Source organism: Myotis daubentonii, chromosome 3 (genome assembly GCF_963259705.1).
Source record: "Myotis daubentonii chromosome 3, mMyoDau2.1, whole genome shotgun sequence".
Taxonomy (NCBI): domain Eukaryota; kingdom Metazoa; phylum Chordata; class Mammalia; order Chiroptera; family Vespertilionidae; genus Myotis; species Myotis daubentonii.
The window spans coordinates 214,442,459-214,980,096 of NC_081842.1; the positions used below are offsets into that span (position 1 = coordinate 214,442,459).

The 537,638-nt window shown below is 47.3% G+C and overlaps 9 protein-coding genes, 4 long non-coding RNA genes and 3 other non-coding genes across 54 annotated transcripts; 6 read left to right on the forward strand and 10 right to left on the reverse strand.

Annotated features, from left to right (window-relative positions):
• Positions 1 to 6,328: 6,328 nt before the first annotated feature.
• Positions 6,329 to 21,523, reverse strand: PGD (phosphogluconate dehydrogenase). Its single transcript, XM_059691325.1, has 13 exons — positions 21,445 to 21,523; positions 20,728 to 20,803; positions 19,368 to 19,547; positions 17,105 to 17,170; positions 16,357 to 16,475; positions 14,808 to 14,877; positions 11,678 to 11,812; positions 10,649 to 10,838; positions 8,405 to 8,535; positions 8,068 to 8,201; positions 7,163 to 7,262; positions 6,918 to 7,040; positions 6,329 to 6,826 (listed from the first exon to the last, which is right to left on the reverse strand). Exons 1-13 carry the CDS (start codon positions 21,450 to 21,452, stop codon positions 6,707 to 6,709), a joined length of 1,452 nt encoding a protein of 483 aa, XP_059547308.1. The 5' UTR covers positions 21,453 to 21,523; the 3' UTR covers positions 6,329 to 6,706.
• LOC132232244 (small nucleolar RNA SNORA79) lies at positions 7,323 to 7,465 on the reverse strand. The gene has a single exon (XR_009452366.1). It is a non-coding gene; the product is annotated as a small nucleolar RNA SNORA79 (small nucleolar RNA).
• Positions 21,524 to 25,038: 3,515 nt separating the features above from the next.
• Positions 25,039 to 344,083, forward strand: LOC132231709 (uncharacterized). The gene is made up of 2 exons (XR_009452121.1): positions 25,039 to 25,249; positions 343,090 to 344,083. It is a non-coding gene; the product is annotated as an uncharacterized LOC132231709 (long non-coding RNA).
• KIF1B (kinesin family member 1B) lies at positions 29,777 to 167,361 on the reverse strand. Of its 11 annotated transcripts, none has more exons than XM_059691305.1 (49): positions 167,032 to 167,356; positions 152,132 to 152,316; positions 132,394 to 132,470; positions 131,540 to 131,719; positions 128,596 to 128,661; positions 124,489 to 124,667; positions 123,827 to 123,938; positions 120,385 to 120,462; positions 119,636 to 119,701; positions 118,916 to 118,933; positions 115,420 to 115,495; positions 114,717 to 114,795; positions 113,526 to 113,668; positions 112,380 to 112,421; positions 109,514 to 109,647; positions 102,826 to 102,905; positions 101,710 to 101,785; positions 98,243 to 98,322; positions 97,643 to 97,749; positions 96,783 to 96,866; positions 96,121 to 96,301; positions 95,919 to 95,991; positions 78,504 to 78,597; positions 77,387 to 77,535; positions 75,642 to 75,820; positions 74,824 to 74,961; positions 73,375 to 73,623; positions 68,540 to 68,658; positions 67,251 to 67,336; positions 66,789 to 66,918; positions 66,440 to 66,602; positions 63,766 to 63,856; positions 61,947 to 62,065; positions 61,264 to 61,319; positions 59,014 to 59,122; positions 57,629 to 57,695; positions 52,202 to 52,286; positions 50,934 to 51,039; positions 45,270 to 45,384; positions 44,257 to 44,390; positions 43,451 to 43,512; positions 41,988 to 42,133; positions 41,565 to 41,804; positions 39,017 to 39,088; positions 37,750 to 37,871; positions 36,236 to 36,385; positions 34,948 to 35,140; positions 34,625 to 34,743; positions 29,777 to 34,097 (listed from the first exon to the last, which is right to left on the reverse strand). In XM_059691305.1, exons 2-49 carry the CDS (start codon positions 152,235 to 152,237, stop codon positions 34,055 to 34,057), a joined length of 5,373 nt encoding a protein of 1,790 aa, XP_059547288.1. In that variant the 5' UTR covers positions 152,238 to 152,316; positions 167,032 to 167,356; the 3' UTR covers positions 29,777 to 34,054. The 11 variants fall into 11 exon arrangements, with proteins under 11 accessions (XP_059547288.1, XP_059547283.1, XP_059547286.1 ...); XM_059691300.1 differs by having other exon boundaries at positions 109,514 to 109,725; XM_059691303.1 differs by lacking the exon at positions 112,380 to 112,421 and having other exon boundaries at positions 109,514 to 109,725.
• LOC132231708 (uncharacterized) lies at positions 69,657 to 71,803 on the reverse strand. Its single transcript, XR_009452120.1, has 2 exons — positions 70,279 to 71,803; positions 69,657 to 70,208 (listed from the first exon to the last, which is right to left on the reverse strand). It is a non-coding gene; the product is annotated as an uncharacterized LOC132231708 (long non-coding RNA).
• On the forward strand, positions 136,603 to 136,707 carry LOC132232055 (U6 spliceosomal RNA). Its single transcript, XR_009452218.1, has one exon. It is a non-coding gene; the product is annotated as a U6 spliceosomal RNA (small nuclear RNA).
• On the reverse strand, positions 156,946 to 157,052 carry LOC132232001 (U6 spliceosomal RNA). Its single transcript, XR_009452165.1, has one exon. It is a non-coding gene; the product is annotated as a U6 spliceosomal RNA (small nuclear RNA).
• On the reverse strand, positions 192,172 to 284,498 carry UBE4B (ubiquitination factor E4B). 8 transcript variants are annotated; one of them, XM_059691291.1, is made up of 30 exons: positions 283,836 to 284,498; positions 281,138 to 281,182; positions 255,780 to 255,966; positions 245,942 to 246,077; positions 239,142 to 239,229; positions 237,995 to 238,139; positions 236,168 to 236,396; positions 235,312 to 235,725; positions 234,196 to 234,336; positions 227,148 to 227,289; positions 225,910 to 226,010; positions 224,823 to 224,937; positions 220,616 to 220,699; positions 218,126 to 218,182; positions 217,409 to 217,525; positions 217,214 to 217,312; positions 216,538 to 216,651; positions 214,669 to 214,867; positions 211,194 to 211,332; positions 208,280 to 208,379; positions 207,002 to 207,129; positions 205,934 to 206,032; positions 204,965 to 205,200; positions 202,771 to 202,897; positions 200,796 to 200,940; positions 198,427 to 198,561; positions 196,273 to 196,464; positions 193,863 to 194,037; positions 193,220 to 193,366; positions 192,172 to 192,895 (listed from the first exon to the last, which is right to left on the reverse strand). In XM_059691291.1, exons 1-30 carry the CDS (start codon positions 283,857 to 283,859, stop codon positions 192,834 to 192,836), a joined length of 4,122 nt encoding a protein of 1,373 aa, XP_059547274.1. In that variant the 5' UTR covers positions 283,860 to 284,498; the 3' UTR covers positions 192,172 to 192,833. The 8 variants fall into 8 exon arrangements, with proteins under 8 accessions (XP_059547274.1, XP_059547275.1, XP_059547277.1 ...); XM_059691292.1 differs by lacking the exon at positions 281,138 to 281,182 and having other exon boundaries at positions 283,836 to 284,497; XM_059691294.1 differs by lacking the exons at positions 281,138 to 281,182; positions 283,836 to 284,498 and adding an exon at positions 246,174 to 246,371 and having other exon boundaries at positions 255,780 to 255,886.
• On the forward strand, positions 284,727 to 293,737 carry LOC132231700 (uncharacterized). Of its 2 annotated transcripts, none has more exons than XR_009452119.1 (3): positions 284,727 to 284,797; positions 290,127 to 290,238; positions 292,907 to 293,737. It is a non-coding gene; the product is annotated as an uncharacterized LOC132231700 (long non-coding RNA). The 2 variants fall into 2 exon arrangements; XR_009452118.1 differs by lacking the exon at positions 284,727 to 284,797 and adding an exon at positions 284,804 to 284,994.
• Positions 298,988 to 305,162, reverse strand: RBP7 (retinol binding protein 7). Its single transcript, XM_059686138.1, has 4 exons — positions 305,083 to 305,162; positions 300,376 to 300,554; positions 300,158 to 300,259; positions 298,988 to 299,605 (listed from the first exon to the last, which is right to left on the reverse strand). The coding sequence occupies exons 1-4, from the start codon at positions 305,153 to 305,155 to the stop codon at positions 299,555 to 299,557; spliced, it is 405 nt and encodes a 134-aa protein (XP_059542121.1). The 5' UTR covers positions 305,156 to 305,162; the 3' UTR covers positions 298,988 to 299,554.
• Positions 314,935 to 328,006, reverse strand: NMNAT1 (nicotinamide nucleotide adenylyltransferase 1). 2 transcript variants are annotated; one of them, XM_059691313.1, is made up of 6 exons: positions 327,878 to 328,006; positions 324,386 to 324,473; positions 318,023 to 318,194; positions 316,883 to 317,066; positions 316,056 to 316,195; positions 314,935 to 315,524 (listed from the first exon to the last, which is right to left on the reverse strand). In XM_059691313.1, exons 3-6 carry the CDS (start codon positions 318,135 to 318,137, stop codon positions 315,109 to 315,111), a joined length of 855 nt encoding a protein of 284 aa, XP_059547296.1. In that variant the 5' UTR covers positions 318,138 to 318,194; positions 324,386 to 324,473; positions 327,878 to 328,006; the 3' UTR covers positions 314,935 to 315,108. The 2 variants fall into 2 exon arrangements, with proteins under 2 accessions (XP_059547296.1, XP_059547297.1); XM_059691314.1 differs by lacking the exons at positions 324,386 to 324,473; positions 327,878 to 328,006 and adding an exon at positions 323,755 to 323,774.
• On the forward strand, positions 327,982 to 339,688 carry LZIC (leucine zipper and CTNNBIP1 domain containing). 6 transcript variants are annotated; one of them, XM_059691316.1, is made up of 7 exons: positions 327,982 to 328,046; positions 328,645 to 328,807; positions 334,207 to 334,342; positions 335,101 to 335,199; positions 336,438 to 336,533; positions 336,715 to 336,796; positions 337,260 to 339,688. In XM_059691316.1, the coding sequence occupies exons 2-7, from the start codon at positions 328,755 to 328,757 to the stop codon at positions 337,316 to 337,318; spliced, it is 525 nt and encodes a 174-aa protein (XP_059547299.1). In that variant the 5' UTR covers positions 327,982 to 328,046; positions 328,645 to 328,754; the 3' UTR covers positions 337,319 to 339,688. The 6 variants fall into 6 exon arrangements, with proteins under 6 accessions (XP_059547299.1, XP_059547301.1, XP_059547303.1 ...); XM_059691318.1 differs by having other exon boundaries at positions 328,001 to 328,046; positions 328,649 to 328,807; XM_059691320.1 differs by lacking the exon at positions 328,645 to 328,807 and adding an exon at positions 332,967 to 333,075 and having other exon boundaries at positions 328,030 to 328,046.
• Positions 344,084 to 353,978: 9,895 nt separating the features above from the next.
• Positions 353,979 to 481,675, forward strand: LOC132231711 (beta-catenin-interacting protein 1). Of its 8 annotated transcripts, none has more exons than XM_059691334.1 (22): positions 353,979 to 354,118; positions 379,637 to 379,720; positions 384,898 to 385,016; positions 385,479 to 385,569; positions 455,849 to 455,971; positions 462,263 to 462,292; positions 463,440 to 463,638; positions 465,531 to 465,739; positions 467,026 to 467,175; positions 467,277 to 467,462; positions 469,628 to 469,876; positions 470,200 to 470,321; positions 471,493 to 471,655; positions 474,277 to 474,333; positions 475,694 to 475,851; positions 476,857 to 477,005; positions 477,275 to 477,501; positions 477,795 to 477,965; positions 478,260 to 478,405; positions 479,337 to 479,472; positions 479,744 to 479,928; positions 480,194 to 481,675. In XM_059691334.1, exons 3-22 carry the CDS (start codon positions 384,921 to 384,923, stop codon positions 480,389 to 480,391), a joined length of 3,045 nt encoding a protein of 1,014 aa, XP_059547317.1. In that variant the 5' UTR covers positions 353,979 to 354,118; positions 379,637 to 379,720; positions 384,898 to 384,920; the 3' UTR covers positions 480,392 to 481,675. The 8 variants fall into 8 exon arrangements, with proteins under 8 accessions (XP_059547317.1, XP_059547320.1, XP_059547319.1 ...); XM_059691335.1 differs by lacking the exon at positions 353,979 to 354,118 and adding an exon at positions 379,466 to 379,484; XM_059691337.1 differs by lacking the exon at positions 474,277 to 474,333.
• Positions 389,916 to 393,703, forward strand: LOC132231712 (phosphoethanolamine/phosphocholine phosphatase-like). Of its 2 annotated transcripts, XM_059691344.1 has the most exons (3): positions 389,916 to 390,803; positions 391,020 to 391,757; positions 392,313 to 393,703. In XM_059691344.1, exons 2-3 carry the CDS (start codon positions 391,026 to 391,028, stop codon positions 392,370 to 392,372), a joined length of 792 nt encoding a protein of 263 aa, XP_059547327.1. In that variant the 5' UTR covers positions 389,916 to 390,803; positions 391,020 to 391,025; the 3' UTR covers positions 392,373 to 393,703. The 2 variants fall into 2 exon arrangements, with proteins under 2 accessions (XP_059547327.1, XP_059547326.1); XM_059691343.1 differs by lacking the exon at positions 389,916 to 390,803 and having other exon boundaries at positions 390,940 to 391,757.
• LOC132231713 (uncharacterized) lies at positions 421,843 to 424,082 on the reverse strand. The gene is made up of 3 exons (XR_009452122.1): positions 423,651 to 424,082; positions 423,305 to 423,529; positions 421,843 to 422,126 (listed from the first exon to the last, which is right to left on the reverse strand). It is a non-coding gene; the product is annotated as an uncharacterized LOC132231713 (long non-coding RNA).
• Positions 481,676 to 482,397: 722 nt separating the features above from the next.
• Positions 482,398 to 533,765, reverse strand: PIK3CD (phosphatidylinositol-4,5-bisphosphate 3-kinase catalytic subunit delta). 7 transcript variants are annotated; one of them, XM_059691327.1, is made up of 24 exons: positions 533,651 to 533,765; positions 509,547 to 509,667; positions 495,023 to 495,195; positions 492,207 to 492,435; positions 491,876 to 492,105; positions 491,296 to 491,475; positions 490,833 to 490,982; positions 490,307 to 490,396; positions 488,903 to 489,124; positions 488,324 to 488,420; positions 488,105 to 488,235; positions 487,448 to 487,498; positions 487,198 to 487,365; positions 487,003 to 487,124; positions 486,729 to 486,872; positions 486,499 to 486,598; positions 486,199 to 486,377; positions 485,966 to 486,126; positions 485,786 to 485,864; positions 485,117 to 485,284; positions 484,551 to 484,674; positions 484,300 to 484,445; positions 483,964 to 484,096; positions 482,398 to 483,245 (listed from the first exon to the last, which is right to left on the reverse strand). In XM_059691327.1, exons 3-24 carry the CDS (start codon positions 495,161 to 495,163, stop codon positions 483,108 to 483,110), a joined length of 3,183 nt encoding a protein of 1,060 aa, XP_059547310.1. In that variant the 5' UTR covers positions 495,164 to 495,195; positions 509,547 to 509,667; positions 533,651 to 533,765; the 3' UTR covers positions 482,398 to 483,107. The 7 variants fall into 7 exon arrangements, with proteins under 7 accessions (XP_059547310.1, XP_059547311.1, XP_059547315.1 ...); XM_059691328.1 differs by lacking the exon at positions 533,651 to 533,765 and adding an exon at positions 511,303 to 511,484 and having other exon boundaries at positions 509,547 to 509,663; XM_059691332.1 differs by lacking the exon at positions 533,651 to 533,765 and adding an exon at positions 511,303 to 511,484 and having other exon boundaries at positions 486,014 to 486,126; positions 487,198 to 487,362.
• Between the last annotated feature and the right edge of the window lie 3,873 nt (positions 533,766 to 537,638).

Below are 537,638 nucleotides of genomic sequence, written 5' to 3' on the forward strand. Positions count from 1 at the left end.
GGAGCCCACTACCCGGGCATGTGCCCTGACCCAGAATCGAACCAGCAAGCTTTCACGGGATGATGCCCAACCCACTGGGAACACTGGCCAGGGCTGTTCCGCAGCATTCTTTACGCTAACTTCTATGCAGCTCTAACTTCCCTGAGCCTTGCAAGATCCAAGTTGTTTTTGTAATTCAGCCACCAACAATAGCGTCAAAATCAGACCACGGATAAATGTTGGGTTACTATCCCATTCAGTACGCGCTGAATGGGATAGTAACCAAACATTCATTTTCTCAATGTTTTGTGCCATTCACAATGTAAAGGCTCCAGACAAGGTACACATTAACAGTCAACAAATCAAACCCCGATTTGTAGCACTTACCGTTTTCCATGGCGTAAAAACTCCCATCATTGCCAATCTCAAACTACTGTGGGTCAGTGGTTAGAGCATCGTCCTGTCACCAAAAAGGTCTTGGGCTCAGTTCCAATCAGGGCGCATACCTGGGTTGCAGATCCAACGCAGGGCCCCTGGGGAGTGTGTGCAAGAAGACAACCAATCCATGTTTCTCTCTCTCTCTCCTTCCCTCCCTCCCATGCCGGGGTCCAACCCCAGCAGGTCCAGGGGTTCCCAAAGGTGTGGACGGAGTCGGCAAAGAAGGAAGGACACGGAGACAGCGTTCAGTTGATCAGCAGTCTAGCCAGGATCTCCAGCCAAGTTCTGGTCTGGATCTCCAGAGAAGTTCTGCTTAGGATCTCCAGCCAGGTTCTGTCCAGGTTCTCCAGTCAGGTTCAGTAGCCAGGTTCCAGTCAGGTTCTCCTGCCAATCTCTATAGTCAGGTTCAGTCCAGGATCCCTTGCCATGTTCTCTCGCTAGGCTCTGTCTCTAGGCTCCGAGGCCAGTCCCTGTCCAGGATCCTCCGGCATGCTCTCTCCAGCGAAGTTCTTCTGTCTCTAGGCTCCATGTAGGGTCTGTCTTCTTGATTCTGTTCTAAGTTCTGAGTGTTTCTGTCTTGTTACAACTGTATTTATACCAGTTGATTCAATCCTATCAATCTCTATTACAAAGGTTAGGGCGTTTCTTATTTCCATTCCAGGGAGAAAAGATTATGTAGTTTAAGCATGATTGTTCGTAGTTAAAGGGATTAATTACCCGCCTGGCACTTAGTTGAGGGGTTTTATTCCCTCCCTAACTTCAGGGGAAAACCCCTACCTGGGGATTCAACCTTTCTCGGAGAGGTGACTTTGGTTAAAACACAGCGCCAAGAAGGTGAGCAAACATATTAAGAACCGTATGCCATATATGCCAGGTCCCTTGAAACAGCAAAGATGGACCGGCTCCCGGCACTCCCACTCTCTCTGAAATCAATGAAAATAAAAAATCCCCTGGTGATGATTTAAAAAAAACAAAAACAAAGCAGAAATCACACTGGGCTTCCGTGAGATGTCTCGCCCGGCAGTTTCCCCCATCGCAGTTGAATCCTAAGCGGCAGGGCTGAGGAGGCAGAGCTCAGTATACGGAGATATTAGGGTTGATTATTCACGTAACCTAAGGATGTTATTCTTCAAAATAATCTGTAAAGGGTTCTTGGAAACACAAGGCTCTAATGCATTTAAATTGCCAGCTTTAGAATGATGTCCTCTATGACACTGAGCAAAAACAGCTTGCAGACCGGTGTTACCAAATAATGTTATTTTTGTTTAAGGAAAAAAGCATACAGATCTCGGGCGGGGTGGGGGGCAGATATTTGAAAGGAATAGAAAAACAGCAGGAAGAATAGATGACAGACACAGTTAGTTAACTTCTGAGCAATGGGTCCAGGAGAAGGCAGATAAGGGCTCTCAAATTTTTCACCTTATACATTTCTGTGATCTGCATTTTTAAAAAGCTCGTAGTTCTTTTATAATTAAAGGTAAACACAAACCACTCCTCATCCTCTTCATCCTCGTAACCACCCCCCAAAGTGTGCAAAGGACTGAGAAGGCGAGACCTCTTTCTGGAGGAATCGGCCTTCTGATTAATTTCCACTTCCTCTGAGAGACGGGCACCTGTGGCCTCTCCCCCCACCACTCCCCGGGGGAATCCCAGTCTCAGTGTCCGGGTCCTCAGTGGCATGGGGGACAGACCTCTGCGTGACTTCCATCATCCGTGGCCCTGCCTTAGCAGGCCCTCTCTGCCCTCCTGTAGCCCACCCTGCTCCCTAACCCCTGCAGCTGGGGGAGGAAAGAGGGTGGGCTGCGAGGGAGGTGGGGTGGGGTGAGGCGGCGGTGAGGAGGTCCTGCCTAGGGCCAGACCTGGGTTCAGAGCCCAGCCTCTTTCACCAGCTTTGCGACCCTGAGCAAGTCGCAGAGCCTCTCCAAGCCTCGGTCCCCCCTTCTGAAAGTGGGGGTCACAGTGCCAACCTCCGCGTAGTTGTGAGGTTTAAATGGCTCACCTAAGTGCTCGATAAATAGTAACAGCTGCTTCCCAGCCCTTTCTGTGCTTTGTGCCTGGCGTGTGACCTCATTTTCAAGCAGCTGCTTCCCAGGGCAAAAGAACATCATTCTAGTGGCTCTTGTGGAATGCCCAGGCACTTTAGGCTCCGACGGAAAGGCCCAGGGCTGAGCTATTGCATTACAGGGAAGGAGTGTATGTGGTTGGAAGATTGTCCTCCGGGACCGAGTGAGTTCTGTGTACTGGCCACCAGATGTCAGCACCGAGCCACGCCAGGAACCCAGGCGCTGGTGAACTACCTGGCTTGGTAGGCGCTCACGTTAGCTCTCAGCTGCCTTCAGAGGAAGGTACCCCCACCCCTTTTATATATGAGGGAGCCGGGCCACAGGTGGAAGGACTTGGCTGGAGGTAAAACTGCTAGAAAGTGGCAAATTTGATTATGAGCAGTCTAGCTGCAGTCTCTGCTCTCACCATAAATAAGACAAAGACAGACATTTGCGGTTTCCTGGATCCCTTTGGCTGCATTAAAGAGGGGACCATAAGCACTTAGCACAACAGTAGTTGTCACTCACTTTTCCTGACATCGCGCTACAAGGATGCCGATTCCCAGATCCATCTCCATGAGCTGTTACATGTGTGTTGTAAGCTCATGAAGTCAGAACTTTTGACGTTTCTCACCCTTAGACAATGGCACCCGGCAGAGTGCTGACACAGTAGGTGTACAGTAAAGATGCCGATGAGTAAATGAAGCGCACGCATTGAGCACGTGGACTCTGGCCCCAGGTTGCCGGGTTCAAATTCCAATTCTACAGGAGCTGTGACCTGAGACAAGTTACTGAAGAACCAGGTGCTTCGTCTGTAAATTGGGGATAATAATGATAGTACCTACGTCAGAGGGTGTTGTATTAAATGAGTGAATGTAGAACAGTGCCTGGCATACACTCTGATAGCTACTACATTCCTTTTAACAATATTTTTTTTTTAATTTTTTTTTTAATTGCTTAAAGTATTACAAAGGGTATTACATATGTATCCATTTTATCCCCCCGCCCTAGACAGTCCCCTAGCCTCCCCTATCACCCAGTGTCTTATGTCCATTGGTTATGCTTATATGCGTGCATACAAGTCCTTTAGTTGATCTCTTACCCCCCTACCTCCTGCCCCCCAACCCTCCCCAGCCTTCCCGCTGCAGCTCGACAATCTGTTTGAGGCAGCTCTGCCTCTGTATCTATTATTGTTCAAAAGTTTATAATGGTCTCTATTGTCCACGAATGAGTGAGATCATGTGGTATTTTTCTTTTATTGACTGGCTTATTTCACTTAGCATAATGCTCTCCAGTTCCATCCATGACGTTGCAAATGGTAAGAGTTCCTTCCTTTTTACAGCAGCATAGTATTCCATCGTGTAGATGTACCACAGTTTTCTAATCCATTCATCTACTGATGGGCACTTAGGCTCTTTTAACAATATTTTTAATTGATCTTTTTAGAGGGAGAGAAAAATCGATGTGAGGACAAGACATCGATCAACTGCCTCCCGCACACCCCTGGCTGGGGATGAAGCCCACAACCTGGGCGTGTGTCCTGACTGGGAATCAAACCAGCAACCTTTCGGTGCGCAGGATGACACTCGGCCACCTGCGCCACAGCGGCCAGGACGCCACTATAGTCTTCTTATACATGCTGTTTATACCGTATGAGATCCTAAATAGGGCCCAGGTTCCCAACATCCCCATGTAGCAAACTGCCCTTTTCAAGGGAAGCAGATGTGGCAGATTTAAAAAACAAACCAGCCCAAAACAGTGTCTCCTGACCCACTTGCTCCTCTACCTAGAACCTTGCCACTCCGCCATGGCGAGGAAGTCTAACCCTGGCATCTGGGGGCATATGTCTCTCTCCTGATTGTCATGGGCAAAAACAATGCTGTGACACCCCTGGCTAGGTCTTAAAGGGCAATGCGTGTCCACTTTGTCCACTGGAACACTCCCTTGGGAGCCCTGAACCACCGAGTAAGAAGTTTGCTGAGCCTGAGGCCACCTTACGCTGAGGTAGCCCAAGACCACGTGCATGGCGAGGATAGTCCCAGCTGAGGTCCCAGCCAACAGCCAGCAGGTACCACCAGAATGAAGAGACACCTCCAAGTGATCTGAGCCATGGAGTCACCACCAGGCTTTCCAGTCCTCCTAGCTAAGGCCCAGACATTGTGGGACAGAGAGGAGCCCTCACCCCCCCCCCCCTCACTATTCCAAATTCCTAACCCAGCCCTAGCCGGTTTGGCTCAGTGGATGGAGTGTCAGCCTGCTGACTGAAGGGTCCCGGGTTCAATTCCGGTCAAGGGCATGTACCTCGGTTGCAGGCTTCTCCCCAGCCTGGACCCTGGTTTACCTCACATTGATGTTTCTGTCTTTCCCTCTCCTGCTCTAAAAAAATCAATGGAAAAATATCCTCGGGTGAGGATTAACAAACTAACAAAACATTCCTAACACAGAGAATTAGGAGAATAGTACAGTGGTGGCTATATTATGCCACTGAGTTTGGTTATATGCTGCTCAGTAGTAACTGGAACAGCAACTAAGATGACTAGATTGTAAACATGTTATATACTGAACATAGTACACACTTGTGCACCACTTAGTTATGGGGATACATTCTGAGAAATGTGTTGTCAAGAGATTTCATTGTGCGAACATCGTAGAGGCACTCACACAAACCCTGATGGTACAGCCCCCCACACACCTGGGCTGTAGATGGTACAGCCCCCCACACACCTGGGCTGTAGATGGTACAGCCCCCCACACACCTGGGCTGTAGATGGTACAGCCCCCCCACACACCTGGGCTGTAGATGGTACAGCCCCCCCACACACCTGGGCTGTAGATGGTACAGCCCCCCACACACTGTGTGGTGTACCACTGACGTATATGCTGTCATCCACCTAGACATCGCTGTTATGCAGTGTGTGACTGTGTGTACATCCTGAGGTCTCTATCCCTCCTAAAAAGACAGCTCCACATCTGCCTCTAAGCATGTGTAAGACCTGCCTGGCTGAGCTCACGCTGCAATGCCTGGTCAGGGCATATACCCAGGTTGCGGGCTCGATCCCGTGTTAGGCATGTGGGAGGAAGCCAATCAATGATTCTCTCTTAGCATTGATGTTTCTTTCTCTCTCTCCCTCTCTAAAATCAATTTTAAAAAATGTATTTACAACAGCTGATCGTTTAATGAGAAGGAAGGACTGTCTCCCAGGTCTGCTCCCTGCCCCCCGCATCTTTCTGAGAGATCGGAGGTCAGATCAGACACCAGCTGTTAAGGCATGGACGCTGCTGCTCTAGTCTCAGGCCTCCCTTGGGCTCTAACGCACCCAGGGAAGCCTCTAGCCTCCCGGAGTTTAGCTGCTGAGAAAAACCACCACGTGGGAACCAGGCCATCCACAGGGTCCGCCAGTATGCTATCTTCTGACGAGATGAAGGGACAGGCCTGATTCTAGGGGCCGGCTTAGGATGCTAAAAACCCCACACCAGACCCATGGGCCCACGAAGAACCGAACAGTCAGGCCTGGGAAAGAGCATGAACCAGACCAAGCTGAGCACATCATTTCTATGTAATCCTCCAAAATGTTTATCGTGAGATATCCGACATTAAGGCATAAGAAATGTTACAATGAACATCCATATCGCCACTGCCCAACTTTGGAAAAAACAATCCATTCAAGTCCCCTGTACCCCACTCCCTACTGCCTCCTCGTCCTTCTCCCAAGTTAATCGTTATCCTAACTTGGATGGTTCTTGTATTATTCTGGAGTCTTTTCTTAAAACAAACAGGAAACAAAGTTAGAAGGAAACAAACTGGATTCGAATGTCAGGCAGCGGCCGCAGACCTTTCCGCGATGGGGGCGGGTATGTCAGGCACTAAGTCTGGAGGAAGACGAGCTTTATTAGGGGTGGAAAGGGCCACTCAGCTGCATGACACAAAGGTCCCAGCAGATCCCACAAGGCCCTTCCCTTCTCTGTGACCTGTCGGGGCAGACGCAGGGCCTCCCGAATCCACGGGACCCGTGGACAGTGACGGCGTCAAGGGGCTGCTGCTCCCGTCCCGTCAGTCCAGGAGGCAAGGGCAGGGGCAGGGCTGTTCGCACAGAACTATCCCCAGGAAGCGGGCGGGCTTTTCAGGAGCCTCATACGGTACTTTATTTTGACAGATCTGAGCGGAGCGCAGGGCACAGACCGTGGAAGCAGTGCTGGGCGGCAAATGGAATGTCCCTGACTATGGAGTGCGGTGGGTACAGGGCGGACTAGGCGTTGTACGAAGAGGACGACACGTTGCCGCCGTGGCCTGTCCAGTTGGTGTGGATGAACTTTCCTGGGCTGGCTAAGAGCTCGTAGGTGTGAGCCCCAAAGTAGTCCCGCTGGGCCTGGAAAATGAGAAGAGGTTGGTCAGGATCACACGCAGGCGCCCGCCCCGCAGGCACCGCCTGGTGAGGGCTCCCACCTCCCAGCGCTCACCTGGATCAGGTTGGCTGGCAGCATGTCGTGTCTGTATCCGTCATAGAAGGAGAGGGCAGTGGTGAAGCAGGGCATGGGGATGCCCACCTGGACCCCAGTGCTGATCGCCCGCCGCCAGGAGTCCTGCGCGAGAGACACAACGCCCACAGACAGGTAAGGGCTCCAGCCAAAATGACGATTTTCACCTATGCCCCAGAGCAAAGCCCACCGAACGGAATGCCCACGCCACCGCCCTGGGTGCCCACCTGGCAGCTTTCGACGGCTGACTTAAAGAAGTCGTCCAGCAGCAGGTTCTGGAGTTCTGGGTTTCGGTCAAACGCGTCTTTTATCTTTCCCAGGAATACGCTGAAATAATCGAGAGATGAAGTCAATGATCTTTTTTTTCCTTCTTATCCCCTTACTAGTAAGTGTTTGATTCCGCAAATTTCAGAGAACAAACAGATAATCCCATTATCCTGATATTCTCTGAGTGAAGAAAATCACTTTCAATTTACGATGACCTGAAATCCTAATGCCAGGCCTGCAGGCAGAAGGAGGAACTGTCATCGAGGTCCGAGTCTGACCTGCAGCAGGCACGTGCCCGGCGGAGGGCAGGGGAGGGAGGTTGGAGGCCGACACACACCCTAGAGGGGTGCAAAGTGGCATTTCTCAGCCGGAAAGCCAGCTGTGAGCTCCATGAGAATACAGAGCAAAGTCCCAGGAGGCAAGGCTAGAGGGCAGGACGGTGCTCACAGAACTATTTTAAAAACGTAGTGTAGCCCAGCCAGTGTGACTCAGTGGTTGAGCGTCAACCTATGAACCAGGAGGTCATGGTTTGACTTCTGATTGGGGCACAGGCCCGAGTTGTGGGCTTGATCCCCAGTAGGGGGTATACAGGAGGCAGTCGATCCATGATTCTCTCTCATCATTGATGTTTCTAACTCTCTCTCTCCCTCTCCTTTCCTCTCTGAAATCAATAAGAACACATATAAGAAAAGGCATCGTGTGGACATTCCAGTTAGAACTGCTGTCCAGGAAAATGTGACGTGACCATCTAAACTGGTCTTGTGGCCAGTGCCCCTGAGGGGACAAAGTGCACCGGCTTCACGGACCCCGTTCATAGCCAGGCCTCCCTTCTCCGCCCGGCAGCCCATGTCCCGCCCCCACGGACCTTCTGATGATGCAGCCCCCCCTCCACATCAGGGCAATGCTGCCATAGTTGAGGGTCCAGCCAAATTCAGTGGCCGCCTGTCTCAGCAGCATAAAGCCTTGAGCGTAAGAGATGATCTTGGACGCGTACAGGGCCTGAAGGACGACACAAAGATTAGAGTTGCAATTAGCAAAGCGGCCGCCGGTGCCTGCTGGCCTTACCCAGAGCAGCGCAGGTCCCGGGACCAGCTGGGACTGAGTCCACCTCCACCCCGTGGCCTCAGTAAGTTCTCCCCTTCTTCTCCCTGCCCCCCGCCTTCCAAGGGACAAACAATGGCCATTGCCAGGGACAGGCCCACCTTTCGAATGTCCTCCAGGAACGACGTCTTATCCCCGTTGAACTGGGTCTTCTGAGGACCCTTCAGCTGTTTGCTGGCCTGAATCCGCTCGTCCTTCAGCGAGGATAAGCATCGGGCAAAGACTGCTTCTCCTGCGTGGGGGAGGGGACAACATATTACCAAGTCCTCACCCAGCCCAGGGGACACGAGGACACAGAGTGGAGCAAGAGTTTCAACTGTACTAAGAGCTGAAAGTCTCAACTTTAGGCCACAATTTCATCCGGACCAGAAAGAACTTTTATAAAAAGCTCTGAAATTCATTATAACCTCCAAGTGAATTTTCCAACATAAATACAGGTATTCAACCACGAAGATCAGCATGAAATTCAAAGGGGAGTTTTCAGGAAAAAAAAAAAAAGAGGTAAAACCATTATTATTCAGAATTACTGAGGATTGGTCCATGAGTAAAATTTCAATTTCAATTGCAAGGACTTTTATTTAAAAATATATATATGTTCTTATTGATTTCAGAGAGAGGAAGGGAGAGGGAGAAAAAGAAGTATCAGTGATGAGAGAGAATCATTGATTGGCTGCCTCATGCACACCCGACACTGGGGATCAAGCCCGCAACTCAGGCATGTACCCTGACCAGGAATCGAACTGTGATCTCCTGGTTCATAGTCGATGCTCTACCACTGAGCCACGCCGGTTGGGGCAAGGACTTTAATTTTTAAATGCTCACCAAAGACTCAATTTATGTTGAAGTACTAACTAGCATCAATTTGAAACTACGACTTTGAGAAGTAACACTTACAGACTCACCCTTCAAAAAACTTCGTTTTCTAATTCCTGCACAGGCAGACCTCAGAGACGCCAGACCACCGAGATACGGTGAGCACTGCAATCAAGTGAGGCGTCATCTTTTTGCTGGTGGAGGGTCTTGCCGTCCATTTGTAAAAAATGCAACATCTGCCCTGGCTGGTGTTGCAGTTGTTTGCAGTGTTGTCCCATGCACGAAAAGGTTGTGGGTTCGATTCTCGCTCAGGGCACATACCTGGGCTGTGGATTCGATCCCTGGTTAGGGTGCATACAGAGAAGCAACCAATGGATATCTCTCTCTCTCTCTCCCTTCCTTTCTCTCTAAGATCAATGAACACATCCTCAGATGAGGATTAAAAAAACCCAACATCTGAAGCGCAATAAAACGAGGCGTGCCTATAGTTCAGTGTTCAGTGTATCCATGGTAACCATCAAAGTTTCACAATGTTACTTCATTGGCATGAGAAACATTTCAACACAGTATTTTAGTATGAAGACATTTAGAAGCTTCCAACATCATCCCTTATAAAAACAACTTGCACAGTGAGAGGAAGGTGTCTGTCCGCGCTCTGCCCCTGCAGTGACCACGATGACCTGGCACTTGTGGGCGGAAGCTTTGAGGAACTGGCGCAAGGAGGTGAGTGTGGCGAAACCCTTCAAGGAGCCCAGGGCTGGCTGGAGGACCGGCGCCCCCATTAGCTCCGCAGACAGCGGCACCCACTCAGGGCTGGGCCCCGGCCTGCCTTCGACTGGTAGGAGGGGTGCAGTCTCTACAGTGAGGTGAGGATTCCTTCTGAGACTGTAACTCTCTTACATTTGAGTCAGCAATCAATCAACTGCTCCCAGCTACTGCCCCCCTGGTCCCCGCCTCTGGTGTCACTCAGATAAGCTAAAAAGCAACCAACTTCCTCTTCCTCCTTCTTCTTCTTTCTCCAATACATTTTATTGTTTTTACAGAGAGGAAGGGAGAGGGACAGAGAGTTAGAAACATTGATGAGAGAGAAACATCATTCAGCTGCCTCCTGCACACCCCCTACTGGGGATCAAGCTTGCAACCAAGGTACATGCCCTTGACCAGAATCGAACCCCGGGACCTTCAGTCCATGGACCGACGCTCTATCCACTGAGCCAAACTGGTTAGGGCTCCTCTTCCTTCTATACAGAGCGGGACTAAGCGACCTGCGTCCCTCCTTAACCGTGGGTCTTACCACCAGTTCATGGTAAACTGAGTGGGAAAAGTCAGGAATCAAGAGGAAGGAGGCGAGCAGGGAGGGAACGGCAGTCTGTCTGCCAGGTGTCTGTACCTGCCACCTCCTCAGAAGCCTCCCCTGATTACCTGATCCAGATTAGCCTTCCACTAACATGCCAGGCATGCTGACACCTCGTCCCCAGGGCCATCACATTCCCACCACGCGAGATGAGGGGTCCAATCCAAGGCGCACGTACCGATGAGGGTGACGGGCACGCCGTACTCCAGGGCTGAGACGGCAGTCCACTTCCCCGTGCCCTTCTGCCCCGCACTGTCCCTGATCTTGGGCAGCAGGTGAGCGCCGTCGCTGTCTTGGAACTTGAGAATATTGGCTGTGATTTCAATCAGGAACGAGTCTAGCTCTGTCTTATTCCACTCCTCGAACGCCTACGTGCAAGACGTGAGAGAAGAGATTAGCCTCCCGTCTTCCCCTCGGTCAGTGTTGACTGAGGCCCACAACCTGTTCACCCCAGGCTCACTGGCTCCTGTGTGGCTGGTGCAGCTGAACACTGCGCTCCCACCAGCCGAGGCAGACGCTGACCTGTGATGCCGCCTTTCTGGTCACCCTGCCTCCCCGCAGATCGAGGGCTCCCTCACCTCGCTCAGGCGTCTGTACCTGTCGCCTCCTCAGAAGCCCTCCTTGGCTGCCGGCTCTAGGCCTACCCCTCCTTCACAACTGCGTCAGGAACTCGCTTACTATCCGTGTTTAACCACAGCTGCCCGTCTGCCAGCTCCACGAGGCCAGAACTCGTGTGGGTTCTTTCACTATTACAACCCCACCACCCAGAGCAGCGCCCGGCATGCAGTAAGCACTGGATGCACACGCTGAAGGAATACGCTAACTATTATGTAAACCAGCTAAATGTGAGGAAAAAGCACTGTTTCTATGAAAACTGAGTGACATTGTTTTGGAAAAAATAATAAGGGCAAGTCGGTGAAACATGGTAAGCGGGGGTGACACAAATTTAAAGATTAGAAAAGGATGTACCTCCCACCTGCGACAGCGGGCGCCTCAGCAAGACGTGCATGAAACGGCAGAGCCCGACACTCAGGCTGGGTGGCTGTGGCGGGAGCTTCTGGCTCAGGGAGTAGCCATCTTATTTCATAGCCCATCACCGAGGGCTTCCCTTAAATCAGGCCGAGTCCGTCCCAGCTGCCAGGATGCCCGGCAGAGGAGGAACGAGGAAGGAAGGCTGACCTGCCCCTGCAGCAGCGGGCGCACTCACCTGTGCCATCTCGCTGTGCTCCATGCCCAGGACGTCCTTCATCAGGTGGTAGGCCTCGCAGATGAGCTGCATGTCCCCATACTCGATCCCATTGTGCACCATCTTCACAAAGTGCCCGGCTCCCTCGTCGCCCACCTGTTGGAGCCAAGCACCAGGGCGGTCAGAGGGCAGAGGACACACCAGAAAAGCCCATCAAACTCTTCAGCAAGACTCTCCCCTCACAGAAAGCAACAAGTGTGAGCAATATTTACAGTATCCTATCCTACATAATAAAAGGCCAATGTGCAAAGCGACCAAACAGGGGAACGACTGGTCGCTATGACACGCACTGACCACCAGGGGGCAGATGCTCAATACAGGAGCTGCCCCCTGGTGGTCAGTGTGCTCCTGAAGGGGGAGCACTGCTAAGCTGTCAGTTGGACATCCCCTGAGGGCTCCTGGACTGCAAGGGCGCAGGCCAGGCTGAGGGACCGCCCCCCCAGTGCACGCATCTTGTGCACCGGGCCTCTAGTTTTAAAATAAGAATCAATATGTAATGACTCAATGCAAGATACAATCCAGTCCAATGCTAATTTAAACTAACTCCAAATTCATGCCTCTAAAGCAGCGGTTCTCAACCTGTGGGTCGCGAACCCCTTGGGGGTCGATCGACCCTTTCACAGGGGTTACCTAAGACCATCCTGCATATCAGATATTTACATTACAATTCATAACAGTAGCAACATTACAGTTATGAAGTAGCAACGAAAATAATTTTATCGTTGGGTCACAACATGAGGAACTGTATTTAAAGGGCCAGAAGGTTGAGAACCACTGCTCTAAAGAGTTTTCAAAATCCCCAAATTCACTGAAAGCACCTATAGCTCTTAAGCCTGTATGTCTGTTCTTTTTCATTGTTATTAAAAGCTCTCACTGAAACCGGTTTGGCTCAGTGGATAGAGTGTCGGCCTGAGGACTGAAAGGTCCCAGGTTCGATTCCGAACAAGGGCATGTATCTGGGTTGCAGGCACATCCCCAGTGGGAGATGTGCAGGAGGCAGCTGATTGATGTTTCTCTCTCATTGATGTTTCTAACTCTCTCTCTCTCTCACTTCCTCTCTGTAGAAAATCAATAAAATACATTAAAAAAAAAAAAATGAAAAGCTCCCAGTAAAAGTCTTCCTTTCTCTGAGGTGACCACGCTTCTAACAACTGAAGGCTACAACTTGGCCAGTGGAATCACATACTTTTAAGAAATACATGCATGCGCTGTAGTGTTTCTAATGGCTGAGAGGTGAAAACCACTTTAGATCCCAGGTCTGGCCCTCAACCTTGCAAGCACAGAAATGTGCTCTTGCCGGGGTCTCACAGTTGACAAGATACTGATTTTATAACAAAGCTGGGAAGATGTATAACATCACAACACAGTAAATGAATTTATGATGAGAACTTCAGACCATGGATCAGTGGTCACAAGCGTCAGTCCCATCATCACTCTGTCCCTACAGACAAGCTACTTGGGAAGCCCCGTTACCTGGGACCTGCTTAGTGGGCAAGGAACCACACCGAAGGGAGGGACAGGGCCAAACACTGAATGGCGCTGGACTCGTCACACGCACCCATCGCCACGCTGGGCGGGGACCAGACGCCTGGATGACCAGCAGTCTCTGCTGGGACGACTTTCTCTGTCTGCCCCCACTGCTGACCTACCCTCTCTGATTTTGACACTGTCTGTGGCCACGAAGTGACATGGCTAGTAACACCTTTCTTCACCCCATCCTTCCTGTAACTTCAAAAATGAAGGGGAGTCCCTGCTCTCTGTGTGCACACCCGCTTCCTAACACCCTGAGACTGAGCCATAAAGCCATGGAACGGCACCCGACGGAATCAAGATCCGTAAGGGCATCTACTGGTTTTTGGTTCCCGATTTTCTGTGTCCACAATGCATTACTGTCACTGTACTTGTACTGCAAGTACTCGCTCTGTTGTCAGGAATGAAAGCTCCCTTCCCAATCCTTCATACTAATGAGAAAATTAGTCCACACTCCTAATCACAGTCCTGGACTCTCCAAACCGTAAGTGGAATATGGTTAAACTCAATGAGCACTGGCTACACTATCAGGACCAGTTTGGTGCTGTAGCTAAAGTCACCGGCACGGCCAGCCCAGGAGTAAGACCTCCCTCCTTCCTCACAGGCCTCAGACCTTGTTCCGCTTCTACCTTTTACTGCACATACAATTAATCTATGCCGGGCCAGCGGGCTCAGTGGTTGAGTGTCAGCCTAGAAACCAAGTGGTCACCGGTTCAATTCCCGGTCAAGGCACATGCCCGGGTTGAGGGCTCAATCCTCAGTGGGGTGGGGAGGGGTTGGGGGGGGGGTGTGCAGGAGGCAGCCAATTGATGATGTTTCTCTCTCTCTATCCCTCTCCCTTCTTCTCTCTAAAAATCAATAAAAACATTTTCTAAATAAAAAAATCTAATATAATAAAATTGCTCACACAAGTGCTGATATAAAACGAAAGGGATGAGGAGCTAGAGAGACCTTGAGACCACCCAGGCCAACCCGTGTTTCCCAGGTGAGGAAGCGGGAGCCCTGGGAGGGACAGTGACTCGCCCAGCGCCGCCCAGGGAGTTCACGGAGAGCCAGGGCTACCACCGGGGTCTCCAGCCTAGTGTTTCCTCATCCGCGTGGACAGAATTCACTTCAGCAGCCACACAAAGTACAGGGAGGAGGGGAGTGTGAGTGCGCCCAGCCGCCTCCACACTCAGGGTAAAAGGCCGGCCACTGCTCAGGCACAGAACACCCACCAGGGCAAGCACTCCCCACTTCTGATGTTGACACCCCTTCCTCAGTCATGACGAAACACGGCTAAACATCTTACTTCACCCCATTCTTCCTGTTCCTTTTTAAGGAACCCGTCTCTTAGTGACTCGGGGAGGGCTGCTTGTAATATCAACCTCAAGGTTATGAACAGCCCGTCAGATACAAGGACACGTGCAACAGACATGCCTTTCGGGCATCGGCTGTGCTAGCGACTTCAGGACTGAGAGCTTTACGCCACAGAGCCAACTGCTGGGACCCAGGCGGCCCGCGCACTTGGTCCTGCCGGCGCCCACGCTGCTGGTGGGCGTGGAAGGAGCCCCGCACTTGCCCAGTCACAGCAGGGCTCTCCGGTTCCTACTTTCGCAGCGATGCTCTGGAAGATGGTCTTGATGTGCGGCCTGCGGAAGAAACCACCAGGTCAGCTGGAGAGGGGCTGAGGCCCAGATTAAATACTCCAGGATGCCCCACCCCAACCCTCTCTCTAACGGGCGCTGGAAGCCCACGAAAAAGTAACCAAGTGCCAGGCACAAGGCAGACCAGTGGGAGGCTGCAGACTGGGGGGCGGCATGGGCAGAGCTGGGCGGAAGCCTCCGTCGCCCTGTCAGGGGCGCCGTGGCTCCCCGCACCCACGCGGGCTTCCTGGAGACCCTGTACTAGTCAGGGGCACAGGGACCCCGGTGTTTCCAAGAGTCACAGTCACCCTTCGTCCCAGGGAAAGCGGCGGCTCCTCACGCCTCCCAGCGCCCCCAGGACATCACCTCTCCTGACGCAGTTCCTTCCCGTTCTCCTCACCAGTGGCCAGCAAAGGGCTTGGTAAAGACAAACTCTGACAGGGCTGGGACCTTAACGCTCAGGGGGCTCAGGCGGCGACACCCTGGACCTTAGGCCTCACTGAAGGCTCACCGTTGGAGGTCAAAGCGCCGCTCGGCCCCCGCCAGCGAGTGAGCCTGCGCCGGAGCCCCTGCTGTCCCCGCGTCCTGCGTGCTGTACTGTCTGCACCCTGACGGCCACTGGGCCCCGGGAAGGGCTTTCAAGCTTCTGAGAAGCAGGAAGGCCTCGCTTCTAGATTTCACACAGGGAGACCTCAGACTTACTGACCCGAGAGGCAACTTCAAGAACAATCTTCCCCACAAAGCCTTCACCTTTAATGCCTGATGTAGTTCTGGAACATTGGACAGCAGCTCATTCAGGAAAGAACATTCCCTCCGCAGCGCTCTCGGAGGGGCCCTTCCTCCCCTTCCCTCTCCCGCCCAGGCCTCTGTCTGGCGTTGTTTCTGCAGCCTCGGGAGGGGGCTCCCGGTCCACGGCACGCAGAGTCGGTTACCCGCATCTTTTCACCTGGCTTTGCTCTCCTGCTCGCCGCCCCCACCCGTCTTCACCCCCTTCTCTTCCATCCCGAGACCTCCCCTTCGTGGCCGCCCCTACCTCTCAGACCCAGCACAGCGAACAGTGAAAACCTTGTTTTGTCCAAGTCAAATAAAACACTCCCACTCCATTCCCAGGGAAAAGAGAGGCCCCGTCAGATTTTTCCATACCTCACTATTATTAAATCAAGTTATTTTAGGAGCGCCCATCAGTTAAGGAGGCAGATCAGACCCTAAATCCACACAGTGCACAGGACATCCACTGAGCGGCTTCCTTAAAGCCTCTGGCCCTTTAAGTCTACTTAGAACTTCATGGTCAGTCTTGGCGGGAATAACAGGAAAAAGGGACAGAGGAGGAATATGCACTATGTTTTGTCAAGGCAACAGCATGTATACACGAGGTATTTGCCGCATCTCCTAGCGCCAACGCAGTCACCACGGAAGGGCTCAGGGCTCCACATTCTCCAAGTCCAGGCCCCCCGGTGCTGAACGTGGGGCGCGCTTGTTACTCACCAGGCGGCTTTGTTCCCTCCGGGCATGAGTGATGGGCCGTACCGGGCGCCGTCCTCTCCGCCACTAACGCCGCTCCCCACAAACAAGATCCCCTTGGCCTTGAGGTTTTGACATCGTCTCTACATGAGAGAAAAATAACTTCTTTACGCTTCCTTAGAGTAAGATGCTCCCAATGGAGGAGCAGAGGGCGACAAGTAAGGAGACCCAACATTTGACATGAAGTGACCCCCAGATCCGAGCATCACCCGTCAGTGGAGAAATGCGATCCCCTCGGTTTGGGAGTCAAAAGAAAACCCAAGGAAGGTGGATAGCTGCCCTCTCCCCACAGGGAGTGACTAAGCCCCACACACTCTTCCGCCCCTGGGAGAGACCTGGGAGGACCAGGCCAGTCAGCGCTGATTTAGTGCAAGCGGGACCGGCTGCTGCCCTGCACTGAGGCTGGGCGGGACTTGACTTCCCCAGCATGAGAGCATCAGCACTGGTCCTCGACCTCGCTACGTGCTGATGGATCACGCGCAGGAGGGCGAGGAGGGGACGCTAACTGTAAGCCCTCGCCTGCGGCATCTAAGCAGCAGTCATTCGAGTTACACGTGTGGCCGATGAGAGCCTCTTCCGTCAAGCACATCTGAGCAGAAACAGGCTGACGCACCAGAGCCGGCACCCCGGGGGACAGCCGCCCTCAGGTGCAGGGCTGACACCTTTCCCAGAAGGCCCTCCAAGCCTGGGGGAGGCGGGACTGAATACTTACTGTGGTGTCCCTGTATTCAGAGTTGCCCCCATCAACGATAATGTCACCGGTGTCCAACAGCGGGACCTGCAGCCAGGCACCAGCATTAGGAGGACCAAAGACAGGAAAGACAAAAGTAACAGGGCACCCCTTAGCCAATTAAAACAAACCAGGACTTATCCCAAATACCCCCGGCCTGAAAGTATGATTACTTAACTCTCAATAATGCCCCTGTGGCTAGAGCCCGTTTAAAAGCTGAGGACTAGCCTAGACGGTCTGGCTCAGTGGATAGAGCGTCAGCCTGCGCACTGAAGGGTCCCAGGTTCGATTCAGGTCAAAGGCACATGCCAGGTTGCGGGCTCGATCCCCAGTAGGGGGTTTGCAGGAGGCAGCCAATAGATTATTCTCTTTCATCATTGATGTTTCTAACTCTCTCCCTCTCCCTTCCTCTCTGAAATCAATAAAAATATATTAAGAGGAAAAAAAAAAGCTGAGGGCTAGCAAACCAGCCAGAATCCCCTTGGTTTCCACAGGCTGTTACTGCAGAACTGGTTTCAGTATCTGAATAAAGACTCCCACCAGTTTCCCTTCATCCGGGAGCTTATCTGAGGGGAAAGCAGGTGCTGGCAGGGTACTGGCAATGAGGGTGTGTGTCTCTGTTTACTGTGGGAGAGGAAACCCCCAGTAATACAGGGTGCTCTTTCCCCAGAGGGGGCTGAAGGAAGAGCCCGGGCATCCCAGAAACAGCTCAGTGACAGTGCTTCGAGCAAGAGCTGCTGGTGCCCCATCGGCAGCTCCTCCGCCACAGGCTCCCAGTGAGGCCGAGGCCGTCAGTCCTTCCATCAGTCCTTCGGGGGAACACGTTGGGGAAAGAACAGACAGACAACCAGCCGGCCTGAGGCAGACTGTGATGACCACCCACAGGAACGCCCACTACCCCAGCCCTGGGGGCGGGTGGGGGAAAGCCCCCAGGAGGCATCTGACCACACTGTGTGAAGGAACCAGGCGAATCTGACACCCACCACCTGGGCGGAGGACCAGGGACCAGAGCCATAGCCAAGGCCACCTCCGGGGGACTCAGCACGAGGCACCACCCACCTGCCCCAGCACGGCCATCGGTCAGATGCATGTTTGTTTTCCTCCAAAAAAGATGTACTTCCTGAAGCCAACAAGTTGTTTGCTACACAAATAAGCACCCAACGTGCAGTTCCCAGGACCCCCAGGGGGTCTCTCGTCACTCACAGTAAATCAGACAGCCACTTGAGAATTGCTGCTTCAGAGAAACACTGAGAAACTAAAATCTCTTTCTAAATGTGGACACTAAGGCTTATTAGCGAATAGCACTAAACATCCCTAATACACAATCAAAACGAAGTTTTTCTGAATATCAAAGACAGAGCCCCATGCGATCTCCAGTCACGCACTGCATAACACCACTTCAGTCAACGACGGGCCACATACACTATGGTGGCCCCGTAAGGTTACGAGAGAGGGAAAAACTCCTGTCACCTGATGTCCTAGCCGTCCTGACATCATAGCACAGCTCGTCACTCGCTTGTGCCGATGCTGGTGTCAACAGATTTGTGCTGCCAGTCGTATAAAAGTATACACATACAATTATGTGTACAGTATACACTTGATAATAATAAATGACTGTCACTGGTTTGTGTACTTGCTGTACCACACTATCATTATTTTATAATAGACTCCACTTATCAAAAATGTCTGCTGTAAAGAGTATGCTGTTACAGCAGCAGCCTCAGACACTCCTGGCTCCTGTGCCTGATTTGATCTCGTGTTGTTTCGTGCAGTTTGTGCTACACAGACTGGACGCCTGGGAGCACTAGGCCAGCTCACACAGCCTGGTGTGTGGCAGACTAACCACCTCGGTCTGTGTAAGTGCACTCTGTGATGTTTGCACAACGATGAAATTGCCCAAGAGCGCATTTCTCAGAACGTACCCCCTTCGTTAAGTGGCACATGGCTGTATTATTTCTACTCTTGTTCATTAATTTTTATCCACTGTCTCTTGTCCTCAGAATTTTACATGTAAGGAATCATCACCACCTGAGGATACGTTGTTACTCACACAGTGCCAAGCAAGTTAACCAACACGGAGGCATTTAAGCAATTTTTTGTCAGAACTGAGCAGTTCGTATTCAGAACCTGAAAGGAGGGGGTGGTGGGGGCGGGAAACCTCTTAAGTAAAAAGTGAAACAGTTAAAGGAAAGAGTGAGGAAACTTCTGTCACACTCGCAGCAGCTGGGAGCAGAGCCGGCCTCACCAATTTCTCAATGAAATCATCAACCGCTCGGCCAGCCTTCACCAGCAGTACGATCCGCCGAGGCTTCTTCAGCTTGGAGACCATCTCCTCCAGGGAGTGCGCACCAATCACCTTGGTTCCCTTCGCCTCATTGGCCAGGAAATCATCCACTTTGGAGACGGTCCTGTTAAACGCACAGACCTGCGAGGGCAAAAAGCCGATCAGGAGACCGAGGGCATGCAAGACCTGCATGCGGATCTGGGACCGAGTGGCAAAGAAATTTCTATGCAGCCCCAGGCTTTGGGAAGGTGGGACCCCCTTTGCCTTTCCCCGCCCAAGTGCTGACTGAACAGCGTAAAGTTCATCTCAGTGGATGAAATGGCAGAGAACTGAATACAGGTGTGGCAAAAGTAGGTTTACAGTTCTTCCTCTGGAGAGTATACACTCATCAACAAAATAGTAATACAAGGCACGCTCTGTGTTTTCAACAAAATAATCATACAAGAGCACGCTCTGTGTTTCGGGTACTCACAGCTGTGGACCGGCTTTTGCCACAGCCGGTAAACGTCAACTACTCATGGGCATCTCAGGCCAGAGTCTAGCTGGTTAGAATGCAAATCTAAGAACCAGCTGGTTCCAGACCGACAGCTTTTGTCACTGATGATCCTTGCATCTGAGTCCGGTTCATATTTGCACCTGAACTTCTCCCTTTCCCGGCCCTGCTGAGGTGACAAAGTTAGAGCTCTACACACCCAGCAAGATTTCTCCTCCTTCAGATCCCGACAGGATCATTCAGGTTGCAAACCTTCCAGAACTGACCGATACATTTAGCACAGCGGTTCTCAATCTGTGGGTATTGACCCCTTTGGGGGTCGAACGACCCTTTCACAGGGGTCGCCTAAGACCATCGGAAAACACATACTGAATATATAATTACATATTGCTTTTGTGATTAATCACTATGCTTTAATTATGTTCCATTTGTAACAATGAAAATACATCCTGCATATCAGATATTTACATGACGATTCATAACAGTAGCAACATTACAGTTATGAAGGAGCAACGAAAATAATGTTATGGTTGGGGGTCACCACAACATGAGGAGCTGTATTAAAGGGTCGCGGCATTAGGAAGGATCAGAACCACTGATTTAGCAGGACTCTTCTTCCTCGGAGACTTGCAGAATTGGCCCCCCCACACCCCTGGGTAAAGCGGTGCTTCTTCCCTTGCAAAACGGTCACCAGCAGCCACAGAGCGAATGAACATAAAGAGAAATATGCACCGGGTGACAGGGGAGTCTGCCTTCGGCAGGTCACCAGCACTCAGGCTAACGCACACCCAGAACCTGGGAGAGGAGCGCGTGTCCCCTGTGACTTACCACAAAGCCGTGGTCGTTCATGTTCAGAATTAAGTTCTGGCCCATGACGGCCAGTCCAATCAGTGCAATATCAGCTCTGCAAGACCAGAGAGAGGATGGAGGAAAATGTGTCAGTTCCGCTCAATCCATTCCAACTCGGGGACCCAGGGCTCCCAGCTGCTCTGCCCCCCCAAATCCCTTTTGCACTTGGGAACCCAGGCCCGCAACCGGCCTCGGAACCAGAGACCACGCCCACTCGAGCCCTGCGGGGCCTCGAGCCCCTGAGCTCAACTACACGGGCACGTAGGCGGGTATTCGCAGCCTGTGAGCCCCAGTCCGTCTGCAATGACCGTCCCCGGGCCCCGCCTCCCACGGAGGGAGCAGCCCGGCAGGCAGAAACGCGGGCCGTCCAGCCCCCTCCCTCCCGCCAGGTCGGGCCCTGGTTCCCCTCGGCCATGCCTGCCACCCACCGCCCCCTTTTCCGGCAACGGGGATCCTCCCGGCGCCTGCGCCATTGCAAGGAGCAGAGGGCTGGGTCCGAGGGAAAGGCAGGCTGCGGGGCTGGCTCGGGGAGCTCTGGGGCCCAAGCCGGAGGCGCTGAGACCCCGGAGGCCTGGGCTCTGGGCGCCACGAGGCCGGGCTCAGGCGACCCCCGGTGCCGAGGCGACGTCGGGGGCGGCTCCGCCCATCGAGCCGACTCTCGGACAGTTTCCCGGCCGCCCGCGGCCCGTCACTCACTGAGCCATGGCGGCAGCGGCGGCGGCGGACCAGGCAGGAGCTTAGAGAGGCGGAGAGAGGAGACGAACTGCACCGCGACCCAGTTGAGCGCCGCTGTGGCTCGCCTCCCGAGGCCACGGCCGCGGCTTTGCGGAACTGGCCAATCGGAAGAAAGGGGTGGAGCTATGCCGACACGCCATTGGCCCTCCCAGGCGCCTGTTACACCACCTGAGGCGACGGTCACGCCCACTCCCGGGGCAGACTCGGGAGAGCGCCGAGCGCATCGATGACGTCGCCCAGGGTGCGCCCCGCCTGGCAGAGCGCTGGGTGTGTCCTGACGGGCGGCGGTGGCGCGGGGAGGGGGGCCGGGCGCGGGCCGGGGGTGAGGGTGCGGGGACCTGTGGAGGGGCTGGATGGAGCCGCCCGCGGTAGACGTGACCACGCAGGGCCGGGGGCTCTGCTCTGCGGCTCCGTGCAGGATGATGGGTCCGGTTGGGCCGCACTTTCCAGTGTTCCAGGCATTTGGACGCCTGTTGTCCGGATGTCCATCACTCCTTCCTCCCATCGCTGCCGGGCACGTGGGGCTTATGCGTCGTATCGCTCAGCTCAACTCCAGGCAGGGACCGAGGTGTCACTAATTCGGCATTTGGGCAAGTGTAATGGGTGCCAGGAAGTGCTGGTCCTCACACGATCCCGTGAGCGAGCTGTAGCCCTTTTTGCAGGTGCGCAGAGAGCCTGCGGGGAATGTGCTTGCGGGGGGTGTGATGGGCCGGGTCATTGAACCAGAGGCCAAGTGAGAGCGAACCACCGGTCCAGGGCATTATGAGTACCACGTCCCGCCTGCCTTCTCACCGTTCTCCCGGCGCCAGGCATCTGGACCTCAGCACGGGACCTTGCTGCCTCCAACAGCATGCTTGGGACGGAGGCGTGGCTCCACCAGTACTTTTTAGGATTTTTTCTTCTTCATATCCCCTAACAGTTGCTTGCACATGAGTGCTCAACGGATGTTTAATTACCAAAGTCACACCGTTAGTTCAGGGCTAGTTAGTGGCCCAGTTGTGACTGATTCAAGTAACCGTGAAATTGGTGCTAGTCCCATCACACCAATTGCATAGGTTACTTTGTCATATAGGTTTTAACAGATACATGTTAGCAAATGTCATCACCATAGTTTTGTCCTATTGGAAGTTGGGGGTTAAACACAGTCACAATATTTTTGAATGCGATAATGGAATGTTACTCTGATATTTTACAATGATACCATAATCTACATTACCTTGTAAAATATTTTCTTCACTAGAGATTCTTTATATAAACTTGTTCTTTTCCTTGTGTTGCTTCCATATTTGCCTGTTTTGTACCAGCCAGGCCTCACACTTCTTTTCTTTTTACAACCCCTCCCCCCATTTCCTGATTTGGGGATCATGGACTGTGGTTGACTCACTGTAGGGACATCCAGGCGGGGCCAAGGTTAGAACAGAACTTCCTCCTGGGGGGAAGAGAGGTCCCTGTCTTTTGGGTCCCTTTCTTCATTTCTGCTTGCTTTTTACTGGCTGCAGAAATAGAAAGCTGTGAGCAAACCCAGAAATTATTTTTAAAGATACATGCAAGGTGCCTGGCTGCCCTGAGTGCTTCCCTGAGTGGGGCAAGGAGTGAACATGAAGATGGTGAACAGGTGAGAACAGGTAAGCCAGGCAAACCAGTGAGAGGAAGCGGCTTCCTCACTGCCAGGCGAGCGCCCTGCACTGATTCCTGGTCTTAATCCCAGCTCTGCCACGACAGGTGCCAGTGAACAGGCTCAGGTAAACCAGGCTGGCAGGAACCTAGAGCTCTCCCAAACAAGTCCCCAACTCTGTGTGTCAGGAATTGTGTTAAATGCGAACTCAGGTCTGGGACAGGCCAGGAGACGCACGTGTTAGTAGGACCCTAGGTGATTCTGATTTGGGTGATCTATGTACCACATTTTTAAACAATTCTCAAAGGGTGGTCTGGGGCCCTTGGAGGTGCCTGAGACCCTTTGAGGGGGAAGAGGGGACAAGTTATTTCCAGTTTTCATTCATATTTGCCTTTTCCATTCCCATTCCCTCACAAGTGTACAGTGTTTCCCAGAGGCTCCCTGACGTTATACGGGAGAGATTAAATGTGGAGGCAGACGTGAGAGCCCAGCCTACTTAAGCTGCATTAAGCCAACATTCATTAGATTTGCAAAATTGTCAAAAGTACCACGGATCTCACTGAATTTCCTTTTGTTTTGGAAAAATGTTATTCAAAAGTTTCTCAGTTTTAATTTTTCAATGCTAAATATTGATCGGTATAACTTACATAAGCAAAAACTCTTTGGGTCTGCAACCATTTTTAAGAGTGTACAGGGCCCCGAGACCCACCGGTTGAGAACCACTGATCCAGTCCAGCTCTCAGATTTCAGGGCTGAGGAGATGGGCTCTGAGGGCCCAGGCTTGCTGAGTCACAGAGTGAGACACCGGAGCCGCCCCTCAGGGACGGATTAGATGCGGTACAAAGTCCCTCTCACTGAAAAGCGGGCTTCAGACAGCCTCGGTGCTCGGACAGCTCGTTATCGAAGCCGGATCAGGTGGCTTCACAAATGATCTGGAACGTCTTCCCTGGAAGCTGCCTGGTGGAGAGGGAAGGGAGTGGGTTTTGCTGCTGCACTGACTCTGGCTCCAGTTTCATTGCTTTCTAGCTGTGCAATTTGGGGCAAGTTATCGAATCTCAGAGTTTCCTCATGTGTAAAACAGGAATGACAAACCTCACAAGGGAGCTCTAGGGTTCAATGAAACAAATGGAAACTTGTTTGGTGCTTAGTACCCATATACTAATTTCTATCTTTAAAAATGTATCTTTTTAAATTTATTTCAGAGATAGGGAGAGAGAGAGAGAGAAACATCAATGATGAGAATCATTGATCGGCTGCCTCCTGCTCGGCCCCCACTGGGGATGGAGCCTGCATTCCGGGCACGTGCCCTGACTGGGAATCGAACCCTGACCTCCTGGTTCATCGGTCAACATTCAACCGCTGAGCCACACTGGCAGGGCTAGTTTCTATCTTTTTCATGGAAAGGACTCAGAAAGGAGAGACATAACTGGAGTGGAACTTACGATTGAACCCAACAATGGCTCCTAGGCTTCCTTGTGAAACCTGGAGAGGTGGATGAGGACTTCTGCAGCTTCCTGCAAAGCCTGAGTGGTTACCCTTGACTGGAATTGAACCCAGGACCCTGCAGGCCAATGCTCTATCCACTGAGCCACACCAGTTAGGGCTATGCTTCCTCTTTTTTGCAGCGAGCCTTCCCTATCCCTTCCTACTGCCGTAGCCAGCACTCCCCTCCATGGCACGGTCCTTTTGTCTACAATGAGGCCTTCATCAGTGCACCTGGGAGTGAGTGGTCAGGGTCTGGGACTTCTCGGAAGGCACTGACCAGGGGGGACACTGACACAGATTCTGAGCTGGGGGCTGCCTCCTCTGGCATTGATTCCTCTTCCACAAGCCCATTGGGCAGAACCCAGTAGCAAGTGAGAGGCCCGGAAGCAGACAATGCAGGAGAAGCTTCTGGAAGGACAAGTGGATGAAACCGCCACATCCCCGCCATTCTCTAGGGCAGCAGTTCTCAACCTGTGGGTCGTGACCCCTTTGGGGGTCGAACGACCCTTTCACAGGGGTCGCCTAAGACCATCAGAAAACACATATATAATTACATATTGTTTTTGTGGTGAATCACTATGCTTTAATTATGTTCAATTTGTAACAATGAAATTGGGGGTCACCACAACACGAGGAACTGTATTAAAGGGTCGCGACATTAGGAAGGTTGAGAACCACTGCTCTCGGGGCTAAGCCTGCAGGCTCTGTGAGTGCAGCGATTCCACCTCCGGTCAGTCCTGCCTCCTTCCTCCCGTCAGAAAGAGCTAACGCTTGTAAACTTCAGATTGCTGTATCATTCTGAGGTGTCATTATTAACATGACCTAAGGTGACAAGGAAACGCAGTCGCAGTCGGGCAAGCTGACACTCCCAGCCAGTGAGCGGCAGCACTGAACTTTAACCCAGGCCTAGGAGGGCCAGCCCAGCGCTCTCCTAATCGGATCAGCAGGCCCAATCACGCACAGCGCACATTACTGATGTTTAGTTGGCTTTACATGGAAAGCTAAGCTGAAATTAACTCTCAATGATCAGCTTTGGAGAAGGAGCAGCCCTTGTGGAAATTTCACAGGTACAGCTTCACACAATAGCTCCCTTCCAGCAGCTGGGCCTCCCACACCTCTCAACTTTATTGCGAGGACTTCCTCTCTCTGTGGGTTGGGTTGCAAGGGAAGTCTACCACCAGCTTTGTTGCAGAACAAGTTGATTGCTCTAGTCTGAGATTTGTCAAGAGAGAAGTTATGCTGAGTCAATGTGACTAAACATCTGGACACACCCGAGTTCCTATTAAATAGGCTTCTTTCAAGGCAGACGTGTAAATATCTCATCAAACAGCCAAGAATTTTTGTTCTCCTATTACTAATGTCACATGCCACACCTGGCCTTCTCCTTTCTTTGTTAAGGAGCTAACAACCGGCAACAAATACTGCTTCCCAGGATTGTTGGAAACGACAGCAACCTGCGCTCAGGAGAGCAGGGCTGGGACAAAGGCAAGCCCCGCCCCCACCCAGAGACGGACACGGTAAAGCCGGGGCTTGCTGGAGTGAGAGCTGCAGGCTGACCTTTAGCCTTTACAAAATCCTCCAATGTTTGGCTGAGATGAATGCTTAAGAAGTCAACTCACATTACTGTTCGCCTTCACCACCTTTGGCCTCACCTTAACTCCCCAAGTCCCAACTCAAAGCAGGGGCCTCACCTTAACTCCCCAAGTCCCAACTCAAAGCAGGGGCAGGAATTCCACTAAAACGGCCCTTCTCTGCAAACATCCCGGGGCTGAATCCTTTGTTTGACTGACTTAAGCGGGTGTGGAACATACTAGTTGGGGCAGATTTGAAAATCCCGACTCTGCCACTCACTTGGTGTGTAATTCCCACAACTGAACTCAAATGACTTGTTCCCATGCTAGGTGGAAAGAGCAATTTAGTAAAAACCCAGAGACCATATATTCAAAAGCCAGATGAGTGTGTACTGTGCTCAGAAAAGTTAAAAATTTAGGATTATGCAGAGACAAAAGAGTAAGGCAGTGGTCAGCAAACTCATTCATCAACAGAGCCAAATATCAACAGTACAACGATGGAAATTTCTTTTGAGAGCCAAATTTTTTAAACTTAAACTATATAGGTAGGTACATTGTTATTAACTTAATTAGGGTCCTCCTAAGGCTTAGGAAGAGCCACACTCAAGGGGCCAAAGAGCCGCATGTGGCTCGCGAGCCGCAGTTTGCCGACCACGGCGGCCTAAGGGAACGTGGGGAAACCTCTCTGCCCAACCAAAAGTGGACTGAGAAGAAAACCAGCTAGAAAAGGAATGCGTGAGACGTGCTCCGCTCCCTGGGGCCTGCTGACATTCTACAGCATCCATTCTGGGACACGGTGACTCACAGAATGACCCTGAGTGAGGACCAAACCTTTGTGACCCTGGATGGGGTCTAGCTCTAGAGGACAAATAGTTTCATCAAAAACTAATTCAGTTTAGGCCCTGGCCAGGTAGCTAGGTTGGTTAGAGCATCTTTCCAATATGCCAAGGTTGCAGGTTCGATCCCCAGTCCGGGCACTAGAGAATCAACCAATGAATGCATACATAAGTGGAACAACAAATTGATGGCTCTCTTCCTCTCTCTCTAAAAATCAATTAAAAAGAAACAGAACTAATTCAGTTTAAACAAAAAGCCCTCTAGTCCTGAGGTCCAGTGTTAGGAAATCCATTCATCCACCCATACGAGCCACATTCTCCAATCACATTTTTTTTCTCTTATCCTCACCCGGATATTTTTCCATTGGTTTTCAGAGAGAGTGGAAGAGAGAGGGAAAGACAGAGAGACATATCGACATGAGAGAAACACATCGACTGGTTGCCTCCTGCTCGAGCTCAGACCAGGGCCAGGGCCGGGGAGGAGCCTGCAACCCAGGTACATGCTCTTGACTGGAATCAAACCCAGGAACCTTGGGCCCGCAGGCCGATGCTCTATCCACTGAGCCAAACTGGCTAGGGCTCCACTCACATCTTTAACAGTGAAAAAGGTGGTATTTTGATCTCCCACCTGCCTTATGCTTTTCTCGGTTGCCTCTGAATTTGGGGGAAGTCGTGTTCACTGGCTCCTTCAAACTTCCTGGAACCCCCCCTCATCCCCCTCGTCCTCCAATTCTGTGGTCAATGTTCCTATTTAACCTGTCGGCTGCACTGGGCAGTATCACTTCCTCCATCTTCAAACACTTAAGTGGGTGGCCAAGTGCCACTCTCTCTTCACGGGCCACTCATCTTCGCTGGACTGGTCTCCCTCCCTGACCTCTGCCAGTCGCAGTGCTCTCAGACACAACCCCTGGTCCTCACCAGCTACCCTCCCTCGCCAGGTCTGCGCACCTGCCACCTTCATGCTGACAACTCCCACTTGTGTCCCCAGCCCCAGCCTCTGCCCCCTGAACCCTAGTATATCCATTTGCCTCACCGATGACACATTCGGGTGGAAATGTTGATCTCAAAGTGAACCTGACCTGAATCCAATTCTTAATTCCGTTCCACCCCTTCAGTGTCCTCCCCGTCTTCTCCACCTCAGGAGACGCCACACGGTCCCTCTGCTCAGGCACACAGCCTTGGAGTCACCCTTCTCCTTTCTCTCCGGCTCCACATGCAGCCCTCCGTCAACTGTTCGCTTTAACATGAAAAGGCATCCTGGCTCCGCCCACTTCTCCCTGCCTCTACTGCCTGCTCCTGCTCAGTCCACGCCATCCTCTTCCATGGGACGTTGGGGTAACAATGCCCTCATTTGTTACCCTTCTCCCACTTGTCCCGCAGCCTCCTCCAGTCCCCTCCCGCCCTGAGCTGTTTTCCACTCTACAGTCAGCATGGTCTTTTAAAAACATACATGCAGTCATACCCTGCACGACATTTAGGCCAATGACGGACACATGTGACAGTGGTCGACCATGCAGCCTGGGTGTGTAAGTGCACGCTGCGATGTTCGCACGGTGAAATCGCCTGATGTGGCATTTCTCGGACTGCATCCCGATCGTTAAGCGACCCGTGACTATAAGATCTTGTTGCCGTAACCAGTTTGGCTCAGTGGATAGAGCGTCGGCCTGCGGACTGAAGGGTCCCAGGTTTGATTCCGGTCAAGGGCATGTACCTTGGTTGTGGGCACATCCCCAGTGGGGGGTGTGAAGGAGGCAGCTGATCGATGTTTCTCTCTCATCAATGTTACTAACTCTCTATCCCTCTTCCTTCCTCTCTGTAAAAAATCAATAAAATATATTAAAAAAAAAAAAAAAGATCGTGTGACTCATTTTCTCAAATCCCTTCACTGGCTTCTTACTTCTCTAAAGAATGAGAGTGACCTGGGTCCTACGCCACCTGAGCCCTGGCTCCTTTCTACCGTCAGGACTCCAGTGCTCTCTCCAAGCTGGCCTCCTGGCTGCTGGGAACCTGCAGAGAACAACGCTGCCCTAAGGGCTTAGTTTCGCTGCTTGGAAACCTCTGTGCCCAGGAATCGGCATGGCTTACCTGTTCCTTCATTCTGGAGTCAGTACAATGTCTTCTCCTAAGAGAGGCCTCCCCTGACCACACGATCTAAAAGGACCCTCCTTCCCATCCTCCTAATCTTTCATTCAGCTTTATTTTGCTCTGATATACTTACCACTTGCCAGTGTGTGTGGGGGGTGACCTCCCACTGGCACAGGAGGGGGCACAGCTGCATCCGGGCAGCACCGGGGCAGGTGGACTCTCGGACGGGTGCTGCGCGCATCGGGGCTTTTTGCCTGAATGCTGCTGCTCCTCCCTTCTTGTCTCTCCCCAAACACCCAGGGCAGTGGTCCCCCTGCTCATGCTCTGCTCACAAGAGGAGCTTGTTAAACTAAGGTGACATGCTGAAATTTTCAACCCCCCGCCCCTCCCAAATACCACAAGCACTACGGAATCACCAGTACGTGTATAAAGAGGCTTCACGCTGAAGGAGTGGGGAGACACATCTTCTACCTAAATCAGCCACTGCCATACCTCAGAGGGAGGCGCTTTCAAAGATACAGCACCTCACTGGCTCCCCTGGTTATATAGTGGCCGCTGTTCTGAATGCCCAGAAAGGAACACGAAGGTCAGAGCATCCTGACTTTTGTCCTAGAAAAGTAGTATCTTCAAGAGTCAAGAAAAGTCTCTGTGTAAATACCACTCAGAGCGTGAACAATAAATGCACATCGAGAGCCCTCTGGTGCACTGGGTGTACCTTTATTATGACCTCGTTCACTAATAGTTCCGTGATGCAAGGTTACCATACACAGTTAGATAATGTCTGCATTGCACACCTAAGGCTATACAGCAAAAGAACCAGAATTAGTACAAATACAAGAACTATATTTACATTCTGTATACCCAAGCTCCAAACATCAGATAATATTTACATAATAAAACATGAAAATGAAAATCAGAAATTAATAATGTACATACATTGTTGCTGATGTGCTCAACTCCTTCACTGGGGCGAGATCAGTTTGCAAAGTCCTGGTTCAAAAAGGCCACTTATGTTCATGGGTTTGTTTAATGCACAAGGATGGTGATGTGAGAATTGAAATCTCAATGGACAAACACTTTAGAGCCACAATGTCTAAGATGGTGCCTTCCACGTGGGAAGGCTGATGGAGCCCTCAGGCGAACTGATGCCCAAACACGCAGCGTGAAAGTAACTCGAAGACACGAAACAACACACGACAGCCAGGTTTGGCGAGACCAACCTCAGCTCGGACTTCCCATCTGAGTACAGCTATTTGGCTGTGGGTTTTTAACATGAAATCTGTTTCAACTCTAATTTCTTCCTTTAAATGATTTAGCGGCTTTCCCAAGATTTTATGGGGCTCGAATACGAATTTCATAAATGGCCTTTTGAACAACAAAAGCAGATAATCTCTCAGCTGATAATTGGATTCTAAGGAAACACAGATCAATGCATTCCTATCTCACACAGCAAGGGTTTGGCCACACACTTGGCTGAGTCATCCAGGGTGGGCGGCCGCAGTCCTCCGAGTCAGAGTCCTGTTTAAAGTACATTCAGCACAGCTTCCGAGAGCAGCAGCAGGGTTAGAATTCTCTCTAAGGAGCAGGTTAACAATCACATTTTAAAAAAGGACCCAAAAGGAAAGATGCAGGAGCCCAGCCAAACAGACAATAACAAGCCCCGACACTGCCCAGGAGCACCGAGGGGCAGGCAGCACCAGGGATCCCGGTACCGGCAGGTGCCACCCGCGAGGTCAGCCTCTCTTTTTCAGTCCAATGTGCATTAATTACAGCTGTATAAATATACAAATACCTTACAGAATTCAATTTAATTAAATAATTAGAGAACAAGCAGCAGGCAACAAAGTCTTTGCTTTGAAATATGTGCCAGGAGAAGTCATTTTACTTTTAGATCCCTTTTGCAATGATTTAATTGATTCTTTCATCTTAAAAGAGCTGGAAAATATCCAGCAAAACTCTGAGTGTCTGTGTAAGTTCTACAGAGCTGAGGGGAAAACAGATACATAAAATAGTGGTTTCCTAGTTGGGAAGATCATCTTCCCTTGCCATCAGTGAACAGTGTGCTGGAATTTAGGACCCGCCCAGCTGCCAGAGCAGCCCTTCCCGTGCCCTGGCCGTGTGCAGGGGCTGGCCGGCCCCGCAAAGCCCGGCCTGAGAGCTGGCTGACCCCCAGGCAGGCGCAGGAGGCAGGCGTGAGCACTGGCTTGGTGCGGGCTGTGAGGCCGTATTTTGCTTTGGCAGGAGAGAGGAGGATGGGGACCGAGGGAGCAGAGGGTTACTTTTAACTAGCATTCATGTCTCCTTCATTTGTGTAAGGGTTTTCTGTCTTGCTTTTTTTTTTTTTTTTTTTTGCTTGTTTAAAGGAGTGATTTGGAAAAAAAGAAATTAAAAACCCTCAAAAGGTGGTTTCCTTAAAAGGTCAAGTTCATTCCTCAACTTTCCTGGCCCCATGGCTTCCGCTAAAGCCTCATAAAGAGTTTCTGTCAGAAACCCTCTCTCAGAACTTCAAAGTGGGGATGAAACTGTCTGGAAAGGGAACATCAACCCTGAAACTTCCAGCTCCAATTTGAAGATGGGCCCTAGAGAAAGAGGGGGTACCAAAAGGGGTTGCCTGTACCTGTCAGCCGCAGCAGAGGCCCCTCGGACGGGGAGAGCACACGAGACCCCCGCATTCTCACGAGGCCTTCCTGCGTGGGCACGTGACGAACCGTCCAGTGCCGCCTAGTCTAAGAGCTGACACTCCAAAGCAAAGACTTTCCAAGCCAGTTGTGTTTGAGTTAGAAGAAGAAATCAAAGTCATTTCAGTGTATCACACGATTACTCTCCCTCAGCCTTCCCCACCTATTGCCACACAGACATGGATCCTTCCATCCAACTTTGTAACAGCAGCAGCATCCATGATTTGATTCTGAAAGTAACCTTCAATGTCATTTCCCTGAAATTAGATTTAATTCCGGCCCAGGAAGCTGTCTCTAAGCACGGACAGATCCTAGATTGGGGTATACAGCAGAAGGGCATATTGTGTCCATTAAACAACACGGAAACCTCTACATTAAAAATGTTGCTTAGAAAAACTAGTAACATTACTGTTAGTGACCTATGTTTTAAGGAGAAGAAAGTTTAAAAAATCTAGAGTTTTATTGACCAGATAAGGTCACAGCCTGTGGTTCTGTCCTTTCTTTTATTACACTCTCCCTGACTCACTTCCGCCTCTTTGCAAGGCAATTATAAGCAGTGCAGCTGTGAGCCCTGTTCTGAGATGAGCCCAACTGGGGAGGGTGGGAGCAAGGTCTGAGCCTGCCCAGCAACTACCCCACAGAATGCGCGGCCCCTGCCCTTGGCTGCTAAGGCAAAGCCATCCAGTTCCCCAGCACCTGAGAGTCAGCAACCCCAAGGCTGAGGCCCTCAGTCTCCACAAAGTGGGAACCAGCAGATACTGTCCTGAATGCCCAAGGGATGGTCAAGCAGAGAGGTGTGAGCAAGGGAGGTAAACGGTGGTATAAACAACCCAAGCCGACTAATGGCAAAGCTACTCAAGGAACCGGGGCCTTTTCCCCTCCCTGTCACTCTGAAACCCTTGCCGGCAGCTGAGAGAAAGCATATCTTCCACGCTGGCGTCTGAAGAGCCGACCTTGTCCTGTCAGGAGACTATCAGCTTCCTCCTTCCCTCTCTGGCAACGCTTCCACACCCGCTTCCACACCCCCTGGAGAAGCAAGGTGAGGCCGGCTGGGTGCGCCACGAAACCCTGGGGCCAGGGCTCAGGTGGGGTCTCTTCTCTGCCCCCAGATGTCCTTTCGTTTTGTTTTTAGTGGTGGGAGTGGCTGGTTTTAATCCTGGGTCCAGAAAGCAAAGTCTGCCATGCCTGCTTATTGATGAGTATAGGGACAGGCATCACTGAAAATCTTTTCAATCTGACAGAGATTCCTGAAAATAGCCACTGGGTTCAGAGGAGACTTCCAGGTTCACAGGTGAAAGCTGCATGTCTTTGATCAACGGGAGCTACATTCACAAGGTCATTACTCAGCATTACCACAACGACCATCGAATTCCTCATCAGAAAGTGAAGACTCCCCCTTGTGGGACATCTGTGTATGACATCAGACTGCAAACTGGCCATCAGCACCAATGCCGAGAACAGAACAGAGAGGAGGCTCCCTCCCAGATGAGAAGCACAGTTCACAGGAATCCTACTGACCCTCCCACCCACCCACCCTACGCTCCTTGGAAACCCAACATCCTTGGCTCTTCCCTTTTGACAAGTCAGCAGCGGCCACTGCCGCAGGCCTGGTAAAAGCTCTCTCCTCTTCTCTTCCACTGACTGAAAACTGCATGACCATGTTCTAAGCAACCCCATTTCAGAGAATATACCTGTCCCATTGCTGAGCTCACCACAACCTTCTCCCTGAGTGGAAACGCAGGGATTAGTGAGGGAAGAAAGCAACAGAGGGAAAAAGGTAAGCTTTTCCCTCTCAGCTTCCAAAAAGGCCAGATGTCTCCTCCCTTTGTCTCTAAGCCACCCAAGAAAAATTAAAGTTGACAGCACAAACAAAGAAAAGAAAAAAATGTATTATGTTGTCTTGAAAAAAGACAGATAGCCAAAGACAGCAGTACAGACATCAGAGGTGGTCACAGGGGGAGCTCTCATACAAAAGGAAGCCAAGATATACCAAAAATAATTTGGAGAGTCACTGGATTTCCCTCTCTCTGTTTTTTGTTTGTTTGTTTTGTTTTGTTGTATGTGTTTTCCCCCTTTTGTTAGGCTACATGCTACTAACAAGATTCTCAGCACAGGAAAAAAGAAAAAGGGTACAGAGCAATGGAGATAGGGAACAGGAGCTAGAAAAAGTGCTGGACAAGAGGGAAAAGTAGTTAAGCCACAGGATTACATACAAGAGCAACCGTCAAGAATCACAAAGAGAAACGAGAGGTAACACTTCCTTTATCTCTGGGAAGGCGCGTGAGCGTGCGCAGCAGTCACTCAGTACTTCGGCTGGCTCAAGCCTCTGAGGGAGAGTTTCGACCTATGGGTGACAGAGAGAGAGGCCCGTTAGGAAACTGGATCCAGATGTTTCTCCCTCACAGGCCCCTTCCCCCATGAGCCCCTCCTTGGACTTCTTTCTAACCTGCGCTGCAGACCCAGGTCTCTCTGAACAAACAGGCTACCCTGTGGTCTTCCTGCTGGGGGACCTGCAACATAGCCCCTCATAGGATGGGAGACTGGTCATAGTGCTGCATACTGACTGGCAGGCCGGTAAGGGCCTCCCAATCTTCCCTTTGCTCAGCCCCACAGACCCTGGCTGCAGACCCTTGAGAACAAAAAGTCCAAGCAGATCAGTTAAATGCAAATGTGACCAGGGTCTCCTTAGCTGCTCAGGACACCAGGTGCTAGCTTGTGAGAAGCTGAGGCCTCGTCAGCACCCCATAACCGCACTTACACCCCTGTCCTTCCTCTATTTTAAATCTGTTTGCAAAAAGACTTCCTTCCCTATTTATGCTGATGTTCCTGGGACTGAAAGCCAAGGAAGGGAACGCAGGGACAGCTTCTTACCGTATTGTGCCAGCAAGGAGTGGATTAAAGGCATATAACCAGTCACTCATGTCTTTGTCGTTGAGAGCCTGCAAAAGGACCCCACGGTGCTTTGTGCATACAGCGAAGATGTTAGGACTCTGAAAGAGATGCAGGTAGATGAGAAAGTTACGAGGGCTATGAGCACTGGGGACCCGGCCATATTCACAGGGCATACGGCACTTCGCACTGGCACTTCAGAGAGCCAGATATACAGGAGAGACGTTGTATCACACAACAGAACCCAGAACTCAAAAGGGAAGGGCATGCATGGCAATGAGAAGGTGAGAGAGGGCAGGACTGACCTTCACCATGGCCTGCTGGTCCTCGCTGTATTCCACCTGCGCTGTGGACAGGTTAATGATGCCACGCTCCACTGGGTCTTTGTCGCTGTTATAGATGAAGACGTAAGGGCGACGGACCACAACAAAATGCTTAGCCCAGTTGCTGGAAAATGGCTCCTTGAAATGCAGGTATCCTTTTTTGGAAACCACTGAGCTAAAAAGGACAATAGAAGATAGGTTTGTTTCTCACAAAAAGAAAGTGATTATGAGCCGAGAACCATCAAAATATGTCTCACCTAGGCCAAGTCCCCTGTGTAATAAAAACAGGACAATGATCTATTTGGCCTAGGACAGGGGTGGACAACCCCTGGCACGCATGCCAAACATGGCACACCAGTAACTATTGCTGGCACACGAAACCCTCTCTTATAATCTTCCATTTACAATTTTTTTCTTAATATCGAGTTTTTTATTTTTCAGATAAATTCAGTGTAGGTGCATCTTAGATAAATAAATAATTTTACATAACAAGTTATCTTAAAGACCATAGACATGGATTGACGAGAGAGGGGAAGAGCAATTTCTATGCCTCTGCCTTAACTCTCCCTGCCTTCCTAGATCCGACCAGTGTTTTGGTTTCATCCACATACGCTTGTGAATCTTTGTTCTCAGTGATGAATTCTGTTAAGTCTCGTAATAGGAGTAGCCTGACGGATGAAAGTAGTAGCTCGTGCATATCTCTGAAGGTCACGAAATATAAACCTGATGTAAAATCTCTGTCATCAGTCACGCAGCAGCAAAAGTCCCACTGATAATATCAAACGGAGTCATAAAGTTTTCTGTCAGACTATCAGTGTACATGTATACATTAAAAAATAAATGTATTTTTCATCATCATATACTGTGTTTTTGTCGCTCGAATGAATTTTGTTATTTCTTCAAGGTTCTTCACATACGTACACCTTAAGAGATATCAAGTAGGCATAACATGTTCTCAAAAAATTAGGGTTGGCACGCAGAAGAATTTTGAGTCAGAGATTTTGCTGGTTTTGGCACGCACTCACAAAAAGGTTGCCCACCCATGGCCTAGGACCTTATCTGCCAAAGTAACACAGCAAGAGGAGACAAAGCACCACTCAGCAAGCTGAGCAGGTGGGTGCGTGATGGCACAGCGGCGATGGAAACCCAGCCAGAGCTCTCACCCGGATCCATGCACATCACACTGCAACAGAGACCTCACGGAAGAGCTGCAAGTACATTCTTCTGACCTGTTTTAATACCCAGCATCTCTGGGTAATATAGTACTCACCCTGGTCTAATTTCTTCAATATCTGGAACAAGGTTGAGAAATTCATTTTTCCCTGCTCGGGCCAAATACGGTGTTTCCACAGTTGGGACAATTTGAAACTGCTCAAATTCTGGGCAGGGACTAGAGGCCCGGGAATTGGCTTCTGGGGTCCTTTAAAAGAGAGGTTAGAGGTTAGGGACAGCAAGAGCTTCAGTAAGGAATGCAGATGTGTACAACCCCCACCAGCAGGAACGAGGCCTCTCCGTACACCAGAGGCCTTGAAGACATCAGGTTCAGAGAGCTCGCCTGGGAGGACAAGGTGGTGTCAGAACGGTAACTCCAAATGCCACTGGGCTCATCCTTCAGAGGTTACAAAGCAGGTTGGTCACTGATGAGCACGTGTCACTCAGACCACCTCCTATTCTGAAGCCCTGAACAGAAGTGTCTGGAACATGACCACCACCGTTTCAATTTAGTCCCAAGGTCACACCTAGCACAGCGGCTCTCACAGTGAGGACCCTGGCCAGCAGCATCAGCTGGTCCTGGAAACCCGTTAGAAATTCAAATTCTCAGGCTCCACCCCAGACCTAGAGAACCAGGAACTCTCTCTGGGTGGGGTTCAGCCATGGGGGCTTTAACAAGCCGCCCCAGTGATGCACTAACATCTGAGAACCAAGCCTGAGGGACTGGCAGAGAAAGCAGATCAAGGGGTGGAAGGCCGTCTCTGAATGACCACAAGGTGCACAGCTGCACGCCACCCTGGACCAGGCCAGGCTGTACGGGAGAAATAATTCCTCTGCTCTGCAGTGTTAGTCATCTTCGGACAGCAGCCTTGCCTAATTAATTGTACTTCGTCAATTACAAAAGCCCATTTGTAAATGCCTTCCCATTCCTCAAATTGGAATGCGTCTTATAATCAGCAGTGTGTCACATTTTAGCTGGCAGTGCTTTTTCTTTCTTAGTGAACATAAAATAATATCTGACAGTCAATGGCAGCCGAGAATTAATTAGATTGCCTCTTTGTTATTTTCTCCAGCCACGTTCAATTGCGCGAGTGCTGGTACATTCAGATAGACAGCTGGATGATAATGAGGTGGGCTCTGACAGGTGAGCGTAATGAAGGAGACAGGGCAAAGGACTTTGAGGTGCACTGTACTGATGAATTCACATTAAAGTTGTCTCCATTAGTCTTACCTATACATTTTTTTGTATCATCAAAATATTTTCCCCAAGATGGGGCTTCCTATGTGGGATATGACTGAGGAGAGAAGCAGGGTGGGAGTGGAAGGACAAGTGAGCAGGATGGGAATAAGAGGGGCCAATGATTTGGTGCAGGAAGCTAGGAAGACGTGATTATTAAAAGATGTCAGTAGCATCTTTCCAGACACTGTGACATCTAGAGAAGGCTCCCCATATTTCCGGATGCTGCCTAGGGGGCTGGTGCTCCCCTCAGCTGAGAACCACTGAGCTAGAGGAAGACCGGCCTTTCCCTCGGTTCTTAGATTAGCTTCTCGCGGTGAAATCTGGGCACCTACTTCTGATCCACAGAGTTGCTCCTAGAGTCCACCAGAGAGGGGCAGGTGGAGGAGGGAGTGAGGGTTGAGCTGCTGAAACTGGACACAGAGGGATCCCGTCCAATTGGAGAGATATCCGACAACTGGAAGCAAACAGAACAAAAAGAGTGAGATTCAGATGGAAGAAACTGTCTCTGCAATAAGAAGCTTTGGCAACCAGTGACCTCACTTTAAAAAATATCCTGCTTCAGGTTGTTTAAGAAAACAAGCCTTACAGATACATATTTTATGGCCCTCGTGTCCTATTAGGAATCATGACATTTACAAAAGAGGCAGGGCTGGCTTTTTATATTGTCACTGCCCTCCTGCATTAAGTGACCTTATGCATATGAGCTGAGCACTTAGCACATCAGGCAAAGTTCTAAGAATATGGCAGAGGACCTGGCCTATTGGAGCTTACACTCTAAGTGAAGAAGGCAGACAATAAGCCAGTCAACACATCAAGAAGTGTCAGGCTCTGGTTGGGTGGCTCCAGTAGCTGGAGTGTCGCCCATACACCAAAGGGTAGGGGTTAAATTCCCAGTCAGGGAACATACCTAGGTTTCAGGTTCAATCCCAGGTCAGGGCATGTATGGGAAGCGACCAATCGATTTTTTTGTTTTTCTCTCTCTCTCCCTTCCTCTCTCTCTCAAATCAATAAGAACATATCCTCGGGTGAGGATTAAAAGAAATGTCAGGGAGTGATAAGTGCTATAGCAAAAAATGAATCAGGGAAAGAGAAAGTTTCATTGTTGGCTTTACAATGCATGGTTTACAATATCTGAACTGAAAAGGAAACATCAGTGAGCCAATCATGGGAACATCTGGAAGAAGACTATTCTGGGCAAAGGAATGGCAAGAGTGCAAAGAACCCGCTCGGCAGGAATGAGCCAGAAAGGTCAAGGTGACTAGAATAGAGCGAATGACCCACAAGTTCTTTAAAGTGTTCACCTCACTCTTTGTGGAAGGCAACAAAATCTCATGCCACCAAGAACCTCAGGACTTCTGTTCCCTGTCACACAAGACAAATCACCCCCTACAGAATATTCTCCAAGGGATTCAGGGGAAAGCCAAAATTGTCCCCATCTGATAATCACTCTAAGAGACACAGAGACATACTTTCACCTTCAGAAGTCGGTATTCTGAAAAAATCAGATACAAGAGCAGGTATGTCATGCAACAATGCTATGCCCACATCAAGCCACCTAAAAGCAGCGTATGCTGGGGACAGGAAATGTGAGCGGCTCACCTTACAGTCACTGATGCTGCCGTGCACCTGGCTGAATTCCCGGTTGAAAGTGTGGGTGAGAAGTTGCAGGCACTAGGAAAAATAAAGGCCAGCATTAAGTTTATTTTTTAAAAAAATTGTTTATTGTTCAAAGTACTAGTATTACATATATGTCCCCCTTTTTCCCTCATTGACTCCCTCTAGCCTGCCCCCTCCCCCTCCACCCCAGGCCTTCTGCACCCTATTGTCTGTGTCCATGGGTTATGCATATGTGCATACAATATCTTTGGTTGATTACCTCCCACCCACCTACACTCTCCCACCTTCCCTCTGAGATTTCGCACTCTGTTCCATACTTTGATGTCTCTGGATCCACACCATTCATCACTTTGTTACTTAGATTCCACATGAGTGCGATCATGTGATACTTGTCTTTCTGGCTGGCTGACTGACTTATTTTACTTAGCATGATACTCTCCAGGTCCCTCCATGCTGTCTCAAAGGGTAAGAGATTCTTCCTTTTTACTGCTGCATAGTATTCCATGGTATAAATGTACCACAGCTTTTTTATCCACTCATCTACTAATGGGCACTTGAGCTGTTTCCAGATCTTAGCTATTTTAAATTGTGTTGCTATGAACATAGGGGTGGCAGCGTAAATTTCAATGGTTAAACAAAGCTCTGGACACAAGGCAGGAAGGGAAAATCATATGCTCAAGTCCCACAGTGGCGCCCCGATGCTGCCTAACAGCTCTAGAAATTAACTAAGCATATAGCAAGGGGCCTGTATATGCCTAATGAAAAAGGTAAAGTGTGTGGATTAAAAAGCCATTCTCAAATCTATAAAAGTGAATACTGCAACATCATAGTTTAAAGTGCTTAAGAATGCAATAGCATCCCTTTCATTCTTAATTTGCTTTATAATTTCTCATTTGAATTACTGCAATAGTTTTTTTCTGCCTCTAGTCCAGTGGTTCTCTGCCGGGAGCCGGTCCATCCTTGCTGTTTCAAGGGACCTGGCATATATGGCATACGGTTCTTAATATGTTTGCTCACCTTCTTGGCGCTGTGTTTTAACCAAAGTCACCTCTCCGAGAAAGGTTGAATCCCCAGGTAGGGATTTTCCCCTGAAGTTAGGGAGGGAATAAAACCCCTCAACTAAGTGCCAGGCGGGTAATTAATCCCTTTAACTACGAACAATCATGCTTAAACTACATAATCTTTTCTCCCTGGAAGGGAGATAAGAAACGCCCTAACCTTTGTAATAGAGATTGATAGGATTGAATCAACTGGTATAAATACAGTTGTAACAAGACAGAAACACTCAGAACTCAGAATCTAGAGACAGCAAGAGACAGAACTCAGAACTCAGAACTTAGAACACAGGGCTTGGAAGACAGGACCAAGAGAGACAGAGCCTAGGCACAGAACCTACACAGAACATTCTCTAGAGACAGAAGAACTTCGCTGGCGAGAGCATGCCGAAGGATCCTGGACAGGGACTGGCCTCGGAGCCTGGAGGCAGAGCCTGGTGAGAGAGCATGGCAGGGGATCCTGGACTGAACCTGACTGAGGAGATTGGCAGGAGAGCCTGACTAGAACCTGGTGACTGAACCTGACTGGAGAACCTGGACAGAACCTCTCTGGAGATCCTAAGCAGAACCTCTCTGGAGATCCAGACCAGAACTTGGCTGGAGATCCTGGCTAGAGATCCTGGCTAGGCTGCTGATCAACTGAACGCTGTCTCCGTGTCATTCCTTCTTCGCCGACTCCGTCCACACCTTTGGGGAACCCCTGGACCCGCTGGGGCAGGACCCCGGCAGTTCTCAACCTTCTGGCCCTTTAAATACAGTTCCTCATGTTGTGACCCAACCATAAAATTATTTTCGTTGCTACTTCATAACTGTAATGTTGCTACTGTTATGAATCGTAATGTAAATATCTGATATGCAGGATGGTCTTAGGCGACCCTTGTGAAAGGGTCATTTGACCCCCAAAGGGGTCGCGACCCACAGGTTGAGAACCTCTGTTTTAGTCTCTCTCTTCATCACAAATCCATCCTCTTTATTGCTATCAGAAGTCTTTCTAAAACAAATACCCGTTTAAAATATTGCCATGTCGCCAAAACCGGTTTGGCTCAGTGGATGGAGCATCGGCTTGCAGACTGAAGGGTCCCAGGTTCGATTCCGGTCAAGGGCGCATGGTATGCACGATGCCCTGGCCCATCTCCCTAACTCCATCTCATGGCCCCCACAGGATTCCGTCACACTGATCATGCAGGACGGCTAGCTCCCTCCCCTGCTCCCTCTTGAGCCAGTTCACAATACCCTCCTGGGAAGGCCTCGCCTCTGGCTCCCACAGCACCTAGACATTCGCCTCTATTACATGCTTGTCACCATTTGCATGTAAGCTAATTAAGGGTAGACCTGAGTCCTATTTGTTTCTATATTCATAGTGTTAGTGCAGGCCTTGAAACAGAGGCCCTCAAAGAAGGAAGAAAATGAAATGGAAACTGACTGATCAGCTGAGTCTCATGGGCAAATACCCAGCCAAGGGAAGGGAGTCACACCTTGGTGGCCAGCTCTTTCTCTCGGTCCACCAGGCTCTCAATGTCTGCGGAGTCGTAGCCACTGCTCTCGCTGGGTGTGATGGCACTTTCAAAGGTGGTGGTTGAGATCTGAGAGGAGATGCTGGTGGAGGTGCTGAGGGTCCCACTGCTCAGGCTGGGGGACAACGAGTCGCTCAGGGATTTGGGGGCGCTGTCACCAAGTCTCTCACGCAACAGCAGGAAGTGGCGAGTTTTCTCCACCTAAAAAGAGCAACACCGTTGCCTCAGCAAACACAAAGCTCATTACAATTTTTGTAAGAACAGTATTATGTCTCACGGTGATGGGAACCTGGAAAGCCAGGATCACACCGAGGCGGTGACGGAGAGTCTCTGGCCTGAGCTTTCATCTGAGCACCCCCGCCCCTTCCGCCCCCCGCTTTGTACCTCATGGATGAGCTCCAGCTTCTCCAGCTCCCACTGGTGCTCCAGGATGAGGCTGTCCCCACGGGGCCGCCAGCCAGCTAAGTTCTCTTCTCCCCGCACATAGGCCACTGATGTATCCAAGACTTTTCTCCTCCTCCTCTGCATGCCTGAGACAAGAGGAAACAACTCTTCTTGAGAAAAATCTGATCCCAGTGTTACCTCAAAATCAATGAATAATTCATATACATAATGAACTAAGAGAGACTTGGTCTCTAGATACATGGGATTTTGTTAATAATTCAACCCCTTTGAATTCGAAGCAATTCTCTAAATTCCTTTTAAAAGTAAGATTTACATTATTTGATAATTATGAAGACTGCAATACAACTCGAGAAAAAGTTATTGTTAAGTGAAAATATAGAGGCGATTACATAGTCTGTACACGATGGTCCCCAACATATAAAAATACACCCGCACATACACACCCACATTCAGTAGTTCAGGTAGAATGGCAGAGGACAGATGGCTTTACCCCAACATCTCCCATTAATTTTGTAAAATGTTAAACTGTTTTTACATATAAAAGACATAAATTCATGTTAATTAAATAATCCTCAAGGAACTCTCTGGACACTATAATTAGCTGCTATTGGGACTTAGAATCATACTCAAAGTCTTCTTTTTTAAAATCTAAATCTTACCTGTGAGCCCTGACCTCTTTCCACATATGTTCTCTAAAATGATTCCAACTCATATTAACCAAATGTTCTTTTTAAAAGAATCCTGACTTTTATGCCCGGGTTGCAGGCTCAATCCCCAGTAAGAGGGTATGTAGGAGGCAGCCAATAGCTGTTTTGCTCTCATATAGATGTTTCTCTCTCTCTCTCTCTCTCTCTCTCTCTCTCTCTCTCTCTCTCAAAATCAATAAAAATATTTTTTAAAAGAATGCCTAATATTAAAAACAAAAACCTTTTGTCCATGTTCCAGTTTACAAAAATAAAAATTCAAAGTTCTGCTTATGGCCACTGAGCTGAAGGAACAGAGCCCAAAGAGACATCAAAAAGGACACAAACAAGTTCAATTGATCTGTCTTCTCAGGACAGGAAATTCAAATTCTAGTCTGACAGCACCTGTGAAGTGATACTACCAAGTTAACCTTGGGGCTAAGCTGGAGAGCGAAAGGATTATGAAGTTTTTCAAACCAAAATCACTCTAATACACTTGACTATTTTATAATATTCCATAGCCCGGGAACATTTTGTTTTGGTAAAATTTTTATAATTGTATTGCACGTCACAAACCAAAGTGTTGTAACTCACAAAAATATAACTCACAAAAATATAGCACCAAAAATCTGCTTGTAAAATATGCTTGGTTTCTAGTAAAGTTTATATTTTGCCTACATGGGTAAGGTAGATTTTTGACACGATACACCCCAAACACATGCAAAGACAACTATCACCTCCCCATCCATTAGCTCTTACCTGGACTACCTGTGTCAGCCATTTTGCATAAACTGAGTTCATAAATTCCAGTGACTCGGTTGCTATTTAAATTAAAACAAACAATTACTTAATATCTTATATCACAGAAACAGGAAAATCTGACTACTTAAAACACTCCTCTGTAGGGACTGCAACCCACCCTCCCACATAAGTAACTTTTCCTATTCTGAACTTAACTTTTTCATATAAGGAATCTGTTTCCATCTCAATCTTTTGAACATTTTTATTTTAATAGGATGAATAAAGTTGAATGATAAAGTTTACAATACAAATATAAAAATGTGTCTTTTCTTACTGCAAGAGAGAAAAGTTGGGGGAAGTATGACTAGAAAATGATAACCATCAAATTCTGGGGCGTGTGACTAGGGAGAGGTACTGAACCTTCTATTATATCAGTAATACTTATATCTTATGCTGGATGGTGATGTATAAGTATTTACTGTATTATTCTTGATATATTTTTGTATATCTTAAATATGAATAAATCTTTAAAAGAAGAAAAATTCCCTTGGTACTCTGTTAGAATAATAATGACACTTTAAAAGAAAATTCAGTCCCTGTGACCTGTTTTGGAAGTGTTCACAATGTAATATTCCTTCCTTCCCTCTTTAACTCATCCAGTCATTAGTATTTTATTAAATGCCAACATTCAGGTCACTGCATCCCAGGTGTCGGTGCCATAATGGCTTACAGGTAGCCTGAAACAGCAAACCAGGGCTGCCTAGGGTTCTGCTGATTCTTTACTGGGCAAACCAACTGGAAGCTAAACTTGTCTTAAAACTTACGAGTCTGGTGACTTCGAGTAGCCGCTGCCAAAGAGGCTGCGCAGAGAGCGTGGGGGTGAGATCTTGGCGTCCCGAGAATAGAAGACCATGCACACGTCCTTGGTGATGACAGCTGGCTGGATGCAGTGATCCAGCTGAAAGCAGACAGGAGTAGGCTCCATTAGATACAGACAGAGCATCTGAGACAGAGTCTATGCCACCACATTCAGAATGCTGGTCCTGGATGTGGGGCTGGAGGATTTCAGCTCTACCAACTATTTCAACAGCAACACAGCCGATAATATCTGGTGGTGTTCCTTGCAGATGCATTTAATTTCAAAGTTTTATTCTGTAATAATGGCTAGCATACTCTTCTAAATCCTTTTATATAGCATCTTAACAACTTTCGGAGGTAAATGCTATTGTTCCAGCTTCAGAAATGAGGAAACAGAGGCATAGAGAGGTGAAATCACTTGCCCAGAGACATGCAGGCAGCAAGTGGCAGCACAGGGATTTGAACTCAGACAAGCTGCTTCCAGAGTCTGTGCTGTTTGTCACCACTAGGCTCTGTCCATGACTATAAAAGCAGGAGGCGAAGTTTTCTTAAAATCATACATTCTTTGAAGAATGGTGATTAGGGTACTAATGCTGAAGCTAAAAGAAAAGTCATGTGACTTTTTGATTAAATAGAGATTAGGAACAGAAACTAATATAATCAGAATAGTCAGCAAAGTAGAATAAAATAACTTGCCCTGGCCGATGTAACTGTTTGTCGGAGCAGCGTCCCATAAGGTGGGTTCGATTCCCGGTCAGGGCAAGTTTGGGAGGCAATTGATAGCTGTTTCTCTCTCTCTCAATTTCTCTTTCTCTCTCAAATTAATTTTTTTAAAAGCTTATCTTTTTAAAAAATAATTAACTTCGGATGTTGAAGGAGAAAGGACCTCAGTGGAATCTTTCCTCCCCGTTTCCTGCTCTAGTCTGTCCACTGTTTGGGGCTGCCTGTTCACAGCAATTCAAGTTCCGGTTCTCCTCACCTCTAAGTAGGCCGACAAGGTCATGTAGATCTTTTCCCCACAGGGTGTCACTCGGTTGAGAAGGAGGGAGTTATGGAGGGAGCTGTCCCACACGGCCTCAAAACGGTAGAAGGTCCTAAGGTCAGAAAGGCAAGAGAGAGTCATCCGAAAGCACTGAAGCCACCTTGGTCCAGGTACTGTCCCTGTCAGTAACATCACAGAACCTATGCCACGCAGCTCTCAGTTTACTGAAATCTAACAGTAGAGTGGAACCTTTACTCCTGGGAGGAAAGGGCAGGATTCCTCCTCTTGTCCCCGCCCACCATCAAGTTAGCAATGCTATTTTTTATTTTTTAGTTTTTAGAGTCTGCTTTTCCTCTGCCTAAAACAAAAACAGTGAGATCAACCAAAGGGATTAAAATGAAAGAATGAGTGAGTATGAACAGAAAGTAAAAGAAGAAAGAAAGACTAAGTATGATCATCTGTTAATCGAGAGCAGGAAGCAAATACTCAGTAATCTGTGGGCTGCAGCCCACTTCTGCTGGCCTCACAGATGTCACAAATGAATCTGGGAGAATTGCTGGAGGAAACAGTATAGAACGCCTTGCTTCACATAAAAGGACAAGAGGTTGTTCTTAGCTGATGTGTCAGTAATATGATTTTTAACACCTGAGGTAGCCAACTACTATGTGTCAGTTTAAAAAAACCCAAACTCACTCACTTGAAAGTCAATCTTACATTTAATAACTAGAAGTTTGATTTAATTTCCTTCACTATTGAACCAGGATTTTTTCTATTCCAAAAGAGAAAACAAACAGATAAGATAAGCAGCCCTGACAGGAGAAAGAGAAAAGCTTAAAAATAAACAAAATATTTCTCACAGACTCAGCTACCCAAGTAGCTAAATGGGCCTCTACCACCACACAGGACAAAAACAAAGAAAAAAGTGAACGATTATGCAAAGCTACACACAGAGCAGCAAACTTTTCAAGCTTCTGACAGCGAGAAGACAAAGAAGACAAAAACAAAACCTGAGGTTCTCTATGAAGTGAGGGGAGTAACATTCTATTTTGCAATGTAGGAGGGGAACCTTGTGGGCATAAGAATAAAACAGACAGGTTTATAAATGGAATAGAAAATAATGAAAGACTCTACACAGCATTTAGGAAGCCATATGTGGAAGTGCACACACATCAGAAAGCCCTGGGCACAACAGGAGGACAGTCTTTCTCTATGCCAGGTTTGCTTAGGTTTGGGTGGGGAACACACAAAATTAAAATAGCAGTCAAAGCAACAGAAGACACAAAGCATTCTGATAAACTAGAATCTCTATGTGCAAAAAAGCAAACAGAAAATACCTAGGAATATCCTTATCAAGAAAGAGTCTGAAAAAACATAGGAAAAGCTTTCGTTAGTGCAGCAAAAGAAAAAAATGGGAAAGAAAAGATAGAAAAGCAGAAGAGAAGAAATATATAAAAAAGACAAATTTGCTGTTTAGCAAAGTGAATTCAAGAGGACAGTTAACAGAGAACTCCATGGGACACAATTTATACTAGTAGAGGGGTTACAATGATATGGGTCCTTCTGCCAGACATTCAATTACAGAAAATGCTGGGCAGAGGAGGGAATGTGGAGACCACCTTCATTAACAACCCTTTCGGAGGTGACTGAGTATTGGAATGGTAGGAAGTTGCTGTGGGAAACAAGTTGCCGGGGTCCAACCCCAGCGGGTCCAGGGGTCCCCAAAGGTGTGGACGGAGTCGGCGAAGAAGGAACGATACAGAGATAGCGTTCAGTTGATCATCATAGCCGGGTTCGCTTGTCAGGGTCTCCAGCCAGGTTCTGTACAGGTACTCCAGTCAGGTTCAGTGTCCAGGTTCCAGTCAGGTTCTCCTGCCAATCTCTGTAGTCAGGTTCAGTCCAGGATCCCTTGCCATGTTCTCCCGCTAGGCAGATCTCTAGGCTCCGAGGCCAGTCCCTCTCCAGGATCCTCCAGCATGCTCTCTCCAGTGAAGTTCTTCTGTCTCTAGAGAATGTTCTGTGTAGGTTCTGTGCCTAGGCTCTGTCTCTCTTGGTCCTGTCTTCCAAGCCCTGTGTCCTTAGTTCTGTGTTCTGAGTTCTGTGTGTTTCTGTCTTGTTACAACTGTATTTATACCAGTTGATTCAATCCTATCAATCTCTATTACAAAGGTTAGGGCGTTTCTTATCTCCATTCCAGGGAGAAAAGATTATGTAGTTTAAGCATGATTGTTCGTAGTTAAAGGGATTAGTTACCCGCCTGGCACTTAGTTGAGGGGTTTTATTCCCTCCCTAACTTCAGGGGAAAATCCCTACCTGGGGATTCAACCTTTCTCGGAGAGGTGACCTTGGTTAAAACACAGCGCCAAGAAGGTAAGCAAACATATTAAGAACCGTATGCCATATATGCCAGGTCCCTTGAAACAGCAAGGATGGACCGGCTCCCGGCAAATTCCCCCTTTTTTATTTTTTAAAAGCAAGCATTAAAAAGAAAAACCTGAAACGCTCTCTTGTATCCATTTTAAGAGTAGGATTGGCGCTTTCTGCTATTACCTGAGTCCTGATCTATCACCCCAGGGAGAGCTTGCCAATCCTGCACTTTCCCAGGGTGGAAAGGCTGCAGTGGGGTTAAGGATAAGGCTCCTTGGGCCTACTTTCTCCCATGCCTCTACATTTACCTTTCCGGCACCTTTCCTTCTTCAGAAAAGCATGGACGTATTTCTTGTAGAAAATGTTCTGTCTGACTGGGAGTAACCTTAATTCCTCTGCTAACAAGCATATATGTTAAAAGATCAATACGGAGTCTTTTTTCTTTAGACTCAGTATGGCACATCTTCTTAATCTAAAGATCAATACAGAGTCTTCTTTCTTTGGACTCAGTATGGAACATCTTCTCAATCTAAGAATCAATACAGAGTCTTCTTTCTTTGGACTCAGTATGGCACATCTTCTCAATCTAAGTTCTGTACTATCCACCTTCTTACCCTACTTATCCTCTATAGGGGGGTCTGTAGCACCCTGGTGGAGTCCTATCCGTCCCGAGTGTGGGGTTCTCAATGGGGGGGGGCTTACCTAAGGGAATCCTGTTCCAGGGGTTCCCAAAGGTGTGGACGGATTCGGCGAAGGCTATCCACCCTCTTCCTACGGTGGAGTCTGATCCGTCCCGAGTGTGGGGGTTCTCAATGGGGGAGGGGGGCTTACCTAGGGGAATCCTGTTCCAGGGGTTCCCAAAGGTGTGGACGGAGTCGGCGAAGACTATCCACCTTCTTCCTACGGTGGAGTCCTATCCGTCCCGAGTGCGGGGCGCTTACCTAGGGGTCCCTGTTCGGGCGCCATATGCCGGGGTCCAACCCCAGCAGGTCCAGGGGTTCCCCAAAGGTGTGGACGGAGTCGGCGAAGACTATCCACCCTCTTCCTATGGTGGAGTCCTATCCGTCCCGATAATGGGGCTTACCTAGGGGAATCCTGTTCCAGGGGTTCCCAAAGGTGTGGACGGAGTCGGCGAAGACTATCCACCCTCTTCCTAAGGTGGAGTCCTATCCAGCCCGAGAATGGGGTTTACCTAGGGGTCCCTGTTCGGGCGCCAGATGCCGGGGTCCAACCCCAGCGGGTCCAGGGGTCCCCAAAGGTGTGGACGGAGTCGGCGAAGAAGGAACGATACAGAGATAGCGTTCAGTTGATCATCATAGCCGGGTTCGCTTGTCAGGGTCTCCAGCCAGGTTCTGTACAGGTACTCCAGTCAGGTTCAGTGTCCAGGTTCCAGTCAGGTTCTCCTGCCAATCTCTGTAGTCAGGTTCAGTCCAGGATCCCTTGCCATGTTCTCCCGCTAGGCAGATCTCTAGGCTCCGAGGCCAGTCCCTCTCCAGGATCCTCCAGCATGCTCTCTCCAGTGAAGTTCTTCTGTCTCTAGAGAATGTTCTGTGTAGGTTCTGTGCCTAGGCTCTGTCTCTCTTGGTCCTGTCTTCCAAGCCCTGTGTCCTTAGTTCTGTGTTCTGAGTTCTGTGTGTTTCTGTCTTGTTACAACTGTATTTATACCAGTTGATTCAATCCTATCAATCTCTATTACAAAGGTTAGGGCGTTTCTTATCTCCATTCCAGGGAGAAAAGATTATGTAGTTTAAGCATGATTGTTCGTAGTTAAAGGGATTAGTTACCCGCCTGGCACTTAGTTAAGGGGTTTTATTCCCTCCCTAACTTCAGGGGAAAATCCCTACCTGGGGATTCAACCTTTCTCGGAGAGGTGACCTTGGTTAAAACACAGCGCCAAGAAGGTGAGCAAACATATTAAGAACCGTATGCCATATATGCCAGGTCCCTTGAAACAGCAAGGATGGACCGGCTCCCGGCAACAAGTCAATTATGTAACATAAATGTAGGACTTGGAAGGAAAGGAGCCATGGCCTTTGTGAGTCACACTCTGCTACCAATATGTCAGAAAAGCGCTTTAACGTGCACACATAATACACCCAAATTGGAGTTCTGTAAGTGCAACTGTAAACATTAAATAGAATAGAAGCTCTCTGAACCAAACTCCATTTAGTAACTCACTGCATTGACTTACATCCTCCATGTCCCTAAAGTATAAAGACTGATGTCCATTTCTCACTGACCATTTGAAACTAGAGCTCTCTCATATATATTCCAACCACCTGCTCCAGAGAGGTGAGCTGCAAGCTTATCAAGTGTCGGTAATATCTGGTCCCAAACCTATTTATGTAGCTGCATTAATAAAATCATCTAATTTAATAAACTAATAGGCAAATCAATAAGACATTAGGACAAAGAGAACTTCTGTTCATTGTAAATCAAAACTAAGTATAAAAACTCGGTGGATTGTTTTGATAATGGTGAGTAGTGTAAAAAAACAGTTGTTAAATTAAGTGCGGGTGAGATCAATATGAAAGAAAGGGGAAATGATAAAATTGTAATGCTAAATGATAAAAAGTTTGAAAGATATGGCACTTATAATTTCCTCAGAGGCTTCTAGTTCTTGCTCCACCAAAGCAAAAGTCACAGATGATGAATTTTTTGATGGATATGGTTTTGCAAGAAAGACAACCAGACATCCAATAAATGAAAAGGCCTTGGCTTTATAGCAAGTGCTTGACAAATCAATGTACATTTATGTAGTTTAAATTAAAACAAAATGTTTAAAGTGTGTATCTTTTCATTATTCTTGACTTCAGTCAACTTTTTAAGCTTCTATTGTGAAAGGTAAGATGCTTCGGACAAAACCAAATTCGTCTCCTACAGCAACTGACTTGCTGCTGGGCCCTGTCTTCTCCACAGCCCCTGCCAGCGACTCTTACGGGCAAAAGGCAGAGGCTCGTTTCTTTTTTCTCCTTCCTATGCAAAACTACAGCACAAGGAAACAATGGGGAAAAATTAATTCTGGCCCAAACTTTTAATCCTGTTTTTTCCCTATTGTCTTATTTTTCTCTCCCTCTTCTCAGCATAGCTGTGAGCAAGTTTTCCAGGAACACACAAACACAGAGAAATCCTCTGCTTATTTTGGGGGAGTAGGGTGGGTAGGGGATGAAATGAGGATTTTCAAGTGAGGAGAGAATTAGTTTCTTCATCTACATAGAAGTCACTAATGAGTGAAGACTCTAATGGGGTACCAATCAGTCCCACGGGGTGACTCATCGCACTCCGTAGGTGCCCCACCTGCTGGAGCTGTGGGAAGACTTCAGGTACTTGGCAGAGATGATATTTAGGGAGAGGATGGCGTCAACCGCAGCTTCATCCACCTCAGCCTTATTCCTAATCCGCCCTAAAAGAAATAAAGACACCAGAGCATGTGAATATTTTAAAAAGAAAGCATCTCTTCTGTTTTATGTAATAATATTCCACATAAAAATCAATTTGAAAAAGCTGGACAACCACTGTCCCAGACAAGAGAGAATAATCTTCCTTCCAGGGTTTCTTAATCTCGTCCAAAGACACAGAAGGGGAGGGTCTATGACTAGAATTCAAAATGTCCATGAACTTGACAAGGAAAAAAAATTTATTTTCATGAGCCTCTAACTGAAATTTGGCATTTTCTTCCATTATGAAGGGAGGGGACAAACCACAGGAGAATCAGCAGTACTATGAATTCATCCCAGCAGAGACCACAGATGTTTTCATATCACACGAATGTAAAATATCTAGATATGCATCACTGCTTTGAAATAGAAATTCAACCTGCTGCTTATTTAATGTACCAATAAAGAAGAGCTTAGGTTACACATTTGTTTAGTAGTTTAACAATTGTATTTCAATATTATATAGTTCCCCTTGTAATCCCAAGTACTTTCTACATTTAAAAACCTAATTCTGAGACTTCACTACTGCCAATGGGTTTAAGGCAACAGAAGGCTCAGAACCCCTGCCACATATTCTGAAGTTTATACTATTTAGCCAGTTTTCCCCTCATTACACCTTAATTTCTCTACTCTGCCTATGGGTGCTAGCCATTTGCATATTACACATATTCCAGACTATCTTACTTAAAATGTTTCTTTGTGTGGAAAACAGAACAAAACCCCTCTAATCGCTCTGGAACTTACTCCAATCCTCTCCCACAAAGCTAACCCCGTCCTCTCGGGTCCTTGTGTTGTGAACTCTCTTAGCACAGTCTGTTCTCAATTTGGCACTTATTTATCAAACTGCTTTGTACATTTATATGTTGTCTCGTCAAGTGAAGGGCAAGGTCACAACGAGCAGACTTCTAACACAGAACGATTCCATGGTACCCGAGTAAAATAATGGCTGAATCATGTATCCCCGATGGTGGAGCTGAGAGAATGAGTAGCTTCAGGGTCAAGGCCTCTGCATTCTCCATGGGCCACATGCTCTTGTCCAGTCTCCCACATAGTCAGTCCCAGTGCCCAGCAGAACCATGTGATCTCCACAAAGCCTGGCTCTGTCCTCAGGCAATGGAATGTACTCACCTACCACCAGCTCACGAACATCTTTCCAATGGAGCTCGCTTCCCTTCTCATGGACGATGGTCATTGTGATCCTTCGTTGGATGCCCTAGAGAATGGAGCAGGGCTGTGATTTAGCTGGGACAAACTATTATTTCCTCCTGTTTCTGGTTTTCTGGATTGTTTGGTGTGTCAGAGGGCAGGAAGGAGAGGTGTGAAGAAAGAATGGAAATGTTATCCACACTGTTATTCTAAATAATGGGGCATAGGTCAGGGACCCAGGAAGAGTCAGGTTCTGATATGGCTTTAAAAATAGATGCTTAGTGCCGGGAGCCGGTCCATCCTTGCTGTTTCAAGGGACCTGGCATATATGGCATACGGTTCTTAATATGTTTGCTCACCTTCTTGGCGCTGTGTTTTAACCAAAGTCACCTCTCCGAGAAAGGTTGAATCCCCAGGTAGGGATTTTCCCCTGAAGTTAGGGAGGGAATAAAACCCCTCAACTAAGTGCCAGGCGGGTAACTAATCCCTTTAACTACGAACAATCATGCTTAAACTACATAATCTTTACTCCCTGGAATGGAGATAAGAAACGCCCTAACCTTTGTAATAGAGATTGATAGGATTGAATCAACTGGTATAAATACAGTTGTAACAAGACAGAAACACTCAGAACTTAGAACAGAATCAAGAAGACAGAACCTACACGGAGCCTAGAGACAGAAGAACTTTGCTGGAGAGAGCATGCCGGAGGATCCTGGAGAAGGACTGGCCTCAGAGCCTAGAGACAGAGCCTAGCGGGAGAACATGGCAAGGGATCCTGGACTGAACCTGACTATAGAACATGGCAAGAGAACCTGACCAGGACTTGGCCACAGAACCTGGCTGGAGATCCGAAGCAGAGCCTCTCTGGAGATCAAGACCAGAACTTGGCTGGAGATCCTGGCTAGGCTGCTGATCAACTGAACACTGTCTCCGTGTCATTCCTTCTTCGCCGACTCCGTCCACACCTTTGGGGACCCCTGGACCTGCTGGGGTTGGACCCCGGCATATGGCGCCCGAACAGGGACCCCTAGGTAAGCGCCCCGCACTCGGGACGGATAGGACTCCACCGTAGGAAGAGGGTGGATAGTCTTCGCCGACTCCGTCCACACCTTTGGGAATCCCTGGAACAGGATTCCCTTAGGTAAGCCCCCCCCCCCTTGAAAACCCCCACACTCGGGACGGATAGGACTCCACCAGGGTGCTACAGACCCCCCTATAGAGGATAAATAGGATAAGAAGGTGGATAGTACAGAACTTAGATTGAGAAGATGTGCCATACTGAGTCTAAAGAAAAAAGACTCTGTATTGATCTTTAGATTAAGAAGATGTGCCATACTGAGTCTAAAGAAAAAAGACTCCGTATTGATCTTTTAACATATATGCTTGTTAGCAGAGGAATTAAGGTCACTCCCAGTCAGACAGAACATTTTATACAAGAAATACGTCCATGCTTTTCTGAGGAAGGAAAGGTGCCGGAAAGGTAAATGTAGAGGCATGGGAGAAGGTAGGCCCAAGGAGCCTTATCCTTAACCCCACTGCAGCCTTTCCACCCCGGGAAAGTGCAGGATTGGCAAGCTCTCCCTGGGGTGATAGATCAGGACTCAGGTAATAGCAGAAAGCGCCAATCCTACTCTTAAAATGGATATAAGAGAGCATTTGAGGTTTTTCTTTTTAATGCTTGCTTTTAAAAAATAAAAAAGGGGGAATTTGCCGGGAGCCGGTCCATCCTTGCTGTTTCAAGGGACCTGGCATATATGGCATACGGTTCTTAATATGTTTGCTCACCTTCTTGGCGCTGTGTTTTAACCAAAGTCACCTCTCCGAGAAAGGTTGAATCCCCAGGTAGGGATTTTCCCCTGAAGTTAGGGAGGGAATAAAACCCCTCAACTAAGTGCCAGGCGGGTAATTAATCCCTTTAACTAGGAACAATCATGCTTAAACTACATAATCTTTACTCCCTGGAATGGAGATAAGAAACGCCCTAACCTTTGTAATAGAGATTGATAGGATTGAATCAACTGGTATAAATACAGTTGTAACAAGACAGAAACACTCAGAACTTAGAACAGAATCAAGAAGACAGAACCTACACGGAGCCTAGAGACAGAAGAACTTTGCTGGAGAGAGCATGCCGGAGGATCCTGGAGAAGGACTGGCCTCAGAGCCTAGAGACAGAGCCTAGCGGGAGAACATGGCAAGGGATCCTGGACTGAACCTGACTACAGAGATTGGCAGGAGAACCTGACTGGAACCTGGACACTGAACCTGACTGGAGAACCTGGACAGAACCTGGCTGGAGAACCTATCGAGGGAACATGGCTACAGAACTTCCCTGGAGATCCAAAGCAGAACCTCTCTGGAGATCGAGACCAGAACTTGGCTGGAGATCCTGGCTGGAGATCCTGGCTAGGCTGCTGATCAACTGAACGCTGCCTCTGTGTCCTTCCTTCTTCGCCTACTCCGTCCACGCCTTTGGGGACCCCTGGACCAGCTGGGGTTGGACCCCGGCAGCTTAGACCTAGCCAGTTTGGCTCAGTGGTTGTCTCTCTCTTTTAAAAAAATATACTTTTATTGATTTCAGAGAGGAAGAGAGAGCAACATCAATGATGACAAAGAATCATCGATCAATTGCCTCCTGCATGCCCCCTACTGGCATGTGCTCTTGACCGAAATCAAACTTGGGACCTTTTAGTCCGCAGGACAATGCTCTATCCACTGAGCCAAACCAGCTAGGGCAATGATTCTCTCTCATCACTGATGTTTCTATCTCTCTTGCCCTCTCTCTTCCTCTCTGAAATCAATAAAAATAAATATATATATTAAAAAAAAGAATGAATGCTTAGAATGTATGTCCCAAAGTATGAGACTCCCAGCTCCTCTGCCCACAGGTGTCAACCTACATTTCACGGCCAGATTTTTCGCTCACTGAAACCTTTATCCTCTATCTCCATTAAGATCTTTTGGCTGTGAAAGCAGTTTCCAAACATCACAAAATGAAAATTGTATAAAATGACATTGAAGCTGCATGAATTATAGTAATTGAATGAAACAAAATCTTTTACCAAAATAGCACTTCTCTAATATATTTATTTATTTACTAAAGGCCTGGTGCACGAATTTGTGCACAGGTGGGGTCCAGCTGGCCCGCCTGATCGGGGCCAATTGAGCCAGGTCAGCCGGAGGGAGGGGATGTGGGAGGTTGGCAGGCCAGCCTGCCCCTGATCGGGGTGGGGGAGGCCAATTGGTAGCAGGGATGGCATGGGGAGAGGCTGCAGGCAGTTGGTGGGCTGGCCCCACCCCCTGGCAGAACTCCTGGTCAAGGGAAGAATTTGCATATTAGCCTTTTATTATATAGGACTAGGGGCCCGGTGCACGAAATTCGTGCACTGGGTGTGTGTGTGGGGGGGAGTGTCCCTCAGCCCAGCCTGCCCCCTCTCACATACTGGGAGCCCTCAGGCGTTGACCCCCATCACCCTCCAATTGCAGGATAGGCCCCTTGCCCAGGCCTGACGCCTCTGACAGAGGTGTCAGGCCTGGGCAGGGGACCCTCATTTCCCCCCATCACTGGTTCTGCCCCCAGCCCAGGCCTGATGCCTCTGGCCCAAGCATCAGGCCTGGGCAGGGGACCCCCAGACCCCTCCGATAGCTGGCTCTGCCCCTTGCCCAGGCCTGATGCCTCGGCCAGAGGCGTAGACCCCCATCACCCTCCGATCGCCTGATCGGCCCCTTGCCCAGGCCTGACGCCTCCGCCAGAGGTGTCAGGCTTGGACAGGGGACCCCCATCTCCCCCCGATCACTGGCTCTGGCCCCCGCCCAGGCCTGAGGCCTCTGGCCCAGGAATCATGCCTGGGCAGGGGACCCCCATCTCCCTCTGATCGCTTGCTCCACCCCCCGCCCAAGCCTGATGCCTCTGACCCAGGCTTCAGGCCTGGGCAAGGGGACCATCATATCCCCCCAATCCCCGGCTCAGCCCCCCGCCCAGGCCTGATGCCTCGGCCAGAGGAGTTGACCCTCATCACCCTCCGATCACCAATCACCGGATCGGCCCCTTGACCAGGCCTGAGGCCTCCGGCAGAGGTGTCAGGCCTGGGCAGGGGACCCCCAGCTCCCCGCGGTTGCAGGCTGCGCCCCTGCCCAGGCCTAATGCCTCTGGCTGAGGCGTCCGGCTCGGGCAGCGGGGACCTGCAGCTGCAGCGGCCCCGCGATCGGGGGCTCCACTTTAGCCCCAGGCAAGGGACCCCTAGCTCCCGGGACTGCCAGCTTCGACCGTGTCCAGCTCCCATCGCTGGCTCCACCCCTACTTCCTGTATCACTGGCCAGGGCGGCAAAGGCGCCTGATTCTTTGCCCTGCCCCCCAGCTCTTAGCTCCCCCCTGGGTTTCCGATCACTGTCAGTGGCAGGGGGCTTCTTCCTGCTTTCCCTTTCGCCTCCCTGCATTGTGGCTACATATGCAAATTAACCGCCATCTTGTTGGCAGTTAACTGCCAATCTTAGTTGGCAGTTAACTGGCAGTTAACTGCCAATCATAGTTGGCAGTTAATTTGCATATAGCCCTGATTAGCCAATGAAAAGGGTATCGTCGTACGCCAATTACCATTTTTCTCTTTTATTAGTGTAGACTAGAGGCCCGATGCATGAAGATACATGCAAGAATGGGCCTTTCTTCCCCTGGCTGCCAGCACCGCCTTTGCTCCGGCCAGAGCCGCCTTTCTGCCTTCCCACGCTGCCCAGAGGCCCCGAGCAGCTGGGGTGGTGCGGAACACCTGCATAATCACCATGGTAATGATGCAAGTGTCCCGCTCCGCCTCTGGCTGCTCGGCACCTGTGTACGCAAATTAACCCATCACCTTTGTTAGGTTAATTTGCATACTCACTCCTGATTGGCTGGTGGGTGTCACGAAGGTATGGTCAATTTGCATCTTTCTCTTTTATCAGTGTAGATTATTTTTTAAAAATATATATATTTTTTAATTTATTTCAGAGAGTAAGGGAGAGGGAGAGAGAGACAGAAACATCTATGATGAGAAAGAATCACTCATCAGCTGCCTCCTGCACACCCCCTACTGGGGATCAAGCCTGCAACCCAGGCATGTGCCCTTGATTGGAAACAAACCTGGGACCTATCAGTCCACAGGCCGACACTCTATCCACTGAGTCAAACTGGCTAGGGCTGTATAATATATTTATATGTAAAAGCAAGAGTATATATAAGCCAAAGTCTGAGGAAGAAATTAAAAACAAGCATATTAAAAAGAAAAATAAAAAGAACAGGACAATGTCCCACTACCTCCACATCCCTTAGAAATGGAGAGGAAAAGCAGAAAATCAGAGTTATGGTTCTTATTCTAAACTTTTGTGTGTATGTGTGTGTTTCCTCCTAGGTCTCTTTTGCTCCCTCATTAGTACCTGGTGAAGCAAAAATGTCCCTTGGCAGGGCAAGCCTGCTGTATGGTCCACCACAGCTGGGATATACCTGTAACAACAGAAATGCAAGGGAAAGAGTGAGACAGCCGCTCAAGCTGACTAGTGGTACTTCACCACAGGTCTTCCCTGGCTGCTGTCCCCCACTGGTTTTTGCTTTTCTAAACTCCGATCCATGTTTTTTTTCACCATTCAGGCATTTAATCACACGGTCATTCACATCCAGTAAACGTTTCCACATGTCTATATCTCTTCATCTTTACTAGACTTAAGTGCTCACAAGACAGTAATGTCTTTTGGCTCCATCCCAGTCCCTTGCATAACAGATACCCATAAATAATGCATACTACAATAGGGAGTACAAGGAGAGAGGAGATCATTTAGATTCTACATCATGTTACAAGAATCAGAAAGAAATTAACTTAGTAGAAAGCATGACTGTAACTACCTCTCCCTCATAATGCAAGCCATAATCACATGATGGATCTGTCCATAGGAAGTCACATTCCTTAAAGCGATGTCTCTACTGACAACTACACACAGGATCGACAGCTGCAGACCTCACACATAGTGGGAACTCAGTAATTGTTTCATAGAGATGAGCGTGATGGTGGTGGTACTTAGCATTATACACAGAGGTCATCAGGATAACATTCATCCCCTACCCTCTACATTAGCTAACACAGCCCCTTGCCTCTATTTCAGGAGGGGGATCTTTTTTGTGTGTTTTTCCAAGAGCATTTTAGAGAAAACGATAACTGATACATTTACCACTTGCTCTAATACCGCTCATACAGAGAAAGTAGGCCGATGCTGATCATTTTGATCTAGGACCATGGTCCTCAACTGGGGGTGTTTTGGTCCCCCAGGGATGTTTGGCAATGTGGTACTGGCATATAGTGGATAGAAGCCAGGGTTGTGGCTAAATATCCTACAACACACAGGAAAGCCCCTGACACCAGAGAATTAACTGGCCCCAAATAGTGGCACGGTTGAGAAATCCTGGTTTAGGGAAATACCATCCCCCACCTTCTCACTGAGATTATTAATGCAAGTCTTGACCATATTATGAGCAAAATGCTTCTTTCTTTGCTGCTGATAAAACTCACTACGTAGGTTGTCTTCCCTCCTAACAAAATGGCAGGCGCCATGATCTTCCTGTTGCTAATCAGAAGGTAAATTATTACACTAAGTAGTCATTTCTTTGACAAACGTTTGATTCAAAGAATAATAGCAAGACCACTAACATTCAATTCAAAACTGGAATTTGAAAGTGACAATGAATCATGAATAAGAATAGAGGCTCAAAATTATATTTTCTAATTTTGAAAAACTTGACCTTATTTAAAAGTTTAGAAAGTTGGACTTACTCTCCTGTAGGCTCCAATTCACTGATCTCAAACCAAACCAGAAGATCATACTTGCTCATGCTCTGGCCAAGGCTGGTTTTGCTCATGGTGTTTAACTTGGTGGCTGGAACTTTTAAAAAAGTTTTAGAAAAAGTCAAAATCTGATCCAAGTCTACTTAGTAAAGTATAAGCTTCTCTAATGTCAGACTTCAAGGACACGCTTGGGAAAGGCAACAAGAGTCAGGGGACAGATTCCAATGCGGGAGACCCAGAGAAACGCCAACATCAACTATGTCAGGACCTCTAAATTCAGAGAACAAGGAAAGGGAGAGTCAGTATCTTTCTCCCTTTCAACAAATTATCCAACGATAAGAAAACAAGTTTCCTCCGGGCTGGCCGTTCAGTGGTAAAACATTGGCCCTCAGACTGAAGGGTCAAAGGTTAGATTCTCCGTCAAGGGCATGTACCTTGGTTTTAGGTTTAATCCCTGCCCCAGTAGGGGCATGAGTAGGAGGCAACCAATTGATGTTTCTCTCTCACAAAGACGCTTGCACTTTGTGGCATGCAGAGCAGTAGCATCACGGGAGACAGACCTATCCTCCAACGCAGTGGTTCCTGAACCTCCCTGCCCATAAGAGTCACCTGGGGTTCTCAAAGATGCAGAGCCCAGGCACCTCAGGCCAATTAAACCACAATCTCTTGGGGTGGGACCCAGTCCTCTGAGAGGTTTGAAATTCCTCAGATGATTCCAATGTACAGACAAGTTTGGGAAGCACTGGTCTGATCTCTAAACAGGATTCTGTAAATCTCTTGTTACACATTTTCTTCAGATATAAATTCCATATTCTTAACTGTACTGATTAAATACATTAACCAAAACCCAGTATTTCTAAGAATTTTAGATTCTACATAATGGGCATTTTGAAACACTGTGTAGAAAGAAACTCTAAACTCTGGCAATACAAAGAGGGTCCTCTGCTCAGAACATGGGAACACTGGAGTGAGAGTCCAGTGACTGGGGATCGAATCATTGCCCAACCACTAAAGAGCCATGTAGCTTTGGCTGAGTCACTTAATCTCTATGAGTCTGTCTCCTCTTCTATAAAATGTAGATCATAATATTTCGCCTGCTATCTCAGAAAGGTATTATGAGGATCCACGACAATGTATCTTAAGAGGCTTTCTGAGTAACACAGTGCTATTCATACGTGTAGCCTGTCAGCATTGCCCACTCCGCTGACTCCCATATGAGTTGGTAACACTAGTCAAGAGGAAAATAGGGTTAATGATTCTGACAGTCATCTAAGGGTCAGGAAGCAAAACCAGAAGCATTAAAAACCAAAACCAAAAACATGTACTAGTAAAAATCTTTAAAAATACTATTGCAAAGACACCAAACAAACAAATATAAGGAGCCCTCACCCCCAGGGTGGAGTGAAAGAGGCACAAGTAGACAGGGTGCTTCCTGAAATCTCTCTAAGCAAATGTGACAGGATCTCGTGAATGAGCTCAACTCTGCAGTCAGTTCAAGTAGCAGAGAGGTCTGTGTTTCACACAGAAAGCCAGGCTCTGGGACAAGCCCCTGAGGTTTTACATCTAAGGCAGAGCTAATTTACCTACTAACCATCTCATTTAGGTACCCTCTCGCTCTGGCAGCTGGGAACTGGCAGAAAGAGAAAAGGCGGCGGGGGGTCCGCCCCATCCTGGAAGGTGGCAGCAGCGGAGGATGCAAGCACACTGGCGTGCTCAGAAAATGTGTCCAACGCATGCACATTCACATAGCCAGACACGAGAAATCGAATCAGCTCAATCTTTCTCTCATGGTCTGAAGGCAGGATGGAGATGAGGAGGATAGAAGTGGAAAATGAGCACAGGGAGGGGTGGGAATGTGGGCAGTGAGGAAAAGAATGAAAATAAACAAAGAAAAATCAAAACATGATAAATGAACATGCAGGATAAATTTAGTATGCAAAACAACGCCCAGCCCCTTGACAGTTACAGGGAGTTACATACAAAGCAGAGAGATTTGGAAACAGGGAGCTTATGAAAATTAACAAGACCAGAGAACTGGCAGGAATGGAGTCCTATTGTTTCTTACTGCTTATTTTAAGTCAGGAGCCAAGAATTCCAGTTCTGGCTAGATACAAGAATGTGTAAGGATACATAGAAAAGGAGCAGGAATTTGAATATGATTTTTGTTGGAGGAGTCATTCAGAGTAAGAGATGTATTCACATACAGAACATCATGCGAAGCACACAGCTAGAGCTCACCTGGCTTGGAGAGTGGCATGGGCGGAGGGAAGAATCGTCGAGATGGCTGAGGAGGACTGTGAAGGAAGGAAGACCAAGTTCTTAAGATAAAAAGAGTATCATGGAGCTAATAATGGCATGTTTAAGTCCCCTCTAGACACAGATGGTTTGTACTTTCAACTCCAGCATAGTATCAGATACCAGACATAACTCCAGAGTATAACTGAGGCTAAGACATTTTAATAAAAGTCCCCTTCTAAGTCTTAGCTAATAAATGAAGTAGGAAAGTTGTTCTGTTAACACTGACACTCTGCCATCATCCCAAAGTCCCCACCGTTGCTCTCCCCACCAATTTTGATGTCTCCACTTAGAACTTATGCTTCATAAAGTTCTGGGCCTTTAGGAGAAATTATACACAATTTCATGGAATAGCCCTGTCACTTCAACTTTCCGTCCCATTCAAAGTCTCTTCCTACAAAAAGATGGTACTCAAGGCCACCTGGCAAAATTCAATGTGCTCTACCTACAACTAGTGATTAGGTGGCGAAGAAAAAAAGGTGGTGACGTTTCCAAAGAGAAAACATCGAGTAACATAAAACTGTTATTTAGTTATCTTAATCCCTCAAAAGATTTCCTCCTTTCCAGCAAGTGACAATAACAACGATAATAATATCAACAAAAATATTTGCTCATCTGGCCCAAACCTGTTAAGATCCTGTCCTTGCAGGTGAAGTGGGTGCTGTTGATAATGCCCGAAGACTTCAAATACTATAGGCTTGGTTTTGATATATTCCACAAATGATTCAGTGACCTCCACTGCAATCTAGTAAGGAAAAAAGCCAAATTAGATTAAGGAAAGATTTATTATAATTCGAGGCATTTTTGCTGCAATCAGAACTTGAGCACTTTTGAGCTGGGTATGTGCTGGGTATTTTACTCTGCACGCCGCCCACAAGATAAGCTAGGGGCTCCTCTCTGCTTTTCATTCTGGGGTAACTTTACTGAGCTTCAGGCATTTGAGACCCTCCACCATCTGCCTGAACCGATCTCTGCCCCCGGCTGCTCTCCATATACTTGTTTCCACTTAATCAAACTCACCCACTCTCTCCTCTGTTTCGCCCTTAGATGGCCCAGGCTGCAGTCCTGCCTGCAAGGCCTTTCACACCTCCATACCTCTAAGTCATTCCTAGACTTCAAGGCTCAGCTCAAACAGTAACAACAATAAGGGAAACAGGGCTGTTCACCAGGTGCCAGGTACAATGCCAAGTCTGACCCACCTTTCCTTATTTATACTATATTCTCCAAGAAGTGCCCTCACCTCCTTTCCATACCCAACCATCCACCCCCAACAAAAAAAGTAGCTCAAAGTATCATGGAAATAACTTCCCCTTCTCGCGACTCCCACTGCATTTCATAAATATCTTTCTAATGTCTCTAGATCTTGTTACTTAAATAAGCATTTATTTCCCTATCGGAATTGTGAGCTCTTCAGGAATAGATAATCTGTGATTCACCTGTGCATTCCCCAGGGAGCCAGGCACAGTCCTTGTGCACAGTAGCCAATGATTATTGCATACATGCAGGCTCATATTTATACAATTAAACATAAAAAAGAAAAGTGTTTTGTGTTTGCTTGTTCCACTTCTGGAGCTGTCGTTTCCCCTCGTACTTCAGAGAGTAGATATGTCAACCAGGGAATGAGAGACTGTCTCATGTAGTAGTGAAGACCCTGGAGCCGGAGCAACATTTCTGTGCCTTCAAACCCCGCCTCCACCTCTTCCTAGCTTTGCAACCTGGGTGAGTGGCTTTAACTGCTCTGTGCCTCAGTTATCACAGCTGTAACATGGGGATTACGACCAACTATGGCATAAATGTGAGGATTAGATGAATTGAGACATGAAAAAGCACTCTTAACAGAAACTGACACAAAATAAGCTCTCGAGGAATGTTGGCTATAGTGATGAGGATGATGCCTTGTGAATAGAGTTATAGTGAATCTTCCTAGAGGAGATGGAAGGTCTATTTTCTTACTCCACTTATGAAAGAGCTGTAAGGGACATTAATGGATCATCATAGTATCATTTGCAAGGAAGACAATCTGAATCTTAGTTACAAAGGTATTGAATAGTTTTTATCTTACTTGCAACTGAACAATATAAGTACCTTACAGTTTAAAGGACAATAAATATATTAACTTTAACAAAACTCATACTAAAATGCTTACTTTCCTATGAAGGAAACACTAAAAACAACTCACTACATTCCAAGTGATGGAAAATTTTATTGGCAGATGAACCTGGACAGGACTCGCAGGGCCCTCGGTAACTCACAGGCCAGCTGCTCTGTCCTGGAGGATGAGCTCACTGCTCTGGCCACTCCCTCCATTGTCTATTCTCCCACAGATTCCCTCGCACAGCCGCTCTGAGAAAGCCCAAGGGAGCCCACACATGACTGCCTCACACCAGCCACTTCAAGGTACCACAAACCCGCAATACGTCTGGCAAAACAGTCCATGTCACTTACATTCTGCACATGATAAAAGCCCAGAGGACTTCCTCTGCCGTTATTTTTGAGGGGTTCAGTGGAGAATGCTTCATCATGGCGATGCAAAAAGCTTAATGGGAAAATAAGGAGGAGAATGTTTCATTAAATGGTTTCATCAGGATCTATGTGGTAACAGCTCAACTTGGATGGTATGGAAACTGCCTACTTAAGCAGAGTTTTTAATTGAGCAAGTTATTTACATATCCTTGTCAAAACATTTTCCTTATCACTCAGACAGTATTTTACATTTTATTTCAAAAATGATTAAAAATTACCTGACCCTGATCACTTAGCTATGTGGACGTATATGCATTATTAAATTGTTTTGTGTAGACTAGATTTGGCAGGTTCAAGCTTCTACAAGGTAGTACTACAGCCTGTGGATGGCGTACTTGACTAGGAGTCTCTCTCAGACCAGCTATGAGTAGATGCAAATGCCACCTCTTGCAAAGAGTCTATCCTGACTCATGGAAATAGTTCTGTGTCCCCACAGCACTAGGAATGTATTTTCTCAATAGTGATGATTTCACTGTTTGTAATAATGTATTTATATGCCTGTCTCCCCAAAAGACAGTTAGTGTCTCCCACAGGGCTTGAGATATATAAGATACTCCTGAAATATTTGTTGAATCAGTGGGCTGTGTTTATTTGTTCTCACAAATAGTGAGGTTTTATTGTTCTCTTTCCCTATTATAAGTCTGAAATAAAAATCGAAGAATTAAAGCATCCTCAATACAAGGATTTAGTGCCAAATAGAAATATGCATCAAAAGGACATCCCACATCGCTCTAGCAGGTTTGGTTCAGAGGACAGAGAGTCGACCCGTGGACTGAAGGGTTCGAGGTTCAATTCCGGTCAAGGGCACAAACCTCGGTTGCAGGCTCGATCCCCGGCCTTGGTGGGGGCTCATGTGGGAGGCAACCAGTCGATGTGTCTCTTTCACATTGGTATTTCTCTATCTTGTGTCATCCCTTCCACTCTCTCTAAAAATCAATGGAAAAATATCCTTGGGTGAGGATTAAAGAAAAAAGAACACCTCACACTCTCCCAAGAAAAAAGGGAAAAAGAATGCTTTGAATAGGGGGTAGAGAGAGGAGGACAAGGAATTCCTTGCCTTCCACATTAGTTCACTGAGCCTGAGGACTGTACATGGTACCCACCAGAGGTAGGTGATCTCTGATATGTACTCGTCCAATGCTCTGCTTGGAGCAGGTGCAGCCATGGGTGACAGGTGAAGTCTACAGCTGTGTCTTCCCTATGCAGGCCAAGTGAGAATTTATAGAAACCCAAAAAGGATCTGCGTCTTCTCTCAACATGAGTCAACCTGCCCTTTCCCCCCGAGCTAATGCCAGGGCACATGCTGCTCTTTTTAGTAGGTTTTAGGACAAAAGTCAACATACCACTGTCATTCAGACATCAGTTAACCAAATAGGTTTTTTCCATAAAATACATCAGTTGCTTAACTAGAATAGTGAAAGTTCAAAAAAACTGATTCACCTAGGCAACTCCATCCCACTCCAAATTTAAGGCTCTTAGTGCAAATATGTTAAATGGGCAAAACCAATACCAGATGAATAATATTTTAACGATTATTAGTGGCTGACTATGTAGTAACCACATTTAATTCAGGACTTTGATAAACGCGATGTAAAAGCAATGCTTTATAAGTGCATCAGGACCCCTGGGAAGGCCACATAATGAGGATCGGGATGGTAGACTCTGAGGTGGCCTTTTGGTGGCACCAGTGGCAAACTGGGCTTCATTCTCGTGTGGCCCTTCCACATACTGCAAAGATACACTGATGCTTAGAGGTATTAAAACTTAAGATTCTCAAAAAAAGCGTTTTCCTAGGGACGTCGTGAGAAGAGAGCACCTAGAATATAGAGTCAAGAGGGTTACAGGATAGAAAAAGCTTATAAGTGGAAGAGAAATGAAACCTGTCACATCATCTCTACATACTACCTTTTTTTTTTTCAAGTGATGTAAAATATTACTGTTCATTATGTTATTTAAATTTTCGTTTCCCCAAGTATTATTAGGCATAATTGGTGACTAAATAATTCATTGCTTTAAGGGGGAGGGGGAGGAAGGGAGGGACAGAGGAAGAGAGAGAGGGAGGGAGGGAGAGAAAGGAGAGAGGGAAAAATTAAAGTGAGAGAGACACATTTATTGATTGCCTTCCACATGCACCCCAACCATGGGCAGGGATCGAACCTGCAACCCAGATATGTGCCCTTGACCAGGAAGAGAACCTGTGACTCTCTGGTCCACAGGCCAACACTCTAACCACTGAGTGAAGTGGGCCAGGGTCAGATTTGTTTATTAATACAACATTTCAGCATGAAGGGCATTAAAAAGACTAATAAATAGGTGTGTCTGGACCAGACCCTATATTCCTAGCAGAGCGCGATGGTCCACAATAGAACCTTTTAGCAGGAGGCATGGCCACACCCCTCCCCACAATGTACTCTGTTTCCTTCCAGTGTAGGTTTCTGGTTCTACTCCCATCTTGCGGGAAGAAAGCATTTTATTTCAGAGACTGGTAGTCGTCACTTCTCAGGAGTGTTCGGCTCTCACAAATGTAAAGCAGTCTACAGAGCACAGACGGCATCCGGGGGGACAGCTGGGTAGGCAGAGGCAAGGGGCGGCTTACTTGAACTGACAGAAGATATCTGCATACTCTGGGAGGATCCCACTGGCCTGCAACACTGTCACACGGAACGTGAAGGCACTGCCCAGTTTCAGGTGGTTGCCAATCTCTTCAGAAAACCCTTCCATGACCATCTTCCCATCCAGCAAAGTGCTTGACTTCAGATCTAAAGAGGGTCAAACGAACACACACCTGGTTCAAACAATGCACAGATCACCCTTCAGTGAGGAGAGAGCAGGGCATTCTTTCCATTCCTGGTGAATGAAAGTGACCATCTCATCGGTCAATGCAATGGTCAATATGTTTCCCTCTTTGAAAATGTCCCCCATCACAGTACACTGTGTCTACGCACCCAAGTCATTCATTCGATTGATTTCTTCTGGAGGACTGATGACCTCAGAACTCTGACCCTGTCCTTCCACAATCCTCAGCTCTTCCAAGGACAGACCAGAACGAGTCATTGCAACAGAAGGAAAGTCACTCTGAAATCAAGGCAGGGGGAGGTAGATGAAGTAGCATAGTAATACATCCCCCCCCGTTTCCTTTCTTTTGTTTATTTGCCTAATGACTAGTAGTGACTGTAATAATATATGGATTAAGAGCTGCCTTACAAAAGGCAAAATAAATATTGGGCCTTTACCCTTACTGTTGTAATCCTTAGACATGTCCCATATACTATTAAACACCCTGTGGTTACCTATACTTTTTAGTTGTAGGTAAAAGAATTGTTGTCCCCCAGTGCTGAACATCCTTTTTATAAACCTGAGTACTTCTCCTTCCATTAGATTTTTCCTCTTCCTGTAAGGTTTCTCACCTGATTAAAGTATTCGTTATCAAAAGATATTTTAGCTGTTCCTGACTGTCGAATTCCAGAGCCATAATCAGGAGCTTCTTCATCCGCTGGGGGGGGGGGGGGGGGGGAGAGAGAGAGAGAGAGAGAAGCAAAGATCAAATGAGACTACATATGAGGCAGAGGGGGTACGACTCTTACTGGATTATAAAATAAATAATGAACTAGTGGAGCCTTAGGTTCCGAGAACTTTGATATAAGAGGAGAACCGAAGGACAAGTCCTTTTGTTTAGGAAAGAGAAAATGAGACCTAAGCAATAAAATCACAAGGGCTGCTTCCAACTCTACTCAGGTAACCTTACCAACTCCCTTAGCCCAAATGAGCAAAGAATCAGCTTTGTTCTTGATATTGTTCAGATGCCGTATCTAAAATACTGATTTCTTCACTTGGCAAGGTTATATTCAATAATACTCAATAAATATTTCAAAATACTAGACTGTACTTATGAAGACTTCCCTAAACTCAACAATGGTGAATATGTAACAGATTTCCAAGGGTAAAGGTGAAAGGTCACAGCATAGCATTTAGAAATTACAACAGAAAAATTACAATAAATGGCCACATTCGTCCTCAGAATAGAGGCTGGATCATGGAGAAGCCTAAGTGACCGGCTGACTAGCCCACCACCAGGGGGCACATGCTCAACATAGAAGCTGTTGAGCTGTGGTGATTTGGCAGCTGTGGTTTTGGGTGATGCACCCGGAACCAGAGAGGAGGGAGCCCGATTCTGGGGTGCATCACCTGAGATCCGCCCTCTCACTCCGTGACCCCTTGGGGGGTGTTGGAGCCAGTTTCAGTCTGATCCCCACAGGCCAGGCCAAGGGACTCCACTGGTGCACGAATCCATGCACGGGGCCTCTAGTTACAAAATAGCTAAGGGACAGAAAGGCCTAGAAGTACCCTGAGAGAAAATTAGACAAAAAAAAGTACTGAAAGTCCTTAGTTACTTCTGAGGCAGTTAATACACTTTATTTAAAACGCAAGTGACTTTTATAAAGTTAACCCAAGAGTTGTGTTTCACGTTAAAGGAAATCCCTTTATCCCATTATTCCAAAATAACAGTAGTCCAGACTAAACAGAATCTATTTTTGATACTTAGTAACAACAGTTAGAAAGGAAGCAATAAAGGCTTTCTCCAAGACAGACAAAAGCACTGCAGTCTATACGTGCAGCTGCAGCGTGACCCTGCAGAACTGGCCTGCTCTGTCTCCAAGCAGAGTTCACAGCTCTGTTTCAGAAGAGGGTCACCTACCTGCAATGGCCTGGACAGCCACACGCAGAAATCCCCGCACTTCACCCTTCTCACTGACAATGGCCACCCTGTGGATCAGGGGCACGGGATACAGCAGATTGCTCAGGTATACAAATGCCCTAGAGACAGAAAAGGGGGGACACAGCTGAGCATCCCACCGACAGAGAAGCTGGCTGTCAGATTTATCGGAAATACCTTTGTGAAACTGAGTTGGCTTTTAGGCTCTGTCTGAAGGTTACCTCTCTCTCTGCTCTGTATTCTCAGACTACCTCAAATTCTTTCTTAGCACAGATAATATATAAACCAATGCAAATGCTTGGTAACAGCTGACAGAGACCAATTTACACCAAATGAATCACGCCCTATAAAAATTACTACTGTAGGTAGAAGAGTAACAATTGGAAGCAGACTTTCAAGATACTGGCGTATAAATAGTGCTAAGGGTGGGGAAAGGGAGCCCATTAAAGAGCTTACCCTTTTCATGTAAGAAATTATAAAGAGGTTTGTTTTGTTTTTCCCAATAGATAAAACAGAAATCAGGAGACGAAAAAGGCAGAAGAATGTGACTGAAATATAGTTAATAGGTCTAAAATAAATTTCAAGTCACAGTGTTGTGGGTCTTTATTTTACTCTAAGAAATGACTATTGTCTTCAGGCAGGGTTACAACACATATGGGTGGAAAAGCTCTGTAGCCAGAAGTTTTTGGGTAGCCAGTTTATAGGAAACTCTGGATGGGAATCAAGATAAATGCCCAGGGAGAGGGCAGCTACAGGTTGCTTTTTCACTCCTAGGTCCAAAACCTAATTCAGAAATGCACATACAAAGGTAAGTTACAGACCTAACATTTTCTACTTCAAAAAAACTGGCAAAGTCTGATCACATTTGTATTCTTTTTCCTTCTTTCATCATTTTGGGACTATTGATTTTATTTTTAAGTAATAAAAACTGGTGACCACAAAACTTGAGAGTGTTTATTCCCATTAGTGAATGGAAAATAGCATTTAGTTCCTACTGTTACTCCTGCCTTCCCACTTGGTACATGCTGATCTTTGAACACAAGACAAGACAAACAGTAAACATTTGCATCAATAAATCAAACATAACTAATGTGACACATATGTCTGCTTGCTTCTATTTATGCTCTGAAAAATCTACTTTAAGACAAAGAGAAAAGGAAGATGAGTGGATTTGTGGGATTTCAACTCAAAGTAATGAAAACAATTCTGAAAATAGAAAAATACACCACAGAAAAACAAATGTTAAAACTTTAAGAGCATAAATGAAATATGAATGAAAAGTATAACAAAATAACAGCAAGTGAACATTAAATCAGATCAAATGATGTCTACTTCCCTTTCAGTCTGCTCCAAAGGTGGGGGAGGGCAATGCTAAGAAACAGAGGGTTAAAGCTTTGTTGCACAAAAAATTAAAAACTGAAAAGTCTTTTTAAAAAATTACAAACAAGACTCTCAAACATCAACTACTGTGACATAATTTAAAGACTAAGAATTTGGCATAAGGTACCATATGGATAATTTCCCTCCCAAAGTTGGTATACAAACAAGATGACACTCATGTCTTAATGGCGTTCCAGCCAGACGTGCCCACTTTCAAAGCCTTGGCCATAAAGAGCCATCACACATGTTCATCTCCTGCCTAGAGTCCTCTCTGAGCTCCACTACCCACCTCATGCCTTTAATTCCACATCTTTTTTTTTCTTTTTTCTTTTTAATTCCACATCTTAAGGTCTTATCCCAAATACCGATCTCTCATGATAGGTCCCCCCAATGTTATATGATCTCAGTAACACATGATTCCAGCATTGCTTAGGATTTACATTTCTTTCTGTATGTGATTATTTAATTTGTCTGTCTCATCCACCAGACTGTAAACCCATTAGGATAGGAACCATGTCTGGTCTTGCTAGCCACTGGTGGGTGATCAAACATCTAAATATATAAGTAAATGGGAAAAGGAATTGTCCTCTGTCTTTAAGTACAGGTAGAAGATTTTCCAGAAAAATGGTTTCCACCAGAGATAGAGAAGCAAAGCCATCCAACTTTATATCAAGTTGATTTTTCCAAGCCTTACTCACAATGAACACTGACTACATAGAACATGTTTAGATTCTTAACTCTACTTAACTTGTATGGTTATCTTTTTATACTTAAAAATAGCTACTCAAAAACAGAAACTCCTGTGTTTAATTTTAAAAAAGCTTACCACTTGAAGGCACAGCATATCATGTTCACACATGCATATTACATAAAGTACGGTTTGAGTACACATTAAACACAAGACTCTCCTTTCTTCCTATGGCAAAGGCTATCCCAAATTTGGAAGAATGGAAGTATTGTTATAGATGTCTCCTTTTAGAGAAGAGAAATCTTTAATTCTATGTGAGTGGCAGTCAGTATCAATGCTGTATAAAAACTTAATGGATATTTTGAACTGGTATTTAATAATTACTCCATATTCTTGAGAGTCCTTATACTCTGACCTAGCAGACTGAAGGAGAACAGGGATGAAAGAGGAAAAGATATAAAAGATATATTAGCAGTAAGTTCTGTGAAGTTATATCAAAAAGGGAAACAAATTTTGTCAACATAAAGATAAGAAAAATCAACATGATTATGGTTCTGGTTACAGAAAGAATGTCAATTCAGATAATGAGATCACAGAATAACCATCCTTTGCTCCCTTTTAACCCAGAAAAGTAGCTTAAATATTTTACATGTCATCCCAAATTATGATGGATGGTTCATAATATCCAAGCATGCCATAAAAGAATAGCTAAAGGGACAAGCTCTTTTTATTTTCATATAAAAATTTACTGGAGGCAGCCAAAGAACAAAATTTACAAATGGAATTTTCACAAGAAACTGGAAATTTTTACAAGTGAATTGTGTTTGCAATTACATGCCAATAGAGAAACCGAATCCTGTGGGTCACAGAACAGGAAAGAAGTTACTCCCCATGCATGCACAATGACCATTCTATAACTAGGGGATGTTGCACTATTATAAATTGTTTGCAGATGAGCAATGCAGGCAAGAGAGAAAATAAAGAACTATCTTTCACTTTACTGACTGCTGTGATTTCACTTCCTCCTCTAACTTCTTTCTTGCAGGCCAAAGTTAGTTTTAGAACCTGGGAACCCATACAAATGGAAAGGTCAATTCCTAAGCCATAGCTCCATAAAGATTCCATTTGAAAATCCAAGTAGAGTTCATTGCTTTCTATCTTCACGTAAATCTGATATGACTAAACTTGGTTCTGTCCAAACTTCTGACCCTCTTAGTGCAGGATGGATACACGTAGCCATAAAGTAAAGAGAGCATCATGGTCCCGTTATTTGTATACAGAATGACCTTTCTCAATTGTAATATAAATGGGCTTCTCTGAAATTCTTAGCATCTATTCCTGGCAATACACCAGTAGAAAACAAGATTCATGGCTACATAATCCTTTATTCCTGGATAAACTAAGTGAATGTCTCCTCACTACTGTTAACCCCTGAGGCTAATATTACTACCAATAGCCATAATTCAGACTTTCATTTCTATCAGAAAGCTTTCATTTTCCCTCTTTCCATAACAGGGATTATCTTCTACGTTATTTATTTAGCTCTCACCAACTAACCAACACCACACTATGAACTAAATGTTAGGACCTTATGTTTTTACTGGGTCAGGAGACTCACTACACTTTAATTTGTAGATAACTGGTGCTTATCCATTTAACACTGACATAATTCCCTTATTCTGAAAGGGTTTAACAATAGTGGTTCTAATCAACCATTAAAGTTAAATTAATACCTTAAAACCTGGGCATGCTTTTTGATTGATACAGTGCGTGCTGCTCTGTTGAATTTGTGATTAAAATTACTTCAGCGTGAAGACTGGATGAAGACAAAGACCCCAGTATTAGGAACAAGGGCAGGGGGCTCTGCATCACTGACAGATGGAGCCAGAGACAATGCCTCAGTTTGGTGAACGAAACTTAACACAAAGCAGTTTCATGTACTGGTGAACAAGTATCCATTGTTGATGGTGCCAATCGATAATTTTATGAGATTCATCATTACAAAGCCTATAGGTAAAAGTTTAGCAGAAGCCAAAGATTTATAGATAGGCTCAGTGAAACTGGCCAAAGAAAGGCATCTATTTTAGATGAAAAGGAAACTTCGTGTTCTTGATTCTTTTTTGGACTCACAGACAAAGCAAAAAGTAAAACCTAATACTACTCCCGTTTCATTTTTGTCCTCTTGATTCCTGCTGATGCCACAAATCATTTAGCCTAGCTTTGGGCTTTCTCTGCTCTCTTTCTCAAGCTGTCACCTATGCTTCCTTACTCGCACTCCTACAATAGGGAAAATTTGGCAAAATACCATTCTTCAACCCGGTAACCTCTGACTCCTCGCTTTAATCATGTTCTCCTCCGGGGCGTCCTCCTTCACAGTATTACTGGGCAACTGAAGACAAGGGGTCCTCCAGGTAGAGCAGGGGTGGGACTCTTTCTCCTGCCAGGGCCATTCGGGTATTTATAACATCCTCCGAGGGCCATACACAATCATCAGCTTAAAACTGAGCCTGCTATATATGGTCAAACATTTAATTAACTCACCCCTAATGCCTTGGCAGGGCCAGATCAAATGATTTCTTGGGCCTTATATGCCTGCTGCACCAAGTAGACCCAGTACCTTACAAACACTAGCCAGATCAGCATGTCATGAATTGAACTGGCTAAGGCAAGGTCATCCAAAATTGCACAAGGAGCCTGTTTAGAGCAAGAGCTGGTCCCTTTTGGCCTTTCTCACAGTAACCTCACCAACCTTCCCACTAAAATGAACCATGGGGATCGGTCGTAAAATGGGTCATGCCCGTCACTGAAGAGATCTGATCCCTCCTCCGTCCCTGCGTCAGAGCCGGTGTCATCCACGAATGCCTCATCATCAAAATCCTCCATCTCATCTTGCTGCTCGTCAGCCAGCTCAGTGATGTCGGAATCAGCCGTGGAAAAAGTGGGGGAGGGTGTGCGGTCGGCAAGGCGCTCATTCACACAGCCATGGAAAATGGGGGAGCTAGACACCAGGTAAGACGCGGATTGACACAGCCAAAGAGAGGAATAGTTGGTTAAACAGGAAGCCACAGGTGCCAACAGCACAGAACCCACTGAGGAATCAACACAATAAAAGCAAGTGGAAAAGCAAAAGGATAAAATAAGCAAAAATCATCTGGTTCAGGTGAAAGGGAACAAGGACTGATCCTTAGAATAAGAAAGCAAAGGAAACACATGAGTAGAATATCCCAGGTAAATAATGTGCTCTGGAACGTTTTTATTCTCCATTTGCACAAAAGATCAACAGCCAGGCCTCAAAGGAGCCACTCAGTATTAGGCGAAATAATATGGTCTAAATTTTTATTCCAATTCCCATGTCATCTGGGAGCAGAAAACAAAATGGATGAACTGGTATATAGCAAAGCAAGGATGTGCCTTGCATGGGTAAATGTTTGGCCAATTTGTCTCTTTAAAAACAGTCCACTACCAGAGTGGAGTGGAAAAGACTTTATCTTTTTCAAAATACTAGGACTGCAGCTCTTCCTTTTCACCCAAGTCCTTTAAAACTGTCAGAAAGGTTTTGCAATAGAAAACAATTTAAATTCTGAAATCATTAAGTTCAAAACTTATATTTCTCTGCTTTTTAAATTCTAAACCTCTAAGAACTTGACTCAATATGGACTCACAGGGCACTATTTGTTTTCATTAAATGTTAAAAGTATGTATATGATAAAAAGGCTCACGGGGACTACCAAGATGTGCAACTAATTCACCCTTGGCAAAGACATAAGTGAGATGAATTGCTTTTTTAAAAAAGTGAGGACATTTCAGATCATGCAGAGGGTGCAGTATGTTAAGTTGTCAGTCACATTACAATATCAAACTGTGGGATACAGATACAGGTTGTCTTTTTCCTTTAAATCTATCTTGTTCAACTATAAGCCATTTTGTGAATGAGTTGAGAGTCTGGGAAGGCTGTCAATTACTTGGTTTGAAAGTCTGAGACTTAAACAAATATACATGTTGAGGAAAAAAAACCTGAAAGGAAATATACCAAATGACACATATACAGAGTGGCTGTGTAAGAGTGGATCAATTCTAAGTGGGGCTGTTTTATACTGTTTTGCTTTTAACTTACTGTCAAACATGCTGAAGTTTTATCCAATTAAAATAAAACCATTCATTACTTAAAAGGAAGACATCAAGTAAAATCATCACATACCTTCCTACAAGTTTGAACCAATGGAACCGATCATAAAATGGATCACTGCCCGTCATAGTGGTTTCGCTTTCGTCTTGGCCACTGGAGGCCATCTCACCTGCCCTGTCATACATCTCTCGCATCAAGTCCAGCCTCTGCCTATGTAGTAAACACAAAGTGCACTGGGTTAATATCACAAGATGGCATGAAATAGTTTCACTTTGAAAGTATGTTCCATGCAAAAAATTTTTAAAACCCTCCCACTATTTAATGATATTAAACAAAATGAAAGACCAAAAGTACAGAAACCAAAACAGTAACCAAAGTGTCTGAGTCTAGAGATAAGCCACCAAAAATCAAGAATGGCTACCTAACCTCCACCGAGTCACAGGAGAAATGTCTTTCAATGCTGTGTGACATCTCAAATACACTGAAGTGGTGAAAAATACCTCATCATACTAAATGCATAGGAAGCTACATTATAACTTTCCTGTTTATTACATTACTGGTCATCCTGAGTTCCAGGTCAGAGAAGATGAATACTTACTAGATCCAAGACATACATAGGTGCCATAAAATTGGAACACTTAAAATATAAGAGGGCTTGTGGAGTATGAATTTAAATCCCATCTACAAATGACAAAGGTGTTTGCTGAGTGGGATTCATTCACTTAGGAGAAAACGGATGGAGAGTAATATCCCTGGCCAGCGACAGCATTTAGAGGCACAAAAAAGGAAGCAATAGCAACACCTCAGAAAGGAGAGTCTGAAGGAGCCCACTTGAGCCCGTTACTATTTCCTAAATAAAACAACTGGCTTTATGAATAACGTTTTCATACTTGAGTTTCTCCAATGACCAATAATGTGTTGCTCCATTCTTCAGATCCTGGACTTCTACTGCCACCACTGTACGAGGGAAAGGCCTGTCTTCATGAGTCTTTTCCATATCAGTGGGAAGTAATTCCGGAGGTAAAGGGGAGTACAATGTGTCAGTCAGCAGCACAAATTGAAACTGCACCTAAATGAAAACAAAAAACAGCCTTTGTTTTTAGCATGTAAGCGTCATTGATGAGGTGATATAATCATGCCCAATGGAAAAGAAGTCAAACACATGTTGCCGGCCGGTGTGGCTCAGTGTTGAGCATTGACCCATGAGCCAGTGGGCCATGGTTAGATTTCTGCTCAGGGCACATGCCCAGGTTTCAGACTTGATTCCTAGGAGGGGGTGTGCCGGAAGCAGCTGATAGATGATTCTCTCTCATCATTGATGTTTCTCTCTCTCTCCCCCTCTCTCTGAAATCAATTTAAAAAACACACACATGTAAATAAAAAAAATGAACATATAGTATATACTAAACAAACAGCTGTGATTAACTGGAAAAAACACACACAAACAAAAAACTGGCCACTTATAAACTCATCATAGAGAATAATTCTAATGTCAAATTATGCTATTTTAAGATTCCTTTTCTCTCCTGGCAGCGTTTTTGCACAAACTAAATTTGCAATACATAATTTGGTTGACTTTTGTAGAACTTATACAAAAGACCCAAGAATGCATCTCTATCTGGTCTCTCATTTATGGGTAGGTCCAGAGGAACATGTCACAGTTTTCCATGTTAAATTCAGAGGATTACAACTACGACTCTTACAAGTGTTCACCACACGGCTAGTGCTTTCCATGCACCATGTCATTCATCCTCACTCCTATCTTATTTTCACCAATAAATCTTTAATTAAATGCTAGCGTACAGCAGTAAGGAAAGCAAGACATAGCCCCTGCCTTCCTTTAGTCTACTTGAAGGAAGGAGTAACTAGTAAATAATTACAAAATGAGATGGGTGGCTGAGATTATGAATGAAGACTCCTTATCCCCTTTCTTTCAAACTAGAATACAGACTCAGAACACGATATGAATTTGCCCAGAGCCAGGTAGTCTGTGCTCTTACCTACTACACAATATTGCCCACCATCCGCCCCCACCCCCCGGTAATCTTAGCAGTCAGGACACTGCTAAACAGTGGGTCATCCACTTTCCCATCCCTCACAAATCCCTGGGTGGCAGGCATTGTTGCCAAGCCCATTGTGTAGGGAATGGAGGACAGGGCTGTTAGTGTCCTCACAACCAGGAGAGCTGGGACTGGAACCTGGTTGTCTGGGTGCAGAGCACATGCGCTTGTCCATTCCACAAAACCGCCTCTGAGGTCCTAGAATAGGAGGGGGCACATGGGACTTAGGTGCAGACTTAATTGTAAAAACTAAAAGAAAACTGAAAATGTCAGAAACCCAAGAGAAGCATATTTCTACTCACATGCTTCTCTAGCTCTTGTCAGGAATACAGTCTCCTTATTTATAAAATACCATAAGCTAGAAAATGTGTTGTTTTTAAAGTTTCATGTAATAATATAATTAGTACCTATTATGTTCCGGGCACACATATTAAATAAAGTCATATATAAATCTGTTTCAAAGCCAAAAGCAACTGAGTTCACCCGGAGAAAGGCTATTTCAAGATGAGCACCATGAACCGCATATCAGGCTCAGCGTTGCCTCCCGATGGTGCGTGTTCTCACTCCCTCCGTACCTTCTTCTTTAATTCCACACTGATGGCATTGGCCTCCTTCAGGTAAACAGCATTGCCCCAGAGTAAGTCCCTTAAAGAAGTAAACTGGTGAGACTTCCACTTCCGGAAGGCCCACTGGGCCAGCTCGAATTCATGTTGTGTCCAAGGAACTGAAAGAGCAAATGCAGTATATTTGTTGTGACCTCATAATCATGTAGAAACTATATCCTCTTCTACTCATCACTTTTATCAAGTATGGTATTTTCCAGTCTTTCTCCAGCCAGCTGCTCTTGTTTTCTTACTTTTTGTAAAGCTTACTAGATTCTGTTGATTATGACAACAGTATATCCATTTCAGAAAACTTCTAAAAATCCTACTGTTTATTTTAAAACAATACATCAAAGAAATAGATTTCTCCTTTTTTTTTTTTTTTTAAAAAAAAAAGAGTATCTCTAATGTGTGGATTATAATATAGAAAAACCCCTAGGATATTGTACAATGCCATATACATCTATTGTTCTTTCTGGTACAGGGGGAAAGGCCTTATATTTTACCTAGATATTTAAAAATAAAGAATTTAGCACATAAATTAAGAATTGCTTCAAAGTTCTTTTGGAACCTCATATTACTGAGAGGCTGGGTAGAGAAGTGAAATGTGACCAATGTTTATACTGTAATATAAGGCTAGTAAATTCTGGAAGAATTAAGAGAGGTACATTTAGTGTACATTGATATGTTCCTAAGTCCTCAACGGAAAATCCCTGACATAAATCATAAACCAGGAAATAGAACAGAACATATTAACAAAGATTAAGCTCTGTGTTTATCTGCAATATACATGAACTTCATAAGTACAGTAATACTGGACAGTACAAGTACATTGCCCCAGAGGTTTATATGAAGACTACTCAGAAATCTTGTGTTCTGAGGCTCACAATCCCACTCCCATCTCATAGACTACAGCCTGGATTCTCAGCATTGAGCATCTTTAAAAAATCATCTTCAAATTGGCAGTGAAATGTCAATAAATGGTAGGGTCAACTATGGTCAAATCCAGCTCTGATCACAGGTAAAGGACTAATTTGATAATATAGATCCAAAAGATATACACAGGAAAGTGTCAGTCTCTAGATTTCACCTTCTTCTTCCTCTTCTTCCTCTTCAGTTGTTTCTGCAGCCAGGGATCGAGTCTCAACCTGCTTCTGCAAGGCCTGCAATTTACTCTCATAGTCCTGAAGAAAGAGAAAGGAGACAACATGTAGGAGAGAGGAGATAAGTGGGAAGGAAAAGGGAAGGAATACTGGGAAAGTAGAGATAGCAAAAGAAAAAAAAGTGAGAGAGAGAAGATAGAGGCAGAAAACAATGATAAAAAGACAGACATACAGATAAATACTTAGAAGGAAAAACCCACAAAGCACACAAGATAGTTTGTAATGGGTAAATGTTACAAAGAAAAAAATTAACTGCAATCTCTCTTCCCTCAGACTCCAGAGTTCTGTCTTTTATAAAAATCCTCACCGAGGGTATGTTTTTATTGATTTTAAGAGAGAGAGAGAGAGAGAGAGAGAGAGAGAGAGAGAGAGAGAGAGAGAGAGAAACATCAATGTGAGAGAAAAACATTGATTGGCTGCCTCTCATTCTTGCACCAACTGGGGAATTGACCCACACCTTTCAGTGTACAGGAAGATGCTACAACCAACCGAGCCACCCAGCCAGGGTTCAAGAGTTCTTTATTTGGGTTTGTGGTAGAGAAAGGAGGGATTTTGAAGGGGGAAAATGCATGTGTCCCTTAAATGTTAAAAAACATTTAAGTAGTACCTTTACATATCAAGCAATTCTAGAAAAAAAACAATGCTGAAAAAGATTAAATTCACCAGTACCAGCAACAATTCCAATTATCTAGCTGTTTAGATGAGAAAAAATTAGCGTCTGAACTCCCTTCCCTGTAGATAAAATATTACTGACTTTGCAGCTGGAGGGTGAGTTTAGCCTTCAGGGAACCAAAAGATCACAGTGCTATTAGGATTAAAATAATCTATTGATTGCATTTAGTTAGTCAATAAAGGTGCTTTATTTTTAAATATACTATTACTAGAAACCCAGTGCACAAAATTCGTGCATGTGGAAGGTGTGTGTCCCTCAGCCCAGCCTGCACCCTCTCCAATCCAAGACTACTGGATCCCAACCGCTTGCCTGCCTGCCTGCCGGCCTGATCACCCCCTAACCACTCCCCTGCCAGCCTGATCGATGCCTAACTGCTCTCCTGCTGGCCTGATTGCCTCCAACTGCCCTCCCCTGCTGGCCTGATCACCCACAACTGCCCTCCCCTGCCGGCCATCTTTGACCACATGGGGGCAGCCATCTTGTGTGTTGGAGTGATGGTCAATTTGCATATTATCTCTTTATTATATAGGATAATACAAAATGTATTGTTATAATACAAATCAGATTTGTCCTTTGTTTCTCCATCTATTCCATGCATTTCAATAAGAGTATCACCCCGAAGTAAGCAAAAAATTGTTCTTGAGGGATAAAAAAAATGTACTCTTCTTATATACACAAATAGACATACCATATGTAAACAGATAGACCACATATCTGAGGTATCAAAATTACATGGTGGGTAGAGACTGGGAGAAAATGCTTGTAGTATTTATTAGTGGAAAAACGCTGGCATTTAAAAAATAAAACAAGTAAGGTTAAGAAAAGAGACCTCGGCATAGTAAAATACCAAACCATAGCATGAGCACAGCATTTTAAAATGTACTGTCCAGATCTCCTGCTTCTTGGGAGGGACCTTAGTAGAGGCTGTCATGGGACAGAGGGTTCAGTCTATATCCTGTTTCAAACTGAGCTCTCCAAGTCACATACCAAATACTCCAGAGCTTTCCAAGTATACCAAATACTCCACTGAAAGCCTGGCTAGCAAACTCCATCACAAAAGGAGCTCCCAATGGCAATGCTAGGGAGGGTGCAAATATTCTCAAGGCTCTAGTCAATTATCATGCAGTCTCACAAAGGAAGCTTTCTCTCTCTAGTGGAGCTGGCAGTGAGCAAAAGCCAGCTTTGTTAGATATCTAAACACACCAAAAAAAACATTAAACTAGCAGGTAAAGGGCTTAGGTTCTGCCCCTGGCACCTGCATACTAGTCTGATAATTCTGGGAAAGTTAAATCCTCTCCAAACCTCACTTTTGTCATCTTTAATATGAAGATTTTAATATCTGACCTGCCTACCACACAGGACTGAGGATTTTTTAATTTTTTATTTCCTCCATTATCTTATTGTCGTAAATAAAATACATAAAATTTACCATCTTAACCATTTTTTTTGTTTGTTAATCCTCACCTGAGGATATTTTCTCCACTGATTTTAGAGTAGAAAGGAGGAAGGGAGGGGTAGAGAGAGAAATATCGATGTGAGAGAGACACATTAATTGGTTTCCACCCTGACCGTATAGGGAGCAAACCCGCAACCAAGGTACATGCCCTTGACCGGGAATCAAACTTGAGACCCTCTGGTGCACGGGCCAATGCTCTAACCACTTAGCCACACCTGCCAGGAGCATCTTAACCATCTTTAAGTATACAGTTCAGTGATATGAAAGACACTAATACTATGAAGTACTATGAAGATGGTACTATTGTTACCCTCATGTTAAAGAAGAAAAAGACTTAAAGAAATTAAGTACCTTTCCAAAGATCAGAGTTAGCAAACAGTGGAAATGGGACGCTCTTTTAACCACCATCTATCCATCCAGTCAGCAAGAGAATACCTTTTCATCCCTTCTATGTGTCAGATGCTAGGAATACAGTGGTGAGGGAGAGACAGGAAACAGTAAACAGACACAGTATGCTGTTATTTCAGCACACTGAAGTACTATGAAGAAAGGTAGGTGTGAGGGGTTAATATGGAGAAGAGAGGAATGGGAGAAGACTTTCAGATTAGGTGGCCAGGGAAGGTCTCTGTGTAGGGATAACATTTAATCAGAGACCTAAGCCAGCATGCTGAGATCTTGAGGGGTGGGTGTAATTCCAATTAAAGTAGAACTAACTGTAAGGACAATGGTCCTGAGATGGAAAGCAGACTGCTGTGTGTGGAGTGGGAGAGCGGGAGGGTCGAGATGCAGCTGAGAGGTGGTCAGATGGGGACTGGGGTATGGACAGCTGTGGTGAGGACTACGGATTTTATTCTAAGGGAAGCCTTTGAGTGGCTCAGGGCTGTGGTCTCATATATGTTTTAGAAACACCACTCTCCATGGAGAACGGCCTGGGGGCTTGGAAGCAAGGAGGAGTCGTGCGGCTCTCAGTGATGTTGAGGAAGATGGCGGTGGCCTGGTCCAGGGTTTCAGCAGTGAAGTGGTAAAGAGAGAATGGAGCTGGGATATGGTCTATAGGCAGAGGCAATGCGACCTCCTGATGATGTGCTCATGGGTGAGGTAAGAGAGGAGAAACTGAGGATGACTCGTGCATTTTTGGCCTGAGCTAGTTGCTCCGGTTTAGACAGTTTAAATGTGAGATGCCAGTTAGCTGTATGGATGTCAGGTCATAGCTGTGCCTGTGTCTACAGGTCAGGGCAGAGGTCTAGGCTGGGGAGGACATTTGGGAGTCAGCAGAGGGAAGCAAGGCAGTGGTCTGCAGACTGCCTGCCTGAGATGGTACCTGAATCCCCACTCAGTAGTAGGTGACTGTGGGAAAGTATAAGATGGGATGCCAATATCTACTTGAGAGAGAGGACACTCGGAGGATTCAATGACCTAATGCACATAAAAAGGTTTACTGGCTCAATACCCACGAGTTACTATCTTCACCCTCACCGATGAGAACATGGAAGGAAAAGCCCCAGAAATGAAGAGAATGGGCAGATACAGAAATAGCCAATGTAAGGCCACAGAAAGCATGAAGGAGCAGCCAGAGGGGTCAGAGGAAAATGAGAAGCCAAGTGAACAAAGTGTCCCAAGAAGTGATGAGGACTGACAACACCCCCCGGAGTTGTCACTGTGAGTATCTTTGGACCCTGATGAGAGTGGTAAGGTGGGAACAAAAGTCTGACTACAGTGAGTTCAAGCAAGAATGGGGAGAGGACACAAAAACCATGGGAGGTGGACAAGCGGAAATTCAGTAAGAAGACTCTCAAGGAGAATTCCTATGGAAAGAAACAGAAACGGAGTGACAGCTCCTAGGAAACTGGTGAAATGAAATCATGCCTTTATGTGACAGGAATAATTCAGAAGGAGAGAAACTGATGTTGTAAAGGAGAAGGTAAAGGTACTGCAAGTCCTTGAGAAGGTGACAGATGGTATGTAGGAACAAGGGCAGGGCCAAGATAGGAGCAAGGCCAAGTATGGGGATGGATGCATGGGGGACTAGAAGTGGGAAGAAAAGGAAGTTTTCTTCTGATTACTTCTTTTTCTCAGTGAAATGAAACAAAAAGTGATCAGCTGAGAGCCAGGAAAGGCCACCTTGCATTCCCTGAAGCGCCTGGTTGTAAACTTTCAGAGCACCCTGTATTTTACCCCGTCATTTGGCACAAATGTACTGTGTATCTCTTGGTGTGACTGTCTAATGGCGGTCTCCTCCACAATTCTGTGAATTTCACAAGGTCAGAGACCTGTCACTTACCACTAAATCACCTGTGTCTGGCATACAGCTGTCTCCTAGCTCAGATACACTGTCATATATTGATCTTCTAGTGAATAGTTCTCAAAAGTGATCATGTTCTAGATTAGGGGTAGGCAAACTATGGCCAGGACCAAACCCAGCCCACTGCCTGTTTTTGTAGACAGTTTTATCGGAACACAGTCCATGTCCATTCTTTTGCATGTTGTCGATGGCTGCTTTTCTGCATAGTTGCAAAAAAAAGGGCCCACAAAACCTAAACCTTTTACCATCTGGCCCTTCAAAAGCTTGGGAACTCCTGTTCTAGACTAAGATTCCCAAAGGTGAGTGCTGATCCAGCAGAATCCATGTCACCTGGGAACTAACAGAAATGCAAATGATCAGGCCCCGTGGCACACCTCCCAAACCAGAAACTTTGGGGTGGGCCCGGCAACTGTCTACTTTACTTTCCAACCATGATCCAAGCAACAGCCTTCCTCACTTCGTGGGTTGTGATACACAGGGTTTACCCGACCGCAAGCGGATTTGTTGACTCTTCCTAAAAATAATCTATCGGAGCCTCTCCTTTCTCCCTGCCTTTACTGGGAAAGCGCAGTTTCTCACCTGGGAAGTTCACACTGCAACTTCCCAACTGGAGCAATGGGCTCTAAACGTGCCTCCTTCCAACAATTCTCCAACCCAAACTTTGGCTATTTCTAAATGAATCTAACAATGCAATCTCGCTGTATGCAACCATTTGGTAGCTTCCCAACACACTTAAGGTACGATCCCAACTCCTGGTTGTGAGCGTGCGGACTGAGTGGTGAACCTTTTCAGATAAAATATGTCTAAAAGCTTACAGAGTAAGTGGGAAAGGAAGATGCATGCTGAAAAGAGAAAGCAGAATGCCCCAAAGGAGCTTAGCAGACTTTAAAGTATTCTTTTTTGTTTTTAAGTCTTCTTAAAGTAGATACCAATGTTTGTTTTTTAAGATTTTTTTAATTGATTTTTTTTTTAAAAGAGAGGAAGGAGGAGGGTGAGAGAGAGAAACAAACATTGATGTGAGAGCTATACATCGATCGGCTGCCTTTCGCTCACCTGCTACTACAGGTAAAGCCTGCAACTTGGGCTTGTGCCCTGACCAGGAACCGAACCAACCCCCTCTTGGTGCAGGACATGATGCACAACCAACTGAGCCATGCCAGCCAGGGCGATACTGATGTTTCCATGAAAGATGTTTAAGAGATAGCAACTGTGGTAGTCCCCAAACATTTTTTAAGAGAAAACCTAGTGTGTGGTGAAAGATGAAAAAGATGACATAAAAATGGAGACTGATATTAAGAATAGAAAGAGTTTTCTAGGCCAGCATGGACAATACCCCATATAGACGAACCAGAGGCAAAGAAAAACATTGAAGAGAGGAAGGAAAGGGGGGAAAGCAAAGCAGAAGCAGTGAAGGCAGTTAAGGATTTGGCCTGGTACACTTTTAAAAACTTGAAAATGCCACCTGGGACAGATCTTTGATTAGAATGTATACACTGATTTCAGCTTCCAGCAAATGAAAATTTTGTTTCCACGTTTTAACTGGGCCTTTTTCTTCAATTCAAACCCAATATAACTCCTCAAATTTCTTTTGTAAACTGAATAAACTATTTTCTTTCATGAATAAAAGCTATATATTTTAATTGGATGCGGTCTGATAGGCAGGGGTTATCAGACATCAAAATTCTATCAAGTATTAGTGTGGTTGTTTTTGGTATTAAAAATAAATATGGGGGGGGGTTGGGGGTTAATGGGGGGGATGAGGACACATTTGTAATACCTTAACTAATAAATAAATAAATAAATAAATATTATACTAACTCAGATTTAAAGACATTGTTATTTTAAAATATAATATCAGTGGATCTTATAAGCAGTGCTTGTTTGGAGTTTTGATTTTGTATAATTCATAATAAAAGGTATTTTGTTTTTTAAAAACCCCAACCAACTCTTTAGCATGCCAGGATCCAGCCCTGTCCACCCAACTGCCCTCATCTCTCACTGTAACTCCCCAGCACAGCTGGAATTCTCAGCACCCCAAGTTACTCCCAGTTCCCTGACACGCTTCCTCGCCCCTTCCCCCTGCCATTCTTCCCTTGGATAAATTCCCAGTTGTACTTTGGCGCTCAGCTCTTGGCTCAGGGCTTACTCCTTCAAACACCGTTTCCCACCCTCCCCATTCTCACTCTGTGCACACAACTATCACTGTGCATGTCACACTGCATTGGAATCATCTGTGTCTCCCTAGCAGTGGTCGATCTTGGCAACTTTCCCGCCAGTTTCTCCAATAGCAGAAAAATACAAAGTACCTGAAGGAAAAGATTATGCGGCCTGCAGCAAATCAATCCAAGCATAGCATTCTCTCAAGTTCCTCATTAAAAACATCTCATGATACAATGTAGGATTGTGTTTTTCAATATAAAAATGTCATGTCTAAATTTTCAATAAGACTGATGGTCCACTCCAGAAAAATCTATTCTGTCCTGTTTCACCTCTAGCAAAGCACCAACATTCTGGGTGGAGTATTGGTTAAAGGAAAAAAAGAAGAGCTAAACAGTTACTCAACAGCTTTTTAGAAATGTAGTTTCTGTCCATATGAAAGGAAGTATACTTGTTCATTTTTAAAAATTTCAAATCAAGATTAATAAAAAAAACCTGAATATAGTTTAAGGTAAACTGAAAGAAATCTGAAAGTGATACTTGCTGTCTCCTCACTCATCTTATACTAGTAAAGTTTTAAAATAAAATGTAGCATAAAGTAGAGGTTAAAGTTCCCATTTAAGATAGAATTTTAATAAATAGAAAAGGTAACAAAAGCAAAAGCTTAAGCTAATCAAGTTCATGTACAAATTTGAGAAGAAGAAAAAAAGACTTGGGTTGCCACCACCTTCAAAAGCAAAAGCAATAAATAAAAGTCAAGATCAGGCCTATTAGCATCACCCTGTCTCACTTTTCCCTCCTCCCTCATCAGTGAGAAATCACACTTTTAAAAGATTTCAGCTTTTATTGAATGAGGACTTTATTTTTTTTTTAACATTACAAACTCTCCTTTTCTAATTAGGTAGATCATACACTCAAAGACAGTCTTCAACAATTAAAAAAAAATTAAAGGAGAAATCCATTGTTCATGAACAAGAAGATTTTACAGTAATAATGGCAGGAAATGAATACATTTCACAACCTAGTGGTTCAAACTAAGTATCTAGAGCAGATTATAAAATCTGAAAGATGACATGAACTGGACAATTATGAAAACTCCTCATAGTGCAGAACCGGGCTCTGACAGTACAGAACAAATGCTTACTTTGCATTGCGCCTCAGAAGGTATTTTCATTAGGCTCACCAGGACATGGCAGCTCCCCCTCCTCCCAGTCTTTTGTACAAATCATTAAGGCAAGTCTACAAAGGACCAGAAGGCACAGGGGAACAGCAGCTGACTGGAGGAAATGTATGTAACTTCCTGTAGTCTAATATCTAGTAGCCTATGATGCAGGCATTGGTGTGGCAAACTCTGTGTTTTGTTTTATTTTGTGGTGTGTTTTTTTTTCAGCATCAACCTGCACCCAAAGCACAGGAGGTCATTTCAAGTCACTTCAGTGGAATAAACAATACTTCATTGCATTTCTAGTAAAAGAAGTAATTCACAGCACTACGAAGAATTAGAAGCAAATATAAAGGAAAAGCCCTCTAGTTTAGACTTATAAGCAGAATGTCTTTGACTCTCTAAGGAATACCATTTTGGCTTGTGAAATTATACCAATTAATTAGGTCTCTGCTACATTTCCATTATTGGCAGATCATTGTATAATTTCAATAGCAAAATGCTTTTTTTTCCCACTTCACTATGATAATAGCTAGGAATACTTCAATAATATAATAACGGTTTAATGATGACCATTTCTCCTTGATCTTGTTGTATTTAAGCTTACAGAGAGAGACTGTCAAATTAAAAAACAAACGGCAATACAGGCTATACCGAAAGCTCCCAAAAGCACGGCACTAGTTACTTACTTAGTAAAAAGAGTCAATGAAATAATTTTAAAGACAAAAATTATTTTCTAAGACAACATGTGCTCTCAAATGTATGAATTCAGGGACATATGTGGTAGCCAGTCGAACCTTGGTTCATTTCTTCCTGGTCATCTGAAATTAAGGGCTCCTTTTGATATCTAAACATCTCAGCAAGATGAGGGCACCTGTGAGCATTTGACCAGCAGATGAAGCACAAACACAAACCTAGTTCTTTAGAACACCAGTTTGGGTAAATAGTGCTTATCACAACCCACATCTGCAAATGAAAATATTATGTTACTTTTCATGCTACCGGGTCACTTGGTCACCAGTAGAAACACACTCCCATGGTTTAGTGGGAAAGGGAGGCACTGGCCCATACTGAGATGAAAAGGCCACCATAAAAATGAACATATATGGACCTGTCCTTACGTTATCTCAAGTTAGGGAAATACAAACCCACTTTAGCTCTAGAGGTGAAAGGTGAGTAATTATTACTAATTATTTTACTTTATTACTAATTAATTTATTTTAGAAAATAATTTTTTTGCAAGAAATGACTAGTTAACGAATCTATGTCTAAGGAGAATGAAGGACAAAACTGGGGTTGAAGTGATTGATCTGAAGTACCCTACTGAGTTCATTTAAACCACGTGATACAGAAGATCATCATCTCAATTAGTCAACCATTACAAACATCATTCGCCCCTGCCTAATCTTCCATGAAACCTCAACTGAAGACTAGTACTCTTCTAGCTACAAAAGCAAAAATATCTTCCCAAAGTTAACTGGAAGCAACCTTTTGTGCATTAAGAAAGCATTTTCTTAGAAGCAAAGAAAAAAAATACTATGATTAAAAATAATATGTTCTAATAAAGCATAGTGCCCACACACAAAGGAAAAAAAACTATATAATCACAATCTTTAAGGCTTCCTTGCCTTGAATGTTAATTACTATCTTGGCTGCAATTCTGACACCATCTGGAAGACAAGTGTTTGATAGAAGACTTAGTGTGACTTGGGAATCTTCAACAACATGAAGTCAGGCAACTGCAGACATCGTTGGCTCTTCACACTGCCTCTTAAGAAAGTTTCTGACAAGTTCAAGAGATGTAGAAAACTATTCTCTTCTTCCCATTAAAATCCATCGTTTTTGGTGGATTCTCCAGTGAGGCAAACTTAGACAACACAGTGAATGAGGTATTGATACAATAAATGTTCAAAAGGACTTCTCTTTGCTTGCTTGAGTGTCTGTGAGCATTACTACTGATAATCAAAGAATAGTTCATTATACATTATCTCCTTTATTCTAAACCCAACCAAAGTTAGCCTATTTCATTATTTTATCATCTACTGAAAATACGCAGCACACAGCCATAAGCTGTATGTAGTCTTCTCCCCGTGTCCCACCTCTTTCCTCTCCCCACCAAATAATCTCCCTATAAACATATATATACTGCTCAGAGTATACAAGTATTTTGCTGGTATTTCTGTTGGCATGATTTTGGTGAATAGTTCAGTGTGTGTGAGAGAGAAATAATATGTTCGATTTCAAAATGCACAAACAGAAATCCAGAAATGGTGCCAATTTAAAGATTCGGTATTTTGACAAATTTCATGTATATACTGATACAGTCAACAGAAAAAAAACACCCTACTGAATCAGTTCTATGGAACATGTAGAAGAATTAGATGTCCAAGGTCTGTGAAGATGCAAAGCTATATACTATAAAATATGTCTGGAGACATTTAGTTTTGGCTTGTGAAAAGTCCAATTATATTTTTTAAAAGGAACACATATGGATGAGAAATCCAAAGTTGTGTCCACATAGTTGCATGTTATTATTTTTAAACTAATGTCCTAGCATTTATGGGGAAATAATAAACATTTAATTCTACATATCAAATCCTCCAATTGAAGACTAGGACTCTTCTAGCTACAAAAGCAAAAAAGTTGAATGTTTGCATAAACCAAGAGGCAGGTCTTTCTGGTTATCAGATCAATTCATAGGCATTATAAAAACATAATAAACTTACACCAAAAGAACACCAGTTTATGTAAGTATATTATCTAGGCACCAAAAAAAGAGGAAAGTCTCAGGAACAAAAGGGAGGTCTCAGTGTTTTGTCCAAAATTCCAGAAACTGCCCATATGGTATACAAACAAAAGGGAGGTCTTGAAACATTTACCAGTGTTTTATGTTTTGACAATATTAAAATCAGTTATTATCTGTAGGAACACAACATTCAAATAATAATGTAAATTGTAGGAACTCGAGGCCAAGGCTAGAACCAATTCAAATCGAGCTACCATCGCCTGTTTCCTCCACCAGGATTTCAAGTTTGTCCAGTAATTTATACTGCGGTTTCTCGACCAGCTTTGAGATTGGGTGCTGAGAACTGTCGCCTCATCCGTGGAGGTGTGACAAACTGGCTACAGTGGTTGGGTTTGTCAGTCTGCCTCTGATAAGAATTGGCTGCACTGCCCTCTAACTGACCTCCAGTGTTATAATTACAGTAAGAATGACGGTGTTGATGCATATGGCGCTTCGCCTGGAAAGTCTGCAGATCAGCAGTGGGGTGACCAGTGGGGTGACCAGTGTGGGAGTTTAACGATTCTGAGGAGGCAGATGGCTGGCAGCGCGTGCTTTTCGGTTGGCCATTATTGAGAGAATTGCTTCTCCAGCGTAACTGAGGTGGCTGTTGTTGACTATTAATATGCTGCTTGCTAACTTGGATGTGATCTTGACTTCGCATGCCCTGAGAGCCCCATGGTAACTGGGGATCCTTAGAAGCTGCTCTACCACCCTTTTCTTGGCTCTCATCCTTGTTTCCTTTCCTTCCATCTTCATCTTTCGGAATTCTAAGCTCTATAACCTCATCTTCTGTTATGATGATATGTGTCCCAGGACTCCAAGAGTTTCTGTGTTTAGGGTTGCTCTTAAAGGGGAACCGAGGCTTCCGATTCTCAGGAGGGATGAACCTATGAGGTACATTCTGCCGACGAAGCTGCTTTGTTATCTCCTGCTGTTGCAGGTTCTTAAACCGGATCTGCTCTTGTCTCATCCAACGCAGGCGTCCACGTCTGAAAGCTGGATCCCCGTTCATCAGCTGGGAAACACGTTCTTCTTTCCCAAGTTCTCCACTGTCTCCTTTACCTACATCATTTTCAGAGTTGCTACTGACACCAGCACCAACAGGTTCCTTTGCTTTGTGGTTTCCGTGGATTTTCTGTTCCTGAGATCCAATCAGTGGCAAGACTTTTTCCATTTTGAGCATTTTATTTCTTAAGATTTTTATCTCCTCATCTTTCATGTTATTTTGCTTTTTGACTTCCTGCAAAATGTCTTCCAGCTTATCTATATGAACCTTGAGATCATCGACATCAGTTCCGCCTTTACCACTGGCCATCATGTCTTCGATCTTCTCGTCGCCCACACCAACAGTGTCCCAGACATCCCTGGCCACTGCCCGCCAGGAGTCCCGCTCATTGGGATCCTTCTTCCCATACATGGCACAAAGCTCTTTCATCTTAACAATGGCCAAGGCCTCAATCTCCTGCCGACTGTGCCTAAAATCGTTGAGAGCAACCTCATAGCAAATCTCTTTTACAGCCTGAATCTTAAGATCTGAGATGGTGACCCATTTGGAATCTTTACTCAGGCGCCTTCTTTGGGGTATCTGATACATTTTAATAGGTTCTCGTTTCTTCCCACTGCTAGGGAGGCCACATTTTTTAACAATGGTTTGTAACTTGCTGGGAGGTAGCTTTTCTCTCAGAGAAGTAATCAGTTTCCAGCTCTCTTCACAGGACCTCTTGTCAGAATCATCCCCGCTATCAGAATCCGCGTCCTTTGGAAAACAAAATCAAAAAATGGCCCCAAAATAACCAAAATTAAAATGTAAAAAATGAAAATCAAATTGAAGAAAAAGCAAGCAAAAAAGCCTTAACCAAACATAAAAACAAAACAAGCCCCTATAAAACAAAAACAAAAACCTGAAATGATGTGCAAGTCTATTAAGACATATGCATATGTAGATTATTACTAATATAAAGATTAGTTTGTTTGTTTAGTAACACTAATCCAAATTTTCACTTTCTGGCATAAGTGATGAAATATGCAAACAAATTTTTTAGGGAGACGGACACCATGAGTGAGACACTCACTCTAAGGTCATATGAAGTTATTAAGAAAATGGTATAAAATAACATCTCCACCATCTCAAGAATATGAAGTAAAACCTACACCCCATTCACGCTAACACTCAAGCAGCCACTTCCCCACATTTGCCTTGGTTATTGCTGTTGCTTCTTCCAGAAACTCTTTCCCCATGAGTGAGCACAGATGCCATACAAGATGTGACAAGCAGGCAGATTAACAAAGGTTAGTAAAGGCTGTAGGATGCCACGTTCTGTTTAGCTTTACTAAAAAGAGCAGCCCTAGAAAAAAGTTAAAAGACGAGAAAGTAGAAAAAGAAGCAAACAGGGATGATGTTAAAAATGCTAAGAATCTCTATTAACAGACCATGTGAGTTCTCATCAACCAAATTGTTTTTCTAGAAGACAAGAGGGTTTTGAAACTAGTCTTTTCCGTGAGCATATGTTGGATTTGCTATTTTCTTGTGTCATGTCAAATTGATCCATTTCACTTATACAATTAGAGGTGTTATCCAGAAAGCAAGAAAGCATAAGAGGGTCCTTACAGTGGGTCTATTTTGTTTTTCACATTTGAATCAATAAATACCTCACCTCCAAAATTTTAAGAAACAAATTTCTAGAACATAAATTAAATCAGGCAAATATACTTTGATTAACATCTTAAGATTCTCCAAGTAATTTTTTTTTTCTTGGGGGTGGTGGTCTCCAAGTAGTATTTTAATAAATACAACTTAGAAATGTTTTCTGTGAAAACCCATGGCATTTCTAGCTATTTGAGAAATATCACTTTAAGTGGCAATTCTTCCACTTTATGTGAAATGGATCCACTTTAAAATGTTTTCTCTAACTTTCTTTCTGGCTACCTTTGCACCACTACTTCTTTTTCAAAACATTTTACTTAGATCTAAAACTGCAGCCTGATTTGGGATAATAACTGCTTAGACAATAACAATTATTCTTAACAAACACAAGCAAATCTTGATAACATGGATCTAAATGAAAGCAAGGTTGGATTTACAATCCCCTATGATTAACAGGATTAAGAAAGAATTTCTATCCAGGAAATAAAAGTTCCTGAGAAAAGACACTACTCATTGAATAGTTCAGCTAGCCGAGTCAATGAAAGTATTTTTACTTGCTAGTCTCCTTTACCTGGCGATAACTACCAAAATTATCTCCAGGAAAGGTTTTTAAAATAAAAACTGATAAATAGTATTTTGCTTGCAATACCAAAATTTCCATGTATGGTTACTTTCTAGGGACAAAAAGTAACCTTTAACAATGACAATAATTTGGTCCCTGAATTTGGAGTTGTTTCAACTGATTTATATTGGTCTATAAGTGGATACTAAACCAACATCTAACCCCTACCTACTTGAAAATTTGGCAACAAAAAGCAGATAAAGTTAAATTTATAGATTCTAGACTATTTATTTTTCATTTTTAGTTTAAAAAAACAGAATGGTTAATCTTAAGTGACAAAGATGATATTAACATTAGAGAAAAAAGTATGTCTGACTCATTAAAAGGTTTTCCTGAAAATATGTAGAAACTGAGTTTTACAAAACAAACTCTGATTCTTCCCACGTAATTGACAACTATCACTTTTTTCCTGACTCCTTTTCTTTTTAAAATTGCTTAAGGATTAAGTGAATACTACCTAATTTAGGAAATAAGTCACTGCTTTAATAACCTATTGAGAGATAAAACTCCAAAATAAAACATAAGTTAGAGTCTACATATCCAAAAGAACTCATATTAAATCAAGTGGCTATAATTTCCTTTCTTTTTAAAATATGGTCATACTGACTTTGTAGACTATGTTTGCCATATGGCTCAAATATACCCCCTCACATACTGACCACGATACTATTAAGTCTGTATGCAAAACTTATATGCCAAGATGTAAATTCTATCTCATGTCAGAAAAAAAAAGATATTTAGATTCATTTATTAGAGAGTTGGAAAAACTACGCAGGTTTGGCCAATTCGCATGTCACTAAAAGATCCTTCTGTTTTCCTTAAATACCAAATGCAAAGTAGGCCTCCTGAAAAGACTCTGAAAGAAGCTTATACAAATAGAAGAGAGAAGATACCCAAAACGCATGTGTAGAAAAGCAAGCATGAAAAGGACCAGGTGTACAACAGGGCACTAACTACAAGAGAATATAACAGTGTGACGCACCATATGGGGAACTATGGTAACAGAAAACTCTGTTTTTTAATGCTGTTGTTATGCAAAAATGATTACATATAACAAATATGTAAAGATATTTACTGAAAAATAAGTCTTTTATATCCTCTCAATGTTTATTCATAGGGCACATTCAAAATGTATCTGTTGGTTGACCAATATAGGAAAGATAAAAATACATTTCCCATTTAGTACTGTTACTACTAGGTACTCTTCAGGCTAAAGCATTAGAAATCAATTCCTCTTGAAGACAGACATTTAAATGGAATACAGAGTTGGACTTGTGGGAGGAAAGCAGCCTCCTTGCTTGGAGGACCTGCTCTTGAAATCCTAGCTTGCTTTGAGATACACAGATCAAATGGCAACCAGAACCTGACTACTTGCAGAGTAAGTATGCCCCTGGAAACTAAACATGCCTTAGAGACATTTACTTCATCTATGTGAATGCACCACTGCTTCAGAGCACAGAATGATCACCAGTTCTTGGTTACGGAGAATACCAGCCATCATTCTTTCCCACCCAGCTACTCATCAGTTGGTCCCAGAACAAGCAGAATGGGCATCCCCAGGGAGCTGGTTACAAGTGCAGAATCTCAGGTCGCACCCAGACCTGCTGAATCAGCATCTGCTTTTTAATAAGACTCCTAGGTAGCTGATAAGTACTGCTTTACTGAACAGAAGAGTGAAGTAAGTCAGAAGACCCAAATTTAAGCCTCAAACCCATGACTTAACAGGTTTTAAGAGTGGGACAGACAGTATTGTTCAGCCTTAGTTTCCTCAGCTGGAGGTAATATTCCTCATTTTATGTATATGCAATTCTACTAAAGAGAGTTGTTTCAGGAATAAAAAAAAAAAAAGTGATGGATGTTAAAGCTCTCTGTAAATTATAAAGCACTATACAATTAATTACAAGGCACTATCTATAATAATAAACACAGCTTAATTATACCTGTCCTCGTTTGATCTCTCACAGACCATCAGAGGCATGTTATTAGATTATACTACATTATTAAGATAAAAGGCTCCTTTATGTGTTGTAAACCTTTCAAGCCCTTAATCACATTCTAGCTAAATCTTTCCATTTTTACTAAAAACTAAATGCTAGCTAGGCCTCCTAAATAGACTCTCTATATGTTAACACTGCTATTATCTTGCCCAGACACTTGATTTATTCTTACAATCCATTATGAGGGGGGTTTTATTATAATTTCCAAGCTAACAAATGAGCTGGTTAACTACTGCCAAGCCTCCGAAGTGAGTTGCCCTGAAAAAGGCTGCCTTTGCTTAAGCCCTTGGCTTTTCTGGCCCATTTAGCAGTAGCCTCTCTTCTCCAAAGCAGAGCATGGCTAAAAGGCTGTAGTTTATGTGCAGTGTTTTACATGCTGTAATTTATGCTAACCTTATCTTAAAAGACGTTCAAGAATCTTAAAAACTGGAAAATTCCTAAACTGCACCCTTAGTACCCAAAGGTTTATTATATGCATTTTCTTCACATATCAAGTGAATGCCAAAAAGTTTCTTTATAACAAGGGCTTTATTAACCAAAACTGGATGGCTTTAAAAATGAAAATCTAGTCCTGGCCAATGTGGCCCAGATGGTTGGGCGTTGTCCCATGCACCAAAAGGTTGCTGGTTAGGTTCTCAGTCAGGGCACATGCCAGGTTGTGGGCTCGATCCCCAGTAGGGGGCATGCAGGAGGTTCTCAATGTTTTGCTGTCACATCAATGTTTCTCTCTCTCCCTTTCCCTTCTTTTCTCTCTAAAAATCAATAAAAAGGTATTTTTTAAAATTTCTAATGAAAAACTAAGGAATTAAAACTTATTTATTCATAAGATTCAGTTTCTACCAAACTTGGAAAATCAATTAACTGCATAAAAGACTAAAGCCATTAGCATTATAAGTTGCAACCTTAAATCAACTTTTCAGCTGCTCACTCAGAGAAACCAGGCTTCCCTCTCCTATCTGGGTTGGAGCTCCTGCTTCCACTGTCATCCCACATGCCATGGGGATTGAGGACCCTGATTGAGGATGCAGACTCCATGCAGGGGAACAGAAAAGGATTAATTAACACATGCAACTGTGCAGCAACACTTTTAGACACAGTTTAACTAAAAAAAAAAAAAAAGTCTGCCCAGCACGAGAACAACCCCCAGGTCAGCCCAAGAGCAGAGAATTAGTACTATCAGGTGATCAGAAACAAAACCAAGGCAAACGCCCACCAAATTCCATATGTAGAGTAATTACCACTCAAAGAACCACCACTGATGCATACTCAAAAAACACTACCAAGAGGCAAAGGCTACCGAAAAGCTCCCACTTGGTGTTGACAGAAGACTTGATAAAAGGCACAAAATAGCACCTTTATGAACAATTTTTTAGGCTCAGGCTACCAGGAGCTGTAAGTCCACTCTCCATTAAGGAAGTAAGAGAAAAGTGTGTGCTATCAGTGAGAGATGGATAAGCCATGTGGGCGAGTGCTCATCTGTGGGGCAGGGAAGGTGTGAGAGCAAGCTGCCCTTTTCCTAAAGAGGATTCAGGATGGACTCCTACCAGTCTCTGCTGCTCCAAGAGAAGATCTGCTTCTTCCTTCTCCTTTTTGTATAGGATTTCCATTTCCTGCAACCTAGAAGAAAAAGAAAACCAAGAGGGGAAAAGAATACATGGTGAAATCACTGAGCTGTTTTAAAAATACTACTATTCTATGTTTAAAAGACATGACAGTCATTTGGGCCACATCACATTTGTACATTACCTTTTCTCCATCTCCTGTTTCATATCAATTCCTTGTTTTTCCAGAAGCTCTCTCTGGGCAAATGTCCAATCTACAGGCTCAGAGGGGGTCTCAGCAGAAGGAGTCTTTTCCCGCTCAGCCCGTGCTTGCTCAGGGTGGTTAAAACGAAACACATGGTTTTTGCCCATGATGATACGGTTTCCTATCACAAAACAACACAAAGTTAAGAAACCACTTTTTAAATGTATAGTATCTCGGTTAATAACCTCACTCTCCTTAATGCAAAATGACAGCTTTTGAGATTTTACAAGAACATAAATCCTAATGCTATCATTTCAGCCTTTAAACAAAAATTCAAAAATTGTAAGAGTTCCACCCTGGCCGGTGAGCTCAGTGGTTGGAGCATTGGCCCATGCACCTAAGGGTCACAGGTTCCATTCCCAGTCAAGGGCAGGTCCCTGGGTTGTGGGTTCGATCCATAGCTCCAGTAGAGGCCCTTGCGGGAAGCAACCAATTGATGTGTTTCTCTCACATCGATGTTTCTCTCTCCCCTACCCTCCCTTCACTCTCTCTGAAAATCAATGGGAAAAATATTCTTGGGTGGGAATTAAAAAAAAATTATAGAGTTGCTCACACAAGCCATGTGATCTTTGCTGAAGACTTCAAACCTGTCCCACTCTCACCTGAGCGCAGCTGAACAGGGTGGGCCACCCTCTTGCCATTTACGTAGGTTTCTGAGCGTTCACAAGGCTCCAGAGTCACGATAACTAAGAGGAATGCAAATTAATGTTAGTATCACAAACCACTGGAATAAAATAATGGAAAGTAGATGACTATGAGGATTTAGGGTAACTAGAATAGATTCCTGTTACAGACCAAGTGGCTGAGCATCATATAATAGTTTATTTTAGGGTGCCTTAACCAGGGCTGTGGCTAAGATAGAAACATTTAAATTAACTTGACAAACCTCAGAAGATATAAAATCTCAGTTTTGGTGATATCTGATAGTTCAATAAACTGTAAACCATCAGAAATCTTACATATGAAATATAGGTCATAATAAGCTTAAAATCAAACGCTAATATTTTGATTAAGGAAAGAATGAATTATATAGCACAAAAAATGGTTAAATTGTTGTTGTTTTGTTAATAACCTGTACAAAATACAAGACTGACTTTTTCTTTCTTTTTAGATAAAATTCTACTGCAGTAAGGCTAGAGGTCCTTCCAATCTCCTACTACCCAGAATATTTGTTCCCTTCTTACTGGCCTATCAAATAATTAACATTCAAGACCAAGCCTAATTGCCTATGTCCTGCTTAGCTCTTGGCAGTAACAAAGGGCTCCTTTTGTCCAAGCTATTTTCATGCAAAGTAGCTCTGTCCTTCCCTACATTTGTACGCAGCCCAGGTTTCTCCATTTTCAAATATTGGATTGTATAAGCAACTATCGCTGAAAGAGACAGGGAATACCAGGTTTGGTGCATGGGCTTCCCATAATGTAGAATGAAAAGTTGTTGGGAAAGCTAAGCCAAGGACTCTCACCATCCCCACTGTTGTTTCTCTCGCTCCGAAAGATACAATGCTCTTCTTTAATGTGAGCCCCGCTCAGCACGATGTCCTGGCGCCGCTCAGCATCTGCTTGGCCAACCCTGAACACAAGGGAAAGTGTTTCCCAGGGAAATTCAGACACAAAAAGCACTACAAACAATAAACCTCTTTCTCCCAAAGAATATTCTTTGTACATACAAAAAAGGTACCACTTTTTTTTTAATCAGAGGCTTTCAACTGCAAATTCTATTTTCAAATATGGGCAACTTTCCTACATCAGAATAAGAAACCAAGGAACAATGATTTACCAATGTATCTCACACAGCATTATACAAAGACATGAGTGAGCTAATCTACCTAATGAATTTATGTAAGATGTAAGGAGGAAAATTTTTACTTAGGGTCTTTTAGGGAAAAACTACATGTTAACTGGTTCAGCTGGCTAAGACATAATTTGGGAAGAGTAGAGAGGATACTTTGTATCTATTTCAGGTGGGAAAATCAGATCATTACAAGAAAATTTTCAACAACTTCCCTTTATTCAATCATCTAAGAGAAAAGAAAACATTAAGTGACCAAAAGAAACAACCATACCTTGTAATTCCATCTTTGATGTAATAAAGCAGGCATTCCGACATCAGTGGGTCCTCATTGAGGTTAACAAGATGTGGGGTCTGAAAAAGGTTACAGATTAGCTGGAGCAAGCGCCCTGAGAGCTGTGACAACAGGAGGCTGAGGGTTTCCTGGGTTACCCACAGGCGCTGGAAAAGAGACTGCCTTCCCTCCAAGTTGCAATTCCGTCATACATAGAAAATACTCTCTCTGGGCCTCCCAAACTGCACTCATACAATACCTAAGATCATGAGTTCTGAGATAAAGAACAAGATCCAGTTCTTGATAAGGTCAAAACATTCAGAATACAAAAGAAAAATTAGGACAGGCCGATTCTCTGGATGGGTAATCATAATTTTTGTAAACACTTGGACAAAAATCTTGAATGGTAGCAGAATATGCCACCCCAAAATATGCCACTTTAACATATCATTTTGAGCGGTAGGCACTCGAAAAGCAGCCAGTGCAGAGAGAGGCTTTCTCTGACCTCCCACATCTGCCTCAGCACAGATACTCCTGACGGAGCTCAATAGTCATAAATCCTCCAGGAGTTTCATTAACAGGGAAGGTGGACTCTCACCACAGGAGAGGAAGCCAGAAGTCACCACCACACCCAGACAGACTGTCACACTTCCCATCTACTCTTCTAAGGACCCTCAAAACCATTTCCTTCCCCCCAGGGGTCTATCTTCCCTCTCCCTTCCCTATGACGATAATATCTAAGGCTGAACTCTAAGCCACATCCAGGAGTTAGTCATTTTTCCCTGGGTATCTCCCATGTATACATAAGGTAGACATGTTAATAAATTTCTATTTGTTTTTCTCTTGTTAATCTATTTGTCTTTTATTACAGGGCTTTCAGCCAAGAACTCAGAAGGGTAGAGGGGAAGTTATTTTTTCTCCCCAACAATTCCAATAAATATTTAATTTTTCATTTGCTTTATAAAAATGTCCTTCACCACCATCTGTTCTCTGTATTGATGTTTAGTGTGTGTTTTTTTCAGATTCCACATATAAGATCATAAGGTATAAAAAATTCCCCACATTCCCATCATCTCCCTCTAATTTTTATCAGTTCTTCCATGGTCTGTTATTATCTTTAGTTTATTAATTAGTCTGAACCTTAAAGAAGAAATTAAAATTACTGACATTCAAATAATACATACATCATGTAAAAATTCTCATCTAACTCTAATATTTCTAAAATCTTTTAAAAAACCAACCTTCTTTGGTGAAAATACCCCACTGGAATCCAAAAATAAGTCACAAGGTGTCGGAGTCAAAATCTACTCAAGATAGTGCCAGCAAATGTAGAAAAATCAAAGAAGAGGCAGATGAGAGGTTAAGAAAGGAACTGCAAAGGATGATTAAAAATAAATTGGAAAAAACTCTACATCTTCTCAACTAGATCTGCCTCTGCAGTTTGAAAGCTTGCTGGTTTGAGAGAGTCAAAGGCCTCCTTGGGCAGTATTCTTTAGGGCCCATCATGACACTGGTCTAAGAAAAAAGGAATCTCTATAACAGGTTTTCTTTTTTTCTTTTCTTGCCTTAAAGGAATCTCCCCCAGGTTTTACTGAGGTATGATTGACAGATAATAATTATATTTATTTAGTTGAACGTGATTTTTAAAAGGTGTACAATGTGTCAATTTTATATATGCACACATTGTGCAATGATTACCACAATCACGTTAACACATCAGAAACAGGTTCTAACACTGAATTTGGATATAGTTAGTTTCCTGAGGAAGTCTAGAAAGTTAAAGCAGGATGGGTAAAATTAAAGTAAAAAAAAAAAAAAAAAAGGTTTTAAAACAGAGCTGCCAGTTTGGAATTCTGTGATTTTTATATCACAAAACTTACTCAAGTTATTTATTTATTTTTCTTACTCAAGTTATTTATGATTTGTGTTAAATACCGTATTTTTACAAGATGTCATATAATCACAGTTCCTAACATTAAAAGATATTATAAAATATCCTTAAATATATATATATATATATATTTGTTGTGTGTATAAAGATATAGATATATGCAAAGGCACACTCTAAATTGTAGCAAACCTGTAACTGCTAAACTCTTTATAATCCTAAGTAATATATCTGAATAAATAATGTCTTACTGAAGGAAAAACCTTTAAGCTGAAAATCACTGACCTTAGGCAATATAAACATATACAATACTTTTACTACTGCTCCAGTTTTACAATATATACCTAAAATTTCTTTAAATCGATCTTCTTTGTTAAAAAGAACAAACTTTTATTTTTAAAAGTTATGTGAAAAACTTAACCAAAAGAAACCTAGCAAAAATCACAGAAATATTTTATATCACATAAAACAAAAGTACCAACTGAAACTCCCTACCCATTCTATGCTAACCTAGAGAGATCATTATCAGATCCTTATGTGAAGACTTTAAGTCTCTTAACAGCCAACTTGAGGTCATCTGAAATGAAGGACCGTTTATTATTGGTATGAAGTATGTGGTTTGTACATCGAATATGTTCTATTATTACACAAATAAGCACACAAAATAATCACTTGATAATATTTTCCGATATCTAACAACAACTAAGAAGCAACTTGGTAAAAAAAACAATACACACACACACAACAAGCAACACACCTTACTATTCTAATTAACTAAAAGATATCTACTGCTTCCTAACTATGATTATGTAAGTAGGAAGGTAATTACTGGAGTCCTTTTTTGTAACTGGTAAAGGAGCAGAGGCTAGGACGAGGAGAGGAATTGCTCTGCTCAGTACACTGTTGTCTATAACATAAATTATAGAAGCACACTAAAGTGGTTCTTTTTCTGAACAGCTGGAATTGCTTCTAGAGAGTTATAAATGAGGGTTGCCGGCATCTGTGGGGAAATCTGCAGAGAAAGAGTAGCCCAACAGAAGCAAGGGGAGCTAGATTAGGCTGGGCCTTACGAGCAAGCAGCAATGAGGAAGATTAAACATGCTGAATCATGACCATAAGGTACGGATTTATTGCCTTGGGTTTTATTTTGTAAATCATAAAGATAATAGGTTGTCCTTGGGCTGTAAGATGAAATCAGAAATATCTGAAATTGAGTAAGCCAAGTCTCAAGATTTTGTTTTAATAACATATTTTTATTGATTTCAGAGAGAAATGGAGTGAGAGATAGAAATATCAATGATGAGAAAGAATCATTGATTGGCTGCCTCCTGCACGCCCCACACTGGGGATCAAGCCCGCAACCTCGGCATGTGCCTTGACGGGGAATCAAACGATGACCTCCTGGTTCATAGGTTGACGCTCAACCACTGAGCCACACCGGCCAGGCCAAGTCTCAAGATTTTAAAAAAAGGGAGGGAGGGGTTTTGAGGGGTCAGCCCAAAAAGAAATGAAGCACCCCAGTGACTAGACAAACAAAAAGTGCTTCTGTTTGGTTGAGTTTCAAAACATTATTTCCTACCTTTTTAGGTGAGAAAACCCCCAGAGTTCCTCCATCTTCCCGAATAGCAACTCCCATCTCAGCCAACAAGGCCTCTCTAGAAAAAACAAAATCACATCAGAATTCTAATACCAAAATGTCAATTAAATCAGTCTAATATGAATTGAAAAATAAAGCAAAGCAAAAACAATTGTCCATGTTTAAAGTCAGTAATACGTGTGAAAGAATCTGCTTATCTCATTAGAGAAATTATTTTTAAGAGAAATAGCACATTCAAAATAAATTATGCTCCTCTATTAGGTAAGGTTATCTTCACCTAAATAAGAACTCTGTCTCATCTGACTTTAGAGGTAGACAGTAATTCATAATGTTTATTTGTATAAAAAAGAAAGGGATATTCCTTAAGGCTCAACATAAAACTCAACCATTTCTTCAAAATCTAGGAAAGCAGTCAGAAAGAAACTCTGATAGATGGAGTACTGTCTATGAATGTGATTTTTCTCGAATGTTATATTCCCATGTTTAGCATGATATCTGTTCAATAATTCTAGCTTAAAATTTCTATATTAAGTAAGAAAGTTCTAATTGTTTGATACATTTACTGTATCAATACATTGGAACTTACTTCTGCCTAATTGCTATGATGAGAAAAGACCGACATTTCAAAAATGTATATTTATTCCAATAGCAAAAGTATTATTTTGGGTTATGTTCACATTCAGGGTAGAGATAGAATAGAAAATTTAAAAGTTTTCAACTTAAACGCCTTCATTTCTTACCAAGAGGTTCTATAAAACTTTGAAAGACAATAATCAGAACAGCTTTAAAATTTGGGCAATCTCCTTGCAAATTAAAAACTTTATCCCTCAACATCTTCCATTTTTATATGGATACCCAGCAACATGCAGTATGGTAACTACTGAAGCACCATGATTTCTAGAGAACATTTAAGTATGTGAATTTTATTTCAAGGTATAAATTCAACAGGCCATAAGTCCCCAGCCAGGTTTTTGTTGTTGTTGTTTTAGGATAGAAGGTTCTTTGTTTTTAACTTCTATTTTATCTTTTCTTACTATAAAAGTAATCTAAGTAATTCCTTAGAAAATTTAGAAACATCCCAGAATTTAACCTCCTGACCTCTCCATTCTGATGGCCTCTGTTTTACGCAGCTTCTCTTCCCAGGTTTCATTCAACTCAGCAATGATTTTCTCCGATTCCTATGGGAGGAAGTCCACAGTTAAAGTGACAGTCTCATAATTTAGCGTAGCATGCGTAGGAAGGACAGCAAGAAGCAGATGATGTCCTTTGAGAACATGAGGCAGAATCTAATGTGATGACATTGTTTCCTTTCTTAATATGTAAAAAAAAAAAATCATAAAGACCAGACCTAACACTACATCAGTCCCAGATATATTAATTTTCTTAAGTCCTAATAAAAATACCTTAATAGTGTGTGTGCGTGCGCACAAGTGTGTGTGTGTGCGTGTGTGTGTGTGTGTGTGTGTGTGTAGAGGAAAGAGTAATAGTAACACACCAATATACAAGGCACTATTTCTGACATCCACTTCTACAAAAGAATAAAGTTCCCAAAGGTATTAAATGCTTTTGTTTCACTATTTCACCATAACACTGATGGGGTTCAGAACACGCTCCCCAAAAAACATGGCGTCTTGGCATACTAAATACTGTAAGCTGAAGTAATTTGAAAAGTGGTATGTGCAGGAAGGACTCTGATCTCCTGACGCAGGTTATCAGAGCGTCAGGAGAGGTGTCCCCTGTACCTGGAGGAAAGGAGCAGCCACACTTCTGAAGACGGAGGAGCGCCAAGAGGAACCTGAACAAACAGGCCTTGATAAGTTCCCCGTTTCCTATTCTTAGCTCACACCCCTTTGCCCTATCACATTTCCCCACAACTTTTCACTCTTCGTCAAACTTAATGCTCAGGTTTAACACTTCTTATGAAGACTCCTGTGTTGTGTCAAACTTTTGTTAAATAAATTGTATATTTTTCTCTTATTAATCTGCCTTTTGTTACAGGGGCCACATTAGAAGGAAAAACATTTTTCCTCCCCTACCGCACAATACCTTCTGAACACAAACCCAATGACCAATATATAAAGGTTTAATATTAATCTCAACTGAAAACATTTTGCCACTGAGTGACAACTTCCTAATTTCTTGCTGAGTGTTTAGTATATGCCAAAAAATAAGAAATAAAACATGTTTCCTGCTCTTAAGGAGTTTACTGAATACCAAGGAAAGAGAGAGAAGTAACTGAGGATGAATTCATTCAGTAATTATATGTAACCCCATTTTATGCCAAGCCCTGTTCTAGACACCTAGGGGTGTGGGAGGGAACAAAAGCCCTCCCTGCCTTTATGAGACTTTCATTTTAGTAAAGAGACTGAAATAAGTCAAGTCTATCGTACAGCAGACTGTAATAAGTACTTTGGAGAAAAATAAAGCAAGGAAGGAAAAGAATGTCGGGGAGGGGTAGTGAGAGAGCAATGTGGAGTGGGGGTGTTAGGACAGGACTCACTGACAAGGTTCTATGTGAGCAGAGCTGCCACATGAATATATGAGGGAACAGGTAGGAAATGCCTGGAATTTTCCAGGAACAACAGTGTGGCTAGAGCAGCATGCTCAAGGACTCTGAGTGGGTATGGACGAGAGAACAACAGAGCTGTGTGTTAAGTGCTGGAACTGAAGTGCTAAGTGGGTGAGGCAGGACTGCGTGATGCTTGTATCAATGAATGAAGGACAAGTAGGAATTGACTAATGGAGGAAGAGCAAGTACCAAAATGGGAGATGAGCATATGCAAAAGGCAGGAGAAAATGCTATCATGGAGACAAGATAAGAAAGTTAGACAATGATGATAATAAGATAATAACACTGTGATGATAAGAGTGATAGTGATTAAGAAAAAAAAAGTCTTAATAGTTCACAAAATAGTCTGATTCATTTAAAAGGCTATTATAAGAAGCCTCTGGGATCCCAAAACATAATTACACAGAAAGAAACTGTGAATATATAATACAATAAACCCCAGGGGTCTGGCATTTGCACGGGGCCATGTAAAACAGCCAAGAGTAAAGAGTCAAGGCAGCAGCTGAAAAAGCAAAGGAGGACAGGAGTCAGGAGAAACAAACTGGAGAGCATGATGATGATGATGATGATGGAGGAGAAGAAGAAAAAGAAGGACAATAACAAATGCTACAACTAGCTAAGTTAGGCAAAGAGCAAAACTGATAACACTTAGAACTGGCGTGGGCATCAGTAAGGTTGATATAAAGGGTGTACTTTTGGGAAAGAAAAAAGTCAGTTAAGTTAGAACAAGTCTGCAGGAGGTCAGGGGGGCCTGAAGAAAAAGAGACAAAACCATCCAATTGGCTCTCATTAACCCTCCAAACATGCACAGGCTGAGAACTACCTGAATGGCATCTCTACACAGTTCTCTAATAGGAATGACTAATATTGCAATGCATGTGCCAATCCAAAGCTAAGTGAGGAAGAACCAATATGCCACGAGAGAGGGCTAGCAACTAAGAAAAAAAACCATACAATTTCAGCAAGCAGTAAGACAGCCAGGAAAGGATGCCAGGTAGCAAGCGGTCAACAGTGTGTCTATAAAGCATCACAAAAACTATTCTATAACTCTAACAGGGTAGTGTTAAATGCTTCTGCAAATGACTGTAAAAGGGCAAGTACAAGACAAGCTGTCACCGTAACTATATGACACTAAGGTTTATTAATGACAGCGGGGTAAAAACGATTACAGTCTCATAATGACAACTTCAAAAACAACAAAACAGAATTGATGCTCCTGACCAAACCAGAACACTTACACTAGTGCTTAGTATACACAAGCCCACAAGCCACTGATGTTTGCTATAGAATAAAAAGTGACCCAAGAAATAGCTTCTTTTCCTAGTTGGTTTTCAGAAAAAGATCATGTCAGAGCAGAGGTTTTTCTGGCTATATTTTGGGGTAACTGTAAACTCACCCTAAGAAAGCAAAATTATTGTCTAGGAATCCTCTTACTATCATTTTGCTGCCAACTCTAAAGTGACCTCTTTAATTTTACTTCCCACCTGGAGGGTAAATCAAAATATGATCACAATGTAGAAAACAGATGTAATGAGTAAGCTGAGGAAGGTACTATTTTTATTTTTCAATATAGCTTCAAGTTGAAAATGTTTATATTGTTTAGAATGCTATTTTTTAAAACTCTGAAAAAAGATGAGAAAATGATATTAAGTATCAGATTAGCAAAACTTCAGTGCTGGGAAAACTATTTTTTCCAGAATCATTCTAAGGATAAAGAAACTGGGGGTCAAAGAAACTAATTAATTAACCTGAGGATGCAATTCTTCCTGAGCCAGGTCTAAGGTAGAATTGATAGACTTTAAAGGAAATATTCTAAAAAATGCTCATCATAAATTATTTAATAAAGGGGGAAGGATATTCTTTCTTCAAGCCCAAATAACAAACTATGAATAAAATAGAGATGCCAACAGGAAGCAGCTTTCAGTCTCTGAGTCATCAACTCACTCTGCAGCAGGCCTGGCACGCTGGTGTCCAGTCTGCCCACAACCCACGCTAGAAGTCTAATTTAAGATTAAACTAAAATGAGGATTCAGAGTTAAGAAATGAGGAGCTGAGGAGATAAATCTTTAAAACGTCCTTCCTTCCTTCAGGTACTACACATAAAGAAATCCCAAAAAGCAGAATGACATCAGTAACTTTTTTTTAAGCTCCAAGGAATGCTGGGCTCAGGTGTCATTCAATTTTATTGTTAAATCACATATGTCTAGCTATGTGTACAGCACTGGTTAATAATTATGTTTATATGGCTCAATACAATCTTTTTCTTTTGTCAATCCTCACCCGAGGATATTTTTTCCATTGATTTTTTCTTTTTCTTTTTTTTTGGAGAGAGTGGAAGGGAAGAAGGGAAGGTGAGAGAGAGAGAGAGAGAGAGAGAGAGAGAGAAACATCAATGTGAGAAAGACACATGGATTGGTTGCCTCCGTATACACCCTGTTGGGTGGAAATGAAACCTGCAACCCAGGTACATGCCCTTGACCTGGAATCAAATCCACGACCCTCCAGGTGCATGGACTGATGCTCTAACCACTGAGAAACACTGGCCAAGGCTGGCTAAACACAATTTAATCTCTTCACCATGATTCAGTTATGGTGGCAGAGAAATCCACCAAGTCAGAAAAATTTTCATGAAAAAAATTAGTTTAAATTCTGATATTTAAACGTTTAGTGCTTATCCATGAAACATGCCTCGAAGCCATCAGATGGCCAAGGTTTTACTGTACTGAACATAGAATACTTCATAAGTGAATTCCAATGTGGGCCCCTTGGGCTGCCTAGCACAGCATTAGCCCTTGCATGCTTTTGTAATGGATATTTGCTGATATTTATAGTCTAAGCCTAAGCAATGGCACTCACAGTGCTGGCTTTGATGTCAGACGAATAAACAAACACCACTGTCACCACACAGTGACTATAGCTACATCTTTGAAAATTTACTGAAAAGGAATTAAATCAAGATTACATACATTTCAACTCAGTTTGACCTGCAACTAAAAACTGAAAGCAATTACATGTCTTCTGTTTTGCCAGAGACATTTATGAAGGGATCAAGATATTTATGATGGGGTAACAAGATATTTATGATGAGGTAACAGACTTCTTCCATATGAAAACAGACTATTCAATGAACAATGCAGTAGCAACATCCTATGTAAAAATAGTCTTCCAATTGATCATGTTTTTGAGAAGCAAAGGGAAATAAAATGTTGGGAAAATGAGTTGACCCCTCTATTACTGTTTTCCATTATGGTATTTTTATCCTACAGTGTCATGTCTTAGGAATGCAGCTCCTTCACACTCAACAATGAAATAATCCAAAAATGAGGAATTCTCAAGCATTTCTATCATACAAACACTGCCTTGCTGTGGATGCAAGATGTAATCTGCCTGCAGCATTAAAATGCAGAATGGAATTCTCCCCATTCACAGCACAAGAGCAGAATTAAGGCGCTTAAGCTTCAGTGAACTACCCTGCTACATTAAAAACTCAAGATCGAATGCAAAGAAGCTATTTCCTAAAGGTAGGGAAAATGGAAGATTCATTTATGTTGGCTTAAAGGACCATTAAAACAAAGAATGCAGTTTTGTCTTGTTTTTGGTGGGAAGTAGGGAGGTTGGGGGAGGGTTCCCTGAATAATGGCAGTGTTATTCCTTAGAAACTATTTGCAAAACACTGGATGATCTAATTCTTCAGAGTCTGCTTAATGCCCTGACTCCTAGCATTCAACATTATTTCCAGTTGGACCCACTTGAAATTAGGATAATTTCCTCTTTTACACCAAGAAGTATGCTAAAGGAAGGTGTAATCTCATTAGTGCACTAAGGCTTTAATAAGCAAACAGTAAGATTCAAAATTCCCAAATAAAAAGCACATTTTACATTAAATAGGAAGTGGGAGACTTCCCTTTACCTTCCCACAGAGCCCCGCATCCCCACGGTGGCCCAACAGCAGAAATTACTCTTCACTTTGCAACATGAAAAGTTTTCTCACTCCCTCTCCCTCTGCCACTTTCCACTAACATGTTCTGGAGGAAGATACAAGATAATTACTTTGGTTTCCAAAGCACCTTATTTTAGGAGTAAAATGCCAAGGGGAAAGGTAGGCTGATTAAGAAACAGAAGGCCATTTTTCATGTTAAAGCTTTCTCAGCCTCACCCGAAAACTGAAAAGGAAGCATTTGTCATCTTCAACTATCAAGCTTATTAATTCCTCTTAGTGGTGAAAACCTCGGCAAACCTTTTCAATCGCTAATCTGTCAGAGGGTCACTGCTCTCCCAGTCTTTGAATGGGCAGCAGTCGTGGATGCCAAGAGGACTATTAGCTGGCAGCATGATGGCAACTTCCCAGCTCCTTAGTCAGTTTCTTCACACCCCTTGCTTTCCCTACCCTGGCACTTTTGAACACAAAGGCCAAAAGATATGAATCAAACCATGATCCTGGAGGTGACAAGCAAGGAAAGAAAAAGCATCTGTGATGCTGTCACAGTGACTTGAAGGGTGGCACCACAGGTGACAACTGTCTGCTCTCGTAGTCATTGAGGGGGGCGAAGAACCTGTGAGTCAGAAGGCTGCTGTTCCGAACTTCCACCTTCATGGAGAGAGGCAAGAAAGTACCTGACCGAGCCAGCAATAGGCTGGGAAAGCTAAGCTGAGTGCCAGGGCAGGGGACCTGCACAGGAGGCGGCAGCCTTCCACAGCAGTGACCACAAGGTTTCAAGGCCTTCTATGGACTTCCAAAAGATGCCGCTTCATGTGTCTCTGAATAAACCTGATACACAGCTACTCAAATGTACAAACTTTCTTTTGATTGTGTATTTATTTTACTAAATAAATGTATGGCTCTACATAAAATTCTTCTGATGAAACCAAATGTTTTCAACTAATTAATTAGTTTCCAACTAAATTTCTAACTGAACAAGTTCACTGTGACTTATAAACTACCTCTGAACTAACAGACATACCCAGGTACTTATCAGTTACTTGGCATGGCCAGCCTATGATCTGCCCTTGAATCTCTCCCACTCTGCCTGGCCACATCAGAGTCAAGCATTCTGGTGAAGAGAAATTATGTTACAAAGTAGCAAATTCCATTTTCAGGATGCCTCTAGAAGTTAAAGTTCTTCCATATGCTGAACCAAACTCTCAGTGATTTTTAGTTCTAATTCTGCCTTGTGGAACTACATAGAATACTTTCATTTAGTCTGAATTATTACTCACCTTTAGACGTTCGATGGCTTCTTCTCCTCCAGGTGTAGACATGATCCTCTCCTGAATACTGGTCACAGATGTTAAGCCCACCTGACTATTGAGTGAGCAGGAAGATGAAGATGAAGTAAGGGACCCCATGGACGCTGTGGAAAAATTGCCAGGGCGTTGATTCTCAGAGGCTAGCAAGTACCTATGCTTATTGTTCTGAAAATCTTTCAGATCTGGGAGACAGACAGAAGGGAAAGCAGAAAAAGTAGAAGAAAGGGAAAGGAATAGAGAAAGAGAAAAAAAACAAAAACAGGAAGGAACACCCGTGTAAGAAAGGAAAGCATTAAAGTGCCAAGACAAAGTCATGTTATAATACAAAAACAAGTTGTACCTGTTCTAGATGGCAGTTCTAAAACATGTCTGTCTTTAACACTGGTATCCTAGAGGTTAAGAACCAATTCTGAATTTAGAAACTAAAAAATTACAGCATGGTTAATGTTTTATCAGGTAGGGGCCTCAAAGGATAATGCTTAGGCATTCTCCTTTCTATTCCTTCTGTGGCTCCAAATCTACAATGCCTTAGATTTACACCACTCGTAAATCCCAGTAGTGTGTCACAGTAAGGGAAAAAAGATGGTCACTTATTTATCAATAATAACACGTCAGCCACGCCCAGTGTTTTATAGCATTCAGCAAAAATTCCCCCCAAAATGTCATAGTTAAAACAAAAATATGAATCCTTAGTAATGTCCTTTGTTTAGGAACATTTCAATATCCTAAAAAGAATTTTTTAAATACATCGTTTTTTAAAAATAGGAGAGGTAATTGTAGAAATGACAGGAATTTTGTCTAAGTCCTGGTTATGAACTTAGGGCTGATTGCTTGCCTTAACAGGGAAGAACAATTAGCAAATGGATGTTTACATTAATCTGTTAGAGACGCAAAAATTAAGGCTGAGTATTTGCTAAGTAAGGCTCTCACTTTTCTTAAAAGTATGACCATGAGTCATTGTAAGCCAAGTTCCCAGTATGAAATGCAAGTTTTAGGGACACACTTTCATTTACTAAAGTTTTCAATAGAGCTATAGATTTTGCTTTTAGACTTAGTTTTGGCAAACGAGCCACAAACAACAAAGTTCAATAATTTGCTGTTTGTACTTTTCTTCATTAATCATCCTTCTCAAATAGACTCCAGAGAAAAACCATAGGTATTGGTGCATTCCAATTTTAAAATCAGCTCATTTTTAAATTTGAGAAAATCTACATTGCTTAAAATTCATATAAAAACTAAGTTTTCCTTAAAGGATCTGAGTCAATACAAAGAGTAAGAAAAAAATGTAAGTTCTTTCTGGCCTATTCATGTCTAATTAATCAAAGCCAGTTCTTGAAACCCCTTAAAACTAGTGGTTGCTTCAAGACAGTTTGAAAACCACCATCTGCAAATATAGAACATAGGAAAACAAGCAAGTTTTAAAGGGAGGATAGGATCTGCAGCAAAAGAATCAGCCATCAGGTGATGGCAGCAAGGTGGGAAGAGCAGGAAGGACAGAGTTAGACAGTCCAACGGACACATGCAGGCCCTGAAAGGAACTGAGTGTAGTAGATCAAAATGGAAATTCAGAAGTGGTCAGGGCTGCTTTCCTGCGCGATACAGAATTAAAATTTAAGTCATGCACAGTTTTCAGGGAGAAGCCACAGCTGCTCAGGAAAGAGTGAGGCCACAAACTGGCAGCACCTCTGGAGCACAAAAGCGAGAACAAGAGGTGTTTTTCCCACACCAGTGTTGGTCAGCTTTGGAAATCTCAGACAGAGCCGTCCAGTCCAAGAGTCACTCTGAATTAGAACGTTTAGTGTCCCCAAGGCCTAACTTTGTCACAGCAGCCAGGGCTATATTTGGTTTCTCCTATGGATTTCCTCACTCTGTCAAGCCAACAAATCAATAATTCCTTGATAAACTATCTTAAAAGGGTAAGAAATGATTTCCTCACCAACTTAGTAACACATATGGGAAGATTAATGTGTGATCCTTTTAAAAATATCCTCATTTCAAGCACAAATTTTATTCACATAAGTTTTTAAAATTTAATTTGCAATTCATGAAAAAGAAAAAAAAAGTTTACCTAACTATCAAGCAAGCTGAGGCCCAAGATAGGGAGGAAGCCAATTTAGCCTACTCCAGGGGGAATGCTAATCCAACAGTCACAGAGCTGCTCAATCACAGACTTCCCAACTGGAAGTGACTGTTTTTAATTAATTATATATACACTGAGGCTCAGAATTACACAGCTAAGTAAAAAGGACTTTTCTACTAAATAATCATATTTGAAGGATATCAAGAGCAAGAAAGGTGTAATAATGATTAAAAGCTAGGGCTCTGAGTTACACTACCTAACCTGACCACACAGAAACCATTGGATCTCAGCAGCCAACTAACCACTCCTGCTAACAGTGTCCTCATTGGTAAAATGGACATAATGGAACTTTCTGAGTTACTGACAGGATTGAGATAATATATCCAAGGTACTAGAACAGGGCCTGACACATTATATACACTCCATAAGCGTGAGCTGCTGTCATTGCTATTATCATCATCTAGGACTCTGGATTCAGTTTAATTACCTAAGTAGAAACACTGAAGGGTAGAAGCAACATAAGATTCTTCAGCCTCTCGACTTTATTCAAGACACAAACTGAAATGCAGCAAAGATTGCTTTGCTAAATGTAGAAGGGCAAAACTAGGATCATTTCTGAATCTACACACAGTATGCTCTGTCTGGGATTTCACTGTTAAAACTGCTGGCATGCAAAGCTCGTTTTAGGTTAATCCAGCAGAGGCAGACTAGCAAATCAGAGTACTACTGGGGATGACCAATACATGAAATACACACATTTGCCTCCACTTCCAGAGTAATCATCGATCAATGGATCAACTGAGGGTAAGCAGGAAGGAAAATACAAGAAGGATCAAAGTTCAGGTTCGGCAGTGACACAGAGAGGGAACAGAGCAGTATTTTGGCATTTGGGGAGATGAAAATATTAACACAGACTATATTATCATTTTACAAACTGTATTCATCTAAAATCAAGTGCTAATCAGTAAGACAAACTAAACTAGAAAACCAGAAGAGGCCTTGAAAATCTTATTAGAATTCCAAATAATATTAATTTTACACACAAAAAACACACCATAAATATGCTCTATTAAATAAAGCCAAATACTATTCTACCTGAATAATCCAGTTAACTCACTTAAGAGAACTTCATAACCAGATGCATTTTAAGACAAATGAATTACATTAAAATTAGATACATTTTAAGACAACAATGTAAGACAATGTTCTCTGGAAGTCTAATTCTTGAACTTAAGGTCAATTAAATATTTTCCCCTTCATATGTTCATAGGGAACAGGGTGGGGAGCATTCACACATATATCACTGCTACTACATTAACCCAGAGAAACCTGTAACACAAAACAAAAATTTCAAGTAATATTTTTATGAAGTAATTAGTTTCTCAGTGAGAATAAGCTTAACATTCCAAATAAATTCCATTGCTGATCTAAAACAGAAATCTATCAAAAATACAAGTAGTGATATATATTCATGAAAAATTAATTTCATGAGTTCAAATGGATATCCTGGTACATACTATATAAAAAACTTCTGAGATCATTTTCATTGTTTTTTTGAAGAAGTTAAGGGAAAAACAGCCTGGCTGGTGTGGCTCAGCACTTGAGTGTTGATCCAGGAACCAAGAGTTTGATTCCTGGCCAGAGCACATGCCTGGGGTCTTGGGATTGATCCCCAGGAGGGGGTATGCAGGAAGTAGCAGATCAATGATCCTCTCTCATCGATGTTTCTTTCTATCTCTCCCTTCCCTCTTCCTCTCTCTCTAAAAATAAATAAAAACATTTAAAAAAGGGGGAAAAAAACCCTTTTCCTACCATCAAGCTTCATCAAGTTCCTTAAATCTAAATTTAAATATAAGAACCCTGAAAAGGATTAGATTTTGTATTGATCCTTAATCCACTTACTATCAATGATATCACCCAGTCCCTGAGCACGAAGAAGGTCCTTCAGTCGCGTCACCTCCTCCTTTAATTCACGGACAAGCTTGGCATTGGGGTCCTCATTGATAACAGCATTGCACTTAATTTGTTTTGCACGATCTGCATATCTAGATCCAAAAAGATTCATTGTTGCCATTCCTCAGATGCTCTACTTCTCCTAAGTAACATACCATTCTTTCTTTTATTTCTTTAACCTACCATTATTTCTAAAGCAAACAGCTTGAGTATTTACACATTTATGGGCCTTAATAACAACACATGTGTATAAAGTTTTATAGTACCTTATAAAGTTGAAGAAAAAAGCTCGGATGAATTTAAGTGATTTACTCAAGATCACAAAAGAAATAAATACCAGAGAAAGGACTCAAAACTGATTAGTCAGACTATAAGTGTTCCTTTTCATTATATCAAGTTTCTTTAATGAGAGAAGAGTAGAAAGTTTGGGATTAAAATAATGAAACCTATTCATATATATAGAAATACTCTATTAGTAAACATTCTGTCATTAATTTTTTTAAATGCTACATGTACTCATAATTGTATTACTTTTTATGACTTGAGCATTTCTATAATGACAAACACAGGAACACTTCTTTTTTATAAATATGAATATTATTTTAAAACTTTCACTATTGCCGAAACCGGTTTGGCTCAGTGGATAGAGCGTTGGCCTGCGGACTGAAAGGTCCCAGGTTCGATTCCGGTCAAGGGCATGTACGTTGGTTGCGGGCACATCCCCAGTAGGAGATGTGCAGGAGGCAGCTGATCGATGTTTCTCTCTCATTGATGTTTCTAGCTCTCTATCTCTCTCCCTTCCTCTCTGTAAAAAATCAATAAAACATATTTAAAAAATAAAATAAAATAAAACTTTCACTATTATCTAAAAGTTATCTGAAAATCTAACTTGAACAATTTTAATATTTTTCCTATGAAAACGTTTTTCCTTTCTCAGTGAAACCGAAAACCATAAGCCATAGGTCAATTCTATTATAATAAGAATCTCCTTCCCTTCACATTTTCCCTATTATGAGAAAGAAGGCTGGGTCCTCACGTACATAAACGACTACCCATTCAGCATAAGAATATGCACGGCCTAACAAAATGACTTAACGTGGCATAGTGTTCTTCTAAGCTATTGGGATCAAACTGGAGTACCTCAGAGTGCTCAAAGTTTCATCATAGTTGATATCTGCTGGGCTCAGAGCAGCAACCATTGCAGTCCGAGAATTGCCACCTAAAAGATGAACCGTGATTATCTCAAATCACTCTCATTTTAAAAAAATTTTATTGAATGTACCAGATCAGACAGCACAACCTTAGAACCTAAGATTTAATCAAAAGTCAATAAACTTCTTGAATGTCCCCGTCAGGCACTGTACTCACATCTTGGGGTCTGGATTTACTGTGCCCATTTTCCCTCTTCCCAACCAATCAAGACCTCAGCCACTTCACCAAAGCTGCTCTTAGCGATGTGAATGTTACTGGTGACGAGGACGGCCCAAAAGGCCATTCTCAGTCTCTTGTTTCTATCAGCAATTACTGACACAGCTGATTACTCCCTCCTGCTCATCAAGGAGGGGAAAGGGCTAATGAAACAGTGACTGAAGGTCCTAAAACATCAACAAAAATGAGTAAGGGTTGGTTACATCTGATTGCGTACACCTCAAAGGAGCATGAAGCTTTCAAAGAGGAAGAAGGAGCAATAGTTCGAAGCAGGTGTGTGGTGAGGAAGACAACTACTTCACAGTTTATGTCTGGAAGTCAACGACATAGGGAAGAAAACCCTGGTTTAAATAAAGATATGCAAATCCAACCAGCTTAAATAAAAAAGATAATTAAAAACCAGTGGTCAACATACCTAGATTTTCTCGAAGGAGCCAAGTAAGCACAGAATCCCTGTAGGGAATAAAATCAGTTTTCTTCTTCTTCTTACTCTATATTAAACAGAAAAATATGGTTTTAGTGTTAAGGAGGAAAAAGTCACATGAAAGACAAACCAGCCTAAAATTCCCAAGTAAATTAAATTACAGTAGAACCCTCACTGTAGAAATTTAACACTTCACAGCTTCAGTTCTTCACAGTACCCCAAAGCTCATGTAATAAAGTAATTGTTTCTTTTTATGTTTTATTTTGAAAAATTTGTAACATACACAACAGTTTAGAGAGTAATATAATGAGCTCCCATATATCCATCATGCAGGTCTAACCATTTTCAATATTTTGCCAATCATGTTTCAATTATCCCTCAAACACTTTTTATTCCTGAAACATTTTGGGGTAAATTGCAGACATCATGCCCTTTTTATCCCTAAGCCCTTAACAGATAAGGACAATTTCTTACAGTTCCAAGACCAAATTAAGGAAATTTAACATCAACATACTACTTCTATCAATTATCCTGTCCTTGTCATGTCTTTTATAGCTGGTAGTGTTTTAAAGGAAGTCCAACATTTCACCTATAAATACTTCAGGTATATATCTCAAGCAGAGAAAGATTTAAGAAAACATAACTGCATGAACATTACACACTTAGCAAAATTAACAGTAACTCCTTAATATTATCTAATACCCAATCCTCAAATAATACTTTTTACTTTTGCTGAGGGGCAAATATGAATCCTGTACATTTCAGGCCAAATGTGTAGGAGCCAGTCATATAGTTAACGCATTTACTTATTCAACCACCAAATCATCAAGTGGATTATTACATATCTAGTAACTCTTGTAGAGCAATACAATTTGGTTTCTTTGAATGGAAATTATGCCCAAATTAAATCCAATCAGTAGAGTTAGAGTATTAGATCTAAGAAAATAATATAATTTGCTAATCTTGAGATTTATAAAGACTAAAAAATGCATTTTCTATATATAGTTTATTATATATACTGCTCTCTCCGTAACCCTTCTCATTATTACAGAATAAAGCAAAAAGCACCAATGTAAAGCCAGTGCTGCAAAGGAGGAAGTTATATCCTTTGAAAATAAACATTTTTGTAGATAAGAGCTACTCTAGTCCCTGCTGGCTGACTGATGTATTGTGATAAGTTAAGAAACTACTAAGGAGAAAGCCAGGGTTCACTGATATACATCTCCCCAGCAATGAGCAGTTTTATAATCCATTCCAGGTACAATATGAGTTTAAATGACACTAAGGATGATCTAGTTCTTGTAAAAACACAGGTATTCAGAAAAGGAAAACTAAATAGCTAACCTCTGGTTTGTTGAGGAGGAAAGAAAGTCGGCAAGCAATACTTTAATTCCACCTCTTATCAAAAATATCCCCTCCATCTCATCCCACCCCACTCACTGACACACATTCCAACAATCAGAAAGTCATTTCCAATAGCAGGTTCTAAATTACACAGACCTCAAGGGAGATTGAACCCACTCAGTCATTCACAAGCTAATGGAACTTTCACTCCACTACAAAATTCTTGAGGCCGGAGACCTCTCACTACACTTTGCCTATGGTTAGTACTGAAAATGCTGCAAGATTTAAAGCAAGGCAGTTACAATGACTGCAAACAATACTCTAAAAATAAGCAGGCTCACTTTGCCTAAAATATTCTATTTTCATTTCTGTCAATTAGACTAAATTAAGGAATAACTAAATGAAAATGCATAAATAGAACTTCAATCTTTTCTATCTGAAAATACCCTGGAATTTTAGCCATTTCTTCTCTACTTGCTGTCTTACACACATGAATTTCATCTGTCTTACATCCATAATTTTAAAAAATAAGCGCTTCAGTAGTTACATAAAAAGGTTTTATTTACATCAGTAACTTCTCTAAAAAGAAATATTGAGTTTAAATGGTAATAATCCTGTTTATCTCCCCAGTGGAAATAACAAGACATCTTAATTCACCAAAAATTATGCTTGTTACATAAAAACTAAAATTTATTTCTGATCTATTATAGTTATAATGTGGATGTAAAGTACTAAACTGAATTTTACAAAACTGATTATAAAAAGTCATTTTTTGTGGCACAGAGCAAAGTGGGAAATACATAGGTAAGTACTTTGTAAACTTCTCTTTGAGTTCATATGGATGTTAATTGATGAGCAAATGAACAGGACAAGTTAAAATAATCACTAAGTTTTAACAGTCTTTATGGTTCTGGGGCCCAGATTAAATATTTTAAGAATACCCATAAATGTATATCAAATAGCAGATTTTTAAATCTAAGGCATCTTTTTCTAATAGCAGAGAAAAACAGAAAAGGGACATTACTTTTTATTGCTTTTTTTTTGCAATTACCAAGAGTAAATAAATCTGTATGTCTGAAAATATGAGCATAAAATATTTTAGTGCATATACTGCTTCTATCCCCAATGTTACTCATGTGATTCAGAACAAACTGTGCTCTATTATTTATGCAAAATAAATTTTAGAGTATTTCTATAGAAATATAAGAAAATTTATTATATTTGGATTAAAAAGGATGCAAATAATATGTTTTCAAGATACAGTTAGAATTTTAACTTGATTCTACAGCCTGTGCTTTATGTATAACTGAAAAGAAAAAAAAATTTTAATCATTTAAATAACCTCTGATCCTAGCTGATTTGGCTCAGTGGATAGAGCATCAGCCCGTGGACTGAAGGGTCCCAGGTTTGATTCTGGTCAAGGGCATGTACCTTATTTGCAGATTCCCCAGCCCTGGTCAGGGTGCATGAAGGAGGCAACCAATCGATGTGTCTCTCTTACATCGATGTTTCTGTCTCTCCCTTTCCCTTTCACTCTCTCTGAAAATCAATGGAAAAATATCCTCAGGTGAGGATTAACAAAAATAAATAAATAACCCATGACTTTTCATGGTAGGAAACAAGTACAAATAATATAAAGATGTTTAAGAAAAATATACAAATAATCCCAAGAAGTTAGCTATGTTTTAGAATGGTACCCTTAAGAAATTTCTTTCATCATCCATTTGTGAGGTTAATAGATCTCTTCAAGAGACAGTCCTTTAGATCAGTGGTTGCCAACCTTTTGGACCTCACAGACTACCAGTGGTCCGTGGACCACTGGTTGGCAACCGCTGCTTTAAATCACTAGAAAAGATATTGCAAGATAACACAATGTAGAAACTTCCTCAAATTTCTTTTCCCTTATTCTGAATTCCTTCTTCAAAGTACATCATGTTCCTTAATTAAATTTTGCTGTGAAAGCTCATGATTCAGGTCCACTTTAAACAGCAATTCTAAATTCCAGAGCCAGAAAACAAAAAACAGAAACTTTTTCTGAAGGTGCCATTTCTACGTATGTGCTATGCACCCTGCTGAGGATCCAAAATCATCACAACTGATTCCACAGCTGGTTCATTTTTATCAAACCCCCTCCCCCCCATACCTTGCTGGTGCAGTTATCCTACAGAGGAAAGCATTTAAAAAAGAGAATGAGAACACAGGATAAGCCTCCATCCAGAAAACAGTGTGTAATTTTTAAGTCATAAATTGAATATGACTTCTCAGAGATAAGCAAAAAAGCATTCAATTCTTTTTAAGGATTCAAATAAGATACTAAACTAAATTAGAACACACATGACTAACACTTTCTTAGCTTCTAACATAAATAACGAAGCTTTTTATATAAAAATTGTTTCAGTTTTAGTGTTCCACTATTAAGGAATAATAAAAATAAACTCTTTTAAAAATACATTACTGGCCCCCAAATCAACAGCATTTATTATGGCAAACTGTTCAAAATACTCCAACAAAGTACTGCATCCTACTTAGAAAAGATTGTACAGAAACAGAAGATACAATAAATACTTGTGGTTTTTATGAGATATAAAATAAGGCTCAAAATATAGTCAAACCTTAGGTCTTTGTAAAGACCTAGCCCTTCCTTTAGCTTATACAGATCTGTTCACTTTCATTCTCCTCAATCTCTTTTACTTTTAGTACAAAGTGTATTATACCTCGTATCTTATCAAAAAGCTCTAAAAGAAGGAAGGTAAGATTACATAAGAGGGACAAAAAAGGGCAACTGTCATAAACAATCATAAAATACCTGTCAAATACATTTGCTGAGTAGACAAATGTTCCTTTACGATGAAGTAACACTTACCACCTCCGCCAAGGCTGAAATGACTTTGCCCAGAGTTGTGAGAGACTTGTTAATATTTGCTCCTTCCTGAAATCAATTCCAAACATGAAAGAATTAAGAAGAATTTCTACAACTGCCACATCATATACAGTATAATCGATAAAATACAATTAGCCATAGGCTAGCATTATTAGTTTATTTATGACCACAAATTCTAAAAACCTCCTTTAATTCTCAATCTTCTCTCCTCTCCACTTGGTAACATGCCAAGACCACATGTCTAATTGCACAGTTCTAAAGTATCTTTAGGATGTTTATGCTCCAAAACTTACTGATGCAGCCTTCTTCCCACAATTCACCAACATGAAATTTCTGCTCTTGTTAAGCATATCTCTAGAGGAGTTCATGTTGGCCTCACATCTGGATCTTGTGTATCCTTTTTCCCACTACTGTCCCTTACTTTCATCTGTTCTTCAAAATACAATTCAACTCTCACCATGAAGTTCTCCTTAATTATTATTTCATATAACTTAACCTTTCTTTGACGTTATAGAGCAGAATTGGCAAAATTTTTCTTCAAGGTTTTGTGGTCTCTGTCACAACTTCTCAACCCTACCATTGTAGCAGGAAAGCAGCCACAGGTAATATATAAATAGATGCAGCTGTGTTCTAATGAAATCTTATTTACAAAAACAGTCAGTGGGCCAGATATGGCTACCCATGCTATAGAACAATTACTGACTAGGCCATTTGCTTGACAAGAAAAATACCTTTAATCGAGTCCCTTTGGCGCCAGTTGAATCAGCTCGTTCGCTTCCTGCTAGATCCACCAAGCTGATTTTACTGACCTGGTAAAGAACAATAACATTGCGGCAATTCAAAAATAAGCCAAGCAGAAGTAGAAAACATTTAGAGTCAGGAAACAGAAAGATTAAGGCAAGGAAAAGACTAAAATATTGATTAGGACTTATATTAGACATAAGACAACAAAGTCAACATATACTTTTTATCAATTTAAAGAGCACACAGAAAGATCACAGCAAGTATCTTGGTTCAAAAGAAGTATTTTTCAATGATGTCATAAAAATATGTAAAACTCTGCAGTCACTATGGAAAACAGTATGGAAGTTCCTCAAAAAATTAAAAATAGAACTGCCATATGATCCAGAAATTCCAGTTCTGCATATTTATCCAAACAAAATGAAAATACTAACTAAAAAAGATATGTGCAACCCCAATATTCATTGCAGCATTATTTACAACTAGAGGCCCGGTGCACAAATTCATGCATGGATGGGTCCCTAGGCCTGGCCAGCAATCAGGGCCCATTGGGGCCAGGCCAATGGGCCAGATGGATTGGGGCGGGGCTGTGGGGCCTGCCGGCCAGGGAGAAGTGGGGAAGGAACCAAGGGAGGTTGGCCAGCTGGGGGGTGGGGGACCACAGGAAGTTGGTTGGCCATGGGAAGTTGGCTGTGGGAGCGCACTGACCACCAGGGGGCAGCTCCTTTGTTGAGCATCTGCCCCCTGGTGGTCAGTGAGCATCATAGTGACTGGTCGACTGGTCGTTCCAGTTGTTCAGTCGCAATAGTCACTTAGGCTTTTATATAGATAGATAGCCAAGATATGGAAATAACTTAAGTATCCATTGATAGATGAATAAAGAAAATGTGGTACATAAATAAAACGGTATATTATCCAGTCATAAAAAAGAATGAAATCTTGCCATCTGCAACAACATGGATGGATCCTGAGGGCATTATATTAAGTTAAATAAGTTCAACAAAGAAGGAAAATACTACATGATCTCACTTATATTTATTCATTGACCTATTAAATGGCATGTTAAAAATGAAGCTTCCAGCCCTGGCCTCAGGGTTCAGTTGGTTAGAGAGTCATCCTGTGAACCAAAAGGTGGGAGGTTAGATTCCCAGTCGGGGCACATACCTAGGTTTCAGGTTCAATCCCCACGGGGGTGAGTATGAGAGGCAGCCAATCCAGTTCTCTTTCACATCAATGTTTTCCTCTCTCTCTCTCTCTCAAATCAATTAAAAAAACAACAAAAACCTATCCTTGCCCTTCCAGCATGGCTCAATGGTTGAGCGTCGACCTATGAACCAGGAGGTCACAGTTCAATTCCCAGTCAGGGCACACGCCCAGGTTGTGGGCTCAATCCCCAGTGTGGGTACAAGTGGCAGTACAAGAGAGAGCCGATCAATGATTCTCTCTCATCACTGATGTTTCTATCTTTTGCTCCGTTCTCCCTTCCTCTCTGAAATCGATAAAAAATATATTAAACAAACAAACAAACATATCGAGTGGGGATTTTAAAAATTAAATAAATAAAAATTTAAAAATGAGGCTTCCCGAAACTGGAACTCTTAAATACTGATGGTGGGAATATAAAATGATACTGTTTCATCATATCATTTTACAATGAAAATTGGAAAAGAGTTTGGCAGATTCTTAAGAAGCTCAACATACACTTACCATAAGATTCAACCATCCTACTTCAAGGTATAAACCAAGAGAAACAAAAACAAAATATCCACACTAAGACTTGTATGCAAATGTGAATACCATCTTCATTTGTAAGATCAAAAACTGGACACAATTTAAATGCCTATCAACAGATGAATTAATGAACAAACTGTGATATGTCATCTATATAATGGAATAGTAATCAGCATAAAAGAGTGAACTACTGATACACACAACAACATAGATGAGTCTCAAAATCATTATGTTAAGGAAAGAAACCAGAAAAAAATACTATACTATATTATTCCATTGACATAAAATCCTGGAAAATGTAAATTCATCTATAGTGACAGAAAGCAGGTCAGGGATTACCTGAGGATGGAGTGAAAGGAGGGATGTAGTTAGATTACAAAGGAGCATGAGGCAACTTTTCGGGGTACTAGATAAGATATCTGGTCGTAGTATTGCTTTCACAGGTGTATACATATGTGATCCAGATTTATATGTTAAATAGATGTGTTTTATTGTACTTCAGTAATACCTCAATAAAGTTTTTAAAAAATGCTTCAGGAAAGTTTAGACAAAAGTATAAAAAATGGATTATTATGGAGGCTATGGTTATGGGATTAATATTACTATTTTTGTAGATTTGATATCATAGTAAAAGAAAAAAAAATGCTTTCACATAAGATGTTCCTTATGCCAGTCAGATGAATACTGACTATTATGTAGCATTAATATTGTAACCTCTGGCTAAGCAGTGTCAAGTTATTTGGTAACTCATATGAAAGTCTATATTCTTAAAAATCATTTTCACTAAAAACAAATAAGTCATCAGGTAAAAGGTAATTCCAGTTTTTAGTGATACTAGTTCCATAAAGTACTAAGTTTATAAGCAAAGGATCTTTTATAAATGCTAGTACAATAACTCTAACTTCAGATTAAAAAATCCAGCTGTATGCTATGTAGGAATATAAGCAGAGTAGAATTCAACATAAATTTATTATCAATAATGACAATAAAATTAACATTTATCACGTGGTTACTCTGTGCCAAGCACTATTATGTGCGCTTAACCTATAATACTACTTAATTTTTTAACAATCCTATGAGGTTGGGGAAACTGAGGCACAAAGAGGTTACGTAACTTGCCCAAGGTAACACTGTTGAAAAGTGGCAGAGCCAGGATCTAAAGTAAGCAGTTTAATTCCAAAGTCTATATATTTAACTACTGTAGAAAATGAGAAATTAACAAGCAAAAGTATTTGAAGAACATCAGAAATGCTGTACAGTTATTTACTTTCCAAAAATAAAATACATCTTGTCTGTTTCATGGTTTGCTAAAACATTAATCCCACAGTAACATTATCAGAGCTTTAAAAAATAAAATACACATACCAAAGAAGCTAATAAGATAATTAAGAGGTTACAGTCAGGAAGAAGAAAAGGGAGTATTTTCTTCCCTCAGAACTGTTTAATTAACTCTCTTGCCTAGAGAAGTTTTCGAGAGCCAAAGTCTTGGATTGTTTTTTCTTAACCCTATTTTCTCTTTTGCAATTTCACTTAGGAACCCATACTCAAAACTGGTTTAGAGAGGAATAAAAATGATAAGCAAAAGGTATAAAATACCTTCCATTAAGTAAAAATCCCTTCCACAAAATGCAGAGGCTAGCTAGAAGGACGTCCGAAAATCCCCTGTGCGCAACTCAAGCCCAGAGACTGAAGTTCTCCTACCTTCTCAGTGGAAAGGTTGGTCTCAGTGTCATGTTTCTTCTGGGTGAAAACAATTGTAAACACAGCATGGGAACGGCTACTTGTTTCATTCATGTTGGTAGCTGCCACTGTCCTATAGACACATAAAGGTGACCACGTGACAATGGCATTCTTGGATGAAAGTTAAAAGGGACAGCAGGCTCCACATTGTGGGCATAACAATCACAGGCAACAACTTTAATTCACAGATTGCAAGACTATACACAAAACGCTCTCAATACACTTTATCTACGAGTCTATCAAGTTACCCTCCATCTCCAAAGGTACCCCCTCAGAATCATTTTTCATACTCCAGTTGTCCCTTTTGGAAACCACTGAGGCATTTAATTTTTTTTTTTATGAGGCGTTCATTTATTCCAGGATCAATTACTACCATAGGCATGTGGTAAGCAACATTTTAGCATAACTTGACCAAAACATAATAGTAAAACTTAACTGCAGTTCCCTTGTGCTCCGGCAGTGCATTGTTTTGATAGGAAGATAGATACTAAATATGCTGAAGCCCTCACTTCTCCAGCACAGCCAAAGGACCAGAGGACTCCACAATAACAACAACTTTCCTAACTACAAAGGGCCTCAAAATGTGCCAAAGACCTCAGCCATTCGTCTATTTCCTACCATACCTGGCTTTGTTCCCAGCATCCATGAGGTCAGCAATGTCTGTGTAGGAAGTGACTGCCAACTTTGACAGATCCTCCACATATGGGCCAAGAAGTGGGTGTTCACGTACACGCAAATTACCCTTGTTTTTTGGATTCAGCAAATCTCGTACTCTTTCACAGTAAATTTCCATGTAGCTCACCTAGAAACAAATTATTAATGAATGAGAACTCAGGAAAAAAATCCTCTACATGAAAAAGATTTTTAAAAACTCATTAAAAGTAATTAGAGATCAGCAGCCTTTACTAAGTGAAATGCCACAGTTCCAGACCCTTTCATTGTATTAACAATATGCACAGATATCACTGAGTAGGTAAGAACCAGCCTTCTGACTTTCTCGGAAAGGAAAAGCAGGTAAACAGGCTATCTTAGCACACAGTGACTGCCACCTGTCTTAAGCAGAAAAAAATATCATTTTTAAGAGCAACTTATCAGTTGTCAATATTGTTTTAAATGTATGCCATTCTCCAAAAGCTTGGAAACAATATTTCTATTAGTGTTAAAACCAAGGGACTGTATCCATATTCCAGAGCAGTTAAGACAAGAGACTCTAATACCAGTACTTTAAGACTGGCCACAATGTGACTGATTATGGACCAAAAATGTGTCCATCAGGAGGGGTAAGGACTGGTCAGCACAGAATCCGATTGTATGGCAGGACCTATCCAAGTCTCACAGGGGAAGAAGCCTCAGACAACGTACTTCAGGAATTCTTGTCCTGTCAGCAGGACCATCCCTGTCATGGAGATGAATGTGTTAGGCCAGTGGTCAGCAAACTCATTAGTCAACAGAGCCAATTATCAACAGTACAACGACTGAAATTTCTTTTGAGAGCCAAATTTTTTAAACTTAAACTATATACGTAGGTACATTGTTATTAACTTAATTAGGGTACTCCTAAGGCTTAGGAAGAGCCACACTCAAGGGGCCAAAGAGGTGCATGTGGCTCGTGAGCCGCAGTTTGCCGACCACGGTGTTAGGCTATCATTTCTTCACTTGAAGCAATTAAGCATCTATCTAATCAACTCCTCTCCCTCTAATTTCATGCTCACCAAAAACCACCAGCATTCCAATAGAGGCCCACCCACAGAAAGATAATATACCAATCATGAGTGTCTGGTCTGGGTAATAGCTATTCCACACAGGAAAGTAATAAACAAATCTGCTGGTTTCTTAACATCAATCAATTGAGCTTCATTCAAGAGTCTGCCTTTGAGGAATGATGGTCTGATCCTAATGAACCTATAAGATCAGATTTCTAAGCAACAATGCTCTGAAGTTGGGTAAATTCACCACAGTAAGCCTAATTATACGGCTTCCCTAAGAATCAGACACTTCTGTATCACTGAGCTACTCAAGTGTACAATGTAACTTCTGCATTTTTCAGCTTCAAATTTCTACAGACACATTTTCAGAGTATCTCAAATGGAACCTTATCTCTTTCTATTGGCTTTTTCTTTTTTTCATTCTCAGATCTGACTGTATTTTTCTACTGTATTTCAAAATCAGCTTTAAAAAAACTGAAGACGTTGAAAAATAATTGATCTATTATGAGAGTAAAACAGCAGGACAAGAGGCTAATGTTGAATTAATGTTGAAACTGTGTCCAGTTTAATCTTTCTAAAAGATGTTATCCAAGAAAGTGAGATGGTACCTCAATCATTCTCATGTACTTAAACCTGTACATACAATCCTGAATCCCAGGAAGATATCACATTTCTTAGAAAACTTGTCCCTGTTCACACATGTATAAGGCTAAGAGCTCCCAAAATAACCTGGTAAAGGCTAATGTGTCCCATTACGTATTCTCTAATGTGCAAATCCATCTAAGCCACCACTATTTATTTTACTTCTAAATGAACCAACATTACAGACCCCACTTGGCAAATTCAATTCATTAAGCACCAGGCATTTTCAGGTCTTTTTAGGTACTTGACATACATCAGTTAATAAAGCAGACAAAGATCCCCTCCCTAGAGAGCTTATGATGCTAGGAAGGGAGACTGAAAATAAACAACAAACATAAAAAATAAGTAAAATTATAAAATAGGTTAGAATATGGCAAGTACTGGGGGTGGGGGGGGTGGGGGAGGGAAAGGGGGAGAGAGACCAGGAGGGCTGGGTGGAAGGCAAGTTGCAGTATTATTAAAGACTAGAGGCCCAGTGCACAAAATTTGTGCACTTGGGGGGGGGGTCCCCTCAGCCCGGCCTGCACCCTCTCACAGTCTGGGAGCCCTCGGGGGATGTCTGACTGCCCGCTTAGGTCCGCTCCACCTGGGTAGTGGGCCTAAGCGGGCAGTCAGACATCCTTAGCACCGCTGTGGAGGTGGGAAAGGCTCCCACCACCGCCGCTGCATTTGCCAGCTGTGAGCCCAGCTCAGGGCTTCTGGCTGAGCGGTGCTCCCCCTGTGGGAGCACATTGACCATCAGGGGGCAGCTCCTGCATTGAGTTTCTGCTCCCAAGTGGTCAGTGTGCGTCATAGCAACTGTTCGTTCCGCCATTTGGTCAATTTGCATATTAGCCTTTTATTATATAGGATGATTAAAGTAAGCCTCAAAGAAATGGTAAGTATGAACAAAAGACCTGAAGGAGGTGGAAAACTTAGCCAAAAGATATCCAGAGAAAAGAAAATTTCAGGCAGAAGGAACAGTAAAGGCCTTGTAGTTAGGAACATTCCTGGTGTATTCCAGAAACAGCAAAAAATCCAGTGTAGCTGCAGCAGAGTAAGAGAAAGGCAAGAAAGGAGGCAGAGGCTCCATAAATTTACAGAACCAGAGTATCAACTGGGGATCTATGCTGCAGTCCAAATAAGCCTATGAATGCAGACTAAGATGAAAGAAAAGGGCTTCTTTTTTATTACCCACAAGCTCAAAAAATTCTGTCATGTGATTCAAAACAGAATAGCTACAGGATGAGACAAGAGAATTTAATTTAACAAAAAATATTTTTAGAGCAGCACATTCCCCTTTTGATGTATAATGGTCACAGGCAGAATCCTTTAAAACGTATCAATTTATGCAACACTTTATAGGTAAAGAAAAAAACCCCAAAGCATCTAAGTCGATCAAGTAGACATTGTGTACGTCCAATAGATAATCAAACATATACATTTTTTAAATACAAAAAACTAGAGTTTGCTTTAAAAGCAGCTTAATTTCTCAGAGAGGCTCACGTTAACAGAACGCTGTCATGGTGTCAAATCGCAGGCTAGTTTCATTCTTTTGCATATGGCTTTCCAGTTTTCCCAACACCATTGTTATATTTTTGGCTCCTTTATAGAAAATTAGTTGCCCATATATGTAGTAGGGTCAGAACATTTTAATAATATTAATGACTATAAAATTAACTACCAAAACATGGGGAGGGTGTAAAATAATAGCTTCTTAAAGCACATACAAAAAAGTGGAAATGTTTATCAAATAAACTAATATATATAAAGTAATTCTATAAACCTCTTCTTAAAAGAAAATCCACTATAGGGTATACAATGGATGGAGACTAACTTTTCCAATATTATAAGCAACTATAAAGGGGGGGGGGAGAGATTTGATTATATATATGCCTGTCAAAAATCATTATTAATAATATTAAAGAGAAAGAGTTCACACAAATAAATAAGAAAAATATTGCAATCCCAACATGTAAACCGACATAGGCATCATTTACAAGATGTTTAACCACACCAATAATCAAAGAAATTCAAATTTAAATAAGAGTGAGGAATTTTCCCTTATCAAATTGACATAGTTCAAAAATGAAAATAGTAAATGTTTGCAAAGGCAGACTGGATGCTTACACTCCCTGATGGGGCTTCTATCTGAAATCCAAATGCATTTTTTGACAATCAACATATATACAAAGGAAATCAATGAAATTAAAGCCAGTCTTATAAATAAGGATTTAATTAGAGCATTATTCATTATAACAAAAACTTAGAAATAGCCTAAAAGTACAAGCTGGGGGAGTGGTTAAGTGATCTATAGTACAGTCATAACTTGGAGCCATTTAAAAGCAACAGTTGAGGCAATGGAGTATGGAGGCCTCTGGTTTTAACCCCAGCTGTACTCACCTCCACAGAGTAGGACATTTCTTCATTACAGTTGTCATTGATTTTCTCAAATAGTTCTTCACATAACTACAGAAACAGAATGAGAGAGACATGAAGAGCATAAATCAAAGAAGCACTAAGTTACACAGGACTGTTACACAAATTAGTAATATCCCTTTTCTCTTTTTTTTCACAAAATTAATGGTATCAACAACAAAGGTGAGTTCTCTGAGTGAAAGAAAAGACAGTTTTAAATACATTTTTCCTATCTATATAATCCTTCAACAACAGCATTTCAACAATGTTTGCCTTAGAAAGAAAGCCACATTTAGAGGAAGGGGAGGAAATTATGTCTCTTATAGTATTATGTCATTGGCACATTTAATTTATGTAAATTCAACTCTTCATACTATAATACAGTAACTGTAATTCTACTGTCAGAATTATTGTAGCAGTAAAACTACTATTCAACTATATTTTGCACACACATTACTTACTGTGATATATAAATTTTATTATTATAAGTCATCAGTTACTACATACATTATAAATGTATACATATATACACACACACACACATATAGAGAGAGAATACCCTCTCTCTATATATGGGAAGGGATAAATGAAGGCATTTTCAAGAATCATTTTGACTATAAAACTTTCCCCTTTGCCTCTGTCTTAAGACTCCAAACGTGTTATGAGAGGCTACTCTACTACACAGTGACATTTCTAACAGAAAACATTAATTTTTATAGATCAGAAAAATTATAAAATTTCATTCTCCCTATCCCTTGAATTTATTTAAAATGTGAAAAGTTTTTAAAAGAATTAACTAAAATCTACCGAATTTTCATCTGCTATATATTTAGTATTAAGGAAATCAATATACATTTAGAAAACAAACTATTCATTTGTGATTTTCTAGAAGTCTAAGTAGAATTTAAAATTTATTATAAAAGGCAGTTCCTAGCCCTGGCTGGCGTGGCTAGTTGTTAGAGCGTCAGCCTGCACACCACAGGGTCAAGGGTTTGATTCCCAGTCTAGGGCACATAGTGTCTGTGAGGGAGGCAACCAATCAACGTGTCTCTCTTACATTGATGTTTCCCTCCTTCCCTCCTTCCCTCCTTCACACCTTCCCACCTTCCCTCCCTCCCTCTCTCCTTCTCTCCCTCTCTCTCTCTGAAAAAGCAATGAAAAAATTATCCTCACGCGAGGAGGATTAACAACAACAAAAATAGGCAGTTTCTAAATAATCACCTTTTAAAAAATCATACTTTTGGATTTTTATTAAATAAAATATTCCAGACCTGGCCGGTTTGGCTCAATGGATGGCGCATAGGCCTGCAGACTGAAGGGTCCCAGGTTTGATTCCGTCCAGGGGCACATGCCTGGGTTGTGGGCTTGATCCCCAGTAGGGGGAGTGCAGGAGGCAGCCAATTAGTGATTCTCTCTCATCGTTGATGTTTCTATCTCTCTCTCCTTCTCCCTCTCCCTTCCTTTCTCAAAGTCAATAAAATATATTTAAAAAAATAAAATATTCCACATTCTACCAGAAAAGATATGTAATTACACAAGAATTTTAGTAACAAATAAACTAATGGAAAAAGGAGAAACTAAGTGTGGCAATAGGATAAAATAAATATGACTATTTAGTATAACTTGACATAATTGTAATCTATAATTATTTTATTGCCCAAAAAGTATTACATAGCAGTAAAAGCAGAAACTCCAGAACTACCGTCCCTGCATTTGGATTCTGAACAAGTGACATGACCACATGCTTCAGTTTCCCCATCCGTAAAATGAGGTAACAATAGCACCCACCTCTTAGGGTCATATGAGGAGAATTAGATGAGCTAGTATTTGTCAAGCACTTGACCTGTGTTTTGCACATAGGGGGGAGTGCTTCAGAATGTTTTCTCTAATTCGCATTGTAACTGTTGCTGTTACTATATACAGAGAAGGACAATTCCCAAATATACAGGATGGGGCAAAAGTAGGTTGACAGTCGTGAGTATGCAAATGTTTTTTCTTATATTACTATTTATTAATTACTGTATTATTTTCCACACAAACTACTGTAAACCTACTTATGCCCCACCCTGTATGTCTTAATAGAGACATTTGTTTACAGAAAAAAGATATGTATATTAGTATGTCCCATTTTTTCTAAATTTTTTCTTATCTTTGTTACTAATTAAACATTTCAATTACATAGCTGAATTCAAAATTACAGTCCACTAATCTATCAGAAAAAGTAGCGACTGCTTCTGTATATTATTCTCAAAATATAGAGATGGTCACACTAGGCCTATAGTAAAACAAACAAACAAAAAAAAACACACACACAAACAAAAAACCTCTTTAAAATTAATTCCAAATATCATTAATAAAAGCCATATTCCTGTTATTTAAAAAGAAGTTTCTTCTAAATACTGATGTCACAATGCCTCTCCATTTCCAAATAATACAAAATCAAAAGACTAACTGCTCTTAAAAAAAAAGAAATTTCACTGTTCAAGCTTAAAATAATAGTATTAAACTAATACAATAAAAGAAAAGTATCTCTAAACAAGGTGATCAAAACCAATCAGATTCTTAAGGGGTGATCTACTTATATACAGGAGCTTTAAAAAAAGTCAGAGCAACAACATTCATTTAGTGTCTCCAGGATTCAGAACAGAGCTTGTTACATACTATCTCTTTTTGAAGAAGCTGGTAACACTGTTCAAAAGATAAAATAATATAACATTGGATACATAGCAAAACTTGTACAAAAAAATCAACTTTCCCACCTTTAAAGTAGACATGTATACATGTCAGTCTCTTCCACTAGACTGTTAACTCACCTGCCTAGTATGATAGTCCCTGAATAAACATTTGCTAAAAAAAAATAATTGTTAAAGCCATTGAAGACTAAGAGTAATGAGGAACAGAGGTTTTTCGTTGTTTTTTTGTTTTTTACCTGTGGAATGATGCCAGCCTGGCTTTCTTCTTGTTTACCCATCATTGTGTAAGATTTCCCAGCACCAGTCTGCCCATAGGCAAAAATACAGACATTATATCCCTCAAATGCATGTAAGAGCATTTCCTTTCCAATGTCATTGTACACACGGTTTTGAGATGCAAAACAGGGATCTTCGGGCTGTAAAGATTAAAAGGAGAAATAAATGACATTTTATTCATATTCTTTCCTATGCTTATTTGATTACTGCTCTAATAAATACAAGTGCTTTGAATCACACAAATCACCTAAAACATGTATTTTTAAAGTTTCCCCTACATGTTATTTTTCTCATTTTATACGCACGCATGCACTATTGGAGTTATCCATTATCCAGGTCAGCCATACATAAAAATATCTACATGAAATTATCTAACATGATTACATTTCATTTCCCATTACTTTACAAATATCACTCTTCCATTCATAGGGAGCTCCAAGAAAATTTTCTTAAGGAAACCTTTGGAGCAGGGGTCACCAACTGGTGATCTGCAGAACACTGGTGGTCCATGAGGTCTGAAAGGTTGGCGACCGCTGGTTTAAAACATCTCCTTTTCCAACACAAAATAGGAAAAATAATGAATTAAAGAATGCCTAAGAAGGAGATGCAGAAGCAAACCCTAGTTTAGGAAAAAGCCCTAGAAGCCAGCAAGACAAAGGATTCCATACGAGTAAGGATACTGCGAAGGGCCCCACTCTCCATTTTCCTAGATGTTGGTAACCCCTGTTTTTCTTGGTGGACCTGAAGGCTCTTTTGAAACACATTAAAAAACCCTTCAAACCCTGCTCCTCTGCAGCACCATGAGTGTACTCACCGAGGTGTGAGACCAGTAGGAGTAGTCGAAGCTGAAGGACTTTGGAGCTTCCTTTGGGTTCTTTGGGTTAACAATACCTAGAGGATGAAAATGTTTTGATTTTTTAAGTCACTCAGTTACATGTTCTTTAGTTCAACACGATGTTATATGGTAAATTCAAAAGATCCAAATCAGTACATTGATACTGCTGAATCTAAATAGGATACTCAAAAAACAAAAATAATCACATTTTTAATAGATGATCTACATATATAATTTGAAAATAATCAGACCAGTAACATTCACTAAGGGTCACCAGGATTCAGAGCAGAGCCTGGTAGACAGTAGGTGCTCATTAAATACTTTATAAGTGAACCCGAGGTAAGAAAGCAGCCAAAATCTGGAAATGGGCCATATTACTACTTCAAGGTGCTTTGTAAGGCTTCAAATATTTCAACACATCAGAAATAAAAATTAGAAAATTATTGAATCAATCTAGCCACTATTTGAAACAAACTCTTTTTAAAGCTCTATCTACTTCAGAAAAGCTTTTGGTAATAAAGCATTCATTGAAAAGATAATCTGATTTCTGAAATCCACAGCTGACAAACTAATACGTAAGTGTTCATATATTTATGTGTGTACATCTGTGTATATGAGTGTGTACAGTGGAATCACCGACCACTAAATCTTCTGTAGAATGTTTTTACAGCAAAATTACTTTTTGATTGAAAAGCATGAAGTCTCACTGCCCATATTAACAGTGATTTCTCCTGTGATTAATCCTGTCACAGTTCACTTCAGGGACTGACTGCTGAGGCTTAGCCCCTCTCCCTTTCTCATACACATAAAGCGCTGGCTCCTCAGATTCCACATGGAATAGAATCCTTGTAACGTGGTCATGAAACCTCCTCAAAGACCAGACATCTACACCAACCTACTTCTCTAAGGCAGGGCCACATCCCAGGGTATCAGTGAGATCAGGATTAAAAAATAAATCTGTCCAGAGCAGCTGCTGCTCCGGACACAAATAGCAACAGTTGCTACGGTGCTTAGTTCTCTCTCTTGCTCTTGCTGGATTCCACTGGGTAGGGCCACATACGTTCCAACCTCAAATGCTGAGAGTATTACTAAGGCTCACACTGCACATAATCATGTGACAGGGAGACATGATTCTAGAAAGAACATCTCCCCCCACACAAATGGTAACGTAAACAAAGAAGAAGTTTCTAAACAAAAGGCATTACATATAATATTTAAGTAACAGCCAACATTCATGGAGCACTTCCCCCCAGCTGTAAGTGCTTTCTATGTACTAACCTATTTAATCCCCCCAACCACTCAATAAGGCAGACGCTTTATCATCCCCATTTAATAGGTAAACCATCACAAAGAGGTTTAAATAACTTACCCAAGGCTACAGAACTAGCTAGTGCCAATCCAGGATGCGAACTTAGAGAGTTTATCTCCAGAGCCCACTCTGAGCCAAAATACTCATCATTAAAATGCTTATTCCCTACATGCAGCCACTGCCAGTAAGGCATCTTTAATGAATATGCACACATATAGGTATGTGTATGCACATGTATTATGACTACCCCTAAAAGTATACCACAGGCATTAATACTCTTCTTACCCATTTAAAACTAGGAACTTAATGATCATAGTTCCTAAAACATGAAAGACCACATACAAACTCTACCAAGCCAAAAGGAAGTTAGTGTCATGCTGCATGAACCACATTCCAGATTTCAGTGGCTCAGCAATAAGGACAATGACGAGATGAGACGTAGGATATGACCTCTGAAGTCTTCACCATTAAAAAAACATGGTTAAAACAAACACTTCTAACCTTTAGAAAATTTGCTATTATAAATCTTTTAAGCATGTTTCATTAAGTCTTTTGTTTGTTTGTTTGTTTTTGTTAATCCTCACCGGAAAATATTTTTTCCATTGATTTTTTTAGGGAGAGTGGAAGACAGAGGGAAAGACAGAGAGAAACATGGATGTGAGAGAAACACATTGATTGGTTGCTTCCTGCATGCCCCAAACCAGGGCCCAGGCCAGTGAGGAGCCTGAAACCAAGGTACGTGCCCTTGACCGGAACTGAACCCGGAACCTTTTGGTCCACAGGCCAATGCTCTATCCACTGAGTCAAACTGGCTAGGACTCATTAAATCCTTTAATTGGTACCAATTCTGCCAAAAACAACTTAAAGATCTAGTTTTCAGATCCTACCCCTTTGCTTTCTTTTCCCTAGTAAAAAAAAAGAAAAACTACACCAGTAATTTCCTTGATACACACAAAATCCTTTTCCTCGATATTCACTCCTCCCAGATCGTTGAAACTTCTGAAACTAATAAATGTTCCTAGCTTCCAGCTTCGACACCAAGCTGCTTTTTAAACAAAACCCTTTTGAAAAACATAAGTAAACCAAAGTATAATTTTAAAGTTATTTACATAATAGTTATGTCAGCCTGGCTGGCATGGCTCAGTGGTTGAGCATCAACCTATGAACCAGGAGGTCACGGTTTGATTCCCGATCAGGGCAAATGCCCAGGTTGCGAGCTTGATCCCCAGTGTGGGGTGTGCAGGAGGCAGCCAATCAATGATTCTCTCTCACCATTGATATTTCTATCTCTCCCTCCCTTCTACCTTCCTTTCTGATCAATAAAAACATATTTTTAAAAAAACAAGATTAAATTTACCCAAAATATTAAATTTTTTTAAATTCCTAAAAAATATTCTTTAAGATACCTCAGAACAATGCAAAATTCAATATTGTTGTTACCTGTTTTAAGGGGAAAGTATAAGCACAAAGCCTTTGAAGGCATGGGTAATTTCTATGTTAGGTTGGGTAGTGGTTATAGGGTTGTTTTATAGTATTCTTTATATTTAAATATACATTGTATTGTCTTTTTTTTTTTGTATTGTCTTTAATATTTCCTGATACAAGATTAAGAAACCCCAGAACTCTGCAAATGAAAAAAACTTATAAAAATATTAATGACAGCACTTGAACTCATCATAGTTCACTATTGCTTCCACAGACAATGAATCAACGTTTTCAAATATGCCAAAGGATTTTTCTTTTTTAAAATGTTTTTAGAGAGAGAGGAAGGAAAGGGATATATAGAGAGAAATATCAATAATGAGAGAGAATAATTGATCAGGTGCCTCTGCACACCCCCTACTGGGGATCGAGCCTGAAACCTGGGGGGGGGGAGGGGGACCTCAACCACTCAAAAATACCGGCAGGGCCCAACAGACTTTTCTTTCTGAATTAGTAACAGTTGAGATCTAACCTTCTTCCTTTAATCCAACTAAGAAATAGGATATTTCCAACCATTAATAAAAAGAGGAGAGGGGGGCCCCTGACTGGTTTTGCTCAGTGGGTAGAGCTTCGGCCTGCGGACTGAAGGGTCCCAGGTTCAATTCCGGTCAAGGGCATGTATCTTGGTTGCCGGCACATCCCCAGTAGGGGGTGTGCAGAAGGCAGCTGATCGATGTGTCTCTCTTATCGATGTTTCTAACTCTCTATTCCTCTCTCTAAAAAAAAAATCAATAAAATATATTTTTTAAAAAGAGGAGTGGGGGAAATGGCAGGGAAGTTGGGGGGGGGAGGTTAGAGATCAACCAAAGGACTTGTATGCATGCATATTAGCATAACCAATGGACACAGACACTGGGGCAGTGGGGGCTTGCCCTTGTGGGTGGAAATGGCTGGGGGAGGGCGTCAATTGGGAGGGGGGGAGTAGACATATGTAAAACTTTAGACACTAAAAAAAAAAAAGAGAGAGAGGGGAGACAGTACATTTCATTAGAAAGGTTATAGGTTTTGAACTCAAAGGACCAGCATCAGTGCCTATATATCGATATCTTTCAATATTCTACACAGACAAAAAACAATAAAAATATATTTAGATTTTTTTGGTGTGATCTTGGGTATCATTTCACTTTTGCGTCCTATTAAAAACTGAGATAATTCACAGGAAAAATATGTAAAGCACAACACAAATGTTAATTTTCAATAATAGGTATTCTACCTTGTTTTGTTTTTTTTCAAATGAGTTCAAATGCATTTTATTTTTAGACGACCTACATGACATGTTATTCTTAAAAACAATGCCTCTACTCCAAATATATCAAGAGCAAAATAAATAAAGAGCTCAAGATAACATCAGTCCCATTGTCCTAGTCCTCATGTTTAGATGGAAAGCAGCAGCCAGGTGCTCACTTCGGTAGCACATAACTAAGATTGGAATGATACAGAGAAGATTAGCATGTCCCCTGCACACAGATGATACGCAATTTCATGAAGCGTTTCGTATTTTTTTAAAAAAAGAAATAAAACTGTGGTACATATACACAATGGAATACTATGACGCTATAAAAAAGAAGGAACTTTTACCATTTGCAACAGCATGGATGGAACTGGAGAGCATTATGCTAAGCGAAATAAGCCAGTCGGAGAAAGATAAATATCACATGATCTCACTCATATATGGGATATAATGATCAACATAAGTTGATGAACAAGAATAGATCCAAAGACAAATGGTAGGGGAGGGGCGGGGAGGTTAGAGAGCAACCAAAGGACTTGTATGCATGCATATTAGCATAACCAATGGACACAGACACTGGGGTGGTGGGGGCTTGCCTGGGGTGGGAATGACGGGGGGGGGGGGGGGGGGGTGGGGGGGTGGCGGGTGGTGTCAATTGGGGGAAAAGGAAACATATGTAAAACTGTAGACAATAAAAAATAAAAACAGCAGCCCGTTATGATGACAGGTGATAGATCCAAATTGCCAAATTTGTTAACATTTTCCCACTCCTAAGCCATCCTTAAAGATAATCATATTTGAGTTACACCATCCTCACGGAAGTCCTGCAGAGCAACCATGCCATCTGTTTTCAGCAATAAAGAACTGGTAGGTTTTAAAATTAGCAAGGATGTGCTTGATTTGTTCTGAAGCCCATCATAAAAGGTTTTACTCTTTCATAAAAGGTTTTACTCTTTCTGGTAGTCTCTGTTCTTCAAGTTTCCCTTTAATTGATTTCATGTCATCTTTGACATACTTCTTGTAGGCTTCTTTTGTGAAGCTGGTTTCCTGCACGTGATGGTTCATGAAACTTTCAAGCAGTGATTACTGTGCTTTCAGTACCCTTGCCCTCAGTAATCATCACGTTTAATAAAAACCTTCCACTCAGACCCCCATCAAATGGTGTCTCATTCTCCGAGGTTGCCCACTCTCACTTCTCAAGTGCGTACTATCGCTTTAAAAAATTTACTGTACTTTGCTAAATCCTCTGTCACACTCTTGAATCCTTTCTTGTTCTGTGACAAGAACCTGGTTCAGGTTGAGGCCTCCCTTGACCTCCTTGGGTGTCACCCAGCATCAAAATGACCACTTTTCCTGCAAGGAATAGATTTTTTGAGTACTGAGTCAGAACATAACTCTTATTTTAAGTGCTATATACTTCAGTTGCTTTATTTCCTAATAAAATCACCTTTCATACCACTTTTCAAGGTCCCTTTTAAACTCCTCTGCACCCGAGGCTTCTTCTCCAATCAAGATTTCTCTTATATTCCAGACCTGGATTCACCTCCACAAGCAACTTTTCACAGATGATCTTGGAGTCATTTTTGACTTTTTTCTCTCACCTTCCACCTCTGATCTATCCTGTCAGCTCCAATTTCAAATGTATCCAGAATCCCATGGCTTCTTACCATTACCATCATATCACCCTGGGCCAAGCCACCATCTCTCTCACCTGGATAATGCAATACCTCCTGACTGGGTTCCCCGCCCCCTGCCCCGAGCCCTGGAGGAGTCTAATCGCCACATTGCAGGCAGTGAGCTTTCTCAGACCTCCTTGTCAAGGTTCTAGTGAAAACCTTTCAATGGTTTCCCATCGAATGGTTTTATACATGGAGTAAAACCCCAGAAGGCTTTATAATGGCTCCATCTCCCACTCCCTCTCTGACCTTCTCTCCAAAGATTCATCCCTCACTCCAGGTCCACTGGCCTTCTTATTAAAGACACAGTGTAATTATTGCTCAGAGACTCTATTTACTGCTCTACTAGGAATGCTATTCTCCCAGGTAATAGCCCACTCCCTAACTTCATGCAGGCCTGAGAAGGGAGACTGCAGGAGCACTGGGAAATGATGTTAACACTGCATTACTCAGTCCAGTGCTTCAGAGGAGACGTGCTGGACTGGAGGGTTAATGGCAGTTAGGGTTTATGGTGTTTTACCCATAGGAAAAAGAAAGCTATTAGAACTTTAAAAAAATCATGCACCCACTCAAAGTCAAATCTTCTCCTGTCACCATATATTAGAATCCCCTACTCTTTCCACCCCCTGGGTGGTGGGCACACGGTGCAATATACAAATATTGTAACACAGAAACCCACATCTGAATCTATATGTTCATATTGACCAATGTCACACCAATCAATTTAATAAATATTAAAACAAACAAACAAAATACTACATTACAATGGCATCCAACTAGACAAGTCCATTTTCCTGATCTTCTGCCTTGTCTTCCAATAGTCCCTGTGTCTTTGCTGTCTGTGCTTTTACTCAGTGTGCTCAACTCTCCAAGTATCCCAAGTCTGAATTGGCTTCCATGCTAATAATCTTTCTAAAGAAATGGCGGTTGTAAAAAAATCTCAGGATCCTATTTTAAGAAAGGAAAAGTTAAACAGCACTTTCATTCATTGGACACATTCACTGAGCACATGTATTAAGTATAAACTATGCACCAGGCACTGTGCTGGGGATATAATGGCAAGCAAAAAAGTTATTTCCATCCTTCTGGAGTGTATAGCCAATGGAGGAGACAGACCTATAATCACACAAAATACAGAGTTAGGAGATACAAGGTGAGAGCAGGGGTGGTTATTTCAAATAAGAGTGGGCAGGCTGCCACCTCTGAGAAGGTGATATTTAAGCAGGGATCTGAATACATTTGAGGAACAGGTATGACCACCAGTGTAATCAGAGGGGTAAACATTGACAAGGTGTGAAATCATACAGCTAGCCAGAGGCCAAATTCCTTGTGGCCAATGTGAGGGTTGTGTTTTTGGGTTTTTTAATTCTAAAAGTGATAGAAGCCAAGGAAGGATTTTAAGCAGAGGGGGTGACATAATCTAATTTATTTTTCCAAACTATGACTGGCTACTGCATAGAAACAAGAGCAGGAAGCGAGAAACAGGAGGCTACTGCAGTATTGACTTAGATAAGAGTGAAAATGGTAAAAAGTAAATGGATCCAAGATAGCTTGTGAAGGCAGAGATGACAATACTTACTGATGAATTACAGGTGGCCTGTAAGAAAGAGAGAGGAGGCAAAAGGGACCCCAAACTAAAAGAATGAGTAAGAATGAAGGAAGAACCACTTTAGGTGGGTAGGGAGGAAAGGTAAGTATTTCTGTTGAAATACTTCTTAGGCTTTCAAGTAGAGTTAAGTTAGCAGCTGGGCAGACAAGCCTGTAGTTCTATAGAGAGATCCAGGCTAGAGAACCACTTTAGGTGGGTAGGGAGGAAAGGTAAGTATTTCTGTTGAAATACTTCTTAGGCTTTCAAGTAGAGTTAAGTTAGCAGCTGGGCAGACAAGCCTGTAGTTCTATAGAGAGATCCAGGCTAGAGAAATGGATTTGGTAGTCACCACCACCTCAGTGACATTTGAAGCCTTGAGCCTGGGTAAAATCACTTAGGGAGTCTGTCTTCTCTAGAGACAGAGAAGAGCTCAAAGAGAAGAGACAAAGTCCTGGTTCACACAGGAAGACGAGGAAGAACGGAGAATGGCCTGTCAGTAAGGAAGGCAATCAGGAGAGCATGGGTACTGAGAGCCAAGAGGCGGAAATGTTTCAAGGATGAAGTCAAGCTATATTAGCTGCTACTATTACAATGCTTATTACCATAACCATCCTCTGGGTTCCCTAGGGGAAGGAGTCTTTGTTCAGGCTACATCCTGACTTCCCCAATAACTTCTCTGCTCACCCTCACCTCTGGGACTTGGCTCCCTAACACTGTTCAGACCTTGTCTAGTTTCAAGGCTGTTTTCTTAAGTTTCCCTTCATATATCAGAAAGGCAGTCTCAAAACTGAAGATCTTATTGTATCTTTCCCCCAGTCCAAAGAGAAGATGATCCCACATTTATCCTCTCCCTACATCTTGCACAGCTTTCCCTTTTCATCTTCAAATGTTTTATTCCTCCTGCAGTGGCTGTCATTTCCTTAGGAGAGCTGAAGAGTGAAGACCAGGACAGCATCTTCCATGTAAAGGCTTACTTGCAGACCCTTACCCAAGATAAATGGAAATGCCTTTAAAAGGACTATCATAAATGTTCCACAGGTTTTCATTTACTGATGAGCCACAGGACCATCTTCTCTTTTGTGGAGCCCCTTCAAGTCAAAATTAGCCTTACACAATTCATTAAGTCCCTTAATTTTACCCTTTTTTCCTTGCCTTATTTCCTACTTTGTTACTTCAGCACACAGATGCAGAAATAATGTTTAAATTACTAACCATTAAAAAACAAGGCAGTCAAAACAAAATTTGTGCTTAAAAGCCGTTTATTCTCCAGAATAATTTTGTTTATCTAAATCTCAAAGTCTCTATGTAGCAATTATACTGTTGTTGGCAAACTACTAAAGAATTTGCCTGCAACTACAATTAACATATCAGTGTGGTAACACTGTAACTTTATATTAACTTTTCTATCACAGCATGTGTGGGGTTTGTTAAAAATCCCAGTGACATCTTCAGCAAACTTTCTCTTCCAAAAGCTTCCCGTAGCCAAAATTAAGAAAAATGGCACACAATAAAAGTATTTTATATACCATTTATATCCCCAAACCATAAAACCAAAACCCATAAGCAGCACCCTCCCTACTCAGAATAATGTATTTCCAGAAACATATTAAAGTGGTAAAGCACATTGCTATAAGGAGGATTTGCACAAACGACCTATAATTATAACATTTCTTAATTATTTAAAATAACAAACTTAGATTCCAAATCTTATAAACAGGATAAATGTACTCTATGTTCATGATATAATACTCAATCCCTTTGTATTAAAAATAAACATACAATAGGAAGAAAAACTGCCAGCTCTATTAGTGTCACAATTTTATTAACTAGGTATAAAATAAATATGCTAGCTATAATAAATATTCAACAAACTCTCAGTTAACAATCATTCTACTCTTCCTTAGCAAATGTTTGTTAATTTTAATTTATTGATTTGAGAGAGAGAGAGAGAGAGAGAGAGAGACATCAATTTGTTGTTCCACTTATTTAGGCATTCATTGGGTAATTATTACATGTGCTCTGACCAGGGATTGAGCTTGAAACCTTGGCGTATTGCAGGGGTGCAGGACCTTCTTTCTGACAAGGGCCATCTGGATATTCATAACTCGTGGTCCACACAAAATTATCAATTTAAAAATTAGCCTGCTATATTTGGTCAAACATTTAATTTACTCACCCTAATGTCTTGGTAGGGCCAGACCAAATGATTTCACTTGCCTCATGTGGCCCTCGAGCCAGAGGTTCCCACCTCCTGGGCGTATTGGGATGATGCTCTAACCAAATGAGCTACTCGACCAGGGCCTAAGCAAATTTTGAATGATTTTGAAGGGAGATCATTTGGAAGGTCTCAGCTAGCTTTCATTCAATCTAAATGGAACAAAGCTGTCTGAGCTAATATTAATATCCTTTTTATTCATAATTTCCCTACATCAAGAAAGGACATTAAAATACATTTTAATCTGCCTTAGCTGGTTTGGCTCAGTGGATAGAGCGTCAGCCTGCAGACTGAAGGGTCCCGGGTTCAATTCCGGTCAAGGATACATACATGCCTGGGTTGCAGGCTCAATCCCCAGTGTAAGGCATGCAGGGGGCAGCCGATCAATGATTCTCTCTCATCATTGATGTTTCTCTCTCTCTCACCCTCTCCCTTCTTCTCTGAAATCAATAAAAACATATTTTTAAAAAAGGAAAAATAAATTTTAATCTAACAGTTAAATTCAAGTTAGACATAGACATTCACAGTATTTACACAGAATAGTAAAACAATATAAATATTTTGAGAGGCAGTATGTATAGCACCGAGGTTAAGAGTGAGGGCTCAGGAGCCACACAGCATTTTCTGGTTCTCCCAATTCCTAGATGTGCAATTCCAGGCAAGTTAGCCAGTGTCTATCCTCCTGCCTATGAATGGGGAAAATAAGAGTAGGTATAGCCTGGGCAGTGGGGCTCAGTGGTTGAGTGTCCACTCCTGAACCAGGAGGTCACGGTTCAATTCCTAGTCAGGGCACAAACCCTGGCTGGGGGCTCAATCCCCAGTAGGGAGCATGCAGGAGGCAGCCAATCCATGATTCTCCTCAATGATGTTTCTATCTCTCTATTTAATGCTCTCCCTTCCTCTCTCTGAAAGCAATAAAAACTCCCCCCCCCCCCCAAAATGTAAGTATCTGCCACAGGACTATTGTGAAGATTAAGTGAGTTAAAATCTGTAAGTGCCTAGTTGTGCCTGACATGGCTTAAGTGTTCATTACTGTTTTTAATTACTAATCAAGCTCCCCTCCTCCCAGTAAAAGGCAACAGAGTACAAAAAAAAACCCAAACAAGTAAAATCTGCTTTTGTTTTTCCCTTCATCCATTTTGCCTACTCGAGTTTACTCAGATACAAAAGGAACTCTTACGTATAAGACCAGAACAATGTCATAAGGAAACAGTAAATGTAGTTAAATCATTTCCTCACTTAGGCAGCTTCTGCTAATTCTGGCCATATTGTTTTCTGTGCTGCCAAAACAAAAAAGGCTTCCCAGACATTCCTATCTTTCCTGGCCCCATCCCTCAATTATTTAGATGTCTTCCCTCAATGCTTTCATTAACAGTCATCACACGGCTTTTATTATTTATCTCTAAGACAAGACTAAAAACTCTGAGAGGTTTGTGGCCTTCCAGCCTATCCTTGCTGAATAACAAAAACCTGATGTCCTATAGATGCTCCAAAAACCTAATTTCGTATTTCTACCAACTCTACTTATACATCAATCATCCACAAACAATAGAAATGTTTTCATAAAATAAGCACAGTTCTTGATATACTACCAAAAATTAAGTCTATGAGTACCTACACTTCGCTTACCATATGACCAAAGTAATGGGCCCTTCCAGGATCTCACTGATGGCATTGCTAGCTCCCATTACAGTGCTTCACACCACATTGGGCAACTAACAAAAGCAATCAGCATATGTTGGTGGCATGAACTTTTAAAAATGAACTCCAAAACATCTCTTGAGCACTGCAAATGTCATACAGCTGAAAGTAATATAATGTTATAGCAACTGCCTATATACATAAAAGCCTAAGCAACCATTACGAGCAAACAACCGGAATGACCAGACAACCGGCTGGTAGCTATGATGTGCACTGACCCAGACCTTGCTGCTGGGGCCCTGATAACCCCGAATCTGGTTCACCTGCACCCCGGACCCAGACAGGAAGGCAGGGGGAGCCCAATTCCTCGTGGAATTGGCCGTTGGTTAGCTTGCTGCTGGGGCCCTGACAGCCCCAAATCTGGTTTACCCGCACCCTGGACCCAGGCAGGAGGGAGGAGGGAGCCTGATTCCTCATGGAATTGGCCGTGCCTTAGCTTGCTGCTGGGGCCAACCTCCCACGGCCCATCCCCCCAGCAGGCCCCCCCCCCTCACCCCCTACTCACCAGCCAGGCCGAGGGACCTCACCTGTGCACGAATTCGTGCACTGGGCCTCTAGTATTTCAATAAAAAATAAATTAGCCGGGCCAGCATGGCTCAGTGGTTGAGCATCAACCTATAAACCAACAGCAGTTCAATTCCCGGTCAGAGCATATGCCCGAGTTGCAGGCTTGATCCCCAGTGTGGGGCATGCAGGAGGCAGCCAACCAATGATCCTCTTTCATCATTGATGATATTCATTCATTCTCTCTCTCTCTCTCTCTCTCTCTCTCTCTCTCTCTCTCTCTCTCTCTCCCTCCCTCCCTCCCTCCCTCCCCCTCTCCCTTCCTCTCTGAAATCAATAAAAATTTATTAAAAATGAATTAATTAAAAATGAATGGGACATGGCTGCTTTCTCCTATGAAAAAAACAACAACAAATGCACACATAAAGGCCACATGCAGCACAGTTCGGATTTTAATTAAGGCAACCTCAAAAGTCTAGAACAATGAGATGCAAAGCAGCAAAGAAAAACTAGGCTTCCTACATTTTATCCAGTCTTTTCTCTTTGCTATTTTGGGATCTAGATGTGAAAACAACTTATTCAGATTATTGAAAAAGTGTAAATTATACCCTATAATAAAAAGCAGTTGCAAACACACAATATCAAAGGCCTCCTTCAATTCAGTGATAGCTTCTATTGTTCCTGCCTTTAAAATATATATATTCTCACTGAATGTCACAATTTGGGTACCAAAACTAACCAAAAAAAAAAAAAATTAACAAGTAATTTTTCAAACACTGCTCTTTACGGTATACCTCATTCTGAGAGAGGCTAGGAAGCCAAGACAAGTGGAATCGGAAAACTGGGACAGATAGTTAAATAGCAGTTTGCAGCCATCATATATAGATATAAAATGGCCCGATATGTAACATATTTTATTTAATATGTGAAAGTGCAAGGAAAAGATAAGAGAAATATCCAACAAAATGTTAATGATAATTCTCTCTCAGTGGTAAGATTTTGCTTTCTGCTTTGTGAATGTTCAATTTGCCAACTGCTTTTGTTTTGAAAACAAAGGACATTATGCGTTCTTTAAATTTTAGAGCTGATTGGTTTATATTAATTATGGATATACTGAATAAATATGCTCAATAAATTGTCCTGAAATGGGGTAAGAAAGAAAAAACCTGCACTAAGAGAGCTAACAAATTATCTTCCTTTAGTATTTTTCCCCCTAAGTAAAGGTATTAAACTAGGATGAAAATCAGTGACATAAAACTGCTATCAGCAAGAACACCAGAAGATAATGCCTCAGCAAGAGTTAGAAAAGTTGTGAGAAAGATAGTAATATGCTACTATATGCTACAAAAAGGGGGGGGGGGGGACTTAAGCCAGGCATTCCTGAAACTCCAAGCCTCATTTTGCTCTAAAAGAAAGTATTTAAACAAATGATTATTTTGTATATATTTCAAAGATATTTGAAAAAAAAATATATAATGAGAAGAAAAATTACATATAGCAGATGATACAAGAAAGGTAAAGCAAAGTCAATTTAATGAATACCTATGAGCCACCAACTGTTTAAGGTGATTAGGGATATAAAACATAGTCTTAAAATATTCCCTTTTTCCATTAGGTTGTCTTTTTTTTTTTAATATATTTTATTAATTTTTCACAGAGAGGCAGGGAGAGAGATAGAGAGTTAGAAACATAGATGAGAGAGAAACATCAATCAGCTGCCTCCTGCACATCTCCCACTGGGGATGTGCCCGCAACCCAGGTACATGCCCTTGACCGGAATCTAACCTGGGACCTTTCAGTCCGCAGGCCAACGCTCTATCCACTGAGCCAAACCAGTTTTGGCTGTCTTTCTTTTTTAAAATATATTTTATTGATTTTTTACAGATAGGAAGGGAGAGGGATAGAGAGTTAGAAACATCGATCAGCTGCCTCCTGCACACTCCCTACTGGGGATGTGCCCAAAACCAAGGTACATGCCCTTGACCAGAATCAAACCTGGGACCCTTCAGTCTGCAGGCCGATGCTCTATCCACTGAGCCAAACCAGTTAGGGCTTGAAATTTATGTTAATATTAGAGGCCCAGTGCACAAAATTCATACATGGGTAGGGTCCCTAGGCCTGGCTGGCAATCAGGGCCAACCTGTGGAGCGACTGGGGGGGCGGGCGATTGGAGGGCCCCTGCTGGCCCTGCCTTGGCTGGCCTGGGGCCTGTGGGCTGGGGGCAGTCTTGCATTGAGCATCTGCCCCCTGGTGGTCAGTGCGCGTCATAGCGACCAGTCGTTCCACCATTTGGTCAATTTGCATATTAGACTTTTATTATATAGGAAAATACATGAGCTTCCTTTGCAACTTGTGAGGCTGTAGTTTATGTATGATGTGTGTGTGTGTGTGTGTGTGTGTGTTGCAGTAATTCTCTTCTTTGCTATATTCTATAATATATATATGTACCATGGAGTTCTGGTCAAGATGGCAAAGTAGGTAAACACTGTGCTTGCCTCCTCCCAGGACCACAGTTGTAGTTGCATTACAACTAAAATCTAGAACAATCAATGTGGAGAACCCTCTGAAGACTAGCTGAACAGAAGTCCTAAATAAGGAGTAAGGAAGAAGCCACATTGAGACTGAATTAATAAGTAAATAAAATATAACATGATTTATTTATCTAGTCCCTTGCTGATAGATACTGGGTTGTTTCTAGGTGGTTGTTTTTTTGTTTTGTTTTGCTCTAAGAAAAATGAGTGCTGTTAGGAGTTTAAATGCCCAAATCATCAGCAGTTTTAGTGACTCCCAGAGGAATGCACTACTTGGTAGAGGTTATAAAGAGAAATATGATTGGGCATGTGTAAGATGCACAGGTCACAGAATGAATCCCGACAAAGAACAGGTTAAAAGAAAGTAGACATCCCATCTCTCAGGTCAGAGCTCATGGTTAGAGGTGGACAAGTAGTAGATGAAGAGCTGGGTTTATCCTACTTCTCAGGCCACACTGTGAAGCACTTCGGGTGCTGTTATGAAATTCACACTTTAGTCTGATCTAACTATAATTAGCCCTGGCTTCTTCCAGAAAAGACTTAAGGAGATCTCATTCTGATTCAAGGCTAGTGCCTCTTAACCCTTTTGGGGGACACAGATCTCTAAAAATGTAATGGAAGTGATTACTCCCTCCCAAAGAAAATGCTTAAGACATTTTTTTGTTTGATTTTATTTTGCATATAATTTCAAGGGACCATCTTGACAGACACTCAGAAGTCAATCCACAGGCCCCAAGAAAAGAAACCAAACTAAAATGCAAGTGAGAATTAGGTAATACTAATGAGAGAAAAAATATCTAAAGACTTAAAGACTAGAATACAAAATTCTAACCACTTAACCAAATAGAAACAATAAAAGTTCATCAAAATGCAGCAGGCGACTGTGGTAAGGAGGTAACTAGACAATAAAAAATGCTGCCTAAGTGGGAGAAACTTGGAATATAATGGGATATTATTAAACAAAGCCATTTGTGTATGCACTCAGGTCTCAAAAATGTCAAGGCAGTAACATTTATCTGTGTCATGGAAAATATTCCCTCTGAGACCAAAAAGTGCTTAAATAAAACTGCTGCTACTCAGTTTTCAGATCTGGCACATTCCCTAAAGTACCCTTCACCCTCTTCTACTTTTTCATAAGGTATCTTATGGCAGGAACATTCCATCTGCAATCAACTATAATCCCTGTGAGCAGCAGTTCAGGCTAGCTTGCCAGCATAGAAGTCTTTTAATGCAGCGAACACATGTGGCTATAGCAAATTCATTTCATTTTTTCAACAATTCTAGGTTCAAAATGCATGCTCTCTCCCAACTTTAAATCCAATGTGGGGTGTGTTTTTTTTGTTTGTTTTGTGGTTTTTTTAAAATATATTTTATTGATTTTTTACAGAGAGGAAGGGAGAGGGATAGAGAGCTAGAAACTTCGATGAGAGAGAAACATCGACCAGCTGTCTCCTGCACACCTCCTACTGGGGATGTGCCCGCAACCAAGGTACATGCCCTTGACCGGAATCGAACCTGGGACCTTTCAGTCCGCAGGCCGAAGCTCTATCCACAGAGCCAAACCGGTTTGGCTGTTTTTTTGTTTTGTTTTTTTTTTAAGCCATTAATACTTTCTAAACATAGCAAGTGGCTCACTTAAAATCTCTCATTTAAAAAGCATCTGGATTGCATATTAGTCAAATTACTAATAAACTGCCATGTAAAAAAAAAACCCAGAAATATAAAAATTAGTAGAAAACCAAAAACGCCAAAAATCCTACAGAAAAAACGACTCTGATACAATTAGAGAACTAGCTTTCCAAGAATAAACACCTTTCAAGGAACCACAATTACTCCAAGCCCTGAGCCATGACAAAGTAAGTATTTAGCTAGAAAACTAGCCCTACTTTTTCCAAGGCCAATTCAGCGAAAGAGCATTTTTGTTCAAGTAGCTTAATGGTAATTTAAAAGTCAAATTTCTCCTGCTGAACATTGACATGCGAGAAGCAATCTACTATAGCCAGATGAAGGTGAGAAGTACCAATATCTAGTCATAGCACAAGTTCTCATAAGCTACAATTCTGAAAAATTCCCCAAACTTACTGGATGTTTAGTTTATAATTCTATTTATTCCTCAAGGTCTAGCTAAAATGCCCTATCATCTATGAATCTTACATGTGTCCTTTGCCAAACTCACATTTGCACTTTTTAAAAATCCATTTTTATGGCAATTATCACTTTCATTTACTTTGTATTGAGGTTATTTTATTATATCTTATCTCTCCTACCTTGAACTAAAAACTCCTTAAGGGCAAAGTCCTACGGTACATACAATTCTGTAATTCCCTACAGGCACACAGTTTAGTAGACTCTCAAAGAGGAAGGGAAAGACAGAAAGGGCAGGGCAGAGCAAAGCCACTTAGCCTGTAGTCTAGAAAAGTTTTGGACAAAATATGATGGAAAAACCATTGGTAGTTCAGCACTTTGCTTAAGGTGGTCCACAGACTGGTTTTTATAGAACTAGTACAATATATCCAGGCCTACTTTAACCAAATTATTAATTACTTTTAGTAATAAAAACCAGCCCTAGCCCGTTTGGCTCAATAGATAGAGCATTGGCCTGTGGACAGAAGGGTCCTGGGTTCAATTCTGGTCAAGGGCACAGGCCCAGGTTGTGGGCTCAATCCCCAGTAGGGGATGTGCAGAAGGCAGCCAATCAATGATTCTCTCTCACCATTGATGTTTCTATCTCTCTCTCCCACTCCCTTCTTCTCTGAAATCAATAAAAATATTTAAAATAATAATAAATAAAATCGGGCATTTCTTCTTTAATGTTTTATCAAAAGACATATCAAGCCCTCGCCGGTTTGGCTTGGTGGATAGAGCATCGGCCTGTGGACTAAAGGGTCCTGGGTTCAATTCCGGTCAAGGGCACATGCCCATGTTGTGGGTTGGATCCCCAGTGTAGGGCATGCAGGAGACAGCCGATCAATGATTCTCTCTCATCATTGATGTCTCTCTCTCTCTCTCTCTGAAATCAATAAAGATATATTTTAAAAAAAGACATATCAATATTTTTAATAGTTCTGGAGAGATTTTTTTATGTGTTATAAGCAAGAATTGGTACATAAAGCATAGCCTCACAAATTTTAAATTTTATGGCCCTATCCTAAAAAGGTGGCCAACCAGAAATCTTATTTTCTTCTCCAGTTTGTTATCTACCACAAGTGAAAACATCTGTAATCTTTCATCCAGAGTGAATATCATATTCGGGTAATTTTACTTTTCTACCCTAAACTGACATTATTTCCTATGCAATCAAAATAAGGCAAAAAAGAGAGCTATGTATCTTTTAAAAATGAGATCTAATACCTTTTTTTAATTAGCCATCAATAATCTCTTAATGAGCTTTTAATCCATCTGATTAAAAAAAACAGCAAAGTCAAAAAGTCAAGCAGACCCAGACACATTTCTCATAACTACCCAGAACTAAAGAAAATGTTTTAATTTTACCACATACTCTAATAATTTTATTCTCTTGGACAGTCAATGGATTACTGTTCTTTTATATTCTGTTTGGTACTTAACACACCATTAAACATACATAAAGTAGATACTTGCTAATAAATACTAGTAAACCCTATTAACTTATTATGGACTAGAGGCCCCGTGCACAAAAATTTGTGTACTCGGCGGGGAGGGAGGGTCCCTCAGCCCAGCCTGTGCCCTCTCGCAGTCTGGGACCCCTCGGGAGATAACGACCTGCTGGCTTAGGCCTGCTCCGGGGTGGCAGAGGGCAGGCCCAATCCCTAGGTGCAGCCCCTGGTCGGGCTCAGAGCAGGGCTGATTGGGGAGTTGGGGCGCCGCCCCCTGTCATGCACAGAGCAGGGCGGATTGGGAGGTTGCGATGCCACCCTCAGTCACGCTCAGGGTAGGGCCGATTGGGGGGTTGGGGCACCGAACCCTGTCACACTCAAGGCAGGGTCGATGGGGAGGTTATGGCTCTACCCCGTTACACACAGAGCAGGGCCCGTGGGGGGGGGGGAGGGTTAGGGCGCCGCCCTCTATCACCCACAGAGCAGGGCCGATCAGGGGATTGGGGCGCCGCACCCTGCCACACACAGAGCCGCAGGGCGATCAGGGGGTTGAGGAGCTCCCCCCTATCAGGCACGGAGCAGAGCTGATCAGGGGGTTGGGACGCCTTCCCCTGTCCCGAACAGAGCAGGGCAGATAGGGAGGTTGTGCCCCCCTCCCCCATCACACACAGAGCTGCAGGGCGATCAGGGGGTTTGGGTGCTGCCCCCTGTCACACTGATCCCGGTGCCGGGAGGCCTCGCGGCTCTGCTGATCCTGGTGCTGGGAGGCATATTACCCTTTTACTATATAGGATAGAGGCCTGGTGCGCAGGTGGGGGCCGGCTGGTTTGCCCTGAAGGGTGTCCTGGATCAGGGTGGGGGTCCCCACTGGGGTGCCTGGCCAGCCTGGGTGAGGGGATGATGGCTGTTTGCAGCTGGTCACACACCCTTCAGGGTGGGGTCCCCACTGGGTGAGGGGCTGATGGCTGTTTTCAGGCTGGCGGGTGACTGAAGTTCCCAACTGCTCCTTTTTTTCATTTTTTTTTTTTTTTTTATTCTGGGCCAGCTTTAGCTCTGGCTCCAGCTCTCAGGCCTCTGCTGCTGAAAGCAGGTATCTGGTTTGTTTGGGTTCTATAATCGAAACACTGTATCAACTCCATCTCTGAGATCCCGGCTCACTGAAAGCAGGTTTCTGGGGTTTTGTTTAGCTTCTATATTTGTAACAATGTTTCAAACTGCAAGCACAGAGGCCGGCAGCGGCAGGCGGAGAACGCTGGAATCCTCTGTCACTGAAGCAAGCAAGCCTCATGTTAACTTCAAGCTGCCTGGCTGCCAGCCGCCATCTTGGCTGGCAGTTAATTTGCATATCTCACTGATTAGCCAATGGGAAGGGTAGCGGATGTACGGCTAATTACCATGTTTCTCTTTTATTAGATAGGATAGTCTTTCATGCTAAAGTCATTCATATGTGGAATCTAACGAACAAAATAAACTGATGAACAAAATAGATCCAGAGACATAGAAGCATAGAACAGACTGCAGACTCTGAGGGAAGGCTGGGGAGAGTGGTGGTGGTGGTGGGGTGATCAACCAAAGAACCTGTATGCATATATATATATGCATAATCCATGGACACAGACAATAGGGTGGTGAAGGCCTGGGGCGGAGGGCAGGGGCGGACTAGAAGGGGTCAATGGAGGGGAAAAAGGGGACATATATAATACTTTCAACAATAAAGATTTTTTTAAAAAAAGAAATGAAAATACAATTATTAAATGAAAATACAATTATTAAATTAAAATAATAGTAAAGTATAAAGTGGTAAGTGGTAACACCCAAATATTCATGTATTCTGATCACAGCAAGAAGGGACGGAGGAAGAATAGAAAAGTGAAATATAACTGATAGAAAACAACGTGTACTTACTAGTCGAGTTGCCTTGCATCTGAATGATGCACTTGGACTCTTTGCTGGTCTCTCGAGAATTGAAAGGCCGCACTCGAACAGCCACCTTCACCGAGGCTCCCGACATTCTGATGGTCTTGTTATATAATTAATTGCAGTCCAGAAATAAAGAATCAAATCTTCTTTTGAAGTTATGTTCAAGTTTCCTTTGAAAATAAAAAAGTTCCATAGAAGGCAGTCAGAATTAAAGAAAGCTTGGGCTAACTTGAGCATATGAGCTACTTTCTTATATCTTAGGACTATTTTTGTTTCCATTTCTAAAAACCTCATTCCCTGTAAGTCTTATATTCTCGACAGTAAATTATCCATTAGAAAATTAAGACTGAAATTTGTTTTCCTACTCCATTACCTCTTTACCATACCTAAAAAGTCCCTAACCTTAATTTAATAAAAAAATGTTACTGCAAAGTAACAGGCAACTAGCTTGCTCTGTTTTTCTTACACAAGTACATTCCCATCTGCAAAATGACTTAATACTTTAAAGAAATGCACTGAACTTTCTGTATACTTCAATTCTAGCTCGAAACATTCAGTTATATGATGTATAATTAAACAGCAAAGGACAAAGAGTTCCAGCTTGCTCCTTTAACTTCTATGTACTTTAACTTAGATCCTTTCATATGTATCTCATTTGACCCTCACAACCATTCTGTACAATAAGCAGAGAAGACTCCAAGAGACAGAGGAAAAAATGTGAACATTTTTCAGAGGAATGATTTCCCTCTCAACAGAACAAAACAGACACTCTTCTGTGAAAAGAATCCATATAAGTAATTTCCACAAGAAAAACCAAATCTCAATCCGTACTCTATCCCGTAAATCTTCTATGTATATAAAAGGCTAACAGGCAAACTGTCCCCTTGGGAGTTCAACGGGGAGACTGGGAATTCGATTGCTCGCTATGATGTGCGTTGATCACCAGGGGTTGGCATGGAACAAAGGAAGGCCCCAGCCGGCAGCCAGCATCCAGGGAAGGAAGGCCCTGGCTGGCAGCTGGAAGGCACCTATTGGCCCTGATCGCCGGCCAGGCCTAGGGACCCTACCTGTGCACAAATTTTGTGCACCGAGCCTCTAGTATAAACATATTCAGGAAGCAAACAAAAGAAAAATACTTTTGTGTGCAATTAGCAGGGAACCACAACAGAACAAAATTTAAATCTGACCAATTTTTTTCCACATAACTAAGTAGAAATGCTAACCTCGTTGCACAACTACAAAAGTTTTCCACAAGAAAAGGTATCAAAAAACAAGCTACTCTCTACTTCATTACCTATCTTATTTTCTCAACAGCATTATCACTATTTGGAAGTCTTGTTTTTTGAAACATGTCTATTGTCCATCTCTCTCACACCACCATCAGAATGTTCACAGATCTTATTCACTAGGACTTAGAACAGTACCCGATAAAAGAAATCAGTAAATGTTTGTTGAAATAATGAATTAATGAGTTAAATTTCCCAGTTGTAAAAGTTGTCTGTTCAAGTCCTTTGCCTGGTTTACTGACTTTTGTTTTTGTTCCAAATGATTAGAGTATTTATTAATACTGATATTTTCATATTTGCTGAAATGCCTTTTCCAGTCCCTTTCCTACTTTATTTTACATTAAACAGATAGTTCTTTTTAAAAAAAAATATTTTTTTATTGATTTCAGAGAGGAAGGGAGAGGGAGAGACAGAAACATAATGATGAGAGAGAATTATTGACCAGATGCCTCCTGGACATCCCACACTGGGGATCAAGCCTGCAACTCAGGCATATGCCCTGACCAGGAATCAAACCATGACCACCTGGTTCATGCTCAACCATTGAGCAACACCGGCCAGGCAGATAGTTCTTTTTCAATATATTGAACATTTATTGTGATCACATTTTTCAAATGAAAGCTTAGAGTTTTTAACCCTCCCAATCAATTTGGCATGATCTAAGTTAAGTACCGTACTTTGCCAAGAGAGAATGAATGAAGCAGTCTGAAAAAGACAGAACACATTTCAACCTCTATAGTCCATTCTGATACACAACCATCATCTCAACATTTAACATGTCCCATTACTTTCTCCCCCAAACTAGCAATCTCTGCCAATCTTCCTATTTATATCTGGCCCCATACCATAAATCTTAAGAGTCATCTTTGTTTCCCTCTCTTTGAATTCTTTTAGTAGTGTTAACATTATTAATGAAATGCCATATGAAAACTTTAAAAACTAATTTGCCTATCTCTTCCTTCCTCTCATTCCCATTGCCATTACCCCAATCTATGTCCTTACTACCTCATGCTTAGCATACTTGGAATAGCGGAACTGATCTTTGAGTTTTTAGGGGTTTCTCGGGTGTTTTTCTTTTATGTTTTTATTTATTTCAGAGAGAGGAAGAAGGAAGGAGAGAGGTAGAAACATCAATGATGAAAATCACTGACCGGCTTCCCCCTGCTCCCCCAACTAAGGATCGAGCCTGCAACCCAGGCATGCGCCCTGACCAGGAATTAAACCCAGACCTCCTGGTTCTTGGGTCAACATTCAACCACTAAGCCACACCAACCAGGCAAGATTTTAGTTTTAATTAGGGTTGATAAAATAGAATCGTACAAAGGTCTTTTGAAACACATATGGTGACAGAAGGAAACTAGACTTTGGGTGATGAACATACATATGTAGTATTATAAAGTTACACACCTGAAATTTATATGTTATTCACCAATGTTACCCCAATAAATTTAATTTAAAACAAAAAAAAAAAGCAAATGAGCCTAAACTCCCCAGTGTTGAGATAGGCCCCAGGTATGGGTTGTTTAATTTCCCAAAGATTATGTTACAAATCTCCAGCTGAGAACCCTGCTTTAAGCAACTGTTTAACCCTGCTGTAATATTACTCTTTCCAAAGCATGACTTGCAATTTCACTTCCAAACTCAAATACTTGCTCTCATTTCCCAGTGCTTATAAAATCAAGATCAAAGTCAAGGTACTCTGTGTTCTAGTCAAGCTCCTTTACTATACCATCCATATTGTTCTTTCACTCCTCCTAACAATTTCTCCTACAATGGGCATATGAATTTTCATTTTTTCCTCTATTTGACAGTTTAGCTCCAGTCTTACCTCTTCTAAAATGGCTGCCCAAACGTTCCAGGAATCACTGGTATTTTCTGCAGCATTTATAGCCCCCAACACATTGTGAGAACACTGCTATCATTTTACATGACTGCATTCTATCTTGTATTGTTCTTTAAGAGCTTCCCAAAGTAAAAATGCTATTTTCTCAAAAATCTCTTTGAACTTCGGCTTCTTGAAAAAATGGCTATTTCCAAGTCTAGGCAAGAAATTTCAAGATGATTCTGGAACATGTTAGTATGATCATAAGCAAGAAATCTGTCAAAGATGAATAAGATCATGGCAAAGGGACACAGATGCCAACTTAAAGGGACTCCAAAGATGGGATAATTAAAATATAAAAATACATACATACATAGTACAAATAGAGTGAAAAACATCAAATATATAAATTCATGATTTTAATACCTTAAAAAACCTCATTATTCTGAAGACCGGCAAATAAAACAAAAGAATTGAGTACATATCCAATATAAATTATATTCCAGCCCGGCCAGTGTGGCTCAGTGGTTGAGCATTGACCTATGAACCAGGAGGTCATGGTTCAATTGCCGGTCAGGGCACATACCTGGTTGCAGGCTCGATCCCCAGTGTGGTGTGTGCAGCAGGCAGCTGATCAATGATTCTCTCTCATCATTGATGTTTCTACCTCTCTCTCCCTCTCCCTTCCTCTCTGAAATCAATAAAAATATATATTTTTAAAAACAAAACTATATTCCAGAATAGCCAGAGTCAATGTGGGCAACTTCTTCTTCAAAGAAAAATGCCAGCTAATAAATGCAAAAGAAATGACAGAATTAGAATTTTCCAACCTTACTGATATAAAGGCTCTCTGCAACAATCATCACTAGCTGCTAAAAAGCCTTAGATGAAAGTTTGGTTGATGTGGGAACATTACAGTGTATGGATTAGGCGACAACATCTGAATCAAACTGAACATTACTAAAAGTGGGACACCTAGGTGGGTTTATGCTCCATGTGCTACAACAGGAAACCCAGCAAAACCTATTAAGTACTTTTATCCCAAACCCTTAAAAAACTGAATAGAATCAAGCTTCAGATCTAACTACCAGTTTGCAGAACATAAAGGAAGCAAAGAAGTAATTTAAATGACACCTAAAAGATACAATCAGCCAAACCCAAAATATGGAAAAAAATCTACAGGTCAACTCACCCACTTTCTTCAAATAAATGGGAGAGGGGGAATAATTAAAGAGTTGTCAACCAAATGCAGTGATTTTTTTAATCAAGAAAATCTGTAAAAAGGTATTTTTTATATAATCATAGAAGTCTAAACATAGACTGGGTATCAGATGATATTAAGGAATTGCAAATAAACAAAGGCTGAAACCTCCTTGCTGGGTTTTAGATATAAAGTACATATTCATTTGCAACTAGGAAGCAAAACACTAAGATATGTAATATTCTAATGTCCCCATACATATACTTCTCAAAACACTGACTCCTCTACCTAGCTTTCCTGCCAGCATTTCATTCTATATAACACAACCAAAGTCAAAGTATCCCTCCACCTCCCCGGAACAACACAGGCTCTTCCATTCCTTTTCTATTCCTTTTACTATTCTCACCATCCCCCTGTTCACACACAGGTCATACAGCTGTTTCCGCTATCCATCTAATCAACTGCCAAATCACCTATTCCTTTTTTTTAAAAAAATATGGAACGCTTCACGAATTTGCGTGTCATCCTTACGCAGGGGCCATGCTAATCTTCTCTGTATCGTTCCAATTTTAGTATATGTGCTGCCGAAGCGAGCACCAAATCACCTATTTCTACCACCACTTTCCTTGTAGGACTTCAATACTTCTCACCCAAAACTGTTAACTTTCTTAACCACTTTCTTTCTTACTCCTACCCAAGCGTACTACATAATACTGCCATTTTCATTGACTCCATCCATACTACACAATATTGCTAGACTCATCTTCCTGAAGTACAAGTCTGTTCATATAACTGTCCACTTAAAGATCCTCAAAGCTTCTCTACTGTCGACCAAGCAATGATGGAACTGCCCGCAGTGGCATTCGATGTGTTCTGCAACATAAACCACCTATTTTTCCTAGCCCACAAAACACTGCCTTACATCCACATTCCTTAACAACCTCCCACCAGAGGGCTTCCTAAAAGTATCTCATGTTTTTGTGTCCCTATGCCTTTGTTCCAACATTCCCTCTACCCACTTGGTGCTTCCTCCCCTCCAGTACTTCTCAAAATCCAATGTATTTTTCTGGGACCTTCTCATATGCTACATCTCTAAAGCCCTCATAGATTCTCCCCACTCCTCAAACCAAAGACAAATGCTTCTCCATTTAATATTGCTCAATTCATTGATCCTGCCCAGGGCAGAATAAGTTACTTTTCTTATCTCTTTTTTTTTTTTAAATATATTTTATTGATTTTTCACAGAGAAGAAGGGAGAGAGATAGAGAGTTAGAAACATCGATGAGAGAGAAACATCGATCAGCCGCCTCCTGCACACTCCCACTGGGGATGTGCCCGCAACCCAGGCACATGCCCTTGACCGGAACCGAACCTGGGACCTTTCAGTCCGCAGGCCGACGCTCTATCCACTGAGCCAAACCGGTTTCGGCTTTTCTTATCTCTTCTGTAGATTTTAAGTTCCTTAAGGACAAGAATAGAATCTTAGTCATGCTTCTAATCCCCCTTATCACAGGGTCTTGAATATACAGTATAGAGGTTAAAATATTTTAGTTGAATTCCTAGTTACTATGTGTCAACAGAGTGATGGAATAAAAAAAGTTGTTCCAAAACACAGACAGGAAAAGGGATAAACTTAATTTCAAATTTCTTCCTAATTAAAAAAGTTATAACAGTCATTTTTTTTGAAAGTGATGTACATTTTAAAATTACCTTTCCCTAACCAACCTGAACCTAGATATTTTTTCTGCTTTAACTGTCCTGTAATAATACTGCAACCATCTCCACAGTGAGTTAAAACTCTATATAGTAATAAGAAACTACAGTTAAGTGGACAATTGAAAGTGTTACTCTGTTACCATTATAAACAGTATCTCTTTTAACAGAGATGTCCATCAAAATATTAAAGCTTCAAAACTCCCTGATCCTTTTTTAAAAATGGCCAATTATATAAATCTGAAATCAAGTTTAAATTCCAATGACAAACAATAATTACAGACTATTTTAAAGAAGTTATAGAAAAATAAAAAATAGCCTAAAAATACTTTTTCCAAATTTTGAAAAGCCAAAAGAAGAAAGACAGGTAGGAAAGGCAGCCATACATACTCTGAATCACTTACACAGCCTCAGTTCTAGACTGTTCCTCTGACACTTTTCCTTCCTTATGACATACAATTAGAAGCCTTAGGAAAGTGGAATGGAGCAAAAATTCCAGGAGCATCCACTAACAATAAAGGAATAAACACTTAATAAAAATAAAAACGTTTAGGACTAATTCATTTTAATTTTTCTAAATATTTGCCCAATTGCTTAATTTTGATCTTGTGCAATTCTCACTTGTTTTCAGAGGTACCCTGGATTATTAGGAACCAAAGAGGAAGACTAATTCTCAAACTGACCTTTCAGCAAAGTGAACAAGAACAAAATAATGCTAGCCATTTATTTGCAAGCCAAAAGCGTCTATAGACACAAGCGGCAGACTTTTTTTTAATTAAATTCAAAATATCATGGCAGTTAACTGGCTAGTTTTAGTTGGTTTGTTTTTGTAATATCCCTTTTCTATAGAAAACAGCCAGGATTATATTCCTAAAACAGAGGTCCGTTCATGTTCAATTGGTTTCCACAGCCTCAGAACATAAACTAAAAATGTAAGGGCCTCCACAATTCAACCTCCTTTCCCAGTCTCAGTTTTCACTGCCCAACTTTAGCTTCTTCTCCACCACGCACCCCCTTACTACACCAAACATTCAATTCGTGGAAATCCAATCTCCCTTCTTACCTATTATAAATCCATAACTTTTGAGGACAAAGTCAAATGTCACCATGAATCAGGAAGCATTAATTTGTGCATTCCTTAATGTCCCCCTTTGAGCCAAAAGTTCTTTTCTCTTTGCTCCCAAAAAACACTGTGCTGATACCTCATTTTTCTATTTATTTCATTTTGCCCTATGATACAGTCAGTAGTTCACTTAACTCTCCTACACTTATACTTTATTCAGTGCATTTTTCACAAGTGAAAATAGAATTTAACCAAAAAAGTCTTTTACTAGTAAAATTAATATTCGTACAATTTGCTACACAAGCAAGCTTATTTAAAAGACTACAGGCCAAGCGCACGATTAAATCACGCACGTGTAGGGTTCCCTAGGCCTAGCCTGCCATCAGGGCCATGTCCGCCGCCCTGCTATGCCTTGCACGCTCCGAGGACACTGCTGGCACCCCACTGCTGGCACCCCACGACACTCCACTGACGCTGCCATTGCCCAGAGGGTAGGGTTGGGGGAGGGCCTGAGAGGTGCTCCATGCACCTCCTGGTGACTGGTCATTTGGTCTTTCCGGCGTTACAGCCACTGGCCTTTTATAATATAGATCATCTTTTCCACTGAATTACATTTCAAAGAATGTATTATAACTTAAAGAATGGGTACCCAAAAGTATCGGTTGATAGTGAGTCCATTTTGAGATGCTATGAATATTTCCTTGTTGTAAGTTTTGCATCTCTCCGTCTAATATTTTCCATGAAGACCAAGCATGTTTTAGGACACAATAATACTGAGTCACTGACCAAGGCTATACTGATAAAATGGCCCATTTCAAAATGTAAAAATCTATTTTTGTATACGAATTACCTGTCTATTCTTAGTTTCTGACTCTATAGACAAAAATCAGCCATGAGCCCAGCTGTGAAAGCTTAGATCACGTTAGAAAAGCTTCTTTCTGCATTCCAGCCCAATGCCAAGAATCAGACTGCACAGGAAGAGTCACCTGCAGACTGGATTTTCAGTCTCAAATGGGGCTACAATTAAGAAGTCAAGGATCCTCCTTTGCACTGATAACATGATTTTAATCTCAGAAACCAAAAGGTGCTCAAGGAAACAATAGCTCCTATGGCTTAAACAAACTATTCTAAATGAGAGAGATTTTTGTCCTTTTCTCTTAAAAGTTGGGATAGTTAGTTCATTCTAGTCTCTGAAGCTACATCCTATCATTTTATTCTGGCAGATCCACGGGGAACTCTGCTAGTCAAACCCCAACAGAGAAGTTCTCTATTGTCAAAGTGGATGACAACATCTACTCCAGGCTAAAATGAGCTAAAATTTGACATGAGTCAAGAATTCTTGTGAAATCTGCCCCTGACTACACCTATCTATCTGGGCAAGAATGCAGGTCAAACTTTTCTCTATGTCAACAATGTGTCGATCTTGCCACAGGATAAACCGGTACCCATAGGTTAATAGGTTTGTTTTTGTTTAGGTGACAACATAGAATACAAGTACTCCAGGCTCTCACCAGGGCTAAATAATGAGATTCTGCCGGGATTTATCTTTATAGAAAGTTATACACCTGAACCACATTAGTCATATCTCTTTCACAGAAAAGACTTTAGTTATATTTTAATGCTGTATTCTCAGTTTGGAAAGTGAGTGGGTTACTTTTTTTACAAAGGTCTTTGAAGAACATTTCTTCCTTTTACTTAATAACCTGTTGGAAACACTTAGTATGTACATGTTTGTATCCACATGTTTGTATAGATAACTATAACACTTTTCTTTTAGAAAGTCTTTAGAACTTATTATCAGAAAAAAAGTTTTTCTTGACAAACCATTAGCCTTCTTTTACCAAAATGAAAATTGTATAATTTATCTGTCCCTTTTACCTTGAATTCCAAAAGTTTCACAACTAAATTACAATAACCATGTTATACAAATTGCTGCAATTGGTATATATTTACTTTTTCCTCCTGTTACATAGATTTTTGTTTCTTATCCATATTTTAACAGCCTCATTTGTATATATGCTATTTGTGGTAAGCTGCTCAAATCCTTTTTAGATGCAGTAAGTGGTATAATTTATAAATAAAGAGAACTTTCCTGTAATAGCCTAGTCTGCTATATAACATTAGAAATATGGTATGTACTCAAAATTCTGGTTCCTAAAAACAAATAAAGTAAGCCTTTAATACAAATAAAGTTATACAAAAATTTGTGTTGAAAGAATTTGATAGCCATGTGAGTGGCCAGAACAGCAGGAAGCCCAAGAGATGAAACCAGCCCCACCAAAACACCGCGGACAAAATTCAACAGGAGTGAAATGAGCAATGCTTTCAATCCTGCAAAGGTGTGAAGGGTGCCCCCTGTTCTCAGCAATAAAGACCTGGAAACCTGAGCAGAAGCAGCCTCAATGAAGTGGAGCTAGTCTGTGGTGGTCTTGGGAGTAATTAGGAGGCAAAGAAGTAGAAATGCAAGTATCCTTGCAGCTTCTAGAAAAGGGGTGGGCAAACTTTTTGACTCGAGGGCCACAATGGGTTCTTAAACTGGACCAGAGGGCCGGAACAAAAGCATGGATGGAGTGTTTGTGTGAACTAATATAAATTCAAAGTAAACATCATTACATAAAAGGGTACGGTCTTTTTTTTCAATAGTTTTATTCATTTTAAACAGCCGGATCCGGCCGCAGGCCGAAGTTTGCCCACAGCTGTTCTAGAACCTGGTTGTGGGAGGCAGGAGAGAGGAAATTAGGAGCATATAGAAACAAAGGAGGGATTTCTCTCTCTCCACATTCCCCTCCCCCTTTTCTTTTTCCTCCACATGCCTTTTTAAATTAAGAAAGACATGAATGTTTCTATACTTTATTTATTAGGTACCTACAACGTGCCAGGCAGTTCCAGCAGCCTGGGATAAATCAATGAACAACACAGATACACATCCTTGCTATGGAGGAGCTTACATTCTAGCAGGAGGTGAGAGGGCATTAATGAATTATGCCCAGCCAGTATTGCCTAGTGGTTGAGCATTGACCCAGGCACAGAGAGATCACCAGTTGGATTCCCGTCAGGCACAAGCCCAGGTTGTGGACTCAGTCCCCATTAGGGGTCATGCAGGAGGCATGATGTTTCTATCTCTCTCTCCTTCTCCCTTCTTCTCTCTCTAAAATCAATAAAAAATGTATTTTTTAAAATAATAAGTTATAGAGAATGTTAGTGATAATAAGCATTATAAGGGAGGTCAAGTACAACAAAGTCAGGGAGGTCTGGAGGGTAGTGGGGAGGAGTGCTGTGCAGGTGCATAAATGAGGTCAGGGTAGGTCTGAAGAGGTGGTGAGACTTGAAGGAAGTGAAGGACTCGGCCAACCAGATTTCAGGGAAGAGTGTTCCAAGCAAAAGAAAAAGAGCAACGGCCATAAGGTGGGAATGTACCTGCTGTATTCAAGGAACTGTGGGGACCGCCTGCCAGGGGGAAAGAGGAGTAACCAATACCTAAGTTCCTAAAATTAGAAGACAGTGATATCCAGGATACAGGCCAAGGGATTAGCTGGAGTCAAGGAGGGTAAGAAAAAAGGCAGAGAAGTTTGTAAGCAGAGGGAGAGGAAGCTGAGGGAGTTCATGTCTTTTTTTTTCCCTATGAGGTGGCAGGTAAGGTTTTATGTGAGCATGGAGCAGTGGGGAGGCCTGAGTAAAGTGATCAAAATTTTAGAAAAGCCACCATGGAGAACCGGGAGAGGACTGAGCAGAACTGCTTGAAAAGATCCAAAGGGAGACCTAAGACTACACACATTAATCGTGGTACTAATCCCAGTACAATGTGAAGTTTCTCCATGACACAGAGTAAAAACAGAGGGTTTGGATGGTGGAAATGATGCCAGGCTGGCATCTGCATAGTGGGTCTTGCAGAATAATAAAGAATAATTATAAACTGCATAGCAAGAAAATAGCTGAAGCAATGAACCCCAGAAGTCACAGTATAGGAAAGGAAGACAAGGGAGTAAAATCTAGAAGAGGCTGATGGTCCAGGAGACTTGAGTTGGGAGAACACACAGAAAGAGATTGCGAAAGTGAGAGCTATAAATGATCCGAGTTTAAGATCTGACGGCAAATTTGATATCTTTAGGAGATCTGAGGGTGACAATGTGTTAGAAGATGTGGCCACAATTCTGAGCTACTGGAACAGAATGAAACCAGCATTTGCTTGAGCTGAAGTCAAGGAATTTTAAGGTTAAGGGTAGTTAGTTACAAAGTAAGCTCAGCCTGGTGGTTACTTACTACTTCTAGTGACCTGAGGAAGTCACTTAACCTCTGTCTGTTTCAGTTTATTCATCAATAAAATGGGGATAATAGTATCTATCTCATATGGTTGTTGTAAGGATAAAATTAGTGAACAAGTGCAAAGTGCTTTAGAAAAGAGCCTGGCATATAGAAAGCGCCTGATATGATCATTATTGTTGCTGAGATGATGTCAGAAATTCAGATGGGCCCTAGCCGGTTTGGCTCAGTGGATAGAGCATTAGCCTGTGAACTGAAGGGTCCCAGGTTTGAGTCCGGTCGAGGGCACATACCCGGGTTGTGGGCTCAGTCCCCAGTAGGGACATGCGGGAGGCAGCCAATCAATGATTCTTTCTCATCATTGATGTTTCTCTCTCTCCCTCTCCCTTCCTCTCTGAAATCAATAAAAATATATTTTTTAAAAAAAGAAAGAAATTCAGATGGTCAAGAGAACTACGTTAAGTATCAAAGTTATCAAATACAGCAATGGTCGAGGATGGCGTTGTTAAATGATATGCTTTGGTGTAAACAATGTGATATTATTTAAAATATTTTTAAAACCCCTTATTTACATATGACAAAACATATTCACAAAAGCCATAAAAGTACCACTTGAGTCTTAGGTAAAAGTATTTTATGAGAGAAAGGCTCTGACTAAAAACCATGGAAACCACCATGGCATGGACAGCAGCAGCACACTCAATTGTATCATAACAGAAAAGAGGTGGAATTACCTTACCTTACCATATCTTTTCAAATGGTAAAATGTAAGTTCCTTGAAGGTAAAGAATTAAATCTCTTCATGCAATTAATTAGCAATGAATGTCATAAAAGTGACCATAAATGAATCACTGGACCATTAACCAAAAAGTCAGAGGTACACAATACCTTTTTCAGGTTTTCCTATCTTAGTCACATCTGTTTCATTTATCTCCTATACTAATGAGCGGCAAAGGGAAAGTTCCAAATGTATTTCTATTTATTCACACCTTTTTGGGGACTCTAGAAATTCACCAGTATCTGTTCCAATAAGGCCATTTTTCAAAGAGAACTACATGAAGCAGACATGCTATACCTTGCACTTCGGAGCCTGGTGAAACTATATCCTATCAGTTTACAAGACCAAAGGGATATGCTTATGCCTGGAAAAGACCTGCTGTGATTAGCAGCCTGGCAAGGGGCTTCCAAAAAGAAGGCAGGGGCCCACTGGTGTCCTTGACTTTGTACCCCGGACAAGACCATAGCAGGGAAGTGGCTAGAAAGCATTGGCTGTGGAGACAGATACTCTATTGGCACTCTTCTTGGGAGTTTATTCCCTGCACAAACTCAAAGAGGGAAAGAGGAAAGACAGTAAAAAGAAAAACTGCATTCATATCTGGTCTTGAAAAGCAAAAACAGTCTGTTCTAAGCCTCAGAAGCTGTGCTTCGTGGGACAAATTTTGGAAAAACATTCGTCAGGGCAGAGCGGCACAGACTCATAAAATCTTGCCTCCAATCAGATCCACAATCAGGTCTGATTTTACCAAATGCTGAAATTATATTAAATCACAATTTTTTCAGGCATTTTTTTTTTTACTAATAAAGTCACTGTAAAAATTTAAAACATGTATTTCTTAATTGGGGCATGAAATTTTAAAACATTCTGTACTTCTCTCATATTAATGTAATGCAAAAAACCCCACTAGTTTCTGTTGAAGCCGCTTTTGATTCAACCAAGTTTTAAAAGGAAATCTTAAAAGACAGTGTTATGCTCTGGTTTCTCTTCAGACCACATAAATCTTTCGCCTTTTAAAAGACAGTGTTATGACTTTTCTTAGAAAACCTTATCCAAAAATTTTTAATTTTTCAACATAAGTTATAGGAACTCATTAAGAAATGGAGTGTGAATGAAAGCAAAGGACACAAAGGAGGTGGGCATGGCACTCTCCAGGGCCTGTCCACATCCAGGAGGTGGGAAAAGCCATCGATTGCAGGTTCATGCTGAACCGTGGTAGTGATCACTTCCAGATCTGCTCTCCGATGCCAACGTGCGTGCATATCCCATCCTCAAACAGTGCGTTAGCCACCCCTCTGGTCTCCTAACCCAGCAGCCACACCACGTTCATGAGAAAGCATCACCGCGCTTCTTAAAGAACTCAAGCTGGGATTTTATTATGACTCAGCTACGCTGACAAAACGCCAGCCTTGAATCAGGGAAGCATCCACCCTGATAAGACCACTTCGTAGGAGCTATTCCAACCCAACCACCAGACCTTCCCGAGGCTCAGACCGCCCCGTCTGTGACACAAAGCAACGCGTTCAATGTCAGGAGAACAGCTGCCTGGAACAGCGAGCAAGGGATCTGTCGACGCTCTAATTTCAGCTCCTCCAGATTCCACAGAGATGACCACCTGCGTCCTGGGGAGGGCGGCCGCAGGCCTCTCCCGCGGTCAGCACATCCCGGCCACCTTACCCCCTGCACCGGGAGCTGCCGCGAGCACCGACCCCTCTCGGGCACGGCCCCGCGGCCTCCGTCCCGGTGTGCGGGCCTCCATCATCCTCCCCTCGGCTACGGACACCTAAAGGCATCGCCGAGCGAGCCTCCGCCTCCACCGCCTGGGCCGTAGCAGATGGAGATGGAAGAAACTCGGTATTGCAACCCCCACGAGAATGGAGCCTTGGCAGCTCAGCGAGCGACCCACCGAGGAGAGCGAGCGGTTCTGGAGTCCGATTCTGGCTGGAGGGCCCGGGCTGCTCGGCGCTGCCCGAACAATGACGAGCCGCCGGCGCGGCCGCCCCACCCCCACGGCGTGGCTCCTGGCAAAGGCTCCCGCGCAGAGAGGGGCCAGGGCTGTCAGTCGGTGCCTTCAGCGACGGGACTGGGCTCTGCCAGGATCTGTCAGCTCATCCTCCCAACATGGCTGCCCGAGTCATCCCGGCTGCGGGCGCCGACCACACCGCCCGCCGCGCTGGCCGGCCGCCAGCGAGCCCCCTCCCGCCCGCTCCCCTCTCCGGTGCGGGCGCCATCGGCGTCCCCGCCACCCGAGGCCCTTCCCTGCCCCCGTCTGACATACAGGCACAGCCACCGCCCCCGCCGGGGCCCCGATGCCAACCATGACGGGGGAGCGGGGACGGGGCCATCGGAAAGGGGGGCTTCGGAACGGAGCGGCGCCGTCTCCACGGGCCTGCAAGGCGCGCAGAGCGGCGGGAGCGGACGGACAGCCGCGGGCCTGCTGAGCGCCGGGCACAGCCGGAGCCGGGCAGCCCCGGGGAAACGGAGGGCTGGTGCGGGGCGCTGCGGGGGCCAGCAGGCCGCTGCACCCAAGCCCGGGCTCGCCGCCGGCCCAAAGGGCCCCCCACTCCCCGAGGGCGATGCTCCCCACCCCACTCGGTGCCTCGGTGGGGAAGCGCCCTCAGTGCCCGCCGCTCCCGCCCCGCCCGGCGCTTCCTCCGCTCCGATGCCGCCCGGACCCCGGCCCGTCGCCTCCCCCCCCCCCCCCCGCTGCCCCCCGAGACGGGCCCTCCCAGCCCGGCGGCAGCAGCGCCCACCGTCCGTCTTACCTCAGCCGCGCTGCGGACCGATGGGCGGGCGGGCGGGCCGGGTCAGCAGCCGCCGCGGCGCGCGGGGGTGCAGGGGGCCGAGCACGGACGCTCCTCAGCGCGAGCAGCGGCCGCCGCGAGCCGCAGGGCACCTCCTCTCAGCCCCATCACGCAGCGGCCCGGTCCCGCAACGAGGGCCACGGAGGGCGGGCGAGCGGGGGGCCGGGGCGCAACGACAGGCCGGCGGCGGCGGCTGCGGAGCAGCTCGGACTGGCGCGGGCGCCTGCGAGGACCGCCGCCGTCTGAGTGCCCCGCGTCAGTCCTCGCGAAGCTCCGCCCGCAGCCGCCGCCTGCGCGGGACACCGCCCCGAGCCCGGCCGCCGCGCGTCACCTCGGCCCGCCCTGCGCACGCGACTGGCGTGGACAGCGGCCAATCAGAGAGCAGAACTCGAGGGGGCCGGCCAATCGCAGGGAGAGCTGAAGGGGGGGCTGGTGAGAGCTGCAGAGACGCCGGGGCGCCCCCTGGTGGCCTAGAAGCCCGCTCGGGTGCGGAGGCGCGGGGTGGGCGAAGCCGGCGCGCAGAGTCCCCTCCCCGGTGACCCCAGAAGGGCGTTAGTCGGCGGCAGCCGCGCCTGACCGACCGGATGATCCGCCTTGTAAGGGGACAAAGCTTGGCGAAGCGGGGCGGGGCAGGTGGGGTGCGGCGGGAGGCGGACGCCTGCGGAGCAGCTGAGATGAATGTGGGAGGCGGTCGAGCGTGCAATCGCTGTCAGTTTGGGAAACGTCTCTCACCGCGAAGCCGCCCAACGCGGGGCCGTCGGAACGGAAACACGCACGGGGTTGGTTGAGTGTATTCTCCCGCAGAAAGCTTCCCAGCCTGTTCCTACCGAGCCCGATCACACCTCCCACACGCCACCTCGGGAAGAAAGGCGGAATGAGTAATGGAAAACCATGACTTAGTGGGCATTCAACTTGTCTCCGGGGGAGACAGTGGGCTGTAAGGGCCGAGAAGAAAGGAGCAGAATGCTTTGTATGGCCCCTGAGTGAATGGCCGAGCTCCACCCTGGGAGCTGCCCTTGAAGGAGGATTGTTGGAATTCAGAAAGCGGGAGAACACGAGAGCTCCAGGAGCGATGTTTAAAAATCAGATTTAGATGCAGCTCAAAAGGAAAAGCCCGCAACGGTTCATGAGCGGTCCAATCCAGTGCTTAATAAATTACAATATTCAACGGTAATGTGTGCAAGGATCATGCCCAGCACCATTATTTTATAAGGTTGTGAGATGCTTGTTTATTTACTAGCCGCAGCTGAAAATAAAATTGGAATCCCTCCCCTGGCCCCCTCCTCCCCCAACTCAATACAGTATTGGGTGTGAAAAAGCCTTACTTGTAAGCATAGATCAGCAATTTTCAACCGGTGTGCTGCAAGCATTTTAAAAACATGCAGTACCTGACTGTTTAGTCAGGGGCACTGACCTCTTTTCCTTTAGATTGTCAAATAAAATAATGACAACAGCCAACATAACAATAGCCAACTAGTGTGAATGAATCAAAAATTATACCTATTTTTTGTCAGATCAGCAAAGAAATATATTTGTTTGTGTGTCGCAGAATGTTAGTAAGTAGTTTATGTCTGCCATGAGATGAAAAAGGTTGGAAATTGCTGGCATAGAAACTAAAACATCAAAAATAATTTTCTACGCTAATGATTTTGGAAAATCGCCATTCAGACTTGAAGTTCTCATCCAGTCAATATTTATTGAACATTTATCATTTTATTTAGACTTGAAATTCCATCTATGCAGATTTGACATAGCTTATGCTGCAGAATACAAACAATAAAACTGTACAGCATTAAAATAGGAGCAATTTATATATATAAAAGGCTAAGCGACCATCCGACCGTCCAACTGGCCAGTAGGTATGATGCACACTGACCACCAGGGGGCAGATGCTCAACGCAGGAGCTGCTGAGCTGCAGTGACTTGGCAGCGGCGGTTCTTGGGTGACGCACCCCGGAACCAGAGAGGAGGGAGCCCGATTCCTCGCGGGGCTGCACAGTTCCACCTTCAGCCGTGGGTTACGTTGTTGCGGGGGCACTGTCGGCCCGAATCTGGTTTATTGCACACTTGCATTTGCATTCCACACCCTGTACAACAGCAACTTTGCAGAGTGCTCCCTCCCACTCCAGGGCCCCTCCAGGGATTTTAGAGAGCTGGTTTCAGCCCAATCCCTGCAGGCCAGGCCGAGGAACCCCACCTGCTAGAGGGAACCCACTCACTCTGCAGATGCCCTTCAAGCCGCGGTGCCACCCCAGGTGTGCCTGGCAGGAGAGGGACCTCGGGTGGTTGGTTCCAGGGTGTGTCCAGCCCATCTCACCCAGTCCGGCCCCACTGGCCATCTTCAAATTAATTTCCTTTCAATGTACACAAATCTGTGCACCAGGCCTCTAATCCTATATAATAAAAGCCTAATGTGCAAATCAACCAAATGGCGCAACAACTGGCGGAACGACTGGTCGCTATGATGCGCACTGACCACCAGGGGGCAGATGCTCAATGCAGGAGCTGCCCCCAGCCTGCAGGCCCTAGGCCAGCCAAGGTGGGAGCGAGTGGGGGCCTCCCGATCACCCCACGGTCACCCCGCAGATCGGCCCTGATCATCGGCCAGGCCTAGGGACCCTTACCCATGCTTGGATTTCATGCACCAGGCCTCTAGTAATGTAATAAAAGACTGTATGTGGGAAGCCTGTATGAATAATAAGGGGAGTAGTCAAGCCCTGGCCAGTGTGGTTCAATTGGTTGGAATGTCATCCCATACACAGAAATGTTTCGGGTTTAATTCCTGGTCAGGGCACAAACCCAGGATGCAGGTTCAATCCCCGGTTGGGGCCCGGGAAGGAGGCAACTGTTGGATGTTTCTTTCTCACATTGATGCCTCCCCCTGCCCCCTTTCTCTCTCTAAGGCCAATAAAAATTATAATTTAAAAAAAAGAGTCAAGGGCATGTGCTACCAGTGACAACAAAACTCAGCTCTTAGCTTTCCGAAGGCCAAGACAAAAATGAAACTACAATGGGTTAATAAACAGAAGCTCATCAATTCATCAGTAGATACCAACCTTTTCCTAGCTTGAAGCTCTTTGCATAAGTACTATGATAAGCACCATGGAGAGTGACACAAACCTGCACGGTGGTTAATGTTGTCTGAGCCCTCAATGGTGCTCAAACTAAAAAGAATCTAAAATAGTGAAGGGAGTCAGCACAAGAGCACACAGAAAGGGGTCAGTATAAGCAGCTAAGGCTGTTCTAGGTTTCAAGGCCGAAACAGCCTGCTCCACATAAGCCTCTTGCCACTCTGACAGATGAAGTCACATGGCAGAGCCATTACAGTTTCTCAGATTACAGATTTTGTACAAAGGCACCCCTTAAAAGACGTAAAGTCCTGGAAAATTGAATTTAGCCATGGCCTGGAGACTTATCCCTGGAATACAAGGAAAGAACCACATGAGGAGGTCTATTAATGTGATGTACGCAGCCACATTACTATAACTAATAATGTTTCCGGATACAAGATCAATATACAAAAACCCAAAGTGTTCCTTAGGAATAGCCAATTAGAAAAAGTGATTTTAAAAGATCCCATTAAAAATAGAAATAAAACTATTAAATATTTAAGGATAAATTGTCAAGAGATGAGCAAGACCAATATGGGGAAAAAATTATACAACTGTATTGGTAAAACACATTAAAGAAGACATAAATACATGGAGAGGTTTTCTTTATTTTGAGACAAAAAGAAATATTATAAATATGTCAATTCTTTTCAAGTTAATCTGTAAATTTAGTGTAAGTTCAATTAATATTTCAATACGATTGATTTTGCATGGAATTTGACAAGGGGATGGTAAAATTGAAATGATAAATCTATTCCATGTCCATTTAAAAAATTCATTTGCCCTAACCGGTTTGGCTCAGTGGATAGAACGTTGGCCTGCAGACTGAAAGGTTCCAGGTTCGATTCAGGTCAAGGGCATGTATCTTGGTTGCGGGCACATCCCCAGTTGGGGGTGTGCAGAAGGCAGCTGATCGATGTTTCTCTCTCATCAATGTTTCTAACTCTCTATCCCTCTCCCTTCCTCTCTGTAAAAAATCAATAAAATATATTTAAAAAAATAAAAATTAAAAAAATAAAAAATTCACTTGCTAGAACAAAGCCATGAATATCCATGGCTATTTTGCAAAATGAGGTGTGGAACTTGCCCATAAGTTAGCAAATTCTCTGTAACATGATACTAATTAGAACACTGTTGAATTGGCACAAGAATATACAAATCAGAAATGTAACAGAACAGAGTCCAGAACAGATCACATGCATATGGAAATGTAACATATGATAGCAATGGCATTACAAATCAGTGGGGAAGTGATAAACTATGATAAACGATAAATGAGGCTGGAATAATTGCTTAACTGGTAAAAAAAAAAAAAAAAGTGATCCTTACACCACACCATACAAAAAATAAATTTCAGGTGAACTGAAAACCTAAATCAGGAAAGCAAAGCGTTAAGTATTTTAGTAGAAAATATAAAATATTTTTATGACCTGGAGATAAAGAAAAATACCTTAAGAGGAAAAAAAACCCACTACTAACCACAAAAGACTGATGAATTTTTCTATATAGTTTTTTCACTTAATAAAAGCCCACCTCTACACTACAAAAACATGATAAAACAAAACAAACAACACGTCATAGATTGGACAAATATATTTGCAACACGTATAACCAGAAACTTATTCAGAATATATAAAGAAATCTGATCAACTTACAATAATACAAATAATATGAAAAATACAAATAATCTCATTTAAAGTGTGCAAAAGACTGTAAGTGGGTAGTTCACAGAGGGAGGTATGGAAAGATACTTAACTCACTGGGAATAAGATGCCATGAAAAGTGTAACAATACCAAGTGATGTAAGGGAGTGAAATGGTACAACTATTTTGGAAAATGTGTAAGAAAGCAGGCTAATGGAAGATGAGCATTGCCCTCTAACCCAGCAGGTCCTCCTCCAGTACACACCCCAGGGAAACGCTTACATCGGTAAGTCAGGCAATAGTACAAGAATGATCTTTCCAGCATTGTTTGCAATCAGAAATAATTGAAATGCCCATGAACAAGAGAATGGATGAGTAAATTGTGATATAGTCATATGACGGAATACTACGCAGCCATTAAAAATGGGTGACCCAGAGCTACATTTAGCAACACATCTATAGCAATCAGGGTCCAGTTAGAGCATAGAAACCATGGTAGTTATCTCCAAACACAGGAGATTTAATAGAGGAATTGTTTATCCAGATGTGGCAAAGCCCAAAGAGAAAAAAAATCGGGGGGATGATGACTCAGAGACTAGAAACTGCAGGTAGGTGCTACACCCTAACATTGGGAGGAAAAAATGAGGACGGGGTATCACTGAAGCTCAGAGACTCGAGGAGGGGCCAGGACTGGAGCTGAGGGTGTAGAGGAGAGTCTGGGGCATCAGAAAAAAGTACCAGAAGAAGGGAAAGAGCAAAAATGAAAGAAAAACTAAGACTTCACTCATCATCTCAATACCTCCTACTGGCAGAATCCAAAGGAAACCAACTGGCAAAGTAGCTTGAGAAATACAGACTATAGATAGAAAGTGGGCATGGGGCTGAGAAACAGCAGGTAAATAGCTACCACAGTAACTAACTCTGAGAAACATAAAACTGAGCAATAAAAAAAAATGAGTTGTAGAATAACACATGCAGTAGAGTAATGCCTCTTTATACATAAAGGGTGGAAACATGCAGATGGACACGGCATTGTTTAGGGTGACATTCGTGTAGAGTCAGATACAAAAACCTGCGTGGGAGCGACAGTCATTGCCTTCAGGATAGAGGTTACCCCAGGAGAGAGAAAAGAAATGAATCAGGAAGTAGGACACAGGAAACATCAACTCTACCTGTAATACTTTATTTACTGGGGGAGGGGGGGGATGACAGAAGGGTGGAAATGTTGATAGAGTTGGGTGGTGGGTACATCAGTGGGTACCATTGTTAGTCTCTTTATTTTACTACTTGTTAAAAAATATTTCAACTTTTTTTTTAATCCTCACCCACAGATATTTTTCCATTGATTTTTAGAGAAAGTGGAAGGGGGAGAGAGAGAGAGAAACATCAATGTGAGAGAGACACATTGCCTCCTGCACAAACCCCAACCAGGGCCCAGGCCAGGGAAGGAGCCTGCAACCAAGGTATGTGCCCTTGACCGGAATCGAACCCAAGACTCTTCAGTCCGCAGGCCAACGCTCTATCCACTGAGCCAAACCAGCTTAGGGCTAAATATCTCATCATTTTTAAATGATATTTGTGTGTAGGCATGCCGGCTGGGATCCGACCAGGAATAACCCTCTGCAGGCTGGGCCAGCAGCTGGATCAGAGGGGCTGGGCGGAGCATGAAGGATTGAGTGGGCGGGAGATCACCGCCAAAATCCTCCCTCTGACCTGGTTTTAAGATACACTGGCCTCAGCCTGCACTGGAAAAGGCCGCCCAGTGTTGGCCAAACAGGTGGCCTTCCTGACTCAGGGCCCATATTCATTCAAAACTGCCACCTGTCGCCACTGGCACTGACCAAAAAAAATGTAGGGAAAGCCCATTTTAATTTCCAGGAGAATTAAGTCCGCCTAAAGAGAATTTGATTTTCCAGTTCTTTTCACCACGGCCAGGTAACACGTGTACTTTAGTCCTAGGTCATGTTGCACATTTAAAAATAGGAACTGCTTATGCTTCTGGATGAGGAGGAGGCTACCATGTTGAAGCTAGAAAGGATCTGTGTGTGTTTTTTATACAAAGTCCTTGTAAATCTGAATTAATTAATGTCTATTTGATATAACTTTGTGTGCACAGGTTGTATCAAACACCGTATTAAATAACAACAATACAGAGCTTGGGACCAATCAGTAAATGCCCTGGTTTCTCAGGGAATACTTAAACAGGATGCAATTGGGCCTCACTCATTCATGTTAATATTGGGGGACACCACTTACTCTGAGGTTGCTTGGAATCAGAGAATCAAAGCTGGGAGACACTTTAGAACTGGTTACTCCGCCCTATCAGAAAAGCGATGAGCACAGCAAGCTTCTAGTTTGCTGAGAACTCGTTTTTATTTGGTGGCTGCAGCTACTCAGAATCCAGAAGGAAGGAAAAGAAAATCAGCCCAAATAGATGTTACAAAACTCATGCCTCTTACTCACTGGAAAGTTCCTCAAATCTGCATTCAATGTCTCTTGACTTACATTTCACCACTAATTCTAGCAAGCTCAATTGCCTGAATTCTTAGCTAACAAGAACAAATTGGAAATGGGGGCATTGCAAAGCTAGAAGTAAGGCTTGTTCCAACAAAGATTAAAAAATTAAAAAAAAAAATTTTAATCCTCACCCGAGGATATGCTTATTGACTGGGGATAAGGGGGAGATAGAGCGAGAGAAAGAGAGAAGAGGGAAAGAAACATCAATGTGAAAGAGAAACATCTATCAGTTACCTCCCATAGGCACCCGACAGGGGCTCAAACCTGCAACTTAGGTATGTCACATGATAGGGAATTGAGCCTGAAACCTTTTTGGTGTACAGGAGGATGCTCCAGCCAACTGAGCCAACGGGCTGGGGCCAAGGATTAAAATTTTTAAAAGCAGACATACAATTTCAAGAAACATTTGGATCCAAATGGCTTTGGGCTCTTTTTTAAAAACCAAGTTAATACATGAAGTGAATCCCGATACGGCCGGAATAGTCAAAATCAGGCTGCAGGATATAAACACAATTTTAGGAGAGTAATTCCCAAAACATGTTGAGCCAAGGGCAAAGGTGACACCTTTGAAAACACGTTTCTAGTCTTCTAAACAGCCTGGGAAAGAAAAGTCTCTGCCTGGGCCATATTTTCTAAAGCCCCTAAACCAGCGGTTCTCAACCTGTGGGTCGCAACTCCTTTGGCGGTCGAAGGACCCTTTCACAGGGGTCGCCTAAGACCATCCTGCATATCAGATATTTACATGACGATTCATAGCAGTAGCAACATGACAGTTATGAAGTAGCAGCGAAAATAATTTTATGGTTGGGTCACAACGTGAGGAACTGTATTTAAAGGGCCAGAAGGTTGACAACCACTGCCCTAAACTAAAGGCAGTAGCTAAGTCAATTGGTGTCATTTTCTTTTTCCTCCAGTGCTCAAGAACATGTAAATAAATATCAGTTTAACAAGTAATGTAGGTATCACCCTGTACGTTAGCACAATGGTGGAGATCACCCTAGGTCTGAGGACCACGGTACATACCACACGACCCGTGCAGAAGTAACCAATCAAGAACCACACACTGATATGTCTGTAAAGACTAAACGAATGGGAAATGTTCACTTGCTGTGTTCTCTGAGGTCCCCGTGACTGGAGCAAGAGTTTGTTTTAATCGGCTGCTGGCTCTTCCCAAAGCAGGTCCGCCGTCATCAGTGTGCCTGGCTGTTTCCTCAGTCGAGTTTGGGATCTATCATTTCGGCCAGATAAAACACTCTGTGTAGATCCTCCACTTCCGAATGGCAGTTTACACAGCAGTTTTCTATAACGGGCATTTTGGCTCATTAGGAACATCCGTGTAGCAATTAACTTTAGTCTTCAAGCCATGATTAAAGAAACCAAATTGTCACGTCTGGGAGTTGCTGTGCCAGTTGACAGGTGGCTCCGGACACATGGGCAGAAGATGCTGCCTGGAGTGGGTTTCTCAGAGCTGCCCAGAGGGGTTCCTGGGACAGAGGATGGGGACATTCTAGGCAAAACAGAGAGCTGGGAGCACAGGGCCACAGCTGAACAGTGCTCTGCGGAGTCACATCTCGGATGACTCCATGGTTTCCAGCATCCCGAGCCCCCAGGCCGAGGAGACTGCCCTGAAGTCAGAGCTCCACCCAGAGCCCCGGCCCCAAGTGTCTCATGGCAACTGCGCTTCGTGACTCTTGCTCAGAGCACAACCTCTTGAGATGAATGTATCATTCATGCTGAGAGAAAGCATCGACAGGGAAGAGGGAAGCGAGAGGGGTTGAGAGCACTTGGCCTTTACGATCGGACTGTTTGGATTCTAACTCTGTCACTTGTTCTGTGCCCTTGAGCACATGACCCTCGGTTTCCTCATCTCTAGAATGGAGACAATATCTAATTCAACCTCCACATTGTGAGACTCAAATGAGGATGTGGGGATAAAGTACAATGTCTGGTGCACCATCATATGCACAATAATAAAGCCACCGTCTCGTTCAAGTAAAAAAACAAGCTTGTTGAATCTTTGGACTCCCTCCCCCTCTCTCTAAATGTCTCCTTATTACTCCTTGCCTTGGTTTCCCAATCTAGAGTCGCGGTATCTAAAACGCTATGATGAAATAAATCCACTTATTCCTCGCTGTGGGATCCTGGGCAAGTCCATGTCTCTGGTCTTCAGTTTTTGAACGATAAAACAAGACAATTAGACTAGACGAGTTCTAGAACATGTTCAAGTTCTAATATCGTAGTATCCTGCACTTATTAGATTTTGTTCTTCTTCTCCAGAGAGAAGAGGGGTTTAAGCAGATGATGGTGTTGATGATGGTGATGACAGCAGCTGGTATTTCCTGAGCACTGACTTGACACCAAGTAAATGCTATAGTGAGCACTGCACATTAATGATCTCATTTGACCCTCACAACAATACTATAAAGTCGGCACTCTTATTGTCGTAAATTCATCCTCAGACAGATTGTGGAGACTGAAAAATGGCCTCTCAACAGTATGGGTCCTAATCCTTGGAACCTGTAAATAGTACCTGATATGGGAACAGGGTCTCTGTAGATATAAATGAAGGATTTTGAGATGGGAAGTTTATCTTGAAATATCAAGATGGGCCCTGCATACAATCACATGTATCCCTAATCAGGAGTCAGGGGGAGATTTGACTGCACAGGCAGAAGCAGAGAAGGCAGTGTGACCACGGAGGCAGAGGCTGGAGTGAGGCAGAGCCTGGAGTGATGCAGCCACAAGCCAAGGAATGCAGGCAGCCTCCAGGGGCCGGAAGAGGCCAGGAACGATTTCTCCCCTAGAGCTTCCAAAGGAAGGAGCACAGCCTGGTCAACACTTTGATTTTTCAGTCCAAGGATATTTATTTTTTTTTCTTGTTTATTATTTTTTATGATATCTATTCTTAGAATTCTGGTCTCCATAAAATGTGAGGTAATAAAATTCTGTTGTTCTACGTCACCCAGTTTGTGGTAATTTGTCACGGCGGCCACAGGAGAGTCACGCCGAGGCCAAGTAATTTAGAGATGGCCACAGTCAGTAAGTGGTGGTGGGGCCAGGATTCAGACCCACGAATAACTGGCTTCAAACCCCACGGTCCCAGCACCGCACCATATGCCCCTTATAATACACAAAACACACAGAAATGGGTCGAATATTAACCAACGAAAAAGAAAGAAGCGGGGAGAAGCATTTGAAATGTCACCAATGGCAAGGTAGCATCATAAGTGGTTGACTCATCGAATTAATTCTCCCTACTGTCACAGCTCAGCCTGAGACATGGCTTTGAAAGCTCATTCTCTCACACACTTTACATCAGTGTTAGGTCCTACCTGCATCACGGCCAACAATGTGTGCACTTCCATGAGAAGATACAATTGGTAAAAAAAAAAAAAAAAAAAAAGACGATCTATTTACTTTATAGCTAGCTAAAGAGGTTACTTGGCAGCATTCCAGGCTCTTAGTCCACGCTTGGCAATCAGAGAAATAGAAGCTGCTTATCTTTTAAAAAGGTTTGCTTTCCTTTTTTTTTTTTGCCTTTCAAATGAGACTCTGCCTTCAATTTTCTCAAAAGGAAAATGAGGGAGGACTAAGAACTGGATTTTTATTCCCCTCACTCGCTAGCTTCCTCACGGAGTTCCCAGGCAAGTCGACTAATAAGAAATCTGGGACTTGGGGCTTGCACTGAATCCTAATCTACAAATGAGCCCACATTTGTCTCTGTAGAAACGGGACCTTCCATTCAAATTCTTTTTTTTTTTTTAAATACATTTTTATTGATTTTTTACAGAGAGGAAGGGAGAGGGATAGAGAGTTAGAAACATCTATCAGCTGCCTCCTGCATGCCCTCTACTGGGGATTGCGCCCACAACCAAGGCACATGCCCTATGACGGGATCGAACCTGGGACCCTCCAGACCGCAGGCCGATGCTCTATCCACTGAGCCAAACCGGTTAGGGCTTCAGCTCAAACTCTTACCTCTCATTCAGTCTGAGCCTCCACAGCCATCAGTACCTGTCCCCCAATCCACTGACGACTCATCTTATCTCTGCTCACTCTTTTCAGACCGTTTAAATGGATGAGCACAAAATTTTGAGATGAGTGGTCTTAATCACAAAATGGTCTGCAGTGCTCTAAACTAAATGTTCTCGTCCCGACTGAGGAGCAGAAAGCAGGAAGCAAGGAGAGAAGCGGGGATGAGGCCCGTGGCTGCCACCGTGTTTCGCGATCACCCTGAAGTCCACTGGAAAAGAACGCGTTGGGGCAGCGGCACAGGAGGCCGTGGTTTGAAAGGACGATCAAGCACAGCCGCCTAAGGCAGGCGTCAGGACGAAGCGCAGTTTGTGGGTCGATAATATTTCTATAAATAGCTGACTGTGTTTGCAGCTGAAAATTAAGCCCATTTATTTTTAATGTGCTTTTCTGCATCAGAGCTCAATGTTGTTTTTCCCAAAAAAGCCAATACATCAGCAATTTCCATCTATCCACCCATGTAATGTTGACAGGTAACATGCATGCTCCTTTTACAAATGACCAAAGGTACAGAAATAATCTCCAGGGATGTGAGCGGAGACCCGAAGACCAGACAGGGTCTGACATCCATCTCTCTCTCTCTCTCTCTCTCTCTCTCTCTCTCTCTCTCTCTCTCTCTCTCACACACACACACACACACACACACACACACACACACACCCTACATGAAAAGAACTTCACGGTGTTACAGTGTGGAAATTCTGGAGATGCCCCCTTTTTTTTTCTTAGCACAATCCAGTCTGCCTGTTAGCTTTCTACCTTTCAATCAGTGGCAATGTATCCAACATGCTTAGCTTTCAACAAAACAGTATAAATAATTTAAACCACCATAAAAAGCAACACACAATACAAAAGGACAGCGTCTGTCTTCTGGAAATCAGCACCACCGCCACGGACCTTGGAAATAACTGAAGCGAAGCTCTGGCCCACATTTCTTTTCTTTTTTTAAATACATATATTTGTATGGATTTCAGAGAGGAGGGGAGAGGGAGAGAGAGATGGAGACATCAATGATGAGAGGGAATCATTGATCGGCTGCCTCCTGAATGCCCCACACTGGGGGTCGAGCCGGCACCCCCGGCATGTGCCCTGACCAGGAATTGAACCGTGACCCGGTTCACGGGTCAACGCTCAACCACTGAGCATACGGGCCGGTCTCTTTATCCTGAGTCAACATTCTCCAAAGAGTACTTACAGACTCTGGGCAGGGAGGAATTTTAATTAGCAGCTGCACAGCCCTGACCAGGTAGCTCAGTTAGAGCATCATCCTGATATGCCAAGGTTGTGGGTTCAATCCCTGGTCAGTCGGGGCTCATAGAAGAATCACCCAATGAATGTATAAATAAGTGGAACAACCAATGGTGTCTCTCTCCCACCAATAAATAAAAATAATAGCTCATCAATCAACAAATAAAATAGCTCTGTGTGGTTGCAAGCAAGTAACAGAACCCCTCTGCATTTCAGTTTCTTGATCTGTAGAATGAGATGGATAATTTAATCTACCACACAAGTTCTTGGGAGAATTAGATGAGGCTGTAATCTACACCACTGAATCCAGCCTTGGAGAGGGCAGAATAGAGAGGGAGGCAGATGAGACCCAGAAACTCTGTAAAAGCTGAGAAATCTGTGAGGGGAGAGAAGGTGCCTGGTGTCTGGGGAGGAGCTATGGCAACTTGGAGCAGACAGGGTGAGCTGTAGGTGGGAGGGAGGCCAGGGGAAGAGCTCTGGGGTTAGTCCCCCCCCCCCCCCCGCCCCACCCTCACCCCCACTCCCTGTCCCTCCCGCTCCCTCTACCACGTTGATCGCTACTTGCCCCTGCAACATGGGGCACAGGAGCAGTTTTGGGAGGCACAGAGGCCTGGCTGCGGGGAGGAGCAGACAGACTCACCCCACGTGTTCCCTTCTCTTCCCCATTCCCTAAGGGCCGGAGATTACAACCAAGGGGAAGGGCTCTTGGGGAAGAGCAGTGCGGGAAGGCGAGCAGAGGGTTCTTGAAGGGCAGGATGACCTGTGAGGGGGCAAACGGGGCCTTAGGAGACCTGTGATTTAGTGCCAGCAGCTCTGCCCTCTCACACTGCTAAGGAACAAAAATAGCTGTAAATCAGAAACGATCAAGTAAACACCTTAGAGGAAGCAGAAGGAATGGACTAGACACAACAAACATTTCAAATAAGCATAATAAACATCTTCAAAGAGACACTGTTGGGAACAAGTATAGATTCAACAGTTATTTAGAAAAACTAATTGGGGATACAGGGTTGAATAGGAAAATGCATACAAAGAAGGAATTAGTGAGCTAGAGGACCAGATTAAGAAACTCCACCAGAGACACGAAGGGGAGACAATGAGGGTAAACATTTTTTAAAAAGAAATATTATGTGTGTGTGTGTGTGTGTGTGTATATATATATATATATATATATATATATATATAGAGAGAGAGAGAGAGAGAGAGAGAGAGAGAAACGGCATCATAGGTTATAATGCTGAATCACTGAATTATGCAATGTAGTGATTTTGAAATTTGGCATCTCAAATGTAGAGTAAAAGTAAAAAGGTTACTAAAACCATAAAAAAATATTACAAGAAATGAAAACCAGAAACCAATGTCCCTTAAAATGCAAATGTTAGATAGAAATAGATGCAAATATTCTTAACAAAATTTTAACAAATTGACCCAAACCATAAAGAGGATAATACGTGATGTCCTAATGGGATTTCTTCCAGGATTGTAAGGGTTGTTTAAAATTCAAAATTTAATCAGTGTAATTCACCATATTTACAGCCTACAGTAAAAAACTATATTAAGATCTCAATAGATGCCCTGGCAGGGTAGCTCAGTTAGATTGTCATCCTGGCATGTCAAAGTTGCAGGTTTGATCCTCAGTCAGGGTACATGCAAGAATCAACCAATGAATGCATAAATAAGTGGAACAATAAGTTGATATTTTTCTCTCTCTCAAATCAATCAATAAAAAAATTAAACAATATCAATAGATGCATAAGTTTTATGCATTTTTATGAATGTGTGATATTTCATAGTAAAAAGGTAGGAGGAAACCAAGGAAAAATATATACTAGCCAAATATCAACCCAAACAATGCCAAAGTAACAATGTAATATTAAAGTAGAATTAGTACAACAAACTTCATAAGAGACAATGAGACAGCAAAAGGAAAGATAATCAAGAAAATATAATTGTGAGTATATCTTCCTTATAACAAAGCCTCAAAAGATATGAAGCAATTACTGATAAAACCACAGAAACAGATAAGCAACAATTGGACTAGAGATTTTATCATATAGGCTTTAAATAAATAGATCAACTAGAAATCAGACAAAACAGTGAGCGAAAATAGAGATTTCGATAACACAATCAACAAGCTCGCTGGTAGTTAATAAATACTCGTAGAATTTTACACCTGATAAACCAAGACTGCACAATGAGACGCATGGAACAGTTACAAAGCTTAATCATGTTCAAGGCCACAGGGAAGCCTTGATCAATTCCCAAGAATTAGCATCATTTTGGCAACTATTCTCAGAGCACAATGCAATAAAATGAGAAATTTCAAATTGATTTAAATATAACTCTAGATGTGTGTATAGAAGTTTTAAAAAATCCTATTGACATTTGAAAATAAAATCATAAAGGGGATCATGAAAGACATAGAAATGAATAACAATATAAACACCGCGTCAAAATTGGTGGCCTATAGCTAAAACAGTACTGTGGGAGAATTTATAACTTAAATAACTCTTACCAGAAAATATGTAAGATACTGCTAAACTCAAGAGGCTAGAAAAAGAACAAAAGTAAACCCAAGGAACAAAAGGAGAAGAAATAAAAAGGTTAAGAACAAAGGATACAAAAAACAAAACTAAGCAAATCTTCAGTGCATTTTCGTCAGGATAGTGGTAACTCTCGGGTCTTGGGGGGCAATGGTAACTGGAAGGGAGCAGGAGAGGACTCTGGGAGCTGGTTATTGTTTCTTGATCAGGTGCTAATGACATGAGAGGTCTATGAAAGGCCAAGCTGTACACTCAGGATGTGTGCACTTGTCCGAATGTATCATATGCCTCAGTAAGAAATACAATAGCTGGTTCTTTGAAAAAAAATTAATAATCTAGAAACATCTGACAAGAATAAAAAAGATGTAAGTAAACGTAATTCATAACGAAAAAGGGAAAACAACTACAGAGGTGAATATAACAAAAAGGAATATTATGTTCAAGTTCTTTGTCTGCAATAACCATTAGAGAAAGCGAAATGTCCCTGTTGCCCCTAACTGTGCTCCACAACAAAAAGTCACAGTGATAGATTGTTTTCTGAGAGGTCTATCAACCTTTCTAAGTATCCGTGATTCCCCCCATCATCTGTAAATTTCAGAAAAGGGGGAAAGATCAAATGCCATCTTCTCTATGGGTCTTGCCTGTCCATCCTAAGTAAAACTGAATCCCACTCACTTCCCTCTTCCTTTTTAATTTTTCTCTTTACCATTTACCACCATTCATCATACTGTTATTTTAATTGATTGTTTATTATCTGTCTTCTCTCACTAGAATAAAATTCCACGATGATAGGATTTTTGTATCCCGGCACCTAGAACCATGTTTTGCACATAGTGGTTCTCCATTAATATATTTGGAATATTTATTCAATGGATTAAATATTCTCAACTAATTTGGTAAAACTAATAAAATCTTTAATTCCAAAACTGGATAAGAATGAAATGTAGAAAAGGAAAGCATGAATTCATTTTACCTTTGCTCATGAGAGTAAAAATCCTAAATAAAATATTAACTAGCTGTAAACTAATAATGTAGGAATGCAAGAATGATTGAAGATTAAAAAGTTTAAGAGTGTAATTCTCAACAATAATAGTCTAAGGATGAAAATGACATAAGTTTAAGAAAAAAACCTTGGTAATTTAACATATACATTTTCTTTAAAATAAAAATTAGAAGGGAACTGCATAACTTGATAAAGACTGTCTCCCAAAAACCTACAACTGTCACATGTTTTAGAAAAGCTTTCTATGTATTCCCATTTAGTTCTGGAACAAGGCAAAGATACCTAGTATGACTTTTTTCTGTTAAACAGAATACTGAAAAATGTAATAACTACTTGCCAATGTAACAAGAGAGAAAAATAAATGGTATAAAAATTGAAAAGGAAGAGGCAAAACTATCTTTATTCACAGAGAATACATTTATCTACATAGAAAATCCATTCGAGCCCCCAAATTAATAGAAATAATATTTCTGAAAAATTGCTGGATACAACATAAACTTCAAAAAACACCTGTACAGCAATTATATCTAACTAGAACATATATTAGAAAAGTTATCTTTGCTAATAGCTATACACACTGTAAAGTAATTGGGAAATAACCTAACACATACACAAATCCATTACAAAGAAGAATTTAAACCTTTATAGTAGAATATTAAAAACAAATTTTTTAATCTTTTTTTTTTTTTAATCTTTTTTTTAGGAGCAGGGAAAACTTCAGAGAAAAGCACAGCAAAATACTAGTGTTCTGGAAGAACTGCAATAATAAATTAGAGATTAGGATGAGATAATAAGTAGTCAATATACCCATCTCTCTCCCAATATTCTCTCTTGATGTTCTCACCATCTTTTAATGTACATAAACATGTACACGTGGTTATGCTAAGGTGAGGTGAGAGTAGGATACAGGTGTGACAACTCATCCGAGAGGTTTTTGAGCCTGAGGCTGAGATACAACTGTTCAACGGGCTTTGCAGAGAAGAAATCTAAGAGGATGAGGTCAGAGGAATGGGATGGAAAACATACACATGGTGCAACTTCTTCACTAAGTTAGGCAACCTGCTCTCTGGAAAAGGACTGTTAAGCCAAGACTTTCTTCCAGACCGAGGCTGACCAGAGATGCCTTTTAGTGCACAGGGAGTTATCCTGTTACTCTTTCAGAGTTTGAGAAGGCTTCTCAGCAGCTAGGCACACATAACCTTATTCCCTGTCTGTTCTCCCCATTTTTCTCGGAGGAATATTTCTGAATATTAGAGACATGGAAAAAAATGACATAGTCTCCTTTTCTCTCTCCTCATGTAGGGATTTCACAATTGAACTACAGGGGCCCTGTAGAATTCTTTCTCTCTCAGTGATCAACAAGAGGCAAATATGAGTGCCTCAGCTCTCTCACCTCAACAAGTGGTCTTAGTTGAATCTACCAGAAAAAAGAAGGTGATTGAAACCCTCTACTTTATGCCCTAAAAAAAAGAGAGGAGAAGAGTGCAGATTGGTTTGGCTCAGTGGATAGAGCTTCGGCCCGGGGATTGAAGGGCCTGAGGTTCGAATGCAGCTGAGAGAGAGGGAGAGAGAGAGAGGGAGAGAGAGAGAGTGAGAGAGAGAGAGAGAGAGAGAGAGAGAGAGAGAGAGAGGCGCTGCCTCTTTTCCTCCCCTCCCTCCTCCCCAGAGGCGAGGGAAGCAGGAGGAGCACCTCTCTGCTGGGGAGGATGGAGGGAAGGAGGCTCTGCCTCTTTAACAAAATTTTAGAAGTTACTATGTTCATAGATAAGACAATTTAGCAATTGTGAAGTATAGGGATGGTTCTCAAATTGATCTCTCTAATATGATCCTCTGCCATAAACTCCAGGCTCAACTATCCAATTACCTACTTGAGAAGGCCCGTTGAATAACTAAAGTCATTTTCAATTAAAAATGAACAAAATGAAGCAACTGAATTCCCCCAACCCCAAATTATTCTTCTTTCAGTCTTCCCAAGTCAGTCAAAGGCAAGTCTACCTCTCCAATTGCTCAAGCCAAAAACTTTAGAGCCAAGTTTCATCCCTTTCTGTCATTCTCCACATCCAACCAATCAGCAAATCCTTTGGACTCTACCTTCTGGAATGTCCACACTTACCAGCTCTGTTAGCACGGACTGCCCTGGTCTAAGCTTCCAGTGCTCTATTCTGAAGTGCTGCATAGATTTCCTGGTGGAGCTCAGGTCACCCCAGAAGCCTGGTAGATGAGAGTAAAATAATAGCTGCTGTTTTAAGCCATTACATTTGGGTGCTCCCTTTAGGAGCAAGTTTTAGTTCCTGGAAGGGGGTGTGGTTGTAACAAAGCCTAAAACAGGTGGCATTCGTGTTGGAACTGAATGGTGGGCAGAAGTGCATTGAGGAGACGGTGGGGCTGAAAGGGAATCAATGCAGCTTTAAAGGGAAATGAGCAAAAGTTATTGGAAGCTGGAGGAAAGGGAACCCTTGTTGTACAGGGGTGGAAACTTTGGCAACACTGCTATCTGTGGGAATGTGGAAAAGAGGAAATATCCTGAGTGAACTCCATGATTTAGGTCAGTGGTCGGCAAACTCATTAGTCAACAGAGCCAAATATCAACAGTACAATGATAGAAATTTCTTTTGAGAGCCAAATTTTTTAAACTTAAACTATATAGGTAGGTACATTGTTTTTAACTTAACTAGAGGCTCGGTGCACAAAAATTTGTGCACTCAGGGGTAGGGGTCCCTCAGCCCAGCCTGTGCCCTCTCGCAGTCTGGGACCCCTCGGGGGTGACCACTTGCTGGCAAAGGCCTGTTCCCCGTGGGATTGGGCCTAAGATGGCAATCAGACATTTCTCTGGCAGCCCGGGAGCCTTCGGGGGATGTCTACTTGCCAGCAGGGAGCAGACCTAAGCTGCAGTCAGACATCCTTAGCGCTGCTGAGGAGGCAGGAGAGGCTCCCACCACCACCGCTGTACTGGCAGCCATCAGCCTGGCTTGTGGCTGAGCAGAGCTCCCCCCTGTGAGAGCGCACTGACCACCAGAGGGCAGCTCCTGCATCGAGCGTCTGCCCCCTGGTGGTCAGTGTGTGTCATAGTGACCAGTCATTCCCAGTCTTTCTGCTGTTAGGGTCAGTTTGCATATTACCCTTTTACTATATAGGATAGAGGCCTGGTGCATAGGTGGGGACCAGCTGGTTTGCCCTGAAGGGTGATCCGGATCAGGGTGGGGGTCCCGCTTGGGTGCCTGGACAGCCTGGATGATGGGCTGATGGCTGTTTGCAGCTGATCACACCCCCTTCAGGCTGGGGGTCCCCACTGGGGTGCCTGGCCAGTTTGGGTGAGGGGCTGAGAACTGTTTTCAGGCTGGTGGGTGACTGAAGCTCCCAGCCTCTTTTTTTTTTTTTTCTGGGATTTATTTACCTTCTATAGCTGTCACTGGAGCTGAAAGCCGGCTCCAGCTCTGAGACTGTGGCTGGCTGAAAGCAGGTATCTGGGTTTGTTTAGCTTCTATAATGGAAACACTGTTGCGGTCCAGCTCGCTGAAGCCCAGCTGGCTGAAAGCAGGTATCTGGGGTTTGTTTAGCTTCTATAATTGAAACATAGTTGCTTTCTGAGCTGTTGCTTTCAGAGCTCAGAGCCAGGCCACGGCAGGCAGGGAACCTTGGCTTCCTCCATCACTGGAGCAAGCAAGCCTCCTGCTCGCTTCAGCTGAGTGGCTGCCGGTCGCCATCTTTGTTGGCAGTTAATTTGCATATCCTGCTGATTAGCCGATGGGAAGCATAGCAGAGGTATGGTCAATTACCATGTTTGTCTATTATTAGATAGGATTAGGGTACTCCTAAGGCTTAGGAAGAGCCACACTCAAGGGGCCAAAGAACCGCAGTTTGCCGACCATGGATCTAGGTCTCAAGGCAGATTAACACATTTTGTACCGCTCAGGAGTTTTCTCGTGTTTCACGCGCCATCTGTTAAGGACTGCTCACAAGTGTTCTTGTTTTTCACGCCCATGGAAAAAGGAGCGAATCTAGATACTTAAGTAAATTTTGTTTGGTCCCTCTTCATAGAGGAAAATGTTTTACGCAGTACCATATGTTAAAAAAGTACAAGGAACTTTAATTGTTTGTTTTTGTAAATAAAAATGTTATAATTATTGTAAAACAACACCTAAAGTGCATTATGATGATTTAAATAACGTGCAGTTTGCCCAAAAACGTGCGGTCCCTGGCGTATGTCTTAGAGATTTCTATGCGGTACACAATGTGTTGATGAACATGTCACTTGGGTTCTTCTCTTTGCCTCTGGAAAAATAGCTTCTGGGCCAAGATTATGACTTTAACAACCCTTGGTTAAGATCTCAGAAAGATTTGAGGGTTTCAGAGGAAATCCAAAATAGAAGAGTTTATCTTGAAGAGATTTGTGGTTGTATTTTTTGTCCAATAGAGTAAACCTCAAGAGATTCATAGAAAACCCACAAAATTTTAAGAGAATTGTTCTGACGAAAGTGCCTCCAGTTTAAATGAAAAGGGACAAATGAAGTACAACAGGAAAAGAGACTTTTGAACTCAACCTCTTTTTATGAGCAGGAAACAAGCTGGGAAGAATGCTTAGTTTGCAATTGAATTTACTTACGGAAAAAAAACGTAAAGATTCAGAGGCAGAAACCAAGAGCCCAGAGGGCGGGGCTGAGAGCCATGGTGAACAAGTTACAAGCTGTAGGATTGATCCCTGAACAAGGAACAAGCAACTCATGCCTGTCTAGATTTCAGAATTACTATGGACCAGTGACCCCTGTGTGTTCCTTTTCCCAAATTTTTGAACAGAACCATCTATAGTGGTTTTTCTATGCCTGTCCCATCATTGTACAGTAATTGTATAGTGTGTGTTTATAGATAATTTATAGCTTTAGTTCATAAATCTTAGATCCAGAGGAATGGCACTGAAGGGACTATACCCAAAGAATAACAACTGAGGTGCCTCATCTGCACCTAAACTTGACTTGGAGGCTGAAATTCTGGACTTCAAGCTGATGTCATAAATTTAGAGGTCTTTGAGGGGGAGGGGGGAGGCGGGGAATGATGAATGTATTTCGCATATAGGAAGGTTATAAATTGTTGCCCGAGAGGAATGTGGCAGATTTTATTTTGCAAGATGACCAAAACAATCATCTCCCATCTCAAATGCTCTTCCTACAGTGTGACCCTAATATCCTTCCCATTATGAGGTGGGTTCCACATTCCTTCTGCTTAAATTTAGGTGGGTCTGTGACTAAGGCAGAAGCGACACTATGTGACTTCCAAGCCTAGGTTATAGAAGGCGACACAGCTTCTGTCTGGTCCTCTTGGATGCTTGCTCTTGGAACCTCTAGATCAGTGGTTCTCAACCTTCCTAATGCCGCGACCCTTTAATACAGTTCCTCATGTTGTGGTGACCCACAATTTCATTGTTACAAATCGAACATAATTAAAGCATAGTGTTTAATCACAAAACCAGTATGTAATTATATATGTTTTCCGATGGTCTTAGGCAACCCCGTGAAAGGGTCATTCAACCTCCAAAGGGGTTGCGACCCACAGGTTGAGAACCGCTGCTCTAGATTCATGGGAGGTACAATCACTGTTTTGTATCAAGCCACTGAATTTTGGGGTCAACAATGAGTGGCTGATACAACTGGAATGACAAATATATAAAGATAATTCACTCAATGCACTGAGCACTTACACTGTGCCAGGTACTCTTCTAGGTACTGTGGCTACAGAACAAACTAAAATCTCTGCTCTCATGGGACATACATTCTAGTGGGGGAAATAGACTATGAACATATATGATACGTTAGAGAATGATAAATGCTAAGGAGAAAATAAAGAAAAGGAGACATGAACAACAAAGTGGTGAATGAGTTGCCATTTTAAGTGGAGTGGACAAGACAGGACTCAGGGAGGTAAGTAAGGGAGTGATCCATGTGGGTATCTGTGGGAAGAGAATTCTTTGTAGAGGGAATAACAAGTTGAAGGGCCCTTGCAGGGATGGAGAGCAAGCCTAAGGAGGGTAAAGAGGCCAGGATTGCTTGGTGGTTGGCGTATGGGGAAGATGAAGGATATGAGGTCAGAGAGATGATGAGGTGGGAGTATATTGCCTTCTAGGCGATTGTAAGGGCTTCTTTCATTCTGAGAGGATTAGGAAGCCATTGGCAGGTTCTGAGTACAGAAGTGACCTGGTCTTAGTTTGAGGACAAGGGGAGAGATAGGGAGGTGAGCTATGAGGCTATTGCAATGATCCAGGAAACTGCTTACACTGACTCAGACCAGTAACACCAGTGGGCCTGGTTGAACCTGTAGGTAGAGCTGATAAACTTGTGGACAGACTGGATCGGAAGAGAGCACAACAGGAGTCAAGGATGGCTCCAAGGTTTTTGGCCTGTGTGACTTGGAAGGATGGAGTTGCTATTCATTGTGATGGGGAGACTAAGAGGAGCTGGCTTGGGGTAAAGTGTAAGGAACTGGCTTGGCTATGTTCGTTCTGAGGGTCTGCTGTGCAGAAGAGAGAGGGCTGGGCTAGAGATAAATTCAGGGGTCATCAATGAGTGGCTGGTAATGAAGCTGTGAGATTAAATTCTCTAACCATTTACAACGAGGATTGGGTCTGGAGCTTGACCCCCAAGGTCAAAGCTCCTTCCAGAATGCTATGCTGCTTCTCCACACCTCCTCGGGCATTCTGAACTTGGATCATTCTGGAACACTGCCATCCAGCAGGGGTGACCAGCTTCTGAAGCCCAGCTGGCCTGGTTCACGTGCCACTACACTGCCTCCTGCATCCAGCTGTTGAAGATGAAATAAATTAATACGCAAGAGTGGTTCCCACATAGAATATGCTCAAGAAATGCACCTTATCAACAAAAGGTGGCTTCCTTTAGCCCAATACTAGCTGATACCAACGCCAAGCTCATACCCCGCTACGGATAGCTTCTTCAATTACTTACCTATCAGTGGGGCTTACTTTTCTCATCTTAGCACCCCCCAAAAACACTGTGAAATTCATTATTTTATGAGCCAAACCCAAAAGTTACAATATGTGAACAAAATAATGTGCTCAGCTATCTTTTCAAAAGATATTTTACCAACTCCTGTTTAAAACCCACACAAGAGTGAGTCATAAAATGCGTGAAAAGTTAGTTTGATCATCTTTCTCAAGGACCATTTCTCTCCTCCTCTGCTCCTCCTTCCTACGGGACCATCTTCCTTGCAGTCAAGATCTACTTTAGAAGTATTTGTAATTTATGTTAATATCCATAATTAACAGATTGAAGGCAACCACAAGTGGCTCTAAAACAGCAACCCTGAGACTCTAAAAATAAAAATCCCAAACATCTTCCCCCTAGATAGTACCCGGCAGAATAGTCACAGCCATGCATGCATGTGGAGAATAAAGCAGCATCCTGTTACACTCATGGACCAGTGGGGCATGCAAATGACATGACAGAATCTATACCTCTGAAGATTTACAATCTGGATGGAGAGGAGACAACACACATTCCTGAGATGGATTAAAGGAACATTAGGCATAGAAGCCAGCAAACACTGTCGTTTTATAGGCATATAATGTTTCACAAAAGGTAAACAGAATTCTCTGCGTGAGGGATTATGGATGTTTGTAGTTTTCGTTTATGTTCTCTAAAATTTTTGCTATAAGAAATGCATTATATTTTGGGGGGGTGGGGGATGGGGAGGGGAAGAAACGTGATTTAGTCCAAACATGCTAAAGAGAAGGGGACATGGTGGCTAAGGGCATGGGCACCTGCTCTTCCACTAACCAGCCAGGTAACCTTGGACAAGTTATCTAACCTCTCCACGACCACATCTGACCTGTTTAAAAACAAAACAAAGATAATAGTACCGTCTTCTTGAGGATGAAATCATCAATAGAAAGGCCTTTGGATAGTGCCTGGCACACGGTCAATCTCTTGAGGATGAAATCATCAATAGAAAGGCCTTTGGATAGTGCCTGGCACACGGTCAATGCTATATAAGTGCTCCCTATATTGTCACATGAGCTGGGAGATACGGCTTTATAAACTGCAGTGCCTGAGAAAATGCTTATGAAATGGGTTGAACTTGAGTAAGAACTTTAAAGGTCAGGGGGAGAGATATTTTAGATAAGGGAGCAACTTGAGAACGGCAGAGACAAGATGTTAAAGCTCAACCCCCTCAGACAAGCAGACAGTGGAATGAGAACCAAATGGAGCATCAACTCACACAAATCCCAATGTTTTCTTTCAAACACAGCCACTCCTCACGGCTCCCGGGAGGATAACGCACCACAGGCACACTCATTTAGCTCCTGTTGTTTATCCACCCCTTTATTTTCCACAAAAAGAAGAGACTCAAAGAGGATGCCTTCTAAATGTGTATCACCATTTATTGTAGTTTGCATTAGGAAATGAACAGAGGACATTGTCTGTGGAGGGGGGGAAAAAAGGAAAAGAAAAAGAAAGTTTTTGTAGACTTAATTTCTTCAAAAACACTTTATGGTTTCAAATCCTTTTTTACCCCAAAGGAAATTCAAGAATTCAAGTATGTTAAGTAGGGAGCGGTAATACAAAAAGTCTCACATTTTTGTGCGTGTGTGTGGGTGTTTGCCTGTGTGTGTTTTTACAAGCAGACATCTCTCCACATTTCTGGCACCCCTTTTTTGCTTTGGTAAGGCCAAGCCCCAAAGGACACATCATGTACATGACCCCTGCCTTGAACTCACAGACCCAAGAGTTGAGGAATTTATGGACCCTCCTCATAGGATAACTGTAAAGGTTTCGAACTGTCACGAAGCATTAAAAATACCAACCTCCCTTCCCCCCAAACCCTAAGTCATTTAATCCTGATAGACTTAAGCATTCCCTTTGCTGCAGCTGCTCCTTACGTTCCTAGAGAGGGTTTATGAAAAGGACCAGAGCAACAGAATTCTCTTCATTTTGCTTAGAATTAAAAAAAAAAAAAATTTAAGGGCCATTTCAAAATAAAAATAAAAACTGAAATTCAAATTCTGAAAATATCTTGCCTTTTTTATTAATCATGTCATCTAACACCAATTAAAAAAACAAATATGTGAATATGATATAAAAATACGATCCCAGGATTAACACTTTGTTGCAGGCACAGTTATCTCACAGAATATATGTTTGGAGAGCCAGGGAAAGGAATTTATTTTTGTTTTCGTTTCTCTTAAAAAAATCCACAGCAGTGCATGTAGGGGCAGGAGAGGAAGGGAAGGGGAAAGATTCTTTAGCAGCAAAATGTCCAAGGTTCTCTAATCACAATGAAATCAATGGATATTGGATTTAGAAAAAAAAAAAAAAAAAAATGGAGGGGATGCTGCCCAAACCCATTCATTATCAATCACTAAAAAACTTCCGCTGCAAAAGCCCCAAATGGTGACATACGAAGGACGTGCTTCATTACACCAGCAATCAATCAGTGTGTCCCTCACGCTTTTGACCAGTTTTGTCACTTAAATATATATACAGGAATTGGGCTCCTCCTCGTTCATGTCCTTGCAGAAGGCCACCGCTTGGTCGCGCTGGGTGGGCTCTCGGTGTCTCCGCCACGTCTGGCCTCCACATTTGAAGAGCATTTCACCGCCGATGCTGCTGCTGCTGGCCTCGCTGGCCGTGGCTGCTGCAAGCAAAGGGTGGGCGAGGGACGTTTAATGGTCACTGTTCTGCTTCTCTCTCATCCAGGCGTGAATCTGTTCTTTCAGTTCTGGCACTGAGAAGAGAAAAGGGAAGGATTAATGCCTCGATGGAAGGGCTTTTCAGAGAGATGATGCTCGTTGTTGGTATAAATGGGAAGAAAGGCCGTTCATTTGCTCAGTGCAATGAAGACTGAAGGAGAAAGCAGCAGGACGTGAGAAGGACTAGACTTCTACAGTGAGAAAGAACAAGGAATGCTTCGTGTCTTTTCCGCTAAGTGTCACAGACGAGGGAGAGTTTCTGGATTTGGTAAGTTCCACCTGTGATTAATCTCCAACACTGTGGACTTTGGCCGCCACGCTTGCTGCAGGCACACCGCCCCCAGCCGCGCACCCTGTACCTGGCTCCAGCATGCTCTCGGTCAGCGCCTGCCGGTTGAAGGGGTCCGTGGGGGAGTTGAGCAGGTGCCGCAGAATGATGGAGCGGTCCATGATGGTGCCGGAGGGCAGCCGCACGGGGTCAGTCATCAGGGTGTCCATCAGAGGGTCTACAGGGACAGAGCAGAGCAACTTCTAACCTGATAGGACCTACAACCGGGAACAAAACGAAGCCCCTCCGGCCAACAGGGAAAAATAAAACAGATGTCCGTAAGAACAGCAACCAAATGGGCCCCAGGTTCCGAGGGAAGGTGACCTTTTATCAGCTACTGCTGGGAGGAAAGAAGAGAGAAAAAGACTGGGCAGAGAGCTTTCGTTTGGACTTCTCGGGATTCTTTGGAAACGCCAATCCCCACTTGTAAAGGCGAGGCGGGCCTTAGAATCTTCAGGGTTTTACCTGGTTTGAAATCAGGCTAAGGACCTTTTCTCCTCTTTTAATTTACAATATGAGCTAAAAGCAGGCGGATGCAATTTCAGACAGTGTCTCAAAAAGCAACCACAGCACCCCAGGAACAAGCTGGAAGCACAGAACATCCGTCCTTTTACCGTTACTGTTTCCAGTGAACTCAAGTCAAGGCACTGGGCCTGGGAAAAGTGGCCACTTGCCTCGGAACTCGTCCGGAGCGTCGCTGTAGTCGATCTCGGCGCGTGCGTTCTTGGCCACTATCTCCTCCACCTTCTCGGCGAGGAGTTTAAACTTCTCTATCGCGATTGTGGATTTGATCCCCGCCTTCCGCATCTTCGAAATAACTTCTTCAAACAACTCTTTGCTGTAGGATCTCTGTGGATGAGGAAAGCAATGTAAAATGTAAATATAGTGCAAGTGGGAAAAAGCAAGCTGCAGAAAAAGTATGATCTATTTGTGTGCATATTTTCTAAAAAAGTCCTAAAATTATAACGTGTATATACAAATACTTTTACACGACTATCTATATATATAAAAAGCCAGTGACCGGAACACTGTAACGACCAGAGTGACCAGTCCCTATGACGCCCACTGCAGCCAGCAAACCAGCCTGATCAGGGGGTGGGGCTGGCCAGCCAACCTCCCCCGGCCCCTCCCCGCAACCGGCCCCACCCCTGATCAGCCTCTCGCACCCCAATAGGGGGCAGGGTGGCTGGCCAACCTCCTGCAGTCCCTCCTCCTGCCCAGCCCCACCCCAGATAGGCTTCCCCACCCTGATCAGGGGCAGGGCTGCAGGCCAACTGCCTGGGGCCCCTCCCCCTGACCGGCCCCTCCCCAATGGGCTCTGACCACCCTGATCGGCCTACGGCCTCTCTCCCCAGTCAGCTTCACCCCTGATCAGCCCCCACACTCCAATCAGGGGCAGGGCAGCCAGCCCACCGCCCACAGCCCCTCCCCATGGCTGGCCCCACCTCTGATCGGCCTGTGGCCCCTCCCCCCAGCGAGCTCCCCCCCCCCATCGTCCCCCTACACCAATCAGGGGTGGGGCTGGCCAGCCAACTGCTCACAGCCCCTCCCTGCCCCCAATCGCCCCCCTAAATCTTGGGCGGGGCCCACCGACCAATCACCCTCGACCCCTTCCTCCAGCTGGCTCGGCCTTGATGGGACCCCGATTGGGGAGGGCCAGCTGGCCAACCTCCGGCCGTCTCCTCCTCCCGACAGGCCTGGCCCCGATCCACCCCAATGGGGCCGGGCTGGCCGGACCTCACCCCTGCAGGGATTCATGCACTTGGCCTGTAGTAAATACATAAAGATGGCACAGTACACACCGAACTGTACAAGGTCATCACCTCCTGGGAGGGCTTCAGGATTAAGGCAAACGAGGGGAATTTGGAAATATCTGAATTACTTTTACAGCAAGCCTGCATTTCTTTTTAAATTTAAATATTAAAGAGAAAAATCAAGTCTATTTCAGCCCTTGCAAGGCACTGTACTGTGCTCTAGCAACATGAGAGACGGTAGAAATTTTAGCTCTTTTTCCTAAAGGTAAATGTGGTGAAAACAAAGTACTTACATACGTGAGTAATATCTCAATAAAGCTGTTATTTTTTAAAAAGTACTTACATTTCCCCCATTTTAACCTTTGGATGAGGTAAGAGTGAGGAACCTTCTAGAATGCTTACCGATGGTTAAACTGAGATGTGAGTTGTAATTGGATAAAAGTGTGAACAGAGATGGGAAGACAGAAACGAGCAGGGAACTTTGGGGCATTATAAGTGGAGAGCAGAGCGGTTGAGATCAGGGGCTCAGGGAGGCTCTGGATCCTGCTCTACCCCCACTAACTTCACACAAGCTACACGATCTCTCGGTGCCTCATTTCAAAAGGAGGAATCTAACTAAACCTGTATCATAGGATTTTGTGAGGATCAAAGAAGTGAAAACATGGAAAGTGGGTAAACCTGGTGTTCAGTTAACAAGAATTAGTTATTTTATGTCCAAATGGTGCAGGAGCGAGAAGAGGAGGGAGGAAATTACTTGGAAGTCCAGGGTACAGCTGGGACTGGCTACGTCGGGAGCCATGGAAACGAGAAACACAAGCCGGATGTGGTCACAGGGACACAGGGAGAAGGGGAGGGGAGAAAGTGAAAATAACCATTGAGGTTTGAAGCCTGGAAGACCAAAGTGAAGGCAGCACTAAAGCTGAGGCTTTGGGATGACAACGTGACTCCCCGAGAAAACGGGGCTCTTTCTGGGAAGGTCACGGACTTGTGGAATGAAGCCCCGAGCTAGATCTGCGTCCGGACCGCAACTGGAGGTGGACCTGGGAGCCTAATATTGCCTTTTACGCCCGAAGGAAAACGGCCACTTCATCTCCATGTACAGCAGACAAGTCCCCTGGGTGCCGAGCTCATGATTTCCACTTGCGCACTAAAAACGTCTCAAACCATATTTTGAAAAGTATCACCTTCCTTTATTTCAAGTGGGGAATTCAGGAACAGATGGCTATGTAATTGCATGGATCTGCCAGGAAATCCAGGACAGCAAACTCAAGCTGCCAGGCAGCAGCCTGACCCCAGACTCCCTCTGGACCGGCAGGGACCCGGCACTGACCTGGTCGTCCGCGATGGCTTTAGCGAACCGCGCACAGTCCAGCTGCAAGTAAATATCTGTCAGTTGGTCCAACAGCTTCTTTGGTTCAAAGCCGTATTTCTCAGGGTTTTCGACTTTCAGGTCACGGCACTTGGGACCACAGAGTTGCTGAAGATTAAAGTTCAGCATTGCAGCCAATCGGGGTCCAAGTTCCTAGGAAATCACAGGATAAAAGGACAATTCATGCTGTTGAGAGCAGTGAGAAGGACCAAAAAACCCCATTTTAGTGGAGCGATAGGAATTGGATGGATTCATCTTCAAAGAATCCCTGGTAAGTGCTGTGAATCATCAGCTGAAGGGAAACACTATACTCAAAAATTTTTTACTCTCCATTTCCAATCCCATCATTCTAAAAATACCAACAAAAGGCAACCTTTTCCATAAAGTCATTCTTTTACTTATAAAAACAAGGATCATTCTAAATTTGTAAGAAACAGGTAAAAGAGGGAAAATTATTCGTAATTCCATCATCATAACACAAGTCATAAGTTTTTGAATATGCTCTGTAGGCCATCGTCTTATGTTTTACTTTTGTATAAATTTCAAAAGTCCCTGGCAGTTCCGGCAGTGCACGCCATTCTTCACCTATCAGGCGCAAAGAGGAGAGACATGCACAGAAGCAGAACAGTTTTAAGTTTAGCCAGAAAGACAGAGCAAACATAAGCGAAACAGCTGGAATATGCAATCATGCAATAACCCCACGAGAGGACAGAGCACCACTACTGTTGGGCACGCTCTGCTGTAAGCAAACCTGAAATAGGGAATCTGGCTGCGAGAGGGTAGGAGCAAACGCCGGCCCTGAACAAGGCGCTCTGAAAGCTCCCCTTCGGGTGCAAGGCTTTCATTAAATGCAATGACTGCATTTACACAAATTCAACTTAGCGCAGGAACCTGCTTTTCAGGAACTGGCTTTTGCAGAAAGTAAAATGCTCTGGTATTTAATCAGGAACCTGTGGGATATGGAGGGAGAAGCATAGGAGAGAGTCGGAAATCTGTTTTCCTCTGGAAGTGGGAGTTTTGTGTCGGGAAGGAAAAGAACACAGCAAAGCAGGCACAGGCACAGACCGGGCAGAAGACCAGCCCCGGCGTGCGGACAGCCCAGGTCTATGTGCAGGCCCTGAATCAAGTTCATTTCAATGGACATGAACAGACTAGGCTAGGCTTTCGATAATTTCCTTTGAAAAGTGAAGACTATGGAACTAAATATGGCTTCATGTTAATTTAGTCTTCAATCGTTTTTATGTTTCCTACCTTTTCACTATCAGTGACACTGCCCTTGGGGTCACTGAACATGAAAGCAAACATGGTCACAGCAGGGACTGGCAAACTACCAGCCGTGGCCAAAGCCGGCCCGGTGCCTGTTTCTGTAGTTTCTGAAGTGCACTGGGTGCGACTGCTCTTGCAGGGCAAGGGCAAAGCTGAGTAGCTGCGGCAGAGACCATGTGGTCCACATGCCTAACTGTTTACTGTCTGCATTTACAGGTCAAGTTTAAGCCTCTTTTTGCCTTCCCACTACCCTGTGTCCTGGCCACACCATGAAGTTCCTAAACCGTGTTGGGGGAGAGGGGGTCAAGTGCAGCAAAGCAGAGATCTTCGGTGATGTCGCGCGGCTTCAATTTCAGAAACAGGATGAGGTCTTATGCTTCATGTCAAGGCCAAACATTGTGACAGCCTTGGCTCTATCATAAACCTAATGATGGCTCTCATTAACCTTTGGCTTCTTGACTGTCACAAAGCTACACCTAAGAGAATCAAAGATCATTATCAACTACTTCTACTTAATAGTCTCTCATTTCCAATTGATGCTACCTTACTTTTCCTATAAATAAAATACAGGAATCAATAATGACAAAAATACGTCACAGCTTCAACATTAACAACCCAAAGTGCTGTCTAAGCAGAAAGTGAGTTCCTAAGTTAACCTGGAAGCGACCACTTGTGGACTTTAGTCTATCAACGACGCTGTGTGTGTCAATGAGCCTAGGTGGGGAAAATCAGTAACAATTTCACTCGTCAGTGACTGTGACACTGACCCTTCCAGACTCCACTTGGTTACAGGCGACCGAACCTGAACGTGGACCCAACAGACACGCCAACGCCCCGGTCTCTACTCACTGGCCTGAGGAAGGGCTTCTGGACCTGCTTCGTGAGGATGTGGAACATGTCCACGGTTTCCGTTGCCAGGGCAAGATAGGAGCGTGACACCCGCTCGTCCTGAGCCAGCTGGGACTGCCGGGCCTGCTGCTGGTCCTGGGAAAAGTGAGCAGAGGCCAAAGAAATCTCAGGACTAGTCATCAGCTCACCGACACGCCAAGTGAGACAGGATAAGTAGTCAGCTCATACGTGGAAAAGCCAACGTCCCTAGGGAATGACAGGACAGCCCACCCCAGGGAACCCTCCAGGTCACTGAAGCTTGTCCTGTCCGCATCAAACTCTTTAGGGATTGAGTAAGGCGACCTCAGCACATCATTTAACTTACACAGACTCAGTTTCCTTTGTGATAAAAGAAATCGCCATCAACTTCTTCGCAGGATGAAATGAATCTTATGTCATGTCTGATACATGTTCATTTCCCTTAATGACTTTTACTTAGCATTACTTTAAAAACATGTGATATGATACTGAGACCTGTGGGTTTTGTACGTGCAGGAGGCAATCAATTGATATGTCTCTCTCACATCAATGTTTTTCTTTCTCTCTCTCCCTTCTTCCCCCTCTTCCACTTTCTTTAAAAATCAATATCCTCAGGTGGCCCTAGCTGGTTTGGCTCAGTGGATAGAGCATCAGCCTGCAGACTGAAGGGTCCTGGGTTTGATTCTGGTCAAAGGCACACGCCTGGGTTGCGGCCTCGATCACCAGTAGGGGGCCTACAGGAGGCTGCCAACTGATGAATCGCTCTCATCATTGATGTTTCTATCTCACTCTCCCTTTCCCTTTCTCTCTGAAATCAGTAAAACTTTTTCTTAAAAAAAATACACACACACACACACACACACACACACACACACACATACACACCCTGGGGTGAAAATTAACAACAAAAAGATGGAGCCTAGAAGTTCTGCTGAGAGGGAGAGGAATGAAGGATGACACGGGGGTGCTGAGCCAGAGCAACTGCAGGGTGCAGCTGTCGTTTGCTGAGAGTGGGCAGACCTGGCGAGGCCTGGAGGGCTACACAGTGTTCAGTTGAGACAAGTTAAGTCTGAGTTCCCTATAGGACCACCGGGCAGAGAGGCAGGTCAACAGCGGTTATAGAGTCAGGAGAGCCCTGAGCCGGGAAGGCACATTCTGGAATCCTCAGAATACAGACATTCAAAGGCTTGGGACAGAGGAAATCACCCAGCAGTGATTTCAATGGGGGCACCAGGCCACGCGCAGCTGTTTCTCGCTGCCTGCAGACTCGGGGAGGGGGGCCCATCGCTGACATTAAATGGGCGTGAGCCAGAGATGCTAAATGTCCTGCAGTGTATGGGACAGTCGTTCATAATAGAGTTATTATTATATCAAAATTCTACTACATTCAAAATACCAACCAGCACCCTGAGAAAACCCCGAACTAGGGAGTAAGTGTGGAGAGAGGAGCAGCCGGGGGGCTGGGCACCGGAGCGCAGGGGGTGGGGAGGCGAGGAGCAGGCAGGGAAGTGGACGGTGGAAAGTGACTTCAAAGTCAAACGGAAATGATTTCTGAAATTGCACTTGTTAGGGATTATTTATGACCCTTTTCCACCCATTAACACAGACAAAATCAATGCTATCTGTTCAGTCGTCTCAAACAAGTGCTATGAAGCACTGACTGTGAAGAAGATGACGTGCAAAGACCCGTATCCCAACATCTACAATACACGCTGGCCCAGGAGAAGCCTCATAAATGGATGACACACTAGCGTAGACAAAGCTGAGACTTTGCAGCGACACCGATGGGGGAGGCCAACCAGACGTCAAACATGACGTCAGCAGTAGCTGGCAAGGGCCTGGCAACTGAGCGGGGACCATCCACATGGTTGCAGTGCATGTCGGGGCGGGGCAGTGGGCCGTCGGAGGCCAGACATGATTTCCTCAAGGAACCTGGCAAAACAGCCTCTTTTCCACTAGTAACTGAATAGAAAAGCGAAGATCAATGGAAAGAAAAACCCCACTAGAACCCTGAGTAATCACCCAGATGCCTAAAGATCACATGACGTTCTTGTCTCGCGGACAGAATTTGAGATTTACTCCTAGTTACTTTCATAAATCTTAACATATTCAGACAATAAAAACTCTTCTCCAAAAGGCCCTTTAAAATGAAAAGGCACAAGTTCTAGATACCAGACAGACTTGGTAACTCACTTCTTAGCTTCAGAGCAAGTGTTTAAGTTTTCTCCTGCCCCAAACCTGGGATGTAACTTCATGGAAGCCCACAGGTGGGAGTTAGGACGCACTGACGAGAAGTCAGAGTTACGTCACGGGCCCCCTTCCCGCCGGGCTGCGCCGGCCCCTGTGCTCACCCGGGGCAGCTGCTCCCACTGCTCTTTGTTCTTCATCTCCTCTTGCACCTCGTGGATCCGCTTCAGGGACTCCAGACTTTCATCGAGCAAAAACGTCGTGTCATTGATCAGCATGTTTATATAGCGAACAAACTGCTTCCCAGAGCTGAAAAGGCATTTACATGGGACAGGGTCACACATCTCCCTCCACCGAAACGCTGCAGCAGAACCCAGAGAAAGGGCCATGCATGTCGCCCTACAAGACCTTGGCAAACTTGAATACCATGAAGGTCAAGGACTACAAGTCTCTCCTTAGACTGTGTTGCCCTTTGGAATGAATTGTGATGCGCTCACCCCAGTAACGTGCTGGAGACACCTTGCACGACTCCTGAGAGCCAACTGCTAATATTTTAGAATTCTATTCTGAGCAGATTCCCGTGGCAGCTTACATTTGTCAACAGTGGACGTATGTATACTCCAGAAAACCAGGACATACTGATACCTTTTCCCTTCAGAGAGGAGGTTTACCAGCACACCCCTGGCTCATTCCTCAAGGATTTTAAGCAGAGAAAACACTCTTCCAGACTAGGAAAAAAACATGCTTAAATTTGCCAGGATAAAGAAAGCACAAATAATTACCCACCTTTAAGAGACAAGAGAACGACTGACAGCTAGTCCCATTATAAAGAAGACGCACTGAAGGAAAACTGGAGCCTAGCCAGCGTGGCTCAGCAGTTGAGCACTGGCCCAGGAACCAGGAGGTCACAGCTCGATTCCAGGTCAGGGCACATGCCCAGGTTGCGAGCTCGATCCCCAGTAGGGGGCGTACAGGAGGCAGCCGATCAATAATGTTTCTCTCTCAAAAATCAATAAAAAAAAGAAAAATTGGGAGCTGTAACACTGATAGAGTGGGCCATTAACTTGCTACAGAGAGCTCGAAGCTCCCAGCCAATAGCACTGTCCTGTCACCTGTTCTAACGCAGGGACTCGCTGGTGACGGCGACGGCCTGGCCTGCCTGTTAGGCTCTGGAAGGTTAGTAGAGCGAGGAGGACTACACTTCAGGACTGAGCATCAGGGCTGGCCAGCCCAGCCTGGGGCCCAGAAGCTCCCTTGACAAGGTCAGAGCCTGGACTCCAGGGACGTGGAAAGTTCCCGAGCCCCACGCAGAACCAGCTGTGGGCCCGCCTGCTTTCCTACGCCGGTGCCAGGCTCCCGCTGGAACATAATTCTGACCAGGAGAGCAGTTCATGGAAACAAAGAACTACCTCACAGTTTCCTTTGCAGCAAGCTATTTAGCAGATGGTGACTCCACTGGAAATACAGACATTACTGACTCGTAATCAGTGAACAAAGGACCGCCAGACCTGATCAAAGATCAAACGGGGGCTGCAAAAAAAGGTCCAAGTAGATGGGATAAAACTTCTCCTGGAGAGTAAGGCGAGAGTTCAACCTTTCTGCCTACCTTTCTTTTCAAAGTAATTTAGATGGAATTACTAATGTCAGGTTCAGGTAGGTGCTAAAATTTCAGAGGGCCAATGAAAAGTCCTTACTCCTTACTCAGTGCTTAGAGCCTTACTACAAATACAGAACACGACAACCCTAATCTAACTGCTTCTGAATCTCAACACCTCCGAATATTCCCAGCTCTGCAGCTTGGTATCATGTTCAAGAACACAGTAAGATCTCGCTGCAGTCATTCCAACAACCTCCTTTAACACGGTAATCACGAAACACTTAACACATCATCTCAGAATAACTGTGATTCTTTCCTTATGTGCACCATCCCCAAGGTACCGTGACCAACCTAGAGTTCAGCAATGTCTCGTAGGCACAGACATTTAGATGACCTGCTCACGTTCGGCAGTACCTTCTGGAAACTTAAAGGAGGCTGAGACCAAGCACACAGCCAAGAGCCGGCTGTGAAGGCTTTGGAGCAGCCACTCTCCCTGTGCTTTGCAAGAGGCCAAGCAGTGACACTGGGGGCGCAGTACTCACTTGAACTCCTCCATGAAGGTGCCGTGGTGAGCTATGTTCTGCCAAAGGCTTTTAAAGATGGTGCTAATGTGGTAGCGAATGGTGAACTTGTCATAGAACTCGCTGGTCGCTCCGGTATGCTCGACATCTAATAATGAAAGATACATGTGTCATATATAAACTGACTGGAAGGATACAGGGAAAAATGTTCATAGGTTCTCTATTGAGTGCAGGGATTATCAATGACTTTTATTTTCTTCTTGGTATTTTCTGTATTTTCCAATACATTTTTTGTGACTAAAACAACCAGACACCTGCTGACCTCACCCTGCCCGCTTGCTGGCTGCAATCCCCCCTTGCACTCTGGCTGTTTTCTTACCTGATTCATTAAGCTGCCTGGCCTCAGGCCTTTATACCTGCTGCCTCCTTCGCCTGCCACTGTGGCTGAGATCTCCTAAGACTCACTCTTTTGTCTCATTTTCAAGGTTACTCCAAGTTCTCTTCTCAGCGACCCTCCCTGCCTAGCTTCTCAAAGTAGCACCCCCCGCCCCGCCCTCAATATGAGAGTATATTACTTATGGGTCAGCATCTGTCTCCCACCTAGAACGTCTGACCCAGGGTGGCAGGGATTGTGCCATCCTCACCGACAGGCCCTAGCACAGGGGTGGGCAAACTTTTTGACTCGAGGGCCACAATGGGTTCTTAAACTGGACCGGAGGGCCGGAACAAAAGCATGGATGGAGTGTTTGTGTGAACTAATATAAATTCAAAGTAAACATCATTACATAAGAGGGTACGGTCTTTTTTTTTTTTTAGTTTTATTCATTTCAAACGGGCCGGATCTGGCCCGCGGGCCGTAGTTTGCCCACAGCTGCCCTAGCATCAGAACCAGCCCGACACACAGGAGCTTCAAAAGCACGTGCTGCACCAGTGCCTGGCCTACTTGGGCTAAGGCTGGCCTTGCTGACTAGATCGGCTTGGGAAGAGGAGTCTTGAAATAAGTCATCAGTGTCCCTCTAAGTTCTGAGTAGCAGAGTTTTGAGAGCTGGTCCTTAGAAATAAATACTCTTATTTTGAAGCTGAACTTTCCTTTTGAAACAAAAATTTGATCTTAAGAATTTCCTAAGCTAGCCTATTCTCCAGTGGTTCTCAACCTTCTGGCCCTTTAAATAAAGTTCCTCATGTTGTGACCCAACCATAAAATTATTTTCATTGCTACTTCATAACTGTCATGTTGCTACTGTGATGAATCGTCATGTAAATATCTGATATGCAGGATGGTCTTAGGCGACCCCTGTGAAAGGGTCGTTCGACTGCCAAAGGGGTCGCGACCCACAGGTTGAGAACCGCTGCTATTCTCCATGGGGTGCAAAAAGGTGCTTGTTCTGTATCTCAGTCTCTCACATTCCTGAGGGGCAGGCGTGTTCAGGGGTGAGGACCTGCGTCCGCAGGCCTCAGCAGGGTGTGATGGGCATGTGGGGAGTGTGTGGGATGCCCCACTGCAAGCCCTCTGGCGCCAGTGCCTTGGTAACCGTGGGAGGCACAGCACAGAAGCCAGGAGCACCTGTGCTACAGCCCAGCTGCCGAGGTTGCTGCCTCACTAGCTGCTGACCTTCAGCAAGCTTCTTGACCTTTCTAAGCTCCGGTTTCCTCACTTGTAAAATGGAGATATTTATAGCGCCCATCTTGAGGCCTGTGGTTGGGATTAAGTGCAAGGATCAGTGAGGATTCAGAAAGTGGTGGCTATTCTTAGCAAGGGTATCATCTGTCCATGACCACAGAGGTGTCCAGGGCCAGAGGGCACACTGCCTGGTGGGAGGGAAGGGAGAAGAGCACCTGCCCGCCAGCTTCTGGGACCTGAACAGCACTGGTCTCGCCGGGGAGGCCCAGCTCCATCCCACACACCTACACCCTATCCCTTATCAGAAGCCAGTGACCGCTGCAGGAACGGGGTACAAAATACATTTAACTTTTTTAGTTTTAACACTAGCAATGCATGTTTACTGAAGAAAAATTTAAAAGTTCAGGTAACAAAACAAACAAACAAAAGAAATGAACTACCCATAATTCTCAGGGAACCAGTAGCACGTGTTCTGCTCCCAGTGGCTACCGAGCCACACCTGTTAGTGGATGTCAGCACATTCGGTAACAGGTTTAGAGTAACTTCACCACTGGCTTCAGACGGCCTTGTCAGCCTGTCTACTCAGGAACCTACCTGTATAAAACTTCATCAGGGAAGGGACCAACAGTTTGGTGGAGAGAGGATGGTTCTCAATCATTTCAAAGAACTTCTGCGTTCGTGGCTGAACAGCAGGGTTGGTCATAAACATGACTTCTACCAGCTTGGCCACCAGGTACGGGTTGCGGATGTAGTTCTGGTTGCACAACATCACAACGAGGAACATCACAATATCCTGAGTGCAGGGCTCGTACAGCACCTGAGGCGAGTATCTGAAGGGGGAGAAGAGCGCGAGATGAAGCCCCGAGTCTCAACCTGGGTGGGTGCTAGTGTCCTCAGGAGGGGAGGCAGCCAACAGGTCCCGGAGCCGGGATGCTGAGTCCCCTTTAATTTGCTGAGTTGATGGTGACTGTTTATGTCATAACTAGACACATTTAAAATCCCTCATGTCTACTGGCCACAACATTGTAGACTAACTTATTATGTTTTAGAAAATAAACCAAAGCTGTGATTAAATCATCACATGGATTTCAAAGATCTTCACTACCCAAACACTTAAAAAATATTTTAATAGAGTTATTTTCATTTTTAAAAAAGCCAGTTATAAACTCAACCCATTACTTTGCTACCTTTCTCCAATTCTACCATTGAGAAAAATTTTGGTACAAAATATAGAGGTGGTTATTTCTGGCTTTTGAATGTTCACTCAGATATTTATAAACCGCTCCTGTTTCTCAGAAACACATTCTCCATCATTAGAAGTTCAATTCCATTTTCACAGAAGACATTATTGCCAGCATCGTTAATCCTCTTTGCCTCTGAGATATTATTGGAATTGGCCTGGTGCCACAGTTTGGATTTATTTTTCCAATCTCCAGGCAGCAGTTAAAGCAGAGACACAAAACTTCCGGCATAAAATGGAGGTTTGTAATATAATTAATCATAGAATATGCACAAAACATATAAAAACATATAAGTTCTATGTAATATGGTAAAGAAACTTACTGTACAATAAAAAATAAAAATTCAGCAATATCTTCTACATAAAACTCAGGCAATGCTGCAAACGCCTTGGGGACGTCTGAACTTAAAGGCAGTGTTACACTGTCAACGAGAAAAAAGCACAGGTCACAGTTGAGAAGACAGTTCCGGCCGCACTTTCAGTAACACTTTCCACGCCTGCAGAGGGCTCCCACAGGAGGACGCACAGGCTTCGCAACGATAACCTGAGAACAGTAAGCTGTACAGGTGAGGATACAAGGTCAACAACACTCTCAGCGCAACAATAAAATGTTATCTCTGGCTTTTTTAAAAAAATTGATTTCAGAGAGGAAGGGAAAGGGAGAGAGAGAAACATCAATGATGAGAGAGAATCATTGATCAGCTGTTTCCTGCACGCTCCACCCTGGGGACCAAGCCCGAAAATCCGGCAGGTGCCCTGACCAGAAATCAAACCGTGACCTCCTGGTTCATAGGTCAACGCTCAACCACTGAGCCAAGCCAGCCAAGCCAGCCAAGCTTATCTCCAGCTTTTAGCTTCCAACTTATAGATTCCATTTTCTATCGATCAAAGATTGATAAAAATAAAGCCAATTTTTACAAAGCACTATGTCAAAATTAAAATTGCAGGTGCTGACATTCCCTTATTACTGTAACTAATTACAGGGAAAATATTAATATTACATACTCTACATAAGCACAACCTGGAAATTGAAAAAATGAATTCTTTATTTGTTTAGCTTTTTTTTTAATCCTCACCTGAGGATATTTTTCCATTGATTTTAGAGAGAGTGGAGAGAAAGGGAAAGACAGAGAGAAACATCAATGTAAGAGAAAGACATGGATTGGTTGCCTCCTGCACGAGCCCTAACCAGGGCCTGGGCCGGACAGGAGCCTGCAACCGAGGCATGTGCCATTGACCGGAATGGAACCCAGGACACTTGGGTCCACAGGCTGACGTCCTATCCACTGAGCCAAACCGGCCAGGGCAAAAATGAGTTCTTGGTGAGGGGAGGGTTTGGGTTCCACTTGTGGACTCCACACAGCCCCGACAAAGAGGAAGAGCGCACTCACTCGGGGTAGGCAGGGTCCAGGATGCGGAGCAGCAGCTGAATGAGAAGGCCATAAAAATTCAGACATCTTCGCAGGAAGCTCTCGTCAAGTAAACCAGCGTCAGCGCAGGCCTTGCATCGTACCAGTTTCTGTGGAAGCAGGTGTGGCCCGGCCATGGTTAGTTGGCGCTGAGCCCCGGCAGCGTGCTGGGCGGGGTGGGCCGGGAGAGGGGGAGCGGGCCATCCAGAGCTTCCCCGCTAACTAGCTTTGGGTCGTGTTCTAAGAAAAACAAACGCTGTGCCACACGGACGCTGGACACACAGCCCAGCACTCGGCTCAGAGGCAGGTCACTGCTGTCGCATCTGAGTAACTTGGGGAGCTCTTTGGGGGCCAGGGATGATTAGTGGGAAGAAGCCAGACAGGGCACCACGCACGAGCTGCCTTTGGGGAACACGCTTGTCCCCTACCTCAGAGGATCACTGCGGGAATAAGACACACGCACGTGTGCACACACCGACATTAATTTAAACAGTTTGTGGGCTCCTTGAAGCGTCACCTTTGGAGACCTTAAGGGTTCTGCAGACCCCAGACAAGAGCCCCTGCCTTATTCTGCATCTCAAAGGGGTCTAGTGTCTTAGCAAAACTAAGTATGACCTTAACGTGTGACAGAAATCCAAGCCAGACTAATCAGCAGAAAGCACGACCAGCTGACACTAGCTTTCTGATTTGAATATAAACCTAAGAAAAATGCCTCAATTTGCTATCTGTGCTTCCCTCGTACAACCTTTTCATCTATGCTTCACGAGCGGAAATCTTCCCATCCACAGTTAGTTCTGTGTGATGGACCATTTTCAATTAAAAATGAAGAATGAGGAGGTGCAAAAGAAAGAAATCTTTCCACAACCACAAATCTTTGCCACACACCATGAACACGCATGACTGGAAGGAATGGTGTGTGCTTTGGGGGCAGGGTGGCAGGGTTGGGGGTAGTAGGAGGGGAGGGCACTGCATAAGGTAGGGAAAGGGAAGAGATGCTAAACTGAGGATGATAACATCGACTAAGAATTCATGATGTCGTTGGCATAGCACTTGATAGTTTGTCCTGAGGCTTAAATGTTATATAGATACATGTGAACTATCAACAAGTTTTAGATGCACCATTTTATCTCGGGGGGTAGGGGGGAGGGAGAATAATGAAGAAAAAATAAGGACATGAAACTGCTTACTCAGGGCACATATCCTGCGGGAAATACACTATTATGAGGCTGGTCGATACTTATCCCAATTACCTATACGGACCTTAAGCTGAGTTTTGCAGCGCTTCAGCATTTCACGGTGTCTAGTTGCCAAGGGGGAATCTTTCCATTGGCTTTCGTTATTTTTCAGATCTTCTACAGTTCTGAAATCAAAGACGAATGGTCAAATGAAAAGAAAACACACACACCCACTATCCATCTTATCTATTCATTCTGACCATTTCATTGACTCTCAGACACATATTTCCCCCCAATTTTAGCATTTCGAAAACCAGAGAAGGTCTTACAATCAATGCACGTTATGGTTTAATTGGCAGCATTTTTCTTTCTTATTGATTCCTAAAATGATGTTGTAAAAGTGATTGACACTTTATTTATTCATTTACTTATTTAACATATTTTATTGATTTCAGAGAGGAACAGAGAGGGAGAGAGTGATAGAAACACCAATGATGAGAGAGAATCATTGATCAGTTGCCTCCTGCACGCCCACGACTGGGAATCTAACCAGCGACCTCTTGGTTCCTGGGTTGACGCTCAACCACTGAGCCACACCAGCCGGGCTCTTGATGACACTTGAGGAGGTGTGCAGGAAGCAGCTGATCAATGTTTCTCTCTCATCAATGTTTCTAACTTTCTATCCCTCTCTCTTCCTCTCTGTAAAAACATCAATAAAATATATTTAAAAAAAAAAAAAGGCGAAAAGGCGACTTCACTGATGGCATTTCCTCCTTTTCTTTTACAATCGTCGCCTCTGCTTGGAAGACCCCTCTCTGTGATCACCTTTGCCACCTGCTCCTTCAGTCCCTTCAGGTGTCTGTCCAAGTATCACCTGTCAGTGAGGTAGTGTCCCCGATCGGTAATAATGCTGCACATTTTAAAGATTGTTCACTTAACATTATTTCAACCCCTTTCTATCAAGGCAGTGTAAGGAACTAGAGGTTGATCTTTAAAAACAAAACAAAACAAAAAAACACTACCATTCCCAGACTCCTTCGCTGCCAGCATTTCTGCACATGACCTAGTCCACCAAGAGGCGAACCCTCACTGAAAGCAGAAGTGAACGTTGCCAAGTGGCAGCCACATGGTTCTGGGAGCACTTGGTGGAGGCTGACCCCTGAAGCAGCTTCCTGCCAGGCCAGGCTCAAAGGAGAACCGTTTTTCCAGTCATTTCAAGGATTCAGTAAACCAAATGGTAACCTTTAACAATCCTCTGATAAACTGAGTACTTTGTGTGCAACTATGCGTGTGATAGACAGAACAATGCTCCCCGCTAATGTCACATCCCAACCCCCAGAACCTGTGCACGCGTTTGTTACCTTACATGCAACAGGGACTCTGCTGATGTGATTAAGGGTATGGACCTCCAGATGGGAGATTATCCTGACTGTCTGGGTGGGCCCAGTGTCACCACAGGGAGTCAGAGTAAGAGGAGGAGATGTGAAAGCAGAGGAGGGAGAGCGAGCTCAATATGCTCTGCTGCCGATTTCGAGATGGAGGAAGGGGCCACGAGCCACGGGATGCAGGCGGCCATCAGAAGCTGGAAAAGGCAAAGGAAGAGCTTCCTCCCTAGAGCCTCCAGGAAGAATGCAGCCTCGACTTTAGGACTGTGCCCCCCAGAACTGTAAGATAATCACTGATGCTGTTTTAAGTCATGAAAGTGCGGTAATCTATTGCAGCAACAACTGGAAACTAATACGATGACCTGTATTACTGGCACCAGAAGAGGTCACACAGGTAACAGGCCCTCAAGAGAAACGGGCCTCTGGGATTAGTTCTCGGATGGGGCAGTGACGATTCAGGCACCTCAGGACAGAACACTGGCAGCCCAAGGCTCTCCGTGGAAAAACAGCTGCAAGAATGGCCACCAGTGATCTCCGGGAAGGAAGACACGAGGGCTGCCTCTATGTGGAGAGCTTACAGAATACAAGGACAGGCCAGGATACTCAACCTCACCTCTAGGAACGTCAATGAGCCAGGTAGTTCTAAGATGACCGTAAAGTAGCGTCTGGTCCCACCAAGCATCACATTAACATATAAACTGAATCGATAACCTTACTGGGTCTCTTAGCTGTAAGTGAGAGCAAAGACTGGCACTCCAAGAATTCAAAAGGAGCCTGGGAGACTGTGATGACTTCGAGGTGGTCATATTACAGGAGAATGCCAAATTCCCTTTCATTGCCCCAGAACCATAACCAGAATGAGACCAATTTCTATCCTTACTGGCTAATTACAAAGTCATATGCAGGGAGTTCATATTGGAAGAAAAAGAAGGGCAAGATTTGCTAGATTGTCATATTCATTTCCCAGGGCTAGTGTAACAAGCTTGCACAAACTTAGTGGCTTAAACAGAATTATCGGGCCAGAGCTCTGGAGGTCAGAACTCTTACGTGGTCAGCGTTCCTCCTGAGGCAATAGGGAAGAATGCGTCCTTGCCCTTGGCAGCTCCTAGAGGTCACCTATATTCCTTGGCTCATGGACCAACCACATCAAGCTGACACCTGCTTCCGCCATTACGTCTCCTTTTCTCACTCTGTGCATCCTGCCTCCCTCTTATAAGGACCCTTATAATATTGGGTCCACCCAGATAGTCCAGGAAAAGCTCCCATCTCAAGATCCTAAACTTAATCACATCTACAAAGTCCCTTTTACCATGTGAGGTAACGTGTTCACAGGTTCTGGGGTCTAGCCCGTGAACATCTTTGACACCGTTACTCTCCCTACCGCACACGAGGTGACAGAAATGTGGGAGTATGTGTGGGAATGGATCTTAAAGGGCTTCATCAGCAAGAGAGGAGCGTGTAGGGCAGCTTCAATGACATGGTTACACCCACCAGAGACTCTGGACGCAGCGCCATCCTGAGTGGCTGGGAGGGTTCTGACTGTGTGCCCCGCTATCTGAAGCGTGGAACACGTGGCGGCTCAGGCAACCTCAGGACAGGACATCACACACATACCTATTGAGCTCCCGGATGGCCCGGAGTCTGCGGATATAGCGACGGCAACTTGGCAGGATAGAGAGGTGGTGGGCGTGCAGCGTAAGAAAGAAGCATTCCGTAGGGAATTTCGGCTCAGAAAAGGGAGGCTGATCTCCATCTAGGGGAAAAAAACACATTATCCCCTAAATAAAAGTGGTTGCAGGACTAAATCAAAGAAAATGCACAACCAATAACGCAAAATGACACTTGAATTTCCCAATAGTTTAATGACTCTTAAAAAATTATAGATAATAAAAACTAAAATCTGGGGGGAAACAATCCCTAAAAAAACATATAGACTTGACTAATGTTATAAGTAAAATAGAATTCCTGTGGGCTTGCTCCATTTAAAGAGCAGGTATTCTTCCCTGTCTGATGAAATGTCTACATATATGTACAGCAACAATCTTTTGTAATGTGTCTTCCCAATGTGTTTTATCTATGACCTGTATTCTTCAAAATGGGTGTTTAATTTTCTCTATTAGAAGTGGCACTGGGAGAATCTATGTGCAATAAATTACTCCCTCAGCCCAGCTTTGGGAGCACATGCTGGAGAGTGGAGTTACTGAGAATGATGGAATTCTAGCCTTTGTTGTGAACCCCCAGAATCCACACTAGGTAGACTAAATAAACTGAGTAAATGCCACCTAGTTCTTCACAAGCTCACATTCTTCTCTTATCACTTTGTTTTTGATAATTTATAGCTATCTGATATCTTGAATTTCTTTCCATTTGTATCTTATTTTTCCTACAAGTACACATATTTTCCCTACAAGTATATTTTATTTTCTATGACACTTACTGCTTACATTTTGTTTCAAGCAAAAAACCCCATCTCTTGATAAAAGATAGTTCTCACCTTACATATTTGTAACAGTTCTGGATTTTGAATGGCATGCCTTTCTGACTTATAGGACACTAGTTTTCCTCCTTTCTTTTATTTTATATATTTGTTTTGTCTCACTCTATACATGGTATGTTTATCAATTAAGATAAACACATACACAATGTCTCTGAAAATGTGCTTCATTTCTAAAATTACTTTAAATTTCTCTCTTACATCTAGGTTAAATCCTATTTGGCTTTTCATGTTTTATTAGATTTTTAGAAAAATGCTTAACCTTTGATTATTCTGAATTTCTTAGTCTATGAGGTATTCCAAGACTTAACAAAAGCTACTCATTGAATGGCACTGATCACACACTGACGTTACTGACAGTTTAAACGCTTTTCTGGATGTGCACGCCTGGGCACGAAGCTGTCGCTGCAGCGAGCAGGCACCCGCCACCCTCCCTCATAGACAGAGCTGCAGGGCTCTGGTGGCTGTCATTAAGCAACTAATGTTCCAAGTGTGGAGAAAAAGGTCAATAACCATAATGGTTTCAAGATATTCATATATTAGTCATACCATCAATTCACCAAGATCTGTGAGATATTTCATGAGAATTTCAATTGGCACATATAAAGTATATATGTAGCTAAGTTGCTGCTGTCAGCTTTATTAAATATTTATTTATTTAAACTCAGAGAACAGTCTATTTCCTTCCGTTTCTTCTATGTATATATTTGATTTGGGCCAATCCAAAGAACTCTTTTTACTGTACTAATTTTTATTGCATATTATATCCCTAGCTCGTAAATTCATTTGTTGGAGAGGCAACAATGTGGGAGGAATCCCTAGCATCCAAACAAAATTATCTTCTTTCTAGACTCTATAAACTCTAACTTTTTAACTGGGGCAGCCGGGAACACCACCCACGTAGCAGGATGTGGCCACTCAGGGGCATGCCGGGTATTGAGATCCTTTGGGATTGGACCTAAACCAAAAAGTGGAGAGGCAGAAAGTCATCCCCTCCCCGTGTCCCTCCCCCCACCCTTAGGATCCACTTTCAAACCCAGTGTCATTACTGTTGAGTTTCTGCCCATTGCTCTTGCATTTCCACTTTTCTGTTTTCCTGCTCCCCTGTCTCCCAGACACATTCTGTCTGTCACAGGCCTCCACACCTTCCCTCTGCCTGTCCTTTCTTTCTGTCTTTCCGCCTTCGCAAGCTCTCCCTCTGCCTGCCTGGGCCTCTCCAGGGCACGACTGCTGCTGGCCAGGGAAAGGGCTGAGGCCAGGCGGCCCAGGCTCCTCTTCCTCCTCCCTCCCCCTCCTCCCCCTCCTCCTCCCCCCCCTCCTCCCTCCCTCTGAAGGGCCTCCTCGGAGGACCTTCCTGAGCTGCAGCCTTCCATCGGGCAGAGCTCCCTAGACACCCCGTGACCACCTCCTCCACTGCCTGTGACTCCCCCGGCTCCAGCCCTGACGCCGAGAGCCCACAACTTTTTTTTTTTTAAGTAATTTTCCTTTTTATTTATTTTATTTTTAACATTTAAGGAATATTCTTTTTTTCTTTTGTTTTTCATATATATATTTTTTATTGATTTCCGAGAGGAAGGGAGAGGGAGAGATATAAACATTAATAATGAGAGAGAATCACTGATTGGCTGCCTCCTGCACACCCGCTACTTGGGGTGGGGATCGAGCCCACAGCCCGGGCATGTGCCCTTGGCCGGAATCGAACCTGGGACTCTTTAGTCTGCAGGCTGATGCTCTATCCACTGAATCAAACTGGCTAGGGCCAGAGCCCACATCTTAATTCTGAAGTCTGCCTGGCTTATCTGAAATCAGGTCTCCTGAATGAAACAGAAATTTCGTAAAGAATTACACTGCCTCCTTCACTACTGACAAACATGAGAAACTGCAACCCAACTAACCACCAGGAAGGATGAACACAGACCAGGCTGCGTGGCAGAGCAGAGAGAGCCCTGGACTCGCGCACAGAACCGAGCAGCAGCGCCACGTGCTGAACGGGCGAGGCGAGCGTGGCACCTTTTGGAAGCTCAGTCTCCTCATATTTAACTAGAAAACAACAGAGTTACTATTAAGATATTAAAGTTCTTTTCCTGATCAGCCCATAAGTCTACACATAGAGAATTTCCTATAGAATATATGAGATGGTCAAAGGGAAGGCACACTGAATCTCTTTGTTTTGGTTAAAATCTCCCATGACTCTGAAATAGCTCTGTACTGGCCAATAAAACCTGGCCCTAAAAAAGTGTCATTAATGGTAAATATCAGTAATGTTGCCTGATTGGGCAAGACCACAATCGAGTCCTCAGACATGCTCCCTGCTCTGCCCCCAGCTGAGTGAATCCGGGGTCTGATGTCACCGCTGTAGGGGTGAGGAGTCAGTGAAAACTGTCCCTGGAGGACAGGAGCGAGGGCCGGCGGGAGCAAGGAGGTGGGGGCAGGAGGCGACGGACAGGGACGCTGTACTGGTGTCAAATCCAAGCTGTGGGGTGACGCTCTGGGTGCCACTGCATCCTGATGATGACAGACGCATACCTATTGTTTTTTAATTAAAAAAATAGAAGGGCAGCTTTTCAACGACCTGATAATGAACACATCACTCACAGAGTTCTGCCAGCCAGTCCTTCACATCCTCCATCGTGGCGTTCACTCTGGTCTCATCGGTGGGCAGAGTGATCCGACACCTCGGGTGGAATATATACGTGGGGTCAACCGTCTCTAACTTGATCTTTGTACTTAGCTGCTGCAGCACCCAGAGAAAATTCAGCATAAATCCATCTGTAGAAACCAATCTGTCATCTGTCTGTGAAACATGAAAGGAAGTACTTAGAATAATGACTGAATAGAAATGCTGAGCAAACATGTATCTTTTTTTTCTTTTTTTTATTAAGAAAAAAAAATATTTTTAAATCCTCACCAGAGGATATGTTTCCATTGATTTTTAGAGAGAGTGGAAGAGAGAGAGGAGGGGGAGAGAGAGAAAAACATCGATGTGAGAGAGACACACTGATTGGTTGCCTCCCGCACATGCCCCAACCCGGGCTAGGGATCGAGCCTGCAACCCAGGTACATGCCCTTGACTGGGAATTGAACCTGAGACCCTTCCATCCACAGGCAGATGCTCTAACCACTGGCCAAACCAGCTAGAGCAGCGGTCGCCAACCGGTGGTCCGCGAAGTCCGAAAGGTTGGCGACCGCTGAGCTAGAGCACCAAACGGTCAGTGACAGGACACACATATCACGTCACCAGTCACCCTCCAGCACTCGAGTGCTCATCATTGTGAAGCATTTCATACGTTCTCTCACCGAATCTTCACAATAGCCCGTAGAAGGCAGTTATACTATTATTCCCATTTTCCAGAGAGGAAAACTAAGATTCAGAGAATTAAGTGATTGGCTCAGACCCTCACAATCAGCAAGCAACACACTGCACACTGCTGCCTTCCTCTTCACTCCCCTCAGGAGCATGGGAACAACTAGTGTCCCGGTCCCGCCTGACAGTCTCTCCAGCCGACAGCATTGCACGGTCCTCACTCACAGAACAATCGTAACAGCGACAGTTACAACGCGGAGCGCTCGCTATGCAGTGCTCACTATTCCACCAACTTTACGGAGAGGAAACACACACGCTCAGTGTTTATCATCCCCATTCGGCAATGAGGAAACGGAGAAACAGAAGTACCTGCCTAAGGTCCCACTGTTAGCAAACGCCGGAACCACCATGGCAGATCCAGGCAGTCTCGTACAAGGTCCATGCTTTGACCTATACTTTTTCCATCTTGAGTAGAAACATCTCATCATTCATTACTAATACAGGGTGGACGGCCTTGTAGCTTTCTGCTCTGGCAAAACAGTCCATGCCAGTAGCCTCCATAGAGGGCTGGTCTCAGGCCTGCTCCGGCTCCCGCCCACTTTAGCCCCTTCTCTGCACGGATTCAGAGGGTTCCTCGCTGAGCAAAACGATGGAGCCTCTGACCACCCTCCTAACGCACCACCCACCCTTCACTTCCTGTTCACGGTCCTCCAGCTACAAAGGCCGGCATGTGGGCTTGCTCCAAAGCTAGTCCATTCCTGCCTTAGTGCCTTACGCCTGCCTAGAGAGCCCTTTCCCTGGCCTTGCAATGGCTGCTTCTTTCTATCAGTGAGGTCTCTGATCAAATGCCACCTCCTTAGAGGGGCCTTTCCGCCACTCAGACAAAATTCACCCACAGCTTCTTTCTGGAACCTCCACCGTCACTCTCCAGGGCGGTGCCTTGTGGTCTTTGCTTCCTAGGAGCTATGTCTGCTGAAACCATGTCTGTGCGCTCATTCCTTTACCCTACAGGACACCCGCTGCACACAAGCAGGAAGTGTCTCCATCTTGTTCAACACGCATCTCCATCTCCCAGGACAGTGTCGGGTCGGCGCTGAATGAACAGAGGAGTTAGAGGAATGAATTAGCGAAGCAATAAAAGGAGCCTTTAGGGGTCCTACCTGCATCTGTGCTTTTTTCATATTGGCATTGACGACAGCCGCCATGTAACCAAGGGCAGCCTCCCGGGTTTCACCGTTTAACAGAATACTATGCAGAATCTTGAAAAGCTCTTGCTGAAATTGATTTTAAAAACAAAGAAAAAAAATTAAAGCTTTACTTTAAAAACTATTCCTTTGGACTTAAGGATAGCTAGCTCCCTCCCCGCTCTCTCTCCTCCCCACTCCCTCTGACTTCGAGAAGCTGACGACAGGAAGAGCAGACAACAAGCCCACACTCAACTGTGTCGACAGCATTAGCATGGAAGGGGACGTGGAGTGGAGAAGGATGTAGTTACAGTTTTAATAAAATAGCCTTTGCCATTTCCTTTCCAGGAGAGGATCACAATTACCTTAATGACGCTATAATTAGCCTATAATTTTGCTCATTTTTTTGAGAACTGAAGCCATCTAAACTACATTTGGGATCAGAGAGTTAAACTAACAGCCCTCACTCACCCCATGTTTTAAATGCCTAAGAGCAAGTTGGAGAAAGCCTGGCCACTAAACTCAGGACCCATGCCCAGCGATGCCTCCTACCGAGGGCGCGTAGCATTCTAGCTGAAGTTACCGTTCAAGGCACCGGTTACTCGTCTACCGCCTTTTATTCATCCCCCGAGTTCATTTTCTGAACACCTACCCTTCCCAGCTCCAAGTAATGCTGCAATGATTGGCTAACCACGCGAGTATTTTCCAGGGTAATAGCAGGCCCTGAGAAATATTTTTCAACCACTTTAGCCTGGAAAGAAAAGAAACAAATTCAATCGACATATATTATACATTTGGGAAGGAATCTGAACACAAGAGCAAAGGTGCAAATGGCCACTATACTTACATCATCTTCTGCAAAGACTGAGAAGCTAAAAAAAGACCCCAAGTAGGAGAGTCTCTGCAGCTCCCGCCCAGACCCAGGGCTGAGGGACTTAGGCAACCACAACGGCAAGGAAGCGACCTGTGCAGAAATGAAAGAGGCAGGTGAAGCGGCTGTCTCGGCAAGGGAGGTAAAAAAGTCATGGACAAAGTTCCCAACAGCCGACCTCCGCAGCGGGTCCTGAGCCACCAGCACAATGTGGACATTAACATCCCAAAACACAGGCTCCCACGTGTGCTCGCTTCCCCCTGCGGGTGTCTTCTCATCTCGGATGGAGGAAAGCCTCCAGCTCTCCATACTTTTATCAGATATACTTCTAAGTTTTTATGGACATACTTCTAAGTTTGATGTTTCAGAAACTCTGCGATGGAGTGCACATGAACTCTTCTTATGCTGCAAAAGGATTTGAGTCAATTCTTCCCTAGGACTTGCTATTCTAGATGTATTATTCTAGATGTATAATACTAACCCAAAATTTAAAAAATCACTAAAGAAGGTCAACAGCTTCATCCCAGGAAATGGTATATGACATCATTTTAAGAATCCAGAGCCACCCACACATGCTACCTATGTCTAGATCTAAATGCCCTACGACAGACGGCTCCCAGATGATGCACTGAGGAACGCCTTCTGAGTTATATGCTCAGTCCAAGTGTGCAAGCCCATCAGGGAGGCACTTACCAAATTGCACACGGGGTGTGTCTTCCCAAACTTGGTTTCACAGAGCTCACCCAAAGCCTGGAAATCAGATCAGAGAGTCATTTAAACATATTTCACCAGACCGCAAAGTGAACACCGAAGAATAGCTCTAACTGCTGCTGTAAATGCACATGTATCCCTCCCAACCCTAACAGCTTCACTGCTTCCCTGATTCAGCAATACATCGCCCTGTAAAACACTTAACATAAAACAGAAATATAAAATGAAGCTAAAAGTCACTCAAACCTTACACCAAGGGATAACCTCTGTTGATATTTTAGTTAACAGCTTTCCAGACATATTTTTGTGCATATACACAGAGATAAATGTGTATATATAACTTTTTTCTTTTTTTTTTTATTGCTTAAAGTATTACAAAGGGTATTACATATGTATCCATTTTATCCAATAACTTTTTTTCCATGTCAAAAAGATATGCTTCATAAACTGCAGATGGGTAATCTTGCCAGTGCTAAACAGAACTATAAAGAATTATAATTTAATAAGCTTATCAAATCCAGAACATATTTAAAAGTATTCCTTGGCTTCATGATCTCTCGTATTTTTGAGAACTCCAACATTGTCCTTCTGAGTGTCAATCATTCTCATATTAGAGAATCATGAAAAGTGTTTTTTTAGGGACAAGCAGCACTAACACAGCCACTGTAAGCCAATCAAATGCCATGTGAACAGTGGGCTTAATTCTCTCTGCAATGTGGACACGGTGCACCGACATGCCTTTGAAAAGCCCAGGCTCAGTGCACCACCGAGAAGGGAGTATTCTTGCTGCTCAGTTCAGGGTTCCCCGACTTTGCTGCACTTTGGGATCTCCTGGGAAGTGTCAGAAATCCCAATGCCAGGCCACAGCCTCACCACGCACGAGATGAATTCAATTACAGTGCCTGGGAGCCAGGCATCAGGATTTTGTAAAGGTCCCCAGGTGAGTCGAAGGTAAGGCAGAGTTGGGATCCACTGACCTAGAGAATAATCAGTTTCTGATTTTGGCTCCAGGAGACTTCCTCTGCCTGCCTCTCACTACTGTCCTTTCCCAAAATGCACACTCATTGCTGTACAAGCACCAATAATGGTACAAAATAAACTGATTGTCTATCATAATGAAGGCCTCTGTCTTTTGTGGATATCTGACACTAAAAGCTCCTTGCTGAATCAAACCACCATCGGAAAGTCAGCGATTCCAGGAAGGAATATTTACAGAATATGGTGGTAAGTCATGTGCACCGAAATCCTTCACCACTGAGCTCAAACCATCAGCTTATTCCGCTTCCTTTTATCTGCCACACACAGAGCGGAGCATAAGGATGAATGACTTCTGTCAGAAGCCTGAGGAGGATGTGCGACGAAGAGCCCTGTACAAATCCAGGCAAAAATGATCTTTAAAACAAGAGTTCCGGCTCCCAGCAGGGCCTTTAACCTGCCTGTGAGCTCGGTTTGGGGTTTGTCGGAGGTAAGTGTACCCGTTGTGCACGCCTCTGCGCTAACGTTTATCCCGTGCACTTCACAGACTGTGCTGCTGGTTTTTGCAGCATCTGCGAGCACCCTGCAGAGAGCTGGTCCCTGTCTAGTGGGCTCCTGCATCCCCAGGGCCTGGCAAAGACCCGGTCCCCAGTAACTAACAAGTTAATAGTGAGATATCAACATTAAGTCTGTATAATGATTAAATGGAACAAATATGGTAAAAAATATCTATTTAACCAAGACCTCAATTTATGGAAGGCTATATTTATACACAGAGTTAATGAATTATTTTGATGTTTCCCTTCATATTTCTAGAATAAAAAATATTCAGTGGTACTTCAAAGTATTTTTCTCCTAAAATTTCAAAGAAGTAAATTCAGAGAAGAGCCTGTTATTTTGTTTCTGGTTCCAATATTTTTATCACAGTCAAGATCCTCGATGAGAATCTAGCTGAAACGTTCGTCCACAATTTCTGCTGAGCTAAGTAGATCTGTGTTTTCCATGTTCAAGTAAAACTTGAAGTGTACAGCCCCAGGAAATGGAAGGTGAACAAGAAAATTACTCTTAGACCTTCTGTACAAAGTCACTACATAAATGATAAAGCTGTATACTTTTCTTAGAATAGCCTAACCTTTTATTTGCATTTGTAATTTTTTTTAAGCTAAATTTCATCCCAAATAGTATGGCATGCTCACTGCTGGGAGAATCATAGAGGATACCACCAATAATGATCATTCTCATAAGCTATCCAATGAGCGGGGGGCACTTTAATGACTGATCACTGACTGCCTAGGCCTCGATGGGTGGGATGGGTACCGAGCTGCTGTCTTCGCTGACCCATCCCACTGCACGCCACACACTCTGCATGGCCACACAATGATTTCATGTTTTAAATTTGAAAACAAGGTTGATCGTTAACCTGAAAGAAAAGTGTATGTTAACATAACCTGGGAGAAAACAGCTAATGAATGGGTTATAAGAAAGAAGCAGCTTTACCATGAGGGGGTATTTAAAGTAGTCACTCTCAAGGGAGCACTCTTTGGCAGCAAGCGCCAGGCCTTGCAAAATGGGGAGAAAGATCTGTAAGGAAAAAAAAAACAAAACAAAATGGGAAATATAAGTTTAAGGAAATTTAAGAACGGGAGGCATCGTAAATAAAGTGCGGATCTGAATGCACAGGCGTTTCCCGCATCCCCGAGGAAAAGCTGTTTGCATACAAGGGAGTCCAGACCCAGCCAGGGTGCTGCTGTCCTTCACGTCCAGCCACAAAGTAATGCAGCCGAATTCTCCAGAAGCAACAGCACACGGAGAACCCTAACACCCTGGCAGGACTCCCCGGTGTTCCACAGAAACTCAGGAATCTGGAACCTGATATGGACCCTCCAGGGATCCCTGCATTAATCAGCTCAATTCTACACAACTCAGAACACATGTTTCTGATCATCAAGCACCCATAATCTATAAAGAAACTGGACTACATGTACTAATACCTTCTCACCTCTATCAATGGTGTTAAGAAATTCTTTGCTTCTACCCTCCCACCTCCATCTAATTCCTTCCATCTTTCCCTGTATTTTGAAGAGAACAAGAAAAATAGACCAATAATGAATATTATTACACTAGAGGCCCGGTGCGTGAAATTCATGCATGGGTAGGGTCCCTAGGCCTGACGGGCGATCAGGGGTGATCAGGGCCGATCAGGGCCTTTCGGCTGCCGGCCAGGGCCTTCCTACATTCCGTGCTGTCCCCTGGTGGTCAGTGCACGTCATAGCGAGCGGTTGAACTCTGGTCAGCCAAACTCCCGAGGGAACAATTTGCATATTAGCCTTTCATTATATAGGATTAACCTTAAATATGTAGAACAAAGAGATAGCTGGTAAACGCTAAAATTGAAAAAGACAACTTTATCAGGATGTCTTCCCTCCACATACACAATAGCCTGCTGGCAGAGCTGCAGGGCACTCCCATGTACTTTTACAAGTTTACTACTAATGCCAGGGCACACAAACGCTGCCAGATGAGCACAGCACACATGACTTCGAATGTCACAACGCACTCACTCATCAACACATCTGGGGATTTGGTAGGGATTCGAGACTTCCAATTCCATTAAAGTAGAAAAAGTTGTAACCAACGGCTAACAATCTGAATGCCAACATGTTGGAAAAGGGAGTTCTATGAAGCCACTGGGAAACCTGAGAAACTCCCTTTCCTACTAACCTCGTTCCATTGTACTGAGCACCTTCATCGTTTAGGAAGCACAGTATTACAGAAAGGTGCCCTGGACTACCGGGGCCTTACGGCATCCAGAGGTATCAACACAGCTCTGGAAGAAATCAGTCTAGTTTTGCAAATGAGCAATCGGGGTGGAAGTAATGTGCTTGCGTAAGAGCTAAAAATGGAGAGGAAGTGCTTAGACGGGGAACGCCAAAACTGCAAGCAAGAAAACAAACAAACAGAAGTTCCAGAATCACCAAAAATAAATTTCTTAACTGGTCATCTAAAGTAATCTCTGAGCACCGTTTTCAGGAATGCTATAAAGTAAAGCATCATTACTTTCTCTAATAGAGCTTTCCTCTTTTGTAAGTAGAGTTTGCGTTATAACAAACAGACAATATTGCTAAGCTTATTTTTCAAATAGGCAAGTGTTATACTATCTGTGTGACTTACATATTTTAATAATTCTCTTCTATTCATATAAATAGCTCCCAGCAATAAAAAATGCTACAGGTGTTCATCTCTAAGCTTAAATTCTAGCAACAATTTATTTCTGATATCTTTATTTATCTGTGAACATCACAAATATTTACATTTCAGTCAAAAGATTTAATAATTTAAAGAAGACAGGAAGGTAACTTGTTTTTCAGTTCAACAACTCCGTTTTACTCATCCTTTCTAGAAAAGACACGTGGTGATACCTAAGGAGAGACAAGCCTTGCTTAAGACTAAGTGTCAGAAAAGGCATCAGAATCCTGTGATTAAAAATAAGCAGGCCAGCCCTGACTGGTTTGGCTCAGTGGATAGAGCGTCAGCCTGCGGACTGAAAGGTCCCGGGTTCGATTCCAATCAAGGGCATGTACCTTGGTTGCGGGCACATCCTCAGTGGGAGGTGTGCAAGAGGCAGCTGATCGATGTTTCCCTCTCATCGATGTTTCTAACTCTCTATCCCTCTCCCTTCCTCTCTATAAAAAAAATCAATAAAAATATATTTAAAAAAAAATAAGCAGGCCTGCAGTGGTTGACACACTGTGAATATACTAGATGCCACTGAACTGTACACTTCAAAATGAGTACCCTTGCTACGTGAATTTCACCTCAATTGTATAACAACAAAGAGGTCATTTCATAGCCTCTGTACAATAAAACAGGCACAACATACTCCTTTCAGCTGATCATTGGGATGATTTTTTAGTTGAAGCTACTCTGGGTCCCTCAAATGATGTCTTTTTTAATGCAAGTGTTCTAGTTAAAGCAGTTACACATATAACACAATGTATCACCTTTCAAGACAGTTACTTATTTCCATCAGCGTTCACTCATCCTTCTGGAGAAGAATAGCTCACGCTGATGCCTTAACTATTCCCCTGTGTCAACGAGACCATCAGGTAAGAGAAGCAGCAGATGGATCCAGACAGAGTATGCAACGCTAACTGGGAGTTTCACTCCTGAATTTTAAAGACACAATTTCTGAGAATTCAAAGGCATTAAAATGAATAGCTATAGCCTGGCTGGTGTGGCTCAGTGATTGGGCATCAACCTATAAACCAGGAGGTCACAGTTCGATTCCCTGTCAGGACACATGCCCGGTTTGAGGGCTCTGTCCCCAGTGTGGCGTAGGCAGGAGGCAGCCAACCAATGATAATCTCTTGTAATTATAATTGATGTTTCTAACTCTCTCTCCCTCTCCCTTCCTCTCTGAAATCATTAAAAATATATTTTAAAAAATTAATAGCTATAAGTAATCCTCCTATATAATAAAACGCCAATATGCAAATTGTCTCCTCTATTGGAAGTTCGTCCAGGGGGTGGGGCTGGCTGCCATCCCCACCCCCCTACACCCCAATCAGGGCAGCCTGCCAGACCCACCCATGCACGAATTCGTGTACTGGGTCTCTAGTATTAAGTATAAAAAGAGATTAATAGGAATCATATCAAGTATAGCTTGCCTCTGTTATTCTTCCTAGTCACACGAAAAAGAAATGATCATACAACAAATTGAGAGAAAATGTCATAAAAATCCTTTTGCGGAGGGAAGGAAGCAGCTTGTGTGAAAGTGGCTGTGGCAAAGTGCGTACTTTTTTTTTTAATTTTTAAAAATTGATTTCAGAGAGGAAGGGAGAGGGAGAGATAGAAACATTAATGATGAGAATCACTGATTGGCTGCCTCAGGCCGTCCCTCCCCCCCCCCCCCCCCGAATCCAGCTGGCAACCCAGGCACGTGCCCTTTGACTGGAATCGAACCTGGGACCCTTCAGTCTGCAGGCTGATGCTCTATCCACTGAGCAAAACTGGTTAGGACCAAAGAGTGTACTTTGTAAGACAAGCCATAAAGCAGCAACCAAAAGGCAATGCTAAAAACACCCTGCAAGCCTGAGCTTATTAGTTATTATTAAGCTTTATTATTAAATATTGCATATCTGCATTTTCACTTGACTTTACACAATGAGGTATCAAAAATGAATGAGTAGTTAATGAATGAAGTAATCAGTAAGATATGAGATATCACCCCCAGATTACTGGTAGGAAGACAAAGATTTTATGTGGTGTGCAAACTGCCACTGCCCTAATTTGGTCATTAATTTATTAATCACCTTTTTGTAAACACGGAGAGCTAATTTTCAACACTACTCATCAAATGCACAGTGAGCCTGATGCTATCTCTTGGTATTCCTATGTTAAAAGCTCCTTAAAAATCAGGGGCACACCCTTATACTTCTTCTTATTTCCCAAAGCACTTAGCAAGAATCCTATTTAGAATATTCCTGCCTCATTGATTAGTTGAAAAGACACCTGATTTGAACAACGCAGCTGTCAATCTGATTTCCCTAAGAAAGGGATCTCAGGTCAGTCTCCTTTCTGAGCAGATAACACGTGCATAATAAAATTCAGGAACAGAGTTTCAATATATGGTGCATTTAAAAACCAGCCTCATCATAGAAACTCCTAAGCTAAAAGTTTTGGTAGCAAATTCCCGAAACCGTACCTGCTTGAACACTTCTTCATCCTGGTGAGTGGTTCTCACCAGCTCTTGAATGAAGCCGTATGGGAGGTTCCTACACAGCATGTACGGCACCAGGAGGGATGGCTGCTGCATGGACCTGCGGACCGGGAGAGTCAATAACTGCGATGAGTCAACCAATTGCCACATAATACAGAGCACATGGGAGGCCATGTCAGCAGCAACTGCCAGCCAAATGTCAAACTTGAAATCTCCCAAATATTCTACAGGACATAGGTAGTTTAGGTAAAAGATCACTCTTCTTATCTATTACAATAAAGGCGTAATATGCAAATCAACCAAATGACCGAACAGCAGAATGATGTCCGGACAACCATGCTATGACACGCACTGACGCTAGGCAAGCCAAGGCGGGTACGATGCAATTGGTCGGGGGGGGGGGGGGGTCCCGCCATCGCCCCACAATTGCCCTGCAGAGGGAGGCACAGGCCAGCCAAGTGATTGCACTGCATGCCTGTCGCCCACAGAGGGAGGTGACTGGTGGTGGGGGAGGGAGGAGCAGCGCCACACAGATGGCAAGCAGTGGCAGCGGTGGAGGCAGGGCCAGCTGCCGGCAGCCGGGGTAAGGAAAGCCCCAATAGGCCCTGATTGCCGGCCAGACCTATGTACCCTACCCAAGGGGTCCGGATTGCATGAAGGCGCAGGCCGGGCTGAGGGACACCCCCTGCCCCGTGCACAAATTTTATGCACTGGGCCTCTAGTCATAAATAAATTCCTTTCTGTCTAAAAACTGAGAGATTAGCCCTGGCCAGTGTGGTTCAGCAGTTGAGCATAGACCTATGAATCAGGAGGTCAGGGTTCGATTCCTGGTCAGAGCACAAACCCAGGTTGCAGGCTCGATCCCCCATGGAGGGGCCTGCAGGAGGCAGCCAATCAATAATTCTCTCTCATCATTGATGTTTCTATCTCTCTCCCTTCCTCTCTGAAATCAATAAAAAATATATTTTTAAAAATTGTCCTCTTTTACTTAATTGGTTTATGCTTTAACCAATTAAAGATGAGCAGTGGCTAGACTTCCCTCTAACATCAAGCACATCTCAGTTTCTCCTACCTGGGCTGGGTGAGGGAGCCTTGCAGTACTAACGCAGTGTGGGATATGCACTGTGAGCGGATGTTGCTCAGAAGCTGGCTGACCGCTGGCTGGCTGCACATCTGAAAAGAAAAGACAAACAAAATAACTCCAGACTGTTGAAAACTGACAATATTCAGAAAAGACGGAACTCCAGGAAATGGCATGCTTTACTCTTCCTTAATTGACACTGAACAAGCCAGAGTAACTGTATCACCCCGGTCACTGCTTCTGCTGAAATCTACAGTTAGAGAAGAAAGAAGGGGAGGCTGGAGGTGACCACTCAGGAATCTCAGACATGTGCCCGCTCGTTCTGCTTTGCTAAGGTTAAGAGCAACAAACCCAGAGGCCCTGCAGACATATGAAACTAACAGGTGGACAACCAGATTAGTTTCTAATGGAAAACTAGAACTAGAAAATGAAGTAGGAATAAAATGAAACAATAATGAAGTCAGCACAAAAGAGGAAAAGTATAGCTTCCTAAGTTTAAATGCAGTTTTGCAACTTATTATGTAAGTGATTCTGGACAATTAATTAATCTCTCCAAGGTTCATTTGCTTATTCATACAACATTAAAAATAGTACGCATCTTGCCGTAACCAGTTTGGCTCAGTGGATAGAGCGTCGGCCTGTGGACTCAAGGGTCCCAGGTTCGATTCTGGTCAAGGGCATGTACCTGGGTTGCGGGCACATCCCCAGAAGGAGGTGTGCAGGAGGCAACTGATCCATGTTACTCTCTCATCGATGTTTCTAACTATCCTTCTTCCTTCCTCTCTGTAAAAAGTCAATAAAATATATTAAAAAAAAAATAGTAAGCATCTGACACTGGATTACACCGGGCTAGCTGAACAACTGGGAATCTGAACTAATGCAGGCCCAGCACAGCACCTGCCAGTCTATGGGCTACATAAATGTTGTTTATTATGATTATGATTATGAGAGACTATCAGAAATTACTAGGGCCATGTAAGCTGTTGGTAGCAATGGCCCTTGGCCCTGTCACTTCTTCCCTCTGCTAGGATGTGAGTTCTACGAGGGCAGGGATCTTCGTCTGTTTTGTTCATATCCCAAGCTCCTGGTATAGTGCCGGGCATGTAGTACATGCTCAATAACACTTCATGAATAAATAAATGAATGCTAAGTAGGGGGTGGAAACTATTATTTATCAAACAAATGACCAGGCTCTGTGGGTTCTTTTAGATGAATCTATTTCTTATTACCTTTGGTGCTTTTTTTTCCTCTATTCCAACTCGGTCAAAACACTCGATGAGGTAGTTCAGCATATCTGTCTCCTTGCAGGTCTCAATGGCGAAATGGTCACTGTAGGAATCCCAAGAACTTGCCCCACCACAGGCTCCAAAACTTTGGAGAAGAGAAGAGAAAGTGATGGTTCGCACCTCTCCTCAGCACATTGTTTTAGACAGTTTGCACTTCTGCAGCAGAAAGCCTGTTGGGACCCCTGCCCCGGGCCAGAGCGCAGGCCCCATGCAGCCAAGGCTGGAGCTGACTGCTCATCCCCCTGCTCCAAGGCCACCCACAGTCATTTCTAATAAACATTTTATTGTGACTAAGAAGTCTGACCAGAAACCCAACGTCTTATCTTGTTGGGAATGGCAACTTGCAAAACCAGGAGGCCTAAGCACGGCGAGGCATCAGAAAGGAGGCCACACGTACCTAAGCCAAGCGGGCAGCATCGCTCGGGCAGACATGGGGGTTAGAGCACACTAAGCTATTGCTGACAGGATAGCAAAACACCCCTCCTCCTCCTAACTCCTAGCGCGGATCTCAAAGCCTTCAGCTAGCATTTGGCAACAGGGCCAGAGCTTAGGAAACTGTCCAGTTAGGAGACATGAAAATGTTGGTTATCAACACAAATTTCCCGAAGCTTTCAGTGAAAAAGGCAAAGCAGCACAGTAAGAACAAAACCAAACCCTTGCTCGAGGGGAGTCCCAACCTGGGGTCTCTTCCCAGCCTACAGCTTACCTGTCACCTGAACCCAAACCTCATCTTATGTGCAGCGAGGGTTAAACAAAATCACGCGAAGTGCTTTGTAGACGAAAGCAGAAGACTGTGTGAGGCATTGTTATCATCAGTATCACTGTTCTCTAGGCCAAAGCCAAACATCACCACAGGGTTAGGTGTGCGGGAACTCCAGTTTAGAGCATTAGGTCATATGCCCAATCTGATGTTAACTCACCGATTGATTGGATTTGCACAGAGGAGACAGATTAATCATGGCATAGGAAGAGGCCGGGAATTTTGAAATGAAGATGAAATGAGAAAATATAAGCTTACCCAAAAAGTTACATGTGAAAGATGATAAAGGATGGGAAGAATATCAGGAACCTGAGAGACCCATTCCTACTTCAACGTGGGGCCAACAAAGGCTAGAAATTAAAAAGCAAAAGGAACTGACACATTAACAGTATGTTACGTACACAGACGGGTAGATACACAAAACTAATTTTGGAACATATACATAACCAATCTTAGATTTTAGAAAAATATAACTGACCTTCAAATGACATTAAAGTATTTCAATCAAAAATATGAAAACAATGCCAGTTTTCTATCCAAAGCTTCCAGTAAATGTGAATTCCTACAGTATAGGCCTTACTATAGGTGTGACAGAGAAGGGAGGGAGGAGTCAAGGGGGAGAGGCAGGCAAAGGCACCAGGCAGCCAAGGCCCTCCTGACAGGGAACTAGCACCACAGAGCACCCGGACAAAGCCAGGACAAAGACGGGCAGGCCAGCGTGGGAACCCTAAAAAAAACAACACACAATTAACTTTTGTGTCTTCTTATCTGTTAATTTTGGGGCACTCTTCATGAATTAAGGGCAGGATCTGATATCTGTTCGCTGGCCTGACAACAGAAGGATGAGTACTGTAACAAAGCACAGGAAAAAACCCATAAGAACAAAACAGAAAAACCCACCCACAAATATAAGAAGTGTGCTGAGTCCCCGAAAGTAGAAAGGGGAAAAGAGATGTTTGTGTTCACCTTAGCTTCCCCCCACCTGCTATCCCTGCCTCGTCCTCTGACGTCAGTCACTCAGGGGCTACGGTAGGGCAACAGGTCCCCAAGATGAACTGTACGAATACAGGCTGTGCCTATGCACCATTAAGGTTACCTTTCCTTTGAGCAGCTCTTGCAAAAGACAATGAAAACAGAGATTCCTCATGTTTAAAAAGGGAATTTAAAACTATACATTGCCTTGGCCCTAAGCCCATATTTCTCAATTTTTACATTTCTGAAGCGGAAAGCACCTTATATTTCTTGGATGTTGGTGGGTCCTTGCCAGCAGCAAGGAGTCCGTCGAGGCAGTGCCCGCACTGCGTGGGCCCGCCTGTGAGACGCTGTGCGACACCGGCATGCTCAGATGGTGGCAGGGAATGCACGGACACTAGATTCCACTCTCAGCCAACACGCCCATCCCACTGTGACTAACTCTGAACACCTCAAGCCAACTGAAATATCTTCACAAATGTCGCACTAAGGCCTGAGGAGTGACAATGCAGGCAGAGACCGCCTGTCAGGTGCCAGGCAATGCAAGGGAAGATAGTAGAGTTTTCAAAGCTAGGAGGTTGGTGTCTGTTGGTGACCATCTGTCAGGCACCAAGCAACACTTCCAGTTGATTTCAAGAGAAGAGAAAGAAAAAAGAAGAAAAGAAACAAACAAAAAAAGGTTTAACCAAATAGAATATGTAGAGTATATTGACCAGTGTTGGTCAATATAGTTCAAAAGTGTAAGTTTAATCCTAAAGGTGCTAAAGTAGACCATGATCACATGAAAACCAGCCAGTCCAGCCAACACTTGCTATGCATATGCGTCAAAGGTCAAAAGTCCCTTACAAGGAGCTGTAGATTCACAGTCAAAGAATTGGACTCAAATTCTGAACGACAGATAGTAAAGGACAAAGTGGTGGATAGTTTATATGCATAAATTCATGCTATTGATAAACCCTTTAAATGTTTTAAATATTTTTGTTTTTTCCTAAAAATGCTGTTATATTTCATGATGGTTTTATAACTGCTGACATATGAAATATGACATCAGGAATGTGTCATATGTAAGTCCTAAGAGTATCTCTGGGAAAACATATGAGCCATTTTCTGAGACTACATCCATCCTAGTTAATAATCTAAATTACTTCACATGATGGAATCACATAATACCTGAATCCTTTTGAAAACACAATGAAAATATTCCTGGGGATATTACACATGCCTCAGATCTGTGCAAACTAAATCCCATTTTAAAAACTTGTTTCTTAAAAAGATTCCATTGCAGTTTCTTTTCTTCTCCAAGGGGAACAATCACCCTCCTATTTTCTTTTCTTTTTCTTTTTTTTTTCCTTGCATGCAGGTCCTGCAATTTTATATCTTCTCAATGCAGCGTAAAATCAGAACGGTGTAGCTTTAAGTGGTGCACTCAGTAACAAGGGAAGTAGTGTGCCTGCTGCTTCCAGGCCCTGCCCTGGGCCCTGGGGTAACACGCTGAGTCAAACAGCTGCAGACCTGTTCCTAGGCACCTACGTTCCAGGAGAGATGCTCAAAAACGACTGAACAGAGCAGAGCTCTGGGGGAAAGAAAAGCAGAGGATGGGGGACAGAGCGAGGCGGGACGTGTGCGTGTTTTATACCACATCTAATACAGCAGGGTCAGGGACACAGTCTGATAAGATGGCATTTACTCACAGACCTGAGGGAGTCGGGCAGCCAGCCAAGTGCAAAGGCCTAAGGCAGGAGGAGATATGCTGAGTGAGTTCAAGAGCAGGATGGAGAGTAGGAGCTGGAGGAGGGAGGCAGGTGGAGGCAGATGCGGTGAGAAAGGGGGCGTGTGTGTGTTGTATGTGTGCATTTGTGCATATGTGTGTACGTGAGGTGCGCAGGCTTGTAGGCCAGGGTGAGAGGCTTTGGGTTTTACTCTGAGTGAAGAGGGAAGTCACTGGAAGGTCTTGGGACTGACAGGGAAGAATGATTTCTTTTAGACTATTTCCATGTCTTATCTCCAAGTAGTGACGGCCAGCACAAATCAGAATAAACGTCACTTTTTCACTACCGTGTCATTTTTCTCTTCCTGTTCAGAGGCTCATGACTTTCAAGATTTGACCGGCTTCATTGCAATATCTAAGCAGTGAAAAAACAAAAACCGGAATATTTCTTTCTAGTCACCCACTTCCTAGGAAACAATGAGAAAAACTTTCCTCAGAATAACTCCTATGTTCTTTATCACAAGACAATTCTCACCTCACTCATTTCCACTCCTGGGAGAAGTGGTTCCTTATAATTCACACAGCTCTCTCCACACAACATTGCAGAAGGAATGGTCCTACCTCCCTTAAATTAACCCTTAGCATGGCCACTATAAGAAATGAAGATATGAACATAGGAGCATATGTCCAGACTACTTCCAAAAAGATTTGCATGACATCAACTCCACGGGACACACAGAGGGGGCCAGATATAAGCCCTGCCGATTCCTTCCTCACCTTAATCTTGAATGTAAGAAGTGGGTGTTGAAATCTTCCTTCAAAGGAAATAAGACTCTGAGATGATCAATTAGAGAGGGGAAAAGGAAAGACCATTTGCTGAGCGCTTCATTAACAAGGTTTGGCCCTTCCTGGTTCTGGCCCTACCAGCATTCTCAAGGTCCACTCTATCTGTTTAATCCGTTATGCCTTTTTACCCATCCTTTTATATTCTTTTTTATATCTATTCAGAACCTCTAAGTTGCCAAAATCTGGATAGATCAGATTCCATTTTGACAGCCAGCAAAGGGCGTGCCTGCTGCCTGGGATGCGATTCTGTAATTACGGAGTCAAATGTTCTCGCGCAGAACAGAGAAGATGCTCTTGGCAGCAAAAGAACCAGTAAGGAACGAGAACAACACAGTCCTATTGGACGAAGATGGACACGCCAGAGGCAGCCCGGGGGCTCTGACCCAGGCTCTGCACGGCCTAGTCACGTGACTCGCCTCCCTCCCAGTGGCCCAGTTCTCACAGTAAGGAGGAGGGCTGCTGGGCGGATTACGGTGGCAATGAATGCAGCACTGACAGCGGCTGGCACGTGATGCTCGGTGAGTGTGCTCAGCTATTATTACACAACCCCGGAGTTTTACTTCTCCTGGCAGGTGTAGGATCTAGATCTGAGACAAAGCTGGGATGTTGTAAGTCCAGAAAGACAGGTGTTAGTGACAGCAGCACACCATCTGATACCTTTGTTAGAGAAAGCTGGGATTAAATGGGCCAGGGAGAGATTCTCCGCAGATAACTCACAAACAGCTAACAAAGCACTTATCATGCATGGAAACTGATTCTAACGAGGATACCTGCCGCATAACTATGATCACGCAACAGCATTTTCCTACAAGAAAAGGCACCTTTCTGGCTGGGAAGCATACTCGAGAAAGAGCGGCACAACGTTCAAGCTAATACAAACATCAACCTTCCCGAGTCAGCCGTCAACCGTGCGCCCCGTTCCTCTCCCTTTATACACTCAGTCCTCTGCCCACTGTCAGAGGTAATGAAGTGTCCCTACTCCTACTGCCGGCTCTATTTATAGCCTCGAGTTATTTTTAAACAGTGTTGGGCACAAATACCAACTCAGCCCAGAGGAAACTTCAATTTAAGAGCAAAACTGTAAGACAATGAGTCAGAGTGTTAGAAAGACGGTATTATTGTATTTTCTTTTCAAAGTCACCTGGACAACCTAAGTAGCCTTTTTTAGGAGGGAACACTCAGCAATATTAATGAACTGTGTTTAGGCCTCTGCTGCCATTCCAAAGGCCGTCTAAACAAGCAGGGGCTAGCCCGGCTGGTTTGGCTCAGGGGTTGAGGGTCGACTCAAGAACCAAGAGGTCATGGTCAGGGCACATGCCTCGATTATGGGCTTGATCCCCAGTACGGGCCTTGCAGGAGGCAGCTGTTCAATAATGTTCCTCTCATCGATGTTTCTATCTCTCTATCCTTCTCCCTTCCTTTCTCTCCAAATATCAATAAAAACATATCCTATATAATAAAAGCCTAATATGAAAATCAATGGAATGGTGGAACGACCAGTGGAATGACCAGTCGCTATGATGCATACTGACCACCAGGGGGCAGACACTTAACGCAGGAGCTGCCCCCAGCCCACAGGCCCTGGGCCAGCCAAGGCTGGTGCCAGCAGGGGACCCCCAATCACCCTGCCGGTAACCCCACAGAGGAAGGAGACCGGCAGCGGTGGCAGGGGACAGGGCCGGCCAGCAAGTGGGACGGGGGACAGAGCTGGTGAGTGGGCAGCGCCAGGCCAACCAAGGCAGTTGCCAGCAGGGGCCCCCAATCACCCCGCCAGTCGCCCCACAGATGAGCCCTGATGGCCAGCCAGCCCTAGGGACCCTACCTGTGCACGAATTTCATGCACCAGGCCTCTAGTTTTTTAATAAATAAACAAGCAGAGTCTAGCTCAGGGGTGGGCAAACTTTTTGACTCGAGGGCCACAATGGGTTCTTAAACTGGACCAGAGGGCCGGAACAAAAGCATGGATGGAGTGTTTGTGTGAACTAATATAAATTCAAAGTAAACATCATTACATAAAAGGGTACAGTCTTTTTTTTTTTTAGTTTTATTCATTTCAAACGGGCCGGATCCGGCCCGCGGGCCGTAATTTGTCCACGGCTGGTCTAGCTTCACTGAGGTCAGGGAGGCGATCAGTGAAATCGAGGTTAGACATGAAAGCAGACTCACAATTACAGTGGAAGGACGACCCCGTATGCCCATCAACCGATTGCCCAGACTGAGCCGGGCAGGACCCGCGCAAGCGCGCACACGCACACACGCCAGCACCTCTGCCATTCCTAAAGAGCAGTCATCCATGCAGCTGTGCGCGGGAAAACATGCCTCTCAGAGCACATGTTGCTACATCTGCTCACTCACAAGAATATCCTCGCAACAGGTAAGTGCAGGGTTCTTCATTTGTAGAGCTTAGGGCGGCTGGAGTTAATGGTGACTGATCTCTACTCTGTTATTCATGTTTTTGACAAAAGATTATATGTAAGTTTTCTCTAAACTTACCAGGCAACAACTATGAAAATTTTCCTATGTGCCCTGTACCCCACAAGAGGGTCCTAGCATTTCAGGACATGCAAATGCTCACATCTTCACTCTCCAGTGGGCTCGCCTGACCCTATGCTGTTGGGGTTCAAAGCAGCCCCCTAACCAGGGCTTACGGGAGTTAGTTCCTAAGCACCTATGCACATGCAGGGGTAAGACTCCATTCCTGATACCTGGACCCAAACTGGACACAAGAAAACTCATCACCACCACCAACACCTTCATCATCACCATCATCTTCTTCTTCTTCATCATCATCACTACTGTCCCCAGAAAGCGCGAGGAAGAGGAAGGAGAAAGGACTGTCGTACATACTACCACAACAAAAGCAAAAAAGGTGATCAGGGAACAGAGGAAAAACAAGAGGGAGAAAGCTTTTTTTTTTAATAATATATTTTTATTGATTTTTTACAGAGAGGAAGGGAGAGGGATAGAGAGTTAGAAACATCGATGAGAGAGACACATTGATCAGCTGCCTCCTGCACACCTCCTACTGGGGATATGCCCACAACCAAAGTACATGCCCTTGACCGGAATCGAACCTGGGACCTTTCAGTCCGCAGGCCGACACTCTATCCACTCAGCCAAACCGGTTAGGGCGAGGGAGAAAGCTTTTGCTGTTCAATTAATTAAAGCTTATGCTGGAAGTTTTCTCTACTGACATGCAGGAAAGTGATTCACCTGAGCCACAGAGATGCACAGGGGCCTGTGAGAAGGGCACTGGGTTAATGGAACTCTGGGGCCACCTCTGTCTAGGAGCTGGAATCAGAGTCAAGGCATGAATGCTGGCTCCGTCCAGTGACCAGAGCTAAGGGACACCAGGCCCAGCTCTGCCCTCACCACCGCTTGGTCTGACTATATTTCAACTACAAGTGTCAACAGTATGAAAGTCAAAAAGTGGTTCTGTGATCCCCAACTCTCAAATACCAACTGCCTACAGTCTCTGAAATTCTTGTAACGAGGAGTGACATGTGAATTCAATTTTAAAAACTAAGTTACTTTTTCTTCCTTTTTTTTTTTTTTTTTTTTTACAGGACAGAGAAAGGGTGAGGGGAAGGTAGGGAACAAAGGTGCCCACAACAGAGCCACCCATGCTTTCTGGTGTTACCAAAGCCGGGCAGAAGCACGGAGTCAGGGCAAGAGCCTACCAACTAGTTAGACACACGGTTAATAACCCCAACAGAAAACCCATGTAGCTGGAGTCAGTGCCACACAACAGTCCTTCCAAACGTGTTAACCTGTTTCCCTGCACTGCACGCACACCGCCCGCTCTCCTGCTGAATAAATACCTAGGAGAAGTCCTGAGGGAGGGGGGGCGTCTGCTCAGGGCACTGGGTGAGGCCGGCAGGAAGGCTGGCCCCGTGCTGGCGGCCCTCTGTCGGGAAGAGCTGGCCGGCACGGCTTGAGGGCTACTAGCGAGGGCGGGGAGGCTCGGTGAGCTAGCTGGAAGGGAGAGGCCTGGGGACCTCGGGGTAGGAGAGGCGGAAGGCCCCCCGGGGTGGGTAACAGTGTAGGGGCGATAACGCAGCGATGGCGATGGCGGCTGGCTTCCCGCAGTCCCGGGGGCCGAGCCATGAGCACTGAGGGAAATGGAAGGCACAGCCGCGTGGCCGGCTGCCCCGGAGGGGGAGGCAAAGGGCAAGCTCATCGCCGGCACAGAGCTCCAGAAGCTCACGCTGGGAGCGGGGCTAGTTTCATAGAGGCTGAATTAGGTGAGAAGAGGAGGAAAGAAGAGAAAATGGAAGAAAAACCTGAGATAAAGAATTAAAATAAAAAATAATCACGCTTTTAAAGAACAGTATAGTCACACTTCCCATCTCTAAGCATTCAAGTATACGAATCTTTGAGATACCTAAATAAGAATCACCTAATTGCTGTAAAGGTCTAGAAGTTATACTTATATTTTAAAGCCCTCTCGCCAAAGATTAATGTTTTATTTCTAAATTTTAGTTTACCAAAAGCCAAACCATGGAAAGCCAAAGAGACCAACCTGAAAAGGACAACACCTCCCGCAGTGACCAAATCCAAGCCCCCAAATATGACACCTGCTACAATCTGCACAGGCCCCCGAAAGAACGCTCCCTTCTCTTACATGCTCGTGGCTGTTTTACTACCACTTAACTGTGCAAAAAGAACCGCACTGACCTAGACAAAGAGCTGGCGCCGAAGGAACCCACACCGCAGAACATGGGACTCGTTCCGGGGACCGAGCCAGTATTTAGCGTGAGATTTCTGTCGGGTGACCGAGCTGCCGCGGCAATTGGCTGTGACGTGGCTGTCAGACTGGCGAACGGGTTTTCATCTCTAGTCTGAGTGGACATCATTAGCACTTCCATTAAAATCTGGCCAATCAAGTCCTTAAAATCAGAGAACACTGTTGGAAAGGCAGAATAAAAGGGAGGTTACACGTGGTTCTTTAAATACACTGTCTTTGAAAAAGCCAAAGGGAACCAGAGAGGTGCAGGGTGGTGCCCCGGCCTGGACTGGACCCTGGAACAGGAAAGAGATGTTAGTGGAGAACTGGAGAAACCCAAACCAGGCCTGGAGTGCAGTTAACAGGAATGTCTTAGTTTGGACAGGTCTGCTGGGCTATGTAAGATGGTAACGTTAGGGAACTGGGTGAAGTGCATGCAGAAACTCCCTGTACTCTCTAATACTGTTTTAGAAATCTAGAATTATTCCAAAATACAAACCTCATTAAAAAAAATTATTAGAGTGCAGTCAATGAGTTACTGCTGATACGTATTAGCTGTAAAAAAGTTACTCCCAACTAGAGGTTAGTTTATCACACTAGAAATCAACTGGGTTAATATTTCTTTTCCTGTATATGTTTTATACACAGTAAAACTATCAAGTACAAAGTTCAAAGTATTTTATGAAGGGTCTGACTTCTAGGCACCGTCTGGCTTTTTGGAGCAGATTCCCACTGCTAAGCTTCCTTCTCACTCTCTGCAGCTCCCAACTGCTTTACTGTATGTAGGCCTTTAAATACAGTTTAAACATCACTACATAAATAACAGCTCCGATGCAGGCAAGTATTATCTGATTTGGTTATTAAAAATTATGACTTATAGCCCAGCTGGTGTGGCTCAGCAGTTGAGCGTCAACCCAGGAACCAAGAGGCCATGGGTTCGATTCCCGGTCAGGGCACATGCACAGGTCGTGGGCTCGATCCCCAGTGTGGGACTTACAGGAAGCAGCCAATCAATGATTCTCTCTCATCACTGATGTTTCTATCCCTCTCTCTTCCTCTCTGAAATCAATGAAAATAAAATAAAATGCACCTAATGAGGGATTAAGTGCAAGGCACCCTTCGTGGCACTGGGAAGGCATCAGTGATCAAACCAGACACAAATCCCTGCCAGCAGCATTGCTGTGATGTGCAAGAGAACACCCTTGCCCACCTCCCCTACCTCTTCTGTGTTCCAAAGGGTGCCATGCTGAGTTTTATTACTTTGTTGTAAGTGTGGTTTAGTGCAGCTTCTTAAAATAGAATACTGGGAACACAGCAAAATATCAGTATGTCCAATCTTGCTAAGCAATGGAATTCAGCAGATTTACTCCACTGCCTACAAAGGACCTGGGAGGCACTTCAGGCAGTACAGGCCACACGGAGCGCCTCTCTCAGGGTCCCTGCAGACTTCCCAGAAGGCTCCTGCTTTGTAAGAGGTGCTAATGCTCTAAGCATCTTCTTTTTACAAAGGAAAAAATGTCAACCCTGAGACAATGGACACTATTAACTTATTTATATAATTTTCTTTTAGAGATGGTAAAAGTAAAAAAGAAATGTATTGATAAGATCAGTGGAAAGTGGCCATACATCAGAGCCCTGACCAAGAAGTACCCCTGTACTCAAAACCCCCACCCAGAGCAGGACAGAGTGATGGGACAGCAGGGAAGGGCAAGACCTTACATTCTCTTTTTCCCTTAAGGACAGGGCTCTGAAATAGGACAGCTGAGCTACAGTCCTACCTTCTTTTGGGTTCTGCTTAAATTGTGCAGAAAGAGAAGAAAGAAAGATGACATCTCTGTCCCGGTCCTTCCAGGAGACACGAAAGATCTTACAGACCAGCTGCAAGGCCTGCTCTTCAGATACTTCAGAACCCGACGCCGGCTCCTTGTGAGGAAGAAGATTTGGGGGTTAATTTCAAGTGGTGGGAGGTCCGAGTTAGACTTCCATAGAAATGCTAAATCCTGACTTAATTCATTTCAGAAGTGCTAGAACTATTCACCTACTGACTTAGAGAAAGAGAAACTTGTTACTGTGACGTGAGAGCTACACTTTGCGTTACACTAAAGAACTACACAAAATGAAGCATCACACTGCTTCCACTGCAACTTCTAACAATCAGCACGTGCTGCTGAACACTAATAACTTACTGAACAGAAAGTGGCCCAATTGCCTACACCAGTTCTGCACCACACCAGAAATAGCAAAAACCCACAACACTGTTTCTAAATATAGAAACTGAACTCAGATGATAACAAAATATGAAGACTTCATGCTTTCAAGAAGTTTGTTCTTGCTACTGGGTCCCACATACTGTCTCAATTTCCAGTCATTTTCCTTGGAATAGTCCCAAAGACATGACTGATCTACTTGCTTAAGCCAAACACCAACAGAAAACATTCAAATTAGCTCTGAATGAATTCCTATTACAAACCAAATTTCCTGTTGGAAACATGGGCCTGAAACAAAGATAAGGGAAGAATTTTATCAGTTAAAAGGACTGAGTTAAGCCAGCTGGCGTGGCTCGGTGGTTGAGTGCTGACCTATGAACTAGGAGGTCAAGGTCGATTCTGGTCAGGGCCCATGCCTGGGCTGCAGGCTTGATCCCCAATGGGGGAGTGCAGGAGGCAGCCAATCAATGATTTACTCTCATCATTGATGTTTCTCTCTCTCCCTCTCCCTTCTTCTCTAAAAGACTGAGTTATACTTCCATTAGTAAGGGCAGGCTGGGCTACCCATTTTTCCTCAAAATAAAAAACCAATCACCTGACCAGGACCTGCTAATTGGTGGCCCACTCTTAACAGACTCCGTAGATACGAGATGTGAGCGCTGCTTCCCTGTGTCATGTCACCTGTACTAAAACAGAAGCAAGGCTTCCTCTTACCAACCTTATCGCTGAGGCTCCTTTTTTCTCTTCGATCATTTTCATCAACTTCCATATTTTCAATTCCTGAATCCACATCCACCTGGGACATGCTTTAAGTACAAAAGACAAATAAGTCTTTTACCTTTCATAAATCCACCCAAATGTCCCAGCCTCTGGCTGAGGAAGTTTTTAAATATTAATCAAAATCAGTCAGGAAAGCGAAATAATAAAGGTTCATCCTTTTTTTCTATTAATTCTTTAAAGAGCTCTTTTCATATATTACGATAGAAACATTCTATCATAATTTTAATATTTTTCCCAAGTTGTCATTTTCTTACGCTCACTTTCAAAAAAATAGAGCATATTTTCTATACATATTACGGTAAGCTATATACAATCATTCAGAGCCTGATTATAAAATCTAGTTGAGAACATACAGTATTTTCCCCCACATTAAATAAATAAGTGTCCCAGGACCATTTATTGAAAAGACCATCATTTTTACACTAATATGAAGTCACCTATTCATATGTCCTATTATATAGTATATGTGTGGTTCCTTCTGGACACTGGTTTCTGTTCCATTAGACAAGCTGTTTGTCCCTGAGCCAACACCACGCTGTCTTACTAAAACTTCACACTAAGTCTTGATACCTGCTGGGTCAGTGCCTCCACCTGGTTCTTCTACTTTAGGAGAGTCTTGGCCATTCCTGACCCTTTGCTTTTGCATATAGAACTAAGAATTAGCTTGCCAGGTTCCTTAAATATTCTACTGGGATTTTGACTAGCATTTCACTGACTCCAGAGATCAAAGTGAGGAGAAATGGCATCATTATGTTACTGAGTCTACCCATGGTATCTCTCTCCAAGTACTTAGGCTTTCATTAAGGTCTTTTGATAAACTTTTATAATTTTCTCCACAAGTCTTTCACTTCTTTCGCTCAATTTATACCTATGTACCATATATTTTTAAATGAAATTATGAACGGTACCTTTTTAAAAATTAAGTTTTCTAATTTTTGGTTGCTGCTAGTACACAGTAATGTAACTGATTTTGGACACAGATCTATTTTAAGCAACTTTACTTATACACAGGGCTCACTAGGTAATCATTTTATCTTTGAACAATAAATGTTTTGTTTCTTCCACTCCAGTCCCTACTTGTTCCCTGCATGGGGTAGGATCCCCATGGTGAAGAGAAGCAGAAATAGCAGCCATTCTTGTTCTTATTACTGATTCCAAAGAGAGTTTCTAACGCCTCGCCACTGAAAATGAGAGTGCTGCAGTTTCTGGTAGCTGTTCTTTGTATTAGTCAGAATAAGACAGGCTCTGCTGTGGTAACACATATACTCTGAAATCTTAGAGGCTTAACACTATAAGGGTTTATTTCTTGCTTACGCAAAGTCTGGTGAGAGTGAAGCATCCTGACTTCATCTTTAATCTATGCCATCTGCAATACTCAGCCTCCCAGGTCACTGGAGCAAGAGAAGAGAGGGACGAGGAGGAACATCGGCTCAACTGCCTTTCCTACAAGTGACACATGTCACTTCCACTCACAGTCTATGGGACAGAACTAGTCACTGGACCCCAATCTAGCTGCAACGGAGCCTGGAAATGCAGGGGAAGGTATGATTATTTTGTTAACTCTATCTCTGCTGTTGTCGGTTTAAGAACGCACCTTTCTGTACCGTTTGTTAAAATTTTTATCATCCACTGTTGAAGTTTAGCAAAATTTGCAATGCCTTTTCTCTTTTATAATATGGTGAATAATATTTATAAATTTTCTAATGTTGAAGCACCCTTGGCTTTCTGACATAAACTTAAGTTGATCATATTATATTGTACTATATCATATCACATTAACCTATAAAACTATATGAGCAAGGTTCTTTTGTTGAAAATTTTTTAAATATTGATTCAATTTATTTCATGTGGGTTTTTTTAATTATTCAGGTCTTCTTGATTCACTTTTGGGAGAAATATGTTTTTCTAGGAATTTCATTTTCATCCAACTTATCAAATTTATTTGCATTTGCATATTTACACTTTTCATGGAATTCCCCCTTTCAATAACAAATATTACTGAGCGCCCATTCTATGTAGGGCTTGTGCTAGGTGTCTAAAATGTCAGTGAACAAAAAAGACAAAAATAAATAAGTAAATAAATCACTGCGTCATGGAGCATACATTCCATCTAGAGACAGAAAGAGAATAAACAGCCTGGCCTCTTGGTGGCTCAGTGGTTGAGCGTCGACTTATGAACCAGGAGGTCACAGTTCATTTCCTGGTCAGGACATATGCCTGGGTTTATGGGCTCGCGCCCCAGTAAGGTGTGTGCAGGAAGCAGCTGATCAATGATTCTCTCTCATCACTGATGATTCTATCTCTCTTCCTCACCCTCTCCCTTCCTCTCTGAAATCAATAATAAAAAAAAAACAGAACATTAAAAAAAAGAGAATAAACAATAAACATAAATAAGCAAAGCACATAGTATAGTGAGTGCTATGGAAAATTTAAAGAAAAAAGAGCAGGGAAAAGGCAACTGAGAGTGCAGGGCTTTCTGCTTGACATGGGGTGAGCCTCACTGGGAAATGCCAGATAAGCAACAACATGAAGGCGGTTACCCATTCATGCCCAGGGGAAGAGCATTCCAACCCACGGGTTCTTAGTCCCAATATTTCCTTGTATTCTTTTTTCCTATTTAATATATTATAGCTTTAGGTTTTCTTCTAAGGACCACTCTAGCTGCAACACGCAGATCATGATTCATAATATTTGTTACTGTTCAGGCCCACATACTTTCAAACTTCCATTATGATATTTTCTTTAACCTGTATATAGAAGCATACTCCATTTCTAAAATTTACAAGTGCCTTAAAGTTTTTTTAAAAAAGGTTTTTGCCCTAGCTGGTTTGGCTCAGTGAATAGAGGGTCAGCTGCGGATGTAAGGGTCCTGGATTCAATTCTAGTCAAGGGCACATGCCCAGGTTGCGGGCTTGATCCCCGGTAGGGGGCATGCAGGAGGTGGCTGATCAATGAGTCTATTTCATCATTGATGTTTCTCTCTCTCTCCCGTCCTCTCTGAAATCAATAAAGATATATTTATAAAATAAATAAGTCCCCCGCCCCCGTATTAATTATCAAACCTAATACTAGTGAGAAAACATGTACGATTCTGACTGTTGAAACTTTTTGGTCAGTGAGTATTAGGAAAGCAATGTGTATTCTCCAACTGTACAGGAGAAAGTTCTGCATCTTTCCGCTGGATCAAGCTTGCCAGCTGTGTTGTTTAATTTGCCCATATGCTTATTCATATTTATTCTCTTTAATCTATTGATAAATGATCTATTGTTAAAACACTCCCTCTATGACTGTGTCAATTTCTTCTAGTTCTGTCAACATTGGCTTTATTGCATATTGCTGTTATATTACTAAGTACATGGACTTTCAGAACTGTTAAATCCTACGGTAAACAAAACATCTGTCGTTATCTAGTGCTTACGTCTAGTAATATTTTGTGCCTTAAGGTCTACTTCACTAATATGCTTACCCCAAGTTTCTTTGTTTACTTTGTTTCGTTTGCCTGGTATCCCTTTTACGGTTTTTTTTACTCTTAACCTTACTTCTCTAACCTAATCTTTCAGATATTCCTTTTATAAACAAGGATAAAGCTGGGTTCTGTTTTGTTTTCAACACAACCTATTCCTTTTCACTGTGATTTACTGTAATTGCTAACATATTTTCATTTCTTTTGACCAGCTTATTTTGTGCTATTTGTCTCTTTTTAGAAATTTGTTTCTTCCTTCCCTTTCTTTGAATTGACTTAACTCCACCCTCCCACCTCCTCACTATGGTTCCATACTTCCCTTTTACTGGTTTGGAAGATATACTCTATTTCCATTCTATTAGTGGCTACCCTTGAAATTTAACCAGTATTCTTAACTCAAAATCTAAAAGTTGGCCAGTATCTTAAAAAAAAAAAAAGTTGGCCAGTACCTTTACCCCTTTCTCAAGTATACGAGGACTTTAGATCTTGCTTGGGTCAACGAACCCCCGAAACGCCCCTTACGACTAACCTGCTACTGCTGGCCAGCTAAATGTTAGCCCTATCTGATTTTTCTACACTGTTGTTATTGCTTTATACCATCCGTGTTTATTATTTTCTTCACTCACCCTTCCTTCTTGCATGTCACACATTATTCCTGAGATCATTTTCTTTCTTAACTATATCTGTTAAAAAAGTCAGGGGGCCCTAGCTGGTTTGGCTTAGTGGATAGAGCATTGGCCTGTGGACTGAAGGGTCCCGTGTTGGATTCCAGTCAAGGACATATGCCCCGGTTGCGGTTGCGGGCTCAATCCTCAGTAGGGGGCGTGCAGGAGGCAGCCGATCAATGGTTCTCTCTCATTAGTGATGTTTCTCTCTCTCTCCCTCTCCCTTCCTCTCTGAAATCAATAAAAATATATTTAAAAAAAAAGTTGGGGGTCTTTTAGTGGCAGGTTATCAGGTTTTTAATCTATTAATGTCTTTATTTCACCCTTGCTCTTAAAAGATCGTTCCACAAAGGTGCACAATTTCCAGTAGACTTCCTGTCAGCATTCAATGCTATTACTCCAACATCCTCTGGCTTCCATCTTTGAGACATCTAATAGTTGTTCTTTTGTAGAGAATCTCTTTTCTGACTACTTATAGGTCTTTGGTATTCTGCAATTTTATTAAGAGATGTCTAGATAGAAATTGCTTTTTGTTTAACCTGTTTGTGAGCTGCTGGGCTTCCTGAATCTGAAGATTCATATCATTTATCAACTCTAGAGAAATTCTCAACCATTTATCTTTTTTTTAAATTATAATTGACATTCAATATTATTTTATATTTCAGCCATTTATTTTTTGATAATGGCTTCCAAACCAGTAGAGGAAAAAATGTCTAATAAGGAGAAAAGTGGTGAATCTCTCCAAGTCCCTCTCCTCTCCTTTTAATGTTTCTATTAAATATATATTGAATCTGTGTATTCTACATCTCCATCTTTCATATTTTTCATCACTTTCTTTGTGGTGTACTCTGGGTAATTTCTTCAGCTCTATCATTCCATCTGTTAATTCTCTCTTTAGCTATGTCTAATCCTTTGTTTAACTCGTTTCAATTTGAATTATCTTTTCCTTTCTAAAAATTGTATTTGGTTCTTTACCAATGTGCTTGGTTGTTTTTATAGTCACCTGCCCCTTATGTTTTCAATTCCTTTTTAAATTTATTTAAATATACATATTTTATATTCTGTACCTGATAATTCCAAAGCCCTAAAATCTCTAGGTGAAATAACTGTTGTTACAGATCTGTTGGCTGTTAGTCATGCTGGCTGTTTTCTGCTGTGCTTTGTGATTTTTGACCATGAGCTAATATTACTTGGAAATTTTTCTAAGGAAATTCTCTGAAGACATGATGCTTTGTGTTTTCTTCTGTTAGACGCCTTGGTTCACTGTATATGACGATTCTTAGCTTGAGGTTTTTTAGACTATACCAATAGTGTGAATCTAGGTCAGGGGTGGGCAAACTTTTTGACTCGAGGGCCACAATGGGTTCTTAAACTGGACCAGAGGGCCGGAACAAAAGCATGGATGGAGTGTTTGTGTGAACTAATATAAATTCAAAGTAAACATCATTACATAAAAGGGTACGGTCTTTTTTCTTTTTTAGTTTTATTCATTTCAAACGGGCCGCGGGCCGTAGTTTGCCCACGGCTGATCTAGGTGCTAAACCCAGATGAAAGTTACCTATTAGCCATGAAATCACAGAGCTGACTTGATTAAAAAAAAATAAATACATGTATTGCCCAGTCGGTGTGGCTCAGTGGTTGAGCATCGGCCTATCATTCTCTGTCAGGGCACATGGCCAGGTTGTAGGCTCAGTTTCCAGGGGAGGGCATGCAGGAGGCAGCCGATCAATGGTTCTCTTTCATCACTGATGTTTCTGTCTCTCTTCCTCTCCCTTCCTCTCTAAAATCAATAAAAATATATTTTAAAAAAGAAAATACATGTATTCAAAGCAAAGATAATAAGAACAAAATTGTTTTTACTCTATGGGGTTAACTTGATCTTTTCCCTGAGAGTGCCGACCTTCCTGAACTCTTGCCTAATGTGTGTGGTCTCTGATCTGGTTCCTCACCCCCAACCCACCCAACTGCCGAAGCTCTATTCTAGTACTTCTCAACCTTTTTCATATCATATCACACAGAGAAGATAATATTTGTCTGGCCTGCTGACATAAACAGAGGGGGCAGCTTAGAGCAGTGGAAATGGGTCTTCGAGTTGGGGGGGGGTGTCTGGCTGGCCCATGGAATAAAGAAATCAACACCTCCGCCACTCTATCACCTGGTCATGGTGCACTTGCAGCACAGGAAGGCTCTGCTCCAGGACACCCTGATCCTTACAGAGCTCGTAGACTGTTTGGCTCAGCTAGATCAGTCCACTTATTGAGCTCCATCCACCTTTTAAATGTTCACTGATCAGTAAAATTTCAAAGAAATATTTAGGGACTGACAGATGATGCCAACTTTGTGTACAAAGACATTAAAAAACTAAAAACATTTCTTACCGTCCTACGCCATTATTTCACAAAAGACATTTCAACACCAAAAACATAAAAAGGTATAAAGAACACTTCAGAATAATACAAAGACCTTTAAGTTTAATAAATTTAGCTCTAATTTGCTATGGACTGGCATGGATCTCTGGGCTTGGCATCTGAGACTAATGATTAGAGGCTAAATTGAATGGATCTTTCTCTTTCCATCAATACACTCTACTGGGAAATCAGCTCACTTTACCTTTTCTCACAAGAGACACCATCTATATCCATGCTCTGGGAACGTGAGAGAGACTGCGATTGTGTTTCAAGGCTATTGGAGGGCGAGCTGCTGAGAGAACTGACTCCTTCACTGCTCTGGCTTCGATGGGCTACTCCTAGGCAGAAAAAGACATGAAAGATTAAGTCCCACATAAGTAACAGTAAAACCATTTGTAATGACAACAGTAAATATACACAATTGGTATTCATACCATTGTGACAGTCAGCAATCGAAGAATCTATAATAATAAAAGGGTAATATGCAAATCGACCAAACGGCCCAACGACCATCTGGATGACCTTCTGGATGAAGCCGGGGCAGCCACTGGGGTAGCCGACAGGGCTGCGAGGGCCGAGCCCCTTGCACGTATTTTGTGCATCAGGCCTCTAGTTTCTAATAAAAGATGACACTGAATGCAAAAGTAATATTAAATCATAGGAACATTAACAATTAATCATAACTTATCAATATACATCGCATGAGGTCAGTAACAGAGCTGTATCTAATATCTAAAACTGATTCCTCATCACCTTCTTTTTCACCAATTTAAACTATGATCCTGGAATACAAATTAGCCTCCATCACAGGCCAGGAAAACCCTTGAAATGTACCAAGAATAAGATACATTAATGAAGGGCTATAGAGACATGTAGAGGGAGAGGTGTGATCAAGCAAATATACTAAAATGTTAATGGAAGGATCTAGATGGTGGGTATATAGGTGTTCATTGCAAGATTCTTTCAAATCTGCTGTAGGCATAAACTTGACATAATAAAATGTTGAAAGCACGCAATAGACCCATCTGAGCTATTGCTAAATACAGATCAGTGCATGAACTGAGTGAACATCTTCTCCGTGGCAGCCGGGGTAAGGGAATAACTGACACTGCCCTGCCCTCACAGAGCTTCCAGAGGCGTGAGACGCAGCATGAGCACAGGGACAGATTTCTCATCGATGTCTTTAAAGGCAGGTTTTCATAGAATTTTAAAAAGTACTTTAACTCTATGAATATCCAGACATCTGCAAGTACTTTTAAAAATAGAGGGCATAAAAAAATACAAAATACAGGGTGTTCCAAAAAATATATACACAGTTTAACAGCTGACACCTCAACTGATGTTTCTTTCTTTTCAGATGTGACCCACTGGGGTTAATAGTGGTATTCAATGTGTATATACATTTTTGGGACACCCTGCATATACCTATTGTGGTGAAAGGAAAATGAGACTTACATTTTTTCAAAAACAACTTGAATTACCAGTTGTTGCTGAAACAACTACCAAGTGGATAACATTTTAACCATCCCAGCATTCCAAGAAAGTAAAGTTGCCACCCTTTAATGTCTCTTCGCTGAAGAATGTTACAAAACATTTATCCACTCCTGATAGCAGGTATTAACATATACCTGTTTATTAAAACTTCTGCAGGACTCATGAAGGAAAAGAGAAACGAAATTGTCAGTGTTCCTAAGTAGACTCAAGGGAAATATGGAAAACATCTAATGTAGTGAGAATTCTGAGAAGCTTGTGGAAGACAGCAAAACTTTAAATTCATTAATTCAAGAAGGGTAATGCAAAGTAGGTTTTCAGCAAATATTTACTGAAGGACTAGATAATAGAGCACCAATAATGTCCTTAGGAGAACATTAGTTTACCTATCATAGTGAAAGGTCTGACAATTTTTTAATAAAAATTGATCAATAATAAAACTCAACAATTTTTATGGGATAGCAGTTCAGATTTAAAAAACCTACCTGATAAAACCAGGCTTAGAATAAACAGGTAATTACAGTACGCTGTCTGAAAACCTGTATTTGTAAGATCACATTCCACAACTATACTCTGTGTACAACAGCCCATAGCAGTACAGTGCCGGAGTATTCCACCCAGCTAATGGACTGCATCCCAATGTTTCTATAAGACACAGGAGATCATCTGCATCCTCCTGAACTCGCCATGTGAGCCTCACCTTCTGGGTCAAACATGGGGCAATTCTCCCAGAATTAACTATGTTTACTAGTTCCTCCATCTGTACAACCACATGACCCCACTCCTTTCTGACACTTAAAAATCAGATGGTCTGACTTTATTTAGGATCAATATGAATTCAATATCATGAGTAACAACCAATCAAAGCACTTGTACAAAATACCGCGTTGTTCTCAAACCACACACACATGCGTCTGTCCTCACCCTCTCCCACCCCAGCCTTGAGAACTCACTGTCAGGAGGCCAAGCTTTAAGGCACAGATAGCGCCCCCTTCATGTCCATAAAACCAGACATTAGAGAATTAAAACACAGGCAACACCTCTGATCCTCCTTTAGAAGATGAGTAAAATCTCTACGTACCAAATTTTAAAGAGTGAGGGTGTGTATGACAAAGAGCGGAGAGAGCCAGGTCTGCTCAATAAAATATGAATTACGACTCTCAAAATGGCAGCTTCCCAAACTGCTATGGTGACTAGGATCTTGTTAAAGGTAAAGTATGCATTCTGTGTGGGAAGGCTAGATTTTTTATTTAATAGGGTTTTATTTTTGTAAGATTTTGCTCCTAGCATTGAAGTATTTCCTGAATGATATCCCTTTCGGGTATAAACCAAAACAAATGCCTATAGTTAAGCTGCAACACTAGCTCTGTTCCAGCATTTCTCTCTCTCTCTCTCTCACACACACACACACACACACACTATTTTATCTTCTTGAGATTTTTTAAAAATGTTTTTTCAATTGTTTTTAGAGGTAGAGGAAAGGAGAACGAAAGAGAGATAGAAACATCAATGATGAGAGAGAATCACTGATCAGCTGCCTCCTGCACATGCCCCCTGGGGATCAAGCCCACAACCTGGGCATGTGCCCTCAACCACTGAGCCACACCGGCCAGGCTTGAGCTACACATGCTGATATCATTTTGGTCATTTCCTCTTGTGATTGATTAATTCAGCAGATCTTTTACTCGGTGCCCATCATGTGCTACCACTGTTAAAGGCACCAGGGACAGAGCCTGTGCCCCATGGAGCTCACACTCTAGGAGGGAAGGCAGAGAAAACAGGACATGCAGGTAGCACATGTGCCATATCCGCCCAAGAAAAACGATCTGTGTCGGATAGAGGTTGTGGTTTTAGGTCGCCCAGAGAAGGTGTTACTGAGAAGGTAACAAATAAGCATCTGGAGAGTTAAGCAAAAAAGCCTGTGGATTTTAGGGCATAAGCATTCTAGGCACAGAAACAGAAAATATAAAGGCCCAAGTAGGGATCACGCCTGGAATGTTCCAGAACAGCAGGGAAGCCAGCATGGCCGGAACAGAGGGAGTAAGAAGAGCGGTGAGAGTGGAGATCGGGGCGGCAGCAGGGTCAGGCCACACGCAGCCCTGGTCGGGGAGGACTGACATTCACTCGGGGAAGGCAGGGAGCCAGTGCAGGGTTTTGAGCTGACGTGACCTTTTTATGAGGGGATTGTCTTCTGTTTTGTTCTGCTTAGACTTGTTTATTTAATAAGTTCATGTAAATTTGTTTCTCCAGTCTGCCAAGGACATGGCCAATAATATCTACCTGCATGTGATTAGGAATAATGGCGACTATTCAAGAAACACAATTAGGACTTCACAGCTCAGAGGCACTGCCAAGAGCTAAAAGCTGTCTAGTCTTTCTGTACGTGAGTGTGGGCATCGGAATGAGCTTGCTGTAAAACTGACGCTGTTTTATGACCTGGTACTTATGCTTTAGAGCAGTGGTTCTCAACCTTCCTAATGCCGTGACCCTTTAATACAGGTCCTCATGTTGTGGTGACCCCCAATTTCATTGTTACAAATTGAACATAATTAAAGCATAGTGATTAATCACAAAAACAATATGTAATTATATATGTGTTTTCCGATGGTCTGAGACCCCTGTGAAAGGGTCGTTTGACTCCGAAAGGGGTCGCGACCCACAGGTTGAGAACCGCTGCTTTAGAGGGACTCACTGGCTCCCCACTGAGGCCAGGGAGGGCCTGGTGAGACCAGTGAGGAGGCCCCCCAGCATCCAGGCAGGATGTGCAGGTGCCTGGGACCTGGGTGGCAGCAGGACAGGTGAGGTGAGTTGTGAGAATCTGGTCAGGTTCTATTTTGCTGATAGACCTGGAGTAGGGGCCAGGAATCTAGTCCGAGGGCCACATCTGACCCACTGAATAAAGCTTTATTGGAACACAGCCACGCTCCTTCATTTACATATCATCTGTGTCTGCGATTGTGCCACAGGGTGGAGAAGAACAGCTGTGGCAGAGACTGCACAGCCTTCAAAGCCCAAGTTATTTACTGCCTGGCCCTTTACAGAAAGAGTTTTCATGACCCGCAACTAGAATATGAGGTAAACAGAGGAGATAATGCTTAGGCTTAAGCAAACAGGCAAAGAAGAGTTGTTATTTATGGGGATGGGGTCCTGGGGGAGGATGGCATGCGAGCAATCATCAGGACCTCGACTGTGGACGTGTTAACTATGAGGTGTGGATTGGATGATGTTTGAGTCTGAGGCTCCAGGAACAGGTCTGGGCTGAAGACAAGCTTAGGAGTCATCAGATTAGAGACAGTAAAGCCAAGAAGCCAGATATATCAGTGAGAGAATAAACACAGGAGAGGATGAGAGCTTAACTATTGAGTCCTGGGCACCCTCACATTCAGAACACAGAGAAATCAAGAGCCATACAGAGAAGCAAGAAGAACAGAGGCAGGAAGAAACCAGGAGTGTGGGGGTCTAGAACAGCAGTCCCAACCTTTCAGACCTCAAGGACCATCAGTGGTCCGCGGACCATCAGTTGGTGACCGCTGTTCTAGAAGATGAGAGGAAAGCATTTCAGGAAAAGAGGGTAAAGCCAGGCCCAGTGAAGCTGACAGGTAAGATCAGATGGTGACTCAGAGACCACGGGCCTCACCTGAGGGATCGATTCAGCAGAGGGTGTGAGGGCAGAGGGAGGACAGTGAGCACAGGCAACTCATCCCGAAGTTCTGTTGTGAATGGGTGCAGAGATGTGGGTGGAAGCCCGCAGGGCAAATGAGATCAGGAGTTCCCCCTTTTTTTTTAATCCTCCCAGAGGATATATTTATTGATTTTTAAAGAGAAGAAGGGAGAGAGAAACATCACCCAACAGGAAACCAAACCTGCAACGTAGGCATGTGCCCTGACGTGGAATCGAACATTTGCAGGTGTATGGGATGACACACCAACCAAGTGAGCCACCTGGCCAGGGCAAGAGTTCCTTTTTATTTATTCCCATGATGGGAGAAGGAACAGAATGTAAATGGCTATTAAAAAATAAAAGTTTTTTTTACTTGAGCTGGAAAATCAGACAAAGCAGGAGAAATGGGACTGCTGGGCAAGGGCTCTGAGCAGGTGGGAGGAGCTGGGACCTAGGGTGGGCCTGCAACGAGGGGGGGAGGGGTGGCAGTGCAAGCCCTTTAGGAGGTCCTTTCTGCCGCATGTTTTCTCCAGGAATAGGAAGGCGGGCCATCAGCTGAGAGTGCGCATGGAGAATGAGGCCGCAGACTGCAGGAGGTAAGGAATAATTAGCAGAGTGGGGAAGGAAACCAGGAAATATGGTACAACTGCCTGCACTGTTAAGGGTCCACTTGGTTTGTGGTCATGAATCTGAAATGAGACCGGCAGCACGGTCTGGTTTTTCTCTAGCTTTGTTCACTGCACAGGGGCATGCTGGGGTGAGTGCTGCTGGTCCCAAACAGACAGCGTGCTGCGCCCAGGAGTGCTGAGGGGCCTGCCAGGAGCACAGAGTTCTGGGTCACCTGCCTGACCTTTCCTGATGCAGTGAGACTCCCCACCAAACCAGTTCTCCCTGGACAGTTTCTAGCATTCCTGGGTGGAGGGGCACGGGGAGGAAACAGGGCTGGGGGAGGGGGGATGGCAACCATGGGGAGACAAGGAGCGCTGTCTCCAAGGAAAAGGTAAGACACAACCAGAATCTCGAACCCTTCCCCTACCAGAGGCCCAGCACAGCTTGTCGGAGTGTACAGAGGAGACATTGCAGGCAAAGGCACTGTTCATTACTAACTGATGATTTGGCCTGAACTGATCTCACTTTTCTAATGATGTGTAAGAATTTATTTTTACATGAGGAGGAGGCTACAATGATGTCTACAACAGAAACTCTGTAAAACACATTTTATTTTAAAACATGTTTTTATTGATTTCAGAGAGGAAAGGAGAGGGAGAGAGACAGAAACATCAATGATGAGAGAGAATTATTGATCAGCTGCCTCCTGCATGCCCCCTACTGGCGACTGAGCCCGCAACCTGGGCATGTGCCCTTGACTGGAATTGAACCCGAACTATTCAGTCTGCAGGCCAATGCTCTATCCACTGAGCCAAACCAGCTTGGGCGGAAAAACACTTTTAATTGACTAGTCAACCTAAAACAAGACAGGTTATTCAGAGGGAACTAAGGCAGAGTGCATTAAATGACTACAGAACTAGAGAAACCAAGATGGCGGCATAGGTAAACACCGGAAATTGCTGCCTCCCACAACAAATTCAAAAATACAACTAAAAGACAAAACGGACATCATCCAGAACCACAGGAAGGCTGGCTGAGTGGATATTCTACAACTAGAAGGAAAGAGAAAAGCACACTGAGACTCAGAGGAGCTGCGGAGGTGGAGTGCAGAGGTACGGAGGCTCAAGCGCACACGGCAAGGGCTGGCGACTGAGGACGTGACCGTTTTTTTGAATCGGGAGGGAGCCACAAGCCCCTGACTGCTCTGAACTCTGGTTCCGGGTGAGTCTCTGGGGACCTAGACTCATACGGGGAGAAACTGGATTGTCTGGCAGCGGGCAGAACTCGGAACTCGAGGGCGGCTTTCTCTCAAAGGTGCTTGCAGCGATTACTGGGACACTGAGACATGGGGTCCCTTAGGGCAGGGCTGAGGATCAGCCATAGCTGCTTGCTCTGCCCTGTTGTTCCCCTGAGACCCTGCCCCACCCAGGCTGCGGCAGAGGCTTTTGCATATGAATGCCCTGGCCCTTTGCAATCTGAAAATTACCTAACAAACTGCAGCTGGGCCAGACAGACCCAGAACTTCCAAGAGAAGGCCCAAGGCCCCACAGCAGCTTGCATTGCTTCACAGCTGGGCCTCATTTGGGCACAACCAAACCCAAACAAGGAAGGGGAATCTGCAGATCTCTTCGTAGCTCCTGCTGGGTAGCCTCAGGCAGAGGCTAAATTAGCACCTCCTTAGATCCAAGAGCCAGTGTACCCAGTGGTCAGAGTGGAACCATCCAGATTACAACTCCTCAGATCCTTAAGGGTCACACTCAGGGGGCAGACTCAGTGAGCACCAAAGCCCCACTGAAGCAAGTCTTGCCCCATAAGGGTGTCTTCAGCACAGAAGTTCTCCCACTGTAGACACAGCTGATTCTCACAGCCAATAGGCCTGGAGGTCAATTCCTCTCAGTGATACCTACAACAATCAAGACTTAACTACAACAAGACTGTGCACAAAGCTCACAAAGGGGTGCACCAAGAGTGTCCACCCCAGGTAATTGGGGAGGCTGAGCCACTGGGCCCTATAGGACACCTAGCACACAAAGCCACTCTATCAACACAGGGAAACATAAAAAATGCAGAGACAAAGAAACAGGACACAAATGACAGAAATGGAGGAAAGCAAACTACTGGATATAGAGTTCAAAACCACACTTTTAAGGTTTTTCAAGAACTTTCTAGAAACCGCCAATAAATGTAGTGAGACCCTCAAGAAATCTAGTGAGACCCTCGAGGTTATGATAAAGGACCAACTAGAAATTAAGCATACACTGACTGAAATAAAGGATATTATGCAGAGTTCCAATAGCAGACTAGAGGATCGCAAGAATCAAGTCAAAGATTTGAAATACGAAGAAGCAAAAAACACCCAACTGGAAAAGCAAAATGAAAAAAGAATCCAAAAATATGAAGATAGTGTAAGGAGCCTCTGGGACAGCTTCAAGCGTACCAACATCAGAATTATAGGGGTGCCAGAAGAAGAGAGAGAGCAAGATATCGAAAACCTATTTGAAGAAATAATGACAGAAAACTTCCCCTACCCAGTGAAAGAAATAGACATTCAAGTCCAGGAAGCACAGAGAACCCCAAACAAAAGAAATCCAAAGAGGACCACACCAACATACATCATAATTAAAATGCCAAGAGCAAAAGACAAAGAGAGACTCTTAAAAGCAGCAAGAGAAAGAAACTCAGTTACCTACAAGGGAGTACCCATACGACTGTCAGCTGATTTCTCAAAAGAAACTTTGCAGGCCAGAAGGGAGTGGCAAGAAATATTCAAAGTGATGAATGCCAAGAACCTACAACCAAGATTACTTTATCCAGCAAAGCTATCATTCAGAATTGAAGGTCAGATAAAGAGCTTCACAGATAAGGAAAAGCTAAAGGAGTTCATCACCACCAAACCAGTATTATATGAAATGCTGAAAGGTATCCTTCAAGAAGAGGAAGAAGAAGAAAAAGGTAAAGATACAAATTATGAACAACAAATACACATCTATCAACAAGTGAATCTAAAAATCAAGTGAATAAATAATCTGATGAATAGAATGAACTGGTGATTATAATAGAATCAGGGGCATAGAAAGGGAGTGGACTGACTATTCTTGGGGGGGAAAGGGGTATGGGGGATGCAGGAAGAGACTGGACAATAATCGTGCACCTATGGATGAGGACAGTGGGGGGGGGGGTGAGAGCAGAGGGGGGTAGGAACCGGGTGGAGGGGAGCTATGGGGGGGAAAGAAGAGGAGCAACTGTACTAATCTGAACAATAAAGATTTAATTAAAAAAAATAAATGACTACAGAACTGAAAACTCCATGTTCAATTATTAGATGATATGATAATCAATACAGATCTCTTAGCACCTACTTTCTCATAATTAGGATCTTAAATAATTACAGTAATTACTACACTGGTAATAATTATGTTTGATAGAAATGTTCATTTAGAGAAAGGACAGATATTTTCAAATATTCAGTATGAGTCACTATCATCATTTTCCCAACAAAGATACTCCTAGATATCAACCTGAACTCATTAATTATAAAGAAATAAACCTTGCCCTAGCTGGTTTGTCTCTGGATAGAGCATCAGCCTGAGGACTGAAGGGTCCCAGATTCAATTCCGGTCAATGGCATATGCTCAAACTGCAGGCTCGATTCCCAGTAGGAGGCATGCAGGAGGCAGCTGATCAATGATTCTCATCATTGATGTTTCTATCTCTCTCTCCCTCTCCCTTCCTCTCTGAAATCAATAAAAATATATTACAAAAAAAAAAAAAGAAATAAACCTTTTGTTAGCTAAGTAATTGTCAATAAAATAGTCCTAAAACATCACACCAGGCAAACTTTTATGCCCTGAAAATTCAGAGAAAGCATTCTATGCCAATGTAAACAAGGAAATCTGTATTTAGAGGCTTGTTACTTTGACCATAATTTCAATCTCGTATTTTCAGATGATTTTATCTTAAAAGCATCAACCAAACTCATCAAATCAGCAGAACCAAATATAGTCTTAATCACTTTGCCATCAAAGACAAGACCTGACCCTGTTTGGAAAAAATGGTAAGTGATGGAAAGGAAAACAGTTAGTTTTAACAGATCACTATCAAAATGAGTAGACATCAACAAAGCATGCTGTAATAATCTCAAATGTTAAACTATGGCTTGAGGATTTTAAAAAGTTGCTGTCCAATTGATTGTACCTTGTTGTGGAAATGTCAAAACTATAAGCGAATAAAAGGCTACGATTAGAATGATAAGCACACCCAGGTATGAAGAGAGGCTTACCTGATGCACCTATTGGGGAGGTAGCTGGGGTCATGTTGTGGACATTGAGACCAAGACTCTGGGAGGGGCCGGGGGCTGATGCCGCTATAGGGGGCCCCGGAGGGTTCTCCCTCTGGGGAGAGGTGAGCGGGGTGGTAGGCTGGGAGGTCTGTCCACCAGCAAGTCGAGCCAGGCGCCTCCGCCGGATCTGTGCGGGAAAAGGGCACATGTAAGTAAACAGCAGGAACACTGTCTGCGGAGAGGAACATTAGCGTTATCAGTAACCGCACTAGAGCCGAACGACTAAATGTGCCTTGAGAATAAAGTATCCACTTGAGGAAAGTATTAACTCCGTGTACCAGTATTTCTGCAAGCCACCACCTCACTTTTTAAAAACTGCAGCACATAATTATTTTAATTCCACCCGGCCGGCATGGCTGTGGTTGAGCATCGACCTATGAACCAGAAGGTCACACAGTTCGAGTCCTGGTCAGGGCACATGCCCGGGTTTCGGGCTCCATCCCCAGGGTGGGGCATGCAGGAGGCAGCAGATGTACGCTTCTGCCTCATTATTGATGTTTCTATCTCTCCCTTTCTCTGAAATCAATAAAAATATTTTTAAAAATTTTATTTTAATTCCTAAATTCTACCCCAAACCAAATGTTAAATTAGATACGAAGGTAGAATAAATACATTTCCACACTCACACTCACACACACAAATAAATAAAGCTGCATCTTACTCGCCTTACTCCTCTTATCTGTTTATCACACTTCCTTGACTGATTTTGTGAATTTACAATTAGCACACCACACTTTTAAACACACTAAAGCTTGTTGTTATTTTAATAAAACTATGTAACATGGCCATTTTAATCACTCAAACAATGACAAACAAACATTTTACTAAGACACAAATTTTACTTATCACGTTCCAGAGCACAATAATTAGTTTTTAATTTCAATAAAAATGTTGATAAAATCGGGCGATTAAAGTCGATTTTATCACGAACAGAACATATGGGACACAACTACAACTTCTTCCTTATACCAGTATCCCAGAGTTATGAAGATATTACAATTATGTCCACGAAATCCCAGTGGATCAAAGAACCGCTTCCCCCGTGTTGAGAGTCATTAAATTCCTAACCAGTCAATACTCTCACTGACCACCTGCTGTCCCAGGCCCCGAGGACGAGTGACAACAAGGCTTCCGCTCTAAGCAGGCCTCAGAGAAGCAAAGCAACCAGGCTGCTAACTCTTTCCATTTGGAATAAGGAAGGGGACACATTACACATGACAAACGTTATCAGGGAGGGACCTCATCCGAACTGAGAGGCTCGCTGTCATTGTAACATTGTAGGAAATCTGCTCCTTTACTGTTCAGATGACCACAGCATCCTGATTCTGGACCCCACGCTCAGAAGCCCCCCGTGTGTCCCTGCAGCAATACAGCTAACCATGAACTTCTACGAAAAATGAAAGCAGTATTTGTTCATCCGTGTTCACAGCAGCACTATTCCCAATAGCCACGAAGTGGAAGCAGCCCGAGTGTCCATCCACAGATAAATGGATAAATAGAATGTGGTGTGTCCGCACAATGGGATCTTAGTCAGCCTTAAAGAGGAGGGGGAGTCTGACATACACACCAATGGTGAACTCTGAGGACATTCTGTTACGTGACAGAAGCCAGTCACAGAGAGACAAATGCTGTGCGCTTCCACATGAGGTGCCCAGACTAGGTGAAGTCACAGAGACAGAAAGCAAAATGGAGGTTGCCAAGGGCCAGGGAGATTTTAAAAATCTAAGTATAGAATAAAATCCTAAGTGACGCCCTGAGTGGTTTGGCTCAGTGGATAGAGCGTCGGCCTGCGGACTGAAGGGTCCCAGGTTCGATTCTGGTCAAGGGTATGTACTCTAGGAGAGTCTTTCTAATTACAAATGTACTACTCTTTGTAATATTTTAAGCAATAAAAAAAAAAATCCATCAATAAAAAATTTTTTAAAAAAATCCTAAGTGACAAGAAAGGGTAGCGTGTTGTCATAGTCCCTCTTCCCACCCACTCTCCGCACCGCACTCACAGGAATTCTTTAGAATCACCGGTCACTTTCCCATGTACACCCGCAGCGGCTCTGCGCTGCGCCTGGACTAAGTCCTCACTGCGCCAACGGCTGCCTCCGGGCACATGGCATCCCATGCAGCCACGCAGGCCCTCTGACATTTACTAGAACATCGTAAACTCCATCTTATCTCTGGCCGCTTGATAGTCCTTTGGCCTCTGAGCACTTTCTCTCATTCTTGGCATGGCTGGTTCTTTCTCCTCCTTCCATTCTCAGCTTGAATGTCACCTGCAGGACTCCCCCGCCCTGGCATCTAGCACAGCCCTCCGTGCCACCCTCACTTGATGTCACGGGTCTCTGTTCACATCCTTCGCGCACTCCTCATGGGCTGCTAATACTTACCTTTCTTACTCCCTGTCTTACTCTGTTTCCCTAGGGCCGTGGTCGGCAAACTGCGGCTCACAAGCCACATGCAGCTCTTTGGCCCCTTGAGTGTGGCTCTTCCACAAAATACCATGTGCGGGCGTGCATGTACAGTGTGATTGAAACTTCGTGACCCATGCGCAGAAGTCAGTATTTTGTGGAAGAGCCACACTCAAGGGGCCAAAGAGCCGCATGTGGTTCGCGAGCCGCAGTTTGCCGAACACTGCCCTAGTGGAATGGAAGCTCCATGAGAAAACCATGTCTACCTTGCTCATGCTGTATCCCCAGCTTTGGGCACAGTGCCAGGCACATACAGCTCTGTACATACTGACCAACGGGAGAAATTAATACAGAGTTGAGGGAGGCCAAGGACCAAAACCACACACGAGAGTGTTTAACTGAATATTCAAAACCCAGGCGGTGTGTCATCTTCTAGTCCGGACTCCTCTTCAGCTACACATTCAGCAAACATCATGAGCACCACAGTAACCTAAGCAGTTCCGCTCCCACGGAGCTCAGGTTCTAGAGGCCCAAGGACAAGAGCCGAATGAAGCGAAATGATGCCAGGTGGTTATGAGCACCATTAGCAAAGAATAAAGCAGGGAGGAAGAGCCACAATCTCTATGGAAAGCACACTGAAGGCCTCTCTGGTAAAGGGGCGTCTGGACACCCCTGTAGGAAGAGATGGTATCTGGGGGGTGCGGTGGGACTGTGCTTGGCATGTTCAAGGTCAGGAAGACCAGTGTGGTTGGAGCAAAAGGAGCAGGCGAGAGCAGAAGACAAGCTCAGAGATGAAAGGGGCCTGCGGGGCCTGGGAGACCTCTGGCTCCGGGAGCCACCAAAGGGCTTTGAACAGAACGTGATCTAACTTACATTTTTACATTTCTGTTTTGGCTGCGATGGAGAATAAACTGGGGGGAGCACGGGCGCAGGCAGAGATACTGAGGCGGCTACTGCCGTAGTCTAGGAGAGGATGGGTGTGGCTTGGACTAGGGTGGGTAGCTGTGAAGATCGTGGTGCATGGTCAATTTGGGATACATTCTGAAATTAGGGCAGGATTTTAATATCTTAAAATGTGTCCATGTATACACACCAATACAACAGAAGGTCTGGTGAAGAGAGACTAAATTTTCATGGAAACCAGCATTTGGAAATTTGCTAAGAATTAAGTTTCAGTACCTTAGAAGTGGTTAAATTTAGCTCATGCTTGACTTCAAAGTCCAATTCAACCTTTACTACCAACTACCAAAGTAGTTTCAAGATAAGTCGCTTAACCTCTGTGCTTCAGTTCCGCATCTGTCCCTGGGGATAAAAACAGTGCCTTCCTCCTAGAGCTGTGAGAAACCCACCACCCTCGCCTGTTCTCTACCTCACGGCTCCTGCCTTCGTGGCTCTACTACACCTGTGATGTTCTTTGCATACTACTTACTCACCACCCCCCACAGTAAGTTTAAGACAAGGACTTTTCTCAGTTTTGTTCTGATGTCCCATCAGTGCCTAGAAGAGTGCGTGCACATAGTAGGTGCTCTTTAAATATCTGCTGCGTGAATGAAAGAAGAAATGAAAACTTCTAGAAAATGCATTGCACATAAAGTTTACTGAATAACACTATCATCTTTTGGTAAAACATGAAGTCACTTTAACGCTGGGTGCCAAGTTCAGCCTGACAGGTTAGCTTCAGATGTTCTCGGTGACATAAACGTAGAATAAATGTCCTGGCTCACTGCAATGTGGGCTTGAAGGAAGAAAAGGAAGTTTTCCAAGAAGAAAGATCTCCACGGTGCTGGTATTTCCCAACCCCTACCCCCACCACTCTACAAGCACAGGTTTTAAAAAAGAATGAAGAATCAAACTGTGTGAAATATCCTGTACTGTTAAGGGAGATGGAGGAGTGCAGTCAGGGACAGAGGCAGGTCCATGCAAAACATGAACTGGTAGGACCGGTCCTGACTCCCCATCTTAAAGACCTGCTGTTAAGAGAAGAACAGCCATGACTGGGCAGTGCTCGGGGCTGCCCACAGCAGCGACGCCCTTCAGTGGACTGACCACTTTCTACAATGGTGGTGACTTCGAACTGGTTCAGCAACCTGAGGACCCTGGGAACATCTGGACAGGAGCCTCCCAAGGAATGGTTCTGAGCAACTGCAGGTATAAAGGCCTATCCAATCAATTGGACCATTAAGAGACTTTAATCGTCCAATTTTATCACGAACAGAACATATGGGACACAAACTAAGAATAGCCCCAACATACCAAAATATTATTAAACATTTTTCTCTGCGCTTACTCTACTTGTTTACACTAAGCGTAAGACTGATATACTCTCTTTTAAGCAAAAGTACTTTTTTAAAAAAAGTTTGTTTCCTCAGATGTCACAGAGAGAAAACACCAAAAGCGTAAAAGAAGGAACTTTAATTCCTCAACTTAGGTCCTAAACCACAAGCCAAACCAAATATACTAATAATGAAATCTCATTCCTAAAGTTTTCTTGTCTTAACTATTTCCGTTCTTACTTCGCAAATGACATTAAAATAGGGCTTTCCCCAGAGCTGCTCTATCTTAATGTAGCATGTCCTACCCTCACGTTCCTGACGAACTAAAAACAGATTCAAGACAGAGCTACTGCTCAAAACAGCAAGGGGCACTGAGGTGGTGCGAGGCAGAACCTAAGACAGGATGGGCCAAGCTGGTCCTCTTATTTCTAGCACTTGGTGGGGGGAAATAAATCCAAAAAGCATTGTTTTCAAGTTAGTAAACAGTCATTCAACCAAAGCTTCTTACTTTTCTACTAAAACATTAAATCCCCACATCAAGAAAAAAGCTTTCTAGAATGGTCTTCTTCTAGACCAGCGGTTCTCAACCTGTGAGTCACAACCCCTTTGGGGGTCGAACGACCCTTTCACAGGGGTCGCCTAAATACATCCTGCATATCAGATATTTACATTATGATTCATAACAGTAGCAAAATTACAGTTATGAAGTAGCAATGAAAATAATTTTATGGTTGGGGGTCACCACATGAGGAACTGTATTAAAGGCGCGGAATTAGGAAGGTTGAGAACCACTGTTCTAGAGGGAGCTCCTGTTTTAATTATTATTGTGCTTTCATTTTTTTAATAACTGGCCATATGTAAAACTTACAAAATGCTATGACAATTTCACAATATGCTTGTATGTAGGCCCAAAATACATCCCAAAACAAACGCATTCAAATATGAACACCACAGCTCTGCGATCTAAAATCCACCCGCAGCTACCTTTTAAAAATCTGTAATTTTAAATTAATTTTCATTTAAAAGCTCCAAAAGTCCTGCTGCTTAAACTGCCTCACATTTTGAAAATATGTTAACCTCTGTATACCACTGCCATCCTAGATAAATGAGGCCCAAATGTGGAAGAGGGCTTTTTCCTTCGATCCTAACATCGCAAGAATGACTTACATTCTCCTTCAAAGGTTTGACCTGAACACAAGTAAATGTCTCCTTCCTTCTCAGTACAATCCCATCACCAACTCGCTGCAAAGAGGACGCTAACTCAGCATTTTGATAATACAGCGGCCCTGGTTGGTCACTGACTACTTCGGCTGCTGGATAGCCTAAGACAGAAGCAGATAATGAGTAGCATGACCTAGCCTTATCAGGTGCCAGCTGCTGTTCTAAGGGGTTCACATAGGTAAACGCAGCTAATAATCCAAAGAGATGTATACATGTATTTTCCCATTTTATACAGGAGAAAACTGAACTCAGCTAGAAATAGATGGGAATTTAGTCAGTCTCACTGGGGAGTGCACAATCTTAACCATACCCCAGTATCTTACAGCAGAAAATCCCTTCTGAGGTGCAGTGACTTGCAAATAGAAGCAACCTTACTCCCCTGATGGCACAGCGTTTGTCCATTATTAGTTATGAATAAATGAATTTATGTATAGCATGTTAGTATTGCAGATATTATAGTCAGACTCTAACAACATTCAAACAGTGGTAAACTCCCTCTTTGATGAGGGTGTATATTAAAATAAAGAACGTTTCCATTTTCTGGTTCAAGATATATGTATAAAGTACCAGTAAATAAAAGGGGGAAAAAAGACACTTCATGAACATATTCTTGCCCCCCAAATGCAGTCCTTTCTTGGTTTATCAAGTGTCTACTTTGCACCAGGCACCATAGCAGGCACTAAGGATAAGACAACACGTTGAGCCATAATCCTCACCCTCAAGCAGTTCCAGATCCAATGGGAAAAGACATAGAAGAAAAACAACAGTTAAAATACAGCATGATGAGGTCTGCACAAGATACAGTGGAACAGAAAAGACACCAAGGAGGCACTCGGGGGCATCTGTTATTGTTTCATGGGGAGGTTATATTTCATCCATATCCATTCATTCCCCATTCATATCCATCCATCCATTCATCTATCCATCCACCTCTCATTCCTTCCTTCTACCCACCTCACCCCATCATTCATTCATCCATCCACCCATCCATCCACCTATATAGAGCTCAGTAATGTTGTATCTTTAAAAGAAAACAATCTATTTTCTATTCACTTATATCTCCTGCTCTTTAAAGGAGGTATATATTTATATTATATTATATATTTTATCACAATTTTTTAAAACCAAATTTAAAAAAACAGTGTGAGCCCTAACCAGTTTGGCTCAGTGGATAGAGCGTCAGCCTGCGGACTGAAGGGTCCCAGATTCAATTCTGGTCAAGGGCATATACCTTGGTTGCAGGCACATCCCCAGTGGGGGGTGTTCAGGAGGCAGCTGATCAATGTTTCTCTCTCATCGATGTTTCTAACTCTCTGTCTCTCTCCCTTCCTCTCTGTAAAAAATCAATAAAATATATTAAAAAAAAAAAAAGCAGTGTGAAAAAGGGCACATGTAGTGATTCCCATTGGGCATTTTAATTTACAAATTAAATCACAATGGATATTAGTATTAGTGCAAATCATGCATAAATGAAAATGGAGATGATACTTAAGAAACTTCTATTTTCCCCCATCTTTCGTGTCCCTTCACATAATTTCTAATGCATATGAAACAATTACATAATTGCCATTCTAATCACAACATCTCAAGGCAAAAGACTACTTTATTCACAATTCCCTAGACCAGAAATCACCAAACTTTTTGAGTGTGAGGCCATCTGTACAAAGTAAAAGTGAATGAGCAAACAAAAGCCCTTACAGATGACCGCCTGAGGGCCCCACGGCGTCCTTCAGGGGGAAAAAGTGGCACTTGTTTTCATGAGACTCCAGGGAAATGATGCCTGTTCTGTATCACAGGTAAAAGATTCGTTATGTAAAAGGTTAATGAATCAATTAATGGTCACCAAGCACAAACCTAAAACAAAAAAGCCTTAAGTGACACTACTGCTCTGCTCTGCACAACTGACATTCAAAGTTCAAAGGGGCTAGCCATTGTTTCCCTGTGCAGCCTAAGTGTTAACATTTTTAAAAATTACTGCTGAAAGCAAAGTATCAATTCCTCTAATGGATCTGTATACAGTCAGAAAAGGGCTTTTTAAAAAAACAATTTTTTAGCATTTTTAACTTTTTCCTTCATCTTGCCTTAAAAAATATTTGCCTGCTTTGTTCTGAATGTTCTTATCTCTCAATACCCTAAGCATGACAATTATCTATTTTTCAAAAGGCTAGGTGACCAACCGACCGTCTGACCAACCTGCCGGTACATATGACGCGCACTGGCAACTTAAAAATAAACGTTGATTCGCACGTGTGCGATACCTATAAAGCTCTCGCTGGCGCCAATAGCACGCATGTGTTTTGATCTGTCATTGTGATCGTAAATTTGGTTGTTTTTGACATTCTGAAGCTAAAAGAAAGTGGAGTCATCGACAGAATATGTTTGAAGACGAACTATTGGCACAAAAGATTGCAACCTAACATAATCGAAGCTGAAGTATTAACAGGATCTGCAGGAGGAGAGGTTGTTCTGATTCCAAGAATCGATTTGTCCCCGTCTGCCTCCCATTTAAATTAATTCGAAGACAGTTTCCCATGATGCCAGCATTTGTGGTGATTATTAATAAATCACAAGGACAAACTCTAGACAGAGTAGGAATATTCCTACCTAAACCCGTTTTCGGACATGGTCAGTTATATGTTGCTTTCTCTCGAGTTTGAAGAGCATATGACATTAAAGTTGTAAATACTTCATCACAAGGGAAATTAGTCAAGCACTCTGAAAGTGGTTTTACTCTTAATGTGGTGTACAGGGACATATTAGAATAAGTTTAATCAATTTATCAGTTATTGTTTTTATCAATGTTGTTTTCATATCATGTCTTTGTTATTGTTACATCATGTTATTGTTTATGAATCAATTGATATATTATTTTCATATACATTTTACTAATTTTCTTTCATCTGACACTTCTACTAAAGAGAAATGGCAAACAGTAATATTAAAATATTTCTAATTAATTTCCTTTCAATGTGCATGAATCCGTGCACCGGGCCACTAGAAAGAGTATACTATAAATCAAATCACACCAAACTTTTTATCTTCTGCTGGATTAAAAAGGTTGCTAGATATTTTAAAATTTTGCATTACTTTTCATTTCCTTCTCAGAAATTTCCTCACTAGGACATCCATATATACAAAACGTTTCCATCTCTAAGATTAAATGTACTTTATTATTTTTTAAAATTAGTAATTGGCACAGGATTATTTTTGGTCAATCATAATTCCTGACTGGCCATCACAGATAAGTATTTACAAATAAACACTAATACTATAGAAAACTAGCCATTGGATAACATTTTTAAAATATGTATATTTTTATTGATTTCAGAGAGGAAGGAAAAGGGTGAGAGGAATAGAAACATCAATGATGAGAGAGAATCACTGATCAGCTGCCTCCTGCATGCCCCCTACTGGGGATCAAGCCCGCAACCCGGGCATGTGCCCTGACCGGGAATCAAACAGTGACTTCCTGGTTCACAGGTCAATGCTCAACCACTGAGCCACACTGGCAGGGCTGGATAACATTTTTAAATTCTAAAACCAACATGAGCTATAGTTTTAAACACAATTCATACTTCATGAAAGCAAGTGTTTACACTGTAAGGATATTACCAAAATATATTATCCTTGATAAAACACAAAAGAAATTTTACTGAGATTGGAGAAATAAGATGTACAAAATGAAAAAGATAATATGGAAGTAAATGCCTATATGTCAAAACTCTTGATTTTAAGAAAAAAGAAAAAAGGGGAAAAAACCCCAAAACTACTGATCTTAATAAAAGTGAATCTGGAACCAAGATGGCGGCATAGGTTAACGCCGGAGTTTGCTGCTTTGAACAACTACTTCAAAAGTGAAACTAAAACACGGAACGGACATCACCCAGAACCACAGGAACGCTGGCTGAGTGGAAGTCCTACAACTAGGAGGAAAGAGAAACGCATACGGACACTCAGAGGAGGCGCAGTGCTGAAGTCAAATTCTGAGGTGCGGAGTGCGCGGAGCGGGCTGGCGGCGGAGGGCGCGGTTGGCGTTTTCAATCGGGAGGGAGTCGCAGACTCTGAGCTCCAGATCCGGGCGAGTCTTTAGGGACCCAGACTCAAACGGGAGAAGCGGGACTGTCTGGCTTCGGTCAGAGTGAGTGTAGCTTTCTCTCCGAGCTTTGCAGCGGGTGCTGGGACTCAGAGAGGCAGAGCCCCTGGGGACAGGACTGAGAGCCGCCATAACTGCTCTCTCTGGCCCACCCTGTTGATCCTGTGCGACCCGCCCTGCCCACGCCCTGCACAGAGGCATTTGCCGGATAGCCTCAGGCAAAGGCTAGATTAGCACCTCCCTAGAGGACAGAAGTTCTCTCACTGCTGACACAGCTGATTCTCATAGCCACTTGGCCTGGAGGTCAAACCCTCCCTGGAATTAGCTACAACAATCAAGATTTATCTATAAGACTGCGAACAAAGACCACTAGGGGGTGCACCAAGGAAGCATAACAAAATGCAGAGACAAAGAAACAGGACAAAATTGTCAATGGAAGAAATAGAGTTCAGAACCACACTTTTAAGGTCTCTCAAGAACTGTTTAGAAGCTGCCGATAAACTTAATGAGATCTATACGAAAACTAATAAGACCCTCGATCTTATATTGGGGAACCAACTAGAAATTAAGCACACACGGACTGAAGTAACGAATATTATACAGACGCCCGACAGCAGACCAGAGGAGCGCAAGAATCAAGTCAATGATTTGAAATGCGAGGAAGCAAAAAACATCCAACCGGAAAAGCAAAATGAAAAAAGAATCCAAAAATGCGAGGATAGTGTAAGGAGCCTCTGGGACAGCTTCAAGCGTACCAACATCAGAATTATAGGGGTGCCAGAAGATGAGAGAGAGCAAGAGATTGAAAACCTATTTGAAGAAATAATGACAGAAAACTTCCCCCACCTGGTGAAAGAAATGGACTTACAGGTCCAAGAAGCGCGGAGAACCCCAAACAAAAGGAATCCAAAGAGGACCACACCAAGACACATCATCATTAAAATGCCAAGAGCAAAAGACAAAGAGAGAATCTTAAAAACAGCAAGAGAAAGAAACTCAGTTACCTACAAGGGAATACCCATACGACTGTCAGCTGATTTCTCAACAGAAACTTTGCAGGCCAGAAGGGAGTGGCAAGAAATATTCAAAGTGATGAATACCAAGAACCTACAACCAAGATTACTTTATCCAGCAAAGCTATCATTCAGAATTGAAGGTCAGATAAAGAGCTTCACAGATAAGGAAAAGCTAAAGGAGTTCATCACCACCAAACCAGGATTATATGAAATGCTGAAAGGTATCCTTTAAGAAGAGGAAGAGGAAGAAAAAGGTAAAGATACAAATTATGAACAACAAATATGCATCTATCAACAAGTGAATCTAAGAATCAAGTGAATAAATAATCTGATGAAAAGAATGAACTGTTGATTATAATAGAATCAGGGACATAGAAAGGGAATGGACTGACTATTCTTGGGGGGGAAAGGGGTGTGGGAGATGTGGGAAGAGACTGGACAAAAATCGTGCACCTATGGATGAGGACAGTGGGTGGGGAGTGAGGGCGGAGGGTGGGGCAGGAACTGGGAGGAGGGGAGTTATGGGGGGGGAAAAAAGGGAACAAATGTAATAATCTGAACAATAAAGATTTAATTTAAAAAAAAAAAAACAAGACAGCAAGAGACAGAATTTAGAACACAGAATTTAGAACACAGAACTCAGAACACAGAACTAAGAAGAGAGAACCTACAGACAGAATCTACACAGAACCTACAGACAGAAGAACTTCGCTGGAGAGAACATGGCAAAAGATCCTGGACTGAACCTGACTACAGAAATTGGCAAGAGAACCTGACTAGAACCTGGTGACTGAACCTGGCTGGAGATCTGAAGCAGAACCTCTCTGGAGATCCAGACCAGAACTTGGCTGGAGATCCTGGCTAGGCTGCTGATCAACTGAATGCTGTCTCCGTGTCATTCCTTCTTCGCCGACTCCGTCCACACCTTTGGGGACCCCTGGACCTGCTGGGGCTGGACCCCGGCACCTCCCTCCCTCTTCCTTCCTTCCTTCCTTCCTTCCTTCCTTCCTTCCTTCCTTCCTTCCTTCCTCCCTCCCTCCCTCCCTCCCTCCCTCCCTCCTTCCCTCCTTCCCTCCTTCCTTCCTTCCTTCCTTCCTTCCTTCCTTCCTTCCTTCCTTCCTTCCTTCCTTCCCTTCGTTTTAGATATTGGTTTCTAAATACCATGTTCCAATAAATAGAATTAGAGTTTTTAGGGGAAATGGGTGATCCCAGGACTGAGGCTAGGAAAGCACAAGAAAAGCCTAGGATGCAGTGCCAGAAAGTAGGGGAAATGCTTTTAAAATGATGTGATGATGAAAGAACACAAAAGCTAGCTAAATCTAAAACAATTTGCACATCAAAATAAATAGTGATGGTAACAACGACATAATTCATAGAATAAAATAAAAATTGATGCCGAAACTGGTTTGGCTCAGTGGATAGAGCGTCGGCCTGCGGACTGAAGGGTCCCAGGTTCGATTCTGGTCAAGGGCATGTATCTGGGTTGCGGGCACATCCTCAGTGAGGGGTGTGCAGGAGGCAGCTGATGGATGTTTCTGTCTCATCGATGTTTCTAACTCTCTATCTCTCTCCCTTCTTCTCTGTAAAAAATCAATACAAAATATTTAAAAAAAATAAAAAAATTGATGAGTTCATTCTAATATAAATCAACAAACTGATAAATAAATAAATGAGGTAGAAGCATAAAGCTCTCCCATATAGTAGGAAAACAAAAATATATAAGGAATGATGACAATGTTATTAGAAAATTACTATTTGGCAACCATGATAGTAATAATTGCTTCAAGCAAGAATTATCAATGCATGTTAGAACTTGTGGGGAGTCTCAAATAATCTTCCCACAATATATTTATCTATACTAATAAAAGGGTAACATGCTAAAAAAAAAAAAAAAAGTGAATCTATTTGATCAAGTTAAATAAATTAACCAAAGATTCGATATCACATATGCAAAGAAACCTGTTAAAGTTTTCAAGAAGTTCTATTAATGACATGGCATTACAGTCAGACACACACTAATATTTTCCCCATAAAAACAGGAAGAATCCCTCTCTGGTGAGCTTCCGTGTGGGTTTCTATAACCTCGGGATCTAGTCGAACTCTACCCAGTCATATCCACTTGCACAGAGAAAGTCAGTGGCAAGCAGGACCAGCTGCAGCATTTCCAGGGCCTGGTGCCAAATGAAAATGCAGAGCCTCTTGCTCAAAATGTGTTCAGACTTGTCAGGCAGCAACAGCAGAGCATGACAGCAAGTGTGGGCACTTGTGAGGCCAGGCCACATGCCCAGAAGCTGGTCCCAATGACAAGTACAGACACAGGGTCTGACAAAGAGAAAGCCCTTGACCTGACGTGGTTCCAGGTGAGTGCCTGGCAGATGACAGGTGCTCAGTATGACTTGCTTGGAAATCCTAGGAATTCAGTTCCCAAAAAGGTCCATGAGCAAAGTGCTACCTCATCTTGCCAGAAAATTCAACCAATTAAATTACCACGACACTATTACACATCTGGAATCTATACCAAACACGGACAGGGAAGCAAAGAAACAATGTGCACTGAATTATCTCGTAATGTTTAATTAGGAAGCTAATTAAGTCAAGGCTGAGCACTTCTCAATACTAGGACCCCAAAGATCCCTCTTTCCCCTGCCTGACTACTGTCTTCAAAGAAATGGACAAGAAGCTAAAGCTATGGCAACTGGGAAGCAATTAACACAAGACATCCAATTTAGAACGAATCCACCCCCCACCAGGCACCCTGTCCCAGCCCTGCGGGAGAACAATCCCTTCAGAAGGCAAAATAAGTGATCGGATTTGAGTAGATGAGTCACCTTGAGTTTCGTTCAGATACGCAGCTTGTTTTTCCTGGGGCTCCTCAGGTCCCGCCTGTCCAATTCCCTTCCCTTCAAACCCCCAGATTCTGGCCCCTGATCACTCAGGTTTTAGAAAATGGGAGACCTGACAAGAGGTGACAGTGTGGCTTCAGCCGGAAGGTGGCCCCTGGGTGAGAAGAGACTTTGGGAAGTAAAGGGGAGAGAGAGAGGATTCCAACACCTTTCACACAAGCCAGGGCTTCCCTGAGGCCTTAACCAGGCAGACACTGCCTTGATGCTCTTCGCATGATGCCCTGCAAAGGGTTTCTTAAATGTCATATGGGCACCAACTGAAATTCTAATTATGAACAGTTCGCTCTTACTCTGGAAAGAGCTGATCTGTCCCAGGAATCCACTCTGGCAGGCAGTGCTTCAGGCATCTTAGGGTTCACTGCCATTCGGTAATTAATCTGTAGATCAAAGCCCTGAGGCGAGTATCCGAAACCCCATTTTACAAGTAAGGAAACCGAGGCTCAGGAAGGTTATATATTTTGCCCAGGGTCGTTCACCTGGTTGGTGGAAATAAAACCCAGCTATACCTGACTATGAATTACAACTCTGACTTAATGTTTCTTTCAAGTGCCTACTTTAACTTAACTAATGCAACTTAAATGTGGCGGTAACAACAACAAAAGAACTATTGCAACATAAAAATTAAGAGTCACATGAAGACACACTGTGTTCAACTCAGGCCATTTAACAAGTATCTTTTGTGGGTCATTCTGTGCCAAACCCTGTGCTAAGAGCTGGATAAAAAGAAACAGTGAAGCCCTAACCGGTTTGGCTCAGTGGACAGAGCGTCGGCCTGCGGACTGAAAGGTCCCAGGTTCGATTCTGGTCAAGGGCATGTACCTTGGTTGAGGGCACATTCCCAGTAGGAGGTGTGCAGGAGGCAGCTGATCGATGTTTCTCTCTCATCCATGTTTTAACTCTCTATCCCTCTCCCTTCCTCTCTGTAAAAAATCAGTAAAATATATTTTTTTAAAAAGAAACAGTGAAAACTAGTCAGGAACATATACTGCAAGGGGAAATATGTGAGCAAATAGACAATCCCAGTGCAGTGTGATTAGTACCAGGAGAAGTAATTTTAATCAGTCACCTTTTCTGCTCTTCCTACTCCTCCCACCTTCTCCTCCTTCAGCTTCTGCTGACTCTTAAAATGTTTAGGAGAGTCTGGGGTCACACAATTGGCTGACCCTGATAATTGCAAAACCTTTCAGGCCAGCAAGTACACACCAGTATCAGAAGTTTTTCACCATCTTCCGTTTTCTCTCACAGGTTCTAATACTTTTACAATCAATTTCAAAAGAATACCTGTGCCCTGGCTGGGCGGCTCAGTTGGCTGGAGGAGTGTCCTCTGGTAAACCAACAGACTGCAGATCCAACCCCTGTCAGGGCACATTCGGGAGGCAACTGATTGATGTTTCTCTCCCACATCAATGTTTCTCTCTCTCTCCCTCCCTTTCTCTAAACATATTCTTGGGCAAGGATTTTTTTTAATAATTCTTTATTGTTAACATTATTACATATGTCTCCCCTTTATCCCCATTGACCCCCTCCAGCCCACCCCCACCCCTGAGGATTTTTTTAAAAAGTACAAATTGGTTGTTACAGAATAGTCATGGGGATATAAAGTACAGTATAAGAAATATAGTCAATAATCTATAATTATAAAAGGTTAATATGCTAATTAGACCAGGCATCCTTCTGGACGTCATTCTGGATGTCCTTCCAGATGAAGCTGGGGCTGGAGGGAAGCCCAAGTCTTGGGTGCCCGCAGGTGGCCGGAGCAAAGCCAGCCCCCATCCTGGGTGCCAGAGGGAAGCCGGTGCCGGCAGCTGGGGGAAGGAAGGCCTACTTATGCACAATTTTTGTGCATCGGGCCTCTAGTATTCTAATAACTATGTATGGTGTCAGTGAATGTGAGATTTATCGAGATGATCACTTAGTAAATTATATAATGTCTCATCACTGAAACGAATACTGTATGTCAACTGTCACTGAAAAATCTTTTTTAAATGATTTAAATAAAGGGTTAAAAAGTATGCCTCTAGCCCTAACTGGTTTGGCTCAGTGGACAGAGCGTCAGCCTCCGGACTTAAGGGTCCCAGGTTCAATTCCGCTCAAGGGCATGTACCTTGGTTATGGCCACATCCCCAGTAGCGAGTGTGCAGGAGGCAGGTGAATTGATGTTTCTCTCTCATCGATGTTTATAACTCTCTATCCCTTTCCCTTCCTCTCTGTAAAAAATCAATAAAATATATTTTTAAAAAAAGCAAGCCTCTATCTTGTTTAAGCCATTATTATGTTGGAGCTCCCAATCTTAACAGAATTTATGTGGCAATGGCTTAGGGATCAGCACAGGGACAGATGTTGCAGGAGGAAGGCTGGTGAGCCTTGTTAGGCCATAATAAAACATTTGGTAAAACCTGTGACACCCTGGAAAACAGCCTGCATGCCAACACGCCTGTAATTCTAGGGAAACTGGTTGAACAGTTTAGAATTTGGGTGCTTACTGGCTTCTTGCCACCTTAAGCAAGAAGTCCCACAAGAATGAGACAGACTCAAGCTACAGCTTGCTGATTTGCATGCAGGGATAAGAGGAAACACAGATGTGCCTGAGGCATGTCCATGGTCTCCAGTCTAAGTTTACTCAGAGCCTAGTAATTCGGGGCTGAGTAGGGTTGAAAGGCCAACTCCTTCAGTGTCCAGGAGGAAACGAGCTGCAGAACCCGCAGGCGGTAGTCTCCAATGACCTGGCTCCAGAGGAGAACAGACCCTGAAGACCTTCCAGAGCTCCAGGGGCAAGGGAATTCCTGCGAGAGAGCAGACAGGGTGCTGACCAGGTTGTCAGGGTCTCCCACACTGCCAGGCAGGGAGCCCACACGCAGCCTGGCAGAAGCTGACAACGCTATGGACAGTTAGGGGTCTGCATACCCACTCTTTCCTTTTCCAACTGCGAGTTTTTATTTCCAGCCTCCTAACCTATTCCACCACACTACATGCTGGGGAGGGGGACAGCAGATAACGTATATTTTATTTTTTAATGTATTTTTATTGATTTCAGAGAGGAAGGGGGGGGGAGAGAGAGAGAGAAACATCAATGATGAGAGAGAATCATTGATCTGCTGTCTCCTGCACACCCCACACTGGGGATGGAGCCCGCAACCCGGCATGTGCCCCAACCAGGAATTGAACTGTGACCTCCTGGTTCATAGGTCGACGCTCAATCACTGTGCCACACCGGCCAGGCAGATAACTTGTATTTTTTTTTTAATATATTTTATTGATTTTTTACAGAAAGGAAGGGAGAGAGACAGAGAGTTAGAAACATCGATGAGAGAGAAACATCGATTAGCTGCCTCCTGCACATCTCCTACTGGGGATGTGCCCGCAACCCAGGTACATGCCCTTGACCGGAATCGAACCTGGGACCTTTCAGTCCGCAGGCCGACGCTCCATCCACTGAGCCAAACCGGTCTCGGCGATAACTTGTATTTTAATCTAAAGGTTCCTAGGCTGTAAGGAGTAGAACAAAGTAGGTTTACAGTTGCAAGTACACAAAACACAGTTTATTCCTGTATTATTTATTAATTATTGCATTATTTATTTGTATTACTGTAAACCTATTTTTGCCCACCCTGTGTACCTCCCAGAGATTCTGGGCTCTGAAGGTGACTGAGGGCTGTCTCCTTTGGGAAGGTGCAGAGTGTGGTCAACATTTGGGAAGAAGGGTTTAGAAAGAAAAGGGCTAGACTGTTGTCCCCTTCTAGCATAAGGGAACTTTTGGCTGAACGCTGAACATATGGTTACCCAGTAAAAGTGTATTTCTCTGCTTCCTGGCAGTAGCCGTGGCCATGTGACTCAGGTTCTGGCCGGTGGGAGGTGGGCAGAGGTGATCGGAGCCACTTGCAAGCTGTGCCACTAAAGAGAAGGAGCACGACTTCTCCTTCCCCTCCCCGCCGGGCAGAACGCAGACAGACATGGCCCAAGAGATGGAAGCCATATGTTAGGAGAGTTGGTACAAGACCGAAGGCGCCTGGGCCCCTGCTGAGCACGGAGCTGCCACAGCAGTCCCTGCCTCCTTCCCAGACTTCTACTTAGAGAGAAATCAACGTCTATTTCCTTTAGGCAGCTGCCACTTCATGACTCTGCTGCAATGGCCCACCACGTGGCCATTCTCGACTCCTCCACAGCCCATACCCACCCCATCACCCAATCCTATTGCTCTACCCACAAAATACCTGGCCATCCGCTATCTGACCCTTCCCCGCCCCCCTTCTCCACCACTGATCCTGGTCCAGTAATGGCTCCTTAGCTTTCTCTCTGCTTTCACTCTTTCCCCTTTATTTATTCTCTTCACAGCCGCCAGAGGGGTTCTCTTAAAACATAAATCAGAATGTAAGCCCCATGAAAGCAGGGACTTCTGCCTGTATTGTTCACAGGCAGGCAGAAACCCACAAGTCTGTGAAGCTGTGTCCCATTTTGCAACTGAACATACAAGTAGGACTGCCCGTGTCACAACTGCCACCTGGCCAGCGGTGATTACACCATCGTAAGCAGCATCCCCATTTCAAAGGTGCTGAAATGTGGAAATGTGGTCCTGAACAATGCTGTGCGTATACTGTGTTTCATCAAATATAAGCTGCCACTGATTGTGAGCTGCCCCATTAGCTTTGCACCACCAAGAAAACCACACAAACCACACAAAAGGCCTAACAACAGACCCACACAGAGCAGTAATCATTTCACCAGCCTCTCACTGCTCTGAAATTTCTTTCTTTTTTTGTTTTATTTTTTTGTTGCTGTTAATCCTCACCGGAGAATATTTTTTCCATTGATTTTTACAGAGAGTGGAAGGGAGGGGAGAGACAGAAAGAGAGAAACATCAATGTGAAGAGACATTGATTGGTTGACTCCAGCACTCACTCGCCCTGACTGGGGATGTGCCCGCAACCAAGGTACATGCCCTTGACTGGAATCGAACCCAAGACCTTTCAGTCCCCAGGCCGATGCTCGATCCACTGAGCCAAACCGGCCAGGGCTGAAATTTCTTTCTGAGGAATATGGGGTGTCTTTGACCTTCAGCTGATTGTCTGGGTATGAAAGGCAATCCTTCTAATTGTATGTTCAGTTGCAAAATGACACAGCTTCACAGACTTGTGGGTTTCTGCCTGTCTAAAGTCCCTAATGCACTTGGTTGTTGCTTTGCAATAAAATATGAAATTGCAGTCATTCCTCCAATAACAAACAGTAGTAGTTCTTTGCTAACATCAGATTGACTCCCTATTAGTTTCCATTCCTTTCCTCATACAAAGTAACACTTCCTTTCATTGCTGATCAAAGTGTAATTTGTTTGAATGCATTTAAAGTGGCAACTAAATGCAACACAGGTAGCACTCAGCTGCAGGGGCAATAACATGAACAGGTATCACCAGGGTGGCACATAAACAGGAAATGACACTGTGTCACACTGCCACCTGGCCAATGGTGAGTACGCCATTCCTAGACGCATCCCCATTCAGAGATGCTGGAATGTGAAAAAAGGGAGGGAGGGCTTCAGAAAGGCCTGAAGCCCAGTTAGAGAACTCAGTAAATTTCTGCTACAAAATAATGAATAACTTCCTCCCCTGCCTGTGCCCTTGCCAAGTAGGCTCCAACCACACCTGCTGTTCTTGGAGCAGATCAAGGATGCACCCCTGTTGCTGCTGTCCCCGGCACCTGGGAACACTCCCCTCCCCCCCCCCCCGCCCCCGAGATGGCTCTCTGTCGTCTTTAAGTTTCTACTCAAAAGCCACCTCCCAAAACTGCATACACTCCCCACGCCCCACTGCCCTCCCCCTCTTTAGCCTACTTTACCCTTCTTCACAGTACTTATCGCCAATGACAGCGCGGCGGACAGTGCTTTCCGTGTCTCCTCTGCCTGGAATGAAGCTCCAGGCAAGCAGGGCTCGGGTGCTGTCTGACACGCAGCGAGTCAGCAGTGAATGCCCCGGAATGAGCAGGGAGACGTCTCCACCTAGACTCACTGTAAGAACCTTGAGAGAAAACACACTCTACAGAGCAAAGACCTGAAGGCCACGGGCCCCGGTCAGAGTCTTTCTCTCCTCTTCCCCCACAGGAGTAGAGGGTATTTGATGAGCTCCACCCTTAGCCATCACCAGGGCTTCCACTGCCCATCTCAAAAGGAACAAGAAGCCCTGACTGGTCTGGTTCAGTGAGTAGAGCGTCGGCCTGCGGACTGAAGGGTCCCAGGTTCGATTCCGGTCAAGGGCATGTACCTCGGTTGTGGGCACAGCCCCAGTAGGGGGTGTGCAGGAGGCAGCTGATCGATGGTTTTCTCTCTCTCAATGTTTCTAGCTCTCTATCCCTCTCCCTTCCTCTCTATAAGAAATCAATAAAAAAATATATATATCGTTTTTTTTAAAAGTAACAATAAAAATGCTTCCCTAGCCGGTTTGGCTCAGTGGATACAGCATCAGGGGTCCCGGGTTTGATTCCAGTCAACTTAGGCACATTACCTAAGTTGCAGCTCAATCCCTGGCCCTGGTTGGGGTGTATGCGGGAGGCAACCAATCGATGTGTCTTTCTCACATCGATGTTTCTCTCTCTGTGTCTCTCCCCCTCCCTTCCACTCTCTCTAAAAATCAATGGAAAAATATCCTTGTGTGAGGATTAACAACAACAACACAAATGGCTATAAACAGGAAAACTTGCTCGGGTTATTTCTGTTTTGCAGGTAGTTTAGTAAAGGGATAAGAACTCTTGGATTAGCATCCAGGTTCTACTGCATATTAGTTGTATGCCTTTCAATGAATTATTAATTTTATTAGCCTCAGTTTTCTTATCTTTAAAATGGGGATAATAACACCAGCCTTGCTGAGCAAGTTAAGTGCTTAGCACATATTAAGAGCTCAATAAATGTCGGCTGATATCATTATCATTCTCCATCTCTTGGTTAAAATGAACAAAAGGCGTGGAGAAGGGGCCTGGGACGCTGCATCCCACACTCCTACCAGGACTGAAGAGGAATCCTGGGTATAGTGGTGGCAGCAACCATCTACCTGGGAACAGTAAGCTTAAGTTCTGAGGTCTGTCACAAAGAAAGAAAAGGTCTTAAAGATGGAGATGTCTGCTCTGGCCAGGTGGCTCAGTTAGCTGGAGTGTCGTCCCACACACCAAAAGGTTGCTGGTTCAATTTCCAATCAGGGCACATACCTAGGTTTCGGGTTCTATCCCCAGTTGGGTTGCGTACTGGAAGCAACCGATTGATGTTTCTCTCTCACGTTGGTCTCTCTCTCTCTCTTTCTCTCTCTCTCTCTCTTTCTCTCTCTCTCTAAACATATCCTCAGGTAAGATTTTTTAAAAAAAGATGGAGATGTTTGCCAGGCCAGTGTAGCTCAGTGGTTGAGTGTTGACCCATGAACCAAGAGGTCATCAGGTTTGATTACCAGTCAAGGCACATGCCCCAGGTGCGGGCTTGATCCCAGTAGGGGGCATGCAGGAGGCAGCTGATAGATGTTTCTATCTCTCTATCCTCTATCCCTCTCCCTTCCTCTCTCTAAAATCAGTAAAAACATATTAAATAATAATAATAATAAAAAAGATGGAGATGTTAGAGAAGAAAGGCCAGGGGAGGGAATCTCCATGTTGGCTCATCTTTGAAAGGTTTAAACGAACCCACCTGCATCTCCAAATATGATCCTTGTCTGGATTTCCTGGTTCCTCCCGCCCACCCATCCTCCTCCAAGCTAGAAACCAAGGACTCGATTCCTCTTGACTCCTTCCACCCCCACCCCCTTCATAACAAACTGATCATTCGAGGTGGGTTAACTTAGATCCTAAATATTTCTGATGTCTGCCCTCCTCCATACCCACGGCCAGCGCCTGACTTTGGACCCCACCGCCTCACTCCTCGAGAGCAACAGAGCCTCCGCCCTGCAGCCACCTTCCACCAACCCACCTTCTACCCCTTTGCCAAGTCTAAGATCCCTCAAAGGCTTCCTACAGTCCTACTGACAAAGTTGAAACTCCTAGGCATGTCTGCAAACTCTCCAAGATCTGGCTCCCCTGGCAAAATCCCGTCTCCAGTCCCACTACTGCTCGCTCTTTCCTGATCCTGTGTCACAGCCAGTTCCAAGGGCCCTTCCCCGGCAACTACTGCTCAGCATAAATATCAGTTTTTTCTTGTAAGTCTCCACCAACACACTGCCCCACCAGGGTCCCTTAATGTCTTGTCCCTACCACCACCACAATAGTAAGCACCCGATACTGCTATTGTGGGATTCCTATCTATCTATCTATCTCCATCTCTTCCCCATCCACTTGTTAAATTATAATTTAAGAAAAAGGACTGTCGCCCTGATCGGTTTGGCTCAGTGGACAGAGCATCGGCCTGGGGACTGAAGGGTCCCGGGTTCGATTCTGATCAAGGGCATGTCCCTTGGTTGTGGGCACATCCCCAGTAGGGGGTGTGCAGGAGGCAGCTAATCCATGTTTCTAACTCTCTATCCCTCTCCCTTCCTCTCTGTAAAAAATCAATAAAATATATTAAAAAAAAGAAGAAGAAGAAAAAGGACTGTCTTTCTCCTTACCTGCATAACACATTGCTGGGAATACACAGCATCATTTTTTTAAATAAATGTATTTTTATTGATTTCAGAGAGGAAGGGAGAGAGAGATAAAAACATCAATGATAAAAGAGAATCTCTGATCGGCTACCTCCTGCATGCCTACACTGGGGATCAAGCCCACAACCTGGGCATGTGCCCTGACCGGGAATCAAACCATGATCTCCTAGCTCATAGGGTGACGTTCAACTACTGAGCTATGCTGGCCAGGGCACGGCATCTTTTTAAAAAATGTTTGTTGAATGAACATTCTGGAGGGGTGTGATGAAAGTCAGTACCAAGAAAGACTATAAATTGGATTGTACCATGCATTCTATAGAAAAACTATGCAGATCATGCATGTTAGGATATCCTATATAATAAAAGCCTAATATGCAAATCAACTAAACGGCAGAATGACCGGTGGCTATGACATACACTGACCACCAGGGGACAAACGCTCAACGCAGGAGCTGCCCCCAGAGGGAGGCAACCATCGCCCTGCAGAGGGAGGCAACCAGCGAGCAGGTGGCACCAGGCCAGCCAAGGCGGGTGCCAGCGGGGGACCCACCAGGTGCCCCACAGATAGGCCCTGATCGCCGGCCAGGCCTAGGGACCCTGCCCGTGCACTAATTTCGTGCACAGGGCCTCTAGTTTATATAGAAGTTATGATGTATTTATTGCCAGTTGTTAAGCAGTAAAGTGTAATAAAAAAAAAAGCTTTTAGATTAGGAAAGCTGAGTTTGAACTCCAACTCCATCACTTCTAAGCCAGGTCACTATGGACAAATTACTTCATCTAAACCTCCGCTGCCGCACCTATAAAATAAGGGAAAGTGAAGGACCCTTTGATTGTAGTCTTTATCAAATGAGACGATGGTGGCCAGGAGCCTGGCACAGACCAGGCTTCTAAGCTGTTAATAAATGTTGGTTCCTGACTGTCGGATCTCAGTGGAAGGCGTGGGAAGAGATCAACCAAATAACTTGTATGTGTACATGCATAACCCATGGACACAAACAATAGGGTGGTGAAGGCCTGGGGCAGGCTAGAAGGGGGTCAATGTAATACTTTCAACAATAGAGATTTTATTTTTTAAATATCAGTCCCTTACCCTAGCTGGTTTGGCTCAGTGGATAGAGCGTCGACCTGCAGACTGAAGGGTCCCGGGTTCAATTTCAGTCAAGGGCACATGCCTGGGTTGTGGACTCCACCCTTAGCAGGGGGAGTGCAAGAGGCAGCTGATCAATGATTCTCTCACATCAGTTTCTCTCTCTCTCTCTCTCTCTCCCCTCTCCCTTCCTCTCTGAAATCAACAAAAACATGTTTTTTTAAATGTCAGTCCCTTTCCACTAAGAGAGTGCAACTAAAAGTTCAAGGTCTTGTGGACGAAAGGGGCCACATGCTACCCTGACCAGCTCAGGGAAGGCCTGCATGCGGTCTTGCAAACTCAAGGACCTAGGGCAGGGGTGGGCAACCCCTGGCATGCGTGCCAAACACGGCATGCCAGTAACTTTTGCTGGCACGCGAAACCCTCTTATAATCTTCCATTTACAATTTTTTTCTTAATATCGACTTTTTTATTTTTCAGATAAATCTAGTGTAGGTGCATCTTAGATAAACAAATAATTTTACATAACAAGTTATCTTAAAGACCATACACATGGATTGACGCGAGAGGGGAAGAGCAATTTCTATGCCTCTGCCTTAACTCTCCCTGCCTCCCTAGATCCGACCAGTGTTTTGGTTTCATCCACATACACTTGTGAATCTTTGTTCTCAGTGATGAATTCTGTTAAGTCTTGTAATAGGAGTAGACTGACGGATGAAAGTAGTAGCTCGTGCATATCTCTGAAGGTCACGAAATATAAACCTGATGTAAAATCTCTGTCATCAGTGATGCAGCAGCAAAAGTCCCACTGATAATATCAGAGTCATAAAGTTTTCTGTCGGACTATCAGTGTACATGTATACATTAAAAAATAAATGCATTTTTCATCGTCATATACTGTGTTTTTGTCGCTCGAATGAATTTTATTATTTCTTCAAGGTTCTTCACATACGTACATCTTAAGAGCTATCAAGTAGGCGTAACATGTTCTCAAAAAATTAGCGCTGGCACGCAGAAGAATTTTGAGTCAGAGATTTTGCTGGTTTTGGCACGCACTCACAAAAAGGTTGCCCACCCCTGACCTAGGGTGACCACAAAGGATGGTCTGAACTTAAACTTTAACTAAGGGCAGTTATGGTGGGTAGTCAACTCCTAGGCGGGTATGGTCCCTGATAAGGTCAATTTTTACCTTGACTGAGCTTATTGTCTTTTTGCATCTACAATAACATATCATTGAAATGTCAAGGTAACTTGTAATTTTCCTTTTTTCTGGACCCCTCAGGGTACAACCAAATGATCTTGGTGCCAAGACAGAAACCATAAATCCCTTCCTTGTTATTGTTATCATGTTAATTGTTGACTGTTAACTGTCCTGTCCCCACCTAAGTAATGTGTCTATCATTTTACTTTTTATCCATCCCAGAGGTTTACATGCTTTGCTTTCTCCCACCTCCCTAATGTGCCACCAATAGATTTCCTATAACCCACCTATGTCTCCTCCTTTGATTGAAAAGTATAAAATTGGGTAAAAAATAAAAATTTTTAAAAAAAAAGCCATTCTCTGGAGCATTATCCCAATCTGTTGAGATTCTGCTTCCCAGCAATTTTCGACAGTTTGGCTCAAATAAACTCACAAAAATTCTTTACAGGTTTAAATGTTTTTACATTAACAGTCCCACATTCTACATTTGAGAGGGAAGACTTACCACTCTTCTAAAACCTTGACCACACCCTAAACCCCAGCCAGCCATCTTGAAGATGAACCAGGTCATAAAGATTTAACAAAAGAAAAAAAAAAAGGCGAGTCATTTCATTGCAATCTCATCACTACAGTTGAAAACAGTTTAAAATACCTGCCCTACTCACAGCACCAGTTTGGTATATGAAAAACAACACCTGAGCAGGGCGCAGAATGAATATAATGTAAATAATGACCCTTTGGAATGTGGGCTCATGACGAGGATGAACTGAGTCATGGATCTGCTCTGCAGAGCAATGAATTGCCTGCCATGCGCTATACATAGAAAGAGCAGCAATGAGGTTAACCAACTACTCTACTTTGAAAGCACAAGAGAAGAAATGTACAAGAACTCAAGGTGATCTACGAGAGACCACAAAGTGTCCGAATGTAAAATCTTCAAGAGCTACCAGTCTGGTTACAGCAGCCTCTATTTATCATGGACGATATCCTTATATATTTTCATTTTGTTAAAAAGATGAAACTCTGCCTGGCCTAACTCCCTATTTTAGATGGAAAGATTACTCACTGTCTTGCCTGATTTCACCCTGAGATGAATGTTTGAATTTTTAGTAACATAAGTGTATTATTTTCTAACTAAATGAATGTCACCTACCCTGTCGGCGACAGAAGTTCCCACCAATAGAGTAACAATGCAAAGACAAAAGCTTTGGAAATATCTCTGTTGACAACTGCTCACCTAATCGCAGAATTAAAGGAAATGGATTTAAGGAGGGGGGAAAAAACACACCTTAAGATTTTTTTAAAAAACAAACAAACCAAAAACTGTTCTAGGTTCTGCTGAGAGTAAAATTACCAGGTATTTAACTACCCCTTTGTGTTCAGGCCAACTAATTTGTTGAACATAATTTTAGATTGATCTTATATTCGTGAATTAAGATGCTCGCATGATTTTAATATTCTGTTGATCTTGATAGATGTTTCTCTATCTCCTCCACGACCATTACATTTGTCTTTATATGGTCACAAAAAAAGTTAGACCTTCCTCAAGGACTGGAAAGAGAGAGTGACGAGCCACAGTTCAAATATACAGAATCTTTAACTGGTCTGTATGCTTTATTGGTTTGATAACAATTGCTTGGTGAAAAGTCAAGTATGTAAAAACTTCTAAACCAGGGACAATTTAGAGAATGTCAAGGGGGAGAAAAAGTAAAGGACCATTAAAAAACACAGATTCTTTGTCTTAAGAGAAACTCCTATTAGAATTAATAGTAAAGAAAAAAGGGAGGAGGACACTTAAAAACTACATAAAACAAAGTGCCCCTAAGGGTCACGCATAGTTCCTGCCTGAATAAAAGAAACTGTTCGATAGTCTCCTAATGTAAGATTACGCTCTTGATGTAGTTGAGACAACAGAGACGGTAACCCAGAATGGGCAATCCTGACTTTGCAAACAGCCAAGTAGCACAATCAACAAAATTATTTGCTTCCTTTCCGACCTGACCCTTAACCCACCACTTGCGTGCCCCATCCCTAGAGAATTTTTGTCATAAAGTAAATACAGGGTGGAGCAAAAGGTTTACAGTTTTGGGTACAGAAAACACCGTTTATTTCTGTATTGTTATTATTAAATATTGTCTTACTTTCCATATGAGCAATGATAAGCCTTCTCTTGCTCCACACCCTGCACATTGACACTCTGTAGCTAAAACTGAAGCATAGAAGTTTTATAGTACAACCAACGTGATGGATGGCTCCTTTCACAACACTCTAGGGAAGTTCTGTAGGAACCAGCGGAAGAAATGAGGTAGAGAGTGAAGAGAGGGAGGCCAGCAGGGGTCCTGGGAGGGGTCCAATTTGTGAAAAGGGAGAAGTCAATAGAATCACATGAAAATTCCTTGTGCCCTAACTGCCACTGTTTTTATGACAATCGTGTTAAATAACCTCAGATTATTTAAAGTTTAAAGCGTCAAGAAAGGAATCTGTAAGACTCCCTTCAGAATCGTAACAGGGGCAGTTTTACAAAGCCATTTGCTTCCAGTTGCTTGTCGTTCCCTGTCTGCTACAGCAAAACCAAGTTTGAAAGGGACAAAAACCAGAAAGAAAGGCTGAATTAAAGAGAAGTGGGCCAGGAGTCCTAAGTGGCCTGTTAAATCACTGGAATTCACTAAGCTATGGAGAATATACATGGGGTGTTTTTTTTAAAATATCAAATAATCTGTCTGCAGGCCGCCCCCAAACACAAACGTGTGCTTAATCAACTTACACAATGAAGTAGACATACACACTGGGGTTTTCAAATAATTCCCTTAAGAATGCATACCCACATTCCGACTTCACCCCAAAATTAATTCTCTAAATCTCTGCAGCAGCGAGGCGCGAGCGCACGCGCGGGCGCGCACACATTGAACTTGCTGTGAATCCAGCCCTTGTTGCTTCAATACCCCGAAGAAAAGAAGAAACGCCGCGATAGGCTCCTCTCTTCAGGCCCGAAGAGAAGATTCGAAAAGAAGCAAATGGAGTCCAGGATGAAGGCAGAAGGCGAGGGGTGCGGGAGAGTACAACCGGGGACCCTCTCAGGGGGGCCTCGCCTCCTCCTTGGAAAATGTCATCTCCGTCCCCTCGCCTCTGGCCCAAGATCACCCCTTTCCAAAGCGCCAAAGAGTTGCCAACTCCTCTCCCCAGGCGTCCCCCAACCTCCTCACCTCATCAGCGCTCAGCTCCTCCATCGCTTTCCTCTTAATGGTGAAAGGCGTTAGGGAGCGATCCTTCTGTGCTGTGAGACCAGGGCGCAAGGCGGGTGGAAGGTGTCGGTCGGGCTGCCGGGTCCCCCGAATGGGGGAGGCTTCAGAATTGCATAGTCAGAGGTGAACAAATAAGAACACACGAGGCACTGGACCGCCTGGGCGCCGGTCACCCCGATCGCCCCGGAGCCTCCTCCAGCGGCTGGAACACCGCGCAGCCTGCTCGGGCCGCCACTGCTGCGGCCACCGGGTTACCGGGAGGCGCCACGGACTACCCGCTGCCGCCCGGGTGGCCCCTGCCGGGGAGCTCGGTCTCCAGCTCGCCGCGTGCCCCGAGCCCGGCGTGTCTTCGTGGCGGTGGCAGCGTGGCCGCGGGGCCTCCTCCGGATCCGGCTGCCCTTCCCCCCCTTGATCCTCGGTGGGAAACTGGGCGACTGCAGAGTGGACACCCCGAGGGTGGGCGACCCCAGAGCCGCCCCGGCAGAGCCAGCGGTGACGAGGAAGCCCCTCCCCGCCCCGAGCAGGCCGGCCACGCCCCGCCTCCACGCCGGGGCCGGGCCGGGGGAGGAGGCCGGGACGCGCGAGGCTCCGGCTGAAAGAGGAAATCCCCCTACCCCTCCACCCCTGCTCTTACCCCCTCGCCCCACCAAGTATTATTCATCAAAACAACAGGGCGGCCATCTTTGAGAGGGATCACGTGACCCCGCTAGGGAGGCGGGGCTTCTGGCCCCACGACGAGGCAGCCAATGAGGCGCGGGCGTCGCGCCGCCGATTTCCTCTCGCCGGCGCCTGCTCCCGCCCTGCACACCCCTCCCCCGCAGGACCGCGGGCGGGGAGGGGGCGGGGGCGGGGGGCGGGCGGGGCGCGGGGCGGCGCGGTGCCATGGCGACGCCGGGGGTGCCGGCGCGGCGCGCTGGGTGCAGGTAGGCTCCCGCGAGGGCCGCGCGGGCGGGCGGGGGCGGAGGCCACGAGGCGTGGCGTCCACACCGACGCGGGGAAGATGGGCCCGAAAGGGACTCCCGCCCGCGGCCCGGCCTCCCAGCGCCTCCGTTGTTCCCCGGCGCCTGCCTTTCGGCGGCTCGCAGATGCCTCCGGTCCCCACGGTGCCTCCGAAAAGCAGGTAAAGGAAACGGCGGCAGCTCCCTTTGTGGGGCGAGCGCTCTCCACCGCACGGACTGCGCTCGGTCAAAAACGCATTTCTGCCCTTCCAGGTCTGCAAGGGAAGCCCATTTGGAGGGGGACTCGGACACGAACACTTCCGATTGTATTACCGTAGAGAGAGTTTCTGGTTTGGGTTCTTGCAAAGTGTCTTCCAAAGTGACGGTAGCATAAATGCGTGATGCAGCGGAATAGGGAAACGAAGAGCCGTCTGCAGCCACCTAGTAAATCCCGTCTTCCCTGAATCAAGGGCACTGCGCTTCTCCCCAACCAGGGGGTGAATAGCTTAAATCACCCTACTCAGGGGCACAGATAACAGAATCCAACAAGGTGGCATTTGCCAACCACACCCAAGGACAGACACATTAAGAGAGTAAATCTCATTTTGGTACATCAGCGTAAAGCTGACCCTCTCCGAAGATCTCCCCCAAACACCCAGCCTTTAAAAACCCTGAAAATGAAGGTCCCAGGGCGCTCTCCCTCCAGGCAGCACGCCGGTGCTGTTCCCTCCCCCTCATGCACCCATCCCTAACCTCTAAGGGACCCATGAGACGTGCAACCAGGGGAGCAATGGGCAGCGGCAGCTCCTCCCAAGATAAGCCCCCTTTTCTCTGACTTCCCAGTGAGCCAAGGCAGCCCAGCCCAGGCTCTGCTGTTGCTTCTTCTATACCGGTCCTTGTTCATTGTCGTAGGTATGTTGCTGCTGTGGTCAATAAATTGCTTGCTTTTCTGCACGTTGTCTCTTCATTGAAATCTTTGCCTCACGAAGACAAGAACCAAGGTGTCCCAGGCTCCTCATCTTCCCAGTAACAGGTGATTCCCAGGAAACTTTGAAGTGAATATACATATACAAGGAAGACCTCTGGAGTCAATGCAAAGAAACCATCCTCGGCTAGACAAGAACACATTTTTTTAATTGGGACATAATTGACATGGAACATCATATTAGTTTTAGTATGATTTGATCTATGTATATGTTGTGAAATGATTACCACAATAAATGTAGTTAACATCCATCACCACACGTACTTATATATTTTCTTGTGATAAGAACTCTTAAGAATTATTCTCTTAGCAACTTTCAGATATAAAGCTTTGTTAACTGTAGTCCCCATGCTGCACATCACATCCCAGGACGTATCTTACAACTGGAAGTTTGTACATTTAACTTATACAAATCTGAATTGTCAACGGTATCATGTAATTCCTGATTTTGCCACAGATGAAGAATATACTGTCTTGGATGGTTACTAAACCACAATTTTAAAGATTGGATTCTAGAATAAAAAGAGGTTCTTTTTTGGCATTTGCTTAAAACAGTAACCTGACAGCTAGATGTGTAAGGAATTAGTGAATGAAATTAGACGGCTGCTGACTTTGCAATTATCTGCTGTCCGAGAGAGGAATTCTCTGTAAGCCAGAACTTGGACTCCTGGTGACACTGATGTTCATATGGGTAGATGTGGCTACAACTCTTCAGACTAATGTCTCTTTCCTTCCACCAGACCATTTGTCATAATTCTTGCTGTTCTAGTTTTGCCCCAATAATACTAAAATTTATAACAGTTTGTCTCCACCAGATTACAAGCCCTACTTGTACTCAGGAAATACCACCCCTAGACACCATCACAACCTCCTTTTGTGCCCTCTGACAGAGAGCAAGGGCTTTTGGCCGTGAAGAAAAATGTCACCCCCTTTCAGCAGGAAGCAGCTATGGAAGAGGCCCGAGGCGCCTTTTTCTCTGAAAGAATTCAGTGCCAAAATCCTTCAGGAGGAAAATGTTAGACCCCCAGCTTTAAGAGGGGGGGAAAGGCTGGAATGTTAGAGGCACATTCTCTCCCTTTCTCCTGTGCTCCATTATACCCTGCCTAAGGCTCTCATCCTCCAGCGGTTTTCCTATTCTCATTACAGGTTTCCTCAAGACATGATGAAAGGCTTTCAGTTTACAGTAAACCGCCTCACCCAGTTTTCAGTGGGCTGCCTGCACCCAGCCTCCTACCCACCAGTTACTCTGACCTTCACAGGAGATATATACCAGTATATCTCACTACCCCCACTCTGGGCTCTTCATTTTAGAGCTCAGCCCTTCTGGTTTCCAGATGATCTAATAAATGTATAATTGCCGGGGTCCAGCCCCAGCAGGTCCAGGGGTCCCCAAAGGCATAGATGGAGTCGGCGAAGAAGGAACGACACAGAGACAGCGTTCAGTTGATCAGCAGCCTAGCCAGGATCTCTAGCCAAGTTCTGGTCAGGATCTCCAGCGAAGTTCTGGTTAGGATCTCCAGCCAGGTTCTGTAGCCATGTTCCCTCACTAGGTTCTCCAGCCAGGTTCTGTCCAGGTTCTCCAGTCAGGTTCAGTCACGAGGTTCTAGTCAGGTTCTCTTGCCAATTTCTGTAGTCAGGTTCAGTCCAGGATCTTTTGCCATGTTCTCTCCAGCGAAGTTCTTCTAACTGTAGGTTCTGTTGCCAGTTTCTGTCCAGGATCTTTTGCCATGTTCTCTCCAGCGAAGTTCTTCTGTCTCTAGGTTCTGTGTAGGTTCTGTCTTCTAAGTTCTGTGTTCTAAGTTCTGTGTCTTGCTGTCTTGTTACATCTGTATTTATACCAGTTGATTTAATCCTATCAATCTCTATTCCAAAGGTTAGGGCGTTTCTTATCTCCATTCCAGGGAGTAAAGATTATGTAGCTTAAGCATGATTGTTCGTAGTTAAAGTGATTAATTACCCACCTGGCACTTAGTTGAGGGGTTTTATTCCCTCCCTAACTTCAGGGGAAAATCCCTACCTGGGGAAACAACCTTTCTCAGAGAGGAGACCTTGGTTAAAACACATAGTGCCAAGAAGGTGAGCAAACATTTTAAGAACAGTATGCCATATATGCCAGGTCCTTTGAAACAGCAAGGATGGACCGGCTCCCGGCATATAATTTTTTTTAAGTGTACAATGGTAGCCCTGGCCAGTGTGGCTCAGTTGGTTGAGCATCATCCCACTGGGTTAGATTCCAGGTCAGGGCACGTACCGGGGTTAGGGGCTTGATCCCCAGTAGGGGGTATGCAGTAGGCAGCCAATTGATGTTTCTCCCTCTCCCTTCCTCTTTCTAAAAATCAAACATATTTTTAAACAATAAAAAAGTAAAGTGTAGCCCTACCCGGTTTGGCTCAGTGGATAGAGCATCGGCCTGTGGACTGAAGGGTCCTGGGTTCGATTCTGGTCAAGGGCATATACCCAGGTTATGGGCTTGATCCCCAATAGGGGGCGTGCAGGAGGCAGCTGATCATTGATTCTCATCATTGATGTTTCTCTCTCTTCCTCTCTGAAATCAATAAAAATATATTAAAAAATAATGCCTCCTACTTGGAGTGGGATTTGATTTCCATAGGGTTACACGGGTATGCCTCATGTCTGCGGGTGTCTGCTGTGCTCAGCAGACGTGGTTGCCAACGCCAGGAAAGAAACCAGTGCTGCTGACTCAGTCTCTCACGTATTCTTGCATTGGTAGTCTATAATGGGAAGGCATTGTGCTAGCTACAAAGACAGACTGGTGAATCGGGACACAAGGTTATGGCCCTACCCAGAAGGTACTTACAGTCAAGGATACAGACGAATACATACAGAACTACAATACAGGGTAGAAAGTGCTAAGTGCTGTAACAGAAACTCATGGGAAGTACTGGAGGGAGCCAAAGGAAAAAGGTGATTGCTCCTGGTTTGGAGGACAGAGCTCTGACTCGCTGAAGCAGGAAGGTATTCTGAGGGAAATGTATCAACGGCCTTACCATGATCTCAACTTAAGCCATTATTCCCCCACATTTTTTTAAAAGGACAATTTCTCTATTATTTAATATGTTTTTATTGATTTCAGAGAGAGGAAGGGAGAGGGAGTTAGAAACATCAATGGATGAGAGAGACTGCCTCCTGCACGCCCCTTACTGGGAATCGAACTGTGATCTCCTGGTTCATGGGTTGAAGCTCAACCACTGAGCCACACCAGCCTGGCTCCCACACATTTTAAAACATGATAATTCATTTTTTATGATCTCCTGAAAAGCAGGAACATTTTGGCCCCAGCTTTCATTTTACAGCCAAATAGACTCCATATCTTTTTGATTAAAAAAGTTTCCATCAATATTATACTTAAAATTTAACATTGCTCTGGCCTATCTGGCTCAGTTGATTGAGTCTTGTACCATGCACCGAAAGGCTGCGGGTTCCATTCCCAGTCAGGACACATGCTCAGGTTGTGGGTTCAGTCCCTGGTTGGGGTGAATGCAGGAGACAACTGATGGATGTTTCTCTCTCTCTCCCTCTTCCTTCTCTCTCTAAAATCAATAAAAAAAACAACAACACACCCATACTTTTAAAAAGTTAACATTGGAAGAGTTTTTTTTTTTTAATTTGTAAAAGCTAATGAATGTTTTTATTTTAATCAAGAGATTTAATATGTTTTTAGTTAGGTGAATCACTCACCAACTCAATATGTATATTTTCTCATTAAGTAAAAAGAAAATTATTATCTGGAGGAGACTCCACCTCCTGGCTCTATTTTCATCATAAGTCACTGTCTCCCCCTCTCTTTAGTCTTAGAAAAGAATTGATAAATGTGTCCGCTAGAAGGGGACCTGACGGAAAGGAACCACCCCACAGGGCAGTAAATCAGTCACATCAGATTCAATGGGTATGGGGAGAAAGGCGAGGTACATAGACTCACAAACAAACAAAATACTCATTGTGCCCCTGTCCCCTCCTGCTTCTCTCTTAATATTTCCAGTATCTTCAAATGAGACTTGGCCGACATCACAGCAGACCCGAGAGAGGGAGGAAGAAGTATACTGGATTTAGAAAAGCATTTGGAGTACACAATTTGTTTTGTTTCCTTAGGTCCGTGGTCGGCAAACCGCGGCTCGCGAGCCACATGCGGCTCTTTGGCCCCTTGAGTGTGGCTCTTCCACAAAATACCGACTCCTGTGCATGGGCCACGAAGTTTCAATTGCACTGTACGTGTGTGCCAGCACGTGGTATTTTGTGGAAGAGCCACACTCAAGGGGCCAAAGAGCTGCATGTGGCTCGCGAGCCGCGGTTTGCCGACCACTGCCTTAGGTTATGAGGTTGATGTGAGGGAATGATAAAAAGCATATTCCCGCCTCCCCCAGCTTGCCAGCGGGGTGTGTGCAAGAACCAAGGGAGAGGCAATAGAACTGTTGAAAGGGAGGTAAGTCAACCATGCAAACTGTAAAACACAAGGCACGTTTCTATTTTTATGCAACCACATAAAAATCACCAGCTTCCATCAATGTTATAGCTGTGTATTGAGATATAAAAGTACTTACAAATAAAGCTATTTTACTTCCATTGGTATATGGAGCTCCTGCTTTATTGTATCTCTAGCTGACATACATTTAAAATGAGGTCCCAGAAAGCAGTTGTGGTCTGCATAATTCTGAGAAACAAGTTTCTAAATGATGTCTTAGTGCACGCCTCTGCACCCGGATTTAATCACAGGGATTGTGCCTTTGTTTTCCGAAAAATCGCACCAACAGTAAAATAGCAGAGCAAACAATCAAAGGAGTATTTTTAACTCTTATCCATTTCTCCAGGGATAGCTTTTTCTCTCTTTCAAAATACCGTTTCATTGTGAAATATAAGCCACCTATAGAAATGTGCAGAAAAGTGGTCATACAGTAACTGAAACCTGTGTGTTCACCACCTTGGTCAAGGAATCAGGCAATCCCAGACCTTAGTCACCTCGGCTCTGCCCCCCAGACCTTCCTGAGCACAGCCCTGTCCCTTAACCCTAGCAAGGTCACTATCCTGACTTCTATCATTGATCTTTGCTTTTCTTCATAATTTTACCATTGATGTGGGCATCCCAAAACAATGTAGTTTATATTTTGCCTACTTTTGAATTGTATGTAAATGCAATGATACTATAGTATTTTTTGTATCCGCCTTTTTGGTTCAACATTACAATTCACCCATGGTATTGTATTTAGCCTAAGTAGTTTATTCATATTCATCACTATACAAATATTCCATTGTTATGAACACACCACAATTTATTCATCTATTTTACTCTTTCTTTCCTCCAGTTTTTTAATCCTCTCAAGGAAAAAACTGCATAGTCACCTTAATCGGGCCATGTCTTGTATTTAAGTTCAGGTTCATTTTTATTTAAATAATCCAAGAACTCGTACAACATTGAGCCAAAGCCACCCACCACAATGGGTTCTGACTATACATATAAACTTGACAGCTGGTATGGTCTTGTACATTCTGGCTAGCTTTTCCAGTATTTCTGTCTTAAGTTCTGTTGCTTCCCAGGGTGAAGGACATGATGACCACTTGCTGAAGTAGTCCTTCGGTCATGAACTTCCTGGTCCGACTAGGGCCTGTGCTGTTCATGATGGCGGTCTATTCTTAGGCAGCCAGGGAGGAAAAGAGCCATTCCATTCTTGATGAATCTATCTATCCAGATTTGGGCAATTGTAAACAATGCTGGTATGAATATTTTTGTTTCTGTATCTTGGCATCCCTAAGCATATGCATCTCTTTTTTTCTTTTGACTTGAAAATAACATAGTCTGTTTCTTATAATGGAATTATTGCTTTTTTTTTCCTGGAAATTTTCAATATTTTGCTTGTTTTACTTACATTCGTGTGTTTGAATAGAAAGCTCAAGTTGTCTATTTAATATTTGGACTATATGTTTTGTTTTGTCTGTTTATTATTTTTTTCCTGGAATATATGTTCTGTTTTTCAATCTGGCGATGCCATCCAGCATCCTTCAATGCACAGGGAAATAGGAACACTTACACAGGATGGGAGAACCATCAGCACAGTGGTAAATAACATGGGCTCTAGAATCATGTAGATTTTTGCATTTTTATTTATTGATTTTAGAAAGAGAGAGAGGAAGGGAGAGAAAGAGAGAGAGAGAAGCATATTTGTTGTTCCACGTATTTGTGCACTCACTGGTTGTTTCTTGTATGTGCCCTGACCGGAGATCAAACCCTCAACCGTGGCGTATCGCAATGACGCTCTAACTAACTTAGCTACTCGGCCAGGGCTAGAATCGTGTAGATTTTAAGCAAATTGTTTAGTTTCTCCAATCTTCAGTTTTTTATTGTATAAAGCTTGGATAATACCACTTACCTTACAGTGTTATTCTAAAGCAGGTCCATGAGGACTCCTTACAATGCAAATAACAAAATCCAACTCAAACTGTCTTAGATACTAAAGTCCTTAATGACTCACCTGACCTGAGAAAGTGGGAGGTGGAGGGCAGAGAGGGAGAACAAAATTTCTTACTACCATCAACGAATTAAAATCCTTCACTCTGATTGGGCCAACAATGCTCTCAAACCACAATTAAACCAATCTGGGCCCACTCACAGAAGTCCGGGTATGTCCATTCTAAGCATCTGGCTGGAAAAAAATGGGAAGAGGATTAACTGGATGTTAGGGAGGGAACCAGTGTCCACTCCACCTGAATAACAAGAGTACTGGGCTCAGCCTATTGACTGACCCTCTGGCCGTTCTAATTGTTTCAGGGGCTGCCAGCACCATAATCTGCCCTGTCTGTCATTCTTAATACTAAAATAAGCATTTTTCAAAGTGATAAGATAAATCTACATCTCCTCATTAAAAAAAAGTTACTCTGTAATCTTATGACCAGTGATTTTTATATTTGCAGAAAATATTTTCACTGAGAGAACAGGACTGGGAATGTACTGTTATTTTCAACCTAAACCAAAAGCTTGTTATTGTCACTGATTAAAAGACTGTTTTTCAAAGGGCCTAAAATATTGTACCCAGACGATATAATTAGATGCTAATGAGAACATGGAGTAAATATCAAACGCAAATCTGTCATCTGTGCAGGACTGAAGACCTTTCAAATGAAGGGAGAGCAAGAAAATTAGGGGAAATAGTTTCCTACAGAAGATCTTGGGAGCCCTCGCTGGATTGGCCCAGTGGATAGAGCACTGGCCCTCGGACTGAAGGGTCCTGGGTTGGATTCCGGTTTCGGGCATGTACCTTGGTTACAGGCTCCACTCCTGGCCCTGATCGGGGCACCTGTGGGAGGCAACCAATGGATGGGTCTCTTTCACATCAATGTTTCTCTCTCTGTGTCTCTCCCCTCCCTCACACTCTCTCTAAAAATCAATGGAAAAATATCCTTGAGTGAGGATTAACAGCAACAACAACAAAAAAGATCTTGGGAAATAAAGTAGAGATTCTTGCCCTGGGCAAGAATGAGAGCAAAAATAATAATTATTCATTGTAAGTACATTCACTGAGTTCACTGTCTGAAATTCCAAAGACGTTATGAAATAATAGTCGGCAAATGGGCTCAAGGGAACTTTCTGGAGCGATGGATGTGCTCTGAAACTGATTTGTGGGGAGGGTTGCACAACTGCATACCTTTACCGAAAAACATGGAACTGTACACTTATAATGGGTTGGCTTTACGGCACACAAATTGTAATTCAACAAACCTGTCAACATTAAGAAAAATACACTAACAAGAGTCATATTCCAATAAATTACATTTTTATTATAAGCAACATCAAAATGCTGTTTCTCTTCCTCCTCCCCATCCTCTTTTTCTTCCTTTTTTTTTTTTTTTTCCTTTAAGTGCATCCAGAGCATGTAGCTAACAGCGATGCCTTCTAAAACAGTGGTTCTCAACCTTGGCTGCACATTAGAATCACCTGGGAATCTTTTTCAAATCCTGATTTCTGGGCCTCATTCTCCGGAAATTCTATTTCTTTGTTATGGGGTGAGGCCACAACATTAGTAACAAAGAAACAGAATTTCTGGAGAATGCGGCCCAGAAATCAGGATTTGAAAAAGATTCCCAGGTGATTCTAATGTGCAGCCAAGGTTGAGAACCACTGTTCTAAAAGGTCTTCCTTTGCCAAGGACGAGCCTTTCCACCTGGTTGTGTGAAGAGCCAACATCTGGTAGCGATTTCATGGAAAGACCTTTGATCAGTGCTCTTTGGAACCAAAGCGTTAGAGACCCAGACAGAATCAAAGCTCTGAAGCTGCTCTCTGAACAACAGGAACCCTGGGCTTGTACATTTTTGAACCGGAGCTAGTTTTTAAAATTTCAACTTTATTACTTTAATAACTTTAATAATTCCAGCTTTAATAACTGACATATTAAAGCCCCTGCTTTAATCGTGTTATTGATTCAACCTACCTGGTTGTCGGGTCAAAACCAGAATCTAGCACATCTTTACCTGGAAGTCATGACCTCGTCCAGGAGACGACGGGGCGCAGCTGCCATGTGAGGCCAAGAGAAAGAACGCGTGACTCACAGTATCCGAAGATGGAGAGAGGGGTTTCCAGCTTGCTTGTTGGCGGGTTCTTTTCTCACTTTGCTTCTACAGCCAGAAGCAAACGTACCTGAATAGGGGACTGGTGACCCAGAATAGAGGGTGAAAATGCCGTGTGCATGGAGCCTCGGAATGTGCAAAGTTAACTTGATGGGAACGTGTGTCCCCAAGTCCCAAGCACATCCGAGCACAGAGTACGCACGAAGCGCATATTAAAGGAATGAAGAAGTGAATTGGAAGTTTTTTCATGGAAACAGTCTCCTGGTGTTCTGGTGGCCAAAACAGCAGGAGCAAAGGGAGAAACGTACATGAGGAACAAGGGTTCCCTCAGCTTACTGACCCCGTGACCTTGGGCAAGTCACTCAATGTAAGACAATTTATGTCTGTTCTCCAAAGAGATGACTGATAGATATACTGGAGTGGGCAAAAGTAGGTTTACCGTTGTGCTGTGAGTACACAAAACACAGGGTTTATTCTTGTATCATTGCTTATTTATGATTAAACGTATCTTTATTATTGAAAGTATTACAGATGTCCCTTTTTGTATCGTTATTTATTTGTGTGTAATGAAGGGCGGCAATGTGAGCACTTACCAGAACGTGCCTAAGTGCACTGTGCCATTGTGCGATTCCTTTGAGCTAATAAAGCTCTTGTAATCATCATACCCTGTGTGTCATTTTTCATACAGACAACTGTAAATCTACTTCTGCCCACTCCTGCATGAAAAGATGTTCAAGGCCATCGGAAAAGATGCCAATTAAAATCACCATGAGATACCACCTCACACGTGTCAGAATGGCTTTCATCAAAAAATCAACAAACAAGTGTCAGCGAGGAAAGGGAACCCTTGTGCGCTGCTGGTGAGAGTGCAAACAGGTGGGGCCGCCGTGGAAAACAGCATGGAGGTTCCTCTAACAATTAGAACTCCCTCATGACCCAGCAATCCCACTTCTGGTATGTACCTGACGAAATCCAAAACACGCATTCAAAAATACACATGCACCCTATGTTCACTGCAGCATTGTTTACAATAGCCAGATATGGAAGCGACCTGAGTGTCCATCGGTAGACAAGTGGATAAAGAACACACGGTACATATACACAATGGAATATTACTCAGCCATAAAGAGAATGAAATGCTGCCATTTGTGACAATACGGATGCTCTAGAGCAGTGGTTCTCGACCTTCCTAATGCGGCGAACCTTCAATACAGTTCCTCATGTTGTGGTGACCCCCAATTTCATTGTTACAAATGGAACATAATTAAGGCATAGTGATTCATCACAAAAACAATATGTAATTATATATGTGTTTTCTGATGGTCTTAGGCGGCACCTGTGAAAGGATCGTTCGACCCCCAAAGGGGTCGCGACCCACAGGTTGAGAACCATTGCTCTAGAGGGTATTATGCTCAGTGAAATAAGCCACAAAGAGAAAGACAAAAGCCATATGATCTCACTTAGATGTAGAATCTAAAAAACAAAACAAAAATAGACTTGTATATAGATACAAAGTACAGACTGATGGTTGCCAGATGGGAGGGGGTTTGGGGAACTGGGTGAAAAAGATGAAGGGATTAAGAAGTAAAAATTAGTGCCTTAGCTGGCTTGGCTCAGTGGATAGAGCGTCAGCCTGCGGACCAAAGGGTCCAAGATTTGATTCCAGTCAAGGGTATGTACCTCGGTTGTAGGCTCCTCCCCCCATACCTCTACCCCCCCCCCCAACCCCCTACCACGGCCCAGGCTCTGGTCAGGGCTTGTGCTGGAGGCAACCAATCTACGTGAACATCGATGTTTCTCTCTGTCTTTCCCTCTTTCTTCCACTCTCCCTAAAAATCAATGGAAAAATATCCTCGGACGAGGATTAACCACAACAACAAAGGAAGTGCAAATTAGCAGTTAAAAATCATCATGGGTTGGGGATGTAAAGAACAGCATAGGGACTATAGTCAATAATATTGTAATAACAATACATGGTGCCAGATAGGTACTGTATTTATCAGGGGGATAATACAGGGGGGTCATTTTGCAAGTTCTATAAATGCCTAACCACTGTGCTGTACACCTGAAACAAATACTGAATGTCAACTGTAACTGAAAATTAAAAATAAAATTCAAAAAAGGCAATTTCTGTCTAAATTGTCCCATCTATATAATGGGAATAAGAATATTATTTCATATATTGTAAAAATTAAAAAACTACTCTATGTAGACTCCTTAGTGTTTGGCTCATAATAAACATTATGGAAGTGGTTTATTATTTTTGGTGGTTTACTGTTATTGTCACCTCTTTTTCAACTTCCCTTTTAGTGAACAAGCATTTTCCGTCTTTGTATACACACCGTCCCTACTTCTGGGTCTATACCCCAAAGAATTGAAAGCAGGAACTCAAACAGATACGTGTACACTCACCTTCATGACAGTATGGAGTCACCATCACTAAAAAGTGGGAACAACCCGAAGATCCATCAAGGGATGAATGACACACAAAAGTGGTCTCTCCACACAATGGGGTGGAATGGCACTGTCCTTACAGGAAGGAAATTTCGACGCGTGGGCGAACCTGGCAGATTTAAGCTATGCAGCAAAATAAACCAGACGCAAAGAACAGCTATTAGTTGACTCCGCTCCTGCAGGCACTCACATTAATGGGGCAGGAAGAATGCTGGTGGCCAGGCCTGGGGGACGGAGGGAGGAGGGAGTGGCAGTTTAATGGGGCAGGGTTTCAGTTTGGGAAAATGAAAAGCTTTGCAGATGGATAGCGGTGACGGTGGCACCGCAAAGGGAATGCATTTAATGCAAGCGAACTGTACTCTGCAAACAGTAAACTGGTAAGTTTTAGTTGTGCATATTTTATCACAATTTTTAAAAGCACCACCTCAGAGGAACCCTCTGTAAAGTATACGATCGCCTAACCACTATGCTGCATACCCGACACTAATACAAAATAATATTGAAGGTAAACGGTAATTTAAAAAAAATGTTTTAATTAAAAAACGAACCGTAAAATCTAAAAACAAAAAAAAGAGCACGTGCGCTCCCTCCTTCCCCAGGAGCCAAGGACGCGCGGCTGGTCCAGAAGGGGGCGCGTGGGTCCTCCCGGCTCAGCAGCCGCAGCCGCAGCATGAGTCCCCCAACCTGAACTCCCGTAACTGCAGGCCCCTGGGTGGCCCTTCTCCGGCCCCTTCCCGTGCTCAGGGTGGCTGACAGTGCCATCTCTGCTTCCCACGCCACGGCCTGGAAAGCTGTCCGTCCAGAAGCTTCCTCTGACTCCCAGGGGGCAGAGCCCACATCGTCCCGGTGTTACTCTATTCAGCCCATTTCACTGCTGCACAGCGGGGCACAGGATGGCCCAGAAATAACGGGGGATAAACAGCCCAGGCGCAGTCACCGCCTACGCCTCAGGCTCCAGCCCCTTTCATGAAGCATCGCCTGGCAGGTGCTCCCAGAGGCGTCCAGAAAAATCCGTGCAGCCCCCCAGCCCCCCACATCCCCTGTTTGCAAGGAAAAGCTCACTAGTGGGCAGTTTTCCGGACCCTTCCTCCCTGCACAAGCCCCACAGGAGGCTGTGTGCCTCCTCCTTGGAGGAGAGTAAGTCTTCTCAGGAGGCCGCACTTTTCTGTTAATTCCTACTCTGATATTCTGTTAATTTCTATACGTAACATTTTTTTCTTTAATTTTTTTTAAGTTTTTTTTTATTATTAGTTTAGGTATTACAAATGTGTCCTCATCCCCCCCATTAACCCCCAACCTCCCCCCACACACACAAACTCATGCTCCCATCCCCCCGTTGTCCATGTCCATTGGTTTGGCTTATATACATGTATACAAGTCCTTCTGTTGATCTTTTCCCCTTACCCCCGCCCTCCCCTACTTTCCTTCTGGGGATTGATAGCCTGATTGCTGTTTCTCAGTCTTTGGGTCTGTCCCTTTTCATCAGTCTATGTTGTTCTCTATAATCCACAAATGAGTGAGAGCATGTGGTATTTATCTTTCTCTGACTGGCTTATTTCACTTAGCATAATGCTCTCCAGTTCCACACATGCTGTTGCAAAAGGCAAGAGTTCCTTTTTTTTTTTACCGCAGCATAGTATTACATCGTGTATATGTACCACAGTTTTCTAATCCATTCATCTGCTGATGGGCACTTAGGCTGTTTCCAAATCTTAGCTATGGTGAATTGTGCTGCTATGAACATAGGGGTGCATATATCCTTTCTAATTGGCGTTTCTGGTTTCTTGGGATATATTCCTAGTATTCTTTAATTTTTTTTATTTATTTATTGAGTTTAGAGAGAAAAGGGAGAGAAAAACACCGATTTGTTGGTCCACTTATTCTTATATGTGCCAGGGGATGGAACCCTCAACCTGGGCGTATTGGGACAACGCTCTAACCCACTGAGCTACCTGGCCAGGGACAAAGCTTTTCTGATAAAACATATCTGTGGGGGTAAAAGGATGAAGGTAAAACTAAAAGCACTTCCCACTTTGATTTTGTGGGCTGCTTATGTGGGGAAATTTTAAAAAGAACATTTTCTAGTTATAAGAGGAAAAGGGAGGAAGAAAGAAGGGAGGAGGGAGAATATCAGAAGGAAGGGAGGGAGGGAGGGAGGAAAGGAAAGGAAGCCAGCCACACTTCTTGGTGGAGCTATTAAACCATTTTTGTCTCAACTCAATTTCCTCCTTCGGCTCTTAAACTAGTCGCCTATCTCCACAGACAGACTGGGCCCCCTTGACCTGTTCTTCCCGTTTGCCCCCAAGCCCCCCGTCCTGTGGCTGACAAATCCCTCCACACTCTCAGGCTTGCCCTCCGGGGCCTCACAGCTGCCTATCCTTGTCACCCTGTTCAGAGGGCTTGGTTCACCCACTTTCCTCACCAGACCTCAAGGCAGGAATTACATCTCATTCATTGTTGTGTCATCCCAGACCGGATTACTTCTTAAATAGTGGGACTTGCTAAAATTTAGAAGGAAGAAGTCAGAGTCGTCGGACAGGTTTATTGAAGTTGAGCAGTTTGCTCCTAATCCAAATGGTTTGTGGTACAGGCTGCGTGACACCTCTCTGACCACAAGGCCCATCCCCAAACGAGGGCAGATGAACACCTGTTCATTCTGGAATGTAGTCGGGCGTTAAGCTTCGGCCCCGCGTGACTGACTCATGGCTCGTGGGTCGGCCGCTGGACCCCGATCAGGCTCTCTGGAATGTCTGCTTGCACACCTGGCCCTCGCAGAACATTTCCTGGGATCAGGAGGAAGGAAGAGGAAGGAGGTGACTTGGCGCGTGGCCTGTTATTACTCACAAGGATCTGACGCCAAGCGTGTGCTGTCTTTGCCAACCCCCTCCTCCAACTCTCACACCAACTCAGTTCTGACAACTACCAACCCAGTGTTAGTGCAGAGCCCACGGGTGCAGGGCTCACTGCCCCCACTTCTGGCATCAATCGAAGTCCCAGGCCCCCTGTAATTCTGACCAACCAGTTATAAATTGGGGGTCCCCGTGACTCCCTCCTCAAGTGCAATAATTTGCTAGAATGGCCCGGCCGGCGTGGCTCAGTGGTTGAGCATCGACCTATGAACCAGGAGGTCACGGTCGATTCCTGGTCAGGGCACATACCCGGGTTGTGGGCTCCATCCCCAGTGTGGGGTTGGGGGACTTCTAAATCTCAATCTCTTCATTTTTAAATTGGGAAAAAACAGTAGATTGATAGAATTGCTGGTCATGGTCTCCCAGCTTAACATTTTCTTCAACGTTAGATCATCTCACTAAAAAGAAGAGGAATGTGGCAAGTACCAGGTGGAGCGTGTCGCCTTCGATCCAATGGGTCCAGCCTCTGTCCTTCTTTTCCCCCTTCTGGACACAGGTGAGTCTGTCATTGTCCCAGGTGACCAAGCTCTGCACGGCAGAGGGAGAAAACATTGGTTTGTTGTGACAGGATCTCGACTATTACTAAGTTGACGGCCAATTAACCTGGCAAAGTTAAGGGCCTGTGTTATTGCTGCGATTTTTACCTTGCATTTTCTGTTATCCAGGCCTTTGGTATCTTCATCAAATTCTTCTCCAACTTTAAACTGAACAAGGTAGTTCCTGAGGCTGCTGTACGTGTGGATGGTAAAAGAATCCCCATTCTGCTCAATCACCTTCTGCGGCTTCAGCAGCTTGGCTATCTTCCGGGTGGCAAAGTCAATACCTTAAAAATAAGTTTAGAAAGAAATCTCAGCTTTCACCAGAGAGGCAAACGCAACAAACTTGGCAACTGTCCTCGGAAGCGTTGCATTCGATGGCGAGTGTTTCCCTGACAGCGTCACTGTCATCTGCTGCTGAGACGCGACCTGCAGGGAAAGCGATCCTGGCGAACCTCCATCCAGAGGCTGGTTTAAAAACTTCAACAGCTTTGGGGGAAGACGCAGTGGGCTGGCGCGTGCCTCAGGGGTGGATTGGAAGCCGGGCACAGCAGAAGGAGGGCACCTCTCAGCTGCGGGTTTTTTTTTTTAATATTTTTTTTTATTGATTCCAGAGACAGAGAGGGAGAGGGAGAGATAGAAACATCAAGGATGAGAGAGAATCATGGATCGGCTGCCTCCTGCACGTCACCCCCACTGGGGATCAAGCCCACAACCCGGGCATGTGCCCTTGACTGGAATCAAACCCAGGACCCCTCAGTCTGCAGGCCGATGCTCTATCCACTGAGCCAAACCGGCCAGGGCACCATCTGCGGGTTTTATCACCTGCGTTAGGGGGTGACAAAGAGACGAGGAAGCCATCCAACCTCCATTACAGCAACTCTGCCTCTTTCTGCTGTATGTATGTACGCTTCAAATGAAGACAGAATTTGAACAGTTTCTGAACAACTATTGAAAAAACAACAACACACACACACTCCCAAAACCTCAAAAACCACTGCAATCATGCACACGATTCTATTCACTTAGGAATCTTGAATAAGCTTTAAAAAGGGTCACAGACGAAAACATGGAATACTGTGAAGGTCAGGGTTTTGATATAGAAAGTGGATTTGAACGCCGTTTCTCATTTATTAGCTTTGAGCATGTGGTATGGCTAGAGGTTGTGAACGCTTGCTCCCTATTCTTCAGGAATTTATAGCCAAGAATGAAGGGGACACAGAGTAATCAAAATCCCCCTTTAAGAGAATCTGCTCCAGTGAAAGGAAAACTGAGAACAATCTTCTTGAACCTAAAAGCGCTTGGATTATTTGAGTTCTGTGCCGTAAATCCCTGTAAATGCCATGTGCTAATTTTACACAGATTCTGAATAAAGGACATGGACTAATTCACCGAGCACTTTGTTAATTTAAATATTTAACTGGGACGAAGACCTCAAGCTCTGTTTTTGGCCAAAAGGGACAGATCACCTGCCTGTATTTTCTTCCATCCAATGAACAAGATAAGGACTTTCTGGTTTTTATTACAGGAGCCATCTTTATACACTTGAAATATAAACCTCTGTGTTTAAAAAAACATGTTTTAGTTCACTGTGTAAAGTCATGAGACATGGCTCAGATAGGAGAGAATGCTAACTCCCAAAATGAACTTAATTCAAACAACTGAACGTAAAAGGAGCTTTCACGTGCTCTGGCTGGTGTGGCTTGGCTGGGTAGAGCGCCATCCCATGCATCAAAAGGTCCCTGGTCAGGGCACATACCCAGGTTGTGTTCAATCCCTGGTCAGGGCACAGGCAGGAGGCAGCCAATTGATGTTTCTTTCTCGCCCCCTTCTTCTCTCTAGGATCAATCAATACTTTTTTTTTAAAGGAACTTTCATTTTTTAAAATGAAATATAGGATTTATTGTAGGTTTTCTACCCAAGTATCCTTGTAATTCTTTTTTTTTCTATTTTTGGTAATTTTTTATTGTGGTCAATACACACATTTTACCCATTTAAAGGCATACAAGTCAGTGGCATTGAATAATCATAATGTTCTGCAACCAACAACATTATTTATTTCCAGAAATTTTTCATCACCCCAAACAGAAACGCTGTATCAGATGGGGTTCAGGACACTCTACCTCAAAACCTGGCACCTTGGCAGAGTGAATATTTCCAGCCACAGGTCCCTGGGGAAGGCAGGTGCAGGGGGGACCCTCTGACCTCCCCCTGACACAGCTGATAAAACCCTCAGGTGAGAGGTTCCCTCCTTATAACTGGGAAAGGAGCAGCCTCAGCTTCACCCACAAGGGACACAGAGAGGAATCTGAACACTTGCTAAGTTTCTAAGCTTGTTGGTTACTTTTTAGTTCTACAATTTCTACTTGTTTCCTTTTCATCTCGGCAGATGTTACTTTTCATAGAGTCTGATTTCTTGCCAAAATTAAGCTCAGCATAAGTGCTTTATAGTCTGTTTCTGATCACTCCAGTATCTGGAGACCCTGTTTGTACACGCAGACCCAGGGTAAGGTCCTGAGATTGAAAAATCTACTTTTGCAAGTGGAGGGTAGGAGAGACCGAAAAAATAGGCTGGCCCCTCCAGGCTGATAATTAACAGAGTTTCTTAGGGGAACATCCAAGACATGTCTTGGATGACTACAAGATGAAATGGACCCCCTCACTGCTTGGCAGGTGCCAAATAATTATATAGGGTAAAGTGGGGGGCAGTCACAGGTAACGGCACCTAAATGCTACCAGGTTCGGGGAATGACGTTACATGCCTGACTAGGGCAGGACAACAACCTGTTCCAGGGACCAGCGCTGGCAGGAGGCAAGGGAAGGGGGCGAGTTTATGTCCGAATGAACGTCAGCTACAATAAGACAGTCTTTAAGGGGATTTGCAGAAAGTCACCTCCTTTCTGGCCCGGTCCAGCTTGCAGGATGCTAGCTGGTCACGTCATGGAGCCCTCTCTTCCACACTCTCCCCTCCCACCTGCACCAGGACAGACAGCAGTTAGGGACACGACTCTAGACTCTTATCAGCCTGGCACCAGAAGAGCCTACATAATAAACGTTACTAAGTAGCCCTTATTTTCTCTTTGTTTTCCCATATATTTACTTTCCTGTTGTTTGCCACCCTGGGAACTCAGAGTCCCTTTGTCTTGTCACTTCTCTCGTCGCTAAGAAGTTATATAAGCTCAGGCTCTCCCACTCCTTTGAGATACTCATCGCCCCAGGCCGAGTGTGTCCACTTCTGTGTGTCTGTCCTTTGTTAGTCTAATCCTCAGGGCCCCTGCCAATGAACCAGGTGGGTAGAGGAAAATACAACTTTTTCTTCTGTACAAGGTTTTGTGTGAATATAAATCAGATTTCGCTTGAGAAGTTCCAAACTTCCCTACTTAGTGTGAGAAAGGACGGGGAGGCGAATCTGAAAAACACACGGGGGCACAGAGCTGGACATTCCAAAGTGGTCACAACGGCCAATTTTCTGTCATAGGTATTTTACCACAATAAAAAAAATTGGACTCCCAGTTCAATTTACTGGTGGGGAAACGGAGGCCTGGTCTCAGATAAACGGAGGCGAGCCAGAGCAGCCCCCAGGCCCCCGTATTCTCAGCAGCTTTGGTCCATCTGTCAAAAGTGCCACTGATCGGTGGCATTTCGTCAAAGGCACTTGGCACACAGTAGGTGCTCAGATGCAGGAGTCTGAGGAAGGAGACTGAGGGCTGGACAGACTGGGGATGGGTGAGGAAGGCAGGCCTCCGCCATCAGGGCGGGGAGCACCCTCCAGCCCTCTGGGGAGAGAGGACATGGGTCAGACCCGCGGGTCCGGCACTCCCCTGCCGCGGTCCCTTCTCCAGGCCTCGGAGACCAGGCTCCCTAAGCGCTCAGGCAGCACGACCCACCCTCCTCGGGGCTGGAATTGCACCCCGGAGGCGGGGATCGAGGAGCGGGAAGCGCCCTCTACGGGGCCTGGGTTTCTTGACACCCTGCAGTCCTCGAGGGGAGAGCGGAGGCCAGAAACTAAAGATTTCAAACTCGGTTCCGAATCTAGCGGCACCGGAATCTCCTGGGGCGGGAGCCGCCCCAGACGCCCCTGGAGACGCTGCGGGACGGGGGCCTCCCTGGGCACCCCTGTGTTCAAGGGATCCCGGCCCGGCTGCCCAGAGCCCCGCGTTAAAGGCGGCTGCGGGGTGAGGGTCACCTGGGGAGGGGCTTCCATCCGGGGCGCCCCTCACCTGCTCGCACCCCATCGTGTCCCTGAGTCTGCCCGCGAGGTGTCCCACGCCCCACCACCACCACCACCACCTCCGCCTGGTTACCAATCCGCGCTGGGCAGGAGCCGGGGCGACGGGCAGGTAGAGAGACGGTGGAGGGGACGGGAGGAAGGAAAGGTGGGGGCTTGGGGGGGACTGGAGGGGCGGTCGGACGGGCGGACGGGCGAGGGGACAGGGGTCCCGGCTGGGGAAGATGGAAGGCTGCGGCAGGCGGAGAGGCGGGCTGACCGGCGGGCAGACTACCCCGGGGGACGGGGACGGGGGGAGACGGGAGGACAGGGAGACGGGGTAACCCGGGAATGAGAGGACGGGCAGGCGGATCGGGGATGCAGGACAGACTGGGGACGGGCAGACGGACACGCGGGGGGAAGAACGAACGTGGGAAGGAGAGACACGGAGCCAGCCGCACGGGGAACGGACGGACACCCCGGCGCCTTCACCCGGACCCGAGACGGCGCCCGCCTGCGCCCCTCCACGGCCCCCGCCTGCGACCACCCACGGCGCCCGCCTGCGCCCCTCCACGGCCCCCGCCTACGACCCCCACGGCCCCGCCTACCCAGGGCCAGCATGTAGCCCTCGAAGTTGTCGCTGCTGCTCAGGTTCCAGGTGCCGCTGAGGTCGGCGGGCATGGCTGGGCTGGGGGCGACTGCAGGGCGGGCGAGCAGCGAGCGCTCGGCCCTAAGTGCGGGGCCGCGGAGGCGGGGCCGGGCCGGACCGCGAGGGGCGGGCGGGGAGGGGCGGGGCGGCGGCCCCCCCACCCCCACCCCCACTCTCTCCGAGGAGCCCAGTCCCTCCAGGCTCCCTTGGCCGCTCGCGCCTGTTCTCCTCGGGGCTCCTCCTCCTGTCACCCCAAACGTGCGCGGAACCCCGGCTGTGATCCAGGCCAAGAGTTAAATGTCCATTTCTGACCCCTCCATGAGCTCTAGACTCAAACATATTAATGGCCAACTTTGAGCGATTCCGATGTTTGTTACTATTTGTCACAAAGACCTACTTCTCCAATAGTTACTTTGTTATCTCCATTGGACAGAGACAAAGAGAAGGTAAGTAACTTGCCGAAGGTCATATAGGGGTGGAAGAGTCTGGATTCAAACGCAGGCAGCCTGACCCCCCCACCCCCACCCCACCCAGAGCTCCCACGCCAGCTCTCACTGCCTACCCGATGTCTCCACTGGATGTCCTATAGGCCTCTCAGACTGAACACATAAGACAGAAGCATAAAACAGAGGTATTCTCCAGCGCCCCTCTTCTGCAAATTGCCCCACTGGTCACCTGGTGCTCACTGCGGATGGCTCCCCTGTTTCCAACCCATCAACAGGACCTGTTGGTTCCACATCCGAAGCTAAGCCTTTCTCATGCCTTTCCTCCGCCCTGGCCTGGCTGTTTCCACTCTGATCCTAGCAAACCATTCTCCAGCTGTAGCCAGAGCGAGCTTTTGAGAGATGTAACTCGGATCTTAGCTCGCCCCTGCTTAAAACCCTCTGCTGTGGTTCATAAAGCCATTCCTGAGGGGGCTTCTGGGTCCTCCTCCCACAGTTCCATCCTGACTCGAAACTCCAGTCCCGCCAGGTGTGCTGTGGCCGCAGCGCTGGCAGAACTCAAACTCTCGCCTTCCTCGCGTCTGTGTCTGGTGCTCCCTCTTCCTGGGCTGTTTGCCTCCTGGGTTTTGCCTAGCTGGCTCCTTGGGCTTCCAGTTCAAACGTTACTATTAGGGGCACAGTCTTTCCTAATCATGCTCTCGGAGAGCAGAGGGGAATGCTCCCCAAACGCCCGGGCCTCTTTCCAAACCCTCGCTTTCTCCCCGGGAGGCGAGATGAGTCACCTGATTGGGGGCGGGGGGGGGGGGGGGGGGGGGCAGCTAGGGCGACCACCACGCTGGTTCCCTGAGGCTGAAGGAGTGAGTGTGACATGGAGCCCAAGGTGTGATATGGAGCTTTCACGGCTGAAACTGGAAACATTTCAGGAAAATCTGAATGAGTTCCTTGCCATGGATCCATCTTTTATCAACTCGGCAGTGAATCTATCAGAAATCCTAAACACAGGGTATTTCATTTTTTCCCTTCTCCCCTTGGAACACGAACTTGAGGGACCCACACGTTCCCTCCGGCAGGCTGCTCCAGAGTCTAGCCCGGGGAAATGCGTGTATAAGTTATTATCTGCCTTCCAATGTAACGACTGAAAAATAACAAAAAGCCATTCATTTGCTCACAAACCTGCAGTTGGGCAGAGCTCTCAACTTCATGAGGCATCAGCCGGGGTCACGTGACTCCGGTTTGGAAAAGTCACTTCCCAAATGGTTCAGTCTCCTAGCTGGAAAATTGGTGTTGCCTATCTCTTGGCTGGGAGCACAGCCAGGCCTGCGGGCTGGGGGGCAGGTTCCTCCTCACTGGGCCTCACCATGGGCCCTGGGCAGCGTGGGCGCTTTCACAGCAGGGCTGGCTGGCTGGGTTCTAAGAGGGCGTGTCCCAGGAGGACCAGGAGGATGCTGCACATCTTTTCTGACCTGGCCTCAGAAGTCATCCAACATCACTTGCACCATCACAGACCCACCTGGACCCCAAGGGCGGGAACACGGACCGCATCTCCCAATGTCACATGGAAGAGCATGTAGAACAGCAGGTCTTAGAATGGCCACCTTTGAAATAATCTGTCACGGGAACCCATCCCTCTTCCGACCCTCACACTGAGTTATGACCTCTAACCTAGACTTTGTCAGGAATTGAAATGCTCTTTAGATTCTCCATTTGTTGCTTTTTTCATCTTATTTCCAGTTGGGTTAGAACTTGGACAGAGAAAGCCTTGGATCTCTTCAAAAATCTCTAAGCGTCACCTTTTCAGAACAGCCTTTGATATCACTTCTAATATACATTGTGGAGAGCGGCTACAGCGTTTGGACAGGCTCAAGCCTGGGCCTAATGAGAGGGCACGATCCTCTCGTGGCAAAGCAAGTCCCAGCACAATTATAGCCAAAGGCGACAGTTGTGAGCTTGACCTTATGGTCCGAACCTGTAGCCCCACGCGGCTGAGTGATGTGGGCTGCGGGAGATGCAGCAAGTAAACAAAGCTTAATCCCGTGCATGTAATCAAGTAGATTCGAAACCCAGGAGTATGTTGTAAACATCTTGACCATGCACTTACTTTGCGTGATAGAATCTGGCTATAAAATAAAGATTTGGCTTACAGGCCATAGTGCTGTCTCTCCATCAGCGAGGGCAGCGTCACACCCAGACCCAGCTTTCTTCTCTTGTCTGTCTTTTCTTTTTTAATATTTTTATTAATTTCAGAGAGAAAGGAAGAGGGAGAAAGAGACAGAAACATCAATGATGAGAGAGACTCGCCCCCAACCTGGGCATGTGCCCTTGACCGGAATCGAACCTGAGACCTTTAGTCCGCAGGTCAACGCTCTATCCACTGAGCCAAACCGGCTAGGGCTTGTCTTGTCTTTTCTCAATCCTTCACTGCCCCCCGCTCAGGCTCACCGAACCTGGCTGTGCTGGTGCGGCACCATACAGTTAGTCTGCAATCACATCTCTGCTTACTACCTTCATAATGATCATAATTCACAATGATCTCTTTTTGGTTCGTTTGTTGACTGCCTTTTAAAAAAAAACAAACACACGTATTGATTGGGTTTAGAGAGAAATGAGGAGAGAGAGGAAGAGAGAAACATTGATTTGCTGTTCTCCGTGTTTAGGCATTCATTGGTTGGTTCTTGGATGTGCCCCGACAGGTGATGGAACCTGCAGCCTGGTGCATCGGGATGATGCTCTAACCCAGTGGTCAGCAAACTGTGGCTCGGCAAACCGCGGCTCATGAGCCACATGCGGCTCTTTGGCCCCTTGAGTGTGGCTCTTCCACAAAATACTGACTTCTGCGCATGGGCCACGAAGTTTCAATCACACTGTACGTGCGCGCCCGCACGTGGTATTTTGTGGCCCCACCCCATAACAAAGAAACAGAATTTCCAGAGGGTGAGGCCCAGAAATCAGGATTTGAAAAAGATTCCCAGGTGATTCTAATGTGCATTCAAGGTTGAGAACCACTGCTTTAGTGGAATATGACAGGCTGTTTTCAAACCCTGGAATTACCTATACCTTGCCATTTAATTGGGCACAGAACTATGAACTCTGACTAGATTTCTGGAGCATGAAGCCTGTTTAAATTCCAGATGAACAGGATATGGAGAAATCACGCTTACTTCCTATCCTTAAAATCTTATTGTTCTAAATCTTGGCCTGAAAATGAAGGTCACAGAAATAAGTAATAATGATTTTAGCATCTGTGCTGGTAGGTATGGCTTTTGGCCAGCCTGGGCAAGGGCCATCTAGTAGGGCTAGGGTTGAATTTTGGTTGAAGTGCCATAAATTGGACTTGCCCATGGGATAAGGAGTGATTTTCTCCTTTTTATTTTATTTTATTTTATTTTATTAATTGATTTTAGAGAAGACGGGAGAGGGATAGAGAGATAGAAACATCAATGATGAGAGAGAATCATTTATCGGCTGCCTCCTACATGCCCCACACTGGGGCTCGAGCCCGCAACCCAGGCATGTACCTGGACCGGGAATTGAACCGTGACCTCCTGGTTCATAGGTTGACGCTTAACCACTGAACCACACTAGCTGGGAGAGGCTTGATTGTAACAGCTGTGGAGAGCCAGCCTTTCTCCACTTCTGAAATGAACACGGAAGACTTGCTACTGGTGGCCATCCTACGACTAAGGGGAACCTGACTCAGGACACGTGACCAGCAGAGCAGAGGGGCGGAAGGAACCGGGGTCCCTGCTGACACGGTTGATTCTCTGCACCCGAGAACCCTGAGTCCTGCCTGCCCTCTGTCTCCGCTGCTGGCAAAGGTCCCTACTGTTGAAATCACTGGGAGTGAGCTTCCTGCTGCTCCCGGTGGAAAACACTGACAGAGACAGTAAAATCAGGGCACTCCTGTCCCCTTATTTGCCTTTTCCAGCTGGTCTGAGGGCACAAGACAAGCTAATTGTGGTTCGGATCTGAGCATGTTTACTTGCTGAGGGCACTTAACAAGTGTCAAATAAAATGCTTGTACTTCCTGAGCACTCTTCTTGCAACAAGAACAGTGGGGCTGGAAGCTCGGGTCTGTCTGGTGACACGGTACTTTTAGCTGCACTATCATTTAGCCCATTAATTCCTGGACCCCAAGAATCTGCCTTGAAGAAGGTAAGTTAGGGCTGCGCTTCCATGAATTTGGACAAAGACCACGGGGCGCCTCAGCCCTGCTCTTCTGTACTGCGCGGCAGAGAGAGAAATCTGAGGGCTTTCCTCATGCTCCGCTGACTCCCCATGAAGCTGTTTTTCCTGAGGTCCTGAGGCAGATGGAATAGGGTCGAATGATTCTTTAAAAAACACCTCCTTTTTCTCCTGGCACTTGCGCACGCGCACACACAGAAATTTTCTAACTATGTGTACTGAGACAGGTTAACTAGACTTATTACGGTGACCACTATGCACTATCCAAGTAACAATCATTAGGTTGTCCACCTGAAACTAATATGGTATGGGCCAATTATACCTTAAAAAATCAAGATAAACTCTGAAAACAAGACACCCTCCTCCCTTCCTTGACTGTCCTGGGCTTCCTGGTTCCCCCTGCTGGTCTGTAGTGCAATTGTTTTCACATATAAATGAGACTCGGGCGTGCCTCACATGGATGTAGTTGTAGATGAAATTATGCACCTGAGATTCGCTTTCAAAGATCCCAGAAAAATGAGGGTGTGGATGCAGCGAGATTGGCAGAGCGTTATGATGGAAGCTGGTGAGGACTCCAGAGGGGTTCCTTCTACTATTACCACTAGTTTCGCTCATGCTCTAGTTTTTGCTTAATTTTTGAAAATGTCATTTTTTGCACGTTCCCCATCGGTCTGGACGCCTTGAGTTGCTCCCCCTGGAACGGCCTCGGGCCTGGTTTCCTGTCCTGCAGGGCCCGGGGGTGCTCGTTTCTAGGAAACTGTCAGGACTGGTCCTGGGGAGTCCCTTGCTGATGCTAAAACTGGGCGTTTTTCCTCCCCACCTGGCTGTGGGCAACCTGTGCTCCCTGGGCACTTAGCGCCATGACAGGGATCCAGGACGGACGTCCGGTTCCCGCAGAAGCGAAGGCGCAGGTGGCAGCTCGGCGCGGTGAGAACCAGTGGGAGCGCCAACCCTCCATCGGGTCGACATCATTTCAGAGCTGGAAGGGGCGCCGAGGTCATTGTGTTATTCTAGAGTAGCGGTTCTCAACCTGTGGGTCGCGACCCCTTTGGCGATCGAACGACCCTTTCACAGGGGTTGCCTAAGACCATCCTGCATATCAGATATTTATATTACGATTCATAACATTAGCAACATGACAGTTATGAAGTAGCAATGAAAATAATTTTATGGTTGGGTCACAACGTGAGGAACTGTATTTAAAGGGCCAGAAGGTTGAGAACCACTGATCTAGAGAAAGGGACAGCGCCAAGTGACTCCCTCTGCCAGCAGCTGGCGACATGCCTGGCGCTGAGACCCACCCCCGGGCAGAGAAGCGCCTTCAGCTTGCAGGCACCATTCCTGCATGCTGGCCTCATGGGGCTAGCATGGGCACCTGGGCGCCTTTTCCTTCCTCCCTCCCTCCCTCCCTCCTTCCCTCCCTCCCTTCCTTCCTTCCTTCCTCCACTCATTCTGTGTGTGAACTACGGTTTATACCACCTCCTCCCTCTGGGCTTTGGCTGCCCAGTTCCAAGGCATTGCTAACACTCGGCAAGTTCAACTGGGTCCGTCTGGGTGGACTGAACCCATCAGCCATCGCCATCAGACTATTATACTGTTGAACGTTTTATCTACTTGTACTCATCCACTTAGGGTGGATGAAAATGTCAAGATTTGGCTGAAACATTCCTTGAAAAATGATACGTTATGTAAGGTGAGTGATCAAAAGCACAGGCTCGGAGACAAACTGCTCCTTCGGGCCTGTTTCCCATTGACCCCAGTCACCTCACTGCTGTTCCTGAAACCGGGCCCTCGGTAGCACATGCCCAGCACACAGCAAGTGCCAACAGCGCCCGTTCAGCGAGGTACAGCTCTCAGAGATGGCCCGGTCCACGCATCCTCACATTGGGGTGGGGGCCGCAAGGCAGGTTTTAGAGCAAGAGGCCTTCAGGAGGATGGCAAAGGAACGGATGTCCCGTGGCCCCCAGACGAAGTGTTTCACAATACAGTGACCTCTAGCTCCCAGAGAAGGGACTTGGAGGCTGGGGCGGAAGAGAGCAGCCCCGCCTGGGGGGTGCTTTCTCCTACCCAGTGCTGAGGTCCTCAAATGGGAAAAACAAGCCGCCTCTGACGCCAGGAGATGAGCCTACATATCCCTTTGGTTCAGTCCCTGCACCCTGACCACCAAGGAGAACCCTCCTCCTCCTCCTCCTTTTTTTCCTTTTCCATAATGTGGCTTTATTATTTTGCTAGAAGCATCATTTACCCCCAAATAGTTAACAGTGCAAATGCACAAAATGCAGCTCCAGCCGAGCACGTTCCTTTATGTTACCTTCAACACCCCTTCTCTTCATCTCCTTGGCGAAGGAGACTGGCCTAGGCTTTTGACATTGAACCTTGATTGCCGGGGGATGCCAAGTTCTGGAGGTTGGAAATCTGAGATGAAGGCGCCGGCGTGGTCGGGTGAGGGCCCTCGGAGGGGGTTGCAGACTGCTGGTTATATCCTCCCATGGTGGAAGGGCCCTGCTCCTCTTCTCTAGAAGTTTGCTGTTCCCGGTTGTCCACTCAACTGATAAACAACAGAAAAAAATATCTCCATGTGCGTGGTACGTTCCACTGAGTGAAGCTGATGAAGCGGCCTGGAAAGGACTTACCGCGTTTGTTTGCAGCGTGTACGCGATGCCACTCGCGGGGTAAAGGAGCACGACGTAACATCACCAGCATCGAACAAACAGAACGCCAGCTTCCCACACTGCCCAGACTCTCGCTTTACAAAAGCAAATTATGAGAAAGGCCTGGTGCAGGATCAACAATGGCACATTTTCTTCTTCCTCCTTGGAGGTCACCATAGTTGATATTTATTCCCCTGCAAAGCTCATTGTTCTAATGTCCGTTATCCAAAGAGGAAGTTCTGTCCTTGAAGACACCCAGAACTGTGCTATTATGCTGTGGCATTAGCAGCATCCTTGGTCTCGGGGGGGAAAGTCAAGCAGCTCGTTCAATGTACAAAGTTGTTGATCCATGCATAGTACAACAAAGGGCCATTTCACCATGGTCAGCTCTCCTGGGAGGGTCCCCCAGGCCTTCCCAGTGGGGCCTGAGGTCAATATACTCACAGCTGCCCAGACGGCGTGGCTCAGTGGTTGAGCGTCAACCTATGAACCAGGAGGTCATGGTTGGATTCCCGGTCAGGGCACAGGCCCGGTTGCGGGCTCAATTCCCAGTATGGGGTGTGCAGGGGGCGGCCAATCAATGATTCTCTCTTATCATTGATGTTTCTCTCTGTCCTTTCCTCTCTGAAATCAATTTAAAAATAAATACACACACACACACACACACACACAAATAGCTGAGTAGGGTATACGTACTTCTAGGTAGCGAGGCAACAGAGTATGAGAGAAATTTCTAGCATTGGAACATTTCTGCAGCTCCCATAATATTTCAGGTGAACTAACTAGTTTTCCAGGAGAAGACATCAAAGTTACGTTTTGACAGCTTCAGCTGCTTTTAGATGGCTATTTTTCAGTTCTGCTCCAACTCTTAGGTTCCGCAAAGCTAAGGAGGGAGAAGAATGACCCCATTTCTATGACCTGAGATTCTAACTTTGCATTCATTCAGCAGATAGCGAGAAAACTACTGGGTGCCAGACTTTGCCACCCTTCCTGTCTTCAAGAAGTTGACCTGTTGGCGTTAGTAATAATGTCAGGAGCTGTAGGATGCACATTTATTTACTGGCTTTATTTAACCTTTTCCTTTGTGAACTGTGGGTACAGATTTGAGTATGCAGTTGCACGGTTATGTTTTTCTTCTGCAGTTATAAATCCTTCATCTAGAGTGGTGTAGGTATGAAATATAAATTGCAAAAGCTAGATTACTGGTATTCTATTTTCATTGGAAATGTAACTTTCTATCACAGGATGATTTTCACAAACCACAACACTATAAAAAACTATTTCTGGCCTTTTTGCTTTACCAATTGGTAAAATGTCCACTACATTTTTATCAGTATCAAATCATATGGCTAGCTTGTATTTTTAACATAGAGCTATGACTTTATTACTTGGGAGTTCTGCCCTGATTAAAGTCCACACAAAGGGCCCTAGCCGGTTTGGCTCAGTGGATAGAGCGTCGGCCTGGGGACTGAAGGGTTCCAGGTTCGATTCCGGTCAAGGGCATGTACCTTGGTTGAGGGCACATCCCCAGTAGCAGGTGTGCAGGAGGCAGCTGATCGATGTTTCTCTCTCATCGATGTTTCCAACTTCTATGCTTCTCCCTTCCCCTCTGTAAAAAATCAATAAAATTATTTTTAAAAAATAATAAAAAAAAAATAAAGTCCACACAAAGGGACAAGAAGAGAAAAATGTAGATTCACAAAAGGAGATTCACCGTGGCTGCAACGAAACAGCAGGCTCTTCAGACCCTCAGCGCAGGCGGGGCTGATGGCTTCTACACCTCTCACCAGCGCCCCAACCCTGAGCTGAAACTCTGGCCACAAGCAGGGCGTTTCTCATGTGTTTAAGGTCTCCGTTTGTCTTTTGCTTATTAAGCTACCCATAAAGCTTAGAGCACTGACACTTAACCACATTCTTGAGTAAGACACTGCATTAGCGTGATGTCATCTCTGAAGTGGCTCCTGAAGATAAACGAGGGTGGGTGGCCAGGGTTAGGGCTGTGCTAGGAGAACGCGTAAGACAAGTGACGCACAGGCTCTCTCCCACCGGGGGGCATCGGAGAAACCTGCCCGCCTCTGCAAACACGCCAGGGCTTGGACCCCACTCCCTGCCTCCAAAGGCGGAGCTCCGGGCAGGTGCATCTTGGCGAAGCCTAACCAGCCCTTCTGTGGGCCCGAGGTTGCTGCCGGGCACACTCCCAGCCTGCCTGTGCACAGCTGGAGATGGCCGCTCCGGGCTGCCTTTTGCCAGATGGCGGTTTGAAGAGTGACCTCTTCGGCCCAGAATTAGGCATCCGTAAGTGTTGGTTCCTTCATAACTAACGTGAGGCCTTTCAGTGCACCTGGCCTTTCAGACTTTGCTTCTCGAGCATGAGAAAGCCAGATGTCCTTTTTGCCTTCTGATTTATAGCTAATTTGATTAAACAGTCTTCTGGTTAGAGTGCTGCTAATCTCGTTTTAAAGATAAAAGGACTTGCACATTCAAAATAAGAAAGATGGGAATACTGAAAACATTCACCTTCGCAACTTCTGGTAAAAAGAAAAAAAAAATAAACCTGATTTTAATTTACTGCCGATTTTTACCAAACTTTCAAGTTTCAATGGATGAAAGAGGATCACAATTCCTTCCCCCAGCTGCTCTCTCTGGCTCAAATCAATCAAACTGCTGACACCCAGACAGTTTCAGAGCCCCCAGGGGCGGCGCGCAGCTTCACGCTGTGGTGGTTCGTGAGTTAGTGGCGGCCGTGTTTCTCTGCAGCGGCGCCAGGAGGACCCCGACGTTCCTCTCCTCGCTCTCGGCGCTGTACAAATTATGCTTCTCGATGTATTCTTGGACGAGGTCTGGGACCAAGTAGCGGATGCTCTGGCTCCTTCGGAGGGCTCGCCGGATCTTCGTGGACGAGATGTCGTTGGTGACCCATTCGTTCACCAGGTGAATGTTGGCCTGGTGTCTCCACAGCACATCCGATTCGTAGATGAACCTCTGAGCGTCGTTTCCAGCCCGGGTGACGCAGACGAGCCCGTAGTCCCCCACGATGTTGGCGATGTCCTCGCGCTTCCACAGGTTGGGGACACCGAAGGACTCCAGCAGGTCTGCCCCGCACAGCAGCTTGACCTCGGGCACGTCTGGGACGAAGAAGAAAACACGGCGTCAGGGTTTGCTATGTAATAACTCCCGGCGTCAAAATGAGTGTGTGGGCGTGTTTTTCTGGAAAGAAGGTTCTGCTTTTTCCGATTCTGATTCTCAAAAGAGACCGAGGACAGCTGAGAAGCTAAGGACTGCAGGGGCAGGAGCTCAGGATGCCTCGCACCGCCCCTCCCTCCCTCAGGCACCCCATGTACTGAATAGACAATGGAACTAGATCTGGCAGGCGTGGCTCAGTGGTTGAGCATCAACCTGTGAACCAGGAGGTCAAGGTTCGAGTCCCGGTCAGGGACACATGTCCCAGTTGTGGGCTCGATCCCCAGTGAGGGGCATGCAGGAGTCAGCTGACCAATGATTCTCTCTCATCATTGATGTTTCTATCTCCCTCTCCCTTCCTCTGTGAAATCAATAAAAATTTATTTTAAAAAAAGAAGATGGAAATAGAAAGGGGGCTTGCTCAACTCTAGAACCTTATCCGCTCCAGTTGGCAAGTCCCGGGAAAACATGCAGACCTTTTCTTTGCGGCTCTAGGGTCTTCTTCTGATTCAATTCTGATCTTTGTTCAGCCCACTTCCTCTTCCGGCCAGGCCTCTCCAGCACAGGGGAGTCCTGCTGCTCACAGCCCCTAGCCTCCAGCTTCTCCTGGTGGTGTCTATAAAACAACAAAGCAACAGAACAGTCCTCCTCCTCACAGAGCTCAACCCAACATTGTCCCTCGCAGATGCTCAACAACCCTCCTTGCCGGCCTGGTTGTAGGCAGCCATCTTGTGAGGGCGTGAGGGTTAATTTGCATATTATCTTTTTATTATATAGGATAACATTAAGTTATAACTAGATGTCACTCACTCTGGCTTCTGAACCCTTACCTGGAACTGTCTCAAAGGTGTAAGACAGGTGTGTGACAAGCCCGTATGCTGTCACGGAAGCAGCGCACAGACAGGTCTGTCCATGACCCAGCATCACAGCTTCCCATCCTGAATACCTGCCTCTCAGAAGACTGATGGCAATGACATCATCTTACAACTCTGCCTTTCTCGCTTGGGCACGGCCAGGCCGGCAGGCTTCCCTGCACATTCGCTAACAGAGCTTTGCACAGTAACCATCATGCAAACATCTCAACACACAATGCAAGACACAGGCTCGGGAACACGCTGTCTGCTTCTGTGCTCCACGCTGTGCAACGACCTCGCACAGGAACCGCACACCTCAGCCCTTCCAGCCCTAGGGACCGCGCTGTAAACCTGTAGCTCAGACACCGGCAGCACGAAAACGTGGCCCAACCCAAGAAAGGCGCCGACCCGTTCCCGGGAGCCCACAGAGCTCACTTCCCCACAGATACCTTAGCACCTTGGCAGTCTCCACCCACTCCTTCTGCAGACTTTCCCAGGTGTCCACTTCCACCCAGCTGGAAGTCTGGGTGGCAAGTTGTGCCATGATCACTCGGTGATGGGCAGAGATGAGACCTTTCTTCTTGTAGGCGTCGCCAACGGGAGAAATGATGCCTTTGATAACCCTGTATTTTCCTGGGTAGAGAGTTAGGTTTGACATGAGGTATAACAAATTAGACTTTATGCACAGGAAATAGTTCCATCGATATGATTTTAATCAAATATTCCCTTTCTTTTTTTTACACAGGGATTCAGGTTTGTTCATTCATTCATTCATTCATTCATTCATTCATAATTGTGGTAAAATAGACAACACATAGAACTGCTTTGTAAAATGCCTTAATCAAGTTGTATTGTCCACCTACAGTAAAGAAAGAGCCCCAAACTCCCCAACCTCTGATAGTTGACACTGTAAAGTTTAAAAATGTTTGTGCGTGTGATGGGAAAACTGTGTCTCATTTTTAATTTTAGTTTCCTGTTTATCAGTGAGTATGAGCACCCATCCTCCTATCTATCAGCATAGAGCATGAGTTTGTGTAACAAAAGAAATCTTGTCTATGGAGGGAAGGAAGAAGTTTTCCTTGACCCTCTTCGGGTCAGTCCCTGGCTGGGTCTGAACATGAAACTGAGAAAGATAAATGAATAGGAGGAGAGCACACATTTGTTTAATGTAAGGTTTACAGGACACGGGAACCTTCCTAAGGAAATGAAGACCCCAGGAAACAGGGGGGCCTGAGTGTTTCACGCTAGGTCTGAAGAGCAGACCGCGGCGGAGAAACAGGAAGGGGCAAAGAGCACCAGGTGAGTGTAGTCAGTGCAGGGAAACTAGCGAAGGCTCTTTCATTCAGACTCTTCCTGGCATCCCTTTGTTTTCAGAGCTAAGGATGCGCCTTTCCTCTGGGGATCGGGGGGTGCCTCTCACATGGGGTTTTGTGACCTGCTTCAGAGGAGAAGGGTGGGGAGGAGGGCCGAGTGACCTCCCTGACTCTGCAGGTTTCTCAAACTCCTTCGGCTCAAAATACCCAATATGCCGCGGGCCGTATTTGGGGTAGTGCTCTGAACCCCACCGTTGCGTTTGTTACTGTTCCTACCTGTTGCGTTCATGTGGTCCTTGGCCAGCTCAAACAGCCGCAGGTGCATGTTGGTGACTGGGTTAAAGGAGCCACAGGCCAGGAGAACCACTTCTGTCTTCTGGGGATTTTCCATGCTAGGACCCTGACGGCGCTGGATCTGAGCGGCACACTCTGGCACCTCCCGGGTTGTCTACAAAGGAAAAGGAACACCAGTTACAGGCTTTCTGACCCCCTTCTGTGTTCTCATTCCCAACACTTGGCTTCGATGACTGCGCTCCATGAATTGTAAACAGTGGCCCCATTTCTCCACCTTCCTTTTCAGCGTGAACTTACAGCTCCTACCACAAAGGATGGGGAGCTCCTTCCCACTCTGTGTCACTTGCTTTGGCCAAAAGGATGTGGCAGATGTGACAGTCTGCCAAGTGGGGCTTTGCACACTCTTACTTTCTCTCGGATTCCAGCCTCTGCCACCACACGGGCCCCGGCCAGCCTGAGGGAGGGTGACAAGCACGCAGAGAGCGCGGTGCTCCTGCTGCCAGACAGCCTGCCATGAGTTATGTGGCCAAGGCCATCGGGGACAGCCAAACCGCAACCAGCGCAACACAAGAGCCAGCCCAGGTGGGATCGGCTGAGCCTGGCCCGGATCAGCAAACCCACAGCTGACCCAGGCTCACGAGCAAAAACGAATGTCCACTGCTGCACGCTGCTGTGGTTTTGTGGCCACAGTTAATGGACACACTGACATCATCATCTTCAGGGTAACTCCCCAGCAACCTGCCCTTCAAACCAGTGTTCTGCCTCTAAGTCAACATGATCACGTCACTTTCCGCTGAATAACAGTTTACCCTTCACAAACCTCTTTTTCATTCAAATTATTCCATTTGATCTTTCCATAAACTTACTGATGTGAGACGTGATCTAAAGCTTTTATTAAAAACTTTTATTAAGTTTGATTGAGACATCTCAGGGTGACAGCCATTGGCCATATCCTGCTCACCAACCCCTTCATCCAGCTCCCAAAGCAATCCCAGTCAACTTTTTCAGCTATTTCTTTTGGCAGATCCTAGTCTTTGTTGAAAATCACCTTCTCCCAGAATTCTGAAGGCACTACTTTGAGAGTGCAGTGCTAACGGTGAAAAATCCAAAGTCAGTTTTGTTTTTTTAATTCTCCCCTGGAGGATATTTTTTCCATTGATTTTCAGAGTGGAAGGAGGGAGAGAGAGAAACATCGATGTGAGAGAGACGCATCGATTGGTTGCCTCCTACACGCCCCGACAGGGGGCAGGGATCGAACCTGCAACCCAGGTATGTGCCCTTCTTTGGTGCACTGGCTGACGCTCTAACCACTGAACCCCGCCGGCTGGGCCAAAGTCACTTTCCATTCTGGATCCTTTAAGTGTGACGTTTATTTTCTCCCTTGAAGCCCATGAGATCTGCCCTTTGCCCAGTGCTCTGAAATCTCAGTGATGCCCTGTGGTGCGGCTCTGTCCTCCCCTGTGCCGGACACTGAACGGGCCCTTTCCAGCTCAAAGGCATCACCTTCAGTTCTGAAAACTGAACTGAACTGTTTTGCGCGTGGTCTTCTGCCTCCCGTGGGAAATGCCTGTTATTTAGAGCTGAGGGGTTGGGTTCAGCTGGAGCAAGGTGTCAATTCCAGCCCCACCCATCTCAGGTTTCAGGTACCTTCCCCCAGGGAGACTGAGCTGGGAGCTGGAAGAACAGGACGGCTGAGGTCAGGAGGGACTGGTGCCCAGGGGAGCGCCTGCTGCACAGGGATGGATGGAACAAAGAGCTCGAACCCACCCACCCCCCCACCCCCCCCCACCCCCCCCCCACCCCCGGCCTTGGGGATGCGCTCAGGTTCCAGGGACTCCCAGGGGAAGGGCTCGGGAAGGTGATCTCTCAGCTTAAAGAAAGCTCTCTCCCTTGTCAGTCAGGACCTGCCTCCGAAGTCTCGCTCGGTCCTCTTGATCCACCGTGAACACCACCAACCCAAGGTCAGACGCTCAAAGCCAAGGAGATTTAAGTTACAGTGAGCTCCGACCACAGCCCAGGGCGGCTTAAAAACAAAAGGACCTGCCCCTCTCAGGAGAAGACCTCCCCTCTGCCTGCAGGTACCTGTGCAGGGAAGGGGCGGGCAGGGGCCGCTGGGAGAGGTGGTCTGGGAGCTCTAACGGGCCTGTCTGGGCTCCGCCTTGCCTTGCTCCAGGTACTCGAGGACAGGTGTCCCCATGATCCACTTCCGTCTGGCCCACTCGGCCGACCAGGTGCACTGCTGGCGGCCCAGGTCTCACCAGCTCGGGCTGTAGGTGTCCTTCCCAGCCCAGGGCGACGGACGTCATTTCTTTCTGAGGGGGTCCTGACATGTAACGAAAATGTACTTTCCATTTTCAAGTTCGATTTCACGGACCTTCTTAGGAAGTTTTAAAAACACTGATGTGTAAACAGTAATGAAACATTTTCTAAACATGAAGCCAGTGTGTAGAACATTCATTTTTCCAGAAAGGACAGGAATTGTGTGGCTTTTGTCACATTTCAGGGTGCTGCATTCGCCGACTCAAATAATGGGGCAGACTTGACAACCTCTGGAATTTACACCTCTAAGAAGCTGTTCCTTTTAAAACATGCCTTTAAGCATGTAACTGTATTCTTGTTCTAACAACATGCCACTGCTTTCAATAACCTGGGGGTATAAGGGGACCTTCCCTGGGGATAAATCTCTGGAGAGTACATTTGATTTCTACACACACCTAAAGGCATTCAGTACTAACCCCAATGAATAAAGTAAATAATAAAAATGACTAAAAGAGTTTATGGTGAAGAGCTAAAACTACTCGTTAATGACGAAGGTTTTCTCATGCACGGAAACTATATACACGTAACTGCCAAAGTTTCCAGAATGCCTGAGCAGTGACAGCAGACTTCACTTGGTGGTGAAGTGGTGGTCGGCAGGGTAGCCCTCCGTTTATAAGTGATGCTCAGCGTGAACCATCTGGCTGGAGGCAGAGGCAGCACCACAGAGGGGCCCAGTTAGGACTCTCAGCCCCGGCTCACATTCTAGCTCTACCTCGTACTAGGAGGTGTTTGTCCTCAGACACTTATCAGAGTCTTGGTTTCCTCATCTACAAAATGGGGACCCACAGTCCCTTCCTCATAGGATTCGTGCATATTAAGTGAGAAAATGCATGTAAAATGACACATTGGTCTACTGAGTATTAATAACTCATGCTATTACTTGTGGATTGCCTTAGCACAGTAATTTAGTCATGAAAAAAGAACCAAAGTTCTAAAGACTCCTTAGAAACCAGTATCAACAGTGCCTGTGACATAGTAGGAGCTGAATAACGGTAACTACTTTTAATATCCTTCCTTTCTCCTTCCTTCCTTCCTCCCTCCCTCCCTCCCTCCCTCCCTCCCTCCCTCCCTCCCTTTGTTAATCCTCCCCCACAGACATTTTCCCCATTGATTTTTAGAGAGAGTGGGAGAGAAGGAGGGGGAGAGAGAGAGAGAGACATCGATGTGAGACACATTGATTGGTTGCCTCCCGCATGTGGGGTCGAATCTGCAACCCAGGAACATGCCCTTGAGTCAAGGGCCTTGACCAAGAATTGAACCCAAGACCCTTCTGTCTATATGCCGATGCTCTAAACCCTGAGCAACACAGGGCAAGGCACTTTTAATATTCTTACTGGGGTATTCTTAGACATAATTTTGCTCTAATGGGATGGATCTCACTAAGCGGTTGTGTAAAATGTAACTCACTGTGTCCCGTGCAGCCGAGCGACCGTGTTCCTGTTTGCGATCGCCACTCTGGCTCTCCAGTTGTACGTTCTGCTAAGGTAAGTTCTTTCATCGGCCAAGCCCTCACCTGGCAGCTGGGCGGTCTGGGTCTCAGCTGTGTGTGGGGGGGGGGGGGTTCGGGTGCTCTCTGCGATTCCTGTCACGTGTTTAATTGCGGTCTGCCCCGTTGTGTTTGCCCCTATCATCGACGGGAGTCACCCACTTCACTTCTTGGAAAAGTCAACAATCTCAATACAGTGAGCATCACTGGATTTGGGCAGACTGAGTTTAATTTCATAAGAAGAGACAATGAGGGCACCAATGTCTCTATTTATTCCCCACAGAGCAGTCCCAATAGCCCTGCATTACTTGATGTCGGTAGGGCTGAGGGCGACACAGGCACACTCCACCAGATTATGCCTTGATTATGTTAGTTTAGATTCTACGTTGGAAATTAGTCTTGGCAGAAAAAAAAAATCAGTTAACTTTCTTATGGACAAATGAAACAAATGCAATTTGGCACATTCAAAATAAGAGAATTGCAGTTCTGAGAACATTGATATTCAACAAATACCTGAAAACTAAGAACCCACTTAAGGGACGGAGAAGGGACGGGAACTGTGACACTGTAACTGGCCGACTTCAAACCTGCCAGCTCCTATTATAGGATGTTTGTGTGCAGTAAAGCATATTCTCTTACTCTGAAAAGCTGGAATTTCCACAAAATATTTTTGTTTTTCCTTTCTTTAAAAAAATATTTTTCTATTAATTTCAGAATGGAAAGGGAGACGGAGAGACAGAAACATCAATGATGAGAGATACATCATTGATCGGTTGCCTACTGCACACCCCACACTGGGGACCCAGCCCGCAACCAGGGCATTGAACCGTGACCCCTGGTTCATAGGTCGATGCCCGACCTCTGAACCACACCGGTTGGGCTCCACAAAAATATTTCACCAAAATAGCAAATTAACATGAATTAGAAAAATGGCAAACTTTATTTGTCCACCAACTATGACTATTAATAACTCAATGCTACTGGTGGGCTGTCTTACAGCATTAATTTGAGCCATGCTAAAGGAACTACGGTCCTTAAGAGAACTGAGCTGCCCGGAGCCCAATGAACCTAGTGCCAGGTTAAGGTTAAACTCCCAGGGTTGCAGCACCTTCTGGTGTCATGCTTGTAGCCGATCTCTTCTGATCAGTAGTAAGTAATGTGTAACCCAGTGGATTGAATTTTAGTCCCAGCTCTTCTCGGTACTGCAGTCAACTTCTCCTCAACAACTTGGCTGGTAATACCATCTTTACTTTCTTTGCAACTGGTGAGTGTGCAGTCACTCTGACCAGCACTTCAGTGTCTGCTAAATGGTAAGATGGGACTTCCTGTTTTCAGGAGCTCAAGGATTGAAATTTAAGAAAAAATTCACATTTAGCCCTGACCGGTTTTGCTCAGTGGGTAGAGCATTGGACTGCGGACTGAAGGGTCCCAGGTTCGATTCCGGTCAAGGGCATGTACCTGGGTTGCAGGCACATCCCCAGTAGGAGGTGTGCAGGAGGCAGCTGTTCGATATTTCTCACTCATTGATGTTTCTAACTCTCTATCCCTCTCCCTTCCTCTCTGTAAAAAATCAGTAAAATATATTTTTTAAAAAATAAATAAAATAAAAATGAAAAAGTAGTTATTGAGTGCCATAGGCACAGTTTGGCTGGAAGGCTTAACTGAGATAATGAGGAAGTTATTCCCAAAATAGTCCCAGTTATTAGCACCCGCGTCGCCAGTAAGAGCAGGACCTGTCGAGGGAAACCCTTAGCTTTTGAGCATTTCTGCTCCACACGAGGGAAGCGAGGAAGCACGTTCGATTTAGGTTTGCACTCGGGAGTGCATTTCTGAGATGCTGAAGCCGAGGACAGTGACGCTGTCCTGCTGTCCTGCTGTCCTTTTAGGTTTCACTGTGCCGCTCACTCACCTGGGCCCGGTCCCACGGGCTCTAAAGAGGATGTTTTCTGCATTCAGTGTGGGATCCTTCAGGGAAGGCGTCTGCACCAGGGTGTTACCAGTTCTGGCCACTAACTGCGTACGTTTGAAATACTGAATTTCTAAAGGCTCATCTTAATCTGAAAGCTTGGCTGTATACAAGACATCGTTAGTCTTTGACACTTATTCTCTACTTACACTAAAAAACAGAGGTATGTGGAGATAGAATTCCGAATTAGACACATGTCACAGTTACACATTTCACCAGGGAAAGTGTAAAAAATCCCACAAGAGTTTTCTGTATGTGTGTGTTTTGCGAGTTCCACTTTGCTAGAATTTTTTTTTTTAAGTTAAGATATTAACTAACGGTGGGACCACTGGACTAGGTTTGGCACCTTAAGCAGCAAGCCTTCCATCTCTTACTGAGTGAGTGCCTCTGTTTAAATCCTTGTGGCAAAAGCACATTAAATATATGTTCCAATGAACAGACAAGTATTCCTCACAGTGCTTTTTCCCTCCCAAATATAGAAAAAAACGACTCCTGAACTTTACTCCTTGTCTGTGCTGCTGTCAATGAGCAGCTCGGTCTCTACAGGTGAGCAACAAACGTCCTCAAAACCCACCTTCGTCAAAGGCTTATCAGCCCCTCGGGGGAAGTAACTGCTCAGCTAGGACTCACACTGCAAAGGGAAGTCCAAGAAGCTAAGGCGTCTGAAAAGCAAGAGAAAAAGCAGAGAGGGTTAGAGGGGAGATAAAAAGCCACCCTTCTCCTGTTACTGCCACTCCACTGAATTAGAGCCCATCCTTCATCCGCGGTGCTTTTCTCAGGCCTGGGGCTGCTCTGGCTGGCCAGCGTGGCGGTGCAAGACCAGATGCTAAACCAGCAGTCGGAGGCCGGCTGGTCCCCTGCCTCAGATACACGTCACCAGCAGGGTGAGCTGTCCCCGCAGCACTGCACCTACCACGGCCAGCAAGCACATCACCATCTCCTACCCTGCTCCTCCCGAGATGAAACGGTCAGCCGAACATCAGAGCTATGACAGGAAGCACGTCAAAGCCACTCTTGAAAGAATGCTGTCCTTCAGCATTAATGAGCGCTGACATTGGATAAAAAGGAAGAGTCAACCCAAATCACAGGGCTGACAGCACAACCAAACTCATCCCAAATAAGGATCTCCTCCGAAATACTTTCAAGATCACTGCTTTGACTTTCTGAACCTCCTTTTTTGTTTCAGGGAAGTGATAGCAACGGTTGCATGGTTGCTAGAGAAATAAGTACTGAAAAAGAAGAAGAAAACTATAAATCTTAGTAATGAAAGTTTCAAAAGAAGAGTGATTCAGATTGCGTGTTTGAACAAGGTCAATTTATTGCTTCTTTAAAAATGCAGCGGGAGCCGAAACCGGTTTGGCTCAGTGGATAGAGCGTCGGCCTGCGGACTGAAGGGTCCCAGGTTCGATTCCGGTCAGGGGCATGTACCTTGGTTGCGGGCACATTCCCAGTGGGAAGTGTGCAGGAGGCAGCTGGTCGATGTTTCTCTCTCATCGATGTTTCTAACTCTCTCTCTCTCTCCTTTCCTCTCTGTAAAAACTCAATAAAATATATTTTTAAAAAAATGCAGCGGGAAATTTGAGTAAAAAGAATGAAAAATAATCACAATCTCCTCCATATGGGTTACGACAATCTTTTGCATCATGACAGTCGATTACTATCTAGAGAACAGCCAAGTGACGCACATGGTATTTCGTCTTCTTACTTTTTCTGTGTAGTCACAGATTCTAAGGCAGTTTAAGTAGGACCGAGCTACCCACAGGTCTTCTGAATGTCTTTAGGAAGTGGAGACGCCTCATTTCCTGAGGAAAAGACCAGTGTCCATTGGCAGGAGGGACAGATTCGATGTAAATATCTCCCAAACACATCGGTGACAGGCACAGACCTTCACAGGAGAAATAACTGTTTCCATCTGCTTCTCTGTTCAGGTGGGACTTGCTGGAGGGGAAGTTACTGAAACGCATTCACTATCCACAACACTGGCATTTTCTAGCACCTTCCGTATCCCAGACATATTGCGAAAACTTAGTGATTAGAAACCTGAGTAATTCATACATCAACAATGAAATCGCCATGGCCAGTTTGGCTCAGTGGGCAGAGCATCGGCCCGCGGACTGAAGGGTCCTGGGTTCGATTACGGTCAAGGGTGGCTCATGGTACTTCTTGTTAGTCACTCAAGTCTCATCTGCCCCGCATTTTCCCTACCTCATTGGAGCAACTTGCACACTGTAGTCTCCCATCTCAAGTCCAAGTTGAAGTGTTCTAAACTCCTGCAGCCATCAAGCAGTATTTGCAGGCGTTACCTCATTTTATTGTGCTTCATTTCATTTCGCTTCACAGGTGTTGCTTTTGCTTTATTCTACAAATTGAAGGCAAACCCCTCCACGAGGAGAAAGATGACGACTCGCTTTATTGTGGCGCTCGTTTTATTGCGGCGCTCACTTTATTGCGGCGGTCCGGAACTGAACAGCAATCTCTCTGAAATGTGTCTGTGTCTGGTTTCCCAGTTATGACTCTCAGTTCTGAAGTTGTTTTCTCCAACGCTCTCTCCCATGACTACTTACCTGATATATAGTTTTACAACTTCTTCTCCCCCACTCCCAGGGCTTGGGTTCTATTTTTGTATGAGGACTGGAACCCAAACCAATTTCTCTTACTTATGCACAAGGAATACTTTTTCATTCTCCATTCACTATAAACAAGAAGCCAAAGGTACAGAACCGCTAGATCAGGCTAAGTCACTAAGAAAGAAGAGCAGGCAAAGAGAATGCTTGTAGGGTGAGCACTTTCCTCCACGGCTTCAAGACTGCACACACCAAAACCAACACAAATGCCTGAACAGAATACTGTATTACCAGCAGGAAAATTAGGGGAAGTACACAGGAGCAAATGTTGATTCAGCAAGTTCTTCAAGTGGTGAAATAAAACGTCTCTTCCAGCTTTGTTTTGTTTCGCACTGACCTTATTGGTACCGAATGTTCCATGTTGCTTAAAATGTTGACACTTCCATATACAGCCACATACCAGAAATGAGAGATAGTTACATTAACATAACCATCACACACTTTTACAAAGGACATTCTGTGAGTCTGAAGTGTCTTTGCAAGGTAAGCTACTGAACCATTGCAACTTGTGTGCCAAAGTCTTTATTTTAATCCACATTTTCCCCATTACAGTGGACGTACTGGTCAGGGATTTGAGTAACTTACGAAGTGATCCCCCGAATAAGTCCAGTAACCACCTGGCACCACACATAGCTATTGCAATATTATTGACTATATTCCCTATGCTGTACTTTACATCCCCATCAGCAGTCTTTTCTAACTTGGGCTAGAAGAGTGGTTTCACACCCAAAATTATAACTCTGAAATACACCTTATGGTAAGAAGTAAGGAATTCCACCATCAGGCAGAACTGGCAGAAATAACTCATTTTGGTAGAGTTCTCCGGTAATATCAGTTGGAAGTTTACCCTGGGCGCCTGAAAAAAGAAGTAGCTTTAAAGGTGACACCTCTGACGTATTTGCCAGAAACCCTACTGACGCTTCCAGGAGATGGGCTGGGAAGCAGCAGAAAATGGTTCCCACCTAATTGCTCAGTAATTTTTGAAGTGCTGCCCCACAGCTCACCAGTCTCCTTCTCGAGGGGCGTGAGTGGCAAACCGCACCCAGAAAGCGGGGCCTAGTATTTTCCTGATTTGGAAAAGATTGGGAGGAAAGAGAAGTAGTTCAGAATGGACTTCCTGCTCTGCCTCCCACCACCTCCGCCGAGCTCCAGAAGCCGCTTCTAGAGGAACTCTTTTATTTTATTTTATTCTTTTCAGGGTGAATGCACCAGTGTCGAAGGTCAGAGGCAAATTTACCGAGGTTTTTGGTCCCACGGAGAGAGAAAAGGATGAAGAGGCAAGCTCCTCGCCCCAAACTTGAATATGACCTTGCCTCGGCAACCGCTATATTTGACCCTCAAAGATGCCACCGCCTTGGCCTCCCCTATGCTCGAGACAAGACGGGGTGCTGGGAGGACTCCCCTAGATACGAGTTTATCAGGGGCGCGGGGTAGGGGCTTACCGCGTCCTCAGAGCAAAGCGGCCCGAGTCCTTCGCCGGACGACCCGCAGCCCGGACGCCAGCGAGGGGAACACCCGCGGCCGCGCCGTCATTGGCTCCAGGCGGCCGGAAGTGCGTACGTCCGACGGAAGTGCTCCCCCAGCGCGCGTCCGCCAGCCCAGGACTAGCAGGTAGGCGGGGCCCCTGGCTCTCAACTCTGAGGACCAGGGGCCTGAGACGGAGAGGGAGCCCCGAAATCCTGAAGAGGTCGTTCGGGTTCTGGTCGGGGAGGGCCGAAAAGTTTCGGGGTGTTGGGTTCACGGCGACCTCTGGTGGCAACCGGGGCCTAGTCGAGCCCGGCCGCCGCAGGACCCGCGTGCGGGAGCTTCAAGTTCCCCCGTGGAGACAGGATTTGGGGGCCGTGGCCGGGGCTGCTTCCTGACCGCGTCCGGAAGGTTGAGGTCCAAACGCAGCTCTCTTCCAGCCGGAAACGGGAAAGGGGTGCTTTCCGCCCTTACTTCTCTGTGCCCTTCTGGACTTGACAGCTTCCCTCTAGGCGAGTCCGCGCGGGGGTTTTCTCAGTAACGCCCGCACTTGGAAACATCTCAGAAAGGCTGTCCTCCCCTCCCTCCCCCCCGCCCCCGCAACGAGGCCCCCTGGATGTCTTCCTAGAAAGAGGGGGGTGTGTTTCAGTTGCAGGCGGCTCCAGTGGGAGCTATCTGGACTGCTTTAGGTCAAGATTATACCTAGTGAATAAAAACTACTTGCAAATGGTTTTTCTTTCCCCAGCCAGCTCCACCCCACGGTGGTTTGTTTGCACGTCGAGCTTCTTGTAGTTCTGATGAGCAGTGTCACTTTCCTCAAGCTTGTGACACTGGGACTTCAAGAGCTGGAGGTGTATGCAGTTTGAGACCTGTCAGCACCGTGCAGAGTCCAGAGTGATAAGAGACGGGTGAGCCCGGTGGGCGTGGCTCAGTGGCTGAGCGAGAACCTAGGAACCAGGAGGGCACCGTTCATTCCAGGTCAGGGCACATGCCTGGGTTGCAGCTAGATCCTAGTAAGGGGTGTGCAGGAGGCAGCCAACCAACGATTCTCTCTCATCATTGATGTTTTTTTCTCTCCCTCTCTGAAATAAATAAAAAAGTTTTTGTTTTGTTTTTTTAAAAAAAGAGACAAGTGAGCATAAATGAGTAGTTTCCTCTCCAGATTAGTTTTTGGTAAAAGATGCACCACCTTGATTGAATGCTAGGTGGTGCCAGCGAGTTAATCTTTCTGGGGTAAATCTCAATGTAGCGCCAGGTTAAGGCTTTTAAAGTTTCTCTGGAATTTATTTAGAATAGCTTTCTCTTCCTAAAATACGTTGTGCCTTTATACACTTCATCCAGTTATTGAGTATCGAGGCTAAGCGGAATCAGACTAATTTTCTGCTTTCAGAACTTTTACAGTTGGAGAGGAAGACACAGAAAACACGCTATAACGAACTCATATGATTCAAGGAAGAAAAAAGCAAATAGAGAATAAGATGTGGAATGCAGCCCTGGCCAGTGTGGCCATGTGGTTATAGCATAGGCTGCGTATGGAAGGGTCCCAGGTTCGATTCTGGGTCAAGGGCACATACCTGGGTAGCTGGCTCTCTCCATGCCCTGCAGCGGGGGCACCTGCGGGAGGCAACCAGTTGACGTGTCTCTCTCACATTGATGTTTTTCTTTTTCTCTCCTTCCCTCCCTTCCACTCTCTGAAAAGCAATGGAAAAAATATCCTCAGGTGAGGATTAACAACAACAACAAAAGCCAACAACCACATACAAAAAAAAAGACTCCTCTTTTCATTATTGATTTGCCATTTATCCAGTACTTTCTGTGTGTGCAGCGTTGTGCTAGATGCTGGTTTATAAAGAGAAAACAAAATCCGTACTCTCAAATAACTCACAACCTAGTGTAGGCATTATGGAGGAGGTGGACTTGAGCTAGACCCTTAAGACTGAATGACCTGGGCTTGTCAGGTAGAAAAAAAAGCAGGCTCCCAAGAGAAGGATGAAAGTTCATAGCATTTTCTGAAATAGCATGTAGTCCAGCATGGTTAGACTATAGGAAATTAATCCTGAAAAGGTACTTTCGGTTTTATCTCAGGTTTGCCTTGAATTTTACTGGAAAATACAACAGATTTAAAATAAAATTTAAATATGTATTTCCAGGAGAAATTTTACATGAGGCATAGCTATCATAAATTACACTTCTGGCTATACTCATTTACATTTACATGTTATGAATGATTGTAGATTGTTTAGTTTTAAGAGATATGGCAGGTAGTAAGAGTAGATTTTCACTGGTTAAATTCTACCTTGAATATGATGTAAGGAATTCTCTTCACTGAAGTTCACATATCAAATCATCTGATAATGATTATGTGTAGGAAAATGTTAAATGTTTTAATTTGTTACCCTAGGATTTAGGTTTCGATGAATGGTTTATACCTAATACTAGGCAATATGTGTTTCCCGAAAGGAATGTAAGTTTAATTTTTACAAATAGAAAAACTTAAATGCTATAAATGTTAGATATATACAATATCAACACCAAAATCAGTAGCTCTTCTCTACATTAGCAATAATCAGGAATTATAATAATGAAAACCCTATTCCCAATATTAACAAAAAATACAAAATATCTAAGAATAGCCAATGTTCAAGGCCTTTGTGAAAAAAATATTTTCTTTTTAAAAATTATAAAAGAAAGCCTAAATAAAATAGATATTGCTTGATAGGAAGATTCAAATTTCAAGGATACGAGTTTTCTCCACATTAGTGTCTAACTTAAATGTAAGCCCTGTCAAAATGTCAATTGAATTTATTTATTTATTGTTTATCCTCACCTGAGGATATTTTTCCATTGATATTTAGAGAGAGTGGAGGGGGAGAGACAGAGAGAAACATCAATGTGAGAGAGACACATCGATTGGTTGCCTCCCATATGGGGATTGAGCCTGCAACCAAGGTATGTGCCCTTGACTGGAATCGAACCTGGGACCCTTCAATCCGAAAGTTTACACTCTATCCACTGAACCAAGCCAGTTAGGGCTCAATTTAATTTCTAAGAAAACTTGACAGACTGATTTTAAATTCATCTAAATTTCTTTTGGAAATACATATCTAACAGAGGAAATGCACACGAATAACCAAGAGTTATTGGGGGGAAGAAACCCACAGTAATAAAAGCAACTTCTTATCAGTTATTATTATACATCAGCTCTAAAGCTATAAAAAAATAGCAAAGCAATGCCTTAGGACTAGAATATTATCAATGAAACAAACTATTGAGCCACGATTGAGTACATTAAAGGTGGCATAAATGAATACCGACTAGTAAACAGTGTTTGGGCAATTGACTATCCATTTGAAAGAAAATAAAAGACCCCTAACTTCACAGCATTAGCAAAAAATGTAGGTGGCTTAAAGAGCTGAATGTTAAAAATACATATATGAAAGTCTTAGAATAGAAAAGATATATTTTTAAATCTTGAGATAATTAGGGCCTGCTTTCATAGGGCACAGACTAAGAAGACTTGAGAAGATAGATTTGACCATTAAAAGTAATTATTGTGATAAAAACATCATAAGTAGAATTTAAAGTCAGGAGACAAGAGATAATATTTGCAACATAAATACAAAGTCTTCGTATCCATCTTATATAAGTCAGTAAGGGAAATACAATCCAGTAGAAATGGGCACATTTTTTTTTCAATATATTTTATTGATTTTTTACAGAGAGGAAGGGAGAGGGACAGATAGTTAGAAACATCAATCAGCTGCCTCCTGCACACCTCCTACTGGGGATGTGCCCACAACCAAGGTACATGCCCTTGACTGGAATCGAACCTGGGACCCTTCAGTCCGCAGGCTGACGCTCTATCCACTGAGCCAAACCAGCTAGGGCAAAATGGGCACATTTTCAAAGAAGAAATTCATATCAAAAGTTGTTCATGCCCACACAATATTAGGTAAATACACATACGACCAGCAAGATAATACTAGGAGTGTTCTTTTTAAAAAATATATTTTGCCGAAACTGGTTTGGCTCAGTGGATAGAGCATCGGCTTGCGGACTGAAGGGTCCCAGGTTCAATTCCAGTCAAGGGCATGTACCTGGGTTGCGGGCACATCTCCAGTAGGAGATGTGCAGGAGGCAGCTGATCGATATTTCTCTCTCAATGATGTTTCTAACTCTCTATCTCTCTCCCTTCCTCTCTGTAAACAATCAATAAAGTATTTTTAATATATATATATATTTTTTTAATTGATTTCAGAAAGTAAGGGAGAGGGGGAAAGATAGAAATACCAGTGATGACAGAGAATCATTGACTGGCTGCCTCCCGCACACCCCTACTAGGGATCAAGCCTGCAACCTGGGCTTGTGCCCTTGACCGGAATCAAACCGGGACCCCTCAGTCCGCAGTCCGATGCTCCATCCACTGAGCCAAACCAGCTAGGGCCTAGGAGTGTTCCAAGTCCTGGAACATACTAAGAATGAAAAAGAATATTATAATGAATCTGTATCCACACCTGATCTATTTCTTTATAAATCTGTATTTTCATCTATCAAATCTGTTTAAGGTGAGATAGACCCACTAGTGAAGACTTCTAATTAATTCATCAAGTCAATTAAGAAGATTGCCAGACCCTGGCCAGTGTGGCTCAGCTGGTTGAGCACCATCGCATGCACCAAAGGGTTGCCAGTTCAATTCCCTGTCAGGGATCAGGGCACATGCTCTGGTTGCTGGCTCCATCCCTGGTAGGGAGCATGCAGGAGGCCACTGATAGATGTTACAGTTTTGCATCGATGTTTCTGTCTCTCCCTCTCTTCCTCTCTCTCAAAAAATTAATTTTAAGAAATATTTAAAATGAAAATACTTAGGAAAAAAAGAAAGAAAACTGCCAAGCATTTTTGTGGGGTGAGTTTAAAACTTTTATATATAAATTGAGGTTTTCTTTGCACAACTATCTTTCCCACACCTATAGCTAAGAAAGAGTATAGCCTATTTAAAATTTTCCTGGTATGTTGAATCATTTTAGATAGCCAACTATATACTGTATGTGGGTTTATTGTTCTGTTTAGAGATTAAAATGGCTTCCAGAGGAAAGACAGAGACAAGCAAATTAAAGCAGAATTTAGAAGAACAGTTGGATAGACTAATGCAGCAATTACAAGATCTGGAGGAATGCAGGTAATAGTATAATTGTATTCTGTTATGCTGTAAAAATGGCTTTTTTCTGCAGCATGATTACAAACTCCATGAGTTCAGGCCCATGTGATTTGTACTCCTCCTGTAGTGCTCTTCACAGTGCTTTGTCTGGTGGAGAAATTAAGTCACTGTAGGCTTTAAGGTCATAAAGGCTGGGATGTGAAAGTCTTTCATTTAATTACAAAGCAAGTGTGAACGTGGGCAAAATACTTAAGTTTCCATTTCCATATATGTGAAGTGGAAATAATAACACCTACCTTGTCTTCAGTTTTTAAAATAACCCTGATAGGGTGCTGAAGGCAAGGGGCGGGGGCTCGGAGGGGTACATGGGGGGAAAGGGGGTATATGTAATACCTTCAGCAATAAAGAATTATTAAAATAATAAAATAGCCCTGCTTGGCATCAAGCTGAGAAGGTTCTACTTGAACTTCTGGTGTGTTTTTAGTCTTGACTACTTAAAAGACCAAGACTCTTCAGCCATGGTAAATATTACAAATGAAGGAGCCAACAAATGCTTGGATGGAGTAGGTGCTCCATAAATAGTAACTGTTGTTATTTGTAGTAAGTGTTTAATAAATGCTTTGTTTGACTGATGCATAAAAATAACCTCTTACTCAAATGGCGAGCGCTGTATTCCTGTTGTATTTCAAGGTGCATAAAATTTTACCTACCATTAATGATAATAACAACTAGTACCTATTACATGCCAAGCACTTTCCATATTTCATTTAATGCTCCTAGCAACCCTATAAGAAGGGCACTATTATTATCTTCAATTTATAGATACAGAAAGTGAGGCTTCGCTATGTTAACAATCCTGCCCAAGTTTATATCATTGATTTATAGACTGCTTAAAAGGAAGTTATTATGTGGTTTAAATGTGCCTCATTTTGTTAAAAGAAAAATGTTTAAAGTAACCATATTGCAGCAAAATGCACACATTTTTAATATCTGAATACACCCATCATTAGTATTTTGATATTTCATTTTAGCCTTTTTCCCCAAGATATTTTTTTGTAAATATATGTATCTGAAGTCTCAGTGTACAAATACTAACATTGTTGTTTTCACTTGGAACTCTGTATTTTATATATTATATTCACTGTACTTCAGAGAGGAACTTGATGCAGATGAATATGAAGAAACCAAAAAGGAAACGCTGGAGCAACTAAGTGAATTTAATGATTCACTGAAGAAAATTATGTCTGGAAATATGACTTTGGTAGATGAACTAAGTGGAATGCAACTGGTAAGCATAATTACTTACCTAGATGACACAGGTCATTTTTTTCTTCTTTCTTTCTTTTTTTTTTTTTTTGGTAAGTATATTTAAGATAGAAAATTTATCCTTTTTTTAGGTTTAACTTCTAGGTGAGTGTCCACTTGTGGATAAAACCGCATATGCTTCCAGATCTTTATTTAGTTACTAGAGGCCCGATGCATGGCATTGTGCACCTGTGGGGTCCCGCAGCCTAGCATGCGGGGATAGGGCCGAAACTGGCAGTCTGACATCCCCTGAGGGGTCTCTGCAAGAGGGCACAGGCCAGGCCAAGGGACCCCACCAGTGCACAATCAGGGCCGAGGAGAGACGTGGGAGGTTGGCCAGCTGGGGAGGGACTGTGGAAGGGCTCCAGGATGTGTTCGGCCCATCTCACTCAGTCCCAATCAGCGGGACCCCAGCAGTAAGCTAACTTACCAGTCAGAGCGTCTGCCCCCTGGTGGTCAGTGCATGTCATAGTGAATGGTTGAGCGGCTTTAGCATATCATTAGCATATTACACTTAGATTGGTTGAATGGACTACCAGACACTTAGCATACTAGTATTAGGCTTTTATTATATAGGATATACTTGACTCCAGTGACATGCACAGAAATAGCAAATGGAAACTAAAATTGTAATAGTATTTGATAAATAAAGAAGGCCTATTAATAACTGAAGACCCATCAATCAGTTGCAACATCTGATTCATTGGAATATTTTGGTTAGTTTTCACCTTGTATTTCTAGGCTATCCAAGCAGCTATCAGCCAGGCCTTTAAAACCCCAGAGGTCATCAGATTGTTTGCAAAGAAACAACCAGGTCAGCTTCGGACAAGGTTAGCGGAGGTAAAGTCTCTTTAAATTGATCCAATGGCTATGTGTATTTTTTTTCTTAGCCCAACAATTTGCTCATGTTATTCTGAAGTTTAAAAATTGGTCAGTTGAGAATGTACAGCACCAAGAGTGAACCCTAATGTAAACTGTTTCAGTGTAGGTTCATCAATTGAAACAAATGTCCCACTCTGGTGGGGGATGTTTGTAATGGAGAGGCTGTGTGTGAGTGGGGGCAAGAGGTATATGGGAAATCTCAGTTCCTTTCACTCAATTTACTGTGAACCTAAAGCTGCTCTAAAAAAGTCCATTTTTTAAAAATTGGTCAAAATTCGTCCTTTGAGCAGTTATTGTTGATTTTGAATACAGAAGGTTAAACAGCAAGTGGCAGTTTAAATTGCTACTGACCACTTCTACTTGAACTCTACCGGTAAGGTTTTACTATTTACTTCTGAAGCTCAGAGTTGAAATCCCATCTAGAATTCATTAGCATTGCTTTGTGTGTGTGTGTGGCCTTTCTCACCTAAGGATTTCAAATATCTTTATAAACCTGATACTTGAAGAAGTGTTTATAAACTTGAATGTAATAAAGGCATTAATGGTTATTCGCAAGCACTGGTAATTCAGTAGGATAGTGGTTAGGAGTATGAACTTAGGTCAGACTGGCCTGGATTTGTATTCCTGCTCCATGTAGAGATATGTGACCTTGGAGAAGTTATTTTGTTCAAACTCTTGTGCCTCAATTTCCCCATCTGTAAAAAAAGGTGATAATAGTTTCTCCTTCTTATGGTGTTATGAGGATTAAATGAAATAATATATGTAGAGCACATATTATATGTAATATGTAATATGTAATATATAAAGCACATAGAATAGTACCAATGTATAGTATATACTATCACTGTTTCTAGTGGTAAAGGCAATATTTAACCCAAGTACCAGGAGACCTGATACCAATGACCTCATTCAAGCCTATAAACCACATTTCAGTTTAATAAGTTCTTAGAGGATGGATCCTCTCTAAACTCTACTACTAAACAGTTTGTAACTAAGACTGGTTATGATTAGCATTAAGATTTATTAGAACTGTGTAATAGCATTTCTATCATGTTTGTCTTGAATTGTTTCTATAATTCCTTATAATATTAATCAGCTAGAGGATATTTTTTAAAGAAGTAGACCTGAAGAGCTGTATTTTATGCATAGAATGTTTTTAACTTAAATATCATATGCTTTGTGTTCATCCATTTTAGATGGATAGAGATCTCATGGTTGGAAAGCTGGAAAGAGACTTGTACACTCAACAGAAAGTGGAGATATTAACAGCTCTCAGGAAACTTGGAGAGAAGGTACCTGTGTTTAATTTAATATAAGATAGCAGTAGCCATAAAGAAAAGGTGTAAAGTATTTGGTACAGAACTTCTTGATCTGTGATCTAGTTTACAGCCCTGAGGCATTCTTAGCAGTGGTTCCTAGAACTGCTTGTTAAGATTTGAACCCACTACACCAGACTTGTTTTGCTTTGTTTAGCTGACTGCAGATGATGAGGCCTTTTTATCAGCAAATGCAGGTGCTATTCTCAGCCAGTTCGAGAAAGTCTCTACAGACCTTGGTGAGTATCTCGTATTTCTGAAAGTTGGACATGAATTACTGTCCGATGGACAGATAGCGTAGGTGAGATAACATGATGGCTTTCTCAGATTGAGTTTAGAGGTAAAACCAGAATTGTGTTCTTTATAAATCCCTTTTATTGAGTTTATTTCCCAATACTTTATAATCAAACAATTAAATTAATATAGCCTAATGCTTTAAGAATATTTGTCATCTAAATGTAAATATAAAAGTAAACTAAATTTTTACCATTTGCAACCAATAAGAGACCCTTGGAGCTGATTGTTTGTTGAAGGGGAAGGAAACTGGGATGGCAAGGGGAAAGCTTGGGGGAACGTACTGGTAATAGAAGCGAACTTTATCTCTGTTTCAATATGTATGTGATAAGTTTTCGCCTCTTTGCCTGGAACTGTAAATGCATTTGAAATGACCTTTTCGTTTTCATTTATGTGTCTCTCTCTTAGGCTCTGGAGACAAAGTTCTTGCTTTGGCAAGTTTTGAGGTTGAAAAAACAAAAAAATGACGTGGTGTGGAAGCTTGGGACAGTGATCGCATTCTTGTTGTAAATGGCATTTTTCTTCTGGGGATTTTGAGTCATTGCAAAGAAATCAAGAGATTCTTCAAGTGCATTCATAACCTAAGAAAAGGTGACAAGAACATACTCGTGGCTTCTGTTTGTGCCCTTCACCATTGTGCTTTCTGTAGGGCAGTCTTCTTGGTGATCCTGGACTTGGTGGGATGGAGGGATCACTAGACCTATTCGTTATGATTTGTCTGTTTAAAGAGAATATAGAAAATAGTTTCTGTTTCGTTAAGGCTCTTTGTTTTTCGGTGCTGATAGTAAATGAAAAGATACGAACTAGTGATTCTTTTCTGCTCAGAATTTATCCCCACTTGTGTTGGAGTGAATAGCGTAGCAACAACATTAATAGACCTCATAAGTGTTCATAGAATTTTAGAGTCCTAAGTGATCTTAGAAGTCATTTTCACTTAATAAACAAGGAAACCGAGGCTCAGAAAGAAAGTGACTTGCTTAAAGTCACATCAGAGAGTTGGGGATAAAACTTGGGGGTCCAAACTCCCCATTTCGTGTCCATTGAATTTTAATTTTTTTTTTCAACCTATGTTGTTCTTTGAAAATAATTAACATATATTTGTACAAGTCCATGTTTATAAAAATTCTATGTCCTAACAAAAAGTTGTCACTAAGGGACCATCCCCGGCCTGTAAGCTCTCCTGCTGAATAGGGTCTGTTGTCTCTCAGAGTTTTGAGCTTGGAACAATGGCAGCCCTGTTGAGAGCCTCCTGAAGTAACTTAACCTCCTGTGTTGTTTCACCAGGGCAGTAATTGGAAGTGGCAGCTAGAGGCCCTCCCTGTGTGTGACCTCTTTGCTAAAACCCGTTGGGTGGTGACTGCAGATTACTGTTTACTAGTCAGTTTTGGGAGAGACATAAAATACGTTCTGAGGAGAAGCAGGGTTCTCTCCTGAGTGTGTACATCTCTGTATACAGGTGTCCCCATTTGCATGTATGTTGTTCCAAGGCTCTGGCTATTTTATAGTCTTTCATATGTTTCTCAATACTCTTTTTCTTTGCACTTTATACAAATTAAAAAATCTTTAAAGCTTCATATAAACTGTAAACTCAACTAGGTGCTCTGTCAACTAGACAAAATAGGAGAACTCAGATACATGAATGCCTTATTTGGAGCTTTTAATGGGTAATTTTTCATATATTGGTTTATGATGGCCCAAAACTCATTGAAATTGTGACAAACCAAGAAAAGGCAAATTATCTGCTCTTCATTTAGGGCTTTATGGCCAATCATCATTACTTCATTATTCTATATTTTTGTTTTAACCACGGTGAAATTCACATAACATAACATTCACCATTTTAAAGTGTACAGTTCAGTGGCATTTAGAACATTCACAGTATTATACAATCACCACCACTGTTTAGTTACAAAACATTTTCATTAGAAACTCCCTGTTCCCTCCTAGCCCTGCAGCCACCACTAATTTACTTCCTATCTCTATGGATTTACCTAAGCTGGATATTTCATATAAATACATTCGGACAGTATGTGACCTTTTGTGTCTGACTTCTTTCACTTAGTGTAATATTTTCGAGGTTAACCCACATCAGTGTGTCATTCCTTTTAACAGGGAAAAGATTCCCTTGCATGGGTGGCCTATCGTGTTTTTCCATTTATCTCTTGATGAACATTTTCCCCCCACGTATTGGCTATTGTGCTATCAACATTGGTGTGTAAGTACTTGTTTCAGTACCTGTTTTCAGCTCTTTTGGATATAGTACCTGGGAATGGCATTGCTGTGTTGTTTCAAGCCTTAGCAAGCTTTCCCCTTCCCCTCCAGTAGCAGGATGAGGAAAATTAGCAATATTTTGTATTTAAAAGGGGCCTAGATGAATCTGGGGTCCTTAAACTTTCTATTAGACCAACATCAGTGAACTATTTTGTCATTAACCACATTAATGTATTCATTTTGTAAGCAATAACTAGTACTCAATTTAAAAATAATCTTCCTTTAAAAGAGGTCAAGTTTGCAGTGCCTAGCAAGACACTGCCAGTCATGACCTTGTGCTCTCTGACAGTTACCGCAGCTCTGTGAGCCTCTTTTTCCTCTTCTGTTCAATGGGGATAATGGGACCGACCACCACACAGGATTACCGTGATTGCTGTGCATTCCCCTCTCTTCCTTAGGACAGAAACAAGTTTTGCATTGGGGTTAATCCACCACTTAACAGTTCTTTCAAGGGCCTATGATATATTTTGTTTCACAAATTTGATATTTAATTCAGAATAATAATTTGAAAAATAAATCATTTGAAAATTCTATACAGCTATAGTTATTAAATGACTTGCAAACTATGTTTCCTGTTATATTTTGCTATATTTAATCTTCTAGTGTTTTAGACCTCTTGGGAGGTCTCAGACTGCAATAACTAATGCTGAGGCAGTTAACTTTTTTACATCCTTGGGTCAGGCTGATATTTTCATGAACAGAATTCTTGTTTTTTTCAAAGAACTGGAGGAAGCAAAGTAAATTCGAATGAGCAAGTGTCCAACTGGGCTGTTTAATGAAATCTAGTAATTTAAAACAATTCCTATGTTTCAGTGTTTTGTTTTATCCTGTGAGTGGTAAGATAAGTATTCTAGGTGGGTGGTAGAGGCAGAAACCAAGAAATAGAATGAGTTGTTCTCAGGAAGGAGTTGGAGTTGGGACAGATGGATTGTTAACTTTGATTGTTAAGTCTTTTATTGAAGACACTCAGCCAAAGAATGATCATCTTAGGCAAAAGAAAAGACTACAAATCCACCATTGCTGTGGTATCTTATTACAGTAAATGATGGATAGTTTGAAATTATTACAGAAAAAAATAAACCCAGACCATTTTGCCTAGAGCTTTTCAACCACTTTCCTATCTTTTCTTTTCTTTTTTTTCTTATTCTGTTCATGATTAGGACCAAAGAATGCTCTTCTTAGCCTCTGAAAATGTTTTCCAGCATTAATATGTAAATTTAAACTGCCAGCATTCCCGCAGACCCCTGAACAAGTTGTAATTGCTCCCAGTCTGTCTGGTCTGAAGTTAAAAGGTTTAGAAACTGAGTTAACTAGCATTTAATATTTTCATTAAGTCACAAAAACAGGTTAAAACTATGGCTGTCTAGATATTCCCCTAGAATATGGCCTTTTGACCTCCTGACTGACTTTCTTTTTGAAACCCCTCTCTCCCTGCTCACACTGATAGCAAAGTGAAAAGACTGTAATGCTGAAAGGCCTCAGACACAAGGGGTCAGTAGTGTTCCCAAGCGTTCACAATGGGGAGTCCATGCTGTTGCAAGCAAAGGATTAGGCAAGTCGAGAGGTTTGAGGCTGCCAGTTAGAAGCTTTCTAACGCTTGTTTTCCTCTGAGATGATCACATTTCTTACAGCCTCAGACAGCGGACTATAGTTGACAATAACTTAACTAGTAAAAAATCATTTTCTGTAAAGAAGGTCAAGGAGATCCACTAATTTTCTTTTGAATTAGAAAAGAGGGAGATAATGCTAGTAGGGTTCTTTGTAAGGTTATGCATCAGCCACAGATCTCTGCCCTGACTTCTGGCAACTGCAATTATGACCATAAATTTTTAGGCCTTCCCACAAGAACTTCTGATTTTTTTTATATAATCATAATTTCAGTACATGGTGCAAGAGCCTAAGTTATCTTAATTGTGTCTGTTTAAACTAAAATGTCTGAGCAGGAGGGTACTTTGCTTTTTGTTTCTATTCCGTCATCATCTTACATGGAGGGTTCTTTCCAATGAGAGGAGATGAATGTTTTCTTGGCTGTGTTCCCTTCGGCCTGGTGTCATTCCTCCAATGCTCCTAAACCAAGCCGAGTTGAAAACTGAAACAGTTATCCCCAGTGATAATCAAAGAGACAGGTAATTTAGCAAAGCAGATATTTGGCCTGGATTAGATAGTAACGATTGCCTTAACCCTGATTTGCTTGTGACCTTAGAAAATGCGGTGCTTTACTACGTCTTTAAAAGAAAAGATAACCTGACCTGGCTGAGTAGTTCAGTTGGTTGGAACGTTGTCCTGATATGCCATGTTTGTGAGTTCGATCCCCAGTAAGGGCACATATTTTTAAAAAGAAAAAATAGATAACTTTGTTAGCATCTCAAATTTGACATACATCAAGTTTATTCCAGGTCTTGGCCAATTGTACCTTAGATTTGGTTTATATAGCTCTGAGCATACACTCATTTATTTAATATCTTGTTTCATGTTTACTCATGAAAGGAACATGTGTACATTTGGAGCAAACAGGTGAACTCTCAGCCCCTTAGCCTCAGCCTTGTGGCATTTCTTTTCATCCTGCCAAAAGTACGGTGATTTATTCCTCTGCAGGAAAATAGCATGAACAAGATCCCACACAAAGGAGCGTGGGTAGACATGCCTAAATCCACTTCGCATTCTTAGGAAGGAAAATGTGGGCTCCGTCTTTTAACTTGTGAACTTGGAGAAGTGAGAGATGAGCGTGTGCTCGCTCATGTGCATGCCTCTTCTGGAGTTGCTCCCACAAGGCACTAGGACAGCCGTGGGCAAACTACGGCCGTTTGAAATGAATAAAACTATTGAAAAAAAAGACCGTACCCTTTTATGGAATGATGTTTACTTTGAATTTATATTAGTTCACACAAACACTCCATCCATGCTTTTGTTCCGGCCTCCGGTCCAGTTTAAGAACCCATTGTGGCCCTCGAGTCAAAAAGTTTGCCCACCCCTGCACTATGACCTCCCACAGTGCTGCTCTTGCCAGAGTGGGAGGTTGATTGTGCCAGGTTCATTTTGTTCCAATCAAAGCACCGGACAAGGGTGTGCACTAGGCCCTTTTGGTTTGAAAAACTCAAAAGGTGCTTTCCCTAGTGGGGATTATATCTTGAAATTTATGGGAAGAAATCATGTTTTGGAAAAATCTTAATGACAGTGTGGGATCAGGAAAGTTTCTATCTGCTACCTCTTCTAGTTATGTCATTTATTCTTTCCTCAGACATTTACTGAGGGCTGATATATGCAGACACAATACTTGGCTCTTTTTGTCAAATTTTCTAAAATGGTATTGGGTGGAATCCTTTTTTTTAAAAAAATGAGACTCTTCAGTGTTTATATAGATAATAGCTATCCAGCTGCATTGCCAAGAGGTTTATTTTACAGTGATAAAATTGTGTTTTACATAGACCTCACAATAAACAAAGTTGTTACTCTATCATGGTTAGCTGGGTTCTTAGAAACATTATTTCAGCTGTGTATCTATCTAGAATAGTATGCTTGGAAATAATCCTGATCTATACAATTTGATCTAAGTGATCTCTTTCAACTATGATTTTATCTCATCTTTTAATCAACCTTGTAAACTGTATGTCTCATTAAAATATTTATGTAATTAAGTTGTTTTGGAGAATATTAAATGGAGAGAAAGCTGGAATACTACTGTAGGGGAGGGAAAATATCTTTCCTCTACCCTTTTATGTTCTTGGCTGAGGTTCCTATAACAAAAGACAGATTAACACAGTGGTTCTCAACCTGTAGGTCGTGACCTCTTTGGGGGTCGAACCACCCTTTCACAGGGGTCACCTAAGACCATCGGAAAACACATATATAATTACATATTGTTTTTGTGATTAATCACTATGCTTTAATTATGTTCAATTTGTAACAACAAAATTGGGGGTCACTACAACATGAGGAACTGTATTAAAAGGGTCGCGGCACTAGGAAGGTTGAGAACCACTGGATTAACAAGAGAAAATCATACAAATTTATTTAATATAAGTTTTATGTGACATGGGAGCCTTCATAAAGAAATGAAGACCCGAGAAACAAACCTGAGTGTTTTTAATGCTAGCTTTTTATTTAAAAAAATTTATTCCTCACCCAAAGATATGTTTATTGATTTTTTTAATAGGAAGGAGGGGGAGGGAGAGAGAGAGAAGCATCGATGTGAGAAACATTGATCAGTTACTTCCCATATGCACCCTAATCTGGGATCAAACCTGCAACCTAGACTTGTGCCTTTACCAGGAATTGAATCTACAACCTTTTGGTGTACAAGGCAACACTCCAACCAAATGAGCTACCCAGCCAGGGCTATGTTAGCTTTGATGAAGAGTGGAAAGTCATAGAAAGATGTGATAGGGCAAAGGCAATGGGAAATAAAGATCATAATATGAAATGTAGTAAACAGAGGAAAACTTAGCAACATCTCTTTGTTCAGATTCCCCTCTGTGTCCCTTATCTTCGAGGTAAGGTTCTCCTTTCCTCCAGGTATTGGGAAGGCACCTCTCATGAAGGCTTTATGACCTGTTGCAGGGGAAAGTCGAAAGTCCTTCCTGCCCCTGTCACTTCTCAAATTCCTTCATCTTCAAATGCCAAGTTGCCAGATTTTGGGGTAGCATGTCCTGAACCTATATCATTTCATTTCTAGTACTAATTCTGCCATTCTTATACTTAATTTTTACCCCATTTTCTCAAGTCATCTTCCAACTATTCATGTAGACATTTTTGTGAGGAATGGTTATTAACTATATAAATTACTTTGAAACTACAATATAAGGAACTGTATAAAAGCTAAATAGTACCACTTGTATTTAAAACCTTAAACACTTTAAGATTAATAAATAAAATGGAGGCATTGTGTTTGGTTTGACTAAAGGAAGCTTGTGTTCATATTCTAGATATTTGAAGTAATGGGAAATAAAGATCATAATATGAAATTAATGTGGTGAAAAGGCTGACAATTCTGTTACTCCTGTTTTTCCCTTTCTTGGAGGTGAACTAAATTACTTTTTCTGTTATATTTTCTCTGAATGTAAATTGGGCTACAGAGATCTTATAATAACCCAAGACATCCTAATGAAAGAATATTTGTGTGTTAATATTACAGTCTGCCTCTGCAGGGTGTCATGAACAGCAGAAATGGAAGGCAAATTAAAACTGGTCCCTTTATCTCTTGCAGACACTGTAGCCCCTTTAGCGCGCTGCTTCCGTCTCCTTCTCTGAAAAGAAATTAAGTAGAAATTGCCTGCTCAGAGTTTTAAAAAATCACAAGTGTCACCTGGGTGCTTTCTTAAGGACTCACTCCTCTTCCCTGTGAGCTGTCTTCTGTTCTTTCCTAAGAGAGCTTTTCTACTTATTGGTGAAATGAGTGTCCCGTTCTTTTCTGCCTGTATTTAGCCACCAATTAGTAGATGAGCAGAAATGCTGCATGCTGAGCGCGGTGCTAGGGGCGCGGAAGAGGCTGACACTAGATGCTGCAAGCTATAAAAGCGCCTTTTTATCTTCCAGGAGAGGTCCTCGGTAGGTTGCTCTGCCCCCTGGAGCCTGGAGCTATTTCAGTCTAACTACTCATTAAAGTCAATCTGAGATACTGCTGAAGCCTTTGGATTCTTGAAGTGATTTGCCTCCACTTGAATTCAGCTAAAAATAGTTCACTTTTACTCCCCACAGGGCTGCTCCTGAGTTATATGAACTCTCCCCTCAGCCTCCCACCCCACCCAAAGTATTGATGTCCACAGCAAGGCTAGCTTCTTATTAAAGACCCAGGACTATTGCTGTGAATGCGTGCCTCACTGCAAGAAGGACAGGAAAGGAAGAACCCAGTGAAAGCTGAGCCCAAGAATGTGAGATAAGAAATCAGGACTGCCCGCTGGTGTGGCCCTGGTTGAGTGTCAACCCATGAACCAAGAGGTCACTGGTTCAGTTCCTGGTCAGGGAACATGTCTGGGTTGCAGGCTTGATCCCCAGTAGCGGGGTGTGTAGGAAGCAGCTGATTAATGATTCTCTCTCATCCATGTTTCTATCTCTCTATCCCTCTCCCTTCTCTCTCTCTAAAATCAATAAGAATATATTTTAAAAAGAAATCAGGACTTTGGTAAATAAACACACACACAAACCCACAGATTTTCTTTTCCCCTCAAGTAAATTATTTTTAAAAAGAAAAACCCAAATTATATGTAAAAATTGATGAGAGTGTAGAGTAATGTGCCATACCCCTCCAAATAAATTACCTACTATGCCTTTCCATTTGGAAAACATTGTAGACTTAGTAGGTGGCCTTGGAGCCATGGGCAGGAGAGTGAGCATTTCTCTCAAGCTGGAGCCAGCCCTGACAGAAGGAAACTCATCTCATGTTTACTTAGAAATAAGTGCAAGAAGGATCGATTTATTTCTTAAAACTTATAAAACCATTCATCATTACTGCATGTGCGTCTGATCACCTACAAACCATATATGTACTGCATCCACAGACACAATGAAAGAATTGGGGTCAAAGACCCTAACCAGCAGTTCTCAACCTGTGGGTCGTGACCCCTTTGGCGGTCAAACGACCCTTTCACAGGGGTCGCCTAAGACCATCCTGCAGATCAGATATTTACATGACGATTCATAACAAGAGCAACATGACCGTTATGAAGTAGCAACGAAAATAATTTTATGGTTGGGTCACAACATGAGGACCTGTATTTAAAGGGCCAGAAGGTTGAGAACCACTGCCCTAAACTGTTCTGTAAATGATCAAAATAATTCTAGACTGGCAATATTACACCAGTTTTCCATCGCATCCATCAAGGGCTTTGGGGAAAGTAAAGCTCTTGTTTGGGAGCTAAAGCAAGGCGGCTTAGGATGAGGAGAGCAAGACTACCATTTATGTCGTTTCCATCAGAATGGAAAATGCCTTGATCATAACTGCTGTGATATATTAGAGTGTTACTCAACAAATATTCACACCTCCGTCCCTTGGGGTGGAATAGACTCCCTCACCCCACTGTTTAGGGCCTGGCCATGAAACCATTTGGTCAAGGGAATGTTTGTGGATGTGACTCCTGGAGAGGTCTTCAATGTGCGTCCACAGTTTGCCTTGGGACTCTTTCTCTTCTGCCATTCATCAAAAGAGTATGACCCAGGTAGAATCTAGTCCAAAGAGAATGAGGGGACATGTGGAGCAGACAATCCCAATCTTCAGCTAAACCCTGCTGACCCCAACCCAGCCCAGCAGTCATAGTCAACCCGTGACCTGAAGTGGCCCACACTAGGCAATTCACAGATACCTGAGCAAAATAACTAATGCTTGTTTAAGCCACTGAGTTTTGAGGTGGTTGTTATGCAGCAATAGCTGACTGATACACCATTCTTGTTCCTTTTTAGTCCATTCTCCATGCTAAAGCCATAGTCATCTATTTAAATACAAATCCAACCATGTCACGCCCTTGTTTAAACCTTTCAATGGTTCTCATTACTTTTGGAATAAAGACCTATGAAGTTCTCTAGATTTTTATGTATAATAAAGTCCCACGTACTTGGAGCTGGAGATATGAATAAGGTATGTAATTCCAACTGGTGCCATAGCTAACGTGAGGGGTAGGGGTGTGCCTGCCTTTCGTAGTGACCTCAGAACCTCTTGGTGAAACCGCAGCCTTGATTGCACATTGCAGAGGGGCATCAGTCAGCATGTGCAGGGGTCCTGTGAAGTCATCCGAACTAGCTCTCAACCCCAACTGCCATTTGCAGCTGCTGGTGACAGTGGCTCTGCTCTAAGCCACTTTTTAACTATTGCATTTTTTTCTGATTAGATTTTGTAACGTACTTGGGTGTTTACGCCTATGAGTTTTTATGTACTTTTGGTGATGTTTCGGTTTTACATCCTCTTCTAACGTCAGGAAAGTGCCACTGTTTGTTTGCAGTCGTATTGTGTAACCAGCCTACCGCGGCTTCCATGTACAGTACAGTAATTAATATTGTGCAAGTGTAAAACACTTCTGTTATGAAAGCAGTGTCTGGAAAATAAGAAATTATTAAAATGGTTACAAAATACTAAAAAAAAAAAAAGACCTATGACGTTCTCTGGGATCTGGGTGTGGCATCTCCCAGCCTCATTGGGGCCTCTTTCCCCATCACTCTGCACTCCAGCCGTTGGGCTTTCTCGCTCAGTTGTGTGATGTCACCATGCTCTCTTTTCTCCTCATGGCCTTTCTGTAGTTCCACTGTGTGCTCTCCCCACTCTTGTCTAGTTAACTCCTACTTACACCTCAAGTGTAAGCTTCCGTGTGACTTTCCCATAGAACTCTCCTTGATGCAAGGTTTGATTCCCAATTACATGGTTTCCCATCCCATTGTATTTCAGCTTTTAGCATTCAACGACAGTTGCGATGAATTATTCAGTAGTAACTCATAGGTGTCTGTCTGACCCTTCATCAGGAAGAGGACAAGATGTGTCTGATTTGCACTTTATCCCTTGCCTAGCACAGTGGCATGTACCTGGGAAGTACTCAATATTTTCTGAATAAGTGATTGACTACAGAGACTAGACTGAACAAAAGCCAGAGGAGAGGTCACATGTGATGTGGAAGATCTGAATTAGTTCAATAGAAAGAAAGGTCCTGTAAGAACTTAGTGTGAGATAGTGTGAACGTTGGAACACAAACACTGCAAAGGAAGCATGGTCTCTTGTTCGTCACTGAGCCAGGGCAGTTATAATGAGAGCTCGATTTCCAACTGTTACTGAATTAGAAAGGGAAACTGATTATAAGCGGAAATGCCATTATCTGCAGGGGGACTGGCTGTGGCAAGGTTGGACTGTAGTAGAACTACCAATGCATTTCAAACAAGTGAAGATGGCCCAAGAGTTTGAAAATAAGGTCAAAACTATGTCTTTTGGAGTTCTTAACTTTTTAGGAGGCCAATGCCTTATCCATTAGGCTACTGGGGCTTCTAGGAGTTCTTAACTTTTTAAAGAGTCTTACAGCTTATCCAGTAGGGAGAAACCCTAGGTATCATGATATGTATTTATGTAAAACCTACCAGGAATGACCCAAAGTTTGAAATTTGAAGTGAAAAATCTCATGAAGGTTTCAGTTCAGAGTATAAAGAAGAAAATCAGTAGTTACAACTTTTAGAGTTTCGGTGACCTTACTGTGTATGAACAGGAAAGACGCATCTCAAGGGGAGACTTGGGACTCACAGCCTCAGGGTTCACTGGAAGCTGCGAAGCCCTGGCTGAGCCTCCTCGTGCCCCCCCCCCCGCCCCCAACACACCTGCCATCACGGACCGGAGCCTGTGGAAGCCGTTCATTTTCATATTCCAGTTTGTCAGCAGTGGATACAAATATAACCTAAGTTTGTCTTTTTTTTTTTTAAAGGAGAATGAGTGATAGAGAATTCTGAAAAACGCTTTAGCTATTACGTATCTTGGTCTATTTCCCTTGGCTCTGTAGCTTGTGCTAATTAAAGTGCTTTCAACGGGGGATCCTAGAGTGCTGCCTGTGTTGGCTCTCGTGTTCTTTGCTTAAATAATTAATAATCATTACTCTCTGTTATGCAGTGTGTGGGAGAAGAGTGAGTAATCTTGGATCCCAGGACATTTGCACCATGCCTGTCCCCTTTGCATAAGCTTTCATGTGAGGCTCTTCATTAGCTGGCACCAGGGTGCAGACTTTCCGCCCTTGGCCTTTAGTGTTTATTATCTGTAAAAAAGAGCTCCATCTGATTCACCAGTTGGGGCAAATACTGCTGATGGGAAGGAATTTTCCGGAAGAACAGTAATGAAGACAGTGAGGGGAGGTGGTGGGGAGAAGACCAAACCACAAGGTTCATTTAGATTGAGCAATGTTACAAATGTTACAGACCTCACTGTTACAAATAGCGAAGGATTTAAAAAAAACTCCTAGCTAAGCATTGGAATGTCAAAACAGGAAGGCTTATAATCTCAGGAAGGTTTGAAACGTTCCACTCTTAAGACAGTGAAGGGTAGGAGCAAAGCTACACATAGTTCATAGTAACAGGCCCGCTACTTGTTTACAATAAACTCCTGGGCAGTCTGCACCTCTGCTGGGGTGGAGGGAATTGTCAGGAATGGTCTTTTCAGTCTCACCTGAATACACTGATAACATTCAACAGATTGAAAATGCACTGGTAAGTGTGGGGGGAAGGACGGCTGTTTATCATGTATTCCTAGAGAGAAGGGGCTTTTTGCTTTTAAGGATGGTGATTTTTTTATACTTAACTGGATGATAACCAGAAGCGGGGGGAAAGGTGATAAACAGACTACTATGTTTAAAGGCTAACAGACTTGAATATTTGGATTCAAATTGAGGTCTTCTGTTAGTTTGTCTTTGCTAAGTGACTAGAATGTTGGAGACTGCACAAGCCAAATACACTTACAAGACATGCTGGTCTATCAAAACAGCCAAAGAACTGAATAATTATATTAAACTGTTCCCAAGCACAAGACAAGCAGGATTCTGGGATGTAGGGATGATCTACCCATCAGAGGCTGCAGAAGCTGACACCCTGGGGACAGGCTGGCAGAGAGCCAGCTGTTCACAGCTGCACATACCCCACACATGACAGAAAATATGTATATTCACCGATCTACAAAACGCTTTCATGGTTGTTTAATAATTCCTTGTTATCTCCAAAGTTAAATTAGATGACAAGTTATTTGCCAAAGCAAAACACAGGAGAGTGGCGTGGGACAGGGACACCCTTTATCTCCTGTGCACGCAGCCTCCTCACCACTGTCCTCAGAGCAGTTAGTGCTGTACCAAACGTAAACAGGATACAAATATAGGGACCAAAGCAAAAAACAGCTTTTTTAAACTTTCTACATCACTGGGTATTATTCGCATTTGCTAGTAAAACTTGGTTCTCAAAAAAGAATTGGTTCGCATTTTTCTTAACTAAAAATTCTCTTTTTCTTCAATACAAAGCCTCTTTCTTTCTTTCCCATTCTCACCGAGCACCTGTTCAACTCGTAGGATGGAAGGCCCTCTTACGGGGTAAAATTTGAGGACCACGGTCACCTTAACTGCTCCAAAATAGCCCTCCTTCCCTGCAGCCTGCTGCGGCTCCCCCGTTGTTTCATACTTGGCCTGAAAATTTTACGGTGTTGCTAGCATTGGAGTTGGGGAAATAGGAGTGGCTGGCCAATGGGTGAAAAGTCCTGGGTGGGTTATTTATACATTTAGGCATTCATTTTTAAAAAATTTATTGATTGATTGGTTTTAGAGACAGAGGAAGGGGAGAGAGAAAGAAACTTTGATTTATTGCTGCATTTCTTCATGCACTCATTGGTTGATTCTTGTATGTACCCTGACCAGGGATCAAAACTGCAACCTTGGCATGTCAGAATAATGCTCTAACCAACTGAGCTACCTGTTCAGGGCCCATTTAGATATTCATGCAATAATAGTTGTTTGGCATCTGCATGTGCCAGGTACTGTGCTGGGTAGGAGTGGTTCACCGTGACCTCCTTGCCCTCCTGGAATTTATGGCCACGCTGGGACTGGATCTCGCATAGGTTAAGAAAAGTCTTGAAGAAGACCAAAAAGGATCAACCATTCAGCCAGGTGGAAAGGGGAGAGGTGGAAGAAATAGAGGCAGAGGGAACGGCACACTCCCAAGTCCCAAAGCACAAAGAAGTACCTTGCGACCAAGGACTAGGGAGAAAGCCTGCGTGTAGCTGGAGCCTGGTCAGCAAGGGTGGTTCAAGGTCAGGCTGCAGCCAGATTATGCAGGGTCTTGTAGCCATGAGGATTTTGAACTTCATCATGAAAAGAAAGAGAATTCGGTGAGCTGCGAAAGTCTAACAACATCTGTACGTTTTAAGAAGATTCCTCTGGTTGCTGTGTGGGTAATGGATTGAGAGTGGCGGGAAAAGCCTGAATGAGAGAGAAATTGAAATTTATTGCTTGAGTCAAGGGGAAAGCTGATGACAGTTTAAACTGAGACAGAGAAGTGGAGGTGGTGGGAAGTGGAGAGATTGAAGATACGGGTTGGGGTGGAAACAGCATGGACTAGATATGAGGGGTAAACAGAGAGGGGGTCCAGGATACTCTTTTAGGTTGTGGAGCAGTGCCAGTTCCCGAAGCGGGGAGACCGGAGGAGAGGGGGATTTGTGGACCTATTAAGGGTGAGATGGTGCGAGCAAAACTGGGGCAAGGTCAACTGAAGCCACGGGACAAGCTCCTTTTCTCTCCCTTTCCCCTTCCCTCCCTCCAAAGTTTTGTTTCCGTTTAGTAACCTTGCCTCATTCTTTCAGAATTTTCCACGTGGTGGGTGGAGGATGATGCAAACATTTTTGAGGTCACTTCCTTATAAGTTCTGGATCCAATAGGAAATAACAGAACTTCCCTTCATCTCATTCAGAAAATGTCAGGGAACAGCTCCGATAGGCTCAGCTGGGGTCACATCCTACTTAGCCAGCGGTTAAGAGAATGCAGCACTTGGATTGGTCCAGCTCGAGTGCCTTGTCTTCCTGTTCGTTTGTTTGTTTGTTTGTTTGTTTTAGTGGAGGGCAGAGTGGAGATCAGTGGTTCCAACCTTTTTTTGGCTATGCCCCACCTAAGCATCTCTAAAATCCTGATGCTTGCCTCCCCCCCGCCCCAACATACAATTCTTATTATTCAAAAAGTGAACACCAAGCTCTAGCCAGTTTGGCTCAGTGGATAGAGCAGGGGTGGGCAAACTTTTTGACTCGAGGGCCACAATGGGTTCTTAAACTGGACCAGAGGGCCGGAACAAAAGCATGGATGGAGTGTTTGTGTGAACTAATATAAATTCAAAGTAAACATCATTACATAAAAGGGTATGGTCTTTTTTTTTTTTTTTAGTTTTATTCATTTCAAACGGGCCGGATCTGGCCCGCGGGCCGTAGTTTGCCCACAGCTGGAATAGAGCATCAGCCTGCGGACGGAAGGGTCCCGGGTTTGATTCTGGCCAAGGGCACATGCCTGGGTTGCGGGCTTGGTCCCCAGTAGGGGGTGTGCAGGAGGCAGCCGATCAATGATTCTCTCTCATCATTGATGTTTCTATTTCTCTATCCTTCTCCCTTCCTCCCTGAAATCAATAAAAATATATATTTTTTAAAAGTGAACTCCTATTCATGTGAAGGAAGCCTAAAAGGCCATTAACTTGGTCTACGCAAGCTTCCAAAGAACATGGCATCCATGAAAGAGAAAAATAAAAGAACGAAAGGACAGTTGAAGTACTGAGGAAGAAATCACTAAGAAATTGTTAAAAATCATAATAATATGAAGTGGGGCCAGGAGCACTACTCACGACCGGGTTACACTGCCCATTGCTATGAACAAATAGCAAATAAAGTTTCAAAACATAATAGGGAACTGAAACGCATAAATATGTCACAATATATATTTATATACTGTATGAGGCCTCTAGAACCATAAGAAATGCAAAAAAAATTCACTGTTAATATTCATTCTCGAATTACTCTCCTTAAAAATCAAATTACCGCCCCCCCCCCCCCAGTGGGACGTGTGCCCCACGTGGGGAACTACTGGTGTAGATACTGAGCTCTTGCTATGGGCATGGTAGTCTGGACATCGATGGGGATATAAACAGGATTAAGATCTATTTCTGGCCTTCCACACTTTGTAATTTAATGATTTTTTGTAAGATTAAAATATTCCTCAATTGTAACTACAGTACAGTGTTAAAAAGTAATATGGACATTTCAGAAAATGAACACAGTAAAGTAAAAAAAGCACCTCATGTCTCTTGCACAGGGAAGGGGAAGAACTCTGGGGAAGTGGAAGAAGATGAGACAGAAAAGGGGTTGGAACCGGGGCGGGAGGGCTTTTAGATTGCGGTTAGTGTCACACTGTGTAACTGTTAAGTTAAAATGCTGAAAATGAGACCACACTTCAGTACACACATCCCTTTCATAGGAAAGGTGCGAGTGCAAAGCAACTTCCATGTTGCCTATAAAGGGTGGTTTCTCCCTGTAGTCTCTCCAGAGAGAGCCAGAAAGCAGGGTCAGACTTTCTACAGAAACATTTTAAACATGGGTCCCTTTCCCCCAGAAAAATGCACTCATTGGTATTGGTCAATACACACGATATTCCAAGTTTAACGGGCCCACGGAGGCCCATCGCTGGGCTTTCTGGGCTTCGTGGACCCCAGGTTAGGCCCCCAATGCAAGAGCGGGCCTAACTGCTTCAAACGCAGCAACGAACCCAGCTGAGACTCAGGAAGACCACGCCTCTGAAAGTCTTGCAACCGCGTCCATTCAGGTTTTTCAGCGATCCTGGGTGAACCGGCCTCACCAAGGATTCCGCCCGGTCTGGCAGCTCCCATTTTTAAACACAGACCCGTGTGTGGAAGAGGCCATTGTTTTTACGGGATCACTGTGCTCCCGGAGCAGCGAGGGACTCGCAAAGTTGCTTTACCTCCGCGACAGCTCTGCTAACCCGGCTCCGCCCTCAGGCCGCCTCCTCCCCTGCCCACCTCCGGTCCCGCCCTCCCCTGAGCGCTGAGCTCAGCTCCACCACTACTCGCTACTGGGTTACACCGCCCATCTCGTGGCCCCGCCCCTTTCTCGAGGCGCCCAATGAGCGTCCCCAAACACCCTGAAGCTCCCGCCCCTCAAAAGGCATCCCCGCCCACTAGCCGATGTAACCAATGAGCGCCCCCGCGTGCTCCTGGTCCCACCTCTTCCAGCAGGCCCCGCCCCCGGCGCGGGGCGTTGCCGTGGCCGCGCCTCCGCCGCCCGCGCAGAGCCAGATGCCGCCCCCTTCGCCGGTCCCTCCCCCGGCGGCCTGGCGCCTCCCTCCCTCCCCGCTGCGGTGACTCACGGAGCGGGAGGCGGAGGCTGAGGTGGCCGCTCCCGCTGCTTCTGCTGCTGCTGCTGCTGCCGCCGCGGCTGCTCGGGGTGAGCGTGCCCCGGAATAGGCCGCCGCGCGTCGCGCACGGACCCGCAGCCCACGCCGGCCCGGCCGGGTCGGGCGGCCCAGGTAAGCGCCGAGGCCAGCCCGCGCCCGTAGCGCCCGGGCCGCGCCGCCCCTGGGATCGGGGGAGCCGCCGGCCCTTTGTCTCCCGGGGAGGGGCCGCGGAGGGCACCCCCGACCCCGCTCGGACCCGCCGACGGGGCCCCCGGCGCGGCGCCCAGGTCTGGGCCAGGCCTCCTCGCCCCGCCGGGCCGCCGCTGCCCCCCGCCGCTCGCCGGCCCCGCCGAAGACCACCCTGCGGGGTCCTCACCTCGCGGAGGGCGCCTCCACAGGTGGCCGCGCCGCCCACTCGGTAGCTCACCTGCCGCGTCGGCTGGTTGTCACCCTCGGTCAGCACTCCAGGTCCCGCGTCCTCTCCCCTCACCTGAGCCCCACTCAGCATCCTGACCCTGTGCAGAGGGCTCCTCCATATTTCCCCAAACTGAATGCTGCCAAGGGTAGCCACCGGGCTGCCCTTCCTCCCTCCAGTTTGCTGAACTACCGTCTCCCCTTTCCGCTTCTCCCGTGAGTGTTCCTGAAAGGCACGCACTGTACGCACACGTCTCACCTGCATGGCCAGCTGCTGGGGAGCTTGCAAAATTAACCACTGGGAGCCCCCAAACTGCACTTCTCACCTCCTCTCCATCACCCCCAGCCCAGCCACCTTCCTTTTTCTTGAACCTGGTCACCAGGACTCATAGCTCTGGACACGCACCCTGTTGGGCCCACCCGCCCCCCTCCCTCTGTGTGCGCGGAACTTGTCGGAGCAGTGCCTGCTGTCAGGTTAGCCCCTGGGAAGGCCAGGAGGCCTGTGTTGGCAGCAAATCAAGAGTTTGATGAGTAATGAGATGTGTGGCGTGCAGCACCTCCTATCTGAGGATCTACGTATGCTGTAGCTGTTCGTTACTTTGTGTCCTGCCACTCAGAAGTTAGGGGAGTGTGCCTGGCTGACGGCTGGGTAAATTGAGGCACGGGGTGTTGTTGGTAAGGGACCCCGAGGCAAATGGGAGTTTGTTCTGAGGTGCCGTTCCCCAGTGCCTTGACTCTTAGCTTCCTGCTACAACTGCTGGGCTCTAGTTCCTGGCGTTCCAAGGTAAATGATACTGATCTTTTGGGCCATTAAAGAATCCATAGATACCAAGTTTCCCGTCACTTAAAGCAGGACTGAATCCTAAAGGTGCCCGCTGTTAAATGCCAGTGTGTCATTCATGGTTTCTGGGTGGAGTTCGTGGTCCTTGTAAATACAAGTTGCCTCTATGGGCTAGAGATTCATGCATTCACTAGAGAGTGCTTACTATGTGTCAGGCACTAGTCCAGGCATTTGAAAGAGGAGGGAGTAAACAAATAAGCAGACACATTAACCTCAGTAGCGGTAAGTGCTATGAAGGTGGGAAGGACCAGTTTGGGTTTTATTCCACGTGCAGTTAGAAGCCATTGGAGGATTTTCAGTAGAGGTGATAAGATCTAAATCTAACTTCTCAAAGATCGTTCTGGCTGCTATGTCGTGACTGGATTACAAGAGGCAAACATAGAAGCAGGGATACCAGCTGGGAGACAGACTATTGCAGCTGCCTGGCATGAGGGGATGGAGGCTTGGGGGACCAGCGTGGTAACAGTGAAAGCGAAGAGGTGGAACCAGTCTGCTCCCCTGGGAGAAGCTGAGCTGTAAAGCAAACCTTCATGGAACATCGGCTGAGATTTCTATGTCAAGCAGAGAACTTCTAGACCTGACCATGCCCAGGTGTAGCTCAGCGAAGCTTACTCAGCACCTGTTGTGAGCCAGACTGTGCTAGACTCTAGGGCAGGGGTGGGGAGCCTTTTTTCTGCCAAGAGCCTTTTGGAGATTTATAACAGCATACAAAATTATCAACTTAAAAATTAGCCTGCTGCCCAGCGGTGTGGGTCAGCAGTTGAGTGTTGACCCAGGAACCAAGAGGTCACCGGTTCTATTCCCAGTAGGGCTCCTGCCCAGGTTGCGGGCTCGATCCCCAGTAGGGGTCGCACAGGAGATAGCCGATCAATGATGTTTTTCTCTCATTGATATTTCTATCTCTCTATCCCTCTCCGTTCCTCTCTCTCTAAAAAAATTGATAAAAATACATATTTTTTAGCTTCGCCGGTTTGGCTCAGTGGATGGAGCCTCGGCCTGTGGACTGAAGGGTTTGATTCTGGTCAAGGGCACATACCTCGGTTGCAGGTTTCCCCCCTCCCCGGGCCAGGCTCTGGTCAGGATGCGTGCAGGAGGCAACCAATTGATGTGTTTCTCTCACATTGATATTTCTCTCTGTCTTTCCCTCTCTCTTCCACTCTTGTCTAAAAATCAGTGGGAAAATATCCTTGGGTGAGGATTAAAAAATAAATGAATGAATAAAAAAATTAAAATAAATAAAACAAATAAAAATGAGCCTGCTATATTTGGTCAAACAGTTAATTAACTCACCCCTAATGCCTTGGCAGGGCCAGACCCAATGATTCTCAGGCCTTATCTGGCCCATGGGCTGAACGTTCCCCACCCCTGCTCTAGGGGTACAAACGTGAACAAGGGGAGTAGGGAGTAGTCCCCACGATATAACCATTCTCACAGAAGGGTTACCTCCTCCTTGATGGAAAGAGGGCTTGTGGGTTAAAAAACCATTTGAAGTGGAGGAGGGCAGAGCATGCGAGGCTGTGTTCCCACATTTAGCGGCATTATTTAAATGAGTGCATTATAGCCCTTTCGCTGCTGTAAGATGTTGCCCAAAGAGATTGGAACTGTTCTTAGGTAGGAGAACATGGACAAGATCAATGGCCATGAACTTGTACCATGAACCAGAATAAAACTTGATCTCAATGCAGCTCCAAATCTGTGCTGTCAGAACTAGAGGACCTCAGGGGTTCCATAGGCCACCTCACTTTAATGGTTGGGGACCTGTGGCCCATAGAGGCTGAATGGCTCTTGAAATCCCATGGCAGTTTGTACATTTTCTTATGGCACCCACCACTTTCTGCCTCTGTTCCAGCTCCATGGGTACATGCATGACTCGAAGCTTACTGAGACCAGGATCTCTATTGGGTTCATCTTTGCATTTCTCACAGCGCCTCAATCAGTGTCCTGTACAGAAAGCAGACTCATCAAGTATTGGTTGATGTGCCTGGGTGTTTCACAGCATCTAAAACTAGAAGCTAGCACTCCTGACCCTTGTCCCTCCTTGTCTTATCATCAGACCACACTTCCTTTCAGATTTCCAGGTTTCTCCTCATCCAGCGTGCAACACTGCTAAGCCCAGCAGCCTCCATCTCACAGCTCCCAGAACAGGGCAGCCCTTCCTTGATGGGTCTGCTCTCTCCAGCCCTGCCTACAAGGAATAGCTGCTGGGTTTGGATCTTGGTTCTGCCATTATGAGTTCCGTGACCTTGACCCCTACAATAGAAACTTCATTACACCATGTAACTTGGCCCCTCTGTGCCTCAATTTCCCCATCTATAAAATAATAATACTTTCATGATTGAAAGAAGGGAGGATTAAATTAAGCAATGCCTATCAGAAGCTTGAACAGCATGGAGTGCCTGCCTGGTGTAAGTAGCAGCTATTATTTCACCATTATTTATTTATCTGATCTCCCAACAGAATTTTAGCTCTTTGAGTGCAGAGATTTTGTCTTTTTTATTTTGTGTGTGTGTCTACTGTTACAGTTCAGTGCCTAAACTTTGTAGGTCCTCAGTAAATATTTGTTAAATTGAATGACTCATTGAAGCACCTACTAAGTGCCAGGCATTGTTGTAGGTGCTGGGGATATAACCAAGAACAAGATCACCAAGATACGTGGTCTAATGAAGTTTGTATTGTAGTGAGACAGCCAGTAAACAAATAGACAAGTGACCAAAATAACCTGGAATGGTGAAAAGAGACACAAGGAGAATAAAAGTGGGCGATGAGGTGGAGAGTGACTGGGGTGAGGATTCAGTCATAACTTTGGCTAGCTTTGAGGACGTGACTTTGAATGGACGCCCCGTCGATGGGCAGAGAGGACAGCAGGAACAGGAGCAATCAGCCCAGTGGGACTGGAACGAGGGGGGCGAGGAGCTGGTAGGGGCTGCGTCTGTGACCACAGTGAGGAGTTTGGATTTTACTCTTTAGTTCTGAACAGTGGGAAGTGACTGCACAGGCATTTTTCCTGGGGGCCACCTGGCAAAAAGAGCAGGACACTAGGAATTGCAGGGAGTGGGCTCTCCTTGTCCTTGGAAGACTTTGGGAGGCCAAGGAGGCCAGCAATGATGAGTTTATTCCCATCAAGTTCCTCATTTTTCTGGCCGAGATACCTAGGAGATATGGGGCCATTGGCGAGGTTAGTGAAGGTGCAGGCGTGTGTCTGTGTGTCCTGCAGACTCCACTGAGCCCTCTTTCCCCCTGAGTACACAAGTGAAAAGTAAACATTTCTTGAGTTGAATGAATGAACACTGCCAGATCTTGGCATCTTGTCCTATACAAGGGCATGTCCTATGTTCTCTGCTCGCTTCTGCATGAGTTAGAGTTTCTTACCTTGGTATTGATTCTAAAGAAACCTTGGAGTTTTGCTACTATTCTTCAGATGTGCACCAAAGACACCCACACACAAACATGTCACAGTGTCTCTGTTGGGGGAATACCAAGATTGACAGGGCAGCTTTCTGCCACCCCAACCCATGCCCCCACACCCTTCTCTTCCAGTCTCCCACTGGTATCACCAGGCCCTCTATAGAGGGGAAGGCCACACTCTCACTGTGTGGTCACTTGATCAGGAACACAGTGGTACCTAGAAAGCGTTGGCTGTCTTTAGTGGAGCTGGGAAGCTCAGCAGAGCACTCAGAGAATGGCATTTCAAACCAAGGGCTCCAGCTCGCCAGGAATCCAGAGTTGGCCTCCTTAGACTGGGTGCAGTTGGCCAGCTTTTCAACTCCTCACTCAGCATCTCCTTGTCAGTTAGTGTCCATGATGCCACTTGCTCTTAACCTTGAGAGGCCAACAGAAGTTAGTGGGAATCAAATAGGACTTTCGTGCTGTAAGTCACCGTCAGGGTCCTGGGGCATTTCATTGGCAGGATGCGAAATGCCGGTTAGTCATCTGTCATCTGTAGCCTTGTAAAAACTGAACAGTGTGGGTGCAACCATTTTCTCAAGTAACTGTGTTTTGTGTGTGTGTGTTTGTTCTTTTACAAGAGTGATATGTGCTCATTTAGAAAATGAGGAAATGAATGATAGTGGCCTTTCACATACATTATCTCATTTAATCCTCACTGTTGTGTCTGAGATACACACCATTATTACCATTTTACAGATTCAGAAGCCAAAGCCTAGAAAGGTTAAGTAACTTGTGTGAGGTCAAGCTAGTCGGGCACAGAGTCAGATTCAAACTGAGGAAGTATGTTTGGCTCCTGAGGCTCAGTGAGCTCTGAGCACCCTGTTAGACGCTGCTTCTTAGCAGAAACAATAGAGAAGAACAGAATCTCGCCTAAGCCCCGCTGGGTGGCATGGTTAGGGTCCAGAGTTAGCTCACTGGCTGCTGCAAAGAGTGAATCCTACGCCCTTTCCCTGTCTCTTCTGACCTTGGGCAAGCTAATTAACCTCCATTTGCCTTACTTTCCCCAACGGTAAAGGTGGATAATGATACCTGTGCCTTCATAGCTCGCAGGGCCATTGTGATGTGTGAGCCAAGGCGCTTTTGAACCTCTTTTATGAAAGGGTGCTGGGCACCAACTGCTGTTATACTCAGTTATTAAAGACCCATTAGGCCCTGATCCTCCACGAAGCCTTGTTAAAAGGGGAAGACAACAGTCCCAGCGGGGAAGGTGGCGTGACTGGCCCAAACATTGTTTTCCTCCTCCTGAAGTCTCTCAGCGAGTGAGGGCCATGAGTCTTTCTCCACCTTCATGGTCATGTTGTACTGTGTAAGCATCTGTACGCAGGTGTGTGTGCCACGCATCATTACACGGTCGAGGACATTCATAGCAGGGCAGAGAAGGGGTTAAAGGGCTTGGGTTCTAATCCTGCCTCTGATGTTTTCATAAAAAAAGCCCAAAACACAGAGATACCAAGGAGCGATGGCTGTCTTCCATTTGTCCTTCCTTCCCTCCCAATTAATATTTATTAATTGAACTCATTAATTCAATTAATAAATATTTACTGAGCTTTGATTACAGTGCGAGACCCACTGGGAATTCTGTGGTGAGCAGGGTAAAAAGAATTATTCCCTTATAGTCTAGGGCCAAGAGGCTTATTATCTAGCTGGAGTTGTGTGAATAAAGAAAAAGCCTGCTGATGAGTGTTTTGCATCTCAGGGAAAGTCAGGATATGGTTTCCAGGGGTACACATCAGCCCCCATGGGTACCTGCCCTGGGCAGGCATTGAAAGTGGAGGGCTGGGTTTGGTTCCCAGAAGAGCAAGGGAAGAGTTCACAGAAGAGAGCCCTTCTGCGCCCCACTTACCAAAAGCTGCCCTCAGTGTGGGCATATTTATTAACAACTAGAGGCCCGGTGCACAAAAATTTGTGCACTGGCGGGGCGGGGGGGAGGGGGTGGTGTCCCTCAGCCTGACCTGTGCCCTCTCACAGTCTGGGACCCCTCGGGAGATAACCACCTGCTGGCTTAGGCCCGCTCCCCGGGTGGCAGATGGCAAGCCCAGATCCCACGCTGGGTCACAGATGGCAGGCCCGGATCCCGCCCCGGGTCGCACACGGCAGGCCCGGATGGCAGCGGGGCAGGCGGCAGATTGCACTGTCCCACCCTGCCTGCAGTATGCAAGTTTACAGCCATCTTTGTTGGGTTAATTTGCATACTCTTTTGATTGGCTGATGGGTGTAGTGAAGGTATGGTCAGTTAGCATCTCTGTCTTTCATTAGTGTAGATTAGCACCTGGCGGTGGTTAGTAAGAACTCCATTTCTGCTCAAGGCCTTAAGCCTGTGTTACTGAAGTTCAGGGGGAGAGTTCAAGATCATGGGGGTGGGCTCTTTCCAAAGTTTTTTGAAGTTATGCCACCAACCTAGTGCCTTTCTTATGAATAACTGCCAGACCTGTCTCTCCAGAATTCTCTCCCTGCTGGATAGGTCTCCCTCTGCTAACTTGGGAAAACAGGCATATGGCGGCAGGTAGGCTGTGGGGTGGCTGTTCAATGCTCCCTGGCATGCTCATGGTGTTCCCAAAAGAACTGATGCCCGGGGACCCCCGTGTCCTCGACCCCCCATTTGGGGTCAGTATACACAGAGTGGGGTGGGGGAAGGTTCTTTCTTCCCTCAGTCTGCCCAGCACCAGGCCTCGGGGTCCCTTCAAAGAGCAAGGCCGGGGAGGCCCAGCAGTTCATGAGAAAGCACACAGTGTTCCTGCCTCCCTCCAGCCAGGCCTGGGGTGGAGAGGGCAAAGGGCTGGCAGAGGCCTCTGCCCACGGTCGGAGAGAGAGGAAGGCGCCAGGACAGCGTGGTGTACTCCTGGGCGATGTTACTTTCACCCAGACCCCGACATATCGCCGTCTTCCTGGTGCTAGTCAGCTGCCCCCTCGGTCTGGGGGGCCCAGAATCATTCATCATCTGATCAGGAGGAAATGGCTGGCTCGGCAAGGAGACCAGGTCACTCAGTCCCTGGACTGGCCCACAGGGACGCCGGTTGAGCTGGGAGAATGTGACCCACTTTCATATCCCCTCCCACATGGAGAGCTGGGTGGGAGTCTTCTGGAGACCAGCTCCAATTAAGGTTTTTTCAGGCCCGAGTATCTCCTGAGGATCCAACCCACATGTTTCCTGCTGTGGAATTCTGTGGTCCGTGTCCCTGAACCGAAAACAACCCGAGGCAGATGAAGTTACGCCCTGTTGTCCTGCAGTCCTGGATGCTGCCAGCAGAGCTCCCTGTGGGGATCAGGGTCCCTTGTGGGTTCAAACACCTCTCACAATGTGAGCCCCGCCCTGCTCTTCCTGCTAAATCACCAGGCAAACCAGGGGCCCAGGTTCCAAAGGTTAGTCTTGGCCTCCCTGCCCAGACCAAGGCCTCACAGCCTCAGGCAGCCCGGCTTCCGACAGACCCGTCCTGACCCTCATCCTTGCAGGTCATCCTTCCGCTCCATTCTCTGCGGGTGGAGGACATTTGAATGATTTTCCGATTGGAATTTTATGTTTCTCCTGTGTGTGGTTGGGGGTGGAGGGAGCTGCTTTAAATGCATGGAGCTGTGAGTACTGCCAGCATGATTTGGGGATTTTAAGCTGGTGAAGTAGCGGTTAAGAGCCCCTAAATGATCCACTTATTTACAAAGGAAGGAGCAAAAGGTGAGGCAGGGAAACTGCTAAGGGGAGCTCCGCTAGCCTGTGACCTCAGCCCTGTGAGCTTCCGGACTGAGCAGAGGCTGTTCAGCCACGCCCCCTCCCCCCCACTATGTCTGTCCCCATTGCTGGCACTGCCCAGTGGCCTTTTGAGGCACATGGTGTTCCTCTGGCCGTCACTGGAGTTGCAGGAAGACAGGGGTGCCAGTGATTTTTAGTAGGACCTGGTGGGGCTTATAGGCCAGCAAGCCAGCTGTGGGGGCATCTGTCCAGGCCCTGGCTCTGTTTTCCTGCACGGAGCAGCCTTCGGAACTTATGGTGGGACTGGGGGGGAGGGGTGGAGTCACCAGAACAAATATCCCTCCTCCCATCTGGTTGAAGCTGCCACCGCCACCTGTGAGGCAGCAGGTGCCCATCGCCTCACGGTCGCCCCAGGTGGTGGCTGCCCACCCTCACTTCCCATCTCTTGGAAGAGAAGAGTTTTCCTAGGCCTGTGAGCAGTGACAGGAGCTCGAGTGCTCAGCACCAGGCACTACACTGGACTGGCGACCTCCCAGAAAAGATCTGTCTTTTGTTATCGTATTCTGACCAGACTCCACTTCCTTTAAAAGAAAATCATTCATTGGAGTAGGTGATGCATACACATAGTCCAGAATTCAAAAGGCTATATGAGAACACGTCTTCCTCCTCCCTGGATTCCCATCCCCTAAGAGACCATGCTGGCCGTCTTGTGCATCTTAACCAGAGCTCCTGCATGTGTACACGTGCACCATGCACACGTGCGACCACACACAGGCCTGACATGCACTGCTTTGTTTCATACTGTAACACAGTGCTCTGCACCTTAACTTCTTCCACTCAGCAATGAATACCAGAACTCTCCACGTCACCACCACCACCACCGCTAATACCTCTGGAGCATTTCCTGTGGCTATCGCTGAAAGTGCTTTACTTATATCAACTCATTCACTCCTCACAGCAGCCCTATGAACTAAGTGCTGTTATTGCCGACAGTTTGCAGACGAGTAAACTGAGGCACAGAGAGGTTAAGTGACTTGTCTAAGGTCCTTTAGAACTATCTCACTCATTTTAATGGTTTCATGACATTCTTTTGATTGGTTACATTTTCATTTTTAAAAACTAGTGAGCACTTAAGTTCTCTGTCTTTTGTTAGTACGAACCAGGAATATTCTTCTACACATATCTTTGTGCATTTGTGTAAGTGTATCTATAGGATAAATCCCTTCAGGCTGAATTGTTAGAGCAAAGGGTACATCTGTTTCAATTTTTAGTATTGCCAAATTGCCCTTCATGGAGATACTCATGTTTTACATACTAAGATTGTACAAGAATACCTATTTCCCTGATACCTTGGTAGAAGTTAAAATTTTTTAAAAGATTTTTTTTATTGATTTCAGAGAGGAAGGGAGAGGGAGAGAGAGAAACATCAATGATGAGAGAGAATCATTGATTGGCTGCCTCCTGCACGCCCCCTGCTGGGGATCGAGCCTGCAACCCAGGCTTGTGCCCCTTGACCAAAATTGAACCCAGGAGCCTTTGGTCCGCAGGCCGATGCTCTATCCCCTGAGCCAAACACCGAAGGGCTGTTGTTAAACTTTTTGATTGTTGCTAATCTGATTGGTGGAAAGTGGTATATTATAATTTAATTTGCATTTTCTTTATGAGGAAGTAAAACATCATTTCACATCTTTAAGAGCCATTTATGAGCAATCTATTATATTGTTTGACCATTTCTTTCTTGGTTTGGCAGTCTTTTTCTTATTCATCTACAGGTACTATTTATATTAAGGAAGTTTATCCCATAGCTGTGATATATGTTACACATATTTCCACAATTTGCCATTGTTCTTTTGATTATGTTTTTTTCCCCATGCAGAGAGTTTGCTTTTTATATAATCAGATTTTTAAATCTTTTCTTTAATCACTTCTAGGTTTTATGTCATATTTTTTTTCTTATCCCACTGTTGTTGTTTTTCTGTTTTCTTCTAATATACATAATCTCGCTTCTCTCAATTTCAAAATGTGCTCCATAGCCAAGGCATCAAACCCGACATCACCAGGAATGGGGCAGACTGGCATTGTGTGCCTTCAGTGGGGCATCGACAGCGTCAGCTTCTTGCCATAATGCTTACTCTAATCTAGACAAATCCAGATTGTCCTGGACTCTGAAAAATGTTAATGTCGTGATAAACAAGGAGAAGCTGGTGAGCCATTCCAGGCTAAAGGAGGTGAAAGAGCACGAGAACCAGATGCAATTGAGATCCTCCATTGGATCCTGGGTTAAAAACCAGCAACAGCCAAAGAGAGGGGAGAGGGGCTGGGGAGACTTGGATCTACTAGTAGGTCAATATTAAATTCCTTGGGGATGAAAATAGTTGGGGAACTTTGGATATGGGTCAGTATTCAGTTCCTTGGGGTGAAAATGGTTCTGCAGGAGAATGGCCTTAGGAGAAACGTAATGAGGCACTTAGCAAAGCATCATGATATCTGCAGCTTACTTTCAAACGCTCAGGATAAAAAGCAAACGTACCCTCATATACCGGCAACATGGAGAGGCGGGAGACAAAGGCAGCACAAGGCCAGCGACCACAAGGCGAGCAGCGGGGGCTCTAGGGGCAGGTATAGGGATGTTCCTGGTGCTGTTCTTTCAGCTTTTCTGTGGCTTTGAAATTTTTCAAAAGAAAAAGGCGAGGAGAAAAGGACAACAACTTTGTTCCCCTGGAATTTATTTTGGTTTCAGTCCCCTTGGCTTCGCCTGGCTCTCCTGGCCATTGTCCTGGATTTCTGGTTTCTTGCCCCGTTTATAGCGCACCAGCCGTCCGTTTCCCTCTCTCTCAGGAGCTCCTATTTTGGGTGAGCTCTTCTTTTTTGGACTTGGACTTGTTTATGACTGAGTATCTTTCTGGCAGACACATGACTTTTCTAGAAGCAGGTAAGAACTGGCCTGCACTGATGCCTGCTTTTCTGTTTTGTTTTCTTTTAACCCTATGTGTTCCACGTAAATTTGCTAGGGAATCTAGTTCTCCTAGACGCCGTCATGCTCAGAAATATCACCACCGACGGTGCCTGTACTACCCGCTCAGCAAACCCAGATGGAAGCTTTTCCCCTCAGGTGAGAGTTCTTGCAAGAGGTCAAGGTCTGTCTGCTTGGGGTCTGTGGACATGGGCTTGTCAAGGACTGCTGGGTTTCATTTCATGAAACGTGACAGCCTTAGGGGAGTAACTGGCCGTAAAACCAGGAGTCTTTTTGCCAGGGGAGCGCTCACAGGCCAGTCTTGCCAGGAGCTCCTGCCACCTTTCCGTGGCTTGGTGACTAATGGTTTAGTGGCTTTGGGAACGGGGATGTCATTACAAATGGATGATGGGGATTTGGCTCCTAAACCGGGTTATCTGGGTGCGCCTGTCTGGGTGTTTATGCCTCCACCCCTTGGGAATGGGGACAGTTTCTTGGAGCCATCCCAGCCCCTGTGGCCTCCATTCCATTCTGTCCACAGGTCTGAGCCTTCTGCAGTGGCCCCGAGCAAACCCTCCAGGTGACGGGGGTAGAGTCCCGCCGCATTAGGTGCTGTGCCTTCCCCTCTCAGAGCAGCCTTGCATTTTCTCTGGTCAGTCCTCACCTTGCCTCCTGCCCCCCCACCCCCATCCTTACCTTCCCACTGGACAGGTTTAGTGACCCCCCAGGACTCCTCGTCCTCACGCTGCTTCCCCAGTGAGTGACAGAAACAAGCACATGTAGGTCTGGAGTTGTCTTTGTTTAAAATATTTTTGATTCTGATTATCAGCTTGTTCAACATTTCGGAAGGAAGGAAACCAAGTCTTCAGCAGCCTCTTAGGGGAGGTTTCCTCCTTCCTTGGATTATTTTTTCTTCGGAGCGAGCTAGAGGGGAAGGAGAGGGGAGTCAGTGCCTGTGGAGTAGGGCAGAGCAGTTATCCGAACACACAGTGCGTGGCTCCTGGGACAGTGCAGGTGTGATGAATCCTTGCAAACTGTAGCAGTGGTGTGGCTATTTTTAGAGGTAAATAAACATACCTATATTCTTATGCAAATTAGCACATACCTATATACTGGAAGCCTATAGGAAGAGGGGGCAGTAACCTGAAGACCTGTTTTCTTTTTTAAAAAAATATATTTTGGTTGATTTCAGAGAGGAAAGGAAAGAGAGATACTAGTAGAAACATCAAGGTTGAGAATCATTAATCTGCTGCCTCCTGCACGCCCCCTACTGGGGATGGAGCTGGGCATGTGCCCTGACCTGGACTCGAACCTCCACCTCCTGGTTCACAGGTTGATGCTCGACCACTGACCCACACCAGCCAGGTTCCCCTATTTTCTTAAGCGTTTAGAGAAGTTTCACCCAGGAGACCACACCTAGAGTCCGTCAGCTAGGGCCTGAGGACAGCCACCCCCAGAGCTGGGCAGTGAGCAGGGGGCCGGCTCTGGAGGCCAAGCAGCTGCAGCCTGCCCATCTAGGGGCCTGCACTACTGGGGGCCGAGCTCTCGCCCTGCAGGCAGCCCGATTGATTTCATGACCTACTTGTTGCAGTGGGAACCCGGAGGCGCCCTGACCCTGGATTCTGAGGGGCTGCAGTGAACCAGGTTCAGGAGGCTTGCCGGGAGCCGGTCCATGCTTGCTGTTTCAAGGGACCTGGCATATATGGCATACTTTTCTTAATATGTTTGCTCACCTTCTTGGCGCTGTGTTTTAACCAAGGTCACCTCTCCGAGAAAGGTTGAATCCCCAGGTAGGGATTTTCCCCTGAAGTTAGGGAGGGAATAAAACCCCTCAACTAAGTGCCAGGCGGGTAATTAATCCCTTTAACTACGAACAATCATGCTTAAACTACATAATCTTTTCTCCCTGGAATGGAGATAAGAAACGCCCTAACCTTTGTAATAGAGATTGATAGGATTGAATCAACTGGTATAAATACAGTTGTAACAAGACAAAAACACTCAGAACTTAGAACAGAATCAAGAAGACAGAACCTACACGGAGCCTGGAGACAGAAGAACTTCGCTGGAGAGAGCATGCCAGAGGATCCTGGAGAGGGACTGGCCTCAGAGCCTAGAGACAGAGCCTAGCGGGAGAACATGGCAAGGGATCCTGGACTGAACCTGACTACAGAGATTGGCAGGAGAACCTGACTGGAACCTGGACACTGAACCTGACTGGAGAGCCTGGACAGAACCTGGCTGGAGAACCTAGCGAGGGAACATGGCTACAGAACCTCGCTGGAAATCCGAAGCAGAACCTCTCTGGAGATCAGGGCTAGAGATCCTGGCTAGGCTGCTGATCAACTGAACACTATCTCCGTGTCATTCCTTTCGCCGACTCCGTCCACACCTTTGGGGACCCCTGGACCCGCTGGGGCTGGACCCCAGCAGAGGCTTATTTGTTTGACCCAATTCTAGGAGACTAACGGAGGAAGAGCTGGGGAGGGCAGTGATTCTGGGCGGACCAGCCTGCCATTGGGCTCTGGGCGGTCCGTGCCTGGGCCTGACTGTGGGATCAAGGCTTGTCCCTGCGAGAAGGAGGTTTGGTGTGAACATGTCCATCTGGCTCCAGTGGAGGGACCTTTTGCAGCTCCCGACAAATAAACAGCACCGTGTCACTTTCCCCAGTCCTCATTCAAAGCAAAGAAACCCTGCAGATCTGACATTGCCCTGGGCAGCAGGGTTGGCGGTGCTTCTGTGGCCGAAATGAACATGCGGGCCTCCTTCCCTGACGGTGACGAAGGTCTGTGACGCCTCCTGGCCAGGCTCCTTCCCTGGGATTTTTAGGAGCTGGTCCGTCCAGCCTCAAGTTGACTTCTGCTGACTCCTTGAGAACACCGACCACGGTACAACCCGAGTGTTCCCTTGGTGAGGGGAGGAGGGGGTCAGCAGGCTGGGGCACCTCAGGCGCTAATCTAGGTCACAGGAGAGAAGGTCCTTCTGCCACCAGCTTGTGTGGGTGCTTTTGACACTGCCAGGTGCTCAGCCCACGAGAGGGGCCCAGCCTGGGAGCCCAGGAGGGGGGTGGGCACTTCCATCCACTTGAGAGCTCAGGGTTCCAGCCCTTACATTCACTTATAACTAGGCCAGGGCTCGGGAGTCTGCATGGCCCACCCCCAGAGGCCGAAGGTCACGAGTCAGACTGAGTCAGAGGACCATCCGGAGCCGGATTCTGTAGGCGCTGGTTCTGGACCAGGTTTCAGGGCTCCAGCTGTTCTCTGGGAAGAAAAAAAGAATCTTTTTAAAGTCGGTCAAAAGATGCCTTTTTTTCCTTCTGTCATTGTTCCCCTGCTGTGTGGAGAGGAGATAAAACCGCCACCTGCGTGTCCCTTGGTCAGAACTCTGGAGCTAATGACTTGCCCAGGATGGGGAGTGCCCGGGGCAGCGGAAACCTCCCAGCTCCACATTCCCTTCCTGTCTGATTGTTCTCAGAGCTGTCAGGGCTGGCCCGCCAGGTACTCTTTCTTAGCTGTAAAGAGCGGGGTTTCTCCCAATTCAGGACTCAAAGAGACAGTGAGGTTGGGTAACTTTTTCTTGAATCAGGCCAAAATCACATACATTTTTATACTAGAAGTTCTGAACGGAAGCCTTAGACCATCCAGCTGCATCAATGTGTTAATATGCACAGACAAGCTCCTTCAGTCCCTCTGAGGCTCAGATTCTCTGGGGTCAGGCCATCCGGAGGCCGGGAGGCTTCCTCCGTGGTCCCCCAGTGACTAACACTGACGTGACCGGCAGCACGTTTCCACCGTCCAGATCCTTCAGCACAAGGACCTCAGGCTCTTCCCGGGGCCACGGAAATATTGGAGACCTGAGGAAAAACAAAAAGAATCAGCTCCCTCCACTCTGTGAGTTACGTGAGAATGCTATTTAATGAGATGTGGGTCCGTTTTAACCTGTCTCTGATAATAAGGCTGCCTGGGGCCTATGAAGGCCTTCAAGCCAGCCTGTGGCCTGCCCTCAGCGGCGTCCAGTGTGGAGCTGGGAACAGAGAGGCAGATGCCAGGTGCCATGTCAGGGCAGTGCTGTGAGCGGAGGAAATTGAGGCGGGGGTGCCAACACCGGCTTCCAGGCTGCCCAGAGAAGGTCACCATAGACTGGGGCACAGTCGGTAGGGAAGGGTGTTCTAGGCCGAGGGACCAGCAGGTGGGAAGAGCCGGAGGGGCTGAAGGAGCTGGTGCAGTGGCCACTCTGAGGGAACACTGAGCAGGGTTTCTACCCTCAGTGCTTTGGAATGGGGGCCAGACAACGCCGTGTTGTGGCAGCTGTCCTGTGCATCATAGGACGCTCAGCTGCCTCCCTGGCACCTACCCAGTAGCCTCCTCCCAGTCATGACAGCCAGAGCCCGGCCCAGTGGTTGAGCATCAATCCATGAACCAGGAGGTCACATTCAATTCCTGGTCAGGGCACATGCCTGGGTTGCAGGCTTGACCTCCCAGTAGGGGGCGTGCGGGAGGCAGCCGAGCAATCATTCTCTCTCATCATTGATGTTTCCATCTCTCTCTCCCTCTCCCTTCCTCTCTGGAATCAATAAAAAAATATATATATTTAAAAACTAAGAAGAAATGTCTTGGGACATTGCCAAATGCCCCCAACAGGACAGCCAGGATCTGACTGCCTGCCCTGCGCTAGGGCGAAGTGGTGCCATGTGCAAGCGTGGCCTGTGGGGCTTGCTCAGAGGGAGAGTCACGCCACAGAAAGGAGGGTGCACCCCAGGCCCTGATGGTGCCTCCAGGTGCCCCCGTTTTCTGTGTTGAGACCTTCCTCGTGCTCATCAGGGCAGCTGGGAAGGATGGCCATGTCCTGGTTGTTACTGGCTGTTTTCAGTCATGTCAGGTGGACCTGATTCTTACGCTTCGTGAAGGGCCTTCGTCAGAGTGGTTTGCGCCTGCAGCAGAACACGCCGCACTGCTGTGAGGGGCAGGTCGAAGCTCTGAGGGTAATTCCATGGTCATTGTTGAGAGTTCTGGAATCAGACCTGGGCCAGCAGGTCTTTGGCCGGAGAGAAGACAGGCCCATCTGTATTTGGGCTTCACCGCTGCTCCCCACTCGTGAGGGCCAGCCCTGGCTGGTGGGGGGTGATCGGGTGGGTGACAGACAGAGCTCCACACACACCCAGGGGCACATCCACTGCCATGCCTCACTTTCCAGTGGCTTTTTTAAAAAATATATATTTTATTGATTTTTTTACAGAGAGGAAGGGAGAGAAATATAGAGTTAGAAACATCGATGAGAGAGAAACATCGATCAGCTGCCTCCTGCACATCTCCTACTGGGGATGTGCCCGCAACCAAGGTACATGCCCTTGACCGGAATTGAACCTGGGACCTTTCAGTCCGCAGGCCGACGCTCTATCCACTGAGCCAAACCGGTTTCGGCCCAGTGGCTTTTTAATGTTTTCCTGACTTTTAATTTTTTAAAAATATTTTTATTAATTTCAGAAAGGAAGGGAGAGGAAGAGAGAGATAGAAACATCAATGATGAGAGCGAATCATTGATCAGCTGCCTCCTGCATGCCCCACACTGGGGATGGAGCCTGCAACCCAGATATGTGCCCTTGACTGGAATCAAACCTGGGACCCTTCAGTCCGCAAGCCGATGCTCTGTCCACTGAGCCAAACCAGCTAGGGCCTGACTTTTAATTTTTATTTCAAATCTACAGAAAAGTTGAAATAGTACAGTGAACACCCCTATCTCTGCCTTTTACCTCAATGCACCAATGTTAACATTTTGCAGTATTTGCTCACGCATTTTCTAGGCCAGCTGTTCTCAACCTGTGGGTCGCGACCCCTTTGGCGGTCGAACGACCCTTTCACAGGGGTCGCCTAAGACCATCCTGCATATCAGATATTTACATTACAATTCATAACAGTAGCAACATTACAGTTATGAAGTAGCAACGAAAATAATTTTATGGTTGGGTCACAACATGAGGAACTGCATTTAAAGGGCCAGAAAGTTGAGAACCACTGCTCTAGGCGCGCACGCGCGCGCGCACACACACACACACACACACACACACACACACACACTTGTTTTCCTGAGCCATTTGAGAGTAAGTTGCAAGCATTGAGGCATTTCCCCCTTAAATACTTCAGCCTGTATCTCTTAGGAACCAGGATACTTTGCAACATAATCACAGTATAATCATCATACTCAACAATATAATGTTGGTACAATACTATTATCTAATAAGTACTCCTTATTCAGTTTCCTGCAATTGCCCAATAATGGCCTTTAAGACTCCTTCCCCTCCCCCTCCTGGGGTCTCATCAAGGACCATTCCCTGTATTTGGTTGATATGCTGCTTTATCATCTTTTCTGATTGGCAGTAGTTTGGGGCTCTGGCTTTCTTTTTTTCTGTAAAGTAGATTTTCACTTTAATGTCAATTAAAATGGCTAGTGCATCTACAAATTTCTGAACCAGAGGGGCTAAGATGGGGAGAAAGAATGGATTCTGATCCAGGCTCTGTCCCATATCAGCTCTGTGGCCTTGAGCAGGTGATTACCTTCTCTTGAGACTCTGTTGTTTCATCTTTAAAATGAGAATAATTCTTACCTCACAAGCTTGTTGTGAGAATTCAAAGTAAATGAGACAGTGTGCTGGACTGACTGACATTGTGCCTGGCCTTGGAAGTGCTGTAGCAACAACAGTAATTATCATTGTTCTGCAGGCTGCTGGCTTCACGGAGCAGGAAGGAGCGCTGGGTCAGGTTTGAATTGGGGTTGGCGACCTCAGGACAAATTCCTCATCCCGAGCTCATCCCCTAAGAATGGTGCCACGTCCTGCAAACTCCTGGCTTGCAGGCCCAGGCCGTCATTAGACCTGTTTTGCTCCTGCTGCTGGAGGGTGCTGAGCCTGGCTCTGGACTGAGGAGGCTGAAACGTTTATTAATTAAGGCAGTTGCCCTGAGGCCCTAGAGTCCGGGAGGTTGCAGCTTAATTACTGAGAGCAGAACTTGTGGAAATTCTCTCTGGTGCCCCAGTTTTGATGTCACTAGAGGACCTGAGGAGCTGCCCCATGTGGACTCGCAGCCAGAGCTGCAGCTCAGGCCTCAGTCCTGTGCCCCTCTTCTGGCTCTGAGCTTATTTTTATCCATTTGCTTGTACACTGGAGAGCAGGACAGCATGGGGCTAAGACTCAGACAACGAGGGTTTGACTCCTACCCCAGAACTAAGTAGGACACGCTAGGTGGATGGTCACAGGCAAGTTACTCTCTGCATCTCTGTTTCCTTACTTGTAAAACCTTATAGAGATGTTTGTTGTGAAGACTGAACAGATTCACATACGTGGAGGCTTAAGAACAAGGCCTGGCCTAGCCCTGGCTGGGTAGTCAGTTGGTTAGAGCATTGTTCGGAAGGTTTCAGGTTCCATCCCCAGTCAGGGCTCATACAAGAATCAAACAATGAATGCATGAGTAAGTGGAACAACAAATCAATGATTCTCTCTCTCCTTCCCTCCCTCCCTTCCTCCCTCTCCCCCTTCCTCTCTCAAAACCTTACGTCAATAAAATAATAAAATAAACTTATTAAAAGTTAGTTTAAAAACAAAAACAAAAACAAGGCCTGGCTAATAGTAAGCTAGAAAATGTCAGCTATTTCCTTAAAGCGCTGATCACAACCAGAGGTGACTTTGCCCCTTAGGGGACATATGACAACATCTTGGAGACATTCTTGTTTGTGTCCATGTAAGAACGTCCAAACCTGTAAAGAATTTAATAAAAAAATGTATTTAAGCCAAACAGAGGATATGCCTGGAAGCAAGATCTCAACAGACTGAGAAAAATGCTTCCTAGCCGAGGCCACCTTGGCTCAGTGGTTGGAGCATTGGCCCACGGACCAAAGGGTCACGGGTTCGATTCCCAGCCAAGGGCATGTTGCAGGTTCGTTCCAGCCCTTGTGGGGGCACATGTGGGAGGCAACCAATCAATCAATGTGTCTCTCTCACATTGATGTTTTTCTCTTTCTCCCCCTCCTCTACCTCCCTTCCCCACTCTAAAAAAAAGAGAAAGAAAAACGCTTCCTAAATGGCAGTTTCTTTTATGCTTTTGGAACTAAGGAGGGAAGATTGCATGGAGGTGCGAGAAAGCAAGTGGGGATGGGGTTACAGGAGAGTTAACAAGATGTGTTCTCACCCTGGCCAGGTAGCTCAGTTGTTTGGAGCATCATCCCGATACGCCAGGGTTGTGGATTCTATCCCTGGTCAGGGCACATAAGTGAATTAATCAAGGATGCATCCATAGGTGGAACAACAAAGTGATGTTTCTCTCTCCCTCTCTAAATCAATAAAAAAATTTTTTTTAAAAGATTATGTGTTCTCTTAAGGGTGGCTTAACCTAGGTGTACAGAAACAATAGGCAGGGCTTGCTTGAGGCAAAGATAAAGCTTTCACTGAGGAGTTATATGCCTGCGGCTTAACTTCCCACCATGACCTGTCCATGTAGAATTGATGATCAGACTCCCTGTGAGGCTCTTTTCTGTGGAACCCCTTTTTCGGCCACAGTTGTCACAAACATGAGCGGGGGGTGCTATTGGCACCTACATCATGCACTGTTTAATGTTAGGAATATGTTCTGCATCATTAGGCGATTTCGTTGTGCGAATATCAAAGTGCACTTACAGAAACCGAGGTGGTACAGCCTTCTACACACCCAGGCTCTGTAGGGAAAGAAAAGTAATTCTTCCTCTACCCTTCTAGGTTCTTGGCTGAGACATCCCTGTAAATAAAGTCAGATTAACAGGAGAAAAACAGACAACTTTAATAACGTGTATTTCCTGTATACTTGGGGAAGACCCAGGAAAGCTGAGTAACTCACGCAAATGGTGGAAGCCATCACCTCAGATACCATCTTCAGCGGAAGATGAAAGAAGATGTGGGGTGGGCGTGGGGAGTCCGTTGTGGGCAGTTCCAGGAGAAGCATAGTAAACCGGGGTAAGGTTGAGATGCGGATTTAAGTTTCGCACTAAGAGTTTTTGGAGGCAAGGTCATCCCCAGGTCCTGGTACAGATGGAGACTCCCTTACACCTGCAAATTCATTTTATAAAGAGGGACTTCTACTTCTACATGAGCTTCTCTCACTTCCTGTTTCTTAAAGCTAACCGGCCTAAAATAATCCTTGCGCCAAACAGACACATTTGGAGGTGACACGCTCTTCCCCTACAGCTCCTGGGCCACGAGCTGTACAGCGTGTCACTGTACTGAGTACTCTAGGCTTTCGTAACACAGTGGCATTTGTGTGATTACAAGGACTATGATGCACCGGACAGCTGGAATAGTTTAGCTCTATTAGACTCTCGTGGGACCACTGTTGTAATGGGTCTGTCACTGACTGAAACATGACTGTGTGAGGTAGGGCCTGGGGGTGCCGCTCGATATCCCGTACAATAGTCACTGATCCAGCCCAAAGTGTTCGTAGCGCCCAGGCCAAGGAGCCAGTGATCCGGGCCAGCAGGTAGAAAACATGGGAGGGAGTCCTGTTCCCCGCCCCCCGTAGCTCTTCACCCCTTACCATTCCTTTGAGCCAGTTGGGAGCTGATGGGAGAACTGGGAAGGAAGGGAGAAAAGGAAGCTGGGGTATTTTAAACCTTTGAATTCTTATTTTTGTTTAATTTGACCCCCATCCTGTAATGAAAATGTCGTTTACTTACATTGTCGTTGTTGCCATCACTAGTAATAGTGACTGATATTTATTGCGTGTCCCAGGCACTATGCCCAGTGCTTTCTTTACTTGTTATCCCATTTAATTTTCAGCCAGCACTTGAGGCAGGTGTCATTGATGCCCCCATTCTATAGATAAGGAAACCGGGGCTTAGAGATGGGAAGGCTCTAAGCTGTCTAAAGTTTAACTCCTGGTCTTTCCCCAACACTGCTCCACTTGTGTCTCCCCCTTCTTGGTTGATAGGAACCCCCACCTTCAGTTGCTCAGCCCACACACCTGGAAGTCACCATCACACCTCCCTCCCCTCACACTCCACACTGTGCCCCCGGCCCTCCTGATGTCCTACACACTCTGGCCCCACTGCCACCACCTGCCTTTTGCCTGAATTTCTGCCACGGCCTCCTTACTGGCCTCCCACTTCTGCTCTCACCCCTCAGTCTCTTCTCCATTTTCACTTTGGGGTGGTCAGACCAGGCCACAGTGGCTGCCCTTTCTTAGAGGTCAAGGTCGGGTTCTCACAGAGGCCTCCCGTTGCCCTGTCCCCTTACTCGCTTCCCTCACTGCCTCCTGCTTCCCCCACGGCCTTTCTTGCTGCTCCCCCACCCGGGCTCCGCCCAGCTCTGCTCCAGGATTCCCACAGCGCGCTCCCTCACCTCCTCCATGGTTTTGCTCGGGGAGGCCCAACCCGACCACCCACACTCCTGTTTCCCCTCACCTGGCTCGGTTTTTAATCATTTACCCATTGATTATTTTTTATTTGTTTGTATGTAGAGATTGTTGACTGTTTATTTTTTCGCTGATGTATCCCAATACACATAGTAGGTGCTCAATAAACTTGCTGATTGAATAAAGAAATGAATACGTTCCCCAAGGCCACACAGCTGGTAAGTGGCATTTCCAGGATGCCAAGTCTTCACGTTCACTTAGGTCGCCCCTTCTTCTGAAATATGCCCCCCAACCCCCTCCACTCATCCAGTGTGCTGTGTCTCCCAGAAGTGCCCCAGGATCTGGTCGGTCACCCCATTTTGACTCTGTCTCCGCAGATGGTCACAGTGATACGGTTCCACCTGCCAAAGTGTCCCCTTCCCTGTCCCCTCCCAGCCCAAGCCCAGCTCTCACCTGGCCCAGGGGGCTGTCCCCTCCAGCTCTGCTCCAGGCTCTGGTCCGCGCTGCACCTTGCTGGTCTTATAAAGTCAGAGTCTCCCTGACTCGCCACTGTCGAGCACCTCTCCCCACCTCTCAGAGATGGCCCCCCACCCCGCCATCCAGCGCCGGCTCTCGAGGCCTCCAGTTCCAAGGCCCAGTCTCTTCCTGCTGCAGGACATTGACACGTGCCCCGGAGCACAGAAGTGGCCCCCAACCCAGCTCCCCCTCAGAAGTTTGTGTCATTTATCAGTGTCTGAGGAGGCACCTTGGGTGTGACTTGATTAACATCTGTCTGCCCCACTCCCTGGGACCCACTCCTCCCGGTGGATCCTAACTGTTTTTGCTCACCTGTGTCTCTTCGTGCCCAGCACAGGAGAATGTCTGTTCCCTGTGCCTGTCATGCCCTTGCCCTTCTTCTCTACCAGCAAACTCCTATTCATCCTTCAAGACCCAGCTCCGTGTCTTCTCCCCAGAGCTCTTTGCAGGTAGTCCCTCCTCCTCTGTGTCCTCGCAGAGCTTTGCACATGCCCTTACTCTGCCACTTCTCACACTGGGTCAAGGTCTTTTCCTCCTGCCTCACAGCTGCTTGGGGAGGCGCTGGCATAGCTCATCACATGCAGCCGGCGCTCTGGGTGTTGTGTCTTAACCTGTTGTACCTTTTAGGCTGGCTGTCCGTATTGTTTGTATTGTTTTTTGTTCACCTTGTGTCGTTCGGTTTCCGCAGTCCTTTGGTCACCCCGGGAAGGCAGGCTCAGTGTCATAGCCCCACATGTATCCCCGCTCTTAGGGCTGACAGGGAGCTGTGGACACACAAATCCTTCTTGCATCCATGCCGTGTCTACTTCAGGTTGGGGGGCCCTGGGCAGTTTGAGAGCACTGTGACTTCCTTTTTCTCACTCTAGTCCAGCCATATAGCTTGTGGGGCCAAAAAATATTAGGAATTTCAAGACAGGGACAGCAGAGCTTAAACCCAGAGTGAGGCCCTTCTAACTGCCCAGGCCTCATGCCCACGAAGCCAGCCCTGATGGCGTGTACCCGAGGGAGGACATGGTAGAGGTCCTGTTTTCCTTTCCACAAATGGCAAAATGCAGGGCCCACGGGGCAGTGACCGACCTCAGGCTGCACAGCTCAGCAGCGACAGAGCAGAGCTGAAAGCAGAACCCAGCCCCCGAGCATGGCTGCTGCCTTCCACCAGCTCCGGGGTCCTCAGGCTCCGGGCCCCGCTTTCCTGCTCTGTAAATTGGGAACACATAAAATGGCACTTAGGACAGCGGGACAGTCCCACCAGGAACACCATCCCTTTGCTGCCTTCCCCGTAAAATCACGAATACCAAGCTCCTCTCTGCTCCTTGGAAGGGCTGAGCCCTGTAGACCAAGCATGTCAAACTCGTGGCCCGAGGGTCCCATGCGGGCCACAACGAATATTTTTGCGGCCCAGCCAATATAACAGTATCTAAGAAACGTTTTAATAAAAATTTCGCCACTTAATTTTTACAATATCCTGTTATACGTAATTATTAATGATGAACTACACTGTTCGCTAATGACTGATTACTATAATCATGTCGCATTGCACCATTTCTCTCCACTAATACCAGCAGCGAATATTTTAGCAGCCGATTGCCACGTCATTAAGTCTTGTACTGACTTGTTTGGTGTGCGCAACAGGAAATATTTTGCTTTCAGAGAACAAGAAAAATAAGTTTATTTGTGTTACGCTTATTAATTTGTGCAATTATTCAGTGTCTGGTAAGTTAATGTTCAAGAAAAAATATTAATTTTATTGAAATGTTCTATTATTTTATGTTAACGATGACTCATTTATTTCAGCCCTTTGTATTCAGCATGTCCCTATCAAAATAAACTACGTTTCTATGAAGATGGAAGCTTTTGTTTTTCTGTGGCCACATAAACTTCAACCTTGTTTTATTTGGCCCGGGTCAGCCTTTGAGTTTGACATGCTTGCTGTAGACAGGAGGAGGCGAATGGCTGTTGTGGTCAGTGAAGAAAGGAAAGCCCCTCAGAAGTGGGGGAAGGTGGCTCTTTTCATCTCGTTTTGAAGGAATGTGGGGACGTGGGTGCACGTTCCCCAGGGCCCTTGGTATTTGGGTGCTTTGATATCCAGAGGAATAAAAGAGCAATTAGTCACTATAAATGTCTGTTCCCACAGCGCAGTCTGAGGGGGTGGCTCCTCCATCCCAGGGCCATCGATAGTTGAAGGGATACACAGAACAGAGACCCAGAGGGTAGAGACACGTCTACCTGTAGGGGCGGCTTCTGAAATCTCACTTTTTACAGAAAACACGTTTCCCTCGGCCCCTTGGGATATATTTAAAATATATAATATTGATTATATATTTAACATATATAATCAATATATTTTATTAATTTTTTACAGAGAGGAAGGGAGAGAGATAGAGAGTTAGAAACATCGATCAGCTGCCTCCTGCACATCTCCTACTGGGGATGTGCCCGCAACCAAGGTACATGCCCTTTACTGGAATCGAACCTGGGACCTTTCAGTCCACAGGCCGATGCTCTATCCACTGAGCCAAACCGGCTTCGACCGAGCAGCTTTCTTTGCAGAAATCGTGGAAGACACAGGGTTTCAAAGCTCCCTTGGTCCTGTACCTGCCCTTGGAACAGGTTTCTCAAAGTGTCGTCCTCGGACCCCGGTCCTCACTGCAGGGCTGAGCCGGGAGGCCACCTGGAACCCAGGTGCTGAGGTCTGTGCGCCACAGCGGAGGAGGTGACCAGGTGGCGGCCCAAGGGCAAGTCTCCCTGGTGACCCCTGCCTGTCCCCTTGTGTCTCCCACCTGTTGGCCTCGGTCCCTGCTTCTGTTAATAACCTGCAAAGGGCCTGGGCGATGAGTGGAGTGTGGGAGACAAAAGACAAGAAGATCGTGTTCTCTGATTCCTGGAAGAGGTGTGTTTGGCACAAGCGGTTTTGTGGCCAGGCGAGTAGGTTGTAAGTTATCTGCAACTGTGTTGTGTGTGTGTTTATGCTTCCATATACCAAACACAGACACAATGCACGCCGGGCACAGAGGAGGGGGAGCGCCCAGGTGCCTGTGCCCGACTCAGGTTCGGTTTGGAGGGTGCACCTTCATGTGCGGGTGTGGAACTTGCCGGTCAGCTGCCCTGGAGTGACTCACTGGGGTCCCAGCACAGCTTCAGTTGGACTTGGTGACTAACTCAGGGGGAGGAGGGTGTGTGCTGACCTGCTTTAGTGGGAAATGACAGCACGCACAGCCGCAGTCAGCACCTCATCCCAGAGGTGTTGGTGCAGGCCCCTGGGCTGGCCAGACACACAGGTATTTCTGGACTGCGGCAGAGCCGTTGCCATGAGCTTCCCGCCCGCAGCCCCGTGTCTGTCAGCACGGGCGTGTGCTCCAGGTTGGACTCCGGCAGGCAGGCAGCCGTTGGTCCCTCCTGGCTCCTCCCATGACCCATGTTGTTTCCACAGGGCCGCACCTTCCTATTTCTCCCGGCCGCAGCCCGCCCGCCACAGTTGAGCGCCGGTTTGCCTGAAGTTAATTTCCAGAAGCAGGTAAGGACCCAGGGAAGGGTGTCTGGGGACGTGGCTTTAGATCAGTGTTGAGAGGGCCCTTGGGTTCAGGCTCAAGGCTGAGCGTGAAGTGAGTGCATCTCATTTCCCTTCTCCACTGTCCCTAGAAATGCTCATTCCTTCAGAGGGTGATTCCTGCGGTGAGTGTGTGGCTCTGCTGGTTACTTTCAGCCTGTTAACCTGTGTAGTTTCTAAAGTGATATTTTATAGAAGCTCTATGAATAGCACAATTATATTATTTTATATTTGTATGCAAATGTAAGTTTCAAATGTGAGCATTTAAAATATATCACTTTTTTAAATTTTTAAATATATTTTTATTGATTTCATAGAGGAAGGGAGAGGGAGAGAGAGAGAAACATCAATGATGAGAGAGAATGATTGATCAGCTGCCTCCTGTATGCCCCCTACTGGGGATCAAGCCTACAACCCAGGCATGTGCCCTTGACTGGAATCGAACCAGGGAACCTTCAGTCCGCAGGCCAGCACTCTATCCACTGAGCCAAACCAGGTAGGGCTATTTTTTATTGTTTTTATTGAATCTATTGGGGTGACACTGGTTAACAAAATTATACAGATTTCAGGTGCACAATTCTGCAACGCAGCGCCCATACACGGTATTGTGTGTTCACCACCCCAGGTCAAGTTAATATATCACCTTTTTTAATGGACAAAAGACAAGTGTTGGGACGCATGGAGCAGGGGTGGCTTGTGTATCTAAAGGAGCCCCTGCTGTCTGGCCCAGCCTGAGGTTACCCAGGATTCTCCAAGCAGGGACAAGATCACCCCGGGTATAAATGTATATTTCAATTTATATAAATGTGGTGTTCAGGCAGCATTAGCCTCACTTTATAAATACAAATGAGTGCAGGCAGCTGTGTTTGTATTCAGGGCCACGCGTGCCTGTCAGAGAACAGCAGCTTTCGGAGCAGGTTATCAGGATGGGTCTGACTGCTGCACGCACCATCCAGCAGCCCCGCTTACTCAGTCCCTCAGCACCATCTCCCGATTCCTCTAAAGAAGTGGTTCTCAACCTTCCTAATGCCGCGACCCTTTAATACAGTTCCTCATGTTGTGGTGACCCCCAATTTCATTGTTACAAATTGAACATAATTAAAGCATAGTGATTAATCACAAAAACAATATGTAATTATATATGTGTTTTTTGATGGTCTTCGGTGACCCCTGTGAAAGGGTCATTTGACCCCCAAAGGGGTCGCTACCCACAGATTGAGAACCGCTGCTCTAAAGAGAGGTCGGCTGCTTCGAAGCTGGACTCGTGCTGGTAGAGACTATGTCCCTGCAGAGACTGGGCCGGATGTCTCCCAGGAGCACAGTGTGGCCTCTCAGGCCACGGCCTCCATTTGTCACTTCTCATCCTTCCCTGTGGCTGTGAGCCCTTCCTCATTGTCCGTTACCAGCCAACCCTTCCTTCAACAGAGATGCGAGCTTAGAACCAACAGGAGTGTGTGTGTTGGGGGAGGGGGGGGTTAGGGGCATGAATATGCCTGTGTGTCTGCAGCAAATGTGTGTACCTCAGTTTCTGTTCATTGCGTTTGTCCCTATCAGATGTAATTTTCTGGAATCACCGACACTTTTATCTATGGCTTGATATATAGCCTCAGGCCGCTCCCTCGCTATTTATGTGGGTAGTTAATAGTTGTTTATTTCCATTTCTATTCTTTAGCTCATCTATGCCTTCCCTAGTGTGCTTCCAGAATGGTATATCTCCAAGAGAGGGAGCAAGTCTGTCTCTGATTGGGCAGTTAGCAGAGATTTTCTTAGGATTTAGAATGGAAATGCTACCATGTTAGGTGAGGGGGTGTTTATGGGGCTAGCCGGGAAACCGTAGTGAGAAGCACCATTACATGTGGCCCTCGTGGCTGAGTCCAGAGTGAATAATTGGTATCTGAATTAGTTGCAGTTTGGACTTATGTGATTTAAACACATTTTAATGGAGACAAGGTCCTGATCCCTACCGGGGAGAATAAGAGTTCCAGATGAAGTTAATCTGATGTTCGTCAGAATGTAATGACAATTTAACAGCGTGTTTGCGTAGACAGGCACCAAATCCAAACATACTTTAACATCCTTGCAGCATACCAGCGACTGCAATGTCTGTTGTTTGGGTTATTATGACCTGCTCTCTTCAATTACTCATTTTCTTCTCCCTGACACCCTTGCTGCAGATTCTATTTGGAAATTATTTAAACGAGTTGTGAAGGCCTAGGCTGCTTAGATGGGATCGTGAAGGGCGGAAATGTGTGCTCATTGGCCACCTTCTGCCCCAGATCCAGCCCTGGGTGTGCCCTCTGTCAGGAGGCAGGGCGGGATCAGCTCAGACAAGAGCTGGAAGAATCCTGGAAGATCGTAACTTTTAGAAATAACAGGAACCTTCTTTCCCCGAAGCAAGAAGAAACGGGTAAGAACCAGTCTCTGCCAGGGAACTGTGCTGACTTGGGGGTAACCTGGCCCCAAAGACGTATTCAAGTACCCAAGACACCCTGTGAGACCCCCACTTAGTAATCACTGCATGAGTGTGGGAGGTCCCTTGGGACAGGCCACAATGGTGGAAGATGATGGAACACCCATCTATCTGTATGTAGGAGTGTAGGACAGAGCAAAATTCTGAAAAATAAAATCTCTCTCTCTCTCTCTCTCTCTCTCTCTCTCTCTCTCTCTCTCACACACACACACACACACACACACACACACACACACACAAACATTCCTGTGGGTTCTGAACCTGCCACTCTGTTGGAAGAAGTGTGGCTGTCAGGAAGGACAGTGAGGAAGAGACTCCCCCCCGTGAAGCCAGGACCCCTAGCTCCTGGGATGTGCAGCATCTAGAAGAACTGCCCCTGAATGAACGACTAGATCTTGCTCTGGGGCCTGGCACTGGTGGGATCAGAGTGTGGGCTTGAGCCTGGTGGGCCTGTTGGGTTGGGGACAGGGCTTGTGGCACTGGAACACTGGTTCTTTTGTGTGTGGCGACATCTAGTGGCCAGTCACGTGTCTTCCACACTGTCTTTCACAAGGAGAGAGCAAACTGACCATATTAGCCCTGGGACACGGGGCAGGATTGGGAGATTTAATTCTGGAAGCCTCGCTCCCAGTTTGGAGGAACTTGGAGCATTTCAGATGTCCTCTGGAGAACACGACAGGCCACAGCACGCCAGCTGCTCAGGAGCAAGAGCCCTCGGGGAAAGCTCAGCCTGGTTCTAGAGGCTGGACTGGTTCTTGGGCCTCTTTCAGCACGATGACATTTGGTCCTAAATTGTGTGGATGTTAGAGGGTGGGAAAGTTTAGACACCGCAGGCTGGTCTCCATACTGCATTCAGCCACTGGGCCAAATTCCTTAAGCTCCTCCAGGCACGGTGCTGGGCGCAGGACAGGGTGAGTGAAGCACACGTGTCCTGGCCTTCCGGTCAGGCTGGGAAGAGACACAAGCAAATGCTCCAACAAGTGCTTTCAGAAAATTGGACAAGCCACGGCTACGTGGCTGTAAGGGCTGGGGTGGGGTGCAGACCCTGCTTTGGCTGTGCTGCCAGGAAAGGCTTCCTGGGAAGGCGGCTTTGAGTGAGATGAAGGATGAAAGGAATCCAGTGGAGGCCCAGGGGACACTCGGTGCAGAGGCTGCTGGGGGAAAGGGCTTCTTGGCATGTTCTAGAACCAGACTGGGGCCAGGAAGGCAGAGCGGCAAGGGGAGAGAGGGAAGGGGCAGGGCCAACTGTGCCGGCCTCCTGGGGTTCTGGCAGAGGCTGTGGTGTCGGGGAGTGGTGTCATCTGTTCTGGCTTTCTTGTAAAGATCGTTGTGTGTGTGTGGAGGGGGGGGGTTCAGTGTGAGAAGTGAAACCCAGAACCCAGCTTGCCCGCTCAGCTGTGCTGGGAAGTTAGGGCTGTCCGCTGCACTCTGCACACCGGGCCCGGGGGGTGGTGGGGGGCTGCCTCTCATCAGAGACCATTCTTGAGGCGCCTCACCGCTCTTTCCCAGGGTCCGGTTATTAGACCCTTTTCTGCACCCGGAGGAGGTAGAAGGCGGGTAGACAGTTGACTAGGGAGCCTGGGGCTTTAGTGGCAGAAGGGAAGGCCCTGAAAGGGGACCATGTCACATCAGGCATATGGCCGCTACTTAAACCCCCGCTGGCCAGCCTTTGGCCTGTCGGGTGGGCTTTTAGGGCCAGGGCTCTGCTAGGTTTTGGGGACCGGGCAGTTGACGGGCACCTCCAGGGAAGCAGCTGTGCAGGCACTGGCACATTTCTGAGTCCACCCTTTGCACAGAGAGCCGCCTCCCCAGGAGATCACCCCACTGGGGAGCGCCTGCTGGTCCAGGGCTTGCCACCCGAGGGATGGCTAGATGGTGCAAGGAGTGTTCTTGGCCCACCGGCCCAGCTCCCTGGTCTCCGAGCGCAGCTCCTGGCACTGGGCTGCCGAGGCTCCACCCCCACCAGCTGCCGCGTTATTTCTGACTCGTCCAGGAGTTACAGATCTGTAATCCAACCCCTCCAGCCTGGCTTCCTCTCCACTGGCTCTCCTGGAGGGGAAACCCTGGGACTTCTCTCCTGGGACCTTCCTGCAGGTCGGGTCCCCCTTGCACCTGGACACAGCTGCTGCCTGCAGGAGCTGCCTGGGACAGGTGGGGTGGGCCTGTGAGGGTGGTGGCAGTGAGCCTGGGTCTGGTGCCCCAGAGCCCCAGCCCGCCGATCCCCATCGAGGGACTCCTTGGAGCCCAGTCCGGGAGCTGGCCTCTTGGTCTCGCCGGGGGCTTTGCCTGAGAAAGCTGCCTTGGGGTTTGGGGCCAGGTGCTGGTCCCACAGTTCCTCCAGCGGAGGCCTGGCCAGCTGCCTCTGATCGTGCCCCTCCTGCTCCTGGTGTGGTGCTGGCTTTGAAAACCTGGGACACCGTGGGGGCATGTAGCCCACCTCTTGTGGTGGAAGGCAGAGCTGGCCAGGAGTCTGGATCTCCTCGGTCTCCCTGGCCTGAGCTCTGTGCACACAGGGGCTAGTGGGGTCTTGGGGGAACAGGCAACTCGCCACCTGCTCTGGACTCTCAAAAACGAGACCCTGCAGCGAAGTGGGTGGCCTGACACTCCCACGAAGCTCCCTGTCTCCTGGGCAGTCTCGTCCTGACACCCCCCATGCTTCTTTCTCGCTCTGCAGCAGTCCCCAGAGCTGGCCAGGGGATGAACCGCGAGGGGGCGCCCGGGAAGAGTCCGGAGGAGATGTACATTCAGCAGAAGGTCCGCGTGCTGCTCATGCTGAGGAAGATGGGATCAAACGTGAGTGCCTGAGGGGGCAGAGCAGAGGCTGTAGCTCCCGCCTGGAGCAGCCGTGGTCGGGAGGGATGCTGAGCCTGTGGTTTGGCTCTGTGGCCAGTTCATGTGGCACTGAGTCTGGGAAATGCAGTTCCAGGGGCACTGCTGGGGCATCTTCCCACCTCTGGGTCAGGTGGGTGAGTCTTCTCTCCCAGGGAGCGCCCAGGGGCACTGGGCGGGACAGGCAAGGAGAGGACAGCACCTTCCCAGTGGCCCTGCGCTACCCTAGAGTCCAGCCTCAGGTCTGCTCTGAGTGGCGAGGCCTCGTGGACCACGAGGTTTCAGGGGTGGGAGGAGTGCTTGCTCTGGAACGGTGGGGTCAAACCTCCAGGGAGCAAAGGACTTGGCACCTCTTGGGGACCAAACAGGCCTGGCAGGTGCCTTCAGAGGCGATGGTCCGCCCTCACTGCCGCTCTCCCCTTGCAGCTAACGGCCAGCGAGGAGGAGTTCCTGCGCACCTACGCGGGGGTGGTCAACAGCCAGCTGAGCCAGCTGCCGCAGCACTCCATCGACCAGGGTGAGTGAGGCCGGCGGCCACACCTTCCCAGGGCACCCCATGAGGCTCCTTTAGAAAGCGCAGCTGCAGCCCTCCCAGTGGGGGTCCGTGAGAGACAAGGAGGGGCCACAGCGCCCTCCTCCCCACAGAGCTGAGCCCCAGGCAGAGCCGCATCTAGCCCCGGAGCTCTGGGGCCCCTGCCTGGTCCCAGCCTGCCGGGACCCCTTCCTAGGCCTGGGGGAGGCAAGAAGTGGAGGTGTCCAGGGGCCGCTGTCACTGCAGACGCTCTGATGGTTGCATTCCTCAACCTTTGGCCTGACCCCTGCCCACCCAGCACCCCGTGCAGGGGGAGTGACCCTGTCTTGTGTGCTAGGACCTGGCCTGGGTGCGACTACACAGTGGCTGGTGTGTCCTGGCTGTGCCCAGAGGGGAGGCCCAAAGGCCCTGGAAGTGTCTGTGCCCCCAGGAGTTCATTCTTGAGTGCCATCATAATCATCATCATGGTAGTGGGTGGCATTTGAGTATATTGTCTAGCAGGCGTGTGCTAAGTGCTTGATGCAGTCATTTAATTTAAGTGTAGATCTTACTATTTGTATTACTTCCACTTAACGGGCAAGGACACAGTTACTGCCCTTGGTCAGGCAGCCCTTACCAGGGGCCCCGGGTGCAGACCTGCAGCCGATTCCTCATCTGGGTACTGGGTTCGCCACTGTCTGCCCTGGGGCTCCTCCTTTCTGGAAGCTTTATGCGACCCTGTCGCCCAGTCTCCTGGCCAGCATCTCCTTCCAGTTTTTTCCTTTTGTCCTTATGACACTTAGTTTGAATTATTTGCCATAAAACAGCATGGCACGTCCGATGCGAGGGGCTCCATAGCAGAGGGCCGAGGGTCTGGCACACGGCTGCTTGTCCTGGAGCTGCCCTTGTTCTCCTGGGTGTCACAGGGCTCTGCCCTGGCGCAGGGCCCAGTTCCCGAGCTCTGACGCTGGGCGTGACCCGGCCTGTGCACCTAGCTCAGCAGAAACGTACAGGACGTCCCAGTGGCTCAGGCAGCTCCCTGGGCAGCCGCTCGCCCGGCTACACACACAGGGCAGCCTGTCCTGGGCCGCCCGCACTGTTGGCGGAGTTGGGAGGGAGACGCGGGTGTGGAGTCTGCCCTGCCTCCTGGGGTATGTTTTCTGGAGCGCGCTCCTCTTCCAGGCCCCTCTCCCAGTGTCGAACCACATCTACCCGAAACCCTCATGTTGCCTCCCACCCTGGTCTTGGCTCACTGAATTAACCTGAGTTTGAGCGGGAGTGGTAAAAATGCCTCTGGTGGAATGTTCTTACTGGAAAAATCAAGAAAAGCTGTAGAACTGTGTCAGTATAGAAAACAACACATTCATCTCTCCCCCCATACCCACGCATGTATAGAAAAAAAGGCTGAAATAAAATACACCAGGCCTGGCCGGTGTTGGCTCAGTGGTTGAGCATCAACCCATGAGCCAGGAGGTCATGATTTGATTCCCCGTCAGGGCACATGCCCCAGTTGTGGACTTGATCCCCAGTAGGGGGCGTGCAGGAGGCAGCCGATCAATGATTCTCTCTTATCACTGGGGTTTCTCTCTCTCTCTCCCTCTCCCTTCCTCTCTCTGAAAACAATGCAAACTTTGTTTCTGTTTTTGTTTTTAAGAAAACGCACCAGGCTGCTAATAGAAAATTCTGATAGAGGGTAACACTATATAAGGGACTTTCACTTTCCAAATCACACATTTTTAGAATGCTAATTTTTAACATGGCTCACACATTCCTTTTGTAATAAGGGAAGTTTAAAAAAGTATTTTTATGAGAACTCTTTACCTCGCTCCGCCAAACCAACAATTGAGAATGAAAGTGAACTCTGTCGAGTCGTTTAGGAGATCATGGTGACCTCACCTGGCCCGAAACTGCTGAGCAGCCAGGAGTGAGTCATGGGTGTGGGTGTGACCATATGGGCCCCAGAGTCTGGGCCCTTCTGGGTGTGGGTTGTCCACGGACACCAGGCTGGCCTCAGCCACCTCTCTCTCCAGGAAGCAGCTCCTGGAGCCAGGGGAGAACCTCCGGGCAGGCTGGTGGCAGGGGTGGCTCTCTGCTGCCGGGGTGTCCTGCAGGTGGCGCCTCACCGCCACGGTCACTCTGACCTGAGCCTCACGGAAGGCATGCGCTGCAGAAAGCCCGAGGATTCCCGGGGGCCTGAGTTGGGGAGGGGAGGGTGGCTGTGTCTGGAAGAGCCTCGCGGCATGCTGGTACTTCACCATGAGCCTAGCCGTGGTCGGCAAACTGCGGCTCGCGAGCCACATGTGGCTCTTTGGCCCCTTGAGTGTGGCTCTTCCTAAGCCTTAGGAGTACCCTAATTAAGTTAATAACAATGTACCTACCTATAAGTTTAAGTTTAAAAAATTTGGCTCTCAAAAGAAATTTCAGTTGTTGTACTGTTGATATTTGGCTCTGTTAACTAATGAGTTTGCCGACCACTGGCCTAAAGACACCACGAACACACACACAATGGCAACCAGCCAGCAGCCAGTCCAGTCCCTCGGGCTGTACAGGGACGAGCCTGAGAGTAAGACCTTACATTTCTGCCCTCCCCATGGCGCCCAGTGGCTGTCGGCAGAGCCGACCTCAGCGGATGCCACGGGGCATGCTGCTGTCAGAGGCTCCAGTGCTGCCCAGGTGGCAAAAGCCTGGCTCGCTGCTTCCTGTGCAGGGGCCCCAGCATGAAAGACCCCCAAAGGCCTAGGAGCAGAAGCCTGGTGGGAGTGCCTCCAGCCACGAGGTGGCGCTGTCTCTCAGCAAATGCCCCTTGCTCCCTCCTGGGTGTCTGCAGCCTCTTGCTGTTCCAGCTCCCCTCCGTAGGGCGCCGGAGGCCACCCCACCAATGGATCTGTGCTTGGCATTAGTCCTGGGGTCCTGCCCACAATCTTTAGAACCACAAACACTTCCCCTCTGCAGCCGGAGGGGACCGGTACCCGGGGCACTGCTTGCCCTCCCTCGACCCAGGGAGGAGAGTGAGCTGGGCATTCGTTGCCCGCTGTAATCTGGCCTGTCCTGCTGCACCCAGGCCTCCCAGCCTCCCCCATTCCCGCTCTCCCCCTGGTAAACTTGTGTCCAGTATCTGCTGGGCCCAGGCAGGTGCTGGAGACCCTAGAGCGTGGGCCTGCCCCAGAGAGCTCACTAAAGGGGTCCAGCAGAGGGTCCCGTGGCCCCCAGTACTGGACTGAACAATGGACATGCCTGGCCTCTGGGGCTCTGAGACTGAGAGTGAGAGGTGGCTGAGGCCAGCCTGGGTGTCCCATGGGCGATTCCGGGACCTATATGGTCACACCCACATACCTATGACTACTCAGCAGGATCTGGCCAGGTGAGGTCACCATGATCCTTCTAGAAACCCTGCTTTTCCTCCTTGTCTTCCATGATACACACCTCTCTCCCCTCCCCCAGTTTCCTACCTCTGCTCACCCCCCTGTGAATGCCCTCTTTCCCTGTCACGCTGGTCTCCATATTCTGTCCTCTGGACTCTCAGTCTCATACGTTCTCTTTGGGAGCTCACATGCTACGGTGACTTCCACAGACATGCTCCCTCAGCGCAGACCCCTCTGCTGACCCGACTGTATGTGCAGCTCCCTACCGACCACCGCACCACGGATGTCCCACACTCAGCAGACCCAGGTCCAGAACCTTCCCCACCTGTGTTCTCTGCCGGGGCGGGCGTGTCCTCCTCTCTTCCCCAAGTCTCTCGAAGCTTTAATGCTGCTCAGATATGCTTCATCTTCTCCATCTTGGTTTGAACCCCATTTGGTCTGAGCCTGTATTAATTCTCATCTTGATTACTGCAAAAGCTCCTAACTGGCACCCTGACGTCTCACTTGCCCCCTACAGTGCACTTTCTACCCCCTGGCCAGAGGGATTGTTGAAGGCCATGTCAGCAGGCCTCCCCCACTTAAAACCTTTCAGTGGCTCTCTCCTGCCTGAGGTTGGAGTCCAGCCCCCTTAGCATGACGAGCAAGACCCCCTGCCAACCTGCAACACCGTGACCTCATGCACCTTAGGCAGCCACAGGGAATGGCTCTCAGCTCCTGTCTCAGGCCACGCGTGTTCACACCTTTCTGCCTCTGCATCTGCCTCTCGGCTACTAGGAGCCCAGGAGCCAGGCCCTGACCACCCTCTCCCTCCTGCCTCCCACAGGCCAGGCCCTGACCACCCTCTCCCTACCCGCCTCCCGCAGGCCAGGCCCAGGCCACCCTCTCCCTCCTGCCTCCCGCAGGCCAGGCCCTGACCACCCTCTCCCCCCGCCTCCTGCAGGCCAGGCCCTGGCCACCCTCTCCCTCCCCGCCTCCCGCAGGCCAGGCCCTCCTGTGATTTCCATCACATGTGTACTCTGTACTCGACTGTGCTGCTCGCACACTGTTTCCTGGTCTGCTTCTGACCAACTCTGAGTTCCTTGAACCTGGGACTGTGGTTTCCCTTCCTGTATGTGTGGGGCTGGAGCCTGCCGTCCCTGAGAAAGGCAGAGACATGGAGCCAGTTTTCTGAGCGCTGCAGGGACCTGACAGCCTGGCTTTGAACCAGAGGAGATCAGTGCTTCCTGGGAAGGTCGCCGTGCTGCAGCTTCCAGCGCAGGCGGGGCAGAGTGCTGAGTTCATGCCTTTAGTGTTGCCAGCGCTGCTCTCTCTGTAGCACAACTGACCACTTTTCTGGCTATAAAATAACGCACAGTCAGAGGGAGAGACAGAAACAGCTTAAAGGATTGAATCCTATTACATAGCTCTCATCACTATTACCTTTTGTTAAATTTCCCGTCAGCCTTTTAAAAATATGCATCTATTTCCACCACAAAGTTGGGACCTTATACTATAAACATTTTACTACCCGTTTTAACATCCAGTTTTTTACTTACGATCGTTTTACAATGTTTTAAACAATCTTCAAGAAAACATTTTAGCAATTGCATAACATGCAGCCATATGGCTGTGCCCTATTTTTTGACGGATCCTTTATTGTTGGACATTGGTTTCTCATTTTTGCTGTTAATCACAACAGCAAAGAGACAGAGAGAAATATCGATGTGAGAAGAACACGTCGACTGGTTGCCTCCTGCACAAGCCCCGACCAGGGTGTCAGGGAGGAGCCTGCAACCAAGCCTGCCGGAGAAGCTCGGAGATCCTTGCCCCTTTTATCTGAGGAACTCTTGGACAACACAAAATGATTTGATCATTCAGGACAAAACTGCTCGAGAGGAGCTCTGGACGAGGGCTAGCGCCCAGCAGTCCCTACAGGTGGTGCTGGGGAGGTGCACCAACCATGAGCTGGTGTTTTCCAGTTGCTGGCCTCTGATGCCTGTCTAGGGTTCGCCGTGGCCTGGCTCCCCAAGCCCCATTGTTTTTGCTGCTCGCTCGCTCGCTTCGGACTCTGGCACGAACCCCACCCGCTGACACAGTCCTTCCGGGGAATTGGACGGCGGGATGGCTGTGCAGGGCGCGCCGCGCTTCCTCCTGACCTTCGATTTTGACGAGACCATCGTGGACGAAAACAGCGACGACTCGATCGTGCGCGCCGCGCCGGGCCAGCGGCTGCCGGAGAGCCTGCGCGCCACCTACCGCGAGGGCTTCTCCAACGAGTACATGCTGCGGGTCTTCCAGTACCTGGGCGAGCAGGGCGTGCGGCCGCGGGACCTGCGCGCCGTCTACGAGGCCATCCCCCTGTCCCCGGGCATGGGCGACCTGCTGCAGTTCGTGGCCAAGCAGGGAGCCTGCTTCGAGGTGATCCTCATCTCGGATGCCAACACCTTCGGCGTGGAGAGCGCGCTGCGCGCCGCCGGCCACCTGGGCCTGTTCCGCCGCATCCTCAGCAACCCGTCGGGGCCCGACGCGCGGGGGCTGCTGGCGCTGCGGCCCTTCCACGCGCACAGCTGCGCACGGTGCCCCAGCAACATGTGCAAGCACAAGGTGCTCAGCGACTACCTGCGCGAGCGGGCCCAGGACGGCGTGCACTTCGAGCGCCTCTTCTACGTGGGCGACGGCGCCAATGACTTCTGCCCCATGGGGTTGCTGGCCGGCGGCGACGTGGCCTTCCCGCGCCGCGGCTACCCCATGCACCGCCTGATCCAGGAGGCGCAGAAGGCCGAGACCAGCTCCTTCCGCGCCACAGTGGTGCCCTGGGAGACCGCCCACGACGTGCGCCTCCATCTGCAGCAGGTGCTGAAGACGTGCTGAGACGGCGGCCTGCAGGGGGCGCCCTGACCAGGCGTGAGGAAGGGAGATCGGGAAAGACAATCTAGTTTTTTAACTTCCTTTCCCTTTCGCTTTGGTATGCCCCTCTTTGGTGTGGAATTTCTAGGATTCCAGGCCCGTCCATTCGAGGGCTGAAGGAGGGAGTTCAGAGCCAATCCGAACTATCCATGCAGTTAAACCAGCGCGGCCGCCCCCCTCAGAGCCACAGCAAACAGTTAAATTCTGGACGGTGGCCCAACCCGGGTGACGCGCATTCCTGGGAAGGCAGCAGCGTTTCCTAAAAGCTCATCCTCTGAACTGGGAGGAAGAGGTTCCCTTGTGCGCGAGAGAACTTTAACGGCTGCCTGGCCCGTAACTTCCCCTCTCCCAGTCTTAGGTCAAGGAGGAATGCTCCCGCATCGACTCCCCGCTGAGAGAGGAAGCTTTCTGGCGACTGACCCAGGCCTAGATTTTGCTTCACCTGCCGCGATGCCACACTACATACCTTTTCTGGCCTCCCTTCCCCGCCCATCCGGCCAGCAAGCCCAAAGGAAGAAAAGCCAGATGGAACAGTCGCCTCCTGGTGGTGGAACGAGGTAGCACACTGTCTGGCTTGGGTCGGACCAGCCAGGAACCTCGCAGCGGTGCCTTCTCATACACCAGCCTCCTCTATGCAACAAGACCAGGGACAACCAAAGTCACCCCTGTGGGCTGGGCCCTCTGTGGCCCCCTCCTCTCCTATGGAACAGAAAGCCATGATGTTTTAAAGCAGAGCCAGCGAAACCCAAGCCCCTCCTCTTTGGTGTTTTAGAGCTATTAAAGCAGGTGAAGGGGGAAGAGTCAAAAAAGAAAAAATCACAACAGCAAACACTTACTGAGGTCCTGCTCTGAGCCTGGTTGCTTGTCGAGGGTTTTCCCAGGAAGCCTCACGAGAGGCCTCTTCACTTTCAAAAAGAGACGGTGGCTGGAGAGGCTAAGTAACAAGTCCAAGGCCATAGAGCCGGTCAGCGGGTCCAGGCTGTGCCACATGTTGACTTTCCATGTGCAAATCTTCAGTTATTTTAAGAGAATTCTAGGAGTGGCTTACAGGCCCCATGCGTTTCAAAGCAACAGGAGAGACTGGGCAGTTCCTGTGGCATCTCAGGAGGCACTGGAGACATTGGGACGAGTTTTCCACTGCTTTGTTGTCCCGGGCCCTGCAGGCCTTTGAGTGTGCGGTTATCGAGAGCACCAGTCTCTTCCTGCCCCAGCACCGCCCCGGGAACGGGGCCCAGCGGGTGCCCATCGAGGCCCCAGTGCACAGGGCAGAGGCCCCCTGTGGCCCGTCACCTGCAGAGCTGTCATGCTGGTGCGGTGCTTCGTATGGGCCCTTGCCCAGGTGTCCTGGGGCTGTGAGGGACCCCGATTTGCTAAGGAAGCTCTTGTCCTTCTCTTCCCCTCACCTGAGCTGGGAGCTGTGGTGCAGGCACGGTGGCTCCTCACGCCTGTCCCAGCCTCATCTGATCACTCTTTCTGCAAGAGACTTCCCAGGGAAGGTCCCCAGCCTGGAGCCAGCTGGGCTGTCCCAGGCTCTGCTGGCTCCCGCCCTCTGAAGCCGAGGCTTCTGGCTCAGGGCATGCAGCCAGAGAGCCCAAAATAGGTCATTTGATCTCAGGGTTACATGGAATCCGGGTAAAGGGGCTGTGGTCATGGTCATGAGCAACAGCAGGGAGCCAGCAGCTCCGAGGGAGTGGCCCACCCCTTGCACGGCACTTTGCAGTCGGTCACCCCACTTGGCCCTCTCAGCAGCGTCAGTGGAGGTGCTGACACCATCTCCATCTTATAGCCAGCGTTCTTCCTGGAACCCTCTCGCACCCCTTCCCTCCTCTGTTCTCTCACCTCCTCCAAGCAGCCCTCCTCGCGCCTTTCGGGTCTTCGCTGCTCCTCCTCTCGCTGCTCCTCCTCTCTCTGCTCCTCCTCTTGCTGCTCCTCCTCTCTCTGCTGAGCCGAGTCTCCATAATCACATTGCCAGGGTCCGTGGGGCCAGGTCAGCACCGTGTGCAGCCCTAGTCCAGCTTCGGGCCCACAGCTGGGCTTTGCTGGATCCTCGGTGGACCCGGACTTCTCCCAGAGGCACTGGCGCTAACAAGCTCAGGGCTGAAATCACATCAGGCCCCGGAGGACTCACCCTATGGAGGGGAAGCTAATCTGTTTTCACTTTAATCAACACTTACATGAGAATTACCTGTGACCTAATAATAATAAAATTGAACCCAAAAAATTACATATACATTGAATCCAACTGAAAAATCAGCCAGAGGGACTTGGTAACTTGTGTTACAGAAAAATGAAAATCCAAGAAAGGGTAAGGAATGTGCTGAAACGCAGGCCAGCTGCTCGGTTCCGCATTCTGGTTCCGCAGGCAAAGGGCTGCTTTGACCTTCCTTGCAGTGTCAGGGGACCTATTGTTTAGAACTGAGAACAATGCCCTTGTGCAACTCTAATTAGCCTCCAGGCGCCCCTAAGAGGCGACCTCTGCCTTGGACAAGAGCACTAGGGGGCCGCTCTCCCGGTGATGGGACACTTTTGCCCCGATCTGTGTGCCAGGCACGTGCCTTTTCACAGCCCTGCCCTCGAGCTGCCGGTCCAGCAGGGCAGACGCAAGAGCAAATGTGTAAAGAACTTGGGGCACACAGATCACAGGAGGACTAGTCCCAAGAGAAGGGCACAGAGAAGAGGCGCCGTTCGCCTGGGCCTGGAAGGATGTGTGGGAGTGTGTAGGTGGGAGACCTAGGGGAGGACGTCACAGTCCAGGGGGAGCCCCGGAGCCTGCCCAGCGTGTGCGAGTGTTGAGTGTCACCACCTGGCGGATGCCGGGTGGGTGGTGAGTGGCCAGAAAGGCAAATGGGCTCAGGATGGAGTTTATTCTGAAGACTGCAAGGGGTCACCACGGCCTGAAGGGGAGCTAGCCAGGTCAGTTGTCATCCATTTTGGGCAGCGGTTCTCAACCTGTGGGTCACGACCCTTTTGGGGGTCACACCACCCTTTCACAGGGGTTGCCTAAGACCATCGGAAAACACATATATAATTACATATTGTTTTTGTGATGAATCACTATGCTTTAATTATGTTCAATTTGTACCAATGAAAATGCATCCTGCATATCAGATATTTACATTACGATTCATAACAGTAGCAAAATTACAGTTATGAAGTAGCAACAAAAATAATTTTATGGTTGGAGGTCACCACAACATGGGGAACTGCATTAGGAAGGTTGAGAACCACTGATTTAGGGTGAGCGCTGGGGAGAGGTCATGGGCAGAAGGTGAGGCAGGAAGACAGCTGGAAGGTCACAGTGACAGCCGGTGTGCAAAGTGATGCAGGACATTCAGGACCGAGAACCTGCAGGCTGGGCGAGCAGGTGGGGATGGGGTCTGAGACTGAGGTCCTAGTGGATGAGACAGGGAGGGGAGCTCTGAGTGGGAGGGGCCTGTGTGTGTCCAGGAAGGGTGAGAGCAAGGTCAGAGCGCAGGTGCAAGGTGGGAGCAGATGGAGGACTGGGTTTGGGTATTGGTGAGACATGGGATCAGGTGAGGTCGTCCAGGGAAAGCAGGCAGGGTGAGGGCAAGGGGAACTCAGTGAGCACAGCACGGAGGACAGTGGGAGGACCCAAGGCAGCTCTGGGAGGGGCAGGGTCCGCAGGGTCACTGTCAGGGTTCCCTGGGCTTCTGATTAAGAGGCCAGTGGTGACTTTCCCCAAAACAGTTTCTATGGAGCGCCAGTGGAAGCCAGATTGCTATGGGCCGGGGAGTAAGCGAGAAGCGAGGGAGTGGGAGCATGACAGACCTCTCTGAACGTTGGCCGAGAAGGGACAACACGGGTGGGGAGCGGAGATCAAGGGACAGTCTGTAGCATCGAGTTCCCTGAGTGTGGGCCACAGATGACCACACTGAATCACCGAGGATACTTGTTAAAATGCAGACACCCCCTTCCCCCCCAGCCCTGTGAAATCTGGCAGGTAGGCCGGGGAACTGGCATGTGAAACCACCCTCCTGGTGATTCAGATGCCTCTTAGAACCGGGAACAAGCAGGCCTTTGCAGACCTGGTCTTTCCTGACCCTGCAGGGATCCACCCACTCCTCCCAGATCCTGGCCCTTTCCCTATAGTTAAGCCTCTGGTCAGGGAGAGCTTACATTTTGGGAAACAAAAGAATTAGAGTGAGGGGGGCACCTCACTGACCTGAGAGGACAGACTCCAGAGGTAGGGGGTGTGTGTTGGGTTCAGGGGCATGTGGAGGGTGGGACGGGGCGATGTGAGTTTAGAGAAACAGGTCTGGACTAGAGCAGGTGGGCTTGGGGGAGGGGTCTGGACTAGAGCAGGTGGGTTTGGGGGAGGGGTCTGGACTAGAGCAGGTGGGTTTGGGGGAGGGGTCTGAACTAGAGCAGGTGGGTTTGAGGGAGGGGTCTGGACTAGAGCAGGTGGGCTTGGGGGAGGGTCTGGACTAGAGCAGGTGGGCTTGGGGGAGGGTCTGGACTAGAACAGGTGGGCTTGGGGGAGGGTCTGGACTAGAGCAGGTGGGTTAAGGGGAGGAGCCTGGACTAGAGCAGGTGGGCTTGGGGGAGGAGTCTGGACTAGAGCAGGTGGGTTTGAGGGAGGGGTCTGGACTAGAGCAGGTGGTTTGGGAAGGGGTCTGGACTAGAGCAGGTGGGTTAAGGGGAGGAGTCTGGACTAGAGCAGGTGTGGTTGGGGGAGGAGTCTGGACTAGAACAGGTGGGTTAGGGGGAGGGGTCTGGACTAGAACAGGTGGGCTTGGGGGAGGGGTCTGGACTAGAGCAGGTGGGCTTGGGGGAGGGTCTGGACTAGAGCAGGTGGGCTTGGGGGAGGGGTCTGGACTAGAGCAGGTGGGTTTGGGGGAGGGGTCTGGACTAGAGCAGGTGGGTTTGGGGGAGGGGTCTGGACTAGAGCAGGTGGGTTTGGGGGAGGGGTCTGGACTAGAGCAGGTGGGTTTGGGGGAGGGGTCTGGACTAGAGCAGATGTGTTAAGGGGAGGGGTCTGGACTAGAGCAGGTGGTTTGGGGGAGGGGTCTGGACTAGAGCAGATGTGTTAAGGGGAGGGTCTGGACTAGAGCAGAGCTGGTGTGGAGAACCCGAGTTGTGACCCCACAGATGCTAACTTTGGTGCCCTGTGTGTTTACGTTGTCCTGGCGCTCAGGTGGGGAGGAGAGGTGCGACGCTTCAGGTTTTGCAGATGGAGAAACAGGAGTGGATGTGCAGGGACTCGCCCTGCATCACAAAGTAGGCCAGGTCAGGCCCAGAACCAGGTTCCAGGGTCCCAGTGTCCACAGAGGCTGCCCAAGCCCAGGCAGGGCCCTCAATGGCTGGTCAGGAGGCCCGCCCCTGCTGGGAGCCCGCTGCATGCTCCCTGGTGTGCCCCTTGTCCTGGCAGCCTGGGTGCCTGGTGATGTGCTGTCAGCTGGGAGCCCAAGCCTGGAGCCCACTTTGGCTGCTGACTCCTCGGTGGATCAGGGCTGCTGTCCCCATGGCAACCCGTGTCATGCTATCTCTGGGTAAAAGCCATCCCTGGGAACTTTGGGCATCAGAGCTGAGATCTATAGAACCCGGGTTCCTAGGCTGCAGCTGCTGTAAACAGTGAGTGCCACCCAGTGGGCAGAGTTTGTCTGGGAGGAGGCCTAGCCTGGGGTGGCGCTGAAGCCTGTCCCCGTCCCCGTCCCCGTGGAAACTTTCCCCGGTGGAGGAGCAGCTGAGACCTGTTTGTCCAGGAGCCTTGCTTCCTGGCTCCTCTCTGCAGAGCTGGTAGCTGAGCTGCTGCCGTGTTGAGTGGCGGGTGGCAGACTCTAGTTCAGTGATGGTGAACCTATGAACTCATTTTTTTGGTTGATTTTTCTTCGTTAAATGGCATTTATATATATATACAATAAATACCAAAAATATAAGTCTTTGTTTTACTATGGTTGCAAATATCAAAAAATTTCTCTATGTGACACGGCACCAGAGTTAGGTTAGGTTTTTTCAAAATGCTGGCACGCCGAGCTCAAAAGGTTCGCCGTCACTGTTCTAGTTGGTGTTGACAGCAAGACAGTGAGGTCATTGGGCGAAGAGGTACCACAACCAGAAATCATGGCAGAGAAGGGGACAGAGTGGAGGCGTGTGGTCATGTTCCCTCTTTGGCCGGTGGCTGTGAGCGTGGAGGGCGGCCCGGGCCCGGCAGGTTGGGCTCCCTGGACGGCTTTGAAGCATTAGCCGAAGGGAACCCCTCCACTGTCTCCTGCCCCCCGCAGTGTGGGAATTGGAGACCGGGGCTTCAGTTTGTATTTCTGAGTTTCTTGGGCCCCAGTGCAAGCATGTCAAACTCAAAGGCTAACACAGGCCACATAAGGTTTAAGTTTATGTGGGCCACAGAAAAACAAAAGCTTCCATTTTCATAGAAATTAGGTTTATTTTGAAAAGCATAGTATAAAAAAAAGCACAAGAGCAATGATAAGATTAATGCTTTCTTCCTGACACTTGGCATCTCCTCTCTGCTGCTACTTTCCTACTTCGGGGAAATCTTGTTCGCAGGGATTACTTTCAAAACTGACCCCAGGCGAATGTCAGTAACTCTGGATCTGACAGGAGACGTCTTTCCTTTCATAACTGTAATAACTGCTCACCCGTTATATTGGCTGGGCCACAGACATATTCGCAGTGGGCCGCGAGTTTGACATCCTTGCCCCAGTGGTTTACCCTCATGAGGAAGGTGTTAGGCCCCTTTGAGGTCAGGAGGTCAAGAGACCCCAGCACATGTGACCCTGGGGGAGCCCTGGGAAGCCCTGCAAGCAGGGGTGCCGGGTTTCAAAGAGGCCCCTGTCCCCAGAGCGCATGGCCGTGGGAGCTGGGCCTGGAGGAGCCCCTGGCTCCACATCGGGTGATGTGGGCGCCCCCACCCACGGCTGATGGCGCTTCTAGGAGTAGCCCCTTCCCCCGGGACATCTGTACAGGGCTGGGTCCTGGACTGTGGGGCCCGGGGCCGGCCTCCGTTGGGAGCTGAACCCAGCATCTTGTACCTTGTATCAGTTTCTGGCTAGGGTTGCTCGGGGCTGCTTTCTCTCTCCCTTCCACCTGTGAGAGCCAGCTCTGCGTGGGGCAGTGCAGGGTCCGGAGCTGGGAGAGCTCTGGGGTCCCCTTGTCCCCCTGCCGCCCGGTGGAACGGCAGGAACTGCACTGTCACAGACGGCTGGGAGGCCTGTCCCTTGCTCCCTCGCTGGGCCCTCTGTGGTCGCTCCTGGGGAGGAGGATGGAGTTGGGAGCTGTCCTAGTCTGCCGTGGGGCCCCAGCCCAGCTCTTGGTGAGCCCCAGACTCAGTGCTTTTCCAGGACTGAGTTCTGAGCCCCTAGAAATGGGCGAGGTCTCCACTCGGGTTTACAGCCACATCTGAGACACAGGCTGTGAGTACCATCACTCCACCCATCGGCCTCAGGGCCGCGCCATCTTCCTGTACCTTCCTGTTCTTCATCCACCATCACGGACCCAGTTCTCACATGTGGCTGATAGGGGTATGTTCTCACAATTCCGGACACAGATTGAGGCGCCTAGTGTATTGATGGAAAGACCTTTGAAAGACTTCAACTTAGAGTCTCAACTGTCTGAGCGCCTTGTGGGCTTTCTCCAAACCACACTGCCTCCTGGGCCAGCACCCTGCAGCGAGCTGGGCTTCCTGATGGCCACGTGTAGCTCCCCGTCGTCAGCTGGGCCCTGGGCCCAGGCTGGCGCTGGGTGTGGAGCGGGTCTGGGCTTTCCATGCTGCTGTTGTGAATTCATCCCGAGCTTGAAACAGACCAGCTCCCCATTGTCTGTCTCCCGCCCCCGGCTCCGGGCCAGCTTCCCTTTCACAAGCTCCTGCATAGCTGTCATTTTTCTCTCCCCGGTCACTTGACTGGACTCTGTTAAAGGGGCAAAGCTGGCCTTGGGCGTGGGCTGAGATGGCCCACTGCGTGCCCTGCCCTGGTTCAGAGCTGTGCCCTCAGCAGGGCCTTGGCCCTGCTTTCCATAGCAGGTGAGCCATGGGACGGGGAGGTGTCTGGCAGGCAGCGGCCAGGGCAGGGGGCAGGGCATGGGACAGGTGTTGGGGCAGGGCCACCCCCAGGGCGGCATTCTGGGTTCCATGCTGAATTGTCTTCAAGGCGCCCGAGGGCCGCTTTGATGTTGTTTTTTAAATCCCAGCTTTGGTTCCATTCTCTTTGGTCAGAGGATGTAATTATTTTATGTTGCTTTTTTCAGTTTGCTAGTATTTTTTTAGTATTTTTGCATAGCACAGGTGTAGCCATATGAGATCCTGGTCTACAGTTCTTTCCTTTGCTGTCTTGTCTGGTTCTGGCTCTCTTTGTCCTGGTGGGAAGGGACGAACAGGAGCTCTGAGCCCGGGTGCAGTGTCGGCAGAAGTGCCCACGTGGCAGAAGGCCTCACCTGTAAGGGGGGAGGATAGCCAGCCGCCTGGAGGCAGTGGGCGGGGCTGCTGGCCTCTGTGCAGTGTCTTCCTGTTCTGAGCCCCATGACTCCACACAGTGGGAGCACCCACGGGAGGCACCACATGCTGGTCATCTCTGAGGTCCCTCGTGGCTCTAAAGCTCGGACAGCTTGACTCATGGGAACTCACTGAGCAGCTCACCCTCCCTGCTAGGTAATCCCCAAATCCCTTGGAGAAAAGGGGAGGGAAAGGTGTATCCTCGCCGAGGGGCCTGCTGATGATGGGCGCCAGGCCACCTGATAGAATGGAGAGGCTGGGGACACACGCTGGGCAGCTGGGGTGTCAGGGACCCTGCGCCTGGGTCTGGGCTCCTCCGGGGAGCAGTGGCCATTCCCTCTGCCGACTCCATCCCTCCTGGGGCAGCCTGTTTGTGTGGCTGCAGCTCAGGGCCCTGTGAGGAAGCCCCCGAGGCAGGCCAGGGAAGAGGAGTGTCTGCCACTGCTCAGCGAGCCAGGCTTCTGGTGCGGACAGCGCCCCTCCAGTGGTCTCCCGCCAGCCCCCACCGATGAGGAGCTGGGGAGGCGGCCTGGGGAAGGCTGGCATCTGTTAGGTAGCAGCTCAGCTGCCATGCAGGGTATGATGTAATCCTGGGCTCTGTGGTTGCTAGGAAAATTCTGCGTGGTCCTGGGACTGAGGCGAGAACAGAATGTCCCCGAGAAGACAGGGAGGATTTGCAGGGCCTCCCAAGCCAAGGAGCCCCATCCCCAGGAGTCAGACGATCTGAGCTCCTCTAGACCTTATTCCCCTTTTCAGGGTGCGCTGTCAGAGCCCCATCAAGGCAGGTGGGTGGTGACAGCACCTGTGCTCTGGTGCCAATGGAAGGCGCATTTCTGGATGATCCAGCCTTGTGGGTGGGCCCTCCTTCTGCAGCGCCCGCCCCTGGTGGGTGCCCCCTCCCTTGTCCCCAAGGCAGCCAGGTAGGAAGGAGGTCAGCTGGCGACTGCCAGTGAAGAAGAGGGTGCCCTGAGGTGGGGAAGCGGCCAGCACCGTGCCTGGGGGCGGAAGCCGGTTCACAGCCAGTTCCAAGCGCCTCCCACACCGCTCCCCTTCAGTGGCCTTTCTGTGTCTGCTATTCCAGGCCTCCCTCCCGGGAGAGCTCCTCCAGTTAGCACAGAGGAGAAATACGCCGATTCTGGGAGCAGCCAAGAGCCGTCCTTTAGAAAAAGGGGGGGAATGTGGCAGGACTCAGGGAGGGCCAGGGCCAGAGGCGCGGGGGTCCCCGGTCCCCTCACCTGCCCTGCAGGGTCTGCCGCTAAGTCAGCTCCTTCCGCCCAGCACCTCTGGGTGGGAGGCAGGTCAGGGTTCCAGGCGCTTTCCCTCCCTCTCCTGCCGTTTTTGGCTGCGTGTCAGAGCCTGCCTTATGGAAAACAAGACAAAGGAAGTGATTTCATGAGTGCCTGGGCCAGATTCTCAAGTCCATGATTAAAAACAGCAGCAATAAAGATTATGGCCGTTATTTGTCTCCTATGGAGCCAGACCGCCTGCTCCTTGGAACAGGTGTTGGGTTTGGGCAAAGAGGCCTGGCTCGTAGAAACCATAATGAGCAAGGTCCTCCGAAGGGATCAGGACAAGAGTCTTGGGAAGAAAAGGGGAGGTTCCGAAGGGCCTGACTGTGGCGGCTTTGGAGCGACGGGTGTGAGCAGAGCCCTGCTCCAGCAGCAGCCCTGGGTTCTCACACTCAGCTCCTCGCTGTGCAGCCTTCAGCAGGCCTGAGCCTCACCCCTTCCCCTTTCAGCCCACAGCCCCCCAGCCCTGCAGCCGGTTGCAGGCATATCCCCTGGCCAGGCTGCAGGGGAGGCCTGAGGGGAGGTGGGCTTCCTGGGAAGTGCTTTGTACTCGGAAAGCACCTGAGGCCACAGCCTCCTTGCCTCATCCCAGGTTGCACCGGGTGCCAGAGGCCCATCCAGCAAGTCTCTTCGCTTGTCTCCAGGTGCAGAGGACGTGGTGATGGCGTTTTCCAGGTCGGAGACAGAGGACCGGAGGCAGTAGCTACGAATCCCAGGGAACATCCTGAAAGCTGGCACCGGCCAAGAGATCTGTGTGGACCTCGTCTGGCTGAGTGGCAGCGGGTCACCTTCCCCATTCCCCCTCTTCACCCCACCCACCCCACCCCACCCCACCCCACGGCCACTCAGCAGGGCTGGCATCGAGGAAAACACCGGTTGTGCAGTTGTGATTGGCTTCAAGGGACGGACTCATGATTGGCTTCAGGAAGAAACCTTTTTATTTTTAAATCTTGACCAACGGAAACCTTTTATTTTTATTTCTGACTCTTATTTTTTAAATTTGCGCCTCGGGTACATGGCTTCCCAGGAAGCTCTCCGAGCTCTGGTGCTTTCTTTATTTAGGTCACTTTTTAGGAACGTGAAGAGGTCTGATTGGCTGCTCAGACTCGAAAAGGATGTTGATTGGCTGGCTAACGGGAAACGATTTTTTTCTTGAATGGCTGCAGGTGTTCTGCTGATAGCAACAGCTTCTCTCTCGAATGCTGAATACAGGGTTTGGGACATTGGTTGTTATATTTGACTTGAAAAAAAAAGAAAGAAACCAAGTGCGCTTTGCAATATTTATTACACAGCTGGCTGCTTTCATGTGTTTCGTTTGTGTTTGCATTTGATTGTGTGTTTGGTTTCCCATTGGCTCCCCCATGACTCCCATTGCTCTGCCCCTCACCCCCCACCCCCCACCCCTTCTGCTGCACGCAGTCCCTCTGCAGCCCGGGTCCACCTGGAAAGTGCATTTGCCTTAATGACCACCCCTGACTCCACCAGTAAGGGGATCTCAAGGACCCCAAACAGCATCCGCAGCTGCAAAATGGGGCCCCCAAGGTGGTCTGTGTTGTCCTGAAGGAGCAGCAGGAGCTGAGCGGTGACCGGCCATTAGCCAGGATTTATGTGCATCACTTCCAGGCTGGCGGCCGGCCAGCTTCCCTGGACAAGAATGGAAGGCCCGCTGCGCCACGCCTCCCGCCTGAGCCTGACCGAGCTGAGCAGAGGCTGCACCAGGCAGCTCTGTCGAATCCATTCTCTGCGCCTGCTTCCTGAGGCCTCCTCTGGGGGTCCTCCTGGAAAGGGCAGGAGCTGCTCCCCCAGCTGTGAGACCCCACAGTGTCTGCCCAGGAGCCCGGAACCCACACAAAGACCCCAACTTGACCCACGAAGCCTGCGAGTCCTTTGCCTCCAATCACCCATCCCTGACCGCCCCCAGCCAGGCTCCCCAAGTGTCGGCCGCTGGACGGTGGGTCCCGGCCAGCACTCCGGTTCTCTCATCCGGCCTGTGCCTCTCGGTACACCTCCTTCCCAAAGGCCGCTCCGCATCAGCCTGGAAGGGAGGCGTCCTTTCCGAAGGGCTTCAATGAGCACGGCCCACAGCCTGTCCTCAGCCCCGGCCCGAAGCTCATGGCAGAGCCAGGTCTTTGAATGGCTGCAGGCACCCCAGTCTTCCCACCTGCCCTCCCCCTTCCCTGAGGCAGCCTGCCCTTCTCCCCTCTCCTCTCACAGGATGCCACCTGGGGAGGAGGAAGAAGATGCAGGCCCAGGATGGGGAAGCCGCCCCTCCCCCTAAGGTAGACGCCCAGCCTTGCCCAGGAGCCCAGAGCCAGAGCAGACTCAGCCACATTTCCCCTTCTCAGGGCTTGGGGCTGCCGTGGAGCACAGGGGCCGAATGTTAGTGTCCTAGGCCTGAGCCTGGGAGAGCCCTATGGTTTGGGGGGGCTGAATCGGGGCGGGTACCCTGTGCTGATCTTGCCCCAGAAGCAGGACTCAAGTGTCAGAGTGTCATGACCTAAACACCGTGTCCTCCACGCACAGGCCCCTGGCCCTGGTTAGTGGACCATTAACTGCAAAGGCCATTGATCCCCAGGGACGAGGACTGTGGGGACCCCACCAGGGGCCTCAGAGCATCTGCCTCCCGGGGGAAGGAAGACGCCTGTGTGAGAACACACACAAACACGCAAGCACACACTCTCCGCTCAGTGGTCTGCAGCTCCAGCGGAGCCCCTGAGGAAAGGTGAGTTCTCCAGCCCCCTCTGCTATCCGGTGTGGATGCCGGTGTCGCTGGCTGCCCCCTCTCTCTGTACCTGTCGCTCCCGGGAAGGGTCCATGTCCTGGCCGATGGTGTGTTCTCCACCCCAGCCCGTCCTTGTCAAGGTCCTGGGGCTCCCTCTTGTAACAGCGATTGCCCTGATCTGTCTCATCTTCTGAAGAAAAGTGAAAGTGTTGCCGTGGCTTCTTGTTTCAACTAAAAATATACCTGTCGGAGAAAAAAATTAGCAATAAAGATGTTTAATGCCTTGGTGCGTGAGCAGAGCTGTCTCCCTCGGCAAAGGGCGCATTGCTGACTTCCCCGCACCCCTGGGCTGCGGGGCCTTCCCTCCCTAAGAGGGCCTCGGAGGGGGGGAACACGAGTTCGCTAGTGAGTTGTCGGGGACCTGGAGTGGAGCTCGGGTTTGGACCGCCCGGCTGCCAGGGCCGTGGGAAGGCTGAGCCCCCCCATTTGACCTGGAGATTCCAACTGTCGTCCTGGATTAGACCGAGGTCAGGAAGCTTCAGAGCTGGTGAGTGGACACTGAGCATCCCCTAGGTGTGGAGACCCTTCCATTCTAGACACTCCAGCGCCCTGTGCGAGGTGGTGGTTCTCAGAATGCTTGTGGCAAAAGCCCGACCAGCACATCCGCCCCTTGCTTCATTCCAGAAACGGAATATCTACCGGTGCTCAGGTGTGATCCAAGTTTGGAAGCTGAAATCATTTCTGCTTTAGGAATTTTTGCTTTGGAAGCATGTTCCAGAATTTTTCATTTCTTTTTTTTTTCTTTCCTTTTTTTTTTTTTTTTGCTAATTACTTAGACTCACTACTTCTATTTCCTTTTCAAAGAGTTTCACTGGGCGCTACATGCTCTGGGGTTGATGGAATATGGTGGCAGGTGCACGATTCCGTCATTTAATCTTTTTTTCTTTTAATATATTTTATTGATTTTTTACAGAGAGGAAGGGAGAGAGATAGAGAGTTAGAAACATCGATGAGAGAGAAACAACGATCAGCTGCCTCCCGCACATCCCTTACTGGGAATGTGTCCGCAACCCAGGTACATGCCCCTGACCGGAATCGAACCTGGGACCTTTCAGTCCGCAGGCCGACGCTCTATCCACTGAGCCAAACCGGTTCCGGCTTGTCATTTAATCTTAGTGTTGAGGAAAACGGGGTTGTCTAGCAGCCAGGCAGTGGCCAGAGGTGAGTCCCCTCTGCAGCATCTCTGAAGAGGACTTGCCCCATCTTTGCTTGAATACCTGGGGAACTCACTACCTCACACGGTAATGCATTCCATCTGCAGGCGTCCATCCTTATCATAAGTTTCTCAGTAACTTCCTTTTCCAGGAAGGAGCTTAGTTATGGGAAGGAAGACAGCTATGTTAACCAGAAATGACAGAGGCGCCTATCAAGGGCTCACATGAGGTGTAAACTCCCCCACTCCACGCCAGTGTTCTTTTTTTAAAATATTTTTATTGGTTTCAGAGAGGAAGGGAGAGGAACAGAGAGACAGAAACATCAATAACAGAGAAACATCAATGATCAGCTGCCTCCTGTACGCCTCCTACTGGGGATCGAGCCCACAACCTGGGCATGTGCCCTGGACCAATATCGAACCTGGGACCCTGCAGTTCACAGGCCGATGCTCCATCCACTGAACCACACTGGCCAGGGCCACCCCAGTGTTCTGAGAGGCACTGTTGGTAGCTAACCTTGGAGTTAAGGGCTCTCCTCATCTGGGCCATTGAGCAGAGAGGGAGGGGCTGGCTGGCTTGTCCTACCTTACCCAGCTTCCACGGAGACCCTGGGACTGGTGCTGAGGGAGGGGCCCTGCCAGAGCTATCTGACTCCCTGGCCTCGGGAATTAGACAACTGGGACACCTCAGCAGGCAAATGGAAGCTCGGGGGGTGGGGTGGGGGTGGGGGGTAGTGCTGGGTCTTCCCGGGTCCCTCAGCCCACGCAGCAGGCAGCCTCCTGGGCCCACCTTCCTAGTGCAGGTGCATGGTCAGTGATGACGCCCACGCAGGATTGGGACTGCCCAGGCCCCAGACCGCTGGGGGCCAGGCTGAGCCTGGGGGAGGCCGGGAGGGGCTGAGGATGGAGGCAGGGCACCCTGCCTTTTGCTGGTGTTTCCCAACCCTGGGGGGGGAGGGAGGTGGAGAATGAATGAAGTGCTTCATTTCCCTGTTCCCACAGGTGAATAGCAGCGGTGAGAATCCAGGCTGCTCCGGCCTTTGAACAGCGAGGGCCCTTTGTAGCAGCGAAAACGATCCCTCCACGGCCCCTGGTTCAGTGGTGGGGGCAGGAGCCAGCTTCCCAGCCCCGCAGGAGCTCTGTGGGCCCCAGGGGACCCCGCCACCACCCACCTGCCCTGCCTTCCTGGCCGGTCCTCTCTCTCCTCTCTCCCCGACCCCTCTCACTGTGGCTCATGGCCACCCACCCCTCTTCCTTTCCTGGAGGGTGAAATAGGCCCAGACTAACTCTGAGTCCGTGTTTAAAATACGCTCCTCTGTCCAATGAAGGCGCTTTCTCTTCTGGGGAGACAGCTGGGTGTTTAGGAAATTGGGGGGGCTTGGGGGACCATGGCTGTGAGTCCTAATTTAAAGGAAGGCCTCCTCAGAGGCAAGGGCAGTGAAAGGCTTTCTGAGTATCAGCCAGAACCTCGCTTTCACTTTCCTCCAAGAGGCTGGAACCTCACGGATGGTTCCCAGGGATGGTTTCCCAGGCCTGCGGGCAGGGAGAGAGAGAGAGAGAGAGAGAGAGAGAGAGAGAGAGAGAGAGAGAGAGACTGCTGCTGGGAGCTGAGCCCCACACACAGGCCTGTCACCGAGTCCCAGGGAAGCAGCGGAGGGTGCCCAGGTGGCCTCTGTTTGCACACCTGTGGGAGCCCCCACCCCCACTGCACAGCCCCAGGTGTGACCTCAGACTCAGAGCCTCTGAGAGTTCCCGCCTCCTGGCCCTTGGCCTTGGCCGTGGAAGGAGGTGGGTTTTCATCAACATAATTTATTTACTTATTATTTATAAATCGCCACCCGAGGTTATGTATTTTTAAAATTGATTTTAGAGAGAATGGAAAGGAGAGAGAGAAATAAAAACCATCCATGTAAGAGAAACATCATTGACCGTCTCTTGTACGGACCCCAACCAGGGATCGAACCCGTGATCGTTTGGTGTATGGGACGATGCTCAGCCAACTGAGCCACATAGCCAGGGCCACAAAAACCTTTTTTTTTTTTTAACTTTTTAAAATTTTTTTATTTATTTTTAGAGAGAGAGAGGAAGGGAGGGGAATAGAGAGGTAGAAACATCAATGATAGAGAAACATCAATGATAGAGAATCATCATCAACTGACTGCCTCTTGCACACCCCCACTGGGGATCAAGCCCAAAACCTGGGTGTGTGCCCTGACCAGGAATCGAACCAGTGCCCTCTTGGTTCCTGGGTCAAAGCTCAACCACGGAGCCACACTGGCCGGGCCAAAAACATCTTTTATGCAGGTGTCTCCGTGCCCTGGTCTGAGGACAGCGAATGTGTGCTGGGCACTGCCTGTGTGCAGGTGCATTGCGCTCCATATACACCCTCCTCAGTCATGTGGGAGCTAAGTATGTGGTTTTACAGAAGAGAAAACGGGGGTTCCATCGTTTGCCAGAGGTCAGTGGGGCGCAGCCAGGACTTGGGCCCAGGTTGTTGACAGAAGGGAGAGGGTGGGGTGAGGGGTCAATCCTGGATCACTGGGCTGCCCAGCACCCTCTCCCTGGCCAGCTCTGTGACCCCAGGACCCGTCTGGTATTTGGCCCTGTTCTCAAGCCCCATCCGGTCCCACTGTAGTAGGTTATTAACAAATATTTGTCAGATGGGTTAACCCTCTGATGGGGTTAACCCGGGGCCACCCCTCCTCTCCCCAGTGAAGCTGCTGCCCTCCCACACTGGCTCCGGTGGGGACCGGGCAGTCCTCCAGGCTAAGCTGGTTTTTCTAGAATAAGCTGCTCTTCCACTTTGTACAACTCTTCCCGTTCACAGCTGGCACCTGGCCGTCCCGCCTGGAGGCGCACCTGCCCCCCCACAGAGGGCAGCCACAGCCCTGCGCCCTCCTGTGACCTTGTACCCTTGGGCAGGTCTCGGCCTTACTTCTCTTATCTGTAAAGTGGGAATGATGATAAAAAACAATTGTGCCTTTGCCAGAGTCTACACAAAAATGCCTTGAACCCAGTAAAACCCTGCTCAAACGTTACTTGATCCTGACCCTGATGTAGGCTGTTTGCTCTCACAGTATAAATCTCCGTGGGAGACACTCTGGCTGTGGGAACGGAGTCTGGACCTGCCATTTGGCAGCTGTGTGATTTAGGACAAATTATTTCTTGGAAAAAGGGGAAAAACAGGAGCACCGCATCAGGCTGTTGCCGAGAATGAGATGATGCATACGACAAGGTGGCCGGGTGACCTGCCCACCGCGGGTGGCCAGCACATATGGTCATCATTAGGTCACCACGATGGTGCCCCCCATCCTCTCTGCTATGTCATTCAGAGCAAGGCCTTGTCTGCACTCCTGGATGCCGCGGGCAGGGGCACAGCGCCAGGTGCAGCCAGGTGCTGCTTAAACGCTTTTTGATGAGGATGAAAGGGCTGAGATGATCCCTGACAGAAGCCAGGACGGGAGCTGCCTCCTGCTCCCCGCCCCCCCCCCCTCCCTCTCTGCTAAGCAGCTTTGCCTGGGGGAAGGGACGGAGCTGAGGGGTCTGGACAGGTAGGGAGGGGCCTTGCAGAGCCTGGGGTGGGTGGCCTGTGTTCTAGGGACCCTCCTTCTCGCGCTTAAACTCCAAATAGAATCAGAGCCAGCCAGGGAAGGGGATAAAATTAAATCCTTGATCATGATCAAGTGGTTTAAAAAAAACCATCACTCAGAGGCACCTTCCCACTGCAGCCGCCTCTGCGAGCAACAGGAGGACAGGGAGCTGCTGGGCCCTGAGCCCCGAGTGCCAGCACCCTCCCCTCTTCCCTCCCTGCCCCTCCTTCACCCACTCCCCAGGGCCTGAGGGTCCTTCTCCTACTCCCTTCCCTTCTTGCCCAAAGCCCAGCAGACCTGGGACAAAGCCCCTAAATTCCTCTTGGTGTCATGGCTGCCCTGGCCTCAGAGCTACCAGACCTGGGTTCGAATGCAGGCTTTGCCAGTTCCGTGCCTGCCTGAGGCCAGGCAATGGAGGATGTACTGGCTGGAGAGAATTTCAAAACAATAGAACCGACTCAAAGTCTGGTTTCCTATTTCTTTGTCTCCATGCACCAGCAACGCTAACCCCGGGGCTGCCCCCAAGCTTTGACCTCCCCTTAGGCTGGAGCCTTGCTTGAGGGGCAACAGGCCGGGATGTAGGTGGGCTGTGGCTGTGGCTGGGAGGGGACTGATGCCCACCTCTGCAAAGGGTCTCCCAGGCCGGGCTCTGGCGCCCCTGCGCCCCTCCCCAGCCTCACCTGCCGCCCTGGTCTCTCCAAGGCAGCCCCAGGGACAGCAGGTGGCTGAGCTGCTGGCACCTGGCGCAGCAGAGCCTGTGGGGCAGGCAGGGAGGGAGGGCGGAGGTGTACCTTGGCTGGGGACCTAGGACTCGGGCAGGAAACAATCCGGAGGTAAAAATAGTCCTTTGTTTGCTGTAGGCGCACATCCTCAGGAGCCCGTGTGAAAAAAACACCAGCGGCTGGGAGCCCTGGGAGCCCTGGGAGCCGCAGCCAGCCAGGCGGCCAGGCAGAGGGCGGAGCTGTGCCTGGGGAGAGGGCCTGGCTGAGGGGAGGCCGGACAGCGCCCCCACCCCTGTGGGCCAGCCTCCCCTCCGCTGTCTCCACAGATCTGGCCACCCCCTTGGGCCAGCCCTGGCCAGGCCTACTGTGCCGGGCCCCTGGGCGCCCTCAGAAACACTCTGCCCCCAGCCCCCAGCCCGGGGGAGGTGGCTGCCCCTGCCCACCCACCCCCTGTTGCCGCTGACTGGCCCCTTTGGGAACTTGTCTTGGGGGTGGTGCAGCATCCCAGGGAAGGCAGTCCGTGGACTTTTCTCTGGCAGATCACCCCGCACCCCACCTCTGCGGCCATACCCGGGAGGGACAGCCTGGACTCCACCCTTAAGGTTTCTATGGGGCACCCATCTGTGCTCCTCCAGGTCCCCCAGCTCCCATGCCTGCTTCAGAGGTGAGCCCTGAGCTATCGGGCTGGCCCTCGGGACCTCTGCAGACTTCCAGAGAGTTCACCCAGCCAGGGCACAGCACTGGGCCCCTGCGAGGCACTCAGCCAGTCTGAATGAGGGCCTACTGTGCGCACACTGGGCAGGCAGTGGTGAGAGGGACACAGACACGCGCTGTGGTGGCGGAGGCTGCTGAGGCCGCCCACCTGGAAATAGGCAAGGACAGTGCCGTGCTGTGCGGGGAAGGGAAAGCCCTTCAGGACTAGGCAGCTGTGAGCTGGCGGCCCCAGCCCGCCTGCAGGGAGCTGCGGTGGCCAGAAGGGTCCCACGGAGCGTCCGTCCCTTCCCACAGAGCTCTTACGCCTGCCTGTGGGGCCCCCTTCTCCCTGCCACGGCCTGGCTCACCTGCTGTCAGGGTAGGCGGTGGCACAGGCCTGTGGGCCACCTGGGCCGTGGTCCCTGGCTCCTCCCCACAGTCAGACGGAGAGGAAAGCTGGAAACTGCTTCTGCAGAAGGAAACAGAACGTTCTGGGGGGACGTGTCGGAGCAAGCCCAGGACTCAGGCAGTTACCCACCCGCCTGCGGGCTCCCGCTGGGCTGGGTGGGCCGCTGCCAGCCTTCGCTCAGGCCTGCCCTTGCCCCCCTCTGGGCCGTGATCTCTTCGGGGGAGGGCAGGAGGGGGTGTCCTGGTACCTTGCCCTCCTCTGAGGTGCAGGGAGGAGGAGCTCCCGTTGGTGCTGGAAGCCCGAGAAGCTTAGGAGACTAAGCTCTTAGAGGTCACTCGGCAGAAGGGAGGCCGGCAGTGTGGGGGGGCTGGGGCATCTCAGGGAGCACCCACCTCGGCCAGGGTCAGGGTCCTGCAGCCCACTCTGCCGCTGACCTGGGCAACTCCAGTCCCTGTGTCTGAGCCTCAGTTTCCCTGTAAACGGGGTGTGGCCATTGGTGCTGCTCCCGATTACTCCCAGCTCGGCCTTCTGGTGGAGCCCGTGGCCTCCTCCCCCTCTTTCCAGCTAAGTGTGGCCCTGACTGGCTTCGTCCAGAGAAGCCCGGGCAGAAGCAATGGCCGTGTCTGGTGGAGGATTTCTGATCCGGGTGATGTTCCAGAGGCGCTGCCCCTCCGACTGGGTGCTGGCGGAGCCCTGGCGTCCGTGAGGAGTGAGGACGTGTGTGCCCTGTGCCCGAGGGCCTGGGCCTGGGTGTCCCGCAGCGTCCCCTGGTCTCTCCTGACCACTGGACTGCATCAGCAACTCGAGCCTCCGTGGCCGCCTGGCGTTTGGACTCTGGCTGTGTCGGAGAATTCTCTGTGGGCTCCCAGCCCACGGCTTCCCTGCAAGGCTGTGTCTGGGAACCACTTGCTTTTCTGGGACCTGAGAGAACACAAGTCCCCACCTGGGACCCTGCAAGGCAGCGGCTGCCCTCTGCACTCAGGATAAAATCTCCCCGCCCGCTCGTGGGCAGCCCCAAGCCTCTGCGCCCTGGCCTCCTTTGGTCCCTCAGTCGTGCTGCGCCTGCCCCCTCCTCAGGGCTTCTGTGCTTGCTGTTCCCTCTGTCTGCACTGCTCTTCCATGCGGCTCAATTTCCCCATGTCAGCTCAAATGTCACCCCCGGTCTTAATCCGTTCAGGTTGCGCTAACAAAATATCACAGACTTGGTGGCTTATAAGCAACATAAACTTATTTCTCACTAGAGGTCTGGTGCACAAAATTCGTGCATGGGGGGTGTCCCACAGCCCGGCCTACACCCTCTCCAATCTGGGACATCCCTCTCACAATCCAGAACTGCTGGCTCCTAACCACTCCCCTGCCAGCCTGATTGATGCCTAACTGCTCCCCTGCCACCAGATCACCCCCAACTGCCCTCCCCTGCTGGCCCAACCGCCCCCAACTGCCCTCCCTTGCCAGCCCGATTGCCCCCAACTGCCCTCCCCTGCCAGCCATCTCATGGCAGCCGTCTTGTGATGACGTTGCGCAAGGGCGTGACGCCACCTAGGCTTTTATTATATTTCTCATAGTTCTGGAGGCTGGAAGTCCAAAATCAGGGTGCTGGCACAGCCAGGTTCCAGGAGGGCCCTTTTCCGGGTTGCAGACTGCCCTCTTCTTGCCGTGTTCTCCCCTGGTGGCGGGGCCTAGGGAGCCCTGCGGGGTCTCTCTCAGAAGAGCACTAATCCCACACGTGAGGGCTCCACCTTCATGACCTAATCACCCCAAGGCCCCACCTCCGCATACCATCACACGGGGGGCTGGGGTTTCAGCACATGAACTTTTGGGGAGGACACACTATTCAGATCCCAGCACTCCCCCAGAGGATCTGACAACCACCCTGTTTTGCTTTCATTCTCTGACATGCTCTTTCCTATTTTCCTGATTCATTTCTTTATCTGAAATAACCTTATTTAGACACAATGAAAGCAGTCCTGAGAGGGAAGTTTATAGCTCTACAGGCCTATCTCAAAAAACAAGAAAAAATGGTAGTAAATCATCTAACTCTACAACTCAAAGAATTAGAAAGAGAGCAACAAGAAAACTCCAGAGTGAGCAGAAGGAAGGAGATAATGAAATAACCTTATTTAGGAATTTCTGCCTTCCCTTATTTATCTCTGATGCCTCACATTAGAACAGTGGTTCTCAACCTGGGCTGCACATTAGAATCACCTGGGAATCTTTTTCAAATCCTGATTTCTGGGCCTCATCCTCCGGAAATTCTGTTTCTTTGTGATGGGGTGGGGCCACAACATTAGTAACAAAGAAACAGAATTTCCGGAGGACGAGGCCCAGAAATCAGGATTTGAAAAAGATTCCCAGGTGGTTCTAATGTGCAGCCCAGGTTGAGAACCACTGCGTTATAAGGTAAGCTCAGAGGATCAGGGGCCTCATCACCCTTCCTACTGCTGTGTCCCAGCACCTGACATATTGTAGGTTCTCAATAAAGGTTTGCTGAATGAATGAGTAACCTTGACCTTGAGTTGGCTCTTCCGCTGAGCCCTCTGTGACCTACAGCCACAGTGACCCTATTTCTGAACTAAAAGTGTGCTGACAACAGGAAATCTGGCCCTCAGGGGAAACAGACATCACCTGTTTCTCTGGCCGAGGCCTCAGGCACGTTTCGGTGGGGCTGGGTCCTGGCCCCGGGTGGCACCCCATATCCACAGTTTTGTTAGGTCTGTCTTGGCTGGTGAATCCATTCTGGGCTACGAAGGGGCTCAGGGACTCGTACTGGCTGGAACTTTTTGGTTTGCAGGCAACAGAAACCCAATTCCAACTGGATTGTGTCACTGGGGAGGCTCTGAGGTAGATCATAAGATTAAGGCAATTGCTGCAGAACCAGGGCCTCAGGGCCTGGAACTGGAGCCTGGATGCTTCTAGAACATTCTCTCCCTCTAGGTCCATCTCTGCTTGTTCCTGCTTGACTTTGCCTTTTGGTCTCTTCATTTCCTTTTAGACTGACCTCCTCCTCTGACAGCAGAACATGGCTCCTGGCAACTTCAGGGGAAGGAAAGTTCTTTCTCTCAGTGCCTCAAACAATCCCAGGGCAGCCTCTGATTGGCTGTAGTTGGGTAATGTGCCACCTGCTGGACCAATCGCGGTGGCTGGGGATTTAGTCCTATCCCTTTCCTGTGGCCAGGGTGGGACAGGCTATTGAGAGTGTGATCGCCACCAGAGCCACACACAGTGGAAGTGGTGGTGCCTGAAGTGTGATCAGACACAAGCTGTCACCACCAGGCTCTGATGCTGGCTGAACCCCAGAAGGGAGCAATCCCACAGTGACACCAACCCTGGGTGCTCAGCCAGCCTGCCATGGGGGAGGGAAGAACAGGGGCAGGAAGGCGGCCTGCCCATGGACATGAACGTCAGAATGTTCTTCTTCCCCACGGAGACCTGGCGTTGCCATCCTTGAGTGGCACTGTGGCGGCATGCAGCCCTTCCTGGAACGGCAGGTGGCCCACAAAAGTAAACAAAGTCTGGAAAATGTTGCATGTTATATGCATTCTTTTGGTGTCACAGTATATTAAAGGTTCTGAGAAATCCTGCAATAAAGACATCCATGTCATTTAGCTTTTCCCTTATTTATTTGACCCCAGAACTCTTAAGTTTTTTAAGAATTCTAGGGAACATCCGTGAGAACTGCTGCTGTGGAGAAAGGACACAATATAGAAAATCAGAGCTCAAGTCTGAGCCCTGCTGCTCTTGTGTGACTTCTCCAAGCCTCAGTTTTCCCATCTGTGAAATGGGTGATACTACCAACCCCCACAGAGTTGTTGTAAGTGTGGAATGAGAACAGGTCTTTGATAAGTATCTTGTAAGCTGTAGAGCACTGTGCAGATACCTGACCGTTGTAACTGGCTTAACCTGGAAAATAACAAGGACCTTATTTACCTTATAAGGTAGGCAACCCTCTATTGTGGGAAACTGATATAGGGTTGAGCCTCGGACTGACCTGCTGGCAAAGTCACAAACAAGTCCCAGCTTAGAGGGCTCAGTCCTCTTAGCATAATTAGGCTTGACCTTATAACAGTCCCCAGATCTTACCTGGGAAGCCAATGGGCTAAGGGAAGTACAGGGAGCGTAAACATGATCAAAACAGGTGAAACAAGAACTGTAACTATGGTAACCACTGCATTGTTTACCTCAGACTATAAAAGGTCCCTGCGGACTGAGCATGGGTGGAAGTCCTTCCTCTTGAGTTGGACTTACCCGCCTGGTCCCCCAATATTTCCAAATTATCTCTTGTATTTTCTAGTTCATTTGTGTGCGGTTCCTCTTCCAGATATTGAACCCCGAAGCACGCAGGACGTGGAAGGAAACATTTACGACATTCTATCATCAAAATGAGGGGGTGAGCCAGCCGGCGTGGCTCCGTGGTTGAGCATCGACCTATAAATCAGGAGGTCACGGTTCCATTCTCAGTCAGGGGCACACGCCCAGGCTGCAGGCTCGATCCCCATTGTGAATCATGCAGGAGGCAGCCGATCAATGATTCTCTCTAGTCACTGATGTTTCTTATCTCTCCCTCTCCCTTCCTCTCTGAAATCAATAAAAATATATATTTAAAAAGATTAGGGGGTGACAAAGGGAAAGGAAATGACGCATCCAGGATTGGCTGAGCGGGTGACTAATAGAGAAGGAGGACTCCAGCCGCGGTGCCAAGGAGGATAAAGGCCCAGTAGCCAGGAGGACAGAGGTGACATGGATGGCAAGCCCCGGGGAAGAGGCGCCTGGCGGGAGGGAGGTGCTGGCTATTGCTGCTGATCCCTCTGGAGACTTCTGAACAGACAGCAATGCCGATGCCCCCTCCCCACTCCCCTCCTTGTCCCACCCACGGTACTCTGCCGGGACGCAGGCGTGGCTCTGAGTTTGCTTGGGCCACCGTAACAAAATGCTATCGGTGATTTAAACACCAGGAATTTGTTGCCTCACGGTCTGGAGGCTAAAAGTCCAAAATCAAGGTGTGGGTGGGATTGTTCCTTCTGAGGATGACAGGGAGCACAGCCGTCAATGACTCTCTCTCACCATTGATGTTTCTCTCTCTCTCCCTCTCCCTTCCTCTCTGAACTCAATAAAAACACAGGGGAAAGCTGCTCCAGGCCTCTTCTCCGGAGGAGATGGCCATGTTCTCCATGTTTCTTCTTGGCATCTTCTCTCTAGGTGGCCAAATTTCCTCTTTTCTTTTCTTTCTTTCTTTTTTTTTTTTTTTTTGTTGTTGTTGTTAATCCTCACCCGAGGATATTTTTCCATTGATTTTTTTTTTTTTTTTTAGAAAAAGTGGAGGGGAGCGGGAGAGACAGAGAGAGAGAAACATCAATGTGAGAGAGGACATCCATTGGTTGCCTCCTACACGCCCTCCCCTCCCCCCCCCCACCAGGGCGAGGGATCCAGCCTGCAGCCAAGCTATGTGCCCTTGACCTGAATCGAACCCAGGACCCTTCAGTCCACAGGCCAATGCTCTATCCACTGAGCCAAACCAGTTAGGGCCAAATTTCCTCTTTTTACAAGGACACTCGTCTTACTGGATTGAGGCCACCCAAATAACCTTGTCTTAACTTGATTACTTCTGTAGAGACCTCGTCTCCAAATAAAGCCCCATTCTGAGGAACTGGGGGCTAGGACTTCAACATCTGAATTTTGGGGAGACACAGCCAACCCACAACAGCGGGCATTCTCCCAGTGGGCATCTCCCGCCGTCTCGCCGGCCCACCTCCTTGGCTGAAAGCATGTGGACTGCATCCTGCCGGAAGAGAGGGGCGGTAATCGTGTTAATTGCCACAATAGCAGATCTGCAATTAACATGCCACGGGAACGACGAATAAATGCACCGAGCGCACACGATTGGGCTTAAACTACCCCCTCAGCAGAGCTGTGCCACGGAGCCCCACTGTGTATGCTCCCTTGCAAATTAGCACAGACAGCAAATTAACATCTGTTTTCCCTTCATCCTGCTCCGAGGGGAGCTATGGGGGGAACTGGAGGAGGGGGTGTCTGGCGGGGCAGCCTGATTGGATCCTGTCCAGAGCCAGGCACCTCGGCCTGACCTTAGGAGCAATGGGCGAGATGAAGGGTGCTGACCTGACGGGCCTGGCGGACGCCCCACCCAGAGGGACGGAGGGGACAGGGGCTTTGTTCTCTGTGGCGTGTCTCACATGTGGTGGCGACTATTTGGGGCCCTGGGGCAGGTTTGGCGACGTGAGGCTCAGGGCTACAACCTCTCCCTCCATTCCTGGGGTGGTGGCCAAGTCCAGGGGCAGGTGGTAGACTCCCCCAGAGGGGCAGAGAACAAATGCTCTCGCCCCCGCTACCTCTGCTCTCTCAGCACAAGGCCTGGAGCCCGTGTTTCTGGTCCTGGGGACAGATTGAAGTCGTCCCCACCCGTGCTTGCCTCCTTCAGCTGGAGGGCATGCTCCCAGGCCTGGAGGTGGCTGGCATGCGCTTTCCTCTGAACAGGCAGCATCCCCTGCCCAGCTCGGGCCAGGCAGAACCTCCCCTGCCCCCAGCGTGCGTCTGGGGCTCCTCCCCTGGGCCTCCCCACCTGCCTTGCCCTCTGGTTCCAGCTCCCTGGTCTTCCCTTGCCATCCATCACGACTCCTCCTCGCTGGGCCTCTGCAGCCAGGGGTCAGGGCGGGAGTGGGAGTCACAGACTCTTCAGCTGGGCCCTCCCCTCCCCTGCAGGCCACTGGTCCCCGGCCCCTGCTGCCCAGGGCTTCGGCGGAGGGCAGGAGAGGCCCTCTCGCTCCGGCGCTTTCCAGCTATTTGCTCCCTGCCTTTCCCAGGCCGCTGGGCTGCCTGGCTCCTGCTGAGCCAGCTGCTCAGGCTCATGGGAATTCTCAGGGCCTCTGTGAGGCCGGCTGGGGACCAGCAGCCTCCTCATTGGCACCCCTAACTCAATGCCCTCAGATGATGGGAGCCCAGCGCTGCAACTCCAAGGAGGGTGAGGGAGGGGGGAGCGGAGAGGAGGCAGGGCCACCCCCTCCCTGCTGCCCCTGGGGAATGCACACAGGCCGGAGCAGAGGTGCCTCCCCGGGTAAGCCCCCCTAGTCAGACATGGGCCCCTTAAAGCACAGCAGGATCTGAGCAGGAGGGAGAGGAGGGCTAGCCGTTCCTGCCTGTCCGCCCCGGGCTGGGGCTGACCGAGAGGACCCAGCTGGAAGGATAGCCGCCACGCACTGAGCGCTCACGGTAGCGTCACGTGTAACCCACGCAGCATCCCCGTGAGGCACGTGCCACTGGGATCCCCTTTTATAGATGATGAAACAGAGAGAGGGAGGCACAGAGCTAGGCAGCGGCACGCTCGGGGTTAAACGCAAGAAGGCTCCAGAAGGCCTCACACCTGGAAAGGCCCCACGCAGGTGAGAAGGTCATGTGTGCAGTGCGTGAGGCGGCAGCTGGCCTGGGATCTTCAGGACAGGCCTGCCCGTGGAGGGGCCCGTCCTTTGGGATGGATGAAGGGCCGCGTCCTTGGCGGAGGCACCCCCTTCCCATCGCTGTTCCAGCCCAGCGTCTTGGCTCACCCACCTGGCCACCCCCCATCCAGGAGCTCCCGGAGCTAGAGGAGGCATCCGACAGGACGCAGGTCAACCGAGCACGTCTCCCGTCTCGAGGCCCCTCCGACTTTCCCTGGCTGTGCGGCCACTTTCCCCATCAGAGCAGCTCCCGGGAGTCAGGGACGCCCTGGATGACAGCTTTGGGGTCAGACAGGTCTGGGTCTGCATCCTGACTCTACCACTTGGCTGTGTGACCTTGGGCAAATGACTTCACCTCTCTCGGCCCAGCGTCCTCTGTAAAGCAGGATGACCACTGCGCTCCTTGCACGTGACTGCGGCTAGCGTGGCATCGGGTAACGCACAAGCAGAACGCCTCCTGCAGGGCCAGCCCACAGCAAGCCTTCACTGTGTGAGTTGTGCTCATTATTTCTTGATCTCTGGGGGCGGGTGTGTGTGTGTGTGTGTGTGTGTGTGTGTGTGTGTGTGTGTGTGTGATTAATCCCGCTACCCAGGTAAGGAAGGAGAGGAAAGAGGTACCCAGGCAACTAGGCGAGCTGGAGGCGTGAAAGGGCCAGAGGTTCTGGAATCTGGTCTTGACTTCAGCCGGAGCTGGCTGGCCTGGGGAGCTGCAGGGCTGAGGCAAGATTGCAAAAGACCAGAGGAGCCTCCTCTGAGGGCTGAGGGTCCTGGCAAGTCCCTGGCCTCCTGGGAACCCTTGCTTCCCATCAGTTAGAGATGAATGAACCCTTACCAGGGAGCCCTGGCCGGTTTAGCTCAGTGGATAGAGCGTTGGCCTGCGGACCAAAGGATCCTGGGTTCAATTCCGGTCAAGGGCACATGCCCCGGTTGCAGGTTCGATCCTCAGTGGGGGAGGGGGGGTGAAGGAGGCAGCCGATCCATGGTTCTCTCTCATCATTGATGTTTCTCTCTCTCCCTCTCTGAAATCAATAAAAATATTTTTTTAAGATTAAAAAAAAATAAAATAAACTCCTACCAGGGACATTGCTGTGCGTTCCCCATGCACACAGATGCTCTTGAGAAAGGGAACTGTGCTCGACAAATGAGAACTACAAAGAGCTGCGTGACAGTGCTATTATCACCATCATCATCTCCTTCACCTTCTTGAAATCCATTGGCGTACAATAACCATCACCCTCATTATCGTCTCCTGGAGAGCAGTTACCACTAACCCAGTACCTTCTAGGTGTCACCCACTGAGCTAAGCCCCTCATATGCATCCTCTCATTTGCTCCCCACAATAGGCTAAATGAGGTATTACTATTATTGTGCCCATTTTACAGATGAGGAAACTGAGGCTCAGAGCAATTAGGCTGCCTGGTCTTCCCTGCTAATCACTGGAACCAGGCTTTGTCTGAAGCAAGACTGTGTGAGTAAAACATTCCTCCTGTGTGTTAAACCGCTGGACCCTACAAGCTCCTCCCAGCTCGGGGGAATGGGATGGAGCTGGGAGGGAACCTTATGTGCTGCTGTTTTCACTGTGCAGGAACTGTGGCCGGGTTTCCTCCTGGGGCTGGGGGTGTGTGTGGGGGGGGGCGGGGCGGGGGTCGTTTCTGCCCTCGCCTTTCCTCCTCACTGAAACCCAGTCCAGTCCTTCCCATCGTGTGTTGTGGGCAGATAGGGCATAGAGTTTAGCTCGTGTGTCCCCAGAGGGACCACATTTGCCCGTGTGTGTGTGTGTGTGTGTGTGTGTGTGCACGCAATCCCAGCATGTGCCCTGATTGGGAACCAAACCATAACCTACTGGTTCATAGGCTGACACTCAACCACTGAGCTACACCAGCCAGGCTTTGCTTGTATTTTTGAATGGAAGGATAAGTGCAAAACAGGCAACACAGTCATCTATACGTGAAGGAGAGATCAGAGAGGAGGACCTAGAAATGGGACTAGACTTCTCTGAGCACCTTGCTTCCAGGGTTTGACTCTGGAACTTTGCGAAGATTTAACATAACCATTCAAGACAATTAGATGAAAATTGTGCAAAAGGGAAGGAAGTGGACAGAGATGCATTTGAACCCAGGTCTGTCCAACCAGCGTGTCTGCCCTAAGTCACATCCTTCCGTGTCTTATTATCCCTCCTACAGCGATGGAGTGGCCGGGACCAGCAGGCTGAGACGGGGCCTGGCCGAGCAGAGGCCGCTGGGGAGCCTGGTGGTGGTGCGGGGGCTGTGGTTTTAGTACCTTGAGGAGTCTGTCATCAGGGGCTCTCATCATGTTTCTCACAACCTGCTCCCCGGCACCCCTGAAGGGGGCTTGCTCCCAGGCACGCTGTCAGGAGAGCGGGGGCGTAACGTCACACAGGGGCTAGGGCACCGTCTCGGGGTTCAGACAGACATGAAACTGAACCCCAGATGTCCTTTCTAGCAGTGGGCTCTTGAACAAACGTTACATTTTTCTAACCTGGAACAATACCAGTCCCTTCTGGAGAGTGTTGCTGGACATAAGTGATAGGAGCTTAGTACAGAGGCTGTTGTGATTCGCAAGAGTCATTTTAAAAAAATGCAGCATCCTACCTGGCTCAGTGGTTGAGCATTGGCCTATGAACCAGGAGGTCACGGTTCATTCCCCGGTCTGGGCACATGCCCGGGTTGCGGGCTCAATCCCGTGTGAGACATCCAGCAATGATTCTCTCATCTTTGCTGTTCCTATCTCTCCCTCTCTGAAATCAATTAAAAAGAAATATATATATGTATATATATTTAATGCAGCATCCTCTCTACCTATTGCTCCTTCAGAAGTTCAAGTCTTCCTTGCCTGGCTGACAAAGTCACCCCCTTATCCTCCCATCTAAGTACCCGCTAAGGACAGGGCTGGGAGGTGCCTCTCTTCCTACTGCCACAGGGCCCCTGGCACGCCCCTCTGCTAATCACAGCACAAGTCTGCATCGATCTCCATCGCAGGGCCACTTTGAGGATGAACTAGTCCATCACGTGGAGACCTTTGAAAAGGGCCAACATGGCGAGGCTATTGTCAGGCGCGGAGCGGAAAGGGAGTTCACTGTTCTCTGTCTTCCAAGACATTCAGGCTGAGCCTGTCAGCTGGACTAACCCCCCTGAGGGCACATCTCAGCGTGTGCAGGTTGCCCTGAGCTCTGTCCACCTGCTGCGGGACCTTTTGGATCGATCTCTTTGTTTCTTTAAGGGACAGTGAGGGTGAGAAGATAAAGGGATCAGGATTCTAGACAACAGAGAGCGTCTGTTTGCGTTTCTAATAGAATTGAATACATTACACTCTCCCTCTTGGCATCAGCCTATTGACTCAAAACGCAGTTCTGAGATGATACCTTTCTGATTTTGTTGTGTGAATCTTCAAGGTCCCATGTGGGATCTCTGTAATAATAATAATAATAATAATAATAATAATAATAATAAAACACAGCAACTCATTTAGTTCATCACTGGATGTTTATTGTGCTCCTACTGTGTGTTCAGCAGTACACTAGGAGCTCAGAAGGCTCCTGAGGGAAAAAGAAACTGCCATATGTTTAGACCTACTGTATACTAGGCTCTGTGAGGCACTTCAATTGCATTGTGTCATTTAAGTCTCATGACTCGAGGAAACAGGTGAGGAAAGAGTCTCAGTTCCATAAGTTGTCCAAGGTCCTTTGTAGGAGCAGGAGTCAGAATTTCCATCCAGGGCAGTCTGACTGTACCATCTGGGTCCTTCCCACTAGATTAATGGGGAGGAGAAAAGGACACAAAGTAGCAGATTATCAAGCTTTGGCTGGTTAAGAGAGCATCAGGAGGACTTCCTGGAGGAGGCAGCCCAGAGATGCACTGTAAGGACCTGAGGCTCAGGGCAGAGGGGAAGAAGGGTCCTGGGAAGGAATGAACTGAAGGCAGATAATGGCAAACAGAAGCTGGTTTGGCACAATGGACAAAGCATCGGCCTGTGGACTGAAGGGTCCCAGGTTCGATTCTGGTCAAGGGCACAATGCCCAGGTTGCAGACTTGATCCCCAGTAGGGGGCCTGCAGGAGGCAGCAAATCAATGATTCTCTCTCATCATTGATGCTTCTTTCTCTCTCTCCCTCTCCCTTCCTCTCTGAAATCAATAAAAATATATTTTTTTAAAAAGATAATGGCAACAGCAGACCCGGAGGTCCATTGGGTGTGGCCTAGGGCTGAGAGGTGGGAAGCCTGGAAGAGCTGTCTGGACCTGATGCGGTAGCGGCAGCCCCCCCCCCTCCCCCCAGCCCCCGACCCCCCCAATAGGAGCCAGGGTGGGATGGAGGCACAGCAATGGCTGGAGAGGATGACTCTGCAGAGCTGGCTGGAAGGAATGGAGGGGTGGCCTGGAGATAGCAGGGGCCACCCCAGGGGAGCCTAGTCCTCCTGGACGCAGAGGAGGGGGTGGCGGGGAAGCAGAGGTGGGATCTCCAGGCTGTGGTGGAGGTTGCCTTTGAGGGAGAAAGGACAGGGAAGGACGAGTTGCTTTGAAACCCTCACATCAGGCCTCTGTTCACTGCGGTTCAAGGTCGTCCCTGTAGGAGTAAGTCCAAACCCCTCATCCTGTCACTTCAGGCACCTCACAATCTGGCCTCAAGCTGCCTCGCCCACTACTCCCCGAAATAAGTCCTCTGCTCCCCACACATGGAATGACTCATTCCCTCCCAGTCTCCAAAGCAGCCCCCCCTCCACCCAGCCAGGAGCTGGTCTCCAGGGGCCGCCTGCCAGCCAGACCCTCTCCGCACACACGGGCAGGGGCCGCCTTCAGCTCTTCTAGCACAGCCTGGAATCGCTCATATTTTATTGCCATTGGACTTTTGCTGTTGGTGCCTCCCTAATGGCACCGACGGTCCTGGAGGGTATTTCTTTTTTCAGTTGTCCCAACTGCGGAAGTCATCACCTGTCTGTTTCCTCATCTGCAAAATGGCGCCAATCATGTGGTCTCGTGGTGCCTGGACACAGGAACCCTCCATGATGGTTCTAGTTCTTTCCTCTAGTGTGTGCGGGGGTGATGGGGCGGGGGAGTCGAGGGAGGGGAGAGGACCCCTGTAGGGATCCACTCGAGGGGCGTTTTATACATCTGCATCACACCAAGATCTTCTAAAGGGGCGCGCGCACAAGCCACCTTTAAAAGCCACAAACAGACATCTTCAGCAAATGGAGGAATCTTGAGTTACAAATTCAGGACCGACTCCCTGGGACAGGCCACCGCCCCCCCCCCCCCGCGCCTCCCCCCGCCACCGCACCTGCAGCGCAGCCCCGGCCGGCCCGTGTACAGAGCGCGGTGCTGACCTCGCATCCTTCACCACCGTTCACGACCCGAGCGCCCCCTCATCACCTCTACTTGGCAGAAGGCACCGAGGTCCTGGGAGGAGACGCGACTTTCCCGAAACGGCCAAGCTGTGGGCAGTCAGGGGCCACCGGCTGCACCCTCCAGCCGGGTCTGCACTCCTTGGGGGCGGGTGGGGGTCGGACGGACAGGAGGGGAAGCCCGGGTCCCGAGGTTCCCTCGCTCGGCTCCGGAGCCTGGGAACGCGCGTGGGGATGGAGAGCGGATGCTCTGGGCAGCGGCCGGGGCGGGGGTACAGTCCCCCGGGGCCCTCCCATCCGCTCGGGAACCTCCCCAGGCCGCGTCCCACGGGTGCGCGCCCCTCCGCGCCCTCCCGCGCCCCGCGCGCTCTGCGGGCCTCTGCGCGCGCGCCTGGCCTGGGCTCGGGTCCCGCCCCGCCCCTCAGCCGCTTAGCCCCGCCCACCTCCCGCCCCACCTCGCCAGGCCCCGCCCCCAGTCGGGTACCCAGGTCGGACCCGAGAGAGAGCGCCGCCGCCATCTTAGTTGGAGCCGCTGCCTCCAGCGAAGCGCTGCCTCCGAGGAGGGGAGGCGCTCGCGGCCCGAGCGCGCGGCCCAGCGTCCCGGCGGCGGCCCCCGGTTCCCGCCGCGGCTGCACGGCTCCGCGCCGCCTGAGACCCGCTCTGCGCCCCGAGCGCCTCCCTGCGCTCCCGCCGAGGGCCGGGCGCCCGAGCGATGCTGCGCCGCTCCGCGCCCGCGCCGGCCCCGGCCGCCTGGCTGCTGCTGGCCGCGCTGCTGTGCGACTGCGGCGTCTGGGCCGCGCGAGGTAAGCGGCGGAGCGGAGCGGGGCGGGGCGGCGCGCGGGGTCGGAGTCAGGCGCGGGGCCAGCGCCGGGAGCCGGCTGGGAATGCGGGGGTCGGGGCGCGGGAGGCTGGGGGCGCGCGCTGCGGGCGCCCGGGGAAAATCGAGCTCCGTCCTGGGCGGGGCACCTGGGTCCCGGCCGCCCCCGTCGCAGCCCCGGGTGGTGGCGGCGCGGTGTGAGGGACGTGCCGCCCGGCCGGCGGGTCGGTCCACCGTGCCCGGCAGCGCCCGCTGGCTGGGCTGCGCCCCCGGGGAGATGCCGGTACGTGTGTTGTGTCTCCGATGCGCATCGGGCCGGGCGCACGCACGGGGTGGCGTGTGCTTACATAAGCGCCCACTCCTCCGCATCCCTGCCCAGGGTCCCGAGGCTGCACCGCGGACACGCATCTTCGCCCCTTTCCTTCTCCTCCTCCTCCCCCTCCCAGGGTCCTTGCAGCGAACGAGCAGAAGCTAAGAGCCCTTGCTCCCCTCGCACCTTCCACCCAAAGGTGAGATCGTGCTGAGGTTTGGCTCAGTGGATCCTGCTTAGAAACCGTCGTCTTCTCCATCCCCGACGCCGCGGTGGCACTTTAGATCGTGCAAGGGCTTCTTGGCCTCAACAGACAAGAAAGCCCTCTGATTCTTTTAGGATCGAAATTACTTTATGGTTACTTGGCAAAAAAATATATATATATATTTCTTAGCTGATTATTTTGTTGTTTCGATCTTCATCCACTTAACCTTGTCAACCTTACATGCTTTCTGATACTGACTGATCTTGCCAGCGAAAAGCTTACGCATTGCAGATCCAGGCTTCCGAGTGAGTCTTGGAATCGTAACCATTTTCCTTCGCCTTGGAACCAAGTAATCTAGGTGTAGTTTATAGGGTACTTGGATCTATTCTTCTGATTTTTTTTTAAATAAAAATATTTGGGGCGTGGGGGAGAAGGTTGATGCAAGTCTAGGAGAAATGGTCGTATTTCAATGTAGCAAGCTTTGAAAAAATGATCATTTTCTCTTCCTTGGTACGAATACGGAGAGAACTATGGTGTTCACCATCCAAAGGGCAGAAGAGGCAGAAGCATCTTTTGTTCCACATTCTTTTCTTCACGTGGAGGATGATAAACTTTGCTTCTTTCATTTCATTTGTGACATTCTATTGACTATCAAGTTCAGATTTTAGTATCAAATTGCTCACAATTTGATCTTTAAAAGTTACATCAGGCTAAGTTTGAAATGTTCTTGCCAGATTTGGGGCGGAGGTCTGAAAGTCGAATATATCCAGGCAAAAATGTCAAAGTTCTGCTTCTCTTGGGACAAACACATTTTTTTTAAATATATTTTTTTATTAACTTTTTTTTTTACAGAGAGGAAGGGAGAGAGATAGAGAGTTAGAAACATCGATCAGCTGCCTCCTGCACACCTTCCACTGAGGATGTGCCTGCAACCAAGGTACATGCCCCTGACGGGAATTGAACCTGGGACCTTTCAGTCCACAGGCCGACGCTCTATCCACTGAGCCAAACCGGTTTCGGCAGGACAAACACATTTTTAAAATACGTGCTTGGGTTGGGTATTTGGGGAATAGTTCAAGTGCATTTAGTTTAGTCAGTGATGGCATTTCCCGTTAAAACCCATATTTTCTTTTTTGTCTTTTCACCTACATTTGGTATTCATTACTGAATCTGCAAATGGGCTAGTTAAATTAGTTCTTTGGTGTTATTGAGATACTTAAACAGTGTAAATTTCAGTATCAGATATCTTCATTTGAAGCACTAACAAGTCTTTTGTGAAAGATGACTTCAGACCTTTGTAACTTGCTTAACTATGTCTTAAGCTTTTCTTGGTGCATTTGTAATACTTAAGAATTCTTAGTCTTCGAAGTAAAAATATTTAAACATCAGTTATTCTGCTGTGTTTGTTATTTTTTCCAGCTTGCAAGTTAGAAAATGTCTCCAGAATATTGCATGAAATGCTGTTAAAACGATTTCATTTAAAAATGTTACAAATATATTTAAAATGTAAATATGCAATTCAGGGAGACATGTTCTGTGAGTTTACTTTGAAAGATAATCATTTCAAGTAATATCTGAATGTTTTACTGCTGCAAGATAGTCTGACATTAGAGACTGCTGTTGTTCATACGTGGGCTACCTCTAATAAATATTAATGGGATAAAGATCCCAGAAATTGCTGGAGAGGATGTTAGGTTTTGTAATCTAAATTGCATTTTGACTATTAGTTTTATGGAGAACCCTAAATTTCACTTTAGTTGTAGCTATAGTTCTCAAAAAAACATCAAGTAAACCAAAATATTAGAAATATCTGTGGCCTATCGTAGGCTGCCTTCCTTCTCTCCAGTGAGTCAATTTTGAGGAAATAGAAAATGAAATAGAGAAAATAGAAAGCTTCTATGAATATTTAAAAAACCCCAAATGCAAGCATGTAATGCATTTCAAAGCCAAATAAATAACATTGACTGTTACGTTCCTGTTTGTACACAGAATTCTCAGTGAGGTTTCTTCTTACTATTTGAAATGTTATCTCTCTCCCCAAACCCCTGAGCCCTCCCTTTTCTTCACAGCACTTACTCTGATGCCCTTTGTCACTTAACTTCCTCTGTTTATCGCCTGCCTCATTAGAACATGTGCCCCACGGTGGGAGGGAGGGTGGTCTGGTTTGTTTGCTTATGGGTGTTATTTTTCCCTGACAGGTGAGTGTTAAATACTGAAAAAAGCATTCCAGACATAGAGTATAAAACAACTGAAATTCTGCAACGTGGATATCAGAATTCATCAGTAGATCATTTTTCAAGGACCCTTCTGTTGATTGTAGTGTTGGGGATATTAGATCAAAAAAATCTGTAGCAGCTTTTGAAGGCGGGAGCTCTGTGGCTACCACTTTGAGTCCATTTTTTAAGAAACCACATGCTGGCGGAAACCGGTTTGGCTCATGGATAGAGCGTTGGCCTGCGGACTGGAAGGTCCCAGGTTCGATTCCGGTCAAGGGCATGTACCTGGGTTGCGGGCACATCCCCAGTGGGAGGCGTGCAGGAGGCAGCTGATCGATGTTTCTAACTCTCGTATCTCTCTCCCTTCCTCTCTGTGAAAAATCAATAAAATATATAAAACAAAACAAAACAAAAAAACCCCACATGCTGTAATTCTCAGCCTTTTTAGAAAATGGTTCCTTAATTTGTTACCTTGTTCTTCAGAAGGAGCTTTGAGGAAAAAGTCATTTGAATATAGACTTCAACATTATGCTTAACCTAGCATTTTTATTGCTAAATATCATTTATTCACATAGGGAACCTATAATGCTGAAAAAATAATTAGATGTTAATAATAATTCTGAATGTGTTCCAATTTAAGAGCTGTAACTGATTAACTGGAATCTTGTTAACTAGAGTCTACCCTTGGCTACATACTACTTTAAGGAGAAGAAGCATAAAACCAAGCAGTTTCATAGGAACTCATTTTCAAAGGGAAGTTTTAGGAGCTTATATCATACATTTTCAGTGTCAGTACTATTTGATTTTTGAGCTAAAACAACACTTCAGTTTTAGATAGGACTATGACCAATACGTGAAATATTAATGAAATATGATAACATTATTTTACATTGAAATTAGAAAATCCTATAATTCCATGACAGTACTTTCAGGACTTGGTTAGGTTTATTAAACCAACTTTTCATGTTTAAAATGAGGAACCTGAGGGATGTTAAAATTTTAGGACATGAAAAAGGATTGGATTATTATTTTTTTTATATATATATATTTTATTGATTTTTTACAGAGAGGAAGGGAGAGAGATAGAGAGTTAGAAACATCGACGAGAGAGAAACATCGATCAGCTGCCTCCTGCACATCCCCCACTGGGAATGTGCCCGCAACCCAGGTACATGCCCTTGACCGGAATCGAACCTGGGACCCCTCAGTCCACAGGCCGACGCTCCATCCACTGAGCCAAACCGGTTTTGGCGGATTGGATTATTTTTATTATTGCTTTTTAAGACAGGAAATGTAATTTTTAGGTGGGTTTTATTGATGAGCGTTAGAAACAAAGTAGGAGATCTGATTACCCTGGAAGGCACCCAGAGTGTAGCTCCCATGTCTGGTTAATTGAGGTTTTAGATCATTATGCTTTTATATAGACCTTGCTTTTTCTGTGGTCTTCGTTTGGTCAGAGCAGAGGTAATTGAAGAAATGTTGTGTCTTTTTATAAATGAAATTCAGGATATTGATTTGTTATAAGATACAGAGCTTCAGGGATATGGATTCAGAAGTGGCGGGAATGATTTTATGCAATGATTTTATGCAATGCGGTGTTCTTTTTGTTGTTGTTAATCCTCCCCCGGGGATATTTTCCATTCATTTTTTTAGAGAGAGTGAAAGGGAGGGGGAGAGGCCGAGAGAGAAACATTGATGTGAGAGAGACATCAATGGGTTGCCTCCTGCCATAACTGGTTTGGCTCAGTGGGTAGAGCGTTGGCCTGCGGACTGAAAGGTCCCGGGTTCGATTCCGGTCAAGGGCATGTACCTTGGTTGCGGGCACATCTCCAGTAGGGAGTGTGCAGGAGGCAGCTGATCGATGTTTCTCTCTCATTGATGTTTCTAACTCTCTATCTCCCTTCCTCTCTGTAAAAAAAATCAATAAAATATATTTTTTAAAAAAATGGGTTGCCTCCTGCAGGTGCCCCAACCTGGGCTGGGAATTGAGCCTGCAACCGGGGTACATGTCCTTGTCCGGAATCGAACCCAGGGCCCTTCAGTTCACTGGCCGAGGTTCTGTCCAATGAGCCAAACCAGCTAGGGCTGCAATGTTGCATTCTTTTTTTCTTCTTCAATGTTGTATTCTTGCATTGTTCAAAAAGCAACCCTTAAAAGTGACATTTGACAGCAGTAGAGACTGTGCAGGCCAGAACCCTCAAACTATGACAGTTCCCTGCCCATGTGTCAGGCTGACAAAGAGTGCCTAACTTTTCCATAGAGCCCCCAGCACCTAGAAATTGGAGTGTTGTGTTAACTTGTTCCTGATTTAATAGGTCCTTTCTAATGTGTTTTTGGAATATTTTTGTTCATTTTCTCATTTAGCTGTAGGGTGATATTATTAGATTAAATTTTTTCACTAAATCAATTGCTAAGGCTTTTTTATTTTTCAAGTTCTAGTCAAAGAGTCCTGGCCGGTGTGCTAAGTGGTTAGAGCATTAGCCCAGCACCGAAGGGTTGCAAGTTCGATCGATCCCCTGTCGACCTGGCCTGGTGCAGGAGGCAACCAATCGATGTATCTCTCTCACATGGATGTTTCTCTCTCCCCCTCCATCCCTTCCTTTTATTCTCTCTCTAAAAAAAAGAAAATAAGAAAATAAATAAATAAATCAATGGAAAAAATGTCCCCAGGTAAGGATTAACAAAATAATAAAAATTTCTAGGTGAAGATTCAGTAATTTCAAAGTAACTGAATTTAGAACATCTTAAAAACCCACAAAACACTCTCACAGCTACCTTTCCTTCCATTCCAAAGCCCCAGTAAGAAATAGGTGGTGTGCAGCATGGTACAGGAAGAATCATGTTGTTTTAACCTTTGGTCAGGCATGAATATTATTTTACAGTCATCTGTTTTGGACCAGTTTTATTCTCTTGTGACAAGAACCTCTAGAGTCTGCTATTTTTCAATCTACCTTGATCTATAATTTCTTAAACACGTTGTTTAGGACAAAAGATGTTTTTCTTTTCCTATATCTACTCTTTAAAATAAAAATTTAAACAGCTTTATTGAAACATAATTCACATACCATAAAATTCACCCTTTTAAAATATACAATTCAGTGTGCAAACATCACCACTATCTAACTTCAGAATGTTTTCATCACCCCAAAAAGAAACCCCATAGCCCTTAACTGTCACTCTGAATTCCCCTTTCCCCCATCTCCTGGCAACTGCTAATCTGGACTTGCCTAGTCCGGACATGTCATAACACTAGAATCACAATACACAGCCTTCTGTGACTGGCTTCTTTCACTTGGCATGACGTTTTTAAGATTCATCCATGTTACAGCCTGAGTCAGAACTTCATTTATTTTTATGGCTGAATAATATTTGTATAGGTTTGTGTCCCTCCAAAACTTCTATGTTGAGACTGATTCCCCCTCCCTCAAGTCTTAGTACTTGGAGGTGGGGCTTTGGGGAGATGATTAGGTCATGAGGGTGGAGCCCTCCCGGATGGGATTAGTGGCCTTATGAAAGACCCCTTGCCCTTTCCACCAAGTGAAGACACAGAGAGAAGATGGCTGTCCAAGGAACCAGAAAGTGAGCTCTCACCAGACACCACATTCCTGCCCCTTGGTCTTGGGCCCAGCCTCCAGAGCGTGAGAAATAAATTTCTGTTGTTTATAAGCCATCTAGTCTATGTTATTTTGTTACAGCAGCCCAAACAGACTAAGGCAAGGTTCCATCAGTTGGATATACAACATTTATTTTTCCATTCATCAAATGGTGAACGTTTGAGTTGTTTTCCACTCTGTGGCTTCTATGAGCAGTGTTGCTGTGGACGTTCGTGTACAGGTTCTTGTGTGGATATGTATTTTCAGTTCTCTCGGGTATATACCCAGGAGGGGAATTGCTGGGTCTTATGATAACTCTGTTTAACATTTGGAGGAACTTCCAGACTTTTCCACAATGGCTGCACCGTCCTACATTCAACATTTGAACTCATAATTACTCTAGGAGAGTCTTTCTCGCCAGGTACATATTTCACAGTTGTCAGAGAGTTTTTTATTCATTTTTTTCTCTAAGAGGAAGGGAGAGGGAGAGAGAAACCTCGATCAGTTGCCTCCCTCACATACCCTGACCAGGAATTGAACCTGCGACCTTTTGGTGCACCAGATGACACCAGCCAACCGAGCCACACCAGCCAGGGCGAGAGTTTTCTTATTAGAGGGTTAAGTCGCTGATTATTTTCCTGGTCTAGGGACAAACTGGCATTTCGTGCAGCCAGCTTTTTCCTTTGCTGTTATCTTCCATATCATTCCTTCCAGGACCTTAGACTTTGAGGTGAAGGGAGTTTTGAAAGCTCTGTCCTCTACAGGTAAGCAGCCTTCCCTGTCAGACAGACCTACCTTCCCATGTTCCTGACAATTGATCTCTCAGCTTGGGTACTTGCTCGCACACAAAGCAACCCTTTTCTTTAAAACATTGTTTGAGCCTTTAGTCAGCTTTCCTTAGGACTAAATCTTATCAGTCCTGCGGCTCTTTGTTGTTGCCACCTGTCACTTTAAGAAAGGCCGAGCACATTAGTGGTCCACCATCCACGCCCCCACCCAATGCTCCAAGCAATGGAGCCAGCCAGCCAGGGCTGCTGCTGTGATTTTGATTTTTAATTTGCTACTTGTTACTTACCCAATCTTCACAGTATAAAACGCTTAGAAATATGTTTTTAGAATCAAAGTGAATTTTTAAAACTCAGTAAAAATGAATGTCATCTTTGTTTAATACCTGTGTAAAGTCTAACAAAGACATTCTGGGCTCTTCTTAATACTGCATAATTTTTTGTTATATAATATAGTACTTAAATTTTAAGGATCACCAAGAAAAAATTGAATGTCATAAACTTAAATTGAAGTATGTAAAATTTAAGAATGATTTGTATAAGTGGCCTTTAAAGAACATAATTCATTTCATCTTAAATGCAGAATCCAGTCACATTTAATTTTGCGTATTTTAGATGTAGCTAATGATGAATGTTGGTAGCACCAGCTGCATAATACATGGGGACAAGTGCAGAATCAAAGTGCAGGGCCCCTTTGTTCAAAAATTAAGAATTTCAAAATGACAACAGCGTTGAACAAAGCATGGGGGCCCAGCACGGGGCCTGGGTGTTCACAGTCAGGATGTGGGCCTAGCCCGAGGGTCCTGGGGCACCCTTTCCGATAAGCCAGCTGATGCACAGCCCTGGGGTCACCTCCCCGCTGGCCCCTCCCCCCATTGGGGGGCTTATCTGGTGGCCTCAGGGTGGAGGCTGCGCGCTCTTCTCTGTCCCTAGCCCCTGACAAAGGACAGACCACTCAGGTCACAGCAGACAGTGGAGGCTAATGGAGGAGCTGTCCCTTTTGATTGGGGGATTAGAGCCTTTGCCTCAAGCAGGTTATGTTTACCTTTAAAATGCCTTGACTAATTCATGCCAGTTTCCTGTTACTTACCGACTTAGTAAGAAGGATAACAGAAATAATTAAAATTCTTCAGTAATCCCTGATCTTTTTTTCTTCTTCCATGCATTTCTAATGTTTATCAGAAGAGCTAGAAAGCAACATAATGCACTGTCTTGCATTTCATTCCTCCCCAGGCCACATTCACTTTGAGCTGCAGTGATGGAAGGAGCCGTGGGAGGACTAGAAGGTGGGCAGCAGCCCTGCGGGTATCTGAGCGCCTCAGTTACCAACGCTGTGTTAATGGCAGGCACCTGGGATACTCCCGCAGCCTGGGTGGATCTGGCTTCTGGGTTGTGTTTGTAAATATCCATTAATATCTGCCCATGATTCCTGAACAGAGCATTTTCATTTGGCAACAGTTTAAAAAGTCCATAAGTGTATGGAGCCTTATTAAAAGAAGCAACTAATGAGCATTTTCTAAATATTTAAGGCCTAGGATGGAAAATTACACAAATGCTTTTTTGTATGAAATCTGACATTTTTAAACCTTTACTAACTGGAGGAACAAGTCCCAGTGAGGTAATTTCATAACATAGCTGTTCCCCCTAATGATGACTTGTATTAATAACTGCAACATTAATATTTGATGAACTGTTTTAGATAGGTCATAAACACCAGTGATTAATACATATTTGCTTATTCAGTTGAGAAGTTTCTCAACCCCATTTTTAAAGAATTATTCTTTCTTACTATTCTTGAGAGGTTTGAGATTTTTTTACTATAAAAAAGTAATGCATCAGAAAGTATGTCTTCGTTGAATATGAATATTTTTCTTACTAAGTATATAGCATGTAGATCTTGTTTCCATTGCTGATGGACAGAGTGGCGCCAGGGACAGTGAGAAAGCTGGTGTGGGCCATTAGGCTGGGTTTGGGTTAGGCCTGGAGGCAGAGGCCAAAAAGTTCCTGTTTTATCTAGAAACGCAGCTGAGTTGTGTAGAGGAGCAGAAAGGCATTGGGGGCAAAAGCCTTGTCTTGGAATAGAGCAGTCCTGACTGTACCTCCTCCTCTTTTGGAAACCCAAGTATAGACAGACAGGTAAACTGAGGCAAGCTGGTGCAGTGGGCAGTGGTGAACCCCGACATCTGAGAAACCCCCAGTAGTGGCTAACAAGTTAGTCCCTTCTGGTCAGATCGAGAGCCTTTCTCCTGAAATGCTCAGGCACGGTTCCGTTCCCCTGCTCGGACCTGACTGCCTGGGAGGGGAGCTCACCCCGCTGAGGCTCCTTGGCCGCCTCTGCGCTGCTGCTGTCGTCTGGTGACTGTCTGTCAGCTGCCTTCACCTGGCTTTGTCTGGTGTATTGTTTCCTGGAACCCATTTCTAATTCCCAGATGACCTGAAAAAGCAATTCATATAATCTATTATGAATTCATCTTGGAACTCAAATAGTGTTCCCCTGGGAACATTGTTATAAAGTGTTTAAGCTCCAAAAGTGATTGTCAGAAACCTGTTTAGTCCATAAGAAGTGAAAACTGGGCACACTTGCAGTAAACCATAGCACACATCCCGTCACAGTATTAATACTGGTGAGTATATAAACTGCCAGTGAAGTGCTTGTTAAAATGTGGTAAGCCTGGCGGCATGGCTCAGTGGTTGAGCATTGACCTATGAACCAGGAGGTCACTGTTCAATTCCCTGTCAGGGCACATGCCCAGGTTGCAGGCTCGATCCCCAGTGTGGAGCTTGCAGGACGCAGCTGATCAATGATTCTCTCTCATCATTGATGTTTCTCTCTCTCTCCCTTCCTCTCTGAAATCAATGATAATAATAATAATAAAAATGTTGTGGTAAGTAGGCCTTGAAGTAGAAGAGTGGTTTTAAAAGATTTGGGGGCATCAGCCATGGCCAGGCACTCCCTGGCTCGCACCTGGAATAGGAGGCAGTAAGAGAGAGTTTGGGGAGGGGGGTGTTAGTTGGGGAAAAAGGAGACATATGTAATACTTTAAACAATTAAACAAAAGAGAGTTCAGAAAAAAAAAAAAAAGAGAGTTCAGGAAGGAAGGAGGAGTCTTGACCTGGCTTCTGAGTGACCCAGCCTGAGAGGGGAGGAGGGGAGTGGCCTGTTCATTGTGACCTTGAACAGGAAAGAAGGCGGCAGGAGGGAGGAGACCTGGGTCAGCAGGATCCTGGTGCCCAGGTGCTAGGGAGTGAGGGATGGAGGTGGTGGGCCCTGGGCAATGGGCCTTCCGAAAACTTGGGCCCCCGGCAGGCCATCCTTTCAAAGAATACTTCCTCATGTCTTTCAAGGAGTGGCTCATGGTCAGGTGTACTTAAGGTTTTTCATCAAAGAAAATTTCACTTAAGAATTGCTATTTAAAACTGTTCATTGAGTTTTTGAAGCTCCTAAATCTGTATCACATTTGCTCCTTTGTATGGAGGTATTTTACTAAAGCGAATGTGAGAAATGTATTTGACCACCTCCAAAGCGTCTCGATAGGATTTCTGTGGCGTTTACTACAAGTCACCCATGCTAATAATGGTGACCTAGGGACTTCTAACACTCACCAGAAAGGAGCAGTGAACTGCAGGCCTCCTCTCCGAGTTGTTAGGATGCAGGGAGACGGGTTGCTCTCTAAGGCAGTGCTTCCCCAAGTATGTTACATGCACAGGTGTGGTTTGGTGAAAGGGGTCTGCTGGTCATCTAAGTTGAGAAAAGTGTTAAACAGGTTTCATTACTGCAGGACTTGCCAGACCGTTAGTGTATTTGTGTGTATGTTGAGGAATTGCTGAGTGGGGGTGTGGTCAACATTTAGGCAACTAACTTGATCATGGACGCTTCCTGAGGCATCTCAGGCACCAGTGTTCCATGGGACACTCTTTGGGAAATGCTGCTCCATGTGTCCCCCTACCTCCTTACTGTAAAAAATAAAAGTACAATTTAGAGCAGAAAGAAGTTAAGATGACCTAAAATACTGCCTCTCTCAGATATCAGTCCTAACACGTGTAAAAATCTTTCCCTTGTAAAAATTTATCTACATAGAGTTTGAAACAGAAACATTTGTCTCGGGTATGGCGGGTATAATAATCCATTAGCGGGACGTGGTAGGATCTATAGGATTCCCAGAGTGTTTGGTGTCGGGACCCCTGTGCTCTCAAAAGTTATTGAGGACCCTGAAGACCTTGTGTTCATGTGGGCTGGGTTAGAAATTACACTGAGAGCCTATTAAAATATTTATTATCTTATTTAAAATAGCAGTAATAAACCCATTAGATGGTAACAACATATATTTAATGAAAAATACATTTTCCAAAACAAAAAATAATTTAATAAGACTGGCACTGCTTTACATTTCTACTGTTCTCTTTAACATGGCTTAGGAGAAGACAGCAGGATTCTGCATTCTACCTGTTGCTATCTGTTATTTGGTTGAAGTAGATGAAAAAAAATTGGGCCTCACCCAGATACATGGCTGGAAAAGGGAGGGCTTTGTGAGCCCCCTAAAAGGGTCTTGCAGACCCCCAAGAGTCCTCAGACCACATCCTGATAACTGTTGCTGTTGGGCAGTAGTTGTCAGAATACAGTTGGGGGCTTTATCACCCAGTGATATCATTTGCTTCTAAATGATAGCTGAAATAGCAAAGGAAAGCTTGCAAATAATTTACCTGGAAAAAAAAATTAGAGTTAATTGAACTAATTCCTATATCCACATCTGTCATTTATACTGTCACTTGCTTTCTTGAGTGAGAAGACAGGCGCAGAACAGCATGGGTGGACCTAGAGATTATCACGCTGAGTGAAATAAGCCAGTCAGAAAGACAAATACCATGTGATCTCATTTAGATGTGGACTCTAATGAGCACAATAAACTGACAGACAAAATAGAAACAGAGGCATGGATGCGTGGAGCAGACCGACAGATCTCAGAGGGGAGGTGTGTGTGGGGGGACTAGATGAATGGAGGTGAAGGGATTGGCCAGAGAACATATATGCATAACCCAAACACAGACACAGTGTGGTGATGGCCAGAGGGAAGGGGGCTGGGGTTTGGGGGGATGAGGGCAAAGTGGAGAGGGAATGGGGACATCTGTAGTTGTGTCAACAATAAAAATAAAGCAAAAAGAAGAAGACAGGAGCGGGCCTGGATTTGCTCTCAGTGTTCAGCAGACCCCTACTGCCACCAGTGAGGGCCCTAGGTGGCGGCAGTACCCTCTGTGTGTGTCCGGATTATTACTTCTGGGTTCTTTTTAATTTTATTAAAGGACACATTCTTTTTTCTTTTTTTTTAATATATTTTATTGATTTTTTACAGAGAGGAAGGGAGAGAGACAGAGAGCTAGAAACATCGATGAGAGAGAAACATTGCACATCTACTGGGGATGTGCCCGCAACCCAGGTATATGCCCTTGACCGGAATCGAACCTAGGACCTTTCAGTCTGCAGGCCGACGCTCTATCCACTGAGCCAAACCGATTTCGGCTAAAGGACACATTCTTAATGGGGGAGAAGACAGGAATGGATGGAAAAGCATAAGTAGATGTTAAAATCAGGTTTATTCTTTGGTAGTATACACTTCCCATAGTAATATTTTCTGTAGTGTGAGATCTAGAAAAATAAAAAAAGCAAGCGTGTATTTTTTTTTGAAAGATTACCAATTTTTTTCTTTTCTTTCCTTTTTTCCCCCCTCAGATGATGGCCCTTTTGAGACCTTGCCTGGCTGGTTTCATTGTAAAAACACTTTTTATAACTACTACAATAAGAGAGGCCTGTACTGCCGTTCGCTTTAATTTCCTGAAAACTTGTTGGGCATTTTCTGGAATAAGTCATGCATGGGCTTGCACCTGTCCTGTTAGTCTGGGTGGGGAATGATTGGTTGGTTTGTTTGTTTGTTTGTTTGTTTGTTTGTATCGCCCTTGTTGACCGCGGCCTAGTTCTTGGCTAGACTACATCCCACAGCTCGCTTCCCCTTGTGAGGTCATCTAACCCTTTCCCTGTTTTTATGATAAAGTCCTTCCTGTGCTTGTAAAATCTGTCTTCCCACTTTTTATGATCTCTGGCTACTTATATATCATTGCATTAGAATGTTCAGCACTTTTAAACCCCTAAACTTTAAAAATCTGCTAATCTATCTTAAAAAACCAGCTTCTGAGTTATATGGCTAGCATTCGAGAAGGGATTTTATAGACCAACTAGAGGCCCAATGCACGAAATTCCTGCAAGGGGCTTGGCCCTCACAGCCATGGCAGCTGCCTCGGCCCTCACACCTCCGGAAGGTTATTTAGCTGTCTGGTCTAATTAGCATATTATGCTTCTATTATTATAGATTGGCTCAGTAAGCCCATTTACCAGAGAGGAAAGCAATTGAAGTTGTTATTGTTGTCACTATGATAATGATGTAGCTCAGAATAGGAAAAGTAGGAATACATAGTAGAGACCAACGAGTGTCCTTAACCCTGTGTCTTTCTGTAATGAATAGTGTTCATCCCAGCTTCGGATCAGGGAGCTTTGGGAATCTCTAGTGCAGCATTTGTGGTTTCTCTCTAGGGTGAGCACCGGCCTCGGCTAGCTCCTCTCTGCCAGAACCCATCCAATCAGGGGGCCCCTTTCATCTTGGAGGGCAGCATTCATTGTCAGCCGTCTGCCTCTGTGTCCCCACAGGATAAAGGCTGCGGCAGGGAGTGCAGTGGCCTGGTTAAGAACATGGACTTTGGAGCTAAACTGTCGGTTCAAAGCCCAGCTCTGCTGTTAGGCAGGCTTCTTACTCTCTCCGTGGCTGTTTCTTCATCCTTCTTCATAAAAGGAGATTAGTACCTAGCTCACAGGGTTCTTAGGAGTAAACTGATTTTGTAAGTGTTTAGAACACTATAGTAAACTGGTGTTTTATAAACTCCACTAGAGGCCCGGTGCACAAAAATTTGTGCACTGGCAGGGGGCGGGGTGTCCCTCAGCCCCACTTGTGCCCTCTCGCAGTCTGGGACCCCTCGGGAGATAACAAACTGCTGGCTTAGGCCCGCTCCCAAGTGGCAGAGGGCAGGCCCAATCCCTAGGTGCAGCCCCTGGTCGGGCTCAGAGCAGGGCCAATTGGGGAGTTGGGGCGCCGCCCCCTGTCACACTCAGGGCAGGGCCGATGGGGAGGCTGTGGCTCTACCCTGTCACACACAGAGCAGGGCCAGTAAGGGAGTTGGGGAGCTCCCCCCTATCAGGCACAGAGCAGGGCCGATCAGGGGGTTGGGACGCCTTCCCCTGTCACGAACAGAGCAGGGAGGATAGGGAGGTTGTGGCCCTACCCCCTGTCACACACAGAACCGTAGGGCGATCAGGGGGTTGGGGTGCTGATCCTGGTGCTGGGAGGCATATTACCCTTTTACTATATAGGATAGAGGCCTGGTGCACGGTGGGGGCCGGCTAGTTTGCCCTGAAGGGTGTCCTGGATCAGGGTGGGGGTCCTGCTTGGGTGCCTGGCCAGCCTGGATGAGGGGATGATGGCTGTTCACATCTGGTCACACCCCCTTCAGGGTGGGGGTCCCCACTGGGATGCCTGGCCAGCCTGGATGAGGCAATGATGGCTGTTTGCATCTGGTCACACCCCCTTCAGGGTGGGGGTCCCCACTGGGGTGCCTGGCCAGCCTGGGTGAGGGGCTGAGGGCCGTTTTCAGGCTGGCGGGTGACTGAAGCTCCCAACCGCTCCTTTTTTTCCTTTTTTTTTCTTTTCTTTAAATTAAATCTTTATTGTTCAGATTATTACATTTGTTCCTCTTTCCCCCCCCCCCCCCCCATAACTCCCCTCCTCCCAGTTCCTGCCCCACCCTCTGCCCTCACTCCCCACCCACTGTCCTCATCCATAGGTGCACGATTTTTGTCCAGTCTCTTCCCACATCTCCCACACCCCTTTCCCCCCCAAGAATAGTCAGTCCATTCCCTTTCTATGTCCCTGATTCTATTATAATCAACAGTTCATTCTGTTTATCAGATTATTTATTCACTTGATTCTTAGATTCACTTGTTGATAGATGCATATTTGTTGTTCATAATTTGTATCTTTACCTTTTTCTTCCTCTTCCTCTTCTTAAAGGACACCTTTCAGCATTTCATATAATCCTGGTTTGGTGGTGATGAACTCCTTTAGCTTTTCCTTATCTGTGAAGCTCTTTATCTGACCTTCAATTCTGAATGATAGCTTTGCTGGATAAAGTAATCTTGGTTGTAGGTTCTTGGTATTCATCACTTTGAATATTTCTTGCCACTCCCTTCTGGCCTGCAAAGTTTCTGTTGAGAAATCAGCTGACAGTCGTATGGGTATTCCCTTGTAGGTAACTGAGTTTCTTTCTCTTGCTGTTTTTAAGATTCTCTCTTTATCTTTTGCTCTTGGCATTTTAATTATGATGTGTCTTGGTGTGGTCCTCTTTGGATTCCTTTTGTTTGGGGTTCTCCGCGCTTCTTGGACCTGTAAGTCCATTTCTTTCACCAGGTGGGGGAAGTTTTCTGTCATTATTTCTTCAAATAGGTTTTCAATATCTTGCTCTCTCTCATCTTCTGGCACCCCTATAATTCTGATGTTGGTACGCTTGAAGCTGTCCCAGAGGCTCCTTACACTATCCTCGCATTTTTGGATTCTTTTTTCATTTTGCTTTTCCCGTTGGATGTTTTTTGCTTCCTCGCAATTCAAATCATTGACTTGATTCTTGCGCTCCTCTGGTCTGCTGTCGGGCGTCTGTTTAATATTCGTTATTTCAGACCGTGTGTGCTTAATTTCTAGTTGGTTCCCCAATATAAGATCGAGGATCTTATTAGTTTTCGTGTAGATCTCATTAAGTTTATCGGCAGCTTCTAAACAGTTCTTGAGAGACCTTAAAAGTGTGGTTCTGAACTCTATTTCTTCCATTGACAATTTTGTCCTGTTTCTTTGTCTCCGCATTTTGTTATGCTTCTTTGGTGCACCCCCTAGTGGTCTTTGTTCGCAGTCTTATAGATAAATCTTGATTGTTGTAGCTAATTCCAGGGAGGGTTTGACCTCCAGGCCAAGTGGCTATGAGAATCAGCTGTGTCAGCAGTGAGAGAACTTCTGTCCTCTAGGGAGGTGCTAATCTAGCCTTTGCCTGAGGCTATCCGGTAAATGCCTCTGTGCAGGGCTTGGGCGGGGTGGGTCGCACAGGATCAACAGGGTGGGCCGGAGAGAGCAGTTATGGCGGCTCTCAGTCCTGTCCCCAGGGGCTCTGCCTCTCTGAGTCCCAGCACCCGCTGCAAGGCTCGGAGAGAAAGCTGCACTCGCTCTGACCGAAGCCAGACAGTCCCGCTTCTCCCGTTTGAGCCTGGGTCCCTAAAGACTCGCCTGTATCTGGAGCTCAGAGTCTGCGACTCCCTCCCGATTGAAAACAACAACCGCGCCCTCCGCCGCCAGCCCGCTCCGCGCACTCCACACCTCAGAATTTGACTTCAGCACTGTGCCTCCTCTGAGTGTCCGTATGGGTTTCTCTTTCCTCCTAGTTGTAGGACTTCCACTCAGCCAGCGTTCCTGTGGTTCTGGGTGATGTCCGTTCCGTGTTTTAGTTTCACTTTTGAAGTAGTTGTTCAAAGCAGCAAACTCCGGCGTTAACCTATGCCGCCATCTTGGTTCTCCCCTCTTCCTTTTTTTTTTTTTTTTTTTTTTATTCTTGGATTTATGGCTGTCACTGGAGCTGAGAGCCGGCTTTAGCTCAGACCTCGCTGCTGAAAGCAGGTTTCTGGCTTTGTTTACTTTCTGTATTTGAAACTTTGTTGCGACTCCAGCTCTGAGATCCCGGCTGACTGAAAACAGGTTTCTGGGGTTTTGTTTAGCTTCTATATTTGTAACAATGTTTCTTAGCAGCTCAGAGCCCAGCAGCGGCAGGCGGGGGACGTTGGAGTCCTCCGTTACTGAAGCAAGCAAGCCTCCTGTTCGGTCAGTAGCCTGGCTGCCAGCCGCCATCTTGGCTGGCAGTTAATTTGCATATCGCCCTGATTAGCCAATGGGAAGGGTAGCGGATGTACGCTAATTACCATGTTTCTCTTTTATTAGATAGGATTCTCTGTAACTCCCCCTTTTAAAAATTGAGGTAAAATTCACATTACATAAAATGAACATAAGTTTGTTGTTTTTTAAAGAATAGTTTATTGATTTTTAGAGAGAGAAACAGTGTGAAAGCGTAACATCCATTGGCTGCCTAGGTCTGTGTCTAGCTTCATTTTTTCCCCACGTGGCTGTTCAGTTGCTCAGCGCCATTTGTTGAAAGACTTTGTTCTATTGTGCTGCCTTTGCTCCTTGGTCACAGACCAGTTGACTGTATTTATGCGGGTCTATTATCGGGCTCTCTGTTCTGTTCCACTGATCTGTCTGTCAGTGCCTTCACCAATGCCTTACTGTCTTGCTGGCTGTAGTTTTATATAAGTTTTGTTCTTGTCTTTCAACATTGAGCTGGCTATTCTGGGTCTTTGGCCTTTAACCCAAAGTTTGCCAGCCTGCCTGGTTTCCTTCTCCTGTGTGCCCCCTGGTGTAGATACCACCTTTCAGATGGGCAGAGGGTTTGACAGGCAGAGTTCCACACACAGGAGCCGAGTTGGGGAGGCATGCGCTAGCACCCCTGGTCTAAGCTTCTCGGCCGCCTCATTACACCAACGTTATTTAACGTGAACCTCCAGGTCCTCCCGTCCCATTGGTGGGGAGCCAGGCCTCTCCCCTCCTAACTTGTTGCTTTGTTCCCCATCCATCCATCCATCCATCCATCCATCCATCCATCCATCCGTCTCATCCTCAGATTCAAGGTGAAGGTTGAAGAGAGTCATCCAAGTCTGAGCCTTCAAAAGGTCATCATTGATGTTTCTATCTCTCTGTCTCTCTTCCTCTTTGGAATCACTAAAGAAATATTTAAAAAAATAAAATAAAACGCCCATCTTCTTCCCTGTCAGACCAGGTGCCGTGCGGTGCCCATTTCTTAGAGACCAGCATCTGCCAGTGGGCAGTTCTGTCTAACATTTTCCCAGGGCCTGGGGTCAGAACCCAGAGTAACTTAGGGAAGTGGGTCCTTTTCTCCTTCCTGCGGTCCTCGCAGCCCTGGATGTGGGCTCCCACGTCGTCACGCCGGTTCTGCTCTCTCAAACAAACCTGCTTCCCGAGAGGCTCAGCGGCAAAGCAACAGTGAGCTCTCCTCTTCTGTGTTGATTGTAAAGATGTTACAACACTTATTTAACCACTGACATAGGGGCTCTGTGTGGAAGCAGACGTCTTGCTGTCATTGGTATTGTAAGGATGTAGCTAGTAAAGACAGAAACTAGCAGAGCAAGGCCAGAGTCCTGATTTTTCTGGTGCATCGTGGGTTTGTTAGACAGTCCCGTCAGCGCATGGCGGGACCTGGGTGAAGCTGTTTAGAAGTCGCACTGACAGTGAATGCCATTGAGTGCGCGTGGCCTTTCCTGCCTGTGCACGATAACGCTTTCCATTGTGGGTGAAGGTCAGGAGCCCGAAAACACAGAGACCTTGGAAATTACCACTGGACTATTATGTTACGGTTCAGGACAGCGCCCTGTCCTACTTCAATTCAAGACAAATGTGACGATGATAAAGAAGAAAGGAAAGGGCAAACCTGGCCTGTATTTTCTGATAACGTTGCGAAGTGGGAAATTTCAGGAAGCCACGGCATGTATTTTTTTGGCATAACTGTATGTCTGATTGACTTGCATTGTAAGAGTTAATGGATAAACAGGCGCGTACAAACCACACAGGTGCTCTGAACTGTTTCCATGCACATGATGACTGAGAGGCCTTAGAGGACTCCGTTCCCAAGTGTTTTCCTTCCCCAGCTTGCAGGGCGCTGGGGTTTCTTCTCTTATTTTCTAATTTTATATTAAACTAGAGGCCTGGTGCACGAAATTTGTGCATGGGGGTACGTGGGGGGGGTGTCCTTCAGCCCAGCCTGCCCCCTCTCCAATCTGGGACATCCTCTCACAATCCAGGACTGCTGGCTCCCAACCGCTCGCCTGCCTGTCTGACTGCCCCTAACCGCTTCTGCCTGCCAGCCTGATCACCCCTAACCACTCCCCTTCCAGCCTGGTCGCCCCTAACTGCCCTCCCTTGCAGGCCTGGTCCCCCCCAACTGCCCTCCCCTGCTGGCCCAGTCACCTCTAACTTCCCTCCCTTGCTAGCCTGGTCACTCCTAACTGCCCCCCCTGCAGGCCTGGTCCCTCCCAACTGCCCTCCCCTGCAGGCCTGATTGCCCACAACTGCCCTCCCCTGCTGGCCATCTTGTGTCCCCCATGGGGGTCTCCATCTTGTGTGTTGGAGTGATGGTCAGTTTGCATATTACTCTTTTTAAAAAATATATATATTTCTTTATTGATTTCAGAGAGGAAGGGAGAACGAGAGAGAGATAGAAACATGAATGATGAGAGAGAATCATTGATTGGCTGCCTCCTGCACACCCCCTACTGGGGATCCAGCCCGCAACCCAGGCATGTGCCCTAGGCTGGAATCGAACCTGGGACCCTTCAGTCCACAGACTGACGCTCTATCCACTGAGCCAAGCCGGCTAGGGCTTTACTCTTTTATTAGATAGGACCATTGAAGCTCTTTGCAAAATGCAAGTGTGGGTACCTTAGGTCATTATCATTCTTTTTGTTGTTGTTACTCCTCTCCTGAGGACATTTTTCCATTGATTTTTAGGGAGAGTGGAAGAGAGAGGGAAAGACAGAGAGAAACATTGATGTGAGAGAAACCGAGGCACGTGCCCTTGACCGGAATCTAACCTGGGACCCTTTGGTCCACAGGCTGATGCTCTATCCACTGAGCCAAACTGGCTAGAGCAGGTCATTATCATTCTCCCAACTCCAGTTAGTTCCTCAAAGGAGCTGGCCAGTCTTGGCAGGATTGTGGGGACCAGCAGGTGGGAGCAGGTGGTTTTGATTTGGTGCAGATGCAGAGGCCTGGCGTCTGGAGGCACGTGCTGCTGGAAGGGCAGTGGTCCTCTAGCTGAAGCTGCAGGGACCTGGAGCAGTGAGCGCAGAAGGGCAGCGGAGTGACGCTGAGGATAAAGTTCGCACTTGTGAATTGCGTTAGAGAATTAATGGTCATGCATGAGATGATTTTGCTTAAGGGGGCTTTTATGCTGCAACAAAAACAAGGAGCTCATGGCCACAGCTATACCGGTTTTAAGCTGAGCTTGTGTCCTGAAGAGGGAAACCAGAGACAGGCCCCCCTGCTCTGGGGGTGCACAGAAGGCAAGGAAGCCTTGAAGAGCGACCCAAGGATGGCCCGTGTCCTTAAGAGGCTTTCCAAAGGCCTCTGCTGCGGGCCCCGTAGCCGTTTGGTTTGGTCATTGTTGGCGAGGGCGGCAGATCTGAAGAATGTCCCCTCCCACATGCCCAGCCCCAGGTCAGCCTGACCGGCTCAGACTCCAGGGTGCGGCCCAGCGGGTGGAGTTGAGGGAAGATGTCTAGAATGTCTGCCTCGCTTCCCGGTGATAGGCCACTGCTGTGGTGGGTGATGGAGGCATTCTTGGCCTCTGGTTTGGTCTTCGCTCCTCTGTTAGGATACCAGCCTGAATCACCACCTCTCCTCACGACAGAGATAAACATTCTCCATTCCATCCCTTTCTCCCCTCCCCCTTTTTACTCCTCACAAAACTGAGTTCTGAAATAGGGCTCCTCAGTATTCACACATGAACAGCCACCACCTGAGGGACAGAGCTTGAGAAGCCCTCAGAGGACCCTCGGCCCTAAGCCCAGTGCCCATCCACGCTGCTCAGAGGAGATCCCCAGTTCCCCGGGATGTTGACCTGCAAACCCCATCTTTATGCGCCGCCTGGGGTGCTGCAGGATTCAGGCCCGGTGCCTCTCTGTTTCCAGGGATACGGGAGCCAAGGGCAGGGTCCAGGCCCGGGCTCCAGGCGAGGTCCCGGCCAGGGAGCCAGGCTGGCTGCAGGGCATTCATGCCTGGCCCTGAGAGAGATCCTGTGACCCCAGACCACTTCCCTCTGGCCCCTCCCAACAGGACCCCGAACCTCAGGGAGACCCTGAGTTCCTGAGTCGAAGGACTGTCTTCCTGCCCACCTCGCCTGTCACCTTTCCAAACTTCTAGAAGAGTCAGGCAGGAGCTTCTGCCATTGGAAATCTTGTAGCTGGACACGGGGCTCCCGGACCAGTGACTGCCACAGCAATTTGTGACATTAAAGAGGAATAAATACGGGAGGTTCATGAAGCCTGGGGGACTAAAGTAGATAAGGAATACAGAAGTGACGGTTAGATGCGCCCATTATGGTTTGGGTTCATGCCTGGCCTGTTAATTTTATGGGGCAACTCTTAATATTGAGTAAAACAATTTAATTAGAAAAGTAATTGACTTCTGCACTTCACACTGGTAAAATGTTTTCATTTGCTTACTAGAAAAGCTTGTGAAAATGATGTTAGGTTGCTTTGAAAATTAAATAACTTTTTATAAAAACCTGAGTGGTAGAAAAATGAGATAATGGTTAACTGAAGGGTAGCCTCTTTGAGTGTAAGCATTTCAATAAGCATTTGTTTCAGACTTCTTTTAAAATTTCACATTTTTCCTGGTAATATTGAGTAAAATATGCCATCTATCCCTGATGACTTAGGATCAGGTATTAGGCCTTAGATCAGTGGTTCTCAACCTTCTGGCCCTTTAAATACAGTTCCTCATGTTGTGACCCAACCATAAAATTATTTTCGTTGCTACTTCATAACTGTCATGTTGCTACTGTTATGAATCGTAATGTAAATATCTGATATGCAGGATGGTCTTAGGCGACCCCTGTGAAAGGGTCGTTCCACCATCAAAGGGGTCGCAACCCACAGGTTGAGAACCGCTGCCTTAGACAGTGTGTGCAGAAGTTGGTGGGTCTTCACAGCCCCTCCCGTTAGAGAACATACCTGGGACTTGTTTAGAGAAGGAAATCCTTATGTCGTTCGTCCACCACCCACCCAGCCATCTGTCTGTCTGTCTGTGTAGTTGCCTTTTCATCTTTCTCGTAGCAGTGAAGTAAGAACTTTGATTATGTAACCTCCTGAACAGGGTAACGGAGATGCCATCCATGAAATTAACTAGGGCGCAACCTGGAAAGCAGCCCTCTTGGAAGCGACTTTTTATTCTCAGGAAAAGCATGTGTTTCTGTCTTTCACTTGCACTTCTCCCCATTACTCAAGGGGACTCTGTCAAGTTATCTTTGTTACTTTGAAGCTTTCTGGGTCGCCAGCCTTTACAGCCCCTGGAAATGCAGCAACAATGTGGCACGTCCCACCTTCCTCCCTGGTCCGTATCCCAGGGTGGCCAGTGGGGAAGTCTCCTCCAGGAGCTGTTGAGACATCGCTGCCAAACACCATGAAATACAAGTACAACTTGGGCACCACAACGTGCAGGAAACCTAGTTTTCTAACTTGGTTCCCCGTCCCACTGAGGTGCTGGATGGAGACGCCCGAGTTCCGAGGATCCACTGGTAGAGTTCCGTGTGAAACGGTGATTTCCACCTGGACTGGTGTCCGCGGGCGTCTGAAGCCCCGAAGGCCCCTGCCCAGTGTTTTGTGTTTTCACATGTTTTCCTGCAGAGAGGGCTCATGGCGTTCTCTAGGTTCTCAGAGCCCAGGAAAGGTGTGCGCTTGGCTGCCTAAGGCCCTGCCCCTGCGGGCACAGACTCCGGCTGTTGTCTCAGGTTTGGGGCTGCTAGAGTTCAGCCAGCCCCCTCTCGAAAGTCACCTTTTACATTTTTTAAAAAGAGTCCCATAATAGCACTTGACAAAATCTAACACCCTGATGTCGGGGATTTGTTTCAAAATAATGGAAACTGGTGGTAGGAATGGGTAAATCAAACAAGATTGGTCCTGTTTTGATCATTGTAATGGTTGAGTCCTGGATACATGGGGTTTATTATTCTATTCTTTCTACTTTATAGCTTACATAATATAAAAAGATAAAATTGCCTGACATAAAACTTGTGTGGTCACATCCATTGGGTGGCTAATATCAAAACCAAGAAAAGGACAAGTGTTGGTGAGGCTGCAGAGAAATTGGGACCCTGTGCTCTGCTGGTGGGAATGTGAAAATGGTGCAGCTGCTGTGGGAAACAATGTTGGCGGTTCCTCAAAGAATTAAAACCAGGATTACCGAATGATCCAGCAGTCCTGCTTCTGGGTGCACACCCAGAAGGATTGAAACCAGGGAGGCAAACAGATGTTTGTATGCCTGTGTTCATGACATTATTCACAGTGGCCGAAAGGTACTTGGCAACCCAAGTGCCCTTGACAGATGAATGGAGAGACAAGATGTGGTCCATACATACAGTGGGGTATTATTCAGCCTTAAAAAGGTGACGCATGCTGTAGCTCGCATGGACCTTGAGGACATTATGCTAAAGACACATACCCACTTATCAACTGTGGCTGATTAAAAGTTTCCTTTAAAAAAAAAACCCAGGTCATTTTGTTTGCTTGCTTTTTGTTTTACACTTAACAGGATCACTGTATAACGCTACTTCTTTCTTCTGCTGCATAAAAGAGATAAAGTTAGGCCTCTCCAGGGCCTGAGCCTGTAGGGATTCCATTAGCTGTAGGTTGTATTTCGGAAGATGATGATGGGGAGGTCGTCATGGGAATGCCTCCAGAGTCTCTCTAGCTCTGGTCCTTCTGCCTTTGTGGTTTTTCCTAAAATATAGCTGCTGCTTAAGATGAACTGATCAACACATATCTGTTGAGCATCCGTGTGGCAGGCATAGAGTGGGCCCTTCACTCACATGATCTACAATCCTCAAAACAGGGTTGTGCAAGGAGGTCCCGTTCCCAACTTATGATGTAGAAATAGGCACAGGTGGTTAAAGAATCTGCCCCTAATTAGAATGTCAGACACAGTTCATTTATTAACTATATCCCTGTCTTTCTTACCAGACCACACTGTTTAAAACAGCTTCTAACAGAATCAAGGGAGCTCGTTGGCACAGCAGAGAGGGGGGTGCTCACCCCGTTGCCCTAACCACAGCTCACGCCCCTCTCCAGCTGTGCCTCCTGTACATCAGTTATCCCAGCCTTGCTAGTCCCAGAATGAGCCACAGCCTTTTCTACCTTTGAACCTTATTTATATTTTTACTCTGTTTAAAAAACCCCCTGAACCCCCAGCCAGTTTGGCTCAGTGGATAGAGTATCGGGCTGAGGACCGAAGGGTCCCGGGTTCGATTTCAGTCAGGCACGTACCTCGGTGGCAGGCTCCTCCCCGGCCTGGGCCAGTCAAGGTACGTGCAGGAGGCAACCAATCGATGTGTTTCTCTCATATCAATGTTTTTCTCTGTCTTTCCTTATTTCTTTTCCTCTTCTAAAATCACTGGGAAAATATCCTCGGGTGAGGATTAAAAATAGGTGAATACAATGCCCCCTCAGGAGACTCCTTTGAAGGATGTCCTTGGGAGGTCTCCATTGTGCTGCTGGTGGTCCCCAGGGCTGGTCTCAGATATTTCCAGCTCTCTCCTCCAGACACACACTGGAATTGCCCCTGCCCACCCTGGTGATTTGGGTGGGGCCATGGGACCAGTTCTGGCCCACGAGTTAGGAGCAAAAGTGAGTTGTATTTCGTCTGTGTAGACGGGTCAGCTCCCACTAGGCACCCCTCCAGAGTGCTCAGTCATCCCCTGGCAATGGCAGGGCCACGTCTGAGATGGAGGCCGCAGGTCTTACTGGCTCTGCTGACCGTCCGAGTTCCCACCGAGTGAGTTCCCGTTGCCAGTTTTTCCCACCCCCCACAACCCGGTGACTATGGCCACAGCGATCCAGGCTGTGACGGCGTCGGCACGTTTGTGTTCTCTGGCAGGTCGTGCCTTGCCCCCCAGGCTCAGCACCTTGCAGTGCACTCATGCCTCGCAGACGGTCCTGGGGAAAGACTTCGGAGGGTTTTAGTGTCTGCGCAGACTTCAAGTCAATGGTGACGTGAAGCCAAAAGGACCTTTGATGTCAGGCTGGTTTTCAAGGATCAGAGATGGTCTGATCTAAATATGAAGATGGGACAATGCTTAGAGAGTCCATAAGAATGGATGCCTTTTTATATTTTTATTTTGGAACTATCTGAATAATTTATGAATTTTAAAATGTTTTCTGAGGAAAATACAATCAGTTGGAGATTTTATATTTATATCATTAAAGACACTTTTCTATGCATATTGCCTTTAACAAGGGGTCAGCTAACACATTACATTCCACTCCTTAGTGAGTCAGGAGCTACCTAGATTTTTAAATCAAAGCCTGGCAATTTGCAGCATGCACTCAAAGGCACCTGCCGCCACCTAGTGGCGGTGTCTCCTGATTGTATATTCTTTTGATGGACCAAGGTTAAATGTTGAATCTGCAAACAAAACATGTAACATTATCTAATATTTACTGGTGAATTGCCTACAGTCTCTTAAAACATATAGTTTTCGCATGACCGGTGTGGCTCAGTGGTTGAGCGTGGACCTATGAACCAGGAGGTCACAGTTTGGTTCCTGGTTAGGGCACATTGTGGGGCATGTAGGAGGCAGCCGATCAGTGATTCTCTCTCATCATTGATGTTTCTATCTCTCTCTTCTCCGTTCCTCTCTGAAGTTAATTAAAAATGTTTTTAAAAAACACATATTTGTCATTATTTATTATGATGTCGTTACTGGGTCAATACGACTAGATGTCCTGTAATGAGAAGTGGCACGTAGCCAATGTTTTGGGGAAGAGTGGGTTTCTCTTCATCAATGAATTTATCAGCCGCGAGCTCTGGTGCAGGGGTTGATGTCGGGGCTGCCACACACAGGCTTTGCAGCCACCTTGCCGGGGATCTGTGACTTGCGTGGCCAGGACAGGGAGCCAACCTCTCTTTTGCCCACAGAGTTGGGATATACTGGGAAGGTGTAAGTTTTTATATTTAAAGTTAACCCTGAAGTTGACTGTTGTACTCTTTTCACTTTGGTTTTTAAATCAGTGACAATTTTATAACCACAGAAGCTAGCCGTGCACACCCCAGATACAGCCCACATTTACAGACGGGCTGATGGCCAGCCTTGCCATTCCCGGATGTTAATGAGTATTATGCCATTCAAAATGTCATTGGCTTTTTTATGATGTAGAATGTGAAGCCATGAATCAGGAGAAGACTTTGAGCATCGGTGACTGGTTCCTAGCCTGCTGGCTGCTCGTCTCTCCACGTTATCTGTGGGCTCCTTTCGGGTGATTACAGAAACATCAGGCACTTGTCTCCATAAATATTTTATAATGCCAATTGAATGTGATGAAATATTAAAAATATCATTTATTAAATATTTAAAAGTTCAGTCTTTGAAACTGGCCAGCTCTCTTCATTCTACTTCCAGCCTAAAGGAGCAATTTAGAAAATCTGAATTATAAAATTAGAATACTGGGAAAAATAAGAGAATTAGGAATATCACTATAAAATTATTTTTTTTGCCTTGAACCATTAGTAATTTTCAGCTGCAGGCCTATCATTTAGGGTAGCAGAAATACACATTTTATGCTACTACCTTTTAATACTTTCTGCTATTTTAGATTTTTCTGCACTTTGCCTAGTATTTTTACCTTCTTACTGGGTTAGAAAAATTCACTTAAAGTCTAAGGAGTTTTACGGACTCATATATTGGAATAATCTTCAGTTTCATTTGCTTTGCTTATAATCCTATATAATAAAGAGCTAATATGCAAATAGTCATCATGCCCTCACGCTGTAACGGCTCAGACACTCAACACTGGGGAGAGAGGAATGGGGACCAGCCAGGCACAAATGAGCTCGCAAGAAAGGAATGGAGATTAGCCAGGCTGTGGCCCGGGAGAGGGACAAGCCGCCCGCTCCACAGTCCCGGGCGCCTGCGGCTGCGGCCAAGGCAAAGCCGCGTGCCCACAGTCCTCTGCGGCTGCAGCCGGCTCTGGCAAAGCCGGCCCAGGTCCTGGGTGCCTGCAGCCAGCCAAAGGGAGGGAAGCCTGGGTCCCAGGTGCCTGCGACCAGCTGGAGGAGGGAATCCTGGGTTCTGGGTGCGGGGCGAGGCAGAGGCAGTTAGGGGCAATCAGGCCAGCAGGGGAGCAGTTAGGGGCGATCAGGCAGGCAGAGGTGGTTAGGGGCGATCAGGCAGGCAGGCAGGCGAGCGGTAAGGAGCCACTGGTCCCGGATTGCGAGAGGCAGTCAGACATCCCCCGAGAGGTCCCGGATTGGAGAGGGTGCAGGCCCCCCTCTCCTGTGCACAAATTTCGTGCACCGGGCCTCTAGTTTTATTAATAAAACTTGAAATATGAAAACAAATTGGAATTTACTATTGCTTTTAATGGCACATTACGAATAGTAAGTTGAATTAATAGCTTCTGTGTTTTGAAAGGAGAGCTCAGTGACAAACTGGAGGTTCTTCACAATGGCCTGTTTACCTGTCACACCTGTAGCCCAGGCAGCCGTCAGCTTGCGCCGTAGCAGGTTACAGAGCAGGTTTCATGAGCTGTCTGGAGAAGTGGGAGATCCAGCCGTTAGGAGAAGCTCCAGCCGGCTGCAGAGTGCGGCTGTTTCCTGTGTTCAGAGGACCCTCCCGGGGCGAGGGCTGCCGCAGACTCGCCCGCACAGCGTTCCCCAGTGAGCTCGGCGCCCTCGGAGTGCTGCTGAAGGAGAAGGGCAGGTGCACCAGAACTTCTGAATTCTCCTCTCCCAAGGCTCCTGGCCCAGGGCAGCTTTTGTGTGGGGAGAGCTTTTCCAAAGGCTCCTTAAATCTCGGCCTTTCTGATCTGAGTTTGGTATCCTAGTCGGTCCCTCCATAATCTAAGCACAGCTCACCTTTCCGGACAGGTCCCTGGTTGCACGTGGATCACTAGTTTCTCTCCTATCCTTTGCTTAGACTACCCACCTGCCAGAAACAAAAAGTAACACCTTTCAATGTTCACAACACCAAGACATACCTGCTTTTCCGTCTCAGCACCAAAACTACTTCTCTAGGAGAGAATTTCAAACCAGGACACTGACTAAAATTTTAAAAAATACAAATTTTTATTGATTTCAGAGAGGTAGGGAGAGGGAGAGAGATAGAAACCTCAATGATGAGAGAGAATCATGGATCAGCTGCCTCCTGTATGCCCCACACGGGATCGAGCCTGCAACCCGGGCATGTGCCCTGACCGGGAATTGAAACGTGACCTCCTGGTTCATAGGTCAACCATGCTGGCTGGGCCAGGACATTGATTTTATTTGTACTATATACAAGGTTCCTGACACACTCATCCATTGGCCCAATACTTCCCGATGATGAGATGCTAGTTAGCAAACAGCAGAAGGTCAGCCACTCCCAGAATCTGTTTTTGTCCATGTCTGAGTGGAGGAGGAGACGGTAATGACACAGCAGCACCTTGTGGCATCGCCTGTGTCTGACACTGTCAGCCTGTCACGTGTGACGGGTTTGATCACACCGCAACCTGTGAGGTGGGTACTGTTCCTGTCCTCAGTTTACAGTTGAGGAAACAGGCCCATGGAGGCAGCCAGGTAACTGCCCCAAAGTCCCAGGCTGGCCCCGCTGCCCTCGCTGTGCCCACGGTGGCGAAGAGTAGCAGCAGAGAAGGAGACGGTGGGGCCAGAGCAGTGGGTGCTGGTGGGGCTGGACGAGGGAGCATTTGACCAGAGACCTGAAGTGAGGTGACGAGCCCTGAGACTCTGGCCGAGGACTGGAGAGGTCAAAGCTATTTTAATATCAAGACATTGACTTGCCTTCCCTCATCCTCACGAGAGCTCGGAGGCTGCCTGGCGAGTGTGGCACAGCCGCAGGAGGCACAGTGGGGACCAGCTGGCTCCTATGAAGCTGGACAGTGAGCCAAAACTCACAGGATGGAAGCGGTGCCGCTCTTCTTAGCGAGCTTTGTTTTTAAAAATGCAGTTTTTATGAAAATGGCACTTATGCAAACTTATAATGGGTTTTTTTTTAATGCATTAGTAAATATTAAACTTTATCTTGGTTTTAATTTACAATACAGTGAATTCTGTTAGGTAGGTAGTTAGATAAATTAGATAGGTAGGTAGATCCCACATAAACAAATGCTGTGAGGACCTTTTTGGTGTGGCCGGTTCTCAGTGCACACATTTGAGGATACTGTTTAGATTAGATCTGTCAGGAGGGCAAGAATGCGCTTGGTCACTTGGCTCTTGTAATAAGCCCCGGTGAGAAGCAGAGGTGACGAGAAGCAGCTGCGTCTGCATTTTGCGTGCGCAGAGTTTTAAATGCAGTAAAATGTAGAACGGATTTTCCTGTCGTAACCATTTTAAGTGTACAGTTCAGTCGTGTTAACGACTCGTTCATATTGTTGTGCAGCCTGTTCCAGAACTCTTCTCATCTCGCAGAACTGCAACTCTGTACCCATTAGACTGATCCTGTGGGTCTGCAGTGACCGTGAAAGTGAAGCAGAAGTTTGCTGTGGGCTGGATGTGGCGTGCATGAATGTTTGATGGATGCGTCATTCATTGCAGAGCTGGTAGTTTGTTTCCCTCCCACATGCCGGTCGTGCACCACGCTGGAGGGGCTGCAGGTGAGGCCCAGGTGCTTCTCACCGTCTCGCTCTCCTGTTGCTCCATAACGGTCATCACCCGCAGCAGAAAAGCAGCATCCCCTTATGTCGTATTCGACATGCTTAAACATTTACATTTAATTTCAGATGGTCTGGATTGATGTGCACTCACGGGAAAGGGTCTGCTAGTTCATTCAACAAATAGGCACTACCTATCCTAGCTAATAAAAGAGTAATATGTAAATTAACCATCATTCCGCTATAAAGATGGTGGCGCCCATAGTGGCTGGGGCGGGACACTGGAGGCATCGCCCCGGCAACTTGAGCCCAGTGTCCGCACCCCGGCCACGCAGAGGGATGGGAGGGGCCTCGGGCCGGAGGCCAGGCTGAGGGACACCCCCCCCCCCCCCGCCCCGCACATATTTTGTGCACTGGGCCTCTAGTTGGTCATAAAGTTCCATACCCTTTTAATCAGTTCAGCTAAATTGAGGAGTTCTATGGTTAGTCATATCCTGAGATATGATACATTACACCTGAGATATAAGGAGACCTGGTAACATTCAAGGTGAAAGTAGAAAGACAATGAAAGAGTTCCAGCTATGAGGTGGAGCCCAAAATGTGCTGGTGGAGCGAGCACTCAGGGAGGAAGTGGTTGCCGTGACCCGAACAAAGCCAGGCCCAGGAAAAACAGGGAGGATCAGAACTAAAAACTGATGGAACCAGGTAAGCGCCTGCCAGACAGCACAGTTCTCCCTTAAAAACAAAAGTAGCAGTTGCGGTGCCAGCCCCTCTTCCAGTTATGGCAGCTGCCATCTTGGGAGGGGGCGGGGCTGGCTTACAAACTAGGAAATGAGATTGAGAGGTTACTCAAGGCCACCCAGAGGTCAGTTACACCTGCTCAAGGCCACTCAGTAAAGATAGAGGACGCTGGAATCTGATCCCACGTCAGCCTGACTCCAAAGTGGGTTATTTATTCTTAAACAGTTTTCAGTCAACTATTTCAGGAATTCGCATTTTATTTTATTTTAATACCTTGGATTTGTAATTTTATATTCATAAGTCTTGTCTAATTTGTGTCTTTGTAATGCTAATTTTAAATAGGTAATGTATTGTCATAAAGAAATAACACTTTTCTCTGTCACTATTCTGTAATAGGCCCCAAACAGTTTGAGTTTGTCTACTGGCCATCAGTCTGTCTTCTTTAATTTGTAGAGCAGAATCTGGTTTCTTCCTGGACTCATATAGTTTCTCCATTACTCACTCTGGAATTTAGAAATTCATGACATTTGGGTCTTGATACCAAACTCTGCAACAAAAAATGCAAGTGTTGCCTTCCAGATCAATGAATCTTATTGTTCAGACATAATAGATGTGTCTTCGAAAGCAGTTGAGTTTAAAATACTCATTCTAGCCCTGGCCAGTGTGGCTTAGTGGGTTTTGTGTTGTCCTGTGCACCGAAAGGTTTCCGGCTCCATTCCTGGTCAGGGCACATGCCGGCTGTGGGCTCGACCCCCAGTAGGGGGCATGCAGGAGGAAGCCAGTCCCCACCTCCCCCTCACATCACTGTTTCTCTCGCTTCTTCCCTCGCTCTCTCAAAATCAATTTAAAAAATCTTTTCAAAAAAAGTGATGGTGTTCTAACCTGCCTACTTCCTTTCCTTTTTAAACACAGCTAACAAGCACAAGCCCTGGCTCGAGCCCACCTATCACGGCATAGTGACCGAAAACGACAACGCGGTGCTCCTCGACCCCCCGCTGATCGCCCTGGACAAGGACGCCCCTCTGCGCTTCGCAGGTAGGAGCGCGGTTTTGTTCGCTCTTGATGCACCGGGACTGGGGGCGATGCACTGGGAACGTTTCTCACCCTTTCTTAAAGTGTCCGATGGCCGAGGGTGGTTTGTGGCTCCCGGGCACCATCCTTTTTCCTGTTACTTTAAAAAGTTGGGGCACCTGACCAAAAAGCCTGTACATGTGGTTGAAAAGCACAATATTACATCGCATTATTCTAGTCCTTGTCTTGATGTCATCAGACAGATAACACCTAGGCCAGTGTGTCTCAAATCGTGCACACAGCACACCTAAGGGTCGTGTTAAAATGCAGATTTAGATCCAGAGGGTTTGGGGGACCTGAGATCCTGCCCTTCTGACCTGCTCACAGGTGCTGCGGGTCCGCCAGAGGCAAGGATCTGGGGAACTGCAGCTCAAGGTCCTCTCGCACCTCCTCGGTTTCAGTTACCCGAAAAGACTTACTCGAAAACGTCAGGCAATCTTTGTAGAGGAATCCTGTGGCTCAGATTTTACTTTTAATAAATTTTTAAAGTGGAGGCATTTCATAAGGCTGTAACCTGACCACAGCGGCAGATCTGGGACCGCTTGGAGACTGGCTGTTTTGCTGACATGTAATAGCACTTTGCAGTTCAGAGCGTTTCTTGCTTGAGCCGCGTGTCCATGGTAACTTCCCCGACTGACGTGAATTGTGCCGCGTCACCCTCGCCTTGCCTCAGGGTCACAGTGAATTTTAGAAGGGTAGTTGTTGCGTGGCATTTTTTTCCAGGTCCAAATTTCTCATGTTAGTGTGTGCTGTTTGCCTGGGGACCAGTAAGAAGGATTCAGTTACCTTGTATAGATCAGGGGGTACATGACCGTATTTCACAGTGTGTACATTGAGGAAAGTGGATGTGTTTCTGAAGAGCTATTTCAACCAGTGGTCGCCAACCAGTGGTCCACGGACCACTGGTGGTCTGTGAGGTCCGAAAGGTTGGCGACCGCTGATTTAAACAATAAATTTGTTCTTCATTCCCTTCAAGTGCCACAGCCCATGTTCAGGAAAGTAACCTGAGAACCAGCTGTGCTGTGTGTCCGCGGTGGACACAGACCTTCCCAGTAGTGTTGCTTGTTGATTGGTTTTTAGAGAGAAATCCGATTGGATGGACAGGAGAGGACGCGCTCAGTGCCGTGAATCCATACACAGTGCTTGTGCAGCAGCTGAGATGATTTTCGTCTGCTCCTTCCTTCCCCCAAATTTGTTATCATTTTTAGCATTGCACATCGGTGTGCTCTGGAACGAATAGATTTTGAGTGTTTGTGTGTATATACTTGTACACGCAGCCCCTGCAGCCACATTTAGTTATTACACATGCTCCTCTGTGTGAGAGTGACGGTCAGTGCTCTGTGAATAACTTGAGTAGGATTATCTAGTTTATGCTTTTGAGCAGACTTACACATTCCTGACTTTCCCTGCATCCTAAGAAGTGATTGGGCTTCTGTACTCTGCAGTGTCAGCTGTATACGGCCCTAGACCAGCGACTGGCATAGTTGACACTCCATAAATATTGTAGGAGGAATGACCGAGTTTGCCCAAGATCACAGCTCGTAAGTGATAGAGTCGCCTTCCCGCCAGGGGGTCCGACTCCAGCCTCCATTCGTAGGTGCACTGTGGGCTCTCACAGCGTTCTCTGTAGAACATTGTAAACATCCTGGTTCGCAGTCCTACCCCATCAGGAACGTGCGGGTAACCACCAGAGATTGCTTGTCTGTCAGACTTCTGGAGTAAGTCCACGGCTGATGTTGGCACCTAAGTCACCAGAGTGCGTCGTAAATTGTCCCTCATCAGACCTTCGTATTGAATGCAGGGTCTTGCCCAGATTGTTTTCTTGGGGTGAAATAGGAGAGTAAAATCTTGGTATTTGTCAAGTAGTTTAGGAAATTAAAATAAGTTTCTTATTCAACCCCTTTTCCTTAATGTGCTAAAAGCCTGAGTAGAGGCAGGTAAGAAATTGTGTTGCCCATTTTGTGTACCTGATGGGGAGCTTGAGCCCCTTACGCAGGCCACGTGGTTGCCTTTTTAACAGTTGTCGCTTCTTCACTGCCCACGTCAGAGGCTGAGTGCCCCGCCTTGTCCCCTTTTCAGGCTCTTCCTTTTAGTAGGTGGTTTCACCCCAGCACCTTTTCCTGCTTTCCCGCCGAGTACAGAGTTGGCAAGGTTAGGCAAACAGTTGGGATAGAAATAGAATCCAAAAGAAATTTCAGGGCAAGAATGGGGATTTTATTTTTGTTGTTAGAACCAACTCAGGTGTGTGATCCTTTTTTCCGTATTCTGTATACTTTATGTGACTCGTTATACTTTATGTGAGGGTGGCGATGGGGCCGACTCCTGCACTGCACCTCGCCCCCCAGCACTGCCTTTTTAACTGTGGCAGGAGATGGGCGGACGTTGTGTTTGCAGCAATGAGTTGGACATATTTGGTGAAGCCCCATGAAATTGCCATTTTTATATATCGAAACTATCACAATACTTGAAAAAAATGGAAAACTGGAAATAGCCTGTGGGTGAGCCTAATTACTCTAAGGCAGTAATTCGTTGAGTAGCGGATTTAAGTAAGTATCTGGATGTTAGGATGGAAACTTAAACAGTTACTGACGAGCGGGGACTCATTTTGGATGCAGTTGCCTCCAGGAAAGGTTGGTATCAATAATCATTAAATATTAAGTATTTTTGCCAGGTCCTTGTAGAATAAAAGAAGCATAAAAGTTGGCCCTTCTTCTCAGAGCACTGATGATTTAGGTCCCAGAAACGAGCCTGGACCAGTCACCAGAAATAAGCAGCAGCCTGGTGCCCAGCTGGAGAGCGTGGGCGCCAAGGCGGGTGGACAGGAGGGCGAGGGAGGAGGGTCGAGTTAGCAGGGATATTGTAGTGGATGCTGCTCAGCGGGTGTCCCTTTTCCGGGGCCAGATCGGTGGGTCTTCAGTCCGTTACCCGCCTTCCCAGCCAAGTGCATGCACAGCCCAGGCGAGGCTGCCAGGCGCTCCCTCCTTGGAGAGCCACAGGTGCTGAGACCGGCTGAGGTTGCGTTCCCTCTGTCCAGGCCAGATTGCTCTGGGCCTGGTCAGGCCCCCATTCCTGGTCTCTCGAGCGGCCTTGGTTTCTGCTGTTTCCAGGCTCCTTTCTCTGGCTTGCAGCCAATTCCGTGAGTTTGTGACGGCTTTTCAGTGAAGCCCCTTTTGCCTGAGTCAGCTGGAATGGATTTCTGTTGCTGGCCACCAGCAAAACTAACTAACGGTTGGAGCCGCCACTCAGGGCCTCCAGGAGGAGTGCAGCATAGGCAGGTGACCTGAGAGTTGGCGGGGGGACGATGGGCTAGGCTCTGGAGACACCCTCGCTCTCAGGGCAGAGAGTGCAGTTTGGGGTTATACTCAGATTCGGAAGGAGACTCAGAAAGAACGCAAAGCCAGCCTGAAGCCCAGGTTTCTCAGAGGGACGGACGAGGAAAGTGAGGGCTGACACTGTAAACAGAATCCCTGGACGCGACTTTGGATACCAAGAAGTCAAATCTGTACCCATTGTTACAGTTTTATGTTTTGCTTTTTAAAAATTCTGCAGTAAAGTTCTTTTTGACTGTTTTAACTTTTTTTGTTGTTAATCCTCACTGGAGAAGATTTTTTCATTGCTATTTTAAGAGAGTGGAAGGAAGGTAGGGGGAGAGAGAGAGAGGGAGGGAGAGAGAGAGACAGACAGACAGACACAGACAGAGACATCGATGAAAGAGACACATTGATTGGTTGCCTCCTGCACACACCCTGACCAGGGCTGGAGATTGAACCTGCAACCCGGGTATGCGAGCCCTTGATTGGGAATCAAACCCGAGATCCTTGGGTGTATGGTTTGATGCTCTAACAACTTAGCATACCGGCCAGGGTCCTTTTGACTGTTTGTTGTTGTTTTTAATATATCTTTATTGATTTCAGAGAGGAAGGGAGAGGGAGAGAGAGATAGAAACGTCAGTGATGAGAGAGAATCATTGATCGGCTGCCTCCTGCACATCCCCCACCGGGGATGGAGTCCACAACCCGGGCATGTGCCCTTGACTGGAATCAAACCCGGGACCTTTCAGTCCATAGGCTGATGCTCTATCCACTGAGCCAAACCAGCTAGGGCCCTTTTGACTGTTTTAGATGATCTTAGGGGAAAGAGGGGAAGAGAGATGGGAAAGGTTTAGTCCATCCAAGGCGAATATAGCTGGAAAGGTCATCAGGAAACCTGGTGGGGTAGGGCTTCAGGCAGACTTACCTAGCAGAGCAGGTGCACATGGTCTGAATTGAGTGGGAAAGGGCCGGACAGAAAGAGAATAGACTGATAGGTGATTCTGAGAGGCCTTCCTTGCAGAGGTTGAGCGAAGGTGAGTCTAGAAGAGAGGACCGAGAATGCAAAGGGGTGGAGATGCACCATGCTGTAACTCCGTGTAATCAATGCCAGTAACTGCATGTATGTAACTGTCAGGTTGTGTAAATAACACAACCGTGCATCAGGGATGGAGGAGAAGGGTGCCCATGACCAGGAATGGAACCTCTGACCCCTTCAGTGCGTGGGCCCAATAAAGCTTTGCTTACAGACACAGAAATGTGAATGTCATATAATTTTCATATAATATTTTAAAAGATAGAAACAATTGCTAGCACACAGGCTGTTCAACAATGTGGCACAGGTGATCTGGCCAAGGCCATGGGTTGCCTGCCGCCTGGGGCAGCACATCCATCCCTCGGCGTCTGCATTCTCCATTCGGCAGTTACTAGGCACGTGCGGCTGTGGAAATGCGACCAGTACGAGGAAGAACTGAATTTTAATATTTAATTTTAACATGAATTTTAATTCAGTTTGACACAGCCCCATGGGGTTGGTGGCTATGGCATGGGCATTGGCCAGCACAGATCTAGAGAGACACTGTGTGGATGCAGCCGGAACCACAAACAGAATTATCCCTTGTAGCTCGTTCATGAACAGCAGAAACAGGCATTGTGGTACAGTGCCCACGGGAACCAACTGGGAATAGCGAACACTGCAGGGGCCTCCTTTGTGCCAGGCTGCATTCTGCACACTGGACCTGGGTGTGCTCACTGGCTCCCTCTTACGCGGCAGTGAATGAATGCACCGCAGCTGGGTGTGCCCTCCCAGATGAATGGATCTTAGAGCAGTGATGGCGAACCTTCTGAGCTCGGCGTGTCAGCATTTTGAAAAACCCTAACTTAACTCTGGTGCCGTGTCACATAGAGAAATTTTTTGATATTTGCAACCATAGTAAAACAAAGACTTATATTTTTGATATTTATTTTATATATTTAAATGCCATTTAACAAGGAAAAATCAACCAAAAAAAATGAGTTTGCGTGTCACCTCTGACACGCGTGTCATACGTTCGCCATCACTGTCTTAGACCTTCAGGCTGAATGAGACGGCAGGCATTCTATACCATGTGATACCATTGTTCAAACCTCAAAAACAAGCAAAATGAAACAACACTATTCGGGGATATACAAACATATGGTACAACCATTTTTAAAAGCAAGGGGATTCAGACTGTGATGCCTTTGGGGGAGAGCAGGTGCCCTGGGAGGCAACAGTGAGTGGGGGGCAACAAGGCCCCTGGCCTCGCTCCTGCAGTGTTCCGGGGCGAGGTAAGCAGGGTGTACATGGGCTGCTAGACTAGCGTTTCCCTCAGTAAAGACCATGGCCATTGTAGTTTCACCACCGTTCATATTGAATTGGTTTCAGTTCCTACTTAAGCATATGTTCCATTCAAAGAGGTGTTTATATTTGTTGCCTTAGTTGCATTAGAACAAGATTAGATTAGAAAACATTGTTATTTATTCAGCTCATAAACAAAGGATTGAACATAAAACCCATTGCTCCAGCTGATTGTTTCATTCAATCTAATGATGAACTGAATGTTATCAGACTCTAACCACAAGAACTTACATTGGAAGGGAGAAGCTGGAAACGGGAAAGAACAAATAGGTGTGCGTCTAACTGTTAGGATGTCTGACGCACCTGAGGGTGTTAGGAAGCTGTGGCTGTGCTATTTCATGGGTAATTAGTGCAATTTCAAAAATTACACAGGAGTCCCTGGTAAGTAGGATTCAAAGAGACACTTTGTTACTGAAGGTCCGGTTTTGCTATAGCAATTCTACTGAGCTGATTGTTAAGTTGTGTCAAGCTTTTCTATGTAACATGTGCATCTTGACTTTTTTCCTTATTGTTCCGTCTTCATTCTTTCCTGTATTACTGACATGGGTTTATCTTTTCTCCCTTCAGAGAGTTTTGAGGTGACAGTCACCAAAGAAGGTGATAAAGGGTTCTTTCTATCCCTCTTATGAATATTAACCCACTAACTTCGTTTATAAAATTGGGAATCAGCCCTTAAACAGAAGAAGCTGTGATGCTTTTTTATCCCTTTTATTCTATTTTGTTTCTGTTTTTAAATATATTGATGGAAACTGTATGTAACCAAACCCTTGGTTAGAAATATCTGGAAATCAGACATCCATTTGAACTATATGGATAACACTGTACATTTTTTCCTAAATTGAACTTAAGAGATTCACTTCGTAACCATTTTCTATTGGTTGTAATTTTGGAAGAGGTCCGTCTTATTTTTATGTGAAATACATTTTGTGAAGTTTTACTTATACATTAGAACGTTTATATTTGTTCTCCCATGGGCAAGAATGGAAACGTAGATTTTTAACTCCTACTTAAGCTGGTAAGCCAACTTAGACGAATTTCAGTTCCCAGGCAGGCTTCCTTTTCAGGTCTGATAGGATATAGTCCGAAACAAGGGCCAGTCTCGCAGGTCTCTCCCCATGGCGGGCACTGCATCGCACTGGTAGGCGCTAGCTGTTGAAATGGATGCCTGAAAAGTTGGTATTTCTACCTTTCTCATTCAGTAGTTTGCTTTGATTCCCTAATTTTAGCCAGGCTCATTGCACAGGAAGACTTGTTTCTTCTGACTTTTTTTTACAGACTTTCTGTAATTATGGTGCCGAACCTGTATCTCACGCTTCTTCCTCTCTCAACACTTGACTGTGTTTTAGCCTCCTCTCTGGTCCAGACCAAAACAGCTGCCAGCTGTCCCCCGCAGCCTGGGCACTTTCTGGTGTTACCAGGCCTTGGCAGTCTGCTAATGAGACCGCTTGGCCCTGGCGCTGTCCTAAGTACTCCTGTGAAATGCCTGTCTGTATTTTCTCTCTCTCTCTTTTGTATTCCTGCATGAATGGATGCAAAGTTAAATGAGTTGCTTGGAAAGCCAGAACCTGCTTCTTTGTACTAAAGCCCAGAACTCACCCTGTCGCCAAGCACAGCGCCCTGCTTCCCCACAGACCCTCTCAACCCCTGGCTGCCATGTGGTCATGGATTTTCTTTGGGGGAGGAGGGGTCTGGCTGCAGCCGGTTCGGTGGCAGCGATTCTAACCTGCGCTGCTTGACTCCCCAGGTGAGATTTGTGGATTTAAAATTCACGGGCAGAATGTGCCCTTTGACGCAGTGGTGGTGGATAAGTCCACGGGCGAGGGACTGATTCGCTCAAAAGAGAAACTAGACTGTGAGCTGCAGAAAGACTACACGTTCACCATCCAGGCCTACGACTGCGGGAGGGGGCCCGATGGCAGCGCCAACGCCAAGAAGTCTCACAAGTAAGTAGCCAGGCAGGGAGCGTGAGGACAGCAGTGTCCGTTACTCTCCTGCCCCAGGACTTCGGTGCTTGTGAAATAGAAGGGAGTTCCAGGTGCCCATCGGGACAGAGCAGTTAGAGCAGAGACCCTTGTAGACGGCTCCAGCAAGGGCCTGGACCATAGTCGTTGTAAATGAATGAATAACCGAGTAGAGAAACCAAGGCCCTACAGAGAAAATACGAAAGCCCACTCTTTGCCCTAGGGAGAGGTTTGTAGGTATGTGTGTCTTTTGTCTGTAAGTTCTGAGGGCGTGAAATTCATTCGAGCTGAGGAGAGAAAGCCAGCTGGTGGGCTCTGCCCTGGGAGTGAGCATGGCCTTCCTGCCAGCCGAGGACTGCCCTCTAGTGGAGAGGGCTCTGGGCAAGACATGGAGTTAGACTCTTCTCTTCCTGGCCCCTGTGGCTCAGTGGTTGAGTGTTCGACCCAGGAACGAAGAGGTCACAGTTCAATTCCCGGTCAAGGGCGTGCAGGAGGCAGCTGATCAGTGATGTTTCTATCGCTCTATCCCTATCTCTTCCGCTCTTTCTAAAAATCAATAAAAACATATAAAAATATAAAATAAACAAAAAAAGAACCTAGTCTTTCCTCTCCACTCACCTGCCCTTGGCACTGGGCAGATTTAATTTTGTTGAGTGTCAGTTTCTGCTCAGGACATGGATTGAGGAAAGAGGGCACATGGCTGAGACGATGTCACATAACTGTTGGGAGGGTCAGCGTGTGGATGGGTGGTGTCGGGTAGAGAGGGTCTTGGTGAATAATGTGGGTGCTGAGTGCAGAGCTTGTCTGGTTCAGAACATGCCCTGATCCAAAGCCCTGAGGCCCGCAGTTTTCTGCCTGGGGAGCCTGCTCTGACGATGCCTTCGTTTTCTCATCCCCAAGCTGGGGAGATGGAAGCTGGCAGCACGGGGTTCGCCAGGAAGGGCAACACTGAGGTCACCTTGAGGTCCCTCGTTTGCTAGATCAACGGCAGGTGGGGTCCCAGCCACGGGTTACTAATGGTCTCTATTCCTTGGAAGCAGGACCAGCCTTGTTTTAGTGCTCACCGTATCCCATCTCCCATCTCTGTTTCTTAGCCCTTCCGTTGGCTCTAGTTGTTTCTGCATTTTGAAAAAAAATATTTTTAACTTTGTGTTAACAGAGCTAACAGATATCTGGTATAGTTTATCTCCCTTTTACATGCTCTGTCCCACGTTGTGAAAGAAAATCCCAGTGTCACTGCCTTTTTTGTTTTTTAAATCCTCACCCGAGGGTATGTTTTTAATGATTTTTAGAGAGAGGAAGGGGCAGAAAGAGAGAAACATCAATCGGTTGCCTCCTGTACTCACCCCGGCTGGGGATCGAACCCACAATGTTGGTATGTGTCCTGACCAGGAATCGAACCTGAAACCTTTTTGGTGTCTGGGACACTTGACCACATGAGCCGCTGGCCAGACTGTGTTGTTGCCTTCTTACCAGGTGCCTTATTCCTAGACCTGGAAGGATCAGCCCAAATTCCTGTTTTAACTTTTCTGGTATCTCCAGGTTAAACTAAAAACAATGAATAGTTTACTTTTTATCTTCATACTAGAGGCCTGATGCACAAAAATTCGTGCAAGAGTAGGCCTTCCTTCCCCCCGGCTGCCGGCACCGGCTTCCCTCTGGCACTCGGACCTGGGCTTCCCTCCTCCGGCTGCCCGCAGGCACCCGGGACCTGGAATGACGCCCAGAAGACATCCGGTCTAATTAGCATATTACCCTTTTATTATTATAGATAAAATTGAATAAAATGTATCAGAGAAGGGAAATTTAAAAATAGGGCACAATTTGGGGGGATAATAAAACAAGCAAAGCCCACAGCTTTTCTCCTCTTCCAGAGCAACGGTCCACATTCAGGTGAACGATGTGAACGAATACGCACCTGTGTTCAAGGAGAAGTCCTACCAGGCGTCAGTCGTGGAGGGGAGGCGCTACGAGAGCATCCTGAGGGTGGAGGCTGTGGATGCCGACTGCTCCCCTCAGTTCAGCCAGATTTGCAGCTATGAAATCGTCACTCCAGACGTGCCATTCACGGTCGACAAAGATGGTGAGAACAGAGGGCAGCGTTCCTTGCCAGGGGGACGGTCCCGGCAGACTGTCCCTCCTAAGCCGATCAGCTTCAAACCCAAACTTTGTACTTCAGTGAAACTCACAGACCGGAGAGTTAGTCCATCCGGGCGGCTAGAACAAATGCCACAAAGCAGGTGGCTTAAGTGACAGACATTTATGTCTCACGTTCTGGAGGCTGGGGAGTCCAAGATCAAGGAGCCATTCCATTCAGGGTCTCGTGAGGGCCTGCTTCCCGGCTTACAGAGGCCACCTTCTTGCTGTCCTCACCTGGTGGGAGAGACAGGGCACTCTGGTCTCCTCTCTTCTCAGAAGGACACTGATTCCAATATGAGGACTCCCCCCTCTTTGCCTCCCCTAAACCTAAGCTCCTCCCGAAGGCCCCACCCCCTAGCACCATGACACCGAGGGTAAGGACTTGACATGTGAACTTCGGGGAAAGAACATTCAGTCCATAGCAGAGACCTGCTGTGGGGTCTGCTTCCCAGTTAAGATTTTACTCTGTCCCCTGAACGCCAGGTGTTCTCTGGCGGGGCCGTTCCTTTTTCAGAGTCGAATAGAAGTCCCTGCCCAGCATGTGGCTGTTTTTATCTTCTCCCTTTTCAGTCAGCGTGCATCTGAATAAGACGGACCTTTCGTTGGGCCCAGGTTTCTGTTCTCCATTAGACTTGAATCTTCTGCCTCATCTTGAAGGTGAAGGTTTATACTTCATTGCCAGACTCTCAGTAACTGAGCAGATCGAGATCGGCTCATTCTAGAGTTTAACTTCTTTATGAGGTTATGGCTTCAGGATGATGCCTGTCTCCATCGTTAACCCGCAGTCCAGATTCTCTGCTGAAATCACGGGCACGGCAAACACTTTGCAGACACCTGTATTCATGGTCAAAAGCTGGCTTCTCTCGGGTGGGTGGGGTAGGAAATCTCTCTCTCTCGCTAATAATGTAAGTCTCTAACAAGTATTTAATGCAGCTTTGGTCTTGTATTTAATATTTGAAGAATTTGAATCATTTTGTCTTTTATTCTCTTAGATGTAAATCTTCAAGTAAATATAAAAACAAACAAAAGTCTGTGAGAAGGGATGGAGTTGAAGTGCATGGGCTCCGAGACGGTTTAGTGTAGAGCTCGGGAAGCCAGGGGAGTGTCGTGACTTTGGGTGTTTCCTGTCGGTGCTTCTGGGGCTGGGACCACGAGCGCTGAGTGTGTCAGCAGGGACGTGGAGGGGAGACCAGCCCGGGTGTGGGTCCTCACTGTTTCTCGCCCTGGAAGGTCACATAAAGAACACAGAGAAGCTGAACTACGGGAAGGAACACCAGTACAAGCTGACGGTCACAGCCTACGACTGCGGGAAGAAAAGGGCCACCGAGGACGTGTTGGTAAAGATCAGCATCAAGCCCACCTGCACCCCCGGGTGGCAAGGTGAGCCCCATTCTCATCTCCGCATTCACCCCGTTCTTAAAGTTTAGGCACAGAACCTAATGTGTGAACTTCCCCCTCTCCCTCTACCCGGGCCGGTGCAGGATGGGACAGCAGGGTCGAGTACGAGCCTGGCACGGGCGCCCTGGCTCTCTTCCCAAACGCCCACCTGGAGACGTGTGACGAATCGGTGGCCTCGGTGCAGGTGACGGTGGAGCTGGAGACCAGCCACATAGGGAAAGGCTGTGACCGCGACACCTACTCTGAGAAGTCCCTTCACCGGCTCTGTGGTAAGGAGGCCTGTGGTCTGCAGTGAGGGCGAGAGGGACCCTACACATGCGTGTGGGCATGTGCGTGTGTGTGTGCGTGTGTGTGTGTGTGTGTGTGTGTGTTGCTTCACGATCATGAGCTAAAACAGACTCTAACTTTCTGACACGGCTGCTGCCACCTCACCGGCTAATTTCCCTACTGGGTGGCTTCAGGGGGTACATGACCCCATGGAAGTCTGTTCAAAACATTATTTTATGTGCATTTTTAAGAACCACTGATTTGAAGATAGTATTTCTCTGCCATACATTGAAAATCATCAAAATAGAAATTACACATATGTGGAGGGAGTTTTAAATGAAACGGGATGATTATTTAAGGACTGGAGAAAAAAACTACAGGTAATGCAGTAGTTTTTGGCAAACATGAAGAAGAAAATCAAGACCAAAAGCACCCACATCTAACTACGGTCTCCACGGACCATATACCCAGGCCTGGGGTCCAGAAGTATATCCACAGATCATATGCCCAGGCCTGGGGTCCAGAAGTATATCCACAGATCATATGCCCAGGCCTGGGGTGCAGAAATGTATCCACAGATCATATACCCAGGCCTGGGGTGGAGAAGCCAGAGGCAGCAAGACTGGGGCCTGGCAGGAAGCTGGCTCCGACTCCACCGTTGGTTGCAGGAAGTTTTCTGGTTTATCTCAATGGGAGGTATGGCTGCCTGTCATGGAAAATGCTGAGGACGAAGATTTACTTGCCTGGTGAGATGATGCCAGTGACTTACATGGCCTCTTCATATCAGAAGGGTCTAGTGCAGCCGTGGGCAAACTACGGCCCGCGGGCCGGATCCGGCCCGTTTGAAATGAATAAAACTAAAAAAAAAAAAAAAGACCATACCCTTTTATGTAATGATGTTTACTTTGAATTTATATTAGTTCACACAAACACTCCATCCATGCTTTTGTTCCGGCCCTCCGGTCCAGTTTAAGAACCCATTGTGGCCCTCGAGTCAAAAAGTTTGCCCACCCCTGGTCTAGTGTGTTTCAGGAGCTATTCAGCATCAGCTCTGCGGGGAGCATTTTCCGTCCTCTCTCTGGCCGGCTAACAGCAGCTAGATTAAAGCAGCAGTGTTCGTGACTAACTGGAAATGGTTACATGGTGAATAAGCAGAAAGGGAAAGTGTATTGTCTGCTGACGCATCCCAGTGATGAGCATACCCAGGAGTTTTATGACTGAGTCTAAATATTCAGAACCATGTACCTAATCCGTCAGTTGAGAGATCTGGAATGGGCTCTCATTTTAAACTGTGAATATTAGTATAATGTATGAAACTACCTTCTCATAGTGCCAGTTTTTATGGTATTAAATGAACACTTTCTCAGCAGGACAGTTCAAAGGCAGGAAGAATGGTAGGGATTCTGTATCTGAGTGCCCACTGTCTGCCGGGGGTGGTATGGACCTGGTTCTTACGGAGGAATTCATGGAGGCGGAGGAGGCTCTGTCGCCCGCCCACGGACACACTTTTAGGAGGTGGCCGACTGGGATTGGACTGAGGTCAGTGTTACTCGAGAGACCAGGTTGTTCAGCCAGGTCACGCAGCTCCTGGGAATTGAGACCTGAGGACCAGGAGAACTTGCAAAATCTTCTGCAAATTTTTTTTTTTACTTGAGCTTGGCAATACATACAATAGTTGTAAAATTTTTCATGCTTTGTTTGCTTAGTAATTCTATTTCTAGGAATTTTTTCTGAGGGAATGATCATGGAGACACGCAAAGGTGTGCATCAAGGGAAGGTTTATCCTAGGAAAACGTGGGACAACCTCAGTCCACCAGGGAAGTCAGGTCATTAAACTAGGGCACATCCGTGCGATGACTGGGAATGTGCGCGTGCACACAGGCCTCCGTTTTTATAAAATGCACATATTCATAGAGGACTGGAAGTGCTCATAGGCAAATGTTAATTGTGGTTTACAGGTTTATTTTTTCTTCCTAGCTTTTAAAAAAATATCCACGCTTAGCACTTATAAATTTTGCTTGTCATAAAAACCCTTCCTTTTGAGAAAAATAAAGTGGATCTAGCTACCGCATAGACCCTGAGACAAGGGCAGTGCGTCGGTGCCGGTTGGCAAGGCGGTGCCTTTTCAGCGCTCAACCCCAGCGAACCCAGTTCCTGTGCTTTTCAGGGGCTGCGTCCGGCACTGCCGAGCTGCTCCCTTCCCCGAGCGGCTCCCTGAACTGGACCGTGGGCCTCCCCACGGACAACGGCCACGACAGCGACCAGGTCTTCGAGTTCAACGGCACTCAGGCAGTCCGCATCCCGGATGGCGTCGTCTCCGTCAACCCCAAAGAGCCCTTCACGGTGTCCGTGTGGATGAGGCACGGGCCTTTCGGCCGCAGGAAGGAGACGATTCTCTGCAGCTCCGACAAAACAGGTGAACGTGCTGGGGGGCGCGGGCTCCGTGTCCCCGCGGGGGCTGCTGGGGGGCGCGGGCTCCGTGTCCCCGCGAGGGCTGCTGGACTCCTTCCCCCGAGGCTGGATGGTTACACCGGGGCGGCCTGTCCTAACACATCCCCCTGGCATTTGGGCATTTGATAGTAAAAACCCAAGTGTATTTGTTTCTGACCCTGCCTTGGCCCAGCTGGGGAGTTCATCGATGCTGATAAAACTGTGTCTTCAAAATCCATTAAAGAAATAGCTTTTATTTCTCCTTTGGGTCTTAAGTTGGCAATTTACCAGTCGCATTTCTCTCTGCAGATATGAACCGGCACCATTATTCCCTCTTTGTCCATGGCTGCCGGTTTATTTTCCTCCTCCGTCAGGATCCTTCAGGAGAGAAGAAGTATAAACCTGCAGAATTCCACTGGAAGCTCACTCAGGTGCGGGAATGGGAAATGCGCCGATTCCGCTGCGGCCGCCGGGCCCGGGCTGGCTGCTTCCCGGCCGTGTATACTTACAGTGTTACGATTTCTGTGTCTGTGGGTCAGATCAACTCCTTTCCACTGAAAGCCTAAGTTATTTTTACATGTATATATTTTATACATAAAACAATATGCAAATTGTACGTGTTAAATTAAAAAAACCGTGTTATAAAGCAGCCCTTGCTAACAAATTGGGGTTGAGATCCTTGTGTTTGTTTATTCATTACTTAAGGCTTTGCCTCCCAAAAGATGCCACGGCGCCCCAGGGCCTCAGCGGATTCAGGCGCCAAGGAACATTTAAAGTTTCCAAGGAGCCAGCCATCTCCAGCCTTTCAGATGCCGCCTGAACCACTAGCTTGAGGGACTTGGCGGGTTTGCTGTCAGCTCATGTGACATTCCATTCGATAGAGTCATGCCTTTCCCAGCAGTTTCTGAGAAAGCAAGTTCAGTGGGACCTCGTCCTCGGACTTCATTCGTTCGGAGGCTGTCCCAGAAGCGATTTGTTTGAAAACCGAGCCATTTTGTTCTTTTAGAAATAATACACATGGAATTAATCCGTTCCAGACCCCCAAAAGCAAAAACACACGAAAATATTCACGGCACAATTTCTTGAGATGTTAACAGCCCAAGGTTTAATGGCAAACTGACTCACACTCACGCATCTCTCCTCTGTTTGTCGCCTGAGAGATGTATGACTGATCATACAGGTATCAGCATGAAAGGGCTGTCGGGTCGAGAACTGAAGCCTTGTTCAACAGCTGAGACCTTTTTTCTGTGAACAACTTGGTTGAGAACCGAATTGCTTGAGAACCGAGGCTTGACTACTTTCAAATGCACAGTTGGTCAGCATGACTGTTGGCTAGCGTTTATCCTGGTGTTAAAAATACATGCCTCGGCCCTCCGCCGTCCCAGGTCAGAAGTCACTGCCTTTCTTCCCTGCTCTCGGTCAGGTCCGCGTGGTCTCCCTGTCCCCGAGGATTGCTGGGGATATTGTATGTTAAGTACAGCCTTACTCTCCGAATGCCCCAGACCCCCGCAGCACCTGTACACCGGGGTGCAGCGCTGCCATTGTGTCTGGATGAGAGGGAGGTGGACGCCCAGGTGCTAACCCTCCCCCTGCCTCTCACAGGTCTGTGATGAGGAATGGCATCACTACGTCCTCAACGTGGAAATCCCGCGGGTCACGCTCTATGTGGACGGAGTTTCTCACGAGCCCTTCTCGGTGACTGAGGAGTACCCACTTCACCCATCCAGGATCGAGACTCAGCTCGTGGTTGGGGCTTGCTGGCAAGGTAACAGGCATGGGCACCCCCTCTCCCCAAGGCTCGGGCAGTCAGTGATTCTGTCTGCTCTGCCGGAGGAAGCAGGCTCTTCTCAGCACTTCACCCTCCTTTCCTTTATCTTTTCACCCCTTTTCCTGGGCCCAGTCTCTCTGGGTCATCACCGAGGCCGTCCACTGATGGGCGCTCACTGCAGGTGTGCTACGGGACACTTCCTCGGAGCCTGGGAGGGAATGTTGCACAGAGGGCGGGTGTAACTGAGGAACATTTTATAAATTCATCAGCTTGTGGAAAAGTCTACGAAAGCAGGGAGGCAGCCGTCAGGCACAGAAAGGCGGTGTGCTTTGGCCGGGTGACGCTTCTGGAGCCGTTAGCGCTTGACAGCCTGGTGGGGACACCTCAAGTGCCATGTTTGAGAGGGTTCGTGGACGTCCCTGCTGGCTGGCCAGGGACGGCTGTGACGACAGCCACCAGAGCAACAGCACCTCAGTCTGTGCTTCCCGAGTGCAGGCCGTGCCGATGGCTTTGCATAGTCATCTCGTTAACCCTCCCAATGCGTCTGTGGTGGGAGCTGTTGGATCCCTATTTTACTGAAGAAACAGAGGCCCTGAGCAGCAGGGAGCCCCTGTTCCCAGCTGAGTCATCGTGGCGCTGGGGTTTGAGCCCTGAAGCCGCTGTGCCAGGGCCGAGCTCTGACCTCTGGACCAGGGGTCGCAACCTTTCCTGTGCCTGGAGCCCTTACCGTGGCCTGGGGAAGCCTCTGGACCCCTCCTCAGGTTTCCAAGGGAACCAATTAAATTGAAATGCAGTTCCCAAAGTATGAGCAGACCAGAGGTGTGAAATGTTCACACTGCCGCTCCGTGAACCGGGGAGCAGGCCTCCGCAGCAGGCCCGATGCCCGCGTGACTTCCAGTGCCGGGTTGCGGCGGTTCCTGTGGCGGCGCCGCAGTGCCACTCGACCGGGAAAGAGCACCACTTTCTCCAGGCCAGAGTTGCCGTTGCTGCTGATACCACTGTGGTTTGTGGCTGACCATTTACAACCAAAGGAACACGAACTGTGAGAAGTTAGTGAAGAGAAGCCTGTAATTTTTCCCATTCAAGTGAGGGATCCCTCACTCCGCCTTCGCAGTTTGTGGGCCCCGCATTGGCCCGTGACTTGACTGTGCGTGAGGTCCCTGCAGGCGCCTGCTAAATGGGTCTCCTGCTTCCTCCCTCTGGAGACATTGTGCTTTGAGGTAGACATCTGTGAAAGAGCCTGATTTCTAAGACAGCTTTGTTTCCATTATGGGAATCTGAATTTCATGATTTTCCTGCAGGTCCTTTCAAATGAAAAGGAATAAGACAGTAATGTAGCGCGAACCTCTTCGGTGAATTCCCGTATTTAATTTTGGTGACAATTTATCCATGAGGAAGTGAAACATTGAGACCAAGGAATGAGGAATAAATTATTAGGGATACGGAAATTTTTAGTTGCTGTTCTTAAATTTTCCGTTCAAATTTGCTTCCTAAAGTAAACAAAAAATTCTGAGAAATTATCTTAAAAATACAAACTCAAGGGCAAACCTAAATGTTACTTCACATTCTGGGAGCTTTGTTGGTTGGCTAAAACATCCCCCTCGTCACACCCTGCTGTCCTGGGACCCTGCTCATGTCAGTAATTCTGCCTTCAAAATGGCCATTTTCACCTTCATCCATTGCTTTCTACCTCAGTCCTCCACGTCCTCAGCCAGAAAAGGCTGCCTAAACTCCCAAACCAAGCACAGCTTCGCAAAGACGGAATTCATAGGGAGGAAGGTCTCCGTTGCCCCTTGCAGCGGATCTGAAACCACTTCCCTGACAAACCCCGTGGGGAGCCGGGCTGATGGCATGCCGTGGAGGAGCCACGGGAGCCCTGAGCGCTCGGGGCTGTGAGCACAGGCGGCCCCACCGCCCAGCCTGGGAGCGGATGTCCTGTGCTCCGGCGCTGGGTGTGCCTCTCCAGTCGGGCCCTGTCGGACCCTGCACCCCTTCCAGGGGCGGTGGGTGGTCAGAGCCCAGGCCCACCGTGGGTGATGACCTGTTTCTTGGGGGAATTCCTTAACCTCTGACTCCCTCCCTGTTTGGTAAAAGTGGTTGAAAATGCCTTCTTTTCTCTGCCACTGAGAGGTTAAAGTCTAGACCAACGTGAACTTGTTTTGCACTTTCTGAAGAGATGTACTTTGCAAGCCCTTCGTACACCAGCCGTGGGCGCTTATGCGGCCCTGCCGGTAGGACAGTGCGGGCGGGGGTGGTGCCGAGTCAGTGCGTCTCTGCGGCCAGTGAGCGCCTCCTTGTGGCCCGCCGGCCGCCCAGGCTGAGGAGACATCAGTGTACAGGCGCTTCCTCATCTGACTTTGAACCCAACCTCCGTTTTGGCCAGGAGGGTGGGGAGGTGGAATAGAAGCGTACCAGGAAGCTGGGGTGGCAAATACCGCTTCTGGGAAAAGGCGACCAAGTACAGACCTGCTTCCAGGCTGAGTATGTCCCCAAGGGGGACACGGGAACTTTTCTCTCGGCATTTTGCATTTGGTAGCTTTTCAGTAGGGATTTTCAAGGTCCACTGTGAAGAGCCTAACTGGGGTCCTCTCCTGTTTCTTTGTCTTGCTTCTCTGCAGAGTACTCAGGAGTTGAAAGTGACAATGAAACTGAGCCCGTGCCTGTGGCCCCGGCAGGTTGCTGGACTTTCCCCCTCTGGTTCACTGCTTTTCATTTAAATACAGACATCGAGTCATTGTACATTCTGCATGAAATGCCCAATTGCATTTTGGTCCCAGTCACCATCTGAGCTGCTTTGCATTATCCCCCCCACCCCCACCATTGCTTCATGGGGTTCCCTTTTCTGCCTGTTCTGAGCCCAGTTACAGTGAGCAAATGACTCTAATGCAGTGCACTAATGGGATTTTTATTTTTCTCATCCAGTTTTACCCTGATGCCACTGCATGAGACTCCTTGCCGAAATCTCATAGGCCAGGTTTGGGGGTACCTCCAGGTTCTCAGGTGGCTGAACCACGAGACAGGAAAAGATTCGTTTTTAGATATTCTAACCTGACTGATACTAAATTCTGTTTTATTTTGGTTAATCCTTATCCAAGGGTATATATTGAGTGAGAGTGGAAGGGAGGGGGAGAGAAACATTGACGTGAGAGAGATGTATCAATTGGTTGCACCCCGGTGGGCCAGAGATCGAGCCTGCAACTGAGGTATGTGCCCTTGACAGAATTCGAACCTGCCACCCTTTGGTGCGCAGGCTGATGCTCTAACCACTAAGCAAACTGGCCAGGGCAATATTAAATTTTAAACATGTTTCCTAGAAATCTCAGTCCCTAGCAGTGATTTATAGTGTTGTCTAGTGTCCTTATAGGGAATGAGACCTGCTGCTGAAAATTGGTGTCTTCTCTGTCAGTGGGAGAACAGGTGTAGGGGTCTGTGCTACAGTCTGTCAGGGGCCAGTTTCTGGGTTTTCGTTTTCTCTCCACCGTCCTCACTGCCCAGTTATCCTCAGTCGCAGGAGACGGTCATGATGGCACTCGGCACCGCCACCTGCAAGGCCTGATCCGCGGCTTGAGTGCATCCCTTTCTCTTCCTAATCATGCTGTGTGGGTCGCCCCCCTCAAAAAAAATGTGTACATATCCCTGAGCATGCTCAGAAAAAGCAGCCCGAGTGTGCGCCAGCTGGCTGACAAGCGGAGGCTGGAGCGAGTAGGACGTGTCACTTGTGCACCGTGGTGACAGGTCTGGGCTAGGCCACCCTTACCAGTGAGTGGCCAGATGTGTGGGCCACTCATGGGGCTTCCAGGCTTCGGGTGAGGGACCCCCGAGTCCCCTTCTCTCCTGGCCACATGCATGATCACAAACGAGTTAATTTCTTCATTGCGCTTCCATGTAGACTGCAAGGCTAACAGGATTTGGTCTGAACTAACCCGCATGTCCATCCATCAAGCTGCCACCACCAGTAACACTGCGTTGAGAAATGAAGCAGGGGGCTCTGGGCTGCACCCCTAATCACCTGCCTTTCCCCCCCGTGTTCCAAAGGTGGTGACCTACATATGACCCAGTTTTTCCGAGGTGACCTGGCTGGCCTGACCATCCGGTCTGGGAAGCTCACAGACAAGAAGGTGATTGACTGCCTGTACACCTGCAAAGAGGGGCTAGACCTGCAAGTCCCCGAAGACGGCGGCAGAGGCGTGAAGGTAACGCTGGCGGGCACCTGGCTTCTAGACCCAAGGAGGGGCTGTTGGCAAAGGATTGATCTGTGATTGGTCTTGAGCCGTTTAAACTTGTAACGTGTCTGACACAAAATGTGTGGGTTGTTCCTCTCACACCAGCCCGTTCCCCAGTTCTCTGGACACCCACTCTCCTGGCGTCCAGCAGCTCAGTTCTGACACTTCCTGGATTTAGCTTCAGGCTTTGCAGTGAGCGCTCAGCCCACTCGGCTGCCCCCACTTCAGGGCCCGTCACAGGAACCTGCCCTTGGGTTCCCTGCACTTCCGTTGGCTGGAGTCCGCGCTTCCCACAGTCTTCACACCCTCCCCTTTTTAGGTTCAACAACTTGCTGGAACTGCTCAGAAACAGATAACATTTTACTTACTAGTAACAGTTTATCGTAAAGGCTGCACTCAGGAAAAGCCAGCCAGAAGGGATGCACACGGCAAGGAGCTCAGGCGGGCGCCTGAAGCTTCCACGCCCTGCCCAGGAGTGTCGCCCTCCTGGCATCTCCCATGTTCACCAGCTGGGAGCTCCCACCCTGTTGCTCAGCGTTTTTATGGAGATTCCGTCACGTGGTTGACATTGCCCACTGGTCGGCCACTCCTTCTCCAGCCCCTCTCCTGTCCCCATAGCTCGAGGTGGGGCTGAAGTTCAACTTCTTCCGTGGTTGGCTCCTCTGGCAACCAGCCCCCGTCCTGAAACGAGGGCCCCACCAAGAGTCACCTCATTAATGAAACTCTGGGGTGGTTGGGAGGGACTTGCTGTGAATAATGAAAGATTCCTGTCTCAGGAAATTCCTAGGGTCTTAGGAGCCTGTGCCAGAAACCAGGACGTAGACCAAATACGCGTTCTCGCACCACGTACTTGTACGCCTTAGGTGCCCTGCAGGAGAGGGTCTCGGTCCGCGGAACTACAGGAGTGTTCTCTGATTTCAGCTTCTTGCAGTCAGAACCTGACTCCTCCCCTCTCTCCCTTTGGCACGATGTCAGGTCCAAGCCAACCACGGCCGGTCGGTGCTGACGGTGGAGGCGGAGGACGTGGGGGAGCTGGAGAAGGCCCTGCGGCACGTGACCTACCTCAACTCGCGGCAGTTCCCCACCCCCGGCGTCCGGAGGCTCCGGCTCACCAGCACGGCCAGGTATGTGCTGGCTTTCCCAGGGGCCTGTCTGCCCCCTGGCACTGGAGGAGAAATGTGCGCACCTCGGTTTTTAAGAACCCAGCCTCCCTCTGTAAGAAGAGACAAACCGTCCCTTGTTCCCCGAGCGTCTGAATGACGTCTGTGGGTGACAGTTGGAAGCAGGCCTTGGGAGTGGCCGCGTCTCCTGTTCCTGTGGCGGCCCTGTGTGCCCTCCCTGTGCCTCTCAGAGCCCTGACCTTCCCTTCCCTCCCCTTCCCCTCTCCGTGCAGGTGTTTTAATGAGGCCACCTGTGCCTTGATCCCTCCGGTCGACGGCTCAGTGATGGTTTTGCAGCCGGAGGAGCCCAAGATCAGCCTGAGCGGCGTCCACCATTTTGCTCGAGCAGCTTCTGAATTTGAAAGCTCAGAGGGGGTTTTCCTTTTCCCTGAGCTTCGGATCATCAGCACCATCACCAGAGAAGTGGAGCCCAACGGGGAAGGGGACGAGGACCCCACAGGTACGGCCCGTCAGCCTGGGACGGCTCATGGCCTCGTCTCAAATCTGAGCGGCCGAGACCACTGAGCGGCCCACGCCTGGGGCCCTTGTTCTTGGGGGGTTGGGAGACTTGAATGTTTGGACGCTTCTGGACTCTGACGCGAAGGCAGAGCTCATTGCGATCTTTGGAAACCCGCTTGGAAGGTCCTTTGATTTTTCTGGCTTGACCTCTGCTGGTGGGTCCCCCCTCAGGGGACAGGGTCCCCCATTCTGACCTGCCAGTGGCAGGTCTTCCTAACCGGGCTGCTTCTGCAGTCCAAGAGTCCCTGGTGTCTGAGGAGATCGTGCACGACCTGGACACGTGTGAGGTGACCGTGGAGGGCGAGGAGCTGAACCCCGAGCAGGAGAGCCTGGAGGTGGACGTGGCCCGCCTGCAGCATAAGGGCATAGAAGTGAGCCGCTCCGACCTGGGCGTGGTCTTCACAGGTGAGAGGCCCTGCCCTCCTCTCAGGGCCCCAGAGTTCCTGGAGGGCATTCCTGGGGCAGGCCAGGGCGCGAGCACTCCCTGCCTCATGTCCCGTCCTGACGGGGGTCGAGGCCAGGCTCGTGTCACGTCCTCAGGAGGGAGACGCCCCGCGCACTCTGGGTTCCCTCCCGCAGTTGGAAAGCCAGTGACCGCTGGCTCAGCAGCCCGGTGCCTGGCTCCAGCCAGCCTTTGCCTGCGGCCCTGGCCCTGCCGTGCTCCCAGCTCAGCCACCGCCCTGTCTCGCTCCCCTGCAGGCGTGGACACCATGGCCAGCTACGAGGAGGCGCTGCACCTCCTGCGCTATCGGAACTGGAACTCCAGGTCCTTGCTCGACCGGAAGTTCAAGCTCGTCTGCTCCGAGCTCAATGGCCGCTACCTTAGCAATGAGTTTCAGGTGGAGGTGAGTGCAGGCTCCCCTGGAGAAGGGCCCCATGCGTGGCCCTGGGGTTGGCAAATGCCGATGTTTAGAGCGACTGTGGCAGCAACTCCTGGGTCTGTCCCAGGGGTGTGGCCTTTTCCAGCCTGGAGGCTGCTGCTGGTCAGACAGGCGGGGTGGGGGCTGGCGCGGGACAGGTCATGGGGTGCCTCAGCCCGAGAGCCTGGAGCCTCTGGAGGGAGCTGGTTGAGCTGAGAGCAGGCGCAGGGAGTGGGGCCAGGGCTGTTTGAGGTGTGACCTGCGTTAGGAAGAGCAGCACCGGGAGTGAGGCTGTTTGCAGTTGGTGAGGCACTGCTGTGAGGAGATCCTCGCTCAGGTGAGGCTGCTGACACGGGGCTGGCCCAGGGCCTGCTATGGTGACTCGGTAGCCAGAGGGCCTCTCCCTGGGGAGTCTCTGGGGCCTCCTCAGCTACCCTCTGTCCCTCAGGCTTCTGTGGGACACATACTTCTGGAATCCCGCATCCACGTGACCTCCTGGCAGCAGGAGGCTAAGCTCACGGCAGACCAGTGGATGGGAGCTTTGAGCCAGAGGGTCACACTTTAAAAGGAAATGAGCGGTTGCGACCTGCACTCTCCTGCACGCGGCTGTGGTTTCAGGGACGAGGGAGAGCCCGGCCGGCGCTTCTCAGACGCCCTGTGGCTCTTCCCCAGTCGGATTCTTCTAGAAAGTGCTGCCAGGATGAGTTACTTGAAGTGATACATTCCTGGGGGTGACAGTGTCACCTTGCCACAGAGTGTCTAAGTGTTTGCCTTGGTTTCTCCTGTCCTTTTCCCGCCTGCTCACCAGCACCGTCCGGGGAGCTGTGGGGGCCGCTGGTGTCCCCCCAAAGGGGGGACATGTCCGTCTGAGCGCATGTCCGTCTCGCACACTGAGCTGCCTCTCTGTCTGCCGCAGGTGAACGTGATCCACACGGCCAACCCCATGGAGCACGCCAGCCACATGGCCGCCCAGCCGCAGTTCGTCCACCCTGAGCATCGCTCCTTCGTCGATCTCTCGGGTCACAACCTGGCCAACCCCCATCCGTTCGCAGGTAGGACTGTGGGCCCCTCCCCCCTCCTGCCAAGAGCCCAGCTCCTGCTCAGAGCAGCCTGGCCGCCAGGTGCTGTGGTCCAGGTCACACAAGGAGCCTGAAGCACCAACAGAGGACAGGCTCCGGCGTGGCTGTGGGCGGTGCTGAGCTTTTCCCGTTTCCTGTTGTCCCACGGGGTCCAGGGAAGCGTCCAGCGTCTGTGCGGGGGAGGTGGTGGGCACGGTGCCCGGTGGGGTTCATGGCCAGGACCCGTCCGTCCATCCCATTGCAGTGGTCCCCAGCACGGCCACCGTGGTGATCGTGGTGTGCGTCAGCTTCCTCGTGTTCATGATCATCCTGGGCGTGTTCCGGATCCGGGCTGCGCACCAGCGCACCATGCGGGACCAGGACACCGGCAAGGAGAGCGAGATGGACTGGGACGACTCCGCCCTGACCATCACCGTGAACCCCATGGAGGTGGGCGCGGCGGGCGGCCAGGGTCAGAGCCGGGCTCACCTCAGAGAGGCCTGTTTGAGGCCGTGCCACCAGCAGGAGTGGAGACCAAAGCTTTGTTTTCCATTTCGTCTTTGACGAGACGACTCCGAGCACAGCCCAGCCTGTCTGGCTGCGGAGTGTGGCGCGGAGCCTTCTTCTGTGGGGCCGGGACAGGAACCAGCTGGGGAGTTGGGCTGTGAGCTGGGGTGGGTTGAGGACCAGACTCACTGGGCCGTCTCTTTGTCAGACGTACGAGGACCAGCACAGTGAGGAGGAGGAGGAGGAAGAGGAAGAGGAGAGTGAGGATGGCGAGGAGGAGGACGACGTCACCAGCGCCGAGTCGGAGAGCAGCGAGGAGGAGGAGGAAGGCGGGGAGCACGGGGACCAGCAGCCGGCGAACAGGCAGCAGCAGCTGGAGTGGGACGACTCCACCCTCAGCTACTGAGCGCGCCCTCCTCCCGCCTCCCCGAAGTCTGCTGTCGGCTGCGCCCTGCCCAGACCCACTGTGTACAGTCGTCCGGCCAGTAGGTCTGCAGACCCTCCCCTCGCGACCGTCACCCCCGCTTGGTGTGCAGGACCCAGGCTCCCTCCCTGCCCTCTGCCTGGACCTCTGTTGTGTGAGGAGCTGACACCCACTCCCTCCTGTCATCTCGCTCCGCGTGGCCCCTCGCGCCTCCAGAAACACTAAACCTGGACTCGGTGACAAAGGGTTAAAACTGCTCACTCCCACTGGGTCATCCTTTTGTTCTTCTTTTTTTTTTTTAATTTTTTCCAAACTAGTGCATGTACAAAATGGCCGAATGGGGGTTCATATGTAGATGAACTTTTTAATATTTTGTAAATAAATTGGGATTCCTCGTGTCCTTCGTGCTAGTATAACCCAGGGTTGGAACGCAAGGTGAGGTGTGAAACCCTGAGCGCAGGAGACCCCTGCTCCCCAGACAAGAGCCGGCCTGCCCCCTCGGGCACTGGGCACCGGACTGTCCTGCCGCAGGTCTCGCTGTGTGGGCCAGGGTGGAGGGGACCCTTTGGGGGCTGGAAAGGCCAGGTCCTGTCTTTGGGAGCCCGCCTGTTTCCCATGCAGCAGCGGGTGGGCGCTGGGTCCCGGTCTGTTTGCACACAGCTCCTTGTGCAGGAACCCGGACTCCTGTGTGCAGCCTGGGGCTCATGCTTCGCTGTTGGTTGCGTACATGAGGCGTGTGGGTAATGGGCGGGGCACACCGTCTGCTCTTGGTCTGGAGACGGCAGCAGGCCCGAGTGACCCACACTCAGAGCCTGGGGACACACTCACTGACAGGCGCCCAGTGGCCCAGTCAGAGCGACCTCCGCGCTGCCCCCACCCAGCGGCCTGAGCCCTCCTCCCAGAGCCCACCCGCTCCCGGGAGTGGGGGGCCCGCTGCTGTGCTTGGCGGAGAAAGGAAAGGGGGCGAAAGGCATGACTAAACCCCCAGCACTTTGTTCTTAATTTACGTGTAAAACTTCAGATTTCTAAAACGGGGGTGGGGTGGGGGGTGTAATTTTGAGTACTGTTCTGTGACCCTAACTGCTAGTTTCGAGGACACTGTGTGTCGTGTGTCTGTGGCCGTCCCTCCATGTGCTGTCACTGTAGCTGCTCTTAGGCCGTGGACAGACGCCAGCGGAGATGAGCCTCCTGGCTGTCTTAGCCGCGTGTACGTTGAAAAGAGGTCGGAAGTGTCTGCACTACAATAAAGCTCTGGTTCTAACTCCAGCAGGCGAGCTGTGGTCTTTCCTGCACCCCGGTTCCTCTCCGCGCCAACAACATGCCACGAAAAGGCTTTTATTTCTTCAGCTGCTGTACCTCTCCTCCGAGGGCTCACATGCTGCTCCTCGGCTGCACCGTCATGCTGAACGCTTCCCCCCACAGCACACAAAAGCGTTTAAAAAATAGGTACTAATTCTCCTCACAGGCGCACAGGCCGCGCGCCCGGCCAGAAGCTGCTGTGCGCACAGTGAGCTGCCCACACCAGGGAGCACGCTGCTCCTTCACCTAAATACATGCGGCTTCTCCTCGGTCCGGAGCGGCCGGGGGGGGGGGGGGGGGGCGCGCGGGTCTGAGAGGCAGCACCTGCTGGGAGCAGTGTGGCTGGTGGTGTCCGTGGGCACGGACTGCTCCTGGGCTGGGGAGAGGCAGCGACCGCGGGCTCTGCTGAGCTTTGCAAGGCCTCAGGGGATCCGCAGTGCAGCCTGCTGCTAGCTCACTAGGGTGGCTGCTGGCTCCTGGAGGCCGGGGTTCCGGCCTGCCGCAGGCTACGAAGACCTCACGGAAAGGCCCACCACACCCATAACTCACCGCAGGGACCTGACTGCTCAGCAGGTTCTCGAAGGTGAGATTCCGGAAGAGACCCATCCTTCCCTGAAACCTGCTTTAGGAAGCTCGCAGGGAACGGCACGACGTCCTCTGACCTGCTTTCCCTTGATCCACCACCAGGATGAGCTAATCGAGCTTGTTTAATGCGCCTGGACCAGCATATATTACTTTATGGGGCTGAGGTTCCCTCCCTCAGAGGGTCAGTGAGTAGTTTGGCTATTGTTTTCTTACCCGCAAACAAAACCACTTTACAGCAGAGATGAGAGGATTCCCGTACCCAAGAGTCACTTTAAAAGTGGAAAGCAAGCATCCCTGAATCTAGGGGTACCAGGCTTCCTCGGGGAGCTGCCAGGATCAGGCGACGGAGAGCACGAGGTGGAGGGGGCGAGCGGGCGGCTGGGCGCCCTGGCCAGCAGCAGGCACCAGGTAACTCGGGCTCCAGGACCTGTGCCGCCCGGCAGCCGTGGGAGAAGGCAGCTCCCGGGGGTGAGTCTGCTGGGTCCAGGCCCACCAGCTGGAAGACGGGGTGCGGTCCCCCACAAGGTGCCACCTCCAGGTGCTGCCTCACAGTGTCTTCTCATCAGAGCCCAGGGCTCCGGCCGGCCGCAGGACGGCGCCCTCCCCTGCACAGGGGTGCACGTCCGCTATGGCTGTTTAGTTCCTGAAACATTTCAAGTCATTAATAAATAACCAGTGTAAACAAAGGCAGTGAGTTCGTGCCCACCGGGCAGTTCAGGCTCCCAGGCCCGGGCGGCCAACGGTGCCGGCTCCCGGGACGCGTGGTTCGCTCCTGCCCGGGCCAGGGCCGGCGGGGTAGCTAGCGGACGGGCTGCTATTGCCGGTTGTCTTTGGACACGTTGTGGGCCAGCCAGTTCACTTTGGTCTTCCAGCTCTCCCGCAGCGCCTCGTTGAACTTCACCCGGAAGTGCTTCAGCGCCTCCTCCTCCGTTTTCCCCAGCGCCAGGGAGTCCTGAGGCAGAACCGCGGAGCGCTGAGCCCGGGCCTGCTCAGCGAGGCCCGCCCCTCCTGCCTCCCCTGCCTCCCCTCTCTGGGTATTTCCAGCTCCCTCCAAGGAGACCTGTGTGAAGAGAGTGAGGGGGTGGCCCCCAGCATCTCCCTTGGGAAGAGCTCTTTATGCCGATCCCAAACTAGACAGGCCCCTCGACCAGCGGTTCTCAACCTGGGGGTCGCGACCCCTTTGGGGGTCCAATGACCCTTTCACAGGGGTCGCCTAAGACCATCGGAAAACACATATGTAATTACATACTGTTTTTGTGATTCATCACGATGCTTTAATTATGTTCAATTTGTGACAATGGAAATCCATCCTGCATATCAGATATTTACATGACGATTCATAACCGTAGCAACATTACAGTTATGAAGGAGCAACGAAAATAATGTTATGGTTGGGGGTCACCACAGCATGAGGAACTGTATGAAAGGGTCGCGGCATTAGGAAGGTTGAGAACCACTGCCCAAACCCAGCCACAAAACAAGATGCCCACTGGCAACAGGGCCCGGCTCCCTCCGCCACGTCCACCAGGCCAGCTGCTGAGAAACACAATCAGGAGTGCCCTGCGGGCCCACCGCTCTCAGGGGCAGGTCCCTGGGTCACACCTCGGGGAGACAGGCCTGGGGCGTGGGGCACTGCTGTCGCCTGGCCGGCGGCCTGCCTTGGCCTTTACCTTGAGATACTGGATGTCTTTGGAGCAGCTGAGCTCTGGCAGGCCTGCCGCCCGCATCAGGGCGAAGAGGTGGAGGAAGAGCAGCCCGTGGCGCCTCAGGATGGTGTAGGCTCTCTCGCAGTAGCCACGGAACCTGCACGGGAGGCGGAGGCGGCCCTGGGTCCTCCTGGCGACTCCCACCCAGACCCGTTGCCTGGAAACAGCCCCAGACGCAGTCCCCACCCCCAGCCTGGCTCCTCCTACAGGACCCTCCAGGGGTGGGCGGAGAGCCCCCTCTCGGCACCCTGTCTGGGGCCCACAGGCATTTGGGGGTGGGGGTGTCCGAGGCACCCTCACCTTTCAAACTTCTCACTGTTGTTAGTCTTCCCCTGCTGAATCACATGGACAAAGTCATAGGTGAGGATGAATGGGACTCGCTCACGGTTGATTCCAAACTTGGTCTTGAAATTCCCCAGAAAGTGGCCAAAATCAATGTGGAACAGCTGAGGGGTGGAAGGGAAGGGCACAGACTGAGAAGGAGCCAGAAAGGCCGGGGCAGGGGCCAGAAGGCGGGTGCTGCCCACAAGTCAGCCCCCCGCCGCCCCTACCTGCCCGTTCTCGCGGATCATGATGTTGTCGCTGTGCCGGTCGCCGATGCCCAGCACGTACGTGGCCACGCAGTAGCCAGCGCAGGAGAGGGTGAACTCCTCGATGGCCCGGTCCAGGGCCTCCCTGGGGAGGAGGAGGGGAGATTGGAAACCACGGCCTAGCCCTGCAGCTCCCGAGTCTTCCCTGCCGCGGTGAGGAGCGAGGCAGGAGGTGGCCCCGGGGCCCAGACATGCCACCCTCCAGGCCCAGCGAGCACCCCGATGGCAGCAGCTGCAGGAGTGGTCCCGGCGGAGCCATTCGGCTGAGCCAGGTCAAGTGGCAGCTTTCTGAGCCCACAATCAATGAAGGGTGTTTTGCATCCCCAAGTTGAGGGTGGTTGTTACACAGCAATGGGTAACTGATACATGGGGGCACGGAGACCACCCCCCACCCCAACACAGACCCGGGCGGTCCCCGACTGAGCCGAACGCCACAGAGACGTCACAGGCCTGTCCCTTCACCTTTGCCTCCGGAACCTCGCCTCCCGGGAAGGAGGGGACACTGGTCCCCCCGGCCTGAGACCTACCCAGGGTTCTTGGACTTGAGCCAGTTGAGCAGGGCGTCCTTGTTGAAAGCGGCCGTGGCTGCCATGTTGCTCTTGTTGAGCTGGATGTTGGCGATGGTGTCCGAGCGAAGCACCACCTCGATGAGGCCCGTGCGGTCCCCGGTGGAGAGGCAGCCGTAGGGGGTCATCCTGGCCGGGCGGGAGGAGGGCGGGCAATGGTCAAGGGCGGTCCCGGGGCGGCCTGACCACCGAGGAGCTCACCACAACCAAAACAGGCACAGGAGACGCTCCTCGAGTGGTTGGAAATGAGGCGAAGCAGCAGCTGGGAGGAGCCCGCGACTCCTGGGCCCGGGGAGGGCTGCTGGATGGGTCGGCACCCGGCTGAGCTCCTTTGCTCAGAGAGGAAGGCACGGGGCGGGAGGCGGGTGGGCAAGAAGCCAGGGATGCGCGGGCACAGCACGTACGCGGCCGCCCAGTAGCCGGCGCCGGCGAGACGGAGGCTGAGCGCCAGGCCGGCCTTCTCCACCCTCAGCCTGTGGCCCTATCGCCCCTCTGGCCCGAGTGGAAACTGGTCCCGATCTCCTCAGAACAGCCATTCTCCGGAGGCAGCTATGTCAGCGCTGACGGGGAACCCCTCCAAAGGGACAGGTCCCCAGCCTGGCGCAGGCCGACGGATGAGGGGCTCCTCACCTCAGGTCCAGCCCCTCCTGCTTCCACAGGATGTCCATGAGCTGGATCATCTGCAGCGTCAGCATGTCCTGGCGGAGGTCTGTGCCGCCGGCCCCGAAAGAAGAAGTGTGAGTTTCTGGCGGGTTCCGCACTCCCAGCCATGCCTAGGCCCCAGCGTTCCCGGACTTCTGCTCGGCTCACCCTCCAGGGACCCCGGGGCAGTGCAGGTGGGGAGGCCCGGCCGCTCACCGTCCCCGTTCTTAAAGATGATGCCCACGCTGCCGTCGCCGCCCGCCTCCTCGTTGCTGTACATGACCCACAGCGGCTTCATCTTGGAGTCCATGAAGGTGCACTGCTCCACACTGCGGGAGAGGGCAGTCAGCAGGGCCCCGCGAGGCCCCGGGGGGGCGGGGGGAGGCCTGCGCTGGGCTCACCAGACTTCCGCCAGCAGGATCCTGGGGTCCAGCGGGGACTGCAGGTGGGACAGGGCCTCCAGGTAGGTCTCCTGGCGCATGCACAGGTGCATCAGCTCCTTGGTCTGCGGCTTGGGGCTCTTCTGGGAGCTCACTTTGACAAAGTCGTTCAGGGCCTTCAGCTTGCTCAGCGCCTCCCCCTGGCCGGAGAAGGGAGGGCGGCGTGAGCAGGCCGGAGGGGCAGGCCCGGAGCCGCGGGCCGGCCCCGGTGATGCCAAAGGGGCCTGGCTGACCCTGCCCAAGAGTGGAGCCCGGCCTCACCTGCTTCATCAGCACCTTCATGTGGTGGGTGCTGCCCCTGCAGTAGGCCTCCATGATGAGGCCGAAGCGCAGGGCCACCGAGGGCACGTGCATCTCGGAGCTGCAGGGGGGAGAAGGGGCTCAGCCTCCCGGGCAGGGCCACCCAGGCCTCCCAGCCCGTCAGGACACCCAGGCCGCGGCCACGCGAGGCCAGCAGGCAGAGGCCCTCCTCCCCGTGGCCTTCCAGCTACCGGAGGTGCCAGAAGAGGAAGTGGCCGATCTTGCGGTTGGCCAGCGCCCGATCCAGCAGGAATTTCGTCAGCTCGCAGTCCAGGTAGGACTCGTACTTGAGCACCTGCACCAGCTGCAGCAGGTACTGGAACAGCTCGTCGTCCCTGCAGGGAAGCGAGGCCGCTGCGCCTGGAGCTCCGTGGCTCGGGCGGGACTGGGGTCTGCAGGCCCCAGGGAGGGTCAGTCCCCACCCTCCGGGGGGGGGGGGGGGGGACCGGAGCCCGGGGGACTCACGTCAGCTTTCGCAGGGACTTGATGGCGAAGGAGCCCACGTGGCGGTCGGGGAAGCTGGAGTCCAGCAGCTCCAGGGCGCTCAGGACGGGCAGCTCCGGCCAGGAGCAGAGCAGGTAGAGCATCTGGGGGGGCGGGCGGTCAGCGGGGCCGTGCCGCTCCAGGCCGCCTCCCCCCTCCAGCCTCCCCTGCGCCCACCTGGGCCACGTCCTCGTGCCTGTTCCACTTGGTGACCAGCAGCAGCCGGGCCAGCGCCTCGGGCCAGCGCTCCTGCACCTCGTGGCGCATCTTCCACACCAGGTCCTTCTCGTGCTCGTACAGCTCCCCGGACCCGCGCCGCTCCAGGATCTCCCGGAGCTGCAGCTGCTGCGGGGAGAGGGGGAGGCTGCAGCTGGCTACGCCCGCTCGGTGCCCGGCCCCGCACCCCACCGCCCGCGGCCCCGCTCACCTCCTCCTCCGTGGCGCGCCCGTGCTCCCCGTGCCGCCCCAGCTCCAGGATCTGCAACAGATGGCCCTGCTCTCAGCGGTGCCCCAGGGCCCAGGGCAGGTGACAGCACTGCTGACCTGTGGGCCATGACTCCCCAGGTGGGGACTGTCCTGTGCGCTGGAGGGAGGTTAGCAGCAGCCCTGGCCTCCACCCACCAGAAGCCAGGGGCCTCTCTCCCACTGGCTGGGACACTGAACGTCACACAGGAGGAGTTACACGGGGAGCCCTAGCCGGTTTGGCTCAATGATGAGAACATCGGCTGTGGACTGAACGGTCCTGGATTCGATTCCGGTCAAGAGCATATGCCCGGGTTGCGGGCTCAATCCCCAGTGCCGGGGGTGCAGGAGGCAGCTGACCAATGATTCTCTCTCACCATTGATGTTTCTATCTCTCCCTCTCCCTTCCTCTCTGAAATCAATAAAAATATATTAAAAAATAAAAAAATATTTTTAAAGACTGCCTTTGGCTCTCCCTGGGGGCAGAGTGGCCCCTTGAGAACCACTGCTGAGGGCGCAGGGACCATGCCCGGGGGGTCCCAGAGCAGTCAGGGAGGCCACCCAACAGCCCACAGCCTCTGCAGGGCAGGTCCGGACCCCAGGCGGCCAGGCCCCCACTGACCTTGTCCAGGGCGGGGTAGTACACGGGGTGGGGCGCCACCTCGGGGAGACAGATGACCAGGGCGGCAGCACTCTCGGTGTTGGGGTTGCTGCACACGGTTCCTGTGGGGTTCAGCAGCTCCCCTTTCTCGTCTGGACACGGGGACAGGAGGAGTTACACGGGGAACACCCCCATCGGGGCAACCCCCCACAGGCCTCCCCCTGCCTGGCCTGGGCCAACCTGGGACGGAGGGCCACATGTAGAGGCAGCGCTCGCCGGTCTTGAGCTGGTCCTTGTAGTCGAACAGGGTGAGGTTGGCCCAGGCGATGGGGCAGTCCTGCGGAGAGGGGGCGGCTCAGGCCCCGGCGGCCTCCCTCGCCGGCCAGGTCCCTGCCCTCAGACTCCCTGTGAGGGTGGCTCCCTCCTGCTCCCCACTCCCAGCTGCCGGAGGAACCCCTAAACGCGCCACGTCAGCCCCGGAAAGCTGGCCCGGCTCAGCGGCGGGGGGGGGGGGGGGGGGGGGGGGGGGGGGCGTCAGCACGGCTCAGCGGCCAGTCGCCTCCTGGGGCCGTGACTCAAGAGCCCAACCACCGCCCCCGCCTGGCCGCCGCTGACCCGGCCGCCGCTCCCTGCGTCCTCCCCGGGCCGGGGCCTCCCGGCTCCCGGCTCCCGGCTCCCGGCTCCCGCAGGACCAGAGGAGTCACCTGCCAGCAAGCCCGGGACCAGACCCCTGGCGCCAGGGGCAGTGGCCAGGGTGGGAGGCTGGGGAGGCGGGTCCCCAGGCTGAGAGACTCGGGTGCTCCCGGGCGCCCCACCCACCGCCTTCTTGGACTTCTTCTTGGTGGAGCGAGCCTTCTTGGCCTTCTCGATGACGGCGTACAGCGCGAAGCAGAGCCGGGCCATGCGCGGCAGGTCGCACACGTTGATGTCGAACTCCAGGCGCTGCTTCCACACGGGCTCCGAGCACACGCTCACCTCCGAGCTGGACACCGTCTTGCACAGCGTCTCGTTGCCGTGGAAGAGCCCGGCCTGCACCACCAGCTGGGGGGTGGGGAGAGGTGGCAGGTGGCACAGGCCCGGCCCCTCTCCCCACCCAGGTTCTCCCAGCCGCCTCAGGCCAGACCTCCTCCCAAGGTGTCCTCCTGGGTCTGAGGGGGGTGTGTGTGTGTGTGAAGGGAAGGGTGCCGTGGGCTGTGCATGGGGGACTGGTCTCAGCTCCCAGTGACTGTGGGACCCCAGATCATGTTGCTTCCTGCTCTGGCCTCAGTTTCCCCAGCGGGACTCGGGAACTCCAGGGACCTTGAGCTCTAACACCTGAGGGCTCCCTCCGGGGCTAAGTCCCAGGAGCCCCTGAGGCCGGGGAGGGAGGCCCGGGGCTGGGGAGGGAGGCCCGGGGCCAGGGGAGGGAGGCCCGATGCTGGGGAGGGAGGCCCGATGCTGGGGAGGGAGGCCCGGGGCCGGGGAGGGAGGCCCGGGGCCAGAGAGGGAGGCCCGGGGCCGGGGAGGGAGGCCCTGAGGCCGGGGAGGGAGGCCCGGGGCGGGGAGGAAGGCCCGGGGCTGGGGAAGGGTTGAATGCCTCGTGAGCGCCTGCCTCCTCCAGCTCTGCTGTGGCAGAAAGCTGCCTGCATCCAACCTCCACGATTTCTCCAGGGGGACCCAGGCCTGCCTGCTTATGAAATCACCCCAAAAAGTGCTCCCCAAAGAGACCCACCCCCTGGGGACCCGGGTTCCACATTCTGCAAATGGGACAATAAGGCCTGCACAGCAGGCTGTCCGGAGGACAGGAGGACGAGGAGCTGGTGTGGGGCCTGGCCCCAGGGTCCAGGCGGGCGTTGTACACCCCACCCCCTCCCATCCCCCCTGGGAGCCCCAAAAGGCCCAGCCCAGCTGGAGTGGCTCCCCTTCCAACGCCTGCCGCCTCCCCAGCTGCGGTTTCCACATCCCGGGGCTGGGCCTGGCCCCACAGCCTCCACCAAAGCCAAGTACCCAGAACTCGCGGGGCCCAGTTTCTCCGAATCGGCCCCTGGCCACGGCCTGCTCCCCTCCCCCCTTCCTGTTTTGAAGCAGCTCACAACCACCCTGGGCCGTGATGCTGGGTAATGTGGTCAGGTGGCTTTCATGTGACCCCCCCTTCCTCCGCCGCCCCCCCAGGCCACAGCCACCTTGTTTGTGCAAAAAACACCCGCTCCCCCCCGCCCCCCACCGCAGCCCAGGAGCCCCTACCTTCATCCGCTCGTCGGCGTTCACTTTGCTGCCCTGGATCAGCTCCACGCAGAAGGGCTGCTCCAGGGCCCACAGGGACACGGAGGAGGGCTGGGGGGGAGCGGGGCCTCAGAGGAGGGTCCAGAGCCTCGGGGGCCATGGGGGGGGGCGGGTGTTGCAGGATTGAGGTGAGGCCCAGGCACCTGTCCCACCTCCATCCTTAACCAGAAAACCTGCCGTGTAGGCAGCCCGGGGCCCGGCACCCTGAGCTCTGCAGGCACGGAGCTCTGCCTCCGGGGCAGGAAGCAGGGGCAGCGCCAGGAGGGCAGCCCGGAGCCAGGCCTGGCAGCCGCCCCAAAAACCACCCGGCTGCCCAAGCTCAAAGCCCCAACTCAACACTGGCCAGCAAGGGGCGTGAGACGAGGGCCCCTGGCTCCTCTGCCAGCCGGGGGTGCTCCCGATAGGCCCAGGGCTGGACACCCTGGGGGGGGGGGGCGCGGGGAAGGGGGGAGGGGAGAAGGGGAAGCAAGTGGCGGGCCCAGCTCACCTTCTTCATGGGAATGGGAGGCGGCTTGGTGCGCGATTTTTGGACCTGGGGGGCCGGGTTGCTCTGCTCGTCCCGCATGGCGAGGATGGAGGAGGAGTGGACCATGGTCAGGTGGGGGGTCAGCCCGCTGTGCAGGCAGCTGCAGATGTACTGCGATGGGACGGGGCAGAGTGAGCGGCCGGCGAGCAGGTCTAGCCGCTCCCTGGACAGCTGGCTACCCGGGACCTTCTCACGCCGAACACTGCCCATCCCAGCCCTTCCGGCCTCTCCCGCAGCCTCTTCCTGCGCCCGCCCGCCTCCCGAAGACAGAGCCTTCCTGTGTTCACAGGGAGGGTCAGCCCAGCAAGGGGACACTCTCGCTGCGACCCCCAAAGGCCTGGCTCATCCAGCTCAAAGAGGGCCCAAGCACCAGCTCCCCCGCCCCCCAGGCCTCTGCCCCGGCCTCTGCCCAGGCCTCGCTCACCTGGAACTGGCAGAGCGGGTAGCTGCCGTACAGGTACTCCTGCTTCCCGTTCACCCGCAGCGTGTAGTCCTCGGGCTGCTCCACCAGGGGCTGCCGGAAGACCGTGGCCTTCTTGCGCAGGGCGCAGGCCGTCAGCGCCAGGGGCACGTCCTTGGTGGACACCTGGAAGGTGAAGCTCTCCTAGGGAGAAGGGGGGGGGTCAGCCCTCCGCCCTGTGAAGGGACCACCGGGCCCTGGGGCACAGGCGTGGGGCTGCCCCTTTGCCCTCCCCGCCCCTCCAATGTAAGCTCCATGGAGCAGGGTCTGGCGGAGGCACACGGCCAGCCACCAGGAAATACGCGCTGAACGAACGGACAGACCAAGGACGAAGGCCACATGGCCGTCTGTCTTGTCGAACTGCCTGGGGGGATGCTCGGCCGAGCCCGGGGCATGCGGGGATACCCCACAAATACCCAGTATCTGACCCTACAGAGAGGAGAGGGAATGTGGGGGGCTGGGGCGGGGCTGGGGAGTCTCACAGGGACAGCGTCCCCCACGGACACAGCGGCCCGGATGCAGCACCAGCGGGGCCACCCCTCACCTCACTGCCCTCGAACTTGACGTTGACCAGGAGGGCCCGGTTGGGGACCCGCAGGGTGCCGGCGCCCCAGGTCCGCGCCGAGGGCTCCAGCTGCAGGGGGAAGCTGTACTGCAGCCAGGCCTCCCAGCCCAGCTGCTGCCGCCGCGCGGCCGCCTCCTCACAGAACTGGCGCATCTTGACTCGAAAGTCATTCACCTCCGGGTCCCGCAAAGAATCAAACTCGTGCAGGCCTGAGGCAGGAGGGAGCCCGGGTCAGCAGGGTCAGGGGCCGGGGGCCAGGGGCCGGGGGCAGGCAGCCGGCAGCACGGGGGCGGCCCCCTGGCCCGGGTACCTTTGCCAATGAGGAGGCTGATCTGCGAGTTGATGAGCTTCTTGACCCTGTCGCCCTCGCGGGCCACCAGGCGCAGGACAGGCAGGAAGGGCTGGATGTCACACAGCCGCCGCTGCTCGTCCTCCAGCTCCTGCTGCTCCGCCGTCTGGTTGACGCAGGTGAACACGTAGGCCTCGGGGTCGCTGAGCATGTGGAAGAGCGGCTCGTACTGGGCTCGGTGCCACAGCGCCTGGGAGGGACGGTCAGCGGTCAGGGGTCAGCCCTCCGGCCGAGGCGGGGGGGGGGGCCCAGGGTGGAGGCTGATCTCAGTCTGGGTGTCCCTTGCAAGAAGGCAAGGGCGCCCGGCCAGCGTGGCTCAGTGGTTGAGCGTCGACCTGGGAACCAGGAGGTCACGGTTCGATTCCCGGCCAGGGCATGTGTGCGGGCTGCAGGCTCGATCCCCAGTAGGGAGTGTGCAGGAGGCAGCCGATCAATGATTCTTTCTCATCACTGATGTTTCTCTCTCTCTCTCCCTCCTTTCCTCTCTGAAATTAATAAAAATATATTTTAAAATGAAAATTAAATAAAAAGACAATAGCAAGATCCCAAGACCACCACCCTCTCCAGACCCCGGAGCACACGGGGTCACCAGGAGTCCCCGCCACCACTCCTCTGGGCGCTCTTACACCCCCCGGACATGACCTCCAGGCACCCCCAGTTAATCGATCTGGGGCTCATCACCCCGACTTGTAAATGCTGGCAAACAATTCAGGAAAGGGTAAGGCACGGGGGGGGGCATGAACCCCTCTGCGGGCGGTGTGCCCTCCGGGCCAGGTGTCCCCAGGGATTGCTGGGGAGCCTTCTCACAGTCAGGGTTTACTGCAAAGGTGTTCACCACTGAGTCCCGGGGAAGACGAAAAAGGAGAAACCAGCCTCCGTTTCCCCCATGAGGGATGGGTAATTGTGCCATGAACCCAAAGGGATCACACAGGGGCGGGACCCAGAATCCAGGGGCTCCTGGGCAACAGAGCACTCCAAGAGGCATCAGTAAGAGGGAAAATGGAATCTGTAGGTCAAGCAGATGGAATTCAAACCCAGTTCACAAAAATGACAATGAACACAGTGCCCTGGCAGGTGTGCTCTGGGTAGAGCATCGATCCACGCACCGAAGGGTCACAGGTTCGATTCCCGGGCCAGGGCACTACCTGGGTTGCAGGTTCGATCCCTATCCCTGGCCCTGGTCGGGCGCGTGCAGGAGGCAACCAATGGATGTTTCTCTCTCTCTCCCCCACTTCCTCCTTCCCGCCTTCTCTTCTATGCTCTCTAAAAACCAATGGGAAAAATACCCTCAGGTGAGGAGGAACAAAAACTGAATAATAAACATACGATAACCCTTTGGCTGTGCCCTGGTTTCTTTTTTATATACAGTACAGGATTGTTTGTTGTGATAAATTCTGATTAAACACTTTTATATCCTTTCAGAGTTAAAATGTAACATCTTTTTCATTTTGTTAACTTTAGGTAAATATTACTTTAAGGTTAATTTTACTTTTTGCTTTCAGAGCGATGCATGCATGTTAATTCAAATTCCAAACAGTGTGACCATAAAACACGTGGGTCCCAGCAGTCTCACCTCACAGCCCAATTCCACTGCCATTTCTTCATATGGTTATTTATGCCACAGGCCAGACAGTAAATACTCTAGGCGCTGCTGGCGGCCATACAGTAATCGCTGCAACTACCAACTCTGCCTTGTAAGGCGAAGGCGTCCCCCCCCCCGAACTCTATGTAAATGAATGGGCGTGGCTGTCTGCCAGTAACCTGGTGGTTTGCAGAATCCTGATTTCTATAATTCGTATGTTTATTGTTTATTTTTTTGTTACTCCTCACCCGAGGACTACACGCTGCAGGTGAACAGGAAGCAATGGTGCAATATTACTTCTGAAATAGAAAAAAAGAAATTTTATATTTAAAGAAATCTCCCAGGAAAGGAAGATTAAAAACAAAAACATAAAAAAACATCTCAAGGATGGTCCATTGCACCATTGCTTCTCTCCTTTTTTTTTCTGCTCCCAAGTATTGCTTTTAGAATCCTCAGCTAAGGTCTTGCCCTGTAGCATGACACATGACATTTCCCACTTTGTAAGTGGAACAAGCCAGTCACTACCAAATACCATCCAGATGTCTAATGTTCTGACTCATCATTTACCCTGAAAATTATTCAACAGAAACCCCCAAAGAATGACTTTCAAAGATGTGTTACTAGGACCACAGCCCTAAAGACAAAAGACCAGCAAAAGCCTTACGTGGCCGTGGATGGAGCGTGGTTCCAGAAACACCATCGAGGTCATGAAGAGAATGAAGGGCCAGGTGGGAACGCAGCCTGAGCTCTCACAGGCACCATGCAGGGGGCAGCTGAGCTAGGAATGCTAGGCAGACGCTAACTGCAAGTTTCTAAACAATTCCTGGATAGTACTGACACCATTTACAATCCTATCCAAGGCTCTTAAACCTGAGAAATTGCGCGTGAGTGTGGGTGTCTGTCTTTCCGAGTTCCAAACGCTAAGGACTAGTTTCAAGGTCAAGCCCTAGCTGGTTTGCCTCAGTGGATAGAGGGTCCTGGGTTCGATTCCCGTCAAGGACACGCACCTCGGTAGCAGGCTGGATGCCGGCGCCAGTAGGGGCATGTTCAGGAGGCAACTAGTCAATGTGAAGCATCGATGTTTCTCCCTCTCTCCCTCTCCCCCCCACCCCCCAATTCTCTCTAAAAATCAATGGAAACATATCCTCAGGTGAGGATGAACACACAAAACCAATCAATAAGGTCAAGATGGTACCTTCTTGATGGCGCTGAGGTTGGCATTGCGGGACACGGGGAAGTTCAGGTAGACCCCCGTGGGCAGCAGGAAGTCCACCGCCACGCTCTGGTTCTCCTCGTTGGCCCAGAATTCCATGGGGCAGTCCACCCCCGGGGGCATCCTGCTTCCTCACTTCTCGGACGCCAGCTGTCCTGAAAAGGGAGAGAAGGCAGGGTGAGCCCGCAGGCGCCGCGGAGGCCTCCGAGAGGACCCTTCGGAAAACAGGATTCAGGACCTTTGGCGGCGGGAGGCTCAGGATGGAGCCTGGGCCCCCAAAGCCGGCCGCCCCCGGGGTCTCGCCCCCCCCCCCCTCCCGGGGTGGCCCAGCCTCCGGCGCGGCCGAGCTGCCTCTCAGCACCAGCGGACACTCCGGCCACGTCCCTCTCAGCGGTGGCCCAAGTTCAAGGCACCAACAGACCAGCTTCAAATCATTTTTTCTCAGGATCACGGGCGGGGGAGACCGGCCACGGCCACCAACTGGCAAAGGAGCGAAGTGGCGGGCACCGAAGGCTACGGCTCTGAGACGGTCTAACCCGAAACCAAGGGGCTTAAAACTGGCTTTGGGTCGTAGAACAATCTGTTGAAACGTCTCAGTCATCCCAGCCCCCTCAGTCACACCCACTCCCCGGTAAGAAACGTTACAGGCTCAGGTGAAGGTCTCCGAGTGCCCCAACGCGTCAGGCTGCCACCACTCGCATCCTGATTGATTATTAATACTGCCCGTGGATGTTTTTTGTGTGTTTTTTGTGTGTGTTTTTCCGTGGATGTTTTTAGACTTGTATGATACTAACATGTACCCACAAACAATTCCTAATGTGTTTGCATGCTTTCAAACTTGGCGGATACATGTAGCTCTAGTTCATTCCTTTTGACTCTCGTGGTATTTGACTTTCTAAATAAACCACATGTTACTTACCCCTTCTCTTGTGGATGAACCTCAAGGTTTGTTTCTACTCTAGGAATTACAAAAGCAACGCTACAATGTATATTCTTTTTCTATTCTTTTTTAAAATATGTTTTTATTGATTTCAGAGAGGAAGGGAGTGGGAGAAAGAGAGAGAGAGATATATCAATGGTGAGAGAGAATCATTGATCGGCTGCCTCCTGCACACCCCACACTGGGGATCGAGCCTGCAACCCGGGCCTGTGCCCTGACCCGGAACCGAGCCATGACCTCCTGGCTCATGGGTCACCGCTCAGCAGCCAAGCCGGGGTGGGCTACAATGTATATTCTTGCTCGCATCTCCTTGTGTGCATGTCAGAGTCCCGATGAGTGTTGTCCGAGAGAAATATAAAGTGAGAAACATGTGTAATGTCAAAGTTACCAGCAGCCACATTTTAAAAAGTAATTAAAAGACAGATAAAATTAAATTGAGTAATACATTGTACTTGATCCAGTATATCCAAAATATGGTCATTTTGATGTTATCAAGATAGAAAAATTACTAAGCAGATATTTTACTTTTTCCCCTCTTATTTTGAAATCCGTTATATAATTTATACTTGCGGTGCACACTACAATTCAGACAACAGATTTTCATCAGAAATCTTCATCTCGCCCTGGTAGGTTTGGCTCAGTGGATAGAGTGTCAGCCTGCGGACTGAAGGGTCCTGGGTTTGATTCCGGTCCAGGGCATGTACCTTGGTTGCAGGCTCCTCCCCAGCCAGGGCTCTGGTCGGGGTGCCTGCAGGAGGCAACCAATCGATGTGTTTCTCGCCCATCGACATTGCTCTCTGTCTCTCCCTCTCTCTTCTACTCTCCCTACAAACCAATGAAAAAATATCCTCGGGTGAGGAGTCACACACACACAAAAAAGAAATATTCACCTCTAAGTCGATTTCGTACAATTGGCAGGTGAAAAAGTCAGCTCACAGACTCAAACTGTTCTAAAGATACTTCAGAAAGTTTTCAAATAAAGGAATTCAAGTACCGATTCTTACATTTAAATGAATTAAAATTAAATAAATAAAATGCTTAAAAACCCCCTTCCTGAGTCATTCTTTCAGAGTTCGGGGCTCAAACTCCGCGTGGCCGGCTGGGGGCCACACCGGACCGCGCAGCCCGGGGCACACACGCCGAGTGGAACTGCCAGGTCCCAGGCCTCACCTGGGGCAGGTACAGCCACGCAGTCACGTCACCAGAGTGAAGAGGTGACGTCCACTAGCAAGAGCAACACACTTTTCCTTCCCCACCGACACTCGGTTTTGTCGAGCTTGCTCATTCCCGCCGACCGGAGAGGCCTCAGATGCTCCCGTCATTCTAATTTGCATCTCCCTGACTTTCCATAAAAGGTTTCTCTTCTCCAAAGAGCCTGCTTACAATCGTGGCCCACGTGTCTGTGGAGTTATTTGTCCTTTTCTTATGAGCTTCTGGAGTTTCTCTAGATTGAAGTCTTTTGTTGATTAAATGAGTTGGAAATATCTCCAAGTCACCTTTTTATTTCGTTTATAGAGGGGTTTTTTCTTTTGATAAGTATTTCTTAATGTGGATGCAGACAATTTTTCAACCTTTTCCTTTATGTTTTATGATTTTTATTCTTTAGAAGAATACTTCCCTAACCTAAAGTCACATCTTTTTAGATTTAAATGACTTGTAAAAATCGTTGAAAGGAACTCTAGTGAGTTTGGCTCAAGTGGATAGAGCACCAGCCTGTGGACTGAAGGGTCCCGGGTTCGATTCCGGTCAAGGGCATGCATCTTGGCTGCAGGCTCATCCCTGGCCCAGGCTGGGGCACATGTGGGAGGCAACCCATTGATGTGTCCCTCGCACATCGATGTTTCTCTCTCTGTCTCTCCCCCTCCCTTTGACTCTCTCTTAAAAAGAAAAAGTTGAAAGGAAATGTTTAGTGGGAGACAGACATTGTGGTGGCTCTGCCAGAGGGGCCCAGGCCCTGCCTTTGGTGGGACGCAGACCCGCGCGGAGCAGCTCAGTGTGCACATCGCCCTCCGCTACTGTGACACAGCCTGCCGCGATCCCGTCCTCTGATTGTAAAACCGCATCCTGCTTTGGGTTCCTCTTTCTGAGAATGGCCAGGCCAAAAGGCTTTCTTTTCTTTTTTTTAAGAAAGAACCTTTATTGATTTCTTAGAGAGGGAGAGAGAGAGGAACACTGATGGGAGAGGGAAATATCCATCAGCAGCTCCCGACAAGCCCCCGCTGGGATGCAGCCTGAAGCCCGGGCATGTCCCCGGCCAGGAATCCAACCGGCAACCCTTCCGTGCGTGAGGCGATGCCCAACCACTGCGCCGCACGGCCAGGGCATGCTTTCCTTCCGACTCAAAATGCTGGGGCTCGTCAGGAACGCTGGAGAGCCACTTACCATGCTCCATGGGCTTCGCCGAGCTTGGGGAGTCAGGAGCACCTCCGGCCACTCATTCCTGAAGCCATGACCAAAGGGACGGGCGGGGCCCCGGGACACAGGCACCCCAGTCCCCTGCCTCTTCCCACATGGAAACGAAGCTTTCCACTACACTCACCCAGCGGGAACGCAGGGAAGTTCTCTGCTGTAAAAACTCATTCCTGCCCTGGCCTGGTGGCTCAGGTGGTTGGCGTGTCGAAAGGTTGTGGGTTCAATTCCCAGTCAGGGCACATACCTAGGTTGCGGGTTTGATCCCTGGTTGGGGCCTGTACAGAAGGCAACTGCTCAATGTTTCTCTCTCACATCAATGATTCTCTCTCTCTGTCTCTCTCTCTCTCACCTTTATTCTCTCTAAAATAAATAAAAAGCATATCACTGGTTGAGAATTCAAAACAACAACAAAAACCTCATTCCTACCAGGAGAAGACTCTATGGCGTGGGCAGCACATGATCCAATGCCCGACACGGGGCAGGAGAAAGTGGGGACTCTGGACCCAGGACCCAGGACCCAGGGTGCAGCTGCCGATGAGCCCAACCGTCTGAAGCCGACGCCCCGCTCTGCAGATGGCACGGGGCACAGATGCCAGCCGAGGCCGGGGCTGCAGAACCGCCCCGAGAATGCAAACTGGCACAGCCACTTCGGCAAACTGACAGCATCCGCGATGCCCTCGGACCCAGCGGTCCCACTCCTGGGCAAACACCTGACAGAAAGGCCAGCCTGCGAGCCGAAGAGGAGTCCGAGAGCGCCTGCAGCAGCGCTATTCCTGACAGCCCCCCCCCCACCTGGAAAGTGCCCGAAGGCGCAGCAGCAGTGGAGCGGAGAGATCAACTGTATCCGCTCCCACCGGGATGTGACGGAGCAGTGAGCACGGTCTCCAAACACACACAATATAAATGCGTCGCACAAGCATGAAGCAGAAAGAAGTCAGGCCCAGAGGAGTACGTGCTCATGATTTCAGTCACACAGAGAGCAGGCACGGGCAGACTACCCTCTGTTGGCAGAGAAGATGGGGCTCACCCCTAGGGGAGAGCCGTTACCCCGGGGGACAGAGGAGTGAGGGCGTCTGGGTGCTGGGAATTTTGGGGGTTTCTTGATCTGAAAGCTGGGGACTTTTCACAGACTCAACACATCCTCAGTCCAAGGGGTTCAGATGGGCTGACTTCAATCCTGGCCTGAGACCCAGGCCCAGCCCATCGGAACCCCGAATTCCACCACCACCACCACCACCACCCCACCCTGGCCCCGGTCATGGGGAGTGGAAGCCAGAATGAGACTTAGGCCCCGCCAATCACTGCACATCATCTTCACAGTGATTCCAGGATGTGCACGGGATTATCAAATCCGTGCAGTGGGTTTTGACCTCTGGATTTCTTTGGGGACTTCCTCCTGGGGAGGCAGAAAAACACAGAATATGTACCTAAAGCTGCTGGTGACCATCTGCTGCCCTTAAGGGGCGGAACCTAAGGAGAGGACAACGTGGAAAACAGAGCTCAGGGTGGAGAGTCCACGCGGGGGCCCAAGGACAGCCTCTGATTTCCTGGATCCAGCCATGCCTGAAGCAGGCTCTATCCCTGCACTTTTCAGTTCTATCAGCCAAGGGTCCCGGTTTTGATTCTGGTCAAGGGCACATGCCTGAGTTGCAGGCTCGATCCCCAGTAGGGGGCGTGCAGGAGGCAGCCAATCAATGATTCTCTCTCATCACTGATGTTTCTATCTCCCTCTCCCTTCTTCTCTGAAATCAATAAAAATATATATATATGCATATATGTTTTTAAAAAGATACACTTAGGAGCTGGGTGGGTCAGATGGGGTACAGTGAGGGAGGAGGTAGGATGACAGCCAGGTTTGGGCTTGGGAGATTGGCTGGGGAGGGTGGAAATTTCCCAAGATGGGGAAGCATAAGGGAGAACTACGTTTTGGGGGCAATAAAACAGCAAGATCCGCATCTCAGACATAGTGAGTCTGAGCTGCTAACTGAACGTCCCAGGGAAGACAGCCAAAGGGTGAGGCCAGGCTGGAGCTCAGGGGCGAGGTCGTTAGGGTCACGGGCTATAATCTGGGGGCGGTGGTGACACACAGATGTGGACCCAGGAGACAGATGAGACAGAGACAGAGGGTCCGAAAGGGGTAGGACCACCCTCAAGGCACTCGGGACCCAGCAAAGATGAACCAGGAGTGACTGATCCTCCCTCACCCTGAGTCATCCAGACTGTTCAGGCAGGCGTGTGTCTGTCCACATCTGAACCGTTAGTAAAATATCAAAGACAACTGGACAGGGAGGAGCTCAGTTCCCTTCCTTCACCTTCCACTTCCGGCCAGCACCAGGCACAGAACCAGCTGCCTGGCCGCAGGGCGGTTTGGGCTGCGGGCCTCCGTCCCGGACCCACCATCCATCCCCTGGCCAGCTGTTCTCAGCGAGACGCACTTTCTCTGGCCCGCGCCGCCCGAAGAACAGTTTCTCCAGCTGAGAACGTGCGACTCCCTCCAAATATTCCAATAGAAGTGCCCCGCCTCCCCAGCCAGCAGCTGCCGGCCTGGATTTATTTCTAAGGGGGAGGGCAGGCCACGGATGCAGGCGCCCCCTCCAGGCTGGGAATGGGGTTGCAGCCCATCTGCTAGTCCCCTGGGCTGGCAGACCTGCTAAGAAATGCCTTTCATTCCTTTTGAAACTCCAGGGACCTGGGGCTCTGAGCTGGCATCTCCTGAGTCATCGCAAATGTGGCTGCCGCCCCAACCAGGAGCCGCTGCCAGCCTTTGTCAACGTACAGCGACAGGCTGCTTGGTGCTGCAGCCAGCAGGCGTGCGAGGGGCCAGGCCTCGGGGAAGAGAGAAATGTGCCCACTTCCCCGAGCCGTGCACTTCCTCCTCCGTGAGCGCCCTCGGCCCTCATGGGCCTCCAGAAGGTACCCTGGAGCAAGCATGTCAAACTCGTGGCCCACAGGCCGCATGCCTTGTTTGTTTGGCCCGTGTTAGCCGTTGAGTTTGACATGGTCCCCACCAATCTGTCTACAGCGAGAGATGCTTGTCAATCCCGAGACAAAACCTCTGCCCAACGCCTGATTTCAGAGCTGAAGTTACAACCCCAGAAGCCCAAGAGAAGGAGCCTCAGAAACTCCTAGAAGGCGGTTAGACACATCGTCCAAGTATCTACCATCAACACGGCTGGGAGGATCCAAGACCAGCAGGCACCGTGATGAGGGGTAGGGCCCCCCGCCCCTCCCCCCCCCCTCCCCCCCCCCCCCCCCCCCCGCCAGCCTTCCGCGCTGTCCTGACGGAGGGAGTCCCCACTGAGCCTCTTGACCTGGGGTTACTTCCAGGTCCTTCTCAGCCTCAACAGTCCTTCTAGCCCTCGCCGGTGTGGCTCAGTGGCTAGAGCGTCGGCCTGCAGACTGAAGGGTCCCAGGTTCGATTCTGGTCAGGGCACATGCATCCCCAGTGGGCTCGATCCCCAGTAGGGGGTGAGCAGGAGGCAGCCGATCAATGATTCTCTCTCATCACTGATGTTTCCATCTCTCTCTCCCTCTCCCTTCCTCTCTGGCATCAATAAAAATATACATATTTTTAAAAGTCCTTCTAACCAAGTGTTCTCTCCCGCAGAGAAGGAAATGAACACTCTTCCTATCGCCTGACTTCTGTGGGAGCCAGATGCCAGTGGGCGCCTCAGAAACGGAGTCAAAGGTCTTTACCCAGAGCACCCACTGCCCGGCCAGCTCCTGCACATCCACCTTGAAGAAGCTTCTAGAAACCAGCCCCTGCTCTGGCTGCGAGGAAAACCCTCCTGGAGACCCCGGGGAAGAGGCTGGAAGGGCCTCTCTCTGCCCCAGGAGGCCAAGTCCTGCTCATTCATTCATTCAGCAAATACTGATTTGAGCACCAGGGGAGGTGAGGGGGAGGGGGCGGCACCACCCGCTCTCATGGGGTTTTAGTCCAACAGGGGAAACAAAACGAGGAAAGGACAGCGGAGAGACAGGCCGATTTCCGAGAGTAAAAGCGTCGAAATGGAATAAAAACGAGCCTGCAGGGAGGGTCTCTTGTCAGGGAAGGGTCCTCACGGGAGACTGTGGGAACTGAGGCTCAAATGAGGAGAAGGATCCAGAAAAGCTCTATGAAACAGGTTGGGCCCTGGAGTCGAGGCCTGGAGGCGAGCTGGCTGGCGGGGAGGGCGCGAGCCTGCAGGGGGAGCCTCGTGAGGAGTCCAGGCCTGTCCCCAATGCAGGGCGGGGGGGGGGGGGGGGGCGGTCACTGGTGTCGAGCAGGAGACTGACACGGCCTGATTTACACTTTACACTGAAGACACTTCGGCTGCTGTGAGGCAGTGGAAGGGAGGGAGGCAAGAATGGAAGTGGGAAAGGCATTTAGCCCCAGGGCACCAGGTCAGGCTAGATCAGCGGTTCTCAACCTGTGGGTCGCGACCCCTTTGGGGGTCGAACGACCCTTTCACGGGGGTCGCCTAAGACCATTGGAAAACACATATATAATTATGTATTGTTTCTGTGATTAATCACTATGCTTTAATTATGTTCCATTGGTAACAATGAAAATACATCCTGCATATCAGATATTTACATGACGATTCATAACAGTAGCAACATGACAGTGATGAAGCAGCAACGGAAATAATGTTATGGTTGGGGGTCACCACAGCGTGAGGAACTGTATGAAAGGGTCGCGGCGTGAGGAAGGTTGAGAACCGCTGGGCTAGGTGGATGGGACGGGAACAGCTGTGCCCTCCAGGCCACCAAACGCCCCATCCTCCCCTCGGCTGAGGGGCGGGCACTTGGGCCTTGAGCCTTCCTGTCCTTCAGAACCTTCTTGACAAAGAACTTGAGCTACAACCAGAAGGAAAAGTGGATGGTCCAGGGCCCCCAACAGGTAGTCTCAGGAAAGATATGTGCTGTTTTCCCAAAATACGAAACCTTTCGCGGGAGCACGTCAGTGTGTCCCCCGGGGAGGCCCCGTCTCCCAGCTTCCTCCCTGCCCGGTGGCCCTCAGGACAGAACGATGCCCCCACCAAAGCCGTCAGCCACAGCAAGAGGGAGGCGGGCAAGGCTGGCCAGCGCAGGCCGCGCCTCTGCTGCCCTCTAAGGCGAAGCCTGTCCGGGCGGTCAGCTGGGTGGGGACCCGTCCAACAGGGAAAGAAGGGAAGGGAGCCTCCAGGAGCCGAGGCCGGGCACGCAGGACGTCCCAACGGCCGGACCAGGAAGGCAGGGCTTGTCTGGGGGCTGACGGCCCCCGCTCCTGCCACAGGAGGAACGAGCGGGGGAGGGCAGGGTGCGGATGGACAGGACGAGCGCCGTCAACCGCTGAGGGCAGCCCCGCGTCCGCCTGGGAAGGAGGCTGAGGCCGAGCCGCCCGCTTTTCTTGTCTGCCCACTTCTGCTTCCCTGTCATTTTTTAAATGTTCTTCTTCCTTTTCTTTTTTAAACTTTATCTTATTTATTGCTCTGAGAGAGAGATTGATTTGGTTGTTCCACTTATTTAGGCATTTGTTGGTGGATTCTTGTATGTGTCTTGACCGGGGATTGAACCAGCAACCTTGGTGGGTGGGGATGACACTGACCAGTGGTGCTGCCTGGCGAGGGCTTTGGGGTGTCTTCCTTTTTAAATGTTTACCCGCCCTCATTTTAAATGTGTCTCCCTTGAGGCCATAGTTTTCTTTTCTTCTTATTCTTCTTTTTTTTTTTTTTTTTGGTTAATCTTCACCCGAGGGTATTTTTTTCCATTGATTTTTAAATATATCTTATTGATTTTTTACAGAGAGGAAGGGAGAGGGATAGGGAAGTTAGAAACATCAATGAGAGAGACACATCCTATCAGCTGCCTCCTGCACACTCCCTACTGGGGATGTGCCCGCAACCAAGGTACTTGCCCTTGACCGGAATCGAACCTGAGACTCTTGAGTCCACAGGCTGACGCTCTATCCACTGAGCCAAACCGGTTAGGGCTCCATTGATTTTTAGAGAGAGAGGAAGGGAGGGGGAGAGACAGACAGAGAGAGAAACATCGATGTGACGGAGACACATCCATTGGTTGCCTCCTACACGCCCCGACCTGGGGTTGGGGATCGAGCCTGCAACCCAGGTAGATGCCCTTGACCAGAATCAAACCAGGGACTCTTCAGTCCATGGACCAATGCTCTAACCACTGAGCAACCGGGCAGGGCAGGGCAGGGCAGGGCCATAGTTTTCAACAGGACAGTAACTTTTTTTTTTTAAAGTTAAGAACAGTAACTTATAATTTGAATAATTAAAAGGGAAAAAGTATCTTGATTCAATGGGGGAAAGCAAGACAGACATCAAAAGTGAGAGGTGTGGATCTGGAAATTTTGGTCTACTATATGGAAAAAAAAAAAAAAAAGACTTCTGACCCCTGCTGCTGTCAGAAAATGTAAACCGTGACCTGCAAATTTCTATCCCAACTATCTCCCTGATGCTCAGTCCCAGGCCCACCGGGGAGGGGCTGCACCCCAGGGGATCCCTCGACACTGCACGCCCAAGTCAGTAGGAAAGCCCATGGTCTCAGGCCAGGAAGTGTGGGGAATTCAGGAACTGTCTTAAGGAAGCAATTCAAGGGCTAAAAAAACTACACGCACTAAGGTACTCATTGTGGTATTGTTTGTAAAAGTGATAAGTCTAAAGTAATAGGGAAATGACTAAGTCAACGACCACTCGCTAACTTAAAGGAGTGGGTGTGGTCACCAGGCACTGAATGACACCACACACACCCCCATCCATCCTGGCAACATGCCTGTGGGCAAAACAGTGCAGGAAGCATCAAGAACCGGCTGGACTATGGGTGCATGTGGATGTCACAATATGACTTCTCAATGTTAATATCTATGAAAGTTAAGCAAGCAGATGATTGTTAAAATCACTTAAAACTAGCCCTGGCTGGGTGGCTCAGTGGATTGGAGCATCAGCCCATATACCAAAAGGCTATGGGTTGAATTCCCGGTCAGGGCACATCCCTGGGTTGGGGGTTTGATTCCCATTCCTGACTTATACAGGAGGTGGCCGGCTGACTTCTCTCTCTCTCTCTCTCTCTCTCTCTCTCTCTCTCTCTCTGTCTCTCCCTCTCATTCTCTCCCTCTTTTCTGTTTCTAAAGATCAGTAAAGTGCATATCCTTGGGTGAGGATTTAAAAAAAAAAAAAAGGGGAATTACTTAAAACTAAAATGCTTGCAGAAAAAAGAAAAAAAATTAGCAGTCCCCTGACCTCCACAAGCAGACGTACCACTCCCAATTTCAGTTGTTTCTTTGGATATTTGTCTCTCTCTGTTTCCAAACAATAGGTTTGCACTGATATTTCTGGGTTTTCAACTTTGAACTTCTTGCCCTGCGGTACGTTTGTGCTTCCCTACAAGTACACACACGCACACACCCGCTCGTCCGCCTTCCGAATACGGCGAGGGGATCGTTTTTCGTTAGTCAAACATCAGCGCTTACTATGTAAACATGGTTCAAGGCCAGGCCACTCAGTATGCTATGATTTTATTTCCTTTCTTGTTCACCTTTTTGTTATTCCTGTAGTTGATAGTTGCCTCACTTTTCATTTTCTTTGTTTTCTATGTATGGCTATGTAGTTCCCCCCCCAACTCTCCCTCAGAGCTATAAAACTAAAAACAAAAAACAAACAAAAAAAAAACTCCTTAAAATGCAGCAAATATGTCAGATGAGCCACCAGCTCCCTTCTTCTTGGCGCTACTCCTCCCGGGCCCTCGGCGACCATGCTCCGAGCGGGCTGCTTGCTCCCAGACCAGCCGCATGGCTGCGGTGCCGGGACTTCCCTGCACCATCACAGGCACTCCCTTCCCCGCCTGGGCCCCGCACCAGTCGGGGGACTTGGCTGCAAGTAAAGAAGCCACCGCTCCCTGGTGAGCTAAGCAGGAGGAGCTGGTGGATCAGGACGGTTGGCGCACTGGGAGGAGGTCACCGTTCCGCTGGAGGGTGTGAGAAGGATGAGTGGTTTGTACACTGGGAACAGAGCAAACCAAAAGATGAGGCGACTATCAAGTCGGGGAAAAACGAACAGCCGGACAAGACGAGAAATATAACTGCGGCCCACGGCGCGAACCCCGCACTGAATGTCTGTCGGCGTTTCTGTTGCTGCCACTGAGTGCTGGGTGTCAGTGTGCACGCCTGCCGCTTCTGCGCCAAGAACGTGACCTTGTCGCCCATCCCTGCTGCAGGGACAGAGTCCACCCGTCATCCCTCTCTTCTGTGTCAAGTCTGACATCGGTGCATCTCATCAGTGGAGCCCAGGCCACAGGTCCCGGCTACGGGGGAGGCCTGGGAGGGAACGGTTCTCAGGTCCCATGATGGGGTGTGTGTTTCTTTTTTCTCACCACTCCCGAGACCCGGTGAGATAACAGCTGAAACACAGACGGCCTCTTGGCAGCGGCGCCGAATGGGAACAAGGGAACACTGTGCTACCTGTTCCTCTCTCTTGGTCTACGTTCTCCTCTGACTGGAGCACATCCTCCAGGATCTTCCTTGAAAAGAGGCACAAAGGGGCGGAGGGGCGTGTCACGTTTGTGAAAATTCGTGCCTAAAAGGTACCTTTATTATTTTGCTTGGGATGCACTGACAGGGCTCTGGGCTGGGAATGAATTTCCCCTGGAAACTGGGAGGAGCGGCTCCATTGTGGGGCCGGTTCTGTGCTGCTGTGTCCAGTCCAATGCCGTCCTGTTCTCTGACCTCCTCTGCGCGCCCGCTTCTGTCTCTGTTGGCTTTTTGTAACGTTTCTCTATCTCTGGCGCTTCGAGAGTTCATAAGATGTCCTGCGGCACATCTCATTCTTTCACGTGCCGCATCTTTTATTATTCATTGTGCTGAGCACGACTCAGAGACGCTGAACGGGGGACTCCTTCAGTTCCAGAATTTTCTCCTGTAGTTTCTTGGATAACTCCCCCTGCTCCGTTTCTCTCCCCGCGTTTCCTTGAGGTCCTATGGGATGGATACTGGGCCTCCCAAGCTGATTCTCTCATTTTCTTGCCTTTCTTAGGAATTTATTTTTCAATCTTCCAGCTCTATCCCATGGAAATTTTTACTACTACAATCACAGTTTCATATCCAATAGCTTATTACGGTTTTATGAATGTTCCCTTTTTTAAAACAACCATGTCTCTGACTTCCGAATCCCTTCTTTCTGTGTGTGGGGGTCTCTGGATTTCCCAGTCGAGGCCTCATGCTGTGTGCGATGACCCGCAGCTGCCGCTGAAATCGCAGAGCGAGGCACCCCAAGCTGTTTGTGCACAGGCAGGGCTAGTTGCCAGTAGGTGTCACTGCGAAGAGACGAAGTAGCAGCCTAGCTTTTCAACAGGGTCCCCCACAATGCTAGTATCCGAGGGTCATTTTTCTCATGAGGCCAATTTTCTCAGAAAGGAGGTCTTTAAGGCCCTGCCTGGAGGGTGGGGCTGAGCCAGGCGGCACGGGTCCGGGAGCCAACCAGGAGAGGGTGTCCCTGAATCCTCCCGTTCTCAGGACAGTGGGTGCCTCCTCAGCCTCCCCAGCTCGCCCCCCCCCAGGCCCAACGCCGCCTGCAGGAAACCCGGCGGGAGATGGAGCCCCCTGGTTATATGGGCTGAGCAAGGCGTCTGTAGCTCTAAACACACTTTCAACCCATCTTCTTGCTTCCCAGCACCCTCTACGCCGGTCCGGAACACTCTGTAGCCCCCATTCTTGAGCCTGGGGTGCGGGTGGGGGGTCCTATGGGCACATCAGCCTGTTCCCCCACAACACAGGACATTCGGTGCTCTCTCCCGGCCTCTCTCCCCCCCACCTGTTTAGTATCTGTCAACGTTTTTACTCACATCCCTCCTCCTCTCTCATCCTGTTCTTTTTCTTACAGGTTCATACCTTTACTCTCGTTCTAGTGGGCTTTTGAAACAGAGCAGAAACAAACATATACATTCAATCGGTTATGCTCGTGTGGAAGTCCGCAACAATACTTAACAATAAATAAACATCAAGTTTCCAAAGATACACACACAAGACTAGTGGGTAGGGGAGGGTATTCCCACAAGGAAACAGTGGTTGGTGCCGGGTGGGGGGAATGACGGGAGAGGTATGCTTGCATTTTTTTTTTCATTTTGCAAATTTTTCACAGTAACTGGGTATTCTTATCGATAAAAACATTGAGGGTTATGAAAAGGCATCTTCTGAAACAAGTATCAAGGTGCGTAGGAGAAACTCGAATCAAGGAATTCTGGGCCAGACTCCTGGCCTATGACACAGTGGCTATGTTTACCTCAACTTTATGGGTTAAAATTCTGCTAAATATTTTGATCTTTAAAAAGAGATCCACATGTAACAAAAAAAAAAAATTTGGAAAGTACCAATGAAGATCTGGAGAAAATGAGGTTAAGGGGGGGCCTACAAGGGTGAGACCACGCTATAACCCGCACCCTTTCCATCCTGAAATGACAGTAGCTGTTCAAGCATCTGGGTAAGGAGGAATGAGCTGTCTGTCCACGGGATACATACGTACCCACAGAGCCTGCAAAGGGGACTGCAGCCTATGGACCTGGGAGCTCCCCGACCAGACCCAGCTCCTCCCATACGCCAGAGTGGGGTGCCCAGCCAACGTCAGTCTCCGGCCTCAGTTTCTTCCCTGGCACAATGAAAGGACTGCATTCATCCCCCAAGCTAATGTTCTAGAAGCTCCAAGGAGCACCCTATTACTGATACAGTGACTGCCAACTCTCTAGAGAAACAGAATGTCCCCGGTTAAGGACTCCTTGAGAAGCAAGATACCGAGTTATCAAAATTCAGCCAGCTCCTTTGGAAGAATGTCTTACTTTCTCTCTCCCCAAATAAGCCAGCCCACTTCTACCAGGACAGGGGCAAGTCAAACACCAAACACTGCAGCTGAACCACGGGCCCCAGGGCTCCCCGGAGCTCCCACCCCTGCCTGTCCCAGCAGCAGCACCCTCTCTTGGGAAGCTGGCTAAGGTCTAGTTCACTTTCCGCATACGGACTCTTCACACCAACTCGGGTCATCCTCTTCCTCTCAGCTCTAGTCCTACCCAACGGTTCTCCTGTGACTTTGTGGTCGGGGAGGGCGGAGGGTTACACTCCAGTGTCAACTCATCCACAAAATAACGTCTCTTCTCCCAGCATCCCACTGGTCTCCTTTGCCCACCTACCTCTCTGGATCAGTCCAAGAAAGACCAGCGGCAAAGGCCCCTCTGCCTGGCAGCTCAAAGATGCGTTGGAACCAGTGAGCGTCATTCCGTCCTTGCTTGACTCTGAGGGCTCCTTATCTGTCTGGTGGGGGGGGGGGGGAGAAAGGAAAGAAAAAAATGTAAGAGTCTCAGAAACCTTCCGTGCATTCTCTTGCAAAACTTTAGCTTCAACGGGACTGCTTCACCCCGGCTCCCTTTCTGCAAACCAGTCGCATCCTGCTGGGTGGGCCTTTTCCACCCTCCGGGGCAGTGCAAACCCCAGCTCCCTTCGGCGGCACTGAGCAAAGCACAGAAGCACTTCCAGGGCCCGAAGCAGACACATTCAGATGACTCAGACCGTTTTTCGAGTTGTTTGCTGTTTTTGTTTGGCTTTCGAAAGCAGAGTAAGCGATCTGAGCCAAGCCTGGGTTGGAGTTCCATTCAATCGCTGCAGACAGCAGGTTCCTGAACTTGAGGTCCCCATGCAAGACCCCAATTGCATCCTAAATAGGACCCAGGCCAGCTCCCGGAGATGGGGAGGGGGCCCACCCACTGCATCTGTGGGCCACTCCTGGGAATAATCTGTCCCCAGAGAGGGAGTAAGACCTGCCTCTTACCTAGCCCCAGACCCTGGGCACAGCGACCTCCACAGCGGGGAACCTCCTGCCTGGACCCCACAGGCATGGCTGGGAGCAAGAACCCTGAACACTGGCTTCCGGGAGAGACAAGAAGCCCGGTGCTAGGAGGCTGTTGGGAAAGGCATCCCTTCCAAGAATGCATTTCCCAAGGACAAGCTGAAACTCTCCCTGCTGCCAGCCTCGGGGAGGGAAAGATACGCCCCCCCCCCCCCCCGCAGCAGCCTGGGGCCGTGGGCGGGGGTGGTCCCCTCACTCGGCATCCAGGGGGCGATGGCAAAGGTTTCCCACGGCACTGTCACCAAGGAGGTCAGCGCCAAGAGCTAAGGGAGAAATAACTTCCATTGATGATCGATGGAGTTAACAAGAGGACGGGAAAAAAAACAAAACAAAACAAACGCAGCAGCTCAGCCACAGGGAAATGAGACCCGATCGCAGAGAACGCACTTTCGCACCGAGGGACAACAAAGTGGCGAGCGTGATGGAGCCCAGAGAGGGAAGAGTTGGAGGAGGCGAGAAGGGATGCGCCGTCCTCAGGAATTCAGGTCAGGAAGTGCGGGGCCGGCCGGGGCAGGATCCACCCGCGGGCGGCCGGGAGGAGGCTCTTCCCGGGAGAAAGGTGGGTCTCCGGCTCTGGCGCTCACGCCCGCCAGGACCTCCGGGCCTGGGTCTGCCGCCCTCCGGCTCTTCGGGTTCAAGGGCAAAGCTTGGGAGGCGAGGCGAGGCGCGGACAGAGTCGGATGCTCGGTCCCGAATCGGGGGCAGGGGGAGGGGAGGACGCGTAGCGATGGCTGGGTCCCTGGCAAGTAAACAGCCTGCCCTGCGCGGCGGAGGCCCTGCGCACCCCACCAAGGGCGCCCGCGGGACACCCCGACTCCCGGCCCCACCCCCCGGAGGCACAAAAGGGCTGCCGTGAGATTGCGAGAGAAGGAGAGCGCCAAGCAGCCCACGCGAGCGCGCGGCCCCCGCCTCGGCCTCCCCAGCCCCCACGCCCCTGGACCCCGCTATCCCCGCGCGGACAAAGCCTGGCGCCGGGCGGGGCGGGGCGTGCGGGGGGGGGGCACCGAGACCCCTCGAGCGCGCGCACAGGTGGGCACCGTTACCGGGTGTCGGTGCCGGGGGCGGGGCCCGGTCTCCCTGGAGACGGTTGCCCAGGGGACGCGGCGGGCTGGTCCCCGAGCGGCGGGTGAGACTGAGCCTCTGGCGGCCGCGCGGAGCCCGCGGGGGCCTGAGGGCAGGGCCGCGGCGCGGAGCCGGCGAGCGGGGCAACGGCGGAGGGGCGCGGCCCGGGGCGGGGCCGGGACAACGGGAGGGCGCGGGCGCGGGCGGGGCCAGGGGCGGGGCGCCGGGCGGGGCGGGGCGGGGCGGCCCGGGGCGGGGGCGGGGCCAGAGCAGCCGCCGCGCGGGCACCGTCGCCCAATTCTCGCAGCGCCAGGCAGGCGGAGCGCTGGAGCGCAGGCGGGAGCCGGGCGCGGAGCGGTCGCGGGCGGCAAACCCTCCCCGACCCCGGCGGCACCCGCACGACCCGCGGGGCCGGATCCTGGAGCCTCCGCGCCGCCGCCGACCCGGGAGGCAGGCGCACGCTGCGCTCCTCCCGTCTCCGCCTGCAACAAGGAAGAGGGTGCCAAGTGCCATTTGCGAAACGAGCGAGGGCTGGTCGTGCGCCAAACCGCTCTTCGCTCGCGGGCTCCCAGGGAATCACCAGAAGGGGCGGGGCCTGTCCCGGGTCCAGAGCCGGGGTCACCCGAGTCACTGGCCCTCCCGGGCTCTGGGCGCCAATCCAGCGCGCGGGCTGCTCCCCGGCCTCCGGGCCTCCCTTCCCGCCGGGGCTCCCCTTACAGCGGATTTAGGAAATAAGTGGGTTTCCCGGACTTTCACTAACGCATCTTTCCTTACAATGAGTGGCTCGTGCGCCGCTGCGATCGCCCCCGGCACCTACACCTACAACGGCGCGGCCGCTCTTCCGGGCATCACCCGGCGGGTGGGCACGGGTCTCCCTGGCGTTGTGAGTGAGAAAACCGAGCCTCCGAGGACCGGAGCTTGGCCTCTCGCCCAGGTCACAGGCAGGCACGCCCGCGCGCAGTGCCGCCGCCTCCCAGGGGCCCAGCCTGGACCCACGCGCGCCGCGCCCTGCGGCTTCCCCCGCTCCCTTAGAAGGTGCTTTCGCGTCACAGCCACGTGGAGCGCGGGGAGGGGAGTGTTAGGGTCAGAGTCGCCACAGCGGATCCCATCGCGGGGAGCAGCCGCGAGTGGAGGAGAGGGGTGTGAGGCCCCATGGCTCTGCGTCTCCGCCGCTGTCGGGGGTCCCGGGAGCGGCGCCCCAGCAGGGCCGGCCATCCCGCCCTCCCCAGCCTCCGCGGCCCCAGGTCGCCGAGAGCAGGCGGGGCGGGGAAGGAGCAAACTCAGCCAGAAGCCTGGGAGCAGGGGACCAGGTGGCGGGGTCGTGGGGGTCCCGCTACCCTCTTCGACTTCTGCGTCTCTCCCCCGCCCCCCATACACACACAGTAAACTTGTCCGGGCCAGCGTCCCAGCACCCCAGGCATCCCGAGGAGAAAAAAAATGGGGGGTGAGGGGGGCTGTCAGGACGGGAGGAGGCCACTCCCCTCCGTATCGTCCCCAGAAGCCAGACACTCACACTGAAAAACACGCTCATTCACACTCACTCAGAGTCCAGACACACACAGATGCCAAAGGCACACACAGATGCATGCTTCCACTAAGACACAACCCGCACACACAATTATGTAAACCGACACAATGTCACAGACACCAAGGCCACACACACGCTCGTCGCGGCCCCTCGCTCGCTCACCCACCCACCTACCCACGCAGCGGGGCGGGGCTGTGCGCTTGGCAGACAGGCTCTGGAGAAGGCGGGGCCTGGGCCACAGATGGGACCGCCCAGCCAGACCCGGGGTCCAACCCGGGCTCAGCGCAGGCTTCCCCACCCACCCCTTCCCCCTCGCCCTGGTCCCCAGCCTGCGGAGGGGAGCGGTGCGGCAGCAGGCAGCCCAGAGGCACTGGGCTGGGGCCCCTGACTCAGTGGGTGGAGGAATGCCTGGGCCCCCTGCTGGGCCGCCCTTGACCCACAGGGTGGGGTCCCTCAGGATGAGGACTAAGCCACTGGCATTCACAGCCGGACCCAGGACGGGCAGAGAGAAGCTGAGAGTCTGACAGCCACCCTGACTGGCAAGGGGTGGTATGGATAATGGCCTACAGTGCCAGGCCGCTGGAAAGATCTTCCAAGAGCCAGCATGGCTTGGTGGTCCCGCCCCTCCCCAGCCCAGCCATGGGGGCCCCTCTCCCTAGGGACGCCACCCCACAGACTTCCCTTTCTCTCCAGCGGGGTCTGCAGGGAAGCCAAGTTCACAGACAAGGTCCGCAGCAGCCATGGCGCCCCGTGGCCTGCCTGGCTTGAGGTTCACATTGGGGGTCTCAGGTACTGGTTCCTCTGGAGCCCAGAGGAAAACCCAAGATGCTTTGACATGGCAAAAGCCACAACAATTCATCCTGCCTGTAGGGCAAAGATATCCTGGAACCGCAAGCCAAGTTCCAGAGACGCACCACGGGAGTTGTTTGGGAGAGAATGAAGTGAACTCGTTCGGACACTAAGTCTGTATAGGGCCTGGTGCTCCCTCCGTGTTTGGGAAACAGACTCCAAGAGATGGACTGACTTAACAGCACACAGCTAGTCAGGGGCAGGGGTAGGAGAAAACCCCGAGTCTCCTGACTCCTCATTTGGGGCTCAGGGACATGCAGTCCTCTCTAAGATACAGATCAGGATAAGAATAAATTACAGCAGCCCCTCCCCCCTTTATCCGCCAGGCATACGTTCCAACATCCCCATGGATGCCTGAAACCACAGGTAGTACCAAGCCCTATATAGAGAGTTTGTGTGTGTTTTTTTGCTGTACATACAGACGTATGATAACGTTTCATTTACAAGTTAGGCACAGTAAGAGACTAACAACAGTAACTAATAATCACATAGGACAAGTATAACAGTATACTGAGACACACTGTAGGAATGTGGTCTCTCAAAATATCTTGTACTGGACTCCCTTCTTGAGGTGATGTGGGGAGACGATGCCTCCGTGATGAGATGAAGTGGGGTGAGTGAGACACTAGCAAGTAAAGTGAGCCACCTGAGCACCCGCAGGGCCAGAGGACAGCAGTCGGTCTGACAGCCCAGGCCGCCACGAAGCGGCCCCCAGACTTGACAGCAAATGTGTGTTGATTCATGACAAGCCCGTGCAAATAGCTGATTTTTTCAAATGTTGTGGATTATACATAAGCACTTGTCTGTTTGATGAGAAATGTGGGTTCAGCTAACTCTGTGTCCTCAAACGGGGCCCTCCACCTCTCTTCCTGCTCCCAGTGCCGTGCCTTTCAAACACGAAACCAACCACGGGGGCACATCCCCATTATCTGGAAGAAATGCTAACTATTTAAGACCATCACCACCTCTTATCACTGCAGAGGCCATTAGGAGAGCTAGCGAAGACTCATATCCTATATAATAAAGAGGTGATATGCAAATTGACTCTCACTCCATCACACCGCACAAGATGGCTGTGCCCACAACAGAAGAGGGGTTCCCGTAACAAGCTGTAACAAGCGATCAGCAAGGACCTGAGGCTGCCTGGCGCCGGGCCGGGGCGGGGTGGGGGACGTGGGGCTGCGCTCCCCGCCTAGTGGGGCTTGACGAGGGACCTCAGGCCGGCCCCTGCCCCAGCACCAGGCCAGGGGAGCTCTGGCCGCACCCCCCACCCAGGGGACCTGAGGCCGTGCCCTCTGCCCCAGCAGGCCTTGACAGGGGACCTCTGGCCACGCCCCCACCCAGTGGGGCTTGATGGGAGTGGGGCCAGCCGGGTCTGGATCTCGCCCAACGGGGGTGGAGCCGGCCAGGTCTGGGTCTAGCGCGATTTCAAGGTGCACGTGGATGGGCCGGGACTTGACTCTGGGTCCCGCAGCGTGCCCCAGACTCTGACAGGAGGAAGATTTTCATATACATTTTATTAATTTTCTTTAATCTCTGACACTTCTATGATCGAGAAGGGGCAAATAGCAATATTAAAATATTCCCTCTAATTAATTCCCTTTTAATGTGCACGAATTTCGTGCACCGGGCCACTAGTATAATATAGAAATGGGAGAAACTGTGAGGACTTCATCAATGGAGAAATGAAACCAAACCAGCAGACAAAAAACCCCAAAACATCAACCAGTTATTTTATCCTTTTTTTACAGCGGTTGATTGATTCGTCGGTAGAGAAATGAAACCAAACACAGAAATATCAACCTGCCAGCCAGTTTATCTCTATCTTTTCTTCATGCCAAAAACGGACTTAGTTATGCGGTGACCATGTTTGCAGCGAAGATGCTTACGGGGAGGGTACCCAGACCCAGAGTGGATACAGTGGACAAAGGGGCGAGCCACGTCCCGGGTGGCGTGGGGTTGCATCACGCTACAACTTAAAACCTGTGCACTGTTTATTTCTGGAACTTCCCATTTCATGCCTGCAGACTGAAGCTGACTGCGGGTCATCGAACCCGTGGATGAGGTGGGCCGGAACTACTGTAGTCTGCTGGATAAATAAATTCGTTTCACCACTGTGAGAACATGGGGTGAATAGAAGAGTTATGTTCCCACCCCTCGACCTGCTACGGCCAAACACAGCAGATCCTCTTTTTTAAGTTCCCCAAGCCCGAGGCAGGAAGCCAGATGCGCTCGCTCCAACCCATGAGAGCCCTTGCCACGTCCCACAAGTAAGAGGGAAGTTTATTTTCTCTGCTAATCACTCCTCCCCCCTCTCCTGACACTCCCAGGTAACCTCACTCTGAGGACATGTCAGCTGCTCCCGGCTGCTCACCAACGCCCCAACCACCAACCAACCTTCCTGGACTAGATCGACTCTTCCTATTCAAATTTTATTTTTTATATTTTATTAATTTTTTACAGAGAGGAAGGGAGAGGGAGAGGGATAGTTAGAAACATCGATGAGAGAGAAACATCGATTCAGCTGCCTCCTGCGCACTCCCTACTGGGGATGTGCCCGCAACCAAGGTACATGCCCTTGACCAGAATCGAACCCGGGACCCTTGAGTCCGCAGGCCGACGCTCTATCCACTGAGCCAAACCGGTCAGGGCTTCCTATCCAAATCTGACACTCTGCATTGTGGGGGGTCGGAATGTGTCACCCCCAAATACAGCACATCGGCATATTGTCGTTATCGTAAATAGGCTTTTGTTGATTTTAGATAGCCATAAGGGGAGAGAGAGCGAAACATCCATGGGAAAGAGAACCATTGATCGGCTGCCTCCCACACGCCCCCTACTGGAGATCGAACCTGAAATGTGGGCCTGTGCCCTAACCCGAAATCCAACTGGTCACCCCTCGGTGCATGGGACAATGTCCCATCAACTGAGTCCAGCCAATAGGGCCAGCATGCTGTTCTGAATTAAAAGCAGTCGACAGCCAGCCAGTGTGAGGAGGACACTCTGAGCCTCCTGGGTCCCGGAAAGCCGGAGGCAAATGTCCCCTGTGAAGGTGCCCACCAGAGACAGGGAAACGCAGGCGAAGGGCCAAGCGACGGCACAAGCATACACTTCACTTCCGCTTTCCTACCTCGAGCCCCAACCCCTTAGGTCTTACCAGCCCTTCACACCTTCACTGTTTCTTTGTCCAAAAAACACAAAAGCTTCTTTCTTATTCTGGTCACTCCTTTGAGACTCCTATCTTTGTGGGGCTGCCGTACTTTCATGCGTAATTAAATTCTTTTTTTCTCCTGTTAATCTGTCTTTTTATTTTTTTTATTTTTTAAACATATTTTTATTGATTTCAGAGAGGAAGGAAGAGGGAGAGAGAGAAACATCCATGATGAGAGAGAATCATTGATCGGCTGCCTTCCGCACACCCCCACTGAGGATCAAGCCCGCAACCCTGGTATGTGCCCTTGACCTGAGCCGAACCCAGGACCCTTCAAGTCCGCAGGCTGGCGCTCTAACCACTGAGCCAAATCAGCCAGAGCAATCTGTCTTTTTATTGCAGGAGGACCGCAGTCAAGGACCTAACAGGGTAGAGGGAAAATTATTATTCCTCCGTTACAGAATTTGTAGGTGTGGTCAGACAAGACGCTGAGTGGGGACAGAACTAGTAAAGGAAGAGAAAAATAAGACGAAACCAAGAACAACAACAACATACCAGTTACGTGTTTGTTTTTCATTCTATTCGGGGAAACGGGAAGACTCGGCAAAATCATCCTCTTCCAAGGGAGAGACGGTTTCCATGGTTACGCACACAACGCCCTCCTGACCTTTTATACTCTGGGACCAGGATAGGGGAGCCTAACTCCAGGAGAGTCTGGCCCCGTTATCCTGCCACCTGCACATATTTTCATTAATCTTTGAGACTCTCACCCCCAGTTGACTCAAAAAGTGGCTCATCTGTAGTTAAAAAGCAAAGTTAATTACGATCCAGAACTTCTTCCTCTCTCTCTCCCTCCCCACCCCCCTCTCTCTCACCAATTCCCCTAGCTTAGACCCAAAGCCTGACTTAATCAAGGTTTCCGGCGTTTGTGACCTGGGAGGGAGCAGAGAAAAAAGAAAGATGCTCCTGTTTGCATCGCTCATTCTTTCAAGCGTCAACCCCAGGGCCTTCGTGGCTGCAGGCACTCTCCCAGGAAAGGCTGGGGTGGAAGCCCAGGAGTTATTATTTTCTGGCCCAAACGACGTGGACAGCAGTCATCATACTAAACGCTCTGCATTTATCGTGGAGGTTTTAAAACCTGGCAGCAAATCCTTTAACCCTCCGCCACTGAGCGTGCCCCCCATGTCCCTCCCCTGAAATCTGGTGGCCTTGTGACTTCTTTGACCAAGAGAGAGAACAGCAGAAATGACGCTGAGCGACTTGAGAGGTCAGGTCATAAAAGGCCACCCAGCTTCCGCCTTGGTTTGGAGCCAAGCTCTCGGGGCTCCGCCCACCAGGGAAGAAGAGTGACCACCGGCAGCGGCCACCCCGTGACGAAGCCCAGCCAGCAGGAGCCGCCCGGTGTAGGCGCTCAGGGTGGACCGTCCCAGCGGAGCCCGACCCCTGGGCCATCCCCGCCCAGGCAGCTGCACTTGCAGGAAGAAATCTCTTCAGTGGTTCTCAACCGTGGCGGCCCATGAGAACCACCTGGGAATCTTGTTAAAATCCTGATTTCTGGGCCTCATCCCCCAGAAATTCTGTCTCTTTGTTACTCATGTTCCTAATGTGGCCCCACCCCATCACAAAGAAACAGAATTTCCGGGGGATGAGGCCCAGAAATCAGGATTTCAAAAAGATTCCCAGGTGATTCTCATGTGCCGCCAAGGTTGAGAACCGCGGCTCTAGATGCTTCCAGCCCAGTATCGGCGGCCCTTTGGGAGTCTTCCCAGCTGACCCTGGACATCCCGGGGCAGAGCACGCTGACCTGCCAGGCCCAGTCCGGCTCCTGGGCCGCAGACTCTGTGGCCGTCATCACAGGGCGGCTGCCTCACGCCTCTGAGGCTGACGGGGCTGTTTACGCAGCAATAAATCCCTGGAACTTTGATTATCTCATTAAAGACCGAACAGTCCCTAGACGGTTATTTTCACCATCTCCCTGAGGAAACTGAGGCCCAGGACTTCCCCAAAGCTACACGGTAAGTGGCAGAGACAGGGACCGGATCCGCTTTTAGCCACCAAAAAACCGCTTCTAACAACGAGGCTTCAGGGCACGAGGCTCGGTTTTTGATGCACGATTTACGGCCATTTCATCCAGACCCGATCCCGTCCCCTGAGACAGTCTCAGGCACCACCCACGAGAGGAGGGGTCTCCGGTGACTCCTGGTGGAGAGCGCGACCCAGTGCGTGTGCGAAGGGTCAAGTCCATTGGAATAGGGCCTGGGGCCTGTTCTAGTCAACATCCTTCCTTTTTTCTTTTTAAAAATATATATATATTTTTTAAATATATTTTATTGATTTTTTACAGAGAGGAAGGGAGAGAGATACGAGAGTTAGAAACATCGATGAGAGAGAAACATCGATCAGTTGCCTCCTGCACATCTCCTACTGGGGATGTGCCCGCAACCCAGGTACATGCCCTTGACCGGAATCGAACCTGGGACCTTTCAGTCCGCAGGCCGGCGCTCTATCCACTGAGCCAAACCGGTTCTGGCTAAAATATATTTTTATTGATTTCAGAGAGGAAGGGAGAAAGAGGGATAGAAACATCAATGAGAGAGAATCATGGATCAGCTGCCTCCTCCACGCCCCTCACTGGGAATCGAGCCCGCAACCCGGGCAGGTGCCCTGACCGGGAATCAAACCGTGACCTCCTGGTTCCTAGGTCGATGCTTAACCACTGAGCCACCCTGGCCAGGGCTAATCAACATCCGTCTTGACAACACGAATGAAAGGAGACCCCAAAACTGGCTCATCCATTTGGTAGAAATGCAAACAGAGCTCACAGGTACCTGGAGAAACCATCCGTAGAAATTATTCTACCAGAAGTGGGTGAGTCTGGGGGAACCACATACAGGGCTACATGTAACTACATGCTAACTTCCCCGATTACCGAGCGGGGGGAGGGGGAGCAGAGAGGTCCCAGCTGACCCGAGCCCCATCCCTTTCTGAACGGGTCTGCTGGGTGCCAGCGGCACAAGGGCCGTTCTCTGTAGGAAATTATATCGTCACGTGCCCCTTCCTTTATTCAAACTTCTGTGCAGCCACGTAATCGCAGGATTGGTCTGTGTGACCAAAATATGTCAGAGCGATGGCAGGTCACCTTCAATGTTAGGTTATGAACGACCACGGCGCTCCGGTCTTGGGCACTAACTCTCTGTCTGTCGCCGTCACCCTGAGGTAAGCCTGCAGCCATGCTGTAAGGACTCCCGCGCTGCCCGATGAGGCCCACGGGGAGGAACTGAGGCGTCTGGCCAGCGGCAGAGGAGTCGCCGAGGCCGCAGCAAAGCCTGGCTTCCCCAGCTGCCCCCAGATTCCCGACCCGCACAAACTGGAGGGTGACGAGTGTCTGCTGTGTAAGTTCAGGGGCGATTTGTTACACAGCAGCAGGTGACGCACGCACCACCGTGGCTGCTGTGTGGCCCAGCAGAGGCTCTGTCCGTACTGGTGACGGATCAACGGTCAGTACAAACCCTCCACTGTACTTGTATGAGTCAGACATGTTCCTAAAGAAACACGTGGCTGCGTGACAGAGCCAGCCCCCAAAGACCACATCCTGCAGGATCCCTTTGATGTGAGATGTCCAGAGACAGAAAGTAGGGTGGTGGTTGCCAGGGGCCTGGGGGGGTGGGGGTGGAGACAGCGTTTCTTTCCGAGGTGGTGCAAATGGTCTAGAGCCGATTAGAGCGATGGTCGCACAACTCTGTGAATACACAGAACACCATTGGATTGTGTGCGCTGAGTGAATGTTATGGCACGTGAATTCTATTTCAATAAAGCTTATGATATTCAGTGAGGAGGAGGAGGAGGGGCTCGGGCAGGTCACCATCCGGAGCGGGGAGGGCAGTGGCACCCGGGGAGGCTGGCCATCCGCAGGGCTGGGGGAAGCTGTGGTGCTTAAAGTGGGGGCCTCTCCATGCTTGGGGCACCGGGCACCGTGGTATGGGGTGCTCAGCACCCGCCCCTCTCATTGGCAGAAGGCGGTTTGCACGCTAACCTTCCAGGAGGCCCTGCCTGGTCTCAAGCCGCCTGGAGCCCCACCCGGGGGCCTGGACGTGGCTCTGCCTCGCCATCGTCCGCAGGTGATTCCACCGCCATCACCTGCACCATCACCTGCACCGGCTCACAGGTGGGCTTCCCACCCACCCACGCCGAGGCCCTGCATGCAGAAGGGGGGCCACAAAACCCCGGGCTGGCCCTGGCTGTGGGCTCAATGGTTAGAGCACTGGCCCGTGCACCGAAGGACCACGTGTTCGATTCCTGGTCAAAGGCATGTGCCTGAGTCGCAGATTTGATCCCCGCCCAGGTCAGGCATGTGCACAGGCATATGCGGGAGGCAACCAATTGATGTCTCTCTCACATCGATGTTTCTCTCTCTCTCTCTCTCCCTCCCTCCCTCCCTTCCTTCTACTCTCTCTAAAAATCAGTGTAAAAATATCCTCAGGTGAGGATTAACAAAAAACAAACAGCCCTAACCGGTTTGGCTCAGTGGATAGAGCATCAGCCTACAGACCAAAAGATCCCAGGTTCGATTCCGGTCAAGGGCATGTACCTTGGTTGCGGGCACATCCCCAGTCGGGGGCGTGCAGAAGACAGCTGATCAGTGTTTCTCTCTCATCGATGTTTCTAACTCTCTATCCCCCTCTCTTCCTCTCTGTAAAAGACCAATAAAATATATTTCAAAACAAAACAAAACAAACAAACCGCAGGCTGCAACTGTCCCACAGGACGCTGGCCTGGGCAGGGAGCCTCCCACAGAGGCCAGCCGCCGAGTGATGCAGGGACGTCGGTCCCTGCTGAGTGCCCCCAGCGAATGTCGGACAAAGAGCGCACCTGCGCCTGGTCCTTAGGAGGTGGCCAAGACCGAAAATGGAAACCGCTTCAAAGCAGACCGCGAGCGAGGCGTGGGGCGGCGTGTCTCCCGGAGGCCTCGGGGGTTGGGTCGGCATCCTGTGTCCCTCTCCTGCCTCTGACGTTGGTTTTGAAGTCGGAATCTCAATGCAGAGAAGCCAGCGGTGGGACCCCAACAGCCCCTCAGTGCACCCCAACAGCCTGGGACGAACCCAGGAACCGGCAGAACTACATGCAAGAATGTTCTCACATACAGAACGTCCCTCGGGGAGAGAGGCTGTGATGTTCAGCAGCTTTTCAAAAGGCCTTGCGCTCTGAGAAAGCTTAGGACCCCTGGGTGGGGTGGGGGGTCCTAGGTGGGGGGATAAATGGGGTTGCAAGGCCCAATTCCAACATGGCAGGAGCTCCCCACCAACAACAAACAACTCCCAGACACCAGCAGGCAGCCCGAGAATTCAACTCAATTTTGGTAAAACCTACCCAGAGGTGACATCGTGTTCCCCAGGTTAAGGTTCAGCCCGGCAAGGCTGACCTACACACTCACACACTCACACGCACTCACACTCTCACTCTCACACACACCCACTCACACACACACACACACACGCTTGCACTCACACACACCCACTCACATACACACACACTCATACACACACTCACACACACACTCACACTCATACACACAATCACACACACACTCATACACACACACACTCACACACACACACACACACACACGGTGACAGTGGCAATGGGTCCCCCTCACAAGGGTCTCGGCTGCTTGGCAGTTTGCTCCGTCCTGGGGTCGGCTCTGCAGCTGGCGGCCCACCGGGCTCTCAGCCCCGCCCCCCCATGTCCCCCACCCCGCGGCCAGGGGCTTGCTTACACCGCCTCCTCCTCTCCTGCTCTCACGAGACCCCAGGTCTGCAGACGACCTGTAAGCACCGGACAACACGGAGTCCCCTGGCGCCTCTCCGTCACCCATCATCCCTCGGTCTGTCCTTGGCAGGTGCCCGTGCCAGCTCCTCCCGCTCCCGGAGACGGTCTGGGCCCCCTCCCTGCGGGCCTTGGGATGAGGTGAGTCGGCCCCAGGACAAGGGCCTCCGCATCATTTATCGGCGGGTCTATCGCTGAGCACCCACCACGGCCGGCAGGATTCAGGTGCCTTATGTCCGTCTTCTCACCTAACCCTCACAGCGAGCCCCCACACAGGCCTGCTGTTCACCAAGGGGGAGCAAGGGGCTCGGGGAGGTCCCAGCTGCACGGCCCGTCGATGGGAGAGGCCGGTGTGAACCCAGAGTGACCCCTGAGCCCACGCCAACCATTGCACCACACTGCCTCTCCTGGGACCGTGCGGAGGAGCCAGATTCGGGCCCTTGGCCAAGGCGACACCCGAGTCCTGTTGCCCTGATTGTGTCACCCGCCAGCTCAAGGGTCCTCGGGTCGTTTTTCCCGTAAAAATTTCACCGTTGGGCAAGGAGGCAATTGAGATTTCAGAGGCCAGGCCCGCTTCCTCCGGACAGAGTTGGGGAGAGGCACCCCGCTGGGCAGACTGCAACTGCCCCCCCATCCCAGCCTCTCCCTGCAGAGGAACGGAGCCCAGCAAGCCAACTGCAGCCAGCGGCGAAGGGCCAGCAGGAGAGGGAGGGTGTCCTGGGACAGAGGGGGCGGGAGGACGGAGCTGGGAAGCCCCTACACGGCCAACGGACACCTCTCCCACCTGAGCCGGCCCCGGGCCCGTCCACGCTTCCTCCTGGGGACCAGGGGCCACATTTGGGTCCAGCACAGGACAGTGGGGAGGAGCAGGCCTGCCCCTTGCGAGCTGGGTCACACCTGGGTAAGTTACTAAACCTTTCCGTGCCTCAGTTTCCCCTTCCATAAAACGGGGATCTCAGTAACACTCATCACAGACTGTTGTCTCTCCAAAGCGCCGGACATCGCCCGGCGCACAGTGGGTGCTGTGAAAGTGTGTGTCATGGTTATTACTATTATTAGACAAAAAACAAAAACACAAAAACAAGCTAGATGCACGCGGGTGGCGAATGTGAGCTGCCTGACAGCAAAGCTCCCAAGTGCACATGCAGCTACCGGAGCCTCGGAAAAAGAAACTGCTCCAACACCTCCCTCCGGAGCCCTGCGTGCTCACGGTCAGAGCGAGGGGCTGTGCCGCTTATTTTTTAATATATTTGTATTGATTTCCGAGAGGAAGGGAGAGAGAGAGAGAAGCATCAATGATGAGAGAGAATCATCCATCAGCTGCCTCTTGCACGCCCCCCCCCCCCCCCCCTGGGGATCGAGCCTGGAACCCAGGCATGTGCTCTGACGGGGAATGGAACCCTGACCTCCTGGTTCATAGGTCAATGCTCCACCACTGAGCCACACCGGCCGGACTAGGGCCGTGCCGTTTGGATGGGAGTTCTGGGTTGACCGCCTCTGGCCCAGGCTCTGTCACTCCGACCTCTTAGCTGCCCTCTAACTAGAATCAGGGGGGAATCCACCCCCCATTCCCTCTTCAAATCACCCTGACGGTGGCCTCCGCGTGCTGGCCCGCCGGCCACTCCCGGCTGCCAGGCCCCTGCGGGCCAACAGGAGGCAGCCATGCTGGTTCCCAAAGTGCCCGCCGGCTGCTCACCTTCGCGATTACACAGGGTAGTCGGCGGGTGCGTGGATGAAACGCGGGCGTGAAAAGCAAGAGCGGTTTCCACGAAAACAAAGCCGGACGCTTTAGAAACTTCGTAAGGACACGTTCCTTATTAACAAACTTCCTGTTGCATTAGCCTGGGCGCGGCAACCGTAAGAGACTGGGGGGAATGATAAAAATTCAGGAGTGTCCACGGCAACGCGCCTCGTGCGGGAGCCACGGCCAGGCCTCCCTCACAGGCCCGGGCCTTGCACCAGCAGAGCAGGGAACCAAGGGCCATGGACACGCTTTAAGCTCAAATACAATGTTTAGACTTGAGGTGTAGCGTTTTAGCAGTCTCTACCTAAACCGGAGTTGCAGCTAACGTGGTCGGATCATTCTTTATGCTATTTTGCCCAATTCCTTGTTTTTCGAGCTGGAGTAGCGGAGGCCACAGAAAAAACATACCCGTCTCCCAGAGCACCCATCTAGCATCAAAGTCAAGGGGAACAACTGTTCCTCGCAAAAAACAAACGAGACCAGAATGTAAAATCAACGTCAGTTACAAACAGAACTGCAAGCTTCAAAGCAAGGTCATGGCTGGGGTGGGCGGCTGCAGGCGAGGGCTGGAGCCGTGGGGGGGAAAGTTGGAGAGACACAGTCCCTGAGGGTCAAGGTCACTGCCAGCCTCGGGCCATCTCCCAAGCACTTTCCCACAAGCCTAGTAAGAGCGTCTGGGGTAGCTGCCTCTGAGCAGCCCGCCCACCCGGGACCCTCCCATCTCGCTGCTGCAGCTCACAGGTGACAGGGCCCAGCCAGGGTCCACGGCCAGGGCCAAGGTCACTTGACACGCCTCCCTGGCGAGCTGCTCTGACCTGCCAGTCTTGGCCAGGGGAGCGAGTCCAGGGGCTGCTCCTGCCGCCCTTGGGGAAGGAAGAAAACGGCTGGAAAAGACCTCACCGCCACAGTGCTCAGAGCCTGTCCCCCAGCGCCTTCCCACCTCGAAGGGTTAGAAAAGCTGGAACCACGGAACACGGGAGAGGAGCAGGCTGGTGACAAAGGACGAAGCCATTCCCACCTCTCCCTGTACAACGGGAGCACTGCTGACATTGGCTCGATGCCTTCCACACGGATGGTTCGTGGAGGGGCCAATCAGAGCATGGATGGTCTGAGCCGGTTTGGCTCAGTGGTTAGAGCGTCCGCCCGCAGACTAAAGGGTCCCGGGTTCAATTCTGGCCAAGGGCATGGACCACAGCTGCAGGCTCGATCCCTGGCCCTGGTCAGGGCACGTGTGGGAGGCAACCAATTGATGTATCTTTCTCATATGGATGTTTTTCTCTCTCTGTCTCTCCCTCTCCCCTCACTCTCTCTAAAAATCAATGGGAAGCATCTTCGGGCAAGGATTTAACAAAGAGATCACGGGTGAGTAAATTTTACCTTGCAGTGCAAACCTCAGTGACTTACGACAAAGACACCTGTTCATGTCAAACTCATTCGCTCCTGCAATTCGCTTTGCGTGGGCTGCAAAGACTCACGCCTCCAAGGGTAAAAAGAGCCACTTTTGGGGCGCCCATTGCGTAGCACGGTTCTCCCTTCTTCCTAACCTTCATGGCAATCCACTGTCAGCCCGATTTTCAGATGAAACCGTGGAGGCTCAGAGCGGTAAGGCCACGCGTCAAAGTTAATCTACGGGTTAAGTGTCAGAGCCAAGACCTGAACTTCCGTCTAATTCTACAGCTCTTGCGTTTGACGCCAGCATTAAGCTTTCTTTCTGTTCGTTCTTAAAACTGTGCCTTGCCCTGACCGGTTTGGCTCAGTGGGTAGAGCGTCAGCCTGCAGACTGAAGGGTCCCAGGTTCGATTCCGGTCAAGGGCATGTACCTTGGTTGCGGGCACATCCCCAGTAGGGAGTGTGCAGGAGGCAGCTGATCGATGTTTCTCTCTCATCGATGTTTCTAACTTTCTATCCCTCTCCCTTCCTCTCTGTAAAAAATCAATAAAATACATTAAAAAAAAAAAAACACAAAAAACTGTGCCTTGCACTGTGCTTCCTGCTGGAGTACGGAGCCACGCACGTCTTCAGAAACCACCATCTTCGATCTGCTGCTGCACGTACTGGTCATTGAAAAACAGACCTCATCACTGGTTTCCAAATGACAGCAACGGGCCGTATTGTTCAAATCTCCATCACAGCACACGACCGGGAAAAGGGACCATGGCCGGCGGCCCGGCGCCTGCCCGGGAACCATCAGAAACAGGACGTGTGGTTTCGCTCGGCCCTTCGTTGGCTCAGAACACGAGAAACATTTTCAAAGGAGGTTTTCCCCCGGCGAGGGGGAAAGTTGGGCTTTTTTGGTGTTTCCCCCCCCTAGGCCCTGGTTTTATTTAAGACCAAGATCTTGGGCCATTAGAGTTAATAGTTAAATTGTTTATGACTTCATAGATTAAGTTGTTTATGTATGAAACAGCAGGAAAAAATATTGAGGAATTATGTTTACAGAGGACTTCTTTAGTATGTTACGTTTCTTAAATGTAAACATATATTTTTAATGCATACTTAAGTAAGATTTCAAGAAACCAAAGTAATGATACAATCATAGTGTTGTGCATGTATTCAGTGACAAAAATAAAACCATTTCGGTGGTATTGGGAGAAAAAAAAAGACCAAGATCCTAGTTTTTGGTTTTTTGTGTGTTTTTTTATCAAGATCCTGGTTTTATTAGCTTCCTCCTCAGACACAGGTCAGCGGCAAAGGAGAAAGGGGTGCGTTAAGCAGGGATGGAAATCGCGGCGTACCTGGTGCAGGCCCCTCACCTGAGGCTCCCAGAACCCGCGAGAGAGGGAATCAGAGGCCGCATGGCCCTCAGGAGCTGCAGAAGCGGGCTCCGTGGGCAGGAACCCAAGCTGGTGCCCAAACCCGGGGGTCCTGCCCATGAACGCCTGCCTCAGTTTCCCAAACTGCATGAAGGAGGCTCTGCATGGCAACAGTGGGACAGTCACCACGAGTAAGTCCTTATGTCTCAGTGCCACGTAACAGAGGTTGCAGGACCTGGGGGCTGGGGGGGGGGGGGGATAGCCCTGCAGAGGGCTCCTCTTCGTCCCTCAGGGAGGAAGCAGCACCCAGCACAGGTTCACTGCCTGCCTCGGGGAGGCTCACACCCAAACCCAGCCAGACAGCCGAGGGTGCGGTGCAAACCGGCAGCTCCTTCCGGGATCGGCTCCCTCGGCAGCACAAGCGTCCAACCCTGTGCTTAGCCTAAACCCCTCTGGCTGGAGCGTGAAGCATCCCACTTGTTCAAACAAGACGAAGCTCGAGGGTGGATGGAGACTGGGGGATGGAATTCTGATATTTCCAATAGCAGCGAACATCAACTAAGTGCTAGGGACTGTTCATTATCTAGTTTATCTCATTTAATTCTTTTTTAAAAAATATATTTCTTTATTGATTTCAGAGAGGAAGGGAGAAGGAGAGATAGAAACATCAATGATGAGAGAGAATCATTGATTGGCTGCCTCCTGCACACCCCACACTGGGGATTGAGCCCGCAACCCAGGCATGTGCCCTTGGCCAGAATCGAACCCGGGACCCTTCAGTCCGCAGGCCGATGCTCTATCCACTGAGCCAAGCCGGCTAGGGCTATCTCATTTAATTCTTTTTTTTTTTTTAATATATTTTATTGATTTTTTACAGAGAGGAAGGGAGAGAGATAGAGAGTTAGAAATATCAATGAGAGAGAAACATCGATCAGCTGCCTCCTGCACATCTCCTACTGGGGATGTGCCCGCAACCCAGGTACATGCCCTTGACCGGAATCGAACCTGGGACCCTTCAGTCCGCAGGCTGATGCTCTATCCACTGAGCCAAACCGGTTAGGGCAAAACTCTTCTTCTTTTTTCAACATCATTCAATGCTGGCACAAGGGTCATGAAACTATTATGTGCCCCTGGGATAAATTGGTCCCGTCTTTCTTGGAAAACCATTTAGCTCTAAGAGCTTTAACTATGTTCAGTGCCTTCGATGCAATCATTTTTGACTATGAAAAAAGTCACATGCCTGAAAACGTCCATTACAGTATTTTGAGAGTGGTGTGTGTGTGTGTGTGTGTGTGTGTGTGAGAGAGAGAGAGAGCAAACAAATGTCCCCAGTGGAGGAGGCTGGGAGAAATGTCCCGCCTTGGGACACGTATCCTGCCACTAAAAGAGGTGGCTAGTTATGAAGCAACGTGGGAAGTGTTAATGAGGCGATGTTATGCAAAAACGCAAACTACGTGACTGGGACTAAGAAGTGCACGCTGCCGTAAACAGTTTTGGGGTGTAAAGCCCGGCTTAGGGGACAGAGTCAATAGTCCTGCAATAACTACGGAAGGTGGCAGGTGGCTACCGGATTTATCGGGGTGATCACTGCGCAAGGTACCTACGCGTCTATCGCTAGACTGTACACCTGAAACGAGTATAATATTATGTGTCAACGATACTTTGAGAATAAATGGAAAAAAGGCAAACTACAAAAGCATATGCCCCCTCGCTTCTCAGAAAATAAAACCTAGGATGACCACACGCTCCAGCAAGCTCACGTCCAGGTGTGTACGCAAAAGAATTCACCGCAGGAAAGGACCAGATGTTTGTCCATCTGTGTTCACAGCAGCATTGTTCACAAGAGCCAAAAAAAAATGGAAGCAACCCAGTGTTTGTTGACACAGGGATGGATAAACAAAAGGTGGCCCATCCATGCAATGGAATATTACTCAGCCTGGAAAAGGAAGGACACTCTGACACATGCTACAACATGGATGACCCCTGAGGCCATTATGTTAAGTGAAATAAATGAGTCACAAAAGGAAAAATGCTGTGCGATCCCACTTATGGAGCGTGGCCAGGAGCACCCCCACCTCCCCATCCTGCCCCTCCTACAAGCGCCGATGATGGGGGCAGAGCTCCCAAATCCCTCCCAGCACCACCCACCCCATCCTGCAGCCGTGGTCCCCCCAGGGAGGACGTGGGGACACAGCAGCAAACTGAGACCTGTGCCCACCTCTCCTGGCCCGCTCAACAGGGGACACGCTAAAATGGGAGGAGCCCTGGAGAGAAGAGGGGAACCCTGGGCCGGGAGGCGCCCTGAGCCCAGAAGAGGCCGTCCTGAAGGGGGGTGGAGGGGGGACAGGAAGGGAGAGAACTAGGAACCAGGGACAGGGACAGGGAAGGGGCAGTGTTCTGCGGTGAAGACTTGGACTATGGGCTGTAGTGAGGGGGCAGGCGGGGCGGGGGGTGATGGATGAGATGTGCTTTTCTGCTAACGGGAGGAGCCCTGGAGAGAAGAGGGGACCCTGGGAGGCGGGAGGCTGCTGAGTGCAGGGCGGGGAAGGGAAGCAGCGGGGGAGGGGAGGAGACCACGGGACAGCAGAGGCCTCTGGGGACCCCGACTTCCTTGCCCAAGGTCCCCCGGGGAGGCAGCCCAGGCCGGAGGCAGGGAGTCGGTTCCTTGCAAACATGACTGTGCACAGCAGCTTCCCAGAAAGCAACAGAGAAACACCCCGGCCGTGCAGTGGGCGAACCGTGGCTCCGGAAAGGTATGTCCCTGCCTCCATCCCTCGGAACGACCTGGGAAAGGTCCTTGCACGTGGAATTACGTGAAGGATCTGGAGATGAGTTCATCCCGGACTATCCGGGTGGGACCTACGTCCGAAGACAGTGTCCTTAACAAGAGGCAGGGAGGAGGCAGGGACACAGGCGAGGCCTCGCGAAGAGGAGGGCACCTGGAGCCACAGAGGCCTGAGGCCAGACCCCTCCTTCCTCCTTCCCTAGGCGCTAGGGGGGAGCAGGGCCTGCTCACACCTTGACTTTGAAGACTTTGAACTCGTGGCCTCCAGGGCGGTGAGAGAATAAGTGGCAGCTGTTTTAAGCCGCGACGTTGGGGCTGGTTTGTTACAGCAGCCACAGGGGGGGACTCCAGCAGCCAGGGACAGAGCATCCCAGGCAGGCAGCCCACACCTCTTCCTTCTGGGGGCCACCCCACCCCACCCAACCCCGCCCTGCCCCGCCCCGCAATGCCACTCTCCTGGTCGTTGTCTGAGTGGAAGGCAATTCCCCCAACGTGTGTGAACCAGGAGCCGAGAGAAACAGCACTTCAGAGCCGCCACACCCAGGATCCAACCGCTCTCCCTCTGCCCCGGAAAGCACCCATCTCCAGGAGAAGCCCTGGTCGCGTCTGGGGGGCTCTCACACACAGGGAGCCAGGGCCCCTGGGGGGACCCTCCCACCCCCTCAGGCCCCGGGCGTGTGTGGCCTCAGGGAGGGGGCAGTGGCCATCCCTGGGGGACAAGCCACAGAAAGGCAGAGCGGGCAAGGAGAGAGCGGGCAGGGAGGTTCCCGGGTTTAATTTTGTTTTCTGTCTTGAAACTGGCAGCGTTTCTGCTATGATTGCGGGGATTTCCACCAACCGAGTGAGAGAAAATTCCGTTTCCACGCGAACGGCCAGGACAGGAGGAGGAGCTCGGCGCCTCCGTCATTTGAATACGAGAACGTTCCTCTCCCTCGCACCCTCGCACCCTCGCACCGGGCAGGCGGGCCTCCCTCCTCCCAGGCCAGTCCCCAGAGGTCCCTGGTGCTGGGACAGGGACAGGCGTCCACCTGCAGGAGCCCTGCCGGGAAGCGTGTGTGCCTCCCGGGGAGGGGCTGAGCGGGCGTTTCTAAGGAACTTTCCGGAAGGAAGCATTCGAAGGGCCCCAGCCCCACAGGCCGCAGGAGCAGCTGGCCGCCCGGAGGGAGGGAACTGCTCTCTAAACAAAAACGGTTTTGAAAAATCAGCGGCCAGAGGGGAATTGCTTCAGAAGCTGCGCGTTCGCTTCTCCCTTTAACTGTGCAATTGAAGAAAAACAAGACGAAGCAGGAACTGGCCCCTGGCTCCCCGCTTACAGCCCCACCCGCTCCCCCCACACAACAGCGCGGGGCTGCGGGTGCGGGCGCTCCGGGGTCTGAGGCTGGCCTCATTCTGGTCTCCGTTCCGTGTAGCTCGCGTGTCCCGTGAACCGCGCCCCCGGGGCAGCCCTCCAGGCCGGCCTGGCTCTCGGCACAGCCCGGCTCCCAGTGGGACCTCAGTGAACACTCGCTAAACCCAGCGAAGCGAGAGACAGGAAGGCGCCCACAGCATCCAGCTTTACGCCCTGACCGCGAACCGACAACCCGAGGCGGGGCCTGGGGCTGCAGACATGCAGCTTGTCCTGCTGGACGCGGGCATCGGCGTGCCCAGGGGCCCCTGGGGCACTTGCCCTAATTCTAGAAACATCTATATTCTCAGAGGAGCCTGCATGGCTTCTAAACGCGGGCAGAGGAGGGGTGGGGAGTGGGGCTTGGAAGGAGGTTGTCTTTAGAGCAGGCAAATGCCAACCAGGTTTTAAGAGTCCCCCCTACGCCCCCCGCGCCCCGCACCTTCCATTATCACTTGGAGACGCCTGTGAAACACCAAAAAGGCCTGGACGGGGTGGGCTGCTCTAGGCCGCTGTCCTGAAGGGGAGCCATGAGCCCAGCAGGGCGCAGACATGCGGAGGGGCCAGCGGTTTCTGCTCAGAGGCCAGAGGAGGAAGGCCCCTCCTGCTTCCTTGAGTTTGGTACCAGCTTCCTGAATGGGAGGCATCTCCTTCCCCACTCACCACACCATGGGGCGGGTGGCTCACGGTAGCGCCGGGTTTACAGCCAGCACCCAGGTGGGTGCATTAAAAGCTCCGAAGGGACACCCCCAGCCTCGCCCTCCCCACACCCCCATCCCCGGGCCCCGAGAGCTTTCAGGAAACCTGCTCCGAATCTGCAGGCCACAGCGCCTCCAGGTGACAGGCTGCGGCCTCTGGACCAGCCGGGATTGGGGAGCTGCCTGTGAGCCGCGTGGGTGCGCAGGTGAGCTCAGCCTCTGCGCCCTCGATGTCTCCACTGGGACCTGAGGCCCCAGCACCCGGCTCTCAGCGGAAACGGAGGACCCACGTGGACACGATCCACTCCGCGGGGAAGGTCCCCGTGGCACCAGCCACCCGACCAGACCCCAGGCGGGCGCTGCCCGGCCCCGCGGTGCCCAGCTCTCTGGAAGCGCGCAGGGGGTCAGTTCTGGCTTCGGGTCCCTCTGGGCAGTGACCCCTCCACCGGAGACTTCAGAGCGAGGACTCCCCGCGCGCCCAGAAACACACCCGCGCCCCACATTCCACGCGCGGCTGTGCGGGCGGCGCCCGTGGGGGGAAGCCCCACTTGATGGTCTGGGAGGCGCCAGCCCCGCGGCCCCCCTGCCAGGGGCACCTGAACGAGTGCCGAGGGCTCGTAGGCAGGTCCCTGCCGCGCCCGACCTGGCACACGGGCCACCCCAGGGCGCCCCCACCCGACCCCCCAGCCCTATCCCCGTCCGTTCCCGCCTCAAGACCCCCGCCTCCCCAGCGGGCGGAGCACCGGGGCGCAGCGCCTCCCCGATGGGTCCCCACGAAAGATCCCTGTTCCCCTCGAGTTAAAATAAAATGCAGAGGAGGAAGCCTAAATAAAAACAGGAAACTCGCTCAAAAAAAAAAAAGCCTCATTCAGACGGAATTACGGGTAAGAGGGTAGAAAAGAAGAAAAAACGGGTCCGGAAATGCAAAGCTGCAGGCGGTTTTGCCGCCGAAACCCGGGCTCCGCCGCAGAGCGGGGGCGACCTCCGCGCGGCGGCGTCAACACGCGGCGGGCGCCGACCCGGACCGGCCGCAGGTCCACGCGCGGAGCCCGCGCCCCGCACACCCGGCCCCGGCCCGCCCGCCCGGCCCCGCCCGCGAGCGCTGCGCCGGGCCAGGCGCCGGGAGGGTGTTCGCGCCCCTCTGCCCGCGCCGCTGGTGGGAACGCACCCGGCACCCGCCACGGCCGGGCGCCCCCTGGTCCGGCTCAGGGAGGGCGCCCTCGACTGAGGGCGTCCCCTCTCCCGCGCCCCCGAGGGCGCACGCGAGGCCTCCCCTCCGCTGGGCGCGCAGCCCGGACCCGGCCACCCAGCCGGGGCCCCTCCGTCCGGCTCCGCACGGCGCTCGGTGCAGGCGCAGGGGAGCTGTTTGCGCCCCCCTGGGCCAGTGCATCACCGGGGGCGGCCCGGTCCCCAAGCTCAGCCTCGGTCGAGGTCCCAACGGCCCGCCCGAGGGGCGCCCCTTGCCGGGCTCGCTGGGTCCGGGGGTGCGCATTGGAGCGGGGCGCACCGGCCGGGCGCGCGGGAGACCCCTCGCTGGCCCCATGGCTCCGCGGGGCTCCCCGCGGCCCCGTGTCCTCCCCGCCCCCCCAGATGCAGCCGGAGGCCAGCGCTTACCTGCCCCGCGCAGCTGACGAGCTGGGGCGGCTCGGGCGACGGCTGCCTGGAGCGAGGGCGCTGGGCGCGAGTGAGCCTGGAGGGAGGGAGGCGGGGCGCGGTAGGGGCGCCCCGCCTGCTGACAGCCCGCACACTCCACTTCCCACTTTGTTTCCTTTTTACTTGCAACAGGAAAAACAACAGGTCCTCCTGCTGCCTCATCTGCGCCCCCGCCCTCCCCACTTCCCCCCCACTCCCCCCACCCCGTCTTCGGCTGCAGGGCATCACCCCAGGTGCCTCTGGAAGCTGCACTTGTCCTATTTCAAAACAAGTCCATATGCACACAAAGGAAAACAGCCAGTAAAGGTCCCAGGAGCCCGTACCCCCCCACCCCCACCCCCCCACCCCCCTACCCCCGCCCCATTCACACACCCAAAGAACCTCAACAGCGCCAGAGAGAAGCCTGGGGAAGTGGGTGTGAGGGAGGGTAAGCCAGGCCAGGGGCAGGCTAAATGCTGTCTCCCCAGCCCAGCCCTGGGGGAAAGTGGTGGGCTCCCAGCTTCCGGGGTGCGGAGGGATGGGGCTAGTCACCCCTCAGATTGTACCAGTGGCTTCAGATCCCGTAGGACAGCGGTTCTCAACCTTCCTAATGCTGCGACCCTTTAACGCAGTTCCTCATGTTGTGGTGACCCCCAACCATAAAATTATTTTCGTTGCTACTTCATAACTAATTTTGCTACTGTTATGAATCGTCATGTAAATATCTGATATGCAGGATGTATTTTCATTGTTACAAATTGAACATAATGAAAGCATAGTGATTGATCACAAAAGCAATATGTATGTGATTATATATGTGTTTTCCGATGGTCTTAGGCGACCCCTGTGAAAAGGTCGTTCGACCCCCAAAGGGGTCGCGACCCACAGGTTGAGAACCGCTGCCTTAGACAGACGAAGACACTGAGCTTGGAGAGAGGCTTTCCCACCCACACCTGGCTCCCCAGGACCAGCGTGGGCCCAGCACCGGCCGCAGCAAGGGGAGGGGCAGCGACTGTTCTGCTTTTAGCCAGGAAAGCGGAGAGAGCTTGGGCACGAGTGGGTTGGCGAGTGGGTTCCTAACTGGTCCCAGTTTCCTCAGATCCAGGCTGCGGGCTCTCTACTCCCCACTGGACGCCTGTGGAAGAGCCAGGAGGGACAGCGGTCCCTCTGGGGAAGAATGTTGGGTCTGTCGCCAGGAGGGCGCCCGAACATCCTTCCCAGGGCACAGCTGAGGCTAGCAGCCTCCCCCAACCCAGGCTGGGTCACTGGTCCTCCGCAGATATATCCCCCACCCACCCCCTCTCCAGGGAGATCCTGCCAAAACCGGAAGAGAAATGAACATTTTCAGAGGAAAAATCTGATGGCGGGTAAGACTTCCCTGGGGTTTCCTAATGTTATGGAATATGGAATTTATGAAATTGGCGCGGTGACAGTCGGACACTCTGAGGTTCAGGAAAGAGCCTTTCTTTAGAGCAGTGCTGCTGGTTCAGGGGACCCTAAGATCCACATCCGCTAGAGAGTGCAGTAGAAAGCAGGTTCCTGGGACTCACTCAGATTGGTAGCCCCCAAAATGTCTCGTGCTCCCATCACTGACGCCTGGCCTCGCCCTGCTTTTGCGAGGCTGCAGTTTAAACACTCGTGTCCCTGGCGCTCAGCGATCTTTGTAAGAACCAGTCCGACGAAGATGCTTCTGCATCACCCAAAGCAACTCTCCACTGGAGACGTGTTTGCCGACAGCCCTTCGGATCGCGCTCTGTAACGTGCGACAGCTCAGCAAGGCAGAGCTCGTCACCCCCACTTTATGGATGAGAACACTGAGGCCCGGAAAGGGTGAATCATTTGGGGGAGGGCACACAGTAAGCCTCGAGCTGCTTCCAGATCCTCACTCCTTTGAAAGTTTCACTTTCCTGAAAACTTGAGGCACTTCAGTTTCTGAAACCACACTCTCAGGCCCGGGGGGGGGGGGGGGGGGCGGCGCCAGGGAACTCGGGGCTCACTGCAATGTCAAGCACAGTCCTCACTGTCCCCCACGTTCCTGACAGACTTGCCTTCTGCCTGCCCCTGCGGTTTCTGTTCTCATTTGATTTTTTTTAATAATTTTTTTTTATTGATTTCAGAGAGGAAGGGAGAGGGAGAGAGAGAAACATCAATGATTAGGGAGAGGCATCGATTGGCTGCCTCCCGCAGACCACTGTCAGAGATCGAGCCCGCAACCTGGGCATGTGCCCTTGACCGGAATCGAACCCGGGACCCTTCAGTCTGCAGGCCGACGCTCTGTCCGCTGAGCCAAACCAGCCAGGGCCTTGCTATATTTTTAGCTGTTGTCCTGTTGCTTCGGAGGAAGCTACTTCAAGTTCCCTTTGAATTGTAAGTGAAAGGGCCTGGGCCGTGGTGGAGCGTTTGCAGCCATCCCAGGAGAAAAGTAGCATCTTAGCTGCCAGGCAGTCACCCAGTGTCACCTGCACGAGCTCCTGGCAGGGAATCCTCTGGCCCCATTTTATGAAGGAAAGGAGGAGGGCGCAGGCTCAGACGCACAGACGGCAGGCTGCAGGAGGAGCACGCACGCCCTGCGTTTCCTTCTTCCCTGCCCCCGCCCGCTCCTGCAGAGCTTCCCCCTCCCAAAGCCAGCGAGCCTCGAGCTTCTAGCAGATGCAGCCGCAGCTCTGCCTTCCTCAACCTTGAGCGGCTTCACCACGGACACCCACGCATGCCCACAAGCAGGGTTATCTCAGGGCAGCCGGAGCCAGGCTGAGCACCCGGGCACAGGAGGGCAAGTGTGAGGAGCCGGGGCCCAGGCACCTGCCTCCGTGCCCCGTCCTGGCAGGGAGCCCGCGTCGCTGCCGCTCTTTCCTTCCAGGCAGAGCAGACGTTACCCAGCGCTAACCCTCGTCGCTGTGCCCGGGCCAAGAAGGTGTGGCGAAGCCCAGGCGGAGAGCGCCTTTCCTGGAGCCAAAGTGCCCCGCACTGGCTTTGTGGGGCTGTGTGACCTCGGGCTTGTGACTCAGCCTCTCTGTGCTTCCATTTCTTCATCTGAGAACCGGGGACACTGATGATGGCTCTCACTCTTGGAATCGTTTCTGAGATTGAAGAGTCCCTGGCACACAGTGAACCCCCAGAAAATGTTAGTTACTGAGTTTTTTTTCTAGAACAAAGTCTTTGCGTTTTGCAGGAATGGGTGTTTTCGCTCCAGAACAGCATTTCTCAGTAGCAGCAACAGCAGGTCGTGGCATATTAGCACATCAGTGCACTGAAAATCCCCTCTGCAGGTCAAGTTTATGAAAATGGAGAATGGGAAGCATCCGTTTACATTCTGCGCAGTAAGAGTGCACCCCTCTCTGAGGCATCAGGCGGGACGTCAAGGGCATTTCTCTTGTTGGATTGGTTTTGAGAGAGAGAGTTGCTGTTCCACTTATGTATGCATCATCCATTGGCTGATTCTTCTCTGTGCCTGGACCGAGGATGGAACCCGAAACCATGGCGTATGGGGATGATGCTCTAACCAGCCGAGCTACCGGCCAGGCCTCAAATGCATGTCTTTTTCTGGTTTTTGGTTTTGTTTTTTTAAATCCTCACCTGAGGATATGTTTCCATTGATTTGAGAGAGAGAGACGGACAGACAGACATTGGCCGGTTGCCTCCCAAATGCACCCGGACTGAAGAATCGAACCCGCAACCCGGGCATGTGCCCTGATCGGGAATCGAACCTGCGACCTTTTGGTGCACAGGAGGAGCCGCCGGGCCAGGGCTCAAATGCGTTTCTTACTGCAGGTCCCAGGCAACACAACTAGAAAACGGCTGCCCTGGACAACATAAGGGGGGTGGCCATCGAGGGGGCGTGGGCAGGTAGAGGTTCCAGGAAAAGTCTGACTGTGAGGATACAAAGTCAGTGTTCAGGAAACACCCGACCAGTAAGGCGTCCACCTGAAATAATACAAAGTGATCGTGGCTGCAAACTGCAACTGAAAAATAA

Bases quoted from the DNA above. Each gene is read 5' to 3' on its own strand.
- PGD (XM_059691325.1), bottom strand. The intron at 17,171-19,367 runs GTGAGGCCGGCT...GCCTGGCTGCAG, and splicing joins ATGATTTCATTGAGAAATTG to GTCCCGCTGTTGGACACCGG. The intron at 10,839-11,677 runs GTGAGTGCGCCC...TCTTGCACGTAG, and splicing joins AGCACAGCGAGATGGCACAG to GCGTTCGAGGAGTGGAATAA.
- KIF1B (XM_059691300.1), bottom strand. From the start codon at position 152,237: ATGTCGGGAGCCTCGGTGAAGGTGGCTGTTCGAGTGCGGCCTTTCAAT. The intron at 66,603-66,788 runs GTGCGTAGACAC...GACCCTCTTTAG, and splicing joins CAATCGAATGAATGACTTGG to ATCTGAAGTCAAGCACTTTG. The intron at 39,089-41,564 runs GTGTGACTCCCT...TATTTTTCCTAG, and splicing joins AGAAAGAGCTGGCCACCAAG to TGCCTGCAACTTCTCACCCA.
- UBE4B (XM_059691291.1), bottom strand. From the start codon at position 283,859: ATGGAGGAGCTGAGCGCTGATGAG. The intron at 198,562-200,795 runs GTGAGCACAGGG...CACTTTTCCCAG, and splicing joins AGTGGGAGCAGCTGCCCCGG to GACCAGCAGCAGGCCCGGCA. The intron at 194,038-196,272 runs GTCAGTGCCGGG...CCTCATCCACAG, and splicing joins AAGCCATCGCGGACGACCAG to AGATCCTACAGCAAAGAGTT.
- RBP7 (XM_059686138.1), bottom strand. From the start codon at position 305,155: ATGCCCGCCGACCTCAGCGGCACCTGGAACCTGAGCAGCAGCGACAAC. The intron at 300,260-300,375 runs GTAAAAATCGCA...TCTGCCGTGCAG, and splicing joins TGGATAACAGAAAATGCAAG to AGCTTGGTCACCTGGGACAA. The intron at 299,606-300,157 runs GTACTTGCCACA...TCCTGATCCCAG, and splicing joins AAGGCGACACGCTCCACCTG to GAAATGTTCTGCGAGGGCCA.
- NMNAT1 (XM_059691313.1), bottom strand. From the start codon at position 318,137: ATGGAAAATCCCCAGAAGACAGAAGTGGTTCTCCTGGCCTGTGGCTCC. The intron at 317,067-318,022 runs GTAGGAACAGTA...CTCTCTACCCAG, and splicing joins GGACCACATGAACGCAACAG to GAAAATACAGGGTTATCAAA. The intron at 315,525-316,055 runs GTCTGCATGTTT...TCTTCGTCCCAG, and splicing joins CCTAGAGCCGCAAAGAAAAG to ACGTGCCCGAGGTCAAGCTG.
- LZIC (XM_059691320.1), top strand. From the start codon at position 332,975: ATGGCTTCCAGAGGAAAGACAGAGACAAGCAAATTAAAGCAGAATTTA. The intron at 334,343-335,100 runs GTAAGCATAATT...TTGTATTTCTAG, and splicing joins AACTAAGTGGAATGCAACTG to GCTATCCAAGCAGCTATCAG. The intron at 336,797-337,259 runs GTGAGTATCTCG...TCTCTCTCTTAG, and splicing joins GAAAGTCTCTACAGACCTTG to GCTCTGGAGACAAAGTTCTT.
- LOC132231711 (XM_059691334.1), top strand. From the start codon at position 384,921: ATGAACCGCGAGGGGGCGCCCGGGAAGAGTCCGGAGGAGATGTACATT. The intron at 470,322-471,492 runs GTGCGGGAATGG...TGCCTCTCACAG, and splicing joins TCCACTGGAAGCTCACTCAG to GTCTGTGATGAGGAATGGCA. The intron at 478,406-479,336 runs GTGAGTGCAGGC...TGTCTGCCGCAG, and splicing joins GCAATGAGTTTCAGGTGGAG to GTGAACGTGATCCACACGGC.
- LOC132231712 (XM_059691344.1), top strand. From the start codon at position 391,026: ATGGCTGTGCAGGGCGCGCCGCGCTTCCTCCTGACCTTCGATTTTGAC. The intron at 391,758-392,312 runs GTGCTGAAGACG...CCATCCGGCCAG, and splicing joins TGCGCCTCCATCTGCAGCAG to CAAGCCCAAAGGAAGAAAAG.
- PIK3CD (XM_059691327.1), bottom strand. From the start codon at position 495,163: ATGCCCCCGGGGGTGGACTGCCCCATGGAATTCTGGGCCAACGAGGAG. The intron at 486,378-486,498 runs GTGAGGCCGGGC...TTCTCCGGCCAG, and splicing joins TGAAGGTGCTGATGAAGCAG to GGGGAGGCGCTGAGCAAGCT. The intron at 484,446-484,550 runs GTAGGGGCGGCG...TCCACCCCTCAG, and splicing joins TGATCCGCGAGAACGGGCAG to CTGTTCCACATTGATTTTGG.